We start from the raw sequence: 410994 nt of genomic DNA, 5'->3' as shown, positions 1-410994 counted from the left end.
CAGGAGCACCTCAGGGTGGCCGTGGGGCTTGGCCCACGAGCTACTCTTGCCAAACGTGTATAACCTGAACTCACCCAAGAACGCAGGTGTCCTCTATCTATCTATCTATCATCATCTTTGGTTTCTGGGTCTGTAAAGGTTGGTGAGGGCCTCTGATGTGGGAGGGTAGGGGCCATGCTGGGCTGGGGCTGGGGAACAGCTCTTCTGAGCCATCTGTAAAGGAGGGCTGCGTCCAGAAGCCCAAAGGGCAGTGTTGCTGTTTGGAATACGTGTTCATTTGTGGGCAAGATGCAGCTTCATTTTGCATAGCAGCCTAGGTGAGCAAACATACAAATTGTGTGTTCACAACACCTGAGTTGACAGCTGTGAGACTGCGGTGTGGCTTCCCTTCAGAAATCATGCGAAGACTCGTGTGCGTCGTGGTCCCTGCCCCACGGCTCCACGCTTTCTCTGCCTCTGGGCAGGAGGCAGACAGCATCCAAACAAGCCAGTCTCCTGTGATCTCAGCTAGCCCTCTGTGGGGCCTGAGTATCACGCCCTGTACATGTGTGGATGGTGAGGTGTGGCTGACTTGCTCTAGGACGGTAAGAAAGAGGCATGTGGGCCCACGCTGTGACCACAGCTCTACAGCATCTTCTCAGAACTCCTTTCCAGGCCCTGAGTACTGCAGACCCCAGTCACAACCTCTCCATCCTGAGATAGATAGATAGCCTAGTCTGTCTTAAGGCGTATTAGGTGATCCTCTACACAGCATTTACATCATTCTGATCGTCCCTTCCGGGAATCTTTCTCCTCCAGGCCTGTCCTTGGTTAAGTCGGGTCTTGGGTGTGCCAGGACCCAGGCACACCCAACCCTCGCACAGCTGGGGGCCCTCTGGGCTGGTGCTCATTCTTCCCATCTCCCCCAGGTACGTAACCTCCCTGCTGCCAGAGAAGGCTGGGCCCAGCAGACACACCTCTACCCCAGGGTCTCCCGAGGCGGAACCACACAAGAGAAACCAGAGGAGCAACTGTGGAGCCTGGACACTTACAGGACAAGTGAGCCCCAGACAGTGCACACAAGAGCCCTCCACCTCTTCCAACCTCTGGCTGGGGAGACCGTTTATTATTTTTCTGGTCGTCCAGGTGGCACTTAGGAGAACCAGCAAAACAGAGAAATCCAAACTTTCATACGATTGGTTTAATTTTTTTTTTTTCAGCAGGAGAAAAAAGAATAAAGTTACAAGATTCTTTTAATATTTTCACAATGTTAAAACTAAAACTGAGCTCTAGGCTATGTGTGTAAGTAAATCTAGAACACAAAAGGGTTAAATAAGATTTTCTCTTTTAAAGATACAAGAATTTAAGCTTTCCTTACATTTAACAAACTTCACAGAACAGATACTGCCGGGGAACAAGCCCTCCCACCCCACCCCCAGCTCTACCATCAGGAAGTGAGCATGGGCTGCGAGCCCTGTGTGCGGCCGGGCTCCCCAGGGAGCCTGCTTCCCATCGCTGCCGGGAAGCAGCAGCCGGTGGGGCCTGAGGAGGGCCGGAAGGGCGCCTGGTGGCCTCTTCATGATCAGAGCTTGGTGGGGGGGCCGAGGTGGGCCGCATCACTGAGGATAGCCAGGTACTGGCCAGAGGGCCGTGGCTTGGTAACAGTGGTAAACGTGGGCAGACCTGGCCCCTCTGCCCTGGGCTGCCCTAGAGCAAGACGCCGGTCTGGGTCCTGAAGCAAGAATTAAGGCTGGAGATTTTGCAGCGGATTCCACTCTGGTGGGGGTGGCGTGGGAGAGGAGGTTGGGAAGAGCATTATTTCCAATTTCAGTATTCCGGACCAAAAACATTTGTAGTTGCAGGTATTAACTGTTAATTTGCAGAGCGAGTTGAGCAAACATTTGCTGTGGTATAAAAGGGTAAGTTGCTGGGTTAAACTATTCCAGTAGCCTGTGTGTGGGCAGATCCAAACTGCCTCTGCAGGAGCCTCTGACCCTCACCGGCCTGGATCAGATGGGGCTCTGGGGCCATTCACCCCCGCTCAGGCTTTCAAGGGCATCGTTCGCCTGTCTACCCCCCCACCACCACCTGATCGGTGATGATCTCCTAACACGGGCAAACAGGCCCATCCCCACCGGGCCTGAGCTCCTGCCTCCACTCAACTCCTCTCTGAAGAGAAACACGCTGAGAAACAGGCCCTTCCCCCACCTGCCCAAGCGAGTGTCTGTCTCAAGCTGGGCCACGGCCACGAACCACTGTTCTAGACAGGTCAACCTCTGCCCCTGTGACATATGCTGCCCCCCTTACTAAACTTGCTATGTGGTAGAAGTGGACTGGCTGCCCTGGACTACGGGGCTGCACAGACATGAGAGGCGAGGCCAAGGCATCGTCCTCTGGGCCGTGGAGGGGCTGGGTAGGCTCCTGCTGGAAGGGACGGAGCCGCAGGCAGCTCCCAGCTCTTCTACTGATTCCTGTTGGCTATGAAACATCTTTTAAAAAAACTTCCAATATAGAAATCTAGCTGCAGAGGCCAGTGTGTAGGCCACAGTTGCGGTGCTGCAATTAGCCTTATTTGATCAACTGCCAGATCCCTGCACTCGGCAAATGGCAAACCAGAGCCAGTGGGGTCAGGGCGCGCCCGCGGTCGCTTCTCATGACCAAGGGTCCTGTGTAGAAAAGGTGGTTCTCATTCGTGGACTAGTCTTGAGTGGAGCCGATTTTCAAAGTGAGGTTACTGTTTCTCTTCTCGTGTGATCAGAGAGTTTCTTCATAGCAAGTCAGGTAAGTTTTCTTAACCTGTCCCCACCCCCCATTTCCTGCTCAGTGGGAGAGCGAGGCCACCACCCAGCCCAGCCACGGGGCCAGTCTCAACAGCCTCCCGTGGCCCGGGCACACGTGGCCATCAGGTATCCTGGCTACTGGGACTAAGGATAGTGAAGAGGTGAAGGCCGAACACTAACCAGAGCTTCCGGCAAAGCCACGTGCGTCGTGGGGACTTGAACACCAGCTTCTCCTCCTCTACTGACTCAGAGTCTCCGTCTGGAACACTTTCCACTTAAGGCTTTTTGTAAGTTTGACTCCAGCAGTGACAGGTATGTGTTGTTTTAAATCCACTAGCCATGCTCAAAAAAAAATATTCTTCATGTTTTAATTTTATACAATGGCTAGCAGGCACCTTAGTAACCAGCCAGAAATCAATTTCAACCACCATCAACCCCTAAACTACAGTACCAGGATGGCTGGCTAAGGAAAGGAAACGGACTGGCTGTAGTCTGACGCGTGCCCAGTACAAGGTGTCTGGCTGACTTTGTCCTAAATAAGGCTAACATTAGTGAACTAAGAACAGCGTCACGTAGCGGCCAAGCCGGCCTTCAGGAGCACCCTTCCCCGATGCGCTGGCAAGAGCGCCCCACTTTCCGGTCCAGTTTCACCATTTTCATGATGGCTTCCTCTCGGCCGCGGCCCATGTGGTCAAACGTACAGTCATGCTGCTCGGGGAGGCGATGCAACATACAGAACACGTAACCTGCAGCAGTGGGGGAAGCAGAGAAGACAGACCGTTAGGGTGGCCTCCACGTGCCCAGTGCCCAGCTCTCCCTCGGGTCCAGAGAGCGGGAGGGCGGTCCAGTGAGTGGACAGTGGTTGCAGCAGGGGCTCCGGCTGCTAAAGAGCCTATTACAACATCCCCCCTCTAACAAGACGGCCAGCACTTTCACGCAAGTCCAGCGACGTCCTCAGAACGTCCAAGGGGCACATCTGCCTTCAATGCTGTTCCTGCCTGGACCCCGAGGGTGGAACCCCAAGGTGACTCTGCAGCGCCTGCCTCAGAAATGAGTGGGCTCTGAGCCCCTTTCCTCCCAGCCCCACGCAGGCGGGAGAGCCCAGAGCTGGCAGCTCAGCGCTTCCCCGGCCTGGACAAACCTCAGTGTCTACCACAAGACACACACTGCTTCTAGGAGAAATGATTACGGGGACGGTGGGTGTGATCAAACCGAAACTCACACGTGAATGGGGGCTCTCAGAGGAAAATGGGTTATTTCAAGCACTGGACAAGGTATTACATTTAAAGAGAGGAAAGAACAGAAATGTCGAGCTCTGACTGGCATCTTAATGGAGGCTGATGCTTCCAACCCCACCTGGTGGGCAGGAGGTGAGGCCCACACACTCAGGCCTCCTGGGAGTGGAGGAGGCTGCAGGGCGGCCTCTGGAGCACAACACTGGAGAACCAAGAGTTGAGAGAACAAAGAGTTGAGAGGCCGGCAGAGCAGGTAGAGGCACAGATGAAACCCCTCTGGTAGGAAACAATGAGAGGAGGCCCTCAGGGTGTCAGCAGAGAGGCTCCGAGGACAAAGGGAACACAGAACTGTGTCAGGATGTGGCCCATTCTCCCCTTCTGGTCAAATTCTAGGAGTGCTGATGGGGGGTGTGTGGACGTGTGCGAGGACAGTCATCCAATGTTCCCTGGGTCTGTGCGGCCCTTTCTTTCAGGGAAGGGGGCATGAGATCTGGGCTGGCTCCTCCCCATCACCTCATCCCACCAGTTGCATCTGGTCATACCTCCAGGTCCCATGGGCCTAGACCAGGTCCACAGGACTGACCTATAGTGGGCTGGAATCCTTTCCTAAACCACCTCTCCCTGTGCACTTGGGGCAGGCATCCCAGAGCAGCGCCCCCCGGCCAATGCTCTCCTCACTTATTCTCCAAGCAAACATCATCCCTTCTCAGGGATTTCTCTCTTTAAGCCCAGACCGCAGCAGCCAGAGAGAATGGACAGCCACCACTTGCAAACTGTGACTCATCCCTCTCCCCATCCTCAATTCTTTTCAGAGAAGAGGGGTGGAGGCAGTGATTTTAGAAGGATATCAGAAGTTGAAGCAAAGACTGGCCATGATGGACAACAATTTCAAAAGCCTTAACTTTTAAGATCAACTTTACCCAGAGACTATTCCTCAGCTGACACTCACAGCCCTGCTCTGATGCCTTCAGCTCATGCTGAGTACGGACAGGTGCCCACGGCGGCCTGAGCGACCAGGCCGAGCCTGGACCATCCACTGTGCAGGAAAAAAAACACGTTATTAACTGCTTCCCAGGGAGAGCAGGGCAATATGTTTGACTCTAAATTAGGACTAGGTTTAAGGAAAGGAACAGAGATGAAATTTTTGTCTCCTGAGAAGCTGAGCTCCCACTTGGCTCAAAAGCGAAGTTAAAATTAATGAGCTCGTGTGTTATATTTACTGATAAGTTCATTACTTGAAGATATTGGATACCAGTTGTCTTTCTCCTGAAGGATTTCACAGCAGAAGCGTGGATGGCCTCAATATGCATCCTGCATCTAACAAGCACAATCATCTTTTTGGAACAAAGCCCACCTGGTCGGGGAGAACCTGCTGTCAGGTCAGGGTTTGGGGTAGGGGTACCAGCTGTGTGGCAGCAGGAAGTGTGTGGAGGCATTTCTGTCGCCAAGTCCTGACATACTTCTATACCTTCAGCATCTATAATTAGGGCTGGGAAGACCCCTGCTAGCCTTCCTTCAAGATATTGGGATGATGCAGAAGAGGGTCCCAAGGGCTCTCCTCTCCTGATGAATGGTGCTGGCTGAATAAAAGTAGCAGGAAATGGATTACCCCTGAAATTAACTCAGCCCTGGCTCAGTCTAACACCTCATTAGTCAAAGATAGACTAGGATGGAGGGAAGAGGCTCCAGTCTTGCCCTCACTACGCCCCTGACAACTCTGCTTTAGCTTGCCTTCCGCCAACTCCTGGGGACCACCAACTCGGTGGGTGGACCTGAGAGCCCCAGGTTCTGTCTGGAAAAGGAAACAGGGCATGACAACCACAGGAACTCTACCCACCCAAGGATTTTCCATTCAGCCAAAAACACCTTATTTCTCTACTCAAGTTCTGTGTAGCTCTGTCAGACACACCTTGACACTTGCCTTTGATTTTTGAAAGGTGAAAATCACTGAACAGCAGGTAAACTTTCAGCAGTTCAGCAGGGAGCAGAGCTGGTAAAAATTACAATATATGGCATTGTAATTCACTGGGGAAAAGTCTGGGGGAAATTTTGGAAGGCTAACTTCCCAAGTTGCTGCACTGAGGTTATTAGATGATATAAATTAAGCTCAATTCCCTCTCCTGTCAAGTTCACTCACCAAGTGGAAGTTACATGCTGGAACTTGTCCCAAATGCTGAGTAGGTATTATCCACTGACAGCAGCCAATTGGCTAAATGTACTTTGGTGTCAGTAGCTGGGGTGGGCTGTTCTGGATACAGGAACGCATTCGGGGGTGACTGGCGGGGTGTGTGTGTGTGTGTGTGTGTGAATCTTTATTCTCTTCTCTCGATACCCACAGACCTGTTTCCAGAAACCACTCAAGTGTCATGAACGTTCAATTATTCTCTGAAATCTGGAGACCAAGCTGGGCATATGGAGAGAAGTGAGTTAGGCTGCTGGGGAAGCAGATTGTTCTCATTTCAGTGATGAACACAGTTTTAGAGCACAAGGGGATTTACAGCCTCAGCCTCAACACTTCCTCACGCCGTTTATTAGAAACCAAGTGGGGCCCTTCCAGGGTGAGTCAGCCAAGGCAGTGTCCAGAGGGAAAGAAAAGAGAAAGGACACTGAACTGATCAGCAGAGCTGCGACAGGGGCTTTGGTACTATTACCCAGGGTATCATGAAATTCTTTCTCCCCGATTTTAAAAAGTTATATATCATTACCAAACTCACTCACATATGTACAATTCATATCTACACCCTCCTTATGGTCCCATAGTTCAGCATCACGTAGTATTAAAAACAATTTCAATATACTTTTGCTTATGATAGCTATATACATACAGTGCTTTGGAGAGAGAAGCAGTAGGATAATGATTAAAAGGATGCCAACCCTCTAAAAGCGAGGAAAACACCCAAGGCAAAAGTTTTTGAAAAAAGATCAGCCTATAATACTAAATGTGGTTTAACCTCAGCCCTTTCCGCTGCCATATCACACAACTGCTGCCCGCTCCTGGGAGCCCCGGATCACTGGTTTTCCATGAAATACTGGCTAGGAGGAAGCCGCAGAGCTCCGTTAAGGCTGCGGAGCTGTTTTCAGTAAATTTCACAAAACGCTCAAGAACTTGTGTGGGTGTTTCTTTGTTTGTCAGCGCAGAAGAGCAATTTGGGATGAGCCCTTGATTAAAAGGCGAGGGTGCAGAAGAGCTGTCTAAGCACTGGGTCCCACGGCCCACCTTCCAGGCCCCTTTCCACCTGCCACTGCCTGGCTCCTGACAGGCTGACAGGCCATCCTGGGCATGCGGAGAGGAGAGGAGGCCCGACCAGCACAGGTGAGACCAGTCGGCCGTCCTGCCCCCGTCCTGCGAGCTACGCTGCAAGGTCTCCGGCAGCTACACCTTCATTTCGAACAAACCTTCAACTGAGCAGGCAGCCTCAGGGCTGGACGAAGAAGAGGCCTGCCCAGGGAGCCACAGCGGCTGAACCGTGGTGGGCTCCTCCCAGGGTGCTGGGGCTGTGGACAGCAACAGAGGGGGTAGAGCAGGCAAAAGGCAAAAAGTACAGTTCAAGACCTATCTTAACCCCCTGTCCTGAAAGGATCGCATGTGAATGAGAAACGCAGAGGCAGCACACTCAGCTCACCCTCACCCTGAGCAGAGAGGCCGGGGGATTCCTGTGGGAGGACAAGCATTTCAGTGCAGGCCGCTCACGGTTATAAACAAGCACACCTGGACTCAGCCCTCCTGGTGTAGAGCCACAGGCCACACCGACCTGGAGATGCTCGACACCTAAGTCCCTAAAAACACGTTCCCAGCAGAAAATGGATCCAACGTTCACTCTTCCAAGACTCATAAAGGTCTGACATGCAGGTTTCTAAAAATGCTCATCTGGTGGGAACCAAACTTCAGCTTTTAAAGCTAACATCTGAAAGTCATCCATTTCATTCAGACACCCTCATCCATAGCTAAATCTCACCTCTGCTCACACAGAGACAGGTGTGGGTATTTTGAGACTATACAGCAGGATTGAGAACAGTCTGACAAATGCCATCATTAAGCAAAGATGATATAACTAACACCCAATACCTGACTGTAAGTGCTATAAAGTTGTAACAATATTTCCCGTTTCACTTACTTGTTGACAAAAATCATTGACAATCACTGCCCAAGAGGAACACCCAGGGCCTGAGGAGGAAGGGTCACTACCTCTCAGCCATGCTGGCAGGCAGGGGCCCTGAGGGCAGCTGAACCAGATAATTGGCCCCATTGGCCAGTTCCCTTTCCCCCCACTCCTCCCCCCATCCTCAGGCACCACTATGGTGTTGGGGGTGGGGAAGGTGTGTGGAGGAGGAGCTGGAGGACCGAGGGCGGAGCCAACCTGTCATCCCGCAGGCAGTACAGCCCCTACCCTTGGCTGAGGCCCCGGATCCCCAGGCCAGTGCTTCCCTCTGAACCTTAAGAACTGAGCAGGGGTTGGAACTGTCTTTTTTCCATGGAATTTCTTAAAGGAGACAAAGAAAGTGATGCCAAAATTCACAAAGTCTGAGCCCTTGACATTTTTATTCAGTCCCTGCCAGACAGAAATGTTGCTTATTGGCTTTATCTTGGAGTAAAAAAGCACCACTTAAAAGCTGACAGAACTGGGCAGCTCTGGATACTTGTGGACTTTAATTAATTAAACATTTGTTTTCCTGCAGATCCCCCCACTCGGGGGCTCTCCCAAAATGGCCATTTCAGTGAAGCCTCAGACCAGGGGGGGGCCTCGACTCCAGCTGCTCCGGTGTTTTTACCTCACTCACAACAAATGTTTTACACTTTCTTGCTCATTTGAATTTCAGATTGTCAAAGGTTCAAGCAGAACCTAAAAATACTGACAAGCCTTGGGGACCGAGGCACTGTAAAATGATCTCCAGGTGTGCAGCCTCAGGCGGCACCGTGCGTGTACGTGCTATCCACACTGACACGTCTGTTCCCGGTGCCTGCCCACCAGCAACAAGCCCCAGGCAGGTATGTCCAGGTAGGAGGTAAATCGGAGACTGCACCTTGACATTTTTATCCAAACAGCAAACAGAGCCTACCCAAGACCTCCCGAAGCTCCCTGAGAAACCTGGGTAACAGAGCCTCCAAATCTCAGCTCAATAAGTACCATTTGCTATCTGAAGTGTCTATTTCAAACATAAACAACAAACATACCTGACTCGTGTCTGAAGTGACCGGGCAAGCACATTAGAAGAAAAGAATCACATTTTTCCAACAACATAAAAGTTTCTTAAAACTCAGGACAGCTAACTGACCTCATAGCTCATTTGTAAGTACATGTTGGGAACAGCAGGTGGCTACAGGAAAGCTTGTTGCAAAGCGTTAACCATTTATACTCCCACCAGCAGCAATCCCTGGGTTACACCACATCCGCTGACCCAATCAATGCCCAAGGCAGAATTTGTAGCACAGAAATGCATTAAAGGATCTTAATGCATTTTATTTCATCAGGCCCATGGTACAGGCAAAGCAGCTGCAGGTGTTTCAGGAATGGAACGCGTCTGTTTTACATTCTCCTCCATCCCTGACTTTGCATGGAGGAGGGAAAAGCAATCACACTCCAAGAAAAAGAACTGGATCGCGGCTCACTGAGTTAGCTGACACAGTGCTCGGCTGGGCTGGGGGAGAGAATGGGTGGATGGACAGAGTCAGCTGCCCAAGGAGCTGGAACCAAAGCCACAGTGAACCACCAAGCAGGCATCAGTCTGTTTTCCAAGGGGAAGGAGAACCTGCAATTCAGAAGAGCCCCATGTACTCAACAATTTAGTAAAAACCACAGAACAATACCAAGACAGCTCTAAAACAGAAGCAATCATTTGTTTTCCCCAAATCAACTAAAACATCAGTTAGATACAAGCTAAACCCGGCAACAAAAAGCACTGCGACAGAGGCAAAGGTCCACAAGCCCGTGCAAAGAGCACTCGCGGAGGCCCTGGGAGCGGCCGGTGGTGAGGGGGAGCCGCGCCGCCACGGCCCAGCTTCACGAAGCTCCCGACACGGTGCGTGCACACGTCAGTTCCCAAGTATAGAAAAATCCACCATTCTTGGTGTCCTTTATTGCCGTCTCTTCAGACTGCCCCATTCTTGCAAAAACTCTGACCTCTTTCCTTTCGTCCGTGGGGAATGTTCACCCTGTCCCAGGAACATCTCCTTCTACCACCCGACGTCCAGAGAACAAGTCTTCCACCCTTCATTCCTGCCTCCACCCAGGAAAAGGCTACCCTATTTTTGCCAAAGGGTGCGTGTGGGAGGTACGGGTGGGCCGGGCCTGGGGGCCAGGTGCCCGCACCAGGAAGGAAACTGCACCCTCAGCTTTGACCTGAGAACCCTCCCCCAGCAAGCTCTGTAACCCCTCGGTGCACGAGGAGAAGGGGGCTGGCTGCAGGTTCACATTGTGCTAGGCTGTTTTATCTAGAGATGAACATATATTTAAAAACTGAGAGAAAATGGCTCAAGGCAGCTTCTGCCACAGGAATAATGACTTGCTCTTTCAAACATTTCCTTTCAGTAGCTGAAAGCAGGCAGCCAGCGTCAGCCTCTTAGGAGCTGGGGCACTTTTTAGCATCCAAAAAAGCCCTAGAAGGTGCTTGCATTCCTGGCCTCCTGTTTCCTCCGCCCACCCCCACCTCTCTGGGGCCTCAGGAGAATAGTGAGGTACTCGCAGGAAACTTCTTTTTTGGGGGAGACCTTATCCTCCTCTCCGCAGGCTCCTGATTTGTTGGCCTTCTCTTTCAATATTTCCTTGTCCTGTAAAAGATTATCCTCTCAGAGAGGTCTCCTAGAAAACCAACTCCAAAGCTGCAGTGGAGGCAAAAAAAGGGCCAAACCCATCCTACCCAAGAGCCGCCGAGGGCAAAGCTTGGGCCCACGGGGGCAACTTAGTTAAAGACAGGCTCCTGACACACGGCTCACCAGAGAACTGTGGCCTGTTTCGCCACCCCTGAAGGCTACACTGGCAAGAGCCAGTTCATCCAAGTCCAGAATGTCCAAGTGGCAATGCCGTCAGGGGACACCAGACTACAGATGCCATGTGTCTCTCTAGAACAACACCTGGGAAAGAGAGGAATACTTACCCTATTTTTCTCTGCTGGTCTTTCAACAATCCACATGCTGGGGTCACAGGGGAGGACAGAAATGACAGACCAGCAATGGGAGAAACCTCTGGCTTAGTCCCACCCCTGCTGCTATGGCATGTCCCTTAGGGGAACCTCAAGTTCTCTTTCTGGATAATTCAATGAGGATCTTGTGCTGCGGAGCCCAAGTACTGGATTCGTGTTCCAGCTGCACTGCTTTGACAGTCGTGTGGCTGCCGCTAAGCCATTGAGCCTTTCGGACCTTCAGGTGCGTCTCCTATAAACGGGGTTGTTACGGGCATTAAAGACTAGAGCCGCTGAAGCCTCGACTCAAGGAAGGTTGGCTGTTACCAGGATAGCTCTTCCAGCTGTTGTCACCCCTCTCACCTTACACAGTACAACTCACTCACCTGGTTTCAAGGCTGGGCACCCCCTCCTTCCCTGCTCCTTCCCCCTACTCACATGGCTTTCTTTCTGCTACACAACATTTTACACAAAGAAAATTTCTTTACGCAAAGAAAATCTGCCTTCCAATGCAGGTTCAATCCCTGGTGGGGAAACTAAGATCCCACATGCCATGGGGCAACTAAGCCCACGTGCTGCAACTACTGAGCTCACGTGCCTCAAGGAGCCCACGTGCCATGAACTACAGAGCCCATCCATGTACCCTGGAGCCTGCGGCCAAAGCTAGAGAGAGAACCCACACGCCACAACTAGAGAGAAGCCCATGTGCCACAACGAAAGATCCTGCGTGCCACAACTAAGACCCGACACAGCCAAAGAAAGAGAAAGAGAGAGAAGGGAGGAAGGGAGGGAAAGAAGAAAGTAAATTTTAAAATATATAAAAAATAAAAATAAAAGAACATTTACTGCTGGTAACTGTGCCCTCGCCCCCTCTCCTGGAGAGGACCACCACCACACAGTTTACTTCCAACCACCTGGGTGAACAGGGTACAGCGAGCACAATGTAAAGATGATTATTGTCTGGCTTTGGCTTTGGATGTACTTTTTTTTTTTTTTTTTTTAAAGATTTTTTTTTTTTGATGTGGACCATTTTTTTTTTTTTTTTTTAATGAGGATCTTGAATCAGATGCGTATGTTTGATTGATTGATTGATTGATTGATTTTGGCTGTGTTGGGTCTTCGTTTCTGTGCGAGGGCTTTCTCCAGTTGTGGCAAGCGGGGGCCACTCTTCATCGCGATGCGCGGGCCTCTCTCGTTGCGGAGCACAGGCTCCAGACGCGCAGGCTCAGCAGTTGTGGCTCACGGGCCCAGCCGCTCTGCGGCATGTGGGATCTTCCCAGGCCAGGGCTCGAACCCATGTCCCCTGCATTAGCAGGCAGATTCTCAACCACTGCGCCACCAGGGAAGCCCTGGATGTACTTTAAAAATTTTTTTTTGCAGTAGCAAGTTTACTTCCCTAATTATGCTTTTCTATTGCCATTATTAATATGAGCCTATATTTGCTGAGCTCACTCTGAGAGGCAACCCAGAAAGGTCCAAGATGGCATTAGATGCTTTCCTGGAATTAAAATTTTGCTGTAACTCATAATCACAATGTGCTGAGTACAGATAATGAAGAACTGAACGTAAACACACAGGTTCCCACTGCATTCATCTCCTATTCTACCCTAGTATTTTGGTCAATTACTCCAGATTCCAAGGAAAATTAATCCTGGGGTAGCAGTTCAGTTCAAGGGAAGAGCAATTTAATTGATGCAAGGGAATTAACACAAAGCTGGCCCTTTAATCTGTGAGTCTGGAACTTTCCCCCTTCCTGGGTGAATCTGTAACCGAGGTGCACAGCTCTAAAGAACACATGTCATCTTATGTATTAATCACAAGGACGCACAAACTCCATCACGTGCTGACTCAGAGCTTCTGTCTCCCACTGGAGGGCAACAGTCTGCTGCTGCCCGGCGGGCATCCTCGCGATGGTCCAGGGAGGGAGGGGCCCGCTCAGCTCCCTGAGGAGCAAATGGGCTGTCACTAGATTAAGCCTCCTTGACCCACAGCAAATGTCTTCAACGGCCGCAGCCACTGCCTGCCACCTCCCACTCTACGGCCTAAGAACAACCCATCTCCTGCATTACAAGCAGTATCTTGACCGATACCTAACAGAACATTTGGCTAGAGAAAAGCATCTGACACCTGCATGAACACTTCCCCCAGCTCCCCGCAGCCCCGGAGTACTTTTCTGGAGGACTCACTGGAATAACTACAGCAGGCCTGGCTGCCTGCTGCTGAAGAGAGCCACTGGGGGAGGTCCCCACAGGCCAGGGCCACCTGTCTCCCAGGTATCCACCAGGCACTGTACATTTTACACGTACAGCAGCTGGTGAGGTCCCCAAAGCAAAGAGTGGCACTTCTTGTCGTCCCCTCTGTCCAACCATGTCCCAGGCACTGTTCTGGGGTAGAAAATAAACTAGACAGTTCGGTGGCCCAACCTCTCAACTCCACAGGGGACAACAGAGAAAGAGAACACCTTTCAAATCACAGGAGGAAATAAGCAGCGGCCCCTCCCAAGCTCACACCACCCCATGAGTCAATGCAGGGGTTCTCCAATACCACCGCACCTCAACTTCTGCTCTCTTCCCTTTTCTTCTTTGTGCCTCAGTAACTATGGTTGCCTTAACTCCTGATCTGACAGCAGAGGGTGTTTTCTGGACTGCAGGCTCGAGGGCAGGTCAAATTTGGTGATGTTGAGTATCCACACCAAGCAGGTTCTCTCTATATGCTGCTGCCCTCACCTCTCTGCAAAGCCTGCAGTAGATGCCTTCATTCCCTGCTGAGTTCTGCCTAACTCCGAACAGGGATGGGAATAACGTCTTAACAAACAAGGAGACGTGGAAAGGTGAGAAATTTCCTAGACAAGCCAGCTGATCCAATTACTTTAGGCACTTCTCCAATAAATGATAGGGCGGACTCACTTACCCTTTTCAGTTTGTGGCCTCTGAACTCCGCTCCAGTATCTCACGGTCAGTCTTGACCACCCACATCTGCAGTGTGACAGCTCCTCTGCCACCAGCTCTCAGCACTTCCTCCCTGCCTCCCCAGCACTTGTTTCTTTTCAGTCTCTGGGTCTCATGCCCTTCGTGGGTCCGTCCCAGGGACCTAGCCTCCTGGCGGGGTGACTTGGAGTCTCAGAGGCTGAACAGTTCTAGCAACACCAGGCACTGTGTGAGAGCCAACAACCCTCCACCACTGTGCCTGGGGCTCTGGCTAGGGGGCGGCCTTCTCCGTATCTGCCTTCCAAAAGACAGCAGCGCCCCGCCCCCCAAATGCAAGTTCTCTTTTGGTAACGCTGGCTACAAAGTCAACCAACACTGCAGAGCTGTGCTGCTATTTGCCACAGTCTTATTCAGGCTCATTTCCGACAACAAAGCAGCAAAACTTGAAGCAGCAAGGCTTTTCCTGGAGCCTGCATCTTCAGGGGCCAAGAGTTGAGGAGTAAGGACTATCATGTGATCTTGTCAGAACCTCAGTGTGCTTAGCTAAAAGCACTTTCCAGAAGCAAAAACAAACTTCACCGATATTGATCTCTTCAGAGGAAAGCTGCTATAGAAATCTCATCTAATAAATAAAGGATTCAAGCTCCAGTGTTGGGCTGTCAGTCCAGGAAGGGAAAGAAGCTATCAGACTCAAGGAGTCAAGAGTATTTATTGGTCATCTGTGCACTGTTTACAGAGCTCTATTCTAGGGCCTAGGTGGAGGAGAAGGGGGAAAAAAAAATCACTAGTTCCCAGCTTTTAAGACATCTGGAGACACACAGAGAGGAAAATGCTGAAGGACACAAGAAGCAAAGCAAGAAATCAACTGCAAATAAAATCAATACAATCCAGCTATGTGTAATAAATCGGGGGCACTGAGGAGAGGTCAACTGCATAAGGTATCCTGGAGGAGGTAAGTTTTCAAGGAAAATGAGGACATGAATTAGCACTCAGGAGAAAATGGAACACGTCAATGAGAATTAAGTGCCACTGTGCCTCTCATTACCCAGGCACAGTGGGGGACAAAAAAGGGGCAATGCCATGGACCCTGTCCTCCAGAAGCATCGCATCTAGATGGAGCAACAAGTGGCACATGGAACAGTGGTCCTCAGAGAGTAGGTTGCATAAATTGTTACCAATGAATGTTTCCTTGAGACGGGGAAGTGCTCAAGGAACAGCTAAGAACTGTACAGCTGAAAACAGAGAAAACTCATGCTGCAGCCATACCCTCCCTGTTTAGGGCACCCCATGGGCCAGTGTGGGAATATGGAGAAGTGGTGGGATTCTGGCAGCTCAACGGACCTGGGTTCAAGTGCTCCCTAGTAATTCTGAGTTACTTAACTTCAAAGCTTGAGTTTCCACCTCTGTAAAAAGGGAGTACCATCTGTCCAACCATGCTTTTGTAAGGGGTCAACTGATATAACACAGTTGCAGGCATCCAGCACATAGCTGGTGCTCAATAAAGCTGTTCTTCAAAGATTATTGTTTTGTTTTTTGTAATAAATTTATTTTATTTATTTATTTTTGGCTGCGTTGGGTCTTTGTTGCTGCGCGCAGGCTTTCTCTAGTTGTGGTGAGTGGGGGCTACTCTTCGTTGCGGTGCTCGGGCTTCTCTTTGCAGTGGCTTCTCTTATTGCAGAGCACGGGCTCTAAGCACACGGGCTTCAGTAGTTGCAGCACGCGGGCTCAGTAGTTGTGGCTCACAGGCTCTAGAGCACAGCCTCAGTAGTTGTGGCGCACGGGCTTAGTTGCTCTGAGGCATGTGGGATCTTCTCGGACCAGGGCTCAAACCCTTGTTCCCTGCAGTGGCAGGCAGATTCTTAACCACTGCGCCACCAGGGAAGCCCTAAAGCTGTTCTTCTTCCTTCACCCAGAGGATCGCTGCAGTGGTACAGGGTTTACCCATTCACTCATTCAGGCAACACTGCAAACTAGGTACCATATAGCAGCGGCGGAGAGCTATTGAAGAACACAATATGGTCCCTGTCCTCCAGTGCTTATGGTCTGGGAGGAAGGACAGACATGCAGTCAATTTCAGTATGTTCTGAGAACTACAGCAACAGAGGACAACCATGGACTCCACAGAAGACTTTTGAGCAGTCCCACAAGGAGATCTGCAGGTGAAAGTTTTTATTAAAAAGACTCCCAGATTTTGTGACGGCCTCTGATGAGGAAAACTATGGAGACAAGCACTGAGCCCAGTCTGGCATTCCTGTACCCCACCCTGCCCTTGATATCCCCACACTATTCTTCAGTCCCTGTGAATGAACTTGCTACTGGAGGAAATGGGGTACTGGAAAGCCAAAGCCACTGTGTTCAAATATCTGAAGAGAAGCCTTGCAGGAGAGGAAGATGATTTGTGACAGGTCTCTCCAGACGGCAGAGTGAGGAGGAATGAGGACATGTCATATACGGAGGCTGGTTTTAGTTCAACGGAGGAAGCACCTCGTCAGTCTAAGCTGCCTGCAACAAGACAGGCCTCACTCCCTCCAGGCTGGAGATGTACGTGGTGGCTGGATTACCTGCCAGGGCAGGGCACTGCTGATGTAGTTTCTGCAGCGTCAGTTCAGGGAGTTGGACTGGCACCAGATGGATAACTTCTCAGTCCCTTAAGTGCTTGGACTCTGTGTCAGAGAGTGATGGGTTTGCTAGGCAGGAGTGAGAGACTGCTGTGGTTATACACAGTAGGTCTGTGACCTGGCAGTCTCTGTGCCGCCCAAAGAGCCCATCTTATTCACGTGCAAGATGAATCACAGGTTTTATTTAGGCAAATACACCCATCCCCAAAGTTGAGTATTTAATTAAACCAAAAGCATATCAAATAATTTAAATCAGACCAAGCAAGCAATGCTGCTCTGATAGCATACCTGTCTCGCCTGATTTTTCCCCCTCTACCAATAAAAATTCAAGGCGGATAAAAGTATGTAAAAATAAATAACGCTAAGGTTTTCTCTCTAAACCTTATTCCTTAAGTCAATTATTCCATTGGGAAACCCTCAGGTTGTACATGTACGCTGGCATCAAGAATTTCCATGGAGGGCTTCCCTGGTGGCGCAGTGGTTAAGAATCCTCCTGCCAATGCAGGGGACACGGGTTCGAGCCCTGGTCTGGGAAGATCCCACATGCTGCGGAGCAACTAAGCCCGTGCGCCACAACTACTGAGCCTGCGCGTCTGGAGCCTGTGCTCCGCAACAGGAGAGGCCACGACAATGAGAAGCCCGCGCACTGTGATGAAGAGTGGCCCCCGCTCGCCGCAACTAGAGAAAGCCCTCGCACAGAAACGAAGACCCAACACAGCCAAAAATAAATAAATACATTTATTTTTTAAAAAAAGAAGAAGAATTTCCATGGAGACTGGGCCAGACATTCTCCCATTCACCTGCTTAGGCCTGCCTTCAAACACTACCACAAAAGGACGTTCCCCTAAAGAAAACCAGCAGGCTCACCAGAACACCACATTTCCTTGACTTCTAACTTTTTTCTTGTATGTTATTACAAGAAATAATAACAGATGGGGTACCTACTATAGGCCACGTAACTCTAACAGGGGCAGTGGGAAGCTATAGAACAACACATGGTCCTGCTCTCTGAGTATTTTAGAATCTAGCAGGAGAGAGGAGACCAGTGGAGGAAGGCATGTGTTAGACACTCAGAAGATGTAAATCTCTGAGTGAAAAGAGAATGGAGTTGCCTAGATCTGACATAAAACCTCTGATGTGCATGACCTCATTGGAAATTTCCAGTAACTCGATTTTGTCTTAAATTACCTTTACATTTCCTATGAAGAAATGAGCTATTAAGTGTATAGGCAGTATATCAAACTTTGGGGTATATTAGAATTGTCTGAGCAACTGCATTTTTGCTTTCCAAAGACGCATCCCCACCTACTCAGGGACTCTGAAATGCTGGTCTGAGGCCCGCACTTTTTAAGAAGTTCTACTCAAGAGGGAGTCACATAAGAATCTAGCATGAAGACAGAGAGTGTTTACTAGCATATATCTGCATACAATGTACTAAACACAAATTAGTTTTAACTACACACATAAAAGGCACAAGAAAGGACATTTCTTTAGCAACACTTTGTGAACAATTTGATATCAATTTTGAAAGAAATAATATTTTAATCCTGTTATTTTGACTAAATACTACTTTTACCACAACTGGTCTAATTTGGTGACATTTTGCTGTGAAGGGTCCATGTAAGAGTCCCAAGTCCTGAACAAGGTTCTGGAGGCTGAACTAAGAAGAGGTTAAGAGAGTCAGGTGTATTAATCTGGAGGAAAGACCAAGAAATCTTCTGGGTACTTCAGAGGAGATAAGAGCAGAAGTCCCCCAGGGATGGACAAGAATATGTGACAAGAAGCTGTAGTCAGTGGGGGATGAAAGCTATGCTCGAGGGAGGGAGAGTGGGCAGTGCTGTGAGCAGTCATGTTGGTCAGAAACTCTTCAGCAGTCCTTGAGTTTCAGATCAAAGCCTGCGTGAAATAGCAACATTTAGCACACAGGTGTGATACGAGGCTAGTGGCAACTTTTCTGGCCTTAGTTTCCTCGTTTACAACAAACAAACAAACAAAAAATAGGGGGGGGGCCGTTGGACTAAATGATTGCTAAGGCTCCCTCTCATCTTGGTGGTATGTGATTCTATTACCTATCTACCCACAATTTTTTTGTGATTTTGTATTGTAGTAAAAGCATTTAATTCAAACAAAGCATTTCTCAGTGTGGTTTGCTTTCATTATCTCAAGTGAGAATAACCCAGAACAGCATCTTGGGTGTCTGTTTTGATTTTGGTTTTGAAAAAAGAGGAGTGCCCTCAGGTCACAGGCTTTCCCCACTATGGCTGGACAGACACGTTATGACTCTGAACAAAGGGCATGTGTTTCAACCGTAAGCATGGGACAGGAGAAGTCTTTAAAACACGTCTTTGTTCACCTTTTTTAGGTCACATGGTAGCTCACCATGAGCTGTATCAGCTGTTTTGGGAGAATGTATTTGAACATTTCCAATGTTTTCCTACAATGTATTCCACAGGTAACAACTATTAAACTTTGTCAGGATGGGGAACAGCTATGCACAATCTACAGCCAAATCATATATAAATGGTAAAAAACTGAATGCTTTCTACGTAAGATCAAGGAAAAGGCAAGGAAGTTGATTCTCAACACTTCTATTCAACATTATGCCAGAGGTCCTAGCCAGTGCAGTAACACAAGAAAAAGAAGTTAACAGGCATACAGATTGGAAAGGGGTAAAACTGCCCTTATTTGCAGATGGCATGATCATGGATACAGAAAACCCTAAGGGAATCTAGTGAATTTAGTAAGGTTGCAAGATAAAAGATCATATACAAAAACCGGCTGCACTTCAAAGTGGCAGCAAAGAACAATCTGAAAATAAAATTTTAAAATTCTATTTACAATAGCATCAAAAAACTAAATACTTATAAATAAATTTAACAAAGAATGGAAACTGAAAAATATAAAACACTGCTATGAAATTAAAGAAGACTTAAGTAAGAGGAGAGACATATATTCATAGGTTAGAATATTGTTAAAATGGCAATTCTGTAAATCTTTTTAAAATGGGCAAGATATCTGAAGTATAAACAGACTCTTCAGAAAAGAAGATATATGAGTGGCCAAAAGGCATATGAAAAAGATGCTTAACGTCACTGGTCATTAGAGAAATGAAAATTAACATACGACAGTGAGATGGTACCACACAACCACTAGAATAGCTAAAGTTAAAAAGAATGACAACATTAAATGTTGGCCAATTATGGAGAAATTGGAACCCTAATACACTGCTGATGGGATTTTCTTAGAAAATGACCATTCAACCTGGCAATTCTACCTCTATGTATTTACCCAAGAAATTAAAACATATGTCCATACAAAGACTTCTGCATGAATATTTATAGCAGCTCTACTCATAATATCCCAAACTGGCAACAACCCAAACGTATGTAAAATGGTAAATGGATAAACAAATGTGGTATTATCCATACAATGAAATAATACTCAACATTAAAGAGGAATGAACTACTGATATGTAACAACATGGATGAATCTCAAAAACAACATATTATGGTGGACACACAAGACTGTATATATATACTATTTGAATCCACTGATGCTAAAATTCTAGAAAAGGCAAAATTATACCAACAGAGGCAGATCAGTGGTTGCCTGGGGCTAGGGTAGGAGAGTGTAGTGACTGACTGAAAATGAGGCACGTGGGAACTTTCTGGGGTAATGGAGTATTCTAAAATTTGAATTTGGTGAGGGCTGTACAACTTAAAGTTACTAAAACTCACTGAACTATAAAACAGGTGAATTTTATGGTATGTAAATTATATATCAAAAAATCCAAAAAACACGCACATATACACACACCTGGCTAGGCAAAGAACTAACTGAAATTATTTACTCTTAGAATTTAAAAAACTCATTTCCTTTTACAATAAGCCATTTTTTTCTCTCCATAAAGAAATATCCTAAACAGGGTAATCTATCCAAACAGTTTTGATTAAATTATTATTGTGTTGTTATTGCTAAGACTGGACTACAGAAATAGTTGCAAATTTGCTATCCAGACGGAAAATATTCACTTCATGGGACAAGGGTCTGCTGGTTTGCCTGTCAGTAGGGTATGAGTGGGGAAGTGACACAGGCTTCAGTAAATGTGCTCTGCACATTTTGTATTTTAAAAGCTTGGTCTTTGATGCTCCTTTGCTGGGAAGGGGAGCTCTTCATGTTTCTAATCTCTCTCTACAGCCTTGTTAAAGGACATATGGTAGCTTGGATCTCTGGGACGTGGTAAACTCATGGGCCAAATATGTGGAGCTAGTGTTCAGTAAAGGTTTGATTTGTTTTGCTCTAACATCTCAACTTGCAATTTAGAGGGACTAATCTGTTTGGTTTTAGACCAGAACTCTTACACATTAAAGATTAAATGGGGACTACAAATAAGCATACTCTTGTTTAGGTGAAAGTACAGTGAGAGTGAAAGGAAGAGAGTAGCAAAGGGAGAAAATTTTCTCAATTTGCCTCAAGATTTTCAATTACTCTTAGCTCTCATATATACAGTAACTGTCATCAAAGGTTTTCTGTTGCTGCTGTTGTTTTTGTTTTTGCTTTTGGGAGGGTGGGCAGGCACCTCCACTTCTCTTGAGCCATAAGGTAACATAACACCCAGCTGCTGTCTCGGAAGTGCTGCAAAAACTTTAGCCTTTCACTGCCAGACTCAGCATAAAACAACAGGAGATCCTAAAGGGCTGGGATCTTGGTCACCACACTCTCTATATAACACACTGCAGAGCATGGACTCAATACTCAAAGGCAGTAATGATAACACCTAACTGGCGAAACCAATTTGTTCATGATAAAGGATCTCAGGTGTTTCCATGGATAGTAGGGTTTTCTGACAGATCCAGGCTAGAACTCTGTACACAGAATTAAGACCTTTTATAAGAAAATATAGCCTCGCTTTCTTTGAGACATAGGACAGAATGCCAAATGTCCCTGACAGGTTTAAATCACACTTGGAAGAGACTTAAAATAAAGGCCTAGACGTGGGCTTATTTGTGGTGGTTTCTGAAGCTGGTGGAATGGACCAGCCTGGTAGTTTCACGTCACCCACATGCTTCATAATCACCACAGCTCCTTGCCCCACACTCGACCTCAGAATATCACTATCTGTTCACCGTTCAGTCAGTCCCCTGTAGTGGATGGGGACGGCTATGACACGTGCACATTCCTTTCCACTTTGTGAATCAGTTCACATTCTCCCTAGATTGCTCCTCTAAGAAGATTCAACAGCCTCCTGGGCTTTCCTGTGTGCTTAATTTAAAAAAAAAAAGTCAAATTAGATTGTGTTGACCACATTCAAACCACTGATAGCTTTTCACTGCAAACCCATGTCCAAACCCTACAGCCTGGAATCTGGAATCCCTTCCCTCCTTTTCGAGCAGCCTCTCCTCAGTCAACCCCAAGGCTCCACAGGGCTGCACAGAGGTCACCTGCAGAACACCAGCTTGGTCCAAGCATCCCCTCTTTCTGCACTTCTAAGTCCCACCCTTCCTTTAATGCCCCTATTGTGGAAGCCTGTCCAGAGTCTTCCAGTTGGAATTAATCTCTCCCTCCCCATATTCCTATAACATATGTCTTGTACCTTGGTTAAAACTCTTATGGTAGGCTGCCCTGGATGCCACTTATTTCATGCATGTGCCTGCCTTCCACTCAGGACCAGCAAATTCCTACTCTGAATGCATATTTAAATCAGCTTGGGGATCCTTGGAAAAGTGGCTGAATACAGGACTAATCAAGTACAAGATACGTCCAGAACACATCATGTTAGGCCAGAGAGTAAGAAAATGCTTTTTAAAAAACGGGAGGCAGGCACTTCCCTGGTGGCACAGTGGTTAAGAATCCACCTGCCAATGCAGAGGACACGGGTTCGATCCCTGGCCCAGGATGATCCCACATGCCATGGAGCAGCTAAGCCCATGTGCCACAACTGTTGAGGCCCGCATACCTAGGGCCTGTGCTCCGCAACAAGAGAAGCCATTGCAGTGAGAAGCCCGCACACCGCAACGAAGACCCAACACAGCCAAAAATAAATAAATAAATAAATAAATAAAATTTTTTAAAAAAACAACAAAACAGGAGGTATGTCACAAAAATACAGAATTCAGCTTGAAGGAACTTCCACTGGACAAATCTGAGACAATTTGAGCAACAAAATAATTAAGTATAGTAATGAATTATAAACCACTGAAAAATATAAGGCCCAATGAGTCCAAACCAATGAGATAAATAAATGGGGGAGGAGAATGCTCCGTGCAAATGGTAAATGCAAGAGAAGGACTGGAGTTAGCAAAGCATCATTTTGCAACCATCATAGTAAAGATTGGTTCAGGCAAGAATCATCAATGGATGCTGAATCTAGGAGACCTTTTTGATGATGATCAGGACATTTTTATAGTCCAAGTGTTTCCCACAGATTGCTTACTAGTTGCAAGGGCAAAAATACTATTTTTAGAGACATCAGACAACACCTAGACTGGGTGAATGAAGCAAAATTAACATCAATAATGAGAGGCAGATAAACATCCGTGCCTCCCAATGAAGAACCCTGAGGGGGACACAACATCACCCATGTAGCATTCTGGCTGGGAATACATAACCTGAATCTAATCATGAAGAAACACCAGACAACCTCCAAACAAGGAGTGCTCTATTTAAAAAAGTGGGGGGTTGGGAAGGGTAAGCAGAGGAGGGTGGAGAAATGTAGCCTTCAAGATGTCAATATCATTAAAAACAAAGAAAGGCAATGAAAATGTTCCAGCTTAAGAGTCTAAAGAGACATGACAACTAAATTCAACACTTGATCATGGACTGGATTCTGTACTAGAGGGGGGAAAATGCTTTTATGAAGTATATTACTGGATCAACTAGCAAAGCTAGAATATGGACAACAGATTTGATAAAAATATTTATCAGTATCAATTTACTGAAGCTGATAAGTGTGCTGCGGTTATATAAAATAACTATTCTCAGGAAACATTCATTGAATTTTATAGGGATAAAGGGTCACAATGTTTGCAACTTACTTTCAAATGGTCCAGGACAAACTTTTAATTTCCAAAATGTTAAAAAAAAACAATGCCCAGAAACCTTTTCTGATTTAATTGTTAAGTGTGAGGCCCAGATATTCTATATTTTAGAGGCTTCCCAGGTTGGGAAGCGCCTAGAGCAGTGGTTCTCAAAGCACGGTCCTCAGGCCAGCAGCATCAGCATCTCCCACTGAGTCAGAAGCTCTGGGGGTGGGCCCAGCAGACTGTGTTTTAACAGCCCTCTGTGCAATTCTGAGGCCCACTTAAGGCTGAAATCACTGACCTAAACTATGAGCTCCTACATTCTGTATGCTACCTCCTATATTCCCCACAAAACCTAGCAAAATGCTTTATGCAAAATCACATCTCAATAAATGCTAGCTGAATTTAGCTTGACAGTGAATGAAAAGGCAGAAATGACCACTGAGGCACTTTAAGTCAATAAACTAAAGGTCCCAGCTAAAGCATCACTCTGAGTTTCTAAAGGGAATATAAAATTTATTTTGAAAGCAGTAAACGAAGTCAGATTACTCAAGAGGTTAGTAAAAGCACTGTTGTCCCAAAAGGGAGCATATCAGCTTACAGTTTAAGTCACTGTCAACTGAAAACATGCCATAACTTATGCAAGCTCTTAGACAGGTATTTAAAAATTAATTCTGTGGTTCTGGGAAGCAATGCATAGCGATTAAAAAGCCATGTGGTATGCATCATGCAAGATCTGATTAGAAAACACAGCATCCACATGGCTGTGCTGTGGCCCACATCGGATGAGGATGGCCAGATTTCAGAAGAACACCCTCCAGGTGGCATTTGGAGAGACAAGACCCCTGTAAAGACAACGAGATGATCAATTTGCCTACTAAGTAGAAAATGAAACAAATAAATCCATTTTTATGCAATTGTTTTCCATCTTGAGAAGTTAAACTGCTGAAGATACACTAGGATGCAGGGTGTCATCCCAGCCTCACCACATGCTTTTTCTGATTGGCACCCAGAAAGATTTCACAGGAAAAGGGTGTTACTATGGTATTGTTGATTTAAAGGTTATCTAGTCACAGCGAGGCAGAGGAGAATTCATCTTCAAAATTCACCTCCTTATTGAAAGCCCATGGAGTGTCTTGGCAATTAACAATTCCTATCACCTCTAGCTGTTCCCTATGTGAGAAGACTCAGAACTCGCCTTACAAATTGCTCTTTTGAAGATCAAAGGGGAGCTGAATGTGTCTGTGTGCTCTCGATGAGACTGTGATTTAATGGAATTTTTAGAGAAGGCTTGCTGGCAGTGTTTGGATGAGAGCCCCAGGCGGAGGATTCAGGGGAGCTTGGCCACTCTACCCTTTGGAGCGTCTTCCCTGTCTTTAATTGGCACCTCATTAGAAATTAATGAAAATGACATCCTCTGTTCTTCCTGCTCTAGGCATCGAATGCTACAAAAAGGTCCATCACAATTCGTAACACATTCAATTTATACAGCAACGGCTCTTAAGCATTATTTATGAGATGTGAATTTCTTGTCAGCAGTTAATAACCTGTACAGAGTGGAAGGGGAATGGAAAAAAAGATTGTGAATATATATTAAAAAAAAGATTTTCTGCAGTGGAAAAGTGTTCTGTTTGAGTTCAAACCGCCTTCCTGAGTCTTCACTTACAGTAGTAAATTACTGTGTTTCCCGTCTTCCAAAACCTTTCAGGGCAGTTAAACGTCTCCCTAGCACTCCATGCAGCCTCAAGGAAATAACTGTACAACTCACCTTTTCCTAGAGATGCAAGCAGACAGGCAGGAGGAACACAAGAGCTATTTGTCAGGGACAGTCCCAGAGGTGTGTGTTCCCATTACTGTCCTTCATCTTTTAAAATGTGGCAGTTGACTCAGTCATTTTTCTGGGGACATAAGTGTAATGCTCTCAGTGGGCCCAACTGAACTCCCAGCTCTCTCTAGGAAGGCTACATCTGGTGGGACTGCAGAAAGCTCAGGGCTCTCTTCTCCAGCAGAAAAATCAAATCTCTCTATAAGACGACCCTCAGAATTGGGCATAAGCCAAGGGACCACGTGTTAGATCATTTAAAGAGAAAACACATCTATGGCAAACCCAATAGGCACTTACTTTAGAAACCCAGCCTCCTGCCTGAGAGGTGAAGAGCACAGCAGAGTAATCTGCACTTACCAGAGCCAGTCAAGTTGGCTTCACTTTAGGAGCACATGAAGTCATCCAACATGTATTTCTAGATATTTTCAGCTTGGTGCTTAAGACCTTAGGAAATTAGGTGGTTTGCATCAAAGCTGAAGGGTAAACTGGGAGACTCGGTTACCACACCTCTGGATCTCTCAGCGCTAAATTGTGAATTCTCACTGCTTGCCTGACAAGGAGAGGAGGTTATTAGCCACTGCCAGAGGCGAGACAGCACACTTGATGGACCAACTGCTTGATCCACTAGGGCAAATGCTGTGTAATACCCAGGATTCAGTTACTTTCAAGAAGGAAACAAGAATGTAAGGTACAGGAAAATCCCATGATTCTAATTTAGGAATCACCAAAGGCCTGTGTTACAAAAGCAACAGGCAAATGGTCAGGGAAGCTGCACAACACTGGTAACAGACTGAACTGCTGAAGCCCCAAGGGGTCCACGTGAAGACCAAAGCAAGAATTTGCAGACCACAAAAGATCAGACAAACCACTATGGGCAAAGCTGGTTAGCCATGAGACCCCAGAGTTTCCTTGGCTAACCACAGTATTCCTTCACTACCTCGTTAAGAATTTTACATTACCTGGCAGGGTTGATCAAGACACAGCCTAAGAACAAGGTTCTGGGCTCACCTGGACCACATCACATTGCAGGAACAAAAGTGAGGTTTGAAAATTCTGCTGACAGCCTCTGCACCCATGTCTTATCCTACCTCTCTCCTTACACTTTCACACAAGCATTTAATAGGATAAATAAATGCCAGGCTAAAGAATAAAAACTTGTCCAGTGATACCTGGACTCCACATGCTAGTCACCGTTTCTGCAGTTGAATATAAATATGTTTCTGATACTGCCGAGTACCACACACCAGACTGTGTAACAAACAGATTTCTACTCATGACAGGAAAGGAGTTCCAACTCAGTTTCCACGAGAGGCTGGAACTCCCTTCTGTCCTTCTCATTTCCAACAGGGCAGATAACTGAGGGACAGGAGCAGCAACGGCGATCTCTTCAGAAGATGAAGAGCTTTGAGCAACTGTAACTTCCTAACTGCTGGGAGAACCACCTAGTCCTGACTACCAGCATCAGTACTTACAGGATATCTAAGGCCATCCCAGAGGTAAAAGGAGGCTTCTAAAAGCTCACTCCTAAGGACAAAGGATACAGGATTCTCAGAGGCTAGAGCCAGTGTGCCTGATGACAGCTCTGTCCCAAAGAACAATTTCACAATACTATGCTCTAAAGTCAAGAAATAAAAACAGGGACAGGAAAACTGTAAGTCAGCCTAAATAATGCAGCTACACAATTTCGCTTCCACGTGACACGATGTATGTGGTCAAAGGGAGAGGAAGGATTGTTCTAAGTTTTGTTCCACCGTGGGTAGGCATAAAGTTTTTAAAAAGTACATCTCACCAAAAATTCCAAGAGTTGGTATTACACTGGATAATACAGAAGGAAAAGGTTACTTTAAAGCTATTTCAAGGGGTTAACTGACAATGAATTATGGTTCAAAGAAAATAATTTTCTAATCAAACTTTAATTTAAAAGGGATACGGGGGAGAAATCTTCCATTTATTATATATAGTAAGAAGCTCATTCAAAATTAATTTAATATCTGAGTTTTACGGTACATATCTCAGAATTTCACTGGTTTGGTTAACTTCTAAATAAGTCATCAATGAGAAGGAACCACAGTAATATGCAGTGGCGAGAAGCTGAGAGCAGTAAGCAGTGACAATGCAACTCTAATGAAATATGTTTAAGAGTAGTTGGGGAGGTTTTTTGCCTTTTCTGTATGTGTGAGAGGAAATAAAGGGTGTTTAGAAATAAGAATCCTCTACTCTGATTTCCCAAGCTCCAAACCTATAGCTCGCAGGGAGGTACTCGGGAGAAGAATGAAGGAGCTCAGCCTCTCAGGGCGCCAAGGACACAGCCTCTACCACGCTGTGTCCTCCACTGGGGGGACGCTTACCGCAGCGGCACGATCCCAGTTCCTGCTGCACCAGCTCCAGTTTGGTTTGGCACTGGAAGCACCGACGTCGGCTTTTCTGTTTAGATCGGCTGGTTTCCTCGGATCGTTCAGTATTCTCCAGTAGTCGTGGCCGTTTCACTGGCGAAGCCTCATTCTCAGACTGTGAATCTGAGCAAAACAACACATTTGGGGGTCAGGGTTAGTGCTTGGCCTGGCAAGCACAGCTGATTAATGTGCAGCCAAGGCATTCTTCTGACCAGGCTACTGCCCTTTTCCAGGAACTGGATCAGTATAAGCAAGAGCCAGTTCTTCTAACTGGCCTGGTTTATGTCCCAAATTGTGACAAGCATGCACCTTTAGAGCTGACTTCTAACAAGCCAGGCCCAAGCTAGGAGAGGAGGGTGGGGTGGCTCAACAAACATCTGTTCTATGTTGTCTTTAAAAAATAGCTATCTCTCAGAGGAGACCATTCGAGCTGGAAATGGGATCCTCTCTTTGTACCCCTTCTTTGGGTCCTAGTTGTCTACTGCTTGTATTGGTTATTTATCTCTTCTTGGATCTTTGTCCTTAAGTGGACTGTAATTCGCCAGAGAAGGGACTGTGTCTACTATTTCTGTATGTCACCATGCTTAGCACAATTCTATACCTGAAGTCAGTGTTTCATGGGTGATCCATGCTCTTTTCTAGTAAAAAGACATTTCTATTCCTATGCACAACTAAACGCACAAGAATCAGGTTCTAATACTGAAAACGATTCCAACTTTATTCAGAGTGAAGAAGTGTCCTCGTTTGTTCACAAATAAGCTGTCCCATGGCCTCCAGCGTGGGGTGGTACAGAGGCAGCACTTGGCACCACAACCCTAGGGCTGGTGCCAAATTAGCAGGTGAAGGGAGATGCAGTGTGCAACAAGTGTTTTGTATAACCTTAAAAAAGTAAAATGCAATAAAGTTCATGTCACAGGCAGACTGTAAATAACTCTTGCTTTCAAAAAAAAAGAAAAGAAAAGAAAAGAAAAGAGCCAGCACTTGGGGGGCTCTGTACTCCTGGAATTACTGACACTACATACTGACGATGCACCTCTCGCCAAGGTTCCAAAGTGATTTGTGCTAAACCACCTCTGGAAGAGAGTCTCCTAACACAGTAGCTTCTTACTGGTCTCCCTGCCCTTCCCCTTGTCCTACAGTCTATTCTCCACACAGCAGCCAAGCGACCCTGTTAAAAATCAAGTTAGAATCACTTCACACTCCTGCTCAAAATCCTCTAATAGCTCCCCTTCTTGGAGGAAAAGTTCAGATACTTCCTATGACCCTCAGAAAGGCCCTGCCTTTCTTATGTGCCCTCCTCCCATCTCTCTCCCCTCATCCCCTGCTACTCTCTCCCTCTGCTCCATCCACACTAGCCTCTTGATTGTCTCCTACCTCAGGGCCTTTGCACCTTCTGGTCCCTTTGTCTGGAACACTCTTCACCCAGAACTACCCGGAATTCCCTCTTTTAAGTCTTTTAAGCTACATTTTCAATGAGGTCTTCTTCCCTGAAAACCCTGTCTAGACCACTCTTGCCCCCTTCAGCAGCACTTCCCTTCCTCCCTTTTCCTGCCTTTTATTCCTCCACAGCACTTATCTTTTGACATTATCCTCCAGGAGAATGTAAACTCCTGGAGGGCAGGAAGTTTCACCAGCTTTGTTCACTAATGTGCCCTCTATGCCTACAACTCAGTATTTCTTACATGAATAAATCTTCTCCTAAGGCAGTCCTGATTTTCTATTTACTGTGTCTCTAGTGAGAAGCAGTAAACTGTTGGCTGTTTTTCTTTCTTTCTTTCTTTCTTTTTTTTTGGCCGTGCTGTGAAGCATGCGGGATCTTAGTTCCCCCGACCAGGGATCGAACCGAACCACGCCCCCTGCAGTGGAAGCACGGAGTCTCAACCACTGGACCACCAGGGAAGTCCGGCTGTATTTCAAGGAAGGCTGTCTGTATCCCCTTCCCAGCCTCCTTCTGTGTGGAGAGGATGCTGCATTTCGCCCGAGCACTCGCTGGCCCTGACAGTGACAATGGTAACAGTTTGCTCACAGCCCTCCGGCCCACCGCACCGTGCACTGACTTTCAGAAGGTACGCACCATTCTTAGCAATTGTAAACTTCATTTTTCATTTCATTTAGTTCTTGCACCCTACATGACATTTTCCCCCAATACAAACCAACTAAACAAGGCCTTTGATGAAAACAATTGAAAGCAAGTTCAGCCTATTTCCCAGCTCTGCTGAGCAAAGCTGTCCAAACCTAGTCAGTGTGATGACTGAGGCAGCCAGATGCACCAGGCCCCTCCCCTTCCCCTATAAGAGCAACAAGCAACAATCTAAATGTAAATGATTACAAGGCAGCCAGACAAAAGGAATTCACCTGGTATGGGCCGCACTGTTCTGGGGGGGGGGGGGTCCTTTTTTACAAACCAGAAATGGCACTATTTGTATTAATAACCCTATTTCGACTTTTTTTTTCCCATTGGGTAATGAGAAGAGAAAATTCTAGAGTAAAAACTGAAACAAAAAAATGGTGTTTGTTCTGAGACAAGGTCCTAAATCTGGAGCATCCACATAAGAAATTATCCCCCAACCCTGGGGGGTGAGGTGGGGAGAGGAGAGAGATTAGGGTGCACACAAGAAGGTGGCTGAAGCCTTTGCATTTTTAAATTGTTAAAATCCAGAGGGTCTTGACACAAGGCCAGCACACCTCAAATATAAAAGAGGACCACTCGGACCCTCTTTTATTTGCACTGGGACCTCATAGAACTGAGCTTGTGTCTGGAAATGCAATGTTCACATTCAAAGCTGTTTCCCAAGTGAGTCTGCTCCAAACTGTCAAATGTGCTGTCTACCTTCGTAGCACCTATTTCCATTTCTAAAGCAAGCCTCTGCTACAAGAAGACAATTTACTTTCAGTAAATGTCAATGTTATCCATGGCTAACTATTTTCAAACAAGCAAGAGAGTGGTATGTGAAGACAATATTTTTTAACATACGATTCCTAAGATTGAGAAACAGAATTCATATTGATATAATCATAATCATCATTGGTCATCACCAAACAACCCAGCTGATGGAACGCCCCCAAATTAGGAGGCCTGTCCAGGCCTGATCTCTTTTCTTCTAATTCTCCACCTTGTCTGACCAATGAGCACTCAATAATAACAAAACTAAGAAACAGGTCTGCATGGTCTCATCCTGAAATTTTCCTTTATCCATTCCACACTATATATAAAGACAACTGCATTATTTGTTCTGGAAGGCAGGAAGCATGGGATGTTCCTGAAACAGTGGGTCCTTAGGGAGGTCTTTCATGCTGCCAACAGCTTCTGGCGGCACTGCACTGGCCATCCTAAAGGAACACCACTCAGCCCTAGTCAGTCCTCTGAGAGTCAATGTCTCGGCATCTGTGCAAGTCCAAGACCTAAGGCATCCATGTATAGAAAGCCTGAGCCATGAGAAGCAGTCCTCAATGAGTCTGAACCAAGACAGGTGAAATGTTTACCAGAATGTGTTATTTTTCAGAATCAAGGAACTGCTCCTAGACATTAAGAGATTCGTACTTTAGCATTCTGGAATACGCCCACTTATCCTTCACTCAGTCAATGGTCTATTAAGTGGAAAGGAATCCTTGTGCCCTCTAATGCTCTCTACCACAAGGAGGGAGGAGAAAAAACTCCCTAAACTGTTTACCACCTTCCACATGCTGCCATCCAATTATGTGTTATCTGTAACTTCTTGGCAAAGCAAACCATTCCTTGGCATTTCCTCACAAGTCAACTTAGTATTTTAATTATAAGCTGATGAAATAAATAGCGGTCTACAGGATCATCATCATGTCTGCATAAGAAATTTACATCTCCTCTCCTAATTACTTAATGAAACCTGTGCCATGTGGGGAGTTGCCTAAATAAGAGAAACAGATGTCCAGGACAAGAATTCTAATTACATAATAATGAACTAAATAATTCAACTGTTCAATTACAAATTTAATGGCAATTTTAAAAGGACCACCAGAAAGAAAAGATCCAATTACGGTCAACACTAAAGGAACCCTCATCTACTGTCCGTATTTGAATAAATTAAAGTTTGATTATTTACTTTTTGCTCACAAATAGTAAATAGTTCTTGTTACCCTGAAGCATTTTCAACTCCTCAACAATGATGGAAAACACCTACCAGTCTACTTGCATAATCTGAACTTGGGCAGTAAGGGTTTAATGCAGAGAAAAAGGTGAACAGAAATAACTCTCATATGCAGCTTCTTTAACTGTCAGAAGAAACGCATCCTTGCAAGGAGCATGCTCATTAGCAGCAGGAGGAGTGCAGCGGCGAGCTAGAAACTGTTCCCACCCCAGGAGTTAGGAGTGACTTCTAATTAAGGTCCTTCATAAAGGGCCAACAAAGCACCTTCTCCCAGTATGCTTTTTCTTGAGAACATAATCTAGTCTGTATGTACCCACACAAGAGCTGCCCACATGCCTATGCCAGGCTCACAGTTCTTGATATCCAACCAGACCCCCTCTTCCTCTGCCTACGTTTAATAGCCTGAGGAAGATACCACATCAGACCTTCTAGTCAAAGGAAAGTCTGATCAAGAATCATAAGGTGATTAAACGAGAAAGGAAAATCTTAAGAAAAAGTAGTTTATCTCTCAGTTTCCTAGATTTAAAGTAACCATTGCTTTATTTGTGACAGAGAAATAAGTACAGTGATTTTTAAAATATATAATCCTCTGAAGAGAGAAAGTCTTCTAATTGTACTTTCCTAGCCAATAGCAGAAAAGTAGTGGTAAGACATTCAATTTAGGAACACAGTTTAACTGGAAAACTTGACTGGAGACGACAACAGACCTACTTCTTTTAAAATTCTGTTTTATCTCTGACAGAAATTCACATTTGTTCCTTACTGTCACTGTTCTTGTCTTTACAACTCATGTTCTCTCCTGAAAATTTCCAAATAAATTGTGTCAGCCCTGTCAGAGCTGAATCCCAATCTCCCTGAATCTCCCATCGCTGTGCAGCTGGCAGCCCGCACACAACTGAGACTGCTAACCATGACCATGTCCCTCTGACACCTCAGGCAGGCTCCTGACCCTCTGCACAAGCCAACACTCATGGTTTTGAACAGGAGAGTGGAAATAGCAAAGTGCCAACAAAGAGAAGGAAGCTTCTTCTATTCACTTCACCCATACCTTCCCTCACTTCTAAGAAAGAAAGATGAATCTGTTTAATCTCAGGTTTTATGACAGCTTTTGAGGTACTCAATCAGTTTTTTTAGAATCTATCACAGTCTCTTGACAGACTGACATTTATGATCCCAACAGTCTGTGCAAACATCAGTAAGAGCAATAATTAATGAACCCTCACACATCACTGCCATCTCTACTTCGACCATTTAAAAGAAGCTTAAGAGCGCTTCCCTGGTGGTGCAGTGGTTAAGAATCCGCCTGCCAATGCAGGGGACACGGGTTCGATCCCTGGTTCGGAAAGATCCCACATGCCTCAGAGCAACTAAGCCTGTGCGCCACAACTACTGAGCCTGCACTCTAGAGCCCGCGAGCCACAACTACTGAGCTCACGTGGCACAATTACTGAAGCCTGCGTGCCTACAGCCCATGCTCCGCAACAAGAGAAGCCACCGCAATGAGAAGCCCGCGCACCACAACAAAGAGTAGCCCCTGCTCGCCGCAACTAGAGAAAGCCCGCGCACAGCAACGAAGACCCAATGCAACCAAAAATAAAAAATAAAAGAATCTTAAGCTGCTAAAACCTCTGTCCATGAAAAACACCACACTCTCACTGGAAAAACTGATAAAAGACACTTAAAAAAGAAAATCTGTTTTATAGGTACTTTCTCTCTTTCTCCTCAGGCTTCCTTTCAGTGTATGCAAGGATTAGATCCATCCTCTCTGGCTTCTTACTCTGTATGCCATAAAAGACTTCAGGAGAGAAAACTCCCTCATTATCCATTAAAGTTTTGTTTCCACTTTATTTGGCTGGAATTTCCCCCTTCTTTCTTATTTTCCTAATGGTCCTAGAACTATTTTGGAATATCACACCTGTTAAAAAGCTGTTACACAGAGAAAGAAGTTCAACTCTTTGGAAGAGGCCGATTATTAAAATTTTGTGGAAAAACCCTTCATTTTCATTTGATATGTAATACAAAGATGAATCTAGTTTGAAATACTCCTAGGATGCCACATCTTAGATCATAACCATTTTAAAGGTCAGGTGTTCTCAAACTGTCAGGCAGTACTGTTGTGAAGCCCAAATCCCTCTCTTCTCCTTCCATCTCCACCCCCATCCCTCCAGGTTATTTCCTCTGGCTTGCTCCTTATCTTGAGGGTGGTCTCCTCCATCACAACCTCAAGACAGCAGACCTGACTCTTCCTCCCTGCTGAGAACACAAGATCGGGAGACCTGGGGTAGCCAATCAGTAGAACCAATTATCTTGGGAGCACACCTGAACTTTTGGGGTCTCTGTCCTTCTCAGTATGCTCAAAAGACATAAAGCATCAGAAATCTTGAGGGTAATTTTATCATCTAACTGTCTGACTTTGATCTTCACGACAGCAATTCAAAGCTGCTTCTGTAGGGACATTTTTTGATTGGAAGACAGCTTAAAGAGTAGCAGAAAATGCAGAAGTCATGAGCCATAATTTGTACCCTTCATGAAATGAGCACCCATACGTCCCAAAGACATGTTTTAAAGACTGGGATCAGATTTCTCACTTCCTCATAGCCCATCTCTCCCTCTGATTCCCGCTGGACAAGAAACTGAAAGCTGATTTTGGTGGTACACACTGACACCAAAAAAAAAAAGCAATTATGAATTCATCAAAGGATCAAGTAAGAGAAGCTAATGGGCTGTGGGGAGAACAGCTCTCCATTAAATAAAATCATCTTAAATGAAATCACGGCATCAGAGTCCAACAATTCTAAAGGAAGGAGTTTCTCTCAATTTTTCTTTCTAATCTGTGTGCCTTTTATTTCTTTTTCTTGCCTATTGTATTAGCTAGGCTTTCTAGTATGATACTGAATAGGAGAGTTGAGAGAGGACATTTTTGCCTTGTTCTCAACCCCAAGAGGAAAGTATTCAGTCTTCACCCAACTTTTTATTTTGAAAAATTTCAAAAATATAGAAAAGTTCAAAGAATAGTACAATTAATACCTGTGTACACTCCAGTCAGATTCAACAAGTGTTAATGAACGATCTGTCACACTGCTTTATCTCTCCCACCCCAATACCAAACCATCTGAAAATAAGTTGCAAACATCAAAATACTTCATATATACACATTTAACAATAAGGGCATTTCCTTACATGACTAAAATATCATACCTAAGAAAATTAAGAATAATGCTCCAATGTCATCTAACATTCAGTCCATATCCAAATTATCTCCATTGTTTTCAGTGTTTACCTTCATTGTTTCAAAGGCATGTCCAATCAAGTTGCATGTGTTACATACATCTGGATCTTACGTCTAAATCTCTTTTTAATCTAGAACAGCATACTCTCGAATCGTATATTCATTCATTCATTCAAATGACATGGACTTCTGGATAGTCCTGGTTAGTTTTCCTGTGGAATATACCACCATCCGGGATTGACTGATTCTTTCTCCCTCTCTTTTCTATTTCTCTCTCTATTTTTAATGACATCATTTACTTGTAAGGAAGGAGATGTTTTAACTGTACACCTCCTCTGCTTCATATTCAAGACCAGCAATTAAACTTCCAGCAAGCCCCTGACAAACCCACATGGTCGGAGGGCTGGCACAAGTAAGGGCAGGTGAAGAAGGGCAAAGCACTGTGTAATCAGCCCAGTTCCCATTACACCTTGGCAGTGGGGGAAGGAATGTTCTTCTCTAACTTCCTCCACTGCACACCTGCCGTACAGGACATCAGGATATAGTTCATCTGTGCCTTGGCAAGGAAAGGATACTTAGGTGAACGTTAGGAGAGGAGCTAGCTGTCAGTGTTTTAGCCCATGATTTCTTAAAGTCTGACAGCACTGTCTGTGACTGAAGTTGGTTCCAGAAGGCCACAAGTCACTTCTCTAAATATCTCCTTTCCAATAGCTTCCTGGCCTTTTTCTGATTGCCCCTCCCCTCCTGATGGACTCTACACTGTTGCTAATTGTTCCTATAAGATATCCCTTTCATTGCTGATCGCTCAACTCTCTAAACCTAAGGAAAATTTTCATCAGAATAAAAAACATAAAGCAAAAGCCCAGGAAAGTTCACTTGCAATAATAATCACAATCTCATTAAGTAAAATAAGACTCTCAGTTTATTTGATCTAATTTATGTAGGCCTCCAGATTAATGACCACTCTGTTCAGGGCCCAGACAAGTCAATATTTTATTAATTATTTATCAAGTGCCTACTGTGTGCCAGGCACTGGGCTTTAAACTAGCAAATCAGAACTACATATGGCAATGATCTCTCCTCTCAAGGAGGCCACATTCCAGGAAAGATATAAATAAATAAACCTACAGCATATTAATGTATGAAGAGACTATGAACATAAAATGTGGAAGTGATAAATTCTGTTAAGGGGGTGATTAAGAAGCAGAAGAGGGAAAGGTCGAAAAGGTACCTCTTGGGGCTTCCCTGGTAGCACAGTGGTTAAGAATCCACCTGCCAAGGCAGGGGACACGGGTTCGAGCCCTGGTCCGGGAAGATCCCACACGCCATGGAGCAACTAAGCCCGTGTGCCACAACTACTGAGCCTGCGCTCTAGAGCCCGTGAGCCACAACTACTGAAGCCCACGCACCTAGAGCCCGTGCTCCACAACAAGAAAAGTCACCGCAATGAGAAGCCCGCACACCACAACGAAGAGTAGCCCCCACTCACCACAACTAGAGAAAGCCCACACACAGCAATGAAGACCCAACGCAGCCAAAAATAAAATAAATAAATTTATTTTTTTTAAAAAAAGGTACCTCTTGAACTTAAGAACTATACTGTATACATATAAACAGGTGATTTTTAGCTCACATCTGTCATCCTCGCATTGTTTTCTGTTAGCCCTGCTTTTCAAAATACCATTTGTATAAAAGTTGTTGCTCATCTACCTTCTACCTCATCTCTTTACCAAAAATCGTATCTATTAGTAGATCCTTTCACAGTCTGGAGAGCAAAGGTACATGGAGAACACCTGATTGATGGGTTTTCAGGGAAATAAAGCTGTTTTATATCTTTCTCCTCTCTTTGACGCCAACTGGTTCAATTTGCGGGTGGGGGGGGGTGTTCATGAACATCTCACTAAAATGTCAATGGCCAGGTTAGTTCTCCTTCCATCACGTTTATTAATCTTAATACTGGTCTGTCGGTCTGAACAGACACATACATGGCATTAACTGCCAATTTTTCTCTATCAGGAATCTTTCAAGCCCATTTTCCTCTTATTATTAAATGATTTACTCTGAGATAATTGTAGGTTCAAATGTAGCTATAAGAAATAATACAGAGAAATCCCACGTACCCTTCACTCAGTTTTCCCCAATGGTAACATCTTCCGAAAGTCTAGTACAATATCACAACCAGGATGTTAATGTTGATACAGTTAAGCTACAGAACATTTCCATCACCACAAGGATCCCTCATGTTGCCCTTTTACAGCCATGCCTACTTCCCTCTCCCCCTCCCCCACCTTGCTCCCTGGCAAACCCTGGCAAACAGTAATCTGTCCCCAATTTCTAAAATTTTGTCATTTCCAGAATGTCATTTATACAGTCATACATGAACTTATAGATGAAATCATATGGTATGTAATCTTTTGTCCAAGCTTATTTTTAAGGTCACTTATCACAATAGGTAGATATGCCACAAGAGATTCCTTAAGTTACGCTTCAGTAATAATTACAATAATAACCACTAACACAAAGCACTTATCCTGTACCAGCACTTTTTAAATGCTTTTACAAATATTAACTCATTTTGCTTTTATAACAAGGTTATGTATGAGGTAGGTACTATTATTACCCACATTTTAAGATGAGGAAACTGAGTTATGGGGTAAGTGAATTGCTGAAAATCACACAACTAGTAAGTAGAAGAGTTGGACTGTGAACCCAGGCACCATGGCCTGGAGTCCTTGCTCTTAACCACCACGCTATCCTGTTTCCAACTGTTACTACACTTCAAGACTCTACTTCTGCTCTTCCATGAGGGTACCTTACTGTGAAGATGAATTTCTGCTACTTCGTATGTATCCAAAGACCTCACTGCCTCTGGGATGAGGGTGAGGGCAGATACTGGGTCAAGTGTGGGGATGAAAAGCAGCACCCCTCTCACTTATGATCTCCTTATCCAAACATGGTGGTGCAATTTCTCTAAACTACAACTCTGTTGAATAACCCTATTTGTCCTCTGCTCTTAGAATATGATTTATAAGACTTACTCCTCATACCATTTTCTTCCTATCCCTGTTAACTCTCTGAATATCTCTGGATTGTAGTCACAGTATTTTATTTATATGAAATCAGCTTTATTTTTTTCTCTCATGTTATTTTTATAAATCTGTCCACAGAAGTTTCTTTATTGCTTATTTGTAGGATGATAAAAACTTTTCCCCCAGTAGCAAAGGAAAAGGTCTCTTTAAAAAGGCACAGATGAGGGTGACTACCCCATAAACCACTCCTGGGTTCATCTGAAAAACTGTGGCCACCATCCCTGTTTGTTAAGTGCCATTGCTACTGCACTGTTTATTTAAAAGGTATCACCAGGAGCTAAATTCTATAGAGGGGTGGCTGGTCAGCAGAACGTGTCAGACTAGCAATACAGTAGTCATCCTTTGTAGCTGGTACTGGCCTGGCACCACTTCCTTGTTTTAGCTTCTTCATTAGCAAGACCTGTCCTGCCTGCCCAACTAAACCATATTACTTTCCCCATAGATTTTTCAGTTACTCATTGTAACCAACAAATTACCCTCAATAGATAATCTTTCCTTTTTATAACCTGTTTGGGTATTTTAGAGTTCAACAACATTACAATGCATTGATTTTTAAAATATTACATTTATAGCATCAGTAGCGTACAGGATAAGGTAGTAGCACTATTGAGGTGAGACAAACAGAGAGCAAGATGAAGAAACCCAAGAGAAATATGTACTTCTCAAAGGCCACATGCCTTCGTGTTTGGTGACCACAAAACACGCTCTATGACCACAAGGATTCCAAGACTCTCAGTGCTAAGACTGGTCTTGAACTTCTGTTCTACTACCTTTTCCAGTATTTCCAGAAAACTAATAAGATCAGCCACGCTTTATTTTCATTTACCCAAAGAAAGGGAAATTTGAGAGAATCCATGAAGTATCTATATAACCAGACTTATTTTCATATAACTGGGTCTAAGGCAGGCAATACTATTTTCATTTAGTTTCTTAGAACACTCATTTAGACGTTACACTGACTAAAAAATATGTAATAAGTCTACTTTGTAGTTACATGAAACCTAGATTTTTCAAATTATGCCTTACAAAATTATACAACTGTTTTGGGCAGCTGGGCAGTACATGTGACTATAGTCACTTCTTCCTACTGGTGACATATTTAAAGAAGCCAGGAGGAAGGAACAGGCCAGAAGTCTTCAAATAATGTTGTACCCTCATATCTTGGTCTCCAAAGCCAATGACTTGCCCAAGGGTTAATCTGATTTGACCCTGGGTCTTTTGCCAGGATGACTGAAATATAGGTGTCCTTTATGGAAAACACTTGAGTATGGGGGTAGGGTGAGGACATGGGTAAAGAAGAATGAGACATTAATTCAATTTTTCTGACTTTGTGTTAAAAACATACAGACAAAAAGTCAAATATTCCCACACAAATCATCTCACCCCTATGAAGCTTATAACTGTTTTGTCTGCCTGACTTATAATGCAAGCCTCTAGGGGCAGGGACAGAATTGGCCGCGTTTAGTACTCCACTGGTACTCAACAACAAAATAATAATAATGATGATGAAAAAGAATATAACAGAGGACAAATTCCTAATGACGGTAATTTTGCAATGAGAGATTGTCATCCTGTGGGCTGTGCTCCAGGTTTAATGTAAGGGGGGAAAAATGTTTGAACATTTATATTTTGCTATTTTTAAAAAAATCAGCTTGAATGCATAACTAAATAGATGCTAAAATTAAATAGCTGATTTGTTTTTAAACTATTTTTGTTTCTAATTTAGCATCAACTTAATTCAGTTCCTCTCTCTACCTATCACTTAGTTTCTTCCACCCAAGATTTAGTCTTTTGACTCATTACTCCCAGGGTAAATCCTTAAGCTTATAAATAAATACATCTGTGCCTCATTTTAACTCTTTCCAATGTGAGGCTAAATGAACCTAAAGTTAGAACTTAACATGATGATAAAGAGTGCCCAGTGAAAGCCTTGTCCCAGCCCCCCCCACCGCCCCCAAATGAGTACCTTAGGCGTTCATTACTCAGGGGTGTATCAGTGTTGACGTAGATACTACTAAGTGTGTAGGGGGTTGAGGAAAGCTGCCTTAAGAAAATGGCTTATGAAGGAAAGAGAAATAACCCCATTTGTAAAATGAGCTGCTGGAAAATCAGAGGCGAGAAACTCTACATAAAATTATTATGAATATTTATCTTTAGTCCATATTTGAAACATGAGAGGAACAAGCATCTAGCATTTCAACCTCAATTCAACCAACTTTGCTCAACACTTAACAGAATTATGATTTACCAAGATGTCCACACTATGAACCATACTAAAAAAAATCAACTATATATTTTATCAATGTTAACTTCCCAACTTTGAAAACTGTACTGCAGCTATATGAGACAATACCTTGATTTTAAGAATTACACACTGAAGTTTTAGTATAAAAAGGTCATTACTGAAATGGTTAGAGATGTGGCTATAACACACACACACACACAAACACACATGCACGGAGGGGGTGAATAGAGAGGAGAATAAAGAAAGCCAATGTGGTAAAATGTTAACGTTTGGGGAATCTGGGTGGGGGAGTTCCTGAGAATTATCTTCTCGTAAAATTTCTGTAAGTCCGAAACTGTTAAAAAAAGCAACAACCACTATATCCCAGTAGTGGGAGTAACCATACTGTCTTTTCTTAAGGCAGCTTTCTTCATACTTGGAGATGACTGGCTAGAGTGCCTGCTGAATTCCTTCCCAGAAATGTTGATACTGCTTAGGTCTGATGGGAAAGTGCATGACCAAACAGTTGTAGCAGGTAATCAACAGTAAGGTCAAAGCTCATACTTCTCCAGGTTTGTAGTTAAGTCAACACTTATCTGTAAGTACACTTTAATGATTAGTCACAGACTTGTACCTGTCACTCTCTTAGTCTATACTTCCTCCAATTCTAATAAGGACCCATTTTAAATTGCATCAATTACTGCAACAGCTGTTCCAGGAAGGATGATGACCAAGACCTTAAGACATGATTTTAATCTTTTAGAAATGGATTTATCAACAGGAAGCCAAAGAAAAAGTAGTTCTGAACCCTTGTCAGTTACAGGAACTATCAGTTAATGCCAAGCTGGAAAACAGACTGCTGCAGCTAACACTTCCCCTTCAAATCAGTACTACACAAACCGCGCCGCCCCCCCAGCACAACTTTCTTTTAAAAGCGACCCTGCATATTTGAACACATAATTCAAGCTGTAATGTGATAACATCTTTGGAGAAGAGGTCTTCAACTTTCTCTAGAAACAAAGAAGCAGTGCCCAAAATACTTTTTTTGCAAGTAAAGTCTGGCCCACATTCAAGGTAAAAATCTTAAAGACTGTGTCTCCTGTATTCCTTCTTTATCCCTCGCTAAAGTAACAGAAAAGTTAACAATCTGAGTTAAACGCCCTGTTTTCTTGCTTATATATGTATACATTTTTAATAGGTTTTGAAAGGGTGGATGGATGTGGGAAATGCATAGCATGTAACTAATTCCTCTGTCCATTAAGCTAATAGAGATGTGGTTTATTTAAAATTCTGAGTTGTGGTTCTGCTATTTGGGAATGGCTTTCTGAAACTCTGTGGGTGGATACTGGTAATGAAACAGAATTCAGAACGGCGGGGAGCATAGGGCCAAATAAGCTTTTATAGCAGAGTGTGTGTATGCACTAAAAATAATTATACATATGTAGTGGGAGGCTGGTTAACTGAGCCCACAGAGGCACTTGGCTGTTCAGATAACTAATCACAATATGAAGTCCCCCATGACAGGAATGTTTCCAAGGTTAAACTGTCTGATTTTTAATCATAAAGAAGTAAATTTATTGGCTAAAGTTCTCTCATGTTGTTAGGATGCAACAGCCAGTCTTTTTATCAAGATTTTAACTACAAGAAAACTATCAACCCTCCACGGCTCCTAAATTGTGATTTGCCTCAGAAGGAAGGAGTTCTCAATTATAAGTATAAAAACTTAGAGAAGAGCTCAGAAAATAAGAGTATTTATTGTTTTTTTGGAAAGCAAGCTTGTGAAATTTCTGTAAGAATTACTTTATACCAACACATACAGTAAAATTTTACTTTTAAAACAAGGCCTAGAAACAAAACAGAACAAAATAGAAGTTTGATTTACCTGTTCTGATGCCCAGTTTTCTTAAGAAGGGGTTTTCTGGGCTTTCTGTCATTACCGCCCTCATCTGCTGAAACAGGGCTGCTAACTGCCCCTGACTCCACTATCCTTCACTTCTTCCTTTCCAGGTCTGCACTCTCCAATCTGCTTGGCCTCGGGCCCTCATTACCAGTTTCTGATTCCACCTCTTTGTCCAACCAGATCATGTGAGTTATGTGAGTTCTTTCTTACTTTCCTCCACCCTCCCTCAAACTCCTCTTTACCTTCCCTTCATTCAGACCATCAGGTACATTCTGTCCACATCTCTATTACCTACTGAGCATTTATCAGCACTACGTACTTTAAATAGATTATTTCATTTCCCTCAATAACAACTCAGTAGCTGGGTCTGTTATTGTACAGAAGAGAAAATCAAGGCTCATAGAGAGATACAATTCTTCCAGTTATATGGTTGGTAAAAGGGGGCACTGGAATGTGAACCCAGGTGGTCTGCCTCTAGAGGCCCCCATTCTCAACCATGAACACATATATCTCCCTTCCCTTCAGGATTAGGGGCTTTACCTTGGGTACGATCCTATCCCCTACATTTCCAAAGAACCACATACTACTGAGGCTACCCTTTCCTTCTGTCTTCCACCAATGATTAAATCAGGAAGCACAGTCCTGACTTTGTCCCAGATAACTTTTAGTTCAAGAGGATTAAACACATTTTCCTCTGATCCCAACCCCCAGACCCAACTGAAATAAAAGCGCAAAAATAACAAGAATGAACCCACTGCAATAAATATAATTGTGTATGTTTAACATAATCAGCAAGAGATTTTAAACAAATCTCTAGACGGTGGTAGCAATGGGAGTGGGTTAAGGCCGAAACTTGGTGACTGCAGAGGTGGTAGCTGCTGCATGCAAAGGAAAAGTCTTAAGAGAAGCAGAATGAGAAGCAGGGCAGAAAGCAGGGGATGCACTGAAAACACTTTTATTTGTTTCTCTCTTTCTTTTTTGTAAAACAACTATACTGGTTTTGGCAGCAGGCCATATTTACCTGGCAGAAATCTGGACAGCTCCTGTCTAGAGAAACTGAAAGGCCTGCCTAGGCAAAGCCATTTCTATGGTTCCTCATAGTCCAGTCTTCCTCCTCCATCAGGTTCTTAACTTCCTCACAACGACCCTGCCAGTTAACACCTCGTCCCCACTCCATTCCACACAGAGCCCCAGTAAAAATTCCCATTCAAGAAAGAGGCATGGTAGAAACCCTGCCCACCCATGTAGGCCTTTTCTCTTAAAAGTCAACAAAGGGACTTCCCTGGTGGCACAGTGGTTGAGAATCCGCCTGCCAATGCAGGGGACATGGGTTCGAGCCCTGGTCCAGGAAGATCCCATATGCTGCAGAACAACTAAGCCCGTGTGCCACAACTACTGAGCCTGCGCTCTAGAGCCTGCGAGCCACAACTACTGAAGCCTGCATGCCACAACTACTGAAGCCTGCGTGCCTAGAGCCCGTGCTCCCAACAAGAGAAGCCACCGCACCGCAACAAAGAATAGCCCCCGCTCACCACAACTAGAGAAAGCCCGCGCACAGCAACAAAGACCCAACACAGCCAAAAATAAGTGTGTGTGTGTCTGTGTGTGTGTGTTTGTGTGTGTGTGTGTGTATATATATATATATATAATATATATATATAAAGTCAACAGAAAACCAAGCTTCACCAGGCAGATAAGGAGAACCTGAAGCATGAAGTAAAAGACAAAGATAAATAGGAAAACTGGCCTCAAAGCAATCACAGAGAATTCAGCAAACAGAAGAGCACAAGTCTAACCACTAATTAATACAGTCAGAAGATACTACTATATGGGACTTCCCTGGCAGTCCAGTGGTTAAGACTCCGCGCTCCCACTGCAGGGGGCTCAGGTTTGATCCCTGGTCAGGGAATTAAAATCCCACATGCCGCGTGGTGCAGCGCAGCCACAACAGATAGATAGACAGACAGACAGACAGACACATAGATAGATAGATAGATAGATAGATAGATAGATAGATAGATAGATAGATAGAGACAGACAGACAGACAGACAGACAGGGCTTTAAAAAAGAAGATATTACTATATGATAGTAATTCTTATTATATCCATAAGCAAGAATAGGATACTATGAAAAAGAAACCTTCAGAGAACCAGAGCAAGCGCATTGAAAGCTTGATTGTTGAAATACAATCAAAAGAAAAGCTGAGAGATAAAGTCAACAGAATCACCCAGAACACAGAGAGGAGATGGAGACTATAAGAAAGGAGGTTAAGATCACCAATCTAGCAGGTCCAACATCTATATTATGAGTCCCAAAAGAGAAGAGAACATTGGGTTGGGGAATGTCAAAGACAGTCTGCAGCTCCATGAAGGAGTACGTCAGTCTTCAGATCTTAGGGCCTAGCAAGTATCCAGCATCTTGAATGAGGAAAAAAAAGGACAACCACCAGATACTTACTACAAATTTTAGAACACCAAGAATAAAAACATGGTCCTAACAGCTCTTGAGGTGGAAAAATCCTAGCTATACTACTTAGTATCAGTGTCATCTGACTTCTCAGCAATAACATGAAATGTGAGAAGACAAGGGAGCAATGATTTTCATCCAAGAATTCTAAGCTTAATCAAACTTTCCAACAAGCTGGGGACAGAAGAGACATTTTCAGATATGCAAGAATCCCAACACTCTTTCTCTTAGGAACTTACTTCGGGGCTGTATTTCAAAAAATGAGGGAATAAAAGAGAGAACAGTAAAGGGAAACTCTGAGGTGACAAAATAGGCTTATAAAACATCTAGTCTAGATTGAGGCAGAAAGATGGTGGGCTCCAGGAGGGAGGTCTTGAGTGAAAGGTATAAATACAGGTTAGAAAAAAAGAAAGGCAAGTACAAGTTCCAAGAAAAAAAAACTGTATTAAAAAAATTACGATCCAAATATAAAGCAAACTAAAATGTGGCATGATTTTTGAGCAACTGATGGAATACAACAACAACAAAACCTGATTTGGCTTTGATGTAAGAACATTCTCCTTACAGGCCCAGGCACTGTGACATCAGACCCACAGAAAAAGCAATCTATTCCTAGCATATAACTTGGCCTCCTGGCAGGGAACAACATTTACAGAGTCATAATAATATAAATGTCATTTATTGGCTTTCAGTTTAAAAAAAACAACCTATGGACATAATAAGGAAGATTTGCTTGTGGCTATAGGCCAAAAATAAATAGTTAACAACTGTGACAATATAAAAAGTATAAGTATAGCTGACAGGAGGTATGATAAGGTAGTACCTCTTATCACAGGTACTAATATCCTCATTAAGAGATGGTGCTGAAAATTGATGGATCAAGAAAGAAAAGGGGCTTTCCTGGTGGCGCAGTGGTTGAGAATCTGCCTGCCAATGCAGGGGACACGGGTTCGAGCCCTGGTCTGGGAAGATCCCATATGCCGCGGAGCAACTGGGCCCGTGAGCCACAACTGCTGAGCCTGCGCGTCTGGAGCCTGTGCTCCGCAACAAGAGAGGCCGCGATAGTGAGAGGCCCGCGCACCGTGATGAAGAGTGGCCCCCGCTCGCCGCAACTGGAGAAAGCCCTCGCACAGAAATGAAGACCCAACACAGCCAATAAATAAATAAATAAATAAATTTATAAAAAAAAGAAACCTATTAAGTGTACCTATTTTAAAAAAAAAAAGAAAGAAAGAAAAGGATGAAAACAAATAACATAAATTTCAAATGCTGGGATGAGGAACTGTGTGAGCTAAATCTTTGTGTTTCAAACCAGTTGACATCTCAAAAATCATGAATATAAGCATTTTTTCTTTCTTCCACAGTTAGTAAAAAGGTAACATAAAGAGTGAAACTACTAAAACAGAAACTGTCAAGAGAGAGATGCTGTTCAGTTTTGTGGGGTGGGACCATCTCTACGCTATCTTTCTCTTATAAACTATTCTGGGTTATGATGTGCTACCATGTGTTACTTTTGTAAAAATGAAAACATATAATTAAAAAAAGAAATGAGTACCACTTATTCTCCCTTCGTGCTTTTCTTCTGGGTTAAATATAGTAGCCAGAGAAAGTCTCACTTTGGCCCACTATAAATTTAAACTATTTAATGACAGTTTGGATTAGCTACTATTTAGAAATCCTATTTTCCCCCCTCAGTCCATAGTAGTTCTCTCAGTTCTCTACTGCTACTGATAGCTGTATGATCTATTTATTCAGAAAATGATGACCTTCAAGGATGAACTCCGTAGTGCATCTTGTCTCAGCTGTCTATATATTAAAAGAGAAAACCTATTTATCTATATCTGTATCTCTTCGCTTATACTCTAGGAGGGAACTAATGCTTCTGGGTTTCTGCCTCTAAAGAATCTTGCTTGTGCACCTTTTCTATTCCTCCTCTAATATTTTCCACTTCTTTCTCTTCTTTTTGTACTTTCCCTTTGTATCTTAACAAGGGTAAAATATTTCCCTATCTTAACCACCTCTGCATCAAGAAATGCCTGATCCTGATTCTCCCTCCAACCACCACTATTTATTGGTTTTTAATGGCCCAACTAACTCCTTAACTGAATGACTTGTCTGCTGCCTTTATTTCCTTGTTATCAAATGCCTCTTTAATGACTTCCCATCAGGCTTTGGTTTCCCACCATATGACACTAACTTCTTTCAGGTTTTCCAATGATCTTCTGCTACCCATAGGCAACAGCTTTCCTTAGTCCTCATATTTCCTGGCCCCTCTTCTCATGCATCTTTCATGATGCTGTATGAAGTTTTCTCCCTTCTTTAGCTTCCTTAACTGACTGGCTCCTCTTCTCTTTCCCAGCCCCCTAAGTACAACCCTTAGCCCCTTTTTCTTCTGTATTTGCTCCCTTACCCACTTGCACACCTTTCATCACTGCTTCAAGATCAATGATTTCCAAACTAGGTCTATATTTTTAACTTTCTACAGGACAATCTACAACAATCTACAATCTACAATCTAGCTCATCAAAAACTGAAAATACATTCAATGAGTTTTTCTGCCCATTCCCTCCCTGCCATCAGTCACATCTTTCTTCCCTCAGTTCCCCAAGTTTATAAACTTTGCATGCTTTCTTCAGCCAACTCTAATCAGTCATCAAAATCCTGTTATTATTATTTTAAAACATTTTTCTCAGTTATCTTTATTCCTCCATTCCACTGGCCACTACCCACAGGGCACTCTGAATGAACTGGTTCTTTGGTAAGTCAAATATTAATTTGCAAAAGGAAAAAAACCTATCCATATAACCCAGTGGCCAGACATTTTACACAATGTAGGACTCTCCTATCACATTAATTCTTGGTTTATCTGGTTTCTAATGTTGAGATTATAATCTATCAGGCTTCTTTAAAATAACTTAAGGCATCAAAGAACTCCATAGAAAAACTACAATTTCTCTAACGGCAGGAGGTCTCCTGGTAGATCAGTTTTGAAGGTACTGCATAAAGAGGTGTATTCACTTAAAGGCACAAGTGACAAACAACAAATCCAGAATGCTCATAAACTCCTGGGATCAAACTGGTAAACCCTTTTAAAAGCATTCCTCTGTGGCTCTGCAAAGATTTCTCCTATCGCAAAGGTCTAATCACTGTGATTTAGTGAAGTTGAGTGATCAAAGTTGAACAGAGTTGTATCTCAATTTTCCCAAGTATTAGGTGCTTATCTGCTACTCAAAAGCACTGCCAGGTTTTTATTTGCAGTTTTCTGTTCACTGGAAAACACAATCCCCACTGCTGGACTTTCCCTCCACATTCCAGTAGCCCTTCATCACTTTAGGTTAGTCTAACCCTAACCCTAACTCTAACTCTAACTCTAAATCTAACCCTAACCCTCATACTAAGGCACTAAATTCTAAGCATTTCACCAAGAAGATAATTCTTTAAAAGAAAAAAAAAAAATCCACATTTGTATATTTGCTCTTAATAATTAGCATAATTTATCCTCCCTGTCCTCACTTTTAAAAATAAACATTAGTTACATTTCTTGCTCTCTAAAGCTGGAATTAGTTGTATTTATGCTTCTGTACTTATTCTGTCTCTTTATGGTATAAGCTCCCAGGGGCAAGATGCATGTTTATCACTTCTTTTGCATGTTCCTACAGAATCTACTACAGGACTTTGTCACAGTAGTCTTTTAATAAAGTACTAGACTGGCTGACTAACTACAGTGTCTCCTCTTGTCCTATATTCCAGGTAAGCAACCACTTCTGAAGGTGTGATCTATAACCACAACAGCAGGCAATACAATAAGATCACGGCTTTAATTGGCCATGATTATGAAATATTTCTGAAACTCTTCTCAACGGGGGTGCCTTAGAAGCAGACACAGGTATGAGGAATAAATGCCAGCCCACCTGCTGGCAGGAGAGGCAATGGGACTGCTTCGGCAGATAGATGAGCAAGCAGGAAAATGGATAACACAACTTGTCTTGGAAGCAAGCAGCACGATGAGGCAGTAAAAACCCATCAGCATACATCATCCTATCACAGCCTAGTGTCATTCCCAGCCTCTATTAGCCCTCGCTGCATCAGCGCAAGTCCCAGACACTTTATCCTGTTTATAATTGCTGATGAGCAGTAATAAGGGCTCCATGCCTCAGCTCCGTCCGTTCCACTTCAGCACACACCTATTAGGTAATAACTTTTATTTACAGCCTTGCTTGATGTGCTGTTCTATTAGTACAGCCAAGAACTGAGGAGGGTAGGAAAAAAAAAAGTCTCCTTAATGGGCAGTATCATTGTGAGGCTCGGATGATTTATAATGCAGCCCTGTGGTTGTTCTATCCAGCTCCTGGTAAGACTGCTTCAGGAAAGCCACATTTCTAACACGCTGCCCTCCAGCAGGCACACAAGTGCTATGGAGCAGAACCTGAAAGGTACCCCCCAGATCCACCCCCCAAAAAGTCCAAAAGTTTCAAAGGAGGAGAGGGGTATTAAATTCCCTTGATATCCTTTTTAAATAGTGTTGGTTCAGGCATTTTGCCCCAGTGGAGCAATAGAACAACTAATTAATGGAAATTCAGGGCTTTTCTCCTTGGTAAGAGTACAAGCTGTGATAAAATAAATGACCATAAAGGCAAAAAAAAAAACAGTTGTAACTGCATTCAAGGATCCAAGCAACCTGAATTTGCACAAAGCATGTGAACAAGCAGCTCAACACCAAAGCCTAGGACGGACTGACGGACACACAAACACACACACACACACACACACAAAATAGCAACAAAGCTCATCACACTGCCTTTTCCTCTTTATACTGGAGTGCATTTTTATCCTTCAAGTGCAAAAATTCCTCTTGACAAGACTGGCGCCCTGGCTTGATATTCACTTGTATCAGCCTTTTCTCAGAGGCGGAGCCACTGCTTCTCACAAGAAAAACCCAACCAAGGCCTCTGAAACAAGCCTCTGACTTCAAGCTCAGCTAACTTACACATACATGTCTAGCTGGCCTGTAACACAAACACAGCAATTGGTGGCAATGGGGCCTAACTCATTTAGGGGTACAAATGAAAAACAGTAAGCTTTCCTTAAGCTTTTCTGAAATCTATACATCGTGTGAGGTGCTTTTAAACTTACCTGCTATTATTTACACATTGAGTATCAAATCATCGTATTATAATGAGCCTTGTTACCTCATTCTATTCTTTAACATGTGCAACAAATCAAGCAGATTAAACTTTTACCAAAAAAACAAAACAAAAAAACCCAAAAAAACCCACAAGAAAAAGCATTTAGCAGATTATCTCCCTTCCCAGTTATCCACTCAATGGCCAAAAACCACTGTCAGTAAACAATCACTGTGGCATACCATGATAACCTGTGGCTTTTTTCCTATGTTAAACATAGCAAGATGACACCTTCTAGATTAGAGAAATTTTTGCAGTCTTGCCTAATATTTGGAATTCATTTCGTTCCCCACCCCAGGACTCAAGATGATGAGTGCACAAGGTAAAACATTTTTTAAAATACTTTTTCCCTTGCCATGACAGTTTTAGTATGTTGATCTTTCTTCAATGGTTACATTAAATACTAATAAAAATGACCACCTAGAGGGGTGGGATAGGGAGGGTGGGAGGGAGACGCAAGGGGGAGGAGATATGGAGATATATGTATATGTATAGCTGATTCACTGTGTTATAAAGCAGAAACTAACACACCATTGTAATGCAATTATACTCCAATAAAGATGTTTTTTAAAATGCTAATAAAAAAATGAAAGGTTTGTATCTTCCCTAATATTCTCCTGACGGAAACTTGCATATTACATAAGTAGGTCAAATTTCTAATTTTCTATCTCAAATGCTGATATTGCAGACCTGAGAGAAAAGCTATACCTGAAGGACCAAGAAAAAAAAGAATGAAGAAAGAACTGAATTACATAGTTGCACTCACACCCAAAGCCACCTTCCTTCCTTTAAAGCTTCACAGAGTCCTTCTGAGAAGAGTTACCTACAGTGTATGATATTGACCAATACAGTCTGTAGTCATAGACTCAACTCTCTGGGATTAAATGCACTGTTTCCATGAATATTGAATCTACCAGGAGATAAAACACACAACTGTAGGTATTTCTAAGATTTATAGGGCCACCTCTGATTTAACACTACCACCTTTTAGCTTCTGGATCAATTTAAAAGATCTTATATAAACCTCTTGGTAACATAATGACAATGAGACATTTCCCTTTAACTGGCATCTGAACACTGATGTGGAAAGTGTTTAGCACATCAATCTTCTCTGAACTCCCAGGTGAAAAGGAGTTTCTACTCTTGTCTTTGTAAGAACAGACAATAATATCATGAGCAGGCTGCCTGAGAGAAGTGAGTCAAGAAAAGGTTTTTGGGGAAAAAAAGGAAACAATGAACAATACCAGGCTATCTAGTTCATGTCACTGTTCATCACACTGAAATAGGTGGCCCAAAAGGATAAACATGTGCTTTAGGAAAGAAAAGAAGAAAGAGGAGAGGGGAGGGGAGGAGAGATCAGGCAAGGGATAGACAGTTAAAATGAATTAGCATGCTTCTTATAGAGTGGAAAGATGATACTTTCTGGGAAAACCTGCCTTGATGTTTAATGGGACAGTTTCTAGTCCCATCTGCTTTCATCTTAGGCAATACTGCAGCTCCCTTATGGCCCCACAAATGGTTATTTTACTTGCTATTCTACTAATTATAATCACATTTTTAACATACACACAGCATTTTAAAACCATCATTTTTCAAGTCTATCAGAGAGAATATTATTTACTCAACATACTTGCTGGAAGAAGAGTAAAAGTGAATATAAGATATAGTGGAGCAAAGGTCTGTTGACAGGACCACCTAGTCTGTAAACTTGTAACTTTTTTCTTATTTTAACTTCAGAAATGAAAGGACTATAAAATGAAAAAACAAACAAAAAAGCCATATAAGAGTGGTGAACTAGGGAAGGAGCAAATTCCTTTTTTTCATGTGCTAAAAAGTCAACCTTGATAAACTCAACCTAGGGCCTAGAGCTAAGAACTGGTTAATGCCCACTTGGAAGGAGTAGGGTTCTTGGGTTGGTCACTGTTAAGGATTCTACTGGAGGGAGACTAAATTCTCCAAGGAAATTTAAGACAAGGAAGGCATGGTTCTATCTGCCTATTATAGCTTAAATTTTAAGGTTCATCAATGGCAAACGCCAACAAATAAAATACAAAATAACATTTCTTTTGCTGTAACTCTACAAATTAAGTCTTACCAAAAAAAAAAGATTACATAACATGTCTTTAAATAAGAAATCCTAAGAAAAGGCAACAAACCTCTTCCCCACAAGACACTTTAAACATAAAAATATGACCTCATGAAGGTATTCACCTAAGTATCCAAATACATTCCCAAAAAAGTTGACTAAAGGAGATGACTGAAGCTCAGATTACAAGTTTTGTTTAAGGTATAACTTGATAGTTAGAAAAGATGAAGGACAAAAGGGAATCTTCTGGTAGTTTGTTGCCAAGGAAAGCGAACTCTTTCCTTCACAATATACGTGTTCTTGGCAGGAATGTTGTGAGAATTAACAAGGGAACATGTGCAAAACATTCTGAGCTCTTTGAAGAAATGTAAGCGTTCTCTAGTAATCTGAAGGTGTGATATACTTTAACTCTCACATTCTAACCAAAAGCAACCTGGGACTTGGCAGTCTTTGCTGACTGTAGATATCCCAGAGCGCTACAAAGCCACACACACCTGCACTTAATTTTTCTCTCTTAAATACCAAAAATGATCAAGGTGCCGTTATTTTTTTCCATGTAAAGATCACCGAGTTTAACTGTTAATGCTATGTGACTAAAAGCCAGCATCTAAAGAAAAGCCTTTCTCACCAAGCTCACAAACACGAACTGATCTTTAATTTGCCACTACTGCTGCCTTTTGCAATCTGCTTCTTAAGACTCACAGCTACCACAGAACAATTTCTTAAAGGGTCCCCTCCCCTCTCTCACTTTTGATGGCTACAGACCCACCACTCTGGACTGCTGTCCACCTCTCTAAATTACAATACCCTCTGATCAAACAGTAGTCACCTGAGATACAAATAGAGACACTTATCAACCACTCAGGCTACATTCGTTCCTTGACTTCTTAATAATGGATCTAATGCTAACCTTTAGATCTAATTTGCAAAGTACTAAAAAGAAAATGACCTGTGTACTGAGGAGGTCACTAACGTTTTTTAAGTGCACACTCCCATCTAAGACACTTGGCCGTGTACCTTTAATATGTATATATTTGTATGTGTATTTGCTGATTTTAAACTATACACATGGGCTAATACATAACTACGAAATTAATCTGCGAAACAGAAATTTTAAAGGGCTGAGATAAAGAGCTTTTATGATTTTCTCTCCATACCTCACAGACTGTACATTGTGTGCCCTTCTTCAGAGATCGGTGACTCAAAGAACTTTATTCTAGCCTAAGTATCCTTTTTCTAGCACACATCATTATTAAGCTGGAGGCTGCTTTAGGTCCAAACTTAATACGGATACATTGGCTGGGAGGGGGTCAGTAAGATCTAATTCAGAGGGCTTTACTCTATGGCTCCTAAAAAATGACACCACTGTAATTTTTTTTTTAACATCTTTATTGGAGTATAATTGCTTTACAATGGTGTGTTAAAGTAATTATTTACTATCAGCTGTGCCTGAAGCCCTGTGCTCTGGAAGATCTCTAGGAGCGCTATTGTCACTGTGTCCCTTGAGGTAGAAGCACCAGAGCATGTGTTAGAGGCATGAGTCCTATTCTTGAAGAATCTAGACACCAAGAATACAGGAACACTCCAGCAATGTAACACTAAAAAAGCGTTGATTCATAAGAAAAATGTTCAGAATCCCCACCATGGGCAACCTGCTGATTTTAGGACAGAGAGAAAGATGGAGACAAAGACAGTCAGCTTGTGGTTCTCAAATCAAATCATTTAATTTACCTCTGAAAATCAGGAAGCTCTGTCCTCTAGAGTCAGGGCCATTATTTCAGGCTAACTGGGGGAGCCTGAGGGGGCCAGTGACCGGCTACTTGAGAAGAAGTACAGCAAGCTGAACCTGATGACCTTTAATGTCCACAGTGAGAAATCTCAACTTTCCTTCAGGCTTTCTGGGAGATGACCTGCACATTGCATTAATTTCCTTCCAAGCCAGAAACTCTCAAACTTTTTCTAGTTAAGAGGGATGTATTCACCTAAAAGAAGGCCTGGAAATGTGTGACTGAGAGCTCTATGTCTCACTTATCATTTCATGTAAGGAGACTTTAAAACATTACCTTCAGTTCCTACTATAATACTGACATGCAACAAAGAATGTGATCAACATAAAGCCAATTAATGAAACTAGGCATGGCAATGCATTCTGGTACTTCTAATCTAACTCCTTTCTGCCTAAAATACCGATTGATGTGTTACCAACACTATCTAATGACTGGCCACTGTATACACATAATCTTTAATGGTAAGACAATATAATAGCAGCTACCATTACTGAAGATCTATTATGCAAGCTTTATGTGTATCATTTCTTTTCTTACATCAAGCTATGAGATTTATCACCTCATTTTACAGATGAAGAACAAATTTTGAGATATTTACTTAAAATCATATTTTGTAAGGGGCTAGGCTAGGATCTGAAACAAGATCTGCTTCTAGAATTCTGTTTCAAAAACTATGTCACTACCTGCTATAATTCCAAATCTGTGTTTCTCTTTCTCCATATTTCATTCAATGATATGCTTTGTACTGTCTGGTTAGGAGCATAAATAAGTACAATAAAATATGATAAGCAGTAATATGATGTAGTGAAAAGCAGGCTTTAGGATCTGAAGGATCTGTGTTCAAATCTTGACTCTATTACTTACTAGTAATATTACCCTAGGAAATATACTTAAATTTCTGAGTGCCTGTCTTGGTTAACTGTAAAAGAGGAATAACTATCTTGCAGAATTGTTCTGAAGATTAAATATGCATGTATGTAAAGTATACTGAGTGGTGCCTGGTAATGTAGTAAGCATGCAATACATGGTATCAGTATTTTTAGATACACAAGATAGTATGGGAACAGAAAGGATGAAACAGATCTGCCTAGAAGATGAAGGACACAAGTACATGATATTCAGGAGGGTTTCCTACTAGTTTCAGTGTCTAAGCTGAGCACACAAGTCTCTTTCCTAAATCTCTCAGGATGACTCAATGCGCTCGAGGCTCACGCCTTGATGACACCTGAACATGTCGGTAGTGCTAACCATAAACCCTGTCCTGAGGGCTAAAACTGGAAGGAAAAAAGAAAGACCAAAGTAACCTGTGTGTGTGTGAAGCGCTGGACCTGTAATCAAAGGGCTCGAGTGTTTTTTTAGGCTTCTGGCTGGAGTGGGTAGGAAGATGGCTCTCGGACTTCCCTCTGGCTAAGCAGGACGGTCTGTCTCACCCCAGGGCACAGTTCTCTTCTGTCTCAATCAGGAACTACCCAGTGGAGCTTGGGTACTGAGCACAGGAGGGATGGGAGCATGTCAGGACTATCTCACACAGTCCTGCCTCAAAACCGGTCATTTTGAACAAAAGAGTAAAATTAAAGTTCCTCAGAGTTCAATGCCTGGTTATTACTCTGAAACTGTGCACGGACAGGCCTGTTTGAGGTTAACATCAAAACTATGAGCATTTAAAGGGGTTGAGGTTTCAGTGTAAGTCTGTACACAGAGGTAGTTTGTGCTATTTCTGCTGGGGAGTTAAAAGGACTTTTTAAGTTATGAAAAATACTTTGCGACCTTTAGAAAAACAAAATAATTATTTTGATTCTTTCAAATATAATCCTTAAGATACTCTAAATAGCAGGCAGCATTACTTAAAAAGGCAAATACTGTCGAAAATAAATTAAGCTACAGGGTAAGGGAGCAATGGGCATTCTGAGTGCTCTTTAGAGAGCTACAAGATTCATGGCTTCACGCTTAATAAAAATGTCACAGATGCACAAAGGTTTTTTGGGGACTCCATGTATCTGAAAAGAATGATTTCAGCACACCCCATGGCTTTAGCACAAATGAAAGGAAATAATTTTCTAAAACTATTAGGACACTATACTAGTCAGTTAACCTGATTATCTGTACTACAACTTCTTTTACCCTCACCCTCCAGCCATCGTTATTTAAATAATGTTTTTTTTAGTAGGTCCACGACTTATACAAATTAGCCACATGCTAGAAACCGGGCAATGATTTGCATTTTCTGTATGGTTTAGGTCTTAATAACATTCTTCAGACACTGGGAAGTAGGTAAATTTTGAGGTCCACCCTCTTGGTTCTAGCTGCCAGCATTAACTCCGTGAATCTGACCTCCAAGAGCATCACTCCGACCTCTGCTCACACTCCACTCCCCATACTAAGCACATGATACATCACTTCACAAATCACGGAAGAAATCAGAGCGTACTCCGGCAAGGACACCGCATTAAAACCAGTAGCTAGTGCCTGTGAGTAATTCAGGTAAGAATGAATCCAGATAAGAATGATGTACGTACCTGTACCACAGGATCTTTTGGTTGGTGTGATTAACGAGACATGAGCTGTACCTGTGCATGGCCCACCTGGAAACAGAAAGGCAGGCACATCAGTTAGGACATATCCTCCACATACCCAGAGCTCCTATACTGGATAAAGAGAAATCTAAAAAGGAAGGGATCAACCTGTAAATATGCATGAGGAGGGGTTATTAGGAAAGATGAAGGTGGTAATGGTAGTGGTAGGTTAATTCTTAGTTCAGTCATTGAGTCTACAGGTCCATATTCTTTCTACATTATAACATGCTTTTCATAAAAAATAATCAAGTCTCACATAATGTTAAGACATTAAAGAAAAAAATTTTAATTAGAATTCTGATCTGGGTAAGAGTAAATTACCTGTAAGTTTGGGGAAATGAGTTTTTCCCCAGAGAAATAAGCAGGAGTACTCCTTCTCAGGTTTATCTCAGTGGTCACCCTACCTTTGAATTTATTCCAACACTGGCCTTATTTAAAGTGGGGGGGACTCCCTAAAGAACAAACAGCTTGTCAGAAGAAATAAGGATCATTGTAACATTTAAAGACAGCACTGCTGACTAAGGAAGAATATCTAGTTTAATTATAAAAATATGATGCAAAGAGAGCCTTCATGCAATCTTTGTGGGCCCAGGGATCTGATGGATAGGTGTAATTCAAGAATATGCAAAAGATATAGTCAGTCAGTGGGTGAAGGCTTGAAAAGCAGTAATTTCATTCTACAGAATCAGGACCACCAACAAATTCTTAAGCTGATATTGATATATACTCCAACACATCCAATCAACTATGCCCTACCTACTGAAATAGGAAGTTACTGTGTAAACATGGAGACCTGTGGTTTTTGACATGCCCTGGGAGGGGCAGTAGTGATGATCATCAAGAAATGGGACACACAGGCAAATGTTACAAATATATTTTGAAAAAGCTCCCCAGGTGACTATAGCAAAGGGAACATGATTACTTAGCATAGTTTTATGTCACTTATGACAAGACCTCATATCACTGAAGTTACTCATCAGAAAGGAAGGAAAGACGAAAGAGCTCAGAGACCTGTTCCTAGAGTTTATGCCACCAAGATCCATGGGTTTTGGAACCTGGAGATCCCACCTAAGAAGTTTATCATTAGTCTACTCTTTCCTATACCAAGGCCGTAACAGCAGCAAACCTTAGTGGGTGTAAAAAGACACAGAGGAGAAATAGGAAAAGGGAGGAAAACCAAGTAAGTGTGTTGTTAATGTCAAAGAGCACTTAGCAAATACCTACTATGTGCCACCACAGGTTAGTCTCATGCTCTGGGGCTTATAATCTTGTTAGAAAGATAAAATCTGTTTACTTAAACACAGAACAATACGTGATAGCAAAAAAGAGCTGGATGCAAAATGATCCACTGCCAAAGAATATGGAACGAGTAATAAATGCTAAATGTAATCAGGAGGAAGGATTATTCATCGCTGGCCAGCATCACATGGAAACACTTCTCAAGGATTTGAAAATGAGGCAAGAATAAATTAAAAATTAGAAAGACCACAAGAACAGGGCATTTCAATTGAAACATTTTCTACAAATGTCACATTCACCAGAGAAAGCTTAACATACTAAAATTCCAGAGGAGGCCCAAATGGGCACTGGTGACATAAAAATAAGTAACATGGAGAGACAATGAGCTGCAAGAAAACCTAATACAGACCCTACATCCTCGAAACCCTCTGGGCACTGGCTCTGTGGCTCCACAGAACGCTACAGCTTCTGCCTCCACGTGTGACTTTTTTGGCTTTTGTTTTTTTGTTGTTAAATGAATCATTCTTATTTCTGGGAACATAAGTACTTAAGTCCTGCAACTGTTCTTTATTTAGTGAGTAATCCTGGGTAAGTGATCCTTAGTTTCTTTAACAAAAAAATGGGGATAGTTAAAATTGCCCATAAGCCCCAGTGTTAATGAGATCTGTACAAAAAGACTTCATAAACTATAAAGCCTTATGTTATGTAGCTTCACTTTCTCTCCCATGAGGTTTTATGCACCCAAGGGTCAAGACTCACTTTGTCATCTACTCTTGGGTCATGACTGTATGCACAAAGGGCCCTTAATAGTGTTCAAGAAGTGACCACCGCAAGCCACTTGACTGAATCAGTAGAGTAATGTACATTTTTTAAAAACCCTTTTTTACTGAGGTTTAACATAAAGAGAATGAAATACTAGAATGAAGTGCACAAATCTTAAGTATATACCTTGAAGGATTTTAACATATATATAATTGTGTAACAACCACCAGATAAAACTACTGGAACATTTCTGGAATCCAGAAAGTTCAAGGGTACATTTTTAAAAAGAGTCCCAAATCTTGACTCTGGAAATTTGGATGCAATTGGCTGGGGTGGGCATAGGAAGAGATGAGTGTACATTTTTAAACCAGCTGAGCACGATGTACGTATTAACAGCCCAGTTAGTTCCAATCTCTGGTAACACTAACTCCCAGCTCAATATATGGCGAAGGTCACTGAGTTCACACAACATCGTGAGCCACACAAAACACAAGCATCAATAACAGCTTAACTAGCAGAATATTTTTTTAAAGGACATAAAATAATTCATTCAGTAAAATTATAAGAGCAGAGAGAAACTGGTTAAATCAAAACCCCTAAAGATATTTGGCTGGGACTCATGAATTAACACTCCCGCAATCTTTACCTCATTTGTAGGTTGAAAGTTTATCTTTTTGAAAATTCCTAATGAATGAATTTCTGTAGGTTTTGGCAAATACGCAAATAACTTCAAGGCTACCTAGCATATCTCAACATGCATCATCATGAAAGTGTTCTCCAGAGAGCTTGTTAAACTAACAACCCAATCCAAAGTATTCACTACATTATAGTAAAGTACAAATAGAACCATAATTGAGCCAAAACAAACTGACAGCAAGAGTAACTGGCAATGATAATATATCCCAGCTTTGATAATTGGACAATATTATAAACAGAGAGCTTGGAATTAAATTTGGTCTGGTAGACTATAACCTATGAAACTCTTTAAACTCCAGAACAGATGCACATGAGCACTGTACATATATTCTATATACTAACTGTGCTGTCATATAAAATTCCTATACTCTCAAATAAAAGGAGTAACCACAGGAGATTAAGATATCTATTCTTACACAATTAATTGCAAATCAACTCTGTTCAAATGAATGCAGGAGATTAAGGGCCACTCAAGGGGAACCTTTTCAGGTTTGAGTCCACAACAATAAAAATATAACATGAGTCCCATGTGGGTATAGCAAACAAAGTAATTTTGAGAGTTGATGTTAAGGGTCAAACTCAGGGCATCTGTTCCATCAAGGAATGGAGTTGGCTAATGTCTGAGAGGGGGGCTGGAGTATGGTCTCATAAATCATTGTAAATTCTGCTCCTATTTTTGGCCTTTCTTCCTCTTCTTTCCAAACAGAAGGGTAGACAGAGCTAATACCTGAAGAGTAAGATGAAGAAGTCTTTTCATGCCTGGGTCCTACAGGTTAATGTAGTGATGTTGTGTGTGTGTATGTGTGTGTGTTGGGATCAAGATTGGAAGGTTGGGAAAATAAATGCATTTCTAAGCACAGAATGATTCACACCATTACCCTCTATCCTATATTAGTAGCAAGTGAGTCTGGAACAGTAAGTTTGGGGTTGTTAAATATTAAAAATAAAACCATAGTTAAGGTACCTTGCTTAACATGACAGACTCTCTGGGAATTCTGAACCAGACAATATCAAGACTAACTCATCTAAACTTTTAGCCGATCACCATGAGTGTTTTTTGCTTTCTTTTGCTAAAGCAAAATTAAACATGTCAAATTTTTTCAAGTTTCTTCATTATCTGAAGATACTTAATACTACCATTTTTCATTTGATATTACATTCAGAACTTTTTCCTAAGTTTCAACAATTCAGAATCTGGAATCTGCAAGTAAATAATGTGTGTGGTAGCTTGTGGTTTGTATTCTGTAAGTCTGAACACTCTATCTTGTCTTTTAGGGATGTTTCTATTCTTGTATTAAAGGTGTCATACATAATGCAGCACTATGGATCACATTTGCAATTCCACCTGAGAGCCATGGAATGAAATTCTTCAGCTGTATTCCCAACAACTAGAAATCTTTACAGCCTTTGCAACAGGGTAGTGGATTTTCTTAGGGAACCAGTACTGATTTCAGCCCTGTAAAGTTGAAGACAGGGGTCAAATATGCATACTAAAAGTCACTGTAACCTGCAAAACCAGAAGGACTGAATAAAGGTATCCCGTCAACTATCAACATTCACATTTCAAGCCAAAGTGGCAGGAACCTTTTTCAGCCTCCTATAGAGTTACTGAGCATGTCAAAAAACACTGAGCTACCATAGTAGTCAATCCAACTGACTGGTTGAAGACTATGACTCAGGAGAAAGACAAAAACACAGGCATGGAGGGCGGCTGCATTTATGCTGGTTATCATCTTAGGCACTCAAAATCTAAGGCTGAGTAAATATAGAAAAACAGTATTTCTCCTTAACCTTGAAAACAGAGATCAACAATCTACCCAGAAAGGTTTTGTTAAAAGAGCTGTGATGAGTAGCTATTTTTGGATCCTGATTCCACTAGCCCTCATTGGCTGCAGTTATACCATGTGCTAAACCACATCAATTAGGAAAAATGGACTGTCAAGAAGTCAGTCAGCTAAAAATTGCCAGAAGCTCAATAATCAAATATTCTACTATCAGCTCTTTCATGATAACTGCAAAGCATTAATACACAAAAATAGCTATTCTTTTTGTTGATTTATAACACTTCAATATTCTTGCTTAATTAGCATGACATTTACATAACAGTATCTAATTAATTTCTAACTAAAGACACTGTGGGCTAATTAGAAATGCATCATCCTTTTTTAACCAGCTTGTCAATTCCACTCTATCATTATCTGTACATTGTTTACCCTTGCAACATCTCACTTTTCCAGGCTTGCTATTCAAAAGGTGATTTCAGACAACAGATTCATGAGCTACAATTCTCCCTCCACTCTAGAGATTCATAATATCTTACGGGAGTGTTTTTTGATGAGCCATCCTTAAAAAAAAAAAAAATCTATACAATGGAGATAGTGAAATAAACTCAACACTGTCTCCTGATATGGCCATATTAAGAATGCAAAGCTATCTTTTAAAAATATTCAAAGAATGTATATTCCTTCAGCAGTAAAACATTCTTTCTTTAAAAGCCTTCAAAATACACATGGATACTTAAAATAGTAAATGGTCATAAATATTAAGGACAGACCAGAACACAGGAGAAAATAAGCCATCTCTTCAGAAAAGAAAACCCTATACTCCAACTTTACCCTAAACCTGCAATTCATGAACTGTTTAAATCAGAAAGGACACACCTAATCTGTCTACATAATTGAGTTTGAAAAGCACCATCTATTATAAACAAGGATACATAAAGATATAATGAGTGGGAATCTAAGTTTACAGAAAATCTTCAGCCCTGATAACAGCCCTCCCATTTCTCCAAATGAAACTTCCAAATTAAACCATTTACGAAGCTTGTTACAGAATCTAAGTGTTAATCTCTCAGAAATTCTAATCCTAACTCACTGCATGATTTTTCACACCATTTAGCTCTAAATCAGGGATTCATGAGAAGGGGATTTCCAAAGTGGGTAAGAAATTGCTACTGGTAAGCTCTCTGTTTTGTTCATAAAAAGGGCCTCTCAACAAAATTTCATGACCATTCCACCCCGACTCCCCTAAATAACTGTAGCTGGTGAGCTCTGCAAATATTAGTGTGTGTGTTTGTGCGTGTGTGAGTATGCCTATTAGTCTATCTGCACAACAGAAATAAAGTTTAAAATTCTCCCACACCGCCTTCCTCAGGGAACAACACTACAAGCAAAATGAAATCAGGAATGCTTTCCATTTGCCCAGTACTGACAGACTCTTTTACAGTAGCGTGGACATCCCTACTGGGGCCAGGGTATGTGTTTTGGAAGAAATGCTCTCTCTTGACCCAGTAATGGCCTTAATGGCATGATCTTTAGGGGTAGTGGCAAAGTCTTACTTATCTTGGTACCCTAGCATATGAGGTGTTCAAAATATGTTTTTCACTATTGAATGAAAATGATCCAGGCCAAAATCAATTATTGAACATACATATCTATTCAGAAGGGAAATGGAACTATTAATAAACGGTTGATTTTCACCATATTTACATGTTAATCTAGCACAGCAGTTCTCAAACATTTGCATCTTAGGACCTTTTTACACTTAAAAATTATTAAGAACACAAAAGAGCTTTTGTTTATGTGGGTTATATCTATTGATATTTACCTTATCTGAAATAAAAACTGAAAAAAAACTTATAATTTTCATTTAAAATTCACAAAATAATGTCAACATAAAAACATATTTTTATGAAAAATAACTACAAATTTTAAAAAAAATGAGAGCAGCCTGGCTTAAAGAAGAAACCTGGATTTTCACATCTGCATTCAATCTGTTACAATGGATTGCTTATATGAAGCATATGAAGAAAAACCACCCTCACACGGATATATAGTTGGAAAAGGAAGGACCTCATGGACCCTGTGAATGGGTCCTGAGGACCTCTATAAGTCTCTGGACCACACTTTGAGAAAGACTGGTATAGAACAAAACAGGTTAATATAATTTCCATCTTCTCCACACTCTGCTCACATGCCAACTGACTTGTTCTAGTCCTGCAGAGACCCATCAATGCACTAGTACAAAAAGTAGTAAAACGTTTGCCCATTCTCAACAAAACATTAATATTTAAATAAATGAAGAAAAGAATAGTGGAATAAACTCTAGAATTATAATTTCAACCCAGAACATTCTATTTCTGCTACTTATGTAGGAAGAGTAAAACCATGTTTCATGTAACTCAAAGGATTCTGAGCACTTAAATTTGTTTGTTTTTCAGATGTGATCTCTCACCTAGAACCCTTATAACCAAAAAAGAGCATCCCATATATTAAGATACCAACAAACACTCACCACTAATACTCCGAAATGTGATAAAGTCCAACAGCAATTAACACTGAATTTCTAAGACACCACTATCTTGCGGTTCAAAACTCGAAAGAAACCTTTTTTGAGAGGTCAAAATATCACCTGGCGAACGAAGTCAGTTCTATTTTTAGACACTTGTTTCTGTGACAAAGCATACTTAATATGAATATGAAATCGGGAGCTGTCACTTCTCCAATTTAGACTTCAGTTCTATTTACAGGCTTAACTAAGGCCCAACTCAGGTTTCTATATTTGCATTTTACCATCAACACAAGCATGAATCTCATAACATTAATGAAGAAACCACTCAGTATTACAAGAGCTTTTATTTTTTTGACATAGTTTAGCTACCAAGAGTGTTTTCATAAATCTTGTCCTGCGTCTGCAATTGAAAGAATGCACTGCCTTCCTCAGAAAAGGAAGTGACCTGTGCATGTTCTCTATAAGAGGCTTCACAGAAAATTAAAAAATACATCTATTTAGGCCATAGGTACTGCCCCGTGGACATTTAAAAAGAATTCTGAACATAGGTGCCCTTCTTCCCTAACCCTGTGCTGAGCCTCTCCTGTAAGTAGCTGTACCACAGCTGGCAATGTGTTCAAAGTGACAATGATTGAAAGGAAACTTAGCCAAACCTCCTTGCTTTACAGAAGTGAACACTAGCAGGTCTTACTAACAGGACCTTTCTTTGCAAATAATAGTTGAAAATGTCACAATTTGAATTATGTAAAGAAGTGTTTATATTGGTATTTGGGAATTTTAAAAATTCCTTACCAACATGGCATCCTATTGTTTATTAAATCTAAAGAATCCTCCTTTTGACAGATCAAAAAGTGAAATGGTTTATGAAGCAACAGAACATAAGAACACAAAACATAAAGTTACATGCAGTCATTTTTTGGCATGGGCAGCTCTAAATTTTCAGAGAGAAGTTCACAAACACCATTAAAACATATTCACGCAAGTTTAAAATAACTACTTCTAACACGCAAATAGATAACCCTATTACATGATTTTTTTTCAGCCAAACACTTCTGTCATAACAAAACTTAGATTTAATTTAAAATCAGCACAGTGTCACCTATTAACCTGTATCTAGACAAAATAAAAACAGTATGACAACTGCAAAGGGCTAAAGCTATGTGATGTGTGGTTGTTCACTGTGACCTTTACTTTCACAGCCCAGTGTAGAGCATTTCATTTAATAAGAACATAAAAAAAATCTGCATTTGCAAAGAGGGGGCAGTGATGATGCTGCTTCAAAACCTAGTATGAATATCAATAACTGTATAATCTCATTAAGTGCCTGAGGAAACCTTTATGGGAAACTAACCTTTCAGATTTGCAGACTCCTTAAGGGATCCTTGAAAAATGGGTGTTTAAAGTTTGCTAGTCTCTCTTGCAAAGGGGAATCTTGAAGAGGGAAATTCAGGTGATAAAAGAAATACCCATAAGCAGAAACTGGCTGTTTCACAACAGGCAGGTGGCTATTTGCAGTTAAAACAACAACAGAAAAGACAGTCTCTCATTATGCTAAAAGCTCTGTTAAAAGAGATGAACTGTCACCACAAGACAACCAAATTTCAAAATTAGGTAGGGCAACTGCCTTTTTGAGTTACTTCACCTTGAGGTTACTGAATGGCACAGAAAACAATAAAAATATTAAGTAGCTGCTCAAAATCAGGTTCAGGCAATGAGAAGCCTCTCTTTAGTGTATCAAAACACATGAGCACATGAAGGTTCCCAAAAGTATGAAAAACTAGTAAACTTTTCTAAATATTTAAATCATTTACTGAGTATTGCCTTGCTGGGTGTTATGGGGCAGAGCAAAGCAGAATAAAATTAAGCCTCTGCTAATTTGGGGTATAACCTCTAAATTGGTACAGAGAGATGAGATTCTCATGTCAAAGAGGTGACCAACACAATATGTGATTAGATGTTACAGGGAGGAAGTTAGGAATTCCTTGGAGGAAGCAAGTGTGGAGGAAATGGTTCTGAGGTAGGCTTCCAAGAGCATGAATAAAAATGGTAATATGAGTTGCCATGGTGTCTTTTGGGGACAACAAGGATCTGGTTCATTTCAGAGCTGAGTATCGGTGCTGGGAAAGGTAGGGAGGTCAGATACAATGAGGTTCCAGATTACGTAGGGGAAGGATGTCTGATACAAGATTAAGAATCTGGATGATCAAATAGGCAGTGACGAGTCAATGAAAGAATTCCCTTTTTTGTTTAACATGATATCAATGGGGATTCATCTGACTAGTTTATTGACTAGGACAAGATTAGAAGCAAGAACAGTCTAAAGATTATGGCTGTAATCCTATGAAAACACAATGGTGGCAATAACTTCCCAGACCTTTAATATTTCTCCATTGAGCTAACACTAGAAGATCATAAACAAAGACAAATTAGGAAATATAAACAATATTAGAGTAATTAAGAATAAGATTTAGTTTGTGTACTTGGTACAATACATATTCTAAAATTAAGAGCACCTTTAATAGAAAAAAATTTTTAAATAAGAACAATATGTATAACTTCATTCCAATAAATTTAGAAATGTAGATGAAATAGATATTTTTATAATAATACTAATTGCCAAAACTGACTTTAAATGAGGTCAAAAATATAAATAGTCCAATATCAGATATCAGGCCAATCAGTTTTACGAATAAATTCTTCAAGCTTTCAAAGAATAGATACATTACACAATGTCAGAACATAAGACAAAAAGCAGTGTTAGGGCACTGGAAAAGATGACAAGCTTTCTATGAGATTAATGTAACTAGTATCTAAACTAGACAGGAATAGCATGCCCACCATATATAAGCACACACGTACACAAAATTAACTCACTTATTAAAAAGGCACAAAATTTAAAATAAAATTAGCATTTTGAATCCATCAGTACACTGAAAGAACTACCAGAGTTTATTCAAGGAATGCAAAGATGGTTTAACACTGGAAGTCTATTAAATTAAGAGATTACATATTAAAGGAGAAATGTATATGATCATCTCAACAGATGCTGAAAAGCATTTTATAAACATTCCTCTCTGATTTAAAAAAATTAACAAGCTAAAAATAGAAGTTTCTTAACCTGATAAATAATATCTACCAAAAAACCTGTAGCAAATACTACATTTATGTGTGAAATACTAATATATTTCACATACATTAGTAATAAGAAGTAGTATCAGAGTTAGGAACAGGAAATACATATATAAAGCTATAAAGAAGAATTTCTAACAAGAAATGTATAAGGCTTACACTAAGAAAATAATAAATCTTTACTCAAGAATATTTAAGAAGGTTTGAACAAAAGAAGACAAATGATATTACTGTATGAGAAGGCCCAATAATGTATTAAAATGCCAATTATTCCCAAATAAACCTATATTTTCAGTGTAAACCCAATTAAAAATCACACTGTAATTTTTAATAGAATTTGACAAAGTTCATCGAGAAGAAAAAATGCAAAAAAATAGCCAACAAAATTTAGAAAAAGATTAAGGGGGAACTAGCTCTATCAAGATACCAATACACACCACAAAGTTATTTTCCAGTCTCAGGAATATACAATTAGACCAATGGAACAAAATAAAAGAGTAAAATAAAATAAAATAAAAATAAAATAAAAACAGATTTACGTTTATAAAATAATAACGGAATTTCAAACCAGGCCTAATTGATAAGTGGTTCTGACATAATTGGTTATCCATTTGAAAAAATAATAAAGGTAAATCCCTATACCTCATATCATATACAAAATAAATTTCAGATGGAATCAAGAGCTAAATATAATTCTAAACTGTAAAATATAAAGAAAAATATTTTTATAAGCCTGTGATGGGGAAAGCCTTCTAAGAAACACACAAACCTAGAAGACAAACTAACAGACTTGAATTTTAAAATCTGTGAATTTTCTAATGGAATACAAGGCACCCAAATCAAAATTAAAAGTCAAATGACATACCAGAAGAAAATATTTACATGATATGTAACAAATATATAAGAATACATAACAAATATCCAGAATATATAAGGGGCTCCTACAAATCAGTCAGAAAAAAAGGCTAACAAAAAAATAAGCAAAGAATACAGATAGGCAAATCAATGGAGACACAAATAGCTAATAAACATATGAAACAGTGCTCAATCTCACTATCAGGAGATGTCAGGGAAATGCAAGTTAAGATAAGCTTTTCTTTTGCCTGTTGCCCCAAAAAAAAGAACACCTAACATTGGTAAAAGTATGGGAAAAATTGCTCACTCAAATAAAGTAGCATATAGGAATAAAGTAGTAATGTCATTTTGGAAATTAATTTGGTGGTATATATAAAAATTTTGATACATATTCTTTGACTTGTTAGTTCCTCTTCCATGTATTTATCATGGAAAAATGACACATGCACCATTACTTATGTTTAAAAATGTTTACATCATATGGTTTATAGCAGTGAAATATCAGAAACAGTCTCAAAAGAAAAGAGAAAATAATAACACAGAATACTACAGAGCAGTTTAAAAAGAATTAGGCTGACCTGGAAAGATCTCTAAAATATATTGTTAAGTAAAAAAGCAAGATACAAAACAATACGTATAGTATGTTCTCATTTGTATAAAGAAAACCTTATATTTATGTAGACATGTATATATACTGCATAGAAAAAGAACATATATAATCCAAAATAAATAAACAGTGGTTATCTCTGGAAAGAGTGGGAATTTGGGGGCTGGAGAATGGGGTGGAGGCATTAAAAGAATATTTTCACCTTCTAACATACATAAACCTGTATGTCTTTGCTTTACTTGTATACTTAAAAAATAAAATAACTTAAGACAAAAAAGAGGGCGGCAAGTAAGTAATTTAAAAGTCATGGTTTTGCTTTAATTTTGACTCTATTTTTAGACTACAAAAAAGGTCAGATGACACTCTAAGTGCTTGAACAAGTTCTCATCCAGCCAACAATGTGGAATAGAAGTAATTTCCATAAGAAAACACTGCTCAACTGGTCAAGTCCTTTTGCATTTTGACCGGGATTCATTTAATGATCCCATACATTGATTCCTGGTGAATTACAACCATTCAATTCAATACAGCATATAACTGTACGTTATCAAACTGTACTGCAAAGTACCAATCTTTTTAGAACACAAGCCCTAATAAAAGCAACATGCTTCACAGAATCAGCTTCAAGGTAAATAAATGCACTGGAAAAAAAAGTACCTTTAAATTAAAATCAGAAGAGACATTTAAAATTTTGGCATTCTTCATTATGGGAAAGAATCTCCCACTTTGATACTATTATATATCAGAAAAGCTCCATCTGTTGTATAATTATCTCTGATAAATGGCCTGATGCTCCAAGCTTCATTAGAGAAAAAGAAAGAGAAAGACACATACAGAGAGAACTGTAAATAAATCTCCTCACCATATTTCACTTAAAACCAGCCCAGCAGGAAGTCATAAAATATTTTTAATAGGTAATATTTTCTGAATGTTCTACTAGAATGAGTCAGCCTGTTTTGCACATTATCTGGTCTTCAAGTAGGCATAGTCCAAAAAGGGAAAACTAGTTTCACTTAGAGATTATTATAAATTTAATTGGTAAAAACAGACGAACATGAAGTTCAGCCACTCAGTGGCAGTGATATTAATTTTCCAAGGGACACATCTGTCAGACAGGAATGAAGACTAGCAGCCAATGAAGCCCAATGCATGTTCAAAGACCCAAGGGCAGTTTAGCTAGGAAATCTGTTAAAACATGCCACCATTTTATTTTTTAAATGCCTGGGGAAGTTAGGCTATGACCAGGAACCAGTTTCCAAGGAAACAATGGAAATCTCTTTGTTCAAAAAAATTAATTTAACCACGGATAAAGAATGCTCTCAAATTCCTGTTTTGGGAATCACTGTCATATTAAAGGAAAATCCAGCCAGCACTTGGAAATGAAGCTTTATTCATTAAAAGTCTTCACTAACATTCCAGTTAGTATGGTTCTCACTTTTTCTGTATATTTTCTTTTGGTTACAACAAAATCATCTCTTGGGTATATGTAGTAGAGAAGAACAGGAAAAATTTTCAGCATTATGGATGAAAAAAGGCCGAGAGCTGAGTTCTAGCCCTGTCATGTGACTCAAGGCAGGTCACCATTCAAACCTTTCCCTCATCTGTAGGATAAGGAGGAGACTATCTGCCCTGCCTATGTTGCACACTGTTAGGATGATCCCAGAAAAATAACGTTTGTCAGAGGGCTTTGTAAAACAGGGGTTGACGAACTTTCTCTGCAAAGGATCACTGGGTCTGTGTAGTAACTACCCAATTCTGCTGTTAGAGTGCAGACGCAGCCACAGGCAATACATACATGAATGAGCATGGCTGTGTTCCAATAAAAATTTTTTTGTGAACACTGGAATCTGAATTTCATATAATTTTCACATGTTGTAAAATTACTGTCCTTTTGATCTTTTTCATTTAAAATCATTCTTAGCTCGTGGGCCATACAAAAACAGGTGATGGGCCAATCTGGCCTGTGGGTTATACTTTGCCAACTTCTCTTAAAAACTATTGTTTTATATATGTGTTGGTTGCTGTTTATTGCTTAGTATGTGCCTCTACACAGTTTACAAACGTGTTCTGTACGAGGTGGGCCCTCTCTAACTGTTAGAATGTCAGAATATTTTAAAACAAGCCCATTTCTTGCCATTACTCTTCCCTAGTAGCAGGTATCAGCTATCTTCCTCTCCTGCCTAGAAAGAAACAGACCAGCTAACTCTCCACCAACACCTCAATTTCCCTCCAGTACATAGTGGGACTGGCTAACCCCTGCCCCCGCCACCAAAAACCCCACAAAACCTAGCTCTGTAGGCATGTACACCATAAGGTCCCCCAGAGGGCACAAGCAAGGATGTCCAGGCCTGTAAAAGCATAACAATAGGAAATCTAATTTATAGGAGAAATAGAGAGAAGGGTCTTTTAAAAAATCTTTTAAGTCCAATCTTATAAGACTCTGACTTAAGGTGACCAGTCATCTGCTCATCTTGTTAAGGCTATCAGGGCAGATGCATTGTCTAAGTCAAGAGTAAATAACTAAAGTGATTGCTAAGTAGCAATGAAGACCCAGGTGATCCACTGACACCCTGCAAATTTCTTCAACTGTGACCCACCTAGGAGAAGAAAGGTGGAGGAATAGGTAGCAGGGGATTACTCATATTAATCTTTTAGTACCCTCAAAGAGACCAGAATTTCATATAATGCATCCGCCCTGACAGCTTTAACAACCAGTTCCAGCGTTCTACCCACAACCTGACATTATTTCAAAAGTTGGCTCAAGAAACAAAGTACAGGGCTTCCCTGGTGGCGCAGTGGTTAAGAATCCGCCTGCCAATGCAGGGGACACAGGTTCGAGCCCTGGTCCGGGAAGATCCCACATGCCACGGAACAACTAAGCCTGTGCGCCACAACTACTGAGCCTGCACTCTAGAGCCTGCAAGCCACAACTACTGAGCCCATGTGCTACAACTACTGAAGCCCATGCACCTAGAGCCCATGCTCCACAATAAGAGAAGCCACTGCAATGAGAAGCCCGCGCACCACAACAAAGAGTAGCCCCCGCTCGCCGCAACTAGAGAAAGCCCACGCGCCGCAACACCCAAGTAGCCAAAAATAAATAAATTTATTTAAAAAAAAAAAAAAAGATCAATGTCTCCTAGACTAGATTTGAATCTTCTAGGAAAGAGTTCTATGCCTGTTTGAGGTCATAGGTATCCTTAAAAAAAAAAAAGAAAAAGGAAAAAAGAAACAAAGTACAGTAGCTGATTCAATTTGTTGTAAGGCAGAAACAAACACAACATTGTAAAGCAATTATATGCCAATAAAGATGCGGGAGGAAAAAAAAAAAAAGGAAACAAAATAAACCACAATTTATCTCCTCTATGAAAAACCTGGAAATTGAAAGAACAATAAATTGGTAGTAGCAAAAGCATTAAGAAATGTATGTTATTTTGTTCTTTTTACGTGTTTGCGCAACATTCCTTCCTCTGTAGTTTACTTGCAAGCAACGGCCTTTACACTACAAATCACTACGGAGACAGGCAGCAATGGGGTGGTGCTGGAAAGCCAGGCTGCTCTGTGATGTTGGGCAAGATACAGAATCATCCTGTGCCTCCATTTTCACATCTGCAAAATAGATACGGTAATACCACCCGCTTTACAGGGTATTATGAATATGAGGTAGGTTAATACAAATAAAAATTTGGAACAGTACCTGGTACTTAGTAAGTACTCTGGTGATAGCTGTTACCATTTTTATAGCATTTAAGTGTTATGACAAGTCCTTTGGTCACTATTAGAATTTTGTTTACAACTGCTTTTTGAAAATGCTTCCAATGGCTAAAGTTCCATGGACTCTTCTGCGGACACACATAAGATGCGATAGGAAGAGACACATGTGTGTTTAGACAAAGAAATATCCCTTTGAGCTTTTGGACACCTGTTTTATTTGACCTCCAGTCAAGGTGTTTTAAGAAATTCTTTTGGATAAAAAATCTGTCCTGTTCTCTGCTTTACACATTCTTGTCAATAGTTCTTACTCTATCTGCAGTCTTTTCGAAACAGCATTAATGTACCCAGACTCTCACCAACCTTTCTGTTCTTATATTCATTTAACTTTGAGAAGCGGAAAGCAGATGTAAGCAATACTCATTCTCTTGATTATTAGGAAGAAAAGTAAAACCTTTCACAAGCCCCAAAGAAGACTCAGCACTTCCAGTTCTACACTAACGCTTCCAGTTCTACAATAACAATGGATCCATAACTACTACAGAGTTTACAGATTATGTAGTACTTGGATTTGGAATCCCAAACCCATTTCCCAGCAACTCCCACACCTTACTTCTCCATAACTCTCTAGGGGAAGCTAAGGACCAACAGATGAAATTCTGGTCTCTTGAGGATACTAAAACATTAATATAAGTAATCCCCTGCTGCCTCTTCCTCCACCTTTCTTCTCCTGGGTAGGTCACAGTTGAAGAAATGTACAAGGTGTCAATGGATCAGGCTGTCTACTCTCACCTGGGTCTTCACCGCTACTTGGCAATCACTTTAATTACCTCCTGTTGACTTACAATGCATCTGCCCTGACAGCTTTCACAAACCTTCCTTACTTTTCTTATCTCTATATCCGCCCCATCCACAAACCAGGCACGTATCTCCTCACTCTAGCATAGTTTTCAACCTAGGCGAGATGGCAAAACTCGCCTGAGAAAGCTTTTGCAAATGACATGCTTATTAACCACTATTCCTGCTACTGCCTCCCTTTCACCCTAAAATTCTCATGCACCTGTTAGGGAGAACAAACCAGAAACTCAAGGAGAGATGTATGTATTTGAAAAGGTGACCTCCTTGTGGATAGAGACCTAATCTTATTCATTTCTGTACCCAGCACTTAACCTAGTGCCATTTAGCAAAGACTGCTAGCTAAATGAATATACAAACCACTGAAACAGTTTATTAAATAGTTTATTTAGAGAATTAATCACATGATCACCAAATCCAAATTTTTCTTGTCAGCTTACAGTTTCCTGAAGCATTTTCACAATGTTGAGGCAATATACTATAGTGGTTGAAAGCACAGGCTCTGGAGCTGAATCAGTGGGTTGGAGCATGAGCTACACTGGGCAGCAAGAGCTCTGAATTTTGGGTGGAAGTTACTGAACCACTCTATGCTTCAACTTCCTCATTTGTAAAAACAGGGATAATAAAAGCACCTACCTTATAGGGTACTGTGAGAATTAAATGTTAGTATGTGTAAAGAGCTTAGAAGAGGGCTTAGAAGATAGCCAAACACTTCATAAATATGAGTGAATATTTTCATTATTATTAATAATATTAATTATTATTATTTCATTATTAATATTTCATTATTATTAATTATTAGTATTGTGAGAATTAAATGTTAGTATGTGTAAAGAGCTTAGAAGATAGCCGAACACTTTATAAATATGAGTGAATATTTTCATTATTATTAATAAAGCTTACACCATACGTTGAAATTTGTTCCTTGCCTTTTGTGACCTTGCCCACTATCATTTGCCTCCTCTCTGACTTCTTCAGTTGCCTCCTCTGTTTCGGTTTCCCTCTAAGTTCTATTCTCACTGCTTTTCTTTCTTCTCACCTTTGGCAATCTCACTTAACCCCTAAGGCGTCACTTATCATCTGCATGTGGATGAAGCCAACCTTGACTTCTCTCTCCTGAGCTCCAACTCAAACTGCCCAGTTGAACACTTAAGTCATCATTAAACCTCATATTAGCAAATCTCCTCCTCTCTCCAGATCTATGAAAATCCAATGTTTACAATAATGAGCTCTACAAGAATTAGGAAATGAGATTAGATTCTGAGTTTCACTTGAAGAGTTAAACACACAATGGTTTAAAGCAGTGATGTCACCAGAAAGAGAGAATGGATCTGAAACTGGTAGAACTACACATCCTTAATCAGATTGAAGGTATTTACGTATATATCGAAAGGAAAAATGTGGCAGTCTACAGCAGCCTAGAGTGGCAAGTTATGGAAACACAGGAAGTGCTGTGTCCTAGGGGCTCCAGAGCTCAGGGTAGGTCTAATCCCAAGCAGAGGAGGGGGAAAAGGGCATAAAGATGGAATCTTGTACTGAACGTAAGACTTTCCCTATATGTCCTCAGAGTGCATCTGACAATCAGCGTGACTCAAACTTTCACTTCGTCTAACTCCACTTGTTCTGAGTCCACACTTTGCCATTTGCTATGTAAATCCTTGTTATGGGTCTGCTTCCCATAAAGATCTGACTCCACAGAAAATGTTTTAGTCATACAGTCATATGGATATAGTGTTTTTATTTTCAATCCCTGTTATAAGGATATTTCATGATGAATTAATCAAGTAACTTTTGGTTACCATGTGAGTTTCCACAAACCTTAATTTCACAGAAAGAAAGTGTTGATCTTACCAACATGAATATTTCTATTCTCTGTGGCAGTTATATTTCACATTGTGAATTAACTAATTAAAAGCATGAGTTCTAAAGCCAAATGCCTGAATTTGAATGCTATTCTGGTTACTAGTTTGCTACCACAGGCAAATTACTTGATCTCTTTGTGCCTGTTTCCTTCTATACAATGGGGAAACTGAGTATTTACACCTCAATGAGTTGTCATGAGGAATAAAAGAAAAAATATGCAAAACATATAGAACAGCGTCTTGGACATAAAGTGCTCAATTAAAGGTAGCTGTTGTTATCTCAGAGCACTTGGGTTGCTCAAGTTGTTTTGATCCTGGCGTGATCCTGGTGTGTGTGGATCCAGTCAGATGCCATTCCATAAGATGAGATTCTGATCAGCTCCAACCTTTCCCTTAGACAAGGAGTTCTTAACCTAAAGGCCATAGTGAGCTTTAGAAAACTTTTATTCAAAATTGAGTATAAATGGTTGGTGTGTATTCTTCTGAGACAAGGGGCCAGAGCTTTCATCAGCCTCTCAATAAGTACACAACCCTCAACAGATTTTTAAAAACAAAACAAAACCTACTGCCTTAACATTATCACTACCATTTTCATCTTTTTTTCTCCTCTTACATAATTTCAACATCTTTGCCTAGGCCTCTATTCAATAGGTTACAATAATTTAAAAATTTTCTCTGTGCAATGTTATCTAGTATAATCCTTCCCATTTTCAATACTGCCATTCTACTTCTGCAAAATAATTGTAGTAATATTACTTCCTTTGCTCAAAAACATGACTACCGTCTAACATCCAAATATCTTCGCTGAGCAGTCAAGCCTCTATGGCACGGCCACAATCTACCTGTCCAGCCTTGTCCTCCACAAATGGCCCTAAAGAAGTCACTTGCCATTGCAGAACTCCATGCAGCTTTCCTCCATATTGTGTCTATCTTCAACACCACCTTCTCCAGTAAACCAACACCCTTCTTCAACAGTCGATGTCTTCAATACGTAAGAAAGACCATTAAAATAGGTGCATACAACCATGTATCAGAGTTTCTCAACCTTGGCATTACTAACACGTCAGGCTGGATAATTCCTTGCTGTGGAGGGCTGTCCGATACAGTGTCAGATTTTACAGTGTTGGGGGGAGGGGGAGGGGCAAACTCACTCCTGGTTGAGAACTACTGATATAAGAAATATATTTAATTTCCACTGCTAAACAGTAAGTTCTTTGAGGACAGGGACTATGGCCTTTTTTACCTTTATATTTTCAACTTTACCTAGTACAGTGGCTTATGATAGGGGTTTAGATAAACATTTGTTCTCTGCTAATCTTTCCAAAGTTAGTAGATAGAACATTCTAACCTACCATATTCCAAGGATTTCTAGATATTCATTAAATTTGAAACAACAGATTTCAACCTGTTAAGTAAAGCTTTTAAAAGGTAAAAAGCTGCTATGTCATAACATCACTACAATTTTCAACAAACCCTGTCAGTTACAGTTGTGCCCTAAAGGAAATGGTTAGAGCATTATAAAGCTTAAGTGGACAATGGACTTCCATATCACATATATGATAATAGTATTCTGTCACTGAGAACTTACAGAAGAGCAAAAGAAAATACTTCCTCCTCCCTTCAAATATCCTATGTTCTATGAAGTATATAGTATTATCTCGTTAACTGCCTAGAAACACTCGAGGCCCACTTAGTGACAGAGGCAAGGCTTCAACCAAAGGTTCCTAAATCAGGGTAAGTTCCCTAGACCAGTGGTCCTCAATTCTTGCTGCATATTTGAATCCTCTGAAGAATTAAAAAGAACAGATCACTGAGCCTCACTCCAGACCAGTTAAATTACAGATTCAGGGAATGGTGCTAAAGATTAAAATTGTTCTAAAAATCCCCAGTGGATTCTAATTTACAGCCAGGGCTGAGAACAACTGCCCTAAACTGGTTCAAAACCTCGTGTACCCTGACAGTTAACATAAAAGGCGATCCTTTAAGAAAACCTTAAGTGGGCTTCCCTGGTGGCGCAGTGGTTAAGAATCCGCCTGCCAATGCAGGGGACACAGGTTCGAGCCCTGGTCCGGGAATATCCCACATGCCACGGAGCAGCTAAGCCTGTGCGCCACAACTACTGAGCCTGCGCTCTAGAGCCCACAAACCACAACTACTGAGCCTGAGTGCCACAACTACTGAAGCCCGTGCGCCTAGAGCCTGTGCTCCACAATAAGAGAAGCCACTGTAATGAGAAGCCCGCGCACCACAACGAAGAGTAGCCCCCGCTCACCACAACTAGAGAAAGCCCGTGCACAGCAACGAAGACCCAACAAAGCCAAAAATAATAAATAAATTAAATAAATAAATTTAAAAACACACACACACACAAAAAAACCTTAAGCTCAATGGAAGGCTGAAACTTAACTCTCTACCTTGCTGACTTGGGCCTATACGTTAACACTTAATCTTGAATTGAAAGAGCTGCTATCATTTTTTCTGGAAGAGGCATTACCAAGAAACTCATGATATGATTCTTAGGCTGCTTTCTCTACCACTTCACAGGATCTGAGACTTACACTCCTCTTTACTTGGTGAAGTTACATTCAGTTCTGTCGGAAGCGGCTGCTGGCTGGGACTAAGAGTTGGCGTGGTTATCGAGGTATTGCTGTTGTCACTGGTGGTCTCTTCGGAAAACAAATCTGACTGGCTGTTACTTGTACTTGGAGCGGAATCATCGTCTGGTTGTTTCTTTTGAAAATCTGAAGAGAAAGAGTGAGAAAACCAGTTTAATAAGGAGTTCACAATCGTCTTGGGTATTAGAAAATAATGCAAGTTAGTATAAAAATTAAAACTAATTTGGGTGATAAAAAGAATTGAAGTAAAATACTGGTCAAAAGCATAGAAGAGGGCTTCCCTGGTGGCGCAGTGGTTGAGAATCTGCCTGCCAATGCAGGGGACACAGGTTAGAGCCCTGGTCTGGGAACATCCCACGTGCCGCGGAGCAGCTGGGCCCGAGAGCCACAATTGCTGAGCCTGCGCGTCTGGAGCCTGTGCTCCGCAACAAGAGAGGCCACGATAGTGAGAGGCCCGCGCACCGCGATGAAGAGTGGCCCCCGCTCGCCGCAACTAGAGAAAGCCCTCGCACAGAAACGAAGACCCAACCATAAATAAATAAATAAATAATTTAAAAAAAAAAAACATAGAAGATTGGTGGAGGGTAAGTGAGTTAAAGATTTCCAAGATGAGTGGTAGACATACTGATTTTAATGTAAGACTCTGCAAAGCCAAATACATGTTAAAATTTTAGGGTAGGGGTAATCAAGGATAAAACAAATAAAGAAAAGTTGTTCAAACCAATAAAGGACAGGTTAAGAAGGAGAAAAACAGCAGAGGAAAAAAGGGGAAATATAAGACACATAATAATGTGGCAGAAATAAGTACAGATTTATCAGTGGTGGTAATAAATGTAAACAGACTATACTTAGCAGTTAAAAGATAGAAAATTCAGACTGAATAAACAAAGTCCTGTTTTATGTAGTTCCTAAGAGACATACTAAAAACATTAACATGAGAGAAAACTTTCAAAGTATATAAACAAAATACCAGCAAATACAAATGATTAAAAAGCCAGTAATAGCTCTAGTACTGTTAGGAAATGTAGACTTTAAGGCAAAAGCATTATTAGAGATAAAGAGGATCATTATATAAGAGTGAAAAAAATTAGCAGAAATATAAAACAACTCTTAATCTGTATGCACCCGATAACAAAGCCTCAAAATATCTAAAGCAAAAATGATTGTATCTATGGGAAACTGACAATTAGGTAATGAATTATTTTCAAACACATTTGGAATATTTATAAAAACTGCCTAAAACCTGGATAAACCTTGACCACACATTAGGTTATAAAGCAAAAGTCTCAACAGATACCAAAGAATTAGTAAGATATAGGCATTATTAATTGACCACAGAGCAATTAAGTTAAAAATTGGTAACAAAAATCCTATATATTTGGAAGTTTCTAAAATACACTTTAAACTCATGGGTCAAATTAGAAATTAGAAAATATGTATAATTAAATGATAATGTAATTACTACTTATCACTATCCAGTAAAGATAAAGATGCACATACATTACCTATACCCCATTTTTATTACTAGGTATATGCCTGACAGAAATTCAACACACAGGTACAAGGATGTTGATTACATACTGTTTGTAATAGTAAAAAGTCAGACCTAAAGGACCATAAATTATATTATATTCAAATAATGGAATAATGTACACAGTGAAAATAACTATTGCCACACACATCAACATGAATAAATCTCAAAATTATAATGTTAAACAAAAAAGCAAGTCACTAAATAACATAGTAAGACTGTACTGCACAAACCTTAAAAACAGGCAGAACTTCAAATAATATATTGTTTAGGAATATGTATCTATAAACACTAAAAAAATTAACACAATTCAGGAGGGTGGTTACCTCTGAGATTTGGGGGGTTGGGGGGTGTGAAGTGAGAGCTATGCAGAAATATTCAACATTATAGGTAATGTCCATTGACAGAGAATAGATTAAAATGATACATTCATTCATATGATGAAATACTCTATGGCAGTTAACATAAATGAATAGAGCTATAAGTACAACAGAAAAATCTCAAAAACAATGTTGAGAGAGACAAGCAAGCTACAGAAAGGTATGTATCTAATAATATTTATATAAAAATTTAAAATATGTAAAAATATATTGTTTACTGGTACATAATTACAATATAAAAACATGTGGAAATGATACACCAAATTTAGGATAATAGTTATCTGGGGGTGGGAGGGAGGGAGGAACCGGGATCTTCAATTCTATCTGTAATTTTTTTTACTTCTTAAAGTTAGTGGTCAGCGTATGACTGTTTAAATTATTATGTTTAGTCTCGGTATGTTTCATTTTAAAAAATCTTATGCTAGTCTATGAAGTACAGATTATACTTCACTGCATCAATTCAGAAAAGGAACAGAAGATCCTGACAACTCCATTTTGCCTTATCTTTTGAACCAGAGAAGCTGTTGCTATTATGCTCTATAACCTCATCAGAATCACTATTCTGACATATTCTGAGAATAATAATAGCTAGCTAGCATTTATGTTGCATTTACCATGTGCCAGGCACTGAACTAAATGTTTTATATATTTAACTCATTTACTTTAATCCTCTGAACAACTCTAACAAGGGAGTTATAATTACCACCACTTTACTGATGAAGAAACTGAGGCTCAGAAAATTTAGGTAATTTGTTCCAATAGCTAGTAAGTAGCAGGATCAGGATTTAAATACAGATCCATCTGACACAAAAACTCATGGTCTTCAATCTCAACCACAGGATGTAGAACGGTGTGCATTAGACTGGCCCAAGGAAAAGGCCTCCATGTCAAGCCCCCACCCATTTACAGCACCAATGGTGAATGCAATGGATTTAGCCAAAGAATTGCTAACCTGCTGTGCATGCCCATTAGTGATCTAAAGCCTCTACTGCTTCTGTGTATTTATTTCTCTTAGCCACTTTCTTATTTTCAGTGTTTTGACATTTCAAAATGGGTTATTATCTCAATGTTATTTGTACAGCACCCTCAGAGAAAAAGGTACTGTATAAGTGGAAAAAAATATTGCAAATGATGCTTCTTTTTTATATCATATCATCTCATTAGCTCTCCTATGTCAATAATCATTGTGTCCCTCCTACAGCCACCTTTCTCCCATTTAATTGGAAATGTTATAAGACCCTAAAAGAATTGAAACTGAGTCATCATTGTACTATTTAACAGAATCTCCATTGCCTCAAGACAGACAAACACATAGAATCAGTCACTGAGGCACAATAACCCTTTGAAGTTAAATGATGCTGGTGTCTAAAGACAATTACCAGGTCCCACCTACAACAATCTCCAGCCCATGTTTGCCATGCTCCTTGCTTGATGTTCAGGTACTTTTCTTTAAGTTTTCTTCTGTAAATCTGCAGCTGTCATAAGGCACCTTCCTTTAACCCATCCTCCCACTGATGCCTTCTTCTGCACCTCCACTGGACGATGGTGTGAAAAAATCATCGGGCTAAAAGTAAAGATTACAAACCAAACTGGCTGCAAACAAGAGAACTAAGTAGAAGCTTTACACATTCTCCATTTCAATTCAATAAAGAAACCAGAAATAACAGAATTTTACAACCAGAATTAACTTTAAAGATCTAGCTCAATCCTCTCATTTTACAGATGAAGAAAGCAAGAGCCAAGAAAGTTAATGCAACCCACCAGAAATTCACAGTTAATTATAAGAGTTTTCTAACTCTTAGGCCAAAGTTAGCAGCTTATACAATACAAAGAGCTTTAGAGTTGGACCTGGATTCAAATTCTGACTTGCCTATTTTTTGGGCATATGGCTAAAAGCAAACTGTTTACTCCTTTGGGCCTTGTCTGTAAAACGAAGGGAGGGAGTTATTTCTACCTCTCAGGATGGTGTGGATTAAACAAGATAATGTACATAAAGTATCTGTTCATGGGTACTCAAAAAATGATAGTCATTAAAGAGAAAAGGTATTTTCCTGGTTTAAAGAAAGAACCATCTCTTCCTTTTAGCCCTGATGTTTGCATTACAGTTCTTACTCTCTTGTTCCTTTCTTTCTGAATCATTCAGCATCCAACTTCTGACTACTGACCAAAAGAAACAGAAGGAAAAAAAATCCCAGGAGTCTACTCCAAGGACAAAGGGGAGCAGATTTATGTCCCATGTAAAAAAGTAAACTATAAAACAGGCAGACACTGCCTCTCGTTAACTCTACTCTGGAAAGCAGCGCAGGAAAGGAACAGAAATAGTCACTCCATTTGATCCAGACACAGAAAAGACTTGTTCACTTGTTGTTTTACAGTTCTCACACAAATGGGAAAACTAGAGCTCTCCAAGCTTATCCATCTCTTTAAGAAAAAAAAATTAGGAAAAATTATCTATTTTTGTAAATTGTTAAGAGTTTACGGTATACACAAAGGTATAAACTTGGTCTTGAATAGAGTTTTTCCAAAATAAACTGCTATTTGTAAAACCTAAGTAAAAACCTTTGAACTTTAAAGGGACTGCTGTTGAAAAGTGAACAGAAGCCAAGATCTTGGCAGCTTACCTTATTATCAACTAAGAGAAAAAATAATTTCTCGACGAAGGTACTCTTGGAACCTGCGGTATCCAGAAATTAGATGGTTCCACAAGCTAGAAAAACTGACCTAATGGTACCAGCTGAGCCAAAATGGCCAGTGAAGAAGTGCCTGGGGCTGGTTACAAACATACTCACTAGACATATTTTTTTCTCACAGGTCAATCTTCTTACTACAAAGTATACCTCAAAAGACTGGGAGCACCAAGAAAGCACACAGCCCTGCTCTGCTGACAAGCTCATTCACCTGGGCAGCCTCACTGGGACTGTAACTTATCTAGTCATTACTCAAAACTCATATATATATGTGTGTATGTGTGTGTGTGTGTGTGTGTGTGTGTGTATGTGTGTGTGTATATACATCTCTCAATAGCTGATCTCTCAGATGTACTACACAGACTTGGCAAGATGCTTAACTCAAACTCCCACCCAGCTTCCAGATTATGACCATAACTATGTCTTTTTGAATGATTTGCTCAAGGCAAAGAATACCCAAAAGTGATTTGGAAAGGACTTCACTAAACTTTCTTTCTTTGAAAATTAATTATTTTTAAAAACCCTCCTTGGTAACCTACTTTTTGCTCTTAGCAATACATCGTGACTATTTTTTACAGATCTCTGTGATCGCTGATGGGTACACAGAATGTCCACTTATAAGATAGAAATTAAACCAATTCACTTTTGTTATACATTTGCAATTACCAATTTTTCACTATTATAAGCAGATTTCATCAAACTTCCTCAGGTTATGTTGCTAGAAGGAGATCAACTAGGTAGAAGAGGACGCACATTTTTAAAGCATTTGGCACACACTGTCAGATCCTCCTGGCGCAGCACCCTGTGGTTTCCCACAGCACAAGCCTTACTATGGTATGTAAGAATCATCTGTTCACTTCTCCGTCTCCCACATTATACAGGCCTGGGACAAAAGCAGTGCTCCACAGATGTTAACTAAATGAGTAAGTGGCCAAATGTTTTTTAGTAGAAAGCCCATCACTGGATTACATTTAAAATTATTTTTTCAATTGTTATTTTAAACCCTTCAAACACTATTCTGTGTGCCTCTAAGGGCAGTCCTAGCATCATCTGGTTTAGCATTTCTAAAAGACGAAGTGCTGTGAATTCCTATTTTCATAATCAATAAGGAGAGATGAGAAATTCAACTGCATTTGTTCTAACTCACTCATTAAATCTGTTTGGCCACTAATAAGGCTTCTATATCATTATTACAGACACTAAGCTGGATATAAAGAAAATTAAACTGGAGGTGAAAGAGGAACTAAGAATGAAGTGCCTGCTATGAGGCAAGGCACTCTGTCAGAGGCCTTACGTTCATTTTCTCATTTAATCCTCAAAATAAACTGGGTGGTAGATGTCATCCCCATATTTCAGCAGAGGACAGGGAGCACGGCAAGTTTGGGCAACCTGTCCCTCCTAACAAATGCCGGAGCTAGGGTGTGAGGCCCAAATTCGTGTAATTCTAGTATGCTACTTCGCATTACAGCATGCATCCCTGAAGCAACCACAGCCCAGCTTGCAGGGGTGACTTTTCCAGTTCCCGCATTTCCATTCCCAGGCTCGAACCCCATCTGACTCTATATCACAGATTACAACTCCACATTCCCACTGGAAGCTTTAATTTGGTATTTCACACCATAAAATGCTTCATGTTTCCAGTAGCCAATTAAAGTAAAATGGAAATGTTGACAATAAAAATTTAATTTTGATATCTCAAAAGTTTGGTTCATGCAAGGCATAGTATAAAAGCCTCCTTTAACAAAACAGGGCCCTTTCTCCTCTTTTCTTCGTCTCTTCTCCTAATTTATCTCCATGACAGACTACAGCTTCCATTCATAAGCACATTTCTACGTTTTCAAAGCTTCACATTCCCACCCCAACCACAAATCTTAGATATCTTATTTTAAAAAGCTACAAAGCTGTTAGCAGTAGCCAACCAATTCATAAGCCAGAGTTCTAGCCTCCTAATTAAAATCTTAATAAAATTCTAGTATTTGAATGTTAATCTGGGTTAACAGCCTCAGAAAAAGACAAACTGGTTTAAACAAGAATTAGCAAGAACCAAAGGACGAACTAATTACTATTATTAAAGCCTTAAAATGCACTCACTCACCTTGGATCCTAGCTTATGGGGAAAACTGTGATCTGCTCAATGTGGCTGTGTTCATTTAAACTTTCTTTCATGAGTAATCTCTTCTAACTTCTTTAAAAAAACAAAAACCAAAACCTTTACCCTACCAAATTCTCTCTCATGATGATTCCTTCCCTTTAAAATTCAGACTCTTCATTGACTGATTGATACTGTTTTGATACTGACTGATACTTTCAAACAAGTTTTAAACACACACACACACACACACACACACACACGTGTATGTATATATACACACACCCACATACCATATATATATCCTGTTGAGGATAAATGACTCCTGTCCTGTGTTCCCTATCTATGCCCACAAATCTGTCTACTTTGAGGTATTACCTCAGAAATTAAAAGGGACCTTGTCTTCTGTCCTTTTCTGGGGATGGTGCCAACATTCTCCTAGAAACTGAAGTCAGAAGCCTGGGAAACATTTCAGACCCCACATTCTCCCTCTCTTAATTCTACATCTCAAAAATCACCAAGTCTAGTCTTTACCAGTCCTAAATATCTCTGGAATCCATCCACTTCTCTATTTCCACTCTAATCTAAGTCATCATCATCTGTCAGATTGCTTCAATAGCATGCTAACTGATTTCTTTGTATCCTATCCTCTCTTGGCCCTAATTCATTCTAATTCATTCTACACAAAGCAATCAGAGTGACGTAAAAAACAAATTTTGACACACTCGTTTTCCTCCCTAAACCCTGAATGAGCTTCCATTACCTTAATAATCATATCCAAATTCCTAAACATGGCTTACAAGTTAGAAGTCTCTCCATGAACCGGCTTCCGGCTATCTCTTCAGTCCCGTCTTAGGCCACTGCTCCTCCTCTCCCTCCTCCTGCTTCAGCCATACTGGAGTGCTTTTGGTTTTTTCTGAACACTATTCTTTTTCTCATCCTGGAGTACTTTGATCAGGCATGTGGGAGACTCTTTTTCTTTACCTTGCTATTCACCTTGGTAACTCCTACTCATTTTGAACCTTAACTTAAGCACTCTTTCCTCAGGGAGGCTCTTAAGATGAACCACAGAAGACACTTAATAAATATTTCTGGGTGAATGAATGAATGTCTTACTCACCGTACATCCCAGTCCCTAGCAAAATGCCTGCCACACAATATACAATATAGATTTGTTGAATTTAACTTATTTGATACTGGTGAACATACCAAGTTTAAAAACATTTGTTCTCTCAGACATTAATAAGTAGACTTCAAATTGCTATAAAAATGTATTTCTAGGAAACAAGAATGCAACTACATACAGCAGAAATATTAAGTACCCCCTTCAATAAGCAGATGTTTGAATTTTACAAACTATCCCTTCACATATAAACTTTTTCTTCCTTACTACACACCACAGGTAACTGGTTCTGATAGAACTCAAAAGGTCTCTCAAGTCCTGTTTGCTTAGATTCAAACCACAAAGCTGCAAGCTTTTATTTCAGAATACTAGAAATAACACTAGACTGGCTCCCAAAAGCATGTCTTCAAATGCTTCCTGCAAAATTAGGCAGTAGAGAATATATGAAGGTGACAAAGCTTATAAGCAAAACTCTTATCAGTAATTAAGCTTATTTTGTAATCTGGTTTATCACTGAAATTATACAGTCCCTAAATTCTTCACACCTATAGCGCCTACTGCTCAGAATTGTGAACTAGCAAAAAAAAAAAAGTTATTTGGAAGAAGGCTTGTTTCTTATACAGCATTTATTGCGCAGACTATACAGTTTTCCCAGCAATAGTGTCTCATATTCATTTACAGGGCATAAATTAACATGTTAACATTACAGCAAATACCTAACAATCCATTAGTACTACAGTAACATAGTGCACAAGAGACACATTTACCTCATTTTGGTCTAACCTCAAAAACGTGTCAATTTTCTAAAAAATTGAAAACACAAGGAGAAGTTTTCTGAATATTGTGACATTAATCTAGTTTCAGCAAAATGAGAATTTGATGGTGTGTGTGCATATATACATACATCCTACACATACAGCTCAACCAGCAAAAAAAACAAGAGTAGGCATATTGTGTAAATACTAGACAAAGCTGATAAAATAAAATAGGCAAATTAGAACCAAAAAACGAAACAAAAACCTCTGACCTATCTGTTTACAGCTGATCCTTGGTACCATTTAAAGACCTCCCTCAGGGCTTCCCTGGTGGCACAGTGGTTGAGAGTCTGCCTGCCAGTGCAGGGAACACGGGTTCGGGCCCTGGTCCGGGAGGATCCCACATGCCATGGAGCAACTGGGCCCGTGAGCCACAACTGCTGAGCCTGCACGTCTGGAGCCTGTGCTCCGCAACAAGAGAGGTCGCGATAGTGAGAGGCCCGCGCACCGGGATGAGGAGTGGCCTCCGCTTGCCGCAACTGGAGAAAGCCCTCGCACAGAGACGAAGACCCAACACAGCCATAAATAAATAAATAAATAAACTCCAATCTCTTTAAAAAATAAAAATAAAAAATAAAGACCTCCCTCAAACCAACAGTCCTTACTGTCATTCATGAATCATCGGGTGGCACAGGTGTGGCATGAACATAACTGCTGGAGAGGCTGGAGCCCGGAAGATTTTTTTCAGTTCAGACCTAAGGTTACAAATGCCGCAGAAAGACTTCAGTGACAACAGAACAGAAAATTAGAAAAGCTTTGGGAATACACTAGAAAAAGAAAATCCTCCTTTTTTAAATCCTTGGTTGTTTTTATAATTGTATGCACAGTCTTCATGCTACCAGCCCTTCATTTTACCATGTAGAAGTGACAGGAGAAAAGACAAAACTCCCTCTCACCGGCCCTCCCTTTTGGGGAAGTGGAAGGAGAGCAGTGTTTGTGCTCCTGCCCACTGATACCCTTGTAATTCGGTCCTCTTTGTCTTTGTTCCCCTCCATGGGTGACGGGCAGCTCTTGCCTTTAACGATATTTCATTTCCACTCAGTTCTCAGTCTCACCATCTCACATCAGGGTCACAGACCACCAAGCTTCAGTCCTCCTACAGTTAAGCCCTATTGGCAAGCTGAGCACTTCACGTTTCAGGAAATTCAACTCAGGGTGGTGGTGGTGGTAACTTTTGAGACACACTTTCCCTTAAGATAAAACTTGCAAATGTTCAGCACAAATAATTATTTTTCAAATAGTGCAAAACGGTATATTTTAAGAATGGCAACCTCTTTCTCAAAAAGTTAACAGACCACACATTGGTTTAAACTGCTAAGAGAAATTTTTTTAAAGGATGAAGTGATAGGTTTGCTAACATTTTATTACATCTATTAAAACATATCAGGGGATGTTCAGCAAAGACCATGATTTTCACAAGATCCAAAGATCAGGGCTAACTGACTAATGTTTATCCAATGAACTCAAGGTAGCAAAAGAATATATAATGCCTGTGTGATTCACAATGCCCAAAAAGGCATTTGTCTAATAATAGAAAGAGTACATGTTCTCTCTGAAGAACACTATGGATAGTTATTAAAAAGCTGTAGCATAAAGTAAGGGAAAACTTGTCCTTCACGTAATGGTTACCAGGTAAAGACCTAAGAGATTTTTTCACTCATGAGAAAAGCTCGTGCAGTTACCTACAGATCCTCTGTCATAGTGTGGTGTTTAGGGATGCAGAATGAACCCTGGCTCAACCTCTTAACTGTTGTGTGACCTTGGGCGAGTTATTCAACTTCTCTTCCTTCAGTTTTCTCCTTCTCTAAAATGGGAATAATAATCACATCTACTTCATAAGGTTATTATGTGGATTATATTAGATAATTACATGTGAAGTTTCAGAACAATGCCTGGCTAGTAAGTCTCAAATTAACTATGGACTTCTTATTACACTTCTGCCTTCTTGCACACAATTTAAATATTTGCTAGTTTGAGACTGTGACAATGAAAAATAATTTCTCTGGAGCCAATGAATGAACAGAAGGGAATTACATCTAACTCGTCTTCATAACAATGTACACTAGGTAAGCCAATCTGGGCTTATAAACTCAGAAATTTACAGGGACCAGGTAGATATTATAAATGTACAAAGTCAGCTGGCTTAAAGTAGCAGGAAGTGATGGTTACTGTGGCTAACTGGCAAGTGTAAGCCTCGCCTAAAGGTATCTGATTCCAAACTTAAAAACAAAATTAAAAACCTCCAAATACAACATATCTGTGCCCTGGCAAGCCTGCAGTTTATAAGATGCCTGATTTAAATAGAGACAAAGTATTTATTATATAAAAGTTTAGTACACTGCATTATCAATTCCACATACTGGTAAGGAAATGATTCATCAGATATATGTGCTTAGATATAAAGAGCAAATAGGAAAGTATAGAGATACAACACAAAGAGAATCAAACAGACCTATGTTTGAATCCTGGCTAAGCTAATCAGAAGCTGTGTGACCTCAAGAAAGTTACTTACCCAATTTATGATTGTTTCCTCACCTGCAAAAATGTTGAAGACCTATCCTCTAGGATTGTTGTGAGAATGGGAGATAATGTGGGTGGTCCCCCACATTACAAAGGTATTGAATAAATTTTTGAATGAATAACAAATGAGTGTCAAAACCCTCATGTAGGTCTACAACAGAGATTCTTAACCTAGGGTTCTTATATCAGCTTAGACTAATGTATGCTGCAATTACAAATGACCCTAAAACCTAGGTGCTTACCACAACAACAGTTTGTTGTTTTTGCCCACATGTGTCTTCATTCCAGGAATCCAGAATGAAAGAGTGGCCCTAACTGGAACACGACTGGTCTTGTGGCTGAGAGAATAGAGCAATGTGGAACCATACCATGGCTGTTAAAGTTTCCATTCATTAGTGACATAAGAATTTTTTTGTTCACCTTTAATTTGTTAAAAGATGTCTCATGGTCAAGTCTGATGATGAAGACAGGGAAGTATAATCCTCCCACTGGAAGGGGCGGCAAACACCTGGGAACAATAATACAACCTAGGGTTCATAACATGTGTGCACAGAAAATTTTGCATATAGTTCTGGGTTAATCTTATGAAATTATATGCAATACTGTGTATACATACAGGCCCATTTTTCCCCTCAGAAAATAGAACACAGATATTATATTCTGAAAGGTATCACAGACTAAAAGGGCCTAAAAAAAATCAGATTGAGTTTGAAAGAAGTCAAGTCTCAAAAATATGGCCATTACTAGTAATTTTATAACACTAGAGCAATACAACAGACCTAACTCTGGTTTTCTGAGTTGCTGATTACTGGGACAGTGTGGGCTGGGGAAATAGTCTGAATTTTCTACCAGGCTCCATTAAATTCGATTATTGCCTTATGAAAATCTGAGTATATGAATTGCAGTAAAACTACAGTAGGCTGATAACCGGTTTATTGAAAATAAAGTCTTATCTGAGAAAACTGTGATTTCCTGACGACTGAAAACCCTGTTCTTTATAAAATACAAGGCAGTCTAACCCTAATTCAAAATTTAATTTGTTTTAAATTAACAAGGCCATGCTATGTTTATTTTATTTTATTTCTCTTTTAATGATTATAACCCAGTCTTGTTCCTGATTCTCAAATGGATGAAGGCTACTAAGTCAATGTGCTGAAATATTTACAGCTCCCTACCAAATGGGAAAAATAAGCTATTAGAAAATTCTTCTTAGGAACCAACTGCCTTATACTAACCAAATAATCCAATCTGATTTTGTCTAAATTTCATTTAAGACAGGTGAAACTTGATATAAATAACTCATTTTTAAAATATTTTTTCCATTTGGGAATATGCTTTTATTTCACTTGCAACTGTGGGTAAATGCATTTTGAATGGGACGAGGAAGAGGAAGTTATCCATTTAAAAATTATCTTTCAAATATTTAATGGCATGTGATACAGGCAAATTCTTCCTTTTAAGGTCATAATAGTACTAAACAAATTAAGTGTTAATGTTCTGTGTAGATACAACTCTAATTGTCCCTTACTCTTATTCTATGTAGCCCAACAAGAGGCCATGTAATTCAAATCCTTTATAAACTTCTAATTTATGCAATTAAATTTGGACTTAGATCTTACATTAGTTTGAGAGAATTTGCTTACTATTAATTCTGACCAGTAAGAAAAAGGAAAATGAGATACACTTCATGGGACTTCGCTGGTGGTCCAGTGGTTAAGACTCCACGCCTGCAGGGGGCGCGGGTTCAATCCCTGGTCAGGGAACTAAGATCCCACATGCCACGTAGCATGGCCAAAAAAAATTTTCTTTTAATTTAAGAAAAAGAAAAAAGAGATACACTTCAATTGTCACCACCAATACTCAGCCTTTATAGATAATGCCCTTGGCTTCTAATAGGGATGCTATTAAGAAATAGCCACATAAAACACACCACTTTTTTTTTTAGTTGAAGTATAGTTGATTTACAATATTGTGTTAGTTTTAGGTGTACAGCCTAGTGAGTCAGTATTTTTGCAGAATATTCCATTATAGGTCATTACAAGAAAATGGGTATAATTCCCTATGTTATACAGTATACCCTTGTTGCTTATCTATTTTATATATAGTAGTCTGTATTTGTTAATCCTATATCCCTGATTTGTTCTTTCCCCACTTCCTCTCCCCTTTGGTAACCACAAGTTTGTCTTCTATATCTGTGAGTCTGAAACACACTACTTTTTGAAGGGCTGTTACTGAGAACATGGTTCACTACTCTTCTCACTGTCTACTTTAGAGCTCACAGGATGTTGACCTTTGAACTGTTTGCATTTCCATTTTTGCTTTGACTCCTAGGAAGCTCAGATCTCAATCTGCACTCTGTCTTGAGTGGTTATACAGAGGTTTATGGCATGAATTTCTGTGTTGACGTTCTTCGTCTTCATCTTACTAATCAATCTAAATTTTCCCTTTGTCTTGATTTCTTCTTTTAAAAAGAAAAAGCGTATTGTACTCTGTATGTTATTTTTTACTAAACTACCATTTTTTGGAAAGTAATGATAATTAAATAAAAATAAATACCATAATCTCATTTTTATGTGGGGATTTCATAAAGATAAACATTTGTAAATAATACATATTTACGCCTGTATCTATATTGAAGTGAAGGCTACTAATAAAACCAAAAAGTTAAGAAAATTCCTAGAAAACGTATGAATATATCAAGTTAGGAATAAAATTCTATGTGGACTGCATTATATTTTCTGTATGAGGAGCCCATAGTTATGGTTGTTGTTTTTTTGTTTTTGTTTTTTTCATTTTACCTTTCAGGGCAAAGAAAGCATGCAGAAGAAATATCAACTAAATAGAACTGAACAGGTTTTAAGGCAAGACATGCCAAGTCTAAGTAATAGATCTAAACATGTGAGGAGTTGAAAAGTAATGGACAAATGAAAATGAACAGAGGATGCTTAGGAGGCTAGGTATAACATTGCCAAAGCAGTACAACAATTTCCCTTGCAGTTTACACTTCAATTGTCTCAGCACAAATCATACAAACCTAAAAAAGATCTGCTCCATCACTTTTGCATCTTCGCATGTACTTTATCAAAAGCAAAAACGTCTCCCCAATACAACCAGCCCCAAAGCTCCCATTTCATGAAAGTGATTTACCATTTCACTTGACTCTATATGTGAATAACACTGTAGTGCAAACTCAAGGGAAAAGGCTAGCATGTCAAGAAAGGCTACAGCACATTCCCAATTTCTCTTTTAATACTGTGTTTATCCATTTGATCGATGTTAAATTCCATTCATCTTTTCTCCTAAAAACTATAAAACTGAGAGTGACAAGGAAAATTACATTCTCTTCAGCCAAGTTCTTGCTGAGACATTAGAGATGCTGGCACTCCCAGTCAAGAGTGAATAGTGGCTCTAGCAAGCAGGAGCTCAAATTCTGCAAGATAGCTAAAGGATGAGCTTTTGTTTCTATTTTACTCATTTCAGATAGAGAAAACATTATAGTTACAAACTTATTTGCATAGATAACAATGTTTCCCCCAACAAATCATTTAAAAAGAGCACTGACTAGCCTTACTGTCAACCAAATTAAAATGCAATACTTTTTTTAAAAAAATCAATCTTTTCCATTAACCATTTCATCATAGTCAGAAATAAATGCACCAAAGGTAGTAATTAGTATATTGCGATGGATGGATGGATGGATGGATGGATGGATGGATGGATGAGAGGATGGGAAGGAGGAAGAGAGGGAAGAAAAGGGTGCAGAGGATTAATGGGAGAAAAATAGCAAAACTGACTTATACTAGCAGTAATTATAATTGGAGGGATAAGACTAAAGACTATGGACTAGATTTTTATTGGACTTTTTTATTGGTGTTTGTTGAATTGGCTACAAGTAACTATATAAGAGAAGTGATTCTTTGTGACTACTCCAGTGACAGACCTTGTCACAGAATCTACATTCTTCACCTTGTCATTTTAAAATAATTTCAAAGAATATACTCATGTAATTTTGGAACTGAAAAGCTTTTATAAATAATCTAGTACAAGGTTTTTGATCTAAAAACAATTTCAAAGGTACCACCAGCATTTTAAAGAAACAGAATAGAAAAGAAAATATGAGAATGCCCTGCAGATAGTAAGGTTAAATTCTGTTTTATAAAACTTTGTTATACATATGTATTAAGCCCATACATATGTGTATACTGATTCACAATGCAAAATATATTTCTTATTGTAGGATGTAATAAAAAAGTTAAATACCAATGACCGAATACATCTTCATTATACAGATGAGGAAACGGAGGCACAGAAAAGGAAAGAAGTAGACTTGTTCTGGGCATCTTAGTCGCTGAAGTAGGAGCTCAAATGAGAAACACAAAAATGTCTGATCCTACAAGGCAAATGCACCCCACTATGAATGCTAATCCATAACTTTCCCAAGTAGGTTTTATATACTGTTAATCATCTATTCTTTAAAATACCCCTTAAAAGTCTGGTATGGCATTCAGACAGTTGTGAACTATTAGTCCTGAATAGCACTAAAAGAAAGATAAGCCCTTCTTGATCTGTCTACTTCTCTTGCAGATGTTTCTTGTAGCTGAAAGCCAGTAATGACAAAAATATCCTTATGTTTCTTAAAAAGCAGTTCAAGAAATATATATCAAAAGTTTAAATGAGCACACTTTTCCCCCCTCAAACCAGCCATAGGGGTGAAATGTGCATATTTTACAATCCAGCATTTTCACTTTAAGAAAATTGTTTTAAGGAAAACAAAAGAAGTACAAAAAGTTTTTGTTGTTGTTGTTGTTTTTTAAATGGTGACCTGAGAAAAGAACATAGAAGTCAGCTTGAAAAGATTCACAGTGGCCATATCTGGGACATTCTGAGCATTAAAGACAAAAAAGACAGTAATGGATTATAATGTACTGCATAAAATAAGAATTCATGGGTTCATATTGATATAATTTAAAAATGAGGGAGAAGGGAAAGCTCTTGTTACAGCAGAAAGCAAACTAATAAATATAGAAGAAATATGGTTAATAAAAATCATCAATGGTTGCTAAAACTAGTGGGTGAAATTTTGATGAGGAACAGAATACTTATATAGTCTCAAAGCATCTCCTCACAAATTCCTTATTAATTAGAAAGGAAACATAGTAATTTTATAGTGGAGAAACCTGGGGATTTCACCTTAATCACACATCTCCTGATCCGATGCAATGATGGTACAACATCACTTTTGCAATATTCCTCTCAGAAATGCGTAACTTGAATCTAATCATAAGGAAACATCAGACAAACACAAATTGAGGAACAGTCTACAAAACAACTGACCTGAATTCCTAGTGTCAAGGTCAAGAAAAACAAACAAAAACAGGCTGAGGGACAATTCCAGACTAAAGGAGACTAAAGAGACATGACAATTAATTAATTAATTAATTAATTGACTAATTTTTAAATTTTTTTGAGACATGACAATTAAATGTGATGACAAACTCTGATCTGGCGGGGCGGGAGGGGGAGAGAATAGCATAAAAAGGGCTATGAGACAAATGATGAAGTTTGAGGGACTTCTTGGTGGTGCAGTGGTTAAGACTCCACACTCCCAATGCAGGGGGTCCAGGTTCCATCACTGGTCAGGGAACTAGATCCCACATGCATGCTGCAACTAAGAGTTCACATGCCGCAACTAAGGAGCCTGCCTGCCACAACTAAGGAACCCACACACCACAACTAAGGAGGCTGCCTGTTGCAACTAAGACCCAGTGCAACCAAATAAATAAATAAATATATACATATATATTTTTAATTTGAATATGGTCTGTGGATTAGATAATAAAATGGTATCAGTATTAGATTTCTTGATTTTGATCATTTTACTGTGGTGGTTATATAAGAGAATATCCTTGTTCTAAAGGAACTACACAGTGGAAATATTAAGGATAAAAAGGCATAGTGTCTAATTTATGCTCAAATGGTTCAGGAGAAGATGTGTTTGTGTGTGTGTGTGTCCACACACACATATACAGAATGATAAAACAAATGGGGTAAACAACTGTTGAATCTGCATAAAGGATATACTCAAGTTCCTTCTATTATTTTTTGCAGCTTTTCAAGTTTGAAATTGCATCAAATAAAAATAGTTTTTAAAAGGTGTGTAAATGGAAGCAACCCAAGTATCCACTGGTGAATGAATTAATAAACAAAACATAGTATATGCATGCAATGGAATATTATTCAGCCTTAAAGAGGAAGGGATATAGTCAAGTAGAACACTAAATTTATCTATCATTTTTTGTGTAAAAAAAAAAAAAAAAAGAGTACACGGTACTTCTCTAACTGGTCCTCTGTTGATATACACAGCAGTTATTTCCAATCTTTTTCTACTAATAATATCCTTATACATATGTCACTAAGCAAATGTGTGTATGTATGTGTAGGATAAGCTCTGGAACGTGATATTGCTAGGTCAAGGGTTAGTGCGGTTTTTATTTTGCAAGACATCGCTAAATGGTCTTGCAAAGAGGTTTTCCTGTGTTGCACTCCCCCAGCAATGCTACAGAGTGCTGGTTTCTCACCCTAAATGTGTGAGCAAACGTCTTTTTTATTTTGCCAGCTTAATAGGTAAATAGGGCACCTTGTAGGAGTTTTAGTTTGCATTTTTTTTAGCAGTGAGAGTAAGCCCCCTTTCTTGTGTTTAAAGGCCGCTGTTATCTATTTTTCTATGAACTTGGAACTCTCTGCTCAAGCCCTTTGCTTTTTCCTTTTGGGTTGTTAGTCCTTTTCCTTTTTCATCTGTGGGAATTTATATAGGTCTTAAGGAAATTAGCTCTCTGTCTGCGCCTCACATGTTGGAAACATTTTTTTTCAAGCAAGTGTGTTGTTCATCTTTTGGCTTTATAGTCATTTTTGCAAGGCAGAAAATTTTAATTTTATGATATCATATGTGTCAATCTTCTTTTCTTATATGGATTCTGGATTTTGTGTCATGTTTAAAAAGACAAAGTCCTTCCCCATTTGGATATTATTTAAATAAAATCTCCATGTTTTCTTTTAAAAAAAAAAAAAAAAAAGAGGAAGGGAATTCTGTCACATGCTACAATATGGATGAACTCTGAGGACATTATGTTAAATGAAATAAGCCAGTCACAAAACGACAAACAGTGTATGATTCCACTTATATGAGGTATCTAGAGTAGTTAAATTCACAGAGACAGCAAGTAGAATGGTGGTCGCCAGGGGCTGGGGGAGAAGGGAATTGAGAGTTGCCGTTTAATGGGTATGGAGTTTGTTTTGTAAGATGAAGAGTTCTGGAGGCTGGCTGCATGACAATGTGAATGTACTCAACACTACTGAACTGTACACTTAAAAATGTTCAAGATGGTAAACTGTATGTGAATTTTACCACAATTTAAAAAATCTAATATATATATAATGAATTTCTTTAAAAAGATATATACAAAAATAGTCATTGCAACCTTTTCTGTAACAGTGTTAACAACCAAAATGTCCTTCAAGAGGATAGGAGGCAAGTTTGTATGTACACACGCAGTGGAAAAAAGGTGGAAAATATAGGCTTACAAATACTTCATTTAATATACTACTTGTGCATAAAAATAAACTGTTTAGGGTTTTTCTTGTTGTTGTTCTTTTATCCATTTTGCCCCTAAAGTCTAATAGCAATACACCGTAAGTTTAGGGGTAGTAATATCCAGGTGGTAGAATTAAGAAGGGAAATATTTTCTATACTTATGTCATAATTGGCTTTTTTTAAACAATCAGTATGTATTTTTTAATATTGAAAACAAAACATAGAGAACATGACAAATACCTGCATTCTCACCACCTAGATTCAATGAATTTTAGTATCTGTTGTATTTGCATTACGTCTGTGTGTCATCAATAGGCTAGAAGGTAATACAGCTTTCTAGCAGAGCTACTTCTACCCTTAGGTTCCTCAGTACAGCAATGGCAGATGAAAAGACAGGATAAGATGCATAAGACCAGAGGACTTGGACCAGCAGATGAATCCTCGAAGCTCTGCTTTGGCTGAACTGCAGAGCAGCCTTGGAAGCCCCATTCCCCATACGTGGATGCCCATGAAGGAGCAGAGTGTGGCCCCCGACTCTGTTTTTACTCTGCACCCTGTCCATTCTTGGGCACTTGTATTAATTGGCTCATACCCTTCCACACAACCCCATCATAGATAATAGATATTAAGACCATGTGATGGAAAAGTCAGTCCCTGCAAGATTACGGACATGCAGTTTGGGAAATTAATCTTTGATTCACCCAACTTTGCAGTAAACATTTAGTAACATGCTGGGTTTGCTATCAGTGATTTACACTTGGTGAACAGGCAGTCACTTGGCTGGTCTCCAGAAGAGCTGGGAGGGGACATGAGAGCACAACCTATACACTCACCCCTCAACAAAATGACAAAGATGAGCTTTCTAAAGGGCCCAAGAAGAGTCCTCATCCTAATTAAGGAGTACTGGCAGTGACTGGGTGCCCCTGTGTGGCTCCTCCCCAGTGGGAAGTGCTACTGTGCCCCCTGCTCTGGGATAAGCTGTTTCCTTTATCTACATTAAAGCATGTATACCTTTTACCTAGCAGCCAATGCCTTTCAATTAATTATATAATCAACATCAGCTAAATGCATGGGCAACCTGGATCATGGGGAAATTTTTATCAAGAAGTTGTTATCTAAGCACTTACCTTTAAAATGATGATGAGTTGGTGGTTATAATGCTTGTTAAACAAGTGCCACTAAACTTTGTAAACCAAAAATCTGAACTGTGACACATTCTAAATTCTTCGTGGAGACAAGTGAATACTGGGTCAGCTTAAAGGAAAATGTAAGTTATTATACTTATTTAAGGACAAAAATGTTTGATACAATTTATGCATGAAATCAGGACTCAGAGGGAAAAAAGATTTTCAAGTCTTATTTATAACACATTCCTGTACTACGGATATGCCTATTTTCTTTAATTAGCTAGAGTACCCCAACCATACTTATCCTGATCAGAATGTTACACTTCATGATCTGAAAAATCTGAGATGAGTATATGGCAAGAAACAGTGTTTACTGACATCCTAGAAGGTGAATTCCACTCAACTACCCTGAGCTTGAACCCCAGCTTGCATCAAACATCAGGAAGACCACAACAGGAGGGCTACACCAAGGCCTGGCTATCACTCAGATAATACTAAAAACATTCTCTACTCATTTCCTGATATTTTACGTTGTGTGTGTTTACCTATTACACTTTACAACCCTTTAAGAGGTTCTAAGCTAGAAATGGCCATGGGATTCCTATTCTCTGCTCCGAAAGTGACTCAATAGCTCAAAGAAAGAAAGAAAAAAAAATGTCAGGTTAGCAGGATATCACATGACTATGGTTGAGCTTCTGCTCCTTAGGCAAAAACTACATTATGTTCTACACAAGCTCTGAAGCGACAAGCAGAATTAAATGGACAAGTGTTGTCTGTTCAAGTGAAAAAGTATACATTATATAGAAACTGAATTCTGATTTTATAAGTTTTTGGATATACCATCAGATAGTTTAGCTTTTAAAATATATTCAGGTATTTAATATTACATGTTAAAATTTGCTTACCAACTTGGCTTAAGTTTATTTCTATTTGGTTCATTTCTATCTGTTGATACTCTATTTGATGAGTCATTGTAATCATACCTTCCTTTAAACATATTTAATTATATAATTTTTAAATATATTAAAATTTGAAATCTGTGTCTAAGTCCAACATCTGGGCCTACTGAAAGGCAGTTCCTATTGCCTGTTGTTTTTTTCCCCTACATATGGTCATACTTCCCTTTATTTTTTTTGCATATCTTATAATTTTTTGTTGAAAACTGGACATTTTAGATAATATATTGTACCAACTCTGGTTACTTACTCTCCCCGTTTGTGGGGCTTTTGTTGTTGTTTGGTTGGCTGGTTGGTTATCTGTTAGTGGCTTGGTTGTACTAATTCTGTGAAGTCTATTTACCCTGCAATGTGCAGTTCAGACTTTCCAAAGTCCCTGTTAAGACTTTTCCCTTGTTTTTATCTTTTAGCCGAGATTCCCATGGGTCACCGCTGGGTCCACATAAAGCACTTATTGATCAGAGGTTGTACTTAAGCCTCCTTAGCCAGTTAGGTTTTCAACCTCTTAATGTTTGTGTGGCTTGGAGACTGCTTTCACTTTTCAAGGAATTTATGATTTTGTCCTGCATTCAGCTAGGGAACGGCAGCTTGCAGGTACTCTCTCTACTACCAGGAGGGTGCAGCCTTGGGCATTCGCACAGTCTTCCACACCACCAGGGATGAATGTGCAATGTGGCTTTCCAGGAATTCCCCCAGGGTCAGAATAACTTACTGTTTAGTCAGTATTTGTGTTTAAGTTGTGCTTAAGACCTCTGAGCCAGTAAGACTTCCACATTTTGCTGATGGATCTGTATATGGCTTGAGGAATGCTTGCAAGTCCACCCCACATCCTGCTCAAACTGCTCCCAAGTGGGTACAGTCTAATGCACGCGGCACAGCTTTCCACATCTCAAGAAATGGCTGTGATCCCAGGCGGGCTCTTTCTGGTTGTCCTTTTCCTTGGTTCTGTTAAATTTCTGGCTGGTTTACCTTTCTGTTTATTGCTACTACTATCACAGAGCTACCTTCCCTCTTACTTTCACCACTGTTTTCAACAATGCCCTTAGGCATGACTTCTCTAGGCTTTGTTCCAAATGAGGGTGAGGGCAGCAATTCACTTCTCCCAGAGTGACACCCTGCTTCATCCTGGCTTGCCCCTCCTGGTATAGAATCCCTATCCTTTGAGCAAGTTGAGGCAAGGGCAATCAGGGGTCTAGTATCTTCGGCTTGTTACATCTCGGGCAGACAGTCCTTGCCCTAGGAGTAGAAGCTGGGCCCCAGTCCTCTCAGCCCCATCCTGTCCAAAACAGTCTTTCTGCAATATAAGGCTGGGGGCAGATAAGAGATGCTGGCTGCCTGTCCCTCCTAGGGTGAAACTGTATTCCTAGACTTGGAGCGAGAGGGAGAAAGAGCTCTGTATTCTTGGCCACATCTGCTTGGAGTAGACATTCTGTAACATCGAGCTGGAAGAAGCAGTAGATGGGGGAGTAGGTTGTGACTCAAATGCCAAATGCTCTTGCTGTTCTTACCAAAATTTAGTAGATTTTGTTGAATAAGTGTTTCTCCATTTGCTGTGTGCCTTTAGGACAATTTCCAGATTTTTTTTTTAATTTAAAAAATAATTTTCACTAAATGGTTGTGTTTCACTGAGGAGAAGGTCCACAAACCTTCTTACAGTCATCCCAGAAATTCCCACCCTGAACAATTTCTAGAAAATTAAAATATGCATATGAGATGATAGAATCTGCACCTTTCCTAGATTACTGGTATGTGCTTGTTCTGTTCTTGAATGACTCAACACTGTTTATACAACAGTCCATATTTTAGAAAAAGAAAATGCAGAAATCTTTAAGAATTACTTTAATGAGAAATTCCCATATACTAATTAAGCAACATAAGTTTACTGTTTTGTCTGTGACTAAATATAAATATTACTGAAAACTCAGAATGTGAGTACATTAGAAAATGTACCACCCTCCCATTTTTCAAGGATTATTTTTAAGGGTTTCACAGGTTAAGATACACCATTACTTAAATGCTGGACATACATGCCCAGCCATGTATCATCTTGGTTGCTTAGAAACCATGAGGCATGGCCTGAATAAGCAAAATTAGAGCAGCAGAAGGAAGGAACCCTTTGTTAAAAAGAGGTTCAGAGAAAAATGTCTTGGCTGTAATTATATATTTTGAAAATGAAACTGCAAAGTAAACAAACATAATGGAAGGTTTAGGATGTCACATGTAAAGATGTCTTCCCAAGCAAAAGCACTTTAATTCTTACTGCACTTGAGTTACACACTTCAACTTAGTTGCAGTTCACCAAGGAAAAAGAACAACTTTAATGCATGTACAAAATTTCCATAACCCCATGCATCAAAGTGTCAAAAAACCACCAAGAAAGAAAAGCTGACCTATATTTATGAACCCCAAAGGTCAGTGTGAAATCAACTTTACACTAGGCTCAGGAGGTGTAAAAATTTAATTTCCACTCAATTCTGACCATTTAATAGCATGAATCAGATGTATGGCAACCCAGCAACAACCCTGTACATTTAACAGGAAATTTTAAACCTGACTATATTATAAACAACAAAAGAAGATCTCTAAAGAACGTAGTGTGTCAGAAAACATTTACTTAGGTTGGTTCCAGTTTATATTATCTTTGAAATATCCATCACAACTTACAGTTGGTTATATCTAAGCAAAAAGTGATTTGTAAGAATTAAATGAACTTAAATTCTAATTGTTGGTATTCATTCTGGATCATTATCCTCTCAGAAGATATATGTGTCTATGGTTTATGTACTCAACTTCCTCTGAAATAAAGCAAAGTTTAAAAAATAATAAATTGCAAGAGCAAGTGGCTAAAGCAAGAATTTCTCAAGCAAGAAAAAAGATGTTCTATTCTATTCCTTTTTAGAAGAGGAGTAGGATGATTTTTAAAGTTGCCAATAGTTACAGTTCCTGTAGCAGACAGGAAAATTACCTTAGAAACCAAAAAGAAATATCATATAAAATTCAAAAATTCTCTCATAGGCTTTATGGTTCATTTGTTTGTAGGCTACAAACCTTGGGAGACTTACACAACTTGCAAATGGTGTTCATTTTCCTGGCTGTACAGAGATCAAATAAGAGGAAAGGACTCACCACACAAAAAGGGTAGTGGCCCCCCTGTATGTTCTAAAGGTCAGCAGAGGGACCTGTATGCTTCTTTGTATTTAATAATAGTGCTGTCTCCACACAACCTGATTTCCACTTAACATTTCTTGATCATTTCTTAAAACATGATGAACAGTCTGAAATTCCTAAGAAAATGGACTATTTCCTATTCTCCTATATTCAACTTAATTCTAGGACTAGAGAAGTTTTATTTAGGGTCCAATCTGACTTTCTGTTGCGTTAATACATGTAAGGCATACAGAACAGTACCTAGTATATAGTAATCCAATAAATGGTAACTGCTACCCTCAACCTTATCCTGCAGACAACCTCCCCAACAAGAAATCAATGAGGGCTTTCACCTCATTTCTAATGACATTTATCTCCATTCTGCTTCAGCTAACCATTCCCAAGGCAATAACTGACCCTTAGGACCCCAAACAACCCATTTCAGAAAATCTTACTCACCCTCACATACTCTGACCACAATCTACTTTACTTCTACAGTGTGTACTCCTCTCCTTTATTCCTACTGTTCTAGCTTTTCTTCCCCAGTTCCTCTTAAGTGATCAGCTTCTTGCCAGTCTTTCATCCTTATCTAATCCATTCCAAAATCCTATGGTCTATTACTTGGCCTACTGTGACCAATTCCTAACTCCCTTGCAACCTTTGTCTTCTGTTCCATAGGCCCTGCCAACAAACCCCCAAATATGAATCGATCTCACAGTCTGCTTCTAATCTAGACTGCCAAACTGCATTAGAGTTATGCGACTGGGCAGGGCAGACTTAGGGCCACTTCAAACCAGCTAGGCCCCTCCAACTCTCCCTATGGGCTGGTTCCTTACCATCAGCACATAAACATGCTAACATATGGTACTGTGATACATGCTGAAAAACAAACAAAAAGGCTCCCTTTTGATCTTTGACCCCATAGCTATCACTCTCTCTCATTCGTCTCTCATTCAAGATTCTCAGGATAGAAAATCGAAATGACTTTAGGTTTAATGATGACTTTTTAGATGTAACACCCACATAACCCATAAAGAAAAGATTGGTAAATTAGACTTCATTAAAATTAATCTCTGCTCTGCTAAAGACACTGTCAAGAAGATGAGAAGACAAGCACAGACCAGGACAAAATATTTCCAAAAGACATTTCTGATAAAGGACTGTTATTCAAAATATACAAAGAACTCTTAAAACTCAACAATAAGAACACAAACAATCCAATTATAGAACAAGCCAAGACTTTGACAGACATCTCACCAAAGAAGATGTACAGATAGCAAATGAGCATATGAAAAGATACTCCACATCACATGTCATCAGAGAAATGCAAATTAAAACAAGATACTACCATACACCCACTAGAATGGCCAAAATTCAAAACACTGACAACACTAAACGCTGGTAAGGATGTGGAACAACAGGAACTCTTACTCACTGCTAGTGGGAATGCAAAATGGTACAGCCACTTCGGAAAACAATTTGGTGGTTTCTTACAAAATTAAACATATTCTTACCATATGATCCAGGAATCAAGCTCCCTGGTATTTGCCCAAAGGAGTTGAAAACTTAAGGCTACCCAACACTCTGCAAACAGGTGTTTACAGAAGCTTTATCCATACTTGTCAAAACATGGAAGCAACCAAGATGTCCTTCAATAAGTGAATGGATAAATAAACTGTGGTACCTCCAGACGATGGAATATTATTCAGGGCTAAAAAGAAATGAACCATCAAGCCATGAAAAGACATGGAGGAAATTGAAATGCATATTACTAAGTGAAAGATGCCGATTTGAAAAGGCTACATAATGTATGATTCCAACTATACAACATTCTGGGAAAGGCAAAACTATGTAGACAGTAAAAAGATCAGTGGTTGCCCGGGGTTACAAGGAGGGAGGGAGGGAGGAATTGGTAGAGCACAGAGGATTTCTATGGCAGCCAAACTACTCTGTATGATACTAAAACAGTGGATATATATCATCATACATTTGTCCAAACCCACAGAATACAAAATACAAAGAGTGAATCCCATGGACTTTGGGTGATAATGATGCATCAGCGTAGGTTTATCAATTGTAACAAACGTACCACTCTGGTGGGAGATGTTGATAATGGGGGAGGCTGAGCATGGGTGGGGGGCTGGTATATGGGAACTCTCTGTACCTTCCACTCAATTTGCTGTGGACTTAAAACTGCTCTAAAAAATAAACTTTATATATATATATATATATTTTTTTTTTTTTTTGTAAAGATTTTCAAGATACATCTTCTGGCTTTAGACTTAAGAAGTGGTGTACATATTAATATTATCAGAGGACGATAATGCCTACATAACAAGGATTAATAACTCGAAACAACCACTACCACCTGTTCACTGAGTCATTGATTATTGAGGGTCAGATACTGTAGCTGGTGGCCTTACCCTACTTTAAGGAGGTAGGGGCTTACAGAGATGAGGAAACTGAGGCTCAGAGGGAGTAATTTGTCTTAAGTCACACAGCTAATAAGGGGTAGAAAAAAATAAAACAGGACACACCCCTAGAAAGCAAATATCGATTGAAAGAAAGAATATTGGGAAGTGGTTTCCTTAAAGCATTCATATGGTTCCCAGAGAGATGAAATTCCTCAATGTGAGGAACTGATTTGGTAACACTGGTGAAAAGAGGTAAACCTTATGTCAGTCAGTGCCATGCTTAACCTACAAGATTTGATTTTAAGTCATCCAGCAAAAAAATATGAAGTTCTACTACTGCAGTTATTTTCTTTAAAGAATCCAAGATTAGAAATTGTAATCTGCCTTATTAATTTAGTCTTTACGCTATGATACAGTTTGAATATTAAATCCACAAGTTCAACACAATTCATTATTGCACAATTCTTTTTAAAAACTCTTTTTAGGGAGTAGAATTAGGATAACTATTTATCAAATTAAATGTTTGAACTGTAAAATAACATGCAGTAAACAATTCTCATTGGTTGTTCGATTTAACTCTTTTTAAAAATGTGTAGGTCAACTTTTAAAATGCCTACTAAAGTCATTCTATTTTGAGAACCATTCTTTAGAACTGATAGTTTCCCATATACAGGCATACCTTGGAGATAGTTCAGGTTGTTCCAGACCACGACAATAAAGCAAATCTTATCACAGTTAAGTGAGTCACATGGATTTTTTGGTTCCCCAGTGTATATAAAAGTTATGTTTACACTATACTGCAGTCTATTAAGTGTGCAATAGCATTATGTCTAAAAAAATGTACATACCTTAATTTAAAAATACTTTATGGCTTAAAAAAAATGCTAATCATCATCTGACAACAGGATTACCACAAACCTTCAATTTGTTTAAAAAAAAAAAACCCCACAGTATCAAAAGCACAATAAAATGAGGTATGCCTGTACCGGAAGTCTCTATTTGGGTAGAAGACCCATTATCAGCTTTCGACAGACAATCTTTTTTGGTTTTTTCTACTGATTTTACTTAATTTCAATTTTGGAAACCACACTGGAAAGCATATTTATTTTTACTTACTTTGGTCAAGAATCTTTAAAAAGACATGGCATATTTTTCAAGACAACTCAGCAGATAAAAGATGTGCTCCCTCTGCTGGCTTTGCAGTAGTTCCTTTTAGATGTTCCCTAGCCCTTGAAGTGGAAATACAAAATATTTTTTTTTCCTAATAAAATTAACTAGAGAAGGGTGGCACATCCCATTATAATGTATCGGGTGGCTTTTCAGCACAGCAGATTTATCAAGGGTCTGTCAGACTAATATCAATGGACTTTCCCTTTTCTTATTCTGGATTATTTTCTTGTTTTTGTTTTTTGTTTTGTTTTGTTTTCTAATTTTTGGCTGTGTTGGGTTTCGTTGCTGTGCGCAGGCTCTCTCTAGTTGCGTCAAGCAGGGTCCACTCTTCCTTGCGGTGCATGGGCTTCTCATTGTGGTGTCCTGTTGCAGAGCACAGGCTCTAGGCATGCGGGCTTCAGTCGTTGTGGCACGTGGGCTCAGCAGTTGTGGCTTGCAGGGTCGACAGTGCAGGCTCAGTAGTTGTGGCACACGGGGTTAGTTGCTCCGTGGCATGTGGGATCTTCCCAGACCGAGGCTCGAACCCGTGTCCCCTGCATTGGCAGGCTGGATTCTCAACCACTGAGTCACCAGAGAAGCCCTTTTCTTGTGTTTTATCATCTCCATTTCTCATGTGGACTGGGGTGGGGATAGAGAAGGTAAAAGCTTCACACAGAGAGAAAGAGGAGGTACCAGTATCTTTCACTAAATAAAGACATTGAAGCATGCAATTTGGCACATGTGAATTCACATAAAGGCTGAAATTGAATGTAAAACATAACTGGTAAATTTAAATCTATTTTTAAAAGCTGAGGAAACAACTGCTTCAGTAAAAAGGCCAATTTTGGATTAATGTTTTTTCAGATCCCAAAGGGGATGGAAGGGGATGGAAAATCGATATACAATCTAAAAAATATTCTTTCATTAGAAGCTATATTTTTTAATTTATAGAACTTTAAGTCATTTGCAAAATAAAATTTATTTTGAAACAGTATGTATCTAGAAGTAGGGTATTTAAACAAAAGCTTTAACTACACTTGTTTAAACATCTAAAGCTATTAATTTTAATTATTTTGCCATGTGCCGTTAGATGAATGTCATGAGAACTGTTATAGATGTATCCTGTGATTGACTGAGCCATCCCTGAAAGGCTTCTACGGAGAACATGAATACCTTCTTCTTGACTATCAGTAAAATAAAAGATGAAAGGACTTTCAACTCAAGGCACAGTTGTTAATTTTGTACAGTACTTTACCACAGAAAACTGTGGATTGGCATGTAAAATTTGGTACAAATAGAGAAATGTGAGTAAATGGAAGGGTAAATAATCCTTCTAGACAGAGCTGAATTACTACTTTAAACTACTGACTGTCACACACTTGCTGTTCTAATTACCTGGTTAAAGCAGCCTGCATACCATTCCTGTGAGCCTCCTACAACAGACAAGCTTGGTCTCACAATTAGGTAAGGAGGGGAACACTGCAATACATACAAGTTCCATTAACTAGATCAAACAAGCAGCTGGCGCAATGACATCAACTCTAGCTAGAAAAACGTTTCAACTTGATTTACACTCAGAAAGGAAAAAAAAAAAAAAAAGAAGAATGGCAAAGATATTTCAAACTAACATCTCAGGAACCTAGCTCTTGGATAGGGGTATACTTGCAGCCATTTTCACTAAAGTGTTTACATTTTCAGCTAGCAGGTTTCTACGTCTTTTCAATAAGCTTCTCATCAGCTTTATATGAAAAGGATGCATCTTTTTACTAAGTTACTATAACATAAGGCTTTGTATTAGCATTTGGGGCAAACAACCAAGGCTTAGGTCTTACGCAGAGTAGCAACATGAGCTCTGTAAATTCACAGTCACAAAACCAAGTCTGATCTTTACTTTCTAGTTCTTAGATTTGAATAGATAATAATAAATCATTTTAGAACATATCTTTCAAATAAACCAAAGCTGATCATAAGGAAAAAAATTCGCTAGATTCTAAGTACAGCTGACCCTTGAACAACACTTGGGGTTTGGGGTGCTGACCCTCCGCACAGTGGAAAATCCGCATATAACTTTATAGTTGGTCCTCCATATCCTCGGTTCCTCAGTATCCCAAGGATCGTGTAGTACTATAGTATTTACTATTTTTTAAAAACCTGTGTTTAAGTGGACCGACAAAGTTCAAACCAATGTTGTTGGAGGCTCAGCTGTAAAATAAGACACAGCTCCCACAATGCAGGTACACTCGAGCTGAACAAAGTCCAAGGACTCCTTTGGGCTTCGCCTGATCACTGTGCTCCTCCAGAGTTACTGGATAAGCAACTTTTCTCACTTGCCCTGAATTCTAGCTTTTAAAAGAGATGTAGATATTTATCAAACACCTTTTGAAAATGATCCAGAGTTCTGCCTTCTCCAGCAGTTCCTCAGTACATTTTAAAGAAAATGGGTGTTCAGAGTTTTTGTTCTCTTTTGGATAATGAGGTCCATGTCTCCCTATAACCTGCTCTCTCATTTACGGCCCTTCCTATCATACCTCCATTACCACTGAGCAGAGCCCAAATGACACTTCTGACAACAACTTAACTGTCTCAAAGACTTGACAAAGATGTTCTCCACAGGGTTATTTTTCTATTAGTGAAACTTTCAAACAATATATGCTCAATGAAAACAATGATTAAAGTACAGCATGTCCATATAGCCTGGATTATTATACCACCATTAAGAACATTTTAAAAGACTATTATCTTTCCTATAAAATGGAATTGTTATCATTATATTGATTATATTGCAATATAATATATAACAGAATTATTAGCATTATCATATTAACATGGATAAATGCTCATGATATAGCAAAAAATGCAGGATGCAAAACTAAGTAGGATTCCAATTATGTAAAATATACATCTATAAAAAAGGAAATACATTAAAATATATTAAAATGTCTAGGTAGGAACTTTATTGGGCAATTAAGTGTTAGCTCAATTAACCAAAAAGCTTTTGAGGTAGTTATAATTATCTTCATTTACAGTTGGAGAAACTGAGGCTCATTGGAGGTTAGTAAATTTGCTCAGAGTCACAGAATTAGAAAGTGGCAGAGTCAGGATACAAGTACTCAAGTCTATTAGACTCTAAAGTCTGAGTACCTTCCTCTATGCACCAAGGAAGGATTACAGAACTAAGACAGGTTTGCATCTAGACCTTGAACTGAGGTCAGGACTGAACAAGCTAGGGGTAGTTTGTTGGGCTGAGCATAGTGGGGTAATTAGAAGTTCCTCTGAAGAGCAGGAGAGTAATAGTTAATGGAAGACATACCTGAAACTGTATTAAGTATTGAGGCAGTTAGGAAGTGAATGAAAGTTGTAGAAAAAGAACAAGCAGAGGATTACACAGTAACTATATATCCTTTTAAGGAAAAGAGGGCACAAACATGAAGCAAACTGGTGATACTGCACCAAGAATGGAAAAGAAACAAAAAACATTAGGTAGTACAAAAAAGCAGCAACTTGAATATAGAAAGACCTGACTTCTATCATGGCTATATGATCTTGAGAAAGACAGCTTTCTCCTTTAGTTGCATCCTTAATCCATCACATTCTTATTCAAATTATTATTTTTACCTTATCCCAGATACTGCTAAGAACCTCAGCAGGTTTTTACTCCATTTATTGTCCTTCTTCCTTTTTGTTACTGTTGTCATCCATTTTGGTTCTACATCTATTTTAAACTGCAGAAGACACTGGAATTATCAGTTTTCACAGTCAATATTCACTTAAATTAAGTGACAATTTTATTTCATCTCCTGTTGTTCATTTCTTCTACTAGCTTTTTTGTCTGGCATTTTCCCCTCTTTCCCTAAAGGTTTCCTTCCTTCTTTCCTTGTCTTTCCCTCTCACTCTCTTTTTTACATACTTCTTTTAAAGCAGATTTGTGGCTAACAGACTCCCTTAGTTCTTTGTTTTCATGAAAATGCCTTCTCACCTTTATTTTTGAAGGATATTTTCCCTGTGTTTGAATTATAATTTCAAAATTATTTTCTTTCTGCCTTTTTAAAGATGCCATCCTACTGACCTCTGGATTTCATTGTTTCTATTGAAAAATCAGCTGCTGGTCTTACTTAGTATTGCTTCTTTTAATGAAATACGTCCTTTTCTCCAAATTCTCTTACTTTAGCATTTTTACTATGATTGTTACCCAATTCTCTGTGCCACCACAGTTAGTTTTACTATGATAAGCACTAGTGTGGATTTCTCTGTATTTAATGTTGTGATGAGGGAGCTAAATAGAAATTAGCCAAATTGGATCACAATGAGAAAAAAAAATGGAAAATAAAAAACAGAGTGTCAAGGGCAGTCAAACAGTCTTACACACGTGTAACTGTAATATTAGAAGAATGAGAGAAAAATGGGGCAAAATTAGTATAGAAGAAATCACGGCTGAAATTTTCCAAAATTAATGACACCAAATCCCAGTCCAAGACACTCAGAAAACATGCAGCAAGATAAACACCACACACACACACACACACACACACACACACACACACACACACACACGTACACACAAAGGTGAAAGAATTTATTGCCAGCAGACTTGTGTAACAAGAAATGTTCAAGTAAGTTCTTCTGGCAGAAGGAATTTGACATCACATAGAAACTTGGATCTTCACATAGAAATGAAGAACACTAAATATAGAATAATTTAAGGTAAATATAAACAATAGTTTCCTTATTTGTATTTGCTCCGATAGGTGACTGCTTAAAGCAAACATGGTAGTAATGTATTATGTGTTTACAGCATATGTAAAAGTAAAATATACGACAATTTACCCTCCTACTAGAAATGCATGAAAATTCCTGTTGCTCTACATCCTCACCAACACGTCATACTTTCTCTGTACTTCCCTAATGATTAAAAGCTCTAAGTATTTTTTCATGTTTATTTACAAGTTGGATGTCCCTTTTTGTAAAGTGCCTAATTTTTGCCTATTTAACTACAGTGTTCTTTTTCTTAAGGGGGTGGTCTTTTTATTTTTGATATGTAGGTATTCTTTATGTATTCTAGATATGAGTCCTTACTTTAGTCATTGCCTGAGAGATGACAACCAATTACAACCATAAGTGCCGTGTTGTTTCAGTAGTATTAGAGAGATCCAAATGAGTAAGAGTAAGGTAAGAAATCACAAGAAAGACATTTTATTACAGTCCTATTTAAAGTGTTTTGCTTGTTGATATTTAGTAACAACAACAACAACAAAAAAACCAACAGAGGTAAAGGCAAAAGGTAAAATCAGAATTGCTATCCTTCCTGAGACCCAGAGGCTGAAAATCTGTACAATCAGTTTATAGGATGACTGTCAGCCAGAACAACTTTATATCAGCCATCAGAAAGAAGGCTATCCACCTGCAATAGTTTGTAGATACAAATTTCAAAAACTAGTTTTTAACACTATACTGTTTAAAGAAGATGATTAAAGATGCCTGATAGAACATTAATGGTTTCTTCTATAAACTCTAATTTTTTCAAGGTAGGAGTTCAGATAAAACTGAAATAGCTAGCCAGGTCCAGGACTGAAGATTTGGGTCCTTACTGACTTGTCAGTTCCTCCACTGGCTATTAAGTAAGGCTCAATCAAGATGGTCAAGAGAAACAGAGGTGTCTGTGATGAGAGTCAAGGTCAACCTCACTGAAAACACATCTAATCAGGGGTAATTAAAACAATTCCTTAGAAGCAAAAAATAGAGCTTGATTTAGAGTGGGCTGTTCTGCCTCATGCCTTCTTCCTAAAGAAAGGCAAGTCATCAAGTTACACTCTACTGTGGAATTCTGCACGGGACGTATGAAATCTATCCATGATAAACCAGAAGCTACGCCAAGATCACAGCATCACTTCAAGGCAAGATAAGAAGCTGCAACTTGGAATTTATTCACTGGCACAGTAACTCTGACCTTATTTTGCTGCCATACTGTTACGGAGAGGTCAGTAAGTGGCTTCTTTACTACCATAATAGCACTTTAGGTCAGACAGGCTTTAGTTGCAATTGGACATCACCTTCTGAACCTAATAATCAAGCAGATCTGCAGTTGTCTGAGGAAATTAACTGGGAAAAAAGACATCTTGACTAGACAATAAATACAAGCATGGAATATCGACTACTGTACATTCAGATGTAGTTTATTAAGGCTAATCAGAGATGAGTTCAAAAAAAAAAGAGAAAGTAAGAAAAAGGAATGTTTTCAAAAATCATAACACAATACAGAAAATCTGGTGTAATGTTTACCTAAAATTCTCTTAATTTACCACATAGATATTTAGGTCCTACAAACCCTACACAAAATTTATAATGGAGGCTAGAGCCTACACAAAATTTATAATGGAGGCTAGAGCCAATGTATTCACATACATTGTTATCTTGTGAAAAAGTATGCCACATAACTGTGCTCTTAACTCTAGTAGGAGGTACAAACTACAGAACAAAAGAAAAAAAAAGGAAAGGAAGAAACTTGGCCCGCTCCTGGGCTTGACGGTATTTCTGGGACACTGGCTCAAAGGGAGGCTTATACAGCTCTATGAAACAAGGACCTGAAGACAATTCCCAAATATTCTGATAGCAATGTGCTCTCCTCAATAGAGCAGCAACTTGGGGAGAACAATCCCTTGAGGAATGTTGGTTAACCATCTTTAAGCCGTGGAAAAAGCAGTGTCTTCCCAGTCCCTACAACAAGAGTACTGCATGAATTACAGAGAAAACAAAAGCAAGGCTCCACAGCAGGGGCAGCTCAGATGAGAACAGCTGTGCTCCTACCTTAGACTGTGGCTGAGGGCTCTCTGAGATATTTTGCTGAGTCAGAGTCTTCCACTCACCCTACCACACCCTCCACCCTCCTAAGATATCCACATTGGTTTCAAAGCCTATGCTGAGAGCATCAGCCTTTTGTTCAAATATAAATATTTTATGCCTACCAAGGCAGCCAGCCGTGAAGAACAGTTTTTCTTCAGAATTTTGCTTTGATTCCTTGCTACTCTCTCTGAGATACTCTCTCTGAGCTCTTGATTGGGTTTTTCAAGCCTTAGTACATTCATTAACATTTTACAGATTTAATTCCAAGGCAGCTAAACAATATATTCTATTAAAAATGCTCTATTAAAAAAAGAGGTACCTTTAGAAGGGCAAGTTGCTGCCTAAAATATACTTACGAAAGGAAATGTTAACCTTGGAAAAAAGGTATCTCCATATGCTATTCAAAGCTCCTTGGTTCTTTTGAGAAGGACCTTAACAAGTCCATGGGGTTACTGAATGAGAATGGACTACTTGTAAACAATGAAGCATTTTAAAAGCTTGCTGAATTTATATTTAGGAGAAATATTTAAAAAGCAGGAGGTAGAAGGACATGGAAGAAAATCACTATGATCTACCCTAACTATCCTTTATCTTAAGGGACTGACAGATGTTTATATCCAGTAACACCATTTTTGCTTGTGCTCATTATTCATTATCCATCACTGGAGTCCATGTCCTTAGAGCCCCATAAGCTCCTGAAGGTCTCTCTTTCTGGACTGGAGACTGGGGGAAATATGTATGTAATAAGGCAGGAATTCACTTAGTTACAAAAGAAAAAAGTCAGTAAACCCATTCCTTATTTTATAAACATTAATCAATTTAAAAACCTGGATCTGAAATGTCATCTGTAAGAGAGAAAACTAGCCAATGTGCAGACAGGAACTAAAACTAAATTTGCTTCGCAAAGAGAGCACCCACACTTTGAGAGTGATGTCTAAATTTTATACTATATACACATACACAATATAAAGAGCTATAACACCTATCACACATGTAGATGGGAGATGCCACTGTCAGACTGAATAAGCATTTTAAGCTCATCTAAAGAGAGATCCTAAAATACAAAAACTAAACTTGCATAATGTGATGCTGAACTTCAAAGCTGAGTAAGCATACTCTGAGTCCTTATATTGTTACCAAGCATTCCTAATGTCTTCTGTGGGTAAACAAAGCCCCTGATCACAGTGCTAAAACAGTGCAAAAGAAGCTATTCTAGAACTTGAGACTGAAGCAGGATTCATAAAGAAAAATTATAACAATATAACAAGTATAAAATGATCCAGTATAAACTGAATAGATGAGTGTTTAGGCGACAGAGAGATTAAGAGGTGTTTCCTTTAAGAACTGGATTTTGAAGTGGATCTGGAAAAGAATTCGTCAATTTATAATTTAAATTTTTGTAATAGCTTTACTGAGATGTAATTCACATACTATACAGTTTGCACATAATTCAACAGTTCAAAGTACATTCACAGAGTTGTGCAACCATCACCACAACCAATTTCAGAACATTTTCATCAGCTCAAAAAGAAACCCTATACCTGTTAGCAGTGACCCTCCCCCTCCCCACAACTTCTCTCCAACCTCCCCTCCCAGGCCTAGGCAACCACCAATCTACTTTCTGTTTCTATAATTTGCCTATTCTGAACATTTCATTTAAATGAAATCATACAGTACATGGTCTATTGTGACTGACTGCTTTCACGTAGCCAATGTTTTCAAAGTTTATCCATGTTGTAGCATGTATCAGTACTTCTTTCTCTTCATGGCTGAATAATATTCCCTGTATGGGTGTGACTGGCTAAAAGATAAGTAAGCAAGTTATTTGTTAGACTCATCTTCTCTTTAAAGGCTTATGTTTTATAGTAATAAATATCACTAACTTGGCATTACTAAATATTTCACAAGAAGTAAATAGACAAAAAAGAATGATGGAAAAAAAAAAGAATGATCAGTTCACAAGAATGATGCAATGATATTTTCATGTGTACTTTTTAAAACAATCTGACTACAATATTAATTCAAGTTTCAAAAAATAAAAGCATTCAGAGAAATTTTCCTTCTCATTTGATGTGCATGACATGCCATTTTTCTTCCTTGACTTGGATATTTTGCCTACTTTTTAAGGGAAAAAAATAAATTAGCACTTCTAATTAAGAAGTGAAAGCATCGTGAGTGATTATGAAAAATATACTGAGGTGACTAAAAGAAGACCTTTGCCTCTCCTAAGTGGTGTCCACTCCTAGAAGCATGTGGCTTGTGAATTCTTTGAGGGAAAAAAGTTTTTTTAATGCTGCCATGTTTACAGCTGTTTACAGCCATTTAATTAACACCCTTGAGTTAGAAAATAAATCTTATTTCTAAAGCAAAATAAAGTAATAAATGGGTCTGATATTAAAATGTACTCTCAACATTGAAATCTTGAACATTGAAACACTGAACTCTGAAAGAGCATCTCTCAGATGACTATGTGACATGTGCACATACCAGAAAGATTCAACCAAAGGAGAAATAATGAATAATATATGTGTACTTTTTATTGAGGTGAAATTCACATAAAATTAACCATTTTAAAGTGAACAATTCAACAGCATTTATAGTGTTGTGTGACCACCACCTCTATTCAGTTCCAAGCCATTCTCATCACCCCATAAGGAAATTTTGTCATGTTAAGTGGTTGTTCCCCATTTCCCCCTCCCTGCTGCCCCTGGTAACCACCAATCTGAGTTCTGTCTCTATGGATCTCCCTATTCTGTGTATTTCATATAAATGGATTCATACAATATGTGACCTTTCACGTCTGGTTTCTTTTACTTACAATAAATGTTTTTGAGGTTCACCCATGTTTCCACACGCACCTGTACTTCATTCCTTTCTACGGCTGGATAATATTCCACTATATGGGTGTGCCACAATTTGTTTATCCATTCATCCAGTGACAGACATACGGGCAGTTTCTACCTAGTGCTGCTATAAACATGAGTGTACATGTACTCGTTTGAATACCTGTTTTCAATTCTTTGGGGTATATACACCTAATAGGAGAGTTCCTGGGTTGAATAATACATCTCTGAAGAAAGGAATACTGAATATAAATAGTGATTTCTACAATTGGCCAATATCATTAAACTGATTTTTTCCTAATAATGGAGTAGTTTAAACACCAATAGAAAGTATTTGAGACCAAACTGAGTAATCACGTAGAAATACCACTTAAATTACTTGAAATCTTTTCAAAAGCTATTCTTGATTCATTCCTGATTTTTCCAAAAAGTAGTGACATTTTTCTCGTGGGTGTATGAAACTGCTCTTTCATTTGGATATTTCCCTCTTGCCAAAATGAAATATTTCCTCCTTGCCTATGCCAAAAAGATTATAGGCAGTTTAGAGGCAGCATATTCTGGATTTTTCTTTAGAACAATTAGTTTTAAAATACAAAAACTTCCATGTTGTTATTAAAACATCTAAATTGTTAGTATAGCTCCTTCTCCAGAAAGGTTTTCCAAGTAAAAATCAGAAAAATTAAACCTTCCTCAATTCAGAGTGCTTGGCTAGCTCACCTATGAAAGCCCCTTCTACCTTCAGAGATTTGTTGAAAGGTAACTAACCACTTTTTCCCCTAGTAAATTAGAAGTTGAAAAATTCAGAAAGAATAGTACATCCTATTTGCAAATTTGATTTTACTTATTTGCAAAGGACATACAGGTTCTTTATCTTTAAAGCTAACCACCACCACCCCCAGCACATATTCTTGGCTAAGTTTACAAGGGAAAACAAAAACAAAAAACTTGATGTTAGCAGAACTATACTAGAATCCTGATCTCTTGAATTCCAGTCTAAGGCTATTTGTACCAAGTTGTATTATGCTCCATAAGATCAAAAAAATGGTAATCCTCAAGTCAAATATTCTGAATTAGTAAAAACTATACATTTCACCTCCCTGCTCTTAGATAAATTCTCAACAAATGGCAGAGGAACAGAAAAGCACACTGGCTAAAGGGCCAGAAAATTTAGGAAAAATCAGAAAAATTTAGGTCTGAAGCTCAGCTTTAATACTTAGGTGATATATGACCTCACCAAGTCACATTAGAATTCTCTGGGCCCACTGCCTATTTCTTCAGTGGTGGGGGGGTGGGGGGGGAGCGGGGGGCGGGGTTTAAAGATTAAATTAGAGAACTTTATAAACTTAGTATAGTGCCTGGAACATAGCAAACTCTTAATAAACAGTAGCTGTTGTTATTAAGAGCTGCAAAACAAAGAGCTGACTTACTCCCGTTGCAGAAATTAGGTAGAAATAACTGCATGTACAAATAACATCTCCAGGAAGATACAGAAATATCCAAACAACATGGCATTACAATGACACTAAAATCATATTCAGACTTCCTGTTGGTGAAATAAAAGGCATTTTCTTTCTTTGTAAAAACCTTTTTGCCTACTTCAAACCAAGGGGAAAACATAGCAGATGCTGATTTTAGAAAAAAGCAGGCTGTGGTTTACAGCAGAGCTTCTCAAACTTTAATGTGCATTCGAGTAACTTGGAGGTCTTGTTAAAATGCAGATTCTGATTTGTATTTGGTAGATTTGGGGCAGGGTCTGAGACTCTGCATTTCTAACAAGCTCTAAGGTGATGAGGATGCTGCTGGTCTGGAGATCATGCTTTGAACAGCACAGGTTTACAGGATACCATATTCAAACAACAACAAAAGCCGAACTTTGGTCCTGATACCAGATACTTGATTTCCAAATCACAGGATTAGAATGGTGCTGATACCATCCCAAGTCCTCTATGATACATAGATCTACGTTTAAGTGTTGATGGTTTCTTAAATACTCATCTAAGCAGTTTTTCTCTTCCAAGGCACACACTGCCTCAAAATGGTGCTGATGCCACTCTCCCTGCCTCACAGTGAAGGTATCCGAAAACAGAAGCACTTGTGGCTGAATGGGGAAGCAGGGACTGCCTGGGGCAGCCCTTCTGAGTCAGGGATTCTAAGGTTTTAACAGCAGCCCAACTCAATTTTACCTCTAATGACTCATGCAATGGATAAAGAGGAGAGGTATTACCTCTACCACCACTAATTTTTCACCCTTTCACCTTTAGACATCTGCCCCAAGAGGAGAGATCATGGTACCACAACTTATCCAGGGAAAAGAGAAGAAAACTATACCTATACCAATAGGAAGACAGAAGTAAGAACTTTTGTTATTTAAAGAAGGTAGTTTTTTTCTAACCCCTCCTCCTCTTTCCAGGTTCCACCCTACTTTCTCTAGTCAATGCAAAGTTCTACTCCTTGGGGGTACAACTGAAATTTAAAGCTTCCTTGGTATAACCAAGGGAGAAAGAGCTAGGGAATCACTAGTTTATATAAAGAAGATAAGCATTTAGCTATGAAAAGCATGGTCCGTCCTTCCAGCCTGCCACCTCTTTCACCTCCACCTTTTAAAAAAGGGCACAGTAGCAGACAATGTTCACTGGTTTTCAAAGAAAAATCATTAATCTTCTCCACATTACTTATCACTGTAGCTAGGATAATGTTTGCTCTAATCTAACAGATTTTCATTTCAAAACCAATTGTAAAGCTCAGCAGGGTGCTATATACAACTTTAATGAGAGCTTCTTACCCAAGACTCCTCCAATATGTGCTTGTTCAGAATTGTTGAATTTTACTGGTGGAGGTTCTTGAATGAAGCAAGGGAAAGGTTAACCAAGACACAGAGTTTAAAAACAGAAACTCACTTCCTTATATATATTTTCTACTCATATAAGTATAAACATTGATAAATTGGACCCAGCTGATGACAGGATTTATGTTTACCTTCTGTGATACAAAAGTCAGCTCTACATAACTCCTTTACGGACCCTTTGCATTGCATCCTGTGGCTCCCTACAATTAAGGCAGAACAAGGGAGCAGCCCTGTAAACCTGCTGACAGCTGTTTAACGGGAGAGGTGGAAAGCAGTGGACGTATCCTGGCAGTGTCCTTAATGGACACACAAACACCACAGTCATCAGCCTGAAGTGATTCTGGCAGAAAATTAACTTAGAGATACAAAACTCATTTGGCGAGAAGACCCACAGCAATCTGGACAACATCGGACTGTATAATGGGGAAAGGGGCAAAATAAGAAGATGTGTTTTCTAAACTCCTCTTTCAGGAAGAAGCATTTAAAGAAAAAAAATTTTTTTCACACACCACTGTGTAGCTTTTTTGCTTTAACATATATGCCTGCAATTGCCTCCTCTTTGGAAAGCAAAGCAAATAGTTACTATTTAACTATAAATTATGCAATGGACAAAGTATGTCAGACATTTGTTAATACCAAAGTGTTGCTAAAGCACAGTATTTTATCAGATAATCTGGAAGATGTTTTTATCATCAACTGAATCCTATCTTTTAAGTTTTCCCCCCACCACTGTAACACTCAGGTCAGAGGAAGGAAGAAAACTAGTATGTGTTGAATTATAAATTGTGATGTCCTCCTCTAAGAATATAACATATATTATCTTTCAATTTTCATAACTACTCTGCAGGAAGGTACAATTATCTTTAATTTACATATGAGAAAACAGAGACTTGGATTCATTTATCTGCCCACCTCACAGAGCAGTGAAGTAAGGGAGCTATAATTTGACTATTAGTCTGCCTGGATGTACAGTCTATGCCATACAGGCCATCCTACAATTAAATAGCAAAGGCCGTTATTATGAACAAACCAAAAATGGTGTTTTGATATTAACGTTTGATATGTCTTCTGTTGACAAAAGTAAGCCTATTCAAACATAAAAAGCAATACCAAAAAAGTAGTAAAATAAAACAGAGATTTTTCTTTTTAATTTCAGAGAAGGCACAGCCTTTCAGTCTGACATAAACCAAGAAGCCATAAAACTAAAACCTGGTAATTTTGACTACATAAAAATAAAAACTTTCTGGACTTCCCTGGCGGTCCAGTGGTGAAGACACCACGCTTCCACTGCAGGGGGCACAGGTTAGACCCCTGGCCAGGGGGACTAAAATCTTGCGTGCCACACAGCCAAAAAAATAAAAAAATAAAAAACAGAAAATTTCTGCCATTTCAACACATGCCATAAATGGTCAAAATGACAAATAACTGGGTAAATTAATTGTAGCACATAGTACAGAAAAAGGACTCATTTCCTTAATAAGGATTCCCACAAATAAAAAGGAAAAAGACAGAAAGCCTAATAACAGAAAATGGACAAAGGACATAAACACACTATTCAGAGAAATCTGAATCACTCTTTATGCATATGGAAAAATGTTCAACCTCAGGATATATGGAATTAAACAAACTTAAAATATTTTTTAAAATATACTAGATTGGCAAAGATCAAAAAGTTTGCTCTCTACTGCCAAAAAGAAGGGACTAAATGATACTCTCAAACACTGCTAGTGGAAGTATAAATTGCTGCAACCTCTCCGGAGAGCAATTTGGCAATATCAATATTAAAAATGCACATACCCTTTGACCAATCAATTCTACTTCTAGTAGTTCACCTTAGAGATACAATAACCTCACTTGTGCAAAGTGCCCAATGTACACAGATAATAACGCAACACTGTTTTAGTAAAAAGTGGGGGTGGGGGGCGTCCCTGGTGACGCAGTTGTTGGGAGTCCGCCTGCCAATGCAGGGGATGCGGGTCTGAGCCCTGGTCTGGGAGGATCCCGCATGCCGCGGAGCCACTGGGCTCGTGTGCCACAGCTGCTGAGCCTGCGCCCTGAAGCCCGTGAGCCACAACTACTGAGCCCACATGCCGCACTGCTGAGGCCCGCGCCTGGAGCCCGTGCTCCGCGGTGGGAGAGGCCACCGCGGCAAGGAGTGGCCCCCGCTCGCTGCAACTGGAGAGGGCCTGCGCGCAGCAGCGAAGACCCAATGCAGTCAAAGATAAATAAATAAAATAAATTTAAAAAGAAGAAAAGAAAAAAAAAAAATTGGGGGTGGGTGGGGTCCTAAATATCCAACAACAGAGAACTGGTTAAATTTACAGCATAATGTAAAACTATGCAGCCATTTAAAAAAAAAAAGTCAACTTTAATGCTGTTTGTACAGATATGAAATGACCTCCAGAACATAATGAATGGAAAAAACAAGGTACAGTGGATGTGTAAATAAGAAAACCAAAATGAGTATACAAAAAGGGAGGCAGACTATGTGGATGGGGGACAGCAGCAGGAGATTTACTTTTTGTGATGTACCCTCTTGCACCTTTTAAAAAATTTTTGCAGAATGTGTGTGCACTTTCTGTTCAAAAATAAATTGGTGTTTATACTTTTTAAATTTAAAATATATGCTCTGAAAAGAGTGAAAAAATTTTTTAAATTATGAGACAGCTTAATTGTAACCATTTATGATGTGCTACAACATATAATATTTTATTTCCAGCTTTATGGAGATAGAATTGACATATAACATTGTGTAAGTTCAAGGTGTACAATGAATTGGTTTGATACATTTATAAACTGCAAAATGATTACCACCATAGTATTAGCTAACACCTCCCTCTTGTCACATAATTACCATTTCTTTTGTGTGTGTGGTGAGAATTTTTAAGACCTTCTCTCTTAGCAACATTCAAGTATATAACACAGTATTATTAGCTATAATCACCATGCTGTCCATTAGATCCCCAGAACTTGTTAATCTTATACCTGGAAGTTTGTACCCTTTGACCAGTATCTTCCCATTTCTCTCACTCCACAGACCCCGGTAACCACCACTCCAACTCTCCATCTCTCTGGGTTTGGTATTTTTAGATTACACATGTAAGCGACATCATACACTACTTGTCTTTCTCCACCTGACTTATTTCACTTAGCAAGATATAATATTTTAATGTTCTTTGTATTTTATTTCAAAGTGCAAACAAATATTTTCATTTAGTCATATGAGAAGATGCTAAAGGAATATGTAATATCAGTGGATCCCTTTTCTAATAAAAGTTATAGATGACAAGGCTAAAACCACCTTATAGACTGTTACACTATGTTTTAATTATTTAGGAGACAGGTTACAAGTGACATTATGTAACCCATTTTATTTTGAAAGCCACACAAAAACAGGCTAAGTTCATAGTCTATTGGGATAACTGGCTCTTCAGCTGTGATAGTCCACCAGGGACTGTAAAAGGGAGCTGACCCTAAAAAGTCTGTGAAAGTTGGGGAAGTGGGAGGAGGGATAAATAATTATAATTAGTTTTCCAGGAAACTAGGAATAGCACAGTTTTGAGAGTAAAGGTATAGAGACTTGGGGGGACAGGACAAAACCTAAAACCAGAGATCCAAGAATGCTGATGTGAACGTTATTTTCTGTTGTTTAAGAAAATATCTCAGTTAACACCTATTTCCATAAAGGAAACAGCACAGATGGAGAAACAAAAACAAAAACAAAACAACCAACCAACCAAACAGGCCCATATCTTTGACTAGGAAAGCAGAAGATGAAGGGAATTCCTCAGAAGATAGACAGAAATGTGTATCTAGAAATGTATGGTTCTTTTTTTTATGAAGGAAGGGGTATCCCTCTTTAGTGAGACACAAACACTGTATCTTCCCCCCTTCAACTTTTCAAGCATCAAACATAGAAATTCTAAAATGTATACTCACCATGAGAGTATCATTTACTTTGCAGTTTAGTATTCACAAAATGAAAAGACGGGCTCTGCTAAAGTACCTTCAGAAAAAATATGAACAGTGGTCTAGTGGAGCTAAGCAGATCAAGCTTTCAGACTTTATTTTAAAAACACTGAGCTACCTCAGGAATGCATGGCTCACTGGGCACACTAATAACTAGCTTCAAATACCAGTTGAAGTCACTGTGGAATGCAAAGGCTGTGCTTCTAACTGAATGCCAAACAGTCCCTGCCCAGATCGCCCACAGTGGTTCTTCCTCCTGTGGTTTATCCCAAAGCTTCCTGCCTCTCTGTGAATTGAGAGTTACCCTTTGGGTTGGTGTTTCTAGAAGTGATCAATCCATTGGGAGAAGCTGGATGAGGAAGTTGATCCATTTCCACAATATGGCTGGACTCAAAAAGCCATTCCTCACTCCCCTTGGCTCTGGGCAACTGCCACACACCCACAACTCTAAAATGCCTATAACCCTTTCACTAGGGGGTCGCTAAAAATGAAATCTTCTCAGATATGGCAGTACTCCCACCCACTTCTCAATTCGATGAGTTTGACCAGAAGGCAAGCAATGCCCGGTTACGGAAATTCAAGACATTAAAAAAAAAAAAAAAGTTGTTCTCTCTTCCACACACAGTAAGGAAGGACTGACCCTCTAACTAGATGTCTGAGTCTGGTTTATGAATACAATGTTTCCAGAAGTCCCTAAAGCCAGTTCTCAAAAGACAGTTAAAAATATATTAACATTAATCTTATACTAAAAAATCAAGAAAAAAATCACCAGAAATATCATCTTCACACAAATGATTTTTTTCAGTCCATTTCATCTGCTGCAGTTGTTTGAATATAGCCTTATCTGTTTTTATTCGTAACTTTCACTAGACAAATCCATTAAGAATGGAGATTTCTGGTTGCTGAAAAATTACAAGTAATTGACCTATTTTTAAGGAACTTTTTCTTTTAAAAAGCAAGGCTACACAAGAGGAAAGCACAATAACATAGTTAACTTCAATGATCTTTCATAATTAAGTTTGTAGGTAGAACTCAGTAAAGAAATACAGCTCTAATGTGGTCTCTAGGTGTTGGCATGGATTTTGTATTTTAGAAACTTTTAATTACACCAATCATATAGAAAACAAGCAATACTGTGTATGCAACACTTTGTCCCCACATCACCATGAATCTCTACTAAAGAATCGCTCCTTGAAATTAGGATGATTTAATCTAGGTGGTTAAAGGCTAAGTGTATCAATCATATATTGAGTGCTTACTATCTGTCACATTTTTTTCTTTTTCAAATCTCACAACCCACCCCTAGGAGGTAAGTTTGACCGCTGCTTCACACATGAGCATACTAAAGCCCAAAGTCAGACAGCTGAGTGGATCAGCTGGGATTCTAACCCAGATATATTTGACTCCAAAACCTAAACCACTGCCTTTAAGTCTCAGGGTTACATGCAAGAGGTGGTCTGCTGTTCTACATTACTACTGATGACTTGAATTTGTGGCACCTTATAAACACACTACTCTGAATGTATCTAATCATGCTTTATAAATATGCAGAAAGTTATAGAGAATAACATGAACTGATATCTAGCTTTGCCTAATTTAACATTTCACTATATTTGCTTCAGAGACTTTAAAAAGAAAGAAAACATTGCAGGTCAAGTTGAAGGTCTCAGTGTACTCCTTCCCCATTCTTATCCCCTTCTTTCTTTCCCAGAGGTAACCACTATCCTAAACTTGGCTCAGGATTTGCTTTCCAAGGCATGTTTTTATACTATTTCTACAAACAAACATCCATTAAAAAGCATGATTTTTGCATGTTTTTAAACTTTATATAATGGTAACATATATATACATCACTCAGAAACTCTACTCAGCCGTGTTTTTGAGACCTATTCCATGCTGACATTTGCATAGTGTTCCAGTGTATGAACAAACCGCAATTAACGTACTCATCTGATGCTATACAGTTAGCTTGTACCTAATTTTTCTGCTAACACAAACACTTCTTGTACCTGTCTCCTTTGCACAAGCATTACAGCATTTCCAGGGTATAGACGTGAATTGCCAGGCCAAAGGGAATGCTGCCTTTACCAAATATTGTCAAATTGCTCATGAAAGGGATATTCAATTCATACTCCTACCAATAGCAGGACCCACACATCCTTGTCAACACTTGGTATTGCCAGACATTTAAATTTTTGCCAATATGAAAGGTATGAAATTATCTCATTTTATTTTAATTTGTATTTCCCTGATTAGCAATGAGATTGAGCATGTTTGCATAATTACTAGCCACAATTTTTTTAAAAGAAACAACAGCACAGTTAACTAATTAAGCATCAAGGGCATAGATGTAATATAAAATGGATATAATATAAAAGTAGATATTCAATACTGAATTCTAAGTAATAAGAGAAACAGTAATATATACACACACACACAGACACAGACACACACAGACACACAGACACACACACATATACACTTCCCTTCCCCTGAGGCCTGAAATAAAGTATAAGTTTTCATCTGTCAGTCTTGTACTGGTAGCAGAAGGCTAAATTAAATGATCAAAGGTATTTTCCAATTAAAAATGTAATTTAAGGGCTTCCCTGGTGGTGCAGTGGTTGAGAATCCGCCTGCTAATGCAGGGGACACGGGTTCAAGCCCTGGTCTGGGAAGATCCCACGTGCCGCGGAGCAACTGGGCCCGTGAGCCACAACTACTGAGCCTGCGCGTCTGGAGCCTGTGCTCCACAACGAGAGGCCGCGATAGTGAGAGGCCCGCGCACCCCGATGAAGAGTGGCCCCCGCTCACCGCAACTAGAGAAAGCCCTCACACAGAAACGAAGACCCAACACAGCCAAAAATAAATAAATAAATTTATTTTTTTTTAATGTAATTTAAAATACACTCAAACCCTTCTACAGGAAAATCATTAAACTCCATGTATGAATGAATGAATGAATGAATCAACCAACAACACAGCAATTAGCAAATTGCTTTGTGTTTAGAAAACCTCCATAATTATTTTCTGAATTCACAGAATTGTACCTGCATCACCTTTAGGCACCCTTAGAGGAAATAGTATTTTGTGCCTAGGAAGCAGAAAAAAGAGACAGAGAAGTGGGATGATGCTTAACTAGATACCATCCTCTCTGTATTGGGTGGGGGAGCCGTCTCCCTTTAGAAAACAGGGCCCCAGGAGGAAAAGAATTCCAGATAAATGACAATGTGAGTGAAATGAGATGACTGAAAGCTAAGATGCATTCTGCCCACCTGTGTTTTTAAAATTAACAACAAAAATCTCTCAATATTTTACCAGTTAGAGATCCAAGTTAACAAACTCCTTTTTTTTAACAAAACTTTTTAAAAGTTTTATAAAGTTTTATAAACTTTTACAGAAAAGGTACAAGACTAATAAAGGGAACTTCCATATAGCCTTTACAAGATTCACTAACCATTTACACTTTGCTCAATTTGCCTTATCATTCATTTTCTCCCGCTGAATATTTTTTGGAACCATTTGAGAGTAAACTGAAAAAATATACAAAATACAAAAAGAAAACAAAATCCTCTTTTATCATCAAATACCTGGATATTAAGCCTGTTAGTTATTTATAGGTTTTAAGCCATCAAAACACCTTGCACCTGATTCAGGAAAGGTATTTTCCTATAAAAAGCAAATGGCATGAGTTTAACTTTACCTATGCATTATAAGTTAAATAGCGCAGTGGCTCATAAATTTTGCTTCAGATTAAAATTGTGGAGATCTTTACAAAATACCGATGCCTGCTCCCATCCCAAATACTTTTATTTATTTATTGGTATGGGGGGGAGGTGGCCTAGGTACATGGATTTTTAAAACTCCCCAGAGTTTTTAAATGTACACCAAAGTTTTGAAATCAGTTTTAGGGATTAGGCACCTACACACTACTTGAAATACTGGTTCCAGGATAATACATTACAGTTCCAAACAACTGACGAAAATAAACAAGGAAAATATAATCAAATTTCAAATGGAGGCAAGCAGAAGCTCTCAACATATGTTTTAGGCAAATACTTCCAATTGTGTGCTGTTCTGGGGCTATAGGATATAAAAAGGCACAGCAAAGCCAGGAAATAGGCAACACACATAATAACTACAGCAGATGGCAATAAGTACCATACTAAAAACATTTTAAGACTAATAGGGGGCTTCCCTGGTGGCACAGTGGTTGGGAGTCCGCCTGCCAATGCAGTGGACACGGGTTCAAGCCCTGGTCCGGGAAGATCCTACATGCCGCAGAGCAACTAAGCCCGTGCACCACAACTACTGAGCCTATGCTCTAGAGCCCGCGAGCCACAACTACTGAGCCCGCACGCCTAGAGCCCGTGCTCCGCAACAAGAGAAGCCACTACAATGAGAAGCCCGCGCACCGCAATGAAAAGCAGCCCTCACTCACCATAACTAGAGAAAGCCCGCGCGCAGCAACAAAGACCCAATGCAGCCAAAAAAAAAGAGTAATAGGAACACAGAACATATTTACTTTGAAAGTTCACAGGCATGGTGAGTGGTCCAGAAAGAAAGTGACATTTGAGATAGTCATTAGAGGATGAAGAGGACTTTACTGGGAAGGTTGAAATAGAAGTGAAAGAACATTCTGGGAAACAGCATCAGCAAGAACTTTGTGCCACAGAAATGTTAGCAAATGATCAGTGTTCCATTAAAACCCCAAACAAGGTTGAGAATCTTGTACCTAGGAATCAAGGCAACTCAAATCTGTATTTTAAGGATTACGGATGATGTATTTAACAGTGCCTGGTATATAGAAGTGAGCAGTAAGGAGCTTTCTTACCCATGAATCTCCCTTAATAATATTCCTCTGGCTTAAAACACAAAAAGTTAACTGAATAAAATTAAGAAAATACACAAGGTATAATTATGAAAATAAAGTCATCTGTAATCATACTACCCAGATAACCAATGCTGTAATTTCAAGTAACTCCTTACTAAAGTTGTTCATCAATCCAGATATTTTACTCTGCAATAAGGAAAAGAATTCTATAGAAACAAGTCCCTCAGTCATTATCCTTTCTGATGTACACTAAAAGAGGATCAGTTAAATTGCAATATGGCCACAGCGGCCACTAGAGGGTGGCCAAGTCTGATGTATCCCTCACTCTCCCCTACTTTCTCAAAGGCCCTTAATTGACATTCAAGTTAAGATTTCTGGAGCCTATCACCTCATTACATAAAGATTAAAAAGCAGTCTCAAACAGAAAGGAGAGACTCCCTCAGGGCAATGAAGTGTTAACAGTTGGGATATCAAATTTGGCTGCTCAGATATTTTACCAAATGTTTCCCCTACTTCTCGGGAACAAGATACAATTTCTCCAACAGGGATGAGAGTATCTGCATTACATAGCATGCAGCAGCATTCCACTACTGTCTTTCCCAACCCCAACCCCATTTAAAATGTACTGAAGCACATTAGGCTGAAAATCTCAATTCTGAATACTTCTACATAATTTCCCTCGAAGTGCTATATCCCAATGTTCAAAACTTGGGTATATCCTTCTCTTTTTATTTTAAACTTTTGTATTATCGTTTCATCAAAAAAAAAAAAAAAAAGAATGACTTATGAAATACAGCTATGTATCCTTTAGTTAACTGAGAAAAAGGTTAAAACCATTTTGAAGATCTACATAATGTTTTATTTCTCCAGAATCCTAATTGATAAGGTACAATTCACAAAGAATTACAGTATTTGATATTTTAAGTGTAACAGATTTCTAGACAACCAATTAATATAAAATAACTGTGCTGCTGATTGTGGAGAATCAAATTATATTCTGTGACCATAAAGATTACAAAGCAAAATGGTAACAGAACATGAAAAGAAAAACTCAAATCCCATAAAACGACTTCCTATTTGGTACTTTTAACACAAGTGCCACGAAGTACATATTCACATCCACTAAAAACAAACTTTAAGGAAATGCAAATTAAAACCACAATGAGATATTACCACACACTCACTAGAATGGCTAAAATTTGAAAAGACTGACAATACCAAGCACTGACATGGATGTGAAGCAACTGGAACTGTCACACATAACTGGTGGGACTATAATGTGGTACAGCCACTTTGGAAAACAGTTTACCAGTTTCCTATACAGTTACCATACACTTGCTATATTTCATCATACATACAACCCCAAAATGCCACTCTTGTGTATTTATGCAAAAAATATATAAGCATATGTCAATACAAAGACCTATAATCAAATGTTCATAGCAGCTTAACTAAAAATAGCCCAAACTGAAAGCAACCCACAGGTCTGTCAACTCAAACTATGGTAAATCCACACAACAAAAAGCAACGAAAAGGAACAAACTACAGAAACAAGCAACAACATACAGGAGTCCCAAAAATATTATGCTAAGTGAAAGAAGCCAGACGCAAGAGACTAAATGCTATACACTTCCAGTGATATGAATTTTTAGAAAAAAGCAAAATGATAGTGCCAGAAAGCAGATCAGTGGTTGTCAGGAACCAGGGATGAAGGAAGAGGATGACTACAAAGAGGTATGAGGAAACTTTGGGGGATAATAGAAATGCTATACATATCATGATCGTGGTGGTGGTCACACAACTACATACATATGTCAAAACTCATCAAGTTATATACTCTTGAACATCAGTGAATTTTATTTTAAATAAATTTTATCTCAAAAAAAGCTGATTTAAAATTCCATTAAAGGGGACATCCCTGGTGGTCCAGTGGTTAAGAATCGCCTTCCAATGCAGGGGACGTGGGTTCGATCCCTGGTTGGGGAACTAAGATCCCATGTGCCACAGGGCAACTTAGCCCTCACGCCACAACTAGAGAAGCCCATGCGCCACAATGAAGGATCCCGCATGCCGCAACTGCGACCTGAGACAGCCAAAAAAATTTTAAATAAATAAATGTATATTCAAAAATAAATAAATAAAATTCCATTAAAAACCTGCAAAATAAACTGATTCTAACAATAATAGGTCAAGACTTAATCAGAAGAAGAATAAAAAGAGATGGTCAAAATGAAGGCATACATACAGAGAAATAATTTTTCTCCTTTGGCTCTTTAAAGGTCCATCACAAAGGTTTACAGGTCCCTACATGTAAAGATCTACAAATGCAAAACACACATGAGTAGAGGTGGTAATTATTTTACTATTCACAACATTCAGTCACTGTTGCTTACCACATTAAGTCTGGAACATGTCCCCTTATCACTGTTCTCACATGGTCATTGCTACCAGCCAGCCACGGAACCTTCAGTAATAAGCCCAGCTTTCCCCAAAACTATGTGTCCTAATACTTAATAAAATACAAATGAGGTAATCCATTCATTCCATCTCTTGGGCCTGCCCTAATTACTGGGCAGAGCAGCAGAGCATGGGAAACACCAAAATGATCTGTCTCTTATACCCTTATCACGGTGTCTGAAACCTCCACCACTAGACTCACTCCTTTGAGTTATTAAATGGTGTTCAAGAGGTCTGCAACTACTGTACAAAATATGTGGTTAAGGATCCACATTAAGTATGATCAAATCAATATAGTTTATGGGTACAGAATTTCTTTTTGGGGAGATGAAAATATTCTAAAATAAGATTGCAGTGACGGCTGCACAACTCTTGTGAATATACTAAAAACTACTCAACTGTAAACTTTAAATGGGTGAATTTTATGGAATGTGAATTATATCTCAATAAAACTGTTTTTAAAAAATCAACATAGTTTATCGTGTTAGTTTAGAACTCTGGAACACTGGAACCAGAAAATTCTTAATGCAGCATGAAGGGATGGGTTGATGACTGGGAAAAAGACAGGTATCAAAGGGGGAGCCTCAGCATCCCCGGGGAGAGGAATACAGACGGGCAGAGAGGAGAGCACACGCACTGGCTCAGTGCTGGGAAAGTGGGCCTCAAGAAGGAACGCCGAAAGGATGCCTTAAAGGCACTCCAGGGCTGGTCCTGAACATCTGTCGTCCTTAAGAGAAATCTGTTGCTTTTCTACAAACTATTACTAACAGTAATGTTGTGGGGTTTTTCCTCCCCTTTCCAAATTCATGATTATCAAGGTTTTTTTCAGTCATCTACTAAAGTATCTTAACTAATTTACTTCTTCATTTATAAAACTGCTGTAAACTATATACAACTAGACGAATAATCAACAAAATATTGAGACCTTAAATAACACATTGTCTACTTTCCTATTTTTACAGAAGAGGAAATTAACGCCCAGAAAAAGTGACTTGCCCAAGGTTATCAAGTTAAATATGGAGTAAAAACAAATTGCTAATCCAATGTTGATTTTATATACCAGCATGCATCACCTATCTTAGAAGTTCACAAAGGGTGTACTTATTTCTTAAAATCATGTAATCATATTCATAGGTATAAAATTATTTATGCAAACAGAAAATGGTTTTCTAATCTACCCCAGAAGAACTATACAATAGCCAAATACCATCACAGGTACACCCAATATACCAGTGTTGTCACGCACACTCAATTCAACTGGTAAAGGAAGTCTTCGCTATCAAGTTGCAGATTTCACCAGAGTGGAGCAATGAATTACAAGTTCGTATTCTTTTCAGGGTTCTGGGACAACCACGAACTACTAGATATGTAAAGCAGAGCCCTATGGGAATATCTATCTTCAAATGCGACCTTGCAATTAAGCATTCACTAGCTATCTTTCATATTCTGCATACAGAGTATTTAGAGAAAAGTTCAGCTAAATTAACAAACTGAAACAGAAAAGTTAGAGCTTTTCACAATCTGTCATTACTACATTCCCACTGAAGCACTAACAAAGGCATGAAAAGACTCACAGCTGCAGATGAAAGTGAAAGGCATACCACTGAACCTAATCAAAATGATGCTATCATATATGAACTTTCAAAATCCTGTACTGAGGCTTTAGGCTCCAGGGCAGGCTGTACCCTTCTGAGGAGTTATCTGAGAGAAATGAAACAAAGTAAACATATTTTTTTCTCCACAACATTCTCCCCCTAAGTATTCTCATTTCATCAGGAAGACCAAAACAAGTGATGAGATATAAACTTTAAATTTCAGAGACGGTACTAATAACTGTAACCTACTCTTATTCTGGTGACTAATCACAGTTTGTAACTTAAAAGGCAGTGATAACTACCAGTCATCACATCTGCTCCCTTAAAATGTGTCCAGATCAAAGCAAAGAGAGGTCTCTATGTTGGTATGTGAATACAGTTGGAAAGAGGAGACCTATTCTGGCCCAGAAATTTCCTGGAGAACCCCCTCCAAAAGTAGCTAAATCAACCCCGCTTCCAAAACAAAATCTGGATGGTGGCTACACATTATAGGTTATGGCAGGGTCTTATAAAGAGTTTAGAATACAGCTTTGGCAGGCTCTGGCAGACTAACAGATGTAAGAGAGAGATGTGGAAGATGCTTTCGTCTCTCCTGACACAACCAATTTCAGATATTTACACTGAAGACTACAGGATGGGAGATAAACACTGACTCTCTTAAAACCTGACATCCAGCAGTATTCTAGAAGTTACTTGCTGCTGAGGGAGAAAAACAAGAAGTCCACCACCAAGAGTGTAGGATATTAGTGGGAAGTGAGGCCAAAATCCTTTATCCTTTGTCAAAATGCCATCTCAACCTCATATTTTCTCCCTTTCCACATAAAATTGCCTGGTATCAGAATCACACACTCTTAGAAAATTTTTCTTTAAATTTAAATTTTATTTAACTATTTATTTGATTAGTAATTATTTATAGGGCTCAAAATTCAGAAGATACAAAAAGGTATATAATGATTCCCTTCTGCTCAGATACTCCAATCATTCAGTTCCTCCACAGAAGGCAATTCAAGGGCTTCCCTGGTGGCGCAGTGGTTGAGAATCTGCCTGCTAATGCAGGGGACACGGGTTCGAGCCCTGGTCTGGGAAGATCCCACATGCCACGGAGCAGCTGGGCCCGTGAGCCACAACTACTGAGCCTGCGCGTCTGGAGCCTGTGCCCCGCAACGGGAGGGGCCACGATAGTGAAAGGCCCGCGCACTGCGATGAAGAGCGGTCCCCGCACCGCGATGAAGTGTGGCCCCCACTTGCCGCAACTAGAGAAAGCCCTCGCACGAACCGAAGACCCAACACAGCCAAAAATAAATAAATAAATAAATAAAGTAGCTATAAAATTAAAAAAAAAAAAAAAAAAAGAAGGCAATTCAAGCACTTAGTATTTACTGATAACACATATAAAGGAACCAATTCTACTACAGGAATAAGAGAGCCAGACTTTGAACATGCTTGCAGGTAAGCATCCTCAAGGGAATTCTTAATTACAGGGGCCTAAAAGCTCTGAACCCTGTATATAAGCATAAAGGAGTGAATATATATTTAAATATCTATTACTAGAAATTCCATTGTGATTCTCACATATCATATCACACTCAGCAGGTCTAAACCTATTATACCCTTCAAGAGAACAACAGTCTTCGTGTAAGTACTAGACAAAGTCCTCAAGAAGTTTAGTACTGTCCTCAAGAAGCTTAAACATTGAAACTATCTGTGGAGCAGAAAAGAGGGAGAAAGAAAAAAAAAAGATAGGGGGGAGGGAAAAACAGGGAGGGAGGCAGTATCTCCCGGTGGCTACACATGTCCAAACAGAGTGGAAGCCTCATATTCAAAATGTTTACTGTAAACAGAGCCCTGAAACTGGATGGGCTAGAGGAGTGGGGGGGGGGGGGGGGGGCGGGGCGTGGTGGTGAAGTAGATAAACTCCTAAGGTACTTTCCAACTTTTCATTTTTAATTTCAAAATTCCATTGCTTGTTAATGGTGTAGTTCAAAAACTGTGACATAAAATTCTTCCTGTTTAAAAAAAGTCCCTGTATTTGTGATTATACCGAGGTTTTCTAAATATAAAACTAAACCTGAAAAGATAAAACTTAAAAACAGCTTCCAATTTCTTTTGAGATACCAACTTGTATCTAATTGATAAGCTAATTATAAATCACGTTATCATTTATGTCAGTCTCAAGGCCTCTCTGTACTATATTTTTAGGCTAGTCTTAGTTGCTATTTAAAGCAATTTACTTCCTCTGATAATCCTAATTTTGGAACACCTGTTAAGGAGACGAGGCAAAGGCTACGTGAAAATTACCTAATTGAAACTCTGGCTTTTAGAAAGATCCCCTAAATCAGTATCTAACTCTGCTATGCATGTGAATCACCTGGGAGACCTTGTTAAAATGCAGATTCTGATTCAGCAGGTTTCGGGTGGGGCCTGATAGTCTACATTTCCAGCAGCTCTCAAGTGATGCTAATGTAGATTGTCCCTGGATTATACTTGAGAATATCAAGTCCCTAAATCATTCTTCAAGAATTCAAGGTATCCATTCCACAATCTCACGAGAATTACTGTCAATAATTCAATACGGCAATGTATACCACCCACCTTTGTGAGTACCTACTGAAACTTGATTTGTGTTGCTTTCTCAGTTGTGTTCAAATTTTCTAGAAGCCTCTCTAGTTGTTGAACCTAAAATTAACTAAAAATACTATTCTGCAGCAGTGCTTACCACTGGGCAAGAACTTTGAGCTGCCATAGGCTAATATCATAATTTTTAATTTTAAATTGTTATGTTATTGTTCAAGTTAATTATGACCACTTGATTAGTAATTCCCAAATCCTGGGCCATAGTTAAATAAGAATAAGGGGGACTTCCCTGGTGGTCCAATGGTTAAGACTTCGCCTTCCAATGCAGGGGGTGCAGGTTCAATCCCTGGTCGGAGAGCTAAGACCCCACATGTCTCAAGGCCAAAAAACCAAAAGACATAAAACAGAAGCAATATTGTAACAAATTCAATAAAGACTTTAAAAATGGTCCACATCAAAAAAAAATCTTTAATAAATAAGAGTAAGAACATATCAGTTTTTAAAAAGCTAAATATATTCTACATCGTTACCTATTACATTTGTTAAAATTTATGTCAACTGTATGTTAGTGATTTCTTTTCAAATATCCAACTAAATAAAAGCTGGCAATCCTACGTTGGTCACTTTCCCTTCTCTCTAATATTCTTTTCAACAACTTAATGCAATCCAAAGTCTGAGAACCACCAAATTGAAATAACTTCTCCATACCTCTCCTTTCTCTGGGAACGCTGGACTCTCAATGGGACATGTGTGTGTGCGCACTGTGAGGGAGAGGGGGAGAGGGAGAGAGGGAGAGAGGGAGGGAGAGGGGGGAGGGAGAGAGGGGGAGAGAGGGAGAGAGGGAGGGAGGGAGAGAGGGAGGGAGGGAGGGAGAGAGGGAGAGAGAGGGAGAGAGAGGGAGGGAGGGAGGGAGGGAGGGAGGGAGGAAGAGAGAGAGAGAGAGGGAGGGAGGGAGGGAGAGGGGGAGAGGGGGAGAGGGAGAGAGGGAGAGGGGGAGAGGGGGAGAGGGGGAGAGGGGGTGAGGGAGAGAGGGAGAGAGGGAGAAGGAGAGAGAGGGAGAGAGGGAGAGGGAGGGAGAGAGAGGGAGAGAGAGGGAGGGAGAGGGAGGGAGAGGGAGGGAGAGAGAGAGACTGACTGTGACTACAGGAGCAATTAGAACCACTTGTCAAATTTTTTAATCCTCTGCTCCAATCCCCAGGTTGTGACTTTACTATTGGAACAGTGCTGGCTCTCTCAGGTGAGTCTGGATTTGGGGTGGGGGACAGAGTGTTAAGATATTATACACAGTAGGTGAGGCGATTCCTAAGGTCCGTGGAACTTTTGACAGCCTGTGATTTCAAGGAATCTACACCTGTTGTTCCTCCCTCCTCTGAACAACCCAGAGCTGACAAAACCATCAGTTAAAAAAAAAAAAAAATCTCATCCCCTGCTCTGTAGGCTGAGCGCATGTCAGTATTATGCAGAAGTTTTGTTTTCTCCTCAGGAGAAGCATGCGGATGAATTTTGTACCCTGTGTTATTCATAAAGAAGCTATGTTTTAGCTGGGTGCAAGTAGGTTATTTTGCATTTAAAACACTGCAGACTTCCTGAAGAAAGCCAAATTTGTATTTAATTTGGAAAGGACAGCCTCTTAATTCGACAAATTTCACATGTTCTGTATAAAAAAGAAACAACTAGAATTATTTAGTGTGAAATAAAATTAGTGTGAAATTTCTCACCATCCTACATTCTATTACATTAAACGTAGAGACACACAACAGCTGGTCAATTTAACTTACATCTTCTGTTATTAAACATTACCTCAGGTCCGTTAAACACTCTCCCCCAACTCCTTCCCATACAAAAGGTTATATATGAATTGTATACTGTGTGTAAAATTGGGCAGATGATGACCTTCTCTGAGGTATGATGCAAGTTGAACTGTCACTACAGGAAACTGAAGCAAAAGTAACCTATATTATGTATCTTCAATGTGAGCCTCAGAACGATACCATGAAGGGGAAAGTAGCTAAATTAGCTGGCTCTGCCTTCATCTGAGTTCATTTAGCACACCATGAGAAGATCCTCTGGTTCAATGATCTGTGATTACCTAATTAATAACTTTTTTAAAGGGATTTCAAAGAACCAGAATTATAGGCTTAATAAATCTGCCAAACGTCCATATATGTGCTCATGTCCCCTGAATTGTACATTCAGTTTAGTATAGATTGATGACACCCAAGTTGTCTACTTTACCTCATACATAGCAAAGAACTATAAACCTACAGTGATTTCTGAATCCTATCCTGTTCTAGAAACCTGGTCAAATTAAGATTGTTCGGCTGTAATATTCTCCTCCTGGCAAGCTGCACGTTATTAACTATGCAGAATGTAATAACTGTATAATAATTAAAAAGATTTTTAAAAAATCCATCATTATAGGAAAAATGATTATTTGATTTAATGTGTTCAGATTCTTATGTAACACTGTATAAATGGAAAGCTATTTGTCATAACTGGCAAAGGAAGCAGAGTTACTCTGTAATGGTGTTTTGAGAAAGGTAGCTTCTGTCAACACTATTTTCTACTTCTTACAATAAATAATTCCACCACATATGCTGAAAATACACATGATCATGACTTACTTAGAATCAAGTAAAAAAACCTCACAGTTCTTACTGGATTCTACACATAATGGCCGCAGCCTTAAGAAACCTCCACCATCAGAGAGCAGAATACCAGAGGATCAGATTTGATCAAAGTGGAGCTTGCCTGTTACAATCTAGAATCAGTAGTAACCCCTTGACCACAGTTCCACTTTCCACAGTTTCAGTTACCTGTGGTCAACCTCAGTCTGAATATACTACATGGAAACTTCCATAAGTTTTAAATTGCACGCTGTTCTGAGTAGCGTGATGAAATCTCATGCTGTCCCACTCCATTCCACCCAGGACGTGAATCATCCCTTTGCCCAGCATACCTACACTATATACACTACCGGTTCCTTAACTTAGGAAAAAACATAGTATATATAGGGTTCAGTACTATCTGCAGTTTCAGGAATCTGCTGGGGGGCTTGGAATATATCCCCTGCAGATAAGGGGAGACTACTGTACATTTTTTACTTCAGTGTCTTAGTTATAATTATCCTTCCAGAAATCTAAAATATTTTTGTCTAAAAAGGAAATAAGGGTACAAAACCAGTTTTTAACCCCCTTCCTTTCCTTTTCTTTCTCTTTCCTCCTTTCTCTCTCTTAAGAGAAAGACCATTTTTAAGAGAAAGACAATACTTTTAAGAGAAAGTACATATCTAAATTTGAGTCTAAAGGGAAAAAACTATAATCAATATGGTGTGCAGAAAAAGAGTAACTCCCTGGTGGCACAGTGGTTAAGAATCCATCTGCCAATGCAGGGGACACAGGTTCGAGCCCTGGTCCAGGAAGATCCCACATGCCGCGGAGCAACTAAGCCCATGCACCACAACTACTGAGCCTGGGCTCTAGAGCCTAACAGCCACAACTACTGAAGCCCGTGAGCCTAGAGACCATGCTCCACAACAAGAGAAGCTATCACAAATGAGAAGCCCGCGCACCACAACAAAGAGTATCCCCCCGCTCACCGCAGCTAGAGAAAGTCCGCGCGCAGCAACGAAGACCCAACGCAGCCAAAAATAAATAAATAAAAATAAATAAATTTATATATATATAAAAAAAGAGTAACTGGATTGTTCAGGAGACATAAGCCACAGTCCTGAATCTGCAACTTACTAATTATGTGAGACAGACCTCAGTTTCATTAATTCTGAAAAGTGTGTAGAAACTAGTTCAATAAATAATTTTAAATTATTGAAAGATTTCCCTTCCCAATCGGAAAATGCACTTGTGACGGTACCATGGCCATGAATTCTTTGAGTACTACTTTCAAAATGCTTTAATATACATCATGTCATTTTTTTCTCATGAGAATTCTAAGATACAGATGGAATAGGTAGTATTATCATTCTACAAATAACTAAACTGTCTCTGAGTGATTAAATGACTTGCCTAAGAGGCCAAAACTGAGAGGACAGAGACTTCTTGATCTTGTTTAAGAGTGCCTTCTACTACATTGCATGATTCTGATCTAGAAAAGTTGGGTGCTATTAAAAGTATATTTTTGGCAATCAATGTTAGTTCTTATTGGCAATGTAACAATACACACCTATACTCATTTTATATATTGGCACTAAAAAGAAATTAAGGTTTGACTGCAAGGAATTATCCTTAGAAACTATCTGTCAATGTCTGTATCTTTTGGTAAAGATATTAAACCCAATCTTTGAGACTTCAGTACTCTTTTTCAAAAAATGCACCACCAAGTGAGACTAGATATATAGAATACGTCCATAACAGAGCCCAAAATAAAGCCATCCTATGTGGAGCTGCCGGGATGTGAAATGGCACTAAAAATTTATCAAAGATTCTCTGCAAATGTGCTGAGTAGACTCTCATTTTCAATCTTACTCATATAAAAGCTTCAAAGCCACTGCTCTTTCAGAAGCTGATTATCTCCTTGAAGATTGTGCGTCTCTTCTTGTTACAGGTTGAGCATTACACTACCCACATATACTTCCACCAATTTGTGATGCCAAGAAAATCACCAACTTTCAGTTAGAAGGGATCATAATGATTTCCTAGTTCAAGACCTGTATTTTACAGACTTTGGCAAAGCCCTGGCTGATTATTCACTGAACCCACAAAAGAATCACTCTGTTTTTCACTTGAGTATACCTTTACCACATGATGCTGATCTTTTTACATCTAGACATTTAATAAAAGGGATGGAAATTTTAACTTTAAGTGGTTAAAGTTTGAGAATATCTCTGGATCTCCTTTTTCCACACCATTTCTATTCTACAATAACATCATGTGTTGGGCTAAAAGATCAAGTTTGAAGGTTATGAATTTATATGTTGCACACTCAAATTATCAAAAATTTAGAAATTACAGAATCAAAGGTGCAAATGAAAATTTGTTGCATGTAGTATTGGTCACTTCCATCTTAATGAACAGCTACCTAGTCTTGTCAAAAACAGGTAAGTTTTTTTATTTCCTATAGTATGTCACCAGTATCAGGACACTGCTGTCCTCAAGTAGAAGGAAAGAAGAAAAGAAAAAGAGAGAGGGAGGGCGGGAGGGGAAAAAAATCCCACAGAAAAAGGACACCCATGACAGGAATTCCCTGGCAGTCCAGTGGTTAGAACTCTGTGCTTCCACTGCAGGGGGCATGGGTTTGACCCATGGTTGGGAAACTAAATCCCACAAGCCACGCAGCGCAGCCAAAACAAAACAGCACCCATCACATCTCCAAGGCAGGCAATACAGTAATTCTAAGAGCTAATGTCTTAGAAATCAGGTTCCTCCTTTGCCAAGATTCTACCAAATATCTACTACCAGAAATCAACTTCAAAATAACACAAAAGTTTTCTAACCACAAGATCCCAAACTGAATACATCCGAGTTCTAGGACATTAATTTGAAGCCCCTACTATAATAACCTCTCCTCATCTTCTACACCAAACTCCATGTTACCAAATTTTTAAAATACAGTACTCAAAATTTCCTCCAAGGGACCACACTGTTAAACCTAGAAAGCTGGCCCCAGGAAGCTGAACGTCGAGCCTTGGTCATCTTTCGGTCTGATATGAAATATAATAAAATTAAATAGGAAAGGGCTTCCCTGGTGGCGCAGTGGTTGAGAATCTGCCTGCCAATGCAGGGGACACGGGTTCGAGCCCTGGTCTGGGAAGATCCCACATGCCACGGAGCAACTGGGCCCGTGAGCCACAATTACTGAGCCTGAGCGTCTGGAGCCTGTGCTCCGCAACAAGAGAGGCCGCGATGGTGAGAGGCCCGCGCACCGCGATGAAGAGTGGTCCCCACTTGCCGCAACTAGAGAAAGCCCTCGCACAGAAACGAGGACTCAACACAGTCATAAATAAATAAATAAATAAATAAAAGAACGTGAATTTCTTTAAAAAAAAAAATTTAAATAGGAAAGCTGACAAGAAGAAAAAGTGAGTTGCCACTCAATATTAGAGCCCTAAAGAAAAAATAAATTAGAGTGTTTTCATTCAGAACACAGAAGATGATGGACGGATATAGAGAACGACAGTGATAAACAGTGACTGAGGGGTGTCCCAAAGGCAGAAGGAAAAGAGATACAAACAGGAACCTTGACATTCTGCATGGCTTTTAACAGTACAAGTTCATTTACTTAAATTTCATTAATTCTCATTTATAAGCAAATACAATATAAAACATGTTTTAATAATTATAAATTAAAATACAGCAATATAATTCAGAACCAGACTCTAAACTTCCTGTGGGTATCATCTTTGTACTCATAATAACTTTATAGAGATTGTCAAGTGTTTATTGTTGAACCAAACCTAATTTATGGATATATAGGCTTATATAACACACAGACACATAGTACTATAGTTATTTTTTTTTAAAAATCACATCTCTTTCTGAGTGTTCTATAATTCAGACTCTATTAAATTGGACAAAACTTCTGGAGTCTCCTTTATTTAAAATGTTCACACTTGGGTCCCTGGTGGCGCAGTGGTTGAGAATCCGCCTGCCAGTGCAGGGGACTTAGGTTTGAGCCCTGGTCCGGGAAGATCCCACATGCCATGGAGCAACTAAGCCCATGCGCCACAACTACTGAGCCTGTGCTCTAGAGCCCACGAGACACAACTACTGAGCCTGCGTGCCACAACTACTGAAGCCCATGTGCCTAGAGCCCGTGTTCTGCAACAAGAGAAGCCACTGCAATAAGACCATGCACCACAATGAAGAGTAGCCCCCGCCTGCCGCAACTAGAGAAAGCCCGTGCACAGCAACGAAGATCCAATGCAGCCAAAAATAAATAAATAAATTTATTATTTTTTTTAAATTGTTCACACTTGATTATATTTTCAGTTGTAAAAACATATATCCTTCTGGTAATATAATAAATTAGCTCAGTTTTTCTTTGTCTGCTAATTAGAGACCAAAGATCTTGGTCATAAAAGAGGAAAGGGGTAATTTTTACTGAACAACCACTATTAATACCTGCTAGGCATTGGGTCAGATATTCCAGCATCTCACCTTCAAGGATATTAAAATCTAGTTAATCAGGAAAATATGACTATTTCCTTTTGACCACTGAGCAATTTTTTTTAAATGACTATCATGTTTTGTTTTTGTTTTTGTTTTTTTAATTAATTTTTTTTTTTTTTTTTTAGCTGTGTTGCACTGAGCAATTTGATCTTGGAATTAGTCTTGTTTTCGGTTTAATATGTCAATGATTTCAACAGAGAAAGAGAAATATCAGAAGCCCAGTAGAAATTTACCTACTTTAGATAAAATCTAAACCAAAGAAGCAAAGCTGACAGATCTTGAGCCCTAAAATTTCAGTGAGTTTGAGAACTATTCTTATCTCTATTTCAAATAATGGGAAAATGAAAACATAAATGAAGCATAAAGGTCGCACATGACTGTTAAACTCTGCAATCACTTAATAGACCAATATTTAGACTAAAAGAAAGGGGCTGAGAAGAACTCAGGCCAACACAACTCACTTCTTTTGTGTGCAACTAATTTTTATTCCCAGGGACAAAGAAGTCACCTTTACTTTTATTCCCCTGAAATTCTCTACAGAGCTTGTTGGGAGCTATGGGAATGTACAAATACATGTTTATCCATGTTCTGAAAATGGTTTTCCAAAACTGGATAAATCAGACATCTCGCTACAGCAATTACATCACATAAATTTGGGCTATTTACCTGTGACCATAGGACGAATTAATGGCTTTAAAAAAGAACAAGTGCTAACATCAAGCCTGTAATTTTACAGCGTAAAAAGTAATGCTACACTCTCTAAAATCTGGAGCTCTGGACATCTGGCCAAAAGCCCACTAAAAGATAAGATTCTAATACAGTTTGTGTTGCTCTGTGGAAAGATCCCAGGAACACAAAATAAATTGAGCAGGAAAGAACACCAAGACGGAGATCATTTATAACAGAACACAGACTAGCTCACAAAGTACATCCGCATCAGTCTTTTCGTTCTCTGACCTAACTACAGTTTCAGGGGCACTCTGTACCTTCCAGAAGGTCAAACACTAGTAGAAATGAACTTGTGAAGAGGGGAACTGTGAACCAGTTTCAGAAATATCTGAGCAAACGTTTCTAGGGGATTAAGGTTATTATTCAACTTGGAAGTTTTTACCATCCACTACAGGTCAAGTTTAAGAAGAATGAATAAAGATGAATCAGAATGCTTTCCACACAAAGGCTCAAAATTTATTTTGGAGATTAAAAATTCTCCCTTACAAAAGGATACACAGGCATTCTTGCTTTTCTAAATTACCCTGCATTCTTCAACTGTTCTCCTTCGAGTACAATCAGAGCAAACTTTGAGCTTTATCACTGCATCAGAGGAGGATTCAGTGTCTATAATTTTTTTCATTTATGAATACTTCTACTGATATATAAAAATAAAAGAATTATTAAGTAAAGTAGAAGGTAAGCATAAGACCCATAATCAGGATCTATGGGCTTTTTGCTCTTTCATAAACTTGTTTGGAGGGCATGGGAAAACCAGTTTCTATTTCTCAATTTCAGATTAGATGAAAAGAGTTTACAGTTAATTAATAGAAGCTGATTGGGTCTTTGCAAGTGATAGACATGAGAATCAATATAGTTTTCATATTGGAACCTAGATTCATCACAGGAAACTTTTTGGTTTATCTGAATTTTCTTTCATTTAAAAAAATTTTTTTTAATTCCATCAGGGGATAATTATAAACAATTCTAGCTGTATGCCACTCAGAAGTATTTTCTTTTTCTTAATAATAAGTTTTATTTCTAGGAAAGTTTTAGATTTACAGAAAAGTTGCTATGGTGGTATAGACTTCCTATATACCCAGAACCCAATTTCCCCTAACATTAACATCATACACTAGAGTATGGTATGTTTGTTACAATTAATGAAACAATATTGATACACTATTTTTTTCTGCTTTGTTATATTCATCCATTTGTTTTAATTTTTAGGTTCCACATATAAGTGATAACATACAGTATTTGTCTTTCTCTGACTTATTTCACTAAGCATAATACCCTCCAGGTCCATCCACATTGTTGCAAATGGCAAAATTTCATTCTTTTTTATGGCTGAGTAGTATTCCATATATCACATCTTCTTTATCCATTTGTCTGTGGATGGACAATTAGGTTGCTCCCATGTCTTGGCTATTATATATAATGCTGCTATGAACACTGGAGTGCATGTACCTTTTCAAATTAATGTTTTCATTTTCTTCCGATCATACAGTAGTTCTATTTTTAGTTTTTTTGAGGAACCTCCATACTGTTTTCCACAGTGGCTAAACCAATCTACATTCCCACCAAGAGTTTATGAGGGTTCCCTTTTTTCCACATCCTTGCCAACATTTGTTATTTGTGGTCTTTTTACTGATAGACATTCTGACAGGTGTAAGGTGACATCTCATTGTGGTTTTGATTTGCATTTCTCTGATGACTAGCAATGCCGAGCACGTTTTCATGTGCCTGTTAGCCACCTGCATGTCTTCTTTGGAAAAATGTTTATTCAGGTCTGCTGCCCATTTATCAATCAAGGGTTTTTTTTTGATATTTATAAGCTGTTTATATATGTTGGATCTCAACCCCTTATCAGTCATATCATATGCAAATATTTTCTCCCATTCAGCAGGCTGTCTTCTTGTTTTGTCGAGGATTTCCTTTGCTGGGCAAAAGCTTTTAAGTTTAATTAGGTCTCATTTGTTCATTTTTGCTTTTGTTTCCTTTGCCTTAGAAGACAGATCCAAAAAAATATTGCTACAATTCATGTCAAAGAGTGTTCTACCTATGTTTTCTTCTAGGAGTTTTATGTTTTCCAGCCTTACATTTAGGTCTTTAATCCATTTTGAGTTTATTTTTGTATATAGTGTGAGAAAATGTTCTAATTTCATTCTTTTACATGTAGTTGTCCAGTTTTCCCAGCACCACTTATTGAAGAGACTGCCTTTTCTCCATTGTATATTCTTGCCTCCTTTGTCATAGAGTAACTGACTAAAAATGTGTGGGCTTATTTCTGAGCTCTCTATTCTGTTCCATTGATCTATGTGCCTGTTTTAGTGCAAGTACCACACTGTGCTGATTACTGTAGCTTTGCAGTATAGTCTGAAGTGAGGGAGCATGATATCTGCAGCTCTGTTCTTCTTTCTCAAGATTGTTTTTGGCTATTTAAGGTCTTTTGTGTTTCCATACAAATTTAAAATATTTGTTCTAGTTCTGTGAAAAATGCCATTGACATCTTGATAGGGATCATGTTGAATCTATAGATTACCTTGGGTAATATGGTCATTTTAACAATATTAATTCTTCCAATCCATGAAAACAGTGTATTGTTCCATCTGTTTTTATCATCTCCAGTTTCTTCCATCAGTGCCTTATGGTCTTCCAAGTACAGGTCTTTTACACCTCCTTAGTAAGTATTTTATTCTTTTTGATGAGACTATAAATCGAACTGTTCCCTTAATTTCTCTGATAGTTGTTGTTAGTATGTAGAAATGGAAGAGACTGCTGTATATTAATTTTGTATCTTGCAACTTTACCAAATTCATTGATGAGCTCTAATAATTTTTTGGTGGCATCTTTATCATTTTCTATGTATAGTACAATAATGATACACTATTAACTTCATTAAATATGAAGTCCAAAACTCATTCATATTTCCTTAGTTTTCACACTAATTCCTTTTTCTGTCCAGGATCCCATCCATAATATATATTACATTTAGTTGTCATGTCTCTTTAGGTCCCTCTTAACTCTGACAGTTTCTCAAACTTTCCTTGTTTTTGATGACCTTGATAGTTATGAAGAGTACTGGTCAGGTATTTTGTATAACATGTATTGATTTGGGTTTATCTGGTGTTTTTCTCATAGTTGGACTGGGTTTATGAGTTTGGGGGATGAAGACCGTAGAGGTAGAGTACCCTTCTCATCACATCATATCAAGGGTACATGCTATCAACATGAATTATCACTGCTGATGTTAATTTTGATCACCTGGCTGAGGTGGTGTTTGTCAGGTTTCTCTATCTTAAAGCTACTCTTCTCCCCTTCCTTTCTCTTTGGGGAAGAGTCACTGCTCACAGCCCACATTTAAGGGGTAGAAACCTGGGCTCCCCCTCCTTGAGGGCAGAGTATCTACATAAATAGTTTGGAATTCTTTTGCACAGCAAATTGGTCTCTTCTCCCACTTTTATTTATTTAATCAATCACTAATTATATCAGTACGGACTCATGGATGTGTTATACTTTGGGTATAACCTATTACTACTTTATCTTATTACTACAATTGTTCCAGCTTTGGTTATTGGGAGCACTTTTTGTTGGCTCCTATGTCCCTCTGACATGCTCCCATCATTGTGGGGTTTTTTTCTTTTTTTTAAAGCACTTCCTTTACTTTCTGGCATTACAATATGATCCATGCTCATCTTGTACATTTTCGGCCCCAGTCTTAGAACTGGCTGTTTCTCCCAAGAGACTGGATGGTTCCTTTTGTTGGAGAATGGTATTAAAAACCAAGATCTGGGTGCTAGGTATGCTCACTGCTAATGGGATGTCATTGCTTCCAGGCCCTCTCAGCTGACAGAGCAAGAAAATATATGTACATAAACTAACCTGTGTGTACACATATTTATAAATATTTTATATGTTAACTATTTACATCTATAATAAGCTAAACATGAGTTCCTGCTGATGTCTCCAACTCTAATCCATTACCATACAGACCATTTCTTTTTATCACTGAATAATATTCCATTGAATGGATGTACTGCAGTCTGCTTATTCATTCACCTATTGAAGGACATCTTGGTTGCTTCCAGGTTTTGAAGATCATTATAAAGCTGCTAAAAACATTCATTTTTTTCAGGTTTTTGTGTGGTTTTAAGTTTTCAAAGGAGGTTTCAATATAGCAGTTAACATCATCTCTTCTTCCTAAACAATCTTTGAATTCTGTTAACCATCCACTGAAGCCATCAAAATCTCTTCCCACCAACTCTGTGCATTTGCCCAAGCAGCCCCAAGTTATCTAGTACAATTTTCACTGCCTATCTGCTAACCACTCTTTTCAAAACTCCTCCATGAATTTAACTCAACTGAATGGCCTATTATGTGCCAGGCACTGTACTAGGATTCAAAAGATGAATGAAACAGTGTTGTTAGCTGTCAGTGAGGGGAATAAAGCACTTCACCTGGAGCAAAAAGCACAAGAGTGCTTCGCAGTGCGCCCAAGCTTGCTCCAACAGCTACCTCTCCCTGCAGTGGCTGTCTTCACCCCAAGTAGGAGCTAGCCTGGGGCTCCCTAGGGATATGACCTGGCTGTGTACTTTTATTTGAGTCTCTCCACTTCTCCCACTATGCATCTGAGATGGCTAAATTCCTAGCTGTCTGGCATCTGCTGATATAAAACTGCTGATGACGATAAAATTATCGTCATCATAGTTAAATAGGCATTCCTGAACCTTACTCTTCACCAGTGCAATGCCATTCTTCCCTCTATCCCTATTTTCTTTACAGGGCTTGGAATCGCATACCAGTTATACTCCTGAAAATATAAAAACTAAAAGACCATGCCAGAGAATGACAAAACTGAAAAGCTACAAGCACTTCTAACTTAATATTGCCTGTATCTCTGTAATTTTTACTTTTCCCAACAGAAATAAGAAAACAGCATAACTCAACCTCTTTTATATGCAAAATGACTTTACAAGGAAAATAACACATTTTACTCTGCAAATGTACTTCTCCCTACCTAATTAACATAATAAAGGTACTGCTAGGCATAAACTAACACATGAGGTTCAAGAGTGTATCTGACCCGCTTCTGGGAATTTATCCTATAGAAATAATTCAACAGAAGAATACTGTTCTGTGTAGAAAAATATTCATTATTTCATTATGTATAATAATGAAAAACTGAAAACAACCAGAACAGTCCCAAAGTAGGGAAACAGACAGCAAATGTGGGTAAGTTAGGTCAGAGGCATAATATATAACAATTCAAAATAATTTTAAAAACAAAACTATGTGAAATGTCTGATACAATGACAAAGAAATAGTAGAATATAAAATCACAAATACAATTACACATTGCAAAAATATGTGTATTTATGGAAAAATTGATTTAGGTAATGAAATTAACCACATTTTCCCTTATAATTTTCCTTTTACAATAAAAGTTTGAAGAAAAAAGTTACCTTTACTTTAAATTGAATTTTGCAGGTTCTTCCAAATCATATTTAAAAAAAAAAAAAAAAAAAAAGAACCTACCGGTGGGGGGGGGCGTGCAGAGGATGATTGAGCCTAAGAAATAAAAGGAGTTAAAACATCTGACTTGCCTGGTTTGAATCCAGGCTCTGCCAGCTAAGCTCTATAACTGTGGGACAGTTACTAATCTCTAAGAGTCCCCTATAAAATTTACACTTAAAGTTTATAAATAAAAAAGAAATAAGTGTATAGCAAGTATATGATAAATGTTAGCAGTTATTATTTCACTGCTATATATGCTCATCAGGTAACAGTGCTGAAGAGAAATACTGTGAAGACTATCAATATAATCTTAAAGCAGCACATATTTTGTGTCGATTATTTGTCTGGTGTTGGCAAGACTACAACTTTTGAAAATCTGCTCTTAAATTTTTTTTTCTAGGGACTTCCCTGGTGGCACAGTGGTTAAGAATCCGCCTGCCAATGCAGGGGACACGGTTTTGAGACCTGGTCCAGGAAGATCCCACATGCCGTGGAGCAACTAAGCCCGTGCGCCACAACTACTGAGCCTGCGCTCTAAAACTCTCGAGCCACAACTACTGAAGCCCACGCGCCTAGAGCCCGTGCTCCGCAACAAGAGAAGCCACCGCAGTGAGAAGCCTGCGCACCGCAACCAAGAGTAGTCCCACTCGCCGCACTAGAGAAAGTCGGTGCGCAGCAACGAAGACCCAACGCAGCCAAAAATAAAAAATTAATCAACTAATTAAAAAATTTTTTTCTATAAAATAAGAACCCATTGGTTTAAAATATTTTTAATTAGAATTATTCATTTGATAGTATCCTGCAAAAAAAATACCTACTGACTTTTTAATATTTCAAACACATATTTACTCATTTTACTTGTTAGTTGTGTTTGTTTTACTTTTTGTGCTCATTAAAAGGCTTTTCATAAAATAAAATTTCATTCGGGGAAGGGCCTCTGCTTTACTCATCTTAGGATTTCCCCCAGCAAAGTAAACAACATATACTGTCAACATTCAATAAATATTTATCAATTGAATTCTTTAAACATTTTTTATTCCCACTGCAAAATTAAATTATGCAACATCTGGCTAAGGAACAGGTATCACTGCACATTCCTAATGCAATTTTCCAAAAGGAAATTCCTTTCTCATTAACAGAAACCCAGGAATAATGTGCACAAGAAACAAACAGAACGGGGCAATCTAGAATTCAACTGCATTCATACATAGCTTGGGCTGCTAAAGGCAACTAAGGTTGAGAATTTAATGTCTGAAGACAGTAAATTCTCCTAAAACCCTTGCCCCTACAATTGCGAATGAGACTGATACCCAGGATAGAAGTTTCCCTCACCTTAAGAAAGGTGAGAGAAATAAATTCCAACTGAGTAAATCACCTAAAAAGGAAGGAAAAAATCTGGTTAAAAGGACCTGCCAGGAGCCAACAGCTGCCTTTCTGCCCTTGATACAGCATACTGCACCAACAGACCTAATATCCTCACATAGGTGTCTCCAGCATGTCACCTTCCCACTTCTACCCTTACCTTTTACTCTCATTTATTCAAAGAAGCTGTTCAACTGCCACACCACTTGCCAGCAACAAAGGCAGTTAGAACCGCTTGATCAACTAGAGACAACATTCTAGAACACTATCATTAGGATCACCCCTCCTCTCTGAGATAGGAAACCTTGGGGGTGGCCACTATTGTACACCAGTCTGCTTGCAGAACCTGTCTGAAGTCTAGCCACTAAGGCTGAATGTTAACAAAGCACAGAACAGCACCAGCAAAAATCTGGCCCTAAAAATCTGGCTTGGTAAATCTTCATTGTTTCAAATTATGCTAATGAGCCACAAGATATAACAAACTGCTTAATCCAGCCTGATTTGTAACTGAGCAGCTGTGTTTTATTGATGGAAATTGGAAGGTAAGAGTTACCAATCATATATTTAATATTATAATGGCATGTACATTGTATTTGATAAGTACAGACACCCTGAAGAAGAAGTACCCTACACCCTGCCAAGCACACAATGTCAAAACAGTGAAAAATGTTAAGACTCCAGCTTATAATTAGTCATTCTACTGCCAGGGAGGTGATGGCAGGCAATTTCTGTGGAAAAAGTAATGCCTGAGCTTGGAATAAGCAGTCCTTCTCTATCAAAGAAGTGGACACTTAAGAACTGCCTCAGCCTGCTCATAAATATTCCTGTTCACTCAGAGCCAGGCACCAGGTGATCTACCTAATCTAACAGATTTCCTAGTAGAAGGAAATGCAAGAAAAATAAAATGAAAGAAAGAATAAGTGATTTCTCATTTCCACGGTCCACTATGGGAAGTAAGCCACCTGTCCTCTTAAGACACTTTAGGATTTTCCCTCCAGGGGCTTTTAAGCTCTTTGCTCCATCTTTGGAATCATAACATTGTAATCATTATACAAGTATCATTATTTTCTAACAGAAGCCAACACACATACCATCCACTTGTTCTGTGAACCACACACACACAATTCTAGTAAGTAAATGTAAAATGCAAAAAGTTAGAAATCAAATTCTCTCACTGGTTCTATGGCATACCCTGTTTCTGTAGTAGTTCAATAATGACTTACCTTTACTGGTGACATTCATTCTTTAAAGGAGGATTTCCATGTCTTTACCAAAAAATGAAAATATCATGAACAGCCCCAAAAGAGTTCAGAATTACATGAGGGAGGGAGGGAGGGAGGAAGGAAGGAAGGAGAAAGAAAAGAAGAAAGAGAAAAACACTACCATATTGTGCTCTGCAATGTATATATTTTTAAGCTGATCATTACTATGGGACAATTTCGATTTGGTTAGGTTGAAGACAAGCTATTAAGTAATTGAGAAAACACTTTTTTTAAAACTTTAAAGCTGAATTCCTAAGCTTTTAAAGAAAATGGATAGATCTGCACAAGCACTTTATTGTTATTGATAATAATAAACAGCCCATGTTGCCAAAAATTTGAATAAAGAAAGTATCGTTAAAAATAAAGTCATTTGTTAAAGGTTAACAAAAATGAGCAATAGCTGTATTTCTAACTCTATGGTTTCATTAGGCTTAGGATCACATAACAAAGACAAAAAAGTGTGTCTTAGGCTAATAAATATCCAAATTTTCTTTCTAGATTGATAAAACACTTCCTGCACGTATAAAATTTAATCCAAAGGTGAGCCTGGATCCCACAGATTACTTAGTCACCACAGATGAAAAAATATACATATATAATGAAGCAATCTAGTAGTCACCAACTTGGGCAAGTGATCAAACTTAGCTACTAGTACCAAGAGTAGCACGATGTAACTTTGTGGAACACCTGAAGAAATATATGTCATCTACTGTACAAAGCAATTCTTGCAAAATAAAGTTTAAGCTGAATTTAATTATGAGGGAAACAATAAGATAAATCTGGAATACTGAACAGTGTAGAATTTGACCAAGACTCAGATTCTTCCAAAAAAGAATTTTTTTAAGTCAGGAAAAACAAAAAAATAAACCAAAAAATGGCAGAGAAACCACTGTGGATTAAAATAAAGAGACATAATCAAATGCTTTACCCTTGACTGGATCCTGGATTAAAAACAATATTTTAAAAACTGCTAAAAAAAAAAAAATGGGGGGACAATTAGGGAAATCTGAATCGAGACTGTGTATTAACTGTTATGAAACTGTTGATACTTTTCTTAGGTATGATAATAGTATTGTGGTAATGGAAAAGGGTATCCTTATTCTTAGGAAGTGCATGCTAAAGAATTTAGGGATAAAGTGTCAGGGTTACTGCAACCTGCATGCAGCAAGGTAGCAAAGAAACAGAAGAAAAGCTGGTTGGTCTAAGTGAAGAATATACAAATATTCATTGCTCTAGTCTTTTAGCTCTTCTGTAGTTTGAAATTTTTAAACTATAAAGTTGGGAGAAGGGAAGAATGGGTGTGGGGGCTTCCATGTTTTCATCCAACTGCAGTACTGTGCTTTGCTTATATCCCCAAAGAACACCCACATCATCATTACTTTTCTCTCAGCACCAAAGATGATAAATTAAATGCTGATGTATGATAAGCAGCACAGATATAAAATTTTTTTTCAAGTAGAGGAAATGCTGCCTAAAAAAAACAAAATAAAAAACAAAAAACAAATTCAGAAAAGAGAGCCCTTCAAGGGTGAGTGAATTTTAAAAAGCCTAGTCTAGGACTTCCCTGGTGGCGCAGTGGTTAAGAATCCGCCTGCCAATTCAGGGGACACGAGTTCAAGCCCTGGTCTGGGAAGATGCCACATGCCATGGAGCAACTAAACCAGTGCACCACAACTACTGAGCCTGCGCTCTAGAGCCCACGGGCCACAACTACTGAAGCCCGCACGCCTAGATCCCGTGCTCTGCAACAAGAGAAGCCACCGCAATGAGAAGCCCGCGCAACATAACAAAGAGTAGCCCCTGCTCACCGCAACTAGAGAAAGTCTGTGCACAGCAACGAAGACCCAATGCAGCCAAAAATAAATAATAAATAAAATTTTTTAAAAAAAGCCTAGTCTAAGAAACAACAAAGTTCCCAAACCTTATTACATAAGTTAAAAGAAAAGCCCCAATCAACTTCAAGAAAGCCAGTCAGCAAGAGTAGTAAAATATTTTCAAAAAATGTAAATCATATTGCCCATTTATAAATTTAAAGGCTTTATCAAACATGATTTATCACCATGGGCAAGAAAATCTTAACATTTCATTTGTTTATCTTCAAATGAGTTAAGTGTGAAAAGAATGCAAAACAAATATAAAAAGTTTAATAACCAGAAATCTTTTTTCTAGTAGGATTTCATTATGTTGCTTACAATATGTAAAAGAAGAATCCTTGAAAAATACAGAACTCCAAAAGAGGATCTGTGAAGAATAAGAAAACTGTGCTGCACACGTACTAGGAACTCAAATATTTGCTAAATGAATACTTACAGAAGACAAAAAAACAACATATACCTTTAAAATGTGCTACTGTGTCCAGCAAATTAGGGGCATGTGAAAAAAAATTCTCTACTTAAGATTACAACATTGCAATTATCAGATATATATAGTATACCCTAGCAAAATCCTAGCAAACAAAACTGGCACAGTGGCTGTTTGAAGTAGTATATTTATTCTGTCAAAACCTAATCACAAGGGAGAGGAGTCAAGATGGCAGTGTGGGAAGACTCAGAGTTAGCCTCTCCCCACAACTAGGGCACCTGCTGGCCTTCAGTGGGGGACTATGACCCCCAAGAAGACGGGAGGAACCTCAGTGTGACATAGGGGGACTGAAGCGGGGGAGGAGGAGTGGAGGCCAGACAAGATCGGTGCACCTGAGGCAGGAGAGATCAGGAGAGGCAGGTGGGACTCTCTAGGAAGAGCAGGAAAGGAATGGAGGGCGATTACCTGGCCCACTCGGGCGGGGAGCCTGCTGAGCTCCCAAGCCAGTTCCCCCACCTCCAAAGCCCCACGCAGGCCATGTGGATCCTGGGGGCAAAGGAGGGAGGCAGGGAAAATAAGTAGTGGCAGGTGGGAGGGGCCATCCAGGAGGAACGGAAGAGAAGCAGAGGTCGTTTGCCCCGCCCACTTGGGCCCAGGGAGCCTGCTGAGCTCCCAGGGCAATCCCCTGCCCTCCAAAGCCCAATCCAGGTCATGTGGGTCCTTGGGGGCATAGAAAGGAGGCTGAGGGGAGAACAGGAGAGGCAGGTGAGAGGGGACTCCGGGAGGAGTGGGTGAGGAGTGGAGGGCGACTGCCCCGCCCATTCAGGCAAGAGGGGCCTGCTGAAGTCCCAGGCCGCTCCCCTGCCCTCCAAGCCACACCCCCATGCCACCACCCCCACCCTGGACCGTATTGGTCCTGGGGGCATAGGAGGGAGGTGGGGGAGATCAGGAGAGGCAGGTGGGAGAGGTCCTCCCAGACCCCAGATCAGAGGAGCAGGAGACGAGAGGAGGGCATTTGCCCTGCCCACTCGAGCCCAGGAAGCCTGCTGGGCTCCCAGGTGAGGTCCCCTGCCCTCTGAGACCAGGGGTGGGGGGCATGCCTGGGCCCCTTCTGTTCCTTGAGCCTAAGCCCCAGCCCCCACAGCCCCCAGGGCCTTTTCCAGCCCTGTGGGTCCTGAGCATTGGCCCCACCCACCACCCAAACCTCACCCTTGCTTAGGCCCTGCCTACCCCCACCTTTTTTCTTTTCCCTCCTCCTCTTTTTTACTATAGTGGTACTGATGTACCTTCCAGTTGTTAATTCATCTATATTTTTTATTTTTACATTCTTGCTAGCATATCTGTTTGCTTCCTAGTCTAATTTTATTTTTCACTTTGTTATTGTTTTCTCTCTCTCTCTTTTTTTTTTGGCACCCCAGGCGACTTGCAGGATGTTGATTTGCAAGCCTGGGTCGGGCGGAAGCTCCTGAGTGGGAGCTACAAGTCCGAACCACTGCACTAACAGAGAACCTCAGACACCAGGGAATGTTCATCGGAGTGAGGTCTCATAGAGTTCCCCATCTCAGCAGCAAGATCCAGCTCTACCCAATAGCCTACAAATGCCAGTGTTGGAAGCCTCAGGCCAAACAACCAGTAAAACAGGAACACAATCCCACTCATAAAATTTAAAAAAATAAACGAGACGGCAAAAAATATGTCACAGATGAAGGAGCACAGTAAAAACCTACAAGACCAAATAAATGAAGAGGAAACAGGCAATCTACCTGAAAAAGAATTCAGAGTAGTGATAGTAAAGATGATCCAGAACCTCAAAAATAGAATGGAAGCACAGATTGAGAAAATACAAGAAATGTTTAACAAAGATCTAGAAGAACTAAAGAACAAACAAAGACGAACAACACACTAAGTGAAATGAAAAATACACTAAAAGGAATTAAGAAAAGAATAACAGAGGCAGAAGCACGAATAAGTGAGCTGGAAGACAAAATGGTGGAAATAACTGCCAAGGAGCAGAATAAAGAGAAAACAATGAAAAGAATTGAAGACAATCTCAGAGACCTCTGGTACAACACTAAATGCACGAACATTCGAATTATAGGGGTCCCAGAAGAAGAAGAAAAAAAGAAAGAGTCTGAGAAAATATTTGAAGAGATTACAGTGGAAAATGTCCCTAACATGGGAAAGGAAATGGTCACCCAACTCCAGGAAGCACGGAGTGTCTCATACAGGATAAACCCTAGGAAAAACACACCAAGACACACAGTAATCAAAGTAACAAAAATTAAATTCAAAGAAAAAATATTAAAAGCAGCAAGGGAAAAACAAAATATAACATACAAAGGAATCCCCATAAGGTTATCAGCTGATTTTTCAGTGGAAACTCTGCAGCCCAGAAAGGAGTGGCAGGATATACTTAAAGTGATAAAAGGGAAAAACCTACAACCAAGATTACTCTACCCAGCAAGGATCTCATTCAGATTCGACAGAGAAATTAAAACCTGTACAGACAAGCGAAAGCTAAGAGAATTCAGCACCACCAAACCAGCTCTACAACAAATGCTAAAGTAACTTCTCTAAGTGAAAACACAAGAGAAGAAAAGGACCTACAAAAACAAACCCAAAACAATTAAGAATATGGTCATAGGAACATACATATCAATAATTACCTTAAACGTGAATGGATTAAATGCTCCACCCAAAAGACACAGGCTTGCTGAATGGATACAAAAACAAGACCCATATATATGCTGTCTACAAGAGACCCACTTCAGACCTAGGGACACATTCAGACTGAAAGTGAAGAGATGGAAAAAGATATTCCATGCAAATGGAAATCAAAAGAAACCTGGAGTAGCAATACTCATAACAGATAAAATAGACTTTAAAATAAAGACTATTAAAAGAGACAAGGAAGGACACTACATAATGATCAAGGGATCAATCCAAGAAGACATAACAATTATAAATATATATGCACCCAACATAGGAGCACCTAAATATATAAGGCAACTGCTGACAGCTATAAAAGAGGAAATCGACAGTAACACAATAATACTGGGGGACTTTAACACCTCACTTACACCAATGGACAGATCATCCAGACAGAAAATTAATAAGGAAACACAAGCTTTAAATGACACAATACACCAGATAGATTCCATTGATATTTATAGGACATTCCATCCAAAAACAGCAGATTACACTTTCTTCTCAAGTGCACACGGAACATTCTCCAGGATAGATCACATCTTGGGTCACAAATCAAGCCTCAGTAAATTTAAGAAAATTGAAATCATATCAAGCATCTTTTTGACCACAACGTTATGAGATTAGAAATCAATTACAGGGAAAACAACGTAAAAATCACAACACATGGAGGCTGAACAATACGTTACTAAATAACCAAGAGATCACTGAAGAAATCAAAGAGGAAATCAAAAAATACCTAGAGACAAAATGATAATGAAAACATGATGATCGAAAACCTATGGGATGCAGCAAGAGCAGTTCTAAGAGGGAAGGTTATAGCTATACAAGCCTACCTCAAGAAACAAGAAAAATCTCAAGTAAACAATCTAACCTTAAACCCAAAGGAACTAGAGAAAGAAGAACAAACAAAACCCAAAGTTAACAGAAGGAAAGAAATCACAAAGATCAGAGCAGAAATAAATGAAATAGAAACAAAGAAAACAATAGCAAAGATCAATAAAACTAAAAGCTGGTTCTTTGAGAAGATAAACAAAATTGATAAACCCTTAGCCAGACTCATCAAGAAAAAGAGGGAGAGGATTCAAATCAATAAAATTAGAAATGAAAAAGAAGAAGTTACAACAGACACCACATAAATACAAAGCATCCTAAGAGACTACTACAAGCAACTATATGTCAATAAAATGGAAAACCATGAAAAAATGGACAAATTATTGGAAAGGTACAATTTTCCAAGACTGAACCAGGAAGAATTAGAAAAGACAAACAGACCTATCACAAGTAATGAAAGTGAAACCATAATTTAAAATCTTCCAACAAACAAAACACTTGTACTCAGAAAACTATAAAACACTGATGAAAGAAATTAAAGATGACATAAACAGATACAGAAATATACCATGCTCTTGGATTGGAAGAATCAATATTGTGAAAATGACTATATTACCCAAAGCAATCTACAGATTCAATGCTATCCCTATCAAACTACCAAAGCCATTCTTCACAGAATTAGAACAAAAAAACTTACAATTCGTATGGAAACACAAAAGACTCCGAATAGCCAAAGTAATCTTGAGAAAGAAAAACGGAGTTGGAGGAATCAGACTCCATGACTTCAAACTATACCACAAAGCTACAGTAATCAAGACACTATGGTAGTGGCACAAAAACAGAAATATAGATCAATGGTACAGGATAGAATGCCCATAGATAAACCCACACACATATGGGCACCTAATTTATGACAAAGGAGGCAAGAAATACAATGGAGAAAATACAGTCTCTTCAATAAGTGGTGCTGGGAAAACTGGACAGCTACATGTAAAAGAATGAAATTAGAACACTCCCTAACACCATACACAAAAATAAACTCAAAATGGATTAAAGACTTAAATGTAAGGCCAGAAACTATAAAACTTTTAGAGGAAAACATAGGAAAAACACTCTCTGACATAAACCACAGCAAGATCTTTTTTGACCTACCTCCTAGAGTAACATAAACAAAAACAAAAATTTTTAAATGGGACTTAATTAAACTTAAAAGCTTTTGCACAGCAAAGGAAACCACAAACAAGACAAAAAGACAACCCTCAGAATGGGAGAAAATATTTCCAAATGAAACAACAAAGGATTAATCTCCAAAATATACAAATAGCTCATGGAGCTCAATATCAAAAAAACAAACAACCCAATCCAAAAATGGGCAGAAGACCTAAACAGACATTTCTCCAAAGAAGACACACAGATTGCCAACAAACATATGAAAGGATGCTCAACATCAGTAATCATTAGAGAAATGCAAATCAAAACTACAATGAGGTATCACCTCACACCAGTCAGAATGGCCATCATCAAAAAAAATCTACAAACAATAAATGCTGGAGAGGGTGTGGAGAAAAGGGAACCCTCTTGCACTGTTGGTGGGAATGTAAATTGATACAGCCACTATGGAGAACAGTATGGAGGGTCCTTAAAAAACTAAAAGTAGAACTACCATACGACCCAGCAATCCCACTACTGGGCATATACCCTGACAAAACCATAGTTCAAAAAGAGTCATGTACCACAATGTTCATTGCAGCTCTATTTACCACAGCCAGGACCTGGAAGCAACCTAAGTGTCCACCGACAGATGACTGGATAAGGAAGATGTGGCACATATATACAATGGAATATTACTCAGCCATAAAAAGAAACGAAATTGAGTTATTTGTAGTGAGGTGGATGGACCTAGAGTCTGTCATACAGAGTGGAGTAAGTCAGAAAGAGAAAAACAAAAACTGTATGCTAACATATATATATGGAATCTAAAAAAAAAAAAAATGGTTGCGAAGAACCTAGGGGCAGGACAGGAGTAAAGACACACACCTACTAGAGAATGGACTTGAGGACATGGGGAGGGAGAAGGGTAAGCTTGGACAAAGTGAGAGAGTGGCATGGACAAACATACACTACCAAATGTAAAATCGATAGCTAGTGAGAAGCAGCCGCACAGCACAGGGAGATCAGCTCAGTGCTTTCTGACCACCTAGAGGGGTGGGATAGGAAGGGTGGGAGGGAGGGAGACGCAAGAGGGAAGAGATATGAAGATATATGTATAGGTATAGCTGATTCACTTTGTTATAAAGCAGAAACTAACACACCATTGTCAAGCAATTATACTCCAATAAAGGTGTTTAAAAAAAAAAAAAGAAACAAAATTGAGTTATTTGTAGTGAGGTGGATGGACCTAGTGTCTGTCATACAGAGTGAAGTAGGTCAGAAAGAGAAAAACCAAATACAGTATGCTGCATATATATGTAATCTTTAAAAAAAAAAATGGTACTGATGAACCTAGTTGCAGGGCAGGAATAAAGAGATAGGCATAGAGAATGGACTTGATGACACGGGGTGGGAGGGTGAAGCTGAGGCAAAGTAAGAGTAGCATCGACATATATACACTACCGAATGTAAAACAGTTGGCTGGTGGGAAGCAGCAGCATAGCACAGGGAGATATGCTTGGTGCTTTTCGATGACCTAGAGGGGTGGGATAGGGAGGGTGGGAGGGAGGCTCAAGAGGGAGGGGATATGGGGACAAGTGTATGCATATGGCTGATTCGCTTTGCTGTGTAACAGAAACTAACATAGTATTGTGAAGCAATTATACTCCAATAAAGATTTAAAAAAAAAAAAAACACCCAATCAAAAGTCCTAAGGGGATCTTCCTTCACAAGAAAGAGCCTCCACAGACACACAGAAGGGAAATGCTTCTCCCATGAGTCAAGGGGCTGAGTTCTAGAAACCAATGACAAGACATGCTTTTAAGAATCAGGGCTATTCCTTGTAACTCTGACAGTTTCCACAGCCACTCTTTCAGGGAGAAATACTCAAGCCTGCAGAACTTACAAGACATTGGGTTCTAATGAAGCCAGCTATCCTTGGTGGAAACTGATTCTCAGGAATACAAACTCTTGTCCCCGGTTCATCTCTTAAGAGACTAAAAAGCCTATACCCAGCTCAAGGACACTTGTCATGCCCAGAATCATTCTTTCCACATCAAGTGAAACAACAAGCTTCACTTCCAAGTCTATAACTAATTAGACCAAGAATCAGTACCTGAAGTTAGGCTAGACATAATGGAAGAGGCCAGGAAGACCCAGGGAAAAGGAGTGCTGGTTAGACTGGCACTGTCTAAAATAGGTGTCACTGGCCACGTGTGGCTATTAGGCACTTGGAATTTGTTCAGTCTGAATTGAGATGTGCTGTAAGTATAAAATACACACCAAATTTCAAAGACTTGTTATGAAGAAAAGAATGTAAAATATCTCGTTAATAATTTTATATTGATTATATTTTGTAATATTTCATATATATTGGATTAAAATAATTAAAGTTAATTGCACCTTGTTTTGTTTTGCTTACTTTTTAAAATATGGCTACTAGAAAATTTTATTTTATTTTATTTTATTTTATTTTTTAAGATTTCTTTATTGATTGATTGATTGCTATGTTGGGTCTTCGTTTTTGTGCTATGGCTTTCTCCAGTTGTGGCAAGTGGGGGCCACTCTTCATCGCGGTGCGCGGGCCTCTCACTATTGTGGCCTCTCTTGTTGCGGAGCACAGGCTCCAGACGCGCAGGCTCAGTAGTTGTGGCTCACGGGCCTAGTTGCTCCGCGGCATGTGGGATCTTCCCAGACCAGGGCTCGAACCCGTGTTTCCTGCATTAGCAGGCAGATTCTCAACCACTGCGCCACCAGGGAAGCCCAGAAAATTTTAAATTACATGTTGCTCATATTATATTCTTATTGGATAGCACTGGCACTATAACCAAAAAGAGAGCTCGATAAAAGCATCAGCAACTTTATTAGTGGCAATTACCATATTTCAAGGATATGCTAACGACTTCAAATACAGTATTTCTTTTAGTCTCCTCACAGCTTTAAGAAATACACACCCCGGGACTTCCCTGGTGGTCCAGTGGGTAAGATTCTGTGCTCCCAATGCAGGGGGCCCGGGTTCAATCCCTGGTCAGGAAACTAGATCCCACATGCATGCTGCAACTAAGAAGCCCGAATGCTGCAACTAGGAAGCCCGCATGCTGCAACTAAAAGATCCTGCATGCGGCAACGAAGATCCCACATGCTGCAACTAAGACCCGGACAGCCTAAATAAATAAATAAAATAAATATTAAAAAAAAAAAAACAGAAAGAAATACACACCCTGGTTCAAGGAAAGGAAAATCTGGCTTGTGGGGGAAGGAGAGGAGACAGGAAACAAAACAAAACAAAACCCTACTCCAAATCACAGAGCTACTAAATACCAGAACAGGGATTTGACTTCAAACCTTCTGATTCCAGACCTTAAGTCCTGATTCCCTATGCCAAAATGTTGCCCCGGGACCAGCAGTATCACCTGAGACCTTGTTAGAAATGAAAGCTCCCAGGCTACACACCAAGCCTAGAGAATAAAACTCTGGAGGTGGGGCTTAGTAGTCTGTATTTTAACAAGCCCTTCAGATGATGCTGATTCAGCCCAAAAGCCTGAGAACTACTAGGGCTTCCCTGGTGACGCAGTGGTTAAGAATCTGCCTGCCAATGCAGCGGACACAGGTTCAAGCCCTGGGCCGGGAAGATGACACATGCCAGTGGAGAAACTAAGCCCGTGCGATGCAACTACTGAGCCTGTGCTCTAGAGCCCACGAGCCACAACTACTGAGCCTGCATGCCACAACTACTTAAGCCTGCGCACCTAGAGCCCATGCTCCACAAGAGAAGCCACGGCAATGAGAAGCCCGCAGCTGCAACGGAGAGTAGCCCCCATTCACCACAACTAGAGAAAGCCCGCACGCAGCAACGAAGACCCAATGCAGCCAGCCAATCAACCAATCAATAAGTAAATAAATAAATAAATAAATTTATTTTTTTTAAAAAAAGTCTGGGAACTACGGTCCTGAGCTATACTGGTAACAGCCAACCAAATCATCCCAAATGAGGATAACGATAAGAAGTCTGAGAAAAGGCTAGTCCCTGTTACTGTGTCTTTTGCTGAAGCTCTTCTTGAGACCTTCTCTATCTGGTAAGCACTGAGACTCTGCAGTAACATCCTGACTTCCCAGAGCATCCCTTCAACAAGCCCATCATCTAGGACAGCTTTTCATTTCATTTAACATCCAGATGGATTGAAGATTTAAATGCAAATAAAAACACAAAAGTACTAGCAAAAATATATATAGGTTTTTTTAATGATATTAGGGTGAAAGCCTAAGTATGACCTAAACTCTGACACTGTAAAAGGCTGATTAACTCAATAATACAACAACAACAACAAAAAATCTGAATTGCACAAAAACACCATGAGCAAGTTTTAAAAACAAAAACAACTGGGGCAGAGTGATTTTTGCAACAAATATCACAAAGGGCTAATTTCTTAATTTATAAAAAGGATCCATACAAATCAAAAGAAAAAGAACCACCCAAGAGATAAATGCCTCTCCAAATTAACTAATTAAAACAGATGAGTCACAATAAAGAAAATGCAAATGTTAAATTTCACTCATAGTAAGAAGAATGAAAATTAAAATGAGATTTTTTTTTTCTTCACTTTTCAGACTGGCAAAGATCAAACGGTTTGAAGTCATGTCTAAAGGTAAGCTTCAAATATTGCTGCCCCACCCCCATGCCTTATGCAATTCAGTTTGTGGTCATTTCATTCAGGAATTACTTAGGCCAAAAAACCTTAATTTCACATGTGATTTGACCTCTCTCTCTCTGTTTCTCTCTCCCCCTTTCCCTCCTCCCCCACATCTGATGTGACAGCAATCCTGCCAACTCCACCTTCAAAGAAAGATTCCAAATTCAACTACCTTTCATCATCTTTACTGTCATCACTCTGATCCAAGCCATTGTGGACTCTCCCTGGATTACTACAGTAACCTCCTCACTGCCCTTGCTCCTGTTGCCCAGTCATTTCTTAACAGAAAAGAATCACTCTAGGTGCTAAAGTGCACAGCAGATTATATCACCACTCTGCTCAAACCCTTCAAATGGATTTTCATCTCATTCAGTAAAAGCTAGTCTTCATCATGATACACAAGCGGTTACATGACCTGAGCCCCTTACCCCTTGACTTCATCCCCTACTACTCACCGTTTGCTCTCTTTGCTGCTGTCACACTGGCTCCCTTGCTGTCATTAAACACTAAGAACAGTGCTGCCTCTGGATCTCTGCACTTGTGTTCGCTCTGCCTAGGATGCTCACTCATCTCCTAGATATCTACATATCTAGATATCTAGCTACCTCACATCCCTCAGATTTTTATTTAAAATGCCTTCTCTGGTCACCCTATCTAAAATTTTACTCTCCAACCCTGACGCTTCATATACCGTTTTGAAGGCATCCCCTCATTGATTCGTAGCATCCAGAGATGTTAAGAAAATCTGGCTATCTCACTCTCCTTAACTAGGGAACCTGGTGTGAAATTTCTTTTGGAAGCATTTTTTTTAATCTGCTGAGTTATGATATTTTATCTTGTATGGTAACAAATTTTATCTTACCTTATTTACCTTGTTATTTGGTGTGGGTCCACTGACTTTGAAAATCTCAGTCTTGAGGAGACTGGTTCAAGATGGCAGAGTAGAGGGACATGAGCTCACTCCCTCTTGCGAGAGAACCGGAATCACAACTAACTATTGAACAATCATGAACAGGAAGACACTGGAACTCACCAAAGAAGATACCCCACAACCAAAGACAAAGGAGAAGTCACAATGAGATAGTAGAAGGGGTGCAATCACAATAAAATCAAATCCCATAACTGCTGGGTGGGTGATTCACAAACTGCAGAACACTTACACCACAGAAGTCCACCCACTGGAGTGAAGGTTCTGAGCCCCACATCAGGCTTCCCAACCTGGGGGTCTGGCAACAGGAGGAGGAATTCCCAGAGAATCAGATTTTGAAGGCTAGTGTGATTTGATTTCAGGACTTCGACAGGACTGGGGGAAACAGAGACTCTGCTCTTGGAGGGCACGCACAAAGTAGTGTGCGCATCAGGACCCAGGGGAAGGAGCAGTGACCCCATAGGAGACTGAACCAGACCTACCTGGTAGTGCTGGAGGGTCTCCTGCAGAGGCAGGGGGTGGCTGTGGCTCACCGAAGGGACAAGGACACTGGCAGCAGAAGTTGTGGGAAGTACTCCTTGGCACAAGCCCTCCCGAAGTCCACCATTGGCCCCACCAAAGAGCCTGTAGCCTCCAGTGCTGGGTCGCCTCAGGCCAAACAACCAACAAGGAGGGAACCCAGCCCCACCCATCAGCAGTCAAGCAGATTAAAGTTTTACTGAGCTCTGCCCACCAGAGCAACACCCAGCTCTACCCACCACCAGTCCCTCCCATCAGGAAGGGAAGCTTGCTCTTAGACAGCCTCATCCACCAGAGGGCAGACAGCAGAAGCAAGAAGAACTACAATCCTGCAGCCTGTGGAACGAAAACCACATTCACAGAAAGATAGACAAAATGAAAAGGCAGAGGGCTATGTACCAGACAAAGGAACAAGATAAAACCCCAGAAAAATAATTAAATGAAGTGGAGATAGGCAACCTTCCAGAAAAAGAATTCAGAATAATGACAGTGAAGGTGATCCAGGACTTCGGAAAAAGGATGGAGGCAAAGATCAAGAAGATGCAAGAAATGTTTAACAAAGACCTAGAAGAATTAAAGAACAGAGATGAACAATACAATAACTGAAATGAAAAATACTCCGGAAGGAATCAACAGCAGAATAACTGAGGCAGAAGAATGGGTAAGTGACCTGGAAGACAGAAGGGTGAAATTCATTGCCGTGGAACATATAAGGAAAAAAGAATGAAAAGAAATGAAGACAGCCTAAGAGACCTCTGGGACAAGATTAAACGCACCAACATTCGCATTATAGGGGTCACAGAAGGAGGAGAGAGAGAGAAAGGACCCGAGAAAATATTTGAAGACATTATAGTTGAAAACTCCCCTAACATGGGAAAGGAAATAGCCACCAAAGTCCAGGAAGCACAAAGAGTCCCAGGCAGGGTAAACCCAAAGAGAAACATGCTGAGACACACAGTAATCAAGACAGAAATTAAAGACAAAGAAAAATTACTAAAAGCAACAAGGGAAAAACAACAAACAACATACAAAGGAACTCCCATAAGGTTAATAAATGATTTCTCAGCAAAAACTCTACAAGCCAGAGGGAGTGGCATGATATATTTAAAATGATGAAAGGGAAGAACCTATAATCAAGATGACTCTACCCAGCAAGGATCTCATTCAGATTTGATGGACAAATCAAAAGCTTTACAGACAAGCAAAAGCTAAGAGAATTCAGCACCACCAAACCAGCTCTACAACAAATGCTAAAGGACCTTCTCTAAGTGGGAAACACAAGAGAAGAAAAGGACCTACAAAAACAAACCAAAACAATTAAGAAAATAGTCATAGGAACATACATATCAATAATTACCTTAAACGTGAATGGATTAAATGCCTCAAGCAAAAGACACAGACTGGCTGAATGGATACAAAAACAAGACCCATATATATGCTGTCTACAAGAGACCCACATCAGACCTAGGGACACATACAGACTGAAAGTGAGGGGATGGAAAAAGATATTCCATGCAAATGGAAATCAAAAGAAACCTGGAGTAGCTATACTCATATCAGATAAAATAGACTTTAAAATAAAGAATGTTACAAGAGACAAGGAAGGACACTACATAATGATCAAGGGATCAATCCAAGAAGATATAACAATTATAAATACATATGCACCCAACATAGAAGCACCTCAATACTTAAGACAAATGCTAACAGCTATAAAAGAGGAAATCGACAGTAACACAGTAATACTGGGGGACTTAAACACCTCACTTACACCAGTGGACAAATCATCCAGACAGAAAATTAATAAGGAAACACAACCTTTAAATGACACAATACACCAGACAGATTTAATTGACATTTGTAGGACATTCCATCTGAAAACAGCAGATTACACTTTCTTTTCAAGTGCACATGGAACATTCTCCAGGATAGATCACACCTTGGGTCACAAATCAAGCCTCAGTACATTTAAGAAAATTCAAATCATATCAAGCATCTTTTCCAACCACAATACTATGAGATTAGAAATCAATTACAGGGGAAAAAAAACATTAAAAACACAAACACATGGAGGCTAAACAATACATTACTAAATAAGCAAGAGATCACTGAAGAAATCAAAGAGGAAATCAAAAACTACCTAGAAGCAAATGACAACGAAAACATGACAATCCAAAACCTATGGGATGCAGCAAAAGCAGCTCTAAGAGGGAAGTTTATAGCAATTCAATCTCACCCCAAGTAACAAAAAACATCTCAAATAAACAATCTAACCTTACACCTAAAGGAACAAGAGAACGAAGAACAAATAAAACCCAAAGTTAACAGAAGGAAAGAAATCATAAAGTCAGAGCAGAAATAAATGAAACAGAAACAAAGAAAACAATAGCAAAGATCAATAAAACTAAAAGCTGGTTCTTTGAGAAGATAAACAAAATTGATAAACCTTTACCCAGACTCGTCAAGAAAAAGAGGGAGAGGACTCAAATCAATAAAATTAGAAATAAAGAAGGAGAAGTTGCAATGGACAACACAGAAATACAAAGCATCCTAAGACACTACTATAAGCAACTCTATGTCAATAAAATGGACAACCATGAAGAAATGCGTAAATTCTTAGAAAGGTATAAGCTTCCAAGAATAAACCAGGAAGAACCAAAAAACATGAACAGACCCATCACAAGTAATGAAATTGAAACTGTGATTAAAAATCTTCCAACAAACAAAAGTCCAGGACCAGATGGCTTCACAGGTGAATTCTATCAAACATTTAGAGAAGAGCTAACACCCATCCTTCTCAAACTCTTCCAAAAAATGGCAGAGGAAGGAACACTCCCAAACTCATTCTATGAGGCCACCATCACCCTGATACCAAAACCAGACAAAGACACTACAAAAAAAGAAAATTACAGACCAATATCACTGATGAATATAGATGAAAAATACTCAACAAAATACTAGCAAACAGAATCCAACAACACATTAAAAGGATCATACACAATAATCAAGTGGCATTTATCCCAGGAATGCAAGGATTCTTCAATGTATGCAAATCAATGTGATACACCATACTAACAAACTGAAGAAGAAAAACCATATGATCATCTCAGTAGATGCAGAAAAGGCATTTGACAAAATTCAACACCCATTTATGATATAAACTCTCCAGAAAGTGGGCACAGAGGCAACGTATCTCAACATAATAAAGGCCACATACAACAAACCCACAGCAAACATCATACTCAATGGTGAAAAACTGACAGCACTTCCTCTACGTTCAGGAACAAGACAAGGATGTCCACTATTGCCACTATTATTCAATATAGTCTTGGAAGTCCTAGCCACAGCAATCAGAGAAAAAAAGAAATAAAAGGAATACAAACTGGAAAAGAAGAAGTAAAACTGTCACTGTTTGCAGATGACATGATATCATACACAGAGAATCCTAAAGATGCTACCAGAATACTAATAGGGCTAATCAATGAATCTGGTAAAGTTGCAGGATACAAAATAAATGCACAGAAATCTCTTGCATTCCTATACACTAACAACAAAAGATCAGAAAGAGAAAATAAGGAAACAATCCAATTCACAATTGCAACAAAAAGAATAAAATACCTAGGAATAAACCTACCTAAGGAGGTAAAAGATCTGTACTCAGAAAACTATAAGACACTGATGAAAGAAATTAATGATACCAACAGATGGAGAAATATACCATGTTCTTGGATTGGAAGAGTCAATACTGTGAACATGACTATACTACCCAAAGCAATCTACAGATTCAATGCAATCCCTATCAAATTACCAATGGCATTTTTTATAGAACTAGAACAAAAAAATCTTAAAATGTGTATGGAGACACAAAAGACCCCGAATAGCCAAAGCAGTCTTGAGGGGAAAAAACAGAGCTGGAGGAATCAGACTCCCTGACTTCAGACTATACTACAAAGCTACAGTAATCAAGACAATATGGTACTGGCACAAAAACAGAAATATAGATCAATGGAACAGGATAGAAAGCCCAGAGATAAACCCACGCACCTATGGTCAACTAATCTATGACAAAAGAGGCAAGGATATACAATGGAGAAAAGACAGTCTCTTCAATAAGTGGTGCTGGGAAAACTGGACAGCTACATGTAAAAGAATGAAATTAGAACACTCCCTAACACCATACACAAAAATAAACTCAAAATGGATTAGAGACCTAAATGTAAGACCAGGCACTATAAAACTCTTTGACATAAATCACAGCAAGATCTTTTTTGATTCACCTCCTAGAGTAATGGAAATAAAAACAAAAATAAACAAATGGGACCTAATGAAACTTAAAAGCTTTCACAAAGCAAAGGAAACTACAAACAAGACAAAAAGACAACCCTCAGAATGGGAAAAAATATTTACAAACAAATCAATGGACAAAGGATTAATCTCCAAAATATATAAACAGCTCATGCAGCTCAATACTAAAAAAACAAACAACCCAATCCAAAAATGGGCAGAAGACCTAAATAGACATTTCTCCCAAGAGGACATACAGATGGCCAAGAAGCACATGAAAAGCTGCTCAACATCACTAATTATTAGAGAAATGCAAATCAAAACTACAATGAGGTTATCACCTCACACCAGTTAGAATGGGCATCATCAGAAAATCTACATACAACAAACGCTGGAGAGGGTGTGGAGAAAAGGGAACCCTCTTGCACTGTTGGAGGGAAAGTAAATTGATACAGCCACTATGGAGAACAATATGGAGGTTCCTTAAAAAACTAAAAATAGAATTACCATATGAGCCAGCAATCCCCCTACTGGGCATATACCCAGAGAAAACCATAATTCAAAAAGACACATACACCCCAATGTTCACTGCAGCACTATTCACAATAGCCAGGTCATGGAAGCAACCTAAATGCCCATTGACAGACAAATGGATAAAGAAGATATGGTACATACACAGAATGGAATATTACTCAGCCATAAAAAGGAACGAAACAGGGTCATTTGCAGAGACGTGGATGGACCTAGACACTGTCATACAGAGTGAAGTAAGTCAGAAAGAGAAAAACAAGTATCGTATATTAATTCATGTATGTGGAATCTAGAAAAATGGTACAGCTGAACCGGTTTGCAAGGCAGAAATAGAGACACAGATGTAGAGAACAAACGTATGGACACCAAGTGGGGGAAGTGGGTGTGAGGGGGGTGGGTGGTATGAATTGGGAGACTGGGATTGACATATATACACTAATATGTACAAAATAGATAATTATATACTAATATGTATAAAATAGATAACTAATAAGAACCTGTATAAAAAAATTAAATTCAATTCAAAAAAGGAAAATCTCAGCCTTTAACAACGGAAATTTTCATTATTACTTTGACCCTCCTTCCATTTTTTTCTGCTTTCTCTTTTTGGAACTCCTGTTAGACAAAGTTTCTGAGGGAAAATAATTTTGAATTTAGACCCTTATACTCTGTCAAATAGCATTCACACCAAAGAGCAAAACACTAACATGGCTCTCAAATTTACCACATGGATATTTTTGATAACAATACCACAGCATGCTCTCCAACAACAACAAAAAAATGATCCTCATCAGTAGGAAGAAAGAGTTGTAAGGGGGAAAAAAAGTTAAACTTACAATTATGTATAAGTTGATCACTATTTTTGTTGTTTTTAACCAAGCAAATAGCTAATTCCAAAGAAACATGATTACTGAAAAACTTTTGGTGCCCTTATCTAATATAATAGGATCTCAAATTTAACATGTCCACAACTCAACTCCTCATTTTCCCATCAAAAGTGCTTCTCTGGCAGCCTTCTTCATCTCAGTAAGAGAGTCATCTTTAACTCTACCAAAAAATCCTCTCAGATCTACCTTCAAAGTAGATACCCAAAGCACTAACAATTCCTCCCAGCTCCACAGTCCTGGTCCACACTATCATGATCTCAAAATTGAATTACTGTATTAATCTCCTAAATGGTCTTTTTGCATCCTCCTTTACTCCCATATAGCAGCCCAAGTAACCCTTTTAAAACGAAGTCTGATCCCATCACTACTCTGATGTGATCAAACAAACCCTACTCTACACTGACTTCCCATCTCATCAAGAGTAAAAAGCCTACAAGGGCCTCAAGACTCAAGCCTCTCATTACTTCTGACTCCAGCTTTTACTACTCCTTCGCTGTGCACCAGCCAACAGTGGCATCTTTGCTGTTCCCGGAACACATCTTGAAGGCTTCCCATCCAGCCTCAGGGCCTTTGTATTTGCTGTCACCTTTGCCTAGATACTCCTGCCCTAGATAACCACATGGCTAGGTCTCTACCTATTGACCTCCCCTACATAAAATAGGAAACCTACACATTCACAAACCGTTTTCCCTAGCACCCCCTGTCCCCTTAATTATTCTTTTTTCCCATAGCACTCATCACCCTCTCACATACTACATATTTATATACTGATCTCTCCTCCCACAAGACTATAAGGTCCCTGAAGGTAGAGACTTTGCCAGCTTCATTTTCTGCTATATTCCCAGTGGTAGGGTAGTGCCTAGTATACATTAGGTGTTCAGTTAGAGTCCCTGACATAGTAAATGTTGGAGAGAGGGAGAGAAGGGAAGAGCTAATGACCTACATTAAGGCCATGCCCTTAAACGAGCAAGAAGAACAAGAGGAGTTGTTGGAAGAAATATGAAAACAAGTCAGTGTCAAATATTTATTTTATCTCAGAGTAAGGGCTGGCTTCAAAGGAGACATGGAGCTAATAAGAAAAGCATTTAGCAAGTAGTATATTTTAATTTTGCAAAACAAAACAAAGAAACCCAATAAGCTTATAGTTAGAAACTGAACTGAGAGAACGTGAACGGCTTCAATTACATGGGGGGGAAAATACTGCAGAATGTAAGGAATGGAGAGACAAAATGACAAATTTCATAGCAATGACATTTCTGGCAGGGGGTGGGGGGATGGGAAAGAGTTTGCAACATATGTAGCAAGATACCAGAGCAAGGACAAATTCTGGCAGGAATAGAAAGTATAAAGGTCAAACTGGAGATACATATTGAGACCACATATTTACACAGCTTACTGGGAAAGCAGCACTAAAGTTCATACCCAGTGATACAGAAAGAATCCTATGTGCTTCTATGGTTATCAGGAAAAAGCATTAATCACACAGTCCAATGAGGTAATAATACAGCTGTGTGAGGGCAAAGATAGCATTACTATGGGAACTTTGCTTCATTTTTTCAACTTTTTTGCAAAATTAGTATCTTACTTCAAATGTAGCACTTAAAACTTTTACCAAAAAAATCTAACTTATATAGTGTCTTCTCTCAGCTCCAATAACCTTAACAATCAGTTTTCAAAACATGCTCTATAAGAGCAAAGATATACAAATAATTAGAACAGTTCTTGATCTGCCTGAGAAACTCAGAATTTCTTCCCAGAAAATACTAACAAATCTATTAGAAACCACTATTTTAAAAAGGATGGTTCATTTGAAGGTATGTCCAACATTAATAACACTCCCTTTTAGGGACTTCCCTGGTGGCACAATGGTTAAGAATCTGCCTGCCAATGCAGGGGACATGGGTTCGAGCCCTGGTCCAGGAAGATCCCACATGCTGTGGAGCAACTAAGCCCAGGTGCCACAACTACTGAGCCTGCTCTCTAGAGCCCGCAAGCCACAACTACTAGGCCCTCGCGCCACAACTACTGAAGCCCATGCGCCCGTGCTCCACAACAAGAGAGGCCACTGCAATGAGAAGCCTGTGCACCACATGAAGAGTAGCCCCCACTAGAGTAGCAACTAGAGAAAGCCCGCATGCAGCAACGAAGACCCAAAGCAGGCAAAAAATATAAATAAACAAACAAATAAATAAATAAAATACTCCCTTTTAAAGAAAGCGCAGTTGAAACCAAGCAAATCATAACCTAGGGTCATTAGATCCAAGTCAGTTTCCAGTGAGAAGAGTCCCAATGTCACTAACCTATCTGGCTCTTACTTATTCTCCTCTCCTCTTAATCCTGATTCAACAACGTGAACGCAAATAGTCTCAGAAGTTCTGCATCAGGACAGTAGTGTCTACACAGGGGTTAAGATTTAGATTCAATTAAGTCTGAGGCAGGGCCAAGGTATTTAGAGTTTGCAAAAATCCTGCAGGTAACTCTGAACTACTCTTTGACAGTGGACAATTACCACATTGAGAATGCTTATGATTTTTTTAGGTTTTATAGGTTTTAGGTTTATAGTCCCAATACCACACACGAGTACAGTTATCTTCATTTTTCTCAGAAGAATGCACTCCAGGATCATATTTTAGATCTCTATAAAGCGAATTCTGTTTTCTACTAACTTCCCATTTGATTGTAAACTTTTTTGGAAATAAGGTTACCAAATAAAGGAATGCTAGATATTGTTCCTGGGAGGAATTCTACAGCAAATTCAAAGATCTGAACTATTTTTCCAAAACCTAGAAACTAGTTCCTCTGAAGATCATCACTGTAATCTCTTTCTCCTCATATCACAGAAATGAATTTTTCTCACTCTCAGAGATCTGCTGGCTACTCACCTCGAGTCCCCTCTTTTGTTCTGAGTATTTACAATGTCTCCTAGAACTGGAGTTAAATTTCAAACTTTGCCAGCAGATACCATAATCTAATTCAAAGTAAAACCGTACTCCAATCTAAATATTCTTGAATTTTTTCAAGGTCACCGGGTCTCTTGAGATAAATCACTGACCTACATTCAGGAGTAAGCTTTAAAACTGATAAATCACAGGCTATCTGAATGCTAATCATCTTTGTATTCCTCATGCCTGGAACATCTAATAAACTTTCTGAAATTTTTTTTCACTGACACAGTTATGACTTAGGCTTCTTAAAAACATGTTGAGTATGAAACAAAGTTTGCCTTTAAACACATAATAAAGGAATAAATAACCAAAAAAATCCTCCTTTCTGGTTACGTATGAACGGTTAAATATTTTAACATTCCTTCTTTCTTCAGAGATTCATCTCTTGCTCTAATGATTAAACTTTCTTGGATGGAAAGATAAAAGTAAATGATTTGCCAAAATGCTTTAAAAAAAAAAAAAGCTAGATAAATGTAAATCTGGACAGATGATTCAGGGAATTTTACTAATTAAAACACTTATTTTTATCCACTAAACTAAGGATAAAAAAACCTAAAAATGGGGGCTAGCCACTATATGTCATTTAAGGAAATTGGTAGAGTTCTTTTTTCACTTCCCAAAGAAAATATTTATGTGCAGGTGGTACTGGTAGCAGCTTACAAAGCATAATTTTTGGTGCCTACAGTGACATGCAACCTCCATCACCATCACTAAGTCTGTTTAAATCCTCTCCTAGGTAGTAGCTGATAAGTGCCATCAGAGCTCAGTCACTTAAGGGCACATGCTACAAACTCAAATATATTATCTTACGTAATATATGTGAGTAAAGTAAGCTAGATTCAGAACAAAAGGCAGTGTGAGTCTGTGGCAAACTCAAGAATGCCTGCGAGTCCAAAGGGGCAACATCTGATCGACTCCAGCAAACTGGAGCTACACAGATATTAAAAGAGAAACGAAAAATACTACATTTTGTATAGAGAAGCCAAACATTCAAAATTTTTGTGAAATCTCCCCTAGTTTTAAAATAGTGGAGGCCAAATCAAACACATCTGCAGACAATCTCTACTTTGTGTTTCCTGTTAAAATACAAATGCCCCTGGAAGAACTGGTTATCAATTTCAGTCTAGGGATATCAGCACAATGCCTAACACAGTAGGTACTCAATAAAGACTTGTTAGATGGGTGGCTAGATCTGAGTTTAAAAGGTAATTCAGGTGTTAAAAAGAAACCAGAAGAATAAAAGGCAAATTTCACACCACTTCACATCACAATTTCACAGAGATCTGCCTCTCCTGTTTACCTCTTCTCCTAAATTCTCTTTTACCTGTTCCCCTCTTTTCCACAATTGCTATGCTTTGCTCTGTTGGTGGCACTAACAGCTTAAGTGGTAACATCAAACTAAATTTTATTGATGATTTTTTTTTAACTTTGAAAATTAAAGCATTAGAAATAAGGTGTTTAAAAAAAAGGTGTCAAATAAATTCTAAGATTTCCTTTGGGCCAGGATTATTATAGTCATGCATCTTCCAACTACCACTTCCCTATTCCTCGCCCCACCTAAGATCGTAATACATAACTATTTGTTAAACTGAATGTCATTACAAAGAAATTTAAAATTTTTTATTTTACAAAAGGATTCCCTTCAATATCCCATTCCTCTAATGCCTCACAAATGTCTGGTGCTCAGTAAATACTCATAAAAGAGCGTTATTTACCAAGATAGAAGAAGCTGAGGGAAATAAACTACTTAAGTCTGACACAATTGAACAATTACAAACGAAACATTCCTTCTAAATTTTTTCAGACAATTTCCACATTCAACTTGAGACTATGTTAAAAAGAAAAGTACAACTGCTGCATCAGCCCCACATACATATAACACATACAGGCAATGTCTTCTCTGAAAATTAACAGACTAAGTCCTAGGCATTTCACATTCTCAAAAGGGAGATAATCCAAAAGAAGAATAGTGAATGAATGAATGAATTAATTAATTAATAGTATTAATGTACTTCTGTACATTACCCATAAGAATGACTTAAAATATAAAAAATATGAATACCCACTGTACCCAGCTGACAAATGTTGATTATTTTTCCAACCTACCAGAGATTCGACATCAACTTTCCTCAATTTTCCTCATCCTAGCATCTACACTCACCCTCTTGAAGGTTGCTACACTGCTTACATCATTTACAAATACAAAAATATATATAATTGGTTAAAATTTTACTATACAACTCATGTTGACTTTCTACAAGGAAAAAATTTTTATCTTTTTATATATTTGTACTAAATATAAATATATATTTTACAAAACTGAAATATTATAACTATATCTATGTAACTATATCTCAGCATGCTTCTTTCATTAAAAAATATAAATAACTGAAACTTACCTCTTGGTTTAAATAATTACTGTAGGATTCCTCCTACAGTAAGAATTAGCATTCCAGATTATCTACCTAACCATGACCAGAAATCACCAAAATACCCTGATATCTTACTACAGAGGTAACAGACATGAGATATCTGCACCCATATGGGTAAAAATGTTAACTTTTTAAAAAATTCACAGAAAAGCATCATTCCAGTCTTAATTTTGAAATAATGATTAACAGCTCTCTTTATTTCTGAGTCCTGATTATGACACTATCCTGATTTATAAGTATTAACACCTCATTGTGTAATTTTTAAGTGCCCCTAAATTCTTGGAATAGAAGAAACATGTTATTCCTATGAACAGAAGATAACAAGATTCTAAGTCAATCCAAATTCTTCTACTTATACATCTAATACCACCATCATTTCCATCAGCCTTTAGGCTGGAAGCACTCGCTAGGTGTGGTTCCCCCAGGCTCAGGCCCTTGATTTTCTTATTTCTCTTTAGAAAATCTCACGCACTTTAAATTTACCCTCTTCCCTCATTATATTATGCTTGTGCCCTTAGAAGTATATTCCAATTGTTCTTTTTGTGCACATGAACAAGTAGAAAGCACAGAAATAAATTCATGTTGTAATTTTTCCAAGAGGATTCTACTTTACCAAGCAAGGTACTGCTTACCCTACAATTAATTTTAATGTTGTAGCATGGAAGATTTTTTTCCTCTATGTTTTAATCTAGGGGCAAGAACAAAACCAGTAACAGAACGTCAACATTAATTTGAGGGGACATGAAAAATGGCTTAATAACCCTGTAGCAGGATTAATATTGTACAATAGATAATGGAACCATCTTGACAAATTCATTTTTGTATCACTGTATATTCTTGCTAATAGGGCAGGGCATATCTGAAAGGCTGTTAATACCTTACTACACAAATGCCAATCAAATTGCACTGCAAGAGGATGTATTTTGCAGAAGATGGGAGAACAGAGAATTGTCCTCACCCATCTGCAGCTTGCATTTAAATGCAACATCGAGAAGAATAAGAGCAGAGTGATTTCAAGCAGGAAGCTAATGCTTGCCTGAAATCAAGTGGTGCAATTCAGAAAATGAGTTGATGGTTACCAGGAAATTTGTTTCCACTTCAAGACCCTCTAGCCAAGGAATTAAGAGTGGGAAACAGATCAGCAAGTGACACAAGACAGATTTTACCCCCGTTATCAAAACCAGGTGCCAAGCCAACAGACCATATAGGAGAATACTGGTTTGACACAAAAGAAGTTAGCAGGTCCTTAAACAAAATGAATACACAAATAAAAAGAAAAACAAAAGAAAAACAAACAAAATGAATACAAAATGAATACACAACAAACAAAATGAATACACAAATAAAAAGAAAAACAAAACACAAATAAAAAGAAGCTACCAGATCTTTACACTTAAAATAGCTTCTGCTTCCAGCTGAGATGGACTAACAGGAACTGGATTATCCTCCTGCCCGAAACAACCAAAACCAACCCCTCCCCCCAAATACATGAGATAATAGTTTTCAAGACCCTGGATATCTGGTAAAAAAGGACAGTGATTCCTGATATACAAGAAACAAAGGAGGCAAGCCCTATGGCTATCTCAGCTTACTGCTTTGAAGAGAGTTCCAGGCCACAGAAGGAACATGAGGTGAAACCCAGCAGTAGCACTGGCTTCAGGGGCATGCAACCTGTGCAGCTGCAGTTCAGAAGGGACCTATGCTTGGTTTAATGCTCTGCTGGTCCATCTTGAAATTCTAAATAATTTTTGGACAAAAGGCCCACATTTTCATTTTACACTGGACCCTGCAAACTGTATATAGCAGCTCCTGCCCAACAGATGCCCTGAGCTGAGGAAATGAGATGGGTATGGTAAGACTGATGCCGCTAGAGTTCACAGGACAGAATAACAGAGTACAGATCATCACATGCATATTAAAAAAAAAAACAAAAAAACTATCTAAGGCCAAGGAAATAATCATTCAAAGGACTGGGTGGAATAGTACCTGTCTTGCACACAAGGCTGGGAAAAGCGCCTATTCCCAAAGGTCAGACAGAGAAAACTCATAATTCAGGGACAGTGGGTAAAAGCACTCAAGATCTGGCCTTGGAAGTGAAGAACAATTAGCCCTAGAGAGAGCACCACTCCAGATCCATCTAAAAAAAATCATAAAAGCACAACTCCAAAAGATCAAATTGCTTCCAAGTAAGTTAACTGCATCCCAGAACAAAGCTCAAGAAGATTTGTAGGTGGACAAAAATCCGCAGCATCCAACAAGGTAAAACTCACATATTTGGCATCTAAACAGAAATTATCAGGTACACAAAGAATTAGGAAAACACAACCCATAATAAGAAAAATAATCATAGGAAAACACAACCCATAATAAGAAAAATAATCAATCATTCCCAATTGCTACAGTCTGAATATCTCCCACCTCAAATTCTTATGTTGAAATCCTAACCCCAAAGGTGATAGAATTAGTAGGAAGGGCCTTTGGGAGGGGAGTAGGTCACAAGTATAGAGCCCTCACGAATGGTTAGTACTCTTGTAAAAGAGATGCCACAGAGCTACACAGGCCCTTCCACCATGTGAGGATACAATGAGAAGTCTGTGATCTGGAAGAGAGTCCTCACTCAACCTTACCTGCACCCTGATCTTGGACTTCCAGCCTCCAGAACTATGACACCTACATTTCTGTTGTTACAATCTACCCAGCCTGTGGTATTCTGTTATAGCAGCCTGAAAGAACTAAGCCAGCAACCAACCCAGAACTAACATAGATGTAAGAATTAGCAGATAAGGACATTAAAATGACATTATTAGCAGAGTGTGTAGGTTGCTACTAAAGCAGTACTTAGGTAGAAATGTATAGTAGTAAACATCTTTGTCAGAAAAGATCTTAAATCAATAAACTCAGCTTCCACCTTAAGAAATAGGAAAATGAAGAACAAAAAATTAAATGCAGTACACAGAGGAAAGGAAATAATACAGATCAGAGTGAAAATTAAACAAACAAAAAAAAAACAAAAAAACCCAGAAAAACAAGAGAGAAAAAAAATGAAGCCAAAAGCTAGTTCTCTGACACAATCAATAAACTGATAAACCTCCAGCCAGACTGAAGAGAGACAGAGAGTGAGAGTGAGGGTGTAAGAGAGAAAGAGAGAGAGTGAGAGAGGAGATGCAATTACCAGTATCAGAAATGAGAGGTGTCATCCCTACAGTTTTACAGATATTAAAAACACAATGGAAGGACTTCACTGGTGGTGCAGTGGTTAAGACTCCACGCTCCCAATGCAGGGGGCCCAGGTTCGATCCCTGGTCAGGGAACTAGATCCCACATGCAAGCTGCAACCAAGAGTTTGCATGCCACAACTAAGGAGCCTGCATGCTGCAACTAAGGAGCCCGCCTGCTGCAACTAAGACCCAGCGCAACCAAATAAATAAATAAATAAATATTTTTTAAAAACACACACACAATGGAATATTATAAACTGTATTCCATAAATATGACAAGTTGCAAGAAGTGGACAAAATCACTGAAAGACAAGCCACTAAGACTCACTCAAGAAGAAACAGATAATCTGACTAGCCCTGTATCTTTATTAAAAGTAACTGTGTTTATAGTTAAAAACCCTCCCACAAAGAAAACTCCATGCATAGATGGCTTCACTGAATTTGTTTGATGAATTCTACCAAACATTTAAGGAAGAAATAATGCCAATGCTAAACAAACTCTAACAGACAATTGAAATGGAGGGAATACTTCCCAACTCATTCTATGAGGTCAGAATTTACTCTGATAACAAAACCAGACAAAGAAATTATAAGATAACTATAGACTAATATCGATGATGAATACAGATGCAAAAATTCTAAATAAAATTTTATCAAATTGAATCCACATTATCCATTAAAAGGATAGTGAATCATAAAGTGGGGCTTGTTTCAGAAATGAAGGACTAGTTTAACATTTGAAAACTAATTAGTGTAATTAATTCACCAGATTAACTAAAAGAGAAAAGCCATACAACCATCTCAGTGTATGCAGAAAAAGCATTTTTACAAAATCCAACATTCATTCTTGATAAAAACCCTGAGCAAACTAGGAATAAAAGGGAACTTCCTCAACCTTATCAAGAACTTCTATTAAAAAACCTACAGCTAACCTCATAATGGTCAAAGATGAAACACTTTTCCTCTTAGATAAGATGTCTGCTTTCACCACTTCCATTCAACATTGTACTTCAGGATCTAGCCAGTACAATCAGGCAAGAAAAAAGAAATGAAAGGCATCCAAACTGGAGAGGAAGAAGTAAACTCCCCTTATTCACAGAGAATATGATTGTTTATGTAGAAAACCGAATGAAATCAACAATAAAGCTACTAGAACTAATATGTTAAGTAGTTTACCTAAGTAACAGGATACAAAAATCAATATACAAATGATCAGAAATAGAAAAAACTTTAAATAATATTCATAATAAGAACGAAAATATTAAATGCTTAAGGAAAAATCAGAAAAAGATGTGAAAGACCTATACAATAAAAACTATAAAATACTGCCAAGAGAAATTAAAGACCTAAGTAAATGGAGAGGGAGATTCTGGATCATGGATCAAAGGACTTAAGACTGTTAAAATCTCAATTCTCCCTGAGTTGATCCATAGATTCTCAGCAATCCCAATCACAAATTGATGGTTTCTTCATAGAAACTGACAAACTGATACTAAAACTCACATTGAAAGAAAAAGAACCTAAAACAGCCAAAACAACTCTGAAAAAGAAGAACAAGGTTGAAGGGTTAACACTACCGGATTTCAAAAATTATTATAAAGCTTCAGTAGTCAAGAGAATTGGCATATAGACAAATAGATCAATGCCAGTCCAAAAAAAATCCACATATAAATGGACAACTGATTTATGATAAAGGTCCAAAAGAAACACAGAGGGGAAAAACAATAGCTTTTCTAACTAGTGGTGCTGAAAAAAAATTAACTTGGATCCATACCTCATACTTCATATAAAAATTAACACAAAATAAATCATAGATCTAAATGTAAAACCTAAAATAATAAAACTCCTTGAAAAACATGGAAAAAAGTCTTCAAAAGCATAATTTTTTCCTTGAAAAAAAATATAGGAAAAAGTCTTCAAAGCATAATCTATAATAGACCAAATAAATAAACTGAACATCAGCAAAACTAAAACTTCTGCTCTTCAAAAGTCACTGTTAAGAGAATGAAAAGACAAGCCACAGAGCAAGAAAAATCTTTACAAAGCATGTATCTGAAAAGGACTTGTATCCAGAATTTCTAAAGAATTCTCAAAACTCAGTAAAAATAAAACAAACAATCCAATCTAAAAATGAGCAAAAAATTTCAACAGTTCATCAAAGAAGATACAAGGACAGCAAATAAGCCCATGAAAAGATGCTCAATGTCATTAGAGAAATGCAAATGATAACCACAATGAGATACCAATACACATCTATTAGAATGGCTAAAATTAAAAAGACTGGCCATACCAGTTGTTGGGGAGGATATAGAGGGAACAGAACTCCCATATACTGCTGGTGGGAGTATTAAATGGTATAAGTTTGGTAGTTTCTTAACAAGTTAAACATATACCTACCATGTGATCTAGCCATCCCAGTCCCAGAAATTTGCCCAAAAGTAAAGGAATATAAGGAATGTATGTCCATATAAAGACTTGTACATGAATAAACGTTTACAACAGCCTTATTTGTAATTGCTAATACCTGGAACAAATGAAATGTCCATCAACATATAAAGGGACAAATAGCTTGTAATATATCTACACAATAGAATACTGCTTAGCTACTGAAAGGAATGAATTATTGATACAGCCAACAGTATGGATGAATCTCAAAATAATTATGTTGAAAGAAGGCAGACACCACCCCCAAACAGAGTACATACCGTATGATTCTATTTATATAAAATTTACAAAGTGCTAACTAATCTATAGTGACAGAAAGCAGATCAGTGGGAGTAGTAGGGAGAGATTTCTAAGGGACAAGAGAAAAACTTCTGTAGATAACGAGTATGTTCAATATCTCAATTGTGGTGATGGTTTCACAGGTATAATACATATGTCAAATATATCGCAATAAATGTATCAAAAATAAAAATACTTAAATGTACAATAAACATTTTTCAAATATAAGCCACATAAGCTAATTCAGACCACTATCCTGTCTCCATTAATAACACTTTCTCCTTTCTTTTCTTCACCATTTACACTACTAGTAAAAGCACTTCTCAAACTAGAATAATGTCCTTCAAATTTTCCCTCAGATTTCTGCATTACAACTAAGCAATGCTTTTATATTGTACTTAATGAAATGTTTTGGTAAGTCTTTCCACCAAGCTGATCTTCCTACAGCCTATTTATCTCAGCAGTGGGTTATTCTGGGTTATACACAGAGTAAGGCCGCTTTGGGTAAGACCCTATTTATGAAAAGGCCAAATTAGCCTTCACTTCACAGTGCCTCCTAAGAACCCCTTTTCTCATTCAGAGAATGAACCTGAGTGAAGCCGTTATTTCTCTTCATTACTTATATTAATCTTAACTTTACAAAAATAGACTTCTTTCTGCTATAATATAAGCAAGGAAACTGAGGCAGCCTAGAATGAAGTATGTAGATGGAAATGTGAGGAGAAAGCTCACTAGTTCATGGCTAACTGGCCAGTGTCCTAGGGCAGTGATGCCTCACTTCATCCAATATGTGATCAAAATTACTTTTTTGTACACTGAATTCTACTTTCGCATTGGTTAACATACCTTCACTTCCAAATGACCTTCAACTGATGAAGTGAATAACTTTAAGGTTAATGACAACGTTAAAGGTGCTAGTTAGAGGAAACTGTAAAGACTACCTCGAAGAGCAAGAATACTTTTGTGATGTGAAAAATTACTCCGAAATTTACCTACATATGAAATTTTGTAGCAAAGAATACTTGTAGGCAAAAATTTTTTCAAAGACAATAACTAATGATGCTAAGAGTGACAGGTATGGGAAGCAGCCAAAAGAAGAATTATTTGTTGCAAAAAGACAAAAGCTGTTATTTCTACTTCCAAGTCCGGAAGTTTTGAGTAAAGCAAAAATCAATTATTTTCCTACAGATAGCAGGCAATAAACTCTCAGGTCACTAAAACTGTCTCTCTGAGACAGAGAACTAATCTAATTTATAACACAATATACCGACTACTGTATTGCTCATTTAAGACGATAGTAAATGCTTTCCTAAGTAGATGAGAAAGAACATTTCACAAGTTCCCCAATGTAAAAATTGGGAATAGTGGAAGACAGTTCTTAATTTATTCTATGGAAAAGTCAAAAAGAGTAACTCCAGGCAGTATTTACATCTTCAGCTTCAAGAAAATCCCAACAGGATCACTTTCTTTCAGAACCACCAACTTAGTACTCAATATAATGCTCCATAACTGTGCTAATACAAAGTACATCAGAACAGAACTGTGAAGTCACATGTGGCTATTTAAATTAAATAAAATGGAAAATTCAGTTCCTCAGTCACACTAGGCACATTTCAAGTGCTCTATAGCCACATGTGGCTAGTGGCTACCATACTAATAGCACAGATGTAGAACATTCCCACCATCGTAGAAATTTTTATTGGACAGCGTGCTACTCCAGAGAGACCAAGTTTAGAGTAAGATGGTGGCTCTCTTTCACAAACTCTTTAGTCCTTTAGATAAATGACATTTCATTTTTGTGAAACTTATATTTTCATTAAAAAATACAGTTTTTACCCAATCAAAAATAGGCAGAAGACCTAAATAGAAATTTCTCCAAAAGAGACATACAGATGGCCAACAGGCACACGAAAAGATGTTCAACATTGCCAATTATTAGAGAAATGCAAACCAAAACTACAATGAGGTACCAACTCACACTGGTCAAAATGGCCATCATTAAGTCAACACATAACAGATGCTGGAGAGGGTGTGGAGAAAAGGAAACCTTCCTACACTGCTGGTGTGAATGTAAACTGGTGCAGCTACTATGGAAAACAGTATGGAGGTTCCTTAAAAAACTAAAAATAGAGTTGCTATATGATCTAGCAACCCCACTCCTGGGCATGTATCTGGAGAAAACTCTAATTCGAAAAGATACAGGCACCCCAATGTTCACAGCAGCACTATTTATCAATACAATAGCCAAGACATGGAAGCAACCTAAATGTCCACTGACAGATGAATGGATAAAAATGTGGTATATATATACAATTGGAATGCTGCTCAACCATAAAAACAAATGAAACAATGCCATTTGCAGCAACATGGATGGACCCAGAGATTATTATGCTAAGTGAAATAAGTCAGAAAGAGAAAGACAAATACCATATGATATCACTTATATGTGGGATCTGAAATATGAACTTATTTACGAAACAGAAACAGACTCACAGACATAGAAAACAAACTTATGGTACCAAAGGGGAAAGGGAGTGAGGGAGGGATAAAATATGAGTTTGAGATTAGCAGAAACAAACTTCTACATATAAAACAGATAAACAACAAGGTCCTTCTGTATAGCACAGAAAACTATATTCAATATCCTGTAATAAACCATAATGCAAAAGAAAAAAAATAGTCTTATGAATCAATGCTTTTTAAAGTCCAGGTACTGAGGCCATCCATGGAATGAAATTAGCTTTAGACACAATCAACATAGAATGCAGCACAGATTTTTTTTTTTAATCCTATAAAGTTCCCTTTACCTTGGGTGTATTTTACTACTTTGCAAAGAGCCATCAATAATCTGTTGCACTATGGTTGTTCTGCCCATTTGGAACATTTGAAGGCTGACAGCAAAGAAAATCATGTCAGCTTTACTAAATCAGCAACTCAGGAATTGAGACAAAGCAGTCTACAATTAAAAGCCACAGATATAGTTACAGAAGATCTAACGGCTTTGACAAATGAACTCAAGGGAACGAAGTGCCAACAAAACTCACTAAGTGCAAAGGTTGCTCAAAATAAACTATCATCTTATTAATGGATATAAATGTTGGTAAACTGCATAAATAATTCAGGTTCAGTTTCATTTAAGTGGAATCTTCACTGAAGCCCTACATTACTGACTTCACAGCACCCGTCTTCCAGCTGACTGCTAACAAAACCACTCTAATTTCAGTTTGCAGCCAACAGTGCAGAAGAGTATTACCTATTATTCACCTAACTCTTTCACTTAAGTCCCTTCGGTCAAAATAAAATCTTTCCCCAATGTCATATATAATTTAATAAGGCCAAAAACCTTACGAGGGAAAGGGAGAGCATAAAGTATACCACCTTGTCCCAACTATCAATCCACTAATAACATAATCCCATTCAAATAAAATAACGGCTATTGTGACACTAAGAGCTATTCTTCGATGTTTCAAATCATACTTTGGTAAGTATTAACTCTTCACAGATCTTCAAAATGAACATGCTCACTCCATATACCTGCAAGGGCCCCAAAAAGGCTAGGCAGCCACGTCTGTTATTCTAACAACATATTTGATGTGCATCAGGCATCTAGGGATGTATTTTCATTAACAGAAGAATCATCGATTACTTCTGAAGCCTAACAGAGGCAAGTATAGACTTTGAATGGCTGACAAAATGAGAAGACTGGTTTGATGAATTGAGGCTCCAAGAGTGAGGTTTATGTGCCAAACGCAGCTTTATGTGAATCTTCTGTGTGCAGCTCAAAGAGCAGCTAGTGACTAAGTCACTATTAAACAAAGGTACTGCACTGAGTGAGGTGTAACAGCTGGGTCATACCAAGCCTGGTAAATTGCTAACAGGTTAAAAAAATTGCTAACAGGTTAAAAAATAGGAGGAAGGTTGTTTAACCTGAAGGAAAGAAGCAGGAGAAAAACTCAATGCACACAACTAACTTTGGTCTTCAATTTTTTCCTTCCCTCCTATGTACCCAAAAACCATCTGGGGAAACCACTATTTAATAAGGACAAGAAATATCAGCTAGAGAAAGTTGATACAAATGTAACATGAAACCCTCATTTCTGCTATTAAGACAGAGGGAAAATAATGCAAATATGAAAAGCAATTTTTGTGACTTAATTTTTACATAATTCCAAACTTCCAAAAACAGCAAGAATAGTACAAAGAACTGCCATATACCTTTTACCCAAGATCCACCAAGTCCTCACATTTTCTTGGCATGGAAAAATCTGATAAGTTTTTTTATCTCTGACCTATGTTTTTTCCTTCTGGAAATGACTTTACATTCTAACAACCCTCTAATTTCTCTCACTTTAATGATTCTAAATGAATTCAGTAACCACAGGGAGAGCTGATTGTTTCCTAAAGATAAACACGGAAGAAGACCTTACTAAGCAGGGTTCCCATCAGAGAAACAGTTTCCCTCAAATATTCAGGGAGTAACTAACTCCTAATTACTGAATTCAGGTAGGAGAGGGACAGAAAAAAAATTATGAATTAACTGGAGCAAACTTCAGTAACTACTAGACCAATTTTCTCCAATATCTTAAGTTTTTCTGAGTAACTCATGGCTCTGGCCACTATTATACATTTAATTCACCAATACAACTTTCACTTGCTAAAAAGACGAAAAATAAACCTCCAGATAGCCTACAGTTTAATTGCCCTGAATTACAACTTTAAGAATTTTAGGGGTAGGATTTCACGATATCCCCAAATTACTGAATACACTATGGGGTGTTTCAAAAACAGAATAATTTTCTTATCAGTTTGTTCTGATGAGAAAAAAATGATAAAGTATGTGGTCCTGGAATTGAGTTTGCTCTAGGGCAGTGTGCCATCTTACTCATCCACCGTCCCAGTTCTCACTGTTAAGAGATTTAAAACCTCCCTCTGGTAACTGCTGGCCATCCCTCCTGCTTATTTTCCCCACAGAACAGCACAGACCAAATATAACTGTCACCCTACACCCCCCCTCCCCCATATTAACACTTAGCTTCATGCCTCCTACTGATCTTCTGTCAGACTGTCTGTTCCTTCACCCTTCACTAGAGCCTCTGCATCTAGTTTGCCCCACCCTAAGTCTCCATCCTGTCTGGCCTTTTGAATGCATAATATCCTGCCAATGGTTAGGCCTACCTCAATTAGTCCCTACCGAGAAGATCCTTCTTTTCCATCCATTCTAAGCCCTCCTGCCCACCCAGGAACCTACCACATTCTACATCCTCTGCATAACAGTAAAACTTGTTTTTCTTTTAATCTCTAATGAGACTTCTAGAGACAATCCATTAAGCCCCAATTTCTTGTCAAAGAAACAATTCTAGTTCTGTGATAATTTGCAGAATACAAATTACTGACCCAGGCCGATCCCAGGAAGTTTTATTTTTCAGCTCTAATGTTCCCAACTTAGACATTTTAGTTGGTGCTCTCCTACCAGCAGGACAATTGTTTTCAAGAACTCTTAATGTTGCATTTTATATATAGTAGCAAAAACACCAAAATAAGAGGACTGAGATGGCATAATACAGTCACTATGAAAATTCACTTGGGAACCCAAGTTGGGAGGATGGTACCGTACATCGGGAGAGAGAAAATGTGGAAATGTCTGGAATGAGGAGTCAGAGCCCAAGAAAGAAAAGCAGGGCATTCATGCAGGGGAGGAGGTAGTGACAAGATAAAGATTGGTAACATACAGGGGGATTATAACAATATTAAGTAAACAGATTAAAGGACACTTATATATAATAAATATATTAAGGACAGTGGAAGCCAAGTTTCTCACTGTAAGAGAATAGCACTACAACAAGAAAGAAAGTGGTGTTAGACTGGAATTGGAGTTAATATGAATTCATGATTTTCAATGTACTTAGATGAAGATGTAAATATATACTGAGGTTAAATGTGTATGTACCCACTGGGAGGGTCTGAGAGCAACACCACCCCAGCAACAATAAGCACATTAATTACCCAGATCTTGGCTTCTGAATACTAATTTCCACTAAAAATAACCAAGGTTCCTTGGAGAAATGACTGATTCCAGGGCTGGCGCAGGGAAAGTATGAGATGAGCCTAGAACATCATCTTGTGCCAGGAAACAAGAAAATGCTCAAGTATATTCTGTCAACAGACATGTCAAAAAAGACACAGAAATCAGCCTGAAGGGGCTCTCACTGGCCAAATCTGGGACAATTTGGACATCAAAATATGCAATGGTATTAACAGATTATAATTCACTGAATAAACTAGGAAAACAAGAGTCCATACAGACACAAATTTAATGAATAAGTAGTGTCATAAAGATGGAATATTTACCTAGTTAAAAGGACTTTCCTACATAACATTTATTAATTACAACAGCAAGAAGAGTAACTTTACAGTAATAAAGCCTATCAGACAATACCTCAATAAAGCAAAGTAGTCATCATTAGCAATGGATCAAAATGAAATTGTATGACATGTTGACAGGGCACAATGAGAAAAACATCACTTACGTGATATTCCTCCAAACGTACATAACTTGAATCATGAAGAAATAACCAATAAAATCAAATCAAGAGACAGTCTACAAAATAACTGCCTTGTAAGCTCCAAAGGTGCCAAATTCACAAAGGTAAGAAGAGACTAAGGAAATATTCCAGAAGGAAACAAAAAGACATTATGGGGATATATGATATAAAAGACATCACTGGGACAACTGGCAAACTTGAATGCTATCTAACAATTAGATAATAGCAATGTATCAATGTTAATTTCCTGAATTTGATCATTATACTTCAGTTATGTATGAAAATTTTTTTTTAGAAAATAAACACTAAAATATTTGGAAGTGATGGAACATCAGGTCAGCAACTTACTCTCAAATGGTTCTAGAAGTTATGTGTGATATTTTTTAAGGTGAAAAAAGAAAGAAAACCCATTTAAGAATCTGGCAAATCTAGTTTCAAAATCAGGTTCAGCCACTTACAAACTACAAAGCTTTAGACAAGCTGCTTAATCTCTCTAAACCTTGTTTGCTCATTTAATAATGGGAATCAATCTCATGATCTGTGGTGAGAATTAAATGAGATATGTTTAAAACACCTTAGCACAATGCCTGGCACTTAGTATGTGCTTGCTGACAGTTACACTTTCTCTGAAGATAAAATACGATAATGCTTGGTTTCCCCTAAAATACTTGGAAGAGAATACCCAATCCTGGCTACATCTAGCATTTTGCAGACTTGTGGTTGTCAACCACGGTTGCAATTTGTAAAATCTGCTGGTTGCAATTCTATACCACAGATGCATGGTTGGTCACTGCCTCTGCATGGAAGGAAAACACAAACGCCAAGCTCCTCTGTCTATAGTTCCCCATTTGTCCACAAGCATGCAGTCTGGCTTGAGGTTGTGCTATAGGGAATCCTTAAGTTATTTTTCTTGACCATACCTCCAGCGATTGCTTCACCTCAGCCCACAAGGCAGCATTACTCAGCATCCTACTCTCATTCACTTAGCAGAACTGATTTGTCCAAGACAATGCATGCTTATCTGGACTTTAGTGAGGAAAGTTTTCTAAACTGAAGAGCAACTAGGGGAGAATTGCATAGTTTAAAGAAAAAACAACAAAAACTCCATTATCTGGAAAGGGGTGGAATAACAATCTTATAAAAGGCATTCCAGATGCTTCAGATGTCCCTCATACTCTGTCCAGGTCAAGAAATGGATTTTAATTGTTAGCTACTAAATGTTATAAGAATGGTTCTTTTTTGTTCCATAACTACATGTTAGTGCACACGTATTCTGCCTTCTTTGAGATTCTCCATACAAACTAAGATAGGGCTACTCAAAGTACGATCCAAGGACCAACGCCACTCTGCAAAGTATTAAAGATCTATAATGAGATAGGCAGCAATACTAAGGGTAAGAAGTTGGAAATTTTTGTAATACTTAACAGAATAACTTTGTCTATTGACTATAATAAAAAACCAAGACTTATATTCTACGTCTTTATTGTTGGGTTTTTTAATCTCGCAATTCATTTTGATTGTATTTTTCAATAATATTGGATTGTGACAGGTTGGGAGAAAAAAGAACTGGCCTTTCACCACAAACAGTTTGAAAAGCAATACACTAAGATTTTCACATCCTAAGTTTATATACAATAAGCTAACAATTACTGAGCACTTACTACATACCAGGTACTGTTTGCTTTACACACATTACCTTATTAAATCCTCACAGCAAGCTAAGTCTTATCTCTACCCTCATTTTCCAGATGAGAAAACTAGGGTACAACCTGCCCAAGAAACAGAGTAAATAATATGTCTGACTTTTGAACTGAAGCCCTTAACTAGTAAGCCAAAGAGTCTTGAAAACAATACAAAGTAGAAAGAGAAAACAGCTCACTTAGAAATGATGGGGAAAATTTTCCTGAATGCATGATGTACTGGTTGGCATTCACTGGACATGAGTATTTTCACCTAGACTTCATTATGTCCAAGAGAGAGAATAAGCCATTTATCCTGCCCCATGCAGAAACAGAATGGGTGGCCACAAGAACACACACATCTCACAGGGAGCCAACAGCAGGACCTGGGTCATTGTCAGAAACTAAAGCTAAATCTGGCTGGCTGTCTCTCTCAGGGGCTGTGCAGTCATTGATATTATGCATGTTTCTGCTTTGTTCTCTCTGCCCAGGGCTTCCTCTACTTCAACCTTACACGTATATCTGCCCATCACTAGTTTAAATTTCCCTTTGCCTCTCCTAGAAGTTCACATTTCTCCCCAGAGCCACACAGGTCAGAGGTTATAGGTTGGCTACCTCATAAATCAGGCACCTCTTCTGGTCCAGTAGTTTGGCATGGTGGTCAAGTGACACAAAAAACCAGGGTGAATCCATCCAAAATAACTAGGGGTCAGAGCAGGACACTAAAGTCTGCACTTCTTCTACTATATTATATTACCTGATCTTTGAGAAGATGGTAATAGTTCATAAGGTCTGAGGAAAGATTTGGACTCAAAGGTCTGTTTCATTTTGTAGGACTTGAGGAGAGGAATACAGGGAAAAAAGCTAGGGGGAAGAAAAGAAAGAATGGAACAGAAGGAAAAACAGAATTCAACAGGAAAAATAAGATATTGAAAAGGATTTTAATATATGAAACATTGGCCCCAGCCAAAAACAGTCAACAATTACTGCAGAAAAGCAGGATTAGTAAGATAACAGACCTAACAACTGAGATCCTGAGAAAAGTACACAAAAACATACATTTATATATCCACCTTACATACCTTACGTTATGGACTAATCCTGCTGCAGTATGGTCAAGTATTACATCCAATATAGTACTAGAGAGAGAGCTTGGATAGAAAGGTTTGACACCTAGATCAACAAAACAATGTTAGGTTCTAAGTTCAGAGGCATAAGAGCATAAAGTCAAAGAAAGGAAAGGATTTGAGAGGCAAGGCTTCCACATTCAGAAGCAGACTATAAAACTTCACAGGAAAAGCTTTTGGTATTGCTGAAGCAGGAGGGAAACCTAGAAACTAGAAACCATCCATGACTTTAATTTTTTAAAAGGGGGGGAGGGGTGATCTTGGGAAAGATGAGTATCATTTAACATGGAGATCAGTAAAAATTTTAGTAAGAGTAGTTTCCATTACTAGAATGAATCAACAAATAAGTGAATATGGCAGCCTTTTCTAAACTTATAAATAAAGGGAAAGTATGCACATGGAAAGGTAGCTACAAGGTTCTGAGATGGTTGTTTGAATACATGCTAAGAGGATGTAACTCTTGGAGAGTGAGCAGTTTCACAAAAAGGGAGGAAGTTTCCAGGCTCAGATGAACATCACTGATGGCACTCCCCATCACACTCTGTCCAGAGAGTGCAAGGTGTATGTGAATGCATGCTGGCAACAAAGACCTGAAACATCTGTCACACTCAACATTTGGCATTCAAGGATTTAACACCTGGGGTTTCAAGACTCACTACATGTAATCAATTATTTTGCTAAGTATGAATTTAAATTCTGTTGCAGGACAGCTGTGCAGGCATGAGTTACTTAGCTGAACACTGAGCCTAAGCAGACCAGCTCACTGTGGTTTTACAGTTTTTATTTCACACAGGATCTCAAGTAATTCTCAGAACAATTATGAGAGGTATGGTACTACCACCCACATTTATAGCTAAGAAGACTAAGGAAAAGATATGCTTCACTGGTATCTTAAAGGTTTCAGAACACATCTCCCACAAATTTCAAGGGTGTACTGTATTGCTACTTGTTTATGCCTAAACTCCCCAATTCAACTTTATGGTCTTTGAGAGTAGGGACTATATATACACTTCTCCCTACAGTGCTTAATGTAAGCAAAAAACATAGCAGATATTCAAGGAAATTATTTTCTGAACAAATGCAATTTATTTCCACATAGCACTTCTTTTCAAGTTTCAGAGGCGCAGGTTACAAGTGTTCTCAGAAAAAAAGAAACAACAGTTTAAGCTGAAATTGGAAGCCTGAAGCATCTGCCTCTATGTGGTCTCAATTTAATTCTGGATCTGAAAGATAAGCTACCCCTATTTAATGGAAAGATTTTCAAAGTACACATATAACCAGAAAGCAGTTCCAAAAATGCCCACTTATATAAAGCAAGGATTACAAGGATAAGGTCTTTTAGTATGGTCCCACAGTGTTCACATCAGATTCTTATATAGTCAGCTATTTATATTTATATATTTGACAATTTACATGATATCATTACCACTTCTATCTGTAATGTGCATCCATGTTATTCAAACTGACATCCTTTGAATGGTGAAACTACACAGATGAAACACCACCACAGAAAATACATGGTTAACCGCTTAAAACTGTAACTATTTTAAGAAAAAAATCTGTTTTTTAAAAAAAAAAAATCTGTTTTTAACACTGTGCACAATGTTAACAGTAGTAGGCCAGAATTCACAGATTTAAAGCCATTTTTATGAGTACAACGCTAACAATTCTATCTTGATGAAGTCAGGCTAAATGCATTTGCAGAAAACCATCACTACTGTGGAGAAACTGCACTGATAACACTGAAACAGCATCTGCTGTTGCTGCACATTAACGTCACAGAGCTAGACTGAAGCTTGATTTATTCATCTTGTAACTGAAAGTTGTACCCTTTGACCAATATTGATAACACTTATTACCCAAATTTGAAATCCTGAAATACCTCCTTTCTAGAATCGATATCACTGGTGTCATTTAGTGACTGATGGTCACCACTTCTGTGACTTATTTATCTCCTTTTCTTCTTCCTCCCCCAAGAATCTGAGCACACCCTTTGTGCTCTCTATATTCACTTCCCTAAGTCAGTGATTTTCAAAACGTGATCCCTGACCAGCAGCAACAGTTGTATCACCTGAAAATTTGTTAGACATGCAAATCACTCCAGCCCCACCCCTTCTTGAAGTACACCCTTCAGACAGAACGAAAATGACACCAGATAGAAACATCAATCTCTATAAAGTGGAAACAGTTATTACTCTAATAAATAATAAGATTTTTTCTTAAATCTCTTTAAAAGAAAATTGACTACTGAACCACAAATAGTAACAATGTAGTAAAAGTTTTATAAAATATGCAAAAGTAAAATGTTTGACAACAGCACAAAGATGGGGAGGGAAGAATGAAAGCACAGTATTATAAGGTTTTTATACTATATGTAAAGCAATGCAGTGTCACTTGAACACAGATTGTGAGAAGTTAAAAATGTGTATGACACACCCTAAAGTAAGCACTAAACTAACAAAAATAAGTTAACAAAGGAGATACAATGGAATCATTAAAAAATGTTCAATTAATCTAAAAAAAAGCAGAAAAAGAAGAACAGGTAGGATAAATAGGAGACAGATAGCAAAATGACAAATTTAAACCTAATCATACCAATAATCACACTAAATAGAAATGGTCTAAATACCCCCAATTAGGGCTCCCCTGGTGGCACAGTGCCAATGCAGGGGACACGGGTTCGAGCCCTGGTCTGGGAAGATGCCACATGCCGCGGAGCACCTAAGCCTGTGTGCCACAACTACTGAGCCTGCGCTCTAGAACCCGCAAGCCACAACTACTGAGCCCACGTGCCACAACCACTGAAGCCCTCGCGCCTAGAGCCCACGCTCTGCAACAAGACAAGCCACTGCAACGAGAAGCCCGCACACCGCAATGAAGAGTAGCCCCCGCTAGCCGCAACTAGAGAAAGCCTGTGCGCAGCAACAAAGACCCAATGCAGCCAAAAATAAATAAATTTAAATAAATAAATAAATAAACACCCCCAATTGAAAGGTAAAGACTGGCAGAGCGGATAAAGAAGCAAAAACTATAGGCTTCCTACAAGAAATGCATTTTAAATATAAACATAAACAGGTTAAAAGAATGGAAAAAGACGTACTGTGGTAACACTAATCTAAAGAAAGCTTGAGGGGACTTTCCCTGGTGGTCCAGTGGTTAAGACTTCGCCTTCCAACGCAGGGGGTGTGGGTTCGATCCCTGGTTGGGGAGCTAAAATCCCACGTCTCGCTAAAATTCCACATGCCTCGCTAAAATTCCACATGCCTCGCGGCCAAAAAACCAAAACATAAAACAGAAGCAATATTGTAACAAATTCAGTAAACACAAAAAATGGTCCACATCAAGAAAATCTTTAAAGAAAAAAATAAAGAAAGCTTGAGTAGCTTAATCTCCAAGTAAATTTCAAAACAAATAATATCACCTAGGATAAAGATAAGTCATTTCATAATGATAAATGGATCAACTCATAGATATGTAAAAATCCTAAACATTTATGAACCTAACAACAGAGCTTCAAAATACACAAAGCAAAATGTGACAGAAATATAAGGGGAAAAAACAGAAAAATCCACATTTATAGTCAGATATATCAATGCCTATCTCTCAATAACTGATAAAACAAGTAGGCAAAAAAGACATAGCAGACTTGAACAAACACCATCAACCAACTTGACCTGACATTTATAGAACACACCACCCAACAACAGCAGAACGCACATTCTTCTCAAGCACACATGACACATTTACCAAGACATGATATATTGAGCCAAAGAACAAGTTGCAATAAAGTATTAAAATAACTGAATTCACACAAAATATATTTTCTGAATACAAGAGAATTAAAATAGAAATAACATTAAAATATCTGGGAAATACCCAGGGAAGGAAAAAAGAAAGAAAAGGAAATACTATAGTACACCGAAATGTCCCACAGGTCATAATACTTTATATACCCATAATAACAAATACTGAAGAATTATTTAACCACAAGTTGCACTATAAACATATCTGGAGTGGAAGGGGATAGGAGAGTATGGTGTAAGAAAGCACACATTTTACACATAACAAAAAGTAAAAAATGTCTAAAAGTGATAAATCAAAAAGTAGCAATATATGTATATTAATCATAAATACACAGAGTATAAATTTAGAAGAAACAGAAGAACTGAAAGTAGCTAGCTGCTTCTGGGGAAAACTGGAGGGAGTAGGGACGTGTGGGGCATTTTGTTACATGTAATATTTTGACTATTTAAACTATGGGCATGTAGTACTTTGACAAAATAAATACTTTTATCAATAAAAGAGATTTCATCTACATCATCATCTCATTTGATTCCTAGTGAAGGACGTATAATGACCTCCATTTGACAAATGAGTTAACTGATACTGCAGTTAAGTAGCTTGCCCAAAATCAAAGCCACCATACTTTCTTTGATAAGTATATATACGACACTTATCTGGCATCATTTACACATAATTAAAGGAAGGAAAAAACATAAATTGTTTTCAGTTCTCATTTTTATTTCTGTAAATACTTTTAGTTTTTATTCTCCTCTACTGAAGATTACTAGTTTATTGGTTGCAAAGAACAAGAAGGAATATTCACAATTAACCTCCTGTTTATAATGGATTTTTAAAAGAAACTGGAACAAAGATTGATTCTTGGCAAATATGGAGAGCAACATTATACTCAAAATCCAAGATTAAACACTTCTTTTAATCATTATTTTTAATTGTGGTAAAATACACATAATATCAAATTTACCATCTCAACCATTTTAAGTGACAGTTCAGTGGCATTTTGTACATTCATCTCTAGAACTTCCCATCCTTCCCTCCCCCAGTCCCTGGCAACCACCATTCCTCTTCCTGTCTCTGAGAATTTGACCACTCTAGGTACCTCATCTCAGTGGAATCACAGTTATTTGTCCTTTTGTGACTGGCTTGTTTCACTTGGCACAATGTCCTCAAAGTTCATCCATGTTACAGCAAAACTTCTTAAAACTAGTTTCCAAAGCAGTAAAAATCAATTTCTTTGATAATGCTGTGACAAATTAAAGCACCAGTGAATTTAAGAGATACTAGTTAAGAAAAAGTGTTTCCCTCTCCTTCAACCATGATCCAGGCACAAAAGAATAAAAAGAGTAAGTCACAACTTTAAACTACCAAGAAAGGGTTTGTTGGTACTTTATAATGTGCCTGAAGGAAGGGAAAAACCCAGTTCTGTCTCTGAAAAATCCAAACAATTACTTTTCCTCTAAGGTTGTGCACTTTTATGTTGTACAGCAAAGGTCTACAAGAAAGAGTTTCTGTAAATTCACAGTCTTTGTTTTCCATATTAAGGGTGAGGCCACACAAAGACAAAAGTGTTATGTTAGGTGGTCACAAAATACTGAGTCATGGTAAATATCTTATAAATCAGAAGCGAAATAGCCTCCATTCAGTCATACAGAGCACAAGTAGAAAATACATGAAATCTGACCTTTACAATATACTTTGAAAAGGTTCCCTTGGTTGCAGTTTTTTAAAAAAACAAGCTTGTTGTGTGCCTTTCCATTCCCCTCCATTCTGTCACTCTTTCTCTACCCTGAATACCCTGCATTTATTTCCATCTAAAACTCACACAGAGGTCCCAGACAGCCTTTCAATGGAGGCACTCAACAGACAAAGGACACCAGCCCTTTGAGATATCAAAAACACCACTCTGATATTGGGGTGCGATGGTTCTCTGAATTTTGATATATGATGCAACTAGAGTCACCCACAGAATTTTAACAAGGACTGATAACCAGTAATGCCTCAAGTGTCCAGGTGTCTGACAAGCACTTAACCAAGAGCTGTGCTTTTCACAGGCTCAAAAATATTAACACCAAAAAAAAAAAAGCTTGCTTAAAACAAAGTCAGATATTTTATATGACAACTATACATTTTTAAAGTCTTTTACGCAAGACATTCATTTTTGTTTTATAAAGATTATATCATCTGGCATATCCAAAAATAAGTGATTACCACTGCTAACTAGTATAAGACTATGTCAATGATGTTTCAACACAAAATTTCCCACTGTCCAAAATTATCTGCTTCATTGCTATTTTTCTAGATACTATGCAGTTTCCCCCAACACCTCAAAAGACAAAAGTATTAAGTATCCAGCACTGCCATTACCTAAGTTCTTTTTTTTTTTTCCTGTAAGTATTTTATTTATCATTGAAGAAAACACAGCAGCAAGTTCTGTGTTGGCTTCAATAAGACCAAATAGTTAATCTTTAACATAGCTACTACACTCCAAAACTGAAGTCAACACAGTCATTACTACAAATTACTTGGTGAAAGAATCTACCCTGAAGAGAAAGGAAATTAGGAAAACCAATTTAAACAATTCCTCCAAACCACACATTTATAAATATTGTCATATTTAAAATGCTTGAAAGGCATGAATTCTCCATAAATGGAAAAGCGGTTTGCTATTGGCAACAGAAAAAACTCAGCAACAGTTTACCAAATGCTTTAAAATTTAAAAGCTGTACCTGTTTTGGATTCACACTTTAGCAGTATTCTTTTCATTACAATAATAACTGCAAATTGGTTTATATTCACCTTCTCTCAAGTAAAATCTACCGAAAATTCCTCTGTATCCGGTGTGTGTAATGTTTACTGCACTTACAGTAAACCTAAAAACTTTCTAAACTTAGTAAATAGTAAATACCTCAAAATACCTAGAGGTATGTCTCAACCACTAGTGGTGTGAGAATTGTTTCAGCTCTCTGCTTTAGCGTCTTCAAATACATTTTCTATAAGAGAATCTTACTTCATTCCAAATTAATACCAGGTATTTCGAAATCAAAAGAAAAAAGATCAGTTCTATACCAAGATACAGGTGTTACTGAATACCTGAAGAATTTCCATTTTAAATTTATTTTTTAGTTTTTCTTTTTTGTAAACAAATGATTGATGAAACAATGCAACACCTCAAATTCCAAAAAAATGGCATGGTTTTCCAACCTTCTGTGGATACGGTGCATGATCAACCTATTACATAGGATTAATACAAGTTCATGCTTTTTGTGTTATGGTGAGACATTAAATTGCCACAAAAGCTATAAGTGACACCATCTCTATTTGACACCCACCATATGTCAAAACACAATACACCTCACTCATCCCAAAAGAAAATTGAATTTATTGCTTTTGACTTTCCTTTCAATGAAGACAAATTTCGGCCTGAAGGAAGCATACAAAGTTTTTTCTCTTTTCTTCTTTAGGCTCCTCCTCTGGCAGGACTTTTTAAGAATTTTAAGAGGAGAATTTTGTCTGCTTTGTGATATCTCATAAAGCCAGACCACTTGACAGAAGAACATCATAAAAAGATCTATTCCCAGAGAGCATATATTTCTTAATATATATCTTAGGACATGAAATACTTTATCTTAAGTTGGGGGGTGGGGGGGAATATATATATATATATATATATATATATATATATATATATATATAAATAAAATAAAGACTTGTCAAGTTCAGGGGGGTTTAAAGTACTAATGATGTAGAAAACACTTTTAGGACATTTTAGTGATTCTTTAGTTGCTATATGGGATAAATCTCGTTTATAATGCAAGCCTCACATTAAGAAAAATTTTAAGATTAAAAAAATTGTAATAAATGTAACACAAAGTTGTCAACTGTACCTACTCTACCCAACAATAAATAAGCTTAAGTAACTTTGCAAAACAATCAGGAAATGAATTAATAGATGGTAAACAGAAAAAGGCATATAATCCCTTACAAATACTCACAAATGTTATAGATTTCTTTCTGGTCCCATCTTCAAGGTTACTAACAGAGCACAGTTACAATGTTAGGAGAAAGGAAATGGAGTTTGAAAGATACACATACAAGATGAAAAAACAAGCCACTTTTTACCCCCACCACTTCTGTTTACTTTGAAACTCATTAGTTCAATAGACATTTGGGATAAGCACCAGTGTTTTAGAAAGACTAAGATTTCTTCCAAATATTCCATGATCCCCATTTTCTAATACCACTTGATTAATGGAGATTTAACACTTCTAGATGTCCTAAAAACAATGTTATAAAACACTTATGACATATACTGAGTAATGGAATGGGCAGAGAAGAAATGAACAATCTAGCTTTCAGTTGCCATTAGAAGTCTAGGACCTGTGTTAAAAGTATTTTTAAGAGTAACTTTTCCTGAGGTTAATAGCTACTGTATCTTAAACCGTATTAGCCAAAGAAAACACCATTGTCATCTTATGCAAAGCTGGCAAATTCAGTGATTTCTGAAGATGCTGAATATTTTAAAAGTTATCTGTCTTGGCCTGTTAGTTCAGCCACAGCTTAGAACAGTGCTAAGGCAGCAGCAGCAGGTTTAGGCCTTAATTATCTTTACTCAGAAAACTGTTCAAACTTAAAATATTATCATTCTGGGTGTTAATCTTCAAAAATGGAGTGTGGGGCCTTTAATAATTCTGTTATAATGACTTTCTCTTAAAACTATCAGTAGGGCTTTCAAGACTTTAGGACAGTGTTAGAAATGTGTAGGTTTAGTTTAGTTTAGTCCAATTAAAGTAGCTTCCTCCAGTACAGAGCTCATTTTTCCAGAAATAATTTTTTTCAACAGGGTATACCTATATACTTTTTAATTGAATTATTCCATAGAAATATATTCCTCTTGTTCTCTCTTGCTTGTATATGTTAATAAATGTTAAAATGTTGTCTAAACCCGTTACCAGTCTTTATATGTACAACTTTCCCCTTGGTGTTTATATTTCCAAGCTTTTGATAAAGTTCTATTTTTTCCTTCAAATCAAGTCCTATGGAAAACAGAAAAAAAACAAGCACCTTCATTGCTTTCCTTCTGCCAATGTTGAATTCTAGAGTTTATGTGATATATCAGCTGAAAACAGAACTCTATTCTTTTTAGTGTAGCTATAAATACAATATTTGAATCAACTTACAAAAAGGGGTCTCCCTATGGAGTGAGTTAGTAAACTGTCAGCCTATAAAGGTCTATTCAAAGACATTTGTGCTTTAAATATTTGATGAAAGTGCTGCTAAAATTCCAAATAGTCTTAAGTCACTGATAGCTCAAAATTCTATTATCACCTAAAAATAAAGTAACATTCATACACTATGGCAAAATCTTACATTTTCCTCATAATTTTCAAGTATCTTCTGGGGGGATGTTCTCTATTACATTGAAAACTTGGCTTGATATATTAGAAAAATAAAGAGGTGAATATAGCTACAGTTTCATACATCCTCACCTTCCTAAACATGAATAATTCAAAACTTGGAAACCGCAGCAGAATTTAGTCTGCAGAAATTTAAAGGATTTTGCTAACATGTCTTGATCATGAAGAAAAAAAGTGGATTTGAAATGACAAACTTTTAAATTTATTCAGTCCATAAGGAAATTTACAAAACCATTTTTTATGAAGGTAAATATTTACCTTTCTTTCCCCCCCCCAAAAAGTGCTGAACTTTAGTAATGGCTCTTCTTTGTGAGTCAAAGAGCTAAAACCATCTCTTTTACTCCCAAATGAGTGTCAGTCCCACTCAGAGGTGCCATGTTTTATTTAGAACACACTCTTTCTCAGTAACCACTTTGTTCTAATTGGCAAGGCAAAGCCAGGTCCCTAAAGCACATAGCTCCTTACATTCAGTTTGGATTACAAAAACACACAATGAAACAAACTGCCCTGAAATGTACAAATTAGCCGTGCAGGAGTATGGGACAGGGAGGTGGAATTAGATTGTAATAGGGAACAAAATCCACAGGGAGGCTGGGGAACAAATCACTAGTGTCTCAATAAACTATACAAGGTTTCCAAATGAGCAAATACACAAGGCAGAGGACAGGCTTTTCCATAACTCAACCAAATTGCTTAAATATGGATACAACAGAACAAGACTTTTTTCCAACGCTATTATGCATACATGAGAAAATGGGAATACCAACAAGAAGGTTTAACAAATGAAACCTGCAGCTTGCACTGTCTAAATATGAAACTCATCTTTGCCTTCACACTGACAATCTGCAAAACAGCCCTGCAATTAAATCACACCTCCAAACATTTTTGAAAAAATCTTCTGAGAAGCAAAACACAGAAGACTAAATTAGAAATAGTGCATCACCATGCAGTGCAGAGAGCAAGGTTAATGAGCTAAAAGTTATACGAACAAGAACAAGAAAGATGCTAAGAAATGAAGATCTCACCACCAAAACAGAAAATGCATCAGACAAACAACACTCCCCCCATCACACATGCACACCTTTTCCCAAATTAGCCACTATGTGAAGCTTCCAGCACTGTTTCTCTGATTTTCGCGTGATATCTAAAGACAAACTGCAACTGAACTAAATAAAAGAGAACAGGAAAAGTGTGTAACCCTAATCTACACACAAATGCAAAACAATGCCACTGCTACATCTTTGCAGGGTTTTTACAGTACAACCCCATCTACACCAGCTACCTTCACTCCTGACAACATCAAATAGTGGTAGAAGACTGGGACTGGTGTGTAAACACCTAAAATCAAATTTCAGTTCTCTGCTTTAAAATTTAATCTTGGGAACATTATTTAATCCATCTGAGCTGCAGTTTCTTTACCTGTAATATGGAGATACAAAATCGCCAAAGTTGTGAGGATCAAATGGGATAATATTGTACAAAATGGCTTTAAATATAAAAGAACTGTAAAAATCTTACTTATTATTGCAATTACTTCATTTCAGGATTCTACTGCCTTTTTAAAAACATAGATATAATTTTCCAGGTACTTCCTCCATCTTATTTTACAAACAGTAATTCTTATTCCATTACTATTTTAAGTATCCTTTTTTTGGCATTCACTTTTAACATTATGCACCCTTGTTGTTTTTCTCCAAACCAGAAGTCTTGGGTTAAGGTATTTTTTTCTTCTCTGTAGCCAATATTTAGTCTAAAAAGTAAATTAAGAAATTTAAAACTTTGGTAATAGTTAAAACTATTAGCATACAGTCAGTTCTACTTTACACACTAAGACCCAGCTGAGCAGTTGGGGCTTTTAAATGACATAAAATTTTGTATCATTAAAGATCATATTTTAGCTATACGTTAATGGCCTATCATTTTTCCCACCACCCCTTCTGCGGACTAAGAATTAAGTGTAAGGGGGTTATAACCAAGAAAAGTATAAAAAAGCAACCTTATCATAACCCTCTAAATCAAGCACAAAGGAAACAGCCAGATTAAAAACTACTCTAGGGACTTCCCTGGTGGCACAGTGGTTAAGAATCCGCCTGTCAACGCAAGGGACACGGATTCGATCCCTGGTCCGGGAAGATCCCACATGCTGTGGAGCAAGTAAGCCCGTGCTCCACAGTTACTGAGCCTGCGCTCTAGAGCCCGCGTGCCACAACTACTGAAACCCATGCGCCTAGAGCCCGTGCTCTACAACAAGAGAAGCCACCGCAATGAGAAGCACACACACCGCAACGAAGAGCAGCCCCCTCTCGCCGCAACTAGAGAAAAACCCATGCACAGCAACGAAGACCCAACGCAGCCAAAAAAAAAAAAACTACTCTAAGTACCTGTAGCATGGTGGAGTCAAGACCAGTGAAGCACAAAAAAAGCCTCATGTTGCTTTCCTGAGTCTACTTGATAGCTATCCATTTTCCCACCAAACCTAAAAGGAAGCCCATAAAACTAAGTGATCGTTTTGATTTAGGTTGCATTAGACTGAGAACATGAAACATTAGCATTGAGCTCGTCACTTCTCATGTCATAGAGGGCTGACTTTATTACATGAAAAGGGGCCAACCACATCTAACCTAAGCAGGTCTCAGGACTAGGGATCTCCAAGCCTCTTTCACAGAGGAACACCCTCAGTTTAAAATTTGAGCACATACCTCTCACATGTCTTTTTGTTTTAAAAATAGTTATATACTCCCGAAGTGGATTAAATGGTGTGCCCCCTCACAAAACCACCCCCTCCCCCCAAAAAAGTCCACCTGGAACCTGTGAATGTAATCTTATTTGGAAAAAGGATCTTTGCAAATATAATTAAGGATTTTGAGATAAGATCACCCTACATGAGGGTGGGCCCTAAACCCAATGACACTCATCCTTAGACAAGACAGAGACACACAGGAGAGAAAGCCATGTGAAAATAAAAGTAGACTGGAGTAATATGTCTTCAAGCCAAGGAATGCCAAGGATTGCTGGCAGAAACCAAAAGCTAGGAGAGACATGGAATTGATTCTCTCTCAGACCCTTCAGAAGGAACCAACCCTGCTTGCTGATATCTTGATTTCAGACTTCTGGCCTCCAGAACTCTGAGAGGATAAACTTCCGTTGTCTTAAGCCATCAAATTTGTGGTAATTTGTTATGGCAACTCCGGGAAACTAACAGCAATAAGATTATATACATTATAAAAACCAACTATTTTTAAAGAATGACAAAAGTAAGCATTAGTAGAAATTCTAACATCTTCTCTTTATGCCTCAATGGACAATCCTGTGCACCGTTACAGAGACCACAGCTTTAGACCAATATGTGGGCAGAAATAAAGCCAAATAACAGAGCCAAACTATCTTAAAAGACTCAATGACTATTAAATTTCTTCCACTTAAGAATGAATGACACACGGTCACAATTTTTCTACTTAAGGCCTAAAAAAAGTTGCCTTTCTGCTACTTAAAGCACTGAGCATTTTGTTTCCCATTAGAAATGCAGCAATTATTTTTGACATAATTTCCATAACAACATCATCTTCAACACACTGCTTCATTTATCCTGACTAGCATAATAATTAACCACACAATTTAAGAATGCTTATTAGTAAGACAGCAAAGTGCTATAGACTAAGAGGTCAGAAAGGGCTGCCAGAGTTCAGCTTTGTTAATCAGTTAAGGACCTGCTGCCTGAGTTGCTTTCATTTGAGAGCAAGGAAGCTACACCACAAAGAACAGGGTTTCTAATACAGAAACAGTCTCAACATATTCAAGCAAGTGTTAAAAAAAAAAAGAGAAAACATGAGGTTATTAAAACTGTGGTATAAAAACAGTAGTTGAAAACTATTTATATGTCCATCAAACAGAGGACTAGATAAACTGGAGCATGTATAATGAAGGTGACCAATAATTTATCAACCAAACTGGGACACTGAGGAGGAGTACAAAGGGATGTTATTAATTTCACTGATATAAAAAGCATAAACTAAGACTGTTCGGGTAAATTAAGACATTTGTTATAATAGAATATTATAATAGTTAACATGAACTAGAGCAACATGTGTCAACATAATTAGTTTCTTCTGTTTTTTAATTTTATTTATTTTATTATTTATTTGGTTGCGCTGGCTCTTAGTTGCAGCAGGCGGGCTCCTCAGTTGCGGTTCGTGGGCTCCTTAGTTGTGGCATGTGAACTCATAGTTGTGGCATGCATGTGTGATCTAGTTTCCTGACCAGGGATCGAACCCAGGCCCCCTGCACTGGGAGCGCGGAGTCTTAACCACTGCGCACCAGGAAGTCCCAACATGATTAGTTTCTAAAAGCATTATTTAAAAAAATACAAGTTTATAGAATAAGTACTGTAACAAACCACTTATACATATTAAAAACAGAATCATACACTGCTTATATAAATACCTATTCATAGTAAAAAGTATAAATATAAAGATAAGAAAGATAATGATTATCTCCGAGGTAGAAAGAGGATGACTGGGGTAAAAGAAACCTATAAGATTTTAGTTCCCTTTTAAAATACGTTATAAAGCAAAATAAAAAAAACACGACAAAACGTTCGTTAATTCTGGGTTGGCTTGTGGACGTTTATTATACTACTTACTATAATATTTTGAATTTACAGACACTGACACCAGACACCCACCCACCAATGGACATAAAATGGTTCAGAGAATCTGATAAGCTGAACTGTCACTTTTTAACAAATACATGACAATGTGTGTTATACCTGAGTAGTCTTTCTTGGACTTTTCGGCTTTTAAGAAATCAGAGTATACAACAGTAATGAAGTTAACAGAATTACAAAGACATAAATACCCTATTCAAATGCTTCATTTTAAGAGCAGCAGCTGCCTTTCTTCTGGGAAAAAGTGATTTGAATAATCAAGGTATGACAAGCATACAGATTCTACTATACTGCCCAAACCTCACCATGCTATAAAATGACTCATTAGAGTGGGTGTTTTGTTTTACACTATTTTACTAATGGATATGGGGTTCCCACAATTTCTACAAGGAAACATGCATTACAAGAAGTGCTTAAAATTTTCAGATTCACTCTGTTCCTCTTACTGCAGATCCTCAAAATTCAGCTCTAACCTATAATTCTTCCCTTTCAAAAGTGACTAGAATCAGGCCACTTCTAGTCCAAACTTCTAACAGGAAATGGAAGCAGAAAGGAAATTAGAGTGTAACTCCAAAGCAGTAAGAGTTCCAGGTTCATGAGGAAACATTTTAGTTTACTTGTTATGAAATGGGAATGTTGCCCTGTTCTGGAAATTACCATGAAACTCAAGTCACCTCAAGGAAAAATGTTTGCATTTGGTTTACCATTCCATCTTATTCCCACCATTGCTGTATCACTTACCCTGGATGTCAACATTGAGATTCCCTATGCTGCTAGCTACAGCCAACTTTATTTTGCTCATTCCAGAATGAAACTAACCACTTCTGGAGTCTGTCACACATATGTAGAATGCACTTTACTTTTTAAAAATTTATAATGTTTACAATTAATTAATAATAAAAGTCTCAACATACAAAATCAAAATTAATTAAAATCCCCCCAAATACTCCTACTCTGAGACTACCAAAATTAAATTTTTCACGTACCTTCACCCAGCTTTATTCCATGCAACTATATACATATAATGTGTTGTCTAACTAAAAACAATATACAACACGTACTTCAATCAGCATTTAATTAATGTCCCTATGTTATTTATCAGCATTTAATTAATGTCCCTATGTTATCTTTAAAAGGGAAAAAAATCCCAAACAACCTAATGGCATGTTAAGAGTATAAATTACAAAACTCTATTATTCAATAATCACTTTGGATTTATATAGAAGATTAAACAGCAATGAACAAGCTTGGTAATTTTCAGATTGGACACAAAGTATGCAGCAATGAGGAAAATGAAATCTTGCTTTAATATTAGCTATTTCGATCCCTTAAAGCCTCTCGAAAGTCCATTTTAAGTTTAAAACAATAAGATAATATCAAGAAATAATAAAAGTGAAGATGAAATTACTATACAAAATTAATAATTTTCTCGAGCTGACAAAGGCTAGTAACAGAAATATATTCATTTATAAACATATTTCTCTCCAATGTTAAATATCAGAACCCAACATCTAAGATTACTCATTTGAATGGGTACCTGAAAACAGATTCCTACAAAACCAAGTACACAGTTAGCTCTACAGTCATTACTAGAATATGCTTCCTACATGACATGTATCATTTTCTTTATTTATTGCAATATTCTTCACCACTAACAAGGCACAAGGTACAACTAACCATGAAACAAAGGTAAGCTTGCTTAACTATCTTTCCATTAAGAAATACACATATTTGAAAAGTTACACTGAAACTAATTTTCAGAAAAATAACCATTAGCTTCTAATTTAAGAGACGTTTTATCTGCTTTAATTAATCTTCAACTGACAAGAGACCCCTCACACTTCAGTTCTTCTAGTCTTATTCTTGTCTTTGTATAAATCGACATAGTAATGCATTAAAAGTATTCCTTTTTAAAGGAAACATTCTGTAAAAAGTTAAAAAAAAAAAAAGCTTCTTGCACTGTGAATAATCATCCCTCCCTTATTTTTCCAATTTTATGTGAATCATGGAAGAGCAAGTTTCCTAAAAGTTAGGCTTAAATGGAACAGTATGTTCAGATCATGTCTATAGTTTAAAAAGAAATTGCTTAATTTGATTTATCAATGAAATACTTCTGTCAGTCAATAAATAACAGACATTTTAGTGTCTGTTTTTTATAGAAATTGCTGAAAATTATTAAAAACCATATACATACAGTCTAAAAGTCCACAAGACCAAACTGATTCTTTTTACACTGAGCACTTGTTAAGTTTGTCTTCTGATAAGCATCTGTCATCAGTGCTACTCAAAGAATCTTCCATCCCTTGGGACCTATCTTCAAGCTCACTCCCTTATAAAGTATAAAATATGGTCTATGGATTATAGCTACTTCCTAGTGACCAGACTCCTCTGTCCCCCACAGCAAGCATTTCCAAGGGTGGTAGAGATAATGCCACATTGCTAGAGGTGTTACTTCAGTCAGTTCTTTAAAATTTCTGCCTTCCCCACCTTGTGGTCATCCTGTTTGATGTTTCTGTCATACATACTTTTATTTAGCAAACCCATTCTGTGAAAAGCACTGCTTTATGATAGCTGGGCTTCAATACAGTAGTACAGGAGGTTGTTGTGAATTTGGTACTAAATGTCCCTAAATATCCAGACCGGTTGGTATCTAAAACTCACAAATTCAAAAATTGGGTTTGCACTCAAACAGAAAATAATACCCCAGGCATTTCTATGGCCGTAAGAGGCAAGACCACCCTTTAGATGCTATGGTTGACCTTTCATATATCTTAACATAGCTGTAGGCAATCGGGATTAGTTCATGCTTTCACACAGAAAATCGTATAATCCAAATTAGTCAATAGCTCAGAATGAACAAAGATCACAAGAAATCAGTTGGTTAACACCTTGCCTAAAGACAGAAAGGAAATATGCCCTATTCTGCAAAGAAAATGAGATCTCAAGTAACTTAATGGCTTTCCAATGAATTTCTGCAATTTGGTGGTTTTAAACTTTTTAAACCATACTCCACAGTAATATATATTTACATCACAACCCATTACATATATAAATGAAAATAACGTGTAACTCAAACAAAAGGTTTACAAACAATACTTATCCTTAGTATCTGTGACGCATTCAGACTGTTTTCTATTGTAATCAATTTTTAATTGTGGATCATGACCCACTAAATTGATTTTTCTACCCACTAATGAATCACAATACCCACAGTTTGAAAAACTGCATTAAAAAGTAGTGTTTCGACCAGTAAGTGTTTATATCACCCTAATATAACTATTAGTACCATGTCATGAAATTTTGTTCCTTTCTATTATAGATATATAGATATTTACTGATTCTTTTAGTAAAGTCATACGAAAAACAATATGAAATGTTTAATGAAAAACAGAATAGCATGACAGGTAGAATATTATAAAGGGGGTAGAAAAGCCAAAACTAGACAAGACTTTAAACATGTTTTTACTCATTTCATTCAATTTCATGTAAACAAGTTATGACAAACTCACTTTTCCACCACACAGTTTTAAAAAGGAATCCTGAAAAATCTCTTTAACCTAATGGTACACAATAGCTATTTTTAAAGTAATTTTTCCACCTTTTAAAGTACATTGTACACTTTATGACACACTTTAAAAGACTATGTAAAATCACAGTGGCTTTGGCCAAAGTAATCTTCATGTTGTCTTTCACATCTCATGCCTCTGCTACAATGCACTTCTATATTCTCCCTATCTTCATAGAGAAACAAAATACACAAATGTATCTTTAAAGTTCAATGATCTTTTTTCTCTTGAATTTCAAAAAGAACACCAAATGCTGCTTCAGCAAGCAGGACGTTATTTACAAGTCATTCCTTTCAACTGATGTTGGGGAAATCAGGAGTGTGGGGGCAAAGATAAAGAAGAAAGGAGAGAGTATTTTCTTTACACACTTGAAAATATCCTCTTAATATTTTTAAAAGCAAAAATAACTAAGCTGTGTAAAGAGTCAATGGACACAGACCACCAGAGATACAATAAATAATGATAACCATAGAAAATAAAACTGTAACAAGTCCAAAGAAATGCAAAGACCATGGCTGAACTACCTTCGCTGATACTTTTTTAAACTTTATATTTATTTAGGGACATGAGACAGTTCTTTGAGTATCTGATGTGAGCCACCTGACTCACAGGTGCCTGGCGTCTCCCACAGCCACGCTCTACTGAATTATCAGGGGGAACTAGTTCTACGTGGAGACAGACACACAACATACATTTTCTCTCATTGCTACTTCACCTTTACTACACATACATATAAACTCTCATCAGTGAGGAAGCATTTCTTCATATCTGTAATTGTAGATATGCAAAGTAAGAAAAGCACAATACATTCACTTAACATGGCAGAGATTCTGTTAAAAGTTGGATAAAAACCAAACTTACCAGTACTTTTTCTTTTAAAAACCTAAAGTATCTGACAAATTCCAGACCTTTAACAGATACAAACTGCCAGCTTCCCCAACCCTCCCAACTCCATCCAACCTATCCCCTAGTTTTAGCATAAATATAAAGGTCTAAAGCTTACACTATGATCATTTCCTTGTCCAAATAGCACAATGAATAGAAGATGAAAACTGACAAAGATTCTCTCCTTGACCAAATTCCAGCCAGGCTCCTCTGAGCCCTCTTCTCAACCAGGCCTCAACCTTGACCTATAAAAACTACCGACTCCCAACACAAATGATTTCATACACTCATATCCCCCCACATTAACAGATTTAAAAAACCACTAACACAGTTTTCAAACAGCTTAAGGCCCCTTCCCTAGGGTGATCCTAGTCCCTCTTAAAGTGCCTGTCTGAGAAAGCTCAAAGCTGCCAAAAGAATTTAAGATTTGTTCCAACAAACAGCTGACTATAGGCCCCTGACTACCCTATCTTAGAGCATTTACTAAAAACAGTTTAAAATTGTGAACCCTTCCTCTGTCCCTTTGAGATGTATGTGTATCTCCTACAACTCAATCACTCAGGAGTGTCTTTCTCAAGGACATGAAAGCCATTCCTTTAAATGTAATCATCAGGAAGAACAGGGCCTCAATCTCTGTCTCTGTAGGAGGACAAAATCCTAACTTTCCTAACGTCAATAATTGTCAACTAACAGACACTGCCAGTCTCATTTACAAAAACCAATCCTTTGTAATTTTTCTACTCCCCTGATTATACTGAGCCAAGCCAGCAACCCCTCCCCTACTCCTTCATTCTCCCTTTAAAATGTCCATTTCTCTCTGCACAAGTCCCCTCTTCCCTACTGCAGCGGTATATTACTGATTAAAATCTGTCCTTACCACTTTAACTTGTGTCCAGGTTTGTCTTAGACAAAATAAAGTAATAAAAAGTAATAAAGAATGAAACTTAAACATATCCCAATTAGCAAGACAGTTATTTTACATAAGATCATTAGATGTGAAGTTCTTTAAAAAAAAAAAACACCTGAAGGTTTTAACTTCATGAGTCATAATTCAAGGAGTCAACCAATCAGCATTTAGGGGGTGGAAAAGGCCCTTGGCAAACATCAAGCCTAAGCCCTTCATGTTACAAATGATGAATCTAACGCCCAAAGAGATTAAGTGACTTACCCAAGGTGATTTCATTGAGGGATTGGATTAGAAAGCCTAATTCAGCATTATTCTCTTCCTGACTCCAACATGAAAATATTCTTTCTCTTGTATTCTCATTGGTAAAAGCAACATTCACCATTAATCATTCAAATCAAGATCAGAAATGAACATATATATTTTACCCTGCTACAACACGAGTGTTTACAATTCCACTATATGCCAACAACTGTAAACTGAGGAAAGTTTGTTTGGTACAAGTACACACAAGATTTCATTTCACTCAGGGAAGACTGTTTCAACAGTCCTTAGCAAGTGTATGAAGCAACTTAGTGACGAGAAACTGCTTTCACACACAAGCAAATAAAACCCCATGCATAAACCCAAAAAAGGGTAGACAGTCTTAAAATAATTTAGACAGTCTTAAAAACAACCAAAAGAAGAAAATTAAAAATAAATTTAAAACCCTTTTTCTGCACTTACCAGCAAAGCATTTGGAACAGAGGTTCATAGTCTTGCTGGACCTGGGGCAAAAAGAAAGAAAGAAAAGAAAGAAGAGCTAAAAATTCAGTTATCACTCTAATCAAAACATAAAGATGTTTGAAACATAGGCAAAGAATTTCCTGGCCAGGCAACTGACCTAATAAACTAATGAGACGTCCGTCCCTAACCAGCTAGCCACCCTCCCCCACAACAAAACAAAAACAAAACAACAAAAATAAAATGCTTTTTTGTTTGTTACCTGTGAGTTAGTCAATGCTTTATTTTTTGTGACTAGCAGCTTATATGGGGCAAGTTCAGGAATACTGTAATATGCCCAGAAGATAACAGAGGAGTGAATTTATCCCACATGATTGCCACATTCCCTCTGTTTACATTAGAACATACACCACAGACTCATCACTAAAAAAAGGGAAAATTTTGTTTGTAAAGAGGTAAAACTTGCTCTTTATTTACACACTCAATTACCTCTATAACATTACTTGACCTTTTGTCCTCTTTCCCCTCATTCTAGTCCAATTTCAGATCCTGGTCATATTATGACCTTGCCATTTAAAATTCTTTCTTCAGATGTTCCCAATCAAATTATTTTTCATGTCCTTTCATCTGTTAATAATAACTACAATTCACTGAGTACTAACCTGGATGGGCACTTAACATACATTATCTTATTAATCTTCCCAACATCCCTGAGACTGGGCATTACCAGATTGCTTTGTTTCTAAAATACACCGTTTAAAAAAATCACATAAACATTTCTACAACCAGGAAATATCATACCACTGGCTACAAGTGATGAATAATTTTATGAGGAAATGTTTCCACCACCTCCTTCCAAGGTGTTATTAAATTGAGTGGTCTTCGAAATCAAGGACATAGTCATCCCCATTTAACAGGTGAGCAGCTTGCCCATGGTCACACAGCTGGGGAACTCACTGCAGAGGTATCTGACCTAAGGTCTGAGCTAACTCCAAAGGCCACCCTAACTACAAAAGCCTCCTAGAATACTCTTTGAGTAAACTGACCTATCTACAGCATCATTCCTCAGCAACTCCCCTCCCAACATCTGAGTCTTCCCAGAGCCACTCCGACACATGGAATATGGCAACAATCTTCTGCCCTCCACAGTAAATTTAACAATTAATGAAAGCCTCCCTCGGGAAGTATTCCCTGATGACTATGATTGTCTTCCAATGTACTGGGACCCAAGATCTAACTGTCAGTAATTGTCATAGGGTGATAAAATGAGGAGGGGGGGTGGGAGAGGAGGCAGGAAGGGATCACTAGTTCTCTTTCCCAAAAGAGATGCTATGTTAACAGGTGGATCTTTCTTTAGGACTCTGCTTAATATAAAGACATCAAAGGCAGTAAGGAAATTTAAGTATCAACAAAGTGAATAAAAATGAAAAAAACAAAGAGATGTATTAACAGTGGCATCTAACATTTATTACAAGCCTACCACGTGGTAAGCATAATAGCACATGCCTTCGACCCCATTTTACCAATGAGGAAACTGAGTCTCCAAGAGGGTATATAACTTGCCAAAGTTACAGAACTAGTAAGTAGATGAACCTGGTCTAATTCCTAAGCCTGTGTTCTTTTCACCATGCCAAACTAGGGCCTCTGCCTCAATACAGAAGTTGAGATGAACACACTCTGGTGGTTTGGGAGAATGGTCCCACAACCAAGATTTAATCTATGGTCATCAAGGCAGCTCCTGGAAAAAGTAAAGCCTTTAATCTGGAGGAAGCACAACTACTGCCCGACCCTCCAAATACACATATATATATACACAGGGAAGCGACCCAAGGCTGCCAGTCATTTCAGTTCCAACTCAAGGAAGAACTGGGGATGAAGGAATTCCTTTGTTGCGAGAACTACCCCCAGGGAGGAAGGCCTCTTCCTGATGTGGTCGCTATCTCTTGCCCATGCAGTGCCACAGAGAGCCAGAGATAACTTGTTTATCCTCCGCTGCTCCCCATGATCCAGCAGGAATCATGGAAAGCCTGCAGAGAATTACTGAGGGCAGCTGAACACCAAGTGTGCCAGTTTTAACATCTGTGTTTCACAAAGCTGGTAAGAAAAAACGGCAAAATACAATAGCAATTTTTTCGACTTGCCATTATCTCTCTTCAGATGGTTGATGTATTTTAAATGCCCGCTATACCTATATATTACCTAGATGACATCTATTCTACTTTCTGAGTAAGAACTTTTCAGCAACACAGTTATCAATCAGGTTACAAAAGAAATAATACAGATATTGATATTATTAATCAAAACAGAGATGTCATCTAAAATCTGAAAGAACCAGATTTTGGATATAGAAGTAATAGCTACTGGTAATGCCAACTTGGATCACATATGTCAGCAACACTGAACGTGAAAAAATGGCAAAGGCTTCTGAGAACTTTGCTCCTTTCTCATGTTCAACGTGTAAAACTTGAAGCTAACCACAGGCATACAACCACCAAAAAAAGCAGTGTGATCAACTTGCACAGTCGTGGGGTAGACTAAACAGAGTTCTCTATGTGGCTGCAAGCATGAAACGTAGATATGATCCTCTTATGTCTCCAATGCTCCAGAGAAATTGCTCTTATTGAGATATCCAATGGCTACCATGTTTCTAAAACCAAGGTTTAGTAGGTTGAATAATGGCTGCCCAAAAATATCAAATCCTAATCCCTGAAATTTGCAATTCCTGGAATTTATCTCATTTGGGGAAAAGGTCTTTGCAGAAAAATTAAGCTAAAGATTTTGAGCTTACTCTGTATTATCAAGGTGGGCCCTAAATGGCATTACAAGTGTTTTTGTGAGAGGAAAAGAAAGCTTGGAAAGACACAGAGAGAAGGCAATGTGAAAATGGAGGTAGAGACTAGAGGAATGTGGTCACAAACCCAGGAATACTGGAGCAGCCACTGGAAGTAGAAAGAGGCAAGGAACAGACTTTTCCCTAAAGCCCCCTGGAGGGAAGGCAGTTCTGCCAGATTTGGGGCTTCTAGGCTCCAGAAACTTAAGAGAATATATTTCTGTTGTTTTAAGCCATCAAATTTGTGGTAATTTGCAGCCCCAGAAAACTGATACACAGGGTTATGACCCTGATCTCATCCTACTCCCTCTCTCAGCACCATTCAACTAGATCCGTCCTTCTTGAAACTCTCTACTTTTGCCTTGTCACTCAGGTCCCAGATCAAATCTACCCCTACCCTCCACCCCATTTTCCTCCCACATAACAGCTCCCTCTTAGCCACCTTTGCTGGCTCCTCCTCCACTGTCAAGGCCTTATAATTGGAGGTCCCAGGACTTGGGTCCTCATTATCCCTACTTCCAACTTAGTGATATCACACAGTCCCATGGCTTTAAATACTATATCTATACACTAAAGACTGACAAATGTTTACCTTCATCCCAAACCTCTTCACCTTGCTCCAAACTCATACATCTAACTGCCTACGTGACATCTTTACATGCAGCTCAGTCACAACATTTCAAACTAGAACATTCAATATTCCCCAAAACCCACTGACCCATTTTGTCCACCTTTATAAATAGCAAACAGCTTCCTCCAAGTTGCTCAAGTCAATATCCAAAACACCAACCTTGATTTCCCTCTTTCCTGCAGTCTCTCATACACAGTACTGAGCAAGATCCATTGGCTCTATTTTCAAATAGACCTATATCTATCTACTTCTCTCCTTTGCCAATGCTTCTACTCTGGCCACCATGCTCTTATGTAGGCCACTGTAAATGACGTTTTACTGGTCTTCCTACTCCCATACTTGACTCTTGACAACGATTTTCCACATTTCAGCCAGAGTAATCTTTTTTTTTTTTTTTAAGTTAAATCATGCTATTTTCTTTCTTAATGACAATTTCCTGTTGCATTTATATTTTAGTTTTTTTTCCTTTTTTGGCTGCATTGGGTCTTCATTGCTGTACTCGAGCTTTCTCTAGTTGCAGCGAGAGGGGATTACTCTTCATTGCAGTGTGCAGGCTTCTCATTGTAGTGGCTTTTCTTGTTGCAGAGCACGGGCTCTAGGCGCGCAGGCTTCAGTAGTTGTGGTTCGCAGGCTCTAGAGTGCAGGCTCAGTAGTTGTGGCGCATGGGCTTGCTGCTCCCTGGCATGTGGGATCTTCCTGGACAAGGGCTCAAACCTGTGTCCCCTGCATTGGCAGGCAGATTCTTAACCAATGCGCCGCCAGGGAAGTCCTCCTATTGCACTTAGTATGAAATGCAAACTTGTTAACTAAAGCCTTAAGTCCCCTCATGATCTGTCTTTTGCTTCTCTCACGTACCACACTTCAACTATACTCACCTTTTTATCTGTTTCTAGAACGCACTGCAGAGCTCTTGCCCATGCTGTTCCCTCTACTCTTAAATCACTGTAGGACTGGCTCTTTCTTGTCACTCAGGTCCTAGTTCGAACCTCCTCAGTAGGTTTCACCTGACCACCCAGTTTAAATCACTCATCTTCCTGTTCACAACACCTCATTCTTTGATACCTCACCACTGGCCTGTTTGCTTGTTGACTATCCTTCAACACCAGAATGTAAGTATCATAAGAGCAAATACCCTCTTGGACCCTCATTTGGTACTTAACAGGCACCCGATAAATACTTGTTAAGTGAAGAAATGAATCCTCTCTTGAAGGCATGAACCATGAAAATTCTAAGTAAATTTTTAATATATATTTTGTAAAGGTCATTCAAACACCTCCTAGAAGACAGGGCATCCACAATTCCTGTAGCTGTCAGCCTGTCATCTCTCAGGAGCTCTGTCACACTGTAATGCTTATAAATGGTAGATAATGCCACCCTGTGTACCTGGCCATGATTTGTCACTCAGGAGATAATAGATGGCAGACACTTTCAGAATTTTCTTTCCCATGGAGTTGCAAAGAATCCAGCTTAAATTTTTTTCTTCTTTCAATAAATAATGTTTAGTGATATTTTGTGGTTTTGAAAATACATGTCCCTTGTACAAAATTTAGAAAAAGAACAGAAGCATTTAAGGAAAAGCCAAAGATCACTCATAATCCTTCCTCCAAACATAAGAATTGTTAACATTCTGAAATAATGCCTTTTTATCTTTATGGATATATGTAATAAGAATGTATTACATTAACAGTACTGGTAAAGTTGTGTGGTATGTTCACATGTATGCTTTATAACACATACACGTTGCATGTTTTCTTTTGTATATATCAAATAATTCACCAAAAATACATAATAAAAAGATGTAAATTTCATTTTTCATTTTATATTTATGTTTAGTGATATTTCCCATATCATTAAATATTCTCCAAAAATATTCTTGTTGCTCTGTAATAGTCCATTACATACTAACACTATAGTCACTCTCTTACTGTTGAATGTTTAATCTTTTCCCCAGATTTTTTCTATTATAAATACTGGTATAATGAGCGTTTTTGGACATAAGTCTTTGGTCATAGATCTTTGGCTGGATAACTTTCTTTAAAACTGACTCTGAAAAGGAGAATTACTGAGATGAAAAAGTATGATTTGGTAAATACTGCCAAATTACTTCCCAGATGAGTTCTACCAATTTACACTCTCATCAAAAGCATCTGAAAGTACTTTTTTTTAATACACTCCCATCAACATTAAGTAAATAATTAATTTCAAATCTTTGTTTAATGGGAGAAATGGTTATCCTACTTTAATCATGTGTTTTCTTCTGAAATTAAAAAAAATTCTAATTCTGAAGGATATTAATTTTTTAAATGAAAAATAAATTAATCTTCCAGCTAGTTTGTCTCAAGGAATTAAAAGAACATTCCTAATTTCTGAGAATTCTAAAAACATTTTATTTACAGCATTTTCTTGACATTCATACAACACTACTAACTCTCACCACTTCGAAAAACGCATACATGCCAGGTCCCCCCCACCGGCAAATATTTTAATACAAATATGGAAATAGAAAACAACCCTGTCACCATATCAGTGAGGAAGAAACTGAGGCACAAAAAAAATAAAGAAGAGTCAAAAGTAAAAACAAAAGTATCAGTACATAACTATGCCAAGCCATTCCAGCCATTCCACCCTAAATTTCTCTAGGTAAGGCATGGATCATACCATTTTTAAAGATTTTTTTTATCATACCATTTTTAAAAACCTAGACTACATAGGGATTTCCTTCTTAATGAAGAAAACCAATCTGTAAAAACCAACGAGTCACATTTCCTAATTCAATCTCCTTTAATAATCCAGAGGAAGGAGAGGGGAGCTGGGCAGGGATGCGCATATACATGCAAAGGAAGAGAAGGAATGAAGAAACCACAATGCCTCCTCCACTCTAAAAACCATTCCAGTCACCTTAGAAGTAAGATTAGATGATTAAAGACTAGTAACAATCCGCGTGCCACCTCATACATGTTAAGCCAGAAAGTCTTAACTTCCTACAACAGCTAGAAAGCAGCAAACAACTCTACTAAATTGTCACTCTTTGCTAACCCCAGGCAAACAAGAAAAAGGCCAGTTCAAACAGATGACATCCTAGCAGGCAATGACAAAGGAGGCTTTCAACAGTGCATCCAGCCTGTCTGAATTGTTATACATCACTCTAAATCATTCAGACAATATCTGCCAAGTTTTCTTTTGAAGGGAATATTACAAAGGAAAAGATGGAGTTGTTATTAGGGGGATTAGTTGCTAGAATGTAAGCAATATGGGTCATGCTACTTTAAAACCTAATTTCACTGTAATAATTTAGATTCCAGGTAGGGTACTGTAATGAACCGTGTCTTAACATTTTATACCCAAATTCAAGGACAGGAAGGACATTAGCATACACCTCTGGTTTTCTGTGTTTTAAGTCCCTGCACTAAAAAGATATACAGATGTAAAACAAGTCACATTATCATCTGTGGCCCTGTACACATTACTAAAAGGTTAGCCCAGCACTACCTAACGATTAAAACAAGATGAGGCATGGCCATCAATAAACTGATAAAAAGAAGAATAAATATTAAAACGTAAATCCTTTGTAGAAATGCAGGAGAAAAAAATACAATGAACTGAATAAAAATGGCAAATAATTTTTCCACATAAGAGAAACTTAATGACCCTATCGATTTTAACACATATTGTATACAGTGGCTGCAGCTGTCTTACCATATATGCCCAAACATAAGGAAAGCTTTTCTTCCCTAAAATTATCCTTCAAGAAGCAGGAATTGCTTTACAATTAAATCCTTACTTTTGAAGTAGGCACCAATAATTTTATATTAAATACAAACAGGGGAGAAAGAAAAAAAAGAAAAAGCTTCCCAAAAACCTTGAAGTGAAAACTCCAAGCGAGCAGTCATGCCCAGGGGAATGGCATTTGGGATTCCAAAAGAGTAAGACCCTGCCAATGGAATCAAACTCCCAGGGATGTCCACCCAGTCAGATTCTGTGAAAGGGGCAAGACAGTGAAGTTCTCATCTCTGGGCATAGACAGGGAAGTTCTCATCTCTGGGCATAAACAACTGAAGTCTGGAAAAACATCACACAACACTAGCGCTGGATGCTTTGTCAAAGTTATTACACCAAACAAGTTTCAAAAGGGAGTAAAATACAGATTTAAACACAGATTAAATACTTATTCCTGGCATGTGATGTCACAATTACAAGAGGTAGCTGCCACCTGAAAAAGGCCTCTGAAGATCATTTAGAAAGAAATGCAATAAAAAACCTTGGAAAGTTAGGAAGATCACAAATAACATCAAAATGATGGCAATTCTCTGAATGTTATATGAATGAATTCTTGTGGCTTCAGATAAAACTTACAGAGAGCAACATTTACAGATTTTTTTAAATGCTCTATATCTCAAACAACTTGTAAGGAAACAAATAACTGAAAAACCGGGCCAATACCTTTAAATGTGGTTTCAGTAAATAAAGACATTCATGGCTATGAAGATGTGGAGCATTCAAATAAATGTTTCATAAAATGACTGTGGGAAAGTAATATTTTTAAATGTGTATTAGGAATAAATTCAAATACATGTAATTTGATAGTATAACCTATTCTTAAATAAGCATGTGCAATTACTACTGGGGTAAACTGAGAGAAGAATATAGGCGATCTCTCTGTATTATTTTTTTTTTACAATTACATGTAAATCTAAATTATCTCAAAATGAAAAAGTTAAAGAAAAGATTTTTTAAATATATATATGCAATTATTACAATTAACTATTTAACATTTTAATTATTTCATCTATACCCCTAAAAATTTCTATATTTATGTTGACCAAAACACTTCTTTTTCTTATTGAGAAGATGGAGAAATGCCTTATATCTGGATCTCTTCATTTTCAAATATGCGTAATATTTTAGGAAATTCAAATCCTGTATTAGAGGAAAATAATGCTCAGCAGAATTCACTTTTGTAGTAGAGAAAATAGCAGGGGAAAAAAGAAGACTAAGCTCACTGCTGTCCAGTTACCTAAAGAAACTGCATACGAGTTGATTATTAAACTTCTCCCTTAAGTTATTCCTATCCATTTTATTAGAAGTTTTTTAGAACTGTACATCAAAGGAGTGTACTTTCTGGAGTGATGCAAATGCTCTGTATCTTGATCTGGTGGTGACTACATAAGTGTATGTATTTGTCGAAATTCACTATATTATACACATAAGATTGTGAATTTTACTGTATATAAGTTATAGCTCAATAAAGTATTATTGGTACGAAAAACAATTTTTAAAATTCTACACCACATTAGGTACTATTACTGGTTCATTACAAAAGGAATTCTTTGTGTTGCTCTGAAAACAATACACAGAAGATTTCCCAACCATTTGATATAGGAACAAATACCTGAGAATTAAATTGAGAACAGAAAATTTGAGAGAGAACAGTGAGGTATTCCCTGTCCTTATTTTTCTCCTGGCTAGCCATGGTGCTGCTGCAAATAGGTGAGGGTTAGGAGACACTACATTTATGGAAGTCAGAGTGTTTTCACCTGAATAGTGATCAAAATAATTAACTGGCTATGAAACTTCCATAATGGGTTAATAATTATACAAAAGAACCACTTCTTCTAAGAAAAAATACTGAGCCTTGCATTTTCCATCATCTTTGCAACCATCATTACATAAAAACTATTGAAGAATTATATATGTACCTGTCCTACCCAAGTGACAAATACTTCTGCTTCATCCTGGTGAAGTGTGCATTTATCTACTCTTATTAATTTAGGCTTGCAAACAGAGGCACTCACTTATCCATATTTAAAGAAAATCAGATCAAATACAGGGTAATTTTAATAAAAGATGAAGAGTAAACCTAACACATTATTATTAGATCTTTCTTTGCCAGAAAATGAGACATAAACCTGGGAGATGATAGTTACAAGGGTTCAAGCTGCAAGGTTAAACAGGCTAACACAAGTACTGTACAGCTAAGAAAGAAAAGCATAAGGTGCTTCTAACAGCTGGAAAACATCCAGGTAAAAAGACATCTACAAGATGTAACATTTCAGTTCATGTCATTCAGTTAAGACTCAGGTACCAAAAGAGTATCCACTAACTATGGAGGAAGAGAAAGTAATATCCAGCAATATACAAACACAAAAAATTTTTAATGTGCAGTTACTGTCACTGACATCAAAAAAATGTCTTTTGGGGCTTCCCTGGTGGCGCAGTGGTGGAGAGTCTGCCTGCCAATGCAGGGGACACGGGTTCGAGCCCTGGTCTGGGAAGATCCCACATGCCGCGGAGCAACTGGGCCCGTGAGGCACAACTACTGAGCCTGCGCGTCTGGAGCCTGTGCTCCGCAACAGGAGAGGCCGCGATGGTGGGAGGCCCGCGCACCGCGATGAAGAGAGGCCCCCGCTTGCCACAACTGGAGAAAGCCCTCACACAGAAACAAAGACCCAAAAACAGCCAAAAAAAAAAAGTCTTTTGTACTTCAAAAGCACCTTTCATTTTGTTCAAATTCTAAACATTTCATATATTACATCAGTCTACCAGGATATTCTTGGGGTGGGGTGAGTGGGGGTTGGGGTAGGTGAAAGGGTTGGGATCACACCTACCATGAATCTAGATGAGAAATGGATGAAAGGTGACAGCAGAAGAGAAACTGCTCTCCTTATTCCCAGTCCAATGCTCATTGAAAAGGAAGAAAGTTCAAAGTTTACAATTTCCATTTCCTGACTATTTTAGTCATTCACCACAAAATACAAGATTGCCTAAAGTCTGCAAAAGAAAATTCTCCATGTAATCAACCTGAGCAGTTATAACCCCCAGCAGAAAAAGAGAAAGAGCTAGAAGGAAACTCAAGAGTACATCTTTTCTGTCTCTGCCTCAATAAGACAAAGTATACCTGTTCTATGACCACAAGAGATTCCACTGCTTCTTTGTGTGTCATGTTTCACTGCCTCCCAAACCTCAAAATCATTAATATCTAATGTCTTACTTTATAACCTTCCTACTATTGTAAATGCCTTAATAATCTTGTCATCAGAATAAAAACACAGGCTGCCACAGGGGTAAGTGGTAAGAAAAGTGACCTGAGAGGAAAGGGCCTGTCTTGAATGTGTGACCTCAGGTTTGTGTTTTCTCATCCATTAAAACAAAATGAGTTACTTAAACCAGTGACCTCTGACATTCTATGAATCTATGATCACACAATAATACAATCATATATAATCTAATAAGAGAATTACTAAACTCTCCGTTATTTTTAGGCTATATATTTACTAAAACCTTCTGATGGGGACTATTTCCTAATTTTTCGGTCTTCTCACTCTGGAACATTTTCCTGAGATCTTCATTTAATGCTTACACTGTGACAAATACTAAATATGGTGAAGGAATGGCCCTTTCTTTAAGTGCCATTCCAATTATATGACTTGTTATCAATGGTTTTAAATGCAAAGACATTATGACTCTTATTTATTAATTAGTTTTCTTATCACCTTGGGACTGTTTTGTACTACCACTGGTATAAACCCAATCCTACATCCATACTGAATTTCCACAGATATTTACTTTCCTTAAGAAAATTATCTTGTCTTAATCCTGTTGAATGCCATATTACGTATATTCACCAACTTTTCTAAAATATCAGATATTCTGAATTTTAACCCAGTTGTCTATTGAGCCACCTATCCCACCCAACTTGATGCCATTCACAAACTTAATGAGCATATTCTGTGTACCATCCACCATCTAAGACTCTGCTGGAAATATCAGAAGCCCGGGACCCATCTGACAGAATTCAACTTAAGAGTGCACAGCTCCCCTCCCAATGCTGAGGACCTGTGCTGAGGCATGGCTGAATTGTTCTAAGAAGAACTTGGTAATCATGGGTCAGTCTATCTTCCTGGCCATACAACTTTGCCACCTCTCACAAACATGCTACCTAAACCATCACAAGAAAACCAAGATGAAAGGCTGTCATCTGGCAGAAAACAGACCCATAAGAAATAACCTACAGTAGGTACCCTAAGATGGTGAGTCTGCAGCAGCAGCATCTTCTTCAAAGAATACAGCAGTTTTCTTGACAAGACTCCACTCAACTGGCTATATTAACCTGTGCTCTTAAGACCCTCCATAAAACAGACTAACACGCCCAATGTTAGTGTGCCAAATGCTCTCTCAGCCAGCAGAGCTGTTTTCCAATATAGAGGTTTATTTCCACTCCTGTCATTTGAGCTGAATGTTTCTGCAGAACCTGTTATTTTTTCCCCAAAATCTGTCTATGCCTTACAATTACACCTATTTTACTTGTGGCTGTGATCACATAGTTTAGTTACTATCTAAACGAGTAAGTGCAACAAGAAAGCATTATTTCTATGAAATCTATGTTGAATACTTTGAATTGATTAAAAGACAGGTTGCTATTTTAAAAAAAAAAACAATGCTGCCAGATTAGGCATGAGCAAGACAACTTATAAAGACTAAGGAACAAATCATAAAAATCTAAAGAGTGCCCTCAAATTGCTTCATAAATGTCTTTAGATTCTCACCCCATTAATGAGACCAAAACTGGATGTCAATTAACTAGCAAACATTTATTTAGGCATTCGTGTGCCAGTCACCAGCAAGATATTTTAAATGAGTTAACCATTTCACACTAGTATACGTTTTACAATTACTAACACATTGCTTTTATCGTCAGCATCTTTCACATGAGAAAACTGAGGCACAGAAAAGTTAAGTAACTTGCCTAAGTTCACATGCTAGTAAGCAGGAGAGTGACAGTTCCAGCCCAGAAGGCCAGTTCCAGAAGGCATATGCTACGCTATCGCAGATGATGTATTATTTGCGTGGTGGACACAAGAAAAAGTGTATGGCTCTCAAATCAGTTGACAGATATGCAAAGAAAAGGTCTTCAGCCTACCACTCGAACACACACACACACACGTTTTAAATTAAATGCAGCCATAAATAAATAAACAAAAATAAATATATAAAATAAAAAACAAACCAAAAAAAACCAAATCATAAGATAGCAATGAGACAAAGCTAAAAGGTGGGACAACTGGCCTGTATTTTTCTAAACCTCACTGACATGAAAAACAGAGAGGAAGAGGAACTATTCTAGATTAAAAGAGACTAAGAAAAACAACAACCGAATGTAACCTAGAAAATCATTTTTGGATCCTGGATTAGAAAAAAGGGGTAAAAAAGCTCTAGAAGACATTTTTGGAACAACTGGGGAAATTTTAATATGTATATAAAATAGCTGATATAAAATTCTTGCTAATTTTTTTAATATGATAATGATACTGTGGTTATGTATGAGAATGTGTATCCTCATTCTTATAAGATTCATGTTGAAATATTTAAGAGGTAAACTGTCATGGTATCTGCAAATGGTTCTGAAAAGGTATATTTATAGAAAGAGGTAAAGCATGGGTAGCAAGTGTTAACAATCAGTGAATCTAGGTGAAGAGTATATGGACATTCAGCATACTACTTATTTCAACCTTTCTGTGGGGTTGAAATTTTTCAAAAAAAAAAAAAGTTGAAGGAGGATGTCTACACAAAGACTTGTACATGAATGTTCGTTATTCATAACAGCCAAAGACTAAAAACAAGCCAAATGCCCAACAACTAATGAATAGATAAATGAAATGTGGTATTATCCATAGAATGGACTACTATTCAGTAATAAAAATGAACACCCTATGGATACATGCTACAACATAGATGAACCTTGAAAATATTCATCTCAGTGAAAGAAGCTAGCGTTCTATATATTATGATGCCATTTATGTGAAATATTAAGTAAAGGCAAATCTACAAAAACAGAAAACAAATGAGTTGCCTGGAAGTGGGCAAAGAAATTTAGCACCAATAGCCCTGAGGAAACTTTTCAGGGTGATGGAAATGTTCTAAAATTGTATGTGGTAGTGGTGGTAGCACACTGTGAACTTACTAAAAATCATCAAACTGTACAATTACAATGGGTGAATCTTATGGTAGATAAATTATACCTCAATAAAACTGTTAACAAAAAAGTTAGGAAAGAAACACTCAATCAAAAAAAAAAAAAAATCAGGGACTTCCTTGGTGGTCCAGTGGTTAAGAATCCGCCTTCCAATGCAGGGAATGCGGGTTCAATCCCTGGTCAGGGAACTAAGATCCCACATACTGCAGACAACTAAGCCTGCACGCCGCAACTACTGAGCCCATGCACTTCGGAGCCTGCACACAACTAGAGAGAAGCCCGCGTGTCACAACGAAGAGCCCTCACACAGCAACTAAGACCGGACACAGCCAAAATAAATAAATAAATATTTTTTAAAAATCAAGGTAAAACAATAATAATTTGGAAAGGAATAAATTTGGTTATCTGCTAGTATAGACTGGACACAGGGAGCAAGACATCAGGCCAAGCTATATAATTGAAGGGAGTTACATTTCTACAAAAAAATAGATAAAAATAAAGCATGCAATAAAATGTTACTTTTAAAGAACGTCAACCCCTTATTGTTATATTTCCAAATAAGGTCTTTATCCAAGTGACAGTATATAAATTAATTTTATAATCAAAAGACTCTGCTTTCAACAACACAAAGACAAATAACCCAATTTAAAAATGGGCAAAGGAGGGAATTCCCTGGCGGTCCAGTGGTTGGGACCCTGCATTTTCACTGCCAAGGGCCCAGGTTCCTGGTCGGGGAACTAGGATCCCGCAGCCGTGCAGCGCAGCCAGAGAAAAAAAAGGTGGCCGGCAGCGGGGGCAGGGGGAGGGCGGCGCAAAGGACTTTTTAAAATATTTTATTTGTTTATTTTTTGGCTGTGTCGGGTCTTAGTTGCGGCACGCAAGATCTTTCATTGCAGCACGCGGGTTCAGTAGTTGCGGTGTGCGGGCTTAGTTGCCCCGCAGCAAGTAGGATCCTAGTTCCCCAACCAGGGATTGAACCCACATCCCCTGCACTGGAAGGCGAATTCTTAACCACTGTACCACCAAGGAAGTCCCAGGGCAAAGGACTTAAAGAGACAATTCTCTAAAGAAGATATACAATGGCCAACAATCACATCAAAAAGATGCCTAATGTCATTTAGTTGTCAGCAAAATGCAAATCAAAACCATAATGATGCCAACAAATTTGACGACCTAGAACAAATGGACAAATTCCTAGAAACATACAACCTATCAAGACTAAATCATGAAGAAAAAGAAAATATGAACACACTAATTACTAGGAATAAAATTGAATCAGTGATCAAAAACCTCCCAAGAAACAAAAGTCCAGGACTAGACAGCTTCACTGGTGAATTCTACCGAATACCAATCCTTCTCAAACTCTTACCAAAAATTATTAAGAGGAAACGCTTCCAAACTCATTTTACAAGGCCAGCATTACCCTAATACCAAAAGCAGACAAGGACGCCACAATAAATAAAATTACAGGGCTTCCCTGTTGGCACTGTGGTTAAGAATCCACCTGCCAATGCAGGGACACGGGTTCGATCCCTGGCCCGGGAAGATCCCACATGCCACTGAGCAGCTAAGCCCGTGTGCCACAACTATTGAGCCTGTGCTCTAAGAGCCCGCATGCCACAACTACTGAAGCCTGTGCACCTAGAGCCCATGCTCCACAATAAGAGAAGCCACCGCAATGAGAAGCCCATGCACGCAACGAAGAGTAGCCCCCGCTCACCGCAACTAGAGAAAGCTCACGTGCAGCAACAAAAACCCAACCCAGCCAAAAATAAAAACAAACAAATAAATTTATTTTAAAAAAAAATTACAGGCCAATTTCCCTGATGAATGTAGATGCAAAAATTCTCAACAAAATACTAGCAAACCAAATTCAACAATACATTAAAAGGATCATACATGATGATCAAGTGGGATTTATTCTGGGATGCAAGGATGGTTCAACATGTGCAAATCAATGTGATACACCATATTAAAAAAATGAAGGATAAAAATCATATGATCATCTCAGTAGATGCAGAAAAAGCATTTGACAAAATTCAGCATCCATTTATGATAAAAATTCTCAACCAAGTGGGCAAAGTGGATATATCACTAAAGACTTGCATGTAAATTCTGAAACCATAAAATTCCTAGAAGAAAACATAGGTGGTAAGCTCCTTGACATAGGTCTTGGCAATAATTTTTTGGAGTCTGACATCAAACGCAACAAAAGCAAAAATAAACAAGTGGGATATATAAACAGCTCATACATCTCATATTTTTTTAAAATCTGATTTTTAAATGGGCAAAAGATCTGAACAGACATTTATCCAAGGAAGACATACAGATGGAAACAGGTACATGAAAAAATGCTCCACATCGCTAACCAGCAAGGAAATGTAAATCAAAACCACAACGAGTTGCTACCTTATACTTGTTAGAATGGTAATTATCACAGAGACAACAAATAACAAGTGTTTGTGAGGATGTGGAGAAACAGGAACCCTTGTACACTGTTGGTGGGAATATAAATTGGTGCAGCCACTATGGAAAACAGTATGGAGGTTCCTCATAAAATTAAAAATTGATCTACCATAGGATCCAGCAATTTCATTTCTGAAGTATTTATCTGAAGAAAACAAAAAAGCTAACTCAGAAAGATATATGCACCCCCATGTTCACTGCAGCTATTTATAATAGCCAAGATATGGAAACAACTTAAGTGTACATCAATGGATGAATGAATAAAAAAAGAATATACAATGGAATATATTATTCAGCCATAAAAAAGAATGAAATCGTGCCATTTACAACATGGATGGACCTTGAAGGCATGCTACGTGAAGTAAATCAGAGAGAAAAAGATAAACACCATATGATCTCACTTACATGTTGAATTTAAAAAAACAAAAACTGAGCTCATAGACAAAGAGAACAGAATGGTGGTTGCCAGAGGTGAGAGGGTAGAAGTTAGACGAATGAGTGAAAGGGGCAAAAGGTACAAACTTCCAGTTATAAATAAGTCATGAGGATGTAATGAACAGCATGGCAACTATAGTTAATAATAATATATTGCATATTGGAAAGTTGCCAAGTGAGTAGATCTTAAAAGTTCTCATGACAAGAAAAAAAAATTTTTTTTTGGTAACTATGTAAGGTGACAGATGTTAACTAGACTTGTGATGATCATTTTGCACTGTATACATTATGTATACATTATGGTGTACACTTAAAACTAGTTTTTTAAAAAATCTAACAACAACACAAAAAACATAATGGGGGGGGCTTCCCTGGTGGCGCAGTGGTTGAGAATCTGCCTGCTAATGCAGGGGACACGGGTTCGAGCCCTGGTCTGGGAGGATCCCACATGCCGTGGAGCAACTGGGCCCGTGAACCACAACTGCTGAGCCTGCGCGTCTGGAGCCTGTGCTCCGTAACAAGAGAGGCCGCGATAGTGAGAGGCCCGCGCACCGCGATGAAGAGTGGCCCCCACTTGCCGCAGCTAGAGAAAGCCCTAGCACAGAAACGAAGACCCAACATAGCAATCAATCAATCAATCAATCAATCAATCAATCTTTAAAAAAAAAAAACATAATGGGATACACTTCACACCTAATAGGATGGCTATAATTTTTTTTAAAGTTTTGGCCAGGATATGAAGAAATTGGAACCCTCACTCTCATGCATTGCTGGTAGGATGTAAGATGGTACAGCCACTGTGGAAAAGTTTGGCAGTTCCTCAATTAAGATAAATATAGAATTATCACATGAACCAGAAATTCTATTCATAGGCATTTACCAAAAAGAACTGCAAACAAGTGTTCAAACAAAAACTTGCACACGTATGTTTGTGGCAGCATTATTCACAATCACCAAAAGGTTCAGAACTCAAATGTCCATCAACTGATGAATGGATAAACAAATTATGGTATATAACCACACAATGGCTTATTATTCAGCCATAAAAAGAAATGAAATGCAGATACATGCTACAACACAGATGAACCTTAAAAACACACAAAGTGAAAGAAGTAGACACAAAGGGACACAAACTGTATTATTCCATTCATATGAAGTTATACAAAATAGGCAAATCCACAGAGACAGAAAACAGATTAGTGGTTGCCAAGGGCTGGAAAGAGGGGGAAAGAGGGAGTGACTGCTTAATGGGTACAGGTTTCCTTTTGGAGTGATGAAAATGTCCTGGAAGTAGAGAGTAATGATGGTTCAATGCTGTGAATGTACTAAATGCCACTAAATTGTGCACTTTAAAATGGTTAAAAAGATGAAGTTTGTGTTATATGTATTTTTAACCACAATTTTTTTTAAACTCTGTTTATGGGTATACAGCATATTTAACTTGAATTTCAACTACTTCTTTTAGTTTTTCTGTATAATTTGTCTACTTCTTTTGGCTTTTCCGTATACCATAGATCATATAACGGGTACGCCATAAAATCTAACATTTGTTGATCACTTACTACATGCAAGATACATGCTAGTAGGCATTTTTTGTGCATTTTAATCCTAAAAAACCTATAAGCTAGGTTAAGTATTATTACCCCCATTTTAAGTATAAGAAATGAAGGCTCAGAGAATGAGATAACAATGAGTAACAGACAAAGCTGGGACAAAGCCCTACCATTTTTAAGGTTAACTCAAAGATAAAAGGAAGAGAATAAACTAAATGATTTCTAAGGCACCTTCTAGTATTACAACTCTACGAATATGCCACAGGAAAAAAAGAAAATCATATCCTTCCCCAAACGGTCCTGATGATAGCTTTCTGGTAAAATATACAGACAGAAAGTCAACACTGATCCTAAATGACCTTCAGTATGACATATGCTAGCATTTCTTTTCTTCCACCAGCGTAAGACCAAGACATTAATTACTGTGCTGGTTATTGTTTCCAGAGAACCCAAAAGGTCCAAGGTAATTGTCACCACTCATTTTGAAGTACATAATGAAGCGGTGTGGGAAGACTAGCTGTACGTAAGCATCCAAGGAAAGGAAATTTCTTTACAATATATATTCCCAGTCTCCACCTCAGACCTAGCGGATCAAAATCTATGGGCTAATACCTTACAATCCTTATGTTTTTTTAAAAGCCCACCCAGGTGGGCGGCCAAGTTTGGGAACTGCCACAGACAAGTGGGGGGAAAATTTTTTTTTAATCAAACAGAACAGAGCAAATAAGCCTGGTCCAATTAGCATTGATCTTAGAGTACAGGAGCACCAGACTTACTTATAATCTAGTTATGATGTCAGATCTCTTTACTATAGTACACTTACATTTCAGATGACATGATTCTGCCCAAATACACTTGAATCTTTGCATAAATTCATGAAACTCAGCATATCAAATTGTACCTAAAATGCCTTTAAGAAATCTTTTTTTTAAATAATTTTAATTAATTTATTTATTTTTTATTTTTATTTTTGGCTGTGTTGGGTCTTCGTTTCTGTGCAAGGGCTTTCTCTAGTTGCGGCAAGCGGGGGCCACTCTTCATCGCGGTGCACGGGCCTCTCACCATCGCGGCCTCTCTCGTTGCGGAGCACAGGCTCCAGACGCGCAGGCTCAGTAGTTGTGGCTCACGGGCCTACCTGCTCCACAGCATGTGGGATCCTCCCAGACCAGGGCTCGAACCTGTGTCCCCTGCATTGGCAGGCAGACTCTCAACCACTGCGCCACCAGGGAAGCCCAAGAAATCTTTTATGGATTAATTCTAGCTGCACATGTATGTCTATGTATTATGTATATTATGTATATGTACATAAATGTACACACACATTATATTAGTAACCTTCACAACATTTAGCAAGGTGCCTGACAATCTAGCCGCAAATAGCTTTCAAATAAACAAATACAAATAAATCCAATAAATATTTACTGACACCCACATTATGCGCCAAGTACTGTGCTAGGTGCTGTGAATACAGCCAAAAACAAGACAAATTCTCACAACACTTATTATTAGCAGGGATATCAGTCGTTAAGCAGGCTGCTATGGAAGTACCCACCCCTCTTCATCATTTTCCTTATTTTACTTTTAGATGTGAACATTCTGCTTCATCCTTCCCCAGGGCATTATAGGATTCTCACTTTGTCGTATCAATCCCTTTAAATTCCAATTTTCATTTTACATGGGGAAAATGTACATCCAAGCAGCCTCCGTTACTGTTTCAAAGCAATTGGAAAAATCCCAGAATCCACATTTCCATTGGGCTGAGACTTTCCAATATGCCTAATAATGATACTTTATGACCTAGAAGTTCCAATGAATTGGTAGTAAGAAAACATTGGTGTGCTTCAGTGGCACTGTAATTGGAATGGTGATTAAATGCATCATGTTAAATTTACCCTGGGCCTTTTCCAGTGTGGCAAATATAAAATGAGCTATCAGTATCAGCAGAGCCTAAACCACTCTTTCCTTCTAAAATGATACTTCTCCTGCATGTCAAAGGTGATATGTTTGAGCTTCTCCATTATTAGGTAGCATAACACGACAAACTGTATACACCCATACAGGCTTCCACGGGATGTACACTGCCCAACATGGTTTACTGTACTTAGCAACTTGGGACAACCTTATGTATGTCAGAGCAGTGCATCTGCACCACTAAAGTTAATGGTCTGTCGGCGTTTCCATTATAAAGCAATTTTCAAAGGTTTATTGCTCTGATGAAGAATTTCCTCTGAGCTGAAATTTAGCATTCCAGAAAAGCAAAAACTGTAGCCCACAGTTGTTTATTCCCTTCCAAGCAGGCCAAGTAGTTTGTTTTTGGTTTTGTTTTGTTTTTAAGTTAATCTGGCCCTTTATTTCAGAATTTCCTCATATAGCCCTTTGGGACTATCCACAGAACAAAAATCTTATACCTCACAAAGGGACTACTGGTTTGGTAATAGCAGCTACCAAGGTACACAGCACAAATTCCAACTTATTTATGGAAAACAATTTTTTAAAAGCAAGCATATTTTTGATGAAATGTAAGTTTAAAAACTTTATCAGTTCTACCTAGTTATATTAAATTATTCATGCTATCAGACTATGCTGTCATTTACATTAAAATCAATGGTAATTTTTAAATCCTCATCAATTGTTAAGCTTTCTTTTATACTTCCCACTCAAGAACCACAGCTACTACTGACCTAATGCGAATTTTACCTACTCTCAATTCCCTCTTACCCTACAAGTCAAAGGGAGTAAGTTCTGTAAGTAAGAGCTAGGTAGCAAGAAATGTTACATAGTAGATAGGAGAAGCCTGAAGGCAATTTAGAAAATTCAGAAGATGATGATCAGTCCCTGAATGACAAAGTTCACAGAAAACAACTGTGGTAATCTAGAAGATTGGTATATTAGTGATAAACTAACAGTTTTATCCAATCTCTGGAAACTGTTCTATTAGTCTGAAAGCCTGCTGGAATATTTCATGCTCCAAACAAAGAAGAAATCAACTATTCTAGTATTTTGGTTTCTTGTTATTGAATCTAACTTGAAAGCTTAAATATTTACACTTTAAATTACAAGGTTTTTCAACTACACAGCTAATTATAATTCTGATACAGCTCTACTCAACAAATAAAGGAGTTATAAGAATGGTTTTCCAAGCTTAAACATTCTCATTATATACAAATAAAGACTCTAAAACTGGAGATTAGTGATCAAAGCAATCTTTTAAAAATGAACACTTTTTAGAGAAGTATATTCATTCCAAATTACTACTGATACAGGTTAATATATTTTGCCAATTTCCCAACTTTACATTACTCTGAAGACAACTAGCTATATAATCTCAGAAATTATTTATATTAAAACCATCTATGAAACCACTTCCAGACAAAGTAACAACACAAAATAATGTTTGTAAAATGTTAAGTAAATGGGATCCTATTCATGATTATAGCTATTGGAAACACGAACACAAATGCACCAGACAAGGACTAGAAGGATGTAACAAACATTAAAAGACAAGATTTTGCTTTATAATTTTTATTGATGTTGTTATATTCTTTTTATAACATACCTTCTATTCAGATTCCAAGTTGATTCTACCTTTACCTTCATCAGGTATTAATAACCATACTTGCCAAATTTACAAGTATAAAAGCTAAAGTCAAAAAAAGTTACATTTAATAAGGACAAAACAACAAAATACTCAAGATTAACTCTCAAAAGCATCAGTGTTACAAGTTAATTGCTTTGATATATAGAATCAGAGATCTAGGTAAAAAAATAAAGTTACTTTCATCTTTTGCAATTTTGTTAAATGCCCTAGAGCTAGTAGGTCTGTCCAGTAGTTAACCCAAGGACCTGTGAGTCCTTTTAGCTTTTGTAAAAGATACGCAACTCAGCCTGCAATGGCAGGTCAGATGCAGTAGTGAAGAGGCAGCAACCTAGCATATGGGGTTGGCCATCACACCTCTACTCAGCTTCAATGCTTTTATGCCAATGATTGAAAGTTCTCTAAAAAACTTAACTGAAGCACACCACACGTTAGTTATCAACGGTTTCACTTCCATGTTAGAAAGACAAACACAGCCTTGTTAATGATGTAAAATAAATCAGATTTGATAATAGCTTTTTATCTTCTACCCATTTTGCCACTCAAAACTCCCTTACTTTCTTAGGAAGTCCTTTTCCTTAATATGCTATTAGTAGGGACTTCCCTGGCGGTGCAGTGGTTAAGAATCTGCCTGCCAAGGCAGGGGACACCGGTTCGTGCCCTGGTCTGGGAAGATCCCACATACCGCGGAGCAACTAAGCCTGTGCACCACAACTACCGAGCCCATGCTCTAGAGCCCGTGAGCCACAACTACTGAAGTCCACGTGCCACAACTACTGAGCCCACGTGCCCCAGAGCTCATACTCTGCAACGAGTAGCCACCGCAATGAGAAGCCCGCACACTGCAATGAAGAGTAGCCCCCGCTCACCACAACTAGAAAAAGCCCGTGCGCAGCAACGAAGACCCAACACAGCCAAAAATAAATTTAAAAACATATTAACAACAACAACAACAAAAATACGCTATTAGTAGGAAAATACAATTAAAGAACCACTTCTGACTAAAAAGGCCTGGGCCACAGTGAAAGGACCAATGGACTGAGCAAAGCAGGGCAGCTCTCTGCTCCCTCATCTCTAACATCACAGTAGCCTCTTTCAAAAAAATTTATTCTTATGAATGTATCACATAACAGAAAATTCAAAAGGCACTAATAAAGAGTATTAATGAAAGTATGTCTCCTCTCCATCCCTGTCTGCCAGACACCCAGTCCCCCTATTAGAAGCAACCACTATTACTAGTTTCTTGTAGATCATTCTCTGAGGCACATCCTATTTTAAAATATCCATTATGCTCCAAACCTCAGGACTCCCTAGTCTTCCTGCATGCTTCATTTTTCTCTCTAGCACTGATCACCAATGGGCTTATCATTATATATTCATTATTTACTACTACATGTTTGATTACTTTATTCTTGTCTCACCACCACCTGCATCAAGAATAAAAGCTCCATGTAGAACTCTCTTCACTGCTATATTCCCAGAGCATGGAACACTGCATGGAACAAGTTTGCTCAATGAGTTAACAGTCCTATTATTACAAAAGCTAGTAACAAGCAGGTTATCTAGTCTCTACAAAATACTAATGCTTTCCCCAAAAGGAAAGAAAAACTACAGAAATAGTATATATACTCTGCTTAGGGAGCTAAATCAGTTTAAGACTAAAACTGCAAACATTCAATATTGCCTAATATTTGAGATTATAAATTTTACACTGACTTTCTACATAAAAGGTTTTTTACTTAAACTCTACTTGTAAGATTACTTTCCCCTGAGATTTTCTTGAAAATAGATGTCTTCTAAAAGTCTATGTAAGGGAGTAAAATTTTAAATGGTAATTTGCATCTCAAAAGCACTGAAAACATAGTTTGTGATGCAATTTATTCAGAACAAAGTATAAATACATTATAAATAAAAATATTAAGAATAAGTATGGGAAGAAATCATCACACATTTGCAGAAAGACATGTATTATAAGGTTTCCTGCAGCATTATTTCAAATAGTTAAATGATTAAATAAATAAGAGTTAAAACAAGATTGGCAAAAACCTGAATGTCTATCAAGAGACTAACTAAAGTATACTGTAACTACTGAGAATAATATCAAGCTATCCAAAAGAATGATATAATTCTACACACAGTGATATGGAACAATCTATAAGATATATCACAAGAAGCTGAACAATATGTGCAGTACATACCAATATGTATTGTTTAAATGTATAACTGTTAAGGACAATACAGTATGGAAAGATACCCCACCACCACCAAAAAAAGCTGCTAACAGGTTGCCATAGGATAAAGAAACTGTGAACTGGGGTAGAAAGATTCACTTTTCACTGTAAATCACTGGAACTATTTGAATTTTTACTGTGTGAATATTATTTTTTTCAAAACAGAGGGGGAAATTACAGAATAAAATTGTAAAGAAATTTTACTTAAAATATGCAAAGATAATGGGCACCTCTATGTCTATTAGGCATAGCGTTAAAATCAGATCAATCTTATTTGAGTAATGCTTATTTCAAGTATTAATTTACATACTTTAAATTATGTAAATCCAAATACACATCTCAATTGGACAGATGAACAATACTTTTGGATCATGAAGGTAAATGAGCCACCTCAGAAAGATCACAACATAAAAACAAACAGTAACACAATGACATATCACTCTAACCATCAGAATAGCTAATTTAAAATAATGAAAATAGCAAGCTAACATCACACTTAATAGTGAAATACTGTACACTTTCCCACCACCCCCGAGTCAGGAAAAAGGCAAGGAGCACACTAACATGACATCTACTCAACATTATACTAGAGATCTCAGCCAATGAAACTAAGCAAGAAACGTAAAAACAAAACCACAAACATTAGAAATAAAGAAGTAACCCTATCAGTATTTATACATGACATGACTGGATATATATTGATAAAAATGTGTAAAGGAATCCGTAAATATTAAAATTAGCAAGTGAACATGGCAAGGTCTCTAACCATAAGGTCAACATACAAAAATTTTATTTCTACATTTGAAGCAACAACAATAGTAAATTTAAGACCAGTAGTATTTACCATAGCATTAAAAAAAATCAAATACCAAAAAATAAATATAAAAGGTGTACAGGGTCACTTACTGAAAATTTCAAAACACTACTGAGGGACTTCCCTGGTGGCACAGTGGTTAAGAATCCACAGGCCAATGCAGGGGACACAGGTTCAAGCCCTGGTCCGGGAAGATCCCACATGCTGCGAAGCAACTAAGCCCGTGCACCACAACGACTGAGCCTGCACTCCAGAGCCCACGACCCACAACTACTGAGCCCACGTGCCACAACTACTGAAGCCCACGTGCCTAGAGCCCGTGCTCTGCAACAAGAGAAGCCACCGCAATGAGAACCCTGCACACCACCAACAAAGAGTAGCCCCGCTTACCACAACTAGAGAAAGCCTACATGCAGCAACAAAGACCCAAAACAGCCAAAAATAAAAATAAAGAAATTTATAAAAAATAAAAACAAACACTACTGAGAGAAATTAAAGAAGACTTACGTAAATGGAGGTACATACACAATGCTCATAGTTGGAAGACTCAATGTGATGAAGTGACAGTTCTCCCCAAATTGATCTATAGATCCAATAGAATTTCAGTAAAAACCCCAGCAGCTTCTATTTAATTGAAATTGATAGGCTGATTCTAAAATGTATGTGGAATTGCAAAGAATGCAGAGTAGCTAAGACAATCTTAACAACAAAGCTGGAAGACCTACACTACTAAATATCAAGACTTATCCAAAAGTTACAGCAACAAAGACAGTGCGTCATTGGTATAGACAAACACAGCAATTAAACAGAATAAAGAACCCAGAAATAGACCCACACATATTTGGTCACCTGATTTAATACAAAAGACACCACAGCAAATCACTGGGGGAAATGATCTTTTCAATAAATTGTACTTCATTAAAATGAAGAACTTCTGTTCATTGAAAGATAACACTAAAGGGAATAAAAAACTAAACCAAAGATGGGGAAAAGATAGCTATAACATCCATATTTTATGACATGTGTGTTTGTGTGTGTGTACATGTGTGTAAAATATAAAAAACTATAAATCAATTAGACGATGAGTGACATCCCAATTTAAACTGGACAAAAACTTAAACAAGCATTTAAAAATGTGGATACCAATGTAGTCAATAAGCAAATGGAAAACTTCTCAACATCATCACAACCATCAGAGAATGCAAATTAAAATCACAATATAATGCCAATATACCCATAGAAAGACTAAAATTAAAAACACTGGGACTTCCCTGGTGGCTCAGTGGTTAAGAATCTGCCTGTCAATGCAGGGGACACAGGTTCGATCCCTGGTCCAGGAAGATCCCACGTGCCACAGAGCAACTAAGCCTGTGCGCCACAACTACTGAGCCCGAGTGCTGCAACTACTGAAGCCTGCATGCCTAGAGCCCGTGCTCCACAACAAGAAGGCACAACGATGAGAAGCCCACGCACTGCAACGAAGGGTAGCCCCCACTCGCCACAACTAGAGAAAGCCCACGTGCAGCGACAAAGACCCAACGCAGCCATAAATGAATGAATGAATGAATGAAAATACCCAAATGTTGGCAAAGGTATGAAATATGGAATTCTAATACACTGTTGCTGATACACTGTTCCATGGTGTATGGCCACCATGGAAAAAGCTAGGTATACATAACCTATGACTCACCAACTCCCTCCTGTGTATATAGCCAAGAGAAATTAAGCTGTATTTCTACCAAGAGATATGTAAAGCAACACTCATAGCAGCATAATTCCTAACAAAGACTGAAAATAATCCAAAATCCCTATAAATTAGAATAAGTGAGTTGAGAAAGGCTGCTTGATACAAAGTCGATATGCAAGACCACACTGTATTTCTATATAACAGCATCAAATATATTTGGTGATACTAAGGCACTATCATAAGGCATTATATTAAGGTAATTATTTTTTATAATAATGGTATTAATGCTCTGTGAAGAGAAAAAAAACTGTCCTGAGTATTTAAATACATTCTAAATTACTTTTAGGTGAAACGATATGATGGCTAGAATTTGCTGCAAAATAACTGAAGGGATATACATTAAATAAAACAGAACTCAAGTTGATAACTGCTGGAGCTACATCATGTGTACATGGGTGATTTATAATACTATTCTAATTTTGTTTGCATTTTCCCATATTAAAATGCAAAAATATACAGAATGAGAAGACAATCCACAGACTGAGAGAAAATATGTGCAAAAGATATATCTGATAAAGAACTGCTATCCAAAATATACAAAGGACATCATATGTAATTAGGGAAATGCAATTAAAGTGACAATGAGATGCCATTACATATCCAACAGAATGCTAAAATCCAAAACACTGACAACACCAAATGCTGACAAGAACGTGGAGCATCAGAACTCTCACATATTGGTGAAAATGCAAAATGGCACAGTCACTATGGAAGACAGTTTGGCAGGTTCTTGATATGCCTACCTCACTTCATACATAGAAATTAATTCCAGGTGGATTACAACTCTAACTATAAAAGGCAAAACAGTATAGCTCCTAAGTGATAATATAAGTAAAATGTTTTCATGTGCCCTAAATAAAGATTTCTTAGAACACACAAAACACTAACCATAAAGAATTACTCCATGGGAATACATTCAAATTAAGAACATCTCTTCATTGAAAGACAACAAAATAAAAAACTAAACTAGAAATTAAGAAAAACTATCTGTGGCACACATAACTTAGTGCTCACACCCAGAATGTATAAGAACTCCTACAAATCAATGAGAAAAAGACAAACCAAAAGAAAAAGGGGCAGGACTTCCCTGCTGGTCCAGTGGTTAAGAATCTGCCTTCCAATGCAGGCGATGCAGGTTCGATCCCTGGATGTGGAACTAAGATCTCACATGCCATGGGGCAACTAAGCCTGTGTGCTCTAGAGCCCAGGCACCACAACTAGAGAGCCCACGCACCACAACTAAAGAGCCTGCATGCCACAACTACTGAGCCCACACTCTAGAGCCCACATGCCACAACTAGAGAGACAGAGCACCACAACTACTGAGCCCAAATGCTCTGGAGCCGACATACCACAACTAGAGAGAAGCCCATGTGCCACAACAGAGATCCTGCATGCCGCAACGGAGACCTGATGCAGCCAAATAAATAAATAAATAAATAAATCTTTTTTTTTTAAAGAATAAAAGAGAAAGGGGCAAGGACCAAGAAAATATTTTAAACATATGAAAAATAATGCACTAATCAAGGAATTGTAAGTTAAAACCACAATAAGATAATATGACAATATTGAGAGAATGGATAATATTAAAAAGAACCACAATACCAAGTGTTGGCAAGAATGTGAAACAACCAGAACTCATTTGTACAATTTTGGAAAATAGTTTGCCATCACCAATTAAAATAGACAAATATAGAAACCTATGTCTTAACTCTCCTAGCTATATACCCAACAGACACACATGCTCAGGTACACTGTAGAATATGTACATGAATATTCATAGTAAACAACCTAAAGGTCTATCAACAGCAGAATGGATAAATACACTGGCATGGTCCTAGAATGGAACAGTATATAGTAAAGAAAATGAATGAAATAAAACTACACCCAGCAATGTGCATACATCTCCCAACACTGACCAAAAGTCTTGAGAACCAGTCAGACTTGAGAGGGTACAAAGTGAGCCTCTGGGATGCAGACAATGTTCTATTTTGTGTTCTGGGCAGTGGTTACACAAGAACTCGATATGTGATAGTTCACTGAGATGTACACATCAGTGGTGTACAATTTTATGTATGTATGCTATATACATTTAATTTCATACACAAAAAAATGAAAGATGAAGACTCCCACTTTCAAACAAGACAGAGTAACAAGAACAACATTTACCTTCCCACTTCAAACAACAACAAAAATAAACAAAATATAGAAACAAAAGTTCTCAAGATACTGCACATCAGAAAATGAAGGTCAGTGACCACTGAAGAGAAAGTAAACAAAGTGAGCTTCTAATTTCTTCAGTTTACTGAAAGGAGAAAATGTATCGAGGCCACAGCATAGGACATGAGAGTCTAAGAGGGCCAAGGCAGCTAGAGTTTTCAGCACAATTACAGGAAAAGAGAGCTGCACACACAACTCTGGAGATCTACATATGGTCTTCTCTGAATTCTCATTTGAGTTATTTAATCAGTGTGTACATGAGAGGAAGAGTGAAGAACCACCAGAAAGGACTAGAGACAACAACTGCCATACCTCACAGGCTCCTGGAACACAGGGCCTGGAATAGTGGCTGTTCCCATCAGTCATAATGGAAAATGGAAACTCACAATTCATAGGGCATTGGAGAGTGCTCAGAAAGGTTTTTGCCTCAGTAGTGGAGTAAACAAACCCTAGATTAAACACTAATCCGGTACAGCCTAAAAAAGCTTAAAAGACATGAAATAATCAACCTCTTTCCAAGAAACTGAACTGCATTTTAAAACAAAGCTCAATAATATTTACAAAAATACAAAAATAGCTATCACAAGGTAAAATTCACAATGTCTGGTATACAATCAAAAATTACAACAACCATGCAAAGAAACAGAAAAATATGACCCAGAGTGACAAGAACAACTAAATCAACCAAAACCAGCCCAGAACTGATGTAGATGATAGAATCAGTAACCAAGGACACTAAAACAATTATTACAATGGTATTCTATATGTTCAAAAAGTTGGGACTTCCCTGGTGGTCCAGTGGTAAAGAATCTGCCTTGCAATGCAGGGGACGGCGGTTCCATCCCTGGTCAGGGAACTAAGATCCCACATGCCGTGGGGCGACTAAGCCCACGTGACACAACTACTGAGCTCACGCACCCTGGAGCCTGTGTGCCACAACTAGAGAAAACCCGCATTCCACAACTATAGAGAAGCCCACGCACCACAACGAAAGATCCCACGTGCCACAGCTAAGACCAAACACAGCCAAAAATAAATTTTAAAAAAATAAATAATAAAAAAAAGTTAAGTAGAGACTTGGAAGATATTAAAAAAGAACCAAATTGAACTCCTACAGATGTAAACTACATTGTCTTGAAATGAAAAATACACTGAAAAGACTTAACAGCAGAGTAAACATTGCATAAGAAAAGATAAATGAAACTCTAGCAATAATAAATGTTCACAATGATGGAAAAAATGAAAAAGAAGAATAACGTGTGAGAAAACTTCATAAGACTTAGCACATGTGTAACTGAAGTCTATGAAAGAGTTAGAGGGAGACAGAAAATATATTTGAAAAAACCATATTAGAAATATTTAAAATATTAAAAACTATAAGCCCATAGATACACACACACACACACACACACCCCACATGTTCTTTATCCATTCATCTGTTGATGGACACTTAGGTTGCTTGGCAACTGTAAATAATGCTGCTATGAACACTGGTGTGCATATATCTTTTTGAATTAATGTTTTTGTTTCTTTCAGATATATACCCAGGAGTGGGACTGTTGGGTTATATGGTAGTTCTATTTTTAGTTTTTCGGGAAACCTCCATACTGTTCTCCACAGTGGCTGCACCAATTTACAGTCCCACCAACAGTGTACGAGGGTTCCCTTTTCTCTACATCCTTGCCAACATTTGTTATTTCTGTTCTTTTTGATGACTGCCATTCTGACAGCTGTGAGGTGATATCTCACTCTGGTTCTGATTTGCATTTCTCCAATGATTAGTAATGTTGAGCATCCTTTCATGTGCCTGTGGGCCATCTGCATTTGCTCTTTGGAAAAATGTCTCTTCAGTTCTTCTGCCCATTTCTTAATTGGGTTGTTTGTTTTTCTGATGTTGAGCTGTATAAGCTGTTTATATATGTTGGATATTAATCCCTTATTGGTCATATCATTTGCAAATATCTTTTCCCATTCAGTAGGTTGTCTTTTTGTTTTGTCAATGATTTCCTTTGCTGTGCAAAAGCTTATAAGTTTAACTAGGTCCCATTTGTTTATTTTTGTAATAAAGACGAAATCTTAAAGCACCCAGGACAAATAGGCATGCAGGGGAAGGAAGATACGGGTGACAACAGATTTTTTCCCTGGAAACAATGCAAGCTAAAAAACAGTGGAGCATTATGTTTAGAGCACTAGAAGAAAAAACTGTCAAACTAGAATTCCATACCCAGCAAAAATATATTTGAAAAATGAAAGCAAAATAGACTACAAGAGCTAAAGAAATTCCACACAAGCAGACCTGCATCCAAGAAATGTTAAAATAAGTATTTCAAGGAGTAGGAAAATGATACCAAATGGAAATAAAGACCTAAACAAAAGAATAAAGAGCATGGAAACAGTGACTATGTGCGTAAATAAACTTTTTTCTAATTATTCATACCTCTTTAAAAGACTTTTTTAAAGCAAAAATAACAATACAGTATGGATTTTTATAACATATGGAGAAGTAAAAGGACATGATAACAATAACACAAAGTTCAAGTGATGAAAAACAAAACTAAGGTCCTTACACTATACATGTATACACTATACTATACATGAAATTGTATAGTATCACTTTAAGCAGACTGTGATAAGATAAAGATAAAAGTAACCACTAAAATAACAATTAAAAGTTGTATCTAGATGCCTTTTATCAGGTTGAGGAAGTTCCCCTCTATTCCTAGTTTGTTGAGTGTTTTTATCATGAATGGGTGTTGAATTTTACCAAACGCTTTTTCTGAGTCAATTGAGGTGATCATTTTTTTAGTTCTATTGATAAATTAATTTCAGATGTTAAGTCAATATTATACTCATGACATAATCCCACTTGGTCATGGTGTATAATTCCTTTTATATACTACTAGTCTTTAGTTGAAGATTTTTACATCCATATTCAAAAGAGATGTTGGTATGTATTTTTTTTGTGGTATCTTTGCCTGGTTTTGTTATCTGGGTAATACTGACCTCATAAAAATGAGTTGGGAAGTGTTCCTCCCCCCCACACTTTTTTTTTTTTTAAAGTATATACTCTTTTGTTTTTTGGCTGCGTTGGGTCTTCATTGCTACACGCAGGCTTTCTCTAGTTGTGTCGAGCAGGGGCTACTCTTTGTTGCGGTGCACAGGCTTCTCATTGTGTTGGCTTCTCTTGTTGCAGAGCACGGGCTCTAGGCGCACAGGCTTCAGTAGTTGTGGCATGTGGGCTCAGCAGCTGTGGCTTGTGGGCTCCAGAGTGCAGGCTCAGTAACTGTGGCACACAGGCTTAGTTGCTCCGCAGCATGTGGGAATCTTCCCAGACCAGGGCTCGAACCCGTGTCCCCTGCACTGGCAGGCGGATTCTTAACTGCTGCGCCACCAGGGAAGTCCCCCACCCTGTCTTTTTTAAGGTTTGTGAAGAACTGGTATTCTTTAATTTTTCTTTAATAATGTTTAGCAATTTTGCTGATCTTTTCAAAGAACTGGCTTTAGGTTTTATTAAATTCCATTATCTATCTCATTAAATTCTGCTCCAATATGTAACATTTCCTTTTTTCTGTCTCCTTTTAGTTCGTGCTTCTTTTTCTATCTTAAGGGGGAAGACCAGAAGACTGAATTGAGATCTTTCTACTCTCTTAGTATAGGCATTTACAGCTGTAAACTTCCCTGCAAGCACTACTTTAGCTGCACCCCATACATTTTTTTTTTAACAATTTTTTTTTTTTTTTTATGGCTGTGTTGGGTCTTCGTTTCTGTGCGAGGGCTTTCTCTAGTTGCGGCAAGTGGGGGCCGCTCTTCATCACGGTGCGCGGGCCTCTCACTATCGTGGCCTCTCTTGTTGCGGAGCACAGGCTCCAGATGCGCAGGCTCAGTAGTTGTGGCTCACAGGCCTAATTGCGCTCCATGGCATGTGGGATCCTCCCAGACCAGGGCTTGAACCCGTGTCCCCTGCATTGGCAGGCAGATTCTCAACCACTGCGCCACCAGGGAAGCACCCCCATACATTTTGACATGTTGTATCTTCATTTTCTTTAATCTCAAAAATTATTTTCTGATGTACCTTTTTTTTTTTTCTTTGACCCACTGGTTATTTAGGAGTGTGTTAATTTCCACATATTGGTGAGTTTCCCAAATTTCTTCCTGCTACTGATTTCTAATGTCATTCCATATGGTAGGAGCATTATTTACATAATTTGCACTATTTCTATCCTTATAAATTTACTGGGCTTGTTTGACCACCTAGCATATGGTCTAACCTGGAGAATGACCCACGTGCACTTGAGGATAATGTATATTCTGATGTTAGGTAAAGTATTCTATACATGTCTGTCAGCTCCAGTTGGTTTATAGTGTTGCTCAAGTCTTCTGTTTTCTTATTTATCATCTATCTAGTCGCTCTACACACTATTGAAAGTGACGTTTTGAATTCAACTATTACTGTTGAATTATCTATTTCTCCCTTCCTTTCTGTCAGTTTTGCTTCATGTATTTTAGTGCTCTATTATGTAGAAATGTGGAAACAACAAAAATGCCCATCAAATGATAAATGGATAAACAAAATGTAGTATATCCATAAAATGGAATATTTGGCCACAGAAAGGAAGCAAGCATCAATGCATACTACCACATGGATGAACTCTGTAAACAGTGTATTAAGTGAAAGAAGCCAGTCATAAAAGACCACATTTTATCTGATTCCATTTCTATGAAATATCCAGGAGAGGAAAATCTATAGAGACAGAAAGCAGATTAGTGGTTGCTAAGGGCTGGCAGGGAAGGGAGAAGGTTGGGTTGGTAGGGAGGTGATAGCTAAAGTACACATGGTGGTGATGAAAACATTTGCTTGGTTGCTATAACCTTTTGACTGTTTTCCAGATTCTGACAAAGTTAGCTCTGACAGTTTCTGTTTGTTTTTCAATGTTTCTGTGGAGGAACAAGCGTTTGGAGCTGCCTGCTCTGACATTTGACTGAAGTCACTCCTGGCTTTACTTTTAAGATATTATGGTGGGAGGAACTATCAAAATAGTTTCAACTGTTTGAAAGTAAAAATTGAATTTAGAATAACTTCTGCTATTCTATATGTTTATGCTCAAATTCTCAGATTATCAAGAACTCCAGAATACTAGGACTATGCTTATCTTAAAAGTAAATTGATAAAACAATGCTGCTTTGTGAATTAGCAAAAATTAAACTAATCTGATAGTGTTCCTTTAGCCATACTTCTGGTGCTTTGAGTACCTTTTAACTAACTGATTACTCCATAAAACTTACTGTTAATGATAATAATACATGTCAACTACATTTGTGAAATCTTTTACAGTATTCATAATCTAATTCATTCCACACAACAACCCAATGAGAGACAATGACAGAATAGGTATTACAGAAAAGGCAACCATCTCTCAAAAAGGGAAATGCCTTCTTCACACCACACAGGTAGTCAATAACAGAGTCAAAAGGAGAGCCAAGGGCTCCTGGCTCTTAGACTCATGGTCTTCCATTCAACCTGTACTCCTCTATGGAAACCCAAAATCAGGGATCACTCATCTAAGTATCTCAAATTTAGTAACAGTTAACACCATAGGGACTCAAACTGAGGCGGTGTTTAATTTTAAAACCAAAAGGCAAAACACATATTCATTAAACAACTGTTAACTAGGAATATATTTATAAACCACATGTATAAATTTCTCACTCAAAATTATTAATTCCAGACTGATACCAGCAAAGCAATGCTTGTATGTGTTGTTAGCTGGGATATGAATACAGAAGGAACTAAAGTGATTCTTGCTATTATGAGCAGCTATACATAGCAGCTACGGATCTTTTTTAAATTCCTGTTTTTGTCCTATCTAAAAGAATCAGTGCTAAATGCAAGCAGTAATATAACGAACTACAAGGCCTAGTTGTTCAAATTAAGTATCATGGGAAGTATCCCAAAGATGATGGATGGAACATGTCTTAACATGCCAAATCTTTTCACTTTTCTAACTCAGCTGCAAAAGTAATCAAAAAAATAATCAAAATAAATCGTTGCTTAAAACATATACTGTGTAGCTTCTAAAAATGAAATATACACGTGAAAACAGTAAAAATAATTATACAATCAAGGTTATATCAACAAACAAGAATACATTTTCTATTTTTTCAAGTCTTGCTGGTTACTGAATCATATTCAAATCAAACATACTCTATCGGTAGGCAAGTATTTTATAGCAGCAATGCCAACGGCAAATCCCAGATTCACCAAGAGGGGCCCATAATACAATATCAAGGACATTGGGTCTCAAAGGCATTTATTATTTTCCTCTCACCTTCCTATGCCTTTCTTAACTATGACGCAAGAAATAAGTTATTAAATTCAATGCCTGACTCTCTCAGACTGACCTCTCTCTTCTCAGTGTGGCATATACTTCTGGTAGCATACCCAATCATTCCTCCTTCCTCATAACTCACAAAATCCCCATTTTTCATCTGGTGACCCTAGACATAGCACCAGGAGAAAAATCAAGATTGGTCTAAGCCAGCATGGCACCCATTGTTCCTCTCTGCCAACAACTGATGTAGACGTGGCTATGTGACTCAGTTCTGGCAAATGAGACACGAAGGGAAGTTCCTGGAGGTGGGAGGTGGCAGAGGAGTTACTGGGAAAAGTTTTATTCCCCAATTATATAGAAAACAAAACAGAGGAGAAATTCTTTTTTTCTCTTCTTCCTTCATTCCCTCTTCAAATGTCCTCACATGAAGGGGGATACCTGCAGCTGCTGTAGCCATTTTATAAGACAAGCAAATTGCAGAGCTGCTGAATCCACCCTGGAATCACCAACTCCAGACTTTTTAAGTGAAATAACAAATGTTTGTGCAGTTTAAGCCCATGCTTCTCAAAGCGTGGTCCACGGACTGCTGTCAGTCTACAAAGTGTGTGATACTAGCCCACAAAGAGAAATGTACAGAAGTTGAAGGCAAGCATTCAGAAACTTTTTAGCAATTTTATATTCTCCCATTTTTCTTTTATTTTATAAAATATAACTCTGCAATAAATTGAAATTTTTAAAAAAACAAAAAACTGGTCCATCACATAGTGGAAAAGCGTTTCTTTAAGCCACTTTTTTGGGATATTAAGTCACTTGTGGCCAAAAACATCCAGGGACTCAGCAATACCCAAGAGAAAGTAGCCTATACAAGTCCTTATATCCTCACCCATTTTAAGAGTAACCTTTCTCCAAATAAAATATACCAGGTGAAATTAAACAAAAACAGAAATGAATATGATCTGGAGAATAGCACTTTGGTCTCTCATCTAGTCATAAATTTCCAAGGACCCCAGAGCACTGTGGAAAAGGGAAGTCATGTAAGAAAATTCAATACATATACAATGCAAATGACATGAAAAAATTAATCTCTAAAAGAACAAAGCATAAATGATTGAATCATTACGCATTCCTACTGATGCCATAATTATACAACTACATTCAGATGTTAATTCTCTTTAGAATATTATCTGACTTCATTATACTAGTTCAGAGCTCAGCTGAGCTGATCAATTACAGTATCAGAGACTAAGCTATGTGCCATTCAAACTTGCCAGTCTAGCTTTAAAGAAAGTTAAACAATGCACAATGAAAAACTATTTTTTACTCGTCTATTAAAACTTTTTTCAAATCACAATCTGCAAAATTTTTAATCATACTCTGAGATAGAAAAGCTGAAACACACATATGAAAAATTTATAATTGGAGACTTAGAAAACTACTTACACCAGGAAGATGTAACACAGTTAAGAAAAGACCTTAACTTGTAGTTCCACCCTACAGTTTTTTTTCTGTTTAGTAAACTAGGAAAACACATAGGAAGAAGAGTCTGTGAATACCTTCTTAGGACAATCAAAAATGACAGACGAGAACATAAAAGTAAAAATCTCAACACAATGAAAAGCCCAACTGCACATGAGATACCATGACTTTACAAATGCTTTTGCCAAGGTCATTCATTTTTCAAAAGGCTATATATTAATTTCTCAAAGAATATGCCACATTCTGCAATCAACAGCTAAAAGAGCTTGTCCTGAAATTATGGGTGTATTAACAAACATCTTAACAGCCTTATCAGATTAACTCATTGATTAAATGCTTAACTACTAAACAAGGCAACCATATTTTTGGCAAAAATTATGGAATCTGCATCTAGCACCAAATAGAGTTCTCCAATCTACACAGAAACAAAACTAAAATAGAAGTGTACATTCAAATTGCCTTGAACTTAAACTATCAACAAGATACTCACCCCCCCACCCCGGAGGAGGTGGGTAGTTTACTACACACAGAAGTCAATACATATCTTTTACCAAAAAGGTTAGAATAAAGATCTCACATTTGTAAAGGCACATATGAAACATATTACAGCAATGACAGGGGCAGTGAGAACATAAACATACACAACTAGGAACAATATCTAAAGACTTTATAAAAACAGATAGGAAGCTGCAAAAACTACTGTTCAAAAGTCAGTTTTATACATGTCATAACTGTATAAAACTGGCAAGCATAAGTTTATTTACTGATATTTAAAAAGCACATAGAATAACATGCATAGTTTTATTTAAGGCTTTTAATATTATTAAATTGAGACCGAGTCTATACCACAGACAAGATTCTTCCTTCAGAGAGTACAGTTTAAGGTGGGGTTTTTCTTTTTATCACAAGGTCATTCCCAACACCAGAAGTTCCACTTTGGTTATGACTTTCTCATAATATACATTAAGGTTAACTTAACTTGTTTAAAAGATAGATTATTTCTTTTAATAATCCTGATATAAAGCAAATGCTTTAGTTGGTACAAAGTACTAATGATTTTTATTTTAAAGAAGAAAGTCACGATGATTACATATTTAATACAAATTCTTAACACATGACAAGAACAGTAAATGCATTTCTTTTAAACTGAAAAGTAGCTCTGATGTACTTTTAAAAGAAAATTACTTCCATTACTCTGCAATTTCATTGCTTTCAAATCCAAGAACAAAATTTCTACCTAAGAAAGAAGCTTAAAAGAAAAATAAAGGGGGCTTGTTTCACCACATCACCACATTTCTTACTTCATTAAAACTTTCTTTACGCTTTATAATTTTCATTGATTTAATAAATTACCAGATAAAAGAATAGAAACATGATGAACAACCAATAGCTTCTTGACTATAACATCCATAACAAGGAATTCTTACTTGTAGCATAAACACGGATATTCATATAAACATATACTAAGTCATCTTCTTAAGCTTTTAAGGTAATGGCTTTAACTGAGCAAAAGTTTGCTGAAGAGATCAACGTAGAATTGCGGGTCCTTTCCATGCTATGACAACGGAAGGTCTCCTCCAATTTTAGAAATCACTAGTCCTGCCCAATCTGAACTGTTCTAGGATTCGATTTTTCAAACCAACTAGGCTTGTGCTTTAACAGGTCAAGTCTAAACTTCTAATTGTCCACACAACGAAGTGAGGCCCAGAGATGCTTAACTAACCTAATATATTACTCCTCAGTTAAAACCTAGCATTGGTTTGTCATCTAGTTTGGTTGTAGTACTCAAGGCTGAATTTTAGCATATTCTTTGGACTTAAAACATTTTTGCAACATCCCAGACAAGTCAATTTTGTTCAGAACTAAAAAGAAATGAGCTATCAAGCCATGAAAGGACATGGAGGAACCTTAAAGGCGTATTACTAAGTGAAAGAAGCCAACCTGAAAAGGCTCCAAACTGTATGATTCCAACTATATGACATTCTGGAAAACTCAAAACTATGGGACAGCAAAAGGATTGGTGGTTGCCAGGAGTTGGGGTGGGGAGGGGGGTAAACAGGTGGAGCACAGAAAATTTTTAGGGCAATGAAAATACTCTGTATGATATTATAATGATGGATAGATGTTCTTATATTTGTCCAAATCCACAGAAAGTACCACACCAAGAGTGAACCCTAACATAAGCTATGGATTCTGGGTGTATATGATATATCAACATAGGTTCATCAGTTGCAACAAATGTATTCAGCTGGGCGATGCTGATAATGGGGGAGGTTATGCCTATGTGGGGACAGGAAGTATATGGGAAATTTCTGTACCTTTCTCTCAATTTTCTATGAAACTAAAACTGTTCTTTAAAAATGAAATAAAAACATTTGCTCAGCTGCTTCTGCTCAGAATTATAAAGACTTTTTCCCCCCCCCCAGCTCCGTTGGGTCTTCGTTGCTGCGCGCGGGCCTTCTCTAGTTGCAGCGAGCAGGGGCTTCTCTTCGTTGCGGAGCACGGGCTCTAGGCACGCAGGCTTCAATAGCTGTGGCATGAGGGCTTCAGGAGCGGTGGCTCGTGGGCTCAGTAGTTGTGGCTCGGTCTCTAGAGTGCAGGCTCAGTAGTTGCGGCGCACGGGCTTAGTTGCTCCGCGGCATTTGGGATCTTCCCGGACCAGGGATCAAACCCGTGTCCCCTGCATTGGGCAGGCAGATTCTTAACCACTGTGCCACCAGGGAAGTCCCTCCTTTTTCTTTTTTTACAAACAAACAAACCGTATGCCCAATTAAGTGCTGTCTTTTAAAGAAGTAATCTCGAAAAAGTTATTCTGGCCATTACTCAAAATCAGTGTTAGAATTTTTCTTCAAAATTGTCTTCAGGGCTTCCCTGGTGGCGCAGTGGTTGAGAATCTGCCTGCTAATGCAGGGGACACGGGTTCGAGCCCTGGTCTGGGAAGATCCCACATGCCACGGAGCAGCTGGGCCCGTGAGCCACAGCTACTGAGCCTGCGCGTCTGGAGCCTGTGCCCTGCAACGGGAGGGGCCGCGATAGTGAAAGGCCCGCGCACCGCGATGAAGAGCGGTCCCCGCACCGCGATGAAGAGTGGCCCCCACTTGCCGTAACCAGAGAAAGCCCTCGCACGAACTGAAGACCCAACACAGCCAAAAATAAATAAATAAATAAAGTAGCTATAAAAAAATTTAAAAAAAAAAAAAAATTTGTCTTCAGATCTATACTTATAAACGGTAAGGAATTAACATATGTGAAGGCCAACTAAAACCCAGGCACCGAGACTCTACACTTACCCCTCATGCCAATCCTATAAGGTGGATATGCTCTTGGTTTTAGAGATGAGGAAACCAAAGTCAGGCAAGTCACCTCAGTAGAGACCTTAAGTATTCTTCAAGGTGATGATCATCCACCTTTTCTTCCAATCTTGTCTCTAATAAGTTTGTTAGTCATTTTCCCCAAAGACATACCCAAGCTCCAGGAAATGACTGGCCACCATAAGGAGCAGTCAGAGAAATGTTCTTCAGTGCCTGAAGACAGACTTAATATTTAGAGTAGTAGATACAAGGTACAAATGAGAAACTTTCACAGGTATCTTGTTGTACAGCCTGAGGCCACGCTGGAACTATATCCTAGCACTCTCTCAAAGGACCTGCAAACTTACTGGGTGGAATTCTCACTTTTGTCAGTCAAGACAAACTTCATTTTCAACCACTTGTAAAGCCCTGATTGGTCCCAAACAATATCAAAACCATATCAACCACCCACTTTCTGGGACTTCCCTGGCGGTCAAGTGGTTAAGACTTTGCCGTCCAATGCAGTGGGTGAGAGTTCGATCCCTGGTCAGGTAGCTAAGATCCCACATGCCTCAGGGCCAAAAAACCAAAAACATAAAACATAAGCAATACTGTAACAAATTCAATAAAGACTTTAAAAATGGTCCACATCAAAAAACAAACAAAAAACCAACCACCCCACTTTTATGTGAAAAGTTCAAAACTAATCTCTTTTACAAGAACTACAAATATATTCCAGAACTCTAGACATCTTTTCATCCACACAAGTTTTTAGGGCTCTAGAGCTCTTGGTCAACCAAGAAGGATGACTGTAAGCTTTAGAAGCTCTACATAAAGGCTCTCAGGCCTGAAAAAATCTCCAGAATATCATGAACTACTTGGGTGGGTGGAGGAAGGGAAAGTAGACAATAAAAGGGATACAGCATTTAGGAATGGGGTAATTTCTAAATGCTCAATCTGAGTATTTTCTATACTGTCAAGAGCAATAAAGAGAGAGGGAGAGGGAAGGGGGGAGGTAGGAGGAGGGAGAGAGACAGAACGAGGGAGGGATAAAGAAATCAGGAAGAAAAGAAAAATCTAATGTTAATTCTCTTCACAGTGACAAATAATCCTGCTGATACAAGATAAAATTATCCTAGGATGCACTCGCCCTCCCACATGTGCCTTGTCCACTACTTTCACTGTCTGTGACTCACTCACATTACTGGTTTATTAACTAGACCTATAAGATGTTTTAAATATAACTATATACTGAATAGTGCTAATGAAACATTAAGCAACCACTGGAATGCCCTGAGCAGGAGAATAAATGTTTATGGGAAAAACACCAAAAACATTCAAAGTCCCACAATGAACAAATAGACAGAGACACAGAGGATGTGACAAGAAATGCCAAAAGAACTGGCCAACTATTCCCCATTCTTTATCTTTACATATAGCCCAGGCCAGGAACTGGGCTAATCCAGTCCTGGCCCTCACTCTAACATCAAAAAGGAGGGTAAGGGGCTTCCCTGGTGGCGCAGTGGTTGGGAGTCTGCCTGCCAATGCAGGGGACACGGGTTCGAGCCCTGGTATGGAAAGATCCCGCATGCCGCGGAGCGACTGGGCCCGTGAGCCACAACTACTGAGCCTGCGCGTCTGGAGCCTGTGCTCCGCAACGAGAGAGGCCACGACAGTGAAAGGCCCGCGCACTGCGATGAAGAGTGGTCCCCACTTGCCACAGCTGGAGAAAGCCCTCGCACAGAAACGAAGACCTAACACAGCCAAAAATAAATAAATAAATAAATTAATTTTAAAAAAAAAAAAAAGGAGGGTAAGGGGCAGGACAGGAATAAAGACACAGATGTAGAGAATGGACTTGAGGACACGGAGAGAGGGAAGGGTAAGCTGGGACGAAGTGAGAGAGTGGCATGAACTTATATATACTACCAAATGTAAAATAGATAGCTAGTGGGAAGCAGTCGCATAGCACAGGGAGATCAGCTCAGTGCTTTGTGACCACCTAGAGGGGTGGGATAGGGAGGGTGGGAGGGAGACGCAAGAGAGAGGAGATACGGGGATATATGTATATGTATGGCTGATTCACTTTGTTATAAAGCAGAAACTAACACACCATTGTAAAGCAATTATACTCCTATAAAGATGTTTAAAAAAAAAAAAAAGAGGGTAAAGACGTAAACTCTCCAAGCTAAACAAATGGGGGCAGGGTGAGGTTGGGGGAGGGGTATGCACAAACCAGTGAGGTTGGTGTCCCTGAATCATATAGGAATTAAACTCATCTCTGCTTTCCTTCTCCAGAAGAGAAGTGTAGCAGCAGGGACTGACCCCCTAGCACTGGAAAAAGTACCTTCCAATATAATCCTTTCACCCATTAGAGGAACCCTAGGCCTGGGAGTCCTAACCTTAACAAGTATTCCCTACTTGGGCAAAGGGAGAGGGAAGAGATTAAGAGGGCTATATAAAGCATCTGATTTGATCACTGCCCCTCAATGAAGAGAATCTGAAGAGCCTAAGGTTAAATGCTTAATTTGGCCATCTCATAAAAAGAGGGAAAACAAGAAGCCACTGCTAGTATGAACAGCTTTAAGTATTTTTATCTAATTCAGCGTTATTAACCCAAGTCCACTGTTGGTCCTTTCTATTTCAGAGGAAGTTGAATTTCGTTAGAGACAGACACAAAGAGGATTACTTTTGTTAACACTGGCCCTACATTAAAATGCCCACCTCCCAGCCTCACGTTCAGAGACCTAAACACACAACTGGCCTGTCATTGAAAAGCACACTATCTTTGCACTAGCCATGCTTTAGAGAACCTGGAAAATTCAACACTGGGCATATTTCTACTGCATCACCAGTGAAATTAAATTGTCTATTAGGAAATGAAAAGAACAAAACTGTACTGACACACACCACTTGCACCCCAATACCCTGTTCATGTAATTATACAGGGACCTTTTTGAACTTATTTAACCATATACTAGCATCCAGGGGAATAATTCTTTTCTAACTACATTTGTTGAAATTCTAAACACAAATAGTCTTCATTCCCACCCCTGCCTCAACCCCCACCCCTGCAGCCCTCGCTCTCTCAACACAGAATCTTTTCTTTCAAACCCTAAGAAACCAGGAACAAAAATATCAATGAAGGTTCAAAAGACTTAAAATTCTTGTTTTTACCCCTTAGTGGTCTATTGCTATGTCCAAAACCCTATATCGCAGGTACCTTTTGACTAAGGAGACTGGAAACAGCCCAGCTGTTTTCTTTTCTAATTAGTGAAAGGGGAACCTGTGGAGGAATTAAAGATTTAGCCTTGCCCCAGAGCTAACAGCCTCCCTCCAGCTACATCTTGCTGGCCTAAGCAGAAAGAAAGAACAGGCAATCAAATCTACATCTCTTGCATCACTTTATAGGACATTAATAATGACCCTGACAGTCTGGCCAGCCACCACCCAGCTCTGTAATTCAGCCCTCATAATCCCAGCCCACCCTTGCAGGCTATCTTTTATGATGCGCTAGCACACGATAGCAGGGGACCTAACAAGGAACTCTTAAAAATATTTGAGACGCAACAGCAACTTATGATCTAGAACTGTATAGCTTTTCAAAATACTTTCCATTATTGAATATATCCTAATGAAAAATGTTTGAAGAGCTTAAAACATACCTGAAAAACTAAATTCTGAATAAATTATTTTAGGCAATATTCTCTCAAAACTTGTAATACAAACGTTTTAATTCCTTTAAAAATTTTAGTTCAGAGGAGTTATCTCTTCCTGGAGGATTTTTCCAGCTTGATCTTCAATTCCAAGTGGCTCATTCTAGTCAACTCTGAAACATCTCTAGTGAAAGATTCTCACTGAACTCCCTTAGCAAGTTATTCCACTGTCTGAGTGACCTCACTGTCAGGTAAAATTTTAGTAGCAGATTAGGACATTTTTCTTTTTCAGTTCCAGAACAAAGTTGTTTTTATATCAAAAAGAACTGCTGCAGCATCCCTGCTGACACAATAGGATAAAGCAAAGAAGAAAAGCACTGGTTAATACCACTCAGCTACTGGAGAGTTTATTTCTAAAGCCTGAATACAGTTTTGAAATACGAAGCTTAAAGTAACACGGACAGCCGGAGTGTGTGGTTTTGCTGCTACATTTTTTAAATTAAATCCTTTAATGGCTATTTTGTCCATTCACCTTTCTTTTAATACCAAGAAAGGGGGGAAACACATTTCATGTTAGTAAATGCTTTATTGACCTAATTCTTATCTGAACAAAAATGACCCATATCTCACAACCTCCAAAAGCTTGTGGGGTTTTTTTTTTAAGCCAAATATACAAAACATCACATGCAAAGGTTTTGCTTTTAATCCTTATAGTACAGCCACACAGCTAGCGCTAATGGTTTGTACCCATGCATAGCCTGCTACACAACTCCCTCAAAAAATTCCAAATCAACATCTTTGAGGTATCGCGACATTAGTTCAAAATTAGTTCAAAAGAATTAAATATCAAATATATCTGGTAACAAGTGTTATTTAGTTTTTCATACCCAAACTCAGATTCTAAAAGATCTATTACATGCAAGATAATACCTTCTACCCATAATGAATTTATTGACTATTATCCATATTTAAACAAATGGCATGCTTATTCATCCACTTCATTCAGTTATTTGAATACTCTTTTAAAATACTCACTAAATACAGGCAAAACAAAATTTCAGACCCACACGTTCAATTAACTTTGATTATGCAGTTAATTCATTTAGCTGGGTTCTGATACCTGGAGATACCTACATATTTGTTAATTACAGACAGAAAAAACTGTATTGCATATCCACAAGAAATAATTACCTCTAGTATGCAAATCCTTGAGGACATCAAATAACGATGGTGCCATTCAATCCTCCTACTTCCTAAAATCAATTCCATCTCCCACACAGCCCCTAAAAAACCACTTCTGCATTTGGAATGAAAATCAGAGGTGGAGTGGAAGCCTGTTCTTGCTGGACAAAAGATCTATGAAGCATCCTACCTCACACAAAGACAATTTTGAGCAAAGTGGTCCCAACCTAGTCTCTCTTTGCCATCCTATCCACTTCCCCCTGTAATTCCTCCAAGGTACAGCTTGTTAGGAACATAAAGCCAGCAATTACACAGGTCACAGGGGTTGAGTGAAGAACAGTAAGTTTACTCAGGCTGATAGTCAACCACACATGGGCTGGGTATGAGGGGTTTCCCTCTGAAGTTCCTGACCCCAACTATGACCAGCAAGGATGTTTGCTCCAGTCAAAATGTTAAATCAATCCAATCAAACCCTGTCTGTAGGATTAATTCAAAGGATTGAGAAGTGGTTATCTGGAGCAGTTAGCTGTCCTGAAGCAAAAATTTGACACTTTCCTAGCCCTTTAAGAACCTTATCAGGAACACTGGGGACTGAGTACTACCTATGCAGTGAATGAAGCAAATTCCCCTTTTTTACCTCTCATTTCCATCTCTGATTATAAAGTGTCTCTCCCTTGCCACTCTGAGAAACTTGACCAACCAGATCAGTACAAATCCTTTTGAGAAACTAATTCTCCCAAACGTAACAGCTTGAAGTTGCTTCCTTTCTCTTATTTCTCCCAGTTTCAAAAAAATATCTATACATCCAGGAACCAAGCAAATAATTCCCATGGTAATCTGGGGCTCATATTAAATAATAAGTGAGCATGCTACACTAAAGAATTTTTCCCTCCACAAGCATGGGGAAAATACCAATGAAGCAATGCTCCCAAATGAGAAGTGGTACGATTTGTCCCTGCTCAGGATAAAGAGTAAAAATCATCACTGTATTTATTCCCATTGGAAAAATAACATACTATCAAGAACATCTTTAAAATATATATACCATTGAACACCTATACAAAACTCTCCACCCTCCTTTCACATGCATAAACTGCTTGCATAAATATACAAACATTAAAATCCAGGATCCATGTGTCACTCAAGGAAATGATTGCTGCAGGCTCAGAATTAATTAATACATTTCCAGAGTTTCCACAATGAAGCAGGAATACCTTCAAAGCAATTTAGTAAATTTGGATAACTGGTAACTTGAATTGATTTCATTTCTGCTGTGCCTTCCCCATCATTATATTAACCCAACTTAAAATAACCAATTTCCTTCATCTCCTGCCTCACCTTTTCCTATTAGGTTCCACATGCTATACCAGCAACTTTCCAAATATTCAAGAAGTAAAAAACTTCCTTTTCAAATGACACCTTACAAAGAACATGAATATAAAATTGAAAAGAGTCTTCTACAGTAAAAATATTTTCTAAGTTCAAATGTAAAGTCTTCACATAAAGTCAACTACTGTTAAAAAAAAAAAGGCTAATTTGATTAACATACACTGAAATCAAGGGTATGGATAAGAATCATATACAGATATTAAATACTATACAAACAAGAATATAGAGATGGCAATCAGGAAAATCCTGATTCACACACAAAAGTTGCTCATGATAACAGATTGATTTTTATTTTAAACAGGTCACCTCAGAGCCTTGGGAAGCTCTTTAAAAAGAGATGGCAAAAAAACATTTTGAGATCTGCACAAAAATGATAACATAATAGCAACAATTAATGCATTAGTGGTAACCGATGCATTAAAATTGAGTTTATTTTTAAAATAAAATTCTTATCTTTATGAAAGCCATGAAAAAGCACCTCCACAGAACACTAAGCAACTATTTCAAATCACTATTCTAAGCCACCTTCTATTACATTACAACTCTGACCCACCTCCCAGGAACATCTCCAAAGGGGAGGTAGGGGACGGGGGTGGAGACAGGATTTATTCTTCCTAAAATTAAAAATATAAAAATGGTTATTTGAACCTGAACTATAAATATGTCTCAGAAGATATAATCCTATACTCTGGTAAATCAGTATAAACTGTTGTCCTTCATATCCAAAGATGAAACTGATGACTGTTCCTCTACTGAAACGGAGAAGTTCACTAGATTCGCCATCTCACCCAAAGATGCACCTAGACAAGCCTTTTGGGCTGGTAAATCCTACAGGTATCATCTCTGCCCCCATAAGATAAGCCAAGGGCCAACAAAGTGCAGCCAGCTGGCCAAGTCCAGCCCACCACTTATTTTTTAGTGACCCACAGCTAAGAATGAGGTTGTGGACTGAATTGTATCACCTCCCCTCCCCTGCCAAAAAAAAAAGATATATTGAAGTCCTAACCCCCAATATCTCATGCCAAAAAAAAGGATATATTGAAGTCCTAACCCCCAATATCTCAGAATGTGACTTTATTTGGATATAACGGCCTTCACAGAGGTAATCAAGTTAAAATGAGGTCATGAGGGTGGGCCCTAATCCAGTATGACTGGGAAACTGTGTACACAGAGACAGACACAAAAAGAGGAAGAAGATGTGAAGCGGCACAGGGAGAAGATGGCCATCTACAAGCCAAGGAGAGAGGCTAGAACAGATCCTTCCCTTACATCCCTAAAAACATCCCTAAACACCTGAAGTAACTAATTTGTCAACACCTTGATTTTTTACTTCTAGCCTCCAGAACCCTGAGGCAATAAATTTCTGTCGTTTAAGCCATCCAGTTTGTGGTGCTTTGTTACAGCAGCCCTAGCAGACCAATACAAATGGTTTTTTCATTTTCAAGCAGTTGGGGAAAAAAAAAATCAAAGAATGTTATTTTGTAACGTGAAAATTATACGATTTCACATTTCACTGCTGATAAAGTTTTACTGGAACACAGTCAAACTTCTTCACTTATATATTGCCTATGACTGCTTTTGCACTGCAGTGGCAGAGCTGAGTATCTGCAACAGAGTATATGACCTAAAATATTTTACTCTCCAGCCTTTTACAGAAAAAGTTTCCCAGTGTGAAATAACTTTTGTGTCACAAAGCATCACACCATATAGTGTAGATGCACCCCAGGAAGGTCAATCTCTTACCATTTTCCATCTTTCTCTCAGTTGCTCTTCAGTTTCCTGCTTTTCTTCCAAAAATTAGTTACATCACACTTACTTTCCAAGGCTACTGTGTATAGATTAAGTGAATGATAAGTGTATATGCCTCTTTAAACTACAAAATATAATAAACATATAAAAGTTATAAAATTCCACCACACACAACATAAGTAAGTTGTAACAAACAATTTTAAGGGGAATACTTACATATTTCTGGACCACGAACCTGATAAGTCCACCAATGTTAGCAGAATTTATGTAACTAATAACACACCTCATATGACTGTCAATAACAGATCCAAGAAGCACAACAACATAAATGATTCCAATAAAACTCAGTAAGACTGAGCAAACAAGCAAACAAGTGTTACATATTAAGGCTGTATTTGCCTTTTATTATCAAACTACCAATTTATCAAATACTAGGGGCCTAACACATGAAAAGAATGATAAATTGTGCTTGCAGTAATTCTAGCTCCAATTTCCTAAAAGCTAAAACTTCCTAATAGTCGTTCATTCAAAAAAAAAACAATTAGGTACTACTGCTTTAGTCAATTGTTTGGCAGTATCTACTATAGCTGAACAAAAGGGTCATATACCCTATGATCCAATAATTCAATTACTTGCTACCACCCAATAGAACTGCATACACATGTATACCAAAAGACATGTAAAAGAATGTTCAAGCAGCACTTTTTTTAAATAGGCCCAAAATGGAAATAATTCCAATGTCCATCAATAGCTGAAGGGAAGGACTTCCCTGGTGGTCCAGTGAGTAAGACTCCGTGCTCCTACTGCAGGGGGTCCAGGTTAGATCCCTGGTCAGGGAGCTAGATCCCGCATGCATGCCGCAACTAAGTGTCTGCATGCCGCAACTAAGACCCGGCGCAGCCAAAATTAATAAATAAAAAATAAATATTTTTTTTAATTAAAATATAGTTGAAGGGATAAACAAATTATCATATTCACACAATGAAATGCTTTTCAGCAATGACAATGAACTACTCCTACACACAACATGGAATAATAATCAAAAACATTAAAACAAAAAGTAAAATACACATATAATACCATTTTTTTGGCTGCACCACTTGGCTTGCGGGATTTTAGTTCCCCTACCAGGGATCGAACCTGGGCCCTGGCAGTGAAAGCGCCAGGTCCTAACCACTGGACTGCCAGGGAATTCCCAACAGTGGCTACTCTGGAGAGGCAGGTGGGAATAGTGATTGGGAAGGGGCATGAAAGGGGTTTCTAAGATGATGGTAATGTTGTATTTCGCTCCCTAAGTCATGTCCAATTAGTAATGGCATACTGAGCTATAGAGTTATGACCGATGCACTGTGTGTGTATGATATATCGTACTTCAAGAAAATGGTTAACCGGGACTTCCCTGGTGGCACAGTGGTTAAGAATCCACCTGCCAATGCCAGGGATATGGGTTCAAGCAATGGTCCAGGAAGATCCCACATGCCGCGGAGCAAATAAGCCTGCGCGCCACAACTACTGAGCCTGCGTGCCTAGAGCCCATGCTCCGCAACAAGAGAAGCCACCGCAATGAGAAGCCCGCGCACTGCAACAAAGAGTAGCCCCTGCTCGCCACAACTAGAGAAAGCCTGCGCAACGAAGACCCAACACAGCCAAAAATAAATAAATAAAATAATAAATTTATTTAAAATAAAGAAAAAGAAAATAGTTAACCAAAAACTTAAGTTCCACTTCCAGAAGCTGCTTCCTAAGATTACTGGAACTTAATATGCTCCCATTGGACTAACACTCCCAAAGATATCACTCCCAAAGATACAAAGTATTAAAACAGCCAAAGAAGAATGACAAATCACAATAATATGAATTACTTCTGACTTAAAAAAATAGTGGAGGCCAAAAGACATTGGAAGGACATTTTAAATGCTAAAAGGAAAAAACTCTTGACAACCCAGAATTCTATATTCAGCAAAAATATCCTTCAAGAATGAAGATAAAATAAAAATATTTTGGGAAAAACAAAAGCTAAGAGAATTCATCACCAACAGACCTAGAATAAATGCTGAAGGAAGTTCACTTAGCAGAAGGTAAACGATACAAGATGGAATCTCCAATCTTCAGAAAGAAATGAAAAAACACAGGAAATAGTAAGTACGTAGGTAAATATAAAAGATTATTTTCTCTCTTAATTTCTTTAAATACATGTGACTATCTTAAAATATTAAATAGCACACTACCAATGGGTCAAAGAATTCACAAAGGAAATTTAAAATACTTTTAAGAACAATGAAAATGAAAACGTAACATATCAAAGCTTCTGGGATACAGCTAGAGCAATTTTCACAGGGAGACTGATAGCTGTAAATGACTACATTAAAAAAAAAAACTCAATCTATAATCTAATCTTTCACCTTAAACACTAGAAAAAGCAGCAAACAAAATTAAGCGCAAAGCAAGTGAAAGGAAAGAAAAGTATAGAGTAAAAACCAATGAGTAGCAAAAAGAAAAATAGAGAAAAATCAATGAAATCAAAATGTGGTTCCTAGGGACTTCCCTGGCAGTCCAGTGGTTAAGACTGCACTTCTATTGCAGGGGGCACGAGTTCAATCCCTGGTTGGGAAAATAAGATGCTGCACACCGCATGGCTCGGCCAAAAAAAAAAAAAAAAAAGGTGGTTCCTTGAAAATATTATTTTTAATGCCTTTAGCTAAACTGACCAAGGAGAGAGAAAAATCAAATTACTAAAACCAGGAATGAAAGAGGGACATCACTACCCACCTTTCAGAAATAAAACAGATCATAAAGGAATAGTAATTTAGAAAAACTCTATGCCAACAAATTAGGTAATTTAGGTGAAATGAACAAATTCCTAGAAAGACACAAACTACCAAAACCAACTCAAGAAGAAATAGAAAATCTGAATAGATCTACAAGAAAAGGATCAAATTCTTTCCCACAAAGAAAAGCCAGGCCCAGATGGCTTCACTGGTGAATTCTACCAAACATTTAAAGGAAAATTACTACCAATTCTTCACAGACTTTCCCCAAAAAATGGAAGAGGGAACACATGCCAACTTATGCTGTAAGGCCAGCATTACCCTCAGCCAAAACCAGATAAAGACATCACAGCAAAAGAAAACTACAGCTCAGTATCCCTATAACTACAGACGTTAAAATCTTCAACAAAATACTAGCAAACCAAATCTACCAAAAAAGAATTACATACTCCAACAAAGTGCGATTTATCCAAGGACAGCAAGTTTTAATACTTAAAATCAATTAATGTAAAATACCATATTAATAGACTAAAGGACAAAAACCCATATGATCATCTCAATAAACAAAGAAAACACCAAACATATACACACACACACACAAAATCAATCACAGACCTAAATATGAATTAAAAATTTAATAAAACCCTTAGAAGAAAACTTAGGTATAAATCCTATGGCCATGGATTAAGCAATGGTTTCTTAATATGACACCAAAAAGCACACGCAACAAAAGATAAATCAGATTCATCAAAAGTTAAAAATTTCATGTTGCATACAATCAATATAGTGAAAAGACAACTCACAGAATGATAAAAAAAATATTTGGAAGTCATATATCTGGCAAAGGGACTTGCATCCAGAACATACAAGGAACTCTTCCAACTCAATAACAAGATAAATGATCCAATTTAGAAATGGGTAAGGAATAGACATTCCTCCAAAAAGACATACAAATGGACAATAAGCAAATGAAAACATGTTCAACATCATTAGCCGTGAGTAAACAAAGCACAATGAGCTAGCTGCTACGATGGCTATAATCATAAAGGCAGATAATATCAAGTGTTGATGACGATGCAGAGAAACTGGAACCATCACACTGCTGGAACCATCATAAACCAACACACATTGCTGTTTGAAATGATCAATGAATTATGTGGCCAGTTTGGAAAAAAAGTTTGTCCGTTCCTCAAAAGATTAAGCATAGAGTTACCATATGACCAAACAACTCCATTCCTAGGTGTATATTCAAGAGAAAGGGAAACATACAACCACACAAAAACTTCTATTCAACCGTTCATAGAAGCATTACTTATAATAGCCAAAAAAATAAACTGATGTATAATAAAAAGTAGCATAACCACATAATGGACAACAAAATTCTGCAACAAAAAAGGAATGAGTATTTATATATAACATGGATGAACCTTGAAAACATTTTAAGTGAAAACAGCCAGATGTAAATGACCATATATTTTATAATTCCATTTATATGAAATCATCAGAATCGCAAAATCTACAGGGACAGAAATTAAATTAGTAGTTGCTTAGAGCGAGGGCAAGGGGATGGGTGGAAATGGGGAGTGACGGTTAATGAGTACATAATTTCTTTTAGGGGTGGCAAAAATGTCCTAAAATTAGATTGTGGTAATGGCTGCACCAACCTGTGAATATACTAAAAAAACACTGCGTCATATACTTGAAATGGGTGAATTGCACTGTAAGTGAATTATACCTCCCGAAAATAAAAAGAGGTATAGCAAACATGCCAGTAAACTAAAATAAAATTCTTAACATGTTCAAGTAACCCAAAAGAAACCGGAAAATATAAAGAAAGGTACAAAAGAGTTGGGACAAATAAAACAAATATTAAAATAGTAGACCTAAATCAACAATTACAACACACATCAACAATTACATTAAACGGTAATGGAACAAGCACGCCAATTAAAAGGCAAACATTGAACAAACGAATTTTTAAAAACAAGAATTACATGCATGCTGTCTACGAGGGACATACTTTAAATACAAAGAATCAGAAAGGTTGAAAGTAAAAGGATGCAAAAGGACATACTAAGTAAGGAATAAAAAGCATAAGAAGGCTGAAGTGGCTATATTCCTATCAGAGGAAGTAAACTTTATTGGCAGAGAGAAAGAGGGGGATTTCATAAATATAAAAGGCTCAATTCATCAGGAAAAATGACAACAATAAATGGATACGAGCCTAATACTAAGGCTTCAAAATACACAAAGCAAAAATTTCCAGAATTTTAATAAAAGAAAGACAAATCCACATAGTTGGAGATTTGAATACTCTTTTCTCAGCAACGGATAAAACTAGATTTACAAAATCAATAATACAGAAAGTCCAAAAACACTATCAATACCCTTGAACTAACTGACATTTATAGAACACTATACTCAACAAGTACAGAATATACATTCTTTTCATCAATTCCAGCACACTTCTAAATAACCTATGGATCAAAAAAAAAAAATCACAAATGAAATTAGAAAATCCTTTGTCCTAAAGCATAATAAAAATACAATATACCAAAATTTGTGGAATTTTGCAAAAGCAGTACTGAGAGAAAAAGTTATACTTTTAAATGCCAATATTTGAAAAGAAGAAAGGTATAAAATGTGATGAGGCTGTCCTAAGAAACTAGAAAAAGAGCAAAGAAAACCCAAAGAAATAAAGGAAATAAGGGAAGGAGCAAAAACCACTGTCACAGAAAAACAGAAAATAAAGGAACAGGTTGGGTTTTTTCGAAAGATTAGCAAAAGTGATAAACACCTATTTACCAATATCAGAAATGAAAACTGGCAATATCACTACAGACTCTACATATACTAAGTGAAAAATAAATATAATGAACAACTTTATGCCAATAAATCTGACAACTAAGATGAAATGGACAAGTTCCATGAGAAATACGACTTTTAAAAATGGACATAATGTAAACTAAAATATCCTAATAGCCCTGACTCTATTAAAGAAATTGAATTCCCTATTATCAAATGAATTCTCAAAAAGAAAACCACAAGCCCAGATGGTTTTACTGGCTAATTCTCTCAAACATTTAAGGAGTAACTAATGACAGTGAACACAAACTCTTCCAGAAAACAGAAGAAACCTTTACCAACTCACATTGAGGCCAGCAAAACCTGATAAAGAAAATTACAAATATTCTTCACGAGCATATGTGTAAAAACTCTTATCAATATACTGAACAAATGGAATCCATCAATATATAAAAAATATGGGGACTTCCCTGGTAGCACAGTGGTTAAGAATCCGCCTGCCAATGCAGGGGACACGGGTTCGAGACCTGGTCCGGGAAGATCCCACATGCTGTGGTGCAACTAAGCCCGTGCGCCACAACTACTGAGCCCGTATGCCACAACTACTGAAGCCCACATGCCTAGAGCCCATGCTCCGCCAACAAGAGAAGCCACCGCAATGAGAAGCCTGCTCATTGCAACGAAGAGTAGCCCCCGCTCACCGCAACTAGAGAAAGCCTGTGCGCAGCAATGAAGACCCAATGCAGCCAAAAATAAATAAATAAATAATTTTAAAAAAAAAACACACATCATGACCAAATGAGGTTTATCCCAAGAACATAAGGTTGTTTTAGCATTAAACAAATAACTCATCATCATCCACACTAATCACTGCAGAAGAGATCTCTTTATCACAAAAATCTAATAATGTCACTCCCATTTTCTCAAAACTCTTTGGTGACTCCCCACACCCACACACAAGACAGAAACTTTAACACAGCATGGAAGGTTCATCACCCTCCCCCTGCACAGCAGCCACATTTCTGGCTACCAACCTCCAATATGCATCCCATACTCCAGCTACAATGGCCATGCCCTCTAAGATGTGGCACTCCCCTCTCCTTCCTTCCACTCACAAATTCCAAATCTCCACCTCAGCTGAGTTCCTCTGAAAGCCTTCCTGACTTCGTCAGGTGGATTTCATTACATCTCTCTCTATATTCCCACTGCATCTTTTGCAACCCTCAATTGTAATAGATATCCACCATTATTTCTTTGTTTTTCTCTCTATTCAACTACCACAGCAGAGGCCAAATCTTTTCACCATATTAACAGAATAAAGAAGGAAAATCATATGATCATTTCAATAGATACAGGAAAATCATTTGACAAAAGTCAATACACATGTGTGAAGAAAAAAAAACTCTCAGCAAATTAATAATTAAAGAAAATGTCTTCAATCTAATAAACGCATCTAAGACAAATCCACAACTAACATTATACTTAACTTTCAAGAAGCACTAGCCTCAGTAGCAATATTCAACATTTATATATGCTTTTGTATCGTCAATGGTCCTTCAACAACCCTCTTTAAAAAAAAAATTTTTTTTAAGTAGGGAGCTATTATTCTCTCAAATGGTATTAATAGCAACTCTGGGTCAGAAATGGTACATCATATACCCAAGTAAGAAAGCCAGTACTAAAATCTAGTCTTTGACCAAAAGTACTTTTCAATTATAGTATGCCATCTAGTCTAGGTGATTACAGCAGATAGTAAGATATTCAAACAGCTATTATATTTCATTAGTTGATAAAATAGGATAAGTAACACTAACATAGAATGAAAAAAATTTTAAGCCCACAATAAGAACCTCAAATCCCCTTTTCTCAAATGGCTGTGCCACAAAGGTAAAAGGGCACAACAAATGGTATGTAATATTTCCCTTTATAGGTCTAAAATGCAGCAGATAGGTAATTCAAGGCCTTATCTGAATTTACATCTCTAATCTGCTACTTGTCCATGCCTTAACTGAGCAGCTGTCAGCTGGAAGCTTAGGCCCACAGCTCCTTAAAAAGAAACCAGAGTGACATGGCTACTTCTGAGTTTCTGTTTCTGATTCAAGTGAATTTTTCATGCAAGAATATATGAATGCTGTCTTAACATCTTTCCATCTGTGATACACCCACAGCCAGCGAGTTCCACAATGAGGTTGGATTTGCTTCTTTACTGTTCAACATGCACTTCACTTCAAAGCATACAGGGAAATTCGAGTGTCTTCAAATAACCTGTTAACAAAACTACAAAAAAAAGATAGGAAGAATTTTTCTTTAAACTAGCTTCGCCACCCAGCTGCCTACAGACCAATCATTTCTATGCATCTTCTTGTGTTCCCTAAAGATGAACATTTGACCTGGAGTCATTTGTCTAGGACAAAACATTAAACAATTAAGATAAAATAAGCCTTCTCCACAAATGGAGTTGTCTTCTCTGTGAACATCCCAGGCCCTTATAAAGGAGCCCAAGTGTTTCTTGATAACACAGTGCCCTTTATACACAAGTTCCTAAAAGGCTTCTTATCTGACCTTACTCCTGCTGAAGTCAGTGACCATGAGGTATCACTCACTGACATTTACAGTGATTGAAGTAAAAATACGGACCTCTTTTCTCCAAGTGACACAGAAAATTCAAAGGTCACTGGATAATGTACTACCAAGTAGAGTACACCAGTATTCTCAGATATGTCTGTACTCAAAATGTCTGCTTTCAACAATCTTTGGAAGTGTCCTATGAAAACCAGTGGGTGACCTAAATTTTTAATCAAGAAATCGACAAAATAGTTTTATTATGATTACTTTATGGCTAAGCCAATATCATAACTTCAAACTTCTCTTTAATTCCAACAAGAATTCAGAAATGTCTGGATAATGTCTTTGAAAATAAGATGCTCTTTTAAAATTTAATTTGTTTTATTAATCATCTAAGAAAAAAAGAGGGGAGGGGTTATCAAGTTAATTCAAAATTCCCTTAAGTACCACACCATGTAACAACATTGAGCAAACTATAGACCAATACTCCTAACTTCACAATATCACCCTCAAATCTAATTTCAGGAAGAAATTTAAAATGTTCAAAGAACGATAACCTCAACCAATCACCTTCTAACAAACTTTTCTGTAAAGCTTGCCTCTAGCTGAATAATTCCAATCAACCCTCTCAACCTGAGGTTGGCAGCGCTGCTGCTGTCTCAAGATTAAATTTAACAACAGGCAGGAGTTGCCACTAGAGATGTGGCGCTGGGGCTCATTGACCAGAAATTAAGTAAAGCAGTCAGAGATTCAGGAAGACTGAAGGATGAAAGCCCCACTCCCAGTTTCATAGTCTGAGCACAGAAGACATTTTTGCACCCACTATTTCACCACCAAACATGCTGAACCACATTATCTGGACCCACTCCTATTCAACCCTGCTCTCTATTCCCAATGGCAACTCCTGCCTCCTCAGAACCTTTAAACTCTGAACTAAATTCTGAAGCTAATTTACTTTCTTCACTCAAACTGTTCAGACCACATCCCCAAGCCATAAAGTTCCATTTCACATAAAATTTGTTCAAAGATATAGCATTACAGATATTACATGTGAAATAACAGCTTCTAAATATTCATCAAAAAGGGAAATTCTTCAGTCAAAAAGCAAAGCTAAGACAATGCTTATTTGCAATTACAGATATTGTTTTACCTGGGTTTAAAAAGCATAATTTCAACAGAGAAAAAAATTATATATATATGAAAATGTTAAGAAGTCTTATTTTACATATGTGTGTGTATAATTTTCCTGAATTGGTCTTCATACAAAAAAGGCTGTTCAAACCTTGTGCATTGTTTGTACTAATGGAAACTGGTGCAGCCACTGTGTAAACAGTATGGAGGTTCCTCAAAAAATTAAAAATTGAACTACCATATGAAACAGCAATTCCACTTCTGGGTGTTTACCTGAAGGAAATGAAATCACTATCTCACAAAGATATCTGCACCTTCATGTTCACTGCAGCATTAGTTACAATGACCAGGCCATGGAAACAACCTAAGTGTATATAAATGGATGAATGGATACAGGAAATGTGTTTTATAGATATAATGGAATATTATTTAGCCATGAGAAAGAAGGCAATCCTGTTATTTGACCCAACATGGATGGGCCTTAAGCGCGTTATGCTAAGTGAAATAAGTCAGACAGAGAAAGACAAATACTGTATGATGTCACTTATATGTGGAAACTTAAAAAACAAACAAACCTCACAGATACAAAGAACAGACTAGTGGTTGCTTGTGGGGGGGAAGAGTGGCTGAAATGGGTGGTAAAGGTGGCTAAAAGGTACAAACTTCCAGTTTAAGATAAATAAGTCCTGGGGATATAATGTACAGCATGGTGACTACAGTTAACAATACTGTACTGTATATTTGAAAGTTGCTAATAGATCTTAAAAGTTCTCATCACAAGGAAAAAAAATTTGTAACTATGTTTCATGATGGATAGTAAAATTATTGTAGTCATCATTTCACAACATATACACATATTAAATCATTATGTTGTATACCTAAAACTAATAAAATATTATATGTCCATTATATCTCAGGTTTTTTTTAAAAGGCTGTTCAACACAGATATAATACATTTGACAATATGCTATATCCCTTCTCCTAACCATTCTTCATCATGTCCCATTGGGAAGAAGAATCTTGCAGGGAAATCTATAAGCCTTCCCATGTAGAATTATGGTAACTACTTAACAGTTCTCATGTTTAATTAGGAAACCATTATATTGCTTGTCTTAGATCCCCAGATAAGTGTGCAATTATGGAGAAGGTTATCTGGTAAGAACATAAAGGGAAATTGCTTATATATGTGAATGCAAAAATAAATCATGTAGATAGATTCAGGCCTCAAAGCAAAAGCCCTATTTAATTTTTTATGTAAATTCAAAAACAGAACTTTTAAGTTGTCACTAATCTTAAAATTGATCAAGGTATGTCTCATTGACCTCATAAACTTTATAAACATTTACCCTTAAATGACCTTTTGGGAAAGAATAAATGTCTCTAACTTAGTCCTCAATGATACAGAGAATGCCCTGCGCTCATGGAGGTTAGTGTATGCCATCAATCCAAACCATCCACCCATTTTAGACAAAAACAATTTGACCTGACAGGAGTCAGCAAATGGTCCAAATGCCACTTGTCCTGGACTGTCTAGTTTGTGTCCCAGAACAGATGGATGCCTAGCCCTAGAGTTAGGCACTTATTATAATCAAAGCCATGAGCACCCATTTGAAAATATGTTTGATAGATCAATTTGGTTAAACTGGATGGAAAATCTGTGAAAGCTAAAGCTTTTCAACAATAACACCAAACAGGTCATTGTTAAAAAGACAAATCAAAGTATAACTTAAAGAATAAAATTAAACTCACACAAAATTTTCTTAGGTCATTCCTTCCTTGAGTGCATTTTTTAAAAAGAACTCTGAGGCCAGATCCAGACTAAACAGGAAACAGTGCCATATATCAATTATCCCATTTCCCCCAGTGCATTGGTGGGCAAAAGGGGTGCAGAGCAGAACACAACATATTTTCTATCCCCATTACCACTAGGTCAATAAAATTTTAGCAAGCACTAAAAACAGTGAAATTTTAGAATGACGCTCCAGTTACCCAGACTTAATGGCTACTAAGAAATATCTGTAAGTAAATTTTGGAGTGTGAAAATCACACATCGTAATACCTATGCTCCATGGCCCTATCCAACTCTCTCTTTAGTTACAGCCAGAGGAGCACAGGCTTCATCTGCAACCAGACATATGCAGGATAAAAATCCTAGAACTTTCATGACTTGTAAATGGAAATGTTAACAATAGTATTAACCCCTTTCTTACTTTATCTGTGAAATGTAGAGTCACACCACACCAGAGGATTAATGTAAGGATTAACTCAATTGAGTGTGTAAAGCTGTTGGGACAGTGCTTTCCACTGTACCCTAAATAAAATAACACTAATATTCTACACATGGCCTGGAATGCCTGTATTTCACATCCCCCCTTCTGCCTATCCGAACTACATCCACTCTTCAGAGTCTTTTAAGTCATTCTGATGCCTGGCTTTTAACTTTAAAACCACAATGACCTTCCTCATCTTTAATATTCAAATGTGTTTAATATCCAATAGCATTCATCATACTATTTAATGAGACACAGCTCTGAATATTATTTAATATTTCAATGGCATATAGTATAGATCTCAAGCAGAGAAGAAGCTCCAAGCCTTCATGGAGTATCACCTCATCCTTCTATGTTCACCTCAATGCCTATCAGGGCTTTACAGAAACTAAGCAACATTCAGTAAATAAATGCCGTATGAATGAATGACCAAATAAAGGCACACAAATTACAAGTTGTTCTGGTTGAAAAAGGTAGCTGAGGTGGCTTTTGAGAACACAGAAAAGTAAATTTATGACACATGCTATAACTAAAATCTAGTTTACCTTTCTAAAAAATGCTAAATGAATACCCTCTGGGCCTTAAATACCACTGCAAACAAGTTACAAATGAAGAAAGACATAATGCAATCAATTCCTTACCCAAATGACACCTCCTATAACATAAGCCACTTCTACAAAGACTATAAAATTTGACAGACATTCTCAGCTCAGGATTAATATTCCTCTTTTCCCTAATTCACTGTACTTCTAAAGAGTCAGCCAGCAGGGGGAGTGGGAGTTCATTAACAATGTAGTCAGATAATACTCACAGCTAACAAATTTTTGAAACTGTGGAAATTTTTTAAAATTAAACTTCTGAATATTAATCACAAGAATCACCAGTGCCTATGTACTTATAAATTATAATATTTCATAATATTATTACTATATCATGTAAATACTCCATAGAACTGTCACTCTTCTTACCTCAAGTTCTTTTGGGATATAGAGGTACATTCCTAACAAATAAAATGTAAACGCACATCCTTTTTAGAGCCAGAAAAATAAACCAATATTAATCAAAATTCAAATGACAATGGAGAAAAGTCGCTACTTTCTAAAACATTACCCAAACTGACAGAAGTACAAGGCCAGTCTCATAATCCCAGCAGCCACTCATCAATTTAGTCTTCATCTATTTGTTCATCCCAAAGCCTCACCAGCTGGTCTCCAGGTTGCTGCTATCATAACCCTCCCCCAAAAGCAAACCTCATTTTTAGTCTGTGACCATAATATTCATCAGGAAATAGCTAGGGCTCTGGAAATTATATATTTCTGAGACACAATTTAAGGAGCATCACAGTCTCTGTTGACAATTACAGACAAGCATAGTTACAAATGGTATGGTGAGGAGGGTACAACAGGGGGATCAACAATAGGAAATACTGAAAGTTAAGTTCAAATTGCCAAACACAGACTACTCAGATAAAACCTGCTCTAAGCAAAGGTGAGTCATGATTGTCTTTATTAAAAAGGACTGAGACAAACAAAACCTAAATGTAATACCCAAATTTTCTCTGTTCTGCTTGAAAGTACTTCCATATACGTTACCGTGTTTGATCCCTAAAACAACCTTTCTGAGATGCAGGAAACATGCCTATTTTACAGTGAAGAGAATTAAGATGTGGAGAGATTGTGTTACCAAAATAACAAAGCTAACAAGTGGTGGGGAAAAGATGTTAACTTGGGCTTTCTGGCTCCAAAGGCAAAGAGCTCTATGCATCACAACATGATGTCTTTCGGAAGCCTGGGCTAGAACATGGTATTGGAAATGTGGTTAACCTGCTCCCATAGACAGAGAAATTATTTTTCAACAATAGACACAAAAACAATTATATTCCAAGGCACTGGACAAACTAGAAGAAATGGATAAATGTCTAGAAACATACAACCTACCAAAATGAGTCATGAAGGCAGCAGAAAAAGCTGAACAAACCAATTACTAGTAAAAAGATTGAATCAGTAATCAAAATCCTCCCAACAAACAAAAGTCCAGGCATAAATGGCTTAACTTGTGAAATCTACCAAACATTTAAAAAAGAATTAATACTGGACTTCTCTGGTGGCACAGTGGTTGAGAATCCACCTGCCAACGCAGGGGACACGGGTTCGATCCCTGGTCCAGGAAGATCCCACATGCCACAGAGCAACTAAACCCGTGTGCCACAACTACTAAGCCCACGCACCACAACTACTGAAGCCCGCAAGCCCTAGAGCCTGCACGCTGCAACTACTGAAGCCCACGTGCCTAAAGGCCGTGCTCCGCAACAAAAGAAACCACCACAATTAGAAGCCTGCGCACCACAACAAAGAGTAGCCCTGCTCGCCACAACTAGAGAAAGCCCGCACACAGCAACGAAGACCCAATGCAGCCAAATAAATAAAGAAAGAAAGAAGAAGAAAGAATTAATACCAATCCTTCTCAAATTCCTCCAAAAAACAGAAGACGAGGGAACACTTCCAAACTCATTTTACGAGGCCACCATCACCTGATACCAAAACCAGGCAAGGACACTACAAGAAAAGAAAACTATAAACGAATATCGCTAATGATCATAGATGCAAAAATCCTCAAAAAACAACAACAACAACAAAAAATCAGCAAGCCAAACTCAACAATATTATTGAAAGGATCATACACCATGATCAAGTGGGACTTATTCCAGGGATGCAAGGATGACTCAATATCCACTAATCAAGGTGATACAAAAAAATAACTAACTGAAGGATAAAAGTCATATGATCATCTCAATAGATGCAGAAAATCAACTTGAAATGGATTAAAGACTTGGACACAGGTCTTAAAACCATAAACTCCTACAAGAAAATACAGGGGGTAAGCTCGTTGGCATCAGTTTTGGCAATGATATTTTGCATTTGACACCAAAAGCAAAGGCAACAAAAGCAAAAATAAATAAGTGGGACATATAAACTAAAAAGCATCTGTGCAGCAAAAGAAATCATCAGCAGAATGAAAAGGCAACCTACAAATGGGAGAAAATATTTATGAATCACATATCTAATAACGTGTTAATATATATATAAAGAACTCATGACTCAGCAAAAAAACAAACAATCCCAAATTAAAAAGTGACCAGAAGAGCTGAATAGACATTTTCCCAAAGACTTGTATTGATAAATGGCCAACAGGCACATGAAAAGGCGCTCAACAACACTAATCATCAGGAAAATGCAAATCAAACTACAAGGCGGGGAACAAGCCTCTTAGATAGCCTCATCCACCAGAAGGCAGACAGCAGAAGCAAGAAGAACTACAATCCTGCAGCCTGTGGAACAAAAACCATATTCACAGAAAGATAGACAAGATGAAAAGGCAGAGGGCTATGTACCAGATGAAGGAACAAGATAAAACCCCAGAAAAACAACTAAATGAAGTGGAGGTAGACAACCTTCCAGAAAAATAATTCAGAATAATGACAGTGAAGATGACGCAGGACCTCGGAAAAAGAATGGAGGCAAAGATGGAAAAGATGGAAAAACTGTTTAACAAACAACTAGGAGAATTAAAGAACAAACAAACAGAGATGAACAATACAATATCTGAAATGAAAACTACACTAGAAGGAATCAATAGCAGAATAACTGAGGCAGAAGAACGGATAAGTGACCTGGAAGACAGAATGGTGGAGTCCACTGCTGCGGAACAGACTAAAGAAAAAAGAAATGAAGACAGCCTAAGAGACCTCTGGGACAACATTAAACGCAACAACATTCGCATTATAGGGGTCCCAGGAGAAGAGAGAGAGAAAGGACCAAAGAAAATATTTGAAGAGATTATAGTCAAAAACTTCCCTAACATGAGAAAGGAAATAGCCACCCAAGTCCAGGAAGCGCAGAGAGTCCCATACAGGATAAACCCAAGGAGAAACACGCCGAGACACATAGTAATCAAACTGGCAAAAATTAAAGACAAAGAAAAATTATTAAAAGCAGCAAGGGAAAAATGACAAATAACATACAAGGGAACTCCCATAAGGTTAACAGCTGATTTCTCAGCAGAAACTCTACAACCCACAAGGGAGTGGCATGATATACTTAAAAGTGATGAAAGGGAAGAAACTACACCCAAGATTACTCTACCCCGCAAGGATCTCATTTAGATTTGATGGAGAAATCAAAAGCTTTACAGACAAGCAAAAGCTAAGACAATTCAGCACCACCAAACCAGCTCTACAACAAATGCTAAACGAACTTCTCTAAGTGGGAAACACAAGAGAAGAAAAGGACCTACAAAAACAAACCAAAACAATTAAGAAAATAGTCATAGGAACATCCATATCGATAATTACCTTAAACGTGAATGGATTAAATGCTCCAACCAAAAGACACAGGCTTGCTGAATGGATACAAAAACAAGAGCCATATATATGCTGCCTACAAGAGACCCACTTCAGACCTAGGGACACATACAGACTGAAAGTGAGGGGATGGAAAAAGATATTCCATGCAAATGGAAATCAAAAGAAAGCTGGAGTAGCTATACTCATATCAGATAAAATAGACTTTAAAATAAAGAATGTTACAAGAGGGCTTCCCTGGTGGCGCAGTGGTTGGGAGTCTGCCTGCTGGTGCAGGGGACGCGGGTTCGGGCCCTGGTCTGGGAGGATCCCACATGCCACGGAGCGGCTGGGCCCGTGAGCCACAGCTGCTGAGCCTGCGCGTCTGGAGCCTGTGCCCCGCAACGGGAGGGGCCGCGATAGTGAAAGGCCCATGCACCGCGATGAAGAGCGGTCCCCGCACCGCGATGAAGGGTGGCCCCCGCTTGCCGCAACTGGAGAAAGCCCTCGCGCGAACCGAAGACCCAGCACAGCCAAGAATAAATAAATAAATTAATTAAATAAATAAATTAAAAAAAAAAAAAAAAAAGAATGTTACAAGAGACAAGGAAGGACACTACATAATGATCAAGGGATCAATCCAAGAAGAAGATATAACAATTATAAATACATATGCACCCAACATAGGAGCACCTCAATACATAAGGCAACCTGCTAACAGCTATAAAAGAGGAAATCGACAGTAACACAATAATAGTGGGGGACTTTAACACCTCACTTACACCAATGGACAGATCATCCAAAATGAAAATAAATAAGGAAACAGAAGCTTTAAAAGACACAATAGACCAGATAGATTTAATTGATATTTATAGGACATTCCATCCAAACACAGCAGATTACACGTTCTTCTCAAGTGCACACAGAACATTCTCCAGGATAGATCACATCTTGGGTCACAAATCAAGCCTCAGTAAATTTAAGAAAATCGAAATCATATCAAGCATCTTTTCTGACCACAATGCTATGAGATTGAAATGAATTACAGGGGAAAAAACGTGAAAAGCACAAACACATGGAGGCTAAACAATATGTTACTAAATAAACAAGAGATCACTGAAGAAATCAAAGAGGAAATCAAAAAATACCTAGAGACAAATGACAATGAAAACACGACGATCCAAAACCTATGGGATGCAGCAAAAGCAGGTCTAAGACGGAAGTTTATAGCTATACAATCCTACCTCAAGAAACAAGAAAAATCTCAAGTAAACAATCTAACCTTAAGCCCAAAGGAACTAGAGAAAGAAGAACGAGCAAAACCCAAAGTTAGCAGAAGGAAAGAAATCATACAGATCAGAGCAGAAATAAATGAAATAGAAACAAAGAAAACAACAGCAAAGATCAATAAAACTAAAAGCTGGTTCTTTGAGAAGATAAACAAAATTGATAAGCCATTAGCCAGACTCATCAAGAAAAAGAGGGAGAGGACTCAATTCAATAAAATCAGAAATGAAAAAGGAGAAGTTACAACAGACACCACAGAAATACAAAGCATCCTAACAGACTACTACAAGCAACTCTATGCCAATAAAATGGACAACCTGGAAGAAATGGACAAATTCTTAGAAAGGTATAACCTTCCAAGACTGAACCAGGAAGAAACAGAAAATATGAACAGACCAATCACAATTAACGAAATTGAAACTGTGATTAAAAATCTTCCAACAAACAAAACTCCGGGACCAGATGGCTTCACAAGTGAATTCTATCGAACATTCAGAGAAGAGCTAACACCCGTCCTTCTCAAACTCTTCCAAAAAATTGCAGAGGAAGGAACACTCCCAAACTCATTCTATGAGGCCACCATCATCCTGATACCAAAACCAGACAAAGATACTACAAAAAAAGAAAATTACAGACCAATATCACTGATGAATACAGATGCAAAAATCCTCAACAAAATACTAGCAAACAGAATCCAACAACACATTAAAAGGATCATACACCACGATCAAGTGGGATTTATCCCAGGGATGCAAGGATTCTTCAATATACGCAAATCAATCAATGTGATACACCATATTAACAAATTGAAGAATAAAAACCATATGATCATCTCAATAGATGCAGAAAAAGCTTTTGACAAAATTCAACACCCATTTATGATAAAAACTCCAGAAACTGGGCATAGAGGGAACATACCTCAACATAATAAAGGCCATGTATGACAAACCCACAGCAAACATCATTCTCAATGGTGAAAAACTGAAAGCATTTCCTCTAAGATCAGGAACAAGACAAGGATGTCCACTCTCACCACTATTATTCAACATAGTTTTGGAAGTCCTAACCACGGCAATCAGAGAAGAAAAAAAAATAAAAGGAATACAAATTGGAAAAGAAGAAGTAAAACTGTCACTGTTTGCAGATGACATGATACTATACATAGAGAATCCTAAAATTGCCACCAGAAAACTACTAGAGCTAATCAATGAATTTGGTAAAGTTGCAGGATACAAAATTAATGCACAGGAATCTCCTGCATTCCTATACACTAATGATGAAAAATCTGAAAGAGAAATTATGGAAACACTCCCATTTACCATTGCAACAAAAAGAATAAAATACCTAGGAATAAACCTACCTAGGGAGACAAAAGACCTGTATGCAGAAAACTATAAGACACTGATGAAAGAAATTAAAGATGATACCAACACATGGAGAGATATACCATGTTCTTGGATTGGAAGAATCAATATTGTGAAAATGACTATACTACCCAAAGCAATCTACAGATTCAAAGCAATCCCTATCAAATTACCAATGGTATTTTTTACAGAACTAGAACAATAAATCTTAAAATTTGTATGGAGACACAAAAGACCCCGAATAGCCAAAGCAGTCTTGAGGGAAAAAAACGGAGCTGAAAGAATCAGACTCCCTGACTTCAGACTATACTACAAAGCTACACAGTAATCAAGACAATATGGTACTGGCACAAAAATAGAAACACAGATCAATGGAACAAGATAGAAAGCCCAGAGATAAACCCATGCACCTATGGTCAACTAATCTATGACAAAGGAGGCAAAGCTATACAATGGAGAAAAGACAGTCTCTTCAATAAGTGGTGCTGGGAAAACTGGGCAGCTACATGTAAAAGAATGAAATTAGAATACTCCCTAACACCCTACACAAAAATAAATTCAAAATGGATTAGAGACCTAAATGTAAGACTAGACACTGTAAAACTCTTAGAGGAAAACACAGGAAGAACACTCTTTGACATAAATCACAGCAAGATCTTTTTTGATCCACCTCCTAGAGTAATGGAAATAAAAACAAAAATAAACAAATGGGACCGAATGAAACTTCAAAGCTTTTGCACAGCAAAGGAAACCATAAACAAGACGAAAAGACGACCCTCCGAATGGGAGAGAATATTTGCAAACGAATCAACGGACAACAGATTAATCTCCAAAATATATAAACAGCTCATGCAGCTCAATATTAAAGAAACAAACAACCCAATCCAAAAATGGGCAGAAGACCTAAATAGACATTTCTCCAAAGAAGACATACAGATGGCCAAAAAGCACATGAAAAGATGCTCAACATCACTAATTATTAGAGAAATGCAAATCAAAACTACAATGAGGTATCACCTCACACCAGTTAGAATGCACATCATCAGAAAATCTACAAACAACAAATGCTGGAGAGGGTGTGGAGAAAAGGAAACCCTCTTGCACTGTTGGTGGGAATGTAAATTGATACAGCCACTATGGAGAACAATATGGAGGTTCGTTAAAAAACTAAAAATAGAATTACCATATGACCCAGCAATCCCACTACTGGGCATATACCCAGAGAAAACCGTAATTCAAAAAGATACATGCACCCCAATGTTCATTGCAGCACTATTTACAATAGCCAGGTCATGGAAGCAACCTAAATGCCCATCGACAGACGAATGGATAAAGAAGTTGTGGTACATATATACAATGCAATATTACTCAGCCATAAAAAGGAACGAAATTGAGTCATTTGTTGAGACGTGGATGGATCTAGAGACTGTCATACAGAGTGAAGTAAGTCAGAAAGAGAAAAACAAATATCGTATATTAACGCATGTATGTGGAACCTAGAAAAATGATACAGATGAACCGGTTTGCAGGGCAGAAGTTGAGACACAGATGTAGAGAAGAAATGTATGGACACCAAGGGAGGAAAACCACGGTGGGGTGGGGATGGTGGTGTGCTAAACTGGGCAATTGGGATTGACATGTATACACTGATGTGTATAAAATTGATGACGGATTTTAAAAAATAAATAAATAAATACTGAGATTTCAAAAGAATAAAAATAAAAAAATTAAATTAAATTAAGAAACCAAACCACAATTTCCCAGTTTATCTGCCAACATATCATATACATTGACTTATTAGAGTTTTCCAAGAGAGAATACTCAATAAATTCATTCATTTTTAAAATTAAAAAAAAAAAAACATTAAAAAAAAAAACCCCACAATGCAGTATCACCTCATGCCTGTTAGAATAGTTATTATCAAAAGATGGGAGAGGGGCACACCTGGCCTTCACGCCGTGTGCTGCCACGTCAGTGCTTTGTCGCCTTGGCGTCGTGCGGCTGATGACAGGATTTTTACCAAATGTATTTTAAAGTGTTGTCTCACCGGCCACTGGAATTCAGAGCATTCTTTGCTGGCTACAGTGCCATCTGTAACAAGGAAACAGGCCAACTCTGCCAAGCTGACAAGGAACTCATCGTTATGGTAACCAGTCTGGCCAACAGGTGCTCATATAGCGTGGTTGTTCACAGTGCCTGGTACAGGGTCTTCTCAAAGAACCCAGTGCTCTCTGACCAGCCGGCCCCAAGCCTGGGCCTGTCAGCGCTCCCATTCTGGATCTGCCTCCCTCAACTCTTTCCCTCCAAGACTGGTTGTGAAATGGGTCTCGATCCCCAGGCAACAGGTTACTCTCTCTCCTTGTTTCATCCAAAGTCAGGCCTTTTGGGTGTCAGAGGTCATGCTAATTCTTCCCAGAGAAATGAACTGAGGATAAAGACACAGTGAACATGGGTCTGTGTGAACTGGAGAAAGTCTGACCTCCCTGCCCGGGAAAAGGCAATGCTGGAATTTGCACTTGCTATTTCCCGAGCTGATGACATAACAGATGACCATTTCAAAAAGTTCGAGGTGCATGGCTTCAACCAAGATGATGCCTGGGATATAGCTGCAATTTTAGCTTTTTATGCTATGTCCAACCGCCTTGCTCATTTCGTCAGTCTTGTTCCCAACAAAGAATTCTATTTGATGGGCAGATCCAATGATGTCAAAGACATCAGGAGTGAACCTGCTGCTCCCAAAGTATAAAAGCCTGAACAGAAAGGCCAGTGTTTACATTTCCAGCACATTGCATTATAAGACACCAGTTGGGAAGTAATTTTTTTTAATGTTTAGTCAATGGATAAGGAAGAAAGTAAATAAATTTGTTCCCTGCCTGCTTGATGAGATACCTCCTAAGGGACATGTGATATCTGGGCCTAGGGGAAACCTTTTACGTTTTTACTTTTGTTGTGATCTGAAAGGAGCATCAGGGACAAAGGTGAACATTTTTTAGCTTTTAAAAATAGTGTTACATAGAAATTGGTCTATACAGACTGTGGTTTGAAATCAGTTCCTTGTTAACATGGTGGTATACCAAGGGTCTGAAAGGCAGTGGGTAAATAGAAGCAGGCACCAAGTTGTTCTATCTTTAGTGCCTTCTCCTTTAACCTCCAGTGACTTTTGTTTAAATCATGGTCATCTCAATAGAATTTTAGTCCTTATGTGGTTTATTCTTATTTTAGGTTTTAGTAAAAATTATTTGGAAGAAGAGGGAGCTCATATTTTAAGCAGAAGTGTAAGGAAAAAACCGACCCTGACATTACTAAGCAACTCGGTCTGCGTGTTACAACCACTGCTGCCTTATGTGTGCGGCTGTCTTAACTTTGCAGGAGTCATTTTCATTATCTAGCTGATAGAGGTACATGCAAACCTACAAAATGTTTTTGTTTCCACTTGACTTCTGTGGATTCTCTAAATTGCCAGTGAACAGTTCTTATTCAGTTTGGGGGCGATAGTGAGTTAATTTTGAATTGCCTGAACTGTGAAACCTGATTATCTTGAGGCAGCACAACTCTTGCTGCAGAGCTTGTGTTTTTCTGCTGGAACTATATCTTAAATACCTTGGATTATGTAACCTTTTAAAACTGACTTTTGAGGGGAGGAGGTAGGGGCATTAAAAAAAAAAAAAAGACAAGAGACTAAGTGTTGGTGAGGACGTGCAGAAAAGCGAATGCTTGTGCACTGCTGGTGCAGCCATAATAGGAAACAGTATAGAGGTTCCTCAAAAAATTAAAAATTGAACTACTGTACAATCCAGCAATTCCACTTCTGGGTATATATCCAAAGGAAATGAATATAGGGTATCAAAGAAATATCTGCACTCCCATGTTCACTACAGCATTATTCACAACAGCCAAGATATGGAAACAACCAAAGTGTGCAACAAGGAATGAATGGAAAAGATCATGTGGTATATATACACAATGGAATATTATTCAGCCATGAGAAAGAAGGAAATTCTGCCATTTGCAACAACACTGATGAACCCTGACAGCATTATTCCAAGTGAAATAAGCCAGACAGAGAAAGCTGAATACTGCATAGTATCACTTACGTGTGGAATCCGAAAAAAAAAGTCAAAATCAGAAAGTAGAAAGGTGGTTGCCAAGGGCTTGGGACTGGGGGAAATAGGGACAGGTTGGTAAAAAGGTACATAAAAATAATCATAATCATAATAGAAGATACATGTATAAAAGTCAATGTGACATGCCCAATGCTGGCTCTGGTAGCATATCTATTCTTTCTAGTTCTTCCAGTCCAAAGAAATGACAGTGCAGTTACTAGAAAACTCAAAAATAATGTTTGCAGCAGAGAACTGTAAACACAAAAGAGCCGATTAAGCATTAATAGCTCCTCGCGGAGTAAACATATTGGTCTTCAAAGCACTGCATAAAGGACTGTTCTAAAACAACAGCTTAACCTTTTATACCTTTTCTTTACCTAGTTTAACAAATAGGTTTCACAGTGTGAGAAAAGTTGGACAACAATATATGCCATTCAAGTTCAAATCAACAAATACAAATATGTAACAGGATGTGTTATAATCAATGCCCTGCTTTTTAGTCATCTAGATGGGGATATAGGCTTTTGTTATATATTTGCAAATTAAAAATTTTTAAGAAAAAACTACCCTCCACCCACCGTCAGAAGCCATTGTCTTTCATGAGCCTAAAACCTCAAGAAGGACAGATTTCAAAGCCATATAATACCCCACAATCTATTCAAATGCTAGTTTGTTTTGTTTTAAATCTTATTCAAACCTTTGTGCATTTCAAGTCTACCTCTTCCCACCACATCTTGGCATTCTGGTGAGAAGTCTCGAAGGTCCTCAGTATCTGCTGCAAACCACCTAAAATTTACGATCCTCCCCCCCCAGAGAAAGTGCCCCCAGAGGTTCTTCTGGCATAAAGTTGCCTGTGTATCAATGAAGTTGACCCAGCTATTGCAGTTGTGTCAGACTGAAGCAGGGATTGGTGCACCAGCCTAAGACAGCCATGGATTAACTGAACAGCTAGGGTCCAACTTGGTCCAAAGAGGGTAACTGCATAGAGACTGGTGACAAATATATTCAGACCCTCCCATAAAATTAGGGCACAGAGCATGCAGTCACTAGAGATCAGGCAGTGCTCCAAGTGATTCTAAGCTGTCCATGAGGCCTACTCCATATTCTAGCCTGAAAAGGATTAGGACCCTGAGTGAATACACAGTTAACAAGCAAATAATATCCTATGCTACTGCACAGTCCCAATCCTGAAGGTATCTCTTCTGCAAAATCCAGAAAAGTCTAATACAACTGATCTACTTCTCTAGACACAACACGTTCCAGTCATCACACCCATGGACTTGGTCACTGAAGAGCCAAGCCTTCACACACACCTTTGTGCTCCTCTGGCAGGAGAGGCGGGTAAAGCTGCAATTCCTTCCAATTACCTAAAATTCTCTCTCATCACAATAATCCATAAAGTAAGCCTGAGCTGCTTGACAATCACCTCCTTCAAGAAGACTTCTCCAACTGATCCAAATGACATTAAATTACTACTTTATTCTGTGACCCCCTCCATTTAGTTTTTTCTATAAATCACACATCATTTCAATCAACTCTTGAGATTCAGTCCAACCTCCAATAACACAGAAATTGACTCATCTTAAACATTATTTGAAATTTGCTGGGCCTCAATTTTTTTTTAATAGAGACCTTTATTCCCATATGGTTTGACTGGTATATTTATTTATAATTGTTTCCACAGAACGATGTTCTTCAGATCCACTAGTAAAAAGCATTTGTCTCCCCAATACAAGGCGAATAAACTAAAGTCTATATCATGTCTATTTTTTTATATGTTTCCACAAAATCCAAGACTGTTTTAACCTCAACAAGTGAACAATTTTGTTAATAAATATAATACTTATCCTAATAAGATTATTTTGAAGGATATTTGAATATGGGATATTTTTAGTATTCCATTATTCTGGATTTTCTAATACAGCTACACAAAAATGTAAAAAGGACAGTTATAACCATGGATTGCATTTTAGGTGCAGTATTTACTATGTTAATTAACATTATAAAATATATCCTTACAAAATTATTGCATATAAACAAATGAGATATATGTATCATTATTTACAAAGCACAAAGGTATTAGGCAGCAACATAATGCAAAATATCAAGAGAACAAAATCAGCATGTGCTCTAAGGAATTTAGAACTTAACAGACGACCTAAGGTAAGTACGAACAGTATGCCTGTGGAGATGAAGGGTACCCTGACTAAAAGGACAGGGAGATAAGGGAAAGTGAAAGTCAGCAGGTGGTATTTGCTTCACTGCATAGGTAGTGTTTTGAGTGTTATCTGAAGCAGTCAGAAAAAGCTAAATATGTTAAATACTGAAAGAAGCAGGTATCTGGCATAGCTAGAAGAGGAATATTAGGTGCTTAGAAAGGAGAGTAACGTGAATCCAAGAAGAATGCTCCTACAAGAAGCCATACAGATGAGCTGACAGAAAATAAGAATAGAGAAGAAACAAAACCAATACCAAAGATAACAAGGAACGGCTAGGTCTAAAAGAGGGAGAGTAGAATAAAGACAGTGGGTTACAGATCATCCTCGTGTGCGATGCCGGAGTTCAAGAAGAGTATAATGCAGTATTACGCATGATTACGAACAATGTCTTTATTTTACAAAGTTTCTATCCAGAAAGAAAATTCTTCGTATTTATTCCTCAGAATGAGGCAGCAATCATTACAAAGTACATTAAGTGTGTATATTCTTAATACATAGTTTTATTTATGCTCTCCCACTTCAAAGCGCAACCCAGATTTTAAATGCATTAAGTCACTGCAGCCTGCCACCCCGAAAAAAAAAAAAAAGGAAAGAAAGAAAGAAAAGGTAATGCTTTTCATCTGACTAACAAAAATCAGACAGGGTACTTGCTCTTTCCTCTCTTCAAATTTTAACCTTTGAAGCAAGTATCTCTGGTTAAGAAAAAATTCCTAATATCAAAACCAAATTCCTTTCCTCTTTCATTAGGTTCAAATCGCTATCAAAGAATTAGTATGACTGAAAAAAAAAATTTTTAATCAACACTTGAATTAAATTATGGACATAAAATTCAACTGTCACAGAATCCAAAGTAATTCCCTCAGTGCAATCTTCCAGAAAGCAGGATTTTAGACGGTTGATATTAGAGAAGATCACCAGAAATTGGAAAGGAGATTCAATGAGCATTTATATCACGATCCAGCAAGATCCTGAATGCCTCACCAAAGAACTATTATATTTCTCTTGTGAACCTCAAACTTCTAATAGCTTGCCTTCTAAAATGCTCTTATTACTAATTTATTGGCTTTGGCTTTTTTAGACCAAAATATGTAGAACTGCAGAAGCTTCTGATCAGCACAACCATAATTAAGTGATACAATTTTAGGCCAGTCCAGTCCTCATAAAAGAAAAAGAGAAATAAGAAATAAAAATTTTTTTTTAATTTAAGCTTGACATTTTAGCCTATGTAGTCTCATTAATATAGTAGTTAACAGAGAGTTCTGGAGTTAAACTCTTCCGTTACAATCCTGACTGATCTTGGGCGAGTAACTTAGATCTAAGTCTGTGTCGTCATGTATAAAATATAGGTATTACTAATACCTATCTCACAGAGTTGTTAAGGCTGAAAAGAGACAATACATGTAATATTCTTTGAACACTGCTTCACAAATAGAAAATATTCAGTGAAAGTTTTAGTCACTTTTCACATTTGTTTAGGCTTTAAAATGCATTAAAACAACCTAGGGACCTCCATTACCACCTCCAAGAACCTCTAAGGAGTACAGGGACCTGAGATTTTATAATCATGCCCTAATATGTCCCTCCATGACATTTTTAAATTAAATCAATATATGCGCTTTTTACCTGAATTTATGTCTCCCTAAAGATGGCACATTCAGAAAAATATTTTGTCTGTTGATTTCTATCTGGTGGACTTACAGTGGGTTAGAACACTATAAATGGCAAAGAACCATAAAAACCGTATTTCTGTGTGTTTGAGTTTTCTATCCTGAACATACATTACTTTTGTAATCAGAAAAAACAGATGTTGTAAGATTAGTGTTTTCCCTCAATAATTTATTTTGGCAGTCAGGAATTTTTATGCAATCTACTTATTTATCCAAGTGCCTAATAAAACAGATTCTTAGAGGTTTTAGTATTTTCTTCCTACTTCTTACATATTACATTGCTCACAAGCAAAGACTTGGAAACAAAACACATCTACTAAACCATATTATATAAGTAAATTTTATATATCAGAAGTTCCCTTCTAGAGTACAATCTATTTATAATTCAATTGTTTGGACCTCAGAAGTAATTTTCCCTTAAAAGCAATGTTGTAATAAGTATGGTTGAAGTTCCTAGATTAAGCCAGAAAGATTATTTAGCCATATTATTCCTGAATTTTAGTAACAGGATTATTGACCTAGGTTTCAAAATCCAGGGTCAAGCCATACAATAGAAAGAAAAAGAAGTTTTTAAAAATCCAGCTTCTTTTTTGAAGCTCAGGAATATCCCTTGGCAATTTTCTTAAATAGGCAGCTTGCTTTGCTATCTTTTGACTGCCCTCTAGTTTGTGCCCCCCTGCTCTCATGTTGACCCTTGTGCCCACCTATTATGGAACTCCATCCAAACCTGGTCTCCCATGATGCAATCTTACCCAGTCCTCTTTTCCCAACTATCCTACCAATGTAAGTGATCACATTTAGGTATTAAATATAGAGTAATATGAATGAACCAACTCACACTGAACCCCTTAATTCTAAGCTGGGGCATTTCTGGTCATATAAAATGAAGTGAAATATTCAGGCCACATCAAAACAGACATTACTGACCTACAAGGGAACCAGGCACAATCAACTTCTCACAACTCTTCTTTTATATTATTCTTTCTAAGCCCACCAGGTTTCGAAAAGTACTAAAACCATCAAAGACATCTACAGTGAAGAAAAGATTAAAAGCAGAGAGTGGACACCCTCTGAGAAACTTAAAAGTTTAGAAAATGCAGTACACAAAGAACATGTGAAATTAAAGAACTATGATTCAGTTTAAATTAACACCAAATGCTAAGGGAACACAAAAATTATGTCTTAAGAGACATTATAAATACAAACGACCCCTGAACTATGTGGGGTCAGGGGCACTGACTCTACATGCAGTTGAAAATCTCCGTACAATTTACAGTCAGCCATCCGCATCCGGAGATTCAACCAACCGGAGCTTATGTAGTACTGTAGTATTTACTACTGAAAAAAATCTGCATATAAGCAGACCTGAGCAATTCAAACCCGTGTTGTTCAAGGGTCAACTGTATATGAGTAGGAGGCAGAAAGACATTCCAGGAAGAGAGAAAATGAGAAGGCAAGGAGTTTAGAAAAAGCAAGACAAGTGCATGAGGTGATAAAGATACCACACTGGGTTAAAAAAGGAAAGGAACATGGTTTTGATCTGGAGATATATGGGACCAAGTAGGAAAAAAAGACTTCAAGCAAACAGTACAGTACAGAATTGAACAGACCAAAAACTGGACCACTTCCAGGTAATCCTTTGTTTTGGAGAATGTCCTACATATTGTAGGATGTTTAGCAGCATCCTTGGCCTCTACCCACTTGATGTCATTAACACCTCTCTCCACTAAGTGATAACAACTAAAAATATCTCCGGACATTGTCACATGTCCTCCAGGGGACAAATTCAACCTGCTTTAAAGAATCAATCTTTAACCAAAAAGCCCCAAACAAAGCAAAAAATATACTAAGCTACGAAAGGAACCAAAGCAGGAAATGTGCGACTACGCTAAAACACTAACTGGTCAGATCCCCGAGCACCTGAGTATTCTAAGAAACCAATTTTTCCTAATAGCTGAAAATCTATCCTTGTAAGTACCAAGTATTTTTTTTTCTAATTTTAACTCTCTTGGAAAGATATTTTTATTTTTATATATGACCTTGCCTTCTTAAGCAAGAATATCAAAGAAAATTTTAACTCTATTTTAAGATTCAGGGTCATTGTGAAATCCATTCATAACTGTATTATAGGACTTTGAGATCTTCGGAGAATATTATAAGTAAGGAACAACAACAGTTTTATGTGGTTCGAAGAAAGTATATGTGGATAAAACTGGGTAATCAGGTAAAACAGTATAGTCTGGAGTCAGGCCAAGGAGTTTGAATTTTATCTCAAAGAGTAACCACTCATCCTGTTCTTTTGGTGGGTAAATAACATAAACAGGTCTGTTTTCCAAAGATCATAAATGAATGAATGAGAGAAAAGACTAGAACCCAGTAAGAAGCTCCATTTAGATATAACAGGCCAAGCAGAAGGCAGAGGCTGCCTGACCTAGGGTGGCAGTGATGGCAAGGAGGGAGAGAAAAATATAAAATATAGCTGGAAGACCAATTTGGTGAACTACGGGTGGAAAACGGAGGGGATATAAAGGGTCAAAGATGACACTGGCTTCCGGCTACGTAGATACAACTAAGACTGGGAAAACAGTAAAAGAACCTCATTTCCAAGGAAAAAGATTATGAGCGAGATTTGGGTTTTAAGGTCTAGCCTCGTGAACTCAGTAACCTAGGCTTTATTTAAGCAAGTCAAGTTAAATTTCTACTAAATTTCACCCTCAGTGAAGAAAAATAACACACATCCAATTTATTTGTGAAGATTAAATAACACAGTAAAAGCACTTTGGAAAGAACCAGTCTAGTATAAGAAATGACTATTCCTCTTTTTTTTTTTTTATTCCTGGCAAAACTACCACTAAGTACAAGCTTCATGGGGTACCTTCATTTCCCTATCACAAATCTTTCCAATCACCCTAAAATAATTCACATTCAAGCCACCAACAGCTTCTTCCTGGACATTTCTGTTTCACTGTACTGGTTGTTTTATTTTACCACTCACTGTGTTTCACCTCTGCCTTGACATTCTTTACAGCATGTTTTAGGAAAACTACAATGAGGATATTAATTCTGAAAGTTTCTTTTCCATTAACACATTTTTCATCTCTGTGTGTTTATTCTACTCTACCTTGTCTACTCTACTTGCTACTACCCCAGTCCTACTTCAAATCTGCACTACATACTTCAATAGCCTCATAAGCCTCCAACTTTTTCCAAAAAGTTAAAAAAATAATTCACCCCACTACACCCCCCTTCCTCCCCCCCCAAAAAAATCCTCCTGGCTGTGAAGGTCTGACTCATCTGGACAAAAGGGAGAATCACTGAAGTAAATGTGTTTTCCTCTTTGTATTAAGCCTCAAGAGAGAAAAGGGTTGTAGAAAGTTAGAACATCATACTCTCTCCCTCCCAAAAGAACCTCCAAAGCTGACTCAGACTTTGTAAAGAAAATTAGAAGTTTTACAAAGAATAAGAAAGCGTGGGTAGGAAAAAAGGAAGAGAACTCAAAATACAGAAAACTAGATGACTACAACACACAACCCACCAGAGTTGGTTACATGTTTCACTGGACATGTTTCATGGCCTGTATCTACCATCATGCCCTTCAAGAGTAACTGCCCACCAGAAAAATTCCTGTTTAGATGAAGGACGGATACCAGACACCCCGATAGCAAAAGGAAATCAGAAAGCATCCATATGTCGTCAGAGGTGAATCAATCAGATAATCCCTCAAAGGAGCTTTTACTAAAGTTTTCCAAGTGTGGTCCCCAGCGGAGCAGCATCAGCATCCACATCACAAGCAAGGGAACTTGTGGGAAATGCAAATGATTTGGCCCTATTCTAGGAATAGGGCCTAGCGATCAGGTGATTGTGATACACCCTAACGCTTGCCTATTATTAAGATCCTCTGAGCCTCCTTAAATCCCGGTTTATTAAGTATACCATGGAGCTTGCGCTTGGATTAATATGAGATTTCCCTGTATCCTTGAATACCTAGAATAGTGCCTGACACAGAATGCCTGACTCAATAAATGTTTGTTGAATGAATGAGTGAATGGCCTTAAAATAAACTTTACCCCTTACTAAACTACTGTTAATGGAATTGTTTCTTGTAACCAAAGAATCTTAATTAGGCAATGTGCATGGGGAGTGGGGGCAGGGTACACACAAGATGGCCAAAGTCCTTGGAGCTAGTACATGGGGACTTAGAGAGAGCTAGAACACTGTTTTGAGAAGAAGCAGCTAAGAAACATACCCTGTCCAAAAGAAAAAGTGAAGGAATTTCAAGGGGCAAAACTGAGAATTTAATAACAGGGTCAAGGAAATTGCAGCTGTAAGGAACTGTGATTTGACCTTATACAGGCTCTGAGGCCAAAATAGAAAACTGCCATGCTTTTTCAAGAACCTAGGCAGTTAATAAATAAAGACTTTGACCTCTGTCTCAATGAGGAGTGAAAAAGTCTATGTATCTAATGATTTACCTGATCTGTATGTAATTTGTACCTTAAGATTCCACCACACCATGGAAATAATTTATACCTTTAAACTCTGCTGTAGCTGACGGATCAGGGACATAACCTTCAAAAATAAGAGTGGCCAGACTAAATTCTGAGAGCTCTCAGAAGCAGAATTCTACCCTCTTCCCTATCCCTGTTGATACTCTGAATATTGACAGCAGAAATCTACTCCCAAAAAGGCAAAAGAATAAAACAAAACTAAATGAAACTTTTGGGGGCCCAGGGACAGGGGGCTGTCTCTACTGTCAAACCCCTGAACTCCAATTCTCTGTATGTCACAGAAGGATTCTTCTTTCTCAAATACTGTATTAATAACATTATATGTCCATCAACAGATGAATGGATAAAGAAGATGTGGCACATATATACAATGGAATATTACTCAGCCATAAAAAGGAACGAAACTGAGTTATTTGTAGTGAGGTGGATGGACCTAGAGATTGTCATACAGAGTGAAGTAAGTCAGCAAGAGAAAAACAAATACCGTATGCTAACACATATATATGGAATCTAAAAAAAAAAAAAAAAAAAAAGGTCAGAAGAACCTAGGGGCAAGACGAGAATAAAGACGCAGACTACTAGAGAATGGACTTGAGGATACGGGGAGGGTAAGGGTAAGCTGGGACAAAGTGAGAGAGTGGCATGGACATATATACACTAGCAAACGTAAAATAGATAGCTAGTGGGAAGCAGCTGCATAGCACAGGGAGATCAGCTCGGTGCTTTGTGACCACCTAGAGGGGTGGGATAGGGAGCGTGGGAGGGAGGGAGATGCAAGAGGGAAGAGATATGGGGACATGTGTATATGTATAACTGATTCACTTTGTTATAAAGCAGAAACTAACACACCCCTGTAAAGCAATTATACTCTAATAAAGATGTTAAAAAATATATATATTATAGTCCCTCAGAGGCCTCCTAATGAGACTACCTTCCAATTGTCTCATAAATCATATTTAAATTACTAACCATGGTCTTTTTTTAAGGGGGGGGGGTTATTCCACCTCTCTATTTCCCACCAAACCCCCACTTATGCCCTCTACCGCATTAAGTAACTCTATCACCCATAAGATGCTTCACCCTCACGCAGGCTACATGAGGGCAGGGACTTGTATCCCCAGTGCTTAGAACCATGTCAGGCACAAAATGAACAGTAGAGTATGTGTTAATTGACTGACCCCCACTCCCACTCCTCATCCCAGTTTTGTTTTGTTTTTTTAATCTCTTTATTAATCTCAGTCTATCCTTCCTCAGAAAAGCTCACCTCTTCCAAAAAGCCTCTCCTGACTGGCTCCAAAGAGCTTCGACTGAAAGAAAACCATCTTGCTTCTGTTAATACTTATGCACAACTATCACTGGTTATGTTTCAATCACCTATGTTTTATTCTTATCTATCTTCCGTTTTTGATAAGATACTCAAGGGCTAAAAGCAAGCCCCTACTGAAGTAGTAAACCTGCCAAGGTTGTGCGCAGGGTGAATGCAATGTTCTCTCTCATGATCCATTGCTCAACTTGCTAATTAGACACAACACAGCCACTTCACCTGCAGCAGGCAGTAGTGGCAGCAGCACAGAGGAGCAGAAGGGAGCAGAGAGGAAGGGATTTGGCAGAGAAAGAGACCACATCTAGATGAGACTATGGGAAAGGAGGGGGGAGGGTAGCAGGACCCAGAAAGTCTCACTCACTCTTTCCTTGGGACCATCACAATCCCTCCCACAAGGCACTTATATCAAGTTATAAGTCCACTGGCTATCCTTCAGGACATTTTCCTATTACCACAACTCTATTTCATCTTAAATATGATGAAGTTTTAAACAAAATCAAAATACTGATGGCACAAGCATAAATTATTAAATGAGGCAAATCATTTGGGGAAGATAAGTGTTTATAAATTACTTACCATCCCCCTTCCCCAAAGAAGGGGCAGGGGAAGGCAGACCAAAAAAAAAAAAGAGAGAGAACTAGCACAAAGCAACTCTAAAAGGACAGCTCTGGCTCTAGGATGTGATGGATCTATACTCCCCACCTTTCCCACCATCTTCACTCCAACTTTCTGGCCATCTGCTGCTACTGCTGAAGGGCGGTAGGAATGTAGAATCTGAGCTAATTCCTTCAACCTGCAAGGCAATTTATTTTAATTACCCAAATAATAAAACACTATTTGCTGATATGCTTTAAGACTTCTGTCAAACCCTGGAGTTGATTTTTTGTTTAAAGATCAACTTCTACAGGAAAACATGGTGTCGAAGAACCTCACTTGTCAAAACTAGATCAAAGTTATAAAAGTTCCATACAAAACAGAAGTTGAAAGGAGGAAGTCGACAGCTTTCTCCTCAACAGTCCTTATCCCCACCTATAATTGTCTTCAGCTTCATGTAACACAAAATTACCAGCGCTAAGGCAGCAAAAACATCCCTCCCCTGTTTTTTCAAACAAGTCTTCATTGGCTCCCTCTTCCGTTTAAAAGTTCCATGGCTAGTCTAAGTTATGACAACTCAAGCAGTTCTATTTCTGTATTTCCTAATTAACAAACTTACCAGAAAAATGATTTTTAACCAAAGCCAGAAAGAGGTTAGCAGAGAGTAATTCATGATTAGGCTACAGAAACAAAAGGAACATTCCACAGAGGCAAACTACCCAGTTTCCCCATTTAGTGCTGCAACTCCAGGAATCTAATGATCCTTCATTTTTTCAAAAATGAAAATGACAGTAAAATTCCCTAGTGTTGACAGCAGGTGATCTTTAACTTCACTGCTGCCTGACAGGCACCTACAGGCTTTACCTGGCCTCAATCTGTCCAGTTTGGAACTGCCAATTAGTCACTTCTCAAAAGCAAATCTCAATGTAAGTCATTAAAAAAAAAGTGCTTTTCAAAGCGTCAGATACAATGAATTAGTCAAACTCAGGACATTAGAACAAAATAAAACTTGGGTGCCCAATCCAGGCTGCAACTGTCAAAGCCAAGTGACAAAAGAATATCGTTCCAGAGCAAAGAAAGGATCAAATTCTCAAAACAGTTGTGATACATATAGTGCTCCTCTTACATACAAATACTCTTAAATACCGCAGCAATTGAACAGGTGTCTTCATTGGTAAGCTTAGTCTTTCTCAACTGAGGTTCCACAGGACAAAATTAAGCACTAATTCCCTAAGGCACAGGTTGGCAAACCTTTTCTGTAAATATTTTAGGCTTTTCAGACCACATGGTCTCTGTCACTATTCAATTCTGCCATTGGAGCTTGAAAGCAGCTGCCAACAGTTAAGTAAATGAATGAGGTAACTGTTCCAATGAAACTTTACGGACACTGAAATTTGAATTTCATACAATATTCACAGAATTATTCTCTTCTGCAATGATTTTAAAACATAAAGCGATTCTTATAAAAAATTTCTTAGTTCTTTGGCTAGATTTAGCTCTGAGCAGTAGTTTGTCAACCTACTCCCTAAGCCATCCTTTGTATTAATAGATTAACTTCTCTCTTATGCATGCAGAATGATACTAATTACACACCATACTACAGAGAATTGAGAAATAGTCACTCAAATCATTTTTTCCGTGTCTATAGTGCTCTGATTGTCTAATAGAGTAATACTCTGTCTAGTATGAAGCTAAATGATGAGATTTTGTTAGCACTTGTTAACTTGGGCAAATAACTTTACACAAGTTAAAAGTTACTCTTCTTTTTTTTTTTTTTTTTTAAACAAGAGTGTTTCATGGAAGGATTTTTATGACCAAACGCTGGGGTGAGGGGATACTTTCTTTTTTTTTTTTTTTTTAATTATTATTTATTTGTTTCTTTATTTATTTTTGGCTGTGTTGGGTCTTCGTTTCTGTGCGAGGGCTTCCTCTAGCTGTGGCAAGCGGGGGCCACTCTTCATCGCGGTGCGCAGGCCTCACTATCGTGGCCTTTCGTTGCGGAGCACAGGCTCCAGACACGCAGGCTCAGTAGTTGTGGCTCACAGGCCTAGTTGCTCTGCGGCATGCGGGATCTTCCCAGACCAGGGCTCGAACCCGTGTCCCCTGCATTGGCAGGCAGATTCTCAACCACTGCGCCACCAGGGAAGCCCAAAAGTTACTCTTCTTAAAGTCTCAAAATATAAAAAGGAACTTTCACATCCCGTATATTGCCGATGGATAACAGAAACCAAACTGTTGTAAATTAAATCTCTGGTTAATATATTGCTAGAAATAATAAAGAAATTCTTTTAGTAAAGCCCAGAATTCAATTATCATCTTTCAATCCATTTTGTATCTTCAGATCCTGTTTCTTCTTAAAGCAGAACCTACCTGAATAAAAATCACAAACATAAATTACAGGATTGTCTCAGACAATTAAGTAACTAGATTTGAGTTCTAGCTCCACCTCTTTCTAGATGAGTGAGCTTGAGCAAGTATCCATACTCTCTTTACTTATCTGTTAAGGAGAGGAAATATCTGCAACCCTCCAAGAGAAGTCAAAAGTATACAATTAAACTTAGGCAGAACAGTTTGTATAGTGCTATAGAAATATCAGTTGCCATTATTAGGTGCTCAGTAACTTTCTTCATATTATCATCTTCTACTTTTTTATAACACTCCAGTGTTAGTTTCTGCTCAGCCTCAGGTTTAGTGGAATACTGTGCACCTAGTAGTACATCTCATTCAACACATAAAATTTAGGCAAAGCATAAGCAATAAGCAATAAAGATGACTGAGATGGTCTCAGCACTCAAACAGTTTAGAATGAACACAAACACGTATACATGATAAGTCAGTGCTGTAAGAGGAACAAATGAAAACGAACATGAATACTGTGGAATGAGAAAAAGTTTCACAGGTAGTTAATAAGGGCCTGGGTATATGATGCGAGAGATACTGTAACAGAGGGAAATGCAAAAGCACAGATACAGAGGGGTAAGAGAACACTCCACACACCCCAGAATACAGGGCAGTTCAAGTTCTAAAACAAATTACAAAAGGAGAATTTCATTTTTAAAATCCAACCAGGAAAAGAAAAACCTTCCCATTAAGTCTCTAAAAAGTAAGCATCTTGAAGGATAAGCAAGGGGGCTCATTTTAAGCCAGAGTTGGAAAAATTATGAACCATGCTAGCTTCAACCCATTTCATCATCATTTCCCAAAGCACTTTACAATGTCTAAGAAGATACGTTTAGGGCTTCCCTGGTGGCGCAGTGGTTGAGAATCTGCCTGCCAATGCAGGGGACACGGGTTCAAGCCCTGGTCTGGGAGAATCCCACATGCCGCGGAGCAACTGGGCCCGTGAGCCACGATTACTGAGCCTGCGCGTCTGGAGCTTGCGCTCCGCAACAAGAGAGGCCGCGATAGTGAGAGACCCACACACCGCGATGAAGAGTGGCCCCCGCTTGCCGCAACTAGAGAAAGCCCTCGCACAGAAAAAAAAACGAAGACCCAACACAGCCAAAAATAAATAAAGAAATAAATAAAAATAAAGGAATTCCTTTAAAAAAAAAGTGAAGATTTAAAAAAAAAAAGATCCTATTAAAAAAAAAAAAAAGAAGATACGTTTAGAGAGGACTGAGTTACAGAAAAGGGATGTCTGGCCTAGCAAGTCTCTGAGGAAGTGGGGACTGGCATACCTGTCTCCCTTGATGACGCATGCAATATATCAACCTGCTTCAAAAACCATTTTCTTAAATTCTGCAAGTTATCACCGTTCTCAGTAAGAAAAAGCAATACAGCAATTCTTAAAAGAGTAAGTTACATACGTTTCCTCGAGGGGAGTGGGGACTAGGAAATCTTACGTTCTTCCTCTAGAGTTTGTTTTCTTACTTACATCATTAAAAACCTTTCCCGTAAACAAATTTTATTCATGTTTTCTACCCCTTTACCACCAACAACAAAATTAATTTAACTTGGAACTGTGCCTAAGCATGGTAAATTTTAACCCAGAAGACTAATGAGTAATAAGAAGGGTGTTCTGTAATTATTACCTCTCCCTCTCAAGACTGCCACTGCATCAGCCACGCCACCAGTAGAAGATTAAAGATGGCCCCCAACTCTCTGCTAGGCCTCTGATTGAGAGATGCAGTCCAATCCCCATCCCCACTCCTGCCCCCTTGAATCTGGGCAGGTGACTGCTTTGACCATTACAATATGGAAGAAGTGATGCTACACCAGTTTCCAGATGAGCCTGTCAACTGTGAGAAATAATAATAAATTGCTTTTTTAAGGCCCTAAATTTTAGAGTAGTTTGCTAAGAAGCACCAGATAACTGGAACAGTCACCACGTCTCAGCTCCAGCTTTCAGGGCTTTCACCACACCACAACCAAAATACTGTTTCACTTATAAAAGGAAACAAAAACTCAGAAGTTACAACGTATTGGACAGGTTTCTAACAATATGCTGTCAACTCTCAGAGCATAAAAAAGACAACCAAAGTGTCCTAATTCCTCCTAAGAAATGCAAAATGACCTAACATCAGTCAAGTTCCTCTGAAAGGTTATAAAAATCAAACTCCTTGAGTATACCCAAGTGATGCATTGATTCTTTACACCAAAGAAAACCCTCTGGTCTGGAAGGTTAGATACCAGGAAGTAGTCATCTCCGGAAAGTAGTATTTAAAAAGGAAGTGGGGCCTTTTTCACAATGGGTTTGCCGCCAGGACACAGGTGTCGTGAAAACCACCGCTAAACCTAAGCAAAACCTAAGCAAAAATGGGAAAGGAGAAGACCCACATCAACATCGTTGTCATTGGACACGTAGATTCCGGGAAGTCTACCACTACTGGCCATCTGATCTACAAATGTGGTGGGATCGACAAGAGAACCACTGAAAAGTTCGAGAAGGAGGCTGCCGAGATGGGAAAGAGCTCCTTCAAGTATGCCTGGGTCTTGGACAAACTGAAAGCTGAACGCGAGTGTGATATCACCACTGATATCTCCCTATGGAAATTCGAGACCAGCAAGTACTATGTGAACATCACTGATGCCCCAGGACACAGAGACTTCATCAAAAATATGATTACAGGCACATCCCAGGCTGACTGTGCTGTCCTGACTGTTGCTGCTGGTGTTGGTGAATCTGAAGCAGGTATTTCCAAGAATGGGCAGACCCGTGAGCATGCCCTTCTGGCCTACACTCTGGGTGTGAAACTAATTGTTAACAAAATGGATTCCACTGAGCCACCCTACAGCCAGAAGAGATATGACGAAATTGTTAAGGAAGTCAGCACCTACATTAAGAAAATTGGCTACAACCCCGACACAATAGCATTTGTGCCAATTTCTGGCTGGAATGGTGACAACATGCTGGAGCCAAGTGCTAACATGCCGTGGTTCAAGGGATGGAAAGTCACCCGTAAAGATGGCAATGCCAGCGGAACCACAATGCATGAAACTCTGGATTGCATCCTGCCACCAACTTGCCCAACTGACAAGCCCTTGCCTCTGCCCCTCCAGGACGTCTACAAAATTGGTGGTACTGGCACTGTCCCTGTGAGTCGAGTGGAGACTGGTGTTCTCAGACCTGGCATGGTGCTCACCTTTGCTCCAGTCAACGTGACAACTGAAGTGAAGTCTTTCGAAATGCACCATGAATCTTTGAGTGAAGCCCTTCGTGGGGACAATGTGGGCTTCAATGTCAAGAACATGTCTGTCAAAGATGTTAATCGTGGCAATGCGGCTGGTGACAGCAAAAATGACCGACCGATGGAAGCAGCTGGCTTCATAGCTCAGGTGATTATCTTGAACCACCCAGGCCAAATAAGTGGCGGATGTGCACCTGTGCTGGATTATCACACAGCTCACGTTGCTTGCAAGTTTGCTGAGCTGAAGGAGAAGACTGATCGTCGTTCTGGGAAAAAGCTGGAAGATGGCCCCAAATTCTTGAAATCTGGTGATGCTGTCATCGTTGATATGGTTCCTGGCAAACCCATGTGTGTTGAGAGCTTCTCTGACTATCCTCCTCTGGGCCATTTTGCTGTTCGTGACATGAGACAGACGGTTGCTGTGGGTGTCATCAAAGCAGTGGACAAGAAGGCAGCTGGAGCTGGCAAGGTCACCAAGTCTGCCCAGAAAGCTTAGAAGGCTAAATGAATATTATCCCCAATACCTGCCACCCCAGTCTTAATCAGTGGTAGAAGAACGGTCTCAGAACTGTTTGTCTCAATTGGCCATTTAAGTTTAATAGCAAGAGACTGGTTAATGATAACAATGCATCGTAAAACCTTCAGAAGGAAAGGAGAATGTTTTGTGGACCATTTGTTTTGTCCGTGGCAGTTTTATTAGTTTCTAAAATCAGTACTTTTTAATGGAAACAACTTGACCAAAACTCTGTCACAGAATTTGAGACCCATTAAAAAAGTTTAATGAGAAAAATAAAAAAAGGAAGTGGGTAAGAAACAACTTTCATTTTATGCTATATACAACTCTGAATTGCTTAAAATAAGCATGTAATACTTTTAAATTTTTAAAAAGATATTTCCTTTGAAAAAAAATCATTGTAGTCCTAACAACTTTTAAATCCCTTTTTGGTGCACTAAGATGATGGCAAATGCCATTCTTAGCTATGCTTTCACAGAATGAAAGATGGTATCAGCCCCCAAACAGATACCTATTTTTAACAATGAGTAGACCCTGGGCTCTAACTTATTTCTCTTTCTCATCCCACCAGCCACATTCTCCTGCACAGTATGGCACTTCCAGTTAGCACAGTGCCCAGCAAAGGGAGGAGGACTGTGAAAGTGGAAACTGCTTTGACTTCCTTCTTTCAAGCTTTGACAGGTACTAGGTAAAAAGAGAACAGTTTCAGAACTTCCCCCCATGCCTCCAGCAACTCTGTGCTAGGCCTCCTTGCAAACCATTTCCCATGGTGTTCTCCTCTTGAGGCCTCTGCCATACTCCCAAACCCAAAAAAATTAGCAACACAGCTGGATGCATATGAAAAAGATTGGCAAAAAGTCAAACCAGAAAGATGAGGGGCTGAAAAAAAACGAAAATAGTTCCTCCCCTGAATATCTTTAAGTTTTCATAAACTATCCACATCTCTAACCTATTCTCTTTAGACCAATTCCTTGCTCCTAAGAAATTCCATCAGGAAACAGATAAAGGAAAGATGAAATTCAGAACATTTTGCTCTGCTTCTGGTTATTAATGTCAAGTAAAGAACCAAGGTGGAAAGTAAATAACCACAAGAAAATTTACAAGTTTTTGAAATTATCACAGGTTTTGTTAGGTTCTTCTCTGACGTATCATTAAGCGTTGAGGACTCACTGTTAGCTATAAGCACTTGCAAGTGCCCTTCCCAACCCTCAGTTTATCAGCAGATTCCCTAAAAGGATAGAAACAAAGGTTCAGCAAGTTCCAACTAGCAATATTTCTTCCAAAACATCATTTATTAGAGTCTTATGATCTCAGATTCAAGTTATTCCACTTACTAAACCCTAATATTCCAATTTAGTTTCTCTCAGAGGAAAACACACAATACACAAATCAAGATGAACTATGAACTGATAAATGAGTTCTATAAAAACGTGATAAACAAAGAATAATATAAGTACGGTTTATCAAATTTAAATGTTAAAAAAAAGATTAGTCAAAAATGACCAAAGGATCACCCATGCTAAATATATTAATAATACAGAGCAACTTGAAGAGCAAGAGATTGAGGAGAGGGAATCATGTAGTGTTATTTTTAAAGTAGTATAACACGTGCAAAGTTAAGAGATAATCTTATTACACCCAGCATTAGTTAGACATCTATTAACTTTTGGGATATGTTCCAATCTTTTTTTTGTTTTGTTTTGTTTTAAGAAACTACAAGGATCCATACTGATGGTAGAAAAATTATCAGAGCTTTGTGTTAAAGAAACATGGGATGTCTGATCCAGAGAAGAAAAGGAAAAGAGGTCTCGTTTACCAACGATTGTTGGATATATTAAAGGTTTTTTTAATGAGAAAAATGCCAAGTAACTGCAAAACAGGCTCAAATGTCAAGTCATTAGGCAAACATGGTCTCTGAACAAGAATACAGTGGACCACAAAGTTCCCAAAACAAAACTCTCATATTAGCTCTCAGTGTTGCCTTTGGCTTCAGGGATACAGGCAGGATTTTACAAAACTGGACCACAAGTGAGGACAGGCACACTTTTGTTTAAAAAGCAAATCACCTTAACAGTCAGTAGACAGTGGGCTAAAGGCACTAAGATTTAAAAAAAATCATCCCCTAGTAGAAATCAACACATAATGGATCAGATGGTTTTGCAACTGGGGTGCGCAAAGGGCTAGGGTATCTCACAAACCGTATCTAAAATCAAATCAAGGCAACTAGAAAAAACAAGGCTGGAATACAAAGTTACCTAAGAAAATTACAATCAATTCTAGCCCATTTCCTGATGTCAGGTAAGAATGCTTGCTGATAAGTGACTTTTGTAGTTATAATTTAAAAAGCAAATTAGGGTATCTATAAACAGGAGAACAGAGAAACGAAATAGTGGTATATTCACACAATAGAAACTATTAAAAAATACACAATAAAAAGGAACAAACTACTGATATACCCAAGACTGATGAATATCAAAAACATTACACTGAGTCAAGGAAGCCTTACAAAGAGTACATACATACCCTGTGATTCTATTTACATGACTTCCAAATCAGGCAAAACTGATCTAGAGTAGGAAAAAAATTTTTCCCAGGGAGGGAAGAACAGGGAGCAGAATGACTGGAAAGAAACATGAGGGAACTTTTCACAGTGAGAGTACAATATAATAAATATAGTATATACAGTATGATGTACATCTTGATAGAGGTTTGGGTTACACAGATAAGTACATGTGTCAAAACTCATCAAACAGTATACTTAAGGTTTTTCTGTTTTCCACTCAAAAATGTACTTCAAATTTTTTAAAAAGTTAGTAATAATATGCATGTTGAAATATTTGGGAGTAAACGTACCGATGTCTGCAATTTACTTGGAAAATAAAAAAATAAGACAGCGGAGTAGAAAGCAAATAAAGCAAAATATTACAGAATCTGGTGGTAGGTAAACAGGTGTACAATTTGTGTACAAGTCTTTAATTTTTGTTTTTCATGATAAATAATTATTTCATGATAAAATGTTAGGGAAAAAAAGAAAATTAGATACTAGAAAAACAGTCTCTTTCCATTAAGCTATTACTCAAAGAATTAAGGCTCATTTGGAGCCTCTTCTTTGGAATAGGGACTATCATTACCCACCTTCATTACTGGAGTAAAATATTTACTCAAGACCATCCAGTTCCCTCTGTGCTGATTCTTCTATCACCCAACAAACTTCTAACCAATTACTGTTCCTCAAGTATCCTGAATTCACAAAAGGGATGCTCTGGACTGAGGCAAACATATAAAAGCATTATAGTCACAGATGAAGTACAGCCTAAAAAGCGTTTAATCAATTGGTTCCGTGCTTTATTAATGTAATTAATCTTCCTCTTATCTCTGGTTTTTCTAATCAACTGGTCTCTTACAAGTCTGGTTAGCATAATTACCTCCCTAAAAGTCTTAGGAAACCTTCAATATAAGTTTCTAGTTTGGGAAGCAAAGGACCAGGCCATAGACAGCAATGTCTCAAAAACAGACGCCAAGACTTCCCTGTGGGCGCAGTGGTTAAGAGTCCACCTGCCAATACAGGGGACATGGGTTCGATCCCTGGTCCAGGAAGATCCCACATGCCGCAGAGCAACTAAGCCTGTGTGCCACAACTACTCAGCCTGTGTTCTAGAGCCCGCAAGCCACAACTACTGAGCCCATGTGCTGCAACTACTGAAGCCGACGCACCTAGAGCCCATGCTCCGCAACAAGAGAAGCCACCACAATGAGAAGCCTGTGCAACTCAATGAAGAGTAGCCTGCACTCGCCGCAACTAAAGAAAGCCCGCGCGCAGCAACAAAGACCCAACGCAGCCAGAAATAAATTGATTAATTTTTTTAAAAAAGTAAGTGTAAATTTGTAATTTAAAGGAAAAAAAAAAAAAAAAAACACCACCAACCCTGTGAAGGTAACCATGCCTGAAACAGACAGTTGGTTTTCTCACCTGTAAAATTCCAATATCTGTCCTGCCCAAAACAGGCTTGTGAGGATAAATAAGATAACATACATGAAAGTATTTTAAAAATAAAGTTCTACACAAGTGTTATATATTATTATGATTCCATGATGTTACTAACAACCTCTCAAAACCACCTGTGTTGCTGGACAAATAAGGAAAGAATTATTTAAACAGGTTATTACCATAAAGGAATAAGGTCACTTAAGAGAACTTTCCAGTACAAACACCTGACCCACAGTGATTAGTGTTGACTCACAGATATCTCTCTGAGTCAAGAACTACTACCCCCCATTTACAACAGGTCTTTTGGTCTCACCCACATTCAAGTACACAAAGTAATAGGGGAGACAGACATTGTAGAGTTTAATGGCTTACTGGCATTATTCTAGGAGTGCTACTAAATACCTCGTGCAAATCCAAGGTTCACAACACTACTAAACAATTAAAAAGGCCCTAATTCAAGCAGTTATCACCAAGTAAATTATCTTGTCCATTTCAAACAGATTCCCCATGAAGATCAGCAGCAGCACCTAAGGCTTTATATCACGACCTCATCGTGGTTTTGAAAATAAATTTCTCCTAATCCCTACAGCTACTCAACAGATTCAGCATAACTTTAAGATTATTCATTTCAGGCTATCATCAAAAAGTCTACAAACAATAAATGCTGCAGAGGATGTGGAGAAAAGGGAACCCTCGTACACTGTTGGTGGGAATGTAAATTGGTGTACCCACTGTGGAAAACAGTATGGAGGTTCCTTAAAAAACTAAAAGTAGGGACTTCCCTGGTGACACAGTGTTAAGAATCTGCCTGCCAATGCAGGGGACATGGGTTCGAGCCCTGGTCCGGGAAGATCCCACATGCCGCAGAGCAACTGAACCCGGGTGCCACAACTACTGAGGCTGCGTTCTAGAGCCTGCGAGCCACAACTACTGAAGCCCATGCACCTAGAGCCCATGCTCCGCAACAGAAGCTACCGCAATAAGAAGCCCGCGCACCGCAACAAAGAGCAGCCCCCACTTACTGCAACTAGAGAAAGCCCACGCACAGCAACAATGACCCAATGCAGCCAAAAATAAATTAATTAAAATAAATTTTTAAAAATAAAATAAAAGTACAACTACTGTATGATCCAGCAATTCCAATCCTCGCTATACAGTGTGAAAAAATGAAAACTTTAATTCGAAAAAATCCATGCACCCCGATTTTCATAGCAGCACTATTTATAGCTGCCAAGACATGGAAGCAACCCAAGGGCCCATCAACAGAAGATTGGCTTAAGAAGATGTGAGATATATATATATATATATATATATACACACACACACACACACACACATATATATTATAAATATGTATAAAATATATATGTATATATGTAATGGAACATTACTCAGCCATAAAAAAATATTGCCATTTACAGCAACATGAATGAACCTAGAGAATAAGTCAGAGAAAGACAAATAAATATGATATCATATATGTGGAATCTAAAAAATAATACAAATGAATCAATATACAAAACAGAAACAGACTCAGACAGAAAACAAACTTACGTTACCAAGGGGAGGCAGGGGGGAAGGACAAATTAGGAATATGGGATTAACAGATATTTTATACTTAGATAACCAATAAGGATTTACTATATAGCACAGGGAATTATACCCAATACCTTATAATAACCCATAATGAATATAATCTGCAAAATAAAAAAAGATTACTCATTCAAATGGGAAACAGTACCATACTTGAAGACAGGGTCATCTGCAGAAAACTGAGACATACTTAAGAGTACAATTTCTCTCCCTCTCAAAAAAAAAAAAAAATTTCTCTCCCTCTCCTTTTTTTTAAAATAGTGATTGAAGAGGAAAAAATAAACTTTCTTTTAAAAATTTTAGTTTAAGCCTAAAATTCTAGTCTCAAAGTTTATAATCACCACATACCCTGTGGACAAAAGAAACAAAAAGAAAAATGGGCCAATTAAAGTTTATCCCAAAAGAAAAAAAAAAAAAAAAAGTTTATCCCAAGGCCTTCATCATTCGTTATTTACTGATTAGTTATAACGTGCTCAGCACCATTATAAATTACAAAAGATACAAAAATGTATCCTTTATACAACCCTATAATAACAGAAATCTAGTAAGAGGCAGGAAATGCATACTAATTCCCTTGGCCAATTTTTCCAAGGGTCGACAAAGACTCTTCTTTGTCCCACAAGCAATTCAACTGTACAAAAAAAATTAAAAATAAAGATGAAAATATTTAAACCCTTGCTCTTCAACACAGCAATGACCCACCTAAAACAAGAGTTAACAAATTGTGGACATAAGTTATCTTTCATATCAGAATCTGAATACAAAATACCATTTAAAGCTCTTTTTTGATTCAGCAGGGCTCCCACAAAACACACATTTAAAAGCCAAGCCCAGCCAAAGTCCTTGTAACATTTGGGAGGGAAAGTCTAAATTTCAAATGTTTAAATGGAAGAAAAGATGGCATGCTATATGTGAATAGAATGTGACAAATATTAAATGCAGTCCAGCTACTTGCATTTAACCTTCTACGTAAAGGAATTACCACTACTTACCAAGTAGCTTAGAGTGGAAGTGTAGCATAGTGAGAGGAATACAAGCTCTAAAGAGTCAAGCCACTGATTTGCTATGCAAAATCTTGGAAAACTGACTAAGCTTCAATTTCCTTGTCTGTAAAACAGGAAACCACTATTTCACAACCACACAATTCCTATGAGGATTAGGAAAATAATACATATAAAGTGACAGTCATCCTGTAAATGGTAGCAACTGTTACTGCTTCCAGTATTAATGTATATTTGAGCTACTACCTTAAAAAAAAAAAAAAAGACTGAAACAAAAAGAAATAAGAAAATACTGAGATGAAAACAATACACCAAAATTTACAGGATGCAGTTAAGGGAGTGCCTAGAGGGAAATTTATACCTGTCTATGCCTATATCAAAAAAGAAGAAATCTCAAATCAAATTAATCTTCCACCTTAGAACATGAGAAAAAGAGCAAATTAAACATAAAGAAAGCAGAAGAAACGAAATAATAAAGCTGAGCAGAAAGTAATGCTATAAAAAAAGAGAAAAACTATAAATGAAATTAAAAGTTGGTTCTTTGAAAAAAATCAACAAAACTGACGAACTTTTAGCTGGACTGACCAAGAAAAAACAGAGAGAAGACCCAAATTATTAAACTCAAGAATGAAAGACAGGATATCACAACCACTGCTACAGACAATTAAAAAGATATAAGGGAAGATGACTTTTATGAAATGGATAAATTTCTAGAAAAACACAAAGTACTAAGACTCACAAGAAAAATTAGAAAATCTGAATAGACCTACAAGTAAGGAGATGGAATTGGTAATTTTAAAACTTTCCACAAAGAAAAGCCCAAGCACAGATGGATTCACTGATGAATTTTACCAAATATTTAAAGAGGAATGAATACCAATTCTTCACACTCTTCCCAAAAAATGGAAGAGGAGGGAACACATCCCAATTCAATCTATGAGCCCAGTATTACCTGATACCAAAACCAGACAAAGATATCACAACAAAAGAAAACTAGAAACCAAAATACCACATAGTCACAAAAATCCTCAATAAAATACTAGCAAACCAAATCCAACAACAAATAAAAAGGATTATACACTAAGACCAAATAGGATTTATCCCAGAAATGCAAGGCTGGTTTAGCATCAGAAAATTAACCAAACTAATAGATCATGTAGTGAAAGATTAAAGGACAAAAAACCGCATGACAGTCTCAATTAGACAAAGAAAAAGCATTTGACCAAATCCAATACCCCTTCATGAAAATAAAGAAATAAACTCAACAAACTAAGGATACAAAGGAACTTCTTCATCCTGATGAAAGGGATTTACAAAAAAGCTAAAATCATCACCACTGCTAACTTCATTACTTAATGGTGAAAGACTGAAAGCTTCCCCCTAAGATCTAGAACAAGACAAGGATGTCTGCTTTCATCATTTCTATTTAACTTTGTATTACAAGTTCTTGGCAGGGCAATTAAGCAAGAAAACGAAATAAAAGTCATCCAGATTGGGGGGAAAAAAAGAAGTAAAACTATCCCTATTTGCAAATGACATGATCTTGTATATAGAAACATCCTAAGGAATTCACTAAAAAATTACTGGAGCTAAGAAGTTCAGCAAGTTTGCAGGATACAAGAACAATACACAAAAATCAATTGTATTTCTATATGCTATCACTGCACAATCTGAAAATGAAATTAAGAAAACAATTCCACTTATGAGTATCAAAACAAATAAAATAGGTATAAATTTAACAAAGAAGTGCAAGCCTTCTACACTGAAAACTATAAAACACTGTTGAAAGAAATTGAAGACATAGGACTTCCCAGGTGGTCCAGGGGTTAAGACTCTGCCTTCCAATGGAGGGGGCATGGGTTCGATCCCTGGTCAGGTAACTAAGATCCCACATGACACGTGGTGTGGCCAAAAAAAAAGTAAAAGAAATTGAAGACACAGATAAATGAAAAGATATCCCAACATTCAAGTGTAGGAAGGCTAAATACTGTTAACATGGCCAACAGTCCCCAAATTTAACCTAAGAGATGCAATGCAATCCCTTATCAAATTCCTAGCTGGTTTTGCAGAAATTGACAAGCTGATCCTAAAATTCATATGGAAATGCAAAGGACCCAAAATACTCAAAACAATCTTGATAAAGAAGAACAAAGTTGGAGGAATCACACTTTCTGATTTCAAAACTTACTAGAAAGTAAGTATTCAAGACAGTGGGATATAGGCATCAATGTAATAAAACTGTGAGTCCAGAAGTAAACTTTTACATTTACAGTTAACTGATTTTTGACAAGGGTGCCAAAACAATTCAATGGGGAAAGAATAGTTTTTTCAACAAATTGTGTGGGGCAATCAAATTACCCACATGCAAAAGAATAAAAAAGGAACCCTGTCTCACACTATATACAAAAATTAACTCAAAATGGATCAACAATTTAAACAAAAGAGCTAAGACTTTAAGACATAATTTTAATTTTAATGATAAAACATAGTTGTAAATCTTCATGATCTTGGATCAGGCAACATTTTCTAAGATATGACATCAAAAACACAAGCAACCAAAAAAAAAAAAAGATAAATTGGACTTCGTCAGAATTAAAAACTTCTGTGCCTAAAAGGACACTATCCCAAAAAAAGTGAAAAACCACCTATGGAATGGGAGAAAGTATATGTAAATCATATAGCTGATAAGGGACTAGTGACCAAAATATATACCAATAAAAAAAGGTTTATAACTCAACAATAAAAACACATAACCCAATTTAAACATGGACAAAGGATTGAACAAACATTTCTCCAAAGAAGATATACAAATGGCCAATAGGCACATGAAAAGATGTTCAGCATCATTAGTCATTAGCAAAAGCAAATCAAAACCACAATGAGATGCTACTTCATACCCACTACAATGGCTATAATCAAAAAGATGGGCAAGGATATGGAGACACTGGAACCCTCACACGTTGCTGGTGGGAATGTAAAATGGTGCAGCCACTCTGGAAAACAATATGGCAGTTACTCAAAAAGTTAAACATCGAATTACCGTATGACCTAGCTTCCCCTCCTAGGTGTATATCCAAGAGAGTTGAAAGCAGGTGTTCAAACAAAAACTTGTACACAAATGTACATGGCATTATTCATACTAGCCAAAAAGTGATAACAACCCACAATGTCCATCAACTGATGAATGGATAAACAAAATGTGGTATACCCATACAAAGGAATATTATTCAACCATAAAAAATGAAGTACTAATACATGCTACAACACAAATGAACCTTAAAACCATTCTACTAAGGGAAAGAAGGTAGACACAAAAGGCCACATATTTTATGATTCCATTTATATAAAATGTTCAGAACTGGCAAATCAATACAAACAGAGAGTTAGATTTGTGACTGCCAGAGGGAAAGAGCAATGTGGAGTGACTGCTAATGGGTACATGATTTCTTTCTGAGGTAAAAATTTTCTGGAGCTTGATGGTGGTGACAGCTGCACAACTTTCTGAATATACTAAAAATCACTAAATTGTACATTTTTAAAGGATGAATTTTAAGGTATGTGAATTGTACTTTCTATGTTCAATAATGTAATATTAAGGCCATATTCAAAAATTTTCAATCTCTTAACTAGAAAACGATAATCCCAAGGTTTTAGCTAAAACAAGTAGCAGCAGCAGCACCTCAAACATGCATCAAATTCTGAGCCAGGAGATCAAGCACCACCTTTCTAATCTTTCTGGGTTAAAATACTGCAAGTTGTCCTTGTCCGCAGATCCAGCCAATGCCCTGGACCTTCTTGTCAGTCTCCATGTTGTAAAGCAGCAGGGAGTCAAAACAGCTTCAGCCTGGGATATTCTAAAATCCAGCAACAGCAAGTTGCCAATATACTTATGAAACTATTAAACCATAACCATATAATTTTAAACAAATTTAAAGTGTATCTTTGTATATTTACCACTAACACATATTTAATATTAACGTATTTACCATTAATACAACAGTATACAATTGTACTTTAATAAGAGCTCACCTAAAAATTCAAATGACCCAACTGTCCTTCATCACAGAATTCAAATGCTGAAATGCTTAAAATTCCTTAAAGTCATAATATAGCAGTCATATAGCTAAATAAACGGAAGACTTTATAGAAAATAACATGCAAAGGGCTTCCCTGGTGGCGCAGTGGTTGAGAATCTGCCTGCTAATGCAGGGGACACGGGTTCGAGCCCTGGTCTGGGAAGATCCCACATGCCGCGGAGCGGCTGGGCCCGTGAGCCACGGTTGCTGAGCCTGCGCGTCTGGAGCCTGTGCCCCGCAGCGGGAGGGGCCGCGATAGAGAGAGGCCCGCGCACCGCGATGAAGAGCGGTACCCGCACCGCGATGAAGAGTGGCCCCCGCTTGCCACAACTGGAGAAAGCCCTCGCACGAACCGAAGACCCAACACAGCCAAAAATAAATAAAAATAAAATAAATAAATAAATAAATAAAAAGAAAATCCTAAAAAAAAAAAAAAAAAAAAAAAAGAAAATAACATGCAGCAAAATAATATTTTCACAATACCTGAAAAATGCAGTTTGACCTTGACTCTCAATCACACTATGTATGGACAAATATGTACTCTCTTCTGTGTCACACTAACACATACAACCATAATAATGAGTAAAACAGTATAAATCGTATCAGCCAAGAAGTGTGCGCCCTCATATTACTTCATACCTCACTTAATTTTTCCTAAATATATACTGAACTTTATTTTTAAGAAACAAATTTTACTACCCCCCACATGATCAGTTTCTTTCTACGCCATCCCAACCTATGGGCGGGAGGTGGGGGGGAATAGAGAGAATATATCTATCTTTTGTCTTCAGCAACATAGATACACTTCAAAAATATAACATGCAATTGGAAAGACTTCAGAAAAGACATCTAAATATTTACAAGGATGAAAGTGCAAACTAAACAGACTTCTTTCTAGAAAACCCAAAGCTGAGAAAGGAGGATTAAATCTATAAAATTAAGTAAAATATCAAGACAAATGAGGTGAGTGCAATCTTGTCCACCAGAAACTAAAGGACCTAAGAACAAGGTACCTCTTAAAATCTAAGATGTTGGAAGTTCAAGCTTTGGTTTTTTTTGGAAATATAACCTAGATTAGGAACCAAGATGGTGGAGTAGAAGGACGTGCTCTCACTCCCTCTTGCGAGAACACCAGAATCACAACTAGCTGCTGGACAATCATCGACAGAAAGACACTGGAACTCACCAAAAAAGATACCCCACATCCAAAGAAAAAGGAGAAGCCACAATGAGACGGTAGGAGGAGCACAATCACAGTAAAATCAAATCCCATAACTGCTGGGTGGGTGACTCACAAACTGGAAAACACTTATACCACAGAAGTCCACCCACTGGAGTGAAGGTTCAGAGCCCCATGTCAGGTTCCCAACCTGGGGATCCGGCAACGGGAGGAGGAATTCCTAAAGAACCAGACTTTGAAGGCTAGTGGGATTTGATTGCAGGACTTCGACAGAACTGGGGGAAACAGAGACTCCACTCCTGGAGGGCAAATACAAAGTAGTGTGCGCATCGGGAACCATGGGAAGGAGCAGTGACCCAAGGGGAAACTGAACCAGACCTACCTGCTAGTGTTGGAGGGTCTCCTGCAGAGGTGGGTGGTAGCTGTCGCTCACTGTGGGGACAAGGACACTGGCAGCAGAAGTTCTGGGAAGTACTCCTTGGCGTGAGCCCTCCCAGAGTCTGCCATTAGCCCCACCAAAGAGCCCAGGTAGGCTCCAGTGTTGGGCTGCCTCAAATCAAACAACCAAAAGGGAGGGAACCAAACCCCACCCATCAGCAGTGAAGAGGATTAAAGTTTTACTGAGCTCTGCCCACCAGAGCAACACCCAGCTCTACCCACCACCAGTCCCTCCCATCAGGGAACTTGCACAAGCCTCTTAGATAACCTCATCCACCAGAGGGCAGGCAGCAGAAGCAAGAAGAACTACAATCCTACAGCCTGTTGAACAAAAACCACATTCACAGAAAAACAGACAAGATGAAAAGACAGAGGGCTATGTACCAGATGAAGGAACAAGATAAAACCCAGAAAAACAACTAAACGAAGTGGAGATAGGCAACCTTCCAGAAGAAGAATTCAGAATGATAGTGAAAATGATCCAGGACCTCGGAAAAAGAATGGATGCAAAGATGGAGAAGATGCAAAAAATGTTTAACAACACCTAGGAGAATTAAAGAACAAACAAACAGAAATGAACAATACAATAACTGAAATGAAAACTACACTAGAAAGAATCAATAGCAGAAAAACTGAGGCAGAAAAATGGATAAAGGACCTGGAAGACAGAATGGTGGAATTCACTGCTGCAGAACAGAATAAAGAAAAAAGAATGAAAACAAACGAAGACAGCCTAAGAGACATCTGGGAAAACATTAAACGCAACAACATTCACATTACAGGGGTCCCAAAAGAAGAGAGAAAGAAAGGACCCGAGAAAATACTTGAAGAGATTATAGTCGAAAATTTCCCTAACATGGGAAAGGAAATAGCCACCCAAGTGCAGGAAGCGCAGAGAGTCCCATACAGGATAAACCCAAGGAGAAACATGCTGAGACACATAGTAATCAAACTGGCAAAAATTAAACACAAAGAAAAATTACTGAAAGCAGCAAGGGAAAAATGACAAATAACATGCAAGAGAACTCCCATAAGGTTAACAGCTGATTTACAAGCAGAAACTCTACAACCCAGAAGGGAGTCACATGATATACTTAAAGTGATGAAAGGGAAGAACCTAAAACCAAGATTACTCTACCCAGCATGGATCTCATTCAGATTCGATGGAGAAATCAAGAGTTTTACACACAAGCAAAAGCTAAGAGAATTCAGCACCACCAAACCCGATCTACAACAAATACTAAAGGAACTTCTCTAAGTGGGAAACACAAGAGAAGAAAAGGACCTACAAAAACAAACCCAAAACAATTCAGAAAATGGTAATAGGAACATACATATCGATAATTACCTTAAACGTGAATAGATTAAATGCTCCAACCAAAAGACACAGGCTTGCTGAATGGATACAAAAACAAGACCCATATACATACTGTCAACAAGAGACCCACTTCAGACCTAGGGACACATTCAGACTGAAAGTGAGGGGATGGAAAAAGATATTCCATGCAAGTGGAAATCAAAAGAAAGCTGGAGTAGCAATACTCATATCAGATAAAATAGACTTTAAAATAAAGAATGTTACAAGAGACAAGGAAGGACACTACATAATGATCAAGGGATCAATCCAAGAAGATATAACAATTATAAATATATATGCACCCAACATAGGAGCACCTCAATACGTAAGGCAACTGCTATCAGCTCTAAAAGAGAAAATCGACAGTAACACAATAATAGTGGGGGACTTTAACACCTCACTTACACCAATGGACAGATCATCCAAACAGAAAATTAATAAGGAAACACAAGCTTTAAATGACACAATAGACCAAAAAGATTTAATTGATATTTACAGGACATTCCATCCAAAAACAGCAGATTATACTTTCTTCTCAAGGGCACAGGGAACATTCTCCAGAATAGATCATGTCTTGGGTCACAAATCAAGCCTCAGTAAATTTAAGAAAATTGAAATCATATCAAGCATCTTTTCGGACCACAAGGCTATGAGATTATAAATCAATCACAGAGAAAAAAACATAAAAAACACAAACACATGGAGTCTAAACAATACGTTACTAAATAACCAAGAGGTCACTGAAATAATCAAAGAGGAAATCAAAAAATACCTAGAGGCAAATGACAATGAAAACACGACGATCCAAAACCTATGGGATGCAGCAAAAGCAGTTCTAAGAGGGAAGGTTATAGCTATACAAGCCTACCTCAAGAAAAACTCTCAATAATCTAACCTTACACCTAAAGGAACCAGAGAAAGAAGAACAAACAAAACTCAAAGTTAGCAGAAGGAAAGAAATCATAAAGATCAAAGCAGAAATAAATGAAATAGAAACAAAGAAAACAATGGCAAGAATCAATAAAACTAAAAGCTGGTTCTTTGAGAAGATAAACAAAATTGATAAACCACTAGCAGGACTAATCAAGAAAAAGAGGGAGAGGACTCAAATCAATAAAATTAGAAATGAAAAAGGAGCAGTACAACAGACACCGCAGAAATACAAAGCATCGTAAGAGACTACTACAAGCAACTCTATGCCAATAAAATGAAGAAATGGACAAATTCTTAGAAAGGTATAACCTTCCAGGACTGAACCAGGAAGAAACAGAAAATATGAACAGACCAATCACAACTAATGAAATTGAAACTGTGATTAAAAACCTTCCAACAACAAAAGTCTGGGAACAGATGGCTTCACAGGTGAATTCTATCAAACATTTAGAGAAGAACTAACACCTATCCTTCTCAAACTCTTCCAAAAAATTGCAGAAGAAGGAAAACTCCCAAACTCATTCTATGAGGCCACCATCACACTGATACCAAAACCAGACAAACATATTACAAAAAAAGAAAATTACAGACCAATATCACTGATGAACATAGATGCAAAAATCCTCAACAAAACACTAGCAAACAGAATCCAACAACACATTAAAAGGATCATACAACATGATCAAGTGGGATTTATCTCAGGGATGCAAGGATTCGTCAATATACAGAAATCAATGTGAAACACCATATTAACAAATTGAAGAATAAAAACCATATGATCATCTCAATAGATGCAGAAAAAGCTTTTGACAAAATTCAACACCCATTTATGATAAAAACTCTCCAGAAAGTGGGCACAGAGGGAACCTACCTCAACATAACAAAGACCATATATGACAAACCCACAGCAAACATCATTCTCAATGGTGAAAAACTGAAAGCATTTCCTCTAAGATGAGGAATAAGACAAGGATGTTCACTCTCACCACTATTATTCAACATAGTTTTGGAAGTCCTACCACCGCAATCAGAGAAGAAAAAGAAATAAAAGGAATACAAGTTGGAAAAGAAAAAGTAAAACTGTCACTGTTTGCAGATGACATGATACTATAAAGAATCCTAAAGATGTCACCAGAAAACTACTAGAGCTAATCAATGAATTTGGTAAAGCAGTAGGATACAAAATTAATGCAAAGGAATCTCTTGCATTCCTATACACTAATGATGAAAAATCTGAAAGAGAAATTAAGGAAACACTCCCATTTACCACTGCAACAAAAAGAATAAAATACCTAGGCATGAACCTACCTAGGGAGACAAAAGACCTGTATGCAGAAAACTATAAAACACTGATGAAAGAAATTAAAGATGATACCAACAGATGGAGAGATATACCATGTTCTTGGGTTGGAAGAATCAATACTGTGAAAATGACTATACTACCCAAAGCAATCTACAGATTCAATGCAATCCCTATCAAATTACCAATGGTATTTTTTACAGAACTAGAACAGAAAATGTTAAAATTTGTATGGAGACACAAAAGATCCCGAATAGCCAAAACAGTCTTGAGGGAAAAAAACAGAGCTGGAGGAATCAGACTCCCTCACTTCAGACTATACTACAAAGCTACAGTAATCAAGACAATGTGGTACTGGCACAAAAACAGAAATACAGATCAATGTAACAGGACAGAAAGCCCAGAGATAAACCCACGCACCTATGGTCAACTAATCTATGACAAAGGAGGCAAGGATATACAATGGAGAAAAGACAGTCTCTTCAATAAGTCATGCTGGGAAAACTGGACAGCTACATGTAAAAGAATGAAATTAGAACACTACCTAACACCATACACAAAAATAAACTCAAAATGGATTAGAGACCTAAATGTAAGACCAGACACTATAAAACTCTTAGAGGAAAACATAGGAAGAACACTCTTTGACATAAATCACAGAAAGATATGTTTTGATCCACCTCCTAGAGTAATGGAAATAAAAACAAAAATAAACAAATGGGACACAATGAAACTTAAAAGCTTTTGCACAGCAAAGGAAACCATTAACAAGATGAAAAGACAACCCTCAGAATGGGAGAAAATATTTGCAAACGAATCAACAGACAAAGGATTAATCTCCAAAATGTATAAACAGCTCATGCAGCTCAATATTAAAAAAACAAACACCCCAATCCAAAAATGGGCAGAAGACCTAAATAGACATTTCTCCAAAGAAGACATACAGATGGCCAAGAAGCACATGAAAAGCTGCTCAACATCACTAATTATTAGAGAAATGCAAATCAAAACTACAATGAGGTATCACCTCACACCAGTTAGAATGGGCATCATCAGAAAATCTACAAACAAATGCTGGAGAGGGTGTGGAGAAAAGGGAACCCTCTTGCACTGTTGGTGGGAATGTAAATTGATACAGCCACTATGAAGAACAGTATGGAGGTTCCTTAAAAAAACTAAAAATAGAATTACCATATGACCCAGCAATCCCACTACTGGGCATATACCCAGAGAAAACCGTAATTCAAAAAGACACGTGCACCCGAATGTTCATTGCAGCACTATTTACAATAGCCAGGTCACCGAAGCAAGCTAAATGCCCATCGACAGATGAATGGATAAAGAAGATGTGGTACATGTATAGAATGGAATATTACTCAGCCATAAAAAGGAACGAAATTGGGTCATTTGTAGAGACGTGGATGCATCTAGAGACTGTCACACAGAGTGAAGTAAGTCAGAAAGAGAAAAACAAATATCGTATACTAACACATATATGTGGAACCTAGAAAATGGTACAGATGAACCAGTTTGCAGAGCAGAAATTGAGACACAGAAGTAGAGAAAATACGTATGGACACCAAGGGGGGAAAGCCTGGGGTGGGGGGTGAAGGTAGTGGTGTGATGAATTGGGAGATTGGGATTGACATGTATACACTGATGTGTATAAAATGGATGACTAATACGAACCTGCTGTATAAAAAAATAAATTAAATTAAATTTAAAAAAATAGAACTCACATGTCATGGGGTAAGGAAGTTAATTATCTAAAGTTCAGCATAGCTTTCACTTCTTTCCTTCTAAGTAAAATTCTATTTTATTTATTTCAAAATGTTATTATAGTTCATTAATTTTTGTTCTATCCTTTTATCTTCAAATAAATATTCTATGTCTAGAATAAAGCTAATAAAAATATTAAATTAAATTTTAAAAAATAAAATTAAATAGATACAAAGAAAACAAAAATAAACAAGTGGGACTACATCAAATTAAAAGGCTTCTTCTGCACAGCAAAGGAAACCTTTAACAAAATGAAAAGGCAATCTACAAATGGGAGAAAATATCTGCAAATCATATATCTGATAAGGGGTTAACATTCAAAATATATAGAGAACTCGTAACTCACTATCAAAAAAACAATCCAATTAAAAATGGGCAGATCTGAACAGACATTTTTCCAAAGAAGACATACAGATGGCCAACAGGTACATGAAAAGATGCTCCACATCACCAATCATCAGGGAAATGCAACTCAAAATCACAATGAGATATCACTGCACACCACTTAGAACTGCTATTATCACAAAGAAATATCAAATGTTGGCAAGGACATGGAGAAAAGGGAACCCTTGTGCACTGCTGGTGGGCATGTAAATTGGTGTAGCTGCTATGGAAAATAGCATGGAGGTTCCTCAAAATATTAAAAAATTGATCTACCATATAATCCAGAAGAGAATGAAAACACTAATTCAGAAAGATATATGCACCCCATGTTCACTGCAACATTATTTACAACAGCCAAGCCATAGAAACAACCTAGATGTCCATCAATGGAGGAATGAACAAAGAAAATGTGGGGTGTATATATATGTATATATATACACACACATATATATTATATATATGTTATATATATACACACACATATATACATACAATGAAATATTATTTGGCCATTAAAAAAGAATGTAATCCTGCCACTTGCAACAACACGGATGGACCTTGAGGGCATTATGCTAAGTGAAAATAAGTCAGACAGAGAAAGACAAATACTGTATGATCTTACTTATATGTGGAATCTTTAGGGAAAAAAAGTCGCATATAGAGAACAGATTGGTGGTTGGTGGTGGCAGGAAGTGGGGGGGGTGAAATGAGTGAGGGGGTCAAAAGGTGCAAACTTCCAGTTATAAAATGAATGTCATGGGACTGTATTGTACAGCATGGTGACTACAGTTAATAATACTGTATTACATATTTTAAAGTTGCTAAGAGAGTAGACCTTAAAAGTTCTCATCACAAGAAAAAAAAATTTTTTTTTTCAAGTTGCTTGGAAAAGTCCTTCAGAATTTCACCTGTTTTTATTTTTTTATTTTTTGGCTGCATTGGGTCTTCGTTGCTGCACACGGGCTTTCTCTAGTTGCGGCGAGCAGGCGCTACTCTTTATTGCGGTGCACGGGCTTCTCATTGCCATGGCTTCTCTTGTTGTGGAGCACAGGCTGTAGGCGTCTGGGCTTCAGTAGTTGTGGCACGCGGGCACATTAGTTGTGGCTCGTGGGCTCTAGAGCACAGGTTCAGTAGTTTTGGTGCACAGGCCTAGCTGCTCCACAGCATGTGGTATCTTCCAGAACCAGAGATCGAACTTGTGTCCCCTGCATTGGCAGGCAGATTCTTAACCACTGCGCCACCAGGGAAGTCCCGAAAAAAATTTTTTAACTACGTATGGTGATGGATGTTAACTAGATGTTTTGTGGTGATCATTCTGCAATACCTACAAATATCAACTCATTATGTTGTACACCTGAAACTAATATAATATGATGTATCAATTATACCTCAATTAAAAAATACGATAAAAGTACACTGACATGCTATCTAATTCATCAAAATGTATACTCAACCTTTCTAAAACTAATCATCTCTTTCCCACAATATGCTCATAATCTTCCAGATGGGATCACTTCAACTTAAGAACTTCCAAAGTATAAACCTTCTTCTACCAAACCAAACTTCACACACCAGTGACAGATGGCATTAGTGGCTGCTTCTACAGTTTCACGATGGATTTAGAAATAAATGGATTCACAAACGACCTTTCAAAAGCTAACTAGGGGCTTCCCTGGTGGCGCAGTGGTTGAGAGTCTGCCTGCCAATGCAGGGGACACGGGTTCGAGCCCTGGTCTGGGAGGATCCCACATGCCGCGGAGCAGCTAGGCCCGTGAGCCACAATTACTGAGCCTGCGCGTCTGGAGCCTGTGCGCTGCAACAAGAGAGGCAACGATAGTGAGAGGCCCGCGCACCGCGATGAAGAGTGGCCCCGGCTTGCCGCAACTGGAGAAAGCCCTCGCACAGAAACGAAGACCCAACACAGCCAAAAATAAAGAAATAAATAAATAAAATTTGAAGAAAAAAAAAAACAAAAAAACAAAAAAACAAACAAACAAAAAAAGCTAACTAGTGTGTAGGCAGAACTTCTATACCCACCATATGTGACTGACCATCTTTCACCCAGTTGCCCATGTCAGAAATCTTGCTGCCTCTCTTTTCCTTTCCACCCCCCACCCCATCCCCCATCCAGTCTGCCTCGGCTCTTACACTCAAGCCCTCCTCTGCAGTCCCCACTGCCCCAGTGCTATGGAGTGAAATGTTTGTGCTCCCCCCCCCGGAATTCACATGTTGAATTCTAATGCCCAATGTGATGGTATCTGGAGGTGAGGCCTTTGGGAAGCAATTAGATCATGAGGGCTCTGCTTAGATCATGGGATTAATACCGTTATAAAAGAGGCTAGAGAGAGGTCTCTCATCCCTTCCACCATGTAAGGTTATAATGAGAAGACAGCATCAATGAGGAAGCTGGCTCTCCTCAGACACCAAAGCCGCCGGAGCCGTGATCTTGGACTTCCAGCCTCCAGAACTGCGAGAAATAAATTTCTGTTGTTTATAAGCCACCAGTCTATGGTATTTTGTTATTACAGCTCACCAGGTTTCAGCCTACATTCATTCTCAGCTCTCCTACTACAGCATTCACTCACAGTTGCTTTATCTAGGGTTCACAGACTCTATAATCCACATATAGAAGTGCATTTAGATCTAACTGGTTTCCTTTGTAATTCTAAGTAATTTATTTTATGCATTGTCCTGAAAAGGGGGCTGCGGTCTTCACCAGACTGCCAAAGACATCCACGGCCCAAAAAGGTTTAAGGGCTCTAACTGGACTCTGCTTCCATGCTTATACCCTCCAACTCTCCTCCACACTGCTGCCAAGGTAAAGTTTTTGAAACATAAATATCATCTGTCATCCATACTTAAATCCTTAAATGGTACCAACTGCTTCCAGGATAAAATCTTAACTCAACCATCCAACAATCAAGTAGGTTCACGACTGGCTCCTGCTCATCCCCCCAGCTTCATCTTGCCTCCCGCCACAAATGCAGCTAACATCCTGAGTTGACTCTGCAATTCCCTGAATTCAGCAAGCTTTCTCACTCCTCTCTGCCTTTGCATAAGCTGTTCCCCCTGCTTGGAAAGCCCTTCCTCACCACCTCCACACGGTTAACTCCTGCTCATCGTTTACTCCCAGCTTAAGCACCATCTCCTCAGAGAGCCCTCCTGGCCATCCTCCACTCCCAGGCTCGGTAAGATGCCCAGTCAGCGCTCTCACAGTACTCTGTGATGATCTCCCATAGCACTTTCCTCATGGTGTTTTGTCCATTTACTGTCTGCCGCCCCTTCCACCCTGTGAGCTTTCTTAAGGCGGAAGCTAAAACAGTATAACATGCCTAGCAGAGCTCAAGACACACAACAGAATGCTTATTAACAAATGCGTGCTGAACAAGGGATAGGCTCTGGAAAATAGCCAAACCAGCCAAAGTCCAGTCAGAAACCTCATCAACTAATGAGGTGGCACCGGTCTGGAGATTACCATAAATGCAAATTGCCAGTTGAGGCAAGAAAGTTCTGCATCTATTAATCTGCCACCAATGCTCCTTCATTCAAGGCTGGGAAGTCAGCCCTTAATAAATTTAATTACCCTGGGCAGGCACTGTGCCAAGGGGCTTGACAGGCATTAGAGCTCACTAAATCTCAAAACAACTCTAGAATATTCTTTTTTAAAGAAAAAGAGGCAAAGAGGTAAACTGCCCAAAATCAAGCAGAGAGTTATAAAGTCAAGTTTTCAACCCAGGTCTTTGATTTCAAAGCCCATGCCTAGCCACTGAGCTCAGCTGGTTTTCTGGAGATGAGCTATCAGCATGCCCTTCATCTTTGGAGGCATTCTGGAAGAGCCTAGGTTGGATGAGAGGGGGCCCTTCATTAGCCTCACAGCAAATAAGAAAGGTCTCATTCCTCCAACACTACACACTACTATTAAATTCTTTAAAATTTAATGTAACCTCCCCCATATGTATTCATTGAAAAATCTTTTAAATGGGAAGGGCTTGTGAGAGTTTTCTCCCCCAAGAACAGCAAGTAAAGCAGGAAATGAGCAAAACTTTGTTGAACTCTCCACACCAGGCTTGGAGGTTGAAAAGGGAGATGAAAAATATCAATATATCCCAAGGAATGGAGTTGGTTGTGGCAATACCAATAAAGGAAAGAAGGCAGAGTCTCCATGGTCTGCTGCACAGACACCACGAAGCACCATCCTTTAACTGGCTGAGAAGGCTTAGCAGAAGAAACAGCCCATGGGCTTCTAACAGATGGAACACCAATTTTGCTGAAAGCTGCTGCCACTTCCACTAAACTTTAGTTTGGAATGTGCACCACAGCTCTCATCCTATGATCTTTAGCACTTCCCTGTAAGACCTCTGGGGACTCACACCCTACACTTCAAGAAAAAACAGAATGTTTTCTTTAATCTCACCCACACCACCTGTTCACATTAGTTTCTTGAGCCCTTACAGATGTGGTCACCTCTCATATTTTGACTAGAAGTTGGTGATCACAAAGCATCTTCATTCCTAATTACCACCACTCCGCACTTCCCCATCCTCATCCCCCTTGCACCCCAGTTTCCCCCTTGACCACCTTGTGTGTCCTTACTCTTCCAACTCACCTCCAAATCAGGTGTCTCATACTGTCCAGTGACTTTTCTGCATCCCAAATTTCAACACAAAACCAACACAGTCCATTCTTCCTGTCCCTAACTCCAACCAAAAACCCATACAATGTAAGTATCTAATTATTTACAATGAAAACTATTCAGGTAAACCTAGGGGGCTTTCAACTATGGGATTATAAATATCTAGTCACCAAACAGCTTAAAACCAAGAAGAAAATGCAGCCTTTAGGGACACATAGTTCCACAGAAAAGGTTTTACTGTGGCTATCATTTTCTAAATTAATCCATACTGATATTATTGAGATTATAAACCCCCAAAGAGACTCTTAGTATACATCATGTAACACTCCACACTTCTACTCAAGACTGTATCTTTATCACTTGTTACAGCAACTGTTCCATGATTAGATCCTGCCCCACATTCAGTGAAGAAAAAGATTAGCTTTACAAATAAAATGCATAGTTTAAACACATCTTGAAAGTGCTACAGTACTGGGGGTGGGGGTGGGGGTGACATGAACAACAGGTAAAGCTAATTAACAGTCATATATATACACAGAAACAGGGAATACAGGCCTCAGAGAGTACATGATTATGTCCCCCTAATCAACAAAAGAATAAAACAGAAGTTCCTCTAAGCAAGGATTTTTGTGGACCAACATGCAAAAACACACCTTTATTTTTAAAGGTGAGTAGCACAGCTCTGTGTTATGTTAAAAGAGAAAGGCAAGCTAGATAAAACTGTATAGGGTCATACACCGTGAAGATTTTGTATATACACGCAAAGTTTCATATGCAAACACGAAGACTTGAAAAACCTGGTTTTCTGAATTTCAGTGGCATCTGAAGAAAATGAAGAATACCATCCATCCATCCCCAGAACAGAAACCAAGAAATCATAAATCTAGAAACAACATACGCTGAAATACACCACACTCTCTCCCACCTCCAGTTTATTATTTCTTGCTGGTTAATACACACCTGGACAGTTAAGAATGACTGTATTATTCAATCTATTTTGTGTCTCATTCATTATGTTGAAAAAAAATTCTTTAAGGAGAGAACTTTCCTAACACATCTATCTATATAAAGCACTCTAAAAAGGGCTGAAATTGAAAAACAGTGACCTGAAATAGGCAGAGACTTTGAAAGCATGGACATGATCAGCAAAGCCCCCCCCACCCAATCTATGTTCTCCAAATTCCTGCCCCACTCTTCCCATTAGGTACCCATTAAGCTAGAGAAAACTTCTCACACCCTGTTCAGGAATGCTATCAGCACAACCATGTTAAGAAAACCAAATGACTGCAGGAAGAGTATTTGCGATACTTTTGAATGACTAGAATACTTCTCCTTCCAGGAAGTGTGGCTAAGAGTGTGATTATTCATATAAATGCACTTCAACTTACCAGTGTGTAAGAGTCCAAGAGGTAGATAAGACATGAACAACTGTTACTCCGTATCACTCCACTTTAGCAGAAAGAAATGAGAAAAGGCACTCCCCAGAAGGTCCCAAGTACATCACCAACCTAACTTTTTACCAGGACATTAATGAGGCAGCAATGAGGCTAAATAGAGCCTGTCCACAAACTAGAAACACAAAATGCTGTGGTGTGGTCTGCCCTCATCCCCCCTTCTCCCCCAACCAGAGTGATCACAGCTGCAATCCATGATCTTTCCCAGGACATTCTTCTGCCCTAACACAAAACTGCACCTGTCTATAATACAGGACATTTGGTACAGTTGAATGAACAGATGCAGTTAGCTAGTACTACATCTTCTTCCTACTGCATTCTTCCTTCCTCTGGTGAACAGCTGCAGCCACAAATTCAGATGTCAGGCACTGTTTGCAGCTCTGTCCCCTGGCCTCAAGGATGACATGGCATTTTCATTCATCTTGTTCCATTCCCTCAGTCTGGTACATCACAGATCAGTTTGGTTTTGCCCACTGCTGCTGGATATTCCAACATACTCCACCTTCCCCTGTATACAAGGACTTGAATTTACCCGAAAATCCAATGCATTTATCCCTAATCATATATCAAAAGCTGTCATATGAGATTTATATTTGTGAATCTACAAAAGTCATAGTCCAAGGTGAATACCTTCAAAAATTCTCTCACTAAAGAAAAAAAGAAAAGAAAAAAGATTCTGTATTAGTCCAACGTCTCCCTGTATAGGCCTCTGAGGTTGCCAGTTTAATAGACTTAAGAAAGGGGCAAAGATGACTGACCCAAAAGCTAACATGAAAAAAAAAGTTCAAATTATAGACTAACTTGTACTGAAATTTTAATTCCCAAAACTGATCAAAGGAGCACTTCCCAGTAATCTGAATTAACAATAGGACTGCTTCCCCCTTTGGAAATAAAACATGTTGGAGCTGGGGGGAAAAAAAAAACACAGAGCTAAATTAAACAAGCCCCACATTTTCAGAATATGAGAGAAAACAGGGATCTAGAGAACTCACAAGAAAATAAGCTTGAATGTCAACTGTTTCTTAATAAAACTAGAAAAAAAGAAAAAAAAATAGGCTTGAAAATCCTGGTTGCCTATCAGGTCAACATTCTAGAAGAGCACTGTCCAACAGAACTTTTTGGGAGGATGAAGTGTTCTGTATCTGTGTTCCCCACGGGGTAGCCACCAGCTACTGAGACAGAGAGTGCTTAAAATATAGCTAGTGTAACTCAAAACTGAATTTTTAATTTTATTTAATTTTAATTAGTATGAATTTAAACTGCTACATGTAGCTAGTGGCTACCATACTGGACAGAACAATTCTAGAATGCAGTCTTAGATTCTGGTTATTAAAAACTTCAAATAAAGCTGCTTAACCTCCCTTTGCATTGAACACACATAGGAAATTTCTTCCTTATATCTAACTATCTCATTCAGCAACATAATTTTGTTACATAGGGACCCAGCCCAAAGCAGGCTCAGCCTGTTTCTCAAAGCCCCTACCAGAACCGAGTGACATCAGCGTCATCCACCCAGTTGGAATGAAGGCCCTCTTTTGCAAACCACTCTGACACGGAGTCCCACAACAAGCCTGAATCTGGACAGTTTTTTAAGTGTCTGATTAAAATTATACAAGTTTTGAGTTGTGACTGGTCAAATTCCTACATGTAGCTTTGATGAGATACTGAACTTAACCTTTCTTCAAAAGAAAAAAGAACTTTTAACCTCAATCTTGATCTATAATTATTGTGGTAGTTCAAAATTTTGCATCAGTTTGCACAGACACACCTCCGTATGACCTAATAAAAAAATCCAAATTATATTAGTTCTCACCATCTTCATACTCTGCCCTCAATAAATAATATTTAATACACTAGGGTTTCATTTTAAAAAACTTTATTCAAAGAATTCTTAGCCCTCTGATTTTTCCAGCTAGAAGAAGGTTAACTTGTAAAAATTAATGTTAACTTTAATACTATTAAAGACTATGACGAGATTTTTAGTCAAAACTTTTCAGCAGACTTAAAGTGCTATGTTCTCTTTTTTTGGGGGGGGGGGCTATGAGGGGAGGAGAGTGGTGAATGGGAAGGAGAAGAATGAATGGGGAGGAGAAGAGAATTATACCAAAAGAGCCTATGTCCTATATGTTAACTGGATCTAACTCTAAAAAGCTATTGTCTCAAACCAATGTAAACAAAGAACATGTTTTCTTAAAAAATAAAATTATCTCCCAGTGTTCCATCACTGCAAAGGGGCAAATTTTTCTGGATACCCAAATGTAATCAGGAAAATGGGGCAGACAGATAAACGTATTGACAGTGAATACTTCATATAAATCATGTTGCATCTTCAGATGCACACAAAACTCAAAAATGCAAAGTAAAACTGCATGACTCGGGCTTCCCTGGTGGCGCAGTGGTTGAGAATCTGCCTGCTAATGCAGGGGACACGGGTTCGAGCCCTGGTCTGGGAAGATCCCACATGCCACGGAGCAGCTGGGCCCGTGAGCCACGATTGCTGAGCCTGCGCGTCTGGAGCCTGTGCCCCGCGACGGGAGGGGCCGCGATAGAGAGAGGCCCGCGCACCGCGATGAAGAGCGGTCCCCGCACCGCGATGAAGAGTGGCCCCCGCTTGCCGCAACTGGAGAAAGCCCTCGCACGAACCGAAGACCCAACACAGCCAAAAATAAATAAATAAATAAATAAAAATAAGAAAATCCTTTAAAAAAAAAAAAAAAAAACTGCATGACTCCTTGGTATTTACCCAAAGGAGTTGAAAACTTATGTCCACAAAAACCTGCACATGGATGTTTATAGCAGCTTTATTCATAATTGCCAACACTTGGAAGCAACCAAGATGTCCTTCAGTAGGTGAATGGATAAACTGTGATACATATAGACAATTGAATCTTAAAGTGCTAAAAAGAAATGAGCTATCAAGCCACAAAAAGATAAGGAGGAACCTTAAATGCATACTACTAAGTGAAAGAAGCCAATCTGGAAATGTTACATACTGTATGATTCCAACTATATGACATTCTGGAAAAGGCAAAACGATGGAGTAAAAAGATGAGTGGTTGACAGGGGTTGGGAGGAGGGAGTGATGAATAGGTAAGAGCAAAGAGGATTTTCAGGGCAGTGAAACTACTCTATATGACACTGTAATAGATACATGTCACTATAATTCATCCAATCCCACAGGCTGTACAACACCAAGAGTGAACCGTAGTGTAAACCATGGACTTTGGGTGATAATGACAAGTCAATGTAGGTTCATCACTGTTACAAATGCACCACTGTGGTGGGGATGCTGATAATAAGGGAGGCTGTGCATGGGAGGGAGCAGGGGGTATATGGGAAATCTCTGTACCTTACTCTCAATTGTGCTCTGAACCTAAAACTGCTCTAAAAATATAAAATCTTAAAAAAAAAAAAGTAAAACTGTGCAAATGAGCTGTTTTGTGTTTAAGAGAATGTTTAAGGGGGTTTTATAATCAGATGGATAACTAGTGACATCACTGGAATGAACATTCTACTGATTAACTAACTAGCGATTCATGCTGTGTTCACATGGAATTTGAAAGCCCAGGTTAAGCTGGTTGAAGTGTGGCAACATGTTCCAATTGGGAGACAGAGATTGATAAATCAAAAATGAGTGTGAGGGCCACACACTACTAGGAGCCAAGCAAACTTGCCATATAACTCACAGAGTGACAGAAACAGAGTTCTACATCAATTCCCAAGGCCTGGGCTCAGAGAAAATAAAAGAAACAATAAAAATAAATAACTTCTGTTTAAGCTAACTAGTCAGTATCTTGGTTGAATCAACTTTCTACCAGTAACCATTTCAGGAACAAGAATTTATTTTGTGAGATTACTCTTGATCTCTGCCCTAACTCCATCTTTACTTAAAATTCATCATTATCTAGCAGATCTAGTTGGTAAGTAAAATGCTTCTCAACAGAATAGATCACAAAAATGAAATATTAATAAAATCTATTTCCCTGGGCTTCCCTGGTGGCGCAGTGGTTGAGAAGCTGCCTGCCAATGCAGGGGACACGGGTTCAAGCCCTGGTCTGGGAAGATCCCACATGCCGTGGAGCAACTGGGCCCACGAGCCACAACTACTGAGCCTGCGCGTCTGGAGCTTGTGCTCCGCAACAAGAGAGGCCGCGACAGTGAGAGGCCCGCACACCGCGATGAAGAGTGGCCCCCGCTCGCCGCAACTAGAGAAAGCCCTCGCACAGAAACGAAGACCCAACACAGCCAAAAATAAAATAAATAAATAAATTTATTTATTTTTTTTAAAAAAACTATTTCCCTAAAGAAAACGTACCCATGTAATATTTCTTTTATGACATGATTCATCAGAAAATAAATCATGAACATCTTTTTTTTTTATCAAAACAATGAATCGTTTACCTAATAAATCCCATATCTAAAATACTCCAGGGACTTCCCTGGTGGCGCAGTGGTTAAGAATCCACCTGCCAACGCAGAGGACACGGGTTCGAGCCGTGGTCCAGGAAGATCCCACATGCCGCAGAGCAACTAAGCCTGTGCGCCACAACTACTGAGCCTGTGCTCTAGAGCCCACAAGCCACAACTACTGAGCCCGTGTGCCACAACTACTGAAGCCCGCGTGCCTAGAGCCCGTATTCCATAACAAGAGAAGCCACCGCAATGAGAAGCCTGCACACCGCAACAAACAGTAGCCCCCACTCGCCGCAACTAGAGAAAGCCCGCGCGCAGCAACGAAGACTCAACGCAGCCAAAAATAAATAAATAAATTTATTTTTAAAATAAAATAAAATACTCCATTATTCCCTAAATATCAGACTGAACACTTATGTCTACTATACTTTAAATTTACTTATGAAAAGAATAACACTTCTCAAAGTTTCCATTAAATTACATTGTAATACAGATTGTCTCCAATTATAAAGGCAGAATATCAATAATTGTAATTAGATATTTATACTTAATATGCAGAATTTGAAAATAAAGTCCATCTTTCCCCCATCCTAATTAATTACCCGTTCTATCACCCTATAATACACTAAGGATATTCTTATTGTCTTCTTCCTGTCTTTTTTTAATAATATTCTAGATCTGCTCTCTCAAAAACTTTTGAAAATATCTATGAAGAATCTATATCCCTCAGTACATTTTGTAGCTTCAACTAATACCACTTATATCTATATGATTTAAAAGTGCTTTTACGTATGTATTTCCACTAAAGAAAATACACCAATTGACTATTTCATTTCAGATTTGACAATTATAAACTAGCATGACTTTTTGCATGATTACTGAATGCCTAAAATAAGCCAAAAAAATGCTCATGCTCATATTTCACTAAAAGTTTTAAGTCCATGTCTCAGGGAAAAAAATATTTTTGGTCATTAACCCTAAAAACATTTATGTGCTATACAAACACCTTGTAACCTTAGTAAATCCTCAACAATTTCCAAGGTAGCAAAGTTTCCCAGTGGTCTCTCTATAACACATTAATTACCTACACTCCATTTCACAATATAAAACCAAGGAGAAAACTAGAAATTTTGAGTGTTCAAAGCACTAACACATTTGCACTGCATGCTCCTCGTGGCATTCTCCTTTCTCATTGCAGTCCCACAAGACCCACCTGAAAGCTCTCCTGTGTTAACCAACCCCCACTGATTGGTGTCCTGAGTGGACAATGCTGGGCAGCAAGTCCTTCCGCCTAAGTCACTAGAGCGAAGAGCAATCCTAAAGGAACTGCCTTTAGTCCGCTAGTACCAGAACATTCTGCTAAGAGGCTCCTCAGCAAAGGGCTGGGTGTGGGCCCTGGCCAGCTGACTTCACAGACCTGCGGCTTCCGCAGAGTGCAATGCTGACTAAAGTTTCTAGAGAGCACACTCACCTTCATGCTCATGAAGGGAAAAGGCAAGTTACCTCCTGAATGGCTTTGACATCTACTTCTCTCCATTCTCCCTGGCCACTATACAGGTATAGTAATCCCCTGGGGATCACTCCTCCTGACAAGTCTTCTGTACCTCTGGACTTTACAACATGCCACAAACATATAGACACCACATTCACACACACACACACACACACACACAATCATACCCACATACACAGGCCACCCTCAAGATCATCCAGTAATCTTTCACATTAAAGAAAATCACCTCACAACCCACTCAAAGTTCTGCAACAGCTCCCCAGTGCACTCAGGATAAAAATCCAAAGTCTTAAGCATCACATATGGGGCCCTGTATCACCAACTGCTCTCACCATCTCAGCCTCATTTCTAGCTGACCCCTCTTCACAATCTACCAATCCTCTACAATGAACTTTCAGCTGATCAAATGTGTAGTGCTCTCTCTAACATCCAGGCCTTCATCCATGCTCTCCCCTCTGCCTGACAGAAAACACTCTTCTCCCTATTTCCATTCTCTCCCAATCTTCCTGCAGGCCTAGGCTGGCGTCACCCTCCAGGCTACCTTCCTCTACATCCACCTCAACTGGAGTAGGTGCCCCTCCTAACAAACCCTATTCCAAGCCTAACACACTTCATTGTAACTGGTGTTTTTACTCCTCTATGCCCCCTGCTCCCAGAGAGTGCTGCCAGTGACCCTCTTGTCTACCATAATATCAGAGGCACTCAAATATGTGCTAAATATGTTATAAGTTTACTTAATGAACATAACATGAATGTAGCCCATGCAATAAGGGAAACATGTTCAAAATCAGTCATGATATAATGGAAACTAGACAGCAATTTCCTTATACTTTGGTATAAACTGCAAACTACACAGGCACCTTTAGGAAAGGTTAAAACATTACACATTAAAAAGAACAGCTTCCACCATAAAGATATTAGTTTCGCCTAACTCCTGTTAGGCAAATTGCAGTTCATAAAAAGTGCCATATTGAAAGTATCAAAAAAGCAGCCCTGGTTGCTTATAGGTCAAGTATGGCATCAGTGTAACTATTCCTCTCTACTACCAAACTCTCCTTGCATTACTCAGAACCTTGCTCAGTTTCTAAGTCTTGATGTAAATTTTTTAATGTGGGTTCCACTCATAATAATGGTCCCAAAGACATTAACGTGTTGCCAGGAAATAGACCTCTGATACATCCTGGGCATTAGCTGCCACTGGCAGCTACTTTCTCTGAGCCACATGTCTTCTTATGAGTTACAATCTGAGGCTTGTAACACCAGATTTTTCCAGGGCAGCAGACTGATGTCATAAACGTGATGGTACTAAGCACTCTACAGAGCTCATCAGCTCCACCCTGAAATCCCTGAATGCAAAGGCAAGTTTCCCATCTATAAATAATGCCTGAGTTTTCCCATCTACAAATAAAGAGAGAATGGTTCCCACTTAATAAGATTCTTGTGGGAATTAGATTGCCTATGAAAGCACTTAGCAGACAACACAATTATTTTCAAGTCAAAAAGAAGGGGAGACTATAAAACCTAAGATATTTTCACATCTTCAGAACTTTTGGTAACGCCGTAACTTATTTTTCGCTAATATCCTTTCACCAAGAAATTTTTGAGAAAGAAAAGGCTGAAAGATAAGAAAATGAGATTTTTTTTTTTGTCATAACCTTTGGATATGACAAACTCCACAGAAATCTACACTAAGATCCACTTTCTAATCTTTCTCTGCACTCCCAAAAACCATAGCCTTAATTTCTACCTCAATCATACCTAGGATCTGAGAGACAGTAAAGATAAAATACTTCAATACATCTTCCCAAGATGCCCTCACCAGAAATAATCATTTCCTTACTGCCTGTATGCACCTCCAAATATACTGAATCTTTGGAAAATAAAACAAAACAAAAAAAGAGGTAAATCACAAAAGCTGGCCTTCAAAGTCTCCAGTTTCCTTACAATAGATCTAGAATCATAAGTTATGATGGAGGCATCTGTCTGGTAAGAGGGGTGGCAATCCATAAAAACTCCAAGTGTAACAAGGAGAATTTAAACTGTAACTACAGGTGGAAAAGTTCATTTCCCACCTCAAATATTTTCACTCTAACACAGGATGGCCAAGCAAGAATATAGGCTGGCCAAGGTGAATATTTTTATCATTTAAAAAAAAAAAATGGGGACAGAAGGGAATTTGAGCCAATTAAGCAAATTGGCTCTCACGTTCCTAAGCCTAGCTGACTTGAGGTTTTTTTTTTTTGACAAGGGAATCTTACAGATCTTCTGAAACAAACGTGTTTTAAATACGGTGAGACCTCAACAGTCTTATAACTTTACCCAAGCCTGGGTTCTGGGCTCGACTTTTAAAAATGGGTGACGTGTTAACAACTTCCTAAAAGCAAATGGGGCACTAGGATATAATTTAGGAAGTGATGATGCAAGTCTCTGGGGGACAGGGAGGAGGGGAGGTGAAAAAGTCAGAGGAAATACCCTCCTGGTTCCTGGGCACCAACTCATACCAAGGAGGGGAGGAAAGGCTGGCCTCCACAAGCCAAGGGAAGGGGGCACCCCAGCTCCACCGGGAGATGCCAACGCCGCCCCCTCATCCCTGAACGCAGCCCTGCCCCCCTCACCAGTAGCCCGGGCGGCCCCTTTCGGCCCGAGCCTCTGGCAGGCGAGTCCCCGAGGGTGGCAGCGAACCCCATGCAGGGCCTTCTCTGCCCACCCCCAGCTCCCCACCCCGTGCCCCCTCCCCGCAGGCCCAGCCTGGGCCCAGCCCCCAGGGTTCCGGCCTCCCCGGGCCGCGAGGCCTGCCCGGGCAGCCCCGGCGCCCGCGCCCCGGCCCCCGCCCCCACCCAGCCAGGCACTTACCCCCAGAAGCCGCAGGGACAGCGAGGCGGCAGACTGGGCGCTTTGCTGCGCTCGCTCCCGGCATCTCCCATGGTGCTCGGCGGCGGCGGCGGAGCTCGGCGGCGGCAGCGGTGGCAGCGGCTGGGCCTGGGCCCCGCTCGAAGGAGGAGGAGGAGGAGGCGGCGGCGGCGTCGGGGGTCTCGGGGCGGGGGGAGGGGGAGGGAGCGGGCGCGCGGGCAGGCGCGAGTCCGGGGCTCCGAGCCGGGATTCCAGGCCGGTCAGCTGGAGGCGGGCCGCACCACTCGGCCTTCGGAGATGGGGGGGCCGGGGGGAGTAGAGGGAGGGGAGCTGAGGAGGTGGGGCGTACGGGTGAACCGAGGACCACGGGGGAGGAGGGAAGTCCTGGAGCCCTCGGCAGCTCCCACCGCCGCTCCCAGCCAGAGTGATGTCCCGTGCGGCGGCGCTGGGAAGGACCTGAGGCCCCCCCCCACCTCGGCTTTAGCGTAGCGGCGGCCGCTGTGAAGCCACAGGCCCCGCTCCCTCCGTAACACCCTCCCCTCCCTCGGAGGCTGCGCTGACCGGACAATGGCCGCTCCGCCCCCTCCCCGCCTCACGCACCCCTCCCAAGGAGTCACAATGGTCTCGCCGGGGGGAAGCCGCCGCCAAAGCCCAGCAGCTGATCAGCTGGGATCCGGGCGTGCCACTTTGTTCAGCGCCTCAAAGGAAGAGGACGGGGCCGTGGGCAAAGCCGAGACCGTAGAGCTATCACTCAGCGACAGGCCTCGGAGGCTTTCCTATTCTTGGAACTTTAACATCTTAAGGAAACTTACCTTCCCCTGTTTGAAGAAGGGGAGCAGCTTCTGAGTACTCTGGGGCACGTTACCTCCCCCCCCCAAACGCGAATGGTACGCCCCAAGCGAGAGGGGGAGGAGCAGCTTAGTTGTTTAGGGTTAGTTGAACCAGTCCCAGAGCGGCGGCGAAGCGCCGCGCATGCGCTCGGAGAATCCCATTACCCGGCACGGGAAAGGGCCAGGAGGAGAGCTTCCAAACCCGGAAGTGGGGCTCGGTCTTCCTGGGGCTGCTGGGGTCTTCAGCTATCCGAGAGGTCTACGAGCCCTCCGCTTTTGGTCCTGGACGATGCCGGAGGACATTTCTCAATGAACTGCTAACCCCTGGAAATCTCTCTTCCCAGGCCTCCCACGCCCAACTCACTCTTCCTGTTCCACCCAGAGAACCGGTTTCTCTTTGGCAATGATGAACTTCTGGGAAACGTCCCTCCCCTCTTCCGCACCCGCCATGGCGGGGGGAGAGAGGCTAGTGTTTTGGTCAGGTTACGTGCCCCTCTAACCCCCTCGGTGTCCCCATCCTCGGAGACACAAGTCCACTCCCTATGCCTAGGCTAGGAGAACCTCTCTTCTTTCTGGAGTGGACAGTTCGGTTTTGGGAGGGTGGGTATGGCCAAATTAGTGATGGAAACTGGTAAGTGACCAAAAAGTTTGAGGCACTAAAAACCGAGTCCTTTAACGCTCATTGTCTTTTATCCTGAACCCATTCTGAGCTTCAACCAATCGTGAGAAGAAGGCGATTGTTCATCACTAATTTCAACAAGGAGCAAACTTCCACCAGACCTCTTGGAGAGGTGACCCATAGCTGAGGCCCTTATGGGTGGACTTATCAGTCCCGGCTACTTCTAGGAAGGCTTCCTGGCTTTTTTTTTTTTCCCGCCACAGCTGAGCGTGTACAGAGACCCTCTCGAACCCCATCCGGGGGCCCTTGAACCCCTTTTCTTGGGATAGAGAGGAGGCCTTGCCAATTGACAGCCACAAGCCCTATTGTAAGCAGGTGTTGCTTGCTTTCCCCTCCTGCCCCCCACCAATTAGTTTTCTAAATAGTCACAATTATTTAAAGCTCAGTAGATTTCTCTTAATGCCTGGGTTTCCAGTTGCTTTGGGAAAGCAGAAGCTTGACACCACTAAGCTCAGTCACTCATAGCACTGGTGATACGGAGATACATGTACCTGCCCATTCTGTTTGTACATGCTCTGTGGACTTATTAACATTGTTGTTGCTTCTTTTGGCCTCTAAATGATCTCAGAGAGACAGCAGTGAATAGTCCTGAAGAGAGATCTTAGCGGCCCATCTACCCCCTACCTCATAAAGAGCAAGGATCACACTTAGTTTAGCATCCTCCTAAAGAGGCTCCTGCTGATGAAGACAGTAATTGCAAAAATCAAACCACTTAAAGCGAAAGCACCCTCCAAATGTGAATGCTGATTTATTTTGCGTAATATTTAGTTTCGGCTTTGTTGATTTTCACAAGCCTTCAATAAATATTTCTGTCAAAAGCCCATAGAATGGATGAAGTCATATAGCACACCCAGCTCTCATTGGACTCATATTTCCTTAAATCCCCACTTAAACTGACATAAAATTGCCACATTCATAGAAGATTTACAGGCTTTGAGTTTAACAAATAGATTAAATAGGACTCTTGCTATTGGCATCTTGATGACTTTCTTTTGTATGTAGAAAAGGAAACCCTAAAACCAAAAGGAAATTTTTATATAAAACATGATTGTCATCTTACAAACTGCTTGCCTACCTGTTTACCAGTTATTCAATTTAACAAGCATTTATTAAGTACCCAGTATGTACAAGGCATTTCCTAAGGCTTTGTCACTCCTACTCCCCTCTGCCCCTTCCTCTCCTACCCAGCACAGTCCTACCGCCCCTTCAGGCTTTTTTTTTTTCTTAATTTATTTATTATTTTTGGCTGTGTTGGGTCTTTGTTTCTGTGCGAGGGCTTTCTCCAGTTGCGGCGAGTGGGGGCCACTCTTCATCGCGGTGCGCGGGCCTCTCACTGTCGCGGCCTCTCTTGTTGCGGAGCACAGGCTCCAGACGCGCAGGCTCAGCAGTTGTGGCTCGCGGGCCCAGTTGCTCCGCGGCATGTGGGATTCTCCCAGACCAGGGCTTGAACCCGTGTCCCCTGCATTGGCAGGCAGACTCTCAACCACTGCGCCACCAGGGAAGCACCCCGTTCAGGCATTTATTACCTCTATGCCTCCCATACTCTGACAAGGCAGAATTGGTCCCTCCTCCCTCTGCCCATGTAGTCTCCATTATAGGACCAGGAAATTTACATGTCTGTCTCTCCTCACAAAACCTAGCTCCAAAAGAACTGGCTCTTAGAAATAGCTGTTAATGTACCCACAACCCAGTGGGGATAGCAGAGACTCAGAGGGTGTTACTTAGATTAATTTTATTACCAAATATTATTATTTTATTTCTGTACATACCATTCTGTTTGTGCATGCTCTGTGGACTTGTGGGCTCCATCAATCTCAGTGGGATTGAAACAGAATCAATCCATGTTTGTTGAACGAATGAGCTAATCTGATAAAAACCCACTCTTAGTCAAGGCTCCTTTGTCTGCAAGTACAGAAACCCACTGAAACTTCTTCATGCTAAAAAAAAATTTTTTTTAAGGAAATAATCTTATAAAGCCCAAGGGCACAGAGATCAACAAGATCTCAGGAAGGACTGGAACAAGGATCTGAAATACCAGCAGGAAGCCATGTAGCTATTCCTTCATTATCTCTTTTCTCCCTGGTCACATGCTCTGCTCTCTACAGAGCTGCTTCATTCCTCTTTGCAGACCTGTTTTCACTGCTTCTCTAGGAACATAGTAGAACATGGCTTTCCAAGCTTACCTATCCTCATTTCAAGAATTAGCAGAGAGGGACTTCCCTGGCAGTCCAGTGGTTGAGACTTCGCCTTCCAATGCAGGGGTTGTGGGTTCGATCCCTGGTCGGGGAGCTAAGATCCCACATGCCTCCGGGCCAAAAAACCAAAACATAAAACAGAAGCAATATTGTAACAAATTCAATAAAGACTTTAAAAATAGTCCACATCAAAAAAAAAAAAAATCTTAAAAAAAAACCCCCAAAAATCTAGCAAAGATTCATTAGTATCTATGAATCCCAATTCCCAGGAGAAAGATCCTTATTGGTCTAGCTCATGTCAGATTGTCTATTTCTGGTACAGTCTCCTTTAGCCAGTGGAGCATTGTGTAGTGAAGGCTCTTTGCTTTGTAATGCAAACATGGCTGCCAGAGACCCATCCTTGTAGCCTACAGTTCTCAAAGAAGATCAGTTATGTTCTTGGCAAAGATTCCAAAAGGTGTCTACCACAGACCAAAACAGGAGTAAATTGCAGCCTGAAATTCAAAAGCATATAGAACAATGGACAAGTTCAAGAATTTTCCAGCAAAGGAACTGCTAGTTGAGCTATTTCAGTCCTAAATTTAACTGGCACTTCCTCAGAGGAGACTTCACCGACACCCAGCCCCAATTAAAATTATGTTGCCCCATTTTTATCTTCTATGGCACTCTTTCTTTGCAGCACCTATCACAGTTTACAATTAAATATTTATTTGTGTGTCTCCTCTCCAAAGATTATGTCTGTTTACTGCTATATACATAATCCCTAGGGCACATTTGGTAGGCATTCAATAAATATTTGTTGAGTGAATACAAAGGCACAATAATGTGTTAATCGATGTGAGACCCATATGTGAACTGGCATCCTAATCAGACTATCCTGAGGGAACATCTCCATCACCACCCAACTTCCCTAAAGACACTGAAACTCACTGTGAGCTTTTTTGTCACACTGCAGTTGTAAGAAATTAGACCCAGTGTTCATCTGCTTCTTCTCATTACTTTCCTAGCTGGCTAACTCTTCATTCTCAGTTCCCAAGTTTTCTGTCTGAAGAGCCCTTGAACCAGTTCCTATAACGTGCCCACTCAGTTGGCCAAAAACTCAGAGAGGACATAAAATTCCAGGGCATCATCAAATTAGGGGACCAAAGTGCGGGGGTAATTGGCAGAAGTACTTTTGTCATAATTGTCTTGACTATTTTCTACTGTGGATTACGTTCCAGATGAACCTGTGATGTGACTCTTGGGGGTAGTTTGCAATCACCACTGGCCCAAAAGGAGCCATCTACGTGCTCAGTAGGGTTTAGAAAAGGATAATATTAATGCTTCAGCAGCCAGAGCTGCTGTGAAAGAGCCAGGTGTGGCTCAAGGGCAGGGGCTCACAAGGGCTGCTTTCTTGGTAATACTAAGTCCAAAGACCTTAGTCCTGAAAGTCACAACCAAAAAGGAAGCACATGTAGAGACCTGAGACAAAGCAGATGGTCCTCCAACTCTGATTCTAATCCTTACCCCACAACTCTCTCTAACTCCCAGTTTAAACCCTTTCATCACTAACATTCATTCTAAGCTGGTATTAGTCCCAATGTCCAATCCAAACTCTAGCCTCAATCTTCATCCTAATCCTAATATTATCTGTAAAATTTAACCCTAGGTTTTAAGCCTAATCTCAACCCTAATTCTAAGAGCTTAACAAGGCTCCTTGCCTTGCCACTGTCTTTTTTCCCCTTGCTCTCTTTCTTATATCCCTTGGCCCTGACCCACTCTGGGGAACAGAGAACTCTATAATATCCTGGACCCCTGGAGAGAATGGGAGCCAGTTTCAACAATCCTAAAAAAGAAAAGAGCCTTGGGCTTTCAGGAAAGAGAAAGTGGGGACATCTCTCACCTGTACAGGATGCAGAGACCGTCCACAGTTACAACATGACTTGTTGCCTAATTCAGGAGCTTCTTGGTCTCTGAAAATCCAGAAAAAAATGCAATCCAACTATAGACTCAGGAACGTTTGGTACAGCTGGCCAAGAGCAGGAGACCTGACACCCTTAAGCAAAATGATCGGTTAGATTAGATGAGTGACTGGCAAACCATTTTCTCAGAGCAAGAATTCTGGTTTCTGCTCTCCTCCCTGACTTGAGTATGGTTTTCCAAAGGAAAATAAAAAATCTTTTATTTTATTTTTTTAAAGTCACTGAGCCAGCCCCTCCCTGAGGTTCCTTCTGGCCCTCGAGTTTTCTGATGTGCAGTTGATTTTTTTAGTCACTTACAGTCCAGTTGGCATGGATAAACTCTCAGAGCCAAGGGAAAAGAAGAGCAACCGAGCATACTGTCTCCAGCCCTTCTCAGGAAACTAAAACTAAATTAAATAAAATGAAGATTGCGATGGGAGGAGAGGGGAAGAGCAGAGAATATGCTGCCATTTCACATCCTGTGTTCTGTTCGTGAAGCAATCGCTGATTTCCCTGCTGCTCACACCCATCTTGGTGTGAAATTTGATTTTACTGACTCTTAAAATTTCTTTTTAAGAATGGAGATATTGTTTTTCCCAGAAATACTTGACCTTTGTGGGGAAAAAAATTCAAATAATGAGAAAGGAAAAGTTCTCCCTAATACCATCCCCCTCCCCAGATATATCCTTTGTTAACACTTTGGTGTATACCTCTCCAGGCTCTTTATTTATATGTGATTATATAAATGGGGTCATTCAACACATAGTATATTCTATCTGATTATTTTTAACTTAGAAATATGTCTTGAACATCTTCCATATCTATGCATATAGCTTTGCAATATTGTAGCTAAATGTATTAGGGTTCTCCAGAGATATATATGATCTCTATATATATCTACCTATATGTATGTACATGTGTACATACACATATATATATATATAAACATATACATATCTCCTATCTCCTAATGACTAGTATATATATGAAACAATATATAGAAATATATATAATAGCCATATATATGAGATTTTCTTTATTATATATATAAAGTATAACCATATATATTAATTTTATTTATTCATTTATTTATATTTACCATATATATAAAAAGAGGTTTGTTATAAGGCGTTGGCTTATGCAATTACAGTGGCTAAGAAGTCCCAGGATCTGCAGTCCTAAGGCCTGAGAACCAGGAAAGCCAACGGTATAAGTTCCAGTCCAAGCCTGAAGAAAACTGATGTCTTGGTTCAGAGACCATCAGGCAGAGAGCAAATTCTCTCCTGCTCAAACTTTTGATCTACTCAGACATTTAACAGGTTGGCTGGGCCTGCCCATGTTGGGGAGGGCAATCTGCCCTACTCAGTCTACTGATTCAAATGTTAATCTCATCCAGAAACACCCTCACAGACACACCCACAATGTCTAAGCAAATATCTGGGCACTCCACAACCAGGTCAAGTTGACACATAAAATTAAACATCACACTAAAATCATGGGCTCCAAAGTCAAGCTGCCTGAGTTTGAATCAGCCTCCTACCACCTACTAGCTCTGAGTCTTTAGGGGAATTATTTAGCCTGTCTGTGCCTCAGTTTCCTCATCTGTTACAGGAGGCATCTGTAATGTGCAGTGCTTTCCATCTGCCTAGTTTCTCTTTGGTGGTCCCACTTTTCCTGTTCCCAGGCCTTCTCAGAGATGCACACACTAACTAGTTTTAGTCAGGGAGCCCTAACCTCTGGCCATAAGAATTCAGAATGGCTCAAGGAGAGCCAGGGAGATCCCTGGCCTGACTTGCTAGCTTTGCCTTCTGATAGCAAGTGTCCTTGGGCCCATGTAGCCCAGAGCTACCAGGGACCCTCCATGTGGAACTAGGCTGCCAGGGGACCAAGACAACGAAGAAGAAAGAAGAGAGATGGAGAGAGAGAAAAACTAAATCATCAAGACATTGTTTGACTGAGAAGTGAAAAATTAAATGTTTTGAGACATTGTTTGAGTCCTTGAATCCAGCCAAGTCTGAAGCTAGAACAACCCTCTGGACTTTCCAGTTACATGGACCAATGAATTCCTTCTCTTCCCCCTAACCTAATTTGAGTTAGGTTTCAGTATGTTTCAATGAGAAAAGTCCTGACTATACATTATAGTATCTACCTATGTCATAGGTTTATTGTGAGGAATTATATAATCCATGAGGAAATCTTAGCATAGTGTGTAGCCTAGGGTACAAACTCAATAAACATTCACTGTTATTATTCATTTCTTTTTAATGGCTGCTGACCACTATACATGGGTGAACCATTTAATGAATTCCCTCTTGATTCATTTGTCTTATCATTCATTCATTTATTCATTCAGCAGACAATTGAGCCCCTACTGTGTGTTAGGCACTGTTTGGGGCATTGAGGATAGAGCAGTGTATGAGACACATAAGCTTCCCTACTCTAGTGGTGGAGGCAGGCAATTTAAAATTTTTTTTAAATGTCTTGGGACTTCCCTGGCAGTCCAGTGGTTAAGACTTTGCCTTCCAATGAAGGGGGTATGGGTTCAATCCCTGGTGGCGGAGCTAGGGGAGCTAAGATTCCATATACCTCTTGGCCAGAAAAACAAAACATAAAACAGAAGCAATATTGTAACAAATTCAATAAAGACTTTAAACATAGTCCACATCAAAAAAAAAAAAAAAAAAAAAAAAGGAATTCCCCTCTGGTCCAGTGGGTAAGACTCCATGTTCCCAATGCAGGGGACCCAGGTTCGATCCCTGGTTGGGAACTAGATCCTGCATGTATGCCGCAACTAAGAAGCCCGTATGCTGCAATGAAGATCTCGTGAGCTGCAACTAAGACCCGGCACAGCCAAAATAAATAAATATTAAAAAAAAAAGTCTTGAGGGAATTCCCTGGCAGTCCAGTGGTTAGGGCTTGGTACTTTCACTGCCAGGGCCAGGTTCAATCCCTGGTCAATCCCTGGTCAGGGAACTAAGATCCTGCAAGCCATGCATTGTGGCCAAAAAAAAAAAAAAGTCTTGAAGGACAGCTAGGTCCAACTTTCCACTTTTATAAAAATTTTACAACGAATCTTCCCCCATTTGTCCTATTAATATCTGGGATAAATTTTTTAGAAAAAGAATTGCAATACCATTTAACATTTGTTACATTTGGCCAAATTTCCCTCCAGAAATGTTGTACCAATTTACATTCCCTCCATCAGTGAATGGGAAGGCAGATTTCCCCACACCTCAGTAGTACTGGGATATCATTAATCTTTTTAATCATTGCCAAGGTCAAAGGTGAAAAATGACACCCAATGGATGTTTTATTTGCACTTTTTGATTATTAATGATGACCAGATTACTTTTATATCCTATCATGTTTTTATATCATATGATAAGATATAAAAATAGTTGAATTTTAATTTGGATTTATTTTTGTGTGCATTATCTGTTTATAACCTTTGTCAATTTTTTTATAAGGGTTTTTTTTCTCCTTTAAGATATTTTTGTTGATATTGAGAATATTAACCTTTCGTCATATGTACTACAAATTATTTCTCTGTTATTTGTTTCTTAACTAGGCTTTTGGTTTTCAAGAGTCTAAAAATTCAGGGGAACTATGTGAATTAACTCTGGCTGATGTTTGAATTGCCAGCATGGGTGCTATTTCTTAAGGCCTCTAGTTGCTGCTTATAGGTTAAAAAGAAAAGGAATTAAAGGGAAAAAAGAATTAAAGGGAGAAAGACAGGAAATTGCAGGAGTTGGGGGGCAAGCACTGAGGGGAACCCCATCCTCTCAGCCCCTAATTCCACCTCATCTCAGGCAGGCTCAGCTCTGCCTCCATGGGTCAGCTAGCTGCTCAGGCTTGCTGCCAGCCCTGAGCTCCCTGAAGTGAGTCGTCCAGGACCGACCTCAGCCTTCCTGATTTCCTGTCTAGAGGTGGAAAAACAGCCAGAAGCAGTGGCCTTATAGCTCTGTCAGCCCCCAGGGACTGACCTGAAGTTCCCCGTCAAGTTCCTTGCTCAAGTTTGCAGACACAGCATCTAGGAGAGAATAGCACCACATGCGGCCAGGCTGGGCTCCAAGAACTGACCCAATGGGAAGAACCAAGGGTATTTGAGGGAGGCAGAGTGGCTAGGGAAAAGGGTTAAAATTAATTGTTAGGTTGAAATTAGGGGGGAAGCCAGTGTTGCAGGGACTGGGCTGGGGAGTGAGGAGTAGGCATTTAGAATGCCAAGCAGAGTTGGTGGCTCAGGGAAATGGTTATGACTGGGGAAGAGGCCTAGATGTCCAAGATGGGGTTCAAAGGCTAAGACTGGTGTCTTAGACTGGATTCCTTCCCCACAACAAAAGCTGACCTGGATACAAAGATTGCAAGGCGCAGAGAACAATTCTAGGTGTGGTGAAGTGGCCAATAAAAGGTGTGTCATCAAGCCAGCTATCACTGGGAGTGGCTAGAGCTCAGTGACTAGTCCTGTGAGGACTGGGCAAAATCACACCTTAATGGTATCCCACCTGAGGGAGGGGAGACTGAGTATTTATACACCCGCTTCTCTCACAGCACTTCGGCCTGCCTTGTGCTGGCAAAGCACCCTTTCCTTGTTTCAGAGAAAGCCTTCAGACAAAGAGGTGCAGAGACTGGCCATTGGAAGTGAATGGGATCATTCTGAAGTGGTCAGTCCCAAGGGATATGGAGGGGACACCTACAGTGTCTGCGATAGCTGGGGACTGTGTGTGTAAGTAGATTTGGAGGGTGTGATATTTGGTAAAATTATCCAGAGTTTTCTTCCTAAGGCTGTGATTAATCCAATAAGGCTAGTTGCCTTCTGATTAGGGGTTAGGGAGCAGAGATAAGATTACAATAGGATTAGAGAATTAGGGTTCTGTTAAGGGCACTCAGAGGCTCTTCATCCTGTCCGAAGTTACCCAGCTAGTAGGTGATGAGCTGGGGCAGGATTGTGGCCTGATCTGTGTTACTCCAAAGCCCATTAAGAGGACAGAGTGCAGGGCTTCCCTGGTGGCGCAGTGGTTGAGAGTCTGCCTGCCAGTGCAGGGGACACGGGTTCGAGCCCTGGTCTGGGAGGATCCCGCGTGCCGCGGAGCAGCTGGGCCCGTGAGCCACAACTACTGAGCCTGCGCGTCTGGAGCCTGTGCTCTGCAACAAGAGAGGCCGCGACAGTGAGAGGCCCGCGCACCGCGATGAAGAGTGGCCCCCACTTGCCGCAGCTGGAGAGAGCCCTCGCATAGAGACGAAGACCCAACACAGCCAAAAATAAATAAATAAATTTATAAAAAAAAAAAAGAGGACAGAGTGCAGGCCAGCCTAGTGAAGAGAGGGAGGTATCCACCAAATCCCTGCTGCCTGGGCTTCTTCCCGGCAGCCAGGGAATGGGGTTAGGCGGAGGCTGTGCAACTGCCATCTGTTCTCTTGGCTCCACTACCTGGCAACTGCCCACCTATGTCTGCTCTCTGCTCTGGAGGAGGACGAATTCCTCCACGGCCCATCAGGCAGGACAAGGAGCCATCCCCTCGCCAGGGCTGCACCCATGATGGATTCATTGATTATGACTTTCTGATGTGCGGGCTGCTCAGTCGTGTAGCAGACCCAATCCCATCTGGTGTATTTTTCTTCAAAGAGCTGCTGGAAGGAAAACTCTGCATACTGCTCATACTGGTAGGCGTGTGTGTATATATGCACAGGCACAGGTGTGTACACAGGTGTGAACCTGGGTGTGTATGTGTGTGTGCACATGTGCACCTAGATGTGGATGTGAACATTGGGAGTTCAAAGCCATTGTGGTTCTGTTTCCTTCTCAGAGATCATTTAGCAAATAAGTCATTGATAAACAATAATGCTACCATTTTTTGAATAACTTCTACATAACGGTAACTGCGGTAGATGCTTTACATACATTGGTTATTGTAGCAAATGTAAACCTTACAGCTACCATGCAAGAGAAGGTTTACCTTCTTCATCCTGCAGATGAGGAAACCAAAGTTCTCAAGGCTAAATTAGCTGCCTGAGGACTTAATTTTTAAGTGGTAGAGCCAGGATTCCAGACCATGTCTCTGATTCCACAGTGCATGATATTTAATTTCCATCTCCTCCCAAATCTTCTCAGAATGAGAATGAACAAACTACTGCTACACATGACAACATGAACAATTCATATAAAACTAATGTTGAGTGAAAGAAGTCAGACACAAAATACCTGCTACGTGATTCCATTTATGTAAAGGTCAAAAACAGACATAACTGATCTATGCTGTCCAGAGTTAGGGGAATGGTTACCCTTGCAGGGGACAGGGAATTATTGGAAGGGGGCACTGGAGGGACTTCTGGGGGCTAGGAATAGGTAATATATTATTTCTTGACCTGGGTACTGGTTACCTGGATGCATTCAGTTTGTCCAAATTCAGGAACTGCATACGTATGATTTGTGCACTTTTCTGTATGAATGTTTCACCTAAAAAAAAAAAATCTCAAAATGGAAGAAAAGTCTTTCCAGGGACTATGAGGGATTCAGAGAAAGGAAGCACCCCAGAGCCTGCCCTTGGTGGGGCGGGGGCTCTTGTTCTAATCAGGTGACACAGCCTCAGGAAGCCCCTAGTCTATGGAGTGGGGAGGGGTGTTCAGGTTAGTGGACTCCAAGCCAAGTACTCCTGGGGACTGGCAAAGAGGCATGATAAGGGCCTAGCGGAATTAAAGGTGGTTCTGAGTCTACAGACCAGGGCACAGCAGAAGCTTCCAAAGGTGGTTGATATGTAGTGGCCAAGAGAAGATTATGGCCTTTGAAGCCCAACAGACCTGGGTTGACCTCCTGGCTCCATCCTCTACTGACTGGAGACCTAGATAGAGCTATTTATCCTTTTAGAGTCTTGGTTACCTCCCCTCTGTAATGGGTCACCGAGACCAAAGCCTGCTATGAGGATTAAATGACATGATATAGTTAGAACACTTGGCACAGAGCATGGTACCTGGCAGGCATTCAGCAAACGTATGTTTGGAAGGTAGAAGGAAAGATGCTCTGTAACCTGAGAGCTCCCTCAAATGTCAGAAGGTCTGGCAGGTGGAAGGTGCCTCACACTCACTCTGGTGCCTGAACAGAGTGACGTAGCATCCATGAGGTAGGACCTGGGCTGTGATGGGTGGGAAGAAGTAAAGTTAGCGGTGGCAGCTGGGACAAACTGATCCACTCTGCAATGCAGCAAGGGGAGGTTTCCAGGTTGGGAGCCCAGCCAGAGAGGAACTTTGGGGAAGAATTGTCTGATTTAATGGAAGCTTATGAAACTGCGTGCTGTGGGGTGGGAGTTCTTCCTCTAGGAAAGCGCTTGGAGTCTACTCCTCAAATTTTTCCCATAGAATCAGAGACTGATAGAATTTGTTTTAAAACCTGGTGAAGGAACTAGGTTTGGCCAGACTGAGAGAGCATGAACCCTCTAAAGACACAGCTGACAGATGAGATACCTAAGGAAGAACTTTCTGACTCATCCCCTAACTCAAATGCCAACTACCCCAAGAAGCTTCATTCCACTTAGAAATCTGCACTTTCTCTTTCATGCTCCTGTAGTATACTGCACACACTGTATGGCCTATGGGACATGCTGCCTGGAGAAGGGAAAGAGACTTGCATCAGTTATTTTTCTGCTTATAACATAAAACCCAGATAATAATGTCTTAAACACGACGGCAGTTTATTTCACCTTCATTTCAGAGCAGTCCAGAAAAACTTGTGCTTTAAAAGGTACCATCAAAAACGTGAAGACAAGCCACAGACTGGGAGAAAATATTTGCAAATCATATATTTGCTAAAGGACTGGAATCCAGAATATGTAAAGAATTCTTGAAACTCAATAATAAATAGACAAACCATCCAATTTAAAAATGGATAAAGGATTTGAATAGATATTTCACCAGAGGAGATACATGAATAGATAATAAGCACATGAAAAGATATTCAACATCATTAGTCACTAGGGAAATGCAAATTAAAACCACAATGAGATACCACTCACAAGCACTAGAATGACTATAAGCAAAAAGACAGACATTAATAGGTCCTGGCGAGGATGTGGGAAAAAGGGAACCCTCATAGATAGCTGGAAGGAATGTAAAATGGGTCAGCCACTTTGGAAAACAGTTTGGCAGTTTCTTAATAGGCTCAACATAGGCTTATTATATAACCCAGCAATTCAACTCCTAGAATCTACCCACCAAAAGAAATGAAAATATATGTCTGCACAAAGACTTGTAGACAAGCGTTCATAGCAACAGTATTTATAATAGCCAAAAAGTGGAAACAACCCAAATATTCATTAATTGGTTAATGATATACCCATCCATTAGAATATGATTCAGCAACAAAAGGAAAGAAGCACGGATACCTGCTACAACATGAATGAACATCCAAAACATTATGCTCAGTGAAAGATGCAAAAGTCCACATATTTATGACTCTGCTAATATGAAACGCCCAGAAAAGGCAAATACATAGAGGAAGAAAGTAGACGTGTGGTTGCCAGAGGCTGGGTGGGAATGAGAGCACATGGGCACAAAGACGGTGGTGAGGGTTGCACAACTCTGTAACTTAAGTTACTCTTGCTGTTCCCTAATGTTTGTTTGTTTTTATTGAAGTGTAATATACATACAAAAAATGCACAAACCCTAAATGTACAGTTTGACTTACACCCCTCTCCCACCAACACCCCTCCATAACCACCATCCAGATAAAGATAGTGAACATCTCTGGCACCCCAGAAGGCCCCTCTTAGCCAGTCCCCCACAAAAGTAACCACCATTCTGACTTTTGTCACCATAGAGGACTGTTGCCTGTTTTTGGAACAATACTGCCCCAGAGCAGGCACTCAGGGGGTGTCACCTTCCATTTCTACTTTCACGTGGCTCTTAATGTTGGCCCTGGGCTCCTTGGCCACTATCTTTTTTTTTTTTTAATATTTATTTGTTTATTTGGTTGCGCTGGGTCTTAGCTGCAGCAGGCGGGCTCCTTCGTTGTGGCACATGGGCTCCTTAGTTGTGGCATGTAAACTCTTAGTTGTGGCATGCATGTGGGATCTAGGCCTCCCTGCACTGGGAGCACGGAGCCTTAACCACTGCACCACCAGGGAAGTCCCTTGGCCACTATCTTCTTATTGAAACACTCTGCCCCACACTGGTCACCACCTGTCTTTCTTCATCCCCTCGAAGTGCCACTAACACATCGTGACAGTGTCAATTTTTACTGAAGATTTAGTCAATTGGGAGTAAATACAACACAGCATAGAAAACAACCTAAAGTTCCTTAGTAGGTGTCACAAGGCCTAGAACTGCATTGTCCATTCTCTGTCATTTCGTGGGTCCCTCCCAGGTCCCTTCATCATGTGATTGCTCCCCATGCCTGGTAAGGATCCCAAACTCCAAATCCTACATGAGACAGGAAAGTAACATACATGGGTGAAGTGGCCTGGGTGTAAGGAAGGACTGTGATGAACTCCGGACTATGGGACCCAGGAACCAGGGTAGCCACTTCCAGCTCCACCTCTATGTCCCTAAGGCAGGACGAGGGGTGTGGTTTTTTTTTTTTTTTAATTTTTTTAATACCTTATTGTTCCCTTTTTTAAATTTTATTTATTTATTTTTGGCTGTGTTGGGTCTTCGCTGCTGCACTCGGGCTTTCTCTAGTTGTGGCGAGCAGAGACTACTCTTCGTTGCGGTGCGCGGGCTTCTCATTGCAGTGGCTTCTCTTGTTGTGGAGCACGGGCTCTAGCCACGCGGGCTTCAGTATTTGTAGCACACAGGCTCAGTAGTTGTGGCTCACGGGCTTAGTTGCTCCGTGGCATGTGGGATCTTCCTGGACCAGGGCTCGAACCCGTGTCCCCTGCATTGGCAGGCGGATTCTTAACCACTGTGCCACCAGGGAAGCCCGAGGGGCGTGTTTTTAATAAAAGTCTCTGCATTCAGCCAGTTTGCATTATTGGCTCCAGACCCTTCTGGCTTTTCTCTTTCCCCTTTCCAGGCCTCCTGCCCCCCACTACATTGTTATGCAAAACAATGTAGTTCCCCTTAGCCTAGGTCTCCTCACCCGAGGCAGCCCAGGGCACCTCCTCTTTCCTGCCAAAATCACCTATGAGACTCATCAAGGTGTTTTCCTGAATGAAAGAACTACCTACTCAGGAGGTAGAAGAGACTGTATTAGCTTTTTAAAAAATAGCACTTTTGTTTTCCCTGTTTTAGTCTCACTTTAAAGATGAAGAAACTGAAACCCAGAGAGGATAAATAACTTGCCCTGATCAAAAAACTCTTAATGGGGGACTTCCCTGGTGGCGCAGTGGTTAAGAATACGCCTGCCAATGCAGGGGACACATGTTCGAGCCGTGGTCTGGGAAGATCCCACATGCCATGGAGCAACTAAACCCGTGCGCCACAACTACTGAGCCTGGGCTCTAGAGCCTGCAAGCCACAACTACTGAGCCTGAGTGCCACAACTACTGAGCCCTCATGCTGCAACTACTGAAGCCCGAGCGCCTGGAGACCGCGCTCTGCAACAAGAGAAGCCACCGCAATGAGAAGCCTGTGCACCGCAACGAAGAGTAGTCCCCGCTTGCCACAACTAGAGAAAGCCCACATGCAGCAACGAAGACCCAACACAGCCAAAAATAAATAATCAAAAACCAAAAAGAGGGCTTCCCTGGTGGTGCAGTGGTTAGGAATCCGCCTGCCAGTGCAGGGGACATGGGTTCAAGCCCTGGTCTGGGAAGATCCCACATGCCGTGGAGCAACAAAGCCCATGAGCCACAACTACTGAGCCCATGTGCCACAACTACTGAGCCTGCGTGCCTAGAGCCTGTGCTCTGCAACAAGAGAAACCATTTCAATGAGAAGCCTGCGCACCGCAACGAAGAGTAGCCCCCGCTCACCACAACTAGAAAAAGCCCACATGCAGCAACAAAGACCCAATGCAGCAAAAAATTTTTTAAAAATGAAAAAAAACAAAACAAAAAACAAAAAATACTCTTAATGGGTACAACTGGAAGTTGAGCCCTGACTCCAAAGTCCACAAAGTTGGCTTGTTCACCTCCAATCCCTAGAATTTAGCAAAGTGTCAGAGCTCAATGAATGCATGCTGTAGTTGAATCCAAATTAAAGAATGGATTTGCAGGAGGAAGGCATCCTAGGCCTGTGAGGAAAACTGGAGAGGAGAAAGGGCAAATTGTTTAAGGAGTTGGTGGAGGGCAGCGAAGTGGGGAGGGGTGGGGCGCTACCCACTGGCTTCGGGAGGGAGCGGACTGCTCCCACTGGTTCCTCCACCCCCTGCCCAGCCTTCCAGGGAGACTGGTGCTCTGGGCAGAAGCTGCTGCCATCATTCATCAAGGCCCGGCAGCCCAAGGAAGCTCAGGGCCTATCCTGTAGGACACTTTCAATCAACTTCGGTTCAATTTATTCCCTCTAAATGACTCTGAAACATAAATAAAATTAAATTAACACTACTGTATTTGTCTCTGGTTAGGGCTGTAATGGGCTGCAATAACGCTGGCCCTGAGATCAGCTATGGAGAGAGAAGCCCAGACAATAGCAGTGTGACCAGCATTGTGTCCCCCTTTCCCAACCCCTTCCCCATCCTCCCCGTTCTGGAAGGACAGGCCACACTGTCCAGATTCATCCCTTTTTGGGAGTGGGGAGAGTTCATATCACTTCTACCCTTTTTTCCTCCACCTGAGACCAAGCCAACTCTGACCACCTAACTGCTCTCTGCAGATACCCCCATTCCCATGGCCCCCCATCACCTCTGAAGTTTTTGGATCTTTGGAACAGAGCAGAATGGCTTTTTCTTTGCCCACCAAGCCAAGAGCCACAGATGGCCCCCTCACCAGGACTTGCTCCCTGGGTCTACCCACCCTTCCACAGAGTGGACTCCATTGCCCTTGGCTGGGGACTCTCAGCCTCGGCACCACTGACATTCTAGGCCTGATAATTCACAGTTATGGGGGCTGTCCTGTGTCTACACACCAGGTGCCACCAGCACCCGCTCTCCCAGTTGTGACAACCAAAAATGTCTCCACGTATTGAATGCCAAATGTCCCCAGTGGGGACAAATCACCACTAGTTGGGAACCCCTGCCCTGGAGGAGGGAAGTGGGGAGACCAGAGGAAGGAAGAAGAGGGAGAGGTGGGCTACAAAACCCTACGGTGTCTTTTCACTCTCCACCAAGCTCACCTATCCTGCCTCCCAGTACAGTTTCTTAAAACATATTAACATGGTCCTAACGGAAGTAGTAAATGACCATCCAACCTCTGGACTAAACACCAGGAACCCTGACCTCTTCCATCCAGAAGCCTCTCTCCGCCCCCTCCTACTCCAGTCCCCCAGTTTACCCAGCCCAGACTCGAGGACTGCCCACCAAGAAACCAAGAAAGGGGTTTTCCTTGAGTACCCATTCCTCTATCAATTTCTCCATTGGTAGAGATGCCCCAAGTAAAGGAGTTCTCAGTACATTGGGATTCCCCACGAAGGAAGAAATTTCTTACCAAAAGAAGATTCCCCAAAGAAGGAAATTCCAAATAGGAGGCAATTTTCCAATAGAAATAGGCCCCAACACTTTTTACAGACCGGGCTGTTAGAATTCCTCAATTTCTTCCTAGTACTCAACTGCTGGGGGTGGGGGCAGGAGGGGGCACATTGGGGGCTGGCAGAAAGCTCTCCCAGGGTGCAGCCCCCTCATGCCTTGTGGGGAGGAAGCTGGGAAGGGAGAGGAGCTTATCCTCCAGGATTCAGAGGTCCTGATAGCAAAGGCAATAGCAGTGAATTTGCCCTGGGAGATGGGAGGACAGGGCAAGTCCCCTCCACGCTGGGCCACCTCACTAAGCCATCTCAATGTACAGAACCAAATTGTGGGAAAACAATCTGAGATTTTAACTCTACTTATAAATGTCCTAAAGCTTTCATGTGGTTCTGAAGAATGCCTCCCAGAGCATTCCAGCTTACACAGAGGAAATCAAAGAAAATGAATTAGAATCACAGGACAAAGCCTGAGCCCAGAAGTCCAGGAGCCTGGAAGGCTCCCCACCTCCTACTGGATTCATTACCACAAAAATAATTAAAATCCCATCCCCCAACCTTGGATTTCATCATAATCTGATTTCTGTGTACATGTTTGCTATATTTCTACTTTTTGCCAAAGTCTGTTCCTGTCAGAATTTCTGATCTTTGAGAGTCAGTAAAAATCATTGTCCAAAAGTACGTTCATTATCTGGAGGTTGTCCATCAAGCAGCTTCATGTTTGTAGGATGTTTATTTGACCCATGGCTGTTGGACTTACTACCTTACCAAAATGTGCAGATCCGGACCCAGTTGCATTTGTGCTAAGTCTTTGGGCTAATTCGAAATTTTTCTCTGCTAATTTGGCCATGCTAGGAGACCCTAATACAGATGATAAAGAATCTATTGACAAGACAAAAGGGTGAGCACTTCACACACCTTCACCTCGGTCCATCAGCACAGCAGTGACTTCCAAGTACAGCCTCCACCCTTTCCAAGCGTACAGAAGAGCTGCTTTGATCACCCCCCCCCCCCCCCCCCCCCGTCATTGGGAGACACGCTGTGCCCCGCCCTCCTGAGGACAGATGGAAAGGAGTGGGTTTAAAGTGCAGTGGGAAGGACTGAAGCTGCCTGGGCTCTCAGTGACTCCTCCACCTCCTCTGCGGAATCCCTCTTTGTATCAGACACATGGCTCCCTGGTCTCTGCCTGCCTGCTCCCTCCTGCTGCAGCCCTCCCTGGGCTGTCCCCACCTCTCAGCTCTGGAAGAAGCCTCATCCTTAGGGGACCTGGACCTGGAACTTGATGGACCTTGTGTCGTCCTATCTCAATCTGGGAGGCATCCAGAAATAAGGAATCCAGATCCAGATCATTTTCCAGACCTTCCTGGAGAGCTGAGGTTAAATCCATGCATCTTTCACACCAAAGCCCATTCAGGACAAACAGGATTAAGGAAGATACTCTATGCCCACCAGGGTACCACCCTCCCACCCTGACTTCCCCAGCCCCAGGCATCCCTGTCCCCCAGCCCTCTCTCCAGCAGCCTCCTCCAGGGCGAGGCACATTATTGATGGCACAGAGCTTGGTCACAGTGCCAGTTTCCCTTTTTGACTTTGATGGTTGGTGAGTGATTGGAGTGGGAAGTGTGTGTGCTCGTACTAAACAGCTGGTGGGGTGGGGGGCAGGCAGACAGAAATAGAAGGAGGCCAGGAACAGGAGGCAGAGTGAGAGGCCCAGATACAAACCTTGATTGAGGAATAAAGACAGAAAGAGATGAGTTGGGAGAGGAGGAGAGTCAAATGGGAATCTAACAGAGGCCGGAGTTGATCAGAGGAGCCAGAGAAGTTGAGTTTATTACCCACCTGTGCCTCAGTTTCCTCATCCATAAAATGGGGACAGTAGTAGCTACCTTACAGTGTTATTGTGAGGATCAAATGCATCAATATACCTACGTGCTCAGAACAGTGCCTGGCTGTTTTATTGACTATAAACATTAGTTCTTCCTTTCATCATCACTATTGTTATTATCATCATCATCTCTAGTTTCCAGCCTTGGGGCACAGGACATGTGCGGAGAAAGACAGGCCTATTTTGGCTCCATTACCCCATCCTGCTCACTGCCCATGTCCTTCTTGCCAAGCACACCCTCTGCCAACACTTCTCAGCACCACTCTCCATCTGTGGGGACACATTTTTCCTGAAAACTCCCGAAGTTCTCTCTCTTCTGCACGTCCTCGCTAAACTGGACAAGTATTTCTATTTATTTGAACTACGTGCCTTAAAAAATGGACACATTGGTTGTATGAAGTAGGAGATAAGGCTGAACAGATGGTTTGGATTCAGTGCTTTGAATGCTAGGCTAGGGTTTGGGTTTTGTTCTGAAATAAATGGAGAGCTGTGGATGATGTTAGAGAAAGAGCATGTGTGGTCCAGGCTGAGCATCCATAGGGTTGGCTTTCAGGGACTATTCAGGACAGGGTAGTATTTTAAGCTCTTCTCAGTCACTTATGTGTTTGTGAGAATGAATTGCAAATACTTTCATGGGAGCAGGTCTGATACCAGAGAAAAGGAGAGAAAGCATGAGGTTCTGGGACAATTCGGCCTGGGGACAGTTGGCCCCAATATAAACGGGATATAGACCCCTAGCATCCAGGATCAGGCATTTTATCCCAGATACTTTCTTGGGCTGGGAGCCAAACAGATAATGGTAAACACCTAAGTGGTGCTGTGTGTGCATGTGTGTGCATGTGCATGTGGGTTGGGGCCAAGGCTCAAACACACACTTTGGGACACAAAGTAGAATCTCCTGTGTTATAGGGTGAGGAGGTGAGCACCACGATTACAAAAGCATAATCTGACACCAAACCGCCTGGATTCAAATCCTGGCTTCTAAGTGTGCAGCCTTAACTAAAAGCATTCTACACCTCAGTGTCCTTGTCTGTAAAGTGGGTGTGATGACAGCACCTTCCTCATAGGGTTGCTTTGAAGAATAAATGAATTAATACACTTAAAATGCTTAGAACAGCACCCAGCAACAGAATAAGTCCTCAATATGGCATGGTTCCTATCATTACCATTATTATTCTACTATTAATAGTATTATTATGCCACATATTATCAGTATTTTATACCGTAATTATTAGTTGTAAGACACTGAATTGAGAACGAGGACACATTGAGCTCATCTTAGTTTCTGAGATTCCTCCTTCTTATCTCGAACTCTCCTGTGGGGCTGTCCCCTCCTCCTGACTTTCACAGGGAAGGTCTCCAGGGGCCAAGTTAGTTAACTATGGCCCTGTCCACTGGCCCCTAGGATTGGATCAGGGATGGTACCTGCCCTGAGCTTTGACATTCGGAGGCTCTGCCTAAGCATTTGAAATGGAGAGAAAGAAAGAGGGCTCTAGGGAGCCTCTTGAGGCTAGTCCTCTAACCTAAGCTCATTTGGGGCAGAGGCCTCGTTATGTTGGGGCCCAGCTGTGATGGTACCTGTGTGTTCCACAAGACACTCCTCTGTCTTCATAATAATAAATTTCCCCTTTCTTCCTTAAATTAGTTTCTATTGCTTGCAACCAGAGTATTAACAAACACAGTCTCATATACATGTATAATCTTATTCTGTGTGTGTGTATGTATGTGTGTGTGTTCACATATATACTCCCACTCCAAAACACACACACACACACACACACACACACACACACTTCCAATTTCTGTTACCTGTCATTAATCAAGGTCACGCAGGTACTCTGGCCCCTGGGGCCAAAAGATAGACGCTTACGGCAGGCAAGGCCTTCATCTCTTGCAGCTGCTTCCTCCCACTCAGGCTTCAGTCCTAATGGCTTCCTGAAGTTCCATAAATATGGCTCATGCAGACATGCCTCCACGCCTCCACGCCTTTGCACACTTGGCATCGTCTACCAGAATGCCTTCCTTTGGGCTAACTCCTCCTTCAGTTTTGAGATTCAGCTCCAGCATCACCTCCTCCAGAAAGCCTCCCCAGGCCCTACCCCTTCTGCCCAGTCTGTTCTCCTCTTCCTCCATCGGCACTTCTTCTCTGTGCCTTGGTGACAATTTCACCAACCGAGCACTGGTCACACTGTGTCTGTTTACCCATCTGACTTCCCATGAACTGGGAGTCCCCTGAGGGTAGTGGCTGCAGCTTTTATTTCTGAATCTCCAGTGCCCAGTGTAATATCAGATGCACAGGGGATGCTTGATGCTACTGCACTGAATGAGTATAGACATTGGGGTGGAGGGTGTGGACAGATGTTTTAGTATTAGTATTTTTACTGTTATACTATTTACACTATATATGCTATTTATACTATTAGCATGTTTTAGTAAATTAGTATTTACTACGCCATACTAATCTCTTTTTGTGTGCTACCCCCCTTGATCCTCCTCAGAGCAGTCTTCGAGGTAGACACTGTTATCTCTATTTTACAGATCAGGAGTCTGAGGCTTAGAAGGTATAATTGTGAGGAATAGGTTATGTTGCAAGTAACAAAGATCCCAAGAGAGAAGTTTGCTTCATGCTGATGCAAAAGTCCATAGGTGAGCTGTCCAGGCTGGTATGGCAGCTCTTCTGCGTCCAGTCCTCAGGGCTTGCTGCTCCATCACTCCTAGTGTGGCCCTTGTTACCATGGTGCAAAATGGTGGCTAGAGCTCCAGCCATCACATCTTTGTTCTAGCTAGAATATGGATGAAGGGAGAATGAAGAAGAGGGTACAAGGATGCTTAACTTTTAAGGAAGGTTCCTCAGAGCTGTCACATGACATTTCTGTTTATTTCCCATTGGCCAAAACTTAGTCACATGGCCACCTATGAACATACAAGGGAGGCTGGGAAACGTCTTCTGAGTGGCCACGTGCTGAACTAAAATTTGGAGGTTCTACTACTATGAAAGAAGAGAGGCAACACTAGCAGTATTTGTCACAGAAAGGTTTAAGTGATCTATTCAATGTCACCCAGTAGAGAAGTTGCCAGAGCTGAAACTCAAGCCCATCTCTGTGAAACACCAGACCCAGGATTCCTTTTGGTAAATTATGCTGCCTCTTACAATCAGAAGGACAGGGCAAGGTGTTTACAAAACTTTAAGGAAGGGGTAGAGCATGTTAGGGATTGGAGACAAAGAGAATTCTGAGATCAAGATCAACACACATATGTACATTAAAAACAGTTTCTAAGTCAGCCCCACAGGGATGGATGACTTCCACGTGCGGGGCTGGCAAATAACAATGACACTAGTGGCTGGAGCATCCTCTCATACGCTCCTCTGGGCCAAGGCTCCCAGAAGGATTGGGGTCACTTCCTGGGTGGTAGCCTCAAGGGGCAGAGAGTTCAGCCCAAGCCCAGACAGGAGCCCAGGGAGAACCCAGTAGGGGGCAAGTTTTCCTGATGACAGTCTGCAGCATTCCAGGTGGCCTAGTACTGGGCTATGGAGAGGGATTACCAACCACTGATAGGAAATTGCTGGATTTTGCTCCCAGAATGAAGCCTCAGTCACTTCTCCAGTAAAAGCTTTAGGCTTAAAGCCGTTTGGGATGGGACATGGTTCTGTTCTCCTGTGGGACCCTCCAGGGAAGGTGAGGCACCCTGCTGCCAGTGGAGATGAGAAGGAGGGGGTGAAGGAGGATGCAGCCTCAGCCAGTGGAGGCAAAGCTATTCCCTGCCTGAAGCTGGCTGCTGCAGGAAGGGTGGGAGCCCGCTGGACAGCGCTGAATGGTGAGGTTGGGTTCCAGCACACTCGCATCCTCTTTCAAGCACTCCCAACACTCTCTCACTCCAAAAACATATATAGTGCTATTTCCAGCTGCATGACTTTGGGCAAGTCACTTCACATTGCTGAGCCTCAGTATCCTCATCCAGGTAATGGGAAACAAATACTATTTTGCATTCAGAATAGAGGTTACCTGTAGGGGTTATTGACTGGGATGGGATGAGGGAGATTGCTGGGGCACTGGAAATGCCTGTATCTAGATCTGGGTGATGGTTACACAGGTGTACATACAGGTAAAGATTTGTTGAGCTGTATGTGCAGTTAAGGTTAGGGCACTTTACTGCATGTAAGTTACAGCTTATACAGAAGTAAAGAGTCAGAAAAGATGCCCCTCATTCTCAAGTCCAGCCTGAAGGGCGGTTGTGAGGATTCACAGAGACGGTGAAAGCAAAGCATTTCACACAGTCTGCCTGGCACTGTTGTGTTCTCTTATTCCTTATTTGCACCCCTGATGGATTTGTAAGACTTTGTAAACGAAAGCAGTTTCTCTAAGTCTTTCTGGGGAACAAAGCTGGGACTGTGATTAACTACATCAATCAACCAGGAAAACTTCTCTGACATCAAACTTGAGGCATAAACACAAAGGACAAATGAGACATCCTGGTTTCAGGCAGGAGAAGTCTCATCATGCCCGTTTTGGAGTTAGCTGAGGCACAGAGGGAGAAAAGGGCTTGCCCACCACCGTGGCCAGTATGCAGGAGGCCCATGGAGGTCTAGCACCCAGGCCCCGACTCCCAGCCCCGTGCTCTTCCCCCGCACAGGAATGGCCCAGATGGCCTGAACGCCAGGCCTGGCTTTCCCTCGCCCCCCTGTGGCCAGCCTGGGAATAGTCGTGTTGCTGGGCTGCCAGCACCAGCTGTGCACAGATGGGTGAGGCAGCAGCTGCCCATCCTCTCTGGAACCCTCTGTACTCATGACAGCTCAACCATGAGTCATCCCAAAGGATAAATGAGTGGGAGAACCAGCCCCTCCTCCTTGAGGTGGAGGCAGGAATCCCAGAACGGCTTCCCTGCCTTTCTTCACATTCTTTGCAAACTTGCTTGCCTGGCCCCTGGGTTTACAGAGGGATAGAATGGCAGTGTTATCTCGCAGGTGCCCTGGCTGACCTCTTGACCAGCCAGCCAGCTGAGGTCTGGGACTCCCATATTTAATGTGGCCCCATGAGAGCCCGGTTCATTGCCAATGTGGTTCCCCTACTGTCCCTTAGGCACCTGCTCCAGTGCCGCTCTCTCTTCCTACCTTCCCTTTCTACCTGCTCCCTGACACATACTCTCAACCCAACCTCATTCAACCAATAAATCCTTCCTGGCTGAGGTGAGAGCCTGCCAGGGACGCCCATCAACCCTGCGGTCCCACCCAGCCAGTTTCTCCATCCTAATCAATCCCAGTTGGTAACCAGTCCAAGATAAGGCTTCAAAGCAATTTGGGTGTGAATGACTGGGTTTATTTGTTCACGCCTCCATTCGGTCATCCAGTAAGCATTTATTGAGTGCTAACTGTATGTTGGGTATTATGCCAGATACGGAGAAGGCAGAGACACAAAATATAGTCACAGACCCTAATCTGGCACTCAAAAAATATTCCTTTTCACTCTTTCCCCTTCCCTTTAAGAGCTCTGGTTTTGTTTTTTTTGTTTTGTTTTGTTTTGTTTCTGCTTACTAGCTGTGTGACCTTGAGCAGAAAATAAACAAGAAAAAAAATCATTATTATAGATGCCAAGTACTGTGCTAGGTGATTTACATCTGTTGTTTAATTCTCCTGACAATCCTGTGAGGTAAATATTACTATTCCCATTTTTCTAAGTGAGGAAACGGAGGCTCAGAGAACTTAAACTTGTCTAAGACCACACAGCTAGAAGCTGGCAGAGCCATGATTTGAACCGAGGTTGCTCAACCTCTCCAAACCTCTGTTTCCTCATCTGTGAGATAGTATACATATCATAAAATCCATGCTAGACACACCCAGGCAGGTTTTAGAAGCTGTTCTGCTTTTCCCTGCCCTTAGGTTCTGGGTACAGAATTTGGCTAGGGCCTCATCTAGTGGCACAAAGACCCAAGGCTATAATTAGAGGTTTATGGGGTGTGTCCAGGGGGTCCTGAGGCTGCCTTTTCTCCCACAGGCTCTTCCACACTGTGGAGTGGCAGCAATCTCATCCCAGCATGGCACAGCTCAGTGGGAGGAAGTGGAAAGTGGTATGTTGTTGTTTATTTTAAAAGTCAAGTGTGTGTCTCAAAAATAATGTTAATGGATTCATCAGAAGATGGTACAACAGGGTTCAGAGCAGCTTCATAATAGCCAACAACTGGAAACAACACAAATATCCACCAACAAGAAGTTAAATAAATAAATTGTGCTTTTATGTATTATATGCATTTACACACAAAGTAATACTCCTCATAGTATACAATGAAACTACTCGGTAATGAAAAAGGATTCCTATAACCACATGCAACACCATGGATGAATCTCACAGATGTAATGTAGAGTGAAAGAAGCCAGGCACCAGAAACATCACATACTTTAGGATTCCATTAATATGAAGTTTGAGAAGAGGCAACATTAATTTATGCCAGTAGAAATTGTAATAGTGGCTACCCTTGCAGGGGTGTTGACTGGGAGGACACCTGCACCTTCTGAGGTGCTGGAAACGTGGACATGTTCTATGTCGTGATTGAGGTGGTGGTTACCTGAGTATATGCATATGTAAAAATTTATTGAGGGACTTCCCTGGTGGTGCAGTGGTTAAGAATCCGTCTGCCAATGCAGGGGACACGGGTTCGAGCCCTGGTCCAGGAAGATCCCACATGCCATGGAGCAGCTAAAGCCCGTGCGCCGCAACTGCTGAAGCCCGCGCGCCTAGAGCCCGTGCTCTGCAACAGCAGAAGCCACCGCAAGGAGAAGCCCACACACTGCAATGAAGAGTAGCCCCCACTTGTCGCAACTAGAGAAAGCCCGCGGGCAGCAACACAGACCTAACGCAGCCAAAATAAATAAATAAATAAATTTATTTTAAAAAATTAGTTGAGCTGTGTGCTTAAGGTTCATGCACTTTCCACATATATGTTATATCTCAATTTAGAAAATAATGCCAGCGTCTCCCAGGGTGTTACCCACGCCCTGCCACTTTTCCGGATTCCCGAATGGATAATGAAAGCTTTGCCTAAGGGAGGGGCCGGGGTCTGGGCAGGTGGGGAGGATCAGGGGCTCTCTCGGGGGAGGGGGCAGATGGGCACCCACTGTTCTCAGACTCCTGCCCATTGTTCTAAGATTCTTTCCTTAACCATCCCCTAAATCACCTTGAGGGGGTCTTGCCCTTTGTGGGGTTGTTCCCTGGGGTTCTCTCCTGACACACTAAGCAAACTAAACAAATGGCATGGACAACCTGCAAATCCAAAGGAAGATCTTCTTTTAAGAAGAGACAGCATTCAGAGCCCTTGCAGGTGCTTCACCTCATTGAAACCTCTGGAGTTTATTGGATTTTACCGCTGAGGAAAGAAGCCTGAGAATTGAGGACCTTATTGCTGTTGAAAGTCTCCTGGTGAGTTAGTGGGGAGCTGGGTGGGAGCCCAGTCTCTTTTCTCCTTGCTGAGGGCTGCCTTCAGCTGGAGGAGGATGCTGCAGCTGAGGTCGGGGTGTGCTCCTTGTGTGGGGGGGTGGTCTTTCCGCGAGGGCAGGGCTTCTCCATTAACTGGTGAGAAAGCAGCTCCGCCTGGGACTTGCCTATGGGAAGGCAGATGTATGGTGACTGGGCTGGTTATGTGTGTGTCTGGGGTAGATTGAAAGCTCAGACTTTCCCTTCACCCCACCCTAAGGGAGAAGAGAGCTGAAAATAAACAAGAAAAAAAATGACACCTCCTTCCTCCTGCCCTCCTGAGGGCTCAGGTGACTGGTGGCAGACCCAGGGTTGGGACAACCCAGGAAGAGTTGGTGGCAGCAGCAAGTTGCTCGAACCAAACCCATGCATTCCACACTCCAGGGCTTCTGGGCTACCAATTTAATGATCAAATATTTCCCACTTAGTTTTAATTGATATCTTTTTTTTTTTTTTTTTTTTTTTTTACTGAATAGGTCTTAAATCCAAAAGCCACAGATTCTCCACTCCTATCCCCAACCCCCAAATTCTTCTCAGAGACAACCAACTTCATCAGTTTCTTTGAGTTTTCTTCTGAAAATATTATATATAGACCCATTAAGTTCATGTATATTCTGTTTTCCCCCGTTTTACACAAACATATACTGTGCTCAACTTTTCACAGGATATTTTGAAGGTGGCACCATATGAGTACATACCAAGCTTTCCTCATTTCTATGCAGCTGCATTGTACTCCATTGTATGGATGATACCTTAAGTACAAAGCACCTACTAAGTGCCAGGCACTGCACTAGGTGGTGGGGTTATAAAAACCTCAAAAGTTCCTGCCCTCATGGGGTTTACAGTCAGGGGGAGACAAAGATAAGAACCTTTGCTGTATAATTAGTTTAATAACGGGAGAAGTATGTTTTAAAATAGAAAGCCAGGGGAGTGCCAGGAAAGGCTTCTGAAGGAAGTGACATCTACCGTAAGACAGGGTGTGCATTAGCCAGATGGGGGTATGAGTGGGGGGTGGTGGGGAGAGACTTTAAGCTGAGGGAACCACGTGTATAAGGGGCAGACATAATACATTCTGGGCACTTGGTGATTCAATACAGGTGGGATGGAGAACGAAGGGTAAGGTCAGAGGGGCCCCGACGGGCTCACCTTGTCAGCCATGGAGCAGGGCAGGACTCTAGGCTTGATCTGTACAGTGGGGAGCATGGGAGGGCCTCAAGCATGACTGACATGAACGGGCTGGTGTTTTGGAAAGATCCCGGAGGCTGCTGTGCGGAGGGAAGATGGATGGGATGAGAGACCACAGGAGCAGCAGGGAGGCTGGCTGGGCACTCCATCCACCAGGCTGGAGGCCTGGCCACGCTCACCGGCTCAGCAGGGTAATCACAGCCTTTTCTGGACAAATTTTCTTACCTCCAAAATGCGGGAGGGGGAGGAGTAGTGGATTAGATGAGCCCCCAGTCCTTCCCATGACTTCAGCCTCTTGTTGAGAAAACTGATTTCTAGGTTCTCCCCCCCAACACCCCCCCCCACACCCCATCCCTTCTCCCAACACCTTTTCCTACCTGGATACTTTTATGCAGATTGTGTGCCCTCTCTGCCACCAAACTCTGCTGTCCCTCACCCCTTTTCAAGTATGTCTGTGCTTGGTGCCAGGTAATCATTCAATTAGCTCCTTTTCAAGTGGGTGAAGGGTGTCAACTGGATGGTGATGGATGGTAACTAGAAGTGTGGTGGTGAGCACTTTGTAGTGTATACAGATGTTGATTTTAATGCTGTACACCTGAAACTTATATAATTAAAAGAAAATTCGTTCCTTCTCTACGTCCCTCCTTCAAGCTTGCAGGCAGACTCCCATTCTCCAGAGAACCTTCACTCTCTCCTGGTTGATTTTTCAGCCATTTCTTGGGGTCCCAGTTCTATTTGGGTCTCCCTGGTTCCCCAACTGATGTCTCAGCCTAAGGATGCCCAACTTGGTACCTCCCCACTAGACAGGAACGGGTGCCGCCCCCATAGATAGAAATTGGTTTCCAAGTCTGGGGGCGCTCCCTTCCTCTCCCCTGTAGACTCCGCAATCTCTATTGGATCCAGTTGGCCCTTTCTCAGAAAGCCCTGAAAGAATGTCCCACCCCAAACTGGCTACTCATTCCTCTTTGATCTACCTTGAACCCTGGAAGGCCTACCTCCGCAGCTGCATCTTTTGGTCTCTTTGGCTCTCTGGCTTCTAGTTGGGCTTGGCTGATGGCAGACACTAGCAATAGATCTGAGAGCAGCAAGAGAGAAAGGCCAGGGTACTTAGCACACCCCTCTCCCCGCGAGGCTGCAGTTTGGGCCGCGACTGTATTTCCCCACCAAGGCCATAGGTGGCAGCTCCTGTTGGGTGGGCTGCCAGCTCCCATAGCTACAGCTCTTTCCAGCCCCCTCCCTTTCCCCCTTCATGCCTGGGATAATAACTAGCCCTGGGTGCTTCATTATCTCATTAGTTTCCTTAAAGCTGCCCATATCTCTGTAAATAGTACATTTACATGCCTTCGATGAACGCTTGCAGTATGCCCTGTGTTTCTGGCCAGGACTGATGGATACATTCTTCACCTCCCCCACCCCATCACTCTCCACCCATGCTGGGGTGAGGAAGTCTGTATGTCTCCCCTTGGGCATTGGTGATTCTTCTCTTCGATCTGGGACAAGTTGCTTAAGCTCTCAGTTTTCTGGTGGGTAAATGGGATGATTGTCAGACCTCATTCCAAGGGTGGATGTAAGGATTCCATATGTCCTCCTGAGTCCTGGGTCTAGCACAGTGCCTGGCATGCTGGAGAACCTCAGTAGGTGTTAGGTTCTTTTCCCTTTGGGAAGTGGCTTCCTCTCCACATCTGCCTCCACCTGACCTGGGAGGGGGAGAGCATCCCCTCTGGGTCGGGGGCTGGAGGGGGGTGCTGTGTACTGGAGAGGGGGGGAGTTAGGGGCTGGAGGGAGTGCTCCTGATGGAAAATCCTGTCCCCAAACCATGTGTGTGACTCCATTAACCTAGAGAGTGCTGCTCAATGCTTCGTTTGCCTTTTAAATAGAGAGTGGGGTGGATCGTGGGCGTGGGGGGGTCTGCTCGGTACAGGACCAGAAGAGGCTGCTCCCCTCCCCAGGCCCACCCTGTCCGCCATTAGCGTAGCCTGGCCATGCGCCGCTCTCATTCCATTAGCCTTCAGGAATAAGAAGAACGATTTCTTAAGTCAAGAATAATTATTTCAACCAGCTTGCCTCCTCAGCTTGCTGCTGTGCTGGCTGGGCCACGTGTGCTGGCTGACAAATTAATTTCTATTATTTATATTGGGGTAGAGAGGAGCCACATGCCTGGGGAATAGGGGGAGCAAGCAGGGGGAGGGCTGGGAGAAGAGGTGGGAGGTAGAGAGGGAAGTGGGGAGAGAGCACAGGGAGAGAGGTAGAGGAGGGGGTAGGAAATACAGAAACAGCAGAAAAGACAGTCGGGTAGTTGGACGGAGAGAAGCAAAGGAGGATGAAGGAGGCAGAGGGAAGGCAGGCTGGGTGGGCTCCAGGCCTGGGAGGGCTGGGCCTGGGCCCTGGGGGTGCAGGCACTGGCTCTGCACCCTGCACCTGTGAGGGCGGCTGGGTCTGGGCACACAAGCCGGCAGGAGTCTGCCCCTCCAGGAAATCTGCTAGCAAGCCAACCTCCCCATCCTCCCCATGTGGGACATGCACTGGCATATCATCTAGCACTCAGAGCGAACGCTCTTCAAGACCCATCAAAATGCAGGGAAATGTCTCATCTCTCCCAGCCTCCCAGGCTCCTGCCAGCCCCACTCCTGCTCCCTGGGTGACCAAGAAGCTCTCCCTGAACTTATTCCGCTGAGAGTCAGAACCACAGGAGGCATGGAGGAAACATGCCCTTACCCACCTCTTGCCTTCTCCTCTCTCCTCCCTGCTCTTTCTTCCTCCCTCTCTTCCTGCCTCTCACTCCCTCTTCCCCTCTCGGATGGAGCGGGGCACTGGTCTGGCACTTCCCCTGGAGGAGGCACTGGGGGGAACACAGGATGCAGACACTCCTCCCTCTCTGCAAAGACACAGGACCTCTCCCTCCAAATGAAGGGAGAGTGGGACAGGGTCTGGCTCCCCACCCCCATTCCCTGCCAGGATGCAAAGCCAGAGTTTACTTGGCTACTCAACTGTTGGCCTGGCATCTTTTTTTTTTTTAATTTATTTATTTAATTTATTTATTTTTGGCTGCATTGGGTCTTTGTTGCTGCTCACAGGGTTTCTCTAGTTGCGGTGAGCGGGGGCTACTCTTCATTGCGGTGCTCGGGCTTCTCAGTGCGGTGGCTTCTCTTGTTGCGGAGCACGGGCTCTAGGCGCACGTGCTTCAGTAGTTGTGGCACGCGGGCTCAGTAGTTGTGGCTCGCGGGCTCTAGAGCTCAGGCTCAGTAGTTGTGGCACACGGGCTTAGTTGCTCTGCGGCATGTGGTATCTTCCCGGAAAAGGGATTGAACCTGTGTCTCCTGCATTGGCAGGTGGATTCTTAACCACTGTGCCACCAGGGAAGCCCAAGCCTGGCATCTTTTTAAATGATATATATTACACATTGATTTATTTACTTATTTATTCATTTTCTTTCTTTTTTATGGAGGAAAATCTTAAGGATGCAGCTCGATGAGTTTTTACATATGTACACGCATACTCATAACCACCAACCACTTAGACCAAGATAGAAAACATCTCCAGCACCCTAGAAGCCCCCTTCATTCCAAAACCCCACTCCACTCGCTACACTTCGAGGTAACTATTATTCTGACCTCTATCACCACAGAACAGTTTTGCTTGTCAGTGAACTTTATATATCAATAAATAGAATCATGCAGTAGATACCCTTTTGTATCTGGCTTCTTTTGCTCAACATTACGACCATGAGATTTGTTCATGTTGCTGTTTGTAGCAGTAACTCATTATTTTTCGTTGTTATGGAGTAGTCCACTGTGTGAATCTATACCACAGTTCAGTCAACCGTTCTCCTCTTGATAGGTATCTGGGTTGTTTTCAGTTTGGGGCTATAATGAATAAAACAGGTACATTCTTGTACCTGTTATGCTCTGCATATTGAGAGCAGTGTTACCTTAAGCAAGTGTGATACTGTGATTTGTAAGAAATATATATGTTTTTTGTCTATGGTTCCTGGCTCACAGCTCCCAAAACCCTTGGAATTTCCTGAGTGATAAGAGCAATAGGAACATCTTTTATCATGTTTGGTCTCTTGTCCTCAGTTCCTGAAATCACTTCAAAGCCATAAAAGTGAAAGGGGTGCCTTATTCATAACAAGCCCCTTTCCACCACACCTGAATTTATGTTAATGAGGTGACGTTTGGAAAGCACCTAAGCACAGTGTTGGCGGGGTGAGGGGCTGGTTGCCAGAGGAGCCAACCAAGTGATTAGAGATTGGGACTTTTAGTCCCCGCCCCAGGAACTCTGTGGAGTGGGGAGGAGCTGGAGGTTGAATCCATCGCCAATAATTTAATCAATCATGCCTTTGCGATGAATCCTCCATAAAACCCAAAAAAAGAATGGGGTTCGGAGAGCTTCCAGGTTGGAAAACAGAAAGCTTCCAGGTGCCTGCCACCGTGCCGGGCCTCACACTCCATGAGGACACAGTTCCTTCGTTCAGAACCTTGCCCGATGTATCTCTTCATCTGGCTGTCGATTTGTATCCTTTAATATCCTTTGTAATAAACCAGTAATCTAGTGGGTAAACGAGTTTCCTGAGCTCTGTGCACTGCTCTAGCAAATTAATCGGACCTCCAATCTGTGGCCTGTTCCTCAGAAGCACAGTTAACAACAGGGGCTTGTGACTGGCATCTGAAGCAGGGGGCAGCCTTGTGGGACTGAGCCCTTAACCAGTGGGATCTGATGTTATCTCTGGGTAGATAGTGTCAGAATTGAGTTTAATTGTAGGACACCCAGCTGGTGTCACGGAGAACTATTTACTGGTATGTGGGAAACTCCCTCCCCCTACCGCTCCACCCACACAGTGGAATTGTGGATGCAGAATCTTTCAGCAAGGTGCCCTACTTCTCTGAGCCCCAATTTCCTCATCTCTAAAATGAGGAGGGAGGATGTTAACTATCCTGTTAGCGATCATGATGATTAAATGAGATAACACATGCAGATTGTCTCACACAGTGCCTGGCACGCAGTAGGTGCTTAATAGATACCATTTCCTCTATTTTGCAATCTGTTGGGAGCTGGGAAAAAAGGTTGCAGTATATAATTCCCAGCCTGGGACCCTCAGGTCAGAAAGCTATCTCCATAGCAACCAACATTACAGCAAATAATGACAACACCGAGGACTATTTGTTGAGCACTCACACAGCTGATGCTGTGCTGTAGACTTTTACTGTCATTTCTACCATCATCCATGGCTGCTCTCTGAGACTAACTCTTTGTGGCCTTTCAGCCTTCCTAAAGCACCAGGTATGATTCCCATTTTACAGATGGGGAAACTGAGTCTCAGAATAATTGAAAAGATTTGCTCCAAATCACTCATCCATCTGGCCTGAGAGTAAAGACACATCTCTTTCACTTTCTATGCCTTCTTGAACCCAGCAGAGTGTCCTGGCTCAGGATGGGTGTTCCTGTTTGTGGAACAGACCAAAAAAGAAATCCCTCCCTTGCCCAACCCTTCCTCCTGGACAGGCTTTCTCAGGAAATTATGACTGCTGCTCTCTGCATATGATTTCTCCCCTAGAGAGCCTCCTTTGCCTGAAACCGCTATGCAACAAGCAATGGGGAGCTTTATAGCCAGTTTTGAAAGTGAACTGGGTCACCTCATTTGCTCTCGCCCAGCATGTGGGAGAATCCAGTGTCCTGGGCTGACAGGAGACTCCCAGGGGTCGTCACATTTGGCCTCCAGCCCAGGGATTGGTCCTAACCAGGTCAGTGGCCTGCTTGCTTTGCAAAGCCCTTAGAGAAGGGGCTGCCTTTGCTAATGGTGGGGGAGGAAGCAGAGGAGACCCCAGGCCGGGGACACAGTGCTAGGAAGCTGGACGCCTGCCACCAGTAGGGCTTGCCCCATGGCCTGGCTGGCCTTGGGCAAGCCTCATGTCCTCTCTGGACCTTGCTTACCTTGTCTAGGATAGGTCAGGGTGAATACAAATCCTTTCCAGCTGCAACGCAACGTGTACTTTGGAAGAGAGGCAGGGGCAGTTTCACTCCATTTCGGAGAATTTGGTGAGTGGTTGTGGACGGGGAGAAGTGGAGGCTACCGCAGTCCACTCAGGGCCTTGGGCCTTAGAGGCTCCACGAGGCTTTCTTCCCCTCCTGCAGCTGTTCGGAGGAGGGGCTGCTAACTGCAAGGTGGAGGGCGGCTGATGAGCCTGCTGAGGACCTACAAGACAGCTCTGGTGGTGCTAAAGGGCTTCCCTGAGTTTCCTTGAAAGCCCTGGTGTCAGTGAAGCCTCCACAAGCGGGAGGATTAATCACCAGGCAGGTCTCAGCCACCCCCTTCCAAGCTGCCCCCAGCTGCCCCGGTGGTGCCCTTGGGGTTTAGAGATGCCCCCATCCATGGCTTGCCCTATCTGATCTCCGATGAGAGAGCAGAGCAGGGAGATGGGAGTCTGTGGGGCTAGGCTTGGGGGACATGGGGGACACGGGGATGGAGGATGGAGACCTGAGAAACAGGGGCAGGGGCCTCTGGGAGCAATTGCAGGTTATGACGGCCCCCTGGAGAATGCAAATGATATGCAAAATATGCAAACGATTAGTGATCAGTTGTGGGTCAACAGCTTGGGTCGTTTGAGCAGTAAGTTGACAGCTCTGTGCTCTAAGCCTCTGACTGGGCCCAGGGGAGGGTCAGGCAGGGTGGCCTTCATGGGCCCAGACCAGGAACTCTGACCCCTCAGCTTGCCAGCCCTCCTGGGCACCCTGGCATGCCACCCTCCCTGGGCAGTGAGGGGGTTCAGGCAGCCAGAGGCTCAGAGAAACCCTGGCAAACTGGCCACCCTCTCCAGAGTCCAGGGCGTCTCCTCCCCTCCCCTTTCAGGGCGCATGAATGTCCCTTCTTCCCTCCCCCTCTGCCTTCACCCTGCCCCTTCCCCTCTAGCCTCTGAGTCTCTGGAGATCTCCACCTCCTGCTTCCCCCGCCCACCTGTTAGTTATTCCCAGTGACCTTCGCTCAGTGCTCTTGATGGAAAATTTACCAACTTCGATGCCCTTGGGCCGCAATCACTTAATTTGCACCTGGGTCTAATTCGAGGAGTTCAGAAGGCCCAACCAACCCTGGGGTGGGGGAGGGAGGGAGGAGGACCTGCTCCATCGTCTCAGCTCTTCGAGAAAACCCATAGCTGCCGGTCACGTCTGCCTCTGAGGGCCGCACAGAGGAACCCCGAGAGGGTGCCCTGTCCATCCCCTGCCTCCCACCAGGCCATGCAGGACATGTAGAGAGGCCTTTCCAGGCTGGCAGGACCCAGAAGGGTGGCATGGCTTTCTGAACACCTGGGCCTTCTCCCAGCACCTGTTTGAGGGGGAAAAGTCTTCCTGGAGTCTTTGCCACAGCTGGGAGAGGCGGGGGGGTGGGGCGGGAAGAAAATCAATATTTGCCAAGTCCCTGCTGTGCGCCTGGCAGTGTCCAGGGACTGTAAAATGCAGTGCATGCTAGGGAGCGGCGCAGGGTGTCTTCAGACCAGCCACCTTCTAAAAGCCCCCTCCTCAACGCGCCCTTCCTGCCGGCAAGGGGAGGTCTGTAGCCTGGCAGGCCTGAGTAGGGAACTTTGCCTCTGGGTCATTCTCTGGGAAGGTGAGAGGCCCTGAAGCCAGGCGGTAAGGGAGGCCAGAGGGTAGGGAGGGGAGGCAACTGGCCCAACCTTCACCCCAGGGGAGGGGGCTGCAGGGGCCTGAGACCAGTGACACTGGACCCCACGGTCTGACCCTCTGTAGTGGTGGACGTGGGTAGCAAGGGGGGACCAGGCAGTTCTGAGCGGAGGGACAGAAGGGGGCAGACCCCATGACATCCCCATGCTGGCTCCTCCTCTGGCTCCTATGCCGGCTCCATCGAGTGCTGGCTCTAGGAGGAGAGCTGAGGTTCACATCGTCCTACATAGTAACACCAGGAGCCAGACATTTTGCTGTTGGGGGTGACGGTGGTGTTTGTCCCTCATCTGGCCCAGGGACCCGCTCCTGTTCCCTGTTTCCTCCATCACTCTCCCTTCGCCTCCTGGAAGACAGGCCAGGAGGTGAAGAGGAGGGAACTGGGAGATCTGGGGTCTGAGCTGTGATGACAGCGTGGAGTTCCCTCGTCTGCAAAATGGGGATTATCTGGCCTGCCTCCTGGGGTTGTGGTGAGAACCAGAAGAGAATGTTGACGGGCTCTGGGGACTTTAAAAATCTATGCAAGGGTAAGGTCTCCAGTGCACAGCCTCCCACGAGGATTGCTCTGCAGGCTCACGTAGATGTAGAAGTTAGAGTGTGCTTGTTAAACCTGCCCTTCGCCTTCTACACCCTGGATTCTGTACTCTAAGAACTCCGTTACACACACGTGCCTTCACTATTGGCCACTCCCCTCCCAGCCCCCATCTCTGGGGTGGAGACTCCCTGTTCCCAGGCTTTTTCTCACCTCCCAATCCACCCTCCCTCAGCAGTGTCCTTTGTGACATTGCTAGGAGGCTGAGAATCAGACCCCCACCTCCCAAGGGCCTCTCCAGAGCGAGCAGCATCAGCTTTCCAGCATTCCCCCTGTGGTGGCATAGACACCGCTGACTGCCCCTGACCTTCAGGCAGTACCAGGATCCTCTTTCAGCTCTCCTATCTGCTCTCCCCACCTCCAGCCTCAATCCTCCCTGCTTGCTGCCAGGCTGGAAGGCTTGCTATCTCTGCAGCCCCGAGGGGGGATCAGGTGCAGGGCAGCAAGGGCCCAGCTCCTCCCTGGGGCCTGGGAGTAATCGAACAACTTTACTTCCGGCGACCTGAGCCCTGTTCTCTCAGACGGGACCAGAGAAATGCATAGCTGGGAACGGGCTTGCAGAACTTGGCTGGATTCTGGGCAGCCAGCGGCCCAGGTTGCTTGGCTGGGCTGGGTCTGAGGCTGGGAGAGGTGGGCAAGAAGGAAAAATAGGGCCTGGATTAGGATGCCTCACTTAGCTCAGGCATAAAATTTAAGGGGTGCCCCAAAATATTTTCATGCAATATTTAAAAAAATCAAAATTAATGCAAAACAAAATCCATTACTGTGCTACGCAGAATAACTCCCCGCCCTCCCCCCTCCCCCCAGAGGCCTGTGTCCTAATTTCCAGAACCTGTGAATACGTCATTATATGGCAAAGGGGAATTAGGGTTGCAAATAGAATTAAGATTGTTAATCAGCTGACCTTAAGATAGGGAGAGTATCCTGGGTTGTCCAGGTGGGACCAATGTAGTCACAAGGGTCCTTAAAAGTGGAAAAGAGAGGCAGAAAGAGTCAGAATCAGGGAAGGCAATGTAATGACAGAAGCAGAATCAGTTTGATGTGATGTGATGTACTGTGATGTGATGAAGATTCTGCTGGCTCTGAAGATGGAATGGGGCTATGAGCCACAGAATGCGGGCAGCCTCCAAAACCTAGAAAAGGTAAGAAAACAGATTCTCCCCTGGAGCCTCCAGAAAGGAATGAAGTCCTGCTGACACCTTGGTTTTAGCTCAGTCAGACTAATGTCAGACTCTGTCCTACAGAAATATAAAATAATAAATCTGTTGTTTTAAGCCACTAAGTTTTGTGGCATTTTGATACAGCAGCAATAGGAAACTAATACTAATCAGCCAAATATCAACATTTTAAGTAAAAGCAGGATCAGGAGACTCTAGGCTCCTGGTAGGGGATATATATATATATATATATATATATATATATATATATATATATATATATGTTGAAATCTTGCATGTTGGAAAATGTCTTTATTCTACCCTCCTTTTGGTTGATAGTTTTGCTGGGTATGCAAGGGAAAACCATGTCCCTCAGAATTTAGAATGCATTGATTCATTGTCTTCCAGCTTCTACTGGTATGGTTGAAAAATCTGAGTCCATTCTGATTTACTTTTCTTTGCAAGTGATCTATTTATTTTCTCTCTGGAAGCTTTTAGGATTTCTTTTTTAGCACTAGTGTTTTGAAATTTCACAATGAAGTGGTTTTGTAGGGGTCTTTTTCTGTTCATTGTTCTGGATGATCTCAAGCATGTCTCACTGGGAAATTTTCTTGTATTATATCTTTGCTTCTTTTTTCCCCTCCATAGGCTCTGTTTTTCTTTTTCTGATACACCTGTTAGTCAAATGTGGATCTTCTCAACTGATCTTTGTCTTCTTAAATTTTCTCTCCCATTTTCTCATTCTTTATCTTTTTTTAAATTTTAAACTTTTTATTGACACACATATAGAGATGTACATATATCATACACATATGACTCAACTGTCATTCTTTGTCTTTTTGTTCTACTTTGTAGGAGATTTCCACAACTTTATTTTTAAATTTTTATATTAAATTTAAGCAGTTATTCTTTTAAATTATTTTTCATTTTTAAGAGCACTTGTTTTCCGAATGATTCCTTTTATAACATTTTATTTTTATTTCATGGATACAGCATACTCTTATTGCCCTGAAATAGATTTTATATTGCTTTTTATTAAATTTTCATCTGTTTCCTGGTTTCTGTTTCCTCCAATTTCTACTTCTCTGTTTTTCTGTTTTGTCTCTGTCTTTCAGGTTAGAGACTTTCTGTCCATATGTGGTGATCCCTGTTGTCTGTTGTCTGTTCATATTTAATAGTGGGTTACTAGGAAATCATTTGACAGCTCCATGGGAAAGCTATCAACCACTGGGCCTCATGGAAGGATGGTCAGGTGGGGACCTAGCTGCTTCATTGATAGAAGCCCGATGTCAGTGTATACAGACTTTTCTCTTAAGCCAATCAGTTTCTCTAGGAAAGATTTCCAATCTTCCCTCTGGGGGTATGAACTTGACTGCCAGGATACTGAGACCTGAATAGGGGAGGAGAGCTAGAGTCCCACTGTTCAGAGTACAGACTTTCATTTACCATCTTTTCCAGTAAAATACCTGTAGCAAGTTGTTAGATGCCCCCCGACCCTGCCCCAAATATGTCCATGTTGTAATTCCTGGAACCTGTTAATGTGAACATATTTGGAAAGAGGGTCTTTGTAGATGTAATTAAGTTAAGAATCTTCAGATAAGGTCATCCTGGACTACTAAGGTGGGCTCTAAATCCAATGACAAGTGTCCTATAAGTGACATACAAAGGGGAGAAACACAGAGAAGTCCATGTGAAGATGGAAGCAGAGATTGGAGTGATGCAGTCACAAGCCAAGGAACACCTGGAGCTCCTAGAAGCTCAAAGAGCCACTAGAAGCTCAAAGAGGCAGGACGAATTCTCCCCTAGAGCTTTGGGAGGGAGCATAGTCCTGCTGACATCTGGATTTCATAATTCAGGCCTCCAGAGCTGTGAGAGAATAAATTTCTATTGTTTGAAGACACCCAATATTGTTTCTATTGTTTTGTGGTAATTCATTATGGCAGCCCTAGGAAACTTATGTAGCACCTTACTTCCAGCTGGCCTGTTATCCCTGAAACCAGACACCCTTTGGTTCAGCCTCTCCTGGGAATAAGCTGCCAGTCTTCTGCTGGGGTGGGGATGGAGTAATTGACTGAGGTCTGAGAGGACACCTGAGGGTATAATTGCTCCTACTAGAGACTTTTTAAATTAATCTTCCAGTCTTCAGTCTCACCCCTCACCTCCACCTTCAGTGGTCCTTGGCATCTTTAATGCTCAAGCCTTCCTGAGGTTCTGTAGTGTGAATCATCTAGCTTCTTGTTGGCATACCCCTTCCAACTTGTGGGCTTAAAATGCTGCTTTTTAGAGCAAAAATCCATTACCACCCATCCATCAGCTTTCCAACTTCCAAAATTTTAATGACATCTCTCATCTGCCATCAATTCTTCTTCATTCTCTTTCTTTTTGTGGGTTTTTGCCTTTAAAAATATCTTTAACTGTCATTTAGTGGTGTTTTAGGAAGGAACAGAGAAAGATGTGTACGTTCAATTACTTTGTTTAATCAGAAGATTCATATTATTAACATGATCAGAAGATTCATATTCTTTAATTATTTGAGTTTGATTGCTATATGGTAAGTCATGTACTCCAGTTTGCCACAGACCTCACCTCTCCCTGCAGTGCTATACCTGGTTTGATTTGTACATTTGTGTTTCCCATCTGGCTTCCTCCTGTAGGCATGTACGTTTGTTATCACTGGTTCAGGTAACCTCCAGAGATCAAAACTCCAGAGAACCATAGTGAAGGGAGTGGTACTTGGTGAGACAACCTCTATCTAATTTTCTCCACTTAAAAAATCCTGGAGCTGGGCTGGAAAAGTAGAAAAAAATCAGAGTTAGGAAACTGGGGCAGGAGAGGAAGGACTTAAGGATGGCTCACCTTGGCTTGGTTGAATTTCTGATTCCTTGGTTGTATAACCTACTGACCCCTGCCTGTTTTTTATCCCTCTGCCTCAGTTTTTCAAGTTGGCTAATAGGCACATTCATCTATGCCCAGTGGAGTGAAGTTGGCATGGTGACATTAGACATAAAAAAACCTCAACAGCCATAAAAAAAGAATGAAATTCTGCCATTTGTAGCAACATGGATGGACTTAGAGAATATTATGCTTAGTGAAATAAGAGAAAGAAAAATGCTGCATGGTATGACTTATATGTGGAATCTAAAAAATAATACAAATGAATATATATAAAAAATAGAAGCCAACTCACAGATATAGAAAACAAACCAGTGGTTACCAAAGGGGAGAGAGAAGGGGCAGCAGCGAATTAGGGGTATAAGATTAAGAAATACAAACTACTATGTATAAAATAGATATGCAACAGGATATATTGTATAGCACAGGGAATTACAGCAATTATCTTGTAATAACTGTTAATGGAGTATAATCTGTAAAACTACTGAATCACTATGCTGTGCACCTGAAGCTAATATAATATTGTAAATCAACTATACTTCAATTAAAAAAAAACAACTCAACAGAAGGAAAGCTGGAAGCTTTGCTATTTAAAAAAAAAATTTATTTATCTTATTATTTTTTTTAAATGTATTTATTTATTCATTTATTTAATTTTTGGTTGCATTGGGTCTTTGCTGCTGCACGCAGGCTTTCTCTAGCTACAGTGAGCGGGGGCTACTCTTTGTTGTGGGGTACAGGCTTCTCATTGCGGTGGCTTCTCTTGTTGTGGAGTACGGGCTCTAGGCGCGCAGGCTTCAGTAGTTGTGGCGCACGGGCTTCAGTATTTGTGGCTCGCGGGCTCTAGAGCGCAGGCTCAGTAGTTGCGGCGCACGGGCTTAGTTGCTCCGCGGCATGTGGGATCTTCCCGGACCAGGGCTCGAACCCGTGTCCCCTGCATTGGCAGGCGGATTCTTAACCACTGCGCCACCAGGGAAGCCCTATTTATCTTATTTTTAGCTGCATTGGGTCTTAGTTGCAGCACGTGGGATCTTTGTTATGGCATGTGGGTTTCTCTCTAGTTGTGGCGCACGGGCTCCAGAGTGCATGGGCTCTGTAGCTGCAGCACACAGGCTCTCTAGTTGTGTCCTGCATGCTCAGTAGTTGCGGCTCGCGGGCTTAGTTGCCCTAGAGCATGTGGGATCTTAGTTCACCGACCAGGGATAGAACCCACATCCCTGCATTGGAAGGCAGATTCTTAACCACTGGACCGCAAGGGAAGTCCCTGCTTTTTTGTTTTAATCTGTAGTGTTTCAAGTTATCTTGATCAGCATTGAATTGTATTGCACAGATACATCTGTTCCTCCTCATTGGAACTAACTGCCTGGGCCCTATTGTCCTAGAATGCTGTCTGTCAGCAGGAGAAATCTTGATACTAAGAGACAATGGTTTAGGGGTCCTGTTTTTAGAATTGGTGCTTCCCAGCTGGGAGGCATAAACACCACACTCTGGGTTCCTCAGCAATACCCACACCCCTCTGCCTCCAATAATGGAGGGTGTAGGGATTTTTCAGCTACAGGAGAGACAAAAGCCTTTAAGAAGGATTCTGGGAGAAGCTAGAGATGCAGAGGTGGTTGAGGCCAAGGTCTTAGCTGATGGCTGCGGGTCTTTGAAGGGGATGCTGAACAGGTACTATGTGGAGGGGCGGGGGAAGGTGGGAGGGAGGTAGAACAGGCTACCGTCCTCCAGTGAGAGCCACTAAGCATTAGTGATATATTAACCTCTCCTCCTTTTCCCTTCTTTCTTCTCCTCCCTAAAGCCCCAGGGGCCCCAGCCAAACCTTCATACAGTGTAGGAGTTCTGATCAGTGGGGGTTGTTGGTTGGATTGAGTATAATGTCTGCATCCCAACATGCTCTGTCCTCCCAGGAGACTGGGACCCAGGGAAATAGGTCCAGTATTTCAGGCCATAACTGCGCTCTCCAGATCAACCAGGAGCAGCCACCTACCTCCTCATTACCCACCAGGAATTGGTCCTAGGCAAGGGGAGCCGAGGGGAAAAGCAGAATCTGACAGCCCCAAGGCTCTTCTCGCCTCCCCTCTTTCCCCTGCCTTTCCCTCTGCCATCCCCTAGGAAGCAGCAGACACAATCAGCAACTTTTTTTTTTTTTTAATAAAAAGGCACTTTAGGGCTTTTATGAAGGAGGCTGAGGCCCATTAAGATACAAATTAAATCTGTGGGAATAGCCAGAGTGCAGATTCCCTGTGTGAGGAAGGCCCCTCACTGGCTCGGCTGCCCCCAGCCCCAGGCTTTCACCCAGCCTTGGGCACCACCTCCCTTCCTCCCCGCCAGGATTCGAGTGCATCTTAGCGGTTGAAGGAAAATCAATCAGTCTTGGTGTTAAGTAGGTTATAGGGCAAGGCTAGAGTGGGGTTGCGGGAGAGAGAAAAAAGCAGGTGAGGCAGTCGTGGAGTGAGGGGAGGGGGAGCCGAAGGGCAGGAGGACACTCTGCATATTGTTTTATTTAACCCTCTCATCAAGCAGAAGAGGAAACTGCTATTGTTATCCCCCATTTGACAGGTAGGGAAAACTGAGGTTCCGAGAAGTTACATGACCAAGGTTATGCTGCTAATGTCAGCTGGAATTTGAATCTCCTTCTAGAAGACTGGGGAGAAGGGGAGAGAGAGGCACACACAGTGTTCCCAGCCCTCCGTCCCCCTCCAACCACCCCCAAAGCATTTCTATGCAGTCCATTCAGGAAGTCTTTAACTGCGCTCTCCTGTGACCCGATCACTCTTGAGGGTCCCACAGAGAGGTGTGCTTTATTTGGGCCAGGGCACCAGAGTATGTAAGACACCCCTGTATGGGTGTGTGTGTGTGGGCCGGGGAGGGCCCATTAGCCCATTAGCTCCCCAATTAACCTGTTGGGAGCCACACGAGGCCTGGTGAGGCGTTTGGAGGGGTTTTTTAGTCCGGATGTGGAGAAAGAGGGAGAGGCGGGGACTGAAAAAGCCTTGGGCCTGGCAGGCTCCACTGTGAGGGAGTTGGGAGCCAGTGGGGGGGGGGGGCAGTGGGGGAGGGGCTGTCACTGAGGCGCATGTACCTCCCCACACTTGCGTGGGTGTTGACCTGTCACTGATTCATTCACTCTGCAAATGTTTTTTCAGCACCTGTCATGCAGCTGGTGGGGGGCTAAGTGCTTCCTTTAGGGAGCAATAAGAAGGAGAATAATGCCGTATTGCATCTTTCTAACAAGCACACTTTCCCCACAATTTTAACGTTTCTCAAATCAGGATGCGTCTTACAAGCAGTGAATGCTACAGCTGTTGTCAGGAGCATTTTATTTTTCTTAGAAGTACATAAAGTCATGATGTATCCAAACCATGACAGCTCAGATTTGATGAAAGTCGGTAACAGCAACGCCTGCAGTACTTCCTACCTTCCAGGTGCTATTCTGACTGCTTTACATGTATTAACACATTAGTTCTTCCCAACAACCCTGACATAGGAATTATTTCTGTTCCCACTTTAGAGATGGGAAAACTGAGGCCCAGAGAGGTGAATTCACCTCATCTCCCCCCATGGGCTGCTTTGTAAATGCCAACACCAGGCTTGTAACCGCAACAGAGCTGTGTGCAGGACGACAAAGAGACCCCAGAGCCCACCCTGGAAACCTCCCACCCAGAGCCAGCCGTGGGAGCCCTCCTTTCTGGCTGAAGGGACCTCCCCTCTCCCGGCCCCCATTCCCCTCTCCTCCTCGGTGTGTGATCAATCACGGAAGCAGCTGCCCTTCCTATCAGCCCAACAGCTATCAGCTCGGTCCAGGCCTCTGGGAAGGCGTGGATGGGATGGAGAGAGGAGGTGGGGGTTGGAGGGGTGGAAAGCCACAGAGGAACTCAGAGCTGGAGGTAGAGCACCTCATCATTCCTCGCCCCTCCCTGAGCAGACATGGGTAGTTCTCGGGGTCTGCAGCTCTTTATCCTGGTCTGTCTCAGGCTGGGAAGGCACCTGCTGATGGGGAAGGTTTACAGTAGTGGGGAGGAAAGGGAGAGAATTTAGTAGAAGTCCTGCCCCCTCCCCTTACCGTCCACACTCTAAAGCAGGCCAAAAGCCACGTTAGGAGACAGAGGACCTGGGGTGCCCCCCCCATCACAAACCTGTGATCCTAGGAAATCTCTGTGTCTCCCTAGGCCTCAGTCTCTCTATCTGGACAGTGGGATTAATTCTCCACAAGAGAGCCTGGGTTGGGGGTGCGGGGTGCGGGGTCTAATAAATGCCAGTTCCCAGGCCTTAACAAAGGCCCCTGTGTCCTCTCTCTCTCCAGACTATGCACCCTCCACCCCCAGTTCAGTCTTGTCCCTTCCCCAGCCTGCCTCTGTCAGGTGCTGGGAAATGGAGACCTCACCTGCCAAGAGGAGCTGGGAGGGGTGCCGTGGGCCCTGCCAGCAGCCCGAGCTGTCAGGCTGGCTGCCGTCTCTTGCTGGTGCTGGCAGTAACTATTTAATCAATCCATCCACAGGCCCAAGGCTGCCCTCGGCAGTGTCTCCTGGACATAGCACAGTGGACAGAAACAGCAGCAACTCCAGCTGGGCGAGGGCCTGGGAGACCCTGCCAACCTTGGCCATGTGGACCTAGTGTCTTGTGGTCTGAGAGGGGCCTAGGGGAAGAGGGGAGTCATCTTCCCAAGCCTGATGTGTCTCATACTTGTTCAATCATTCAACAAACATTATTAAGCTCCTGCTGTGTGTCTTGGGTCAGATTCCCTGAAAGCTGAGCCTGAGACAGGGATTCAGACGCATGAGGCTCATTAGGGGGCGCTTGTCAGGAACCCCTTGTAGAGAAGGGAGCTGTCTTAGTCTGCTCGAGCTGCTGTAATGGTATCCCGTAAGACTGGGTGACTTAAAAAACAGGCATTTATTTCTCACGGTTATTGAGGCTGGGAAGTCCAAGATCAAGGTGCCAACCAATTCAGTTTTGGTGCGGGCCTTCCTCTTGGCTTGCAGACATCTGCCTTATCACTGGGCTCACCTGGCTTTTCCTTGGCTTATGCTGTGGAGAGAGAGGAAAAGATGTCTCTCTCTTCCTCTTCTCATAAGGGCACCAACCCTATTATGAGGGTCCCACTTTCATGACCTAATCTAAAGCTAATTACCTCCCAAAGGCCCCGCCCTCAAATACTGTCACACTGGGGATTGGGTCTTCAACATACGAATGTGGGGGCTGGGGAGACACAGATATTCAGTCCATTGCAGGAACTAAGCACGTGGCCTCAGCTAATGTCTCGCCTTGGTCTGGTCTCCAGGGGGCGCTGGAGCATAAATCGCACTGCAAAGTTGTCTCCCGCTTTGAGAGGAGGGCCAGCCCTTTTCAACTCCTCTTCAGTGGGTCATTGGCTGTGGGCCATGGAGGTGGGTAACCTCCAGGACAAGGTGCTTCCCATCAGCAGAGGATGATCCTTTACCAAAGGGGCAGCTGGGTACCATTAGTAGCCAAAATCCACAGGAGCTGAGGGATGGTGCACCTGCCTGGGTGCAAGGGATCTGGGCAATGACTCAGCAGGTTCCACTGCACCAGAGGGGCTCAGAGTGTGGTCTCTGGACCAGCAGTCTCAGCATCATCTGGGAAGTGAAAATTGTTAAGTCTGGTCCCAGAGACCCTAAAATAGAAACTCTGGGGATAGGGCCCACTAAGCTCTGTTTTCAACAGCCCACCTGACAATTCTGATGCCTGCTTACTTTGGAGACCGAACTACAGGATATACAATGAGCAATGCAGTCACCATCTCAGTGCTCATGGGACGAGTCCAGTGTGGCCAGACCGGCAGGATGCACATGGGTCTGCTTGTGGGTTTGTGCACTCAGGTCTGTGGCTGGTAGCTCAGCTGGTTTGACTAGAGTTTCCTGGCAGTGGTGGTACTCCCCACCCACCCCTCACAGACCTCTGTAGCCTAGGACCCCCCTCATTACATTCATTGTACATCGCCCTTCCTTCATCCCCAAACCGTGGCGCCACTATAAGAGGAGGGCATTCATATTCAACCAACATGTATTGAGTCTCTTCTGGGCTCTCTCTCATAAGCTATTTTATTTGATCCCTCCCTACAGCATCCTGTGTTGTAGATATTAACATCTCTGTTTTACAGCTGAGGAAACTGTGACTCAGGATAACTTGCCTTAAAGTGACACTGTTAATAAGGGGATGAGAACGTGCCCTTTCAATTCCAAGCTCATTGTGTATTCCTCTATAAAAAATTTTGGCAGAAGTCAGATAGTAGCTACCTTGGGTTGGGGGTGGTTGTGGGATGGGGTACTCAGGGGACTTCTGTGTCACTGGAAAGGCTGTATTTTTCATCTGGGTGGTAGTGATACCCATGTGTGTATAAGTAAAAAGTCACTCAGCTTTATCCTTAAGATTTATGCATTTTATTGTAGGTAAATTTTACCTCATTTTTTAAAATGCAAAAATAAAAGTCCTAAACAGTCACAAAAAGACAAATACTGTATGATTTCACTTATATGAGGTCTCAGGAGTAGTCTAACTCACAGAAACAGAAAGCAGGATGGTGGTGCCAGGGGCTGGGGGCAGGGGACAGGGGAGATGCTGCTTAATGAGTATAGAGTTTCAGTTTGGAAAGATGAAAAAGTTCTGGAGACTGGTTGCACAATAATGTCAATATAGTTAACACTACTGAACTGTACACTTAAAAGTGGTTCAGATGGTAAATTTTATATTATGTCTATTTTGCCACCATTTTAAAAAATATTAAAAAATAAAGCTCTCAAAATTCGAGACGTTCTGTGGAGTCAAGGGGCGCTCGAGGATATACGGCCGGCCTTTAATAGTACCGGCCAGGGATTGGCCTTCGGAATGAACTGCCTAGAACTTTGGAGTCTTGAGGTCAGAGGAGGCAAGATTTCTCATTTGATTCTTGAACTCTCTCCTACAACATCCCTGTAGGTGGTTTCCAGCCTGTGCTTAAACACCTTTTAGTGACAGGTGCTCACTCCACCCACGCTTAAGACAAAAGGAATGCAAGCTAGTGCTGGATACTGAGAAGATGCAGACAAACACAGAGAAGAATGTCTGTCCTCTTTTCAGAGCTCTATTACAAAGTCTGTACTTACTTGTATGAAGCCCACACCTCTGCCCTTTTGTCCGTGTTCCAGGTCGTAGGGCCATGGGAAATGAGTGTCCCCTTCACAGGACCCCCCTGCAGGGTTTTGTTTTGTTTGTTTTGTTGTTTTGTTTTTGGCTCCATACATTTCATACTTGACTTCTTCTCCCCTCTCCAAATACTTCCAGAACCAGGCATCCAGGACACACTCATCTGGACCCCGCTCCTTTGTGTCCCATTACCAAATGAGTCAGCACAGTGGGTGGTAGGAATATTCCCAAATCTCATCCCTGCACCAGGAAGGCTACCAATAAAGCAACTCATATGGAAGTGACCATGAATCAAATAAACATATGCACTAAACCCTACTTAAGTGGGTCGCTCACTTAATTTCCCCTGAGCTGGATCCCATAAATGCCCACGCCCACTCTGATACCAGCCAACATGAGGGAAAGTGTGATGAAGGGGAAGTCACAGAGGAAAGAGACACGGCTCTTAACTGATGAGAATTAAATTACCTATGTTTGCAAATTTTACAAAGCCACATGACCATGTGAACATTTTTGCCAACACCCCTTGGAGAATCTTGGAAGGGCCTGTTTAAGTGAGGGGCCCTGAATCAGAAACTACATCAGCTCCATGGTGAATCCATCTCTGCCCGTGAGCTGTGAGCCCCCAGGAGGCTGGGCAGCCCTGTGGGTGTTTGAGGACCCTGACAATCCTCACTCCTGATCCCCTCTCCCTGAACCCCAAGGCTTTTCTTTTGCTGGTGAAACACAGCCAGTGCTTTCCATACTGCCTCAAAGATAGGTCTCTGGTTCCTGTCTGACCTGGTAGCAGTTTGTCTACATCTGTTTAAAAGGATCCAGAACTGAGTGACAGGCTGCTGATTCCCTCAGATGGCCTGGGGGCCAGGGTGTCACAACCAGGCACTGCCCCATCCTTCATTCAAGGATGAATTTGGCAACTCTTTCTGAGTGCTTTGTCTGGGCCAGGCCCTGAGGTGGGCCCTGGGGATCTGGAGAGAAAACAGGAGGGTCCCTGCCCTTGGGGAGCTCACCCCCTTCACTTGCAGAGCTGCAGCTATAAAGTTATGACTCCCAACCCATCCTGTTCCTAGGAAGTTAGGTTTTAGCCCCTGTTGCAGGGCCTTCCACAGATCCTTGACTCAGTTTCATCTTATTAGGTTTCCTCCACTTGGCCATTCTGCCAAAATCATTTTGGATCTTGCTCCTGTCATGCCCTGTCCTCTCTCTCCCTCCTGGCTTCATGTCATCCGTGAATGTGATAAGCCTGCCTGTTATGTCTTCATTGCAGTCCCTGATAACAGTGCTGGACTGCCAAGGACAAGGACAGAGCCTGGAGGCACTAGAAGTTTCCCTCCAGGTGGACACAGATTCCTTAATTAGCATCCTTTGGGGACAGTGGTTCAATCCACCTAATGACAGGGTCACCCAGCCATATGTGTCCATCTTGTTCACAAGGATATCACAAGATGCCTTGTCACACTCCTCAGTGAAGTCCAGACACACCACGGCTGACACAGTTTCCTTCCTGTCAGTCTGGCAACCCTGTCAAGAAAAGAAAAGTGGATTTTGTTCTCCAGTCACTGACGCCACACTTTAGAAAAACTTTTTACTGAAGCACATATTCAGAAAAGGTCCCAAATCATAAGCGTACAGTTTGACAATTTTTCACAAGTGACACACAATGTAATCAGCACCCAGATGAAGGAATGGAAGGATACAGGCAGCCTGAAGACCCCTTCATTTCTAATATTTCCAGTTACCTCCCCCTGCCAAGAGTGATCATCTTATGACTTCTAACACCGTCGGTTAGCTTCTCCCATTTTTGAACTGTGTATAAATGGAATTATGTAAGATGTATTCATTTGTATCTGGTTTCTTTTGCCCAACATTATCTGTGAGATTCCTCCGTTTTATTTTCATAGATACTTAATACTCCATTATACGAATATAGCACAGTTGATTTATCCACCTGACTCGATGTTGGGGCTATTATAAGCAGCATGCCTATGAACACTGTTATTTATAATTTGGTGCACACGTGTACTCATATTTTGAGTCTATCCGTAAGGGTGAAACCTCTGGGTCATAATATATGCATTTTGCCAAACAGTTTTTGAAAGTAGTTGTACCACTTTATACTCCCACTAGAAATATATGAGCATCCTCACCAACATTTGGTATTGTCAATCTTTTAAATTTTATCCCTTCTCTGGGTGTGAAGTGGTATCTTATTGAATTGGCATTTCCCTGATGACTAATGGTGTGGAGCACCTTTTCATGTGCTTATTGGCCATTTGGCTGGCCTCTTTTTTGAAGTGTCTGTTTAAATCTTTTGCTCATTTTTCTATTGGGTTGTCTGCCTTTTTCTTATTGATCTGCTGTAGTTTCTTTTTTGCATTCTAGATGTGCACTGACTCTGCTCTTAACCTCAGCCAATTATTTTTGCAAATGAGTGCATTTGATCCCGGGAGTGAATGAGTGTCCCTTTAGTGAGAAGCCACGTCACAGAGGGGCTGGTGATTCCAGTTGTCATGTTCATAATCAGGCCGCCTGTTACTCTTGAAAAGTGGTCCAAGTGTGTGGGGAGATGAAAGGATCCAGAGACCACATGTTGAAGGGAACAGGACCCCTTTGGGGGAAGGCCCAATAGCCATGGTGGGGCGCTGTGAGGTTCCTTGTCAGAAACCCTGAGCTCAGGCACTGGCCTAACCACTTCTGAACATGTGATATTGGAGAAGTCACTTAGCCTTTCTAGGCATCTATTCCCTCCTCAGGGAAATAAAGATAATAATACCCATTTCACAGGGTTTTCTAAGGTTAAATAAGAAAACAGTTTATCAAATGTAGTATTCTATGCAAATGTTGTATGTGTCTTAGAGTTGGGAGGACCTCACGAATCTGGCTTAATATAGTAGCTGCTCAATAAATATGCATTGTTGAGTGCCTGATGTATACAAGGTTGGCAATCTAATAGTAAAGAGGCTCTGATGGCAGATTACCTGGGCTCAAATGCCAGTTCCATGACTTACTAGCAGTGTGTCATTAGGCAAGTTGATTAGCCTCTTTGTGCTTCAGTTTCCTTATCTGTAAAAGAGGGATAGGATAGTACTAACCACACAGCATCCATACGTGAATTAAATGAGATCATTTATGTAAAGACCTATACCAGGCTCATAGAAGGCACATAAATGTTAACATTACATCTGTAATCAGGACCTTACCTATGTCATCTCACACTTTTTTTTTTGGCTGCATTGGGTCTTCATTGCTGTGCACGGGTTTTCTCTAGTTGCGGCGAGCGGGGTCTACTCTTCATTGCAGTGCGCGGGCTTCTCATTGCGGTGGTTTCTCTTGTTGTGGCTCACGGGCTCTAGAGTGCAGGCTCAGTAGTTGTGGCACACGGGCTTAGTTGCTCTGAGGCATGTGGGATCTTCCCGGACCAGTGTCTCCTGAGTTGGCAGGGGGATTTTTTTTTTTAATTTATTTATATTTATTTTTGGCTGTGTTGGGTCTTCGTTTCTGTGCGAGGGCTTTCTCCAGTTGCGGCAAGAGGGGGCCACTCTTCATCGCAGTGCACGGGCCTCTCACTGTCGCGGCCTCTCTTGTTGCAGAGCACAAGCTCTAGACGCGCAGCCTCAGTAGTTGTGGCTCACGGGCTTAGTTGCTCCACGGCATGTGGGATCCTCCCAGACCAGGGCTCGAACCCGTGTCCCCTGCATTGGCAGGCAGATTCTCAACCTCTGTGGGCAGGCGGATTCTTAACCACTGCGCCACCAGGGAAGTCCCATCTCACATTTTCATCCTAATGAAGCAAAGTGTGTGGTTATCATTTCCGTTTTGCGGGTGAGAAGAGGTTAAGTGAATTGCCAAAGTCACGTGACTGGTAAGTACCTGAGGTGGGATTTGAACTCAGGCCTCTGTGGATATGTTGCAGCCCAGTGCATCTAACTGGGCTGCCATCTAGCTCATATTTGTCTCCCTTACTTCCAAAGACATTAGGAAAGCCTTGTCAAATGCCTCCCTGGATTTTTCAGGGTGGGGGAGGGGATAAGACAGGCCTGAGCCCCTAGACGCCTCAAGGGTGTATTGGGTGTGCCTGGCCTGGTGTCCTGAGAGGGGATGAGGAGGTGTGGTTGGTGAGTCCGCAGAAGAGCTGCAGAGCCAACAGGGCTGGGAGCTCTGCATCGGGGGCTCTCCTGAGCCCCAGGCCAGGCAGCCCAGGATGGCCCCAGAGCTTCCTGTAATGAGCCTGCCACATGGCTGGACAGAGACTTATGACTTCTGGTGGCTGGGCGGCTTCCTCCCGTTTGTCCTCTCTGGTTATTTATCACATTTGTCCCTCTGGAGAGGCAGGGCCATCGTTTACACTGTCCAAAACAGGGAATGCAATAAAACCAGTTCTACAGGAGGCCCTGAGCCTGTCCCCTTCACTGAGGGCAGAAGGGGCAGAGGGGCTCTCCGGGTTGGGGGTAGGGGTGGGGCAAGGCACCAGTGGAAATGCCAGCCTGAGTCGCGCTTCCCAGGAGGTCTCCAGCAGCGTTGCCAGGACTGCAGTGTGGGACATCACTTGCCCTGCCACAGCTAAGGTGGCACTAACGGCATCTCGAACAGCATCCTGACACCCACTCCCGCCACCTGGGGCACTGCCACCACCAGTAAGACTAACACCATCACTGGTGACATCACTGTCATGTGGCAGCAGCCAGCATCACTACCACCACCATCAGCACCACCATCACTGCCATCATCACCAACAGGAAGGTAATTACCGGCCTGGCTTCACTACCCACTTTAGCTTGGCTCAGAAAAACAAGGTAGTCAGAAATTTCACAGCTCTTTCTATTTCCACTCCTGACTTCTGCCCCATAAGGGACCTCCATGGCTCCTAGAAGTAGTGTCCTTCTTGTGTCGCTTCCCTGGTTTTATGGAGACAGAGTGGGGTTGTGAGAGGAGCTTGGCTCCAGACAGACTTGACCTTGGACTCATCTGTGCCGGTGACCAGATGAGAGGCGCAGAGCCAATCACATGCTTCCCTGTGCCTTAGTAGCCTTGTCTGTAAAGAGGGGAGCATAAAATTCACCTCACTAGGTTACTGCAGGGATAACAGAGTGAAGTGTCCGGCACATAGTAGGTGCTCAATACTTGGCACGTGAAATGATGATCACAGTTACATTATTCCTGGGTGAAACCGCTCTCCTAGACACCCAGTTCCCAAAATGACAGCCTCTGTGCGTCTGCCCAGAGAATCTCCTGGACCTCCCCATCCTGGTCACCTAACCCAGGACAGTGGCTTCTCTCTCCATCTCTCACTGCCTGACCCAGTTTCTGTGAAAACCCAAGTTTCTCACTGAGCAGAGACGGCAGCGTCACATCTCCAGGTCTCATGGTCCTATTAGGACAACATCAGTGTAAACATTAGTTATTCACAAACTCAATTACATTTTGATTGCTCTGACCCAAGTGAGATTGGGGTTACTCTTGATCCACATTTATTTTTTGGCACAAGCTTCCTAAGGCGTGGGGAGAAGAAAACAACCTCCTTCTTCCTCCACTGTACCCAAGCAGGAATCTTCTCCCAGGTTCCCTAATTTCTTCTCCTTCCCTGCTCCAGGACTCAGCCATACCTGGGCACTCCGCCATTAAATGGAGAGCAGGAGGGGCTGGGCCAGGGAGGGAGGGAAGCCCAAACGCCTTTGAAATTTCAGTTTTAGTGAAAGGAGCAGCTCCACCAGGGAAGCGGGTAGGAGAGGACATGAGAAGAGGTTATATCTTTGCCCAGCCGGGAAGACTGATAGAGAAGCTGCCTGGATTTGGGGTGGGGATGGCAAGCTGACCTCCCAACACCTAGGGCACCATGTGCCCACATTCTGGGCTATGCCCTTACTGATGTGCTCTAATTTGAACTCTGGATCTTCCCCCCAAACCTGCTTCCCCGGCTGTCTTCCCATCTCAGTAAATCCTTCCACTTGCTCAGGCCAAAAACCTTGGCAAGGTCCACAGTTCCCTTCTTTCATCATTCCAATCCATCAGCAAATCCTGTTGGCTTTACTTCAAAATCCGTCCAGAGTGTGGCTGTTTCTCACCACTCCCATCGCTCCCACCCTGGTCTAAGCCACCACGGCCTCTTGCCTTAATAGTCGTTATTACGGTCTTGACCATAATAGTCCCGTGTGGCCGGCCTCCTGTTCCATTATAGTCTATTCTCAACACAGCTACCAGAGTGACCCTTTTAGACATGTGTCTGATCAAGTCACTTCACTACTCCAAATGCTGCAAGGGGTCCCCGTTTCCCTCACAGTAAAAGTCAAAGTCCTTAAAATGCCTACCAGACCTTAGCTGACCTGGTCTCCTGCCTCCTTTCTGACTTGTCTCTACCGCTCTCCCCTTCACTCGCTCTGCTCCAGCCACAAAGATGCCAAGCACAGTCCTGTCTCCGGCTGTTGCACTTGCTGTTCTCGTGCCTGGGAAACTTTCCTCCCAGATATCCACATGGAGTATTCCTTGGTCTCCTTCAGACCTCTGCTCAAATGTCACCTTATCACAGAAGCCATCTCTATCTGTCAGGTCCCAGCAGAAAACAGATGGCACATTCAAATTGAGATCTATTGAGGAGAGTTTACAAAGAGGTGGGCAGGGTGTTTGGAAACCACAAAGGAGAGAGCAGGACCCCTAGGCTATTAAGAGTGAGGGGCCGTGACCATCCCAAGGACAGACAACAGGGTGGGGAGTTCCAGTTGGAGGGAGGCAGCTGTTATAAAATCCAGGATGCAAAAAGGACTGAGTGGAAAGGGCAACCTGCTAGGGGCTGAGATCCTTGGTGGAGGGATGCAGCCAGCCTGGGTACTCCCCATTTTCCCTCTGATCTGTGGGGCTCCCCTTTGGCCAGACTTAACAGAAGCCAGAGAGCAGGGGGCCCAGGTGATGCAGCCTCACGGGGCACAGAACCTGGTGGAGAAGGGTGGTGAGTGAGTCTGGAGAGGCAAAGGGAAGGTGGTCAGGTCATCACCCATGACTGCACTGTTTAAATATCACTCCCAGCACTCTATACCTCTTCCCTGTTTATTTTTCTATATGCCACTTATCACCTTCTAAAGTACATATAATTTTTGTTTGTTGGTTTGTTTATCTTCACCCATCAGATTGCAAGGTCCATGAGGACAGGGATTTTGTCTATTTTTGCCCACTGATGCATCCCCAATGCCTTGAATAGTGCCTGGCATATCATAAATGCTCAACAAATATGTGATGAAGGAGCAAATGAGTGAATTTTTAAAAGAGGAAAGCAGTGTGGGAAGGGCCAGGTGAGCTCTAATGGGGCCTGAGCTCCCTGGATTTCACCCTGGGAATTGCCATGTGTAATGGAGAAAGAATGCATTTGTTGCTCAAGTAATTGGTGGTAACTGATGGTAATTTCAAGTAGTTAAACATTAATTAATCCAATGAGTCAATAATGTATTTATTTATGGTATCTGTTTGTTCCCTTATAAATAGTGGTATTACTTTTGTCAGGCTATTAAAATCCTTTGGGTTTTAAAATCCTCAGCGACTTCACTGAGGTCCCCGGAGGTTACAGAATGAGTGGTGGGACCCGAGTTGGGTGAAGTTTGAGGTTGGAGCACAGGTCACGCGGGGTGGGCCAAAGCAGGCACTGGTAAGGGGTTTCGCGTCTGGTTGGCTGATGCTGGTTTGGGGATGGGGATTAAGAAACTCAGTCACAAAACCCTTTCCAACTTCTTGACTTCCTCTTTTACTCCCCTCTCTGTCTCAAAAGTATTCTTTTTAGCTTGGGACATATGAGGTCCATGGGGGTCACTGGGTATGGGGGTTTTCTTTCCTCCCCTGACTTCTTTTCTAAGAGAACAGCAGTGTCCTGAGCTCTTGGACTTTGAGCCCAGCTAATTCTGGGCTGGATAAAAGATGGAGGAGAGGAAGGGAGGATACCTCAGCCTGCAGACCCCGAAGGACCCAGAGCAGAACCTGAAGGGCTGAGAGGAATTGTATGGGGGTGGGGGTTGCTGGGGGAGAGCCTAAGCTCATAAAAGGCAAGTCTGAGGCTTTGGGGGTGTCTCGATGAGTTTAGGTCCAGCAGGTATAAACCTGGTCCCACAGATGGACTTGCACAGAAGGACACAGAGTGATGATACCTAAAGAAGACACTGCCTCATCTTTCCAGATTCCCAACCCACATTCTCCCAACACCCCCAAACTAGGGGTGTCAAGCGTTTGGCCAAAATGTAAACCTCTCCTCCCCCACCATACTTTGCTTTTTAGATCCTCCATGGCCACTTGGCAAATTAAACTTATTACAGGTTAGAAAAAAAGTATCAAATGGGCACAGAGAAAGCAGAGAAAGAAGTTGGTGCAGGGCTGAGTGTCTCAGAGGCTATAGTACGTAAGAGATCTCCTCTCCCTTCATGAGCCTCCACAATGACTGTCTCCCTTCCCTATGCTTCCAAAGTGGCAGCAGGAAGGCATTAAGGCGCAGACCCTGGAGTCAGATGACATGGGGTCAGACTCTGGCTGACTCTACCACTTCCTTGACTTGTGACATGTTGGGAAAGTTACTTAACATTTCTGAGCCTCAGTTTTTTCATCTGTGAAATGGGGATAATAACAGTACCTGTCTTATAGAGTTGTTATAACATTTAAATGCACTTATACACATAAAGCACTTAGCCCATGTAGCCTGGCAGGCGGGAAGTGCTTAATCTGCCTTAGTTAGTAGAATAACTAATGCAGGTGTCCCGCCACCTGTGACTCAGTTTCTGCATTCCACTTTGGCCTCATCTCTAACCACAAAGAATCTCAGATCCCTGATGGTCCTGACCTGTCCTAATAATTCTCCTTCCAAGGCTCAAATGAACGAGCACTGTCCTTCTAGATCTGGAGTGGGCATCTCCTTTGTAGCAGACTTTTGATTTTGGCCCCTAACATCAGCCAAGAATCGTCTTTCCTCTGCTTCTCCCCTGCAGCCTGGCCTCTGGAGCGGCCCCAGCTGCCGAGTGACCTCCAGCTTCATATTTCTCACTGTCTCTGTGACTCACCACCACCACAGTCTTGCTCTGTCTTCCTGTCTCTGCCTCAGTCTCTGTCCTACTGTCTCTGATCCTGTCCCTGTCTCTCTGGCCTGTCTCTCATTTCCCCTCCTCACTCCTCCTTTGTTCTCTCTGTCTCGCTTAATTAGCCATATTTTGGAACCAAAGTGTTTTTATTATGTATTATTTATTGAATGGCTGTACGTTTCCTGTTCTTAATTTAAAAGGCATATCAATAAAATGCTTTATATTCCTTGCGTAAAACAAAACAGAGCTAAGTCGTTCTTTGTTCATGTGGCTCTTTCTTGCTTATTTCTTTTTTCATTGGAAGAAAAGATTCCTCACCCCCATTCCCTTAACTGACAAGAACACTTAATTCACTCACTGGCTCATTCATTCAGTTAATTATTCAGTAAACAGCTATTGAGCCCCACTTATGTACCAGTTGTGGGACTCGGGGGACATAAAGATAATACAAAGCAATGTTCCTGTCCTCAAGAGGCTCCTATCTAGCTGGGGAGACTTGTTTGGGGGCTGATACATGCCAGAAAATGTTAGAGGTACTGTGTCAATGCCTGATAGCGTTGGATCTGGCACAGAGAGGGAGTGGGAAAGCCTTCCTGGGTGGAGAGCAAGTTGGGCTGAGAATTCAAAGATGGGTAGATGTCTTGATTTGAGCTTACCCAGAAGGAAACCCTAAGGCAAGGAAAAGAGTGCAAGGAGTTAATTTGGGAGGATCCCAGGATGCACTAGCAGGAGTGGGGAAGAGAGACCTGGAAGAAAGGGAGTCAATACAGGGTATATCAGTGAGCAAGTTATCACTGTAGGCAACTGGGCTCACTCCCTCTGGGAACTGTGAAGTACATGTGTCAGAGTTGTCCCAACTGAGTGGTGAGGGAGCTGGGGTATTTATACTTCCATCAATTCCCATCAATCATTGGTGAGAGCCACCCCGGGAGGCATTAATTCTTCAACACTCCTGGCCTGCTACACAGATGGCAAAGTGGGCTCTGGTGGCCAGAAAGAGCCTTCAAACAAAGAAGCAGGTTCTGGCTGTTAGGAGTCAGGCTGGTGTATACTGAAGTGGTAAGGACAAAGGGGTGCTGTGGGGCCCTGACATCATCTGCTACAGTGGGTGTTGGGGGAGGAGAAGGGCATGCCAGAGAGGTGGAAAATGTGACCAAGGGCAAAGGGTGTGGTGACCCTCGGGGCCCACATAGAGTTTTGGATGGTTCCAAAATTCAAGTTGAGGAAGGCTGGCTTTGCTTCCCCTGGGCCCCAGCTTTCTCATTTATAGAAAGGGGACACAAATACCTTCCCTACCCATCCAAGATGATTTGCACAGAACCCCCTACCCCAACTTGGACCCTGAAGAGCAGAGCCCAATTCAGCCCTTTCCTTGAATTTTTCCACCACACCTCCTGCCAGCCTCCAAGGCCTTGGATATGCGAGGCTATTTATGATGCCCTGTCGATATCTGTCTTGGCGGAGGAGTGTGGAGGGGGACAGATGGAGCCTGTGGTCCTATCCATCAGTCACTTGGCTGCAATCTCTAAAGAGATTTTAATTGTGAGTTCAGATTTACTGTAGTCATCAGTAGTGCCACCCGCCTCTTTACCGGCAGAGAGCAGGGCCTGCAGGCCTGCTGGGGTTTGCCGAATGGACGTCTTGTAGCAACGCTGAGGAAATATTTGCTGCGGTGAAACAATGAGCCTGGTGGAAAGCAATTGCCCCAAATCGCCCCCTGGCAGCCCGCTGGAGCTCTGCCGGGGACTCCCCGCATTATATGCGCAGCTTTCTTCATTGAGCTGCACCCTTGTTACCTGCCCAGGAAACAAAGAAGATGGCCTCAAACTTGAACTGGAGGGAAACTGAGGCAGGGAACATCGCTCTCCCTCTTCCGGGCCATGTGGAAGAGAAGACAGTAGGAGAACAAGGTGGTGGGGATGAGGGTTGCAGGGGAGAGGGAGCCCTGAGTTACAAGACATGTACCAGGCGCACCCTGAGCAAAATGTACAGTAAATTTTAGCCCCATTTTCAGCTGAGGACACAGAGGCTAAGGGAAGTGGGAGGTTAGCCCAAAATCACGCAGGAAGTTGTGATGGAAGGGGCTGGAAATCCTGGTCTTTGGTCTTCTGGATTTCTGCATAAGGTTTTGTCTTTGGACTCCTCAGTATCCCTTTCAGAATTCTCTTTTCTGTGTCTCAAGGCTTCTTCACTCCCTCTCCAGGGGACCAGGGCCCCTTCACTCTCAGGATTTGCTCTGGGGAAATGACCTGCTTCCAAGGGCTGGTACCTCTGAATGGGTTTAAGTGGCTTCTTTCTGAGAGGTGGCCAAATTTTCTCTCCACCTGTGGTGTAAAACTACTTGTATCCTGATAAAAGGGGAACCTCTGAGGGAGAGGAAGGAGGAAAAGAAGAGATCCTTCCTACACTGGGAAGCCACCCAAATAAGGCCTCCTATTCTGCCTTCGAGGTTCAGGACTCAGGAGCAGGTCTGGCCTCAGTGCCCTTTCCCTTTGACCCAAGCCTGCTTTTGCAGAATTTATCTAACAGAAACAAAGCAAAATCACTAGCCCACAAGAATCTTGTTCTTGATATCTATTGCCACATTGCTGGTCATAGCAGAAAAACTGGAAAGCTGAATGTCCATTAAGAGGAGAATGGTTGGATACCTTATGGTCCAATTTGGGAATATCACACAACTGTTAAAAAGGAGGTTGACCTTGGGACTTCCCTGATGGTCCAGTGGTTAAGACCCTGTGCTCTTCCACTGCAGGGGGTGCGGGGGAAATTAAGATCCTGCGTGCTGTGCAGTGAGGCCAAAAAAAAAAAAGGAGGTTGACCTAATTGTTGACTTAAATAGTTGTGCATGAGAAAATCAAGTTGCAGAGTAATAGGTGTATTTGGGAAAAAAAAAAGTCTGTATATGTTTACATTTTGGGGGGAGGTAGGGAAAAGCACATTGAGGGGTCACATTAGGTTTAGATTTAGTTGTGAATGACAGAAAAAAAGACCACAAAACAACAGTGTGTTAAACAGGATAGTTTCCTTCGCTCTCACTTAAAATTCTGGAGGTAAGTGGTTCAGAGCTTGTGTGGTGGCTCTACTTCATGAAGTCATCTAGTTTCCTTCTATCCACCATGACTAGCTTCCATTCCCAAGTTTACCTCATGGCCCAAGATGGCTGCTTTAGCTTCAGCCATCACTTCAACATCCTAACCAACAGGAAGGAGGAAGGAACCCAGAGTAGCATGCCCTCTTCCCTTAAAAGGTCATTTCCTCAAAGTATCATATATTAATTTTGGTTACATCCCATTCACCAGAGCCTAGCTCCATAGCCACACCTAGCTGCAAGGGAGGCTGGGAAATATATTCTTCATCCCAAGTAGCCAAGTACGCAGCTAAAAGTCTTTCAGGAAGAAGAGTATGGGTATGGCGGCGGGGGGGGGGGGGGGGGGACAACTAATTGTCTCTGCCCAGGGGAAGGAAACAAACTTTATACTGATTACTTTAGGGAGGGTGTTTGGGAAGGGGCATGCGGAGTAATCAAATATTAATTTTTATTTTTTACATCCTACACTTACTACTTTACCTGTCTGAATTATTTTAAAATGTGTTAGGGAATTTCCTGGCAGTCCAGTGGTTAGGACGCTGCGTTTCCACTGCAGGGGGCACGAGTTCAATCCCTGGTCGGGGAACTAAGATTCCACAAGTGGTGCAGCGTGGCCAAAAAAGTGTCACTTTGTTACTTTTGTAATAAAAAATCCCAATAACATGTTTCTTAAAAACCATTCTGATGGCTCCTGTAATTCTTGTATAAACTCTAATAAATCTCTCATCATGGCATTCAAAGCCCTCTCACATCGCCTGGGCCACTTAGCAGCTTCCTTTCTCCTCCCTGCACCTTGCTATGGCCACATTGAAGCCCCCACTTTTCCCCAAGAAGTCCCCACCTCTGTGACTTTGTGTATTCTGGTTCCTCTTCTTAAAACGTCCTTCATGCTCTTCATTTCATCTTTACAGCTGCCATTCAAAAGTCATTTCCTAGAAGTCTTCCCTCCTTGCCCTGGTTGGTCACCCCTCTCCCCTCAACCCTGCTGCTTCCACTCCTCTTTTAGAGCAGATACTGTGCCATCTGGTGGTTTGTCTCTACTGCGTCCACTTTCCCCGTTAGACCAGGAGCTCCTCAAGGGCAGGGACTGTCACTCATTCGTTCATATCCTCCGGCACTCACATAGCATCTGTTACATAGTAGATGTTCAATGGATGTGCCTGATGCTCCCTACAAGCACTGTCTCATTTAATCTTCACATCACCCCATCAGGTCAGTACCATCATCCTCCTTTTTATAGGATTGGGGTGCAATACTGTGTAGCAGTTATAGACCAGGAGGCTGCCTGGATTCAAGTAATAACACTTAAGCAAATTACTTTTTTTTTTTTTTTGATTTATTTTATTTATTTATTTTTTATTTTTGCCTGCATTGGGTCTTCGTTGCCCCATGCAGGCTCACTCTAGCTGCGGCGAGCGGGGGCCACTCTTCGTTGCAGTGCACGGGCTTCTCATTGTGGTGGCCTCTCCTGTTGTGGAACATGGGCTCTAGGCGCGCGGGCTTCAGTAGCTGTGGCTCACGGGCTTCGGTAGTTGTGGCTCACGGCCTCCAGAGTGCAGGCTCAGCAGTTGTGGTGCACGGGCTCAGTTGCTCTGCAGCATGTGGGATCCTCCCGGACCAGGGCTCGAACCCATGTCCCCTGCACTGGCAGGCGGACTCCCAACCACTGCGCCACCAGGGAAGCCCGCAAATTACTTTCTAAAGCCTCAGGTTCCCCATCTGTAAACTGGAGTTCATGATACCGGTTGGCATACAGTAGGCACTCAACAAATTGTAGTGATAATTGACTGTCAGACGGCTGGGGCTGCAATCTTTCTCTCTTCCTTCCTCTCTTTAGCCCTCCTCCAGTCGGGAGGAATCATGCTGCACATATCCTTTGCCCAGCCCTGCGACCAGGTCCAGGACGGGTCAGGTCAGCCCCAGCCCAATCTCCCACCAGCCCTGATGTGGAAGCTGGCAGAACAAGGGGCGAAGGAGAAGGACAGAAGTGTGATGTCCCTTAAGTGATCTCACCCTCCTGCAGCTCTTCCCAGAGCACAACCGTCTGGGCAGCATCTTTGCTGCTGGCCCTGGTTCCCTTCTATCCCCAGGGCCTTGAGTCATCCTCCTGGGGGTGGGGTGAGGCACTGGGGCACCCGCAGTTCTCCAGGACCATGCAGAGAACAGGTGCCTGAGACCCTGACTGCATGACCCCCAGGGCCAGCCAGTGCCCACCTTGGCAGCTGACCCCTACAGCCTCTGGCTAGGCCACCCTCACCCCCATCCTTGGGCACCCGTTCCCTGATCTGCCACCGCAGGAAGAGAAATCATCCTGAACTCTGGGGAAGGGGCACACAGAGGCTTCCCATGCAGAGGAGCAAGTTTCTAGTCTAAACCTGGAAACCCTGTGAATCCAGCCTGTAGATGACCCTAACTGAACTACACACACACACACACACACACACACACACACACACACACACGCCAGCAGTGGCCTCCTTGGGTCCCTACAGCTCCTCCACGGCGTCCTGTGATCAGAGGGCATCAAGCCTCTCACCCCCTCCCCATAATTAGAAGCCTTGGGGAGAAAATGCCTGCCCCTCCTTGTCCTCTGGCTTCTGCTATGTCTAGAATCAGCATCTCATTAAGCGACACATTCTGTACTGAGTCAGGTAGCAGTCAACCAACTTCTGAACCAGGCCCCAACTTTGGTTACCTCCCCGCCCCCCGCCGCCCCATACCCCAAACAATCATGAGTAGAAGCATTTGGGAGGCAGGAGGTCAGGGAGTGAGCACAGGGGATTCGGGAAGGATTCTCCATGCATCTCCTCAGGTGCCTAGTGGGCTCTGCGGCTGAGTGTTGGGAGGGCAGGATGGGGTTCATTCTCTTTCCTGGGTGGGGGAGGGGAGTCATAGGGCCGGTGACCCTATACCAGGCTGACCTGGTGACTTCAGGGTTCTGTGTTCCAAAGCCCTGGCTGCCACACCTCACCCTCTTTTGTCACTCGTTTCCCCGCTGCTGAGACTGTGTCTTTTTTTTTTTTAATACTATTTATTTATTTGGCTGTACTGGGTCTTAGTTGCGGCATGTGGACTCTTAGCTAGGGCATAGCGTGTGGGACTACTTCCCTGACCAGGGATCGAACCCGGGCCCCCTGCGTTGGGAGCGCCGAGTCTTAACCACTGCGCCACCAGGGAAGCCCCTGAGACTGTCTTAACGGCCAACTCCTGACTATCCGCTCGCTAGTCTCCTCCCTCAGATGGGTGGGGTGGGGTAGCCTCCTGTACCAGAAAGGGGCCTCCCGTGTCCTTCAGCAGATGGGGAACTGGCAGAAGCTGGGAGAGGAGCACTAATTCCCAGACGTCGGACCTCGCCGCCCCCCCCCCCATCAGCCTGGACACACAGCTCTGGCCTCCTGGGAGCTCAGCTGCGGGGGGCGGGGGGGGGCAGGGGACTGGGCAAGAGGAGGCAGGACGAGGCCATGGGTTCTGCCCTCTGCCCCCGCCCCTAATTGCCTCCTTCACCTTTCCCAGGTTGTGTTTACCTTGGCCTCCTCCTTGTGCCCTGTTCTCCCAGCCGATCTGATTGCTGTAATTAGTTAATCAGTAACTGGCATAATTTCCCCCTGATTAATGCAGGAATAATCACCCGCCAGGGCTGCCAGCAATTTGCTTATCAGAGTCACTTTGAAACAGCTTTGAAAAAGAACGATTGGCACCTTCTTCGGGGTTAAAATTAGAGCCAGAGGAGGCCGCCCTCTGCCTTGGGCGTCTGGGATGTTGGGAGGGGCCACTAGGGGAGCCCCCGCCCCACTCCCTGTGTCCCGGCCTGGGGCGGCCTGCGGGGGCTGTAGAGCAGACGAGGGGTCCCGCGGGTCTCCTGGCCTCCCCGGACCCTGGGCAGTCACGGTCCTCGGGCTGCTTCCCGGCTCACATTAGCACGGCTCAGCTGCGCCCCAGGCAGCCCGCGGCCTCCAGAGCTGGTGAGGCTGCCGTTCCCACGGCGGCATCTGGCTCCACAAATATTTGCTGAATGGATGGAGGAGAGAGGCTGTTCCTCCCTCCTGTGTGCCCGCTTCAGGGGGCTCCCGGGGACACGGGGAGACAGGGCACGGGTACTCACATCATTTACAGCCACTCGGTCATTTCAAGGGCGATGGCAGTGCTGCAGGGCCCTCCAGGATGGAGCTGGTGGGTGGAGACCAGGATCGGAGGCCTGTCCAGGAGTAGGAGATTGTCGGTAAGGGCACAGGACAGGGTGATAGGACAGCAGGAGGGGCCTGCTCTAGGGAAACCACAGCCCTCCCGCCCTTTTCTGGAGTACAGGAATTATACTAGGTTCTTTTTTTTTTTTTTTTTTAAAGATTTATTTTTTTATTGATTAATTGATTGATTGATTGATTGCTATGTTGGGTCTTCGTTTCTGTGCTAGGGCTTTCTCTAGTTGTGGCAAGCGGGGGCCACTCTTCATCACGGTGCGCGGGCCTCTCACTGTCACGGCCTCTCTTGTTGCGGAGCACAGGCTCCAGACGCGCAGGCTCAGTAATTGTGGCTCACGGGCCCAGCCGCTCTGCGGCATGTGGGATCTTCCCAGACCAGGGCTCGAACCCGTGTCCCCTGCATTAGCAGGCAGATTCTCAACCACTGCGCCACCAGGGAAGCCCTATACTAGGTTCTTTACATACATTATCTCACTTAATCCTTGTGAGATAGTACAAACTTAAAGCCCTTAATGAGCACGTACTATGTGCCATTTCTGCATCTTTATTTTTATAAGTTTACTTTTAATTATGGCAATTTCCAAACATAAAGAAAGAATTGCAATAATGAACTCTTATGTGCACAATATCCAGGTTCTACAACTTATTATTTTTCTAATTTTGTTTCATCGACTCCACCCTCCCTTCTTGTACTTGTTGTTCAAGTATCTTAAAACCCATACCAGACATTATATCATTTCACCTGCAAAATGAGATGCAGATAATAAGAGCATCATCCTCACAGTGTTGTTGAAGGATTTAAGGACATCATGGTCTTAGGACACATATCACTCAGTAGATATTTGTTATTATTATAGAAGTGGTGGTGGGGGGGTTAAATCTTGTCTAAGTCTGTAGGGTCTAGAGGAGAAGTGAAAGGCAGGCCAGGGGTGTGAGAGCCTCCAGGTGCTGGTGCAGGGGTCTCTCAGACAGGTCTTGGGGGTGTGGGGCAGGGGAGGCTGGTGTGATTGTTATTAACGTTTCCTGTGAGTGTAGGTCATCTATGGAGCTGTGACAGGGGACTGAGAGAATGATCACAGGGGATGCTGTGGCCTTACAGCTGAGCTGTGGCCCCTGCTTGTTCCACTTGGCTCATCAGGTACACACCTGCCTCTCCAGCTCTCCTCTAGTGGGTGGAAGAATTGAGGGGAAGGGGTAGGCGGGTAACTAGGGGCTCTGGAGGACTAGTTCTAAGTCTCTCAGAAGGGAGCATCACAGCATCAAGTCAGGGGAAATCTGAGCGGTCCCTTGAGGACCGCTGGGGGCTCGGGGTGCTCTGTTGTTGGATTTGCTCCCAGGTGCACCACCGGGTAATGAGGGACATGGGAAAGAGGTGATAGAAGCCACTGTGCTGGTCGCTAGGAGCCCGCAGGCTGGTTGGAGCACAGTGAATTAAGCCATTGATCTATAACAAGACACGCACTAGCACCTGATAGGGTGTGATTGTCCACATCAGTTCCCAGGCCTGGCCTGCTGGAGCCCTGACCCTGAGCAGATGGATGTCCATGTGTGCACACGTGCATGTGCACGCGTGTGCATGCATGCGTGCACACACTGGACTCACACTCCTGACTTATAAATGCCCTGTCCTGTGCATACACTGTCAAGTCACACCTGTCACAGAAGCTTTTGTCAGGGTGAGGAATAATATGTTAATTTAGAAACATTTCTCTGCCAAATAGGTGAGACTGTATGACATTGCATTAAAAAAAATAATTTAAACTCCACAAAAGAATTCTAAAATGGGCTTTATTTTTAAACAACCAAGCTGTTTTCTGTGCTAAGGCAGCTGCCATTGGCCAGTCTGCCGCGAGTGCAGGAAATAAGCTTGATGGATTAGGCATGGCAGGGGGTATCTGTATTTCTCAAGGTGAGTCTGCTCCCCTCCCTCTCCTCCCCATTCCACAATGTCACCCTGGCCAGGTCCCACTTTCTGCGGGCAGGGTTTGCCTACCCCCCTTTGCACAACATTGACACTTGGTATCCATCTACTTCCTTCTTGAAACTCACTCTCTCCATTTTGCTGACACTGAGCTCATTCACTTCTCCTCCTACCTCTTTGGCGGCTCCTCTTCTTCCACTCACTCCTCCCTCTGTCCTCCCCTTAAATGCAAGCAGCCCCTCTGAGATACCATCCCCAGCAGAGTTCAGTTCTGGCACCACGTGTCCCCCTCCCAACCACAGCCATGATCTCTTCAATCCTCTTCAACTCTTTTATTGCCACCAGGCTGATTCCCAAATATATCCCTATCCCTTGTCCTGATATTTTTCCAAGGACGCCCAGCCGACAGTTCCCTTTGTGTCCTGGACACTTCCACTAGGCGCTCATGCTGGAACCTCAAATTTAATTTGTCTCTATCAATTTGTTAGAATCTTCGCCTGCAAATTAGATTATCCTCTGCAAATCCTAAACCTTCAACCAGCACCACAGCCCCTTCAGTCCCTTTATCCAGAAACTTGGGAGCCACACACAGCCCCCACCATAATCATGTGGATCCAGGGCGTTCCACCGTGCATATCTTTTCCTTCAACCCCTCCTCACCATCCCCACTGGGTTGAGCCTCGGCCCTCTCACAGGGACTCTTTGCCTCTCGTCTTGCTCTATCTCCCACCCACCCTCCAAACCCAAACCAGAGTATAAAGTCCAGACTACTCAGGAAGGCGCATGTGAGCTCTTCAAGGTTGGTCCCAATGAACTCCTTCCCCTTCATCTCCCTGTACTCACTTTCCTCTCCCTGAGCCCTCTGTGCAAGCATCACCCTGGGTGTGGCAGCTTTCTCAGAAGACACCAGGCACTCACATACGTTTGTCCCTCACCTAGGAAGGCCATTCCCTACCCCATTCCCGACTTCTACTCATTCGATTCCTGCTCACTTTATTATTTATTTTTTTAATTTTTGGCAGTTCTGCATGGCTTGCAAGATCTTAGTTCCCTGACCAGGGGTCGAACCCGTGCCCTCCACAGTGAAAGCACCGAGTCCTAACCACTGGACCGCCCAGGAATTCCCCTTACTCACTTTATTAGTTAGCATTAGGTTTAGCTGCAAATCACAGGGACCCCAAATAATAGTGACTTAAACAAGATAGATGTTACTTCTCTTTCATGTGGAAGTCCAGGTGGAGCTCTGCTCCATAAAGTCCTCAGCGACCCAGGCTCATTTCAGTTTATTGATTTGTCATCTCAAGGCTGTGGTTCCCATCCTCATGATCCAAGATGGCAGCTAGAGCTCCAGCCATTACCTCTGTGTTCTCGGCAGCAAAGAGGGCAAAAGTTATGTGTGACTGCTTTTAAGGAAGGCTACCAGATGTACTACACTGCATTTCCACTTATCTTGCATTGGCCAGCTGCAAGGGAGGATAGGAAATTTAGTCTTTATTTTGAATCATGTGCCTCGTTAAAAATCTAGTCCAGAAGAAAGGGAGTGAGGATATTGGGGAACAGCTAGGGTTCTCTGATGTCATCTGACAGAGACCTATTTAAATGCCTCTCCCTTCAAGTGCCCTCTCAGAGCCCCAAATGGAATTAACCTCTTCTTCCTGGGCCCTTGCCTATAGTACTTAGCAGAAATTCCCTCTGTCATCTATTACAGTTAGTTCTGGAGTTGTCTTCCCTTCCAGACCGTGAGCCCCTGGGGGCATGGGCAGAGTCTTCTACAACCTTGAGCCTCCTTATGGCCAGATGCAAGTAGGGCAGAGAAGGTACTTGGTGAGTATGTTTTTTTGACCAAATTAAGCCCTTGAGCATCTCAGGTCCTTCCTTCCTGGGAACCAGGGCTTTGAAGGTGCCTGGTCATTATCAGATCGTAGTCTACAGCTGGTGCACTTGTGGAACTATCCTGTAGCTATGATTGGTTTGCTTTTATGTAACAGGGCTTTATAGACATATAACATATACCATAAGTGCCCTAAACTTAAGTCTAAGACAATAACTTTGAGTAATGAACACACCCATGTATCACCACTCAGAGGAAGAGAGAGAACATTTCTAACACCTCAGAAGACACCCTTGTGCCCCTCCCTAGGAACAGACCCTGCAGAAGTAGCCATTGTTTGTGTTTCGTGTGTGGCTGTGGTTTTATTGATGCTTATATTAACTTCAGCAACAACTGGCTGTTTGGTAACCATAAAGAAAGCACCTATCTCTCTGGCTGCAAGTCTTCTCCTGCCTCTCTATGTGCCATTCACACTAGTCTTTAAGTTTCTTGAACTCACTGAGCTTTCTCTAGCCCCAGGGCCTTTGCACATGAAATTTTATCTTCCTGGAGCACTCTTACTCCACGCATGGCCTGTTTAATTCCTGTTTGACCTTCAGGTCTCAGCTCATACATCATTCTTCATAAGACTGTCCCTACCTCACCAGGACTGGGTTCTACCTTCCCATAACACCTTGCACTTTTTCTTTTGTAACAATCATCACCCTTGTAACTCTTTAATTCCTCCTGTGGCAGACACACCCTAAGATGACCTCTCGATGAGTCATATCCCTTGAGTGTGGTTGGGACCTGTGATTTGCTTATAATCAATAGACTAGGTCAAGGATTACAGGATTGTGCAGTCCCAAATCAATTGAAGTTGAATTAATCAAAAAGGAGATTATCCTGGGTTGGCTTTACTTAGTTTAAAGCCCTTAAAAAAGGGACTGGAGGCCTCCCTGAGGTCAGAGACTCTCCTGCTGGACTCAGAGAAGCAAGTCACATCAAGTTCCACCTCTACAAGGAAATTAATTTGGCCTGAGGGAGCTTGGAGGTAGATGGTTCTCCAGTCAAGCCTCTGATGAGAATGTAGCCCAGCTGACACCTTGACTTAGCCTGTGGGATCCTGAGCAGAGGACCTAGAGAAGCCAGGCCTGGACTCTGGACCCAGATAAGAAATGTGTGTTGTTTTAAGATTCTAAGTTTGGGATAATTTGTTACACAATAATAGATAACTAAGGGAGGGTGGGTGGGAGACGCAAGAGGGAGGGGATATGGGGATATATGTATATGTATATATATAGCTGATTCACTTTGTTATGCAGCAGAAACTAACACAACAATGTAAAGCAATTATACTCCAATAAAGATGTTAAAAAAAAATAGATAACTAATACATCTGCCTTTACCTCTTGTAAAGGGACCTTGTCTTATTCTTTATTGTGGGTATCCCTGTTCTCTAATAATAGATGTTCCCAAACTTTCTTGGCTCATGGTATCCTTAATGTCTTAATTTTTTTTCACGATGCCCCTAGATCAAAAGAAATAGTAACACTTCCATTTATTAAGTAGTTATATCCAGACAGCTTAATAAGTATCTATGTCCTAACAACTTAGTAGCCATTTGAAGAAATAACACACATAAATTAAAAGAAAGAAAATTTTAACTTTACTCTTAACCACAATTGCTTACTTGTAGGATGTGTGAACCTGTTGGGCATTGCACAACTTCTCAAACCTTGAAATCAGATTGGACACCACCACCCTCTTCCTCGTTTCTTGTTCTACATTGATTTTCACATGGATGAAAACCTAACTTCACAAAGATATGACCTTGTTGTGTTTTTTTTTTTTTTTTTTGCAAAAGACATATCTGATATAGGACTGTTATCCAAAATACACAGAGAACTCCCAAAACTCAAAAATAAGAAAACAAATGGGAGAAAACAATTGCAAACCATACATCTGACAGGGAACTCACGCAGCTCAATAGCAAAAACGTATAAGGAACTCATACAACTCAATAGCAAAAAAATCAAATAATCCAATTTAAAAATGGACAAAGTATCTTGTGAGATAATGGAAAATATATATTGGTCTCTGTCCCCAGTTCCTGAAACCCTTGCAATTTCCTGGGTGATAGGAGTGTCTTTTGTTCTAATGAGGTGACTCTGGGTAGGCTCCTGGATGAGGGCTGGTCACCAGAAAGATCAAGCCATAATCAGAGGCTTGGCGTTTTCAGCCCCACTCCCCCATCCTCCAGAGAGGAGAGAGGAGCTGGAAATGGAGTTAATGATTGATCCTGCCTACATGAGGAAGTCTCCATAAATATCCTAAAAGTATGGGGTTTGGAGAGCTTCCAGGTTGGTGACCACACGGAGGTGTGGGGAGAGTGGTGTGCATGAACAGGGCATGGGAGCTTGGCGCCGCTTCTCGCACACCTTGCCCCCTACACATGTCTTCCATCCGGATGTTTATCTGTATCCTTTATCATATCTTTTTATAATAAACTGGTAAACAGTAAGTAAACTGTTTTCCTAAGTTCTGTGAGCCACTCTAGCAAATTAATTGAATCCAAGGAAGGCATTGAAGATATCACCTTTTTGAAAGAAATGCAGCGCAATCTACTGTTTAGTGTGAATGAGAACTACCTCAGACTAGTAGCTTGTGTGGTATACAACAGATGTTGCTGCGTTTTCTTTGAAAACTTTAAATATCCCACAGTGCCCCTATGAATTCACTGAGGTGTCCCAAGGTACCTTGACTCACAGTATAGGAACCATGAACCTGATACATGGAAGGGACTCAACAAATAGTCATTAACTGAGTGACTGGCTGCCTGGATGAATGAATGAACTGTGGTGGGAAGGGAAGCCCAGAGAGGACCAAAGGGAGCTCTGAGTGGAAAGGCTCATTTCTTCTTACCTAGCACAGTGGCTCCAGAGGGCTAACAGTCAGAGTCCAAACAGAAAACAGAAGCCACTCCAGATGTTTCAAACAGGAGGAACTCAATACAGGGGATTGGTTTTACAAGTGGTGGAAGAACAGAGAAGCTGAACAAGGGATGGTGAGGTGACTCAAAGATTAGTGAGAGTAGGAAATTGCTATTACCCTTAGTCTGTAAAGACAAAAGGAGAAGGTTATTTCCAGGCCCTAGGGGAACCACAGTAGCCCTGTTGGGCAGGGGTTGCAACCATAAAGGAGATGCAGCAGCTGCAAAAGATGCCAACTGAGGCACAGAGAGAAGGGGCACAACTGCCCTGGCGTTTCCCTACTTCTTGCCTTCCAGTTGCTCACCAGTGCCTCCTGTCAGCCAAAACCAGCAGGAAACCAGTTAACATAGAGCCTGATAAATGTACCCTGGCAGGAGTCAGCCCCTGTTACAGAGAAGAGTTGGGGGGAGGATGGTTCTGAAAACAGGCCCAGGACCTGCTCAAGAGGGGTTGAATGAATTGGTTATGTAGCGAAAGAGACTGGGCTGGAAGGAGGGTCACTTCACCCAGGCCCTCAGCCTGGCTTGGGAACAAGCCAGCATCATTCTGAGAAAAGCCAGCGTATCTAGGATTGGGCTAAAGTGGACACCCTATGTTCTCCCAAACACTGGGGAGACTCTTCCTCCTCAAACTGGAACTGAGACCAAACCTACATTATAGAGCTTTGGAGACAGACCTGTGGTCCACTGGCTGAATGACTTCCATCAGGTCACTCAAACACACTGAGTTCTGCTCTCCTCACTGTAAAACAAGGGCTTGGACAAGATGATCTCTTGGATTCCTCCTCTTTTCAGCATCTTTCTGTGAATGGCTAAGCCAGACTTTGAAGATGGAAAACGTCCCAAAGGGCAGCTTGTAGATGGAGGAATAGGTGGGCAAGAAGGTGGAGCCAGATTCCACCCATTTATCTAGTAAAGCATGGCTGGAGGCAGGTCACCAGCAGATTGCATGCATCTGAGCTCACTGGCAGGATCTGGGGAGTTGTCTTCTTCCTGGAGGCATTGCCCAGGCCCAGAAGCTTTCTCTGGAGGGAGAAGAGACCCAGAACAGTCTACCCCTTGGCCTCACCTCTTAAAGGGTGGAGAGAGCTTGGAATCTGGGAGAGGGAATCATCTAACTTTGGAGGCATCTGCAGTGATCTCAAGGAGGGAAACAGAGTTTGCAAGACAGATTCAAGGGACCCTGAAAAGTTGGAAAAGGAATGGGGAGGAGAGAACTGGACCAGATGTTGTCAAATGGCTCATAGACCTGGAAAATGTCAGAACTAGAATACATCTGACATATTACCTACTGTAGTCCTGTCACTTTACCAATGAGGAAACTGAGGCACAGAGAGGGAAAGTAACTTGCCCAAGACTTCTCATCTATTATCAGCCAGTCTCCCTACTCTCAGCCTGGTTCTCTTCTGAACTACAGCTATCTCCCTCATCACACCAAGATCAAAACTGACTTGATCTGTGTCCCATTCTCTAAGGGCTCTGCTCTGGGTTTTCTGTTGCTCCAGAAAGTGAACTGAGCAGTGAATTTTCATTAAAACACGAGTTAATATGCGGTCCTACTAATAGAATGTCAGCCTCACAAAGACAGAGATGTTATCTGCTTTGTTTCCCACTGTATCCCCAGCACTTAGAACAGTGTCTGGCATGTTATAGGTGCTATCTCAACGATCCCACTCTGAAATCACAGTCTGTTGGGGATGATGTTCTACGTACAAAGTGTAAAAAATGGTGGATATTTCAGGCTTTGGTTGTGGGAGCTCTCTGAGATTTTTTTTTTCCTGAACGCCCCACCCTGGCCCCGGTGAGACTGTTTTATCTTTCCTCAGTCCCCCTCCCTCAATATTCTCATAATAGAATTTCTCCAGCTGGACCTGCTATGTCACAGAGTCTCTCCCCTCTCTTTCACTTCCCCCTTCAAAACATCTTGTGGAACCCTATTCAGAAGGTTAGGAGAACAGTGCCTAAGACCCTCCTTCCCCCTTGGCCCCAGCCTGGCTCCACCCTCAGGGCTGTTTTCCTCAAGATGTCAGTTCCAAGCTCCAAGCCCACATTCTCAAATGCTCACTAGGCATCTCTTCCTGGTTGGTTGTTGTGGGTTGAATTGTGTCCCCTAAAAAGATACATTGAGGATACCTGTGAACGTGATCTTATTTGGAAATAGTGTCTTTGCAGATGTGAACAATACCAGGCCCTAAATCCAGTGACTGATGTCCTTATAGAGGGAAATTTGGACACAAACACAGAGAGAACACCATGTGGGAAACCTAGAAGCTATGCCTGGCCACCTACTTTGATGGCAGATATAGGGACAAAGCATTTGTAAGGGCAAAGGACACTGAGAATTTCCCATGGAGCATCTGGGAGCCAACTGGGATTGGTTTGTAGTCTTTCTAAAGAAATGGACCAGCAGATGCCCAGAGATTGATGGCAGATGACATGACAGGTGGGGAGTGCCACACCCACGTCAGCGAACAGTGATAGGTGAGAAAGCCCAGCAGTGAGTTAGCAGCGGGGTGTCTTTAAAGAACCCATGAAGGGACTTCCCCGGTGGTCCAGCAGTTAAGACTCCGTGCTCCCAGTGCAGGGAGGCTGGGTTCGATCATTGGTCAGGGAAGTAGATCCAGCATGCCACAACTAAAGATCCTGCATCGCCACAACAAAGATCCCGTGTACCACAACTAAGACCCCACGCAGCCAAATAAATAAATAAATAAATAAATAAATAAATAAATAAATATTTAAAACAAAAAAGCAAAAACCCACGAAGTTTCCCGTGAGAGGAAGAGGCAGCTTTGCTCACATGCCGAGACCTGCGAGACCTCCACTAGAGTATGAGACAGTACGAAGCAAGTCAAACCTTTCCTGCTCCATGCCTCTCCCACCCCCAGACTTGGAGGGGCAGAAGTGGCCTGGCGATTGGAGGAAGGGAGAGAGGGCTCTAATGGGGAAAGAGACAAGAAGCAAGTGAAACACGTCCCTCCCCTTCCCACAGTGGGGGCTGGACACCTGGGGCCGGCAGCCAGGAAGAGCCTTCAAATTTGTATGTAGGTACCTCTCTGGAAAGACGTAAACTGGACTTTAAGAAAATACAAGCTTTATCAAGGAAAATTTTAAACATATCCCCAAGTAGAGAGAATGCTATAATGCACTCCTATGGACCATTTCTCGGCTTCAGCTGTTGTCAGCACACAGTCAGTCTTGTTTCATCTGCACTCCCACCCCTTTCTTTTCCCCTTAATGAACTGGACATTTAATTACCAAATGAAAGATTTTTTGTTACATAAGCAAATGAGAACTTTTTATTGCCTAAGAGTGGTTTTGGTACAGTGTGGCCTTGGGGTAGTGCTTTCACCTCTCTGTGCTGTAATTATTGCAAGGTCATGATCCCTGTTCTTCTGACCTCATGTAAGATGCTGGACCATGGAAGTCCTCTGGGAATGATCACACACGGGGTGGATGGGAGATGGTGACGATGACGATGAGGATTGCCAGGATCAGAAAGTTAGCATGTGTGTGGTTGGCGTATGGGTGACGTGCAATTGCCATTTGGTGGCATGTGGTGGTATGTGGGTGGGAAGTTGGGTGGCATGTGGTTGGCATGTAGCTGGTGGCCAGGGAGAGAGATGTGTGGGTGTTGGCTGGTTCACTCTGGGCTCAGAGTGTGAAATGATTTATCTGATTTGCCCTCCCTTGTGCTTCCCCTCCTGGCAGCTAACTGCATCTCATACATACCAAGGTTCTTATCACATCAAGAATTCATAATCATCCCAAAATATTCAAAGGGGGCATGAAATATTTACACACAAGGCACCAGATGATGAAATGAAGCAAGCCCGTCCCCAGACCCTGGCAGAAATCTCTCTCCTGCAAGGACAGCAATGGGACTGAGAAGTGGGGACATCTCCATGGGTCCCATCTCACCTTCCAGAGTTCTGGGGCCCCCAGGGCACATACAACAAGTCCTTGTTTGGTGGGGGAGAAGCAGATCTCCAGACTCCTTCCTGCTGCCTGTGTAGGCAACCCCTCTCTCTCTCTCTCCCCATGAAGCCAAGGATGCCTCTGCTTGGCAGGGGATGGCTGAGGGAGTGGCAGGAAAACTGAGAGGGGCTTGTCCCATATCATAGGGACCCAAAATCTTGGAAATGGAAGCAATTACAGAATTCACTCATCCTTCTCTCCACCAGATGCTGCAGGAATCCTTATTTATCTGCTTGCTTAACTCCACCAACAGGGAGGTCACTACCCTTATTTAATAGCTGGTGACTTGTGGTTAGAAAGCACCTTCCTTGTATTGAAATACCTGCCAGCCTTCTTCAACCTGATGACCCTTCAGCTCCCTCTGAGGGTCACCTTGTTCATTGCCCTGAAGTCTGGCTCCTCAGTGTCTTGAAGCCCCCAGCCCTGCCAGCCGCCCCGGGATGCCCCGGAGCACAGATGGGTCCCTGAGCAGCCGTAATGACCTGGTCTGTTTAATTAGCATGTGATTAGCCTAATGCATATTTTAACATCACACCAGAGCTGCTCATCAGTCACCTGCAGCTGGGGACAGACAGACAGTCAACCTGCAGAGCCAGGAGGAGGAAGTTCTTCTCAGTGACTTTTCGGGGGCGCAGCACCCCCAGAGGGTTACAGAGCCGTGCCATGTTAAAAGGCTCAAAGTCCTTCCCTCCATCTTCCAGGGCAGCAGCATGATGCTCAGGCCTCAGTTTCCCCAGTTACAGCTCTACCCCCACCTGGGCCAGCAGAATCGGCTGTGTCTTCCTGCTAGTGATGTTGATTCCTCAAGGACACTGTTTCCCCCATCAGCCTGGAAATCCTCTGAGGACAGGAACCCTATCTTCTCTTCTCTCCTGTCTTCTCACTCCATCTGGAATTCCCAGCCAAGAACTAGGATCCAGAACAGAAAGAGCCCTGGACGGGGAGCCACTGAATGCGTGTGTTATGCTGCCCAAGCCATGTCTTCTGGCACAATCTGTCTTCTGGCAGAGTCTGTTTCCATCATAGTGGCGTGCAGAGAACAGAGGCTTGCAAGCTAGATCAGTTTTCCGTTTCAGCTCTGCCAGAGGCTAGCTGGGTGAACTTAGGAAAGTGTCTTTACCTCTCTGAGCCTCCATTTCTTCAAATGCAAATGGATCATAATAATACCTACCTTATAGGGTTGGTGGGAGAATTAAATGAGTTAATACAGTTCCAGCACTCATAGATACTTAACACACAATGCCTTCCTCCCTTCCCCCCTCCCTGCCTCCCTCCTTCTTTCTCTTCCATCTCAGACTGTCTTGAATTCACAGGTCCCTCCATGGACTCTGGAGACTTTGCTGGTGGGGAGGTGAGACAGTGGATCCCTAGAGCACAAAAGAACCCTTACTGTCAGTGCTGGCTGGAGCCCTTAGTGGGGAGAGCTGGGGTGTGCGTTGAGCGGGGTGTAGCCTTGGGTGGATGAGGCAGGGCATTCTGATTGACACATCTTCCATGAGGATAAACCAGAATGTGACACTGTTACTGTCAGACCCTGTGCAGCAGAACACGGAGGAGCCTAAATATTTCATGGTCAAATTCATCAATAATGGAGACCGAGACTAAATTACATAACTGTCACCTTTCTGTTAAATAATATTTTCTGCAGGGTGCTGGGAGGGGGCCATGGAGGCCTTTATTGCAAGTCATGAATGATTTAGGCCAGCAAATAAAAGGGATCAGGAAGAAAGAAAGGGAGAGGAATTTTCTAGGATCACCTAACTCATCACTGGGGGTGGTTGGAGGGAATCTGAAAGGTGTGAGGGTTTGGGGGGAGAGGGTGCTAGGCATACCTACAGGAAGGCTTTGGGGGCTGAGGCCCAACTTCCACAGCAGAACAGGGTGATTAGCATGCTAACCTGAGTCTCACTGTCAATTTGTTCCTTTTATATGGAGATGGACCAACAGAAGCTCAGAGACAACCAGAAATCAGGGGCTATGTCTCCCCATCGAATAGAGAGGTACTCGGAGTACAGGGGCTTGTCTCTCCCATCAGACCAAGGGCTTCCTGACAGCAGCAGCTATGTCTCCTCCATCAGAATCAGAACCCTTGTAGGCAGGAACTGTGTCTCCCCCCCATGAAACTGGGGGCTCCCAAGGCCAGGGCCTAGGCCTCCCTCATCAGAGAGCTCCCCAAGGGCAAGAACACTCCCACTCCACTGTGGGGGTGGGGGTGGGTAGGGGTGGGCTGTGCCTCTCTGCAGGCTCCCTGATGGTGTGGGCATGATCTGACGTCTGCCCTGATATCAGAGCAGGGGTTCCTGGAGGGCAGGCGTTCTGTACTCCCGATCAGAATTGGGCCCTGAAGGCAGCAACTGTCTGTTCCATTAGACTGGGGTCTACCTGGGGTCTTGGTCTATGCCTTTTCCATTGGACTTGGGAGCCCCTGAGGGCAGAGGCTATGTCTCTCCACTCAGACTGGATGCTCCCTGAGGGAGGTGACTGACTCTTTTTTCCTCACCTTCCTTCTTTGCTCAGTGGAGGAGGGAAGGGTTAAGGCCTAGTGGTCCCGTGTCTTGGGACACAGCAGCAGCAGGTGGGCCCTCCCCTCCCCTCCCCAGGAGGGAGCTCCAGTGGGCATGTATGCAAACTCACCCTGCACCGTCAGCCCTCCGTGGGAAGGGTGAGGGTTGGGAGTGTGTTGCCCGCTAAGTGTATAATTACACACTACTTGGGGTAATTTTCCTCTTCCTCAAGAAGCGCACGTTGGCCCTGATTTTCTTATCTGCAGATTGTAAGCTCGTAATTAGCAGCAAATTACCCACACAAGTGACAAATTTTTGTGCTTTCAAGTAAACAGACAAAATACTCACGGTTCATAAATTGCCTCTTGGTGCAGCAGGCACCTGTCTCCTGGTGATGCCCAGCCTGCCCACACGTGGCAGGGAAGTGGGTGAAGAGCTGGCGTGAAGGCCGAGGTTGCAGTCACAGGGATCAAGGGTAGACTGGCTTGCCTTTAGAATCAATCCTCCCTCCTCACTGACCAGCGCCACCAGGTCAGAATACTTGGTCTGGGTCAGCTTCGTGGTCCCTGACGTGGATGTGGAGCATAGGGTGGCAGCATCAGCCTTCAGGATAAGAACCAGGTCCCCAAACCCTCGTCTGTCACCCAGGAGCTCATTGTAACCAGTTTTGTGTCTTTTCTCAGCCAGTATCCCCTCTTTGGGTACCACATGCCAGCAGAGCACTGCCTTTTACTTGCTTTTAAACAGGGATTCTTAACCTTTTCTGGGCCATGGATAGTTTGGAGACAGGGCATTTAAGGAGGTAATTAAGGTTAAATGAGGTCATAAGGGTGGGGCCCTAATCTGTTAGGACTGGTGTCCTAATAAAAAGGGGAAGAGACACCAGATCTCTCTCCCTCACTCTCTCTCTCTCTCTCTCTTCCTCTCTTTCTCTCTCTTTCTCCCAAGTGCACATGGAGGAAAGGCCATGTGAGGATACGTTGAGAAGGCAGCTGTCTGCAAGTCAGGAAGAGAGGCCTCCTAACCAGAAAACAGCCCAGCTGGTACCTTGATCCTGGACTTCCAGCCTCCAGAACTGTGAGAAAATAAATTTCTGTTGTTTAAATCTCCCAGTCTATGGAATTCTGTTATAGCAGCCTGAGCAGAGTAACACACTCGGGTTACTTCTCTGAGCCTGTTTCCTCATAGGTAAAATGGGGGTAACCACTGAGCCTCCCATACAGGATTGTAGGGATCACATGAGATCGGGTGCGAAATTCTTATCAGTGTCCCTAGCACAAACTAAGTGCTCGATGGCTGTGTTATTTCTAATATTTTAGGATTTTGGTGAGTTACTCTCTTTGCCCTTCCTCTTCATGTTCATTCAAGTTCTTTCCCACCAGGCTCCCAGACATGATGAACACTCATTTAATAAGATTTGATTTCCTGTGCTCCCCAATACTCTTGAACTCCCCAATACCATCCAAAAACTATGGGTTGGCCAAAAAGTTCATTTGGGTTTTTTCTGTAACATCTTATATAATATATATAATGCCCCTACCTTCCTGCAGAGGAGATGCCTCACTGCTGTAGGCAAATAGGATCTGAGGTTACAGATTCTGTCACCCCCTCTGATCTCAGGGTCCTCACCTTTAAAACGGGGTTAATAACACCTACCTCATCAGGCTGAAAAGAGGTAATATGTGTAAGATGCCTGGCCCAAGCATCTCTTACCCGTGGGCATAATGTAATGATAGCTGGGATCAGTGTTATTGTTCCTAGTAATCTGTTACTTCGGTAGCTCCCAATGAAACACACCTCCAGGAATCATGGCCTGTGTACTCCCCTCCCACATTAATGCTGGGCTGGCCTGAGACCTGCTTTAATCAACAGAATATGGTGGAAGTGATTTGGGTCAATTCCTGGCCTAAACCTTAAGAAGGCCTGGCAGCCCTGGTGTGCTGGAGCTTGCTCGTACCTGCTTGCAAGAGCGGATTGTTAAATTTTCAGGAATTTTATGGACTGATTGACCTCAAGTTGGTAGCTTGAAGTTAGCCTTGATGGAAATATTTACCCTATGGAAATTGGCAAATACTACAAATCAGGAGCCTTCCTTCTTTTCTTCCCCCCCTTCTTCCCTCCCTCCCTCCCTCCCTTTCTTCCTTTTTCTTTTTTCTCCTGTAGAGCCAGTTACCAGCACCCCACTGTCTGGCAGCTTCCACTTTAGAACTTTTGTGAACCCTGAACCACCACATTAGAAGTTCAGCCACCTTTCAGGAAAGACCATCACGTGGAAAAGCCCCATGAGGAGAGAGAGGCCCTGGGACTACATAGAGGAGAACCAAGGAACCTGGATAAATGACCCAGTTGAGCCACTCCAGCCAGCCCGCAGCCTCCGAGCCCTCCTCGCTGAGGTTTCCAACCTGTGAATGGAGAGGCCACGGACATTCCAGCCTCAGGAGACATCATCACACGGATCAGAGGTGAGCTGTCCTGGCTGTAACCTGTCTGCATTCCTTCTTTCTACCTGTTTTTTTTTTTGGTTTGGTTTTTGTTTGTTTGTTTTGGCTGAGTGGCTTTTGGGATTTTAGTTCCCAGACCAGGGATCGAACCTGTTCCCCCTGCAGCAGAAGCGTGGAGTCCTAACCACTGGACAATCAGGGAAGTACCTGTCTGAATTTCTGACCCACAGAGTTGTGATCAAATGAAGGACGTATTTGTTTTGTTTTGTTTTGTTTTTATAAATTTATTTATTTATTTATGGCTGTGTTGGGTCTTCGTTTCTGTGCGAGGGCTTTCTCTAGTTGCGGCAAGTGGGGGCCACTCTTCATCGCGGTACGCGAGCCTCTCACTGTCGCGGCCTCTCTTGTTGTGGAGCACAGGCTCCAGACGCGCAGGCTCAGTAGTTGTGGCTCACGGGCTTAGTTGCTCCGTGGCATGTGGGATCTTCCCAGACCAGGGCTCGAACCCGTGTCCCCTGCATTGGCAGGCAGATCCTCAACCACTGCACCACCAGGGAAGCCCAAGACATACTGTTTTAAACCATTAAGTCTTGGGGTTTCAGGATGCTTCCATGGATAGAACTGCTGTCCACCCTGATGCAAACAGCCAGACACTCTCTTCATTGTGTGGCTTTTCAACCCCTTCCACATCTCCTGGGTTCCAGGAAGCCCAAAGGAGAGGTGCCCAGCATTCCACACCCCAACAGGGTTGGCCTTATTTGCCCTTGAGTTACCCTGATCTTCCAGGGATCCCAGGGAGCGTCCCCCACTCACACCCCTCCCCCATCCCATATAAACAGATAAGGAGATGTGGAGTGAGGGATTCTGCTGGGAAGGCTGGTGTGGAGCTGAGAGAGGAACAGAGCCCCCTCCCTTCCCTGTTGACATTTGAAAAGGACAAAATTAGGAGGAAGGTAAATGTTACTCCTCTCTTCTCCTGGGGATCAAGGAAGAGAGAGGCTGACCCAGGGTTCAGATTGTTTCAAGTTTGGTGAAGGCGCTGGAGTGCTGGGCGTGAGGTCACTGCAGGCTGAAGGGGGCTGTTGCTGGTAGGCTTAGCATCCTGCAATGGAGCTTACCTGGGACTGGTGTGGGGCAAGATTGCCCTCTCCGTGCCATTCCAGCACCGCTGAGGCTGGGTATATCCAGTGTTCCCGACCAGGGTTGATTCTACTAGTCTGCAGTGTTTCCGAATTCCTGACAGCTACTAATTTGGTGGATTTGGAAATAAGAAATTGGAATCCTGAGAATTCTTGGAAATTCCTGAAATCATTCTGTATTTTGTACTTTCCATAACAGTATATTTGTGTGTTTTTTAAAATGAGTGACCATAAATAATAAATGGTGAATAATTTTTCTGTAATAGTTTCTAAAAGTTTCAGAGTTTTTTTGTTTAAAAAAATAATGTTAAACGCATGGTTCATTATTACAGGCACACCTCACTTTATTGCGCTTCGCTTTGTTGTGCTTCACAGATATTGCGGGTTTTTTCTCTCCTTAATTTACTTTATTATTTTTTTTTAAACATCTTTATTGGAGTACAGTTGCTTTACAATGTTAGGTTAGTTTCTGCTGTATAACAAAGTGAATCAGCTATATGTATACATATATCCCCATATCCCCTCCCTCTTGCATCTCCCTCCCACCCTCCCTATCCCACCCCTCTAGGTGGTCACAAAGCACCAAGCTGATCTCCCTGTGCTATGCAGCTGCTTCCCACTAGCTATCGATTTTACATTTGGTAGTGTATATATGTCCATGCCACTCTCTCACTTTGTCCCAGCTTAACCTTCCCCCTCCCCATGTCCTCAAATCCATTCTCTACGTCTACGTCTTTATTCCTGTCCTGCCCCTAGGTTTGTCAGAACCATTTTTTTTTTTAGATTCCATATATATGTGTTAGCATACGGTATTTGTTTTTCTCTTTCTGACTTACTTCACTCTGTATGACAGACTCTAGGTCCATCCACCTCACTACAAATAACTCAGTTTCATTTCTTTTTATGGCTGAGTAATATTCCATTGCATATATGTGCCCTAGAACTACCATATGACCCAGCAATTCCCCTACTGGGCATATACCCTGAGAAAACCACAATTCAAAAAGAGACATGCACCACAATGTTCATTGCAGCACTATTTACAATAGCCAGGACATGGAAGCAACCTAAGTGTCCATCGACAGATGAATGGATAAAGAAGATATTGCATTTTTTACAAATTGAAGGAAGGTTTGTGGCAACCCTGTGTCGAGCAAGTCTATCAGCGATGTTTTTCCAACAGCCTTTGTTTGCTACGTTTCTCTTTGTCACATTTTGGTAATTCTTGCAGTATTTCAACATTATACTTGTTATGGGGATCTGTGATCAGTAATCTTTGATGTTACTACTATGACTCAATGAAGGCTCAGATGATGGTCAGCATTTTTTAGCAGTAAAGTATTTTTTAAATTAATTAATTAATTTATTTATTTTTGGCTGCATTGGGTCTTCGTTGCTGTGCGCGGGCTTTCTCTAGTTGCGGCGAGCAGGGGCTACTCTTCGTTTCAGTGCTCAGGCTTCTCATTGTGGTGGCTTCTCTTGTTGCGGAGCATGGGCTCTAGGCGTGCTGGCTTCAGTAGTTGTGGCACATGGGCTCAGTAGTTGTGGCTCGCGGGCTCTGTAGCGCAGGCTCAGTTGTTGTGGCACATGGGCTTAGTTGCTCTGCAGCATGTGGGATCTTCCAGGACCAGGGCTCGAACCCGTGTCCCCTGCAATGGCAGGCGGATTCTCAACCACTGGGCCACCAGGGAAGCCCCAAGACTATATATTTCAATAACGTAGATTTGCTGCCTTCCGGATATAGACATTTGAAAGGGAAAACATGAAAAGAAAGGAACATTAACACAAAATTAATGACAAAAGTCATTAAGAATTGAAAGACACAAATATTTTAAAATTTTTATTCTTAAAATAAAAGTTTTTTAAACCCACAAAGCATTAATTGACCTGACAATTTTGATCTTTGTTTTGCAACAAATATTCCAGACATAGAAAAAAAACCTTTGTGTTGACACTGTTGGAATTATCAAGCAAATGTCCAAAAGCACCTTCAATCTGAGTGTTAGGATGCACATTGCTTCATATGAGCTTATTTTTTGTTTAACAATGAAAGTGCTTTGTCTGCTTTCCCTGATTTTCTTTTTG

At 40.5% G+C, this 410994-nt stretch overlaps 2 protein-coding genes across 2 annotated transcripts; one reads left to right on the top strand and one right to left on the bottom strand.

Moving 5' to 3' along the window:
- Window positions 1–896: 896 nt before the first annotated feature.
- On the bottom strand, window positions 897–327867 carry ZFAND3 (zinc finger AN1-type containing 3). Its single transcript, XM_057554383.1, has 6 exons — window positions 327628–327867; window positions 208085–208125; window positions 77119–77301; window positions 56498–56563; window positions 27848–28015; window positions 897–3505 (listed from the first exon to the last, which is right to left on the bottom strand). Exons 1-6 carry the CDS (start codon window positions 327696–327698, stop codon window positions 3351–3353), a joined length of 684 nt encoding a protein of 227 aa, XP_057410366.1. The 5' UTR covers window positions 327699–327867; the 3' UTR covers window positions 897–3350.
- On the top strand, window positions 293342–294882 carry LOC102998337 (elongation factor 1-alpha 1-like). Its single transcript, XM_057554382.1, has one exon. The coding sequence runs from the start codon at window positions 293347–293349 to the stop codon at window positions 294712–294714; it is 1368 nt and encodes a 455-aa protein (XP_057410365.1). The 5' UTR covers window positions 293342–293346; the 3' UTR covers window positions 294715–294882.
- Window positions 327868–410994: the final 83127 nt, after the last annotated feature.

The sequence above is a fragment of the Balaenoptera acutorostrata genome, chromosome 10, assembly GCF_949987535.1.
Source record: "Balaenoptera acutorostrata chromosome 10, mBalAcu1.1, whole genome shotgun sequence".
Classification (NCBI taxonomy): domain Eukaryota; kingdom Metazoa; phylum Chordata; class Mammalia; order Artiodactyla; family Balaenopteridae; genus Balaenoptera; species Balaenoptera acutorostrata.
This window is presented reverse-complemented; position numbering and strand designations above follow the sequence as displayed.

Excerpts from the sequence above, each read along its gene's own strand:
- LOC102998337 (XM_057554382.1), top strand. The coding sequence starts at position 293,347 with ATGGGAAAGGAGAAGACCCACATCAACATCGTTGTCATTGGACACGTA.
- ZFAND3 (XM_057554383.1), bottom strand. The coding sequence starts at position 327,698 with ATGGGAGATGCCGGGAGCGAGCGCAGCAAAGCGCCCAGTCTGCCGCCT. Across the intron at positions 208,126-327,627 it reads TGTCCCTGCGGCTTCTGGGG|GTCCAGCAAGACTATGAACC; the intron begins GTAAGTGCCTGG and ends TTTTTGCCCCAG. Across the intron at positions 28,016-56,497 it reads CAAAAGATCCTGTGGTACAG|ATTCACAGTCTGAGAATGAG; the intron begins GTACGTACATCA and ends TGTTTTGCTCAG.